Genomic DNA, 571762 nt, shown 5'->3' on the forward strand with positions numbered 1-571762 from the left:
TATGTCTCCCATATTTCCTGTTCCTTTCCTTGTGTTTAATGGCATGATGAGAAAATAAATAATTGTGGTCAGATTGAAAAAAAATCATATATAAAGGACGGTACACCTTATCCAATGGACCTTTCCCATGAAGTATGCTAAATAAATTACATTCACGCATGCATTCATACCCTAATGGTTGGCAAACGCCATAGAGTTATGTACTAACCAGACGCGCAATCGCACCTGCCTCACGCACACATTAGCCAGGTACAAAACAGCGCGATGTTCACTCATTTTGCCAACCAAAATGTAAGTGCGCACGCGCTATGTGCAATTTACATATTTTATGGGAAGGGTCTATTGACCGTGGAATAGTCAATTCCAAAAACTCCTTCCCCATATGGTGGTACAGTAAAAAAAAAAAATTCTGTACGCTTTAAATGGTGATCCATACTAAGGCTTCAGGCTTGGAGTTTCATGGAAGCAACTAAGGACATTATCTCTGTCAGGCTTGGAATTTCATCTTTTAAGAGGGCAAGGCCATTTTCATTTTGCAAAGGGCAAGAACAGGGGCAATGGAGGTCATGGTAATTCTGCTCTGTTGCACTTGTTCTGGCCCTGTTGCCCCTTCTAGATACTGATATAAGTGTCCAAGGCCCAATACTTCACGGAGGCAATGAAGGCGACTGCCTCGATGCCCCCTGGTCATTGCCTTGGTGCCCTTGAAATGCTCCAGTAGAAATTTACAATTTCCTCATAGGGTGCCCTTTACCAGGGAGAAAACGCCTTTGTGCCCTTGCCCTTTCAAAAACGAAGCATACAGGCCTGGTGTCCTCTTTTTCCACTTTCTAAATAATACAAGAGTATTAAAATAAACATTTCCAAGAAAACAATTTTTTCAAGAACACCTGAAGGTGAATGGAGATCAAAGAAAAATCAAGAAATCATGAACATTCCTAGGAATCCAAAGCCTACAATGCATAAATGTACCATGCTTGTTTTAGTAACTGAACGGAAGCACATGCCCCAAGGGTCGCCAAGGTTGTTCACAATCATTCAATGCAGTTTTTCATGTTCACACCTCGCAGGGAAATGTACTCCTAGTTGTTGTACATCGTAACAATGCACAGTGACAAACAGAACTGCTTAAAATAAACACTGTCACATCATATGAACATATTTCCACAGTCCACTTATCCGTCCCTTTTGTGAATAAATCAAGCAGATATTGAACAAGAAAACTATAGACAGACTTGTAGCAAGTCTAGCCCTTTCGCCCCCCCTAGGTTCCTGGGGAGCTTGCCTGTTTAGCCAACAATCCAGCAGGTTTCTGTAACTGATTTCTTTGTATTTATTCATGTTTGGACACTGGGGCTGAGCTCTAAAGCTCCTTATTGTCACCCGAATACAAGGGGTACAATTGGCCACTCACAATGTGACCATTTACCCATGCACATTTCTGAGCCAGACTCATATGTGGATTGAAAACAAGTCAAAAACAGGGCATGACTCTTGAAATCTTCAGCTACCTCAACAAAATCTTGAGAACTTGTCTTTCCATGTATTTTAAGCCAAGAATTGTTCATACAACAATTTCATTTTTGGGAGGGAAAAGCTTCTAGGTGCTTGTCAAACTTCTTGTCATCCTTGAAATCAGTTTCCTCTGGAATTCAATCTGAATCCTCTGTAGTGTAAGTGTTTGATTGCTGAGGAAAAACTACACCCAAGTCTGATCTCATTTCAAGGGCTAAACAAGCAAGGAACTATAAAGTTAATGAGAAGTCCAATCGATCTACTAAAGCAAAATTTCTACCTTCCACGCGGGTAGTAGTTCAAAAGCTGAACAGTTCTTTTCATAAAGTTTGAGAAGTCTCCCAAATTGTGAAAATCTACTCAGTAGTAGTACAATTTATAAGCAACTACAACATAGGGAACTAGACGAAGATGGCGACAAAAGTATTATTGAAGACATACCAACATGTATTTGGGTGCAATGGGGCCACTGATGGGTGTAGTTCACACTCCATGTATATTTCAGGTTTCCATTATGGTCCTTTCTCTATATATGCATGTACAAATATTGAATTGCCATACATAACCCATATGAGATGATCTGAAGGGGTCACTCTGGTACCCCGCTACTCCCCAGCAGGGGGCTGATGTCAAATCCTAAGGCAAGAGATCAATGCAATGTACACCGGCTATGACCTTAGCTTGACTCTGTGGAGATGCACCAAGCTGTAGTTTGGAGATGCACCAAGCTGTAGTATCTTTAGATTTGCTGCTAAACAACTTACTTTGTTTGATTTCTTTAATCCTATATAAATGTAAATATACACCCCATGTAGCATTTTTGAGAGACTGCCGAAAAATCTGGAGCTGTTATGTCCAAGCAGGAAGAATAATACGTATTTGGAATACACAATCTGAGAGCAGAAATGTTTCTCAAATTTAAATGCTTTCAAATCCCTCTCTCTCTAAAACCACATTCCTTTAAAGGGAGTTGTGTCTCAAAATGTTATACATTATCAACAGCTGCAGTGCTTCTTACTAAATAAGTTTTTATGGTAATAAATTATTGGAATAATTACTCAAGGTATACCCTTCCTTACGGACGCAATTATTTCTAACACAATCAACTTTACTAGTACACCCAATAATAGGCTTAAAGATATCAATCAAATTCTCAGCACAAAAAAAAACCCAAACTACTTTCATCAGAAAGTGAATCAGGAAGTACAATACAAATTGGTCTCAACAAGCTTGCTATAGCCATCATCAGGATACTGAAGAGTGTTTGGGATGCTGGTCTGTTTACAAAGATTAAGAGGTTTCAGTGTAGAGTCAGCACTGCTTTGATTGGTTCTTTTGAAAAAAGGACAGTTATTTTTAGAATTAAGTAGTCTCCCGAATTCTACTACTCTGAGCCAGTAGAATAAATAGCAAGACGAGTTCTCAAACAAAGAGCAACTCTACGAAGCAAAGTAGATGTATTACGCCCAGGGAACGATTTCCCTTGTATAGCAGAGCAAAATGCTACACAAAATTGTTCAGTTGCTACTCAAAAATCACCATTTGCTAACTCAATATTATTAGCACTCAGTGTGCACAAAACTTGTCAGTCTAAATATTGCTATGCAAAAGTGCTGGACGAAATTGTTCTGTGAAGCCTACACATGGTGTTTTACCACAAACCGAATCGATACCTCACCATGCAATGCCTCAAATCCCACAAACTACATTAATTTCCTCAATGTCCTGAGGTTGAGCACAAATCCCTAGTTTCACCCATTAACCAGTTGCCAGTTTTAATTTTCCCAAACAACTCCCAGTCTAAATTCCCATGCAATCTTGAAGACATGTGTGTCGCCATCGTGGCCAGGGCCAGTGCAGCTACAACCCTCCCCTTTCTCAATCTGCTCATCAGCTGTTCTCTCAGGGCACTCGCCCTCAAGTAATAACTTCAACCAACGTCACTACGCCTCGCATTCTTGCCGCAGTGGGTGTGCCGTGGCTGGTCTTTGCATGGCAGGTTTTCTCTTTCGAGCGGGTTGTGGTATATAATGACAGTGTAATGCGATATTATTTACCACGTTGATAGTACAAACTGTGATTTACTGCACGCAGTGAGGGTCACTCTATGCTCCCAGGTTGGAAAATGTTCACAATATAAACACACACATGCTCAATAATGTATTTATGATTCTTGAACTCACAATGTGTTACAATAAGGACTGTTTGTTGTATAAATAAAGGGGCAGGATTATGTGTTTTAAAATGGAGATTCGTGTATTTAGCAGGGCTTTTAGTTTTAGCCCAAAAAAATTGTCTGGACAGAATTTTGTGTACAAGACCAGCATTGAAATGAATAGAAATATGGATGATGGACCTGAAACAATCTTGGAATCCTGACAATAATCAATGTTTAGTTTTTAATGACATCTACCACCTAGTTGGACTGTTTCGTGCAATATGTACTTACATGAGAGCTTATAAATTTGTCACCTCTATGGATATAGATATTCAAAACTTAAATAAAAATTTTCGGACCATGTCAACTACTAGCACTTTTTGTTCAATGTTACATGTATCTCTAGAGCACGGCATACAGTATCGCTTTTAAAGAAACTGGACACTATTGGTAATTGTCAAAGACCAGTCTTCAGACTTGGTGTACATCTCAACATGCATTTAAAGGAACACGTTGCCTTGGATCGGACGAGTTGGTCTATGAAAAGCGTTTGAAACCATTTGTTATGAAATGCATATGGTTAGAAAGATGTTTTAAAAGTAGAATATAATGATCCACAAAAGTATCACTCAAAATTGCACGGTTTTCATTTTACGTCGCGAACTAACACGGTTGGCCATTTATGGGAGTCAAAGTTTTGACTCCCATAAATGGCCGACCGTGTTTGTCGACGAGGTAAAGCGAAAACCACGCAATTTCGAGGCATATTTGTGTAGATCATTGTATTCTACTTTTACAACATCTTTCTAACCATATCGATTTTATAACAAACGGTTACAGGACGCTTTTCAAAGACCAACTTGACCGATCTAAGGCAACGTGTTCCTTTAAATAATAAACCTGTGAAATTTTTTAGCTCAATTGGTCATTAAAATTGCGAGAGAGTAATATGGAAGAAACAGCGCCCTTGTCGCAGGAAGTTGTGTGCTTTCAGATGCTTGATTTCGGGACCTCAAAATCTTATTTTGAGGTCTCAAAATCAAGTTCAAATATTTTAGTGGAAAATTACTTCTTTCTCGAAACTACATTACTGTTACCAAGTAAGCTTTTATGCTAATAATTATTTTGAGTAATTACCAAGTGTCCACTGCCTTTATTAAAAACCAAAGATAAACACCAAGTAAAAAACATCAAAAACTATGTAGTTTTTTAAATCCTGTGTAGAACCCTGCACAATGGTCTCATACAGTTACTCATATATCTCCCCTATGGCTCATCATGTAGAATTACATACAGCCAGTAAATTCAGATCGCTTGAACCAGCTATTCCTTTCCACTTTGCCTAAACAGGTAACTGTCCAACTTCTATTGTGCCCACAAACCACAGGCAAAAAAAAAAAGGTCATAAATATATCAGGCTTGATCCCAACACAAGGACATGAAAGAGACAGACTAAACAATGAATGCATACTAAACTGGCATTGTGGTCTCCCACTAGTTCCTGTATTCTTGTCCCCATGAACCCATAGACGAAAGTCAACTGTCAGACAGACTCCCAATGACTTCCAGAATACAGCACAATATTTACACTTTGGTTACTCAATTGAAACTATGCTATTCTGAATCTGTATTACATGCTCGTCCTACATCAAGGTTTTGTGCCCATGGTTTGCGGTAACACCATAGAATGATAATCTCTAATTGAGTTGAAGTGGTTCTGAAAAGAACCGTAGGTTTCAACTCAACGTTTCGATCAGTATGCTCTCATCGTCTTCTGGAGAATTAGAACATAACACGGTGTTACCACAAACCTTACTAGATTGTAATTCCACCATGCAAGTTTCAAATCCTACTTAGTCAGACTCATCCTATGATGAACACATTCATAATGACACTATTTGGTTTGGGTAAATTTGTCTGTATACACCCAAACCAAACAGTACACTCCTATAGTGTCTGCCATACATTAAAAAGGCTCATTGAAACATCATATGAGCTTTTTTTTTATTAAGAGATGACAATGAAGAAATTTCAGTTTTAAACTTGGGAGGAAAACCCCTAGTGAAAACCCATGCAGTCAGGTTTAAGTAGGGACTGAATATAAGGCAATCCACATGCAAGGCTCTGGTCAGGGCTCGAACCAGGGTTCACCGAGGTGAAAGGCAGGAACAGAAACCATTGAGCCAACCTGACTCCCCTGACTGTTTTGACTTGCGTTACTTGGTAATCATGGATAGAGGAAAGTAGTTGATGTTTACGTAAGATTCAAAAGTTTGCATGGTGGTAAAACAATCAAGGAGCTAAAGTTTATTTTATTTTGTTGCTATTTTTTTCAGACAAAACTTCAAAAAAATGAGAGGATAAAATACAACAATAGGTAAGCAAAAGCAAGCAAATACGAATCATAATAACCCTTTATAATGGTAACAGTACCAGACCCTGTGCTCAACTCTTACAGGGGCACAGGTATTTTGTTCTGGTAAAAGGGGAACCTCTAATCTATGAGGAAAATGTAAATTTGTACAGGAACCTTGCACAGGGCTTCACAGCATTGATAAGCACAGTGCACCACGACAATCATTGTGGGTGCTGTGGGTTATTTCAAGACCTGCAGTACTACTACTCAGCGTAGTTCTGTCTCTCACCAGTTGTGGTGGATCTGAAACGAACCACTTTAACCAACAAACTCAACTTTTCAATCAGAATTCAGTACACACAACAAGAGGGAAAAAGCAGTGTGAACTGACAAGTTCGGTCAAAGTTCACTGTCACATACTGCTGCTGATGACAAAAACACACTGTTGCTTTCTTTATTCGTACAAGTTAAATGTTGTACATGAAATGAAACAAGTGTTGAGTTATGTTGAGTGATGTAACATGTAGGCTACCACAACTTTGGCTTCTGACTGGAACTCTGATATAGACAAAATAGGAAGACCGTCGACATAGGGCTAGATAGGTAGCTCAGTGTGCAGGTGGGTGGTTTTCTCAAAGAGTTACTACCATCTCAATATACTTTTTCACTTAGGACTAACCTTAAGGTATTTATACCTCCTAAATAGTCCTATGACTAGTCCTAAGTTATGACTATCTTTGTAAAAAAGACCCCATGCACATTAATCCAGAGGTAGCAATCACCGGTTTAAGTCATGCTACAGTTTATTTGGCTTTGTTCACCCCTTTAGTCAGTTTCCCTGCCAGTGGTTTATTACTTACTATTTGGGGCAGAACAACCATGTCTTCATGCAAAACAGAGTCTGCTTCAGATGTAAGATGTTGAAAATAAATTTTGGGCTGGTGGAGCCTGGAAAAGGGGTAGGGGGACGCGCAATCCTAAAAACACAGTTTATAGTCAATGCTGAGGCCTATAAACTGTGGGGGGGGGGGGGGGGGGTTATCGTGCGTCAATATTTCCAGCCTTAAACCTTGAACTTCACTCTTGAAGGAGCACAGTGGTTTTCCTATAGTAAAGGGGCACTTCTATGCGGAAAATGTAAGTGTGCATCGGAACCTTGCAGGGGGCACCACAGCGAAAGCACTGGGCACTACAATTGCTGTGGGTGCGGTGGGTTTCTTTGAGGGCTACCATCAAGTACATGTATGATCTACTGAACATGTAGGCTACATGTACTGTATGTTTACAACTGTCCCATTTTTGGGATCATCAGTGTTGCTTTTGAATGAAACATTTAAATTGGATCCCACCATTGTCATTTGAAACATTCTTGAGAACAAAAGACAACATTCCCAACATTATGTGCTTTGATAGGCAGGTCACTGTCTATGAATAGAGAGGTATTTCTCTATGGTCCATACATTTCAGGAGGGGGTATGTAGAAAGCATTAGTGCAGATAATCCCAGTTTCCTGCTTATAGAACTGGCATTCAGCCCAGGCGTCCATTACATCACAACACTGGTATGCTATTCACTGGGGCCCAACCACACCAATCTGGATCAACATGATGTAAGCTGTTTTGTAAGATTTAGGGAACTTATTTAAAACCATCAACAAGATTGGTTGGGACATGATTTACCAGACCATGGTAGGTAGAATCATGGAGGATGGATCAGAAAAGATATTTGGACCTTGGAAAAAAAGTAAGGACATTTTATTGAGTACAGGGGCTGACCTAACATACGCTCACTAAGTTAATGAACACATGGTGTAGACTATAGGATTTTCAGGCCTTATTAATAACAATTTTTCCAAGGGCAAACAAATCAGAAGAAAAAAAAACTTATTAAGTAGGAAGAATACCATGCCTGTTTATTGAATAGGAAACATGATTCATTACTTTGATGCAGAGACACGAGGAATTTAACTTTTGGTCCCCATACATTAGAAGGAATGGAATGTGAATTAAATGTTTAGCTCGGGCAATTTCTAAGGGACAGATGAGAAAGGAGATTGGACAAGAAAAGTAACTCAACCCAACCCTCCACCCCTCCCTTATGACTACAACGTGTGACATTGCCTGTCAGGTGGCTCAAGAATAGAGACTTTTTAAGCCATTGGTGGAGTCACCTCAGGCAACTTTTCCCTCAACCTTAATGACTTAACTGTACATTGTATATTTTCTTGTGAAAAACATCTCCCTCCCTCGATCGCGATGGATTGCCAAAGAGTAAACACTCAAATCAAAGGTAGTTTAGTAGCATAGCTATGGGAAGGGGTCTATTATAGAGCTAGTGCTAAGCATACCATTTCTATGCTTCGCAGAAAGAGCCATTTTGGCAAACTGATAAAATACCGTAAAGCAGATATCATTATTATACAGGATTGGCGGGGATAAAAAACACCAAAGTTTAATTGTATTAGTCTGAATGCTTACTGTTGTGAAGTTAATTGTAGAATCATTTTCCCTGTGAAAAATTTCCCTCTGAAATGAAGTCATCTTAAAGACAAAAATGCAATCAGCTGATTTTGGTCCATACAACCAAAATCAAGGACAATGAATTTACATGCTAAAAATAATGCACCATGGGTTTTGATCGTTTTCTCCCGACTCTCACAACGGACTTAGCCCACATTTTCACAAGTTTTTTTCATTGGTCACACAAAACATGAACACTCGCTGCGACAGTTTTGTCATTTCTACCAATCCTGGAGTCAAATATCTCCAGCAAGAAAATGAAACCGCTGGCCATTGGTAAAAACCATACTTTGGTTAATGATTGCTCTTAAAGACACTGGACACTATTTGGTAATTGTCAAAGACCAGTCTTCTCACTTAGTGTATCTCCACATATGCATAAAATAACAAACCTGTGAAAATTTCAGCTCAATTGGTCGTCGAAGTTGCAAGATAATAATGAAAGAAAAAACACCCTTGTCACACGAAGCTGTGTGTTTTCAGATGCTTGATTTCAAGAACTCCAAATCTAGTTCTGAGGTCTTGAAATCAAATTCGTGGAAAATTATTTCTTTATCAAAAACTTCATTACTTCAAAGGGAGCCATTTCTCAAAATATGTTATACTATCACCAGCTCCCAATTACTCGTTACCAAGTAAGGCTTTATGCTATTAATTGTTTTGAGTAATTACCAATAGTGTCCACTGCCTTTAAAGTTACTGCCTGTAAATGTAGTGCAGTCTCACCACATTAACCCCAGGGTCTTGTACTCACACCATGCACAAAAAGTCAATGGAACTACAATCAAAGTTGGCAAACACCTCATGTTTGCACTAGCCCAATAAAATACAATGCCTTTTACCTCCACCCAGGGTCAAATTTGTCAGTAGAGCAAGTAACGGGTATCATATTTTTAAGGTTCCCATAAAGACAATTCAGAAAACTTGTTCTCATAAAAGTTTCACAAGGAAGAAGTGTATCAAACAAAAACTACCTTATTAACCAAAACCAAAACAATCTCATTTATCAGATTTACACCTGGCTTTAAAATATAGCGGTGTCCTTCAGACAAGGGAGAACTATCATTTATAAATACCTCAGACAGTTTCGCTATTCCTATTATTGGAGAGCGCGTCACGTGGGTGTGTATAAACCTTTGTTTATGATGGGTAAAAAGTGTTAATTCATGGGCATGACACGCGACCTTGTACCTGTTCTTATAAGACAGTTTCTTCATTCCTATTGGTCGAGAGCAACGGTTGGAACAGTTGTGCCACATAACGCGATACGCGCGACGCGCACAGAATTCCCTTATAAGGAGTTGTTTACCCGAGGGCGGCGAAGGGCTTTACCATTTCATAGCTGGAGGGGTGTTGTGTTGAAAGAAATCATTTAACAATTATAATTTTTGCATTTATTTTACTTTTAACAAAAATAAGTCTAGAACAACATTGAGAAGTCTCATCTGTCAATAATCCAGGATTCTATATTTATAAGTCACATAACCCACCCCTCCTTATACCCTCTTCTGAACCCCAGGCAGCAAACACCAACCCTTGGCCAAACGCTGTTTTTACATCAGATTAAAACCCACTACAGACATCCCCCACCAAACAAAACCAATTCAACTATGAATAAATCCAGCCCAGGCTGAAAAGACCCCAGAGGTACCTTCCAGACCTGCTGTTATGTGCTCTGAATGATTTGCCTTTCTCCCTTAAATTCCACAAAATTTACATAGGTATTATGTCAACTTCCCAAGGAATGGGCCAACACAAAACCACTGATCTCCACAAACAAGACAGGGTGATGGCCTTGCTCTTAATCAATGGGGAAATCTTGTTGTATCTTGGGGTTTGGCATGTATAGGGCTTCAGGTCCTTTTCATTTGGGAGGGTTTTCACTGAGGAAAAACCAAAAACCGCAGTGTCTGAGTCACCAACAGGTTTTTTTAATTTTTTATTTACGCAAAGTTCAACCACTTTGGGATTTTGTTTGTGTTATCATGAAGTGGACCTACGGTGTTTATCTAGCATCTTGTTTGTTTACTTGCTGGCAATAAAAATATTTTATGGTAGAGTTTTATAATATTTTATTATTCTTTGGGTAGTATTTCATCCCACCGGAGTAACATGCCTGTGATTTTTTTTTTTCCACAGGACTCGGGAAAGTACTGAGTATACAGTGCTAACACACATTGGTGTATGGGTAAAACAACAATTAATATTCTTTATCCCCGATGTAAATTGAACATCTATTATATCGTTGCGGTACCCACTGCCAAAACATAGGGTTCTAACTGCCTCTAGCTGCCGGGCAACCTCGGTAGTCTAGTTGGTAAGACACTGCTCTAGAATTGCAAGGGTCGTGGGTTTGAATCCCACCCGAGTAACATGCCTGTGATATTTTTTTTTAAGTCCAGCAGATTTGGAAAGCTTTGAAGTAATTTGTCAAGAGCTACCTCTCATTTATCAAGTTCATTCATATCTGACTCACTTCACTGTCAAGGAATGCCTGCCTTTTAAAGAAGAGTAAGAAATTCTTCAAGGTTATCCAATATGTTCATCAAGACACATCTCCTTCATAACATGCTTTGATGCAGGTTAACTTAAAGGGGCGATGCAAGGTAGCTTTGGGAAAAGGTTCATTCATAAATAATACTACGATGTGATGATTTTATTGAAATAGAAGCTTCTGAATTATTGAAATGTTCCGTTTCAGCTTGAACAGCTTGTGGTACACGGTCAGTCACCATGATGGTTTAGTGAAACTTTATATTTGTGTATGTTGTTGCATCTTCCATAGTACATCTGTATCAGTATCATCATAGGGAGACTGCCCTATTGCTTTACAAAAGTTGTATTTTATTTTTAACTGTTTGAAATATTGAGATTACACCAGCTCTTTTCAGAGCCAACGCTCTACCCTAAAGAAATTTACACAGTTGTATCCGCAAGTTTCCTATACCGTAGTCACTTCTTAATTCTGTTAAAATGTTTTAATAGCAGCATAAGTAAGGTCTTTAGCAAATGGGCAAGCTCGTTGATTCTAGTAAGATCTGCTCTAAGTCTAGGAAAGCAAAATTTGTGTGTTTGAATCCCACGGGAGTAGTAAATCTATGAAATTTTGTTTCTACTTGACTCAGTGAAGTAGTTATAAGTATACAGTAATAAGTGTGTGCTAAAACACAGTAAAGTAAGTTCATTTTCTCTAAGGTTTGGGTACCAAAAGTGTCGCCAGTCAACATTTTTTTATATTGGCAGGGGAAACGTTATTGGGCAATTGGAGCTTACATTGTATGGTTAATACACAAATGAACTTTACACTGTGTACAGAGAGGGTCGAGGCGCCTTGGTTTTTATGAATTATATACAAGCTTTCTTGATAACCGCTCACATTTAGTACAATCAAGTCATTCAGAAGGGCACTTTGCTGAAAAGTGATCTTTGGCCTTCCTGACCAACAAATCAATATGTACCTTTTTCAGGCATTTTATCATCAAGATAAATAATCACTGTGCATCTAGGAAGAATGTAACAGTCTATGGCCTTGTTGAAAGAGTTGGTTTAACAGGCCGGAAAACACTCCAGTGAAGCGTGAAATGCACTGTTGTCCATTGCATAGGTAGTATTTGCACTCTGGATATGCTTCAGTTGGTAAATTTTAGCTTTAAAAAAAAAAAGCAAGGATGAACTTTTTACTCCAGTGGTGTGACAATGAAATTTTTTTTGTTTCCTGTTTTGGCTACAAATAGTATGCAAATTTTTACCAGAACAGTTTTAACAACCCATTGACCAAGCAACAGACTCTTCATAAAGTTTTTGAAAAAAATATTTCAAACCTTGAATTTTCAACTGTCAAAGTTTCTGTAATTGTATTTTTAAAACATTTTTTAACAAAAGGGCATGGGAATGAATGGGAATAAAAGAGTAGTGACTCGTTCTTGCAGGGTCGTTGTCATGAGCTTTATCACACGGCTTTAAACGGCCGTGTAAGAACACTTAACTACCCTTTTATTCCCTTAATTAAAAATTGTTTGTAATGTTCATATTTATAGGCCTAGCACAACAAATAAAAAGCGAAAATCTAAACTTTGTGGCACTTGAATTGCCCATATAGACAAATGATTAAAAATGGGAATATCCTCGTACTATATAGACTTCAATTATTGAAGCAGCACTTAAAGAAGAAGTGGAAGAACAAACTTTGACCAACATTTGGAAAGTTTCTGTATGGCGCCACCACTTTTTGATTCGATATGAAATAATTTAGTATCTAATTTACTGATGAGATATCCCTTTTTGTAAAAAAGGGTGAAAAAGTGGTGGCGCCATACGGCAAGTTATCCCAACATTTATCCAAACCCCACCCTAACATTACAAAATAAAAACATGATTTAGAGATGTGTTTATTTTAAAGTATTAAACCATGGAGCAATAAGATTAAACTAAACAGAAATACAGGTGGGCAATAAATTCACACTAAAAAAATTGTTTTAAAACCTTACCTAGCGAAATTGTGAGGTTGACAGAATTAGGGAATTGAATTCTTTCCAACATAGTGTCGCTCTGCCACCATGTCATCCTCTTTTCCTTATGGTAATCAGTCAAGTAATTCGCCGGGTGGCTTGACTGCTCCGACGAGGTATCGCAGTAAGCACAGGCCCGGGTCGCCCCCGTCACTCCCGTCTGTCTGCAGTACCGCTTCGCCTGGTACTGGCCGCAAGTGTTGGTAGCCTCGGCGTCCAACTCGAAAGCGGCATTCACAAACTCGGGCTGACATCTCTGGGCCCGGCCATTTTCGTCGTAGCAAGGAACAGCAGATTCCTGTGCTAGGACTGCAGTACAGAGATAAGCTAAGAGGAGGAAAACTGGGCGAGGAGTTGTAAAACTTCGCCGGTGAAATCCTGACAAACTCCAAAGTAGTCCTGCCATGTTTGTTACTCTGCATGCACTAAAAAGTCAACTAACTTCATCAATGGTGAAAATGCATTGACTGCTAAACACAGCCTGGTTCCGTTCCGCCAAGCTCATTCAAATCGTACACACAATGCGTTTACCGAGGCGGAAACAAGTCTCCACAGTGGGATCCCCGCTTTTTTGTGGTCTCCACTCAAATGAAACTTTTGCCGTCTGCTGCATGCTGGCGCCTTTTAAACTTGTGAACTTTTCAAGTATAATTTATTTAGTAGTAGACAAAATTTATTTTATTATTTTGTTTTACTTAAGTAAAATTATATGAACGAATTGATGGCACACGCAGCTTATGTAGGCCTACCTCTTATTAAGTCTCTGACATTCTATTTTATAAAAAAAAATCGCCTAATAAATTTGGGGAGGGCGCGAGAGGTGGTTGCTATTAGACAAAAAAAATACGGAAGTGAAGACACAAATGATGTTTTCCTTTCGAAAAGCTGTTTTCCAAGCGTTGTTAACCCCCTTCATCAAAATAGAACCCAATACCAATCCAAGTCAAAGGGATTCTTACGTGAGGTACTTTAGTTTCGAAAGCATCATCAAAGCAAAATAAATTGAGTTTCTTTTGCTTTGTACCATGGAGCATGGAGGATGGTAGTCTTGGTGCAAGACGTTTCTCGTTCCCTTTTCACGCACACCGACTCACCTGACTTATAGTCCACTCACCGGCCTCCGGGGCGGTGAGTCGGTGTCGGTGAATTGGCCGCAGTGTGCGTGAAAAGGGAACGAGAAACGTCTTGCACCAAGACTAGGAGGATGGAGGAAGACCTCCATATAAACCACATACCACGCCACCGTGCCTATTTTTGTACCACATACCATTATTACGACCCCAAATGAAAGCTACAAGTCGGTTTTGATTACAATGGCTACACAATCATACAAAGGAAATTAATACGAGATAATTGTTCCAAGAAATTTCAAGAATTTCACACACCTGGTTTGAATAAAAAATTTGGGACCAGGCTTCTCCAACATGCTCCAACTATAATTATAAGACTACGACTTTTGAAATAACTGTCTGGCAAACATGTAACAAGTAAATTATCTTATAAACACAATTGTTAATGGCATTTACATGGGTCTTGTTCAAGATAAATTTTAGTGAAAAATAGTTTAAATTTACCATGGCAGGGTACAATTTCATTGAGCTTCCAAAGCAGAAATTAATGCTTAACATTTTCTACTTACCCTAGTTTCTGTGATGGGGGAATCCATAAATTCCAGGTCTTTAAATTTACATTTCCCTATTATCCGTTATCCATGAAACTCTCTACATTAATTTGACCACGACACACATGTGCTCAATTCCATAAAGCTGTTAAGCAGAAAATGCTGCTTAGCAAAGACATTTGCTAAAAGAAAAATGGGTGGGGCATTGGTTGCAACAATGTTAACTTAATGGAATTTTGGCTGGTACCAAGTTTTTTGCAGAGCAATTTTTTTGTTGTGCTAAGGGAAAATTGTATGCTTTAGAAAGTTGAGCCCTGACCATTTTCTGGGCTATCATTTTGAACTACAATTTTCTTGGGGACAAAAACACTGGGCAAACTAATTCAGCTACTAATAAATCGGAAATAATTCATTTGGAGTTTTAGGTGAAAAGTGTGTTTAATCAATACTGTACTTTATTGTTAAAGAATCACACTACATAACAATAACTGTTCATGGTTAATATCATTTACTTTTGACAGAACGGAAACAGAAAGGACAGAAAATAAAATAACATAAAATGGGAACTAAAATTTTTTACAGATTCAAACATAATGTCAATACAATTTTGTTTTTATACCGATTTTTAATAAGCACAGTACACTCTGTGTTTTTTCACACAAATAGGTTTGAACCTTGTGATGTAAGGTGATGTCTCATAAACAATTTTTGTTTAAAAGCAAGTACCACAACAATCACAGACTTTTGTGACGATAGCAGGTACACACATATATATATCATTTTCCGAATCTCAATCAAAGTCGCTGAGAACAACGGAATAGAGTTGGTGAGTGGGACTCTGAGTGGTACACCTACTATCGTCTCAGAAGTCGCCCATTTACTTGAGTAATTAAGTACGTTACCATTCTTACACGGATGTGTAAACCTAAAACCATTTTCTTTAAACCCCAATAGAATACTACATCAATTAAAGTCCATCTTAAAGGCAGTGGACACTATTGGTAATTACTCAAAATAACTATTATCATAAAACCTTTCTTGATTACGAGTAATGGGGAAAACATTGTGAGAAACAGCTCCCTCTGAAGTGACGTAGTTTTCGAGAAAGAAGTAACTTTCCACGAATTTGATCTCAAGACCTCAGAATTAGAATTTGAGGTTTCGAAATCAAGCATCTGAAAGCACAAAACCTCGTGTGACCATGGTGCGACAAGGTTTTTTTCTTTCATTAATACCTCAAAACTTCGACGACGGATTGAGCTCAAATTTTCACAGGTTTGTTATTTTATGCATGTTGAGATAAACCAAGTGAGAATACTGTCTATAAGATAATATTGTTAGAAAATTTGCAGTTACTTGAGCAACATACTTTGCCGTAATTGTTTTTACCTTTGGATGCAACATTAAAGACACTGGAAATCTAATTCTGAGGTTTCAAAATCAAATTCAAACATTTTAGTGGAAAAATACTTCTTCCTCAAAAACTATGTTACTTTAGAGGGAGCTGTGTTTTACAATGTTTTATACTATCAACAGCTCTTCATTGCTTGTTACCAAGTTAGTTTTTATGCCAACAATTATTTTGAGTAATTACCAATAGTGTCCACTGCCTTTAAGCTGTAGGTTCCACGTTACTAGGATTAGCACGTAAAATAACCCAGAACACTAATCTTGGAAGAATACGGGTTAACCCCTGTGTTTCTGGTACATGTTTCCTCAGGCTTGGCGCTACAGTGATCAAATTCACTACATTACAAGAAAATTACATTAGTTTTATTACAAAAAATATACAATAATTACAATAACAAACCCAAAGTATACCTAAGTAGGCCCACTACCATAGAGCTTCTTAAGCAGAAAACACTGCTTATCTATTTCCTGCTTAGCAGAAATTAGTAGGATACCAGCTACATCGGTGTATGTGACCTGATCATTTGGCTGGTGTAACTATATTCTTGTAAGCAGAGTTTTGTTGTGCTTAGATTATTCTAAGTGCTTGAGCAGCTTTAAAACAAAATGGTCTCTGTTAAGTTTCATCTTTTGGGTATAAATTAAGGTGAAGTTTACTCGAAGTTTTTGGAAGAACACTAAAGCCCGGTTCATACTTCTTGCGAATGCGAAGCGAATTTGACGTGAATTTGACGCCACAACCCTCCTTTCGCAGCGATATTCGCAAGTGAGTTAAGCAAAGTTGAACTGCTGCGAATAATTTGTTGCAAATTTGTGATGTCAACATTCGTTAGGAAACTGTTCGCAACAAGCTATTTGTACAAATTTTTTGTCGAGCAAGTATATTCATAAACAACATTTTCTTTTGAAATGGTAAATGAAAGCGTAACAATATTTCAAGTAAGCTTTGTGTCCAACTTTACCATTTACGAACATGAGAAACCTTTCATTGCATGGCAGTTTCCTTTACCATCCTCCCCCACCTTGATTCCCTCCTCTGAAGTTGCCTCCTCTCCCGCCTTGGAACCCCCCGAATCCTCGGAATCCCCCACGACCCCCTCCATCACCCCCCCTACCTCCCCCAAATCCACTACCACCCTGACCTCCCCCAAATCCACCACCACCTTGCCCTCCTCCGAAAACACTCCCTCCCCCGTATCCACCCCTGAAGCCACCACCACGACCTCCCCCAAATCCACCACCACGACCTCCCCCGAAGCTGCCACCACCACCTCGACCTCTGAACCCACCACCACCACCACCACCACCACCACCACCACCACCGTAACCCCCTCTGAAGCCACCTCTGCTGCCCCCACGACCTCCCCTGCCTACACCTTCATAACCTGGGGGTCTGCTGAACCGATATCTGGGCGGGCCGGATGGACCACTGGGTCTGTAAGAGACAAATGAAAAGAAAATTATCACGTGGTCCAGTGGTTAATGATTTCACAATGACTAGAATAAGTATTGTCTTCTAGCTAATGAATCTCAATTCATAAATACCTCAGGCAGTTTCGCTTTTCCTATTGGTGGAGAGCGCGTCACGTGGGTGTGTATAAACCTTTGTTTATGACCAGTAAAAAGTGTTGAAACATGGGCGTGACACGGGAGCTTGCACCTGTTCTTATAAGACAGTTTCTTCATTCCTATTGGTCGAGAGCAACGGCCGAGACAGTTGTGCCACATCACGCGCGACGCGCACAGCATTCCCTTATAAGGAGTTGTTTACCCGAGGGCAGCGGAGGGCTTTACCATTTCATAGCTGGAGGGGTGTTGTGTTGAAAGAAATCATTGAAAAATTAAAAATTTTTGCATTTATTTTACTTTTTGACCCAAAGCGTTGTTTTTTTTTTTACCGAAAAGGTATTTATGAATGGGAATCAAAGTGTGTTGAATCGGTTTTCAACTAGTGGTTTAAACCCGCTGAGGCCTGGTTCTTGATAATAATTTTACCGAGACGAAGTCGAGGTAAATTATCAAGAACCAGGCCTCGTTGGGATTAAACCACTAGTTGAAAACCTCTTCACCACACATTGATTCCCTTATTTATTGATTTGTGCAATTCACAATCATAGGCATTAAACCAATGTTTATTTAAGAGAGATTAGCTGTTGCCAGATTAGTGTTTATATCCCCTTGTGTGAGTTTGCCGGGCTGCCTTGATGGAAAGATCATCTGAACAAACAAACCACAAGGGTAACTTTCAATTAATTTTGGGAGTACACAAACAAAATTGCCAAGAGCTGGATTTGAACCTGCTAACTCCGGATTTGCATGCTGGTGCTCTACCTAGCCCCATATTTTGGGTAACAGTTAGAGACTATTCAACCTGAGGCTGAGCCCAAGTTGAGGTTTGAGAAAGGCCCCAGGCATCAAGTTTATGATAAACCTTGGGAAACGGCAGGAGAGAGATTGGCTTAAGGTCTATTATAAGTTATCACACAGTGCACTGGAAGATATACTGGAAGACGCGCTATATTTCTCCGTATTCCACGAGCGCGCTATGACAAATTTATCTTCCAGTCTCATGTTGAAATGCGCAAAGTTTAAAATTTTCAGAACGTTATTTCGCGACAAACAGCATGCACGCCCACAAAGTTTAGAATGTAACTTTTGCACTGTCCGTATACGCAGCGTGACGCATTGACACTCACAATACGCACTGTGCAATAAAAACACTGGGAAGTAGTATATAGGTTTTTATACCACCCTTCAGTTCGAGCATCTGATTGGTGGATCAGCGCGTACTGGAAGATAAAGGTTATTAATCTGCTGCAAATTGCAAATTTTTTGTGTTTTTATATTATGTTAGAACCCCAAGCTCAATTGCATGGCTCTGCTAACCATCAGCAAAGAATCTGTGCTTACGGAATGAGGATATTTCTTGATTACGATAAGCTTATTTCACAGGTTAGCAGGGAACTTCTGCTAGTGCTCTTGCCTAGTCAACGTTATCTGGCATTCTTTGCTTACACAGCTACCTCTGAAATTCAGCGCTTGCCGTGTTAAGTAAAGAATGGTGATCGCCCCTGCAAACAAAAATTTCAAGCAACGAAGTTTTTCTAAATTTTATGACTCACCCTGATTCTTCAAACGACTCTTCTTTGTTGCCTCCGAAGAAGCCCGCCCTTGGTGAGGAGAGCTCGCGTATGATGTTCATCAGCGTCTCGTCCTGAGGGGAGGGGGACATGACATTATCCGGGTTGGCAGTCATATTGAAGATGAGGGCTTCTACGGCTGGACGAAGCGCAACGATCTTAGCTGCTGAGGAGTGTGGCATGACCAGCTGGACCCTGTTGGAAGGTTAGAAAAATGCTCTTGGGTTATCTCAAACTAAAAAGCACAGTTTATTGACAACTACAGAACTAAAAGTACTTAAAACATAATTTAATTGAAAAGTCTTGTTGATGAATGCCAACAACTTTTAATAGAAAGTTCGAACTTGGTGTCACACAGTTGTTAAGTTGTTAAACCTTCATGGGCAAATCAATCATTTTGGTAACGCACAACAGTGCACTATGCGTAAAAGCTGCACGTGGCACATGACAACTTTATCAAACTCCTTGCATGATTCGTCGGTTACCCACTCAGCTGCATTGAAAAGTTGGAATGCTTGACACAGCCCTAAGCCAGAAAGCAAGTTGCGCACAACCTTGGGTACAACCTCATCAAAATTCAGATTTTAATAGAAAGACCACCAACTTAGGGTTTTATACCCAAGTTGGTGGAGCAGTAGTTTCTGCACCCAATTGGTAATAGCTTTATAATCAGTTGGTAGAGTGCCGGCATGTTAATCCGGAGGTCATTGCCGGTTCAAGTTCCACTCTAGTAATTTTTTCTTTGTTCTTTTCAAGCCCAAATCAACTTTATAATCAGTCAACTTTTGATATTTACCAATCCTTTAGTTTGTCTTTTATGGAATAAGTATGAAAATTATTAGTTTTCAATGAGTCGATATCTAAAATCCTGCAAATTCTGTCAATGCAAGCACTTTCTGATTTAAGGGAAGTGTTTTGCCAACCATGTCGGTTTGTGTACTCAGTCCCCATATCATCACCAGCCAGGTTCCCGTAAGTGCCGAGTGAGTGGTAACCCCTGGTTTTGACCCTCTAAGTCTCTGGTATTTTGCTAGGCTGTCTGCTGCCAGTCATAAGTGCATGCATTATTGTGGCATGAGTCATCGTTGGAGTGGTTCCCCTGTTTACAAGAGCTTCAACCAGACTCTAAATCTGGCCTTCTGTGGTTCCCCTGTTTACAGTAACTACAAACAGACTCTAAATCATGTAACTTGCATGTTAAAAACCTTCCTTAAAGGCACTGGTTTCGTTTGGTATTGTCAAAGACCAGTATTCTTGGTGTATCCCAACATATGCATAAAATCACAAACCTGTGAAAATTTGGACTCAACTGGTCATCAAAATTGCAAGAGAATAATGAAAGAAAAAACACCCTTGTTCAGTTGTTCTACAAATTTGTGTGCTTTCAGATGCATAATAAAAGACTTGAGCTGAAGTCTTTTATTATCTGATTGAGAAATTACCTCTTTCTCAAAACTACATTACTTCAGAGGGAGTCGTTTCTCACAATGTGTTATACTCTTAACAGCTCTCCATTGCTCATTACCAAGTAAGTTTGTATGCTAACAATTGTTTTGTGTAATTACCATCAGTGTCCAGTGCCTGATGCTATGTTTTTCTGAGAAATTAGTCAAACAATTAGTTTCCATCTCACGAGAACAGTTGACGTTTGAAAACAGTGAAAACATATAAGTGTGTTTTTCTCGCAACTCCAGTCACCAATTGGGCATGAACTTTGACAGGTTTGTTATCTCATGTATATGTTGGGTCACATCAAGTGTGGATACTGGTCTTTGACAATCACCACAATGTTAATTTTGGTTTTTACCCATATACACCGATGTGTGTTAGCACTATATACTCAGTACTTCCCCGAGTCCTGTGAAAAAATATCACAGGCATGTTACTCGGGTGGGATTCGAACCCACGACCCTTGCAATTCTAGAGCAGTGTCTTACCGACTAGACTACCGAGGTTGCCCGGTAGCTAGAGGCAGTTTGAATCCTATGTTTTGGCAGCGGGTACCGCAACGATATAATAGATAGTAAATTTGCATTACCACAATGTTGTCCGCATGATTTACGTAATTTTGTTTTCTGCTTCTGCCACTGTGTTGAATTTGGGCTTTGATCCAAGAGGAATAATGACTTTAGATACAAGCACCATACATGATTTCTTTAGAGTTTCTATATCTTTGATTATTCTTACCAGTCGTCCAGTTTGATCATTCCCTCTGAACTCTCCACAACCCTTGCACCAAACAGCAGCAGCTGTAGCGGAGACACCATGGTCATTCCCTTGGCCGACACCGCACGGGTTCGTATCTAAAGACAAGTCAATAGTCTTATGTCATTAAAAGGGTTTGGGTACTTTTTGTGACACAAAACACAATGTCCCCAGATTGACTTCAAACTTTCACGGTTTGAAGACAATGATAGTACAAAGCTTCCCTTAAAATAATACTTGCTGAGGTGTTGTAGTTTTTGAGAAATTCGTAATACATTTTCATGTCTCGAGAGACAACTACAACGTACATGTATTTACCAGTACTCGTCATTTTCGTGACTCTCCTGAAAACTATCTCTCTGTGATTTTCACATTTTTTCTCAAAATTTTGACGACTAATGAATTAGTTTTTTTTTGCAATTTCACATACAGATTTCACCAACATACCTTCTCGGTGAAGACAAAAAATGGCGACGGGAATGTCTGCTCAAACTTGCTGAAGTTGACCGAGGACTTGTGGATGAGAGCGGACTTGTTCTCAGTGGTCAGCAGCTTCCGCTTCTCTTTGTGGTAGCATACATTGGGGGATAGACCCATGGCCAGTAGACTGACAACAACCTCTAGTTTGACGTCAGGACCGTTGAAGTTGAAAAACTCGGGCTCTGTGCAATCTGCCATTTAAAAAAAAAAACATCAGTAAATACCTCTGAGAGTTTACGCACTCAGATTAGTGACTGGCCGCAGTAAGTCCATTAACAGTGACCAGCGACCAACCAAGTCATTACCACGCAGTAATGACCCAATCCTCACACTTTTTACGCACTCAGATTAGTGACTGGCCGCAGTAGGTCCATTAACAGTGACCAGCGACCAACCAGGTCATTACCACGCAGTAACGACCCAATCCTCACACTTTTTACGCACTCAGATTAGTGACTGGCCGCAGTAAGTCCATTAACAGCGGCCAGCGACCAACCAGGTCATTACCATGCAGTAACAACCAAATCCTCACACTTTCGTTCCCTAAATAAAATGTTTAACCCTCCAAAACAGTCAGTACATTTATTTATTTACTACATTTTTTTAATGAGATATCGCCCAAGGCCGGGTGGCCACATCAAGGTGAGGGCTACACCGAACTGATTTGGGCTGTTGACCTAAATCAACTGCTACCAGGGACACGTTGCCACCTACTTCTGGGGCTGAAACCAGGTTACCCCCTTCACAGTCCAGTAGGATGTAGGCATAGGTATCATCCACTAGGAGCCTGGCTGGTAGAGCAGAATGCACTACCTTCCCAACGTTTTACAAAGCAATTATAGTTAAGTGCCTTGCTCAAGGGCACAAGTTTCATGACCGGGATTTGAACCCACACTCTGCTGCTGACAACACCACAGCTTGGGTTCGGTGAACTAGATCGCTCATTCAAGACATGCCAGTTAATATAATAGTTTTGAAATGATGCACTACAGTCTACACAAACCCTTACAGACGAATGGTTTGCGCTCAGCTACTTTTTGTGATAATGTGTGGTGAATGCATCTACACAGTACACAGCTAGTTGTGTACACATTTACAGTCTACACAAACCCTTACAGACGAATGGTTTGCGCTTAGCTACTTTTTGTGATAATGTGTGGTGAATGCATCTACACAGTACACAGCTAGTTGTGTACACATTTACAGTCTACACAAACCCTTACAGACGAATGGTTTGCGCTTAGCTACTTTTTGTGATAATGTGTGGTGAATGCATCTACACAGTACACAGCTAGTTCTGTACACATTTACAGTCTACACAAACCCTTACGGACGAATGGTTTGCGCTTAGCTACTTTTTTGTGATAATGTGTGGTGAATGCATCTACACAGTACACAGCTAGTTTTGTACACATTTACAGTCTACACAAACCCTAACAGGTTTGCGCTTAGCTACTTTTTGTACTCGAGCAGCTCTATGAAATTGGCCATCGGCCTCTCACTGCCGAATACCGATGTAAAAAGAGGATGGTCCAAAGGTCGCAAACACAAACTGAAGTTTTTAAAGAAATGCAAATTGTTAAGTAGACTAGGCCCCTGTCTTTATCCGCAAGGATAAAGACAGGTCCCTGCCGCTAAATCCAGTGATTCCATTGGATACAATGATATGATAAACGTGCAGTGACATAGATGCCCAAATAGTCACTGCTCTCAAGTCCGCAATGGAATTTGACTGCGTATCTATATGTGAAATGACCAAGGTCAGAGGTCAAACTACACGCCGGTTTTGCAATTTTTTGAGGCCGGTCTCTGGCGTTATTCACGAGCCTCGAAGAACGACGTCAGACGTTAAGGTTAATTGTTAAGTTGCTTTAGGCCCAAGAACACTGAGGGCGCACTTCACCCTTCATTAACATTTCATATAAACATGTCATATAAAGAGTTTACTCACGCTCTGGAAATCCTTCCATGATCAGAATGTCCTTCAGTTGGTTCTGATAGGAAAGTAAAAAGAAATGATTATTGGATGAACAAAGAAAAGATGAATAGAGTGACATTTAAACCTGCAACCTCCAGATTTACATGCCATTGCTCTACCAACTGAGCTATATATATCAATAATAAATAATAACATTGAAGTCTTTTATAGCGCATGTATCTACCAAACAAGGTACTCAGGGCGATGAGTACAAACTTACAGAAAGATGAGTTATTGCAGTGATGAATACTGAGACCCAATTATTTAGCACCTAATAAGGGTTTACAAGGTGTTACGGCGCATACAGCAGCTACAGCCAGAAACACAGGGGCGAACCCCTTCTCTTTTCGATAAGTGCACTAGTTCTTTTACATGCATTCAGCCCGGTTCATACTTCCTGCGATTGCGAAGGGAATCTGATGTGAATTTGACGTCACACCCTCCTTTCGCAGTGATTATTCGCAAGGGAGTAGAGCAGAGTTCAACTGCTGCGAATTGTTCGTTGCGAATTTGTGACGTCAAGACTCGCTTCGCATTCACATTCGCAGGAAGTATGAAGCGGGCTTCACACAACACATGGGACCAACGGCTTTACTCCCATCTGAGGGACGAAGCAATGGTTAAGTGTCTTGCTTAAGGACACAAGTGTCATGGCTGGGGATTCGAACCCACACTCTGCTGATCACAAACACCAGAGTTTGAATTTGGTGCTTTTAACAGCTCGGCCACGACACTTCCACGACACTTATTGGCAGTCTCTGGAGGGCCTAAAGAAAAGCCCTTGTGGCGAGAACCAACAGACAACTCTACCCACATATAGACTTATCTTGGGTATTATACAAATGAGAATAAGCATTTTCAGATACAGTTTTTACACGATTATGACTTTATTTCAAAGGGCAATATTTCACAAGAAAAAAAAACAGTTAAATTTCATAATTAGTAAGCTTTCAGACTTCAAGTTCACATGGCCGAGTGGTTAAGAGCATCAAGTTCAAGTTCTGGGCCCAATTTCATAGTGCTGCTAAGCACAAAAATTTGCTTTGCATGAAATTTCTTCCTTGATAAAAATAGGATTACCAACCAAATGTCCATGTTATTTTCAGGATAAGCAAACAACAGCTGAATACCAGTAACAAGCAATATGCAGCAAATGTAAATTTGGTTGGTAAACCTGTTTTTACCAAGGAAGGAATTTCATGATAAGCAAATTTTTGTGCTTAGCAGCTCTATGAAATTGGGCCTTGGTGGTTACATTTGTAAGTCAAAGGAGTGTTATTGACCCAATGACCAGGGCACTAATGTTACATTTGTAAGTCAAAGGAGTGTTATTGACCCAATGACCAGGGCACTAATGTTACATTTGTAAGTCAAAGGAGTGTTATTGACCCAATGACCAGGGCACTAATGTTACATTTGTAAGTCAAAGGAGTGTCATTGACCCAATGACCAGGGCACTAATGTTACATTTGAAAGTCAAAGAAGTGTTATTGACCCAATGACCAGGGCACTAATGTTACATTTGTAAGTCAAAGGAGTGTTATTGACCCAATGACCAGGGCACTAATGTTACATTTGTAAGTCAAAGGAGTGTTATTGACCCAATGACCAGGGCACTAATGTTACATTTGTAAGTCAAAGGAGTGTTATTGACCCAATGACCAGGGCACTAATGTTACATTTGTAAGTCAAAGGAGTGTCATTGACCCAATGACCAGGGCACTAATGTTACATTTGAAAGTCAAAGAAGTGTTATTGACCCAATGACCAGGGCACTAATGTTACATTTGTAAGTCAAAGGAGTGTTATTGACCCAATGACCAGGGCACTAATGTAAAGTGCATTGAGACGGTTATTGTGAAATGTGCTATATAAGAACTTGTTATTATTATTCCTTTTGTTATTATTATTATTATTCAACAGTTATGTTTTTCATCCTTAACAATCTTGTAATATTAAATGCTGTTTTACTTATTCATAAAAGTGCACAAAATTATCAAATTGGAAATATTTATTGGTTTATTTAATTGATATTGCTGACTTACCCTGGCTTCATAGATCATACGTAATGAGGTCATCTGCAGCTGCTTCCTGTCGCAGTAATTCATTGCCGCTTCTTCCCCACCGTTAGATCTAATAAATAGTTATGCAATGAGGTATGACATTAAAAAATACGCACAGGGGAAAGCCCCATGCACAATTTACCATTGATAATGTAAATTTCTGGCAATGAAGTTAAAGGAACAAGTTGCCTTGGATTGCACGGTTTTCCTTTTACGTCGCGAAGAAACACGGTAGGCCATTTTGTGGGGTCAAAATTTTGACTCCATAAAATGGCCGACCGCGTTAGTTTGCGTTGTAAAAGGAAAACCATGCAATTTCGAGTGATACTTGTGTGGATCATTATATTCTACTTTTAAAATATCTTTCTAACCATATGCATTTCACAACAAACGGTTTCAAACGCTTTTCAAAGACCAACTCGACCGATCCAAGGCAACATGTTCCTTTAAGGGATCACTAAAAAGTGCCTCGTAGGCTTAAAGTGTAGAGAAGATGTTGAAGAAACACTTTGTTTTGTATGTAACGGAGGGGGGGGGGGGGTGGTACCACACAATCAGGTAGGGACTCAGGTAGGCTCTTGTCCGAGGTGGGATTTGTATCGGGTCGACAGAGATTAAAGCAGGGCAATATGCAATTTGAGAAACTTAATCCCCAATCAGCTATAGGAAGTTGGGGTCTAGCTTTAAAAGCATCTTGTAGATACTCAGCAGTGGTAGACTATATAGCAAATCTACACATGTACCTGGCAAGTAGACATACACTTGATGTTAACACGAACCAATTCTACATTGATACCTCACCATGCAATGCCTCAAATCCCATATAAATACCTTTTAACTATTCTTTGCACTGTGAGGTGATTTTACAATGAATCATGGTACTTTTCACACAGAGACATTACGTGATATTTTCTCAAGGAATGTATGTCTTTTCACTGCAGTGTGAAAGGGATTTAAATGCCCACTACTTACAATGCCTCCTCCAATTCCTGGAAGCAACCTAATACAGACCCCATACATTTTCTCAAGGGATGTCTGTCTTTTCATTGCAGTGTGAAAGGGATTTAAATGCCCACTACTTACAATGCCTCCTCCAATTCCTGGAAGCAACCAAAAAAGACCCCATACATTTTCTAAAGGAATGTCCGTCTTTTCACTGTACTGTGAAAGGGATATAAATACCAACTGCTTACAATGCCTCTTCCCATTCCTGGAAGCATCCTAATACAGACCCCATACATTTTCTCAAGGGATGTCTGTCTTTCACTGTAGTGTGAAAGGGATATAAATACCAACTGCTTACAATGCCTCTTCCCATTCCTGGAAGCATCCTAATACAGACCCCATACATTTTCTCAAGGAATGCATGTCTTTTTACTGTAGTGTGAAAGGGATTTAAATACTTACAATTTCCCTTCCCATTCCTGGAAGCAGCCTAGTCGGTCCCATATATTTTCTGAAGGAATGTCTGTTTTTTCTTTATAGTGTGAAAGGGGTTTAGATACCCATTACTTACAATGCCTGCTCCCATTCTTGGAAGCAGCCGAGTACAGCGATCTGGTCACTACGACGGATTCCTCCATACGCTTTGTGTGCATTGGTCACTTTGCCCATGTGGGTAACGAAAGGCTCAGAGAACACAGTGCTAGCAGCTATGATTGTCATGGCATCGCCAACACTGCAAACAAACATAAAATCAAACCATAAAACACTTCAGTCAGTCTGACGGGTCTGTATTATTATTTTAACTAAAATGGGCAAGCAAGGAACAAGAACAACAACAAACATGAAAACAGAGGTTTGAAATAATCAGAACTAACGTTTGAGTTGTGGTGAATTCTGAAACGAACTAGTGTTATAAAAAGTACACGTTTCAATCTGTATGTTCTGATGGTCTTTAGAAAAAACCCTGCCATACATGTGCTTGACAGTTTGTGGTGTGTCGTAGCCTAGCGGTTAAGAGCATGGGACTGAAGCTTTCGTGTCTCTGATCAACAGAGTGTTGATTACTAAGCCTTCAGGGCCCAATTAAGTAGAGCTGCTTAAGCAACAAACTTACAAGAAACAGCATCCTAAGATGAGCATCTTGCCCAGCTTGGGCTCTATGGGTTCAACAAGCAGTTATAGTTAAGTGTCTGACTCAAGGACACAAGTGTCATGACCGGGATTCGAACCCACACCCTGATTACTGAGCCTTCATGACCCAATTTTGTAGAGCTGCTTAAGCAACAAACTTACAAGAAACAGCATCCTAAGATGAGCATCTTGCCCAGCTTGGGCTCTATGGGCTCAACAAGCAGTTATAGTTAAGTGTCTGACTCAAGGACACAAGTGTCATGACCGGGATTCCAACCCACACCCTGATTACTGAGCCTTCATGACCCAATTTTGTAGAGCTGCTTAAGCAGAAAACTAACAAGAAACAGCATCCTAAGATGATCATCTTGCCCAGCTTGGGCTCAATGGGCTCAACAAGCAGTTATAGTTAAGTGTCTGACTCAAGGACACACGTGTCATGACCGGGATGTGAACCCACACCCTGATGACTTAGCCCCTTCAGGGCTTCAGCAAATACTTAGAAACAGCATCCTAAGATGATCATCTTGCCTAGCTTGGGTTCCATAGGATCAACAAGCAATTATAGTTAAGTGTCTTGCTCAAGGACACAAGTGTCCACACCCTGATTACTTAGCCTTCAGGGCTTCAGCAAATACTTACAAGAAACAGCATCCTAAGATGATCATCTTGCCTAGCTTGGGTTCCATGGGCATCTTAGCGAGGATCTTCCCTAGTGGAGTAAGCTCCTCATCACCATCCAAGGCATGCATCTCTACAAAGCATCAACAGGAAAATAATGTACACCTTCAGTAATAATCAAAGGTAGACTAATGCTGGTTAAAGGCAGTGGACACTATTGGTAATTGTCGAAGACTAGCCTTCACAGTTTGTGTATCTCAACATATGCATAAAATAACTAACCTGTGAAAATTTGAGCTCAATCGGTCATCAAAGTTGCGAGATAATGATGAAAGAAGAAAACACCCTAGTCACACGAAGTTGTGTGCGTTTAGATGGTTGATTTCCAGACCTCAAGTTCTTAACTTGAGGTCTCGAAATCAAATTTGTGGAACATTACTTCTATCTCGAAAACTACTCCACTTCAGAGGGAGCCGTTTCTCACAATGTCTTATACCGCCAACCTCTCCCCATTACTCTTTACCAAGTGAGGTTTAATGCTAATAATTATTTTGAGTAATTACCAATAGTGTCCACTGCCTTTAAGATCGTAAAGTAAACTTTGATACTTTTTTCTAAACCGAATTTATGATGAGTTGAGTACAAGTTGCAAGTTACAAGTTGCTAGATTAGTGCTTCAATATTAATGGCACTGGACACTATTACTAAAAATAATTGTAAGCATAAACAAATTCTTGGAAGCGAGCAATGGAGAGCTGTTGAAAGTATAAAACATTGTGAGAAACGGCTCCCTCTGAGATGTAGTTTTTGAGAAAGAAGTAATTTCTCACTCAACTGTGAGTAACCATGAGTAATCTGTTCCAGTGAGATAGGATAATACTAATAGTGTCTTCTCGTACAGCGCGCATATCCGTCACTCAGTGACGCTCAAGGCGTTTTAACATACAGTATTTCCCTGTAAGGTGTATGTGGGACCACGTTTTTAATTATGAGACCTACTCCTTTTAGCACCATGTAATGGTTTACAAGGTGCTGTGGCGCAATATGCTGCCTATAAAACCAGGTGAGCCCCTTCTCTTTTCGATAAGTGCACTGGGTTTTATTTTATCTTATTTTTTATGCAAGTCGCCAGACACACAAGGCCTGAAGGCCACTTCAAGGTGTGGGCTACAATTATTTTTGTCCAGAGGTCGTTACTACTCCTAGTGCTGAAACAGGGTTACCCCTTTTACAGTCCATACGGATGTAGGCTTGGGTATCATCAGTCCGAAGCCTGGCCGGTAGAGCAGAAAGTACTACCTCCCCAATTTTATGTAGCTAGTGTCACGACCGGGTTTCAAACCCACACTCTGCTGATCAAACACCAGAGCTTGAATCCGGTGCTCTTAACCGCTCGGCCGTGACACGCCACAAATTATGAGATCTACTCCAACGTCTTTACGTCCCATCTGAAGCATCATGGATAAGTTTCTTGCTTAAGGACACTGGGACGACTGGGATAAACCATCACTCTGTTGATCAGAAACACGAGAGTTTGAATCCAGTGCTCTTAACCGCTGGACCATGACACCCACATATTAGGTGAGACACTCACTATATCAGCTGAGCGTTACTGTGAGTAACCATAATTTAGTGAGCTAATATGAGACACTCACCTTTCAGGGCGGCCACAGCCTCTACCACTGAGTCCAATGGAGGTGGCTCAGTAGCGTTACCAAGGAAGTCAGCAATGTTACCCAGACGTAGAAGCTTGATGGTCAGTAACTATATCAGCTGTGAGTTACTGTGAGTAACCATGAGTTAGTGAGCTAATATGAGACACTCACCTTTCATGGCGGCCACAGCCTCTACCACTGAGTCCAATGGAGGTGGCTCAATAGCGTTACCAAGGAAGTCAGCAATGTTACCCAGACGTAGAAGCTTAACAGTCAGTAACTATATCAGCTGAGATTTGCTGTGAGTAACAGTGAGTTACTGTGAGTAACCATGAGTTAGTGAGCTAATATGAGACACTCACCTTTCATGGCGGCCACAGCCTCTACCACTGAGTCCAATGGAGGTGGCTCAATAGCATTACCAAGGAAGTCAGCAATGTTACCCAGACGTAGAAGCTTGATGGTCAGTAACTATATCAGCTGAGAGTTGCTGTAAGTAACCATGAGTTAGTGAGCTAATATGAGACACTCACCTTTCATGGCGGCCACAGCCTCTACCACTGAGTCCAATGGAGGTGGCTCAATAGCGTTACCAAGGAAGTCAGCAATGTTACCCAGACGTAGAAGCTTGATGGTCAGTAACTATATCAGCTGAGAGTTGCTGTGAGTAACCATGAGTTAGTGAGCTAATATGAGACACTCACCTTTCATGGCGGCCACAGCCTCTACCACTGAGTCCAATGGAGGTGGCTCAATAGCGTTACCAAGGAAGTCAGCAATGTTACCCAGACGTAGAAGCTTAACAGTCAGTAACTATATCAGCTGAGAGTTGCTGTGAGTAACAGTGAGTTACTGTGAGTAACCATGAGTTAGTGAGCTAATATGAGACACTCACCTTTCAGGGCGGCCACAGCCTCTACCACCGAGTCCAATGGAGGTGGCTCGATAGCGTTACCAAGGAAGTCAGCAATGTTACCCAGACGTAGAAGCTTGATGGTCAAGGCAAGCTCATGGAGTGGGGTTCGGAAGATCTCTGGGGTGGCATGCTCCTCAAGTCTTATGTGAGAAGAAAAATAAACAGTTTAAACAAATAGGTTAAATGGTGCAACATTGAGCTGAAGTTAATTGAAATATAATGCTAAAATGTGACATGGTTTTTGCAAAATTAGGCACAAATGGGCGAGGGAGCGATAAGAGTTATTCAAGAGGTTAAGTGTTACAAAATAAGCATTACCTGTAAGCGTTATACAGACGTGTAAACAGGACAATGTTTAGCTTACCCTCTCTAATGTTAAGTTCATAAAGAAAATAAAAAATATCTGTACAATTCAGAATGTTTTATTGTAATTGGACATTCCTACACCCTGCTTAGAATTTTTTTTTGTGGTAAAAATTAAAAGCTGCATTATTCTTTATGGAGGTTTTGTCTGATCTTGCAAATCATATAACCATTTTGGCCAGGATTGTAGCACTATGTTGGAAGTCTCCCTATTTTGAAGTATCTTTGTTTGGGGGGTGCCAGTCAGAAGCCATTCAACCTGAAACTGCCTTATAGCCAGTGATCACAACTTGGGAGGCTGAAGCAGACGGATCACCTTAAGAGGATGCAACTTTTGTTTTTTATAAGAAAGATCTAAAGTCTAACTGCCCTCTATATACCTCACGGTATACTAGACGTCAAAGGCACAAACCGTTGAAAAAAGAGTATCACTGTTCTTCGTGTGCATAGAATGAGTGTGACTACTAGTTATATGAGATCTAGACATTGTACATAGTCGGCACGTAATTAAAAATATCAAGTAATAAACCACAAGGGAAACTGATTAGGTTAAATAGAAGAACAGACAATGTTTTGATCTTAGAGACTTACTTTTCAAAGCGAGCCCTACTGACGAGATGGAAAGCAAAGCCAGGTCGTACACGGCCAGCACGTCCACGTCTCTGCTCTAGATTACTCCTAGAGGCCCAGATGGTAGCGTAGTTGGTCATGTTGTTGTGGGATGTGAACAACTTGGTCTTGCATCTGCACAGAAAGGAAATTTGTTACCATCGTGACCTGGGCCCAATTTCATAGCGCTGCTTAACAGTAAGCAAATTTGCGTGCTTACTGTAGCAGAAAAATTTGCTTAATCCTTAGCGTATTTCACAGGTTAGCAGACAAATTGGGCGGCCATATTGCGTGTTTACCGTGGATTTGCATTGTGACGTCAATTATTTTTCGTGTGGTAAGCACCGGAAGGTTAGCATGCCTTTTCATGTGCTTACGGTTAGCAGCGCTATGAAATGGAAATCACACAGTAAGCACAAAATCGGCCGCTAAGCAGCGCTATGAAATTGGGCCCAGATCTTAAGAACAGTACTTTAATCACTTCACGTCGGTACTTTGAAAAGTTGTCCATGCCACCTTTATTATTTTCAGAACTTTGGAGCTTCTTGAATCATCACTTTCCTTTAAAAACATCGTTGTCATGATTGAAACCCCGACTTGACAACGAAAAGGCAACAAATGCTCTACTAATTGGATCTGGATTTGATGTTGCCACGTGAAAAAGGTGAGTAAGCAATTATTTAGTTTCACAGAACCCACTGCCAAAATCTACCATGATATGCTGGAATCCATCTTACAATGCTCAAACTTACCTCCCAAATGACAAATAATGGTGACAGCCTGTCCATTCATGCCTGTGATATTTTTTCACAGGACTCGGAAAAGTACTTAGTATACAGTGCTAACACCTATCGGTGTATGGGTAAAAACCAAAATTAATATTCTTTATCCCTGATGCAAATTTAATATATATTAATCGTTGCGGTACCGTCTGCCAAAACATAGGATTCAAACTGCCTCTAGCTACCGGGCAACCTCGGTAGTCTAGTTGGTAAGACACTGCTCTAGAATTGCAAGGGTCGTGGGTTCGAATCCCTCCCAAGTAATATGCCTGTGATATTTTTTTCACAGGACTCGGGAACATCGGACATCGGTGTATGGGTAAAAACCAAAATTAATATTCTTTATCCCCGATGCAAATTTACCATCTCTTATACCACAATCCTCTTCTTTACTTTTTCTGTGACTCTATAAGTATCATTTCCAATTTCCTAGTTGCTGCCCAGGTTTCTACACACATTGGTGTATGGGTAAAAACCAAAATTAATATTCTGTCCATTCTTGTATGCCACATTTGTGCAACAACAGGACAAAGGTCAGGAGTTACTCAATAACCCCATGAAAGGGATTTTACAAGGCATGTATTCCAGAACCTGCTGTTGCTCTTTTTGGTTGGATGTATGGTGTGTTCATTGAAAATAATTCACTCTTCTAAAAACAATGATCTACTTTCTCTTTCATTTGAATGCCTGGTACGACACGCTGTTGGGTCCAAAGGGATTGCTTAATGATTGTTTTGAACTTACTTGCATATATCAATAACGTACACTACATCATTGATGGTGATACTAGTCTCTGCGATGTTGGTGGATAGAATGATCTGAAGACGAACAAAATCAAATGTAAAAAAGTCATAAGTAAAACTGTGTACATACATTGTAGAAACAGATTAGAGTCCGACTGAAAACAAAACTAGAGTCTGAGTGATCAATAGATTTGAGTCTGAGGGTAAGTTCAGACAGCGTACTAAGTTAGACACGAACCGGTTTATTTTTTACGAGCAGTGAGGGATGGTCGTAAAAAAATTCCCCTTGCGTTCAGACAGCACAGAGTTAAACCAGATTCGGTCTCATTGGATATGGGACGCAGAAGTGCTATATTTTTCCATATCCTACTTGATCTTGAGTGATAACTTATAATATTGCAAAGTCATGTGGGGGCGGGGGGGATTTCTTATACCTTTGTCACACCATTTGGCACCGACTCAAACACCCTGTGCTGGTCCTCTCTGGGTACCTGGGAGTGAAGTGGTAGGATCAAATAGCTACGAGATCCTGCGTGGGATGAAAACAAAAAAGGATTAAAGACCTGCTTGAACGAAAATGTCAAATCATGAACTTTGCTGAGTTTCATTTAAAATGTTTTCAGTCATTAAGGAAATCGAGTCATATGACTACAAATAGATTTTAATTGTCTAAAAAAAACAATCACACAATACCCTTATCCAGCGCTTTTCTGAAAGCTCCATGTATACACACCAAAGCCCAATTTCATAGAGTTGCTTAGCAACTGAATATTACTCAATTGCTGCTAAGCGAAAAAAATGAGCAGGTGACCAGTCACAGATTGTACATATAAAATGGTATTTTGGCTGACAACCTTTTTCAGGTAAGCATATTTAAGTTGTGCTTAGCTACTTTTTGTGCTTAAGCGGTTCTTTGAAATTGGTCCCAAGACGCAGTGGTCTAAGGGGTTTTCCTCCCACACATAAACTGAGCATTTCTTCGTCTTTCCTATTTATCCTGTTATTGGCGCTTATTGTGCTGTTAGATGCGTAATCAAATAAACAAATGAAAAATAAGCTCATTAACTTCTCCTTGATTGAAGCGATGTCAACTTGAGTCAAATCAACCTTTGTGTACTGATTTAAAGACGTACCAAATTTAGGGTGTTCCTGTAAGTGTCTCATGAGAGCAAAGATCCAATTCCAGCTGGGAAGGAACACCAAGACGGCACCTTCTACTCCGAGGTTATTAATGTAAGTCAGCAGGGCCTGTAGGAACAGAAAAACGAGAACAGATTTTTGTTTTCTCTTTGTGATGTATTCTTCATATAGTAGGGCAACAACTAACTTGTCTTAGGACCAGTCAAACTTCACTCTAAGTTGGCTGGCTTTTTAAGTGTTTAAAAGCAACCATATTGAATAGTATAAAGTATTGGCTAGTGAAAAAGCTGGCCGACTAGCGAAATAACAATCTAACGGGTCCTGCTGGCTACGCACCAAAAAGGTCAAAACCAAACCTGCTCATGAACGTATAATTACCTCAATAAGGTCAAAGTTCATTTCCTTTTCGCTCATCTGTGCCATGGCCCGACGCGTACGCTCAGAGTACTGATCAGAAACCATCTTGTTCATATTCTCCTGAAATGAAAATCATAAATACATTAGAACCAAATGGTATTGTTATTTTGCTTCTAAAGCAAGATTCAGTCTATAGAGGGCAGTATTCTCCTATATACAGGGGTGATTTTGGCGACCATGATCGGAAATAAAGTTTCTGACGTAAACTTCACTAACCGAAACAATTTCCAAGACCTACGCGAAAGGAGGCTAGTAACAGTTCATGACGGAGGTACATCTCATGAAAATTCATTTTCCTAAAATATACTGCCTTCATTTTATTTTCAAGTAATGGAACTTAGTCTTTGTAATTTTATTAACATTATTTAATTTTTATGCTTCAGGGCTATTTAATTTTTTAAAAAATGCCTTTGGATTTTTGTGAAAGTTTTTTAGAGTCAGCCATCTTGAAACCAAGTCTAATTGACAAAACAAGTTGGTTTGAACAGACTCATCACAGCGGTTCAAACGAACACGCGAAAAGGCTCAACCAATGACCAAAGCTCAAACATGTTTCAAATTGGGGTCGCCAAAACGCACCCCAGGAAGATTCCATCTAAAGAGGGCAGTATTCTCCTATATACAGCAAGATTCAGTCTATAGAGGGGAGTATTCTCCTATATACAGCAAGATTCAGTCTATAGAGGGGAGTATTCTCCTATATACAGCAAGATTCAGTCTATAGAGGGGAATATTCTCCTATATACAGCAAGATTCAGTCTATAGAGGGGAGTATTCTCCTATATACATTTATATTCTGTCTAAAGAGGGCAGTATTCTCCTATATACATCCAGATTTCGTCTATAGGGGGCAGTATTCTCCTACATATGGCAAGATTCCATCTATAGAGGGCAGTATTCCCCAATATACACCAAGATTCCGTCTATAGAGGTCAGTATACTCCTACATACAGCAAGATTAAATTTCATTTGTTTCAAACAGCTTTTCAGTAGTTTGTTTCTTTCTTTTGTTTCCCTTTGTTCCCTCTTCCCAATGTTGCTTATGTCTTTGTCTTCTGCTTTTCATGCGCTTCGAGCACCTTATTAGGTGGATATTTGGCAATATAAATTGTCCTTATTATTATTGTAGAGGGCAGTTTTCTCCTATTCACATCTAGATTTCGTCTACAGAGGGCAGTATACTCACAGCAAACTCATCCTCTGCATCATCCTCGTCATCGTCATCTCTGCTTTTATTCTTGCTCTTCCTTGTATTAGGTCCAGGCACAAAGTTCAGCATCTGTACAATGTCTTCCAGATAATACTCTACCAACAAGAAACAATAAAAAAGAATTCATAAATACCTCAGACAGTGGGTGTGTATAAACCTTTGTTTATGAGCAGTAAAAAGTGTTGAAACATGGGCGTGACACGCGAGCTTGCACCTGTGCTTATAAGTGTTTCTTCATTCCTATTGGTCGAGAGCATTGGCCGGGACAGTTGTGCCACATCACGCGATACGCGCGACGCGCACAGCATTCCCTTATAAGGAGTTGTTTACCCAAGGGCCTTGACTGGGCCTTACCATTTCATAGCTGGAGGGGTGTTGTGTTGAAAGAAATCATTGACAAATTATAATTTTTGCATTTATTTTACTTTTTGACCATAAGTGTTGATGTTTTTTGACCGAAAAAGGTATTTATGAATGGGAATCAAAGTGTGTTGAATCGGTTTTCAACTAGTGGTTTAAACTCGCCGAGGCCTGGTTCTTGATAATTTACCTTGACTTTGTCTCGGTAAAATTATCAAGAACCAGGCCTCGTTGGGATTAAACCACTAGTTGAAAAACTCTTCACCACACATTGATTCCCTCATTTAAATAATGCAAACTACCCAAGGATTCAAGGTGCTTAAGGGTGCTTAATAAATGTAATGGGGGGAAAACGAGCTGTCTGTTTGAGAACACTTTTTAAAGGACAAATAGTCCAAGCTTTTCATGTACATGTAGGTGGGAGGCGGCAGTGGAAAAAGCTCTTTAACCGACTTTTTTGCATGACTAGTTCACAACGAGGGAGATAGCATCATAGTTTTGAAAGGAGTACGGGAAGTCATAGATTTCGAAAAGTGAAGAGAGTTAAACTGGAGCAATGTGATTTGATGAGTTGTTGGTATGGACCAGTGTGTTGAAGTCAATTCTTTGGGCCATTGGGAGCCAGTGCCGTTAGTTGTCTTAGAAGCAGTGAGGTAAGCAAGTGTTTGGAATAGAATAATTAATTAGTTCAAATGGTTGTGTCAACCCTAAATGTTCCTCAGTCTTTATGGTGTGTTGTGACAGAGCAGTTAAGAGACCCAGACTCAAGCTCTGGAGTTCTTATCAGCAGAGTGTGGGTTCGGGTCCCGGCACTTGTGTTCTTCAGGAAGATACTTTACCATAGTTGCTTTGGCCCTTCATAGATCTCGTGTACTAGGGTTGGTAGTGCACAACAAAGAGTGCTGGGCACAAATTGTGAGTCCAGGGGTGGATTTCACATAGAGTTAAGAATAGTCTTATCTCGATTTACGACGAGTTATAACTTAGGACTACCCTTAAAGGATTTGAGTACTTTTTCTAACACAAAACGCAATGTCCACAGATTTACATTAAACTTACACAGTTTGAAGATAATGATAGTAGAAAGCTTCCTATAAAATATTAGTTGCTGAGGTGGTGTAGTTTTTGAGAAATGAGTAAAACAATGTCACGAAAATAAATTTTTACATCCTAAAATCATTTTCGTCTCATGATTACCGAGACAAAAATTATTTTCATGACATTGTTAAACTCATTTCTAAAAAACTGCAGCACCTCAGCAACTAATATTTTCAGGGAAGCTTTTTACTATCATTATCTTCAAACTGTGTAAGTTTGGTGTAAATCTGTAGACATTGAATTTGTTGTCCTACAAAAAGTACATAGACCCTTTAAGACTACCCTACCCTCCTAGGACTAGTCCTAAGTTCTTTGTGAAATCGACCCCTGGGCAGGCCTGCCCAACACCGCCCACCGTGTCTACAACAATGCCCGACACCGAGTTGCTCACCTTGCACTGGATGGGCACGCCCGTATACTTCTACAACGGGGCAATCACCGAAGTAACAGCTGAACATCGTAGTGTCGATAGTAGCTGACATGAGGATTACCCTTAGCTCTGGAAAGGCTCGCTGCATGTCTCTTAGGACCACCAGTAGAAAGTCAGTCTGACGGATTAATCAGCAGTAAAGTTAGGTTTGTAGTATTGGTAAATCTCTTTTGAGTATGGTTGGTTCAGTAAAGAACTGATGGTTGACAACTCAATTTTTCGATCAGGTTGCTCTAATCCTCTTCTCAAGAAAGGAGTAAATTATTAGTATTAAAGGGAAGGTACGAGTTTGGTAACTGTCAAAGACCAGTCTTCTCACTTGGTGTATCCTATCATAACCATAAAATAAGAAGCCTGTGAAAATTTGGGCTCAATTGGTCATCGAAGTTGCGAGAAAATGATGAAAGAAAAAACACCCTTGTTGGATGACTTTGTGTTCTTTCAGCTAGAAGTCTTTTATTATTTTAGCGAGAAATTACCTCTTTCTCAAAAACTTTGTAACTTCAGAGAGAGTCGTTTCCCACAATGTTTTATACTATCAACAGCTCTCCAATGCTCGTTACCAAGTCAGTTTTTAAGTTAATATTTGTTATGAGTAATTACCAAACGTGTACCTTCCCTTTAAAACAAGTGTGTAAACTCCAGTGTTTCTGGTTTACATAATAAGCAGCCTTGGCAACGTTAGCACAAGGACTATCGTCGACCAAATTGGACACTATTGGTAATTTGGTAACTAGTAACAAGCAATGGAGAGCTGTTGAGAGAATGAAACATTGTGAGACATGGCTATATCTTAAGTAATCTAGTTTTGGAAAGAGGCAATTACGAACTCAAATAATGAAAGACTTCAGGCCTGAAGCCTTTTATTAGGCATCTGAAAGCACACAGATTTGTGAAACAAGGATGTTTTTTCTTTCAAAATCTCTTGCAACTTTGATTACCAATTGAGTCAAAATTTTCAGATTTGTTATTATATAAATGTGAAGTGGGTGTGGCCTACAGTGGTACTACATCAATCACATACCAACAAGATGAGGTTAAAGCTGTTTCCAGAATGGTGGCTACAGCTACGGCTACAGCTAGATTTCCACATCATAATGCATTTAAAGGGAAGGTACACATTTGGTAATTACTCAAAACAAATATTAACTTAAAAACTGACTTGGTAACGAGCATTGGAGAGCTGTTGATAGTATAAAACATTGTGAGAAACGGCTCCCTCTGAAGTAGCGATATTTTGAGAAAGAGGTAGTTTCTCACTAAAATAATAAAAGACTTCTAAGCAGAAGTTTTTATTCCTATCTGAAAGCACACAAATTCGTCCAACAATGGTGTTTTTTCTCTCATAATTTTCTCGCAACTTTGATGACCAATTGAGCTCAAATTTTCAGTTTTGTTGGGATACACCAAACGTGTACCTTCCCTTTAAGTAAACACCCTTAGCAACAGTCATAGACGTAGCCGCAAATTCCGATACAGCCGAATTGAATCAAGGATTGTTTAGGACAGATGTAAGTAGAAGGAATAAAAAAAAATTCTTCTTACATTAAGATCTCTCTCGTGAATCTCATCAACAACAACATGGGATACGCCCCTCAGCCCCGCCTCCAACTTCCGTAGAAGGGTGCCTGGAAATATGAAATAAAGTCAAATTAATGGATTCTCTTCCACTTTCCATAAATGGCTTTCAAAATGTTTGGTAATAAAAAATGTTCTTTCTTTTAAACGCAAAACAATAATGGGAGACTTTCTGGGACGATAGAGGGCAGCAGACTTACCAGGTAAATCCATTGTTCTCAGAATTATGCGCATGTTCAGAACTACGTAAACAATGGAAATTTACCCGGTATGTCTGCTGCCGCCTAGCGTTGGAAAGTCTCCTATTGCCATTAAAAAAGTGTACTGTAGCCTATTGATGTTGCTTGGTGTTTTTGTTTGAAGGCTTTCCAAACACAATATCAACCTCTACCTTTCGCAGGTACCAATTTATACCCTTAGGTGAAGAGAAGCAGTTATAGTAAAGTATCTTGCTCAAGGACACGAGTGTCATGGCTGGGTATCAAACCCACATGACTTAAACCACCAGAACTTGAATTTGATGCTCTAAACCACTCAGCCATAAAACCCAACAAAATGCAACTTAAAAAAATTCTGCCGTTGACGATCACTAACAAATTCTGGAGTCAGGAAAAGTCCTCACAAATCAGAATAAAAACAGCTGTTTGGGAAAGCAAAACCAATGCAAAAATCCGCTTGACTTACCCACAGTGCAGAAGAGTAGAGCTCCCTGTGGGCGTGGTCTAATAGTGTCAAACCTTACTGAGTAACCAGAGCTTAAACCCAGGTCTTCAGCTCTCTCACAAGCAACACGCTCCGCGATGGACACTGCACTGATTCGACGAGGCTAGTACACAAAATAAGAAAAATAATACAGAAGATTTACTCTCTCACAAGCAACACGCTCCGCAATGGACACTGCACTGATTCGACGAGGCTAGCACACAAAATAAGAACAATAATACAGAAGATTTACTCTCTCACAAGCAACATGCTCCGCGATGGACACTGCACTGATTCGACGAGGCTAGTACACAAAATAAGAATAATAATACAGAAGATTTACTCTCTCACACGCAACACGCTCCGCGATGAACACTGCGCTGATTCTACGAGGCTAGTACACAAAATAAGAATAATAATACAGAAGATTTACTCTCTCACAAGCAACACGCTCCACGATGGACACTGCGCTGATTCTACGAGGCTAGTACACAAAATTAATCCATGACAGGTAGTCGGATAACTAATTTTGACAAGGTCCCTAAAAAGTTTATCTCTGAGATTCCTGTTAAAGATTACACTCCTAGAAGAAGGGAAGCAATGATGGTTAATGTAAATATTCTTTTGAGAAGAAGTGTTGGTTCTGGGAAGCGCAAGAGGTGAAATATTAAGTCTCAGTGAAAATAATGGGCTGAACAAACTATTAAACAAAATCAAAGATATATCTGAATCTCATCTGTGGTTTTCCTCAGAGCCAACAGTTTTTTCCATAGCCATGGATAACTAGTTTCCCCCCGTCTTCCTCGATTCCATTCAAAGCTTCATGCTCCACATTTAAAAAAAAATGCTTTTTTGTTCCCCCTGGTTGTTTCATAATAAATGATCCATGTACTACACAGCAATTAAAGGTTGTATGGCTTCTGACTGGCACCCCTGAGCAAAGATATTGACAAAAAAAGGGAGACAGCCAAAACAGGCATGTTAATCTGGAGGTCGTTGGTTAAAGTCCCACACTAGTCAGTTTTTCTTTGTCCAACCCAAAATCATTTTTTTAAATGTACCCAGTCAGGTTCCCTTGTGGTTTATAATAAGGGAATCAGTGCGTGGTGAAGAGGTTTTCAACTAGTGGTTTAAACTCGCGTCGAGGCCTGGTTCTTGATAATTTTACCAAGACGAAGTTGAGGCTAGTTATCAAGAACCAGGCCTCGGCGGATTTAAACCACTAGTTGAAAACTGGTTCAACACACTTTGATTCCCATTCATAAATACCTTTTCGGTCAAAAAACATCAACACTTCTTGGTCAAAAGGTAAAATAAATGCACAAATTATAATTCTTCAATGATTTCTTTCAACACAACACCCCTCCAGCTATGAAATGGTATGGCCCTCGGGTAAACAACTCCTTATAAGGAGATAATGTGCGCGTCGGGCGTATCGCGTGATGTGGCACAACTGTTCCAGCCGTTGCTCTCGACCATCCAATAGGAATGAAGAAACTGTCTTATAAGCGCTGTGTGTGATGGTGCAAGCTCGCGTGTCATGCCCATGTTATAACCTTTTTTACTGGTGTTATATCATCCGTTCAAACAACCCCTCGTGATGCCCTCTCAACCAATCAGAATGGATAAACTGCTTAGGTATTTATGAATGTAAATTATATTACATACATCATCATTCACAGTGAGTAGAGATTCATGTCACTGCCGAAAACTAGATCTACATAAGGTATCAAAACCCTTTAAAGGCACTGGATACTATTGGTAATTGCTCAAAATAGTTGTGAGCATAACAACTTACTTGTTAGCGATCAATGGAGAAATGTTGATAGTATATAACATTATGAGAAACGGCCCCCTCTGAGGTAACGTCGTTTTTGAGAAAGAAGTTGTTTCTCACTAAAATACTTAAATTTGATTTTGAGACCTGAGAATTTGATTTTGAGGTCTCAAATTCAAGCATCTGAGAGCACACAACTTTGTGTGACAGGGGTGTTTTTTCTTCCATTATTATCTCGCAACCTCGACGACCAATTGAGTTCAAATTTTCACAGGTTTGTTATTTTGGTCTTTGACAATTACCAAAGGTGTCCAGTCCCTTTACACATTGACTATTCTGAATGGCCCCATATACTCAACTCTCCATGAAACACCTGTCTCAATCATTCTTGCCCTCTTACCTGTGTGACGATGATGTTGCAGAAGGCACCCCTTCCTGCTTTGATGTAGCTGTCCAGGATAAACTGAGGTACCTGGGTGGTCTTACCACACCCTGTAGCCCCACGAATGATGACCACCGGGTTACGGGTGATCACGTCCACGATAGAATCCTGGGTCTGGAAGATGGGTAAAGACTTGCGCTCTTCCAGCATCTGAGGATTAGTGATTGAAAATGAAGGCTAAATTCATGATATTTGGTCAATTTTTGCGCTTATTTTTTTTTTTAAACACCATTCTTTTAAATATTTTTGGGACTTTTTTATTTTAATTTTTGGGACTTTTTTTTTTTTGGCGGGGGGGGGGGGGGGGGGGGGGGGGACACAAACCTCCACACCCCTTCCCTCCAAATACAGTTCTGAGGGTTTTGAGTCCATTTTGGACAAGCTGGAGTGTGTTGGCCCACTGGATGAAACAGGGAAGGGAATTCCAGAGCTGAGGAGCAGCGGCTTGAAAGGCACTGTCTCCAGCACATGACTTGGTTTTGGGTTATGTGGACGTTTTATGTCAAATGATGAGTGGGTGGTATTGACTTCTTAATGACATAAAGGTGCCATAGAGTTAATACTACGGTACACAATAACAAACTTGAAATGAATGAGTGTTTGGTTTGGTAACCAATGTATGTGACCGATGGTCAGGACCAACAAGAAAAATTAGTCCTACCTTCTGATACTTTGAGTTCTGCTCCTTCATCAAGGAGTCTTGGTATATCTCCTCGCTGACTTGCTCCAACGTCATCTGGCAAAATTAAACGACCAATGCTTTTTAGAAATTTGCACTTCTAATGTTTACAAAGTTTCCCAAAACGTTTGAGGTTTAATTGAGAGAGGACTATTGTTGAAGCCACCCTCAGGTAAAGCATTTTGCCTGCACTGCAACAAAACCATCGGGATCCAGTACAAAATTGTTACAGTTAAGCCAAGCGTTCCGATTGGGTTGAGGGGGCTACCAATACGCACAATTTTTTATTATTTTTTCTCCTCTTTTTTTTCTTTCTTTTTATTTCACAAAAACCCTCAAGAGAAATTCTTATAGAACGCTCCAGGTTGTAAAGTTTGGCCATTGAAATCAAAATAGACTTAAAATAGAAAACATTTTGAAGAAACTGTTTCAATTCAGCGTACACCCCATGTGCCTGCAATAGACCCTCTGGGTTCTCAGTTACTAAATTCATTATTTCATTCATCGACTTACATGAGAGAGTGGTCCCTCGTCGATATTACAGTTAAGCCAAGGGTTCCAATTGGCTTGAGGGGGCGACCAGGACACCCCATAGGCACCTCGAGGGCCCTCTGGATTCTCAAACGTCTGCTTGTTCTTGTCCAATGTCAACACCACTGGTTCATTCTGTGGATTCCAAAAACGAAATAAAAAATGTTTGCAATATGAATAATGCATCCAGCGAGGTGATACCAACTGCATCTCTCTCGTCACAGCATTCATGAATGGACACCAACCCTCAGAGACCTAAAAACAATTCATGCCCGGACTGTTTTCTCAAATACATCTTTGTTTTGCTAAAACTATCCAAATCATTTATTCAAAGGATATACTTTCTCAAAATACTTTATACCATCAATAGTTTCAATGCAGTTTTTATGGGTTTTTTTGCTGAAAAACTATCCAAATCATATATTCGAAGGATATACTTTCTTAAAATACTTTATACCATCAATAGTTGCAGTGCAGTTTTTATGGTTTTTTTTGCTGAAAAACTATCCAAATCATATATTCGAAGGATATACTTTCTTAAAATACTTTATACCATCAATAGTTTCAATGCAGTTGTTATGGGTTTTTTGCTGAAAAACTATCCAAATCATATATTCGAAGGATATACTTTCTTAAAATACTTTATACCATCAATAGTTTCAATGCAGTTGTTATGGGTTTTTTTTGCTGAAAAACTATCCAAATCATATATTCGAAGGATATACTTTCTCAAAATACTTTGTACCATCAATAGTTGCAGTGCAGTTTTTATGGTCATTAATTTTTTGAGTAAAGTCTGGTTCATACTTCCTGCGAATGCTACACAAAATGTTGACGTCACATTGCTGTTTTTGCAAAACAGGGAATGTTTCGCAGGAGTTGAGCACAAGTCAACTGATGAGAACTATTTGTTGCAAATTTGTGACGTCAAATTTTGCAGGAAGTATGAACTAGACTTAAGGGATTAAAAAATCATGTTTGGAGGTCTGCTTCAGCCGGACTGATCAATAACTTACCGGGTTTGTAGGTTCAGGGAAAATGAACAGTTCAAGCTCGTGGACTGCGTTTGTTAACTTGTCTTCAACCTCATCCACTAAAGACACACTGTATGGTTCCAGCTGCAAAAACAATGGACAATCACATAAAACTGCTTCTACTATCATCCATTCTTTGGTCACTTCTCGCCTTGACAATGGTAATTCACTATTATACAGAGTTACCGAACACCAGCTCCACAAACTACAACTTTTACAAAATGCTGCCGCTCGTGTTTTAACAAAATCTAAAAAACATGATCATATTACACCTATATTGCAGGAACTTCACTGGCTTCCCATTCGACAACGAATTCAATTCAAAATTCTACTTATTGCATTTAAATCTCAGATCGGCTTAACTCCGTCTTATTATTTTAAATCTTCTTGTACCTTACGCTTCGTTCTTCTGCTAAGTCCCTTTTAACTATTCCTAGAACTTCCTCCTCGTATGGCGATCGTGCCTTTTCCGCTTGTGCTCCTAAACTTTGGAATGCTTTACCTAATATTGCATCAGATGCTGTAGTTCTCTTCCATTGTTTAAAAACTTGCTGAAAACACATTTATTTAAATCCTCATACACTTAGCTCGTTACATGTCTTGACAGTAGATTATTCATTGTATAATTTTTTTTTTCTACATTTCTTTTTGTTGTATATGTATTGTTTTTTGTTCTGCGCCTCGCAATAGGGTCTTGTACACTAGATAGATGCGCATTATAAATGCATTATTATTATTATTATTATTATTATTATTATTATAATTATTATTATTATTATATTCATTGATTTCTTGGGTGGGTTAGTGTGACTTTTTGACCTTTTGTGTTTCCTTCACGACTTATTATATTGTAATACTTTCTTGGTAGAATTTTCACACTGTTGTTTGCACAAAGACATGTATTTAAGTATTAGTGGTTTAAACCTTGTTTATTTAATTTCTCTACTATAGACAATTGTTCACTTTACTGCAAGTGTAGAATGCTATTTAAAGGAACTCTACATATTTGGTAAGAAAACAAATCATGAAGATCACTGATTTACATAAAACTTACATGGTCTAATGATGATGGTAGTGGAAAACAACCCTTGAAAATTGTCTGTCAGAAGTGTCATAGGCCCCCTATGTGATGAGAAATTACTTTCGTGTTTGGAGTTTATCACTCAGTGAGCATTTTACTCATTTTTTGTTTTAATCGATGTCAAGCAAAATGTGTAATCGGTTTTTCACAATTTTTTTCGTGACCCAGATGGCTGATTGATCTAAAACTTCTACAAGCTTGTCAGTTCATGGTAGATTACATAAAATGTTTCCAGCAACTGTTTAGTCAGCAAAAACCAATTCTGTAACGTTCCTTTACCTATTTCCAAGAACTTTTTAGATTGGACGCCACACATTATCGATCTTCAAATATCGAACTTACGCTTTCTATCTTGCGCTTCTTGGTCTCTCCAGTGAACGGCTCAATCTCCCTCATGTGGAAGAGTTGTCTAACGAGGGAAAGAGCGCAGGAGAGAGAGGCTGTCTTCTTATTGGACCCCTGCTCCCTGGCATGGATTGCTGAAACAAAGACAAGGATATTCAGAACCATGTGGTATTTCACAACTTTGACGACTAACTGAGTAAAAACTTTCACATTTTATGCATATGTTGAGATACACCAAATGCGAATACTGGTCTTTGACAATTACCAAAGGTGTCCAGTGCCTTTAAGCAGCCATGGCCATTGTGTACGACACTAAACAAAAAATGCTTTACCCTTGGATGGGGCAGTGAGGCTGTAAAGATCCTGTGTGGTGCGTAATGCATGCACGAGAACACAGTTCACTTATTGCCAAGAGAAGGGGGTAGGCCCAGTGTTTCCGACATGGTTGGGTGCAGATTGTGCCACATCACCTTGAACAAGTGTCATGACCAGGAATCGAACCCTCACTCTGATGATTCAACGATCAGAACCGAGTCCAATGCAGTACATCACTCACTCAGCACACACTGCGTTTATGGAACGAATTCACTTCTCCAGAAACTAACAATGACGGCTAAGGAAACAGATGAGAGGCTTATGAAGAGCCATGTCAATGGCTAAGGGAAAGTTTGTGAAATACTTACTACGACGAGCTGACTTGATGAACAGGGATAATTCTGCAACAAAGCTCCTGTGAACAGTAATCAAATGAAACGTGTGATAAAAAAAATAGCCAAATGTTTGAGAAAAAAATGTTGTTGAAAAATAGGGTCCTGAAAATGAGGTGCTGGTGACAAATACAGAAGAGAATTTTGTTTTTGAAGTGGAGTATATACTTAGGCCAAATAAAAAAAATACCAGTTGATCGTCCGGATTTTTCAAAAAAGAGGAGGATGAGGGCCTTACTATTTACTATTTTTTTTTAAAGATTGCCGCTTAGTATTTCAAATCAAACAGGCCACCAATTCTCAGTTTGAATCAACCCCAAACTTATTTATTAGTTGCTTGAGGACCTGCCTGTGTTAACACTAATTACACTAACAGGGTCGGATAACACTAACAAAAAATTGCTGGTAGGCATTCACTAACATTGTATTATGAAACAGACGGTTAAAAGTGTTCAAGAGCATCACGTTAGATTCGGGAAAAGCTCCTAGGCAAGTCCTTTTGAAAAGATGGATTAAAAAAACAAAAAACAAAACTTTTTTTTTTTAACAAAAAATGTCATTTGACGTCATACTCTACCTGGCAAGTAGATACACACATGTAGTCACCGCAAACCAAATGTATATTGATACCTCACCATGCAATGCCTCAAATCACGTATTCTTATTGTTTAAAACATGGTACATGCATTCATTCAGGGGTCATAGGCCACCCTAGTAGTTTTCAGTTTAAAGAAATGATAACAAAGTTCCTGTTCAAATCAATCAACTATTTGTGAAAAACATTAGCCTCTTGTACATTTAGAAAATTGCATTTGAAGACCCTGCCCCCCCCCCTCCCCCACAATCACTATATATTATTTTGATTGTCGTAATCCAGATTTATAAGAATGTTGATGAAGGCATACAAAATTTCTTTCACTTAAACATGACTGTTAAGTAAATTTACATTTTACACTCATTCTCAATACCACCAACCTTTTGATCACTTAAAAGCAGCAAAGTGCCTTCCATCTCTCGTCAGCAGTCAGGGCACCAGATCTGGGCTGATGATTTTTGATCCCAAGAGGGGCTTGGGACCCTCCACAGCCACCCTCAGGTCAAAGAGCAAAGGTCATGTGACATGTGACCCTTTCAATGAAGAAGTATTACAGACAGTCACTAACATTGTCCTTTGTCATTCAGATTACGAGATGAACATTATTTAAAGTGACTATCTGAAACAGCTCTTCAGAGATTTTATTTTAGGGTAATGCACATGTTCATGACCTTTATAGCAGAGGCAACCATTTCTTTAAGGTGACACAAGTCAGTTTTTTTGCTTTAAATTTTTCTTCAAATCAACAGCAAAAAATGTAAATCATTTTGCTGTATTTTTACAAATGTAGGTTTGTTCTTTTTATATGAAAAAGCAGGTTTTGGAAACTGGTTTCTGTGAGTCTAATAAACTAGAAAAGTGATTAATTTAGGTTTAACTTGCACAACAGAAATACAATTATGGGTATTTCTTTCATTTGAAATTGGAGATATAATAACAAATTGATTATAATTTATTAAAATACCTCCAGACTATTTTAATTGGCAAGGTTGTACTCTCCATAACTTTGCGAATTTTTGTTTTCCTTTTCATATTTTTTTCAACTTTCACAGAAACATGAGAAAATTTGTTGCCAAGTCAAAACAATTTTTAAATCAAGATGGCTGCCTTGTATAGCATAACTCTAGCCCAGATCTGGTGAACTGAAAAACCAACGCCTATAAAAAGCTAGGTTTATTCTTTACGTGAAAAGCACAAGCACATGACAGCAAAGGATGGAGATTCGCAAAAGTTGAACGTATTTTCAACTTGAGCGAATCGATTCCGGCAAGATTCGTGATGTCATGTTTTGCTGAACGTCTTTGTAGTTGACTGTTCAAAGGGTAATTAATTTACCACAGCTTTCACAAACAATATTTACACAAACAGAAAAAAGCACATCCAGATTCGGGCCTAATCTCATGGCTCTGCTTAGTAACTATAAGCAAAAAGATGGCGCTTACTTAAACTTTTGACCTTAGCATATCTGTGGGTGCGTTCGATTAGCTTCCCTGGGTCGACCCCACGGTGCTCATTCAGGTGAGCCCCTGACACGAGCCAATCGAATGATCACTCACCCTCTCGTGGTGACGTCATGCACCTCGAGCCAACCCCAAGTGACCCATTCTACAAGCAAGCGCTTGGGGCTGACCCAGGTGAGCCCCTGGAATGACGTCAAAGCTATTCAAACGTACCAGGGGGGCAGATCGGGGTCGACCCTTGGAAGCTAGTTAAAAGCACCCTGTATTTCTCGTTAGCAGGGTACGTAACTAAGTATTCTTTGCTGACTCAGCTGGTGTAGAAATTGTTCAAACACCCTAACAGCGGAGAGTGGTTCTCAGTAAGCACACAATTTCACCCTAAGCAGAGCCATGACATTGGGCCCCGTATAAGTCCAACAATCAGGCAGAGGATATGGGCATACACCCCTTTTTCTAAAATTGCCTTGAGAAGGGTCCTATTTCATAAAGCTGTAAGCAGAAAATACTACTAAGCGAATTAATTACAGGACACCAGTCATATCAAAGTGAATGACATTGCAATATGTATGGTAAGCTTTTTCTGCTAAGCAAGATTTTTTCTGAGCTAACCACATTTGATTGGCTTCCGAAAATCAGGCCTTGGCTTTGGAAATTGAGCCTCTGAATCCTACTGTTACCGTGGCACCAGGTTACTGGTGAGAATAAATTATTTTTGTTATTATTAGCACAAAAGGTTCTGGGCTCGCTGTGTAAGAGAAGAATGCTTATTAAAGGCACTGGACACTATTGGCAATTACTCAAAATAATTGTTTGCATAAAAACTTACTTGGTAACAAGCAATGGAGAGCTGTTGGTAGTATAAAACATTGTAAGAAACGGCTCCCTCTGAAGTAGCGTAGTTTTTGAGAAAGAAGTAACTTCTCACTAAAATTTTTGAATTGCCTTTGAGCCATGTTACCAGGGCACCAGGTTACCTGTTATGATCCTGTCCGACCGATGAGTACTTGTAGTCAGCCGGCAGACGGTTGACTTGAAGATACTGGTGAAGACGAGACTTGGAATTGGACAGAGTCCAGTTACCATGGATACCTGCGTTTAGATCCACGCTCTCAGACTATGGAGGACAGAAAGGGCAAAAGGTATGAATGGAAAGGACAACTTCCTCAAGGTTGTTTGATTTTATCAAACTGACGGAAAAATTGAGAGGGAAGTCCAAGCTTGGACAGAGTCCAGTTACCATGGATACCTGCGTTTAGATCCACGCTCTCGGACTATGGAGAACAGAAAGGGCAAAACGTATGAATGGAAAGGACAACTATCTCAAAGTTTAACAGTATTGGCCAGAAACTCAGAGTCTAACCATGTTCGATTTTATCAAATTGACGAAAAAATTGAGAGGGGAGTCCAAGCTTGGACAGAGTCCAGTTACCATGGATACCTGCATTTAGATCCTGATCTCAGATTATGGAGGACAGAAAAGACAAAACGTACAAATGGAAAGGACAACTATCTCAAATTTAAAAGTATTGGATATGTTTCGAAACATATGTTTTAGTTTTAATGTTTAATTTCTCAATTTGTCAGAAAAAATCTGCAGAGGGTGGAGCAGCTCTCCTTGTTTATTACGCCAATTCTGTATTCCAAAAAAACATTCTGGTCAGTCCTTCTTCATTTGTTCAAAGATGGAACATTCCCTCTTTCAACTCATGAAGATATTTTGACCAATGTACTCATAACTACATATTAGTTATTTGTACACTAGCCCACAACAATTTTTACTGGAAAATGTATGTACTAGGCTGGGCTAGGTGTTAATGGCGAGCCTTGCTGGTACTGTACACGATAACTAAAAATTGCGTTTCAACGAACCTCTTCAAGTTTTCTCTTTTCTCCTCTGGTATCGAAGAAGTTGCGTTGATATGAAGGCATCCCACCGCCTCCTTCAAATTGTTGCTGTCCAAACCCAGACTCACTACCTCCTTCACCTGTTTACAAATGATGGGGACACATAATAAATGTTAAAAGACACTGGACACTATTGGTAATTGTCAAAGACCAGTCTTTTTACTTGGTGTATCTCAACATATGAAAAGTTGCGTCAAAGTTACAAGATAATAATGAAAGAAAAAACACCCCTGTCACATGAAGTTGTGTGCTTTCAGATGCTTGATTTTGAGACCTCAAATTCTTAATATGAGGTCTCAAAATCAAAGTGTTGGCTCTGAATAGAGCCGGTTGGGTCTTGAAGTTTCGAACAGTATACTCTGCTCGTCTTCAGGAGAAACGAGCAGAGTATACTGTTCAAAACATCGAGACCCAACCGGCTCTTTTCAGAGCCAACACTCACCCTGAGAGATTTACAAATGGTGGAACCCGTAAGTTTACCATTTATTTATAGTTTCTTCTTATTTCTCCACACCATGCAAAGCTTCAAAAAATACTTAAAATTAGATTAGTTACCTTGTGGGGGTGCCATTCCAACTCCAATGGCAAGATGAGGTGCTTGAGCCACACTTGACGGTAAGTCAGCAGGCCCCTTTTCATCTCCATAGTCTTCCGGTGGTTTGGACTGGAGGAAACATTTCAAAAAATTCATGAGAATGTTTCACATGTAGGCGAGAAAACTGGTTTCTTTTTTCATTGGGCATTCAAAATGAGATATCACCTAACTTCACAAGGCCACGGATGGCCACTTCAAGGCGAGGGCTACACTTAACTGATATGGGCTATAATCCCAAATCAACTGTCTCGAGGGGCATGATGCCATCTACTCCAGGGGCAGAAACAGAGTTATCCCCTTCATAGTCCGTAAAGATGTAAGCATGGGTATCTTCCACTAGGAGCCTGGCTGGTAGAGCAGAATGCACAACCTTCCCAACTTTTTACGAAGCAGATATGGTTAAGTGCCTTGCTCAAAGGGCACGTGTAAGTGCCACGAACGGGAATCAAACCCAAAATCAATGACCACTCGGCCATGACCACCACAATGTGTAAAGGGTTTTGAGCCTTGCTCAAGGGCACAAGTGTCATGACCGGGAATCAAACCCACACTTTGCAGCCGACACCATCAGAGCTTGGGTCCAATGACCTAGACTGCTTGGCCACGACCGCCACAATGTGTAATGGGTTGAGCCTTGCCAAGCGTCATGACCAGAAATTTAACCCACACTCTGCTCCTGACACCACCAGAGCTTGGGTCCAATGACCTAGACTGCTTGGCCACGACCGCCACAATGTGTAATGGGTTGAGCCTTGCCAAGCGTCATGACCAGAAATTTAACCCACACTCTGCTCCTGACACCACCAGAACTTGGGTCCGATGACCTAGAACACTCAGCCACGGCACGCCACAATGTGGATAGCGGTTTAAAGACTTACCTGAGATAGGGAAGGCACGTCAACTTCTCTGACTTCTCCTACTCTCACCAGATACATCAAGAAGTCTCTGGCTGCATTGGACTGGGCTTCCTTTTTCCCAGTGGAGTTCCCAACACCAACATAGTTGTAGGTTGGCACTCTTACCTTTAAAGCAAATAATTAAGCGATAGTAACTCAAGCTGTGTTTTTGAACCACAGGGGAAACTGATGGTAAATTTTGGATAAACATTTACAAGAGTGGGATTCGAACCTGCGACCTCTGAATTCCGAGCTATCTAGCCCAATGTTGGATCTCTTACCCTCAAAGCAAACAATATTAACTCAAGCTGTGTTTTGAAGCACAAGGGAAACTGAATGAGTAAATTTTGGATACAAAATTGACAAGAGTGGGATTTAAACCTGCAATCTCTAAATTCTGAGCTATCTAGCCCTACGACGGAACTCGTACCTTCAAAGCAAACAACTATCCTATGCAATATAAACTGCTGTTAAGCCGTGTTTTATAATTTAAGAAATTTTTCACTGTAACACGTTTTAAACAATAATCGGTTCTTTTAACCACTTTACACACCCGAAGGACGTCTTAGAGCGCTTCCAACATTATTAACCCTGGTCACTAGGCAATTTTATCCTTAAACAATCTCTGCTCCCTGTGGAGTATACAGCCTGTGCAACAAATGCACTTAAAAATCAATCTCAAGATCCATCTCTGCCCTCACAGGCACCCTTTTCAACCCAGTCCCAGATATTTAAGTTACGTACTTCACACAGAAACCGCTGTCGATGTTTTGGGCCAGAGTTTTTGATCTCATAATTTGGTGTCACTTTCTTTTTACCACAGAAACTGTACAGGAATGTCTTAATGTCACCCATGGTGGGTCGCTTCTAGAAAGCAGGAATTCAAGAGATCTGAAAGGATAAACAAAGTACAAGCAGTTATACAAAAAATTATAAATTACAATGGGAAATTAAATAACAACACAAGTTAACAAAACAAAGAAAACAAACTTTGAACTGTGGTATTCCCCACTGGACAAGCCCAACGAACAGACCAGAGGTCTCACAATGTCTCAGGTCAGACATTCAGAGACTTTAATTGTATGTAAACAAGATTTTGGATTCCTCCACCAAGCAAAAACATAAAATAAATGGAAGGGAACCTTTACATGCTACCCTGGACTACATGACGGTGTATGCAACAGAGGAGTCCAACCTTGGCTAAAAGGTAAGGTTATACTAGAATGGTTTTGTCTATGACCCCTTGCGCGTCACACGCGGCGACTGATGCCACGCTCACCATGTTGGTGGTCATTAGGTTTACATGTAAACGCCATGTCGCCGACAATGCACACTTCTCTGAATCACACACGTTGACATTTACCACCAAAATGGGGCATCAAAGATTATTCTGACGATGACGTCAGGTGAATTGGGTCAATAGGCAAAATTATAAAGAGATGCAGCGAAAGTCACATGTGGAAGTCTCCGCGATAATCAACCCTTCATTCTCCTGATGGTTGCAGTAAGTTTCAGCTGAAAACAGTGTCTGTATAATTATAATATGTGTTACATTCACTTACTGATAAAAAAACCTGTAGTGTGTAATGGACAAGAATGTTGAATTCATTCACATTTTAATAGTGAGGTGACAGAGGGTACCAACAGCATCGCTGACTGTGAAGCATTCGGAAATGAAAACCAACCGGCAGAAACGATTTAAGCATGAATCTTTTTTTCAGATTAAATTTGAAAGGTCTTCATGTAAAAACCAAAACAGATAACTTTGCGTATGGCACCACCACTTTATCACTCATTTTACAAAAAGCGATCATTGATAATCGACGTTTAATACTATAGCCCAACTTGGCACTTGTGTGGCCAGCTGAATCCTTCAGCTTCAGGTAGATTTATATACTATATTGTTTATAATATATCGAATGAAAAAGTGGTGGCGCCATACAGAAACTTTTCCCACTATCAACAGCTGCAGCAGTGCTTCTCACCACCCACCAAGTTTTGTCCTTTCTACCAAAAATCATTCCACTCATCCAATTCCACAACAACAACCAACAAACCAAAACAGACGACTTTGTAATTTTGTTAAAAACTTCCTCTACTAAAAACTATCTTAATTAATAATTTAAAATATATACAAATACAGAATACACAAACACAAACTCAGGGACAATAAACAGCATGCTGTTGACAAGAAAATGGACAAAATTGTTATAAAGGCGAAATTTGTTGGCCAAATTCAGACAACCCAACTCACTTTGGCAGAAAACAGGTTGCGTTGCACGAGTAATTCAAACGACAGAGCGCCCTCTTTCGCCCAAGTTTGTTATGCTATGCACCTTGTTTTTATTTTTATTTGCCTCGTTTGTCTCCCGTGTAGTTAGTTGACCTTTCACCCCACGCGCAAATAGCGTCTGCTCCTCAGCAGCCAGATATATAGCTACTGTGGTGTAACTGTACATAATCTCTCTCGCCGTCTGCTACACTCTGCAAATAAACTGAACAATCTTTGTTGTCAACAAAACCTTTTCTTTCAAGTGTACTTAGGTCACTGAAAGAAGAAAGAACAACAATGGCGGAAAAAGCAAGACCCAAATCTCAAAGTACACAGACTGAGAGCGCCATGTCTCCTTTCTTCAGCCAGTTACTGGACCCAGCAAACTTGGAGTATTTGTGGCCAGCTTTACTGATTGTTGTTTTCCTTGGGTTGGTGTGGACGAAAAGCCGCCGGACTTGGATGCTTGTGGACGCCCTGGCCATGGTGGCCTGTGGGCTGGCGCTTTTGTTCGTCCCGGAGAAAGTATTTGGTCTCATGGTCAGTAAAAGTTTGTAGTTTCTTTCTCAGTAATAAAAATATAATATGAGGCGTGAACAATCATACAAATGTAATCATTGCATGCCTTTCCATTTTTATATGTGTTTATATTTACTTTTTTAATTAATTGAAATGCTTACTTAACTAATTTTTTAATTAATAATTAAGCCTGTTTGTTTATATCATTAATTATTAATATTTATTTCTACAAATCTTTATTGAAACGTATTATCAATTGTTTTATTTACTGTCACTTAACTCATGTTTGTTTTAAATGGAATTAATTTACCTGGTGAAAACTAAGGCACTTTATGTGTTGAAAAAAACGCCTCAACAAAATGACTTTGTAAATTACAAAATTTTGTAATTAAAATTAATAGGGACCTTTAACGAAGTATAAATGTTTTTTTTTATAGTAACAGTAGGTAATCTAATTATTTTACCGAATTCATACTAAAAAAATATGTTTTCTTTTCTTTTTTATGTGTTACCGTTGATGTATTTATTGCCAATTTCAATAATCAAAGACATAGGATTTGAATAATGGGGGAAAAAGCAGAAGAGAATGTTTTCATAAAATATGTAATCTTGTTTAAAAAAGGGAACCTATTTTTGTGTTGTATAAGAAACAAGAATGAATTGACTCTCTTTATTATACAAAAACTTTTTTTTTAAATTGTGACGCTTGGTGGCAGCAGACTATGTACCAGGTAAATCCACTGTTCTCTGGTGACGTGCGCATTCCCAGGTTCTACGTAAACAATGAAAACTTACCTGGTAAGTCTGCTACCACCTAGTGTTCCAAAATTGTAGCTTTTGGATTACACAATACTTAATATTTTTGTTTTTATGATGTATTTTTTATTTCAGTTGACTAATCCGGTGAAGATGGATCTTTTCTTGACGGCCCTTTGTCGGATAGTTGCCGCGGTTGTCTTTGGATCAGGTATAGTCTGGATATGTCTGCGCAAATCAACTGACAACTACACACAGAACATGCTACTTGGTACCAGAGTGGTGGTAAGTAAGACTTAAATTCCAAGAAAAATTTACTAAAGATCACTAGCAGGTTGACAGTGTTGTCCGCAGGTTTTTTCACAACTGTGGGTATTCTGCAGCCGATTGCACAAAACTTTACGCGGCTGCGTAAGTCCACTTGCGCAATGTTTATGGCACAAGTTGCGCCATAAATGTTGTGCAAGTGAACTTGCGCAGTTGAGTAAAGTTTTGTGAAATCGGCTGCTGGACTAAAACAAATTTTTGTTTGGCTGAAGCATGCTGACTTGAAATGAGGTCTTCCGTATGTTTTCTATTTGGTGTTTTATCTTGGTTTTAAAAACTCTATTGTGCAATCTGGAACATTCTTTACGGCTTTCTCTGGATGTTTGTTGTGAAATTATTTGATGGAAACAAATTTAGTGTGCTTTTGGTGTCGGATGGTCATGATAAGATTCATAATTTGTAGTGAAATAAATGTCATGAGAAATGAGAATCAAAAACGCCTGGGCCTAATTTCATAGAGCTGCTTTTTGTGTAACAGCTTTTTGCTCAGCAGAAATGAGCAGGAGACCAGTCACAAAGTGTACACGTGACATGGTAGTTTTTCCGGTAACCTTATTTTGCCAAGCAAAGTGTTGGTTTCTGCTTTAAAAGTAAAGCGTCAATGTTTGGGCCCTGACAGGCAAAAATTACACAGTAGGGTGTCAAGAAAACTATGGGAACTAATAAAAACACAAACAAATTATTCTTTGGATTATTATTATTCATATTTTCCTTTTCTAATTGTATGTTTTCAGGGGACCTGTGCTATGCTAGTCGCAACGCATGTTTTACAGAGTGAGGAGCAATTAATCAGTGACAAAGTAAGTTTGAATAATTCTTTCATTTCTACAGAGCTCTGTTTATAAGTTTCTCTTTACTTGGTAAACTAGTTCTTTGTCTTTAAAAAAAAAAAAAAAATTATGCAAGTTGCCAGACACACAAAGCCGAAAGGCCACTTCAAGGTGTGGGCTACAAATATTTTATTTCCAGAGACCGTTGCCACCTAATCCTAGGGCTGAAACAGGGTTACCCCTTTTACTGTACATACGGATGTAGGCTTGGGTATCATCAGTCTGAAGCCTAGCCGGTAGAGCAGAAAAGCACTACCTCCCCAATTTTACGTTGCAAGTGTCACGACCGGGATTCAAACCCACACTCTGCTGATCAAACACCAGAGCTTGAATCCGGTGCTCTTAACCGCTCAGCCATGACACGTCTGTTTGTTTCTGGGTTCCTGAGAAACTGCAACTTATCTCTTACTGCCATGCAGTGTACATTTATTTCCTGGTATAAAAAGATTTATTTTCAGATAACCTTGTGCCTTGCACCCTGGTGGGTTGTTTACTATGATCCTTTGTCAACTAAAAAGCTTTATTTAAAGGACCTGTGTGGATTTCACAAAGAGTTAAGACTAGCCTTATCTCTCGGACTAAGCTTAAGATTTTAATATCTGTTAGGACTAGTCCTAAATTAGGAAATCGACCCCTGGTCACACATGGCAACTTTTACAGGCAACTTGGAGGCAACCAACTGCAGTGCAAACCTTTCCATATTATTTTGTTGTTTAGTTTTCCCGGCTTGCCATGTTGGACTGCAGCTTGTGGATGCTCGGCAGTGCTTATTTCTTCATGTCGGCCAAGAATTACGGCGGCCACTCCCAACTGGACAGCTGGCTCAACCTCCATCTCAGGTTGGATTTCCTCTTGACGCTGATGTTTGGGCTGGTCTGGTTTGCCTTCCCAGAATTTGTCATGAAGATGCATGTAAGTAAACAACAAAACAATTGTTGAACAAGTTTTGTTTAGTTTGTTTGTTTGGACCAGTTCCAGGGATATTCTGTCCCCAAGTTTGTGCACAGTTCGTCACCTGGGGGGGGGGGGGAGGGGAACAAAGTTTTTTGGGGGGGGGGGGGGGGAGAATCTATTGCCACACTGGATCACTCCATTTCAAGTTTCTTAGCAAGAAATGTTGTACTATGCTAGCGAATTGAATTGCGGTAACACTATGTGGATTTCTCTTTTTTAGTAGTGTTGGTTCTGCAAAGAGCAGATGATTAATTTCATTTCATTTTCATTTATTAATTTCACAGGTAAAAATTAATGCGTCGTTAACAAATTCTTTTGAGAACCAATACTACTCAAAAAGAAAAATCCACATGGTGTTACCGCAAACCTCTGTTAGTTATACTTACAGTTATACACCATGCAAAGTTTCAAATCGTATTGAATTTAAATCTGTCGATGGTCTCAACACAATGACAATTATTTGTTGTTGTTTACACTTTTAGTCAACAGGTGTGAAGCCAGCGGCAGTGCACACCCTTATGGGTCAGATTGTGGGAGCGATGATGATTGGCTCAGCCATACTCAGCGCTGTAGCTCCGGGCTTCATGTTCCATGAAGACAAGAGAAATGTCCTACTCTGCAAGATTCTGGTAAGTTGACTTAGAGTCTGGCGTAAAATATCCACTGTATACATGAAGTCCTTTGGGTGGGACCTAAAGCAGTTGGTCCTGTGTGTTGTGTTACGCAGGTAAACGAACCCAGTGCACTTATCGAAAATAGAAGGGGTTTGCCCCGGTGTACCTGGTTTGATTGACTAGCAGCATGTTGCGCCACAGCACCTTGTATACTGTTACATGGTGCTATGTTAAAGAAGTAGGTCTCATAATTCAAGCGTAGTCCCTCATACCTTGCAGGAAAATACTGAATGTTAAAGCACGCCTTGAGCCTCACTGAGTGACGGATATGCACGCTGTATAAGAAGCCACTCATATTATTTATTATTATTATTTTCCGTAAAATGTCCATTGTATACATGAAGTAAATTGAGTGGAGAGCTTCATTTAGTTTGCTTCAAAAACAGTATGTGAAAGGCAAAGACAAAAGTGTATGGGTAGAAAACAAAAATTAAAGATGCACGTATGTTGATTTGTTCTATGTCTCCAGACTCTGCTGTTGATTGTCGTGATGGCTCTCTCATCCCTCGATCACTCCAATATTGGCCGAGGTGTGATGCTGAGTCACCTCATGGGCGTAGTGTGGGTCATCAACGCAGCGATGGGATACTTCGCTCCCCATGAGACAGACGGCTACCTCAGTGCAAGGAAGAATGCCAAAACCGAATAGGCAGGGTAAAGGTTAGAGGTCATTACAATAGATCAATCCACTAAGAGCAAGTTTGAGTGTGCACCATGGTTAACTAAAGGTTGAGTATTTTGACTCGAACCCAGGCTGGTCAACCATTGGTTCACTGCTGTGGTCGACCATTTGGAACCAACTTCATGACCATGATTTTTTCACTGGTCCCAATAGCCTGTTCCATGCCAACATGTGTAAAACGCAGATGGGAACCAGTGACACTATAGCGAAAATGTGGAAGGCAATGGAGTGTTGAAAACCAAGGTACCGATGGTTGACTAGACTTCCAAACGAGTCGTTCGAGTGAGTGCATCACTGCGTCGTTGCTGGTCAGTAGTCGACTAAATGTGCGCACTTGAACTTGCTCCGTGCCGCACCATGGTGAGTACTTATCATTGATGCCCATGATGTGCAATCGCGCAGGGCACTTGGGCACATACAAATGACAACATATAGCACTCTAAATGGTGAAAGCTTGTGCGTATTTCATAATGGGATATTAATTTGGCAAATTTTTGTGTGTGCATTCACAGCAGACCTGGAATTTCATCTTTGAAAGGGCAAGGTCATTTTAATTTTGCAAAGGGCAGTTCCATTGGAAAATCTTAAAATCAATGGGAAACTTTGAAGGGGCACCAAGGCCAAGACCCAGGGGCAATGAAGGACATGTCCTCTGTGGCCTGCGTGTAAATCCAGGGCCCAATTTCATAGAGCTGCTAAACACAAAAATTTGCTTAGCATGAAATTTCTTCATTGGAGAAAACAGGATTACCAACCAAATTTACATTAGTTACATATTGCATGTTACTGGTATTCAGCTGTTGTTTGCTTATCCTGAAAATCACATGGAAATTTGGTTGGTTACCCTGTTTTTATCAAGGAAGAAATTTCATGCTAAGCAAATTTTTGTGCTTAGCAGCTCTATGAGGTTGGGCCCCGGCATGTCACAGTTGTGATTGGTTGATGCACTAAAGGGGGCGGAGCTTAATTAATGGATTGGTCTATTGTAAAGAGGGGGTAAAACACAGTAGTAAAGACAGTGTTCATATTGAGCATTTCCGGCTATGTCTTATGTCGGTTGCAGCAATGTTGAAGCATATGCAGTGACTTGTTAACCATAGCCGTATCCAAAAGCCACTATTTTGGTCACCATGTTCATTTTGGATCACTCGTCTTAAGTTGTAAACAGAAGAGAAGGCATCAGTTTTTTTTATGACTGCTGAAATATTTCCCACAAGATAACGTTGAAAGTTGTATAGACACAAAGTGTGTGTATTATCAACTCAATGTATTGCTTGCTGGTCCCAATTTCATATTGCTGAAATAGTTTTTTGGCTAAGCAAATTGAGCAAGATGCCAGTCTCATATGCTATGTATGACATGGTATTTTGGCTGGTACTCTTATTCTGGTAAGCATAATTTTGTTTGTGCTTAGCTTCTTTTTGTTCTGAAGCAGTTCTATGAAATTGGACCCGGAGAGTTACAATTTGTTATTATTATAAAAAAGATCATTGCTGAGCAATTATGAGCACGGGACTCAAGCTGTGATGTTTTTTGATCAACGGAGTGTGGGTTCAAGTTCCGGTGGTAGCACTTGTGTCCTTAAAGGTACTTTTTAACATAACTGTTTTGTCCTTCAGATGGGACATCAAACTGTAGATCCCATGTAGTAGCATTGGTAGTGCTTGTAAAAGAACACAGAACACTCACTTATCGTGAAAGAGTAGAGGTTAAACCTCAGTGTTTCTGGTTCACATAGCAAGCACCATTGTTGACAGGTTTCCTCTGGCTTTTGAGCTACAGTGATTTTTTCATTTATGAGGCATCCTTGGTTTCTTTACCAGAAATATTATAATGATAATAATACTAATTTCCTTGCTCAGATTGTAAAATATATCTTTTTTACTACGCTTTTTATTATAGCAATATTAGAACGTTGTATCATAATGAGTAATTTTATTCTTGTTTTATATGATGCTGGATAGTTGTTGAAATTATTAGGTGTATTAGTTTTAGGTGTGTAGTGCTGCTGGGTGTGTACTGCTGCTGGCCAAGCCGCCATTGTTTGGTCACTGGCACAGCAAGGAGAGCTGTTGATCTTATAAAACACTGTTAGTATGTAGTTTTAGAGAAAGAGGTAATTTATCACCAACAAGTTTGCTACTGATAAAGGCTTTAGACATGAACCCTTTCTTAGGCATCTGGAACCACACAATTCTACGCTACAATTATGTTGTTTCATCCATTATTTGATTGCAACTTTGATGACCAATTGAGCATAAATTTTAATGGGTTTGTTATTTTATGAAATATTATGATTACTTTGTGCATATAGCCCGGTTCATACTTCCTGTGAATGCGAAGGCGATACGAATGTTGACGTCACATATTCGCAACAAATAATTCGCAGCAGTTGAGTTGTGCTGCGAAAACAGAGTTGTGACATATTCACGTCAATTTCGTATCGCATTAGCAGGAAGTATGAGCCGGGCTTTAGTTGGGATACACTAAAGTGAGGATACTGGGCCCGATTTCATGGCTCTGCTTACCGCCGAATTCTGCGCTTACGAACACGATTTCCCGCTTACGTGCAAGCGCCGAAAAGCAAAACCCACCAAAATAGTAAGACTTCTGATAGATATACCCAATATTTTGGTACACATTTGAATCTTGAAAAATTCTGGCTGATTAAAAAAGCATTTTTGTACCATATTTTTTGTTTTTACAAAGTTATCATATGCCAAGACGTCCAATTGCGCAGAAAATTGTTCACAACAAAGTCTGGGGATAATTTTTTTTTTTAATACAGCCTTTTTGCTTTGTTTTAGAAAAATTTCACAACTGCTGTGACCTTTTATGATGTCTGCTGTTGGTGTTTTGAAATTTGATGATGTTATGGTTTCTAAAAGGTTAAAGAAAAGGTAAACCTAAATTATACTAAGCTTTTTTTAAGGATAAAGTACATTTTTGTACATATTTTTTTTTAAAGACATTTTTATTTTTAAGGACGGAATTTAAACTTCAGTTGGATTTACAGATTCCTCGGAGGTTTAGTTTCGTCGGGGCCATTCAGAATAATAAATGTTTCAAATATTATTTTGTTTAAAATTGTAGGCAGGTGGGTCAAAAGAAATAAGTGAAAATCTTTTTCAGTTTTAAATAAAAATAATAAAAAATAATAAAAATACATGCATACAAAAAACAAGTTTTTAAAGTTTAAATTCTGAATGGCTTCTTAGTTTTGGCCCCCTTATTGCCAAATGTATGTTTTTATAAGCATTAAGCACATTTTTGGTTTGCGTCATTGAATAATCAGGGTTTTAATTTTGTACTAAATTAAGATAAGATATTTGACAAGTCATGTAATCTGATAAATAAAACTTGAGCAAAATTGGAGATGGGGAAAAAAAGCTTCATTTGAGAGTTATTCATTTGTATTTGTAGCCCAAGCCATTTGGAAAGCTGTTTTTGTATGAAGCGCAAGAGGTTTTGAAAAGGATATGGTTATTTTCATCATCAGAAAAATCTTGAATGCGCCATACTGGTGGGCAATTTCACTGTGCGTTTTCATATATAACTTTATGCATAGAGTATGCTGTGCGTTATGCAGTGACGTGCGCATTTAAGGCGACGCGGCGGTAATACACGTAAACCTAACTGCCCACCAACATGGTGAGCGTGGCATCAGTCGCCGTGTGTGACGCGCGTGCAAGGGGTCAATACCGGTAGATGTGGAATTGATAACTGTAACCATTCAAGTTGCACATGCTTCAGATTTCCTTTCTCAATCTTTGAGTTATGTGTCACTTTGGGGCATTAGCATTCAAAATGGCTATGCCAAGGCTGTTAAATGAGGTACTCGTGTCTGAGTAGTCTAGTTAATCGGACCAGAGCTTTGGTGTTGTCAGCAGCAGAGTGTGGGTTCAAATCCTTGTCATTGAGCAAGGCCCTTAAAGGCAGTGGACACTATTGGTAATTACTCAAAATAATTATCATCATAAAACCTTTCTTGATTACGAGTAATGGGGAGAGGTTGATGGTATAAAACATTGTGAGAAACGGCTCCCTCTGAAGTGCCATAGTTTTCGAGAAAGAAGTAATCTTCCACGAATTTGATTTTGAGACCTCAAGTTTAGAATTTGAGGTCTCGAAATCAAGCATCAGAAAGCACACAACTTCGTGTGACAATTTTTTTTTCATTATTATCTCGCAAATTCGATGACCGATTGAGCTTAAATTTTCACAGGTGTGTTATTTTAGGCATACGTTGAGATACACGAACTGTGAAGACTAGTCTTTGACAATTACCAATAGTGTCCACTGTCTTTAACCATAACTTCTTTCTTTATAAAAAGTTGGGAAGGTAGTGCATTCTACTCTATTGACCAAAAACAGTGCCCTCGCAGATGTCAATGAAGACCTATCTATGGCTGTGAGTTGTGCGCATCGCGTACATTCAAGCACATTTGTTAGTTTAACCTCGACTGTGGCGACTAATGCAAGGAGTCTAAAGCACCATATCAAATCAACAAATTTAGGTTGTAAGCAGATTTGCTGTTGTTTATTTCAAATTTAATTCAAAACATACTGAATTCCAGGTTAAATGTTACACACTAAGACATATTCCGCAAAGGCACCGACATGAGGCGTTGATAAACAGGGCCCAATTTCATGAAGCCTGTAGGCAGAAAAACCTGCTAAGCACAGGAAAATCTTGCTTAGCAAAAACAGGTTACTCGCATTCAAAAAAGTTGACATTGTTGCGACTGGTGCAACACCTTTTTTTGCTTAGCAAATAAATATTTTAGTAAGCTGAGAATGGTGATCTCAAGTGCAGAGCTCGGTGGTAAGCATGGATGGGTAGTAAAAAAAAGCTTGTGACCGTGGGTCCCTATCAAGTTAAGTACAATCAATTTCAATTTTGCAGGATCTTTTCATGGATTTCTTTTTAAACGAACACAAAAAAATGTTAAAAAAGACTTTGATAATGAAATCAGCAAAATTACTTTAAGGTAACAACTAAAATTACAAACACAAAACAATAAACATACATGCATTACTTTATAAATACCCTTTTTTCACAGCAAATATATACTATATATTACAAATCAAAAACTTGTACAGCCTCTTAAGTATTAAAAAAAACACAATAAAACTAAGTTTCGCCAGTCCTGGCCAGAGCCATATATAGAGAGAGGTGCGACAAGTTGCGATTAAAAGCCAACAGATGAGTCCATATGAAAATGGGTAAAAATTATAATTTTCTAACCTCATGTTAAAATGGTGTAAAAATTACTTAATAATATAATAATGACAGACAGCAAATAGTTTCAAACACGGGAAAACAATGTTTAAAAGGACTGTTTGATTAAAATAGAGAATAAAACTGTTTTAATGTGAGGTTAGAGAATTGTAATTGTTCCCACTTTCACACGGATTAAAACCGTAGCCAATTGTTCCATGTACATGTAAAACCACAAAGCCCAGCCAGGGATAAAGAATAGGAGAAAACGTCTGCACAGCTCTACTCAAACATGGCCCTATAATGGTATAGCTCCTGGACCCAAGCTTTGGTGTTGTCAGTAGCAGATTGCGGGTTCGAATCCCGGTCATGACACTTTGGTTTCAAGTTGGGAATGGCAAGTGCATTCTGCTCTACCAGCCATGGCTCCTAGTGGACGCTACCCATGCCTTCTTACTGACTGAGAAGGGGATAATGTATAACACTGTTTGCATGTCCACTCTTCGTATGTAGCGCCTTTTAAAAATACAGGGGGACAAAATCCCCTATGTTATCGACATCGGCCGTCCGCATTGGCGTAATTTTAACATGGGTAAGATTTGAGTGCTTCACGCACTAGCCACCAAGGCCACTTATCTCTACCAAGTATTTAATGTTGACGCTAAGCAGCTGATAATCATTCTAGGCTCAGCTGCACATGCACCAACATTTACTTTGCATTCCTCTTCCTTATACACATATCTCTTGGCTTATGTGAATTTTTACATAGAAATATTAAGTACATAAGAATTTTTAAAAATTACAAATTTCTATCATGATTTTAACCCTTTCATGATTCCTGTGATCTCCAACATGATTCACTCATTATGTATTATCAGTATATCATTAACTAAACATATTAGTAAACTTGCACGTACAGTCATGTATTCAATCTTTTGAGGGAGTGTTGGCTTGAAAAGCGCAAGTTCGGTCTCAACATTTCAAATAGTTGCTCTTTCAGAGCCAACAAAAGAGATTGAATACATACAATCCTGCAAGTTTATTATTATTTATAGTTTATTCCTATTAATCACACCATTACATGTAAAGCTTTAAACTTCACTGTATTTCATTGTTTTTCCCAGTTGCAAAGCCCACAGCATGATACCCTAGACTAGACTATTCCACTAATCTAAGAGGGTGGGATCAGTTCCCAGTTTTGTTGATGTGTTATAGTCCAGGACACAAATTTGTTACCATATAAGATCTGCCACATGGCTTAAAGGAACACGTTGCCTTGATCGAACGAGTCGGTCTATAAAAAGCGTCTGAATCTGTTTGTTATAAAATATATATAGTTGGAAAGATGTTTTAAAAGTAGAATATAATGTTCCACACAAGTATCACTCAAAATAGCACGGTTTTCCTTTTACGTCGCAAACTATCACAGTCGGCCATTTATTTGACTCCCATAAATGGCTGACCGTGTTAGTCGACGAGGTAGAAAGAAAACCACGCAATTTCACGGCATATTTATGTAGATCTTTGTATTCTACTTTTACAACATCTTTCTACTTATATGCATTTTATAACAAACGGTTACAGAACGCTTTTCAAAGACCAACTCGACTGATCCAAGGCAACGTGTTCCTTCAATACTAATAGCGTGAGAGTCAACACACAGCCCATACACATCCAACATGATTTTTCTGAAGCCAACACTCAGTAAATGGTTAAGATAAATAGGTACGTAGCTACTATAATATGGAATGCAAGAGCGTCAAAATTACACAACTTTTTTTATTTCTGTACAGGAAGACCTCAATAAGCACAGATGGCCAAAATGAACAATCACTCTGTGTAACACAGATTCAAAAACACAACTTCTTTTCTTCTCTAAATGACATTAACATCCACAATTCTAAACAATCGTATAAGAAATATTTGAGAACAAAAATAGCCAATCAAAATTTCAATGAATGAAAATTTGGAATGTTCATATTTAAAAAACAAAATCAAATCAAATATTGTATTAAAAACTTCAAATGTTACAATCACCAGCACCGTGTATAAATGGCATACCTCTTGACATAAAAAAATGCTCTCAAATATGGTGTCAAGACATAGAGTTATATATAAGAACTAGAGGGCGCACGAGTGATGCTTCGTGCACAAACGCCACGGGACCGCAAGATGACAAACGCGTCATTCTGCACGCGCGTTGAAAATGAAATACATGTTTGAGTTTTTTTTAATTGAACGCTCAGGCGATGCTGTTTGTTCAACTTACAAAATGGCCGCACAAACACACGCTGTGAGATGCCAGTTTTGTCAACTTAGAAAATGGCCGCCTGCGCGCATGCCGGAACGCGTATATAGGCCAGTGCGCCCTCTAGTTCTTATATATAACTCTATGTGTCAAGAACACAAACATGTAGTCGGTTTTGTATATTATTACTTTATCGAGACTATAAATAGCACATAGACTAGTCCCCAGTTCTTTCTCTACGTTTTACACTTTAAATCGCCTCCCTCTGCGCCCTCCAGGTTGGCCATGATGGCATCTAGACTGGTCTCCAGTCCTTCCAGTGAAGAGTTCAGCTGCTGCATTTGTGTGCGTTGGGTCATGTACTGGGTCATGAGTGCTGCGTGATGGAGAAGAAGAAGAAGAAGAATTATTAATAAATCATAATAAATCATAATCATAATCATAATCATAATCATAATCATAATCATAACCATAACCATAACCATAACCATAACCATAATCATAATCATAATCATAATCATAATCATAATCATAACCATAACCATAACCATAACCATAATCATAATCATAATCATAATCATAATCATAACCATAACCATAATCATAATCATAATCATAACCATAACCATAACCATAACCATAATCATAACCATAATCATAATCATAATCATAATCATAATCATAATCATAACCATAACCATAATCATAATCATAATCATAATCATAATCATAACCATAACCATAACCATAACCATAATCATAACCATAATCATAATCATAATCATAATCAGAATCATAATCAGAATCAGAATCAGAATCAGAATCATAATCATAAAAATAATAATAATAATAATAATAAGACATTTGCAAAGCGCCTAATGCTTAAAGCCTCTAAGCACATAAAGAGAACAATAAAATAAACAATGAGAGAGAGATACAAGACACAAATAAGCAAATTACAAAACATCAGCTTTAAACTGTATTTATCTTCAAGCAAACTTGGCGCGTGACATAGAACACGACGCATTATTAGCCGTGCAATATAGGTTTTTATCACCACTCCATTCTGCGAATCTTATTGGAGGATTAGCGCGCATTTGAAGATAAAATCCCATGTCCATCGCAATTGCACAGCACATTTTAACTGAAAATCCAAACATTTAATTCAAAAAGTTTCTTTTGATTTAATCTTTGACCAATATAAAATATCAAATAAAGAACATACATAAACAGTTCAGCATCAATTTCATTTCAACAATTAACCACTTCATTTTTGTATTAAACAAATTTCAACAACTTCTGACACAATTTTTGTTGTTGAGAATATCATTGTCAGAACCGAACTTTGACTTAATACATCAACATAATAGTTAATTGCTCGACGTTTCGACCCTAGCTAATCTAGGAGGTTTAATAACAAAACAACAAAAAAACAGGTAAACCATGGCAAACTTTAACCCAAAACTCAACATTTGTTGTTGAAAGGAAGATTTTGTTGACATACAGTAATTCTCAGCAAGCGAACATTTCCAACAACGATGAATTTTACCCAGTAGGCCTACAGTCACCTAAACATCTCAAAAGTCTCAGCCTGGTTGATAAGGAAAGAAAAATATTCTCCAGGTGAAAGTTAAACTTGTTGATTCTCATAGAGTTATATAGTGTGATGCTGCGTGTGTGATGCTGCGTGTACAAACGCGACGGGACCGCAAGGAGACGTGCACGCCATTTTGTAAAAACTTTGTACGCGCGTTGAATATGACGTACACGTTGGAGAGAGTGTGTTGATAACGCTACGCGATGCTGTTTTGTCAACTTACAAAATGGGCACACACCGGGCCGCAAAATCACACACTATGCGATGCTGGTTTGTCAAATTACAAAATGGCCGCATGCGCGCATGCCGGGCCTTGTGTATAGGCCAGTGCGCCCTCTAGTTCTTATTTATAACTCTATGTTGAAGCTATACAAAGAAACTCACCATCTAGATCTGCAATTTGCTGCACGTAGTTGATGTCATCTCGTAGCTGATTAGCATTGTCAGATGATGTCTGGACGACCGTAGCATCTGCTGAGGATTGTACCCTCGCTGCAGCCAGTAGCATATCGGTGGTCTCATCGTCCTGAGAAATGCTATCAAACACCTACACATGAAGATAGATTAAAGATATGCATTTGTCTTTAATTGCCCATTTGATCAATTCAGCATGAAATTGCGATTAATTACCTTATAGCACTGAGCCAACGAAATAATATTCTTAAGCCATATTTTTGTGCTTCAATAGTTTTTGTGCTTAAAGGCACTGGACACTATTGGTAATTACTTAAAATATTTAAGTTGTTAGATAGTTGTAAAATAGTTGTTAGCATAAAAAACTTACTTGTTAACGAGCAACAAAGAGCTGTTGATAGTATAAAACATTGTGAGAAACGGCTCCCTCTGAAGTAACGTGTCACTAAAATATTTGAATCTGAGAAAGACTTCATGCAGGACTGAAGCCTTTCTCAAGCATCTGAAAGCACACACATTTGTGCAACAAGGTTGTTTTCTTCTTTATTTTCATGCAGCTTTGATGCCCATTTTGGCCAGAATTTTTACAACAAACGGCAGTGGACACTATTGGTAATTACTCAAAATAATTATTAGCATACAACCTCACCTGGCAACGAGTAATAGGGAGAGGTTGATAGTATAAAACATTGTGAAAACTGGCTCCCTCTGAAGTGACGTAGTTTTCGAGAAAGAAGTAATTTTCCACGAATTTGATTTCGAGACCTCAAGTTTAGAATTTGAGGTCTCAAAATCAAACATCTGAAAGCACACAACTTCGTGTGACAAGGTTTTTTCTTAATTTCATATCAAATTTGCACAGGTTTGTTATTTTATGCATTGTTCCGATACACCAAGTGAGAAGACTGGTCTTTGACAATTACCAATATAGTGTCCAGTGTCTTTAACAATAACCAAACGTGTCAAGTGCCTATCAGCAGCTTTGTGAGATCCGGCCATGGACATGCCTAATGACTAACCTGTTGGGCCGTTGAGGCTTGACCGAAGGCTGATCCAGCCCTATTAGCAGCATCTTCAGCCTGGTTCCTCTTAGCACTGAAACATTGCTCTGTATTCCTGACTCCCTGTAGTATACTCATAATGGAAGATGACGTCTGCTGACCACTGGTGTACCCCTCCTGAGCTTGTGCTTGGACCTACCAAGCAAGAACATGTTTAATTCGACTTAACCATTTCCATTTTCCAAGTAATTTTTTTAAAGGAAGAGTTCAATATTTGTTATTTTATTGATCTGTTGATTCGATTCAAGGCACTGGACACTACTGGTAATCACTGTTAGCATTAATTTTGGTTTTACCCATACACCGATGTGTGTTAGCACTGTGCGGTATACTCAGTGCTTTCCTGAGTCCTGTGAAAAAATAACACAGGCATGTTACTCGGGTGAGATTCGAACCCACGACCCTTGCAATTCTAGAGCAGTGTCTTATTAGACTACCGAGGTTGCCTGGTAGCAAGAGGCAGTTCGAATCCTATGTTTTGGCAGCGGGTAATCAATGTTAGCATAAAAACTTACTAGTCAATGATCAACGGAAAGCTGTTGATAGTATAAAACATTGTGAGAAACGGCTCCCTCTGAAGTAATGTCGTTTTCGAGAAAGAAGTAATTTTCCTCTAAAATATTTGAATTTGATTCTCGAAATCAAGCATCTGAAAAGCACACAACTTCGAGTAAATAAGGATGTTTTTTCTTTTATTATTATCTTGCAATTTCGACGACCAAATGAGATTGAATTTTCACAGGTTTGTTATTTTGTGTATATGTTGGAATACACCAAGTGAGAATACTGGTCTTTGATGACAATAATAAGAATAATAATAATAATAATAATAATAATAACAACTGCATTTCTATAGCGCCTAACATCTCCAAAAGAAAGTCTCTAAGTGCTCAGAGGAACAAAAAAATAATTATGTATACGATGAACTGAACAGTAATGTTTTGAGAAAAGTCTTGAAATTGAGATAGTGGTAGTTTGTTTGATGTGTAGAGGGAGATTGTTCCTTAAATGAGGTGCAGCAAACTGAAAACTACGTTGACCATACGCTTTGGTGGCAACATTGGGGATAACAAGGGTGTCTTTGCTAGCAGAACAAAGGTGACCAAAGGTGTCCAGTGCCTTTATTCAATGAACCCGAAGCCTACCTGACTGGCTGTTGTAGTGATGGCGGTGATGTTGCCATCAATTTCCTGAAGTCTCTGAGAAGTCTCTTCCCTCACTCTGGTCGCTTCCGCCAGGTCATACTCCAAGTTCTGCACCTGAGCTCCGGCTGTTTCCGCTTCCATTCTATAAAAGAGGAAATACCAAACAAATAATACTGGGTTCTTATCAATTAGAAAATAAGTAGAATTTGAAACTTTACATGGTGGAAGCATAATAAGGTTTATCGCGATTCAGAAACGCAATGCATTGTGGGAAGGAATATGGGGCGGTTTCTATGCAGTTTCTACGACTCACGCACACAACACCTATACCTTTGTGTGGGTTCAACAGCGCCCTCTCTTGACATTTTGCTATTCGCGATAAACCTTATTAGGTGAGGATTGCTGGTACCACCATGTGAAGATCTCTTTCAAGTAGTGTTGGTTCTGAAGAAAAAAAACGGTGGTTGACAGCTCAATCAGTATGCTCAGATCGTCTTCAGGCATACATCTTTTGTTCAGTAAAGTTTTTTGTTTGTTTCCGGGCAACCTTGGTAGTCTAGTTGGTAAGACACTGCTCTAGAATTGCAAGGGTCGTGGGTTCGAATCCCACCCAAGTAACATGCCTGTGATATTTTTTCACAGGACTCGGGGAAAGTACTGAGTATACAGTGCTAACACACATCGGTGTATGGGTAAAAACCAAAATTAATATTCTTTATCCCCGATGCCAATTTAAACATCTCTTATACCACAATCCTCTTCCTTACTTTTTCTGTGACTCTATAAGTATCATTTCCAATTTCCTAGTTGTTGCCCAGGTTTCTACCCTGTGGAATAGCACAGAATGAATAAAATAAACTTACTGTGCCTCTCCGGCCGTTCTCTTGGTCTGCTCCGCCCTTGTCAATTTATTCATGGACTCCAGCCGTAGATTCTCCACGTCCGTGTCACTCAGTGAAGCAGCATTGATGAGCTCTACGAGTGTTTGTATCTCGGAGGAGGGTCGGACCGTCATGCCCTGGACAGCAAACGCAATATCTCTGGCGTTGATAGTACGGGACTCGGCCTCCTGTAGAGCTGTGTAGGTGTCTAGGACCTGGATGTAGGAGCTGGTCATATTGGCTTTGGTGGATAACGCAACATCCTTCAAGGCAAAAAAAAACAGGGAGTAATTATAATAATTTGGGAGGCTAATCATCCTTACTTGCAGCTAAGAGCTGAATTGCGAAAGACGTGGCTACAACGTGTTCGAGAAGCAGGCATGCAAGGGCCTCTTTGGCTGCCAGCCACATCAACCCATAATGACCACGGAGCACAGCCAAGATCGAAAGTGTTTGATTTTTCCTGGGGGGGGGGGGGAACCAGATGGTCTGGAAAACCCTTGTGGCACAGCAGAGAACTCAACTCAACTAGCCGGGTATTGAACCAGGGTCACCTTGATGGGAGGCGAGCGCTTTATGCACAAGCCAACCATGCCCCCAACAATAAAAAAACCAAGGGAAACTGACTGGGTAAAATTAAATTATTTACCGCAAACCTTTCCATAAAAGACTGCTTGTTCATTGGAAACATTGAAAGCTGTGTATGTGTCTATGCCCTTTTTATGTAGTAGCTGGTCTTGTAATACATCACATGGTGCTATGTAAAAGGAGTAGGTCTCGTATGGTCCCACATACCTTGCAGGAAAATACTGTAAGATAAAGCGTCACTGAGTGGGGGATATGCGCGCTGTTTAAGAAGCTACTATTATTATTATTATTCATATAATATTTACCTTGTAGGTCACTGCAGCTGATTGAGCCATACTCCCTGCCGTCTCAGCATTCGTAGTATTATACCTAGCCACTTCACTCTGATAAGCCTGGGCACTAGCCTGCCTCTGAACGGCCTCAACCCCAGCCAAGGTTACCTCTGCCGTAACATTAGCTCCCTGAGCCACTGTCTGGGCAACCTGCACATCCTGGAAGGTCGAGGCTACAGGGTAATCTGCTTGGATGATTTCAATCGCAGCGAGCCGCTCTGCGTTCGTCGTATACTCAGCGTCACGGGAGTTGTCGTTGAGAATCACTTCCGCGCTCTGGCGTTCCATCGCCGACCGCTCAATATCCTGAAGAAGGCCGTCAACTACCCTGATGAGTTGCTGGACGTGTTGATAAGAAGCCTCGATCGCAGCATTCAATTCTAGGGAAAAGATTCAGAACACTTAACCTAACTTTTCACATTAATTTTGGTTTTGACCTTACACCGATGTGTGTTAGCACTGTATTTTTCCAAGCTCTGTGAACCCACGAACTTTGCAATTCTAGAGCAGTGTCTTAACCAATAGACAACCGAGAGAGCTAGAGGCGGTTCGAATCCTATGCAAGGTTAAAACCAAAACTAATATTCTTTATTTGTCATAGGCAAACTCAGGTCTCCTTTTAATAAATTGTTGGGAAAGTAGTGCATTCTGCTGTACACAGGCTCCTAGTGGATGATACCCAAACCTACATCCTTACGGACTGTGTAGGGGATAACCCCTATAGACCTTATGCATTGACGTCATCCAGCCGCCATCTTAGAGGAAAAATTGTGACGAAACAATCGAGATGCACAGATTTGTATGCATGGCGCACAGTATTGTCCAACGAACAATCTCCTTTTAAACCTCTATGTGAGGGCGCCCAACTGAAATGACGTCATGTGCATAAGGTCAATTTAGGCCCAAGGAGTAGGTGGCAATGTGCCCCAATGTGCCCAAGACAGTTTAAAGCCGTTGGACACTTTCGGTAAACAGTATTATCCAAAGGCCGACACTTCGTGTATCACAACTGATATAAAAAATAACAAACCTGTGAAAATTTAGGCTCAATCGGTCATCGGAGTCTGGAGAAAATAACGGGGAAAACCCACTCTTGTTTCCGCGTGTTTCGCCGTGTCATGACATGTGTTTAAAATAAATTTATAATTCTCGACAACGAGAATTGATAATTGTTTTAATCTTTTCTCGAAAAGTAAAGGATTTCATGGAATAATATTTCAAGAGAAGTCTTTCACCATTACCTTATGTAAACCCTGTAGGTTATTTGTAAATCTGTGAACTGTTATTTTTGTTTCTGTTTCCGAAGTGTATTATGGCTTTAATAGCCCTCACCTTGAAGCGGCCATCTGTGGCCTTGTAATGTCTTGCAATTTGCTCATAAAACAATATTTTTTTTTAAATAAAAGATTTAAGATTTGCATGATGTAAACCAGAATAATAATGTGTCAATCTTGGTATTTGTGATAGTGTCAAAATAGTTTTGTTTCGTAACCAGTTTCTTGAAAGTGATGATCTTGATACTCTCGGTCGACTACTTGGGTTGTTCTTACAATCCTTTTGGTTTAACTACTTCGTCTGGATGGTCTATGGGTGTCTGGTTATCCCATTTCTTTTATTGTAAATATTATGTTTTTTTATTTTCTCCCTTTTTTTGAGTTTTTGTGGAAATATATAAACAAATAAAAACAAATAAAAAAATAATAATGAGCACCACCATGACCAGGGCCCAATTTCATAGAGCTGCTAAGCACAAAAATTTGCTTAGCATGAAATTTCATCCTTGATAAAAACGGGATTACCAACAAAATTTCCATTTGTTTCATGTTGCTTGTTACTGGTATTCAGCTGTTGTTTGCTAATCCTAAAAAATCACGTGGAAAATTGGTTGGTAATCCTGTTTTTATCAAGGGAGAAATTTAATGTTAAGCAAATTTTTTGGCCTAGCGGCTCTATGGAATTGGGCCCAGGTTTTTCACCCTACCTTGGATAGTGAACCATGTTCCATTCGCCAGTTGAAACTGGCTCATCAGGGCAGTCACCAAAGTGGATAGTTCCCCTCCTAGCTGGGCTGCGTTCCTGACCATGTTGTCCCCCACGATGACGTTCCCGCTGAAGGAACTTACTTGGTTTGTACTGGTCGTCAGCACCGACTGCTTGGCCTCTATGGCTGCCACTAAAGCAGTGAAATTTGCTATCTCCATTGAAATCTAAACAGGGATGCATAAGGATGCTCAATCAACGCTTAGCAAATATTGTGTAATTGTAGTTACAGCCTTTTTTATATACATATTTAGAAATAGTTTTATCTGTTACTCTTTTTAATGATACCTGTAAAAGGTGGTTATCGGGTGTTGGACGTCGAATAAATAAATACAAAATAATAAAAAAATCATTGGATTCTGACTAGCTTTGACTATCTTGCTTCTCTCCAAAGGTTACTACGAAGGCCGGGGACTACATTTATCTTTGAAGAAACCTTTGAAGGCCCGAAGAGGTTTTGAGCTGGGTTCCCCCTTATTCTAGACCCAGAACCTCACCAGAAATAAAAATCCAATATACAATTTTGGACACAACGTTGACTATTTCTTCTCCCTTTGGTGACTGCTTTTACTTCAATCAAGAACAAGTTGAAGGCTCAAGGAGGTTTTGAGCTGGTTCCCCCAGAGTCTCGATGACGTTACAATTAAGGTTACAGACTGATCTGTGCATCACCAGAAATACAAAGCTATATGCTTGAATACAATGTGGATTAATTTGTTCTCCCTATTGTGAATATTGTTGTTCTTTTTCAAGAACAATTTTAAGGCTTAGGAAGATTTTGAGAAAAACAATCCTGAAATAAAAAAATAAAAAAAACCCAAGATAAACCATTGACATATCCTTCAAAATGACACACACAACGCTGGTAACCAACCTGCCTGTAGCCTGCCTCTACATCTTCCAGATCAACAACTTCCCTGGTGCCCAGCTCTATGGCTTGTTCAGCACTAGTTAAGTTTCTCCTGATGAAGTTCAGCATAGTGTCTACTTCCATAGCAGTCATGCCATCGTAGTTTGCTAACAGTGCTATAACAGATAATAGAAAAATTATCTTTATGCCCATAACGTTTCATAAGTTGGAAATACTTTTTTAGATTTTTTTTTCTTGCGAGTATAATTTTGTGAGTATTTCTGGAATAACGTTCTATTGTGAATATTGTTGGAACTTTCCTAAACAATGAAACTTTCCTCAACAATGGACCTTTATGCTACCACCTATGGTGCGTTTTGGTGGTCATAACCATTAACTGTTTTGGTTGATTTAGACATTGGTTAATCACAGGTCAATAGTCAGGTGGCTTAGTGTGATATAGTTAGTGGTTACAGCTGCGAAAACGGACCCCTAGTGTTCCAATGTCACCCACTGGACCTTACCTTCGAGAGTCATTTGCTGTTGAGTAAACACGTCTGCCATGTCTTGGAAAGCTTTGCGCCAGTTTTGGAAGCACTCAGGGCAAGGTTCACAGTTAGGGAAAGAACCTGGCAAAAAATAAATCATTCGCAGACATGAAAAGTTGTACTATTAGTTTACCATAAATTAACTCACCTTTGTTCTTATTATTAATTATTAATGTTTTATTGTCACTTGCAGAAATATAAAATTGTCTTGGTTTTGCGAGTCTAAAAATATGTTATACAAAAATACACACTAAAAATTTACCATTTATACAAAAAAACATTGGAAAAAAAAAAAAAAAAACTTCACAGCAGTCTTGGACTGGCAAAATCCAGCGGAGTATTTCACAATAAACCCTGCCTCACAAATCAACATTTTCTCATCAATTACCAATGATGTAAATTCCTTTTGAAGAAAAGCTACATCAACAGATTTGAGAAAAGTTATTCTTAGGACTTCTTCAAATATTTCTTTAATTTATTCAAAAATAACACCAAAAAGAACATTTCTTACATTAGAATTACAAGTGATCAATATTTATGCAAGCTCATTGAAGACTATGAGGAATTTCAAGAAGTTTATTCAATTAGCTTGAACTGACCAAAACCTTCCCATAAATTGCCAATCTGATGGGTGCAACTGCTTTCATGAAACTAAACTTCCAGTAATATATCACAAGGGAAACTGACTGGGTAAATATGTAATACTTGGGTTTTGAGCAAAGACAATTTCACCACAGCAGGATTTGAACCAATAACCTCTGGCCCAGCATGCCGGATTTTTGTAAAAAAAAGTGTTAGTTTATACTCACCGACAAAAACTTCAGAAACTATTTCCGACCCATCTAATAATGGGGTTGGTTGTTAAGACAATAGAGATGACACACAGAAAGAGGTGAACAATGGATGAAGAGAAAACAATGGGAAGAGAACAAAAGACAAAGAGCCATTGTTAGATTCAGTTTTGTATCTAGTCGAGAGCTGTGTAAAGACCTTATGCATTGATGTCATCCAGCCTCCATCTTAGAGGTAAACCGATGACACACAGATCGAAACACACAGATTTGTATGCGCTGCGCAAAAGATTGGCCAAAGAACAACGTCCTTTTGACCTCTAGGTGAGGGAGCCCTTCCCGAATGACGTCATGTGCATAAGGTCTATTAAGAGAGTTGTGACAACTTGATTTGAAGCCGTTTTCTGGCTGAGTATTCAGAACAATTCAAAACCCGGCTGAAAATATATCTATTTACTTTGTACAATTGTTGATTTCCCTTCACAGCGCATAGGGTCCTCTTTGTGATATGCGCTATAAAAGAAGGGTTGGTTATTATTCTTATTATTATTGTTATTATTACACTTCAAGAAATACAGGAGAAAAGACTTTGTGCATTGATAAGAAAAACAGTTACACAGCAATCTAAGATTTTGCAGCATTTTACCTTCTTCAACGCGGCCACACCGATCACACGTCCGTCCAGCTATGGTCGGGACCTTACAGCCGCACTGACCGGTCACAAGGTCACAGGTACATCTACCGTCCAAGGCATTACAGGTGGAAGGGGCAGTGCCTTCAAGGCTGCACTCACAAGCTAGATGGACACAAAGAAGAAATGGTCTGATTATGGTTATCACTGTGACCAAATGGGATGGTGTTGACCAAATGGGGTCATGGTGACCAAATGGGGTCATGGAGACCAAATGGGGCATCGACCTATTGGGATTGTGGTGACAAAAAAGAATTATGGTGACCAAATGGGATGGTGTTGACCAAATGGGGTCATGGTGACCAAATGGGGTCATGGAGACCAAATGGGGTCATGGAGACCAAATGGGGTCATGGGGACCAAATGGGGTCATGGTGACCAAATGGTGTCATGGTGACCAAATGGGGTCATGGAGACCAAATGGGACATCGACCTATTGGGATTGTGGTGACAAAAAAAATTATGTTAACCAAATGGGATGGTGTTGACCAAATGGGGTCATGGTGACCAAATGGGGTCATGGTGACCAAATGGGGTCATGGAGACCAAATGGGGTCATGGGGACCAAATGGGGTCATGGTGACCAAATGGTGTCATGGTGACCAAATGGGGTCATGGAGACCAAATGGGACATCGACCTATTGGGATTGTGGTGACAAAAAAAATTATGTTAACCAAATGGGATGGTGTTGACCAAATGGGGTCATGGTGACCAAATGGGGTCATGGAGACCAAATGGGGTCATGGGGACCAAATGGGGTCATGGTGACCAAATGGGGTCATGGTGACCAAATGGGGTCATGGTGACCAAATGGGGTCATGGTGACCAAATGGGGTCATGGGGACCAAATGGGGTCATGGGGACCAAATGGGGTCATGGTGACCAATGTGGGTCATGGAGACCAAATGGGACAGTGACCAATTGGGATTATGGTGACCAATTGGGATCAGCCAACCAAATTTATTAGGGAATTTTTCTATTTCTAAACTCTGCAGTGGCGCAACCAGAGAGGATGCCGCAGTGAGAGGAGCCACCCCTTCCCCACTCTAAGACTCCCCCTAGTGCCTCCTCCTTAGATATAAATAGCCATTTTAAATTGTACAAGATAGTAGAACACTTACGTATACATTCTTGATCAATGTTCCAGTAGCCCTGTGCGCATTGGTCACATTTTTGACCTGTGACCCGGGGCTTGCATTCACACTGACCTGTGACCTGAGAGAGAATGGAAAGGCAAGACATGTTTTTAAAATTCCTTACACGCCTTAGTTGTGTGCTTGTTCAAATAAAACCGTGTTTAAACATGTTAAATGCATGAGTGCCAACAAAACTGTTTCTCATTTTGTTTCTAGGCTACTGTCTAACTATTTTAAACACAATTTTTTTTACACAAATATTTTCCCTCCTAAACCAATTTTGATGTTTCCTTTTTGTAACTGGAATTTGATCATCTTTTTAAAATTGTGCATTCTGTGTATATTTTCCTGAAAGTCGACCCTTGGTCGCCATTAGAATTGTTTTTTTTTATTAGAATAACCCTATATTGAATGAATGAATGGTCCAGTAGTCTTGTAGATTTTCCCTCCGAATTCGAGCCCTGGGTCCAATCTCATAAAGCCTGTAAGCACAAAAAACCTTCTAAGCCAGGAAATCTTGCTAAGCGAAAACATGTTACCAGCCAACATTCCATGAAAATTACATTGTTGCAACTGGTGCCCCACTCATTTGTTGCTTAGCAAAGACATTTGTTAAGCAGTATTTGGGCCCTGGACTTACCAAATCACAGCGTGTCTGTTGATTAATGGTCCCCACTGGATGACAGTCACATAAGGTACATCCAGATCTGCTGGCGATACCCCAGGTATTCATGGCGCACTCTGCACACTGGTCCCCGATTACATTAGGATAGCAATCACACACGCCGGTAGTCTGACTGCAGTTTCCATAGCTACCCATGGAATCGCAAAGACATTCTATAACGAGGGTGAAGATAAGTCAAATGTCTGAGTTAACAGGAATGAAGGGTTATTATTTTTCATTTATTCAGGTTTTGAAGCCAAAGACTTTCAGAAATAATCACTAGTCTAGCCAAAAATCCATTGAAAGAAGACAAAGAAGAAAGTTTCAGTAAGCAATGTCACATTAGTATTACAAATGTAACATGAGTAACCAATGTAACATTAGTATTACAAATGTAACATGAGTAACCAATGTAACATGATGTAAAATAAGTACTTTGTAACATGATTGACTAATGTATATTGTAACCAATGAACCAAGTATAACCAATTGTAAAATACGACCCAAGTAACTGGTTAAATAGTAACCAATGTAACTTTCGAAACCAATATAAAATAGAAGCCAATTTACCTTGAGAAACCAATGTAAAATAATAACCAATGTAACATGAGTGACATTGTAATGTGAGAGACCAACTGAACTTGAGCAACCATTGTAACATTAGTAACCCATTAAACATGAATAAACCATTGTAAAATGAGAAACCAATGTAACACAAGTAACCACAACAATATGAGTAACCAAAGTAACATGAGTGGCCACTACAATATGAGTAACCAAAGTAAAATGAGTAACCAATGTAACATGAGTGGCCACTACAATATGAGTAACCAAAGTAACATGAGTAACCAATGTAACACAAGTAACCACAACAATATGAGTAACCAAAGTAACATGAGTGACCAATGTTACATGAGTGGCCACTACAATATGAGTAACCAAAGTAACCTGAGTAACCAATGTAACATGAGTAACCAATGTAACATGAGTGGCCACTACAATATGAGTAACCAAAGTAACATGAGTAACCAATGTAACATGAGTGGCCACTACAATATGAGTAACCAAAGTAACATGAGTAACCAATGTAACACAAGTAACCACAACAATATGAGTAACCAAAGTAACATGAGTAACCAATGTAACACAAGTAACCACAACAATATGAGTAACCAAAGTAACATGAGTAACCAATGTAACACAAGTAACCACAAAAATATGAGTAACCAAAGTAACATGAGTGACCAATGTAACATGAGTGGCCACTACAATATGAGTAACCAAAGTAGCATGAGTAACCAATGTAACATGAGTGGCCACTACAATATGAGTAACCAAAGTAACATGAGTAACCAATGTAACATGAGTGGCCACTACAATATGAGCAACCAAAGTAACATGAGTGACCAATGTAACATGAGTGGCCACTACAATATGAGTAACCAAAGTAACATGAGTAACCAATGTAACATGAGTGGCCACTACAATATGAGTTACCAAAGTAACATGAGTAACCAATGTAACACAAGTAACCACAACAATATGAGTAACCAAAGTAACATGAGTGACCAATGTAACATGAGTGGCCACTACAATATGAGTAACCAAAGTAACATGAGTAACTAATGTAACACGTGTGGCCACTACAATATGATTAACCAAAGTAACATGAGTAACCAATGTAACATGAGTAACCAATGTAACACAAGTAACCACAACAATATGAGTAACCAAAGTAACATGAGTGACCAATGTAACATGAGTGACCAATGTAAAGTGAGTGACAGTAACATGAGACCATGTTGAGGTGGATGGGAATGATTTTTCAGTTCTCATGTTCTTTAAAAAGTATCCCTCGCTATGCACCTACCTTGGCAGTTGTCTATCATTCCCCAAGAGCCAAAGTCACAAACATCACACGTTTGTCCAGTGGTGTTTCCCTGGCAGGCAAGACACTGTCCGGTGATGGTGTCACACTCGGGTGGGCTCAGGTTGCAGAAACATGGCACGCATTGCCCGCCATTGGCCTGGGTTATGAACAAAAACACAAATGAGCACGCAATTAGTGGAGGATTACAAAACAGTGCTCATGAAAAACTGAAAAAAACTTCGACAAAACACGTAGAGCAAACAGTGAGCCACACCTGGGCCCAATTTCAGAATAAGTTTGTCAGCCAAAACACCTTGGCCCAATTTCATAGCGCTGCTTAACGGTAAGCAAATTTGCGTGCTTACTGTAGCAGAAAAATTTGCTTAAGCCTTAGAGTATTTCACAGGTTAGCAGAAAAATTGGGCGGCCATATTGCGTGTTTACCGTGGATTTGCATTGTGACGTCATTTATTTTCGTCGATTAGCACAGGAAGGTTAGCATGCCTTTTTATGTGCTTACGGTTAGCAGCGCTATGAAATAGAAAACGCACAGTAAGCAAAAAAAATGGCCGCTAAGCAGCACTATGAAATTGGGCCCTGGTCACATGTTCAATTTGTGATTGACATCCTGCTCAGTTCAGCTTCGCAAAAAAAACACGTAGCCATACTCTCTGCTGAAGCAGTAAATTTGACCCTGGTAAGCAGACTTTTTACTTAGTTGTATGAAAATGTTGCTCAGCGCATACCATCACAACACAACTCCAATCCTTGCAAAGGCTTTATCCATTCCCTTCTCTCGTTTACAATCAGTTCAGACATGGGTACATTTATTTAAGAGACAATAACTGCATTGAAGTAAAATCAGATTTGTGCAACAAAATTCTCAACTCTAAAATAATTTTTTGCGAAAGACACCCAGCAGGGTCTCAAGTAATTTTCCCTCAATTCAAGTCAAGTCCCAAGTCAATGAAATTGGTGACTTGAGTCAGGCTCGAGTCCAAGTCAGCGACTCGAGTCAATAGCACTGGCCACATGCTGAATATTTATACTGAAGAAGTCTAGGGAACAAGGGAAAGTGCTAAAACTAAGCACAAAGGTCGTTGGGATTAACAAACGCCAATTGTTACCATTGGGTCAGTTGGTACTCCGTAGAACCCGTTGATGCAGGTCTCGCATGAGTCCCCGCTGTGTCCGATTGTGCAGTTAGCGCACACCCCGACCGCATCACAGACAGCAGCAAAAGAGTTGACACTATCTGGTGACCCTGGGCACAAACATGGCTGACAATCACCTAAACAGTGGGGGAAAAAACACACACAATTACTACCGTTATTAGAACAATGATTTCGGTTTGAACACGGACACATTACTACAGCAGGATTTGAACCAACAATGTCCGGAGTCATGTGCTGGTGTTCAACCAACTCATTTATCTAGCCTATGTTGACGGTCTCCCTTTTTTGTCAACATCTTTGACATAACTCATACAACTGTTTAGCTGCCGTATAACCAGGGACCACACCCAAGTAATGATACAACCAAGGAAACAGTAGCCATTTTTTTTTCCCCAATATCAATTCTATGGTTTAAAATTATATTTGATTATACTTCAACATTCCTACAAGTGTCAGAGGTATTTAATTTGCATAAAGTAGTTTTAAATAAAAGAGATTTTTATTAAATTTCAAAGAGCATACCTGGTGTTCCGCCGGTCGCGTCACCACGGTAACCGTCCAGACACAGCTGGCAGAAATCCCCTCCGGTGTTGTGGCTACAGCCCTGGCATACCCCGGTGTCTAAGTCACATGGGAGATCACTATGGCCGTTACAGTCACACGGTACACAATCAGAGAAGGGACCCCTAGCTAAGGATGATCTCCTATAACCTGGGGCACATTGCTCACAAAAAGAACCCTGTCAATGAAAGAAATTTAGAGAGGTGGTAATGATAGTTTTTATAGAGCAATTTCATACAGCTGCTTACAGGCACTGGGCCCAATTTCATAGAGCTGCTTAGCACACAAATTTGCTTAGTATGTAATTTCTTCATGTGGTAAAAACAGGGGTGCGTTCCACTTGCGCAAACGTTGCCAACAGTTGCGCACGTTCGCCAACAATTTCAAGTGGAACGAGTTGTTCGCTGCCACCGTTGGCGAACGTTGGCAACTTTAGGCGAACATACTTCTGAGGTGTTGGCGAGTGGTTTTTAAAATGGCGGACAAGCATACGGTATTATTTCTCTGTCACAAACATAATTACATTGTATTTTCGGTGGATGATAATGCAGATTTGGAATAACAAAGTTAATTAGTTGATGTAATGATGTCAAAAAGAGGACTATTGCAGCAAAAACAAAGTTTTAAAAAAACTACGTATGGTGCTGCCATCTTCATTTCAGGGCGCCGCCATGTTGACATCGCGTATACGCACACCAATCGTTCGAAAGATAAAAAACGTTTGCGCGAACAGTTGCGAGTCGTTTGCGCGAGTGGAACGCACCCCAGGACTATCAACCAAATTTCCATTTGTTGCATATTGCTTGTTACAGGTATTCAGCTGTTTTTAGCTTATCCTGAAAATCACGTGGAAATTTGGTTGATAATCCTGTTTTTGTTAAGGCAAACAATTTCATGCAATTTTTGTGCTTAGCAGCTCTATGAAATTGGGCCCCGGACACCATTGGTAAGTACTCAAAAGAATTGTGAGCATAAAAACTTACGCAGTAACACCAATGGAGAGCTGTTGATAGAATAAAACAATTATGAGAAACGGCTCTCTCTGAAGTACCGTAGTTTATGAGAACAAGGGAATTTCTAACTCAAATATTAAAAGGCTTGAGGCCTGAAGTCTTTAAAAAAAATTGTAGGCATCTGCAAGAGTGTTTTTCACCAATTCGAAGCCCAAATTGAGCGAGAATTTTCACATATTTGTGACTTTGTGCATATGTTGGAATACACCATGTGAGAATACTGGTCCTTGACTTTTACCAAAGGTGTCCAGTGTCTTTAAGCCCAAAAGTAGTACAGCACAACAAAATAAGGTTAACCAGAATAAGAATACCAGCCAAATTAAAATTAAAATAAAAAGGTTTTGTTTTGAACATGAGTTTTCTTGATCGAGTAGTTGAGTAATAAACAATCGATCCAATTTTGAGTACTTTTTATAAGTTTAGTTGAGTTTCCCCGATGATATTTTTTTTAAACCAAGTTATTGAGTAACGAACAAGTGGTGTGTTTTTCTCTGGGTTTGAATCCCACCTGAGTAAAATGCCTGTGACATCGGTGTAAGGATAAAACAAAACTTTCTCTCTCGTTGTTTTTTACTTTGGAACTGAGCAGGGTTTATTTTTCATAAGGTTATTCACTGCACGACTTACTGTGTATTGTGGTGGGCAAGTGCAATTCTCCACAAAGTCTGCATTGTCTTCCGTGATACCGCTATCACCCTGTGTGGCGTAGTCCAACATGACACTATGTAAGAACACAGACTCTCCTGGTACCTGGAAGGATAACAATATGAATGGCAACAATAAGCTTGGCTTCAAAATTGAGCAAATCGTCTCTCATAGTGAAAAAAGAAAAGAAATTGCATATCATTTTTTTTCACAAATTATATAAATACTCATTACTGATACAATTTCAGCAAGTTTCAGGACCTAGCCGCTGCGGCTCCCGCGGGTGGGCGGGGCGGAGCGATAAAGTTGTCTTGCACGCCCTGCAAGACTTTTGACCCTAATTTCCCAGTGCCCAAGACAAAAGAGGGTGGAGGAGACCCATCAGTGGTGATCGAACAGACAGTACCAAAAGAGTGGAAGCAAATTCCCAAGGGTTATACGATTCTTGGCGGTGGATCACTTGTACTATACGTAATGATTTCGAAATAATACTATTTAGTATGAACGACACATCACTAGATTTGCCATTTCTTATTTTCAGGAAGTGAACCATTTCTATCTGCCACTTTACAAATAAAATACAAAGCGCTAAAGCGCAGGTTCAGGCACGGGTGTGGTACATTTGCATTTATACCAAGTGAGCTATCTCTAAGCATAGTATTTTCATGAAGTGACAAATCTTGATATTTCTCATTATGCATTGGTTTGTACACAGCGCTCTGCGGACATGCTTCGATACTTGTTTTGATTTTTAAAAAAAAGGAAAAACAAATATTGTAAATAGACTATTTTCACTCACCGTGTTGTACTTGGCTCTGATACGGATGGACTGGATACCAGTTAACGCCTGCATAACATACTCAGCGGTTGGCTGGTCCCCTTGTGGGCTGCCCTTACGCCAGTAGCTCTCATGCAGTTTCAACTGTTTTGTAGAATAATAACATCATTAATATATCACAATTATTAATTTTAATATTCCTTGTCCTAATACTTCTGTCTGATGATGCCGGACAAAATAGGCAGAAACATCAGGGTAGAGCATTACTTTTTCAGCGAACTATCTATTATTTTTACTGCAGCTTTGACGCCTGATGAAACCTGCAACACAAGTATGCTTGCTTTGAACCAGAAACACAAGGTGGGAAAACCTATTCCTCCAATAAACATGATATCCATTTTAGCTTTGAAACCTTAATAGGAAACTTGTGAAGAAGAGTGCTTCCTATGAACCAGAAACATGTTTTTTTTCCCCATCTAAACGGTTTTTGTGTGGTCATAATGTTCTCATTTCCAGGTCTGTTTACAATGAGCTACATGTATGATTTCACTTTTCCCTTTAAACAGACCTTCGTTTATAGGAATAGAGGGAGCTCTTTTAATCGCTCTCCTGAGAATACTCAGGAGCTCAATTTGAGCTCCTAAAAAATCGCTCTTCTTAGATTGTCCAGGAGCTCAATTTGTTTGACTAGCATACTCAGTTTATGATTACTAAAATGGCGAGGTTGGATCGGACGTACACAAATAAAATTTACAGACAAAATAAAATAAAACATCCCCGATCCCACTCCAGTGTGACAAAATACCGCACGATTTTAAGGTTTTATGTTTAATGTTTCCTTTTTTCTAAAATGTTTTCACAGTTGATATAAAGCATTAGAAAATACACAATTTCTTATGAGAAAATATGTCGTTGATCCATGGTTGATCTAGTACTGTAGTAGTTCTAGTATTGCACGGACGACGTATACAGTAGCATGTGTGTGTACGTGTAGTACTAGTAATGTACCGGGCTGCGAGTTCGTAAAGCTAGCAATCTGTTAATTGCGCTGCTCAATCTCGAGATTGCCCAACAGATGTTGATTGAGCTACGTACGCCGACGGTATGCGCTTCGCCCTCGCATTTGCGCTGCCGGGAAATGCGCTAAAACTCCCACGTGACACGTCGAGTCTTGTCTCAATGCGTTTATTGCTGGTTCGCGTAGATTTTACCAATAGAGGGTGTTTAATATCACGCTAGTGCATCGTTCCAAAGCAACCTCTAGCGTTCAATGTTTCTATAATTTATTGTCGCACGCAAAGTTACAACGACTGGCGTGTATTTTGCTTTTGTGTTATAAATAAAATACACCGTAATGATTGAGGAGGAGCGCTGTCGATCGCGCACCTGAAAACAGCCCCAGGAGCGCGGTAGGAGCACGAGCGCGATCGCGCTCCTCAAAAACGAAGGTCTTTTTAAACACACAAAATACCTTTCAATCTATCCAATAAGGAACCAGTTTCTTTGGAAAACATTGTGGATCTCTCACACGTGGATCTCTCACACATGGACATGAGTGTCGTGATCTGCCAGTGCCAGGTTAAGGCTTGCATTTAGGTCATCAAACTCAACATACTCTCAATGGGCCATATTTTTGACCGCGTGAGGGCGCTCTCAATCACTTCCGGGGGTATATTCATTCATTACCAAAACAGTTATTAAAGATTGGAACACATTACCACCACAGACATCTAATCCATCACGGACAATAAGACTTTTAAAGGAGCCGTTATAATCCACCTCTAAAGCAAATTGAAACTATGGCGCAACAAAAGTGACAGAGCGCCTATTAATTTGTGCAGGGCGAATCACGTGTACCCCCCGGAAGTGATAAAAATACTATTTATAGCGCCCTCGCGCGGTCAAAAATAAGGCGCATTGATACTGAACATACTCTGAGTTGATACTCCAATATATACGTGTAAGTGTCAAAGTTGCCAAGATAAAGTACTCACGTTGTATTCTGTCTCGTTGCCATCTGCATACGGTACAAACGGCAAGGATGCGACCAATAACTCATCTACATACATTCCCTCAATGAAGACATCCCCCTCTGGATTTACAGAGGGGTCCTGGTCTGACGTCTGGCTTAGGGTGAAAGACAGGTTCTGTCCATAGGCGGTGCGGAAGTCGCCGTGGTAGATGTCGGGAGAAACAAAGAAGAAATCGGTGGAGTTGCTCGGAGTGCTGAGCTCCAGGATAAGTCTAGTAAAGGAAAGAAAATAAACAACGACATGAATGTTCAGATAAAACATGGCTGACTGATGCTAAATACAGAAAATCAATACCTTACCGTACATATAGGGTAAAATGATATCACATGAGATCATGTATTGAAAATGGCAAAACTACAACCCCAGCCGAATTGGGCCAACTGGCAATAAACATACCCTCTCCTGCCCAACTCCCCCCCCCCCTTCACCCAGATATATAATAATTTGGGAGGCTAATCATCCTTACTGGTAGCTAAGAGCTGAATTGCGAAGGACGCGGCTACATCATGTTCGAGAGGCAGGCATGCAAGGGCGCCTTTGGCAGCCAGCCACATCAACCCATTATGAGCACAGCACAGCCAGAGATCAAAAGTGTTTGATTTTTACCGAGGGAGGATAACCAGATGGTCTGGAAAATCCTCGTGGCACAGTAGACAACCAACGCACAACTCAACTCACATAGTTGCCCTGGCCGGGTCTCGAACCAGGGTAGCCAACCATGCATGAGCAGGACACAGATTGTACATGTGACATCCTAGTTTGGTGTATTCTGGTAAACAAAGGTTTGCTAGACTTGGCTTCTTTTTGTGCTTCATCAGCTACATGAAATGGGGCCAGGATTTCAGATGGGAATATTAAGTTACAAAGTGATCAGGTACGATGCAATTCAAGAATATTTTATGTCATTCTTCTTTACCTTGGATTCGACAAGTCAAAAATTGGGACTTCATTTATGTCCACGCTGTAATCGGTTCCGTTGACACCGGTCCACCGTGGAGCTATCGCATCAAAGTCCAGCAGGGACCAGCTGCTGACGACCTGACCCCTGAACCAAGACAACGCACTGGTACACTGCGTACTGTGTGACGAACAGTAGCACTGGGTGCATCCGCGCTCACTCCAGGGCCCAAAGCCGTAGAAACCTGGAAGAAACAAGAGTGATGACTATAGCCCCTTAACCAGGATAACAGACTGGTGTTGTGTGAATGGCCCCTGAATCAGGATAACCCAAACTGGTTTATTCTGAAGCAGTGTTCCTGTGGCCGATGAACTGAACAAGCTGATAAAAAGTCAAATTGATGATTGAAGAAAACCTTACACAGCCTGCAACCGAGTGGAATGCGACGCTCACGCAAACGTGCAATTATTCAATCTACACACCCAACTTGTAAGTTCTTCAGAGAACTTTGTCATTTTCTTATCATCATGTAATGGTTTACAAGTGCTGTGGCCCAATGGTGCAATATGCTGTCGATCAAGAACACTAGGGTGAACCCATTCTCGATAAGTGCACTGGGTTCTTTTCTGTGCATTACACAACACACGAGACCAACGGCTTTATGTCCCATCCAAAGGATGAAGCAATAATGGATAAGTGTCTTGCTTAAAGATAAAAGTGTCACGACAGGGACTCTAACCTACACACACAGCTGATCAAAAACACCAGAGCATGAGTCCAGTGCTCTTATCCACTCCCCCTCGACACATCATGTGATAATGACCAAGTGATAAGCTAAAATTGATCTTTCTTCCAAACGCACTTTCCATCACTTCCCTACCTTCGGCACAGACGTCACATTTATCCCCCACAGTCCCTTCAAGACACAAGCAGTTTCCATTAGAGTCACAGCCAGACTGTGTACTTCCCACTTTATTGCAGTCACAGTAGGTACAACCATCCGTTGTCATCTGGTAAAACCTGGGAGAAATAATAAACTGACAATGTTAATGGGTCTGGGGTCGATTTCACAAAGAGTTAGGACTAGTCCTACATGTAACTTAGGACTAGTCCTAGGAGATATACAAAACGTGTGGCTAGTCCTAAGTTAGGACGAGTAACTCCTAACTCGAGATAAGACTAGTCTTAACTCTTTGTGAAATCCACCCATGGTATAAGGTTAAAAATCCTTTAAAATCTTAATTTGTAAAACAAAAAACTGGCAGAATACACAAAATTTGTGACCCGCTCTGCAAAAATGGCCCTAATAATGTCACACAAAATCAATTTGTAGTTATATACATTAATGGAAAGGTCTTTCCGTCAGCTTTAATTTGGTACATGTTAGAAATCTGTTGCATTTTGCAATCCAGAGTTATGCCATATTTTGCATGCAAAATTATGCTCTTTTGGTTAAAGTAGGGTGTTTTGTTTTAGAACAAGGGCAGACCTACATGGTTTAGACTTTCATAGCCTTTGCAGGCTACTTAAAAACAATTTTGCTTATTTTTATGACTGCTACAAGTAAGTAGGAATGTAGAGCCCCTCCCAGAATTTAAAACTTTTAGAATGTGACACCCCTCTGTATAAAATGGTGTTGGCCAAAGACACCAGAGTGCCACATGTTGAGTGTGTCTGTTCACTTTCAAAAATTTTGGCAAAGTGATAAGACTATACTCAATCCTGCTCCATTCTTTTGTCTTTGCCCAATATAGAATCTAACGCTACTGATGAGAAGAGTGTAACAGGAAGAATGTCATGACTGCACTGTGTGACGATTGTTTGCAAACTGAATGCTAGAGACTTTCTTACCCTGCGGCGCACTCAGTGCAGTCTTGTCCACCTATACCAGGCTTGCAGCTACATTGCCCAGAGTCAGCGCATGCATTGTCCAATGAGTAATTGGATGAACAGGTGCAGGGGACACACCCAGTACCTGATAGAAAAGGAAAACAAAGTTTTACGTTTTCTCTTGTTTCAACAGCACATTTATTTCACACAAATGTTTTCCTTAAACCAATATTCCCATTAAATTTCTCCTTGTGTGACTATATATCCAGCATCGAGCCCAACACCATTTCTGGAACTTTTAGGTTCTTGCTATTCGGTTCTTGAAATCAGCACAAACCATGACACTCTCTCATGGGTATTTTATTCCAGTGGTAGTTTAAATTATAGCAGACATCATCTCCAGGACCTCCGACCACCCACACTCTCTCTCCCGTATCTTGTTCCCAGTTGTGTCTAATCTCGCTGTGCCATTTTCGTTCGTTCCCAGACTGCATTGCTCGATCGTAACCCCCTGGAAGTGTGACTTGAAAGTATCCAAATAAATGAATTTTTAAAATAAGTTCTGTGGTTGCATGCCTCCATTCTGCCGTTTAATCGCGCACAGGCTGGATGCGCTGCGTGGAAAGTTGTAGAAAACTTGGCGGTCAGTGTTGCTTGACAACAAAAGTGAATCCAAACATCTTTACATAGGCATGAGTTTCGGCATAAAGAACTTTGTGAAAACTCACAGCGTTTTAAATTTTGTGCGTATATGATAGCCTATCAAAGACAAGGATCAGAGCAACACTTCCAAGGGTTAGGGACGTACGCAGAGTTAGCGGGCGATACGGCGCGCTGCACATAGTAGCGAGGCACCCTCCCCACCCCTTATTCTTACCTGTGTACAGACCATAATGCTCTGGCATGCAAGCATCACACTTAATTCCTATCACATTCTGGTGGCATTCACACATCCCGCTGAGGTCATCACAGGCCTGCCGTTGAGCACCGTTGATGTCGCAACCACAAGCTTCAAAATGAAACAAAATAACACAGGGTTAAACTTTGCTGTCTGAAACACAGCAGTCGAAATAGACCTCATGCACTTAACGCGACAAGACCCAAACAGCGCCCTTACTGAGGAGAATGAAGACCTATCATTGGCCGAGAGCTGTGCGCGGACAGGCATGTCTGTTTCAATTGTTTAATCTCTGCGATGGTGGCCAATGCAGTTACAAAGGATTAAACTCTGCTGTCTGAAACAGAGCAAAGCCAAGTCCAAATTGACAAATTTGCCCCTGAAGATAATAAGAGTGGGCTGATTTCAAAAACAACTGTAACAATATAACTTGGGTTCTTATACATCAGGCATATCCTAGTAGCTAGATCAAGGTGCTTTACAAAAGTTACTTGATTCATTCATCAAGCATCGTTCGTCTAATCCACAAACTTACTCAACTCCCTTGGGAGCATAAACCAGTACTGGCATTAACAACCTCAAGGCCCTGATCAGCACCAAAATAATACCGCAAGAAGTAATTTTGAGGTATGAGTCGGTGCACCCGAACAAAACAGTGTCCTCCTATAGTGTCCGCCACATCTATAAAAAAAAAAACTAATTTACTCAGCCCTTGCAGGTTCCAACTTGGGTTAATTGAGTAATTTATTGTTAAGTGTCTTGATCACAATAATAATAATAATAATAATAATAATAATAATAATAATAATAATAATTTGGGGGCTAATCATCCTTACTCGCAGCTAAGAGCTGCTACAACTTGTTCGAGAAGCAGGCATGCAAGGGCGCCTTTGGCTGCCAGCCAAATCAACCCATTATGACCACGGAGCACAGCCAAAGATCAAAAGTGTTGGATTTTTCCCCGAGGGAGGAAAACCGGATGGTCTGGAAAACCCTCGTGGCACAGCAGAGAACCAACACACAACTCAACTCACATATGGCCCTGGCCGGGAATCGAACTGGGGTCACCTTGGTGAGAGGCGAGAGCTCTATGCACAAGCCAACCATGCCACCCAAGTGTCATGACTGGGAATATGAACCAGCACTCCAATGACTATGCCATCAGAAGTTGAGTCTGATGCACTACACCAGTCGGTCACAAAACCAAACAATTAGGTGTTAGGCCCATGTCACACGAGGCAATTTACAGGCAACCAGTTCCAGGCAATCTCCAAGAAGAAGGAACATTCTCCTATGATTATTGACATATCTTTCTTGGGGATTGTAAGACACCATTTGCAAAATTACTTATTTTTTTACTTTTGTGATCCCATAGCATGCACTGCAGTTGGTTGCCTCCAAGTTGCCTGTAAAAGTTGCCTCGTGCGACAGGGCCCTTACAATGCAAAAAAAAACTCTGAGCCATCACAGCTCACATGACAAACTTACCCGTGCAGCCTGCCTGCATGCTGTAACCGTAGTAATAGGCTTGACAGTAGTCACATGACTGTGATGTCACACCATCCAAACACTGACATTGGCCGCTGTAGGAATCACACTGTGTACCTAGAAGATGACCTCCATTGTTACAGGAACATTCTACAAAAAGGAAAAACATGTTGCAATTATTGCAGGTGAATTGCTTTCAATTGACGACAAAACTCCAGTTTAAAACACCTGTTGATGTTTTAAAATGGTTCACTTTTATTTCTAAAATGTTCCCCTTTTTGTTTGCTTGTTTTTATGTTTTATGTTTATATACCTAAAGAGATAGCTCTTTTGAAGAGTGATTTGGTTAACTTTTGGGCAATCTGGCAATACCTAGGCTTCTGTTTGTTCTCTGTATTTGTGTTATGTCTCTCTTGTTTTTGTAATGTTTTTTTAATACATTTCAAGTATTTGTTGCTGTGTGTTTTTGATGTTTTGGAAGCCTGAACAAATAAATAAATAAATAAATAAATAAGTAATTAAATAAATCTTGGGAATTTTTTTTAGTGAGTTGACCAACTATTTGAAACCATATAACTGCACTGGTTTTGTATGGTTGCTCAAATGTACAAAGAAGTAACTGATGCATGCTGTTAAGATGGATTCACCACATTATTTCATATGTCAGGCTGGCATGGTTTATTTTATCCTTTCAAGCCACAGTGAATCAGATTGAAGGGTCAGTTAATAGGAGGGTTGACTGAGTATTGTTTAGATGCAAGAACCACATCATATCATTTTGCAGGCTGGCATAGTTTATTATTTAAAACTACAGTGAATTATATTGAAAAGTCACACAGTAATGTCAAATCTTATCCTTCTTCAAATGTTCTCCGTTTTCGAAAATTAACCTTCTCTGTGGTTAAACTAGCCCCTTCCCTCCAATCCCCCATGTCTCCGTTTCAGTGTTCATCCCTTGATTTGTCTGACTGCATTCTGCTCCTCTTTTTTCACTTCTTTCCACCAGACTGCTTCTGAGTTCTGCTACACCCGTATACTTTTTTTTAGTTTGTGTGTTTTGTCTTTTCAATAGCTTTTGAGAAAAACTCTGATTTATCATGGTCTAAACCTGATGCCATTAAAAATTTTGTGCTAGTTTGAACAGCGATGAAATCTTACCGATAGCTCCGTTGTAGACTTCTGCCATGAGGGAGAACTCATACATGACACAGTCTCCAGACTCCCTGACGATGCGGTCCAGGGAAACGGCTGCCATCCAACAGGATGTCATGACCTCACGGGTCAGGTTGGAGGTCATCGCTGAGGCGTATACATTCAGGTCATTGAGCACGGGCAGTAGGACCAACTAGATGAGAAGTAATGGAGATAAGGGATTGGAAGAATGTGGACTGGATTGCTTCTTGTTTTTCTTTTAGGAGGCGTGTTGGCTTGATGGAAACATAAAGAAAAAATCATGCTGCACTTACCGAGTCCAGAAGGATTGATGAAAACAGCCCAAGGGATGAGAAACCAGTAATGACTGAAACGTTATAAACGCCAGCTGCGTTCAAACAGGCTGCACCAAACTGCTGGACACCTAGCAATGGAAACACATCACAAAGTTTTTAAACACAAACAGAACACAAAAATGAAGACCATTTCAGTCGGTGAAAAGTACACTGTAAAAGTTTTCCACTTTAAGCCTGGTTCATACTTCACGACAAAGCGAATGTGACACGCGATACAGAAAACAAACATTCAGATTTACGCTGCTTTACAATTGTGATGCAAGAACATTCGGAATGCGCGTGAAGTATGAACAGTGAAAAAGTAGGCTGAAACTGGTTTTTAGTCGAACTTGTTTGTAAATTGGAATGTATTAGACCAGAAATAAATGTGTCCGCCATGTAGTGTGCATTGTGAGTTTGCAATCCTCCAAAAATGAACACTCCAAGCTGTGCGTATTCTATTTACAGACAATGCACGCGAGTCATTTGCTTTTAAGCATTGTGAATTTCGCAGTATTTACACGCAGCGGATTTCCAGCTTTAGTTCTTTTGTATGACTCATGACACGCACAAAAAGCTCTCGACCCTTCCAACCTCTTTTGAGGACAAATCTTTCAAAGAACATCAAAGATAGCAAATCTAAATAAGGGAATCAATGTGTGGTGAAGAGGTTTTCAACTAGACGTTTAATCCCAACGAGGCCTGGTTCAAGATAATTTTACCGAGACAAAGTCGAGGTAAATTATAAAGAACCAGGCCTCGGCGGGTTTAAACCACTAGTTGAAAACCGATTCAACACACTTTGATTCCCATTCATAAATACCTTCTCGGTCAAAAACATCATCACTTTTTGGTCAAAAAGTAAAATAAATGCAAAAATTATAATTGTTACAAGATTTCTTTCAACACAACACCCCTCCAGCTATGAAATGGTAAAGCCCTCCGCCGCCCTCGGGTAAACAACTCCTTATAAGGGAATGCTGTGCGCGTTGCGCGTATCGCGTGATGTGGCACAACTGTTTCAGCTGTTGCTCTCGACCAATAGCAATGAAGAAACTGTCTTAAACAAAGGTTTATACACACCCACGTGACACGCTCTCCACCAATAGGAATAGCAAAAGTGTCTGAGGTATTTATGAATGTTTCTTAATATCTTGCTAACCTCCAACTCCAGCGGTTTGTACATCAGACACAAGTGAAATAGTGGTTCCTGGCAATGACTGTCCACTGCATTCATAAGGCACTGGTGACTGCTGTGTCAGCTCTATACGCACGCTCTGGAAAATACCGGCGCTCTGTTGAAAGTAAAGAAAGGTATTGAAGAAAGAAGAGATGAATTGGAATGAACAGGGATGAGATTTGCCAAATGTGAAAGTTCCTGAAATTGGCTTACAGGCATGGGTACCCCATTGTTCTAGACCCGGAGCCTCCCGGAAATTACAATTCAGGAGGTTTACAGATTAGCTTCCCCATGTCAACCCCGCGGTGCTCACTCGGGTGAGCCCCTGACAAGAGCTAATCAAACGATCACACTCGCCCTCTCGTGGTGACGTCATGCACCTCGGGCCAGCCCCAAGTGACCCGCTACACAAGCAAGGCACAGGGGGCTGACCCGGGTGAGCCCCTGGAATAACGTCAAAGCTATACGAACACACTGGGGGCAGATCAGGGTCGACACGGAGAAGCTAATCGAAGCTAATCTGTAAACACCAAAAACACCACACTGCAGGTTTGGACACAATTTAGACTTTTTCTTTTTCCCTTTGGAGACAGCGTTAATTCTTTCACGAATATTGGAAGGCTCATACAAGGAGATTTTTTGAGAAAAACCTGAATTCAGGAAAATGCTGAGAAATCACACACCTTAATGAAGAAGCTCAAATTAGATAATTGCCTACATGTGTTTAGAGTTGACTGCAAGCGTTAAGTCTTGAGGTTACTGAGATGGCCACGTGCTAAAGTTAAGGCTTTGCATGATCAAGTATTGGCATCGATAAGTTTTGTGTCATACAAAAATGCAGGGTTGTAGCTAGACCAAATTTAGTGGTAGGCAATAAATCAAATTTTGTTGGAAGTCTACCGAGGGCAAGGAGATCAACAAAATTATTCATGTTTAATTAAGGGGCCATTATTGCTGAGGTGGGGACAGGTTCCCAAACTGTTTGTGTTACGGGGCCATGCAATAAGTTGAATGGCCTTTGGATTGTGTTCTTTCTCACTCCTTATCATTAGCTGTGTCTCAGACCAGTGCAAAGTGGACAATATTTGAAATCTGTGCTGGGGGCATAATGTATTTTGCTCAGAGTGCTGGCCAAAAATTGAGAGTCCTGGGCAGGCCCGCCCAGCACCGCCCACCGGGCTACAATACTACATAAATGGTAATCTCACTTAATAATAATAATAATAATAATAATAATATCAAAGTCTTATATAGCGCACGTACATGTATCTACCAAACAAGGTACTCAAGGCGCTGAGATACAAACTTTGAGAAAGATAGGTAATTGCAGTGATGAATTCTGAGACCCAATTATTTAGCACCTTATAAGGGTTTACAAGGTGCTACAGCGCATTAAGCAGCCACAGCCAGGAACACCGGGGCAAACCCCTTCTATTTTCGATAAGTGCACTGGGTTCTTTTACATGCCTTACACAACACATGGGACCAACGGCTTTACGTCCCATCCGAAGGACAAAGCAATGGTTAAGTATCTTGCTTTAACAACACAAGTGTCACGGCTGGGGATTCGAACCCACACTCTGCTGATTATAAACACCGGAGTTTGAATTCGGTGCTCTTAACCGCTTGGCCACGACACTTCCACAACACTTCCGCAGTGTCTGCACTTACGCAAACCTAATACTTCTTATTAAAAGTGAGAAGAACAAACCTCATATCTTAGAACCAGTTCATAGTTCGCGGTGCTTGGAACCACGACATCAGCAAATGTGACGATAGTGTTTGGTGAGATGGTAAGAAAACCTCGGCCTGTGTGCCTTGCAGTGTCTGCACTAGATGGCCTCTCTTCAATACTAACAACCTGAAGAAAGACAAAGTCACAAGGAAAACATCAAATCAGAAACAGGAAAACATCAAATCCGATGAGGTTTGTGGCAGCACCATGTGAAAATCTCTTTTCCTGGTTCTGCCTTCCCGCACCATCGAGCCAAGCCCAACTACCAGTTAAAGACACTGGACACTATTGGTAATTGTCAAAGACCAGTCTTCTCACTTGCTGTATCTCAACATATGCACAAAATAACAAACCTGTGAAAATTTGAGTTCAATAGGTCGTCGAAGTTGCGAGATAATAATGAAAGAAAAAACACCCTTGTCACACAAAGTTGTGTGCTTTCAGATGCTTGATTTCGAGACCTCAAATTCTAAACTTGAGGTCTCAAAATCAAATTTGTGGAAAGATACTTCTTTCTCAAAAACTACGTTACTTCAGAGGGAGCCATTTCTCACAATGTTTTATACTACCAACCTCTCCCCATTACTCGTTACCGAGAAAGGTTTTATGCTAAAAATATTTTGAGTAATTACCAATAGTGTCCAGTGTCTTTAAGAACACACCACAGGGCTCAAGTTGGGAGAAAAAATCCCGAGACTGCAGAACTTATAGCTCAACATTTTTAAAGGACCAGAAGATTGTGTACAAGACAAGAATCATAATGAGAAGAAAACAAACTTCCAGAGTCCTGACACAGTTTAGCGTGCATTTAATAGACGATGTGACCTGTGACATCACATGTTTACAAAAGAGCCACAGAGCCTGGACTTCCTGCAGGCACATTTTATACACAGCATTATGGAGACTGCACTGTCTAAAGCCCGGTTCATAATTCCTGCGAATGCTAATGCGAAGCGAAATTTGACGTCACAAATTCACAACGAACAATTCGCAGCAGTTGAACTCTGCTCTACTCCCTTGCGAATAATCGCTGCGAAGAGAGGGTGTGACGTCAAATTCACAACATATTCGCTTCGCATTCGCATTCGCAGAAGGTACGTATGAACCGGGCTTAATTCCTATCAACTTTTGATAAGATGAAAGGGGGCACATCTCAAAACTTGTCCAGCTTTTACTTTCATAAATCTTGGGTTTATGTGGAAGTTATGACACAAAATGTCCATAGGACCAGTGCAGTATATTGCCTGCCAGAATACCTAAAGAATGCACAAGGTCACACTTATTGTAAACAAAGTTCACATGATATATTGCTTCATTGTGTTTCACATAATTATTGTTCTAGAAGTTCTTTATGCATCTTTGCTCAATCTTTATAATTACTTGTATTACATTTTACAATTCGGGAAAAAAAAGGCAAAGTTGAGTTGAACAAAAAATGTAAAACACAAACATGAACATTTTGTTTATTTATTTACACTGATCCGAGACTCACTTTATCAGCAGACGCCAATTCAGCCTCGAGGGTCAACTGGTCGAGTTTTGGAACGTAGAATCCGGGTGTGGTTTCATTGCAGGCGCGCCCGACAATATTCGGTCGGCAGGTACAGGTCCCTGTGGTGGCATCACATTGGCCACTCAAGGAGGCTCCGTCGCTGCAACTGCAGAGAGAGCAGCCGTCTGGGTTGTTGGCGTCAAGGCTATAACTTCCAGTCTGGGAAAAAAAGCATCGAGGAATAGTAAAATATTAATTTGATACAATTAACTTTGTTGCCCGTTATGAAACAGTCTTTTAAGGGTTTTGATACCTTTTGTAGATAAAGTTTTTGGTCATGAAGTGTGTCCCTACTCACTGTGAACGAAGATGTTTGTAATATCATTTTCCTGTAGAAGTTTCAGCTTCAGAAAAAAAAAGTGAAAATATTCACGGAGCAATGTTTTCCGGAGAGTCACCTAAATATTTTGTACATGCTAAAATAATTTTCATTTTCTCAAAAGCTACAGCACCTCAGCAAGTAATATTTTGAGGGAAGCTTTCTACCATAATTATCTTCAAACCGTGTAATTTTAATGTAAATCTGTGGAACTTGTGTTTTGTGTCCTACAAAAAGTACCCAAACCCGACAAGAAGCAGTTGTCACATTTGAGCGGGAACTTCTGCCTGTCAATACTGTACCATAACTTCAAATGTCTTACCATGCACGTGTCACACCGGTTCCCCTCTACATTGGTCTTGCAGATACACTGCCCGGTCCCCTTGTTGCAGAAGTTTGTTGACCCCAAAGATCCAATGGGATCGCAGTCACATGCTAAATGAAAACGAAAGAAGAGACCATGTTACCTATTTCATATATTATATGGGATTTGAGGAATTACATGGTGAGGTATCAATCTGGTTTGCGGTAACACCATGTGTGTGTCTTCTTGCCAGGTAGAGTTTGCTCTTTTGTTGCTATATATTCTAGAGTAGATAGAGTAGATTTTCGGATTTTCGGGATTTTCGGGAGACTTCTCAGTTCTAAAAAGAACTGTCCTGCTATTTTTAAAACTACTACCTTGGCGGAAGATAAAGAAAATCCACTACTACTTTAGCTTGAGGATCATTATTAACTTCACTAGTACCACGGAGTGAGTTCTTAATTGGTCTCAATGTTTCGACTAGCTGGCTCTAGTCATCATCAGGAGAATGAAGAAATGTAGGTTTATATCACACTGATGTTGCTATCGATTGACCAATCAGAATTGGGGGGGGGTTCAAGTTTGCTTGAAGATAAAATAATAGTTCTGATGATTACACATCCTGTACTTTGTCTTTAAAAGGACTGGACACTTTTGGTAATTGACCAGTATTCTCACTTGGTGAATCGCAACAGATGCATAACAAACCTGTGAAAATTTTGGCTCAATTTGTCATCGAATTTGATGAAAGAAAAAACACCCTTGTTGCATTACTTTGTGTGCTTTCAGATGCATAACATAATGAAGTAGTTTATTTCTTTTGAGTGAGAAATTACCTTTCTCAAAAACTAAATTACTTCGGTAAGAGCCGTTTCTGACAATGTTTTTTACTATCAACAGCTCTCTATTGCTTGTTACCAAGTACATTTTTATGCAAACAATTATTTTGAGTAAATAGTGTCCAGTGCATTTAAAGGAACGTTACAGAACTGGTAAGAAACAAAAATCGTGAAGATCACAGATTTACATAAAACTTACACGGTCTATTGATGATGATAGTAGAAAACATCCCTTGAAATATTTCTGTTTGAAATGTCATATTTGATGAGAAATAAATAATCTAACTTCGCATTTGGAGTTTATCGCTCAGTGAGCGATTTATTCATTTTTATTTTGGCATCGATGCAATGCAAAATTTGTAATCGGTTTTACACTATTTTCTCGTGACCCAGATAGCAGATCGATCTCAAACGTCTACAGGTTTGTCAGTTCATGTATATGGTGGATTACATAAAGTGTGTACACTGCCAGCAACGGTTTTGTTAGCAAAACCAATTCCGTAATGTTCCTATAATGCAAGTCCCTTTACCAAGTATAACGTAAAAGGTGAGAACAGCCTCTGGAGACCAGCTTATCATTTGTGTAAATGAGTTCAGAGTTTTTCACGTTATCAACTTACGTTGGCATCCAGCCGGATTCAAAATGTCCAGGTTGTAGAAAGTATCCTTACACTCATCACACAGTAAGTTCTGTACGTTAACTTTACACGCACAACTCCCATCAGTCTCATTACAAACACTGCCCGCTACTGTGCCGTTACCATTACACATACACGCTGTGGAAGACAAAACAAACGTAGTGAGAATATTAGTATTGATTTTTAAATTCTTTAGTTTTGGGTTGAACAAAGAGAAATTGACTAGAGTGGGATTTGAACCGGAAAACTACGGATTAACATAATAAGTTGATAATAATAATTATAGTTCGGAGGCTAATCATCCTTACTCGCAGCTAAGAGCTGAATTGCGATGGACGCGGCTACAACGTGTTTGAGAAGCAGGCATGCAAGGGCGCCTATGGCTGCCTGCCACATCAACCCATTATGACCGCGGAGCACAGCCAGAGATCGAAAGTGTTTGATTTTTCCCGAGGAGGGAATTCGGAAGGTCTGGAAAACCCTCGTAAGCACAGCAGAGAACCAACACACAACTCAACTCACATATGGCCCTGGCTGGGTATCGAACCGGGGTCACCTTGGTGGAGGCGAGTGCTTTACGCACAAGCCAACCATGCCCCCTAACATACAGGTGCTCTGCTAACTGAGCTATATATCCAGCCCTATGTTGGTGTTCTCCCCATATTGTCAAAATCTTTGTTCCGGTTGACAGTTAGAAGCACTGGCACTTTCGTTCGGACATGACTATATAGTGTAATACAGAGTTTTGTTTATTCTCTGGTCATAATCTAGTTAACGGAATTCTAAGCGTGCGAGTGAAGAGGAGTGTTCTAGGTGACGGCAGAGAGTGATTTCATTCAGCAATTTTGCATAGCAAAACAATAGCGTGAACTTGTTTTGTGCACACTGAATGGCAATATTGAGTAGTAAATGATGTTTTTTGAGTAGCAACTAATACATTTTGTGTAGCAGTGTGCTCTACTATACATGAGAAATCGTTCACTGGACGACAACTGAAAAATTGAAGTGTGCTTGAAACAACGTTCCTAGGTCTGATTTGATTTTTAGTACTTGGTGACTGTGACAACACAATGGTTACAGAGAGGTGCTGGACCTTGGTCGAAGGTATGTGAGAACAAAGTCTCTTGCACTATAAAGGGTATTAGGGTAAGTCAAAGGAGTAGTCAAAGCCAAAAGTGAAAGTTTGGGAGATGTTTTATAGGAATTTGGTGGTGGGGGAAAACTCAGGCTGAGAGTTGTGCGCAATTATTTTGTTCGGCCTCAGCAATGGCAGCCAATACAAGGGGTTTATTAACACAGTCTAAAGAACATCCATAGACTAAAATAAGTCCCTTCACCAAATAGACATGCAAATGAAATGAATGAAGCCCAATAAACCATTGGAAACAATTTAAGACAGTAAAAGCAAAACAATTTGCAGGCTGAGAAAATTCAATAATGTTTTGGGTCATAGGAGAGGGCCAAGCAATTAAGAGCATCGGACTCAAGCTCTGGTGTTTCTGATCAGCAGAGTGTGGGTTCGAGTCCTGGTCCTGGCACTTTTGTTGTTGACCAAGGTACATTTACCATAAATTCCTTCATCATTTTGATTGGAAATGAAACCATAAATTCTATGTTCTAGGATTGGAAGTGCATGTAAAAGAACCCAGCTGTCGATTTCACCAAACTCTTCCTATAACTTAGGATTAATCTTAGGGCTTAGGACGGGTTCAGTTTCGTATCCAAATACGTAGGACGCATTGAACCCATCCTACGTTAGGACGGGTTACTCGTCCTAACTCGAGTTAGGATTAATCTTAGCGTTTCGTGAAATCGGCTGCAGAACACTTATCAAGGAAAAATAGGGGTTAACTCGTTGAGGAAGGGGGGGGGGGTCGTGAGAAGGGTAAGAAAACTCTAACCCCTGAATGAAAAAGGAATAATTATGTTAGTTACTCACGCCAGCAATATTGACTACATGGATAAGGAGCCATGAGATCTGTTAGGAGCAAGATATACTGTTAATAACTCAGTTGTGATCCAAAAAATTGTGCAAGACTCGTAAGTATCAAACACAAGAAAAAACACCTGCAGCACAGACTATATTTTGCTATAAAACCAACTGTCAATTCTTTTTATATGAAATTCTCAAACGACCAAGTACCCGTACCATTTAAATGTAGGGTGCAATCGATTAGCTGGGTGTACCCCGGTCTGCCCCCGGTACGTTCAAATAGTTTTTAAGTCATTGCAGGGGCTCACCCGGGTCAGCCCCCAGTGCCCTGCTTGAGGAATGGGTCACTTGGGGTTGGCTCGAGGTGCATGGCGTCACCACGAGAGGGCGAGTGATCGTTCGATTAGCTCTTGTCAGGGGCTCACCCGAATGAGCACCGCGGGGTCAACACAGGGAATCCAATCAAACGCACCCATAGTTTAAATTTTTATTTACTTTAATACAGATAACTTGTAAAAAAAAAATCACATTGAAACAAAGTTAAAACCTTTTAGCCTTTGAGAAAGACTCTGCTAGGGTCGAAACGTCAGGCCATTAACTTCTTGTTTGCAAAGTTAAAAACTTGGGACAAGGATGCTTATTTTTCAGAAAACCCATTTGCCAATTCTTCCTGGACTTTTTGCTCTACCATTTTATAGGTTTAATGATAACATGAACATCAGTTGGGTAAAATAAATTCTTAACTGTTTACATGCCGACTGTAAATAATCAAGTGTTATCCTCTGGTCTTTGTTGATTTGTTCAATCTGCATGCATGAGGACCCAAAATTTATTATTTGGTTTTACCCCAACCTCGTCCCCATGGTTTACTTTATTTTCAACCATGTTTACAATAGTAAAACCCTGGGATGGAAACTCCTTACTTGGACCCTGATTGGACAACGGCTTTACAATTAGAATATGTTCCATATTCATTGGTACAGCCGTTGCCGGCAACCAACAATGTACAAACAAGCTATTAAATCTGGTACAGTACTACGAGATTATGACGAAGATGTGAATTTCAAAAAGTAAATTATTTGAATTTGCATATGTATCCAAACATTTTGGATATGCAAATGATCCAATACCAGGGTGAGAGAGCGGTCAACCTTGTAACCGCTCGACACACCCTAGGGACGAGGTTGGTTTTACCCTTACTCAGTGCTTTCCCGGTGTTTTAGGGTAAAATAATAGTCTTTATCCCTGTTGCAAATTTAACATAATTAGACCCAAGAATTGTTATAGTTTTGGAGATCTGCAAAAATTCAAACTTTGTATAAATGTCTCTTTCAATCAATTTTAGTGAACTTACCAACACAAGTGTCATTATTTGCTGGGTCGGTGAACGGATTGCGGAAGAAGTTGTCATTACAATGCTCGCATTTATCTCCAGCAGTGTTCTCAGTACAATCCTGGCACACGCCGTACTCCTTAACGGCATCGTAGACACAGCTGGCTGCCCGACCGTTGCATCCACAATCTGTCCAGAAGCAATCAACAAATTTGACTTGCATTTGTAAAATAAATGCAGAGTCAGTCTAATCATGGATGAATAGAGCAGTTAAGCGAATCTTTAAGCGAATCACACAATGAAAAACTATATTATTACTATTAAATGTTTTCAATGCCCACAGTATGTATTCTTAATAGTTGGTTCCATGTCTCATTGCTTTTAGTTTACATGCCTGAGTTTGTTCACGCTGTATTAATGCCATTCTGTGATGCAATCAGGCTAAATGAGTCAATTGTCGTAAATATCAGTAAGCTAAAACAGGCCAAAATGTGTAAAATTTTCACAAATATTTGTTTGGTAAATTTAAATGCCCAAATATATTATACTTTATATTGACAACTTCCTTCCTGATAAATAACATCAAAAAGGGTTAAAATTAGCATTGAAAGAACAGGTGCAAATGTTTTTTCAATAAAAAAACTCAACCTTTTACTCAGTGATATTCTCTAGCGTCTGTTGGTCAACTTTCACAAGTTTTGAACCAGGGTCAACAAAGACCTCATTTGCTTGATCGCATCATTTTTTTTACAAAGGTATATTGAAATGATGCCATTTCTACCCTTTGGTAAACCCCTGGGGTTATAGATTCCAAGGAGCTTTTGGAAACAGTATCCAAAGCACTAGAGAAGTAGCACCAATGAGCAGGATTTCTTTATTTGTGGAAAACAATTATTGTTTGATTTTCTTCACCAGGCCGACATAAAAGTTCTGGAATCAGCAAAAAGTCTGAACAATCGCATGCTGGGTTTATTTAATCAAACAGAAGTCCAACTGTAGCTCACCTTGGCACACATTGTCTGCACTTAGCCCGACCGCTGCTTGCCATGGTATGTTGTTGAACAGCGGCTTGCAGCGATCGCAGTGTAAACCTGCTGTGTTGTGTTGGCATACGCAGTCAGAGCCATCCTGGGAAATAAGAGCAATCACAAACAGGTTCTCATTAAAGGCCTGGACACTATTGGTAATTGTCAAAGACCTGTCTTCTCACTTGGTGTGTCTCAACATATGCATAAAAAAACAAATCAGCTCAATCGGTCGTCGAGGTTGCGAGATAATAATGAAACAAACAAAAAACCCTTGTCACACGAAGTTGTGCGCTTTCAGATGCTTGATTTCGAGACCTCAAATTCTAAATCTGAGGTCTCGAAATCAAATTTGTGGAAAATTACTTCTTTCTCGAAAACTACATTACTTCAGAGGTAGCCGTTTCTCACAATGTTTTATACTATCAACCTCTCCCCATTACTCGTAATCAAGAAAGGTTTTATGATAATAATTATTTTGAGTAATTACCAATAGTGTCCACTGCCTTTAACACATATGAGTAAACATATTGGCATTTGAAGGCAAAGTATACCTTTCGTTTTTATTCAATAAACCTAACATGTGAAATTTTATTTTAAAGGTGGTTCGTTTTTGGCATATCGTCAAAAATCCGGAGTGAATATGTCCACGCAAGAAGAATAATCCCTAATAGGAACACAGTTACACAATTCAAAATTTGACGCATAAAAACTGTTATCTTATTTTATAACCAGTATTACATGTATGTAAGGCTGGGTCACCCCATACTAGTTCTCAAAATGGCAAAACACATCTTAACAAAAACCGTAAAACGGGTTTGGTCTGGCCCTAGTTACTTAAATTCTTTCTGTCTGTAAACGGAATAAATGTGCTACAACTGGACCCGGTTGTTGCGCAAACGGACCCTCTGTCTGTGTGCACACACACTAGTTTGATTCAAGTCTGCAATTCTATTTTCGTAGTTCGTCCTTCTTGTTTTAAGTATGTTGCCACTCCTTGTTATTGCAGAATGGGATGGTCGCCAGAAAACTTTGAGCGTGCTCAAAGTTCTGAAGCACCTTCCCGATCAAACCTGGACGAGCCCGTCCATGAAGTTAACATAGTGAGTTCGATGTGATGGGGCTTTTCTTACCTCTCCTTTGCATTCCTCTGCATGACCAAAGCACAGACACTGACCACTGACCAGCCAGTCAGCAATGGCAAAGTAGTCTCTTAGCTGAACAGCACTGCCCGGTAGACCCAGGGTGATGCGTATGTTGGTAACCGTGAAGTAATCCATGACATCCTTTAGGGAGAACTCCTCGCCCAGGAGTTGAGCCGGGTTGTATTGAGTCTTACAGGGCAAAGAAAATAAAAATAAAAATAAAAACAACCAAATACAAATTTTCGTAATTAGCAGGGTTCTGCTCACAGCGGTCGGTCCCGAACAGCGAAAACCCGCCTGACACTCAGGATTCCCCAACCACCACTGGAAGAATTTCCTCAATTACACTTCCAATTTCCTTTCAAATTGTTCAACAAAATGTAAATTTGAGTATACCAGTAAAAATGGTATCCAAAGCCATTGAGCACTTCTGATTTGAGTCTATTTATATGATCTAACATGTAACTGATCCATCCTTGGGATTACTGGTAAAGTGTTCAAATTACTGGGCCCAATTTCATAGAGCTGCTAAGCACAAAAATTTGCTTAGCATGAAATTTCTTTCTTGATACAAAACAGGATTACCAACCAAATTTCCATTTGTTGCATATTGCTTGTTACTGGTATTCAGCTGTTGTTTGCTTATTCCTGAAAAATCATGTGAAAATTTGGTTGGTAACCCTGTTTTCATCAAGGAAGCAATTTCATGCTTAGCAAATATTTGTGCCTATCAGCTCTATGAAATTGGGCCCTGAAGTGCCCATACTGAAAATGGCCTTGCCTCTTCTCTTCATAGATGAAGTTCCTGCCTAGCTTGGGGGAAGATGAATCCAGGTTCACAAAGTGGTATTTAACTTCCTCTACAGTAATTTGTCTACCATCCATTTAGGGATATGTTTAATTATGTATTTTTTAAGATCATTACTGAAAAAAACAACATTTTTCAGATTGATCTGTTCTCATTTTTTTTTTACTGATTTCACATAAACAAATCACAGATTAAGTGATGTTTCTGTTCCCAAAATGACTACATTCATAATGAGTCAAATTGACATGTTTATTTAGAAATCTGACTACTGAATATTAAAGGCAGTGGACACTATTGGTAATTGTCAAAGACTAGCCTTCACAGTTGGTGTATCTCAACATATGCAAAAAAATAACAAACCTGTGAAAATTTGAGCTCAATCAGTCATCAAAGTTGCGAGATAATAATGAAAGAAAAATTACCCTTGTCACACGAAGTTGTGTGCGCTTAGATGGTTGATTTCGAGACCTCAAGTTCTAAATCTGAGGTCTCGAAATCAAATTCGTGGGAAATTACTTCTTTCGCGGAAACTATGGCACTTCAGAGGGAGCCGTTTCTCACAATGTTATACCATCAACCTCTCCCCATTACTCGTCACCAAGAAAGGTTTTATGGCAATAATTATTTTGAGTAATTATCAATAGTGTACACTGCCTTTAACCTTTCCCTGAACTGTCATTTCAATCAGAACTTAGAAAAAACAACATGTCTCTAAGTACAGCAGCTTTGACTGGCCCATGATAACAGCCGCCATTGTTTGGAGAAAATTGAAGGCAAATCAACTGGAAATGGCTGTTGTTTGAGTATGAATGGGGCAGTTACGACAGTATTCATTGCAAATGAATGAACGTAGCAATGGACAATACAATTATGAGTTTGACCTTGTATACCATTGTGTACTCTTATAGTGTGGAACTCAATAAGTCATTACAACACCATAAATTAAAAGGAAAACTGAATTTGTACTTTTTCATATATTATACATCCTCCATAAAATTATTGATATATGGTTTTTAAGGTTGATGCAGTGCGTTACGTCAAGGACAAAGTATAGAATTTGTAATTATCTGATTATTATTATTATTATTTTTTTTTTTTTTTTTTTAATCTGAAAGCTCACTGATCATAAAGTTCATAACAATGTCAATCTAACAGGATTTAATGCATTGCATGAGCAGGTATCAATGTATCCCGGTTGTGTTCAACACAACAGGCATGAATTTGGTCAACGGGAAAAAAAGTAGGGATATTTTATCAAGTACAAGGTATGTAGGTTACACATGGTGTACATGTAGGCTTAATTAGACATTTCAGGCGATTGATTCACAAGGTTTTAAAGATTTTTCCAAGACCAAACCAAATTGGAAACCAGATTTTATTAAAGGCAGTGGACACTATTGATAATTACTCAAAATAATTAAAACCTTTCTTGGTGAGTAATTGGGAGAGGTTGCTGGTATAAAACATTGTGAGAAACGGCTCCCTCTGGAGTGCCATCGTTTTCGAGAAAGAAGTCATTTTCCACGAATTTGATTTCGAGACCTCAGATTTAGAACTTGAGGTCTCGAAATCAACCATCTAAACGCACACAACTTCGTGTGACTAGGGTGTTTTCTTCTTTCATTATTATCTCACAACTTTGATGACCGATTGAGCTCAAATTTTCACAGGTTAGTTATTTTATGCAAATGTTGAGATACACCAACTGTGAAGGCTTGTCTTTGACAATTACCAAATAGTGTCCACTGCCTTTAAGTAGGAAGAATATCATGGCTTGTGTATATATCTACTCACTGCTGTATAGATTTGTTCTTAAAAAACTTGTCTTTTTGCTAGTGTTATCCACTAGTCGATGCTTAAAAAACAATCATTTTTAACAAAGAAATTGTCATCATTATAAATAACAAAATTCCATATTATTTCTAGAGGAGGTTGACATCATTTGCAGCACAACTTTAATTAGCATTAAAAGGGTTCATGTTGGACGGCAAAGGTTAACCAAAATTAGCATTAGAAATAGCCAACGCCTTAAAAACACAGTAGTTAAAAACAAAGAAATTGTTCTCATTATAAATTAACAAAAGCAAGTGTGTGCAGCCAACGCCTTATAAAAACAGTAATTTTAAACAAAGAAATTGTTCTCATTATAAATTAATAAAAGCAAGTGATACACGTGCAGGTCCAGGAGATACTAGAGAAACTGTTATGGTAATAATTCATTTTGAAAGTATTTAGTGAGGTAATTGCAACAGCTGCACCTGAGTGACTCACACAATAGTAGATGGTACGCATACGTAACATGTGCCATGTGTGTTTGCGCGAATTCTGATTTCAAGAGAATGATGGGTGTGGTGGAAAGAGCTTCATGGCTTTTCCCTTATGAGTTATTTTAACGCCCTCAGGCCTATAAAGGGCGTAGGTTGAAATTAGTTTGGTGATGCATTATTTTCCTAATTATAGAGTCTTTATGAAAGTGGAAATTACAAGTGTCTAACCTCGTGTTAAAATGGTGTAAAATGTAATTTTATTTTATACTCTTGCCTTGCCTGACATTGCCTTGCCTTCCTGTGCCTTGCCTTGCCGTGCCTTGCCGTGCCTTGCCGTGCCTTGCCGTGCATTGCCTTGCCTTGCCTGACATTGCCCTGCCTTGCCTGACATTGCCTTGCCTTGCCTTGCTGTGCCTTGTTTGCCTTGCCTGACATTGCCTTGCCTTGCCTGACATTGCCTTGCCTTGCCTGACATTGCCTTGCCTTGCTGTGCCTTGCCTTGCTGTGCCTTGCCTTGCCTAGCCTTGCCTGACCTTGCCTAGCCTTGCCTTGCCTATGTTTGCCTGACATTGACTTGATTGCCTTGCCTAGCCTTGCCTTGCTATGACTTGCCTTGGCTTGCCTAGCCTGACATTACCTTGCCTAGCCTTCTCTGACCTTGCCTAGCTTGACCTTGCCTAGCCTTGCCTTGCCTGACATTGCCCGATATTGCCTTGCCTGACATTGCCAGATATTGCCTTGCCTGACATTGCCTTGCCTCGCCTTGGCTTGCCTCGCCTTACCTAGGCCCTGCTAATGTTCTTGTCATTCTCATAAGAACTTAATCTATCAAAATATGAGGTGTATCACAAAACTGAATTTGACCTTGAAGCCCCAGTTTAGTCTTCAAAGGGAAACACAAGTCGGGGTGTCATGGCCGAGCGGATAAGAGCACCGAATTCAAGCTCTGGTGATTCTGTTCAGCGGAGTGTAGGTTCGAATCCCGGTCGTGACACTTGTGTCCCTGAGCAAGACACTTCACTGTAATTGCTTCTCTCCACCCAGGGGTAAATGGGTACCTGTGAGGGCAGAGTTGGTTCTTGTGATGGATTAGCCTTGATTGCTCTACATATTTGGCGGCACAGGCTGTATACTCCCCAGGGAGCTGAGATGGTTTAAGGAATGATTTAAGGCCCAGTGACCAGGGGTAATAATGTTGATACGCCATGAGCGTCACCGCGTGACGGACCTGAGCGCTATATAAGAAGCCACTATTATTATTAGTATATCACTTACCTCCTGAATATCTGAGTTAGGTACTTGGGTTGTTGTGTCCCCAACTACGTACCTCTCCTCACAAATGGCCGAGTAGCTAAGCGTCCCTCTCTCCACAGGAACACCACTGAAGGTTTCAGCGCAACTGACAGCATAGTACTGCAGTGGAGACCAGTTAATACCAAAATCTGCACTTTTTTCAATGATCAAACTCTTTGGGCGTAGACTCCGGAAGGCCAGCCGAGTCCCTTGAAATAAGAATTTGTCTCCGAGCGTAAGGAGCAGCTCCACGTCCTGTGCTCCCTTCCGTGATTGCCACCAGGAGTCCAAGTTGGGTGCTGAAAAGAAATAAACCATGGTTGCATCGTAGAGGGCGGTTTGCGGATGGGCGAGGTCCGGATCGCTCGCATCGCACGTCTGTTGTTGGTATTGTTCCCCCCCCTGGCTAGTGAGGTGGAGCTCAAATACACTGGGCGGGGTCCCGCAGGTGGAGCTGGTGGAGATCGTTCTGTTTGGCAAGTCTTGGATGAGGTTTATGAAAGGCGGGTAGCACGCTTTATCCTGGCAATTGGGAGTGTCTTGTCCAGCGACCCTCAAAATGCAGCATTGGTGGGTAGTCCAGATTATCAGCAACACATAACTCCACAACCTCATGACTGCATGTATTGCCATTTCTCTTGATATAAAATTCTAGCACCAATCTTTGGTGGGTTTAAAACTATGCGGTGCAGTTGGCCAACTATCACTTCTCAATAAATGCATCTTTGTTCCATGCTCTTTCTCTTTGTTGCCACTTGCCTCTTTGCATAGATCTAAAAAATACAAAATATGACAACAAAATAAAAATAACATCCTTTTTTAGTTTCAGTCATCTGCCATTTGATAAAAACAAACACGAACAACAGTGCTTGAGTTTGAAGAAGAAAAAATTAATTTAGGCTTATTTATTATGCTGAAAATTTTTATTAGATCAGAAGTGTTTGTGAAATATGCAAATCAAAATGAGAAAAAACCTCCTGGATGTGTTTGAATCCCTCTGTCTAAAACCACATTCCTTCGAGGGGAATTAATTCTCAAAATTGTACCAACAGCTGCAGTGCTTCTTACCAAGCATGTTTTGATGGTTATTAAGTTGTGTATTAAAGGCAGTGGACACTATTGGTAATTACTCAAAACATTTGTTAGCATAAAACCTTACTTGGTGACAAGTAATGGTGAGAGGTTGATGGTATAAAACATCGTGAGAAACGGCTCCCTCTGAAGTGCCATAGTTTTCGAGAAAGAAGTAATTTTGCAAGAATTTGATTACGAGACCTCAGATTTAGAACTTGAGGTCTCGAAATCAACCCTCTAAACGTACACAACTTTGTGTGACAAGGGTGTTTTTTTCTTTCATTATTATCTCGCAAGTTCGATTACCGATTGAGCTCAAATTTTCACAGGTTTGTTATTTTATGCATATGTTGAGATAGACCAACTGTGAAGGCTAGTCTTTGACAATTACCAATAGAGTCCACTGCCTTAAACAAGGCCTACCAAATCTCAACAATCCCTTTTTAACAGATAAAATACTCTATTTATTTATGAAATACGAATGCTTTAGGCTATGTATGGTTTTAATATGCATAATGTATGCATAATATAATACATAGTCATTCTGGTCCTTGCATGTTTGCACAGAATATTTAACACAAATAGTGCACCAGATGTGACTGCCTTTTTAATAAGAGTTCTATATTCTGGCTACCTTCCGAGTAAATCTCAGGAAACTCGTTGGCCAGACAGCGGTTTCTATGAACTGAAAGACTGAAAGTTCTTTTTTTAAATAAGCTGGCATTCTGGTTTTTCCCTTTTGTTTCCATGGCAAGGTCTTTGTTTTATTGTTCCTAGGATAGCAGGGTGTAATCAGAGCAAATAAGCATTTTTTTAGCTTTGTTAAAGGCAGTGGACACTATTGGTAATTACTCAAAATAATTATTAGCATAAAACCTTTCTCGGTAACGAAAAATGGGGAGCTGTTGATAGTATTAACATTGTGAGAAACGGCTCCCTTTACAGTGACGTAGTTTTCGAGAAAGAAGTAATTTTCCATGAATTTGATTTTGAGACCTTAAAATTAGAATTTGAGGTCTCGAAATCAAGCAGCTGAAAGCACACAACTTCGTGTGACCATAGGTGTTTTTTCTTTCATAGTTATCTCAAAACTTCGACGACCAATTGAGCTCATGTTTTCACAGGTTTGTTATTTTATGCATATATGTTGAGATCGACCAAGTGAGAAGACTGGTCTTTGACAATTACCAATAGCGTCCATTGTCTTTAAAATTGTAGGGTTTTTAAACCCTTTGTTGGATCAATTTGGCCATGACATGAATCCCTACACACTGTAAATGAATAGTAATTTACTGTAATCTGTAAGAGTTTCAGCTTGATAAGTCCCCAAGTTTTTAGAGAAAAAAAAACCCTGAAAATCACAGAACAATGTCTTCAGGAGAGCCACTTAAAATGCTGTACACATCTACATGATAAAATAATTTTCTTGAAATTGTTTTAGGCCTACTCATTTCTAAAAGAGTTCAGCACCTCAGCAAGTAATATTAATTTAAGGGAAGTTTTTTACTAGCTGGGTTATCACTGTATTACAAATATTGTAAATCTGTCACTGTTTGTATTTTGTGCTGTTCAAAAAGCACCAAAACCCTAAAAGCAAGGGAGAGATGAAGCAATTTATTTCCCAATTATTTCATTGCACAAGCTGACTACACCATCATGTACATTAGACTACACAATTACAAAAGGTCGAGAGGGGTCACTGAAAACAGGGTTATAGGGCCTAAACATGGATCATGCCCCCACACAATGTGAATGCACTCTGTTGGATTCAATGTGAATAAATGAACATGTTGTGATTATGCAAGGCTATTCACCTAACAGCTAAATTCAAATTCTTTAAAGCTTTGCTTGGAAAAAAACAAAACAGAACAAGACAAAGGCTTTAGGGCCTAAGCATGTTAAGTCTTAAGAAATGTAACTCCGTCCAAGGATAGTGTTAGCCAGAGGACTAGTCTGGGTGTCTTTTGGACAGCCTTTTTAAAATTTGGATGGCCGGTTTTGTCTGACATGTGAATGTATTGTGATTGAACAATTTGGACACCCAGTTTGAAACTTTCCAGCAAATTTCCAGCAAAATTGCTGTGCCCCTTCAAGAACAAAATTGAAGGCCTGTACATTTTTTGTATAATTGGCACTAACCCCCAATGTCTTCAGGGGTAGGAAATCCTCCTTTATATTTTAAAGAAATTGTCTATTGTTTATTTGATTGACCAATACATATTTTGAGTTGGATCCAAGATATGTACTTCAACTTCAATTATATCCAGGGTAGTCCCCAGGGTTTTTAAAAAACTGTGGGCATTCTGGACCCAAAATTGTATACCTGGTGTTTAAATTGGTTTTAAAAGCCCTACTCTTTGCAACACTGCAATCTGTCATAAATAATACTAAAATTCTTAAAAAATCAACCCTCAACAACCCAAAATAGCACCCCAAAAAAGTGAAACTCAACTTCACAAATGCATTCAGAAATTATAAACAACTCAGGGTTTTTTATGTTTTATATTTGACAATATGTTTGATAATAACTTGTGAAAGGAAAATGAAAGTGCAGTCATCGATCATCCATGTAACTATAAACAATATCAGACAAGCTTGCCCTACTAATGCCTTTCAAACTCTCAGCGCTTCTCAAGTTTCTATTTGTCAGTTAATCACCATGGTAACCGCCAACAACACAATTGTCTGCAACCTTGGTCACAGCGTCTTTAGAAACAACCCCTTGCAGAGTTCCAACCACTATAAAGCTGAGTTGTTGTGGTTTTTTAAAAGGTTGTGGTTTCAGAATTTAACGCTTGGTTAGACAACAGCCTAGAGGTCAATGGTTTAAGATTCAGTTTGCAAACATAAAAAGGAATGACATTGTAAGGGATACTTACGCTGCCTTAAACTTGAAAAGAGTGCAATTTAATAAATTTTGTTTGGAATGCTGTATCCCTGGTAATTTTTTTCTTGTCGAATATTTCCATAAACTTGATATGAATAACACACACATGATCAGTGAACATTTGAAATTTAAGCGACACTATTGTTAATTGTCAAAGACCAGTCTTCTCACTTGGTGTATCTCAACATGCATAAAATAAACAAACCTGTGAAAATTTGAGCTCGATTGGTCGGCAGAGTTGCGAGATAACTATGAAGGTAAAAACACCCTTATAACACGAAGTTGTGTGCTTTCAGATGCTTGATTTCGAGACCTCAAATTCTAACCTTGAGGTCTTGAAATCAAATTCGTGGAAAATTACTTCTTTTTCGAAAACTACGCCACTTCAGAGGGAGCCGTTTCTCACAATGTTTTATACTATCAACCTCTCCCTGTTTAATACTCATTACCAAGTGAGGTTTTATGCTGATAATTATAATTATTTTGAGTTATTACCAATAGTGTTCACTGCCTTTAAAGCCATTATACACTTTCGGAACAGAAAAAAAAAAAAGTTCACAGATTTACAAATAACCTACAGTGCTTACAGAAGGTAATGGTGAAAGACTTCTCTTGAAATATTATTCCATGAAATCCTTTACTTTTTGAGAAAACATTAAAACAATTTTCAATTCTCGACAACGAGAACTAGGGATGATAGTAAACACAATGTTATGACACGGCAAAACGTGCAGAAACAAGGGTGGGTTTTCCCGTTATTTTCTCCCGACTCTGATGAACAATTGAGCCTAAATTATCACAGGTTTGTTATTTTATATATAAGTTGTGATACACAAAGTGTGGGCCTTTGAACAATACTGTTTCCCGAAAGGGTCCAATGGCTTTAAGAAAACTTGTTGTACCACACAGAAGTTTATTTTTATTAATCCAGTATCGCTTTTTTTTTTTGAGGGGGGGAGCTTTTGTTCCAAGAGCTATTATTCATGAGAAGAAAAACAAATATTATTTTTAATTTATGGAGTTTTTATACAGTTTCCCCCCCCCCTACTTTCACCCATGGAGGTTCTACCTCCATGTTTCACCCTAGCCCCAAACAAGTGTATGTAATTAATTGGCATTGAACAAAACACAATAATAGCAGTGCCCTTTTCTTTTCAATACTGGACTTTCACACCCACAAAATCAACATAAATATCTTCCATGTGTAAAATCACTAAAATTATTTAAAACCATATTTTGCACGCATACTATTGTTATTGTTACTTAACTTTTTTATAATGTCAACACATTATTGGAACAAATTGAATTGAAAGAAAAAGGAAACAATGCTTGTCAGAGACAACAACATCAAATATTTGTGGCTTGTCTGAAATATTGATAAAACTCAAAGATTTTAAGGAGACTTCCATGAGGTTTAAAATACAAAAAGAGAATAAACACAATTTATCCAACATAAATTATAAACTGGAAACCGTGTGGAAAAGACATGCAACCAGTTATAATATCATTTACCCTTGTCCTTGAAAAATGATTTCATCAACTTTTAATTCAAGTTGAATTCCGATGAGTTCCTACATTTATTTTTGCAACAACCACTATCTACATGGAAGTAAACTACGACAAAAACGTGTTTACATGATATGAAAATTAGTGCTCTTGACATCCAATGAACTCATCCAATGAAAATAAACGTGCCAATTTGTATACCTTGTCACCTTCCGAGGACGAGCTACACAGACCGTGAAAGGGCTGAATGCTTCGTCCCGGTCTCGGCGCTGTTTGACGGTCTGGCTAACCGGGGAGGTCCCGGTGAATGTTTTCTTCTTCGTACTCGGTATTTCTTACAAATTAAGTAGTGTAATATATCTCAAAATTTACCATGTGAAATATCGAATCAGTATACTTTACCATTAGTACAATCCTCCACTATCTGCTCCTCCAAACATCGTAAAATGTACAGAAACTTCGAATTAGCGAGTTTATTACTGCACGTTGGTGCTCAAGTTTGCTGGACTGAAAACACCGCCATTGATTATCATTGGCTTATTATTTATTCATGAGATGCTCGCGCACCTTGTAAGGAGAATTTACTTTCATCGATGTAAAAATCTCGTAAAGATACAATGGTTAAATCATGGAGGTAGAATTAGATTTCCCAGATAAATTAGTACAATTTTATTGTGGCTTACTTAAATAATTGTTCATTTAATTTACAAAATGTGTACTATAGAAGGCATTTACAGCCAATATTAAAGAAATCACAAACAGTATTTAATTTTTAATAGACTTGCTACAATCACTTTTCTAGTTTTATTTCTGAGAAGAAAAAGTTGCACGCGCAAAAATGCATTGGGCACAACTTTGTAGTGCGGGGTCCATTGCCAGTCTATTACCTCTCGGTCAAAAACCAACATGGCGACTCGCATGGCGAAGAGAGCTGCTGAAAATTGTGCACGATTTTCGGGTTCAAGATCATTAGGACACAGGTATTACAAAGTAGGGTTGAGAGAGTGTGAGTAGGGATATAGATAATATATATTTTTTATATAATATAAACAATAGTTTTCATTGACTTTAAGATTTTCAATTGGAAGTGCCCTTTTTTTTTTTTTTAGTTTTAATATATTTATTTGCAAAATGAAGTCATAGTCATACCATGCCTCAAAGTCAAATATGAAATTCCAGGCCTGACGCGTTGAGTGGAACCCAGAGGATTCAGGAACATTTGACGACATAAGGTTTATCGCGATTCAGAACTGTAATGCGTCATGGGTAGGCAGAGGGGGCACCTGGGCTAGCACCTGCGATGCGCCTGGGCTACCAATGCCCCCGCCCTTCCATTACTCATCATGTTCGGCGGAACAGCGCCCTCTCTTGATATTTTGCTGTTCGCGATAATTCTTCTGGACTAGCAAACATGGTTTTAAAAAACTGACCATTAAAAAATGACAAGCTTACTACCGGTCCTGAGTGTCTAATCACTGAAGTAGCCATGGATGGGCGCCGGCAAACCCTGGGATCCAACATGTAGTAAGATGAACCGGCAAGCTCACACACATAAACCATGACTACTTTACCTGTATTTAACAGGGGGAGAATCATTAAAAGATGGCGGCGCCCAAGAACATGTCACATTTGTACACGTTTTTTTGGACCAATTTTCAAATCAATCACATCTGGACAGTCATCATTTAGTAACCCCTGTTATGTGTTATAGTAATTCCACAGATGTAAGGAATAAAATGAGGTATGTTGGAGTAGTATAGGACTTTTTTAAATGGGAAAAATTTGCAATCAAACTACCTTGCATTTTGCATCTTTGAAAACTTAGCGTTTAAGACATGTATCGAAGGTGGGCTGTAATGGTGACAGCTCAACAAGGTGGGCTAACATAAACCATGACTACTTTACCTGTATTTAATTGTATCATTCATTGGGAAGTAGGAACTGCAACTGGAAAGGAAACAATATGTGGTGGAAAAACCATGGAGAAAGGTACTCTTAGAACTATGAGGTTCGTTCCGCAATTGTCTGGAGTGCTATTGTCTCCACGTGGAGACGATATGGGAACGAACTTGCTCATAGTTTAGGAGTAGAAGAAAGGAAGCCCCATTATTGTCTTGCGTTAGTTGCTAGAATCACAGTCTAGTTCACAGGCCTAAAGCTCTGGTGTTGTCCAATGTCAGCAGCAGAGTGTGGGTTCGAATTCCCGGATGTGACACTTGTGCCCTTGACCCATAATTGCTTTTCAAAAAGTTAGGAAGGTATTGCATTCTGCTCAACAAGCCAGGTTTCTAATGAATGATACTGGCTGTGGCAGTGTCATGGCCGAGTGGAATAAGAGCACCTGATTCAAGCACTGGTGTTTGATCAGCAGGGTGTGGGTTCGGATCCCAATCGTGACACTTGCTACCTAAAATTGGGGAGGTAGTGCTTTCTGCTCTACCGGACAGGCTTCGAATTGATGATACCCAAGCCTACATTCGTATGGACTGTAAAAGGGGTAAACCTGTTTCAGCCATAGGAGTAGGTGGCAATGGCCTCTGGAAAAAATAATTGTAGCCCACACCTGGAAGTGGCCTTCAGGCCTTATGTGTCAGGCGACTTGCATAATTTTTTTTAAACAAACCCACCCATGCCTACATTGGTACGGACTGTGATGGGGGTAACCCTATTTCAGCCGTCAGTGCCAGGAGTAGATTGCAACATGCCTCTGGTGGGTTGACAGCCAAAATCAGTCAAGTGTTGCCCTCACCTTGAAGTCGCAGTCCAGTCCAGCCTTGTGATGTTGGGTGATCTCTCACAAATAAAAGAAATAAAAATACATTCAACAATTCAGGCCTGATACTTTATGGAGGCAATGAAGGCGATTGCCTCCATGCCACCTTGTCATTGCCCTAGTGCCCTTGAAAAATGTTTACAATTTCCTCACTCATAGCTTGGTCATACTAGGGTGCCCTTTACCAAGTAGAAAAAGCCTCTGTCAATTTCACTGAACTCTTCCTAACTTGGAATTAATCTTAGGACGAGTTAAGTTAACATTCAACAGTTCAGGCCTGATATAGTGATACTTTATGGAGGCAATGAAGGCGATTACCTCCATGCGATCTTGTCATGAGCCTTTAAAAGGTATGGCGGACGTGATAGGAGTGTACTGTTTGGCTTGGGTGTACATGTATGCACACAAATTTACCAAAAACTTATAGTGTTGTAGCACTGTGTCCGCCATATCTCAAAAAGTCTTATTACCCTAGTGCCCTTGAAAAATGTTTACAATTTCCTCACTCATAGCTTTACCAAGTAGAAAAAGCCTCGAAGCATCCGTCAATTTCACAGAACTCTTCCTCACTTAGAATTAATCTTAGGAGGAGTTAAGTTCCGTATCCATAAATGTTAGGACGCATTTAACCCATCCTGTTGGGTTACTCTTCCTAACTCACAATAAGATTAATCATAGTGTTTTGCCAAATCGGCTGCAGGCCTACAACAACTTTGTAAATGTCTGGTGCATTTGCGTGATGCTATTTCTTCTTCTTCTTATCTTAGGTTGAAACGCCTCGGAAGTCGCAGCTTCTGTAGTGCCGATGGGGGAAGTGCAGGCAGTATTCCGTTGACTCAACCCTTACCAGGGGTGCCCCTGCCTGTTTATGCAGCCCTATCCAACCATTCACATGACACTCATGTGACGACGTTAGACAATGGGCTCAGGGTGGCCTCTATGAATAAATACGGCCAGTTCTCTACAGTTGGAGGTGAGAAGAACTCTAAGGAACAATGGTTGAGTCTGAGTTTTGTAGCAAAGCTTCATCGTAGATTACTGTTTCTAAAAAAAATATTTTGGGCCAGAATAGGCCACATTTCCCAATTCTTAAAGGTATTATACAAGATTGTAAAGGATAAAAAACATTATTGCTTAATGTTAGTCTGAAAACTTTTTTATTATGAAGTTCAGAGTCATACTCAAGTAATTTTTCCCTGAAATATTTATCTCTGAAATGAAAACTGTATCTGACCAGCTTAAAAGGGAAAATAGGCTGGTTTCGGTTGTAACAACCCAAAATTAAGCGGTAATTTTCAGTGAGCAATCAGCGCTGATATTCAGTGCTTCTCTTCCAGGGGTTAGTGACGAGAAGTAACGATACGACGTGCTGCCCATGGTAGCAAGGCTGCCTGCTTTACCACTGGTCCACATCTAGTGATTAGACCACAGGGTTGGTAAATTTGCAAATGATTAAGTACAGAACTTATTTTCAACAACTGGCATAAATTTAAAATTGAAAGGGAAATTTCTAGTATTGTGAAACTCTCAGGCTCTGCATACCGCTGAATTCTGCGCTTACCTTAACCGTTCTCTGCTTGCAGGTCATTCGCTGAATTTCTGCGCTAGCTGTGTAAGCACAGAATGCCTAATAGTAACGTGAAGCACGCATGCTCACAGGCTGAAATTCCCCGCTAACCCGTGAAATACGCTTGACGTAAGCACAGAATTCCCTGCTTTCGCAAGCATCAATTCTTTTCATACGGTGAGCAGAGCCATGAAATTGGGCCCAAGTCTAGTAGCAGAAGTTTGGAGCCGACAACCACAGGTCTCGATTTAATCTTGTTTTGGAATTCTAACCCTCTACACACACCTTCCAAATGTTTTACTCTTTGTGTTATTCAGTGTTATTGGATTCAGGCTCACGGTATGAAGCAAACTACACCAAAGGGATCTCTCACTTTCTGGAGAAGCTTGCTTTTGGGGTGAGTAAGGAATTGTGTTCAAGTTCGGGACAATTATTGTTGTTTTCTTTCGTTTCTTCTTTTAAGAAAACTTGAAAGCTCAAGGAAGTTATTAAGAAAACCTTGAAATCAGAAAAAATCTTTAAATACATCTTAAGCCTGATAATAATTGGCTAGGAATTACCTAACGCCCTGCCTGTACAAGCGTTCAAGCCCGCTAGATCACTACTTCAATTAGCTACATATAAACCACTGCAGGTCTGAAACTTGCCCTGCCTTGGTGCCCTTTGAAATTTTTCAGTACAAGTTTACGCTTCCCTCATAGAGGTGCCCTATAAAGGGGAAAAAAAAGATAGGGAGACCACCAACAAAGTGCTAGATAGTGCTGGCACATTAAGCTTGATGTAATTGGTTGAAATTCCGCTATAGTCAAATTTTCTCAGAACTTTCTGTTTAACTCTTATAATTTACCCGGCCAGTTTCCCTTGTGGTTTATTATACACATAATGAATGTTTATGAGTGCAATGGTGCGAATATGTTCATGAGTTGAAAGATGGAATGTTCTATTCAACGAGGCGGAGCCGTGTTGAATGGAAATTCCAGCTTTCAACGAATGAACATTTCGCACCATTGCACGAATGAAAAACATTCATTATTTGTTTTATATAACATCCAAGTAGATCTTTGTCATTTTGATTAAAAGATACAACTTTCAAAACAAACAAAACGTAGGCCTACAATTTTTAATTGTAGAAGCCGAATGTTAAGTAATTTTACTACCTTGCAGTAACACTGCTGCGTTACCAAAGACACGCGCAGGCAGTGATATGTGTTTACTCAGCTTTTTCGGATGGAACGAAAAGTACTATTGCACGCTGGCAGCGTGCAATGGTACTTTTCGGATGGAACGAAAAAGCACGGTGAGTGACTCAACGTGCAATGGCACTTTTATTTGCTATCACGTGACGGACAATCCTCCAATCAAATGGCAAGGATCTGCTCGGGTGTTATATAAAACTTTATATTTATATTATGAAAGTAAACAAATTGTACAAATAGCATAAAAGTTATATTTTGTACCAGTGGGACAAGGTCACTTTAGAAAATGCAAAACAACTAACAAAAACTAAAACTAGGAAAAGTGAAGACAGTAGTCTGAAACAGTTTTCAGTTTCCTTGCCACTGATGTTCTTCTCTAAATCGATGTCTACTTTTTGTTCTCGCAGTCAACAGAACTGTACAGTAACAGAGATCACATTCTTCAAGAACTGGAGAAATATGGTGGCATTTGTGACTGCCAGTCTTCAAGGTAAGATAATTGACAAATCATAATTGAAAAAGGGGCGTGTCTTTAAAGGAGGAATCTCATATTGTGGACACCGTGTCAAATTAATTGGGCAACTGTTGTAATAGATAGAGTGCAGAAGCATATTGTTAGTCTTGTTGGTGAAGGGTTGGGATCAACGTAACACCCTCTTTCTCAGCGTAGGTGTGTAGCCAGCCTCTAGCTTTTCCCCTTCCACAGATACTTTCATGTTAAATGTGCCACCAGTATGTCTGACCTAGTTCCTCCTATCAGGGTGTTTGAGCTTGAAACCAGACTTTCTGCTTCTTCTCACCCATACACTCTTGCTTTGGTGAGAACAAAAAGCCATTCCAACAGCTTTATTCCACGTACTGTATCTATTTGGAACTCCTTGCATGGTGCGTGTTTCCCTCCATCCTACAAACTTGACTGTTTTAAGAGGAATATCAATTCCTACCGCCAGCTATCCTGAGTTATTTTCATTTTTAATATGGTTATTCTTGTAGCCCCATAGCAAGAGTGGCTTTCAGCCTTGTTTGGGGCAAACTTGCAAAGAAAGTAAATGTGGCTAGTTGTTGGCAGGACGGCTTTTTAGAGGTGCTGGTCACCTGTTCCTCCTCGCCATTCACTGGCTTGGTACTTTTGGCTATTTTGCTTCTATGTGTTTTTATATATCGATTTGTATATTTATATTTCTAATAAAACTAAAACTATGTATATTGTGGGATGTCATGGCCGAGTGGATAAGAGCACCAAACTGAAGCTCTGGTGTTTCTGTTCAGCAGAGTAATTGCTTCTCTCCACCCAGGGGTAAATGGGTACCTGTGAGGGCAGAGATGGTTCTTGTGATTGATTTAGCCGAGTAGTGCATGTTTGTTGCACTGGCTATGTATACTCCCAAGGGAGCTGAGATGGTTTAATGAATGAACTTAATGACCCAGTGCCCAGGGGTAATACTACTGGAATCACTTTGGGACAGCCCTTCGGGTGTGTAAAGGGCTTTTTAAAAATCAATTAATATTATAATGGGCTTTTTCTGTCATCACAAATTTTAACAAATACAGGGACACTATGATCTACGGTATATCAGCCAACACTGACGGTCTGTCTGAAGTCACTAAACTCCTATCTCAAGTTGTATTCCAACCTAAGATGACTCCAGGTGAGGTAAGATATCAGCAGATTCATCGATTCTTGTCATTTTAGTTCATAAATGTGACCCGCTCTGTGAAAATGAGTCAGATATAGGCAATTTCAGGAATTGAGTTATATGCATGGCTGAAAAGAACACATCAGCAGTAGTAATTTGGTATGTGTCTAAGCTTTTGGGTGTATCGCGTTGCTGAGTTACTCCCGTTTGAAATTAGCCACTACACCATTTTTTGTGAAAATCGAACTACAAGTAAAATGATATTTTAAACTAACCATTGTGTGCAAATGGATACAAATTAGACATAAGTATGATCACAAAATTATTGTATTCATAGCTTTATTGCCTAAAAGTAAGTGTTCTAAAGGTTAACCATGCAACTAAAGATCTTTAAAAGAAAAAAAACCTTTTTTTTTATTTTATTTTTTTTATTCATTTTCCACATTAAACTGTCCATAACTTAATAGTGCATTGGGCGACATGTGACTCATTTTCACAGAGTGGGTCACAAATATGGTGTCTTTTTAACCCTTCGGCAAAACCGAGAAATCCTTAGTTAACTTTCGTTGTGATTATTTTCTTGAGTTTCAAGTAAAAGTTTTTTCGTTGAGGATCAAATTAGAAAGATTTTAACAGTTGTTTGCTTTTCCAACTTGAGCCTTTGAACTTGGAAACATAAAGCAGATCAACAAAAACTAGAAAATATTGTGTGTTTTTATCACATAACTCTATATTATTTTTTCTTTCGCATAAATACAGTTTGATGACGCCAGAGTCGCAATCCAGTTTGAGTTGGAAGATGTTGCCTTCAGACCAGATGCTGAACCTGTACTGATAGAGATGATACACCAGGTACGTGGCTTACCAAACAAGTATTTGTGAGTGTGTTGCCGCATGTCCCTCATACCTTGCAGGAAAATACTGTATGTTTAAGCGCCTTGAGCCTCACTGAGTTACAGATATGTGCGCTATATAAGAAGCCACTATTATTATTATTGTTAACAACACCTCCCCCAAAAAGGAATATTATTGTTATCATATCAACGGTTGTCATCAACAAAAAACCATAACCCTCTGTATTGCAAGATAAATTGATATGGTAAATGTAAACTACCAGTAGTTTAATATTTTCATCTGATCCGCAGGCAGCATTCACAGACAACACCCTCGGCCTGCCCAAGTTATGTCCTGTCGAGAACATCTCCCGCATCGACTACAAAATGCTACAGAAATACCTGCATAATTACCACACCCCGAAGCGCGTGGTGCTGGCTGGAGTGGGCATGGAGCATCAGCAGCTTGTAGACTATGCCAATGAGCATTTCGTTGGGGTGACACCTTCGTGGGAGAGTTCGGAACTAACTGGGAAGGACAGTTCTGTTGATAGATCGACAGCTCAGTATATTGGAGGTTTACAAAGGGTGAGAAAACTTGTTTGAATAAAGACCTAACCCAGCCCCATCAGGCATAGACTTTCATCTTTTAAAGCCATAATACACTTTCGGAACAGCAACAAAAATAAAAGTTCACAGATTTACAAATAACTTACAGGGTAATGGTAAAAGACATCTCTTGAAATACTATTCCATTAAATGCTTTACTTTTTGAGAAGACATTGAAACAATGATCAATTCTTGACATCGAGAATTACAAATTTATAGTAAACACATGTCATGACAGGGCGAAACGTGCGAAAACAAGAGTGGGTTTTCCCGTTATTTTCTCCCGACTCCGATGACCGATTGAGCCTAAATTTTCACAGGTTGGTTATTTTATATATAAGTTGTGATACACGAAGTGTGGGCCTTTGGACAATACTGTTTACCGAAAGTGTCCAATGTCTTTAACCCTTTAGCATGCACGCAACATTAAACATAATGTCACACGCTCCTTAGTGCGCCAGGAAAATTCAATCGATTTCCGGCCTGATCCAGAAATCGTCGGATAACTGTCGATGTGATTATTTTCTTGTGTTACAAGTTGAGTTTATTTTGTAGAGGATGAAATTACCTTTTGGATGACTTTCACAGTTGCTTTGTTTGTCTCACAAAATTCAAGCTTTCAGGTTGGAAACATAAGAGAGTAACTAAAATTTGAAAACATTGTTTGCGTATCTAGTGAAGGTTTCTTTACGTGGAAAGTTGTGCACACAAGTTTTCTCAACTTTACTGTCGTCCGACAGGAAAACAAAGCTACGAAAAGTGGTTGAAAATAATCACAACATACCTTGAGAAATGAAAATGAATGCCTCTATTATCAACAGATACCTTCTGTACCTCAAATCTTTTGTAAAATCCTTTCAAATCGCGGTATTCCGTGTGTAAAAACACCAGAAAGTTTGACGCGATACAAGCGGGAGACTGCCATTACTGTGTACATGCGCGCGTAGTACGTGGTACATCCCCTATACGGTCCGGCTACACAGAGAAAACGTACAGCTCCACACAGAGAAAAAGCACCCACTCATTTTTTCTTATGTGGACCATGTGCTATTTTTAGACTGTTGTCATCTTGAGATCGCGCTCTATCTACGGCTGTTTGCTGCGTTATAATCGCATGTGTATAACTCAAAGTACACCATGTCAAACTGCGCGGGCGCGTGCGGGCAGTATGCGTGGTCATACCCAGGGCGCCTCCGGGCGTTATGCGGGCTAAAGGGTTAAGGGAAGGTATACTTTTGATACTTCTTGAAATTAATGGCAATAAAGAGCTACTTGTTTGGACGTACAGCAGCATTTGATAGCCCCCTTACATGCCTGCTTGAACACATTGTAGCCATGTCCAGCGCCTTAGCTGCAAGTAAAGCCCGGTTCATACTTCCTGCGAATGCGAACGACAAGAATTTTGACGTTAATGTGACGTCACAACTCTGTTTTCGCTGCGATATTCGCAGGAGAGCACAACTCAACCCCCTGCAAATTATTTGTTGCGGGTTTGTGGCATTCGCATTCACAGGAAGTATGAACTGGGCTTAAGGATGTTTGGCCTCCCAAATTAAAATTTCATAGTTGATGTGCCAACATTCCTAAGTTATATATAGTGAGACGAATTCTAAAGTGGGATTTAGAGGGTTTGGAACCAGTAGACCGTGGTTAGAGTTTGAAGTATCATAAGGTACACAAGAGCAGAAATGTTTTCCAGTTGTCCCCAGCATGACACGTTTTTTTTCACTCTCATTTTTCTTGACAGGAAGTGCGTGATATGTCCAACATTGCCCCAGGCACTCCAATCCCTGAGCTTGCCCATGTCGTCATCGGTCTAGAGTCCTGCGGCCACAGGGACCCAGATTTCATCGCCTTCGCCGTCCTCAACATGCTGATGGGGGGCGGGGGATCCTTTTCCGCCGGGGGACCAGGGAAGGGCATGTATACCAGGCTGTACTTGAATGTGTTGAACCGGTTTCATTGGATGTACAGCGCCACGGCGATGCATCACAGCTACGATGATAGTGGCATCTTCTGTATTCATGCCAGTGCAAATCCAAGCATGGTTCGTTAGTCATAATTCTGTCACAATCATAGAATAGACCAATCCACAAAGCTCCGCCCCATTGCATATTGACCAATCACACCGCAACGAAGGGCCGACAAATAAGGTCGGACATGCGTGCGGGTATCTTGGCACATGCAGCAGAGTTGTGCAGAAAGGCATTGGAGAGCCCCACGTGTTCTGGCTCACACGTGCGTCGTGGGCAGAGCCTACTGGATCGGTCTATTGTATAAGAACTAGAGAACGCACTGGCCTAGTTACGCGGCCCGCGTGGGGCTATTTTGTAAGTGGAAAAAAACGTCATAGCGTGTGTTTATCATACGCCATGTTGTTTCATATTCAACGTACGTGTGTACAACATTTCTCTTACAAACGGGCGGGCATGTCTTCTTGCGGTCCTGTCGTGTTTGTGCACGCAGTATCACCAGTGCGCCCTCTAGTTCTTATATAAACCTCTATGGTCATAATAAACCCATCCATTAACCATCTCACATCAGTATGTTAGAAATTTTTATAGCATCTTGAGTAGTCGTTTTCTTTATAAAAATACATTGCCATAATGAAACCCTGACTTGACGAAAGAAAAACAACAAAGGTTCTCATAGTTCTGGGATTTGATGATGTCAGGTGAGAAAATTGAGTAGGTACTCACCCTGATTTGCAGAAACTCAGCCAAAAAAGGGCAATTTTTACTGGACGTGGAGTTCCCGGACTTTTCTCCCGTTGAGCTGAATGTGAAGATGGAAAAAAAATGGCAGCCTGTCCTTGTGTGCCACATTTGGTTAACAACAAGAGAAATGTCTGGAATTGGGGTTCACACAATCAAAATAATACCTCAGCCGTAAGACTGTCCCCAAAAATTTGCAGAAAAACAAGTCATTCAACATGAAGTGGTTAAGTCCTGCCCGCCATGGCAACTAACTGTCTGTCTAAAAATATTGATGTTTCCTCTCTTTATTTGTTTTGCTGTTAGGTCAAAGAAATGGTTGAGGTCATCGTGAGAGAGTTCTTCAACATGGCTGGCCGGATTGAAGAAGTGAGTCTTAAAGATGCTATGTCAGATTTTTGGCCCCAAACATTAAAACATAGATTTTTTTGAGTGAATGGTATTTCAAAGAGTATCACCCGCTCTAACGAAAAAAAGTTTAACTTTTACTTTTAATGGTCAGGAACCATGACTAAAATTTAAAACGTTTCTAAAAAAAACACATAAGAATTGGTCACATGATATATTGTCGGGATCCCGACAAAGACTTATTTTGAGCGCTTTATTTCACTGCTACTAATAATTGGCGGACTTTTTCGAGCAATGGCTCAAATGAGAGCTTGTAACTTTCTCGACCCCCCATCCAAAAAATTGTGGGTCAAATCGGCAAAAAATCTCACATAGCATCTTTAACTTTCTAATTCACAAGAATGCTTCACAACAGTAACGAAATGTATATTAGAATTTTAGGGTGACAATTTCAGAGGCATCCTCATCGACGGATGTAGGCTCGGGTATCATCCACTATGAGCCTGGTTGGTGGAGCAGAATGCACTACCTTCCCAACTATTTGCAAAGCAATTATGCTTTAGTGCCTTGCTCAAGGGCACCAGTGTCATGACCGGGATTCAAACCCGCACTCTGCTGCTGACAGCCCCAGAGCATGGGTCCAGTCAACTAGACAATACTTTTTATTTTCCTCCCACATATGAAAATTTCTTCATTGTCTCCTATTTATCCTGTTATTAGTGATTGCACTGTTGTCATAAAATAAATAAAGGGATCAAAAAAAGAACTAGACGCTGCTAACTGCTTACCAACCAAAAGGACCTATGATATAAATGCAAAACATAGATAGTGGCCCAATGTTTCGACCCTAGCAGAGTCTAGGCTAAAAATAAATTCAAAATTATTGTGTTCCTACGGGACATCTGCCATGAGTGTGAGTCCAAACCACCATGCAGCTAACAGGGAATTATTTAAATTGACGAGCCGCCAATTTCAGGAATGAATAATAGTTGAAAATATTCACATAGCCCCTCATGTATATACAATAGTTAAGCCTTGCAGAATGGTTAATATTGCCTTGTTCTGTTTTCATTTTCAATTTTGCAAGGTGGAGTTGAGTCGAGCCAAGAAGCAGCTACAGTCCATGCTGATGATGAACCTGGAGGCCAGGCCGGTGGTCTTTGAGGACATCGGCCGCCAAGTCCTGGCCACCGATGAGAGAAAGGAGCCTCAAGAGTTCTGCCAAATGATCGGTAAGCAAGAAACAAACTTACTTGCTAACTTAGCTACTTAGGACAAGGTGTCCCTTGGCCTCCTTGGATAACCGTCTTCATTCAAGTCTGTTTGGAGCTAGTTGCTCTGCCTCTCTCTCTCTCTCTATAGCCGACCGAGGTCGGAATCATGTTGAGGCTTGCCCATCCCTGCCTATCTCTCATTAGGTTGGGAAGATCAGCTGGAAGCACCCCGATGTCCCTAGCAACTACATCTGTATAGCTGAGCTTCTTTTTCCCTGTTTCTCCTTCTATGTTTTGGTGACCAGGTGATAAGCTGAGAGACAGGTTCTTTGGTGCTTCTGTATGAATGCCCTGCGAGTCTCAGACGATGCTGTTGTATTTTGGTGGATAGTTTTGGTTCCTTATCATACAGTTCTGTATTTGTCATGTGTTGACTCCAGTGAACATTTAAGCGTTTCCGCAGAAGTTTTGTATAGCACCCATCCATTTGTTTTTTTAGTTCCCTTCTGACTGTTCATGTATCTGAGCCATACACTACTCTGCCTCACAAAGTGGTATTTTGACATCTTCCTGGACTTGATTCTTTCAGCTCAATGGCTGGCATCCTCGTTGTCGTGGTGTGAAGAAACAAAACTAGTTATCAATTGTGAGGCTGTTTCTGAATAGACCAATCCATTAAGCTCCGCCCCATTGTGTATTGACCAATCACAACCCATTGCACAACCAAAAGTCCGTCACTATAAGGTCCGGCGCGCACGGCAGAGTTGTGCAGAATGGCATTGGAGAGGCTCACACGTTCTTGCTCACACGTGCGCCGTGGGCGGAGCCTAATGGATCGGTGTATTGGCAGCTACAGCTTTGGTTACATCTAGATTTCCCCATTCTCATGTGTTGAAGTATAATATAGCATTAGAAACACACTTAGCAACAGTCATAGCCATAATTGTAGCCGCAAATTCAGATACGGCTCAACTCTTTAAGTTTTTGCACCACCCCCCCCCCACGACCCTTCACCATGCGGTTACTTAATTTTCTTATATTACGCCTGAATATGCAATTTGCATATTATGTTTGAATAACTTCTGTTACTCTTACTTGTTTAGACACAATTGTTACTCTTACTTGTTTAGACACAATTTGCCGCTTGAATTTGAATTCACACAAAAGGGAGATCGCCAACATAGGGCTAGATAACTAAATTGGCAGAGGGCTGTCTCGTTAAATCGGGAGGTTGTTGGTTCAACTCCCGCTCTAGTCAATTTGTCTTTGTTCAACCCCAAATCATTTAAAAGTTAACCAGTTAGTTTGCCTTGTTGTTTATTATTTGATATCTGAACTAAAATTCCCAAGACAAAAGACAGTGTTGGTATGTCTTGTGGGAAATATTTGAATTGATGTGGTGATTTTTGAAAACAGTCCTAGGCATAATTGTAGCCGCAAATTTGTTTTTTGCACCAAACCCTCCCCACGACCTTTCACCATGTGGTGACTTAATTTTCCTATTTGCATATAAGATTTCATTATTTTCTGGTAATATTCATTGCTTAATCTCAATTGGCCGCTTAAATTTGAATTTCTAAGACAAAGACAGTGTTAGTCCATCACATGGGAACTATTTGAATTGATGTGGTGATTTTTAGTTGTTGACCTTGAAAATGTTTTCTTCTTTGCAGAGAAAATCACAGCTGAAGACATCCAGCGAGCCGCCACAAGAATGTTGCGCACCAAGCCCTCGGTGGCAGCTTTGGGAGATCTGTCTCGACTGCCGGAGTACCACGCAATCCAAGAGGCCCTCATCAGCAAAGATGGCCGCTTCCCGCGTAAATTTGTTTCCCTCTTTAGGAGGTAGTCTGTAAAAAGGGTCGGGGGTTAAAGGTACCGGAAAAAGAAAAAAAAATTGCTGACACAACGCATTATTTGGGGAAGGTCATGTGTCATTCAAGTTTGGTGAAGTGCAAAGAAACCAAAAACAAATGTAATGTATTCATAACACCTGCGTTCTGATTGGTCGAGAGGAGATCACATTGGCATGTTTAAACTTGCGATATAAACACGATGAGGGTTGTTTAATCACGGAAAACTGAGGTAAAGAGGGAGCTTTCAGATGTGTGCGCTGAGTGCACAAATTTCAAGGCCACATTTTAAATGGTAGATCGCTATTTGGTTGCGAAAGCTCGAAACTTGCATTTCTTTAGAGTAGTAGTGGTTCTGACAACTTTTTCTTCTCAGAACCACAGCTTCTCAAAAGAGATTTAAAGGGAGGGTACACGTTTGGTAGTTACTCAAAGCAAATATTAACTTAAAAACTGACTTGGTAACGAGCATTGGAGAGCTGTTGATAGTATAAAACATTGTGGGAAACGGCTCCCTTTTTTTCACTAAAATATTAAAAGACTTCTAGCTAGAAATCTCTTATTCCTATCTGAAAGCACACAAATTTGTCCAACAACGGTGTTATTTCTTTCATAACTTTTTTGCAACTTCAATGACCGATTGAGCCCAAATTTCCACAGGCTTGTTATTTTATGCTTATGATGGGATACACCAAGTGAGAAGACTAGGCTTTGACAGTTCCCTAAGGTTTACCTTCCCTTTTACACATGGTGTTCCCGCAAATAAATCAACTCAAGTTATTTTCAGTTTGAGCCTGCATATCCATTCTAGGTACTTACAAAAAATGTAAGAATTAAAGGCACTGTACACGTTTGGTAATTGTCAAAGACCAGTGTTCTCACTGGGTGTATCCCATCATAAGCATAAAATAACAAGCCTGTGGAAATTTGGGCTCAATCGGTCATCGCAATTGCAAGAAAACGATGACAGAAAAACACCCTTGTTGGACAAATTTGAGTGCTCTCAGATAGGAATAAAAGACTTTTAGCTAGAAGTCTTTTAATATTTTAGTAAAAAATTACCTCTTTCTCAAAAACTACGTTACTTAATAATAATAATAATAACCCGTTTTTATATAGCGCTTTTCACGCCCGGAGGGCGTCCCAAAGCGCTTCACATTATTACCCCTGGTCACTGGGCCTTAATTCACTCCTTAAACCATCTCAGCTCCCTGGGGAGTATACAGCCTGTGCAACATTAATATGCGCTACTCGGCTAAATCAGTCACAAGAACCATTTCTGCCCTCACAGGTACCCATTTACCCCTGGGTGGAGAGAAGCAATTATAGTTAAGTGTCTTGCTCAGGGACACAAGTGTCGTGACCGGGATTCGAACCCACACTCTGCTGAACAGAAGCATCAGAGCTTGAATTCGGTGCTCTTATCCGCTCGTCCACGACACCCCGAGGGAGTCGTTTCCCACAATGTTTGATACTATCAAGAGCTCTCCAATGCTCGTTACCAAGTCAGTTTTTAAGTTCATATTTGTTTTGAGTAATTACCAAACGTGTACCTTTTCCCTTTAAGGCAATTCATGAACGCTGCTATTTTAGCTTTTGGCAAACTGCAGCTTTTCTCCCTGGTGAACTTATATGGTTTGGAAAATATATACATGTGTATAATGAGTTGGGTAGGTAGCCTTAGCTTTCGATTCAAACCGGATCTTCTTCAGAGGCATAAGTAAGTACAAACAAATACATATCCATTTATAGAAAAAGAGAGGGGAAAGGGATTAAGGGAAGGATCCTGAATAAAGCGGGAAAATTCTAGCCAATCAAAGTTTCTATTTGAGAAACAATTGGTGGCTATGAACAATAGGAGTAAAGTGGTGGGGACGAAGGATGGTCAGTATGAAAGGATGGATTCCTGGACCAATGATACAAAAGTAGTTGGAGTAGATGCCATTGCCTGAGACGAGCGTTCATCGCAGAATTCCCCGCTTGAAATAGCTGCGTGCTCTCTTTTCAAGCTCCTTTAATGTAATAATAATAATAATAATAATAAGACTTGTAATGCGCACATATCCACCCTGCTGGATGTTCACGGCGCAGAAGGGAAGACGTCCTCTTGAGTGTCCTTTATATAATTATATACATTCGTTATCGCTGATGCAAAAAAAAATCTATTAAATGGTTGCGGCAAGCTAATGCTAAGGATTTGAACTGCCTCAAGCCATTGGGATAGCTCCCTGGTCTAAGTGGTCAAACATCTGCTCTAGCAATACAAAGGTCATGGGTTCAAATCTCACTCCTGTTTATTTGTTCACAGGACTTGAGAAAGTATACAGTGCTTGACAAATCGGTGTAAGTGTGAACTTAGGTTTTGTACTTCTGCCACGCAACTTTTTGAATCAAACTTTCTGTAAACTATTTATGAGGTTGTTTGTTTATTTTGTATTAGGGTATGCACTTCTGACCACCAAGATAATTTAAATTTAGGTTACTTTATTAATAGATTTATTTTGTAGGAATTGTATAAACAAATTGATTGAAACAAATAAATCAAAGTTTTCTTTTAAAAAACATTTTGTTAAAGTTTTCATTTTACTGTTTGTTTGTCTGTCTGTCTGTCTGTCTGTCTGTTTGTTTGTTTGTTTGTTTGTTTGTTTGTTTGTTTGTTTGTGAAGCCTTGATAATTTTAATTTTGACCAAAAGGTACAAGAATTTTACAAGAAATATCAAAAAAAATTACTTTTTTTGCATTTTTTTGTTTACAAAAGCTTGCCTCATTCCAAACTTTTTTTCGCTTTCTTACTTATAAATATGGCGTTGTTCTTAAAGTGCATTTGATCAAAATTATAGATCACTCTTTTACCATAAAAGAGAGTTTTGAATTTTATATAATACAAAAACCTTTGATAATAAACCAACGTGGTTGATCATTTATTAAATTCTCCCTACTGCCCCAACTGCTGTTCGGAAGCAATTTTATGAATATTCATAAAGTTGCTACTGCTCAGCCAATCACAATCAAGCTTTCGAAAGCAGCAGCCCGGAAAAGTCCATTCGCTACACTTTTTGACTTTCACTGCTCGGCAGTTCATTGCTACTGAATTGTATGCAGTCATATTACTCACAAAACCTCAAAAACCGAGCTTCCAGACCCCGAAAGTTGCAGTTTTTTCGACAACACAGCAGAGGTAAGTGATACATAACCCACATCAGTGATTTATTTAATGTATATCTGTCGACATCTTATAATTTGCAGGCTTTTTGGTCGGGCAAACCGGTTTGAAAAATCTCATTTTCCCAGGCATATCGTTCCACATGAGTACGGCGTCTTTGGTAACAGTGGTTGCCATTCCCCGGAATGTTTTGCATGAGTGCACACACTTGCAACAGGTGTGTATTGCACATGTACGGTGTATGTATAATTGGATTGAATGCTGTATTGGGTATTGAGTAATTCAATCAACTCTGTATTTTGATTAAAACTGTATTTTCTTGATCATCCATAATTATAATTTTCAAGAGGTGTACACATTTTTTAAATATTAGTCAGAGAAGAGTCGGAATTAGTTTTGAAAATAGTACAAATACAAATGGAAAAGGTAACTTTTAATATTTATTTGAATTTGTGATGTTTTTATGTTCCTGTTTTCTTTTTATAATTTAACTTCTGAAAAACTATCAAAAATATACACATTGTTTTTCATTAAAAAATGTCTCGGATAACTTTCCGTATGGCGCCACCACTTTTTCACTCATTTTTACAAAAAGGGATATATCAATCAGGTAAATTTGATACTATATTATTTTATTTCGAATGAAACTTTTCCAATGTCTCATAGTATTTGAACTGAGTCTTTATTGAAATGTCCTAATTACAATGTCAATTGACTTAAAGTTAAGCCTGGTTCATACTTCATGCGAATGCGAAGCAACCCTCCTTTCGCAGCGATTTTCGCAAGTGAGTTGAGTTGAGTTGAATTTTTTGTTGCGAATTTGTGACGTCAACAATCGTATTGCATTCGCATTCGCAGGAAGTATGAACCGGGCTTGGGCTTACCTAGACCATTTCCTTCCTCCAAGAGTCCATGCCTAGACCCATAGTAACTGATTTGTACTACTTATAGGCTACAAATTTGTTGGGGAAAAACATAAAAGATGTATAGGAAGTTTCCGTATGGCGCCACCACTTTTTCACTCATTTTCACAAAAAGGGACATCTCATTGAGGTAAATTTGATGCTATGTTATTTCATATATTGAATGAAAAGGTGGTGGCGCCATACGGAAACTTTTCCAAAGTATAGAGCCCCAATAGTAACATGGAGGAAGCTTCCTCCACTGGGTCTACCAATACATTACCAGTTTATACCAATTATTTTCAAAAACTCTGTTTTATGCTGATTTGATAGGTTGTGATTGAAAACAGGCCATTGCCTATGTTGCCCCTGGTCAGTGCCTTGGAGCCCCTTGTAAAGTTTCCTACGAACTTTTATAAAAAAAAATCCAAAAGTACCCCTACCAAATGAAAATGGCATTAGTCTCAAAGACGAAATTCCAGGCCGGGAAAATCTTTAAAATCCTCTACATGGATCCTGAAGCTGAAAGTTGATCAATACACATCTAATTAGTTTATTTGTTTATATTTTACAGATATTGGTCTTCATTGGATGCAGAAATACTACATAATATCGAGAAAAGAGAAAGTGGTTTACTATTATGGACTACGCAATATGACAGTTCCATTTTAGAATATTTTGTTTGTTAAAAGCAATGTAAGTGCGCTGGCGCACTCCTAAATTTTTCCCCGTAAAAACTTGCCACCTTTGAAAAAAAATGAAATTTACAAACTCAATGAGCCCAGCAGTTTTGCTCTGGACGATGTGCCATGCACTCCTTCTGCGCATCTCTGTTGGACAGATCGCCACCCAGCAAGAATGTGAGACGACAAACAGTACCGGTTTTACGGAGTACCGGGCATGTCTGGCCAATACTGAATCGTTAAACAATCTCATGATTTCCGCAAGGGTTGAACCGGAAGACTACACTTGTGGCTACGGTCAAACACAAGAAGAAAATTTTTACTGCACTCTGGTGAGTCAAATTTACTTTTAAAATGTACTTTTTGTCTCCATTACCTCAGTAATTATTCAGTACAGGCCTTTTAAAGGTCTGGACCCGTTTGGTAAAATTGTCAAAGACCAGTATTCTCACTTGGTGTAACCCAACATATATGTAGGATTTGAAACTTTGCATGGTGGAAATACGATGTAGAAAGGTTTGCGGTAACACCATTTTATGACTATCTCTAATGAGTTGGGGTGGTTCTGAAAAAAACCGTTGGTTTCAACTCGACATTTCGATCAGTATGTTCTGATCATCTTCTGGAGAAAAAAAAGAAAAAGAAAAAAAAACGTTTGAGTTGAAACCAACGGTTTTTTTCAGAACCACCCCAACTTATTAGAGATAGTCATTACATGGTGTTACCGCAAACCTGTAAAATATTGGGCTCAATTGGTGAAAGAAACAAACACCCTTGTTGCATCGTGCATTCAGATGCATAAGACCGAAGTCTGTTTTATTATTGGAGTGAGAAATTACCTCTTTGTCAAAAACTACGTTACTTCAGAGGGAGCCGTTTCTCACAATGTTTTATACCTTCAACAACTCTCCATTGATCATTCTCAAAGAAGGTTTTATGCTGACAATTATTTTGAGTCTATACCAATAGTGTCCAGTGCCTTTGAAAAGCCATTATACACTTTCGGTAAACAGTATTGTCCAAGTCCCACACTTCTTGTATCACAACTTACATATAAAATAACAAACCTGTGAAAAATTAGGCTCAATCGGTCATCGGAGTTGGGAGAAAATAACGGGAAAACCCACCCTTGTTTCCGCACGTGCCGCCGTGCCATGACATGTGTTTAAAATAAATCCGTAATTCTCGCTATCGCGAATTGATATTGTTTTAATGTTTTCTCAAAAATTAAAGCATTTCATGGAACAATAATATTTCAAGAGAAGTGTTTCACCATTACCTTCTGTAAACCCTGTAAATTGTGACCCGCTACGTGAAAATGAGTCAGATGTTGACAATTTCAAGAATTGAGTTGTATGCATGGCTGGAAAGAACACACCAGCAGCAGTAATTTGGTATAAGTCTAAGCTTTGGGGAGTGTTGCGTTGCTGAGTTACTCCCGTTTGAAATTAGCCAATACATCATTTTTTCTGAAAAACGAATTACAAGTAAAGTGATGTTTTAAACTACCATTGCACGCGAATACAAATTAGACATAGGTTTGATCACAAAATTGTTGTTTTCATAGCTTTATAGCCTAAAGGTAAGTGTTCTCAAGGTTAACCATGCAAATAAAGATCTTAAAAAGTAAATGAAAAAAACATCTGACTCATTTTTACGTAGCGGGTCACAATTATTTGTAAATCTGTGAACCTTTTTTTTTTTTCAGTACCAAAAGTGTATAATGGCTTTAAGTGCCGTTAGAAAGGTTATTTACTGCATCACATTATCACAGGGGCCAATTTCATAGACCTGCTTAAGCAAAAATTTCATGCCATATTCATTGCTTGTGACTGGTATTTAGCTGTTGTTTACTTAGCATAACAATTCACGGAGTCTAGGCTGGTAATCTGATTTTACTAAGCTATGGATTTTTTTGCTTCAGCTCAGCTCTACTTAAAAAATTTATCTATTGGTAATTGTCAAAGACCAGTCTTCCTACTTGGTGTGTCTCAACATATGCATAAAATAACTAATCTGTGAAAGTTTGAGCTCAATTGGTCGTCGGAAGTTGCGAGATAATAATGAAAGAAAACACACTCTTGACACATGAAGTTGTGTACTTTCAGATGCTAAACCTGAAATTCTAATTCTGAGGTCTCAAAATCAAATTCGTGGCAAATTACCTCTTTCTTGAAAACTACGTTACCTAAGAGGGAGCCGTTTCTCACAATGCTTTATACTATCAACAGCTCCCCCTAACTTGTTACCAAGTAAGGTTTTGCTAATAATTATTTTGAGTATTACCAATAGTGTCCACTGCCTTTAATACAAATCATTTTTAAATAGATGTATTGCAACAAAGCAAGCTTAATGTTGTTGTTGTTGCAGAATGGTGCTCTAAAATAACATAAATCACTTTTAATGCGGCCAACACCCAAATAAATTAAAAAGCTAATCGTTAAAAGTGTTCACTCGTACTGGCAGAGAAATGGTGAAATAATAAAACCATATTAAGAGAATTGATTCTTGCATAATTGGAATAACAATGGTGTTGTTTGAGTCATGTCATCGTAACAGATGGTGTACAACTAAGCGTCATCTTAAATCAACAGCTGTTTCTGTTGGCAACAAACAAATCACATGCCTTTTTGGCTGTACTTTGATTGGGTGTGGTCGATTAGCTCATCTGGATCCACACAAGTGTGAACATCCGGACAAGCTGCCCCCCCCCCCCCAAATTTCTGAAGGCCAAATTATGAGGCCCAGTTTATGTAGCACCTTATAGGGTGCGTTCGTTTAGCTTCCCTGGGTCGACCCCGGTGTGTGGCAGGTTTTTTTTCTAGGACGAGCGTGGGTAATTATCTGCACACGTTTGTCCTGGAAAAAGAGAACGCCACACACCAGGGTCGACCCGGGGAAGCTAAATGAACGCACCCATAGATACTTACAAGATGCTGTGGTGCACTCGGCAGCCCCTGCCAGTATACACTGCCTAACATACATGTACATAGGATAAATAAAATATAATTTTTTTGAATGTATCTTCATTCCTTGCATTTCAGATGTTTTTTACTTTTGTTATTTGTTATTTTGTTTTTAGGATGTGTCATTTCAGTGTAACTTATGTAACGCCACCGACCCCAGCCTAGCCCACCCACCGAGTTACATCTACGACCAGCAAGATCCAACTCAACCAACATGGTGGCAGTCAATAACCTGGTACATGTACAGTGTTCCACTGGAGGTGGATGTAACACTGTCTCTCAACCACTCCTACACCATCAACAGCAAAATCGAAATCATCTTCCAGTCCAGCCTCCCGCAACGCATGATCCTGGAGAAGTCCTCAGATTACGGGTCGACATGGCAACCGTATCAATACTACGCGTACGATTGCGGATATTTTCAGATGGCCGCGACGGATGAGCTGAGCCTCACAAGTCCAACGCAGGTCATCTGCTCAGAGGACTACTCCAGTGGGGTGCGGACAGTGTTTTACCCAGGCGGCTCAGTCATCTTCAACGTTGAGAACCGCCTGGCGCTGTTGACTAACTCCACCCTACCTGAAGAATTCCAGAAGGCTTATGAGAGCAACTTGGAACTGCAAGCGTTTCTTGAGATCACAAACCTGAGACTGAAGCTCTTGTACCCGGCGACTGACGGACTTGAGTGGACAGGGCAATATTACTCACTGATCCGATATTACTACGCTATATCCAACATTGATACGTTCCTCATGTAAGCAATTTTTGTAAATGGAAAACTAAAGTTGATACATTTTGTTAATAATAATAATAATCAGTTTCTATATAACGCTTTTTACTCCTGTGGGACATCTTTAAGCGCTTCCATTTAAATTCATTCCTTAAACCATCTCAACTCAATGCAACAAATAATGTGACTAAGCTAAATCAATCACAAGAGCCATCTCTGTCCTCACAGGTACCCATTTACCCCGGGGTGGAACAGAAACACTAGAGCTCGAGTTCGGTGCTCTTATCTGCTCGGCCACAACACCTTTCATGTTGGTATTAAACATATTTATCTCTGTGCATTATTATTTTGAAACCCTGACTTATTAAAAAAGAAAATTCACCCAGATTTGTTGTTCTTTCAAGAACTTATGGAATGTCTTATGGCAGGTCTGGAACAGGGGATTATAAAAAGTAACCCCAGTAAAAGGGAGATTGTAAGCATAAATTCCAGTACAATTTTAAGCAACGCATAATGGCAAGGCATGTGGCTATTTCCTGGGAGTTTAGCCAGGGTTATTCACTTAACTTACATTTCATACACGTCAAGATAAAAATTAGACATTAGAGATAACGACTTTAGGCAAACAATGTAAATGTATACAAAGCAAAACAAAACAACAATAAACAAAAAACAACTGAAAATGGAAGTGGAGGGGTTCATTAAAAGAACAGCTTGGTGAGTATATGGGGCCCCCACTGAAGGTGTGAAAAGGTCAACCAAAACTTTCTGCAAAATTTGTCTTGTGTGAATTTTTTTTAATGAATTTTACAACTTAACCTTCTTTTCTTGTATGGCAGATGCAACTGCAATTTGCATGGCAAGTTCTGTTACCAAGACAGCAACTCCCTGGAGACAATCTGTCAGTGTTTCCATAACACAATGGGTAAGAGCTGCGAGCAATGCCTCCCTCTGTATAACAATCGGCCATGGATGGCTGGGTCTGCTCTTCCTTTCCCAGAGGGGACTGCAAATGAATGCGAGAGTAAGTTCAACTTCAATTCTCCTTAGTTAATTATTTTTAGACGAATTTTAGAACCAGATTCTTTGAGTGTGTTCATGTAGAATTGTGGTGTGTCGTCGTTGAGCGGCTAATGGCATCGAGACTCGAGCTCTGGTGTTTCTCATCAGCAGAGTGTGGGTTTGCGTGTACCATCATTGCTTCGTCCTTCGGATGGGATTATGCTGTAGGTCCTGTGTACTGGGATTGGTAGTTCGCGTAAAAGAACCCCTAGATTACTAAGAATAGGGATTAATCCTGGTGTTTCTGGTTCACATAGCAGGCACTCTTGTATACAGGTTTCCTCAGTGTTGCGAGCTACATATAAAGCAATAATGGTAAAGTGTCTTGCTTAATGACACAATGGACCCTTCCCATGAAATATGCTTATTACATTTACGCATGCGTACAGACCCTGTTGGTTGGCAAACGCCATAGAGTTGTGCACTGAGCAGACGCGCGATCGCGTCTGCGTCACACAGCCATTAGTCGTGTACAAAACAGTGCGATGTTCCCTCATTTTGCCAACCAAAACGTAAGTGCACACGCGCTATGTGCAATTTATATATTCCATGGGACGGGTCTATTGTAAAGACAGGGACTCGAACCCTCACTATATGCTGATCAAAGACACCAGAGCTTGAGTCTGGTACGCTTGACCACTTGGCCATGACATATGCCACAACATAAGAGTTACCTTTTTGATTGTTAGTAACCATTTGTTTATCATATCTTGGCGTAGAAAAATTGGTTTTAACATTTCTTCCCCATGTTAGAATGTAACTGCAACAACCATAGTGTTAGCTGTACATACAGCCAAGAAGTTGGGCAAGGAGTATGCAACGATTGTCAAGACAACACGGCTGGCATTTCTTGTGAAATCTGCATCAGTGGACTCTACAGAAATTCCTCTGTTCCAGCAAGCAGCCCCAATTCTTGTATCGGTAAGCGTTAAGGGCCCATATTCCTTTAAGATGTTAAGAAGAAAAACCCTTGGAAAGGGAGTATACAAGGCATGTTTTCCAGAAGCTGTTTTCGCTCTTTGTACGGGTGAAACAATGAAGCGTATCAGGGTAACTGCCTGCTCTACGCAATGGAAAGTCCAGATGGATAAAAATATCCAAAGGTGTTCCGGGCATTAACAAATATTGGCCGTAATTATAAGTCTCTCCCCCAAAGAAGTTTGCTGGTAAACTTGTCATCTGATATGAAATGGGTTAGTAATGGTTGGTAGGACTAAGGGATGGTTGAATCCTACAAGACCTGTCATTTGTTTCTATGTTCTAATTTGTAACCTGTCATTTTTTACTTTTTTTCAGAATGCAACTGTGAACCTCTTGGCACAATGGAGAATGAAACAACCTGCTCACAGTATGCAGCGAACAACAAGCCCATTGGTCAGTGTAGTTGCCAAGAGAATGTGGAAGGGCGAGCATGTGACGTGTGTATCGACCAATACTATGGCCTGCTGCTCAATGAAACTGAGGGTACTTGTAAAGGTAAGCATAAATATTATTTATCAAGTTTTGGGGTTGAACAGAGAATTGACTAGAGTGGGATTCGAGCCAACGACCTCCGGATTAACGTGTCGAACCAACGACCTCCGGAGTAACGTGCCGGCACGTTAATCCGGAGGTCGTTGGTTCGAATCCCACTCTAGTCAAGTCTTTGTTCAACCCCAAAACTCATTTCAAAATTTACCCAGTCAGTTTCCCTTGTGGTTTATATTGATATTATTTATCAAGTAAGAAACGACAAGGAAAACTGGCTGGGTAATTTTTGATTTGGCGTTGAAGAAAGATAACATTGACTAGAGCGAGATTTGAACCAATGACCTCTGGTTCAACGTACCAGCCTTTTCCAACTGAGCTATCTTATACTATGTTGGCAGTCTCTCTATGGTGTCAATATCTTTGTTCGGGGAGCCACTCAGAAGCCATATAAATTTGAATTGCTGTGTGTAGCCAGGGAACACACCCAAGCTTATGATATAACCTGGGAAGCGGCAACTTAGTCCAGATAATAATAAAATATTAAACTAAAAGAGAAATTGACTTGGAGTAAATTTGAAATGATTTGGGGTTGAACAACTTAAGAGAAATTTTCCAGAGCGGGATTTGAACCAACGACCTCCGGATTAACATACCAGCTGAGCTCTCTAGCTCTACTTTCGCCGTCTCACATTAATATTATTTGTTCTAAATAATTGGTGTTTACCTATTATGCGCTTTTGATTTTTTTTTCCTTTCTATGTTCTGATAAATTCTCACATTGTACCATTTTCCCTATGTCAAATTTTTGGCCGATTTGACCCAAAATTTTGATTTAAAATTCAATAGGTATTTTGATAGGGGTTGAGAAAGTTACAAGCTTTCATTTGAGCCATTGCTCGAAAAAGTCTGCCATTTATTAATAGTAGCAGTGAAATAAAGTGCTCAAAATAAGTTTTTGTCGGGATCCCGACAATATATCACGTGACCAATTCTTATGTGTTTTATAAGAAACGTTTTAAATTTTTGTCATGGTTTCTGACCATTAAAAGTAAAAGTTAAACTTGTGTGTAGCACTGTATACTCAGTACTTTCCCCAAGTCCTGTGAAAAAAAATCACAGGCATTTTACTCGGGTGGGATTCGAACCCGCGACCCTTGCAATTCTAGAGCAGTGTCATACCAACTAGACCACCGAGATTGCCCGGTAGCTAGAGGCAGTTCGAATCCTATGTTTAGCAGCGGGTACTGCAAACGATTTAATAGATGTTAAATTTGCATCGGGATAAAGAATATTAATTTTTGGTTTTACCCATACACCGATGTGTGTAGCACTGTATACAGGACTCGGGGAAAGTACTGAGTATACAGTGCTACACACATCGGTGTATGGGTAAAACCAAAAATTAATATTCTTTATCCCGATGCAAATTTAACATCTATTAAAAGTTAAACTTGTTTTCGTTAGAGCGGGTGATACTCTTTGAAATATCATTCACTCAAAAAAATCTATTTTTTAATGTTTATGGGGCCAAAAATCTGACGTAGCATCTTTAATTGAATATGCATTTTGAATATTGCTTATCAGCACTGTAGGACTGAAAAGTCATCACATCTTTAAAAAGAAAATGGGTTTTTTTCTTTGTTTTCCTTTCCGTTTTTAGATTGCAGTTGCAATCGATTTGGAACCGTCAACGCAAGTAATATCTGTGAGAAGGAAGCCGGGCAGTGCCCCTGCAAACCAAATGCGGACACCCGTACATGTGGACAGTGTAAAGATAGTTTTTATGGCTATCCTATCAGTGAAAATGAGGTAACACAAGTTAGAAATGTTACTTTAGGTAAACAGATAGGCGTTAAGCACTGTATACTCCAATTCCCTTAAAGGAAAGCATTGTGAAAAAAATATCAATTCTTAAATTTCAGCCAAAACATGCACTGAGATATCACAATTGTTTCGCTTCACAGCAAAGATTTTCATAGAACTATAGTGCAACAATTCGTTAGTGACACCACGAAGAAGCAGGCAACCTGATAAAGGAATTTTTTTCTTAACATATTAATTTTTTTTTAAATACATTTCTGTTGGTAATGAATGAATAACTACAGTCCATGAAGTTTCGAAGCTGAGATCACTTTACTTGTTTAGTTAAGCTAATGAGTGTTTTCAACTTGTGCACAATTATGGAAAAAAAAAAATTCACGAAGTAACACCCAACTTCTGTTTACCATTGTCAAATAGTTTTCACAAAGTAGCACAGAAATGACGTGTCGTAGTATTGGCGCCAGCTACTTCGTGAAAACACAAAAAGACATTTTGCACTTTTTTGGTTTCATGAAGTACCACGGAACTTCTCTTGTGTCTAGTTTCTTAATTAAGTATGCAAATAAGTCACAATAAGATTAATTTTTAAGTTTAAGTCATCAAGTATCTATTTTGAGAAATTTAAATGTAATTATTTCAAAGTTTTGAAGGAAAGTGTGTTTCTAACAAAAATTCAACTTCAGAGACCATTTTCTATGATTGTTTTTGTTGTTGCTGATATAGTGGTTCGTGCTACTCGTGAAAATGCTTAAGATATGTATGAAATGTTTTTGAATCCCTCTCTAAAACCACATTCCTTTGAAGGGTTTGTTTCTCAAAATGTTATACACTATCAACAGATGCAGAGACTCTTACCATTGGTCAACTTTTATGGTCATTCATTTTTGGAGTAATTACCAAAATAATACCCTCCATTTATTGGGTCCAAATGTTCAAAATCTATACTTTTGAGTAGTACAAAAAAGTACAGTGCCTAATGTGAAAGAGAAATAATATCTTGAATTTCAGCCAAAACCTGCACTTCGCTTTTGGTTTTTCTTCACAGCAAAGGTTTTCAAAGTGAAATATTGCAACAATTAATAAAACCCTTTTTCCTCTCTCGTAGGACTGCTTGGCCTGTGATTGCAACCCAGGTGGTTCGATTTCTCCTGCATGCAACAAAGTCTCAGGCCGGTGTACATGCCGTAGTAACGTAACAAGCAGACAATGCTCAATGACAGTGCAGGGATTCTACTTCAACTATTTGGACAGCAATAGGTAATTATTAAAAATAACGTTTATGATTTGTTGCAGTCCTTCATTTTAAAGGAACACGTTGCCTTGGATCATTTGTTATAAAATGCATACGATTAGAAAGATATTTTAAGTAGAATATAATGATCCACACAAATATCACTCGAAATTTTGTGGTTTTCCTTTTACCTCGTCGACTACCACGGTCAACCATTTATGGGAGTCAAATTTTTGACTCCCATAAATGGCCGACCGTGTTAGTTCGCAAATTTAAAAAAATACACGCAATTTCGAGGCAAATTTGTGTGGATCATTGTATTCTACTTTTAAATCATCTTTCTAACCATATGCATTTAATAACAAACGGTTACAAACGCTTTTCAAAGACCAACTTGACTGATCCCAGGCAAAGTGTTTCTTTAAGAAATATGAGAAGGGCTATATAAACTACTCATCTTAAATTGTTGAGAAGCATCCAGGTTTTTTTTAAATATATTTCTTTTAACCAGTCAATTTACAGTGGGTTTTAACTTGATATTTGAAGCGAAAAAAATTGCATCCCCTTGTAGTAATGTAAACTTGAGGGTGATTTGTCTGGCACCTCAAACAAAGATATTGACTCATTAATTAGACCGGGCTAGGATAGCTCAGTTGGTAGAGTGCTAGCATGTTAAACCAAAGGTCTTTGGTTCAAACCCCTTTTTTCTTTGTTCAAACCCCTTTTTTCTTTGTTCAAACCCTAAATATCTGTTTTGTCATGTAAAATTGTTGTTTTGTTCCTCATCTAAATAAAGTCCTCAATGACGAAATATTTAATTGCAATAATAGCCAAATGTTAGTGCCATTGCTGTTTTATATTTTCAAGAACAGCTATTATTATTTTCAAGAGCAGCTATTTTATATTTTCAAGAATATTTTTTTCTTTTCTTTTTGAAGAGCATTTTATTTAGCAGTTGTTTTCATCATCAGCTACTTTGATTGTTAAGAGCATTTTTCTTCTTCTGATTTTGCAAGGTCATGAATTCCTTCTTTTATTATTAAAAATCTCAAGGGACCCGGGCATTCTGATGCAAATCCTCAACCTAACAATGTTTATGATTAAACTATTATTTCGTATGGTTTGTTTTCTTGCAGTTACGACGCTTGGGGGGCGGACTCTGATTGCATAAGGACCTCGTCCGTGCCCTTTGACCTCTTCACTGGGCGTGGCTACCAGAAATGTTACCAAGGCAACCAGGTGACGTTCCGGGGAGTGACGGCTGTAACCAGTCTAGCAGACAACGCCCTGTAAGTTTATTGTGTGACTACAATATTTCTGCAGAGGAATACATAATATTCAAAAACTTGGATGCAACTGTTGAAATTTTACAAATGAAACTTTACACAAAAGTCTAATTTCTTTCCACCCCAAAAAGTATTTCTTGTTTTTCTACTTTCTCTCCAGCCCCCCCCCCCCCCCGATTTTAATCATATGTAAAATATGTGAATAAAATCCAAAAATCTGAAAGCTTCTTCTCTACTACCAGTCATCACTCATTTCTGGTATAATCCGTAACTGTATTTTTAATGTTTTCATTTTCAGTTTCTACCGACCTGTCATCCGCTATACCTATGTTTCTTCATCGCCATGGCTTCAAGCCAACTTGAACATTGTCTCCGCCCAGAGCGACGCTGGTACCTCGCTCTGCCCGGTTGCTGTCGGCACTACTATCTCCACCGTAGCCTTCAGCCTTCCACCAGGCGAGTCAACGGGATGGTACGCCTCGTCCGGCCAATCAGTGATGCTCGACCGACGCTGCAATTATGACGTCACCTTGAGGTTGACCAATGACGGGTCAGGGAGCGAGGAGATTGAGATCGACAGTCTGGTGCTTTTACCAACTGGAGATTCTTTCCCGATTTACACACAAGGAGGTCAGTTACCAAACACCTGAGTCTGTTTTCAACAAAAGCTTCTAAGCTAAAACAATTTATGTGATGAGCAACAATTGGCAGGAAAGCAGTTAAGCAGAGTATACAGGACCATAGGCCCAATTTCATTGCTCTACTTACCGTTAGCAAAGAATTGGCGCTTTTAGGGAAGCAGGGAATTTCGCGCTTACGTCAAGCGTTCTCTCAGGTATAACCAGGGACTTTTTGCTTGTGCGTATGCGTGCATACTCCACGTAGGCATTCTTCGCTTACACAGCTAGCACAGAAATTTGGCACTTGTAAGCAAAGAATGGTGATTGTAATGAAGCGCAGAATTTGGCGGTAAGCATAGACATGAAATTGGGCCCAGTTGACTGCAGGGCTGAAAAACAGTCTCTGCTTTGGTAGTTTCCCACCAAAATTCTTTGCAATTTCAATCATCAGTTCTTTTGACAATTTGTACTTTATTCTTGTGAACAGATGCAGCTCAAAGATCATTTTATGATGAATGTCTGAGGAATATTTCTGTGATTGGAAAGCGACAATCGGCCATTGATCTTTGCCGAGATTTTATGTTTGTTGTTTCAACGGAGAGTAATGACGGGGCAGTGGGTAAGTGTATTCATTATTAATTGCAAGGAATAAAACCACTAGGGAAACTGTCTTTTTACTCCAGTAGAGGGATCAACTTCTGGACACCTTCGATTATTGTCAACAACCATGTCTTCTCCCTTGGTGTATATCTCAACATATGCATAAAATAACTAACCTGTAAGAAGTTTGTTTCCATTGGGCGTCGAAGTTGTGAGAGAATAATGGAGGGAAAAAACACCCTTGTCGCACAAGTTGTTAATGGCACTGAAGGGCTGCTGATACTATAAAACATTACTATAATTTCAACTGAATATTTGAATCTGAGAAAGGTTTAAATGCCTGAAAGCACACAATTTTGTTCAACAAGGGTGTTTTTTTCTTCCATTATTTTCTTGCAACTTTGATGACACTTACATTTTTTAGCCCAACTTTGTTAATGGGACACACCAAGTGAGGATACTGATCTTTGCAGTTACCCAAAATTTACCCTGTTTTTAAAGGTTTTTTGTAAGTGGGAGGTATTGACTCGTTTAGAAGTTTTTCATTTATAATATTTCTTCAATCATATAATTTTTTTTTTTTTAATTCCAAAATTATTTTCACTAAAATTGTTGATATATCCGGCTATGCATTAAAAGTGTCTCTGCGTCTTTTCCTTCAGCGTGTGACTGTGATCCAACAGGCAGTATTGGGAGTTCATGCAACTCATATGGTGGTGAATGTGTATGTCAAGTTAGGGTCGGAGGTCAACGTTGTGATCGCTGTCTACCTGGGTTCTTCGGCTTCACAGAAAACGGCTGCACAGGTTAGGAGAGTTATCACAAACATCCTAAAAACCATTTCATTTTAAAGATTTTGGGTACTTTTTGTATGACACAAAACACAAACTTCCACAGATTTACATTACACTTAATCGGTTTCAAGATAATGATGATAGAAAGCTCCCTTAAAATATTACTTGCTGAGGTGCTGTAGTTATTCAGAAATGAGTAAAACAATTTCACAAAAGTAATTTTTGTCTCATTGAGATGAAAGTAATTTTAGCATGTACAACAGATTTAAGAGACTCTCCAGAAAACATTGCGCTGTGATTTTAACTTTTTTCCCTCAAACCTTGATGACTATTGAAGATGAAACTTCTACAGGTAAATTATATATTACAATCATGTCATAGCCAAAAACTTGATCTGCATAAGGTATCAAAACCCTTTTAAGTTGTTGCAGCATTTGAATAAGGGAATAAAAGAGCTGTAAAGCTTAGAGTTCTTCAGCATCCATAGAAAACCAGCAGGGTACGTTGTGGCCACCACTCTGAAGGATTTAAACATATAGCATCTTGTACTATAAGATGCAGTGCAAAGCACAACCACATACGGGAAAGCTTCATTCAAGAATTTTTTTTAGTTTAGCCACAAAAAATTATACCTCCTTTTCAGTGAACTTTGAATTACTTGAGTCATTCAACTTAATGGATGAGCAGTTGACTTGCCTTGGGGATTCAACAGCCCTACTGGTTTGTGCATAATCCAATAAGGTCCACTTTGTGGAAAAGTAATTACATGGAGATAACACAGGTGGCACGGTTGGCTTGTGCGTAAAGCGCTCGCCTCTCACCAAGGTGACCCCAGTTTGATTCCCGGCCAGGGCCATATGTGAGTTGAGTTGTGCGTAGGTTCTCTGCAGTGCGGGGAGGGTTTTCCAGACTATCCGGTGTTCCTCCCTCGGGAAAAATCAAACACTTTCGATCTTGGCTGTGATGCGCCGTGGTCATAATGGGTTGATGTGGCTGGCAGCTAAACGCGCCCTTGCATGCCTGCTTCTCGAACACATTGTAGCCGCGTCCTTCGCAATTCAGCTCTTAGCTGCGAGTAAGGATGATTAGCCCCCCAAATTATTATTATTATTATAACAGGTGTTAGTTGCCAAACGAAAAGGATGAGTCTTGTGTCCATGGCAGCATATTGCGCCACAGCACCTTGTAAACCATTACATGGTGCTTTAGGATTAGGTCTTAATCTCAAAATTCGCCTCACTCCTTGCAGTAATAATACCTGGCGCTTTGTATCCTTTGGCAAAAGGCGCGTTTTAAATACGGTTATTATTATTATTATTTTGTTTAGCCTCTTCCTTTAATGGAGATATCCCGTAATGAACCATACAGAAACACTGGAGGAGACCCCTTTTATTCAGGGCAAAGTTTGCTCAAGCATCTAGGTTTCATTGAGCTTGTATTTTCTATATCCCTAGCCTGTGACTGTGACTCTACGGGCTCTCTCAGCCTAGCCTGTGACTTCAACACCGGCCAGTGCCCCTGCAAGGACGGTGTCGCCCTCCGAGGTCAACGCAACAGCAATGATGCTGTCAGTGACCGACGATGCCAAAGCTGTCTTGCTAACTACTACGATTTCAACAGCGGTGGCGGGTGCATGGCGTGCCTGTGTTCCGCCGAGGGATCCGTGAACCCACAGTGTTCAGACACCGGTGTGTGTGAATGCAAAGAGACGATTACTGGGAACAAGTGTAGCATATGCGTCCAGGGATATTTCTCATTTTCAGCGGCAGGATGCATGTAAGATTAACTTATACTCAACCTTTTACCCAACCCTTTACTCATGACCCTAGACGCATCAAAATATATGATTAGTGTTATTAATGGTTTATTAAAAACATTCAAACATCGCAGCTAAAGGCTGGATGGTGTTTTAAATGATGATTATGTGAACCTGAAATCTTTTTACATCCCACAAACATTAGTTTAGCGTCTCACAAGCCAATAGGCACCCCACCATATATCAATAATGCCCAGTTCTTGTATAGCAAATTATCACATCAAAGCGCCCTTTGTTCAAACTATGTATGTTGAGCTATGTATAATGTCTTGAGTTCTACAAGAGCTGTTGCTTTGATGCTTGCTTGGTTTATTGTGTCTCACATGTCTTGCTTATAGTACACATACAGTGTAAGATATACTTATCAATGGGCTACTGTTTCAAGGGTACAATCACTGTATGGGGTGGTGGTCTCCATAATGCATTATTCATAAGTTGGATCATGATATTTGAATGTTGATAATGATAAGGTAAACACATGTCTATAGATTTGGGTAGCTCTATCAGTGTTAGTGTGATTGTAGTGCAAGGATACTACAAGCTCATTCAAGTTTTCAGACCCATCTGTTTACATAGCACCATGTAATGGTTTACAAGGTGCAGTGGTGCAAGCTGCTGCAAACTTTACCAGAAAACGCAGGGGCAAACACCTTCTCTTAAAGGATGTGGGTGCTTTTTGTATGACACAAAGCACAATGTTCACAGATTTACACTATACTTACACAATTTGAAGATAATGATAGCAAAAAAAAAAAAAAAAAAAAAATTCCCTTAAAATATTACTTGCTGGGGTGCTCTAGTTTTTGAGAAATGGTTAAAACAAGTCACGATAATACTTTTTGTCTCAGGAAAAGAAAATTATTTTAGCATATATTTACCAGTACTGGTTTTGCGACTCTCCTGAAAATATCCCTCTGTAATTTTCACCTTTTTCTCACAACCTTTACATCCAGTGAAGCAGAAGCTTTTACAGATATTACATATACATTCATTCACACACGGGTCCAAAGGACAAAGCAATAATTTGTATTTGCTTGCTTTAGGAAAATTTAGGAAAATTGTCTAGACCGGGAATCAAGCCCACATTCTGCTGATCAGACCACGAGACCTTAAATCTAGTCGCTAAACTTCTCAGCCTTGATACTTTATCCCCAAAAACTTTTTCCTCTCGTAGTGCATGTGGGTGTAACCTCGATGGGTCCACCGACGGCACCTGCCACCCAGATCTAGGTACCTGCACCTGTAAGGCTAACGTTCAGGGTGACAAGTGTGACCAGTGCCTCCTTGGCCACTTCAATCTTCAACCCAGTAACCCAAACGGGTGCCAGCCGTGTTTCTGCTTCGGCCATGGAACCCAGTGTAATGCAGCGCCCAGTTACATTGCGTCAGCGATCACCAGTGACTTTACTCAAGGAAGGTAAGCAGAGTGGCTTCCTTTATGTTTTCATTGTTTCTTCAATCAATTTTTTTTTTTTTTTAAGTTTTGCTTTCACTCACAGGTTATTTTGAAATTTAAATACTGTTTTAGAATGTTTTGACTTTTAATTGTACAGAAAAAATGTATGTTTGTGTTTATGTAGAATGTTTGTTTTCAACCACTTTTGCCCAATCTGCCATCTCGACACACTTCTATGTCCACTGCCACACCAAATGCCACACCCATTACCATGCCCACTGCCACACCCGCTACCACACCCATAACCATGCCCACTGTCACACCAAATGTCACACCTACTGCCACACCCTTTGTAACACCCACTACCACACCCACTGTCACGCCCTCTTCCACACAACTGCAAAACCAATTATCCCAACAAACGCCACACCCACTGTCCCAACAAACGCCACACCCACTGTCCCAACAACTAAAACCCCAACTGGCCGGCCATCTTCCATCATTCATAACCCCAATATTAATGTTCCGTCCACTAATCTTTAACTCAATGAACAGTGACTTTACTCCAACAAGTGTCCCACCAACTCCACAACCAGCAACCACATCTCTTCCTCCAACCTCTTCTACCCCTATCACCAACTCTACCCCCGTCACTAACTGTACCCCAACTCCAAACTGTGCACCCCCTCCTGTACTCCCAACAATGCCAAGCTTTTGTGCCTCTCCACTATCCTGCTCAACAATCACCCAATCATCTACCCTTTCTTCATTTCCCATCGGAAGCACAACAGGTTGGACGGCAACGGACCCGAGTTCTCTGATGGCCAACCCAACCAGCGTCCGCGTCCTCCATCCAGCCTCTCTGCCATTAGGGTCGTATGTCTACCTTCGGGCTCCAAGGAAATTCCTTGGCGAGCACCTGGATTTATACGGCCAGCAATTGAGCTACACTATGAAGCTGGATACTGGAGGGGCTAACACAACATCAGCTAGGTAATAATAATAATAATAATAATATGATTCTAATTTACTACATTTTTAGTGTGCCCTAGCTCTACTCTCCATCGGAGAATGTGCAAGGCGCAAATTACAACATCAAACTATTCTGCAGTTACAGGTTGTATGGCTTCTGACTGGCACCCCTGAACAAAGATATTGACAAAACAGAGATACTGCCAATATTGGGGCTAGATAGCTCAGTTGGTAGAGTGCCGGAACATTAAACCAGAGGTCATTGGTTTGAATCCTGCTTTAGTAAATTTGTCTTTGTTCTATCCAAAATTATGACAAAAAAAATTACCAAGTCAGTATCCCAGTTTATATACCCATTAATTTGTCTTTGTTCAACCCAAAATTATTCAGGATGGGGATCAGATATTACAAAATCTGTCTGTATTTGCAACTAGCCTAGCAGCAGCAACAATCTTTCTTGGTTTCCTTAGGTACCTGACTATTACTGGTGGTCGGAGTGATATGGGTGTTTATTACAACCAAGAAGCCTTCACTCCAGAGCTGACAAGGAGGACATTTGTGGCAACGTTTTATGAGACGTACTGGAGAGTTGTTGGTGAGGAGAGAGCACCAAATGTGGCAGAGTTTCAAGGTATTTGGTCGTCAAGTTTTCTACTTGCAGTAGCAATAGTGAATAATGATACTTGAGTTTTGGACTTGTTTTTCTTAAAGTACTTCATTTCTGTAGACATTAAATCCAATTGGGACGCATGGTATTTGACCTCCCTGCCAACTAACCGCGATCATGGCAAAAAACTAACAGGCCGAAATAGGTTGCGGAAAACTTTTGCATAAAATTAAAAGCCACAGTTACAGGTAGTGGACACTATTGGTAATTACTCAAAATAATTATTAGCATAAAACATTACTTGGCAACGAGTAATGGAGAGCTGTTGGTAGTATAAAACATTATGAGAAACGGCTCCCTCTGAAGTAACATACTTTTTGAGAAAGAAGTAATTTTCCACTAAAATATTTGAAATTGATTTCAAGACCTCAAAATTAGATTTTGAGGTCCCAAGCATCTGAAAGCACACAAATCTCGCAACTTCGGCGACCAATTGAGTTCAAATTTTTACAGGTTTGTTATTTTGTGCATATGTTGAGATACACCAAGTGAGAAGACTGGTCTTTGACAATTACCAAAGGTGTCCAGTGTCTTTAACAGGGCTGTAAAGAGTCCAATGGGAACAGCTCCACGCTGTAAACCTACAGCGACCACACTGATGTATAAAGGCTATGAAAACATTGTGTAATATAAGTCTAGGTGGAATCCACATGGTAGAATTACACTAAAGCCAGTCACGATAACTTTCCGCTTGAACACGTCTTTCGCCTTTTCATCGTAGTTTCATGATTGTGATTAGCATGGATTAGAACTGTTAACGGATTAATGTCCCAGAGTTTACTCTTGAAACTGAAGTTTTATGTTTTATGCCAAAAAAGGGTACATTTTTTTACTTTTTGGCCCCCAGCGTGTCTTTCTCGAAATAGGCAAGAACATGTTTAGTACAATTTATTTTACACTCACTGAACTTTCTCAATCTTCTTGGAAACAGAAATCTTGAGTGATATCAAGGCCTTGGTGATTCAGGCTTCCTTTGGTCCCGGTACAGCGAGTACCTTCTACAATGTCCGCATGGACTCAGCCCAGTCTGTCTCTAATCCAGCGGATTACTCCAGCTTTGTTACGGTGGTGGAGCAATGTACATGCGACTCGTCATCGAACACAATGGGTGAGTGTTAATAATAATAATGATAAAGACATTTTTATATCGCCTAATGCAAAAGCCTATTGGCTCATGAGTCATAACTTTGCTTAATTTGATCTGTAGCTGTTACGTCCCTCTTCGTGTTAAAGAAAAAATTAACACAGAGATTCACTGAGACTCTCCAGATTAAGTGGAATGTTGACACTACACTTTTCATGACTAAAAGTTCCTGGATTAACAACTCCAAAACGGCTTAATCCTGGTGAAATTTAACCCTGTCCAAAACTACATGTAACCCACAAGTCATCTGGGTGTTAGGATGGAATTGTGTTAACTTTTTTCTGGGTAAGATATTGTAATGTGAAAGGAATCTCTGGGTGAGTTTTAATCCGTGTAGACAACTTTTTCTGGGGGTCGCCAACTACACGAATCAAAGGTAGATAGTGTGAAAAGGTCTTTATTGTTCCATTCCAACATCAGTAATGCATTTTGGTTATACAATAGTTCTAGTGATCTTAAGATTTTGAAGTAAACATAGTTATAGTTTCTTGTATTGTTGGGTGCGTTCGACCTTGGTCTTCCCCAGTCTGTTCGAAAAGCTTTGACGTCATTCCAGGGGCTCAACCGGGTCAGGCCCAGGTGCCCTGCTTGTGGAACGGGTCACTTGGGGCTGGCCCCAGGTGCATGACGTCACCATGAGAGGGTGAGTGATCGTTCGATTAGCTCTTGTCAGGGGCTCACCCGAGTGAGCACCGCGGGGTCGACCCAGGGAAGCTAATAGAACGCACCCCTAGTTTGTTTGTTGTAAACTTGGCTGAATAAATAGAAATAAAATTAATCATAAGAGTAATTTATTTAACCCTGTTATAGGACTCTCTTGTGAGCAATGCCAAGCAAGTACCTACAGACAGAACAACGTTGACGAACCCTTTGACACCTGTCGCCCGTGTGACTGTAACGGGCGTAGCACGACATGTGACTCAGTGACAGGGGTGTGTCAGGACTGCCAGCTGGGTACCATCGGGGACCAGTGTGCGAGCTGTGCCGACAACGTGCAGGAACCATTGTGTGATAGATGCATGCCGAATCACTATGGATTCGGAACAGACTTGTTTGATGGAGCGTGCGCTGGTAAGAAGGACTTAAGTCGTTCTCACAACCTCTCCCAAAACCCATCCAAAAGTTTCACAAAAATGTTTTGCCGCCATCTTTGCATTCCAACATTCTCTCAAAACCCATCTCTTCAGATTAGCCTATCAAGATATTGAGTGAAGTTTTCTTCAAGTTCTTGACCAGCGCCTTTGAATGTCACACAGATAAACGGATTTTTACAAATGCTATTGTATTATTATTATTAGTAGTAGTAGTAGTAGTATTATTAATGTGCGGCCATGTTTGTAGCAATAACAAGATCTCCACCCTCACAAGTGCCCATTTACTCCTGGGTAAACTGAAGCAATTAATTAATGTATTCGTACCCACACCCTGAGAGGCACAATGCCTTCAAACTTTGAGAATGTTGTGGTTTGGAATTATTTTTTGTAAGAGATTTTCCTTAATTTAAAAAACATAATTTTGCCTCTAGAAATACAACCAGCAGAACATACAGCCATTTTTGTGGAGTCCAAAATTTGGTTCACTGAAATAGTGGACTTTGTTCTGTTATGAAATCACACAAAAATCACACAGTTTCAAAGGATATGTGAATCGTTATATATTCTACTTCTAAAATATCTTTACAACCATTTTCATTTCATAACGAACCCTCTATATGCCCCAAAATGCCCAATTCAAGGCAACGTGTCTGTTTAATGTTGAACACTGAGAGACCATTTATACTCACATAATGCAAATTTTGGGATTTCAAAAGACGCTCAAATCTTTTAACCCCAACTATTTATTGTGCTACAATTTTTGTTTAAAAGGATATGGACATTTATTAGAGATTGATGATTTCTTTCAAAATTATTTAAATTTTGTTTTCCACCAAAAGCTTGTAACTGTAACATAACTGGTACCGGTGGAGCAACGCAGTGTGATATTTCGACTGGTCAATGCCCATGCACTGGGAACTACGGTGGCATGTTTTGTGACTCCTGCCAGTTCAACTACTTTGATTATGCCAACGGATGCTCACGTAAGTCTGCCATCATTTTTGAAAAAAAAACAATTATTTTGATTTTTCTATAACTATAACTCTTTACCGGGCACCGCTAATGTGGTCAACCAACAAAACTACATACAACATGTTAGGGTGTATTTCAATTAAATTAAATTCAAATCAATTTTATTTCATAACACTTAACAAGTAAGAAGTGAAATTTGGTAGACTCGTTTAGCTGGCAAGTGAAATTTCTTTTAGGTTAATTCAGCCTTTGTCACGTTTTCAGAATTTCATTCCTAACTAACACTAAAGTTGTTACCCAACAAGGGGTTGTACAATTTTTTAGGGGGGGGGGGGCACTTCTAGCTAATTGTAGTTTCCATTTGCATTTTTCTTAAACTGAGCCTCTGTATAAACCTTCTAAGTTGTAAGGTCTGGCAGTTTCTGGGTCTAGAATCAGAGAAAACTTTGAGGGAACTTTGTCCAGCAAGTCACTTTTTTAAAGGATTGTTTACATCCATAAAAATCTCATCCATATTTCAGGCTGTGACGTCTGTTATGACAGTATCTCTACTGAGCATACAGACCTCCTACTCCAAGCAGCTAATCTGACGAGCTTTGTTGAGACGTTGTGGGCAGCAGACACATCTGCGACATTGGGTCCATTCATTGAACGACTGATGGCAACCTACAATCAGATGTTATATCTTGTTCTGAGGGTAAGAATCTATGGAAATAAAATATTTATATTGATGCAGTTCTAATTTACAGATTGAGTTTTGGGTTTTATGGACATAGACACTATTGGTAATTGCTCAAAATAATTGTTAGCGCAAAAACTTACTTGGTAACAAGCAATGGAGAGCTGTTGAAAGTATATTATTACTGATTGGGTTATTTCACAAACTTAAGCTTGACAACCTTAAGGAATCTGAATTCAGTTTTTGTTTTTACAGCATTAAGAAAATTTTGAAATAAAACGTGAGAAACGGCTCCTTCAAAAATTTTGTAGTTATTGAGAAAGAGGTAGTTTCCCACTCTTATATTTAAATCTAATAAAAGCCTTCATGCCTGAAGCCTTTTTAGGTTTTTTTCCCTTTCATTTTTCTCTTGTAACTTCAATGACCAGATTTGTTATTTTACGCATAGTTTGGGATAAACCAAGTGAGAAAACTGGTCTTTTAACTACCAAAACGTGTCCAGTGCAAGTTTATTCATTCCCTTGTGGTTTCACTCATGGGGTGACTGGTCTTTTTCTTCAGCTGCGCCACGCATCTGGATTTCTCTGCCACTTAATCTTAGATCTTGTCTTTCAAGGACTAATTTTTTTGTGTCTGTTTTTCTTTATTTTGTTTGTTTTTGGCTTTTACTGCGCCTTGAACACCCAGCATGGTGGATATGTGCGCATTACAAGTCTTATTATTATTATTCATTTATTATTATTATTTACTAAGGGAATCAATGTGTGGTGAAGAGGTTTTCAACTAGACGTTTAATCCCAACGAGGCCTGGTTCTTGATAATTTTACCGAGACAAAGTCGAGGTAAATTATAAAGAACCAGGCCTCGGCGGGTTTAAACCACTAGTTGAAAACGGATTCAACACACTTTGATTCCCATTCATAAATACCTTTTCGGTAACAAACATCATAAATTTTTGGTCAAAAAGTTTTAAAAATGCAAAAATTATAATTGTTAAATGACTTCTTTCAACACAACACCCCTCCAGCTATGAAATGGTAAAGCCCTCCGCCGCCCTCGGGTAAACAACTCCTTATTGCGAATGTGGCACAACTGTTTCAGCCATTGCTCTCGACCAATAGGAATGAAGAAACTGTCTTATAAGAACAGGTGCAAGGTCGTGTGTCACGCCCATGAGTTAACACTTTTTACCGGTCACAAACAAAGGTTTATTCACACCCACGTGACGCGCTCTCCACCAATAGGAATAGCGAAACTGTCCGAGGTATTTATGAATGAACTTTTTTGTCTGTTCCTATCAGACCGATGAAGTGATACGAGAAGGTAACAACCTGACCATGACCGTGGCGACCCTGAACACCACAATGATGCAGCTATTAGCAAGCTTGGACGGAACCATCAAGACAAGCATCCAGACATCCCAAGAGAACCAAGCGTCAATAGAGGGCCTCCTTGATCAGGCCAGAGTGGCCATGGTCAGCATAGAACTGGCACTTATCAACTCGTACAATGGACTGTCAAGTGGTAAAATAGTCAAAATCTTTACAGATTCTCATTGTTTTGTCGTCATCCTCATCAAGGTTTTTGTTCTCCCACCTGTTAGACAAAGGTTCCCCATCAGCTTCAATTTGCCTCTCTCTATCTGTCTGTCTCTCTCTCTAGCCACACTCTGGTCCATTACTCAAAACAATTTTTGGGGTTGAACAAAGAATTAACTAGAGTTGGATTTGAACCAACGACCTCCGGATTAACGTGCCGGCGCTCTACCAACTGAGCTATCTAGCCTTATATTGGCGGTGTCCCTATTTTGTCAATATCTCTGTTGGGGGTGCCAGTCAGAAGCCATACAACCGTTAACTGCCGTGTAGCCAGGGATCACACTCAAATTACGATACAACCTGGGAAGCAGCAGCCAGGGGAAAAACAGGAATTGAATGCTTCACTTTGAAACTTATTAAGTTTTTATTGCCAAACGTATACCTTCCCTTAAAAGCAATTTACTTTGTATTGCCCTCTAGGTGACATCCAGTCGTATCAGCTGACCCTTGGGCAGCTCGTTACTGAACTAGCTGGGATCCAGACTCAACTCACCACTTTATCTTCCTCGGTGACTATTCGTGAGTTACTTCTCACTCAGCAGGTCACTGACCTCTCACTTGCTGCTGGCACAGCGGTACAGACTGCAGAGGAGGCTCTGATGGTAAGGATGTATTTGTGTTTTTTATTTGTGTCATCTGCTCAGTAGTAAAACTTTCACATGGAAATTTCCAGAAAACAAAGTTAAAGACAGTGGACACTATTGGTAATTGTCAAAGACCAGTCTTCTCACTTGGTGTATCTCAACATGTGCATCAAATATCAAACCTGTGAAAATTTGAGCTCGATTGTGGTCGAAGTTGCGAGATAATAATGATAGAAAAAAAACACCATTGTCACACGAAGTTGTGTGCTTCCAGATGCTCGATTTTGAGACCTCAAATTCTAAATCTGAGGTCTCAAAGTCAAATTCGCATAAAATTACTTCTTTCTCAGAAACTAGGTTACTTCAGAGGGAGCCATTTCTCACAATGTTTTATACTATTGTAGTAACTTCAATTACTGACTTTAACCATGCTTTAACTCACTGGATTAGGTTAACGAACCATGTGTACATGACTTTAATAAACAACAAGATGGATGCCAACACAACTACAAAACACCCTTTCTACAAACAGTCAATAGAGGGCGCTAACACAATAATCAACAACAGGTTATCACAACTCCTCCTCCTTTAGATAATACTTAACACAACAACTTTAAGGAAATAACAACCTGAACACTAGAACATTCAATCCAAGAGAATTAGTTTCAGAACCAACTTTCACAGGTCTGAAGGAAAACATGCATTAACCTATTGGCTGGTTCCACTGTTACATGAGGAACTATTATTAATCAACAACTGTTTCAATGGTAACAAAAGAAGAACTGTGTTTTTTAGAGTCACAGATCTGGAAATCCATAGAGTTCAGGTTTGGTGCGAACGCGTGTGGATCTGCGAAGTTCAATGTCTGGTTCTGTGTTCTGTGAGCCAGTCTGCTCTGCTGGCATTGGACTTGGCTCTTCCACTGATGGTGTACTGTCAATCTGTACAAGTGGTTGTTCACCAACCATTTCCTCCCTCTCCGATGAAGGAATGGGCCAATTTGGCTCCAAACTGGGTGTGTTTGAGACATATCGAAAACGCATTTGATCAACATGGCGCCTCCACACACGACCATCCTCAAGTCGGACTGTGTACATAAGATGGCCACACAATGATACTACACGCCCTGCCATCCATCTAGGGCCCGGCGCATAATTATGCACATAAACGGTGTCGTTCACATGAAACGAGCGAGGTTTTGCGTGTTTATCATGATGTTCCTTCTGTGCACATTGCTTGTTGGTTACTCGACGTCGTAGATCCGGACGGACCAAATCAAGTCTTGTCTGCGGTCGACGATTCATCAACAATTGAGCTGGGGAAATTCCTGTCGTGGCATGTGGCGTGGTGCGATATGTGAACAAGAATCGTGACAACTTTGTCTCAACAGTACCCTCATTCATACGTCTCATTGCGGCCTTAAAAGACTGAACTGCACGCTCAGCCAACCCGTTGGATGATGGGTGGAATGGCGCGGACCGGACATGTTTAATGCCATTCCTTTTCAAGAATTCCTGAAACTCTGCACTGGTGAAATTACTGCCATTATCGGAAACAATAATATCTGGCAATCCATGTGTCGCGAAGGTCTGACGCAGCTTCTCTACTGTAGCCAGTGACGTTGCACTATGCATAGCATGTATATCTAGCCACTTGCTATGTGCATCAACAATTATGAGAAACATTCGTCCCATAAATGGACCTGCATAATCCACGTGAAGGCGTGACCATGGACGCTGGGGCCACTCCCATGGGTGCAGTGGTGCAACTGGTGGTGATTGACGTGAGGTTTGGCATGGCGAACACTGTTTGACTTTACTCTCAATGTCTTTGTCCATGCAGGGCCACCATACATAACTGCGACCCAACGATTTCATGCGCGACACTCCAGGGTGCGATTCATGTAACTCCTCCACAAGACGCTGGCGACCCTGTGGGGGGATGACAACACGTGACCCCCACATTATGCAGCCGTCTTGGATGCTTAATTCTGTTTTACGACAGATGTATGGCTGCAATGCTGAATTTGCACATTCTGCTGGCCAACCATTCATCACAAATGATCGCACCTGTGACAATACCGGGTCTCGGCCTGTCCAGAGGCGAATTTTCTCTGGGCTGACTGGTGTTGACTCCATGTGATCCATGACCATGACATAATCCGCTGGAACTGGTACATGCGAAGGTGTATGGGGTAATGGTAATCTGCTCAGTGCATCGGCATTACCATTTAATGACCCTGGTTTGTAGACCAACTGGTAATCATAAGCGGAAAGTGTAAGTGCCCACCGCTGAATTCTGGATGATGCCATGGGGGGTATCATTCGCCCTTCACCTAATAAACCGAGCAACGGCTTATGATCAGTAGATATCACAAACTTCCTACCGTACACATACTGATGGAACTTTTTTACTCCAAAGACCATTGCTAATCCTTCCTTGTCTAGTTGTGAATAATTACGCTCTGGTGGAGACAGGGAACGTGATGCATACGCAATTGGATGTTCTGTTCCATCGGACATTCGGTTGGCCAGCACTGCGCCCACACCATATGGACTAGCATCACATGATAGCACTAACTGCTTCTCTGGGTTGTAATGCACCAGAACTTGAGCTGAAACTAACAATTCCTTAGATTCACGGAAGGCTTTATCCTGGGCTGTGTCCCATGACCAGCGGGTGTCCTTCCTCAACAAACAGTGCAAAGGGGCTATGAGCGACGACAAGTTGGGCAAAAACTTTGCGTAGTAGTTGAGAATACCCAGGTAGGATTTTAACTCAGTTACATTACGGGGGACTGGCGCATCCTTTATCGCTTGCACCTTCTCCATTGTGGGATGCAAGCCTGTTGCATTTATCCGATGTCCGAGGTAAACTACCTCTGGTGCGAAGAACTTACATTTCTCCTGTTTCAGTCGGAGGCCTGCACTTTGTAGTCTGGTAAGTACTCGATCAAGATTAGCAATGTGCTCTGATTCAGATTTACCTGTAACAAGGATATCATCGAGAAATGCCACTGCTTGGGGAATGTCAGCTAACAAACTTTCAATGGTCCGTTGGAAAATGGCCGGTGCAGCTGAAATTCCAAAAGGCATTCTCGTATACTGGAACAGTCCACGGTGAGTGTTAATTGTCGCAAGTTCACGCGAAGGTTCATCGAGTACAAGTTGCAAGTAAGCATGACTGAGATCGAGCTTGCTAAATGTCTGACCACCAGACATTGCAGCGAACAATTCCTCCACTCGAGGGAGGGGGTATGAGTCAACATTAGCAGCCTGATTTACTGTGGCCTTGTAATCTCCACAGATTCTGATCTGCCCATTTTCTTTAATAACTGGAACAATGGGTGCTGCCCAACGCGAGAATGTTACTGGTTCAATGACACCACTCTTTTGGAGCCTATCGAGTTCATCTTCCACTTGTTTTTTCATGGAGAAGGGCACGGTTCTCGCCTTACAGAACTTGGGCTTTGCATCTGTTTTGATATTTATTTTTACAGGTTGTCCTTTTAGTTTACCCAAGTCATCCCGAAATAACTCTTCATAATGATTCATAATCTCAGCAGTCGAATCAGTGTGCCTGGCATGGTGAATTTCTTGCCACGCTAACTTAAGATGGCGCAGCCAATCTCGTCCGAGAAGATTTGGTCCTTTACCCGACACAATGAGAAGTGAGAGTTGAGTCTTCTGATTGTTGTGTTCTACTGTAACTGAACACGTACCAACCACAGGTATTTTCTGGCCTGTATAAGTTCGTAACTCGACGTGTTCCCCGGTACGAAGTGAAGGTTTCTCGTGCTTAAATATGGAGTCATAAGTGGTCTCACTCATAATGGAGACAGAAGCACCAGTGTCAATTTCCATTGAGACCTTACATTTGTTTATCAGTACATTTGCGATAAGCGGTGGCTCTTTGTTTTGTGCCGAGGTTTTATACATTGTATAGTTAGCTTCTGCATTCACAGGGTTTTCGAAGTCAGGTTCCATGCAGTACGCTTTATCCGTGTGAACTTTTGACGCTACTGGGGTGTGAGACGATTTACCACCCCGACAAACTTTGGCTAGATGTCCCTGTTTCCCACAGTTATGACAAATATACGAACGTACCCTGCAATCAATTGCAGAGTGATCCGTGCGTCCACATCGATAACATTTAGTGAAGTGTGTACCTTGTTTGTGGGGCTGTGCTTGTTGTGGATATGGCCTTGTTTGGTTAGGCCCCCTGGTGCTGGTACTACTAGCAACTTTATTGGCTTGCTGCAGGGGTCCAGCGGCCACTGATACGGGCAAAGACTCGAGGTTTCTTTGAAGGTCTTTGGCATTCTTCATGGCTAGCTCCATGGCTTGTGAAATTTCCCACGCTTTCTTGAATTTAAGGGAGGGCTCTGATAACAGCCTTCGTTGCACTCGCTCATCCTTTAAGCCACATACTAAGCGATCACGCAACATATCCTCTAGTGTAGACCCATACTCACAGTGTCGTGCGAGACGGCGTAATTCAGCAACAAATTCTGCAGTTGTCTCTCCTTGTTGCTGAATGCGTGTGTTAAACTTATATCGCTGAACGATTACCGAGGGAAGTGGGTTGAAATGATCCTTAGCAATCGATATTAGTTCATCAAAAGTCTTTTCTCCTGGTTTTTCTGGTGCTACAAGGCTTGATATCAACTTATATGTGTCAGCACCACAAACACTTAATAAAATAGCTCTCTGCTTACCAGCATCCTCTACATCGTTCGCTTCAAAAAACTGCTTCAATCGTTCCACATACAGAGGCCATGCTTCACTGTCCTTTTCATCTTGAAATTCACCGATATTCCCAAAGGTATTCATACTGATATTTCTTCTGGATGTTCTCCCTGTTTAGCAGGATCCCATCCTCGTCGCCAAAATGTAGTAACTTCAATTACTGACTTTAACCATGCTTTAACTCACTGGATTAGGTTAACGAACCATGTGTACATGACTTTAATAAACAACAAGATGGATGCCAACACAACTACAAAACACCCTTTCTACAAACAGTCAATAGAGGGCGCTAACACAATAATCAACAACAGGTTATCACAACTATCGAATAGTGTCTCTTGTCCACTGACTTTAAAACAGTGACATCATCAGTAGGGGAGCATTCAGAATAGTCAACGCAAAAGGCACTGGACACCTTTGGTAATTGTCAAAGATCAGTATTCTCACTTGGTGTATCCCAACAAATGCATAAAACAACAAACCTGTGAAAATTTGGACTCAATTGGTCATTGAAGTTGCAAAAAAAAAATGAGAGAAAAAACACCCTTGTTGCTTTAAAAAAAATATCTTACTTCAGAGGGAGTCGTTTCTCACAATGTTTTATACTATCAACAGCTCTCCGTTCAGTTTTTATTTAAAAAAAATCTGTGTAGAACAAACAAAAAAGAAGAAGAAAAATTACCCAGCTGGCCAAGATCGTCAATTTAATTCTTGATTAAACTACAAAGTCATTTGATAACTACTGATGTTGGAGACCTTTGATCAAATATATGTGGTTTATGTGAGGCATTATTTTGTGAAGCCGATCAATACTTAAAAATCGAAATTTGTGGTTGGTGGATCAAGTATAGCAACAAATATTAAACAAATGTTTTAACATTACTAACAAACTTTAGCTGCATATATGTTGACCTTCTTTTCCAAAAACTGCTGAATGGACAAAGATAACAGTCATTGAATATGTATAACAATAATAACTTGTAGGAATCAAGTGGTAGGAAGATTTTGATTTGTTTATTTAACAACATATTATTTATTGACACCGACAGCAGTTTATCACCACTAACAGGTATCATCAAGTATGAAACAATAACAAAGAAACAGAAGGCACTGAAAACATTCAATAAAAATAAATAATATTTAAAGGAAGGGTACACTATTGGTAATTGTCAAAGACCAGTCTTCTCACATGGTGTATCCGATTATAACCAGAAAATAACAAGCCTGTGAAAATTTGGGCTCAACTGGTCATCAAAGTTGCGAGAAAATGATGAAAGAAAAAACACCCTTGTTGGACGAATTTGTGTGCTTTCAGATAGGAATAACAGACTTCTAGCTAGAAGTCTTTTATTATTCTAGTGAGAAACTACCTTTTTCTTAAAAACTATGTTACTTCAGAGGAAGTCGTTTCCCACAATGTTTCATACTATCAACAGCTCCCCAATGCTCGTTACCAAGTCAGTTTTTAAGTTAAAATTTGTTTTGAGTAATGACCAAACGGGTACCTTCCCTTTAAGAAAACCATAAAAAGTATAACAAAATATATATAACAGCATACACATTATGTAATTGAAAAAAATATATAAAAAAATAAGCGTGACAATTATTCCTCCCACTCATTTCCCAGACGGTCCAACAAGCTCAATCAGTTCATGACAATACAACCAGCCACACTGCAGCCCTGGTCACCAAAGCCAACGAGGTCACGACCTTAGGTCAACAGACCCAGCAAGCTGTGTCAGAGGTCATGGAGAGGGCACAGATGGCCCAGAGTGCAGGGGAGGGCGGGGCTGAAGGTACGATGTCAGCAAGCATTGAGGAGCTCCGACAGGAGTCCGATGATGTCATACAAGAAGCAATGTCAAAGATCTTGCAGGCGGCTGGCATCGAAGCTCAGGTAAGTGATGAACTAGAAAGCGACTACAGTGAGTAGCCCAGGCCTGGTCTAGCCAATAGGACAAGTTTGCTTGTCACTCATTTCATTAGTAGGCCTATACCAACCAATAATGATGTTTTTTTCAACTCTGAACCTCGAAGGGTTAATTGTTTGAACAAGCTATTCACCCTAAATCCTTAACTTATTTATTTGTTTATCAACCAATTAGGATGATGTCTTTTTCAGCAAAACTTGTCCAAACTGATTAAAAGTGGATGTTTATAAATGTTGTAGAACAACTTTGGAATGTGCTCTTTCTGTTGCAGTCAATTGACCATTTGATGTTAAATTGCCCAGCCATTCCATTGTAAACAGCAACAAATTCCTGATAGTTCAGAAAACATTATACTGCACATAGGCATGGTTAAGTTTTTTAAATTCTTGTTTGTGGTAAAATCTACAATTTTCTGTCCTCAGAATTAAATTCTTAAATTTTAGTATCAATATGAATTTTGATTTGATGTTCTGCAGGTTACAGCCAAACAGGAAGCAGCAGCCAGTGTAATCAGTGATGTTGAAGCCACTGGAACACTAACAGAGAGTCTAGTCATCACCGCCAATTCGACACTCGAAGAAGTCAACGCGCGTTACAATCGTGCGTTGGCAGCCAACCAATCAGCTACTGAGGCTGTCGCGTCCTCAACTGCGACATTCACCGCCGCCGAGGAAATGCTGGCGATCGTTACAAACTTCGAAAGCCAGTCTTCAGGTTGGTGATTATAATGTCATGGTCAAATTGCCGGATACATGGTGGGCCAATAACATTCCTGTTATGTTTCTCGGGTCCCTTGGGAGTATACAGTCCCAGCGGGCTACCAGGGCACTCTAAAGGTTTTTTCATACACAATACAACGACTGGGTGAAGAGAAGCAATTATGGTGGCGTGCCTGTAATACTTAAAGACACACTTGTTGTGACCGGGATTCAAACCCTATATGGGTCTAGTATGAACTTCTTGAAAGAAAAACAAAACCCGTGTCACACGAAGTTGTGTGCTTTAAGATGCTTGATTTCAAGACCTCAAAATCTAATTCTGGAGACTCAAAATCAAATTCGTAGAAACATTACTTCTTTCTTGAAAACTACATGACTTCAGAGGGAGCCGTTTCTCACAATGTTTGATACTATCAACCTCTCCCCATTACTCTTTACCAAGTAAGGTTTTAGGCTAATAATTATTTTGAGTAATTACCAATAGTGTCTACCTGCCTGTAAACAGTTGAGGTTTGGCGAAGCTTGATTTTTTGACATTTCTTTTTTTGCAGCGGCCCAAACTGCTGCTGATGAAGCTCTCTTGAAGCAGACGTCAATCCAGACTCTAAGTAGTGAGACTACTACAATAGCAACAGATCTAAAGGCTCAGTTGACTCCAATCAATATCACGGCTCAGGAGGGACTCACTAAGGCTAACCAAGCACTCCAGAGTGTGGAAGTTGAGGCACAGGTAAGTCCTGGGACCTTTCTTAAGTCTCTTGCTCCGGCTTTCGGCGCCATTGGGTGTTCGAGCCACATGCTTCAAAAATACATAGGCCTGGAGGCCGGCGCACAGAGCTATAAACCTTTGTCATGGTGCTGCCATCTTGAATTTTTCCCATTGATATCAATGAAACCAATCCGAGGCTGGAAGAAAAATAGTCTGGTTCCTATTTTGCAAAATGATTATTAGCATTCATTATTGTTATTCGATACAAGGAACATGACCAATATGTAGACAGCATGATAACGGTGTATACCTGGAGACAGATCGACCCAAGCTGGGGTTCAATCATAGAGTTATATATAAGAACTAGAGGGCGCACTGGCCTATATACGTGCTCCGGCATGCGCGCAGGCAGCCATTTTCTAAGTTGACAAAACTGGCATCTCACAGCGTGTGTTTGTGCGGCCATTTTGTAAGTTGAACAAACAGCATCACGTGACCGTTCAATAAAAAAAACCTCATTTCATATTCAACGCGCGTGCAGAATGACGCGCTTGTCATCTTGCGGTCCCGTGGCGTTTGTGCACAAAGGATCACTCGTTCTCCCTCTAGTTCTTATATATAACTCTATGGGTTCAATGCACCTGCCACAATTTATCCTTATACATTCATCTATTTACCAATAAATTCATAATAAAGAAACAGTCCACAGCTCAGAATTAGTTGTAATTTATGTTTGATTAAATTTATTTCTGTGTGACATTTTGAAGTCCGAACCCAGAAGCATTTTATGAAGAATTGACCCAATTCACCTGACCTCATCATCAGAATGTCTTGGATGCGCCATACTGGTGGCAATGTCATTTGTGCGTTATTTCAGTGAAGTGCACATTTTAGGCGACGTGGTGTTTTACACATAAATCCTATTGACCACCAAAATGGTGAGCGTGGCACAGTCGCCGAGTGTCAAGGGGTTAATAGGTGTTTTTGTCCTAAACCTCGGCTTAGGATCTAGCTGTGGCTCCGGCTGATTTTGGAAACACAGTGCAAAATGTCACTGCTTTGAAATGGCTAATGGAGCCAAAGCCGAAGCCTAAGTTGTGGTTTTAAAAGGGCCCCAAGACAACTATTCCAACTGTAATATGTTTACTCAGCCCCAAGCCCGGTTCATACTTCCTACGAATGCGATTGCGATTGCGAATGCGATACGAGTTTTGGCGTCACAAATTCGCAATGAAAAATGTGCAAAAGTGAAACTGTGTTCAACTCCTGCAAAACATTCGCTGCTATCACAGCCACGTGACATCAAAATTTGCAACGAATAATTTGGAAAAGTGAAACTGTGTTCAACTCCTGCAAAACATCCGCTGCGAAAACAGCCATGTGACGTCAAAATTTGCTTCGCATTCGCATTTCGCAGGAAGTTTAAATCAAGCTTTAGTCGTATTAATTTATCCAGTGATTCTCCTTTCTATTCATCAGAACATCCGACCAGTGAGCCAGAAGGCTCAGCAACTAGCAACTGAATCCGCAACTAAACTTCAGGACACCAGTGAAATAACAAACTCCATTCGCACAATCAACGCCACGCAGTACCAGCCGGCTAAAGCGCAGTGCGATCTTTACACACCAGACCTGGTAACCTTAGAGGGATTAGTTCTCCAAGCAAACACAGAAGCGCAGACGGCAACGGACGAGGCCCTTGCGACCGAAGCAGCGACCAGTAAACTCTTAGTTGATGTCCGGAATATCCAGCAGGTGGACCTGGCAGAGTTGCCCGCATTGATGGTTAGAATTGAGCAAGCGAGGGCGACGTTCACACAAGGGGACTTTGCGCAGTTGGTGACATTGTTGAGTCAGGCTGTCGCAGAGCAGCAAGTGTGGTTGGACAATACACAGATACAGGTGACTGAGATGCAGGAACAGATTGATGCTTTAGAGAGCTTCAAAGTTTCACAGTAATGAATATTCATACCGTTTGAACATTTGAATATTCATCACTATGATGAAGAGCGCTTCAAAGTTTCACAGAAATGATTATTCACAACATAACATAATTTGAATATTCAATTTTTAGCTTTAGAGAGCTTCAAAGTTTCACAGTAATAAATATTATACATTTGAGTATTCATCACTATGCTTTAGAGGGCTTCAAAGTTGCAAAGTAATGAATATTCATACCATTTACCGATTTGAATATTCATCTTTATGCTTTAGAGAGCTTCAAAGTTTCACAGTAATAAATATTATACATTTGAGTATTCATCTCTATGCTTTAGAGGGCTTCAAAGTTGCATAGTAATGAATATTCATACCATTTACCGATTTGAATATTCATCTTTATGCTTTAGAGAGCTTCAAAGTTTCACAGTAATAAATATTATACATTTGAGTATTCATCTCTATGCTTTAGAGGGCTTCAAAGTTGCATAGTAATGAATATTCATACCATTTACCGATTTGAATATTCATCTTTATGCTTGAGAGAGCTTCAAAGTTTCACAGTAATAAATATTATACATTTGAGTATTCATCTCTATGCTTTAGAGGGCTTCAAAGTTGCATAGTAATGAATATTCATACCATTTACTGATTTGAATACTCATCTTTATGCTTTAGAGAGCTTCAAAGTTTCACATTAATAAACTTTTTTGTAAATATTGCTCAATAAATTTCCTTTAAAGCACGATTTAGCAGGAAATCAGTCACAAGTTTTACTTGTGAAATTGTGTATTTACAGGAAATCTATTTCTGCTAATCAAACATTGATTTATGCCTAGGCAGCTCTCTGGTCATTGTGCAAATCTGTCAATTACAACTTTAAACAAAAATGAAGTGGAAGAAAGCAACACCATCTAAATGCATGTTATTATATTACTGGTGCTGAATTTTGTTTTTGAGTAGAAAGTGAATTTAGAAATTTCAAATTTCTTGCCATGCTCATTTTCAGTACATTTTTGGCATTTTAAATAAACGTTTGGAATTTAGTGGTGCCCTTTTTATATAATGTTACCACTGAGCAGCTTTTTGTAATTCTTTTCCAATGTGAAATAATCATGCTTGTGAAATCTCCACTCTAAAAGCGGATATTCTCTTTTTTATTGATTAGACTAATTCTTCTTTTTGTTTGGCCCGTTTTTGAGATATTTAAAAAAATCTTGAGCATAATAGATGTTAAATTTGCATCGGGATAAAGAATATTAATTTTGGTTTTTACCCATACACCGATGTGTGTTAGCACTGTATACTCAGTACTTTCCCGAGTCCTGTGAAAAAATATCACAGGCATATTACTCGGGTGGGATTCGAACCCACGACCCTTGCAATTCTAGAGCAGTGTCTTACCAACTAGACTACCGAGGTTGCCCAGCAGCTAGAGGCAGTTCGAATCCTATGTTTTGGCAGCGGGTACCGCAACGATATAATAGATGTTAAATTTGCATCGGGGATAAAGAATATTAATTTTGGTTTTTACCCATACACCGATGTGTGTTAGCACTGTATACTCAGTACTTTCCCGAGTCCTGTGATATGCCTGTGATATTTTTTCACAGGACTCGGGAAAGTACTGAGTATACAGTGCTAACACACATTGGTGTATGGGTAAAAACCAAAATTAATAAATCTTGAGCAGTTATGTCCGTTGCAGGAAGAATAATCCCTAATAGGAATACACAATTTGAGAAGCGTTACTGACAGTAACGCTTCTCAGATTCAAATCTTAGGCATAAAAACTGATATCTTTTTACTATAACCAGATTGCTTTGAATTGAAATGTTTCTCAAAATGCTATTAGGCTTCTAACCAAAAGTTTTTATTGCCATCAATTTCAAGAGTGATTCCAAAATATAAACCTTCCCTTTAAAGGCAGTGGACACTATTGGTAATTACTCAAAATAATTATCAGCAAAAAACCTCAATTGGTAATGAGTAATGGGGAGAGGTTGATAGTATAAAACACTGTAAGAAACGGCTCCCTCTGAAGTGACGTAGTTTTCGAGAAAGAAGTAATTTTCCACGAATTTGACTTCGAGACATCAGATTTAGAACTTGAGGTCTTGAAATCAACCATCTAAACGCACACAACTTCGTGTGACAAGGGTGTTTTTTTCTTTCATAGTTATCTTGCAACTCCGACGACCAATCAAACTCAAATTTTCACAGGTTTGTTATTTTATGCATATGTTAAGATACACCAAGTGAGAAGACTGGTCTTTGACATTTACCAATAGTGTCCGGTGTCTTTAAGATAAGGTGTCATTAATCATAGTAATATTTTCTTATAAATGTAACACATATCTCAGTAGCTACATGTCATCAAGGTGCTTTCTAATTTATCTCTGTTAGTTGGGTGTACTTGGACCTCTCCTTTAACTTTATCAACTCCATAGGAGCATACAACCCCAAGCTCTTTGGCTGGGGTCAGTCCCAACACAATACTGTATCGGTCCTTACAGGTCCCCTTCACCTCGGTTAAAAGATGCATTCATAAATACCTAAGACAGTTTCGCTATTCCTATTGGTGGAGAGCGCGTCACGTGGGTGTGTACAAACCTTTGTTTATGACCGGTAAAAAGTGTTAATTCATGGGCGTGACACGCGACCTTGCACCTGTTCTTATAAGACAGTTTCTTCATTCCTATTGGTTGAGAGCAACGGCTGAAACAGTTGTGCCACATCACACGATACGCGCGACGTGCGGCGGAGGGCTTTACCATTTCATAGCTGGAGGGGTGTTGTGTTAAAAGAAATCATTTTAAAAACTATAATTTTTGCATTTATTTTACTTTTTTACCAAAAAGTGATGATGTTTTTGACCGAAAAGGTATTTATGAATGGGAATCAAAGTGTTGAATCGGTTATCAACTAGTGGTTTGAACTCGCCGAGGCCTGGTTCTTGATAATTTACCTCGACTTCGTCTCAGTAAAATTATCAAGACAGGCTTCGATGCGATTAACCACTAGATGAAAACCTCTTCACCACACATTGATTCCCTTAATTATGGTTGCTCAACTTCAATTTTAACACTTCCACATGTAACTGTAGACATTCTTTACTGACTTGGGAAATATTGAAAATTTGTAATAATTTGACTTGGGATATAACCTTTATCTTTGGGAAACAATGATAGTTGAAAAATAGATCAATAGTTTAAAAATTCACAAAGGGAAGTCCATCGTTTTTATCAAATTTTTACACATTTTTTAGGATCTAAAAAGATTCAGTCATCAGACATAACACTTTGCTTAGCAATTAAGATTGATAAACAACAAAAGTCTAATCTTGGCACTTTGTGAAATTGAGTTCTAGACTTCCTGCATGTGTAATTTTAATTGTTTAAAAATAGGAAAAAATATTTGCAAATGTTTCATTTTTTAATGATGTTATATGAGGCCTTAATTCAAAACCTTTTTAGGCGTTATTTTACAATTCTCATTTGACAAGTCTTTCCTTTACACGTTTTTTTTTTACAAAAAGTGTACAATTTATCAAAATGACTTGTAGTATATTGAGCCTTCCTGGTAATGCCTTGGAATGTACCATGAGAAATCACATAGTTATATTATACATATTCCCTTAAATATTGATGCCATGGTGTGGGGGAGTTTTTGTGCGGAAAAGTAGTGGTTTTATTTCACTTTTTTTTTATAAAGTTGAGTCTTGTTATTTTTTAATAGAGGAGACTTATTACTTTTTAACAGAGGAGGCTTGATATTTTTGACAGAGGAGGCTTGTTATTTCTAAAAAGAGTGGGCTTGTTATTTTGTAACAGGAGGCATGCTATTTTGTAACAGAGGAGGCTTGTTATTTTTTTAACAGAGGAGGCATGTTATTTTTGACAGGATATGTGTGTTAATATTTTAAAGAGACAGCTTTAGAAAATGTGTCCAGTCTCTGGTGTTATTCTCTCATTGCACATTATTTATCAAGGATTGTATGTTTTTCCTGTATGTGAACAGGAAGCAGATTTTTTTTTTCACTAGAGGTTTGCTTTTTTGCTCATCTATTCTGCACACACTATGATTAGTGTGCGAACATTCAAACACGATGTACAAATATTTAAGTGTGTTATTTCAAATAAAAGCGAATAAAATATCTATTTGTTTAGAGTTTCCTTTTCTTATATGTACCACTTTAGTAAGATGGGTCTGTCCTTATGGGGGTCATTGTGTGACATCATTTTTTTTTAAAAATGGGCGGTAATTTTTTTGTTCAAGCCCGTTTCTCGCAAGAAAAATTTCCCTGTATTTTTCGTAATAACCTTGTGTACTTATCAAATTTGGCCTGGGAAAAGTAAACAAGGCTTATCAAATTTTGCCTGAAAAAAGTGTAGGCCTACAAGACCTTGTGTACTTGTGAAAAAGGCTATAGGCCTTGTGTAGGCCCTACTTGTCAAATTTGGGTACACAATTGAAGAATAAAAAACGAATTGGGATCACAAATTGAATAAACGACAGTGGGTAAGTCCAATAGTTTTATGTTGGTCGAAAATTGACAAGGTCACAAGGGGTAAGTCCAACATTTTAGAATGTAGGCCTAACAGATTTCAAACACCGAATTTCTTTAGTCAAAACACATTGAATGTTTGTTCTAAAACGCTGTTAGTTTAAACATGGTTCAAACAAAGAAATGATTTCTGTGTTAACACAAAAACTTTCACGCGTCTTCACTTTGATTTGAACCTCGTCTTTATTTCTAATAGGACTAATCTGATGCTTACCAACGAATTACTCCTCAAATTAGTGTGAAGGGCACCGTAGCCTGTGTGGTCAAGGGTCGGCTTTCACTGGTACTAACCCCAGTTCGAACCCCGTGTCTATAAAGTATTTTCTTTATTATTTTTAAGTCGTTGCTGTTACGCAATACATCATATAAGTAGTGTTTAAAAACACCTCCAAACACCAACGGGCACTGTGGCGACACAGTGCACTGGATAGTTCAATTGCGTGCTATCCAGAGCTGGTACACCGGTTCGAATCCTACCCGTACCAAGAGGGACATGACTTTTACTGCTTGCACCAGTAATGGATTGGGGTCCGTCATGTCTTTCCCCAAATTAGGTGTGGATGAAGATATTCCGTGTGGGAGAGTAAAGGGGGGACCGGGACTGCAAGTCCCTTAAGGGTTCTAATGGGTGATCACCACGCTGGTTTCGATCAGACTTTGAGTCCCCTGAATGCCTGGTCGTCACTCTGACTAACTCTTTGCACAAATTTAATTTAACTTTATTTAAGTTTAACAACTGTACACCAACAATTTTTATAACCAATTTGAGCCACAAACTTTTTCAAGCAGAATGTGACAAATTCACAAGGCCTTGTAGACTTTTTCAAGCATAAATTGACAAATTCACAAGTCTACAAGGCTATTCCCTGTAAGCTTTTTCATGCAAAAATTGACAAATTCACAAGGCTATATAGCCTTGTAGATTTTTTCAAGCAAAAATTGACAAGTTCACAAGGCCTTGTAGATTTTTTCATGGAAACTAAGACAAACTTTGACAAGTTCACATAGCCTGGTAGACTTTTTAAAGCAAAAATTGAAAAATTCACAAGGCTATAGCTTTGAAAAAAAATCTGCGAGGCTATAGCCTTGTAAGTTCTTAAATTTTTGCTTGCTTGAAAAAATATACTTTTGCTTGAAAAAGTCGACTTGTCATTTTTTGCTTGAAAAAAACTACAAAACCTTGTGAATTTGTAAATTTTGCTTAAAAAAGTCTACAAGGCCTTGTGAATTTTTCAATTTTTGCTTGAAAAAGTCTACTTGTCATTTTTTGCTTGAAAAAAACTACAAGGCTATATATAGCCTTGTGAATTTGTAATTTTTGGCTTGAAAAAGTCTACAAAGTCTATAGCCTTGTGAACTTGTCAATTTTTGCTTGAAAAAGTCTACAAGGCTTATAGCCTTGTGAACTTGTAATTTTTTGCTTGAAAAAGTCTACAAGGCTATAGCCTTGTAAATTTGTAATTTTTGGCTTTTTAAAAGTCTACAAGCCTTGTGAATTTGTAATTTTTTGCTTGAAAAAGTCTACAAGGCTATATAGCCTTGTGAATTTGTAATTTTTGGCTTGAAAAAGTCTACAAAGTCTATAGACTTGTGAATTTGTAGTTTTTTGCTTGAAAAAGTCTACAAGGCTATAACCCATGTGAACTTGTCAATTTTTGCTTGAAAAAGTCAACAAGGCTTATAGCCTTGTGAACTTTGTAATTTTTGCTTGAAAAAGTTTACAAGGCTATAGCCTCGGACATTGTCAATTTTTGCTTGAAAAAGTCTACAAGGCTATAGCCTTGTGAATTTGTAATTTTTTGCTTGAAAAAGTCTACAAGGCTTATAGCCATGTGAACTTGTCAATTTTTGCTTGAAAAAGTCAACAAGGCTTATAGCCTTGTGAACTTTGTAATTTTTGCTTGAAAAAGTTTACAAGGCTATAGCCTCGGACATTGTCAATTTTTGCTTGAAAAAGTCTACAAGGCTATAGCCTTGTGAATTTGTAATTTTTGGCTTTTTAAAAGTCTACAAGGCTATAGCCTTGTAAATTTGTAATTTTTTGCTTGAACAAGTATACAAGGCTTGTGAACTTGTCAATTTTTGCTTGAAAAAGTCTACAAGGCTTATAGCCTTGTGAATTTGTAATTTTTGGCTTTTTAAAAGTCTACAATTTGAATTTGTCAATATTGGCTTGAAAAAGTCTACAAGGCTTATAGCCTTGTGAATTAGTAATTTTTGGCTTGAAAAAGTCTACAAGCCTTGTGAACTTGTCAATTTTTGCTTGAAAAAGTCTACAAGGCTTATAGCCTTGTGAATTTGTAATTTTTGGCTTGAAAAAGTCTACAAGGCTATAGCCTTGTGAATTTGTAATTTTTGGCTTTTTAAAAGTCTACAAGGCTGTAGCCTTGTGAATTTGTAATTTTTTGCTTGAAAAAGTCTACAAGGCTATAACCCTTGTGAATTTGGAATTTTTTGCTTGAAAAAGTCTACAAGGCTATATAGCCTTGTGAATTTGTAATTTTTTGATTGAAAAAGTCTACAAGGCTTAGTGAATTTGTAATTTTTGGCTTTTGAATTTGTAACTTTTGGCTTTTTAAAAGTCTACAATTTGTGAATTTGTAATTTTTTGCTTGAAAAGGTCTACAATGCTATAGCCTTGTGAACTTGTCAATTTTTGCTTAAAAAAGTCTACAAGGCTTATAGCCTTGTGAACTTGGCAATTTTTTGCTTGAAAAAGTCTACAAGGCTATAGCCTTGTGAATTTGTAATTTTTGGCTTTTTAAAAGTCTACAAGGCTGTAGCCTTGTGAATTTGTAATTTTTTGCTTGAAAAAGTCTACAAGGCTATAACCCTTGTGAATTTGGAATTTTTGCTTGAAAAAGTCAACAAGGCTTATAGCCTTGTGAACTTTGTAATTTTTGCTTGAAAAAGTTTACAAGGCTATAGCCTCGGACATTGTCAATTTTTGCTTGAAAAAGTCTACAAGGCTATAGCCTTGTGAATTTGTAATTTTTGGCTTTTTAAAAGTCTACAAGGCTATAGCCTTGTAAATTTGTAATTTTTTGCTTGAAAAAGTATACAAGGCTTGTGAACTTGTCAATTTTTGCTTGAAAAAGTCTACAAGGCTTATAGCCTTGTGAATTTGTAATTTTTGGCTTTTTAAAAGTCTACAAGCCTTGTGAATTTGTCAATTTTTGCTTGAAAAAAACTACAAGGCTATAGCCTTGTGAATTTGTAATTTTTTGCTTGAAAAAGTCTACAAGGCTTATAGCCATGTGAACTTGTCAATTTTTGCTTGAAAAAGTCAACAAGGCTTATAGCCTTGTGAACTTTGTAATTTTTGCTTGAAAAAGTTTACAAGGCTATAGCCTCGGACATTGTCAATTTTTGCTTGAAAAAGTCTACAAGGCTATAGCCTTGTGAATTTGTAATTTTTTGCTTGAAAAAGTCTACAAGGCTTATAGCCATGTGAACTTGTCAATTTTTGCTTGAAAAAGTCAACAAGGCTTATAGCCTTGTGAACTTTGTAATTTTTGCTTGAAAAAGTTTACAAGGCTATAGCCTCGGACATTGTCAATTTTTGCTTGAAAAAGTCTACAAGGCTATAGCCTTGTGAATTTGTAATTTTTGGCTTTTTAAAAGTCTACAAGGCTATAGCCTTGTAAATTTGTAATTTTTTGCTTGAACAAGTATACAAGGCTTGTGAACTTGTCAATTTTTGCTTGAAAAAGTCTACAAGGCTTATAGCCTTGTGAATTTGTAATTTTTGGCTTTTTAAAAGTCTACAATTTGAATTTGTCAATATTGGCTTGAAAAAGTCTACAAGGCTTATAGCCTTGTGAATTAGTAATTTTTGGCTTGAAAAAGTCTACAAGCCTTGTGAACTTGTCAATTTTTGCTTGAAAAAGTCTACAAGGCTTATAGCCTTGTGAATTTGTAATTTTTGGCTTGAAAAAGTCTACAAGGCTATAGCCTTGTGAATTTGTAATTTTTGGCTTTTTAAAAGTCTACAAGGCTGTAGCCTTGTGAATTTGTAATTTTTTGCTTGAAAAAGTCTACAAGGCTATAACCCTTGTGAATTTGGAATTTTTTGCTTGAAAAAGTCTACAAGGCTATATAGCCTTGTGAATTTGTAATTTTTTGATTGAAAAAGTCTACAAGGCTTAGTGAATTTGTAATTTTTGGCTTTTGAATTTGTAACTTTTGGCATTTTAAAAGTCTACAATTTGTGAATTTGTAATTTTTTGCTTGAAAAGGTCTACAATGCTATAGCCTTGTGAACTTGTCAATTTTTGCTTAAAAAAGTCTACAAGGCTTATAGCCTTGTGAACTTGGCAATTTTTGCTTGAAAAAGTCTACAAGGCTTATAGCCTTGTGAACTTGTCAATTTTTGGCTTGAAAAAGTCTACAAGGCTATGACCTTGTGAATTTGTAATTTTTGGCATGAAAAAGTCTACAAGGCTTATAGCCTTGTGAATTTGTAATTTTTTGCTTGTAAATTTGTAATTTTTTGATTGAAAAAGTCTACAAGGCTAATAGGCCTTGTGAATTTTTCAATTTTTGCTTGAAAAAGTCTACTTGTAATTTTTTGCTTGAATAGTCTACAAGGCCTTGTGATTTTTTCAATTTTTGCTTGGAAAAGTTACAAGGCAACTTGTCAATTTATGCAAACAAAAGTCTACTTGTAAATTTTTGTTTGAAAAAGTCTACAAGTCTATTGCCTTGTGAATTTTTCAATTTTTGAAATTTTTGTTTGAAAAAATCTACAAGGCTATTGTAGAACTTGTTAATTTTTGCTTGAAAAAGTCTACAAGGCTGTAGCCTTGTGAATTTTTGCTTGAAAAAGTCTACATAAATAGCCTTGTGAATTTGTCAATTTCTGCTCGAAAAAGTCTACAAGGCCAGGTGAACTTGTCAAAGTCTGTCAAAGTTTGCTTGAAAAAATCTACAAGGCCTTGTGAACTTGACGAATTTTTCTCGAAAAAATCTACAAGGCCTAAATGTGTAGGCCCACTTGTTAAATTTTGTTTTCAGTTTTTGGCTCAAATTAGTTATAAATATTGTTGGTAGGTAGCTTTTAAACTTAAATAAAGTTAAAGTAAATTTGTGCAAAGAGTTAGTCAGAGTGACGACCAAGCATTCAGGGGACTCAAAGTCTGATCGAAACCAGCGTGGTGATCACCCATTAGAACCCTTAAGGGACTTGCCAGTCCCGGTCCCTCCTTTACTCTCCCACACGGAATATCTTCATCCACACCTAATTTGGGGATAGACATGACGGACCCCAATCCATTACTGGTGCAAGCAGTAAAAGTCATGTCCCTCTTGGTACGGGCGGGATTCGAACCGGTGTACCAGCTCTGGATGGCACGCAATTGAACTATCCAGTGCACTGTGTCGCCACAGTGCCCGTTGGTGTTTGGAGATGATTTTTATACTACTTAAATAATTCACTCACTGCGTCCAAGCAAAAAAGAAAAACCACACACGCGGGAATTGAACCCGGGTCCCGTAGCTCCCAGTCCAATTCGTTCTTGGACTAGCTACGGCGCCAGTTAGATATAGCTATAGAAAATAAATATCTAAACAATAATATTAATAATACAACACAAAATTAAACACTCCAAAATAGACGGAATTTGAGGTCGTTGTGTGTGATTCGCGGAAACAGTGTTTTGAGTCAAAAGAAAATTACCAAAATAATCTCGAGAAAACGACTAAAAAGTAGGACTGGTCTCTGCTCTTAAGCATTTCGGTTATATATCACCAGCAGCAGGCGTGGTGGGTCAAGATCACTGTCTTGGGGAAGTGGGTTTCAGGGTGAATGTTTATAAAATTATTACAACTACTATACGCTGATAAAAGTGAGTAGAATTCAGAGATTTGGGTTAATGGGAATTTCTTTGGAATTTCTTGTTGTGTAGAAATGAATAAAATCACATGAGGTAAGTCCAGCGTTTATCGAATTTTGGGGAACAATCATGAGGGGAAAGTGTCCTTGTTAAATGTGGGTCAAAAGAAGAAAAAAAAACACAAGGGGTAAGTCCAACTATGCAATTGTGGGTATAAAATTGAAAAAACGAGAAGGGGCAAGTCCAACCGTTTTATACAATTTGAATCAAAAATTGAAAGAAAAAAAACCGACCAGGGGTAGTAGGTCCAGCCCTTTTATCAAATTGGGAGAAAGAAAATGAAACAACGAAAAAAAAGGGGTAGGCCTATTAGTCCAGCTGTTTTATCAAATTTGGGTCAAAGTTGAAAAAAACGACAAGGGTTAAGTCCAGACCTTTTATCACTATTTGGGTCGAAAATTGAAAAATTTACAAGGGGTAGTAAGCCCAGCCGTTTAATCAAATTGAGTTCGAGTCGGGCCGAGTGTACAAAAAACAAAATTAAGAGGGAAATTATGCCTTTTTGTCCCCCCCCCCCCCCCCAGCCGCAGTCAAAAAGTGTTCATATCGCCCAAATAAGCCATAATAAGGTATGGTAGACACATACACACCCAAACCAAACAGTGCACTCATAGTGTCCGCCATATCTAAAAAGGCTTATTGCAGAGACCAAGAAAGGAACAACAGTCAAAAGTCTGTATGACCAGCCATCATCTTTATTACGAAATTTTTCTTTAATTTGCACAATGTAGTTTTTCATATCCACTTCACATCAACATTTTAAAGGCACTAAACACAGTTGTTAATTGTCAAATGACAGGTTTTCTCACATGGTGTATCCCAACATCCATGTATGCATATATTGGCGTGTCATGACCGAGCGGTTAAGAGCACCGAATTCAAGCTCTGGTGTTTGATCAGCAGAGTGTGGGTTCGAATCCCGGTCGTCACACTTGCTACATAAAATTGGGCAGGTAGTGCTTTCTGCTCTACCGACCAGGTTTTGGACTGATGATACCCAAGCCTACATACCTATGGACTGTAAAAGGGGTAACCCTGTTTCAGCCCTAGGCCTCTGGACCAAAATAATTGTAGCCCACACCTTGAAGTGGCCTTCAGGCCTTGTGTGTCTGGCGACTTGCATTTAAAAAAAAATAATAATAAAGTGTCCAGTGTCTTTAATTTGCACATTGTAAATTTTTCTTAAAGGGAAGGTACACTATTGGTAATTGTCAAAGACCAGTGTTCTCACTTGGTGTATCTCAACATATGCATACAAATAACAAACCTGTGAAAATTTGATTTCATTTGGTCATCGTAGTTTGGAGAAAATGATGACAGAAACAACACCCTTGTTGGACGAATCTGTGTGCTTTCAGATAGGAATAAAAGACTTCTAGCTAGAAGTTTTTTATTATTTTAGTGAGAAATTACCTCTTTCTCAAAACTACGTTACTTCAGAGGGAAGCGTTTCCCACAATGTTTTATACTATCAACAGCTCTCCAATGCTAGTTACCAAGTCAGTTTTTAAGTTATTATTTGTTTTGAGTAATTACCAAACGTGTACCTTCCCTTTAACCACTTCACATCAATACTTTAAAACGTTATATTTTTAACCGCTATGTACCTCTGCACTGTATATATATTTTTTTTTTGATCTCTTTGAGCTTTTGGAGCAATCATTTTATGTACAAATATCATTGTTGCAACGAAATCCAGGCTTAACAAAGGAGGGACAATAAAAGTGATCAGAGTATAAGTTCTAGTACCTTCTCTTTGTACAGGTGAAATAAAGCATAGCCTGGTACATGCATGCTTGGATGCACTTTACACAATTTAAATGTAAAGCTGTCCAGCCAAAGGCAACCAAAAACAGGTTGCTCAAGAGTTGTTCGGTGCATAAGTTCCCCCCCCCCCCCCGCCATATTTTGAAAAGTTTTGTTTAGTATGTAGTTCCACATGAGGTAATTGAAGTACACAATTTTTACACAAACAAAATCTATTCTTGAAAATTATTACACAAGTCTGCACATAATAGAATTACATACTTCATTGCTTGTTAAATAATATAGGATTTGAGGCATTGCTTGGTGAGGTATCAATGTATACTTGGTTTGCATTAACACCATGTGTGTATCTACTTGCCAGGTAGAGTTGTTCTTAGAGAACTGTCTTACTTTATTCTACTGCCGCGGAGTAGATAATCGTCTCCTGACGATGACTAGAGCAAGCTAGTCGAAACGTTGAGACCAATTTCAGAACTGATGCGGCAGTACAGTTAATTACAGTTAATCCTATAAGCTAAAGTAGTAGTCCAGTCTATTTTCTATACCATCCGCCCTGGTAATAGTTAAAAAGCAGGACAGTTCTTTTCAGAACTAATAAGTCTCCCGAACCTCCGATTATCTACTCCACGGCAGTAGAATAAAGCAAGACAGCTCTCTAAGAACAAATCTACCTGGCAAGTAGATACACACATGGTGTTACCGGAAACCAAATATACATTGTTAAATAATGCCTTCTCTTTGTACAGGTGAAATGAAGCAAAGCCTGGTAGGTGCATGCTTGGATGCACACTACACAATTTAAATGTATTAAAGCTGTCCAGCCAAAGGCCAATAAGACAGGTTGCACATGAGTTGTTCGATGCATTAGTCCCCCCCTCCCCCTCCACCAATTTGGAAAAGTGTTGTGCAATGTGTGTCGTAATTGAATAACACAATTGTTACATCTTTGAAAATTTGGGATCAGTTGATCTTCGAAGCTGCAAGGATATAATGAAGAAGAACAAACCACCCTTGTAGCACAATTGTGTGCTTTCAGATGCCTAATAAAAGGCTTCAGGCCTGAACTCATTTAGCATTTGAGTGAGAAATTACCTCTTTCTCCAAAACTACGCTACCTCAAAGGGAGCTGTTTCTCACAATTTGGAAAAGTATTGTGCAATGTTTTTGTATGTCGTTCCCGCATGAGGTCGAAGTACACAATTGTTACACAAACAAAATCTATTCTTGAAAATTATTACACAAGTCTGGACATAACACAATTGCAAACTTCATTGCTTGCTAAATAATGCCATGTGTTAACTCTGTCTCACCCCAAAAATAGTGCTTAAAACAGCAGCAAATTTACATTTTACTTCACCGCTGGCAAATTATTTAAATATTTACATCACAACACATAGTTACATTTTTAAGTTGTTATAATTACAAATCCTCAAATTTATTTTAGTACTGTCATAGTGTTTCATAATTTTACAATAAGTTTATACAATGAATACTTTTCTCCAATTCAAAGTCAATAATAGAAATCAAGTGCCCAAAAAGCTAACACAGGGCTTTTGGTTTGTGGAACATCAAGGACAAAATTTCATGATTTCATACCGAAAATCACATGTCATATTAAATATGTTAAAGACACTGGACACCATTTGTAATTGTCAAAGACCAGTCTCCTCACTTGGTGTATCTCAACATTTGCATAAAATAAACCTGTGAAAATTTGAGCTAAATTGGTCGTTGGTGTTGCGAGATAATAATGAAAGAAAAAACACCCTTGTCACAAGAATTTGTGTGCTTTCAGATGCTTGATTTCGAGACCTCAAAAAAAACAAACTAATTCTAAGGTTTTGAAATCAAATTTTGGGAAAATTACTTTTTTCTCAAAAGCTATGTTGCTTCAGAGGGAGCCATTTCTCACAATGTTTTATACTATCAACAGCTCCCCATTACTTGTCCACTGCCTTTAAAGGCACTTGACACTGGTGGCAGTTACTTACATGATAGTATAAAACACTGTGAGAAACGGCTCCCTCCCAACCAGTGAGAACAATGGTCTTTGCAACTACCAAAGGTATCCAGTGCCTTTAAATGTATAAACAACAAAAGTCTAAATGTATTTACAAAAAAATACCTGGGTTGACATCATTTTGTTTCTGTTGTAACTCTCAAACTACTTGGTCTCCTGATGCTGCACCAACTCTAAACTGACCTGCCATAATTTCTTGGCCACTTCTTCATCGTTGGATTCCGTAGAGCTTTCGGCCTCTTTCAAGTCTCGGAAGTACCCGCTGGTTTTTCCTGAAAATAGAAAGTAACAACTAGTTTCAATTGTATTTATTCCTTTTTAAATAACTAACCAACTGTCTCAGGTGTTTTTTCTGGCTGTAGTCGATTAGCTTGCCCGGGTTGACCATGAGCATAATTCGATGTATCTGTTTACCACCGATTTTCTCTGCTTACGATCACCATTCCCCGCTTCACTGTAAGCAAGCGTTGAATTTCTGTAGTGCTGAATTTCTGTTGTAGCTACTCTTGCTGTGGCTGCTGAATGTGCCGAAGTATCTTGTAAACCCTTATAAGTTGCCATATGGTTGGGTCTCAGAATTCATAACTTCAATAACCTATCTTTCTGTAAAATGGACATACAAGCGCCTTTAGTATCTTATTGGTATACATGCGCTATAAGACTTAATATTATTATTATTATCATTATTATTAATATTGGTATTACCTTTATTATAGCTAATAATGTGGAGTTCGCACGCTCACAAGCAGAAATTCCATGCAGTACGCTTGATGTAAGCACGGAATACCCTGCTTCCCTATGCGCCTATTTGTTGCTTACGGTAAGCAGAACCATAAAATTGAGCCCTGATTTGTTTACAGGGTTGGCCCCCCCGACATAAGCTAATCCAACACCACTAAATTTCCCCAGCATTCCCACCAATGCATCTTGGGACAGCCGACCGGTAATACTTTCATTGTGTGCATTACTTTACCAGGCCTCTAATTACCAGGCAATCTCGGAAGTCTAGTTGGTAAGACACAGCTCTAGAGTTGCAAGATTCCTGGGGTCGAAATCCAGCCCGAGTAATAAGCCTATGAATTGTTTTCACAGGACTCGGGAAAGAACTGAGTATACAGTGCTAACACACATCGATGTTTGGGTAAAAACCAAATACTCTTTATCCCCGATGCAAATTTTCGAACTGCCTCTAGCTACCGGGCAACCTCGGTAGTCTAGTTGGTAAGACACAGCTCTAGAATTGCAAGATTCCTGGGTTCGAAATCCAGCCCGAGTAATAAGCCTATGAATTGTTTTCACAGGACTCGGGAAAGAACTGAGTATACAGTGTTAACACACATCGATGTTTGGGTAAAAACCAAATACTCTTTATCCCCGATGCAAATTTTCGAACTGCCTCTAGCTACCGGCCAATCTCGGTAGTCTACAGTTGGTAAGACACTGCTCTAGAATTGAAAGGGTCGTGGGTTCGAGTAATATGCCTGTGAAATTTGTTCACAGGACTCGGGAAAGTACTGAGTATACAGTGCTCACACACATCGGTGTATGAATAAAAACCCAAATTAATATTTTCAAATTGTTTGTACCTTTCAAGTTTGGGTCGGTACCGGCTTGGTAGATTGCCTCCCCTCCTTGGTCCTCCGTCCTCGTTACTCCTTTCCACCTCAACAGAGGAACCAGAAAGGTTCCGATCATAAACCGAGAAACTGCTCCTTCATTTCGGCCGAGCCCAGTTGTGGGAATAAATCCTGCAGATGCAATGAGAAAGAAAAAAACCCACTAAATCATAAGATAATTGGTTACAATATAATTCAAATTTGCATCGGGGGTAGAATACTAATTTTGGTTTTACACATAACACCAATGTGTATTAGCGTTGTATACTCAGTACATCACGAGTCCTGTAAAAAAATATCACAGGTATAATACTCGAGTGGGATTCAAACCCACGACCTGAACCATTCTAGAGCAGTGTCTTACCAACTAGACTACCGAGGTTGCCCGGTAGCTAGAGGCAGTTCAAATCCTATGTTTTGGCAGCGGGTACTGCAACGATTTTATAGATGTTAAATTTGTATAGATGTTAAATTTGCATTGGGGATAAAGAATATTAATTTTTGGTTTTACCCATGTACACCAATGTATGTTAGCACTGTATACTCAGTACTTTCCCGAATCCTGTGAAAGAATTCACAGGTATATTTTGTTCACAGAACTCTGGAAAGTACAGAGTATACAGTGCTATAAACACACATTGGTGTATATGGGTAAAACAAAAGTTAATATAATTGGCAACAACATGAAAACGTAATACTATTTGGTTTGAACCCTATACACCGATGCGTGATAGCACTGTATTGACCCCTTGCACGCACGTCACACGCGGCGACTGTGCCACGCTTACCATTTTGGTTGGCAATGGGTTTACGTGTCAACGCTGCGTCGCCTAAAATGCGCACTTCACTGATTAACACACAATGACATTGCCCACCAATATGGCGCGTCAACGAATATTCGATGATGATGTCAGGTGAATTGGGTCAATACTCAGTACTTTCCCCCCCGAGTTCTGTGAACAAAATCACAGGCATATTACTCGCGAGGGATTCAAACCCACAACTTTTGCCATTCTAGAGAAAACGTCTAGCTCAGATGTCATTGGCTTGAATCCCACCCGAGAGAGTACATTTCTGTCAGATTCATCATATTTTGTTTCCTTCTGAACGTTTAGAGACTTTCTCATAAAGGTGTTAGGCGCTTATAAAAACATTTGTTATTATTGTTATTATCTCATCTTATCACAGCATGCAAACAAAATATCATGTTTTCCTTTACACTGTCAACTCCTCGAGTCGGGCTACGTCCCGTAGCCTTAGATCTCGAGGGTCTTTCTCAGGATCCTAGCTGTTCCCAAAAGCGTTGTCTTCTGCAACAGATCTATCCTCACATTTGTCCCTATTTCGATGATACGTTCCCCAGTGCTTTCGGAATGGTGCTGAGCGCTCCAACCACCACAGACCTGTACCTGTACTACTTTCACTTTCACTTTGTCCATCTACTTTGAAGCTACCTTTAAATCTCCCATGCAGCTACATGTATGTTTATGAGAGAACACATCTTCTTTGCCTTATCTAAGGGTGCGTTCGTTTAGCTTCCCTGGGTCAACCCTGGTTTGCCCCCGGTACGCTCAAATAGCTTTGACTTCATTCCAGGGGCTCACCAGTGCCCTGCTTGTGGAGTGGTTCACTTGGTGTTAACCGAGGTGCATGACGTCACCAAAAGAGGGTGAGTGATCGTTTGATTAGCTCTCGTCGGGGGGCTCACCAGAGTGAGCATCGCAGGGAAGCTTGTCAAACGCACCCTAAGACTACAACATCCAGACACTTTTGTTCTATAACACGATCAGTCTGAATGCTTAAGTCCCAGAGGATCTTGACCTGGTCGGTCCATCCACATTCCAAAAACACCCAACAACCTGAACTATGAGTAATTTTTGTTTTAAAAAGCTCAAGACAAACACCATGATTACCTGGACAGATTGAGTTGACCGTTACCCCTGTCCCTTCCAGTCTCCTCGCTAGCTCCTTAGCGAAGAGTAAGTTAGCCAGCTTGGAGTTCTTGTAAGCTAGCTGACCGTCAAACTTCCCCTCCAGTAGCTGTAAGTTCTCAAAATTCATGTGTGCGCCAGGGCCTGTGTGATAGAGAAGACATAGTAACGGTGACTAGAGCAAGCTAGTCGAAACGTTGAGACCAACTTAAGAACTCACTCTGCGGCAGTGCAGTTAATAACGATCCTATAAGCTAAAGTAGTCTTAGCCAATTTTTCATACCTTTCGCCTAGGTAGTAGTCAAAAAGCAGGACAGTTCTTTTCAGAACTGAGAAGTCTCTCAAACAATCCGATAAATCTACTCCACAGTAGTAGAATATAAAGAAAGACAGTTCTCTAAATAACAAACTCTACCTGGCAAGTAGATACACACATGGTTTTACCGCAAACCAAATGTATACAGTTCATAGCACTTTTTACAATAACCGTATCAATGTGCTTTACAAAGTGCCCGAGGCGCAATTTCAGAAAGCTATTAAGTAGAAAATACTGCTTGACAAATTTCATTGCCAAGCAAAAATTGAGTGGAAGGGGACACCGGTCAAATCAATGTATATGTAAACTTAATATTATTTTGGCTGGTAACCCGTTTCTGTTACGCAATACCTTTCTGTGCTTAGCAAGTTTTTGTGCTTACAGCCTTTATAAAAATGGGCCCTGGTTAGTGCTGGGCGAATAGTGAAATTTTGATATTCGGATACCGCTGGCCAACTATCCGAAATTAACCAGATATTCGAATAGGTTTTTTCAAAAAATAAAAATTAAAAAAATTAAATAAAAAAATGGGCGGATTGATATTAGTTTTAGACAGTGTCACTCGGTTCATTCATAAAAATAACCGGATCTAATTTAAAGATGGCGATTTGCTTTTTCTTTTGATCGTGATTGACTCTACGTGAAGGAAAACTTTCGTAATCTTTGAACAAATTACGTCAGAAATGTCATTGTTTAACTCTTCACGGAGGTGAGCATAGTTAAATACTTAATTTATGCTGTTTTATGCTGTCTTAATAGAAGTTTCATAAGGATTCAGACAAAACATTCCTATCAGTTGTCGCCCGACGTCCGCGGATATTCGGATATAAAAAGAATATCCGGTTACTTGGTTGTAATTACAGAACTATCCGGTTTATAAATAGGTATTCGCGCCCTATGCGGATATCCGGTTAAGAAAAAAAAGGCATTCGAGGTCCGGATATTCGAATAATTCGCCCAGGCCTAGCCCTGGTCATGTGGCCAATAACTTTCCTTTCATCTCTCTCAGCTCCCTGGAGAGTATACATCCCTGGGCTTACCGTAGTGCTCAAAAGGCTTTTTCGTACACACTATCAACCTCTACCCTCGCAGGTCTCACGACCGAGGTTCTGCAACTCAGGGCGAGTACCTACTCACATTTTTCTCACACGATAACATCAAATCCCAGAACTGACTACGAGAGCCTGTGTTGTCTTTCCTTTGTCAAGTCAGTGTTTAATTGTGGCAACAGTATTTTCGAAGGAAAACAATTACGCCTGGTTCACATTCCTGCGAATGCGAAGCGAGCATTGACGTCACAGGGTTGTTTTTGCAGGTAATGTTTCTCAGGATTGGCATGTTGAACTGTTGCAAATTTGTGACGTCAAAATTCATATCCCATTCACATTCAAAGGAAGCATGAACCAGGTTAATCTCAATAAGCTCTATAAAGCTCAAACAAATAATACTGCTGGTGGGCATGGAATTTTTTTTTCAGAAAACCGACATAAATTGGTAAAAAAGGGAAAATATGTGTGAGGCGTACTGTACCTCCCATGCCTTTAGCTTCAGGATCGTGTAATGAAGAAGTTGTCACGACAACTCGCACCTCACCACACTCTGATGCCGTCTTCTTGAGGTCATCCATCAGGAGCAAGGTCATCAAGAAATGACCTGTAAGGTCACAGGTCAAAGATCAGGTGTAAAAACATATTATTTACCCAGTTTGTCTTAAAGGGACACGTTGCCTTGGATTTGAGTGAGTTGGTCTATAAAAAGCATTTGAAACTTTTTATTATAAATAAAAGTTTGTGTTGTTAGAAAGATGTTCTAAAAGTAGAGTATAATGATCAACACAAATAAGCTGGAACTTGCTTTGTTATCCTTTTACTTTGCGAACTAACAGGGTTGGCCATTTTGTGGAGTCAAAATTAACCCATTTCTGGTTCAAAGAACTCAAAATACTTATCGTGGAAGAGTGGTGGTTTTGTTTCTGGTTCACATAGCAAGTGCCCATACCGTGGAAGAGTAGGGTTTAACCCCTGCGTTTCTGGTTCACGTAGCAAGCACCCCTGTTTTACAGGTTTCCTCAGGCTTGCGAGCTACAGTAATTAACTTCACTTATGAGGCATCCTTGGATCATTACCATCCCTCCATGCCCCTGATCATTGCCTTGGTGCCCTTTTTACAATTTCCTCATTGATGGGCCCTTTACCAAGGAAAAAATGCCTTGGTGCCCCTGCCCTTTCAAAAACGAAGCAAACAGGCCTGAGATGTATAAACAACTTCTTACCCAAATGATTGATTCCGAATGTGACCTCAAAACCATCCTCGGTCTTAAACGGCCCTTTGCCGTTCGAGAAACCTGATGTCATCCCAGCATTATTACACAGAACATGGAGAGGCTTTTTCAATTCATGGAAATTATCCACAAACTCCCGCACTGATTTCAAAGAGCCGAGATCAAGCTGTGAAGGCAGGATCCCAATAATTAAAGATAGAAAAGGAAAAAATGGGAAATTAAACTTCACAAATAATACAAAAAAGTTGAGCTAAAACCAACGGTTCTTTTCAGAACGAACCACCCCAACTCATTTAGAGTTTATCATGACATGGTGTTACTGCAGACTTAATAATAATAAAATAATAACAAAAAACATTTATATAGCGCCAAATCCATTAAAAATGCTCCCAGGCGCTTTACAACAAGAACATTTTAACCACAAAAACAAAATAATTAAAAGGTCCAAAATAAGATCCATAATAATAATAATAATAATAATAATAAAGATACATGTACAAGTAAAAAGATGAATATATAATCAATCAAACACATTTAGTAAAAGCCACTGAAAATTTTTTGATCCAGTAAAAAACACAACAATAATTATGACTTTACACTATCTTGTTTCCACCATGCAAAGTTTCAAATCCTACTTATTCATAAATAATGTGGAATAACCACTTCACATTGTATGGCGTGTTTATCAACAATTTGTTTTGGACAGATTTACGGCGGATGGTTTTGAACCCTTAGAACAATTTTGGATTTTCTTAAAAGTTTTTGAAGGCTGATGTTTATATCACCCAGACTTTCCTGTGTGTGTCATGCACAGGCAGTCACCTACCATGATATGCTTCGTTTCACACAAAGAGCGACAGAGTAGGGGACAACCACTGTGTTTCTGGTTCACTCAGTTAGCAAGCATTCTTATTGTGGGAGAGTAGGGGCTAACTTCATTTTTGGCTATTAAAGTTACCTCTACACTATTAATCGCTAACCCCTAGCGAAATACATCTAGCTTTATCACCCATCATTTTAGTTTGGTAAACCAGTTTTCTCACTTCAAATAGAAAGAACTTTACCCACCTTCAGAAAACTGACTTTGGCCGTTGGATTGGCCTTCTGAACTTCTCCGACAGCCTCCTGACCTTTGACCTCATCTCTGCAGGCCATGATGACCTCATACCGAGCTGCTGCATATTTATGAGCGGCGATCAGTCCAATGCCTCTGTTGGCACCAGTGATGAGACACACTAAACATGGGCAGAGAATTACAAGAAAGGGTCATACTTTTGTATATTACAACCGTTAATAAACAAAACGTGCTGTTTTGCATGGATGCCAAAAAGCATTCAATCGTGTCAACAGACGTTCTGACCATGGAGGAAGGAAGAGAAGGAGTACGAACGAGGGGACTTCAAAAGTCGAACCTGTGGTACCGTGGTCGTTTAAAGACACCTCGTAATCACCCACATACCTTACACAAACAATGGGCGACCTGGCATCTGTGAGTTTGCGCGTGCGCACTTGGTTCTTCATGCAACTATGGCGTCGTATGTCGTATGGATATAATACAGAAAAAACTACTTTTTTGAGACCCGATAAAAATTGTTGGCGCTTTCGCTTACCAAAACGAAAAAACACAATTGAAAACAAACCACCCTCGTGTGCTAATACCCAAGTTTTGAACCACTGCCAGTGACCGGAAAGTCACAAAAAATGTAAAAATATGTTATGATATTTCCATGAAAACACCACAAACGGTAAATGAAGAAGTCAATCACAACTCACCTTCTACAACACCGATTCTCATGTGAAAAAAAACGAAAGAACCGGAAAATAATAACGCAATCGTTTGTACCATGTGCGCATCCATGAAAGACAACAAATGCGAAAACTGTGTATTTTCGCAATTCTTGTCTCCAATGATTCATCTTAACACGCAGGCAACAGTGCAGAGTGGCGGTACCACACGTTCTGTACAAAGAGATCTAATCCCGCTCGTTAATCGGTCGTCCAGCTGGAGGTCTCCTATCTTTTTCCACTTGTCAGACAGGGGCATTGTCAGGGTTTTCTTTTGTTACTCTGTGGTTAGTCTCTTAGTTCGAACTCCTTCTCTTCCTTCCTCCATGTTCTGACAAGTACAAAAATTTTTGCAAACTTCCAATCTGTTAAGAAATTCTCGATTGGTTACTTTGTTTCCAACAAATTCAAAACTATTTTTGAACAGCTGTGTGACATGTTACAAACTTGGGCTATCTGTTTTTATTTTTCATTTATGGTTCTCTATAGTTTTCCAACTGCGGTTGGCAAAAAACTCGGGGCTGTGATGTTGCAATAAAAAACGAAAGGTCTTCAAGGCCAGAGTGTGGGTCTGCGCCTGACCTCACCAAAAGTGGATGGACTCAACGCCCTTCATGAAAACACTGTGACAGCGAGTTTATAAATGCTGTCATGGCTGTAGACACTACATGTATAATCAACAGAAATTTTCACAGGCGACTTTTATTGTGTCTTCCTTGATAATATTGTCTGTAAAACAACATTACGTTACAAAAAAAACCACCCTGATAATTCTATGTTAGGGACATTGTTCTATACCTTTGTCATTGACGTCTTTCTGTCCTTCAGCCATTTTACAACCTGGTTGGGGTTAAAACAAAAAACAAGGGTTAGAGGTACATATGTAAACTTTGCAGTCATCCTTTCTGACCATAAACACAAATCTAATACTTTGCTCCAGCTGACATGAAAGTCAATCTGAGATGCATTTTGGGCATGCTCACATGTCCATCAGCATAGGATGATGTTTACAACAAAAGCGCGGATCTGCATTTTAATTTCTGGAATATATAAAGTGCCACCACGGTTTATCGGTTATACATGAACAAAATGTCAGCTTCTTATAGGTATAAATATGAACAAACATAAGTTGATATTTAATTCACTTTGTAGGAAGTTTTATACCCGGGAATCAGTACCACAATGTAGGCTACAGATAGCACTGCTGGGGCTAACAGCACAATGACTAGAATAAATATTGTTGTCGAGTTACTGGATCACAATTTCTTTGTTTGTGCAATTCATAATCATAGACCTTAAACCAATGTTTGTATGAGAGGGATTGGCTGCTGCCAGCTTGGTGTTTGTATCCCTTGTGGGAGTTTGCTTGCTGAGTCCCCTTGATGGGAAGATCATATAAGTAAACAAACTTAAAAACAACGCTGAGTATAGGGTCTAGCCTATCCAGCGTCCCACCATGGAGGTAGAAATGGTGGGTGCGAAATGGTCCAACCTAACAGGGCAATGAATTACAATCATGTCGACACAAATGGGATAGTACGTAGTAGGCCTACCCCAGCAAAATATGTTCCCATACGAGATTCATACGTAATGCCCTATTATGGGACATTATGCTATCCAATTTTAGTGGACAATAAATCAACTCTTTTGGAAATCCGCCAAGGCTGAGTGGATCAACAAAATTATTCATGTATAATTATGGGGTCTTTATTGCTGAAGTGAAGCTTCTACGCCAGGGCCCATCTTCATAGAGCTGCTAAGCACAAAAATTAGCTTAGCACGGAATTTCTTCCTTGATAAAAACAGGATTGCCAACCAAATTCCCATTTGTTGCATATTGCTTGTTACTGGTATTAAGTTGTTGTTTGCTTATCTTGAAACTCACATGGAAATTTGGTTGGTAATCCTGTTTTTATCAAGGCAAAAATTTCAAGCTAAGCAAATTTTTGTGCTTAGCAGCTCTATGAAATTGGGCCCTGGTTTCCAAATTGTTTGTGTATGGGGCCATGCAATAAGTTGAACGGACTTATGACTGAATCTCTGCGACATCCTTATCTTTAGCTGTGTCACGGATAAATGCACAGTGGATAATATTTTGATTGATTGATTCTATAGGGGAAATCTGTACTGGAGGCAGAAAGTATTTTGGCACAATGTATTTTGCTCACACAAAAAATAGACCGATCCATTAGGCTCTGCCCACAGCACACGTGGAGCAAGAACACAGAAGCCTCTCCAATGCCATTCCGCACAGCTCTGCTGCACGCGCCAATATACGCGTACACATGTCTGTCAAACTTAATTTTTTTAAAGTTGTGATTGGTGAATACGCAATGGCGCAGAGCTTTATGGATAGGTCTATAGACCTTATGCACATGACGTCATTGCAGTACGGCGCCCTCACCTAGAGGTCAAAAGGAGGTTGTTCATTGGCCAATACTGTGCGCTGCGCGTACAAATCTGTGCGTCTCGATTGTTTCGTCACCGTTTTTCCTCTAAGATGGCGGCTGGATGACGTCAATGCACAAGGTCCACTCTGATATGCCCACATAGGCCTAATGGACGTAAAGTCGTTGGTCCCGTGTGTTGTGTAAAACGCATACGTAAAAGAACCCAGTGCACTTTAATATCGAAAAGAGAAGACCATAAAAATAGACCATTTCTACCTTCATGATTAAGTAACCCCAGTAAAAGTGCCCCAGTAACTGGATCTACTATAAACTAAAAGTATCCTGGTGTCATGTGTTGTCAGTAGGATAACAGGAAAATTTTTCACAATCAAAAACTAAATGGTTTTTTTTTTCAAATCATCTATCAAATTTTTTAACAATAACACTTACAGTCGTGTGTTGAAATTTTTTAAGTTTTGGTTTTACGATGCGAGAGACAGTCCGCCATTAACAGTGCTTTTAAATGCAAGCACGGCATTGGAGCAACGTCATATGTTTTCACACCTTTCATTGGTTGGTATTTTATTGAATATTCAGAAGCTAGTAGGGCCTATCTATGGCATGCAAAATAAATCAAAAATATTATTCAATTACTACTAAACAAATTACGGAAAAGTTTCCGCATGGCGCCACCACTTTTCCATTCGATATGAAATAATATAGTATCTAATTTACCTCATTGATATATCCCTTTTTGTAAAAATGAGTGAAAAAGTGGTGGCGCCACACGGAAAGTTACCCCAAATTACTTACATTTTTGTCCTAAGGCATTATGGCTACCGCTATATTAGAATCCAGAGATATCATAAGGCTACTTCCTAGAAACTATAAGGCTCCCCTGTGAGCCTTATAGGGGACTAGTATTTTGGGCCTGTTAAAAATGATAAATTCTTACCGTAAGAATTGATCATTTTTAACAATTTTTGAGATTGCGGGGTGGATTCTCTGGTCGCCCCCCCCCCCCGGCACATTGAGATCTCAAAGGACACATAGAGCCTAATTTTGGCGAGATTAAAACAAAAAAAAGAGAGATTTCTGATTTAAAAATGAATTGAACCATGGGTGGTTAAACGCGTGACAGATGTTCGTCTATGAGGTTACGAGAGACGATAGCCGGACGAAACCGAAATAGTTCTAGTAGGAGTACCTCCATCCATGCCAGCACATAACGCAATAGCCTACATTGTTGGGCTGTAATGGCGGTCTTTTAACATCGGTCTTATCACAGGAATGGCGACTATTAATATGATAAAGATAGCCATGCACAGCCCAACAAGGTGGGCTATCTAAACGCAATACATACCCCCCAAAACTGTCTGCTGAGTGAGTGGTGTTTCCGATGTCCAGCCAAGTTTACCTTCCTTCGTTGATCGAAAATGTTTACTTTGCTACGCAAACTGAACGTACAATTTCACAGCATTCCGTCCAGAGGTATGACCATACGACAGCCTGACAAATAATATTATATCACAACTCTATTTTTGTAATAATGACTTATTTGCACGAGTGCGGCAGCTCTATTTTAGCACAAAACTCCAGCTGACGATAAAGAGGACTCAACTTATGTAACGGGGGTTGCGTTTTTTTTTGTTGGTGTGTGTGTGTTCCGAGGTCGAGCGCCCTCTTTGGTGAATAAGTGCAAGTCTTCACCTGTTCCTCGTGAAACTTTTTCGAAACTATTGACCACTCACGTTGCCGAAGAACTTCCTGACGTAAGGCTATTCTCAACGTCCGCAATGTTCCACCGTGCATTACTAAGGAACCGATAAATCATGATCATCCTAGAATTTGATTTTTTTTAAAGGATCCTGATGTGTTTTTGGAGCCTGCAAATGTTCCTCCCTGCCTAATAAGCGAGCCGATAAATCCTGACCATGTTAGTATTATCTGGTTCAAGTTCTTGTATCCTAGCCCTTTTCTGTAACTTGTTTTGCCTCAGCATTCCCCGCTCAACTTTTAATCAGGTTTTATATTTACGGTATGTAAACAATTATGTTATTGTTCGATCCGTATGTGTATATTTTGTATATTTGTTAGAACTTTGGACTAAAAAGAGAAGATAATAGTTTCATTCAGAATTGATCTGAGTCTGGGGTCATTGCACTGCAGGGTGACAAACTTTTGCATCCAGCCAAAACCAAAATGACGATACAAGCATGAATGTGAGATACATGAAATCAATATTAATGAGAAAGATAGTATAAAATTATCCTTTGAAAAATAACTTAAGATGGCTGCCACTGCTGTTAATTGTTCCAGTGCATCATCAAAGCCACAATTTCAAGAAATATTTCCTTGATCTGCTCCACCACCAGGATTGCTTTTTTGGTCTTTTGGTTTTCTATAAAAAAAAGTTTCTGTCACCCTATTTGGACCACAACCAGATAAATCCAGGATAAAAATAAGGCGTGCAAATGGTTAGTTTGCATCGGGACTGGCATCCTGTCCGGGGGAATATTACTCTCGGTCTCTGTGCCAATGAAACCGGGTTATACACACCGGTGTCGTATGCAATTATGTCCTCTATGCAATAATTTAGATTGGTTTATTTATTCAAAAATGCCATCGCAGCATACCGCTGAATAGCGGCATAATTTACAATAATTAAAAAAATATAACATTAGTTATTAAAAAGCTTTACAATAGAAAATACATAGTGAACATTTGATAAAAAAAAATAAAATCACAAAAATCACAAAAGCAATGGCCTGCCAGATATGTACAAACAGGTTCACTACATTTGTATACATTTAAGACCAGAAAATTAAGCAATTATATTAACATGGTTTTAGGAGTTCAGGAGCTTGGTGAGGTAGGGCAAGGGGCTGTTTTGGAATCTTTTGGTGTTGCAGTGAAACATACCAAACCGTGCTCGTTGGCGGAGTTGCATAGATGAGTTGTTTACAGAAGCAGGGAACCAGAGGACATCATTTGCAAGTGCAATAATGTCCGCCGGACGGTTTTGCATATGCAATCGTGTCCGCCCGGAGGCTGCTGCATAATGCAATTGTGTCCGCCTGGACACAGTTGTGTCTGCCCCCGTGCAAAACCATCCTTGCAGTAAATTAAACACCCTTGGTCGACGGAACACGTTCGCCACTTTTTTTACGAGCATGTCAATTATGACATGGGAAATGTTCGGCCGTTGGGTATTCGCTGCAATCATATGATGCATGTACGTAGGTTCAGTGCATGTTCAGTCATGTACATGTCCGCCCGCCGGACGGTTTTTGCATAGTCCCGGACGGACACGATTGCATATGCAAAAGTGTCCGGACCGGACAGTATTGCATGGCGAACACAATTGCATCCGACACCGGCCTGATTAGCCATATATTGGCTTAAGACAATGTTTTACTTGTCGTTAGCATGCTGTACCATGGGAGGAGGAAACCTGGTAGACCGGCACTTACTTACACCGACATTCTTAAAATCGACACAGGACTTGAATCAGCAGATTTCAAGTCAGCAATGGGGGACAGAAAGGCTTGAGGAACCATCGTGATTTGAGGACACCACTCGACTTATATCTAAACTATTGGGGGTAGCGCCAGAGCTCTGTGTGTTGATATTATCTTGACTACACATTCTCTCACAAACAAATGAAGACACAGTAAAACACAATGTTTGTTTAAGTAACATACTGTTATCTTTATTTCTGTATAATAATAATGGATTAAATGGACATGGGTAAAGTATAATTCATAGTTGACTTGAGACTATAGCTCTTAGAGACTTGATACTTTACTCCAAGACTTGAGACTTTTCTTGAGATTAGTAACAATGATTGATACTTGACTTGAGACTAGCCCTAAGCAACTTGAGACTTTACTCCAATACTTGATACTTTTGAAAAGCGTTTGAAACAGTTTGTTATGAAATGCATATGGTTAGAAAGATATTTTAAAAGGAGAATATAATGATCCACACAAGTATCACTCAAAATTGCACGGTTTTCATTTTACGTCGCGAACTAACACGGTCGGCCATTTATGGGAGTCAATGTTTTGACTCCCATAAATGACCGACCGTGTTTGTCGACGAGGTTAAACGAAAACCACGCAATTTCGAGGCATATTTGTGTAGATCATTGTATTCTACTTTTACATCTTTCTAACCATATCGATGTTATAACAAACGGTTACAGGACGCTTTTCAAAGACCAACTCGACCGACCCAAGGCAACGTGTTCCTTTAATGGAACTCTGCATAATTAACATTGTAGGAAATTGAGTATGGATACTTTTGAAACATTTGTTACTGATACGACCCTCTTCATTGTAGATAAATCTTAGACGAAAACGTTTTTTAACAGGGTAAGAAAATTAAATTAACCTGAGAAACTAATACTGTTCATAATTCAGGTCCCCTTAAAGTAATTTAAATTTCTAAGGCAAGATTCTGTTTGATTAATTTTGTCTACTACTCAAACACAAACACAACAAAACCTGTCGACTGGAAGATTTCAAGAAAGCCCCCAACGGCAAGATTCAATTAAGTTTAAATTATCATCTGTAAGCAATTTTTTGATGAAAGTTTTCTTTTTAAGTATTAATAATCGAGGCATACTAGACTAATTAATAAAGAATTTAATAATGAAAGACATTTTTGTTGTTTTTATTTTAACTTTCAAACAAATAGAGCCTAATTTACACACTTAAAAATCACACATAAAATTTATAATTTTCTGTAGACAGTATGGACTAAAATTGTTGACACAAAACCTTGAATATTTCATAAAATATGTGTCCAGGGGCCAATTTTATAGAGCTGCTTAAGCACGAAAATAGCTCGCTTATTTTACACATGTTAGGCCTACTGGCCAAAATTTCATGCCATATACATTGCTTATGACTAGTATTTAGCTGTTGTTTACTTAGCATAACAATTGAGTGGAGTCTTGGCCGGTAATCTGATTTTACTAAGCAATGAATTTTTTGCTTAAGCAATGAATTTTTTGCTTTAGCAGCTCTATGAAATTGGGCCCTGGGGTTCACAGCATGCAAATCTTTTTCCAGATCAGAGTTGGGTCTTTTAGCTGAGAAGCTCAACAGGTAGCTAGCTGTAAACTTCATCTGGTTTCCTTTCAACAGCACCAATATTAAGTCATGTTGCTGAAAGGTTACCAGACTAATGTTCTTTCCAGCCCATAGAGTTATCTATAAGAACTAGAGGGCGCACTGTTGTTGGACGAAGTACTTGATATCGGTACTTGGACACTTGTCTCGTACTAGAGTAGATGGCCCAAGTACTCATACTTGAGTACTACATGGCTACCCTCGGCCACTCTGGTACCTGGCAATACCTGGGTCGATTTCACAAAGAGTTAGGACGAGTAACTCGCCCTAACTTAGGATTAATCTTAAGGTCTGCATGCTACAGTGCAGGGTTGGGACTCGTCCTATAAGTCCTAAGATTAGTCTCAAGTTAGGAAGAGCTTGGTAAATTTGACGGCAGATCAGTTTGACTGAAAAGTTCTTGACTTCAACACTTCGCCTTAAATCAGAAGTTGACTTTTGATGTAAGACTTTTACAGGTTGTTTTTAGATAATTAAAGGGAAGGTATACATTTGGTAATCACTCTTAAGATTAATACCAATAAAAACTTACTTGGTTCTGAAGTACATTAGCTTTCGGTGGAAGAAAGCATTTTGAGAATCAATTCACTTCGAAGTAAATGTGGTTATGGATATAAAATATATAAAATGTTATCCCCAAAAATGTGAAATCTGAGAAATGTTACGTTGCTCAGATTATCAAATTACGAATTATTCTTCCTACGCGGACATAACCACTCCAGATTTTCTGCGATATTTAAACAAAACTTTGAAAAAGAATTTTCACAGGTTAGTTTTATTCTATATAATCTACATTTATATAGGATTAAACTTATTGAATGGTCAAATAAAACAAATGTATACTTTCCCTTTATATATATACAGGTTCACCATGATCAGTTGGAAGGGGTGTTTGGGCCTTCCCTGCATCGCTGGAACCGACATCGGATGTGTTCATTTACAGGCCTTACCAACCATGCTGGCATTGATGTCACTTAAAGCCACTGGACACTATTGGTAATTGTCAAAGACCAGTCTTCTCACTTTGTGTATCTCAGGATATACACAAAATAACAAACCTGTGAAAATTTGAACTCAATTGGTCGTCGAAGTTGCGAGATAATAATGGAAGCAAAAAACACCCTTGTCACACAAAGTTGTGTGCGTTCAGATGCTTGATTTTGAGACCTCAAAATCTAATTCTGAGGTCTCGAAATCAAATTGGTAGAAAAAATTACTTCTTTCTCGAAAACTACGTTACTTCAGAGGGAGCCATTTCTCACAATGTTTTATACTATCAACAGCTCTCCATTGCTTGTTACCAAGTAAGTTTTTATGCTATTAATTATTTTGAGTAGTTACCAATAGTGTCCACTGCCTTTAATCCTAAAAAGATTATTCCAAAAGGATTATCCGCAACTATTTCATTAAAAAAGAAGAAAAAAAAATCTTTTTTACAGGTCTCTTCAAAAGGACATATAACTTTTTATAAGAAACAAAGGACATCAACTAAAAAATCAACTCATTTTTTTGGTACAACAATGATACAATGATATGATGCATAAACCTTATACTGATTTCATAAATTTACATATCTTGAGTATAAAATATGGAAAACATTAGGGGGCGAACAAATTTACACATATTTATATAATGTAATAGAAGTAACATGATTGCTTTAAAATATCTCTACAATGATAGTCTGGATTCTTTCTCTCTTTTTAAAATGTTTATAAACCTGCTAAGCAGAAACTATAACCACTAATCAAAACTTTGCGGGAACTGCTTACCTGCAATGTGCTGGTAACCCGCGTTACTGCTATTTAGCAAGAATTGTCCTTGCTTCAGGTTTGTTTGGTTAGCAGATTTATAAAATTGAGCTTTGTAGACCATAGTGTGCAGCTGTATGTGGAGTATATATGTATTATATAAACACAAACCTGGGCCCAATTTCATGGCTCTGCTTACTGCCAAAATCTACGCTTACGATCACGATTCCCTGCTTATGTGCAAGCGCCAAATTTCTGCGCTAGCCTTGTAAGCGTAGAATGCCTGCGGAGTACGCACACGCAGAAGCCAAAACTTGAGCTTACGGTAAGCAGAGCCATGAAATTGGGCCCAGATGGCATAGCTAGTGGTCAGGAGCACCCGGAAGTAAGGGTAGAGGATGCTGCCACCTTCACTCACCTTATCCCAGGTCTGGAATTTCATCTTTGAGAGGGCAAGGCCATTTTCGTTTTGCAAAGGGCACTTCTATTGGAAAATCTTAAAAGACTATGGGAACTTTTGAGGGGGCCCTCCAAGGCAAAGACCAGGGGCAACAGAGGCCATGACCTCTGTGTAATTCCACACCTGTTGTCTTTGGGAATCTTAGCATCCATTTGAGACACTGGCAATAACCACAACCCAACCATGATCGACTTGGCGCACCCCCCCCCCCCCCCCCCAAGGTGGTGCCCAGGGCCTGGGCCCTCCTAGCTATGCCACTGCACACACACAACTTACATAACAATTTTTCTGTCTTAATAAGTCCTTTAATAAGTCAATCTTAGAACTGATGATGTCACAGATTATTTATCATTGTTTGCCACAAAATAAAATCCGCCAGAATCCCGGTTGTGAGTTATCCCGACAGGAATCCCGCCGGAAACACAGTATGAACTCCCGTATGATCCCAGTGTGGACCTGGTTTAATTTTCTATGGGGATTCGGTAAACAAACTGCGAGGTCATCAGACAGGGGTCTACTACGGTCGTTCAGTTTTGTTTTGTTTATTTGTCAAGAAGACTCAAGATGACTTCAAGGAATGGATGCTTGACCACACTCCATTGGACTGTCTGCTGCCACCATAAGCTCTCTGATTCATAAACCATTCATCTGGTCTCAAATTTCATAAAGCTTGTAAGCACAAACAATCACAGCTAGAAAAAATCTTGGTGAGCAGAATTCTATAAGCAGAATTTCACGCTTAGGAGCTTCATGACATTATGCCATATAAAATGCAAAGAAGCCGTAACAACACAACCCAAACTTGCGCTGGTATCCATGTCTAAATATTCCTTGGTTTAACTGCGAACTTGTTTGTCAGGCATGATCTCCTACATGACAGTGTTCCCCTGCATACAAATGATCCTCGTCAAACGTCCTATGTTGATGTAGTAACTTACACTTTCTCCCCTGATCTTAGAACAGCATGCTTGAATCCTAAAACAAACCAGCTTGCATCGTGTCAGTCAAACACCTCCAAGGACATGGCTCTTCTTTCTCCAGGTGGGTCGTATAATTTGTTGCTTTTCCACATCCTTCAGTGAACCTCACAATAAAGAGAGTGTTTTTCATATCCACTGATTGTTGCTTTTACTCAGAGAACAAGTTTTAAGAGAGGGTGTGTGTGTCACGACACGCCCCGCATGGAAAGCACTTCAAAGCATTCAGAAGTATGAACAAGTGTGTGTACAAAAAAACGTCCGGCGTAGAAACTCCACTCTTGACGTCAGTCCATCTTGTCGTCTCCTTCCTCAACCACAATAGTCTCCATGGGGATCCACTGTAGTTGCTTTCGCCCCTGGCGTCAAATATATGTTTCTGAGAACTCCTCCTCCGACGCTGCAGAGTTCCGGTGACCCCTCGGCAGCGAGGCGGAGAGGGCTGAGCTGCCGACGCCCACCGAGACAAATGCACTGTCCTCGCAGGACATTGTCGGCGGGGTGAGCTTGTCCGGCCCAAAGGAAGTCCGTGATCGGCGTCCCGTCGAGGGGCTGCGTTTTTGGAGTTTCGGGGTGGAAGTCGGTGAGGGAATGTTTCTTGTACGCTGTGTAATGAGGTCTCCGAGCTGTCTTATCCGCCTCTCTCTCTACACGCAGGAAAAACAAAAACAAATACAAAAACTGTGAGCTCATCCAAGGCAATTTTTTGTTATCTAAGCCAAGGTACTATCCATGGGGTCTGTAAAGTTTTATCAATGGGCGTCCATCTTTATATTTTTCTTCCTGCATTCAAACAAATGTCACCAAACTGAAAGAATCTGACACATCGTTATCAGGCCTGTGGTTGATCCACTCTACGCACCTGCATCACTATGACCCATCCTGTCGTAAGGTGCAAATAAGGCATCAGGTCTGATATACCAATCGGTCTCCCCTCAATCTTCTTTGAACTTGTGATACTTTTATGCAGTTTAGAATGACCTTGTGAACCAATGATTCATTTGAAATGGAATCGCGTCAAAATACTTGCATTTCGACACAACATTTTGGGAGACTTCTCAGTTCTGGGTTCAATTCCAAAAAGCTGTTAAGCACAGAAAGTACTGCTTGATAAATTTTCTTTTGCAAGGCAAAACTTGAGTAGGGCACCAGTCACAACAATGTAAACTTTATGTTATGTTGCTGGATGCTAAATTGCTTGATGAAATTGTAATCTGGGTTCCTTCGCCAGGTTCCTTCTGAATGGCCATAATAGTTACTTACTTCTGCAAATTGTCTTTTGATTTCGAAATGGCCAGAATAACTTACTTCTGCAATTTGAATTTTTGAATTCTAAATTGGCATAATAACTTACTTCTGCAATTTGTCTTTTGATTTCTAAATGGCCATAATAACTTACTTCTGCAATTTGAATTTTTGAATTCTAAATTGGCATAATAACTTACTTCTGCAATTTGTCTTTTGATTTCTAAATGGCCATAATAACTTACTTCTGCAATTTGTCTTTTGATTTCTAAATGGCCATAATAACTTACTTCTGCAATTTGTCTTTTGATTTCTACGTTATCTGCCGACAGTCTCTGATGTTTCTCCTCATCTTCTCTACTTGGAGCCGCTAGACCCGGCATGTTTTTGGTGTACACCCCATCCGGATTCTTATGGATGTAAAGCATCTGTTGAAAGTGTAAGAAAACAAAATTGATGAAGTAAGAACTTTTCGAACTTAAGGTTTGGGATTAAAAACATGTAGCCAGCTTTCTGGTGTGGACGCCAAGCCAATTTTTGGTCCCCATTTTAGGCTTCAGATTACTTTAGTTTCAGAAGCATTACTAAAAGAAATGGTTCTCAGATTTACATTTTGGCCCATAAAAACTTGTATCTTTTTAAATATCCAAATTACAGCAAAGGTGTATCAGAATGCTTTATCCTATCAAAAGCTGCTGTAGGCTGCTTACCAGATATTTGTATTTCCATAAATGTTAAGAGTAAGTACCAAACTTATACCTTCCCTTTAAAGACAGTGGACACTATTGGTAATTGTCAAAGACCAGTCTTCTCACTTGGTGTATCTCAACATATGCATAAAATAACAAACCTGTGAAAATTTGAGCTCAATTGGTCGTCGAAGGTGCGATATAATAATGAAAGAAAAAACACCTTGTCACACAAAGTGTTGTGCGTTCAGATGCTTGATTTCGAGACCTCAAACTCTAAATCTGAGGTCTCAAAACCAAATTCGTGGAAAATTACTTCTTTCTCGGAAGCTATGTCACTTCAGAGGGAGCCGTTTCTCACAAAGTTTTATACTATCAACCTTTCCCCATTACTTGTTACCAAGTAAGGTTTTATGCTAATAAATTATTTGAGTAATTTCCAATAGTGTCCACTGTCTTTAAGAGTGATTACCAAACGTATACCTTCCCTTGGGTAAAGTATAAAAACTTACTTGTTGAGAAGCAGACTATCTTGAGGTAGGATATCCTTGAATAGGGTCTGGATAATTGTTCACCCCCCAAAACAACATTTGAACCTGAGAAACGATTCATGCAAGAACAGTTTCTCAGATGTCTGAGAGTCGGTGTTTGTTCGCGAATGATGCGGACAGAGATGCGATTGCTACCCGCTATCAATTCGCTATTAAATGTGGGTGGATTTGGCATTCTTGTGAAAATACCCTGACAGATTTTTGCTGTTTTCTCAGCAAGTGGACACTGTATTCACACACCTTGGTGAACAGGAAAAACACAAATAATATTCAAAATATTAAGGGAGGTTTGTTTATGGTTAAGGGCTTGTTTTTTCTCTCTACCCTATTCTCGCAGTTTTTTTTGTTTGAGCCTAGGCAATCTTACCTTTGGGACAAAAATTAAAATCAGCGTAATAGATGAGCAGAAGACGACTGTGAGGGCAGCAAACCCAAAGACCGCATCCTGTTGACTACGAATAATGATTGTTACTGGAGCTGTAATTATACACAACACCTCGAGGAAGAAAAACGGGGGGAAAAAAATAGGAAGAAACAAAAATCAGTTTTATTTTTCAATTGTGGAGAGAATAAAAAAAACATTATTTCAGTGACAGTTTTATTTTAACGAGAAATAAAATCAGCTGTTGCAAAATGCTAAACGACAAAAAAAAATCAAAAAAGAGTAAATAGCCTGTCACAGATTTTAGCCTATGAGACAGACTCCCCCAACTTTTACTTGAGGTAGAAAAGGCAAGACCATGCTACAGTTCGGCATGATGCTAGGTCAGATTATATTAAAATCTTGTTACTGCTACTTTAATAGATTTGAGAAATTTAAAAGCTTTTATCTAAGGTATTGCACGAAAAATATCTGCCAATGAAAAGTGGTAGTTAATGAACATATTTAAATGGTGGGTATGGCCCAGAACCTATCCCCTCCCAACAATGTGATCAAAGTGCACAAATAAATGGTTTGACGAGTCAAAAACCCACAACAACAAAAAGAAGGGAAAAAATGATGTTTTTGCCCTACAATCCCGGGCATATCTCGTTGGGCCCTCCCCCCCCCCCCCCACGGCTCCCGAGCCCCCTTTTAATGTTGGCTCTCCTTGCGCAGTCTTCACCTAAGCATTTTGGCCAGGATTGTAGCTTGCCCTGCCCAACTGTGACAATGTCTAGATCTGAGAGAATTACACTTGCTTAGGAATGGTGATACTTACTGCTACATTATAAATTGCCATGCCGACGTATCTAGAGTCGTTCAGATCCCTGACGGTCATGTTCCTCGTCTCGTATGCTAAGAACAACCCAAATATAAGCAGAAGACCATTGATGGCATACAGGATACCTGCAGAGAAAAAAAAAAGAAAAAAAGGGAAATAAAGAACACTTCTGGAGCAAACTGGGCCAAGGTGTACGGTTCCCGCTCTTTCCAATATGCAGCAGTTCAGTTATGGAACAGTCTTCCAGAGGTCGTCAAACAGGCTGAGACTTAAGAACAATTCAAAACCCGGTTAAAAACATATCTGTTTACTTTGTACAATAATTGTTGATTTCCTTTTACAGCGCATAGGGTCCTCACGGTATTATGCGCTATATAAGAATGGTTTTATTATTATTATTATTATTATTATTATTATTATTATTATTATTATCATTATTATTATTATTATTATGTCAGACCATTAAGTCTGGATCGTACTTCCTGCGGAGGCAATACAAATTTTGACGTCACAAGTTCGCAATAAATAGTTTGAAAGAGTTGAAATGTGCTCAACTCCTGCGAAACATTCGCTGCGAAAACAGCCCAGGGGCATTGGAATTCAAATCGCATTCACATTCGCAGGTTGTTTGAACCGGGCTTTACTGTTTAAAGGTTTTATACAGGATTAGTATAAGAAATTTTACTTTTAAACTGCTCTGTATAAGCAAGAAACCCTTTCCGATTCCACTAAGTGTTTCTTTGATCCTGTTCAATTGCACAATCCCATGGAGGCTGCTGCTGTATAATGAATACTTTTCTGCGTTATAAAATATCACTCCCAAAAACGATCGTCACAAACAAAAGGTCACGAGCCTGAAAAACATAGGTCTGACTCTGCACCCTCACTTCAAGTCATCCCAAAACGACCCTCCAGAACATAAGTAAATAAATGCTGCATGTAAATCACCCCTTCCACTAAAAAATCCCCTGTCTGATAGCGTAATGCCCGCCACTCATGCTTGTTTATAGAAGAATGTTCAACCGTCGGGTAATTCAAGTCAATCTTGACGGTCGGGATCCTGCAACCTTAAACACTGCCCAAACAATTGGCAGCGGACAAGTGCCCTCCAAAAATATCAGTGTCAACTTATGTGCGTCGTACATAAATAGGTCAAACATGGAGTGCTACCCCATGGCCTATTTAATTCTGACTCTCCCCGAATGAGTGAGTGTTGACTTTCAAAGTGCTGTTTTCCCCGTAAGACCTCGGAGGGGGAGGCGGGCAGTCACATGATCAGGGCCAATCTACGGCAGAAGTTCTTCCCGTGATGATAACACAAAATAAGGCCAACAGATTTCTGAGCAGTTCTGGTTAAAGGTACTCTACTGGTCCAAAAGAATGAAACACTCTTCCACATCAAATCAAGGATGCTCAGACTTTTCTTATTTTTAAGAAACTGCTCAAATGTTATCTTTTTTAGCAAGTGTATTGTAATTAATTTCATGTAACTGTCTTGAGTGCCTTTGATGTTGATTTTGTTGTTGATTTTGGCACTATATACAAATCATTTCTGATACTATACAGAATTGGTAAGAATAAAAAAAATTCAGGTCTGATAGCTTACTGATTATGAAGTTCATACTAGAACCATTTTTTTCTGTGAAATATTTCCCTCTGAAATATTCGAGAAAATGAATCTTAAAAAAAAAAAAAAAACCTGCAACAGCTGATTTCGGTTGTTAACAAGAACAAAGGACAATGAGTTTACTTGCTAAAAAACTGGCATGGATCTATTACTATTTTCTCTTGACTGACACAAAAGATTACGTTTTTTCTCTCTTCAGGTTTGTTGTTTCACAAATGTGGTTGATCACAACTATTTTATTCAGCTCTACTAGTACTGTATAATACCTTTAAAGGCAGTGGACACTAGTGGTAATTACTCAAAATAATTATTAGCATAAAACCTTACTTGGTAACGAGCAGTGGAGAGCTGTTGATAGTATAAAACATTGTGAGAAATGGCTTCCTCTGAAGTAATGTAGTTTTTGAGAAAGAAGTAGTTTTCTGAAAGCAAACAACTTCGTGTGACAAGGGTAATCTTTTTCTTTGATTAGTATCTTGCAACTTTGACAACCAACTGAGTTCAAATTTTCACAAGTTTGTTATTTTGTGCATTTGTTGAGATACACCAAGTGAGAAGACTTTTCTTTGACAATTACCAATAGTGTCCAGTGTCTTTAAAGAAAAAAAAAATTGGTGTAATGTTTTTGGATAGAGTGCTATTTTTAATCTGTGTCAACCTAGATATCTGACTAATTATGAGTGTGTCGTTGTTTTCTTAATGTGTCCGAGGCACATCAGGAATGTTTTCATTATGGTAATTTGAAAAGACATCGTCCGATCAGTATGCATGTGGTATAATGTTTGGACTGTGATGCGCTGGGATGGAACACTCATTGCACTTTCGATGAATACAAAAACATTTGGAATCGACAGCGAACGCTTTTATCCTGGGTACTGTTTCATAGAGCTGACGATGCCGAAGAATTTGTTGTGCACTAAAACTCGCTTAGCATAAAGTCTCCTGACGATGACTAGAGCAAGCTAGTCGAAACGTTGAGACCAATCCAAGAACTGACTCCACGGTAGTACAGTTAATTACGATCATATAAGCTAAAGTAGTAGTCCCAGCCTATTTCTATACCATCCGCCCAGTTAATAGTTAATAAGCAGGACAGTTCTTTTCAGAACTGAGAAGTCTCCTGAACACCCGAACAATGTACTCCGTGGTAGTAGAATAAAGCAAGACAGTTCTCTAAGAACAAACTCTACCTGGCAAGTTGATACACACATGGTGTTAACGCAAACCAAATATATAAGGTTACAAGAAAAGAAAAAAAAACATGTTATGTGTATTGTGTTTGATTGGTTCCCGACCGTTTGATGTAGAAATTTGTTAAGTAAGATTTTGTGCCTTATCATCTTTTTTTAAATATAGCAGGCAGACCACAAAAGTAGATAGTAGATGTGCTTATTATTATTATTATTACATTTAAAAAGGGACTTGATTTGTGACTTGATTAAAGCAAAAATGAGTAAAGTCAAGATTTCATTTTGTCGATGAGGTTTTTGAAGGAAAGTGACTACTCAAGAAGCTCTAAAAATTTCTGAAATTTTCCATTCGGATGTGGGTTCCAACATTTTTGGCGAAAGTGAAGTGGTTAAAAGTTACTTACAATTTTAAAGGCAGTGGACACTATTGGTAATTTTCAAAGACTAGCCTTCACAGTTGCGTTGGTGTATCTCAACATATGCATAAAATAACGAGATAATAATGAGAGAAAAAAACACCCATGTCACACGAATTTGTGTGCATTTAGATGGTTGGACTGAGACCTCAAGTTTTAAATATGAGGTCTTGAAATCAAATACGTGGAAAATAATTTTTTTTCGAAAACTATGGCACTTCTCACAATGTGTTTATATATCAACAACCTCTCCCCATTACTCGTCACCAAGTAGGTTTTTATGCTAATAATTATTTTGAGTAATTACCAATAGTGTCCACTGCCTTTAAAGCAATGTCTAAGAATAACCCAGATAGGTCAGAAAAATTCCACTTACCCAACCAGATGGGTAAATGTGTAGCCTCACAGTGCTCCAGCTGGGGTTGGATCTCCAAGTCTTCTTCGTAAACTTCTTCTTTAGCAAAGTCCTCTACCAGACGGTACAGTGGATCGATGGTCTGCCACACCGTCAGTAAGACAATGTCCACTAGGAGTAGGACGCCTATCATCAAGTTCATCTTCCACACTTCTACTTTCTGTTTAGAGAGGAACAACATATAGAACCGCTTAAGTAGACAATAATGTCAAATACTTGTCTGCTAGGCAGAAATGAGCAGGATACCAGTCACAAATTGTGTATGTGTGGTAGTTTAATTGGTAACCATGTTCTGTTAAGCAAAATTTACCTCTACCAGAGTAGGACACCTATCATCAAATTCATCTTCCACACTTCTACTTTCTGCACAGAGAGGAACAACATCAGAGAGCTCAAAAGTTACGGACCCAAATTCATAGAGCTGCTTAAGCAGAAAATATTGCTTAACAATTGTCTGCTAAGCAGAAATGAGCAGGATACCAGTCACAATTTTGAAGTCCTCTACCAGACGTTGGGTCAATGGCTTGCCACACAGTCAAGAGAACAATGTCCACTAGGAGTAGGACACCTATCATCAAATTCATCTTCCACACTTCTATCTTTTGTTTATAGAAAGGAACAATTACATCAGAGCGCTTAAGTTGGGGGCCTAATTTTATAGACCTGCTTAAGCAGAAAATGTTGCCTAACGATTGTCTGCTAAGCAGAAATGAGTAGGATTCCAGTCACAAATTGTGTATTTGGCATGGTAGTTTAATTGGTGACCATGTTCTGGTAAGCAAAAGTTTGAAGTCTTCGACTAGAGCAGGACACCTGTCATCAAGTTCATCTTCCACACTTCTACCTTCTGTTTATAGAGGAAAATCATCAGAGCGCTTAAGTTGTGGGCCTAATTTTATAGAACTGCTTATAAGCAAAAAATGTTGCCTAACAGTTGTCTGCTAAGCAGAAATGAGCTGGATACCAGTGATAAATTGTTTATGCAACATAGTAGTTTGGCTGGTAATGCTATTCTGGTAAGCATTATCTGTTACGCTCAGCTGCTTTTCAAATTTACCCAATCAGTTTCCTTATGGTTTATTATTTGATATCAAGAACATAAGTTCTATGAAAAATGAATTTGTGACTCGGTCAAGCACAAACCTGACAAATGTGTGCGACCATGAGTAGGCGTTAAAAACACTTACGCATGTTGAATGAAGAGTTACCTTTCTAAAATTACAAAGCTATACAGTTAAGATAAATCTTACTGCTTCGTAAAATCAATTCAATAAAGCTGTTAAGCAGAAAACACTGCATAGCAAATTTCTTTACTATGCAAACAATAATAGTGGGCCACTAGTTACAGAGATAACCTTTATACAATTTTGGCTGGTAACCAGTTTCTGTGAAGCAATTATTTGTTGGTACTCGGTCCATTAACAGCGGCCCAACACATAACCATGCTGTGTAAGACTCAGACTCCTCACAATGTTAATGGCATAACTCTCACCTGTAAACTGATTTTCCTTCTCCTCCTTCGTCCGTCTTCACTTTCCGATTTCTCCTGAGTGACCAGACTGTGCATCATCCAGATCTTGCTGAACATGGCTCCGTAGCCCAGAGAGAACGCAATAGTAAGAAGCCAAGAAACCGACTGTAAGGAGTAACAAAAAATAAGGAAGTATGAAAGCCTGATCCCAACTCTCATCATGTCCCTCCACTGGCTCCCGTTCTGAAGACGACTGATTTTAAAGGAGCGTTATACAGAGTTGGTAAGAAACAAAAATCGTGAAGATCACAGATTTACATAAAACTTACACGTTCTAATGATGATGATAGTAGAAAACATCCCTTGAAATATTTCTGTCTGAAATGTCATAATTGATGAGAAAAATGATCTAGTTTTTCACTATTTTGTCATGACCCAGGTTGTCAGTTTATGTATATGGTGGATTACATAAAGTGCTTACACTGCCAGCATCAAAACCAATTCTGTAATGTTCATTTAAGATCTTGACTTTAGTACGCAAATCCATTCGTAGAAAAATCTCCTTTTTGGAGAAAATCCAGATTGTAGTTGCACTATTTTTCAAACTGCCGTTTCAGAGTCTGCTTACTATTTTGAAAACAAAAACTTTGAACCCAAAGAAAGCTGACTAACTTTTGTACAGAAACAAGATTTTGCATCAAGATCATGTGAAGTGAATCGGGTTTAGCATTTTCATTCCCACGCAAAGCATATTGTAAATGATATAATGGAAAGATCGGACACCTGAATTCTGGCTTCAAACACGGACAAAGATCCCTTAGGGGGGGGGGGGGGATGATCCGTGTTTGCTGACCTCTATATTCATGCAGGGCACACCAATACAGCATCACAATACTTGTGATGAGCTAGATGAGACGTAATTCGATAGGTACCAATTGACTTGTGAATGTATTCCATCAGGTGAGCCCTGGTTCACGAGAGAGACGGAAAGTCACGCTCAATGTCTACACCGAGATGATTTATTTGTAAAGCTGACTAGTGCAAGAATTTCCCCCGCTCAGGGATTGATGTCCGGAATGCTGTTAAACAATGATGGTCATTGGTATAGATTGCTTAGCAAGACCACAGGACTGGGCCCTATTTCATAGAGCTGCTTAAGCAGAGATTATTGACAATTGTCTGCTTAGCGGAAACGAACAGGATATCAGTCATAAACTGTACATGTGACATGGCAGTTTGGCTGGTAACCTTATTCTGGTAACTATAATTTTGTTGTGCTTAGCTACTTTTAGTGCTTATTGAAGTTTGGCCTTGCAAAAAATTCAGCCTACTTTTAACAATTAGATTCCATGGCAAAATACTAGCTATTAGCTTCTGTTAATTGGGTTTTCCCTTTTCCCCCTCCCCGTTTGTACAGTTCTTGCATAACTTTTAAGGTTACTAATTTAACTTCTAATTTTTAATTTTTTTTAACTCTTTGTTGTTATTCCATGGTGCTTTCTCAATTATCATTATATTTGTTACCTTCTATTTACTTGCACTTCTGGTGATGCTGGAATAGGATTCGTAAAATTTGTAATAAACTATTAATGAACTATAAAAACAGGTTCGGTTCAATGTCCTATAAAATAAGCTCCCCTCCACCCCTTAAGGAAATATACCCGATGGCAGTACTTTCTTACAAGGTGAAGGGCGCTGATTGGCAGTGGGGGAAACTCAAGACATAGGATAGGGGGACAAACAAAACCTGGAGGTCTGCATAAAAAAGATGAAAAATAAAGAGGAGTAAAAACAAAAATGCCAGCGGCTTAACTACATGCAGGTGAACATGCCAGCTTAATCAATGGTTGGTTGTTAGTGACGCCAATTTCTTCCGGAACACGTAAGTCTGAGACAAACTCAATATGCGCACACAAACATGTTAAACCCTCTACCTCTTTCTTTAAAAAAAAAACTCTCCTGTTTTTCTCTTTACCGGGGACGGAGGAAGGGGGGGGGGGGGGGGTCGCAAAATAGTTCAATTGACCATGAGGTAATTTCATTAAAGATCTTTTCCTCTGCATTTTTGTTTTCTTCCTCTTCTTCTTCGATGGATCAGATTTTTATCATTCTTAAAAAAAGAAAAATCGTGGGGAGATTAATTCCGCGCCATTTGAGCCGGATCCCGGAGAATGGATAAATAATTCATCCGCAGAGTACATCATTCTCCAATTAAATCTAACCATGGGTTGCTTTGATTATTTCGGCCGAGTTGACACCGGGGCTTTATTCAAACGAAATCATCCTAGGTTTGAAATAACAAATCGTTGATGGTTAATCTGTTGTTAATAAATATAGTCTGAACTTATACAATTTATAGGCAGAAACGATGGACCAGAAGCGCTTATGTTGAGGGGGGGCAGAGGGGTTGGTTTGCCCGAAATTTCACACAAATAGAAACACACATTCTATGCATCCATGTAGAGACATAGTTCTTTCCTTTGTCACTGTAGTTAAGAACCTCTATTAGACTTTGTACACAAAATTGCTTGTGGAACAACCCATGCCTCTTTAGCATTTCTCTTTGGAGACCCTTTTCTGTATTTTGTTTTTATCTGAGCCCAATTTCATAGCGCTGCTTAACAGTAAGCAAATTTGCGTGCTTACTGTAGCAGAAGAATTTGCTTAAGCCTTAGCGTATTTCACAGGTTAGCAGAAAAATTGGGCGGCCATATTGCTTGTTTACCGTGGATTTGCATTGTGATGTCATTTATTTTCGTGGCATTTATTTTCGTGTGCTTACGGTTAGCAGCGCTATGAAATAGAAATTGCACAGTAAGCACAAAATCGGCCGCCAAGCAGCGCTACGAAATTGGGCCCTGATCTCCATAAGGTATAGTGATTATGAAATGAGCGATACAAATTTGTATAAGGGCACACAGCATACAGTGTAAAATGCTGCTTAAAAATCTCACAGCTTTTTACAATGAAGGGAAAATGATGCATTGTTTCCTGAATTGTAATCCTTTGCTAATAAAGTACAATTCGCCTTGTTGAGATATGGCGGACACAATGCTACAACACTGTAAAGTTGTGGTAAATTTGTGCGTATTGACCACAGAAATAGAACGTATGTTATTCAGTGAAGTGAGCATTTTAGGTGATGCGGCGTTTACACATAAACCTAATGACTACCAACATGGTGAGCGTGGCATCAGTCGCGGTGTGTGACGCGTGCGTATCACGGGAGCTATTCTCCCTCCAAACAAAAACACCCATACACTGTGTAAATTTCCAAGCGTCCGTGCATCAATCTTGAAAGGAAACTGACTGGGTAAACTTAAACTAAATTGGGATTGAACAAAAACAATTGACCAGAGTGGGATTTGAGCCTGTAACCTCTGGACTATCAAGCTGGCATATTATAAGATAGCCCATCAATGGAGGTAAAAACAAATAATTGTTTATTGGAAATATAAAATAGTTTATAACAAACAAATTTTGTAATATAATAAAAGCGCCGAAAGATTCACATTTTATTTTGGAAAGGTAACTGTCATGATGGCAAGGTCAAGATTTCAAAGGGGAAGCACACCATTGTGGATTAGTACTGGTAGGTACTTTCTTTTTTATTTTAGGGGTTGAACAAAGCATTGACCAGAGTGGGATTCGAACCAACGACCTCCGGATTAACGTGCCGGGGCTCTACCAACTGAGCTATCTAGCTCTATGTTGGCGGTGTCCCTATTTTGCAATATATTTGTTCAGGGGTGCCAGTCAGAAGCCATACAACCGTTAACTCCCTGGCTACACGGCAGTTAACGGTTGTATGGCTTCTGACTGTAAAAAAAAAGAAAGGAAAACTCATACTACCCACTGGAGAACGAGTTTCTCAGAAAAATTGTTTTTAAATTAACAGTGCATCTTAGACAGGCTCCGTGCATGCGCATCCAAAAACATATTTGGATGAGTCACGTTTCTGACTTAAATCAGATCAAACAAAGTCCCTTTGCCAATCTGATAATTAATGTCGCAGATTGTTTGAGTAATCCGAACCGAGCTTTCAACCCTGCCCTTTCGTCTTTCTGACTACGGCGACGACATTATTATCGAGAAAACTTATGTCTGAAGACCAGAGTTGAGGAGACACCTTACTCTTTGGCTATCCGCAGGGAATTAATAAACCGTGGAGAAGTTATTTTAGTAAAGGTACAATGGATTGGTTTTCGGATAAGGATTTCTTTTCGAAGCACATTATAAGATAAAACCCTTTTCAAAATTGTTTAAGGGTACGAAACATGATCGGTAATGACAAAACAATTTGATAAATGTACGATTTTTACCTGGACTGACAGCTTACTTATTGAAACGTGATATTTTTGATATTGTCTCGAGAAATACTTCTATCTTAAATCTTGTAATGTGAGAGATAGCAATGAAATTCCCCTCCACTCCTAAACTCGACTCATACTTCAATGATTTGATTAAAAACAAGAACATGACCAAAGAGTACCTTACATATACATAGCAAAACCTTAAAGGCCCCCCCCCCCCCCAAAAAAAAAGTAAATGGCCTGATGTTTCGCAGAGTCGAAAACATGAAAACAATATAAATTCTCGATATTGAGAATTACAGATTTACTTTAAACACGTCATGACACGGCGAAACGTGCAGAAACAAGGGTGGGTTTCCCCGTTATTTTCTCCTGACTCCGATGACCAATTGAGCCTAAATTTTCACAGGTTTGTTATTTTATATATAAGTTGTGATACACGAAGTGTGGGCCTTTGGACAATACTGTTTACCGAAAGTGTCCAATGGCTTTAAAGACAGTGGACACTATTGGTAATTGTCAAAGACTAATCTTCACAGTTGGTGTATCTCGACATATGCATAAAATAACAAACCTGTGAAAATTTGAGCTCAATCGGTCGTCGAATTTGCGAGATAATCATGAAAGAAAAAAACACTCCTGTCACACGAAGTTGTGTGCTTTCTGATGCTTGATTTCGAGACCTCAAATTCTAAACTTGAGGTCTCGAAATCAAATTAGTGGAAAATTACTTCTTTCTCAAAAACTATGTCACTTCAGAGGGAGCTGTTTTTCACAATGTTTTATACCATCCATCTCTCCCCATTACTCGTAGTTAAGAAAGGTTTTATGATGATAAATATTTTGAGTAATTACCAATAGTGTCCACTGCCTTTAAACAATTGATGTAACATGGGTATGTACATAATGGGGCTGAAAAGCAGCCGAGAAGGATATTCATAAATGATTGTTTTTTTTTCCCGTTTAGAATATGTTTACTCTCATGTGAACTCAATTTCCATATTGTTAGAAAACAGTTTAAATGAATTTCAATAAAGATCACTTGTTGCTGTTTTTGTTCAAGCAGGATCGAATTTCATGGCTCTGCTTACGGCCGCTCTGCTTACCATAAGCAAAGAATCACTGCTTAAGGAGGCAGGGAATTTCGCAGGTTAGCCAAGCATTTCTGCTTCAAGTGCACAAACATAGTCCTCATTACTAGGCATTCTTTGCCTTTGCAGCTATAGCGCTGAAATTTGGCACTTGCCCTGTAAACAAAGAGTGGTGATCGCAAGTGCAGATTCAGCGGTAAGCAGATCCATGAACTTGGGTTCTGGGCCCAATTTCATAAAGCAGAAAATACTGCTTAGCAAATTTGTTTGCTGAGCAAAAAATGAGTGGGGCACCAATTGCAACAATGCAAAGTTTATAGAGTTTTGGCTGAAACCAGTTTCTGTTTAGCACAAGTTTTCTGTGCTTAGCAAGTTTTTATGCTCTCTATGAAATTGGGCCCTGCTCTTTAAGAAAGTGGATGAATTATGAAGACACCTTTTGGGAGGATATTTTCTATTCCGCTCCCTCAGGGTTTTCCTCCGCTTTTCTGAAGATTATAAAAATCCTTTTTATTATCAAGAATGAGAGGATTTGTGCTTCTTCTTTTCTTCGTTGATTTTCTCTTAATCTTACCCTACAGGTACTTAAACCTTCTACTTTTGACGTCAGTTGAGTGAATAAAGGTGGCATTAGATCAATGATATGGATTTCTTTCAATTTTTTTTCTGGTGTATTTTCATAAAGTATAACTCTCTGTGGTTTAAACAATGAAAAACTGCCTAGAGCAGCACTTACGTATTTACGTTATTGATGGCTCAAATTTGTTTTGTAAAACAGGAGGAAACGATAAAATCTTTTTAGTTGAGTAGGTATTTAAGTAGTATTCAAAGACATTTAAATAAGTTCAATACAGTGAATAAGTTGTGGTTTATGCTTAAAGTATTTGCCGTCTTCATTTGGTATCCTGTATCTTAAGTCAGGTCAATCAGCACGCATGGGAGATGCACCAGACTATAGGGAGTAACATGGTTTATACTTCCTGCAAATGCGATACGGATTTTGACATCACATGGCTGTTTTCGCAGCGAATGTTTCGCAGGAGTTGAGCATATTTCAACTGATGCAAAGTTGTGACATCAAAAGTCGTATCGCATTCGCAGGAAGTATGAACTGGGCTTTAGTCTGGTGCCAGTTTCAATGTAATGTACAGGTGTATATACTTACACTGCAGACCATAGGGAACTGTTCCTCGCTGACGTATTGGCCGTCAAGTCCCATAAGGAAGACACTCATCAGCCCAATGATACAGCCCAGGGCTGTCAGGTTATTAATGTGAGGTTGGGAGCAACTGATATATCTGCAGAGAGGTGGAGACAGTGAGTGTCAACAATGTTACTTAAAGGCAGTGGACACTACTGGTAATTACTCAAAATAATTCTTAGCATAAAGCCTTTCATGGTGATAAGTAATGGGTAGAGGTTGATGGTATAAAACATTGTGAAAAATGGCTCCCTCTGAAGTGCCATAGTTTTCAAGAAAGAAGTAATTTTCCACAAATTTGATTTTGAGACCTCAGATTTAGAACTTGAGGTCTCGAAATCAACCATCTAAACGCACACAACTTCGTGTGACAAGGGTGTTTTTTCTTTCATTATTATCTCGCAAGTTCGATGACCGATTGAGCTCAAATTTTCACAGGTTTGTTATTTTATGCATATGTTGAGATACACCAACTGTGAAGGCTAGTCTTTGACAATTACCAATAGTGTCCACTGCCTTTAAACATAATATAGAATGGTGCTATAAAGGAGAACAGGTGGATCGGAAAAGGTTAATAAAATTGATAGTAATAATAAGGAAAACTTATATAGCGCCATCCATGAACCATGCTAGGGCGTTTTAACAATTTAAAAAATCTTTAAAATCCTTAGAGAAAATACAGTCAAAAATAAAAGGCAGCACCTGTACACTAACAAATAACTAACAACAATACAATACTGGGCATTTATTTGGCGCTCCACATAGAACTCAGCCTCTCACAATCCAACACAAAATGAAACGGACAGAAAGAAGACCATACATTAAAGGAACACGTTGCCTTGGATCGGTCAAGTTGGTCTTTGAAAAGCGTTTGTAACCGTTTGCTATAAAATGCATATATAGAAAGATACTTTAAAAGTAGAATATTTTGATCCGCACAAGTATCGCTCGAAATTGCGTGGTTTTCCTTTTACTTCGTCGACAAACACGGTCGGCCATTTATGGGAGTCCAATTTTTGACTCCCATAAATGGCCGACCGTGTTAGTTTGCAAGGTAAAAAGAAAACCACACAATTTCGAGGCAAACATGTGTGGATCATTGTATTCTACTTTTAAAACATCTTTAAAACACTTATCAAAGACCAACTCTTTAAAACAAACAGGGCCCTATTTCATGGCTCTGTCTTACTGCCGCATTCTGTGCCCAAAATGCCATGCAACGTATACACCTTTTGTCTGGTATCTTGCTTGTTTATCCTCAGCCAGAAAATTGTTAAGCAGTATTTTCTGCTTAAGCAGCTCTAGAAAAGTGGGCCCTGCTTGAAGTTTACCTAGTAATGCGAAGTAACAACGTGCACAAACCAAAGTTTGCTGCCAACTTAGTGTAAGCGAGGAATTCTCTGCTTACAAATGCAAATTCTTTGCTTATGGTAAGCAGAGCTATAATATTTGGGCCTTGGTCATAAGCTGGGAAATAGGTGAATTTTGAGTTTTTGATATACAGATCAGAAATATCAATATATGATTTATGAAAAGTTTTATGAGTTTGAAGGCAAACATAAACACTGGTAAAATTCAAGGGATTGCCTTTCACATTTCTATCCATGTTCACTGTATCCGTTACACGCCTCTTGAATCTCCTGGACCAGTGCCTCTGATGCTTAGCTTAATTCAATTATGAATGGAAATAGATGTGCTCTCAAATTGAAAAGCCAGTAACTATAAACAAAAAGCATATACATTGTACTTCTTCATTCTTGTATTAGCAGTAATATCAATTTAAATGTCAATTTCACGATGATTTGTGTTTCCAATAACGCTTAGCTGCAGCTTGTGCTCTTCTATATCCAGTGGTCTATATTAACTTGTGGTATTTGAAGCAAGGGTAGAACACCCAATCAAATATAACATGCTAGAATGCAATTGCGTCACTAGAGGAGTGATTTGTCTTGCGATAGATGCGCGCTCGGCGACTTCATGACGAGAGAACGAGTGACATGTAATCATAACATAGGCTGATTGCATCATAAATAAAGAGATATAGCATTAGATTAGCAGGAGGTGACCATAATCCGTCAGTTTCAAAATGACAATCGACCAATTGTGCTGATCATCACACATGCATTGCTTGAAGTTTGATCCTTATTACACTCACACTTGTGGAAATACAGAAAAACGTAGCGCGTCTGTGTCCCATATCCAACTCGACCTTCGGCTTTATTGGACATGGGACGCAGAAGCACTATATTTCGGCCACGTTTGGTATGGGACACAGAATTAAGCGCTATATCTTTCCGTAATCCACTCGCCCTCGTGTGATAACTTATAATACAAGAACCTAGTTTTATTATTATTATTATCTCACCCTGTGTGTCGATAGCATATGTTGAAGAAGATGCAGACCCAGGCGAAGATGATGGCAAAGCCGGCCAAGACACAGACCGGGATGAAGAGATTCTTGGAGATGATTCTCAGCTGAGGCTGGGTGTCTACACCGTCCTTAGGAGGGCCGTCACCTGCAGGCAATGCAACAAAAAGAAAATGCATATTAAGTAAATTTCTTCCAGACCAAATAGCATTTAAGATGCCAGCTATGTCAGATTTTTGGCCGATTTGATTTAAAATTCAATAGGTATCTTGATGGGGGTCGAGAAAGTTACAAGCTTTCATTTGAGCCATTGCTCGAAAAAGTCCGCCAATTATTAGTAGCAGTGAAATAAAGTGCTCAAAATTAGTTTTTGTCGGGATCCCGACAATATATCACATGGCCAAGTCTTATGTGTTTTATAAGAAACGTTTTAAATTTTTGTCTTGGTTCCTGACCATTAAAAGTAAAAGTTCAATTTTTTTTTGTTAGAGCGGGCAATACTCTTTGAAATACCATTCACTCAAAAAAACCTATTTTTTAATGTTTTGGGCCAAAAATCTGACATAGCATCTTTAAGCCTTTTTTAGGTTTGGCGGACGTGACTGTAGTGTACTGTTTGGTTTGGGTGTATACACACAAATTTATCCAAACCTTATAGTGTTGTGGCATGTGTCCGCCATATCTCAAAAAAGGCTTATGTTGGTTTGTTCAAAAGTAAAGTGGATGAAATGCTGGAACAGTATAATAATAATATAATAATCTGTTACATCTATTAAATAATAATAATAATGAAGAGTTTTCAAATAGCATAAATGAAGTTGAGTACAAACATTTTTCATAGGCCACAAGGATTCCCGAATTTATCAAAACTCTTAAGGACTATGCAGCCCTGAAACCAAATGACCACGCATCAACTATATAACTAATATTTCCCTTAAACACAATGAATAGCAGCTTTTAAAACAAGTTTCTCAAAACCCTGAACAACCAAAAAGCCCAGGCTACTTCCCTTTAACAAGTGCACTTTTGTCTTGAAATAACATCTTCGGATTACCCCAAAGACAAACATCCATTCCACAAAATGGAAACATCTCTTGCGGCTGAGTTCGATCTCCCGTTACCACAGCAACGGGACAACAATATATCTGCTGATAAGCACATTTTTTTGGGGGGTCCCTTCTTCTTTTATCTGTTGATGTTGCTAGTTTCCTGGATCAGATTACTCCAGTCCATGACGGTCTGGCTGGAGGCATTGTGGCATACGGCCCCGTCTATTTCTCCCCGGGACTCTACAAACAACATTTAGCCTCTAGGGTGAGACTGCAATCATTTTTCTAGTGTTGTAAAAGTGAAGACGAGATCAGAAGAAACTGATCACGTTATTAAAACTGTCCGGTTTCTCGCTGCCCAACAAGCGACCAGGAAAACACACATTAGTTTCTGCTTGCAATGGAAATGGTATCGGAATAAGGAGAAGAATAAAAAATAAAATAAAAAATAATCAAACAAATTTCTTGAATAGAACAAACTTAAAACTAACATTTTAGAATCCATCAATATTTAAAAAAAAAAAAAAAACAATTTTAAATGCAACACCTAAAGAATGTTATATTCTGATAAAAGCAGTGGAGGGGTCCTTAAAGATAGGATCATGCTTTGGTAATGACCCAGGGACGGTAGAAACAACATTTAGCCTCAAGGGTGCGACTGGAATCATTTTCCTAGTGATGTAAAAGTGAAGACGAGATCAGAAGAGATAGTGAATTGATCACATTATAAAAACTCTCTTCAAGTTTCTCGCTTGCTATCCAATAAGCGAATCCAATAAGCGACCAGGACAACCATATGAGTTTCTGCTTGCAATGTAAACAATTTCAGAAGACTTCCACCCCCCCCCCCGAAAAAAATATAAAAATAAAATAAATGAAGAAAAATAATTAATAATAACAATGACAAATAAATAACAACTAAATAAATACATTTGAAACTGACATTTTAGAATGAATCAATTTATATCATTTGAAAAAAAAAAAAAAAAAAAAAAAAAAATTAAATTCAACAACTCAAGAATGTTATCTTCTAATGAAAGGGGGGGGGGGAGTCCTCAATGCTTAGTCCAAGGAAAAGTGCTCCAAAACAAATTGGAGAAATTGTGTAATTTTTGTATATCTGAAAGCCAACTTGTTATGAAGATGTACATGGTAGAGAGCATCCACAATATTATTTCACCCCTGTTGAATAAGATCAATAAAACAAATTCTCCAAACAAAACACGCAGTGCGTACATGTTCAATCATTTGACGGCTGCACTTTTCTAGGAAGAAGAAAAAGAAGAAGAAGACCATCTGCAGGTGGCTTTTGGCAATTTCCACGGTGTCCGCATGAATGCTGCCCTCAATACCCACAGATACTTGCTGTAATCTTGACCTGAATTTGACTTTCTCAATGATATTACTGTGCAAGAGTTTTGCTGTTTCCTCAACAAGTTGACACTGTATTGTACTGAAACTTTGACTGGTGACTTTTATTGTATCATTTTGGATAATTGTGTCAATAAATCAGCACTACAATGGAACAAATAACAAAGGATGACCCTTCCTTTAAAGCCATTGGAAACTTTCGGAACAGAAAAAAAAAAGAATGCAAATAGTAACATGAAGTACAAATGCACTCAGGCAAAAATTTCCATTAGAATCATTAGAGCCCAAAGGGTGGATTTGTTTAGTATGGTACCTAGGCTTGAGGCATGTGTAGCTGAAATCATGGTCTGGATGAATGAGAACTACCTGAAGCTGAATGAAAGTAAGACCGAATTCATCGTGTTTGGGTCTGTTCAACAGAGAAAGTTACCATCCCTCATCTCACATACGTCCTGCTGACAAGGTACACGATCTCGGCCTAATGCTAGATGCCAGCATGACTATGGAGCCCCAAATCTCAAACTTTATTAGAACTTCAGTCTACCACCTCGCAGGATCAGAGAATACCTAAACCCACAGGCGACTAAACAACTCATGCATGCCTTCGTCACATTCCACTACGACCTATATAATTCAACACTGTATGGGCTTCCTCAAAAAACAGATTACCAGACTGCAGAAAATACAAAACACAGCAGCTCGTCAACTACTTCTTTCTCGAAAACTACGTTACTTCAGAGGGAGTTGTTCTCACAATGTTTTATACCATCAACCTCTCCCCATTACTCGTTACCGAGTGAGGTTTTATGCTAATAACTATTTTGAGTAATTACCAATAGTTTCCACTGCCTTTAAGAATAAATTACGATAGGAGGAAAGGGAGCTTTCAAAGTCTATACGAGTGGAGTTGAACATAAAATCAAAGAGGGCAAGTCAATGTTTAGCTTTGCCAACGTAACCAAAACGTTGGATATTGTCTCTGTCAAAATTGCCTTCGTCAGTTTCCCAAGAATCAATAAAGAGAGGGAAGGATGATGTTTCAAGGTCAAGACTTGAGCAAATAACGCTGATCGTTAATCAAACAAGGCAAGGGTAGAGGCGGCTTTATTTACAAGGAGTAGTAGCTACGAAGAAATACATGCTCGCCATCTTCAGAGAGTCTCGACGAGATCCGAAAGGGGGAACTGTTTCAAAGTCACTTAAACTGGACACCTTTGGTAATTGTCAAAGACCAGTATTCTCACTTAGTGTATCCCAACATATGCATTAAGTAACAAATCTGTGAAAATTTGGACCCAATTCGAATTTGCAAGAAAACAATGGGGAAAAAAACACCCTTGTTGCATTAGTTTGTGTGCTTTCACAGATGCCTCAGAAAGGCTTCAGCTGAAGTTTTTTATTATTTGAGTGAGAAATTATCTCTTTCTCAAAAACTATGTTACTTCACAGGAAGCCGTTTCTCACAATGTTTTGTACTATCAACAGCTCCCCATTACTCGTTACCGAGTTAATTTTTATGCTAACAGTTGTTTTGAGTAATTACCAATAGTGTCCAGGGCCTTTAATCATACAAGGCAAGTGTAGAGGCAGCTTTATTTACAAGGAGGAGCAGTAGCTAGGAGGAAATACATGCTCACCATCTTCTGAAAATCTCGAGATCCGAGAGGGGGAACAATTTCAAAGTCACTTTATGAGCAACCGAACATTAAAGGACACTTTTGGAAATTACTCAGAACAATTGTTAGCATAAAAACTTATTTGGTAACGAGCAATGGAGAGCTGTTGGTAGTATAAAACATTGTGAGAAACAGCTCCCTCTGAAGTATCGTAGTTTTTGAGAAAGAGGTAATTTGTCACTCAAATAATAAAAGACTAAAGCCCTTTATTATGCATCTCACTTGGTGTATCCCAACGTATGCACAAAATAACAAACCTGTAACAATTTTGGCTCAATTGGTCATCGAATTTGCACAAAAATAATGAAAGAAAAAACACCCTTGTTCTACAAATTTGTGTGCTTTCAAAGATGCAGATTTGAGTGAAAAAGTACCTCTTTCTCAAAAACAATGTTACTTCAGAGTGAGCCGCCTCTCACAATGTGTTAAACTATCAACAGCTCTCCATTGCTTGTTACCAAGTCATTTTTTATGCTTACAATTATTTTGAGTTATTACCAATAGTGTCCATTGCATTTAATCAAACAAGGCAAGTGCAAAGGCAGCTTAATTTACGAGGAGCAAAAGCTACGAGGAAATACCTGCTCACCCTTCTGAGAATCTCTAACGAGATCAGAGAGGAGGAACGATTTCAAAGTGACTTAATGAGCAACCGGACTGAACATTAATCAACAAGAGCAAGCACAGATTCAGCTCTGCAAATATAAAACCAAGGATGTGGCTCGTCTAATGTCCGCTTTCAATTTTCCACGAATCGTTGGAGACAGATGAGAAAGGAGTCCGACCATGATGAGACTTAGTATAAATGTATGATCTTGTCTCAAAGCACAAGTCCGCCCCTTTATTATTTCTAAGAATTATTGACAAGAAAAAAGATAGCTACTACCAATTAATGAGTGTAATTTATATTAATAAAAAAAATTAAAAAACTTAATGGAAAAACACAAAAAGTTTGCTGAAAGTTTCAGAGCTGTGTTTGATATTTGCTTTTTAAAAAGCCCTTGATTGTTTTTTTAGTTTTTTTATATCAAATAATACACCACAAATTAAATTTTAAACAGCTACCTGAGCGGAATGTTTTCAACATAAATGGTATTTTTACTTGTTTATAATGCACTTGTTCACCATTTTAATGTAATTTTGATATGTGTACACTTCTGAACTTTTCGTAATTATCGATTAAAAAATCAGGCCCCTACCTAAAGGTTTTTTGAAAAACTAAAAACACTTCTGCCGTTGAGAGCGGGCGTCAAAGGACAATGCCGCTGACGTCATTTGTGGGAGTTTGCTTTGTTATACATCCAGGCTGCAACAAAGCGGCTTTATCTACTTATGACGTTTTGAGAGTGATTACGTAACGGGGCTTTTCGCAAATCTCGCAGAAAAGCTCTGGACAAGGGCATACAAAATTATTGTTTTTTTACACAATTGAAACCTATTTATAATCATATGACTCGATTTCCTTATTCATCGAAAACATTTTAAGTGGAATTCAGCAAAGTTCACGACTTGACATTTTCGTTCAAGCAGGTCTTTAAGTGATTTGTAGCTGAACAAAGACAAATTTATAAGAGCAGGATTTGAATAAACAAACTCCGGATTTACCTGCCGGCACTCTACCAATCTAGCCCTGTGTTGGCAGTCTCCCTATGTTGTCAAAATTAGCCATGTAGCCAGGGATCACACCCAAGTTCACGATACAACCTAGGAAGTGACAGCCAGGGGATCACCTGAAGGGTATGCAACTCTTTATTTCATATATCAAATGGATTTTAAGCTACATGTACTTTATAAACAACACAGTTGCATTCTATCGTACGTTTCAGAAGATACTGAAAAACGCCGAAACAAGGAAACACAAAATTTGCTCCCTCGCGAATTTCATTGAAAAAAAAAAACAATGCATATTTATGTGGGGAAAAAAGGGTCCCTGGCAGTTCGTCCCATGGAGACTGTGGAAATCCCTTAGCCTCAAACCAGTGCAGATGACTTCCATCGTGCCGCCGCTGCCTGCAACACTCTACGGACGGACAATCAAATCTACAGGCCACTATTCCCGCGGGTATTGAACGCATGACCTACTGCTTAACATCCCTGAAAGTTTTGACTGCTCTTCCACTGAGCCTTGGCCCTGGGCCAAATTGGTCAGTTATGTCCCCTGGTGACTGGAGGGACATGCAACTATTCTGAGCAGAGGTTCTTTCCCTGAGAGATGTCTTCATAAGGTCATCTAGGGTCCAATTTCATAGAGCTGCTAACGCACAACCAAATTATGCTAAGCGATATTGGTCAGCTATTTCCCTTGGAGGCGGGTGGGACGTGCAACTATTCTGTGAAGAGGTTCAACCCTGAGAGGTGTCTTCATCACCTCATACATTCATCAAGGGACCAATTTCATAAAGCTGCTAACCCACAAAAAATTATGCTAAGCGAGTTTGGTCGGCTGTGTCCCTTGGTGGCGGGTGGGACGTGCAACTATTCTAAGAAGAGGTTCTTTCCCTGAGAGGTGTCTTCATCACTGCATATATGGGGTCATCATGGGTCCAATTTCATAGAGCTGCTAACGCACACATCTGTTTTGCTTTCTCATTCCAGTTTTTTTTAGGGCCTACTGAATTCTCTACATTAGTGTAGTTTTGGTGCATGTGTTAAGTTTAAAGTTGTTAAATGCTAAGCGTCCAAACCAAAAGTGCACCACAATAGTGCAGTGATGTAGCTGTGTTGTGTTCAAATTCTGTTCAAATTTTGAAGTTTTCAAGAAATGTCTTAAAACTATTCGATGAAAATGTCCTTCCAACATCAACAAAAAGTGCAGAATTTCGTCCAGGCAAATCCCTCACCTTCAACCCAACTCCCTTCCAACAACAATAAAGATGTTTTTTTTTCATAGCAAGATATTGATTAGATCCATACAAACATCAGCAGCATGAAACTAGGTCAGGAATAAAAAAGAAAATGTGTATGTCTCCGTAAATTTCAAAACATCTCCCCGATTCCATACAATTTGCTATCCTAGTAGGCCTTAATGTAACACACCTTCACAAAACTACCGAAACATTCGCTGTTTACACGTACAAAACAACCCGATTGTTGATTAAGTAAATGGGAGATGCCAACTCATTCAATCAAGAACGTAGGGAAATTCTGACCTTCCCAGGTAGTGTACAGAACCAAGGAAAGCAAGCAGGCAAGAAGGATGAGGTTACGCCAATCCCGGCCGGTCATGTTTATTTCGAGGAGCCATTTCCGGACGGAACGCGGTACGGCACCGCTGTCCCACTGGGCTTGTTGGGGACTGGAAAAAGCAGAAAGATATTTTGAGCAAATATTTGCACTGGGGTCCCGGGCAAATATTTGAAAGTCCTGTGGTTGTTATTAGAATTCCATGAAGGTGCGGACGTTTTCAGTGATTTAGTTTTGTCTCCTTTTCGTTAGTGGTGTTTTGTTTCACATAGATCAATCAATCAATCAATCAATCAATATACATTTATTTCAATGCTGTCCTTGGACATATAATATACAATGATTGTAAGAGGTTAAATTACAACATTACTTGTATACATTAAGTATAGTTTATTATAATTATTTAAGGGACAACATTAAGGTTTGGGTGAAGCAGAAAAGCTTTTGTACCCTAACCTAGGGACAGACAGCGAAACAGGACGGGACATGACAGGACATGTGTGCATCATGCAGTCGCTAAGACATAGTAATACGAAAAATGATAAAAGAAGAATCAGAAATTAAGCGTGTGTATCAAGAAGTTGATTTTTCAGTTTACCAACAAATATTGACTGCGAGGGTGACTTTTTAATGGACTCATTAAGACCGTTCCAGTAATTCACACCACGCTGTATAAGACTGTTTTTATAGAGTGAGGTTCGATTGTAACAGACATGGATGTTTTTGCTAGAAGCACTACGGGTATTATATGAATGTATGTTGGAAGTTAACTCAAAACATGAGATAAAACAACCAGGTAATGCATTGTTCATATACTTGTACATTAATTTACCTAGATTTAAGTAGTAAATGTCTTTAAATCTTAACAATTTTAGATTTACAAATAAGTCGGCAGTATGATCACGGTAACCAGCACTGGAAATAATTCTAACAGCTCGCTTTTGTAAGAAAAGAAGTTTGTCACAATTCAAAATAAAGTCGCTGATTCTTTTAAAGGCAGTGGACACTATTGGTAATTACTCAAAATAATGATCAGCATAAAACCACACTTGGTAACGAGTAGTGGGGAGAGGTTGATAGTATAAAACATTGTGAGAAACGGCTTCCTCTGAAGCGACGTAGTTTTCGAGAAAGAAGTAATTTTCCACGAATTTGATTTCGAGACCTCAAGTTTAGAATTTGAGGTCTCGAAATCAATCATCTTAAAGCACACAACTTCGTGTTAGCAAGGGTGTTTTTTATTTCATTCATATCTCGCAACTTCAACGCCCAAATGAGCTCAAATTTTCACAGGTTTTGTTATTTTATGCATATGTTGAGATACACCAAGTGAGAAGACTGGTCTTTGACAATTATCAATAGTGTCTACTGTCTTTAAGGGTCTGTTTTGAGATATGGGGACACAGCACTACGGAACACGGCACTATGACAGCATTGAATTTCTTTTTTCTCTCCAGAAGACAATCAGGGCATACTGATCGAAACGTCAAGTTGCAACCAATGGTTCTCCCCAGAACCACCCCAACTCATTAGAGACAGTCATTACATGGTGTTACCGCAAACCTTTCCTTATAGCATTGAATTGGGGTAAATGTCTGTATACACCCAAACCAAACTACATTGTATTGCACTCCTATAGTGGCCACCATATCCCAAAAAGGCTAATAATAATCAGTAAGCTTCAAGAAACAAACCATCAATTATGTTTACTTACCCCTACCAATCCTTTATAATACCTTTACAAATACCCTCAATGCTGACCCTTCACAATTGAAAAATGATCTCATAAGGACAAATGAAACAAACAAAATAAGCTGTTGCCCCCCCCCCCCCCACACACCAATTCTTCAAGAAAGACTTTGCTAAGGTCGAAACGTCAAGCCACAAACTATTTTTAGCGTGTTTTTCATTTAAGAGAGGGAAGTACATCACAGGAAAAAAAAAAAGGTTGAATTTAAAGGCAGTGGACACTATTGGTAATTACTCAAAATAATAAATAGCACAAAACCTTACTGGGTAACGAGTAATGGAGAGCTGTTGATGGTATATAAAACATTGTGAGAAACCGCTCCCTCTGAAGTATTATAGTTTTTGAGAAAGAAGTTTTCTCCACGAATTTGATTTCAAGACCTCATAATTAGAAGTCTCAAAATCAAGCATCTGAAAGCACACAACTTCATGTGATGACAACGGTGTTTTTTTCTTTCATTATTATCACGCAACTCCGATGACCAAATGAGCTCAAATTTTCACAGATTTGTTATTGTATGCATATGTTGAGATACACCAAGTGTGAAGACTGGTCTTTCACAGTTACCAATAGTGTACAGTGTCTTTAAGAGTCAGTAAGCTTTCAGAATAAGAAACTGATCAATTATGTTTGTTATCTTTCCAAATCCTGTATAATACCTTTCAAATAACCCCGATCCGTCCTGACCCTCCCAATTGAAAACCAATCTAATAAGGATAAACGAATCGGCAATTAATTGGCCAGGACACATCGGCGACAATGAGCCCATGCCCATGAGGGCATACTCACCAATTATGAAATGGTTTTGGCAGGGGGGGGGGGAGTTAAGGTTAAAGGGAAACGTTTGCCTTGGCACGGGCGAGCTGGTCTATGAAAAGTGTTCGAAACCATTTGTTAAGAAATGCATATGGTTAGAAAGAAGTTTTATAAATTAGAATATAATGATCCACACAAATGTTCTTCGAAATTGCACGGTTTTCTTTTTTACTTTGCGATTTAACACGGTTGGCCATTTCATGGAGTCAAAAACTTGACTCCACAAAATGGCATGCCGTGTTAGTTTACGCCGTGTAAGGAAAACCGTAAAATTTCGAGGCATGATTGTGTGGATCATCATATTCTACTTTTAAAACATCTTTCCAACTGTATGCATTTTATAACAACCGCTTTTCAAACGCTTTTTATAGACCAACTCGCCCGATGATCCAAGGCAACGTGTCCCTTTAAGGTAATTCGATCCACAGGGTCATGCTACTGGATAACCTTTTAAGGGGATGAGGGAACATGAACAGTAATAGAGGTTGACCTAGATATCGTGAGCATCTCACTGCCAGGGGTGAACGACCTTGGCAGAGATTTTGTCAATTTGAAATTACTCTGGATTTCTCTTCCCGGCACTACCTGCAGAAAGGACGATGCTTCGTGAGCATGGCTTCTGTCAGGATGGCTTACAGTGAAACTGATGAGGCAAACTCTGTCTTAATAACTTTAGGATGAAAGGAGATGGGAGGCTGTTAGACTTGACTATTTTGGTTCCCTGGGAAAATCTATTATAATTTTTGATCTGATCTGGATTTTTGACAATTAAAACAAATGGATAATGAAGTTGAAACTAAGAGTCCAGCGGGTGATTTCACAAAACTCTCCCTATACTTAGGACCCATCTTAGGATTTAGGACAAGTTGCAGTCATAATACCGATCCTAAGATTGGATTCACAAAAACCTGTCTTAACCTTTTCAATGCAAAGATGATACAATAAGATCTATTTTATGTATTCAGAATGTGTATTCTGTACATACATGTATGTACTTAAAAAGTGTCATCAATCATACTTGTTACACCTCAATAACAAACTGTGAAGTTTGATTGGTCGAGAACCAATCTTGTGACGCGCACCAAAAACGCATGTTACATGGCTCGACGGGCCTGGTAACATAAAAAGTGATGTACACCGGTGTACATCACCTTGATCGTTCCCGGCGTTGGTCGATTTCCAGAGCTGTGTACGAAACAACCTCGGGTTCGAGGGAATGTTTCTTGTTCGTCTGCTTCTTAAACAATGAATAGTCCGTCGTAATAATGTTTGAAGATGACAACAGAACTTCGAGAAGAGGAATAACAATTATACAAAGGTATAACAAAACAATTGTTGCACGCTGTGACTGGGGTCCATGGGTTTTGTACACCCTCGAGGGTAAATGGCACCCTCGGCTTCGCCTCGGGTTCCATTTTCCCCCTCGAGTGTACAAAACGCCATGGACCCCGTCACAGCGTGCAACAATTGTATAATGTAGGACCCATTATCAATCCAGAAATACTATTGACTTTAGGATGTACCAAGGCGGCACAATTCAGCACGATGCATTATTTGGTGGGAAATATTTGTAAAAATATATTATACAACATTTCGAAACGTCCCAAAGGCTGGGCATTTTAAGTTCAAAACACAAAAATTGCAGGCAGTTGTCCATTTAAAGGCACATTACAGAATTGTAATTTTTTTTTTGCTAAACAAATCAGTTGCTGGCAGTGTAAGCACTTTATGTATGGATTATAATCCACCCTGTACATAAACTGACAAACCTGTAGAAGTTTGAGATCGATCGGCTATCTGGGTCACAAGAAAATAGTGAAAAACCGATTACACATTTTGCATGACATCGATGTAAACACTAAATGAATAAAACGCTCAGTGAGCGATAAACTCCAAACGAGAAATTAGTGTAATTTATTTCTCACCAAGTTTGACATTTCAGACAGAAATATTTCAAGGGATGTTTTCTACTATCATCATCATTGGACCGTGTAAGTTTTATGTAAATCTGTGATCTTCATGATTTTTGTTTCTTACCAATTCTGTAATGTTCCTTTTTAAAACTATTTAATTTTTACATAAAGCAAGGATTATGCCTTTCCTTAGGAAGGAAATGTGGTCACCTCCTTGAAGAAAATCTGAATGTGAACAAAAAACAAGGAACAGTCCTGACCAGATCACCTTTAAAGTACCTCCGAATTCAACCCTTCACAATAGGCATCTTAAACTAAAGGGCATTTTGACATTGAGTCCATGCAGAAAGGTCGAAATAATTCCTCCACCCTGAAGACACAACACAAGAAAACTTCAAGACCAGAATGCTTTCCACCTGTCATTCGACATGCCTCAGTCCCCAAACATCCTCCAACGAAACCACATAACTGCACATTTTCCTCTTATTTCATACACCGCCTGAACAACCTCCGCAACTTCAAATTGGATTTAATTAAATTGTACAAACCCCGATCACCACCTCCCACACAAAGACGGCCTATAACCACCCCCAAAGATCAATTTCTCTCTATTTCCTGTTCCAAATTGTCTGCAATGATATTTTCCAAATGGGCCCTAAATGGCTGTTTCGACGGCACAAGAAATAATTGTGGACAGGATTCAGATCTCATGAAATAACCATCCCCACAGGTGTTTCCTTTTTCCCCTCCTTTCTTTCCTTCCCCCATTTCTGTTCTAGCTCCCCCCCCCCCCCCCCCCATTGCCGATAACGTGACACACCAGATGAAAGTACCGGTTGCTTTTTCACTGTGCCCCCAAGATCCCCCATCCCTCTCTTCATATAAGGTACAAGTAATACTCGCCGACTCCCCTTCCCACCATCGGTTCCCGTAAATTAATTTAGCGCCAAACCCTCGGCACATCATTCCCATTTTGTTTGTGCAGACACCTCAAAAGATCTTCGTGTCTTTATTAATTCCTGTTTGCTTGATGCATTGCCACTTAATGGTCCATAATTGGTCGAGGTGCTCAGCTATCACGAAACAACCCTCCAAACTCAATCACACTTTTTTTCAAAGAAACGGAGGCAGGTGATGATGGGAAACTACATCTACCACCACCCCCCCCCCTCCTCCAGCTCACATACAACTACAAGACAACTGCTCATCAAATTTAATAATCGTCTACCCTGTTGAGGCTTGTTATTTTCCTACATGTAGTTCCCTGGACGAATTATTCTGATAGGGACAATGAAAAACCTTCTTTATTAATTTTGGTTTTACCCATACACCGATGTGTGTTAGCACTGTATGCTCAGTACTTTCCAGAGTCCTAATGAAAAAATATCACAGGCATGTTACTCGGGTGAGATTCAAACCCACGACCCTTGCAATTCTAGAGCAGTGTCTTACCAACTAGACTACCGAGGTTGCCCGGTAGCTAAAGGCAGTTCAAATCCTATGTTTTGGCAGGAAGCACGCAACGAAACTACTGAGTATACAGTGCTTACACACATCGGTGTATGGGTAAAAACCAAAATTAATATTCTTTATCCCCGATGCAAATTTAACATCTCTTATAAAAAAACCTTCTGTTCATAAGACACCGTCTTCTGTTGCTTAATTGTTGTATTTAGAGGGTTGATCTTTTTACCAATTTTTGTATGACCCACCCATCAAACCCAAAGTTTTCAATGACCCACCCATCAAACCCAAAGTTTTCAATGACCCACCCATCAAACCCAAAGTTTTCAATGACCCACCCATCAAACCCAAAGTTTTCAATGACCCACCCATCAAACCCAAAGTTTTCAATGACCCACCCATCAAACCCAAAGTTTTCAATGACCCACCCATCAAACCCAAAGTTTTCAATGACCCACCCATCAAACCCAAAGTTTTCAATGACCCACCCATCAAACCCAAAGTTTTCAATGACCCACCCATCAAACCCAAAGTTTTCAATGACCCACCCATCAAACCCAAAGTTTTCAATGACCCACCCATCAAACCCAAAGTTTTCAATGACCCACCCATCAAACCCAAAGTTTTCAATGACCCACCCATCAAACCCAAAGTTTTCAATGACCCACCCATCAAACCCAAAGTTTTCAATGACCCACCCATCAAACCCAAAGTTTTCAATGACCCACCCATCAAACCCAAAGTTTTCAATGACCCACCCATCTAACCCAAAGTTTTCAATGACCCACCCATCAAACCCAAAGTTTTCAATGACCCACCCATCAAACCCAAAGTTTTCAATGACCCACCCATCAAACCCAAAGTTTTCAATGACCCACCCATCAAACCCAAAGTTTTCCAATGACCCACCCATCAAACCCAAAGTTTTCAATGACCCACCCATCAAACCCAAAGTTTTCAATGACCCACCCATCAAACCCAAAGTTTTCAATGACCCACCCATCAAACCCAAAGTTTTCAATGACCCACCCATCAAACCCAAAGTTTTCAATGACCCACCCATCAAACCCAAAGTTTTCAATGACCCACCCATCAAACCCAAAGTTTTCAATGACCCACCCATCAAACCCAAAGTTTTCAATGACCCACCCATCAAACCCAAAGTTTTCAATGACCCACCCATCAAACCCAAAGTTTTCAATGACCCACCCATCAAACCCAAAGTTTTCAATGACCCACCCATCAAACCCAAAGTTTTCAATGACCCACCCATCAAACCCAAAGTTTTCAATGACCCACCCATCAAACCCAAAGTTTTCAATGACCCACCCATCAAACCCAAAGTTTTCAATGACCCACCCATCAAACCCAAAGTTTTCAATGACCCACCCATCAAACCCAAAGTTTTCAATGACCCACCCATCAAACCCAAAGTTTTCAATGACCCACCCATCAAACCCAAAGTTTCCAATGACCCACCCATCAAACCCAAAGTTTTCAATGACCCACCCATCAAACCCAAAGTTTTCAATGACCCACCCATCAAACCCAAAGTTTTCAATGACCCACCCATCAAACCCAAAGTTTTCAATGACCCACCCATCAAACCCAAAGTTTTCAATGACCCACCCATCAAACCCAAAGTTTTCAATGACCCACCCATCAAACCCAAAGTTTTCAATGACCCACCCATCAAACCCAAAGTTTTCAATGACCCACCCATCAAACCCAAAGTTTTCAATGACCCACCCATCAAACCCAAAGTTTTCAATGACCCACCCATCAAACCCAAAGTTTTCAATGACCCACCCATCAAACCCAAAGTTTTCAATGACCCACCCATCAAACCCAAAGTTTTCAATGACCCACCCATCAAACCCAAAGTTTTCAATGACCCACCCATCAAACCCAAAGTTTTCAATGACCCACCCATCAAACCCAAAGTTTTCAATGACCCACCCATCAAACCCAAAGTTTTCAATGACCCACCCATCAAACGCAAAGTTTTCAATGACCCACCCATCAAACCCAAAGTTTTCAATGACCCACCCATCAAACCCAAAGTTTTCAATGACCCACCCATCAAACGCAAAGTTTTCAATGACCCACCCATCAAACCCAAAGTTTTCAATGACCCACCCATCAAACCCAAAGTTTTCTATGACCCACCCATCAAACCCAAAGTTTTCTATGACCCACCCATCAAACCCAAAGTTTTCAATGACCCACCCATCAAACCCAAAGTTTTCAATGACCCACCCATCAAACCCAAAGTTTTCAATGACCCACCCATCAAACCCAAAGTTTTCAATGACCCACCCATCAAACGCAAAGTTTTCAATGACCCACCCATCAAACCCAAAGTTTTCAATGACCCACCCATCAAACCCAAAGTTTTCTATGACCCACCCATCAAACCCAAAGTTTTCAATGACCCACCCATCAAACCCAAAGTTTTCAATGACCCACCCATCAAACCCAAAGTTTTCAATGACCCACCCATCAAACCCAAAGTTTTCAATGACCCACCCATCAAACCCAAAGTTTTCAATGACCCACCCATCAAACCCAAAGTTTTCAATGACCCACCCATCAAACCCAAAGTTTTCTATGACCCACCCATCAAACCCAAAGTTTTCAATGACCCACCCATCAAACGCAAAGTTTGCAATGACCCACCCATCAAACGCAAAGTTTTCAATTACCCACCCATCAAACGCAAAGTTTTCAATGACCCACCCATCAAACGCAAAGTTTTCAATGACCCACCCATCAAACGCAAAGTTTTCAATGTTGACAAACTGTTTATACCCTACACACGTAAGAACAAGGCAAGGCCTCAATCAAATGAAGCAAATATTTTAGATTACTATACCTCATACATATTCATGACCGAGAGTCAAGTTCTCATTGGTCCATTCATCATCACGTGCCAGGTGTTAATTTTGCAAATTACCAAGCGCGCACGTGAGTATTAACGCAAGTGGTAAATGCACGTGACAAGTAATAGCTCCCCGAAGCTATTCTACTTGTCATGCGCATTGCCATTGTGCGGCATCATCCCCGGGCGCTATTCTACTTGTCATGTGCTTTACGATCGTGGCACTATTTTGTATACACGCACGAACAGCGCTTTCTCTAGTGACATCCAACTCATGAACAAACTTATCATGTGCATTTTATTTCACAGTCATCATCTTGCTCAAAACTCATGTTCCGGTAACTGAATATGTATGAAGTATAGTAAAACAAATATAACATGGTTTATTTCGGGTGCTAGTCGATGAGCTCCCCTCGGGAACTAGTTTGTCAACTTCCAATAACTCGGGGAGCTAATATTGACTAGTCACCCTCAAACCATGTTATATTTGTATATTAATACGCTCCCAGCTATGAAGTTTTCAATGGCTTCAAACATGCAATTTTGTATTCGAAACAGGAGAACACATTTTGACCATCTCCCTATCAGGCACGGGGTTGTTATCCACCCTTTAAAACTTTTTGTTTAAATATTTTTTTCTGGGCGCTTTTTTACACTACTCACCAAAGACAACCTAGTGGATCCTCTATATATAATGGAAAATGCCAGCACCAGCAGCCGATTTCACGAAACGCTAGGATTAATCCTATCTCGAGGTAGGACTAGCAACCCATCTTAACTTAGGATGGGTTCAATGCGTCCTAACGTCTATGGATACGGAACTGAACTCATCCCAAGTCCGTAGATTAATCCTAAGTTAGGAAGAGTTTGGTGAAATCGAAGGCAGATTACTCTTCAATGGCTGCATTACAACAGATGCTCAAATCATTTCTTTGTATTAAGATTAACTATTTTTTAATAGAAACTACTCTTCAACTGGTTTTAACATTTTAGTAACAAAACACAGCCAAGAAAAACTTTCAGAGTTACCAACAGCAGTCTGTAGTACTCTCTTAATGCAAAAGAGTGAAAAAGCACTCTTATGAAGAGCCATATGAAGGACAACTCTTTTTCAAGTCAGTGGTCTTCCACTCTTTTCGATTGAAGTTTGCATCTTTTTTGAGTGATTTTTCACTCTGTCCTGGAGTGAAACCGCTCTAAAAGAGTGAAATAACCACCACTCTTTTTAAAGAGCCATACGAGGGACAACTCGAAAAGTAAATAGTGGTGTTTTTCACTCTGTTAACATTTAGAGAGTATTTCTGAGAACCCATGTTTTAAAAAACACCCCAAATTTTATGATATCTTTCGCTCCAAGAAACCATAAGACGTTGACATTTTCCTGGAGTTCACTGTACAAGACAAACCCCCACCTGCTCATAAAAAATATAAACTTGTTTTGTTCTCTCTTCCTCAACTACATACTCCCTTGCCTCCTGTCCCCGCCTCAGGAGTGTTCTGAAGTTGAACATGCCCTATTGCCCCCTTTCACCATCCTCAGGTAAAATTCCAAAGCTCCAACAAGGACCTTCGCAAGTGCTTGCTCCCCGCCTCAAGCAAAGAAGGGAATTGCATCTCTTTCCCTCTTCATGTGGGATTTTTTCTCTTTCCCCTCTGCGATAATCCCGGAGGGTAAAGTGAGAGATTGCTCTGCAGAGCATGTGTGTGTATGGAATTGCCGAAGAGGGAAATGGAGTCCAAGTGTAGCTCATGAAGACAATAGTCAATACCAATTACAGCATGGTACAATGAGATCGCTCGTCTACAGCTGTTGATCATTGGGCAAAGTCAATAAAAAGTACTCTTCATTTTCCCTCTGAGTGCAACCGTATCGTCGACGGGAGATTGTCCTTGCTCCTTTCTATACAGTCATATGTTTTTCCCTCTTGTCTTTGACACAAGTTTCAACTGTGTTTGTCCAGTAGAGAATCCATAAAGGCACTGGACACTATTGATAATTACTCAAAATAATTATTAGCATAAAACCTTACTTGGTAACGAGCAATGGAGAGCTGTTGGTAGTATAAAACATTGTGAGAAACGGCTCCCTCTAAAGTATTGTAGTTGTTGAGAAAGAAGTAATTTCTCACTACAATATTTGAATTGAGGTCACAAAATCAAGCATCTGAAAGCACACAACTTGGGTGACAAGGGTGTTTTTTCTTTCACTATTATCTTGCAACTTTGACGACCAATTGAGTTCAAACTTTCACAGGTTTGTTATTTTATGGATATGTTGAGATACACCATGTGCGAAGACTGGTCTTTGACAATTACCAAACGTGTTCATTGCCTTTAAATAAGCAAATTTTATCAGGAAACCGCGCAGCTTACAGTGAAAGATTTCCCTTGTATTATAGCAGAGCAAAATGCTACACAAAATTCCTAAGTTGCTACTTAAAAATCATTCGCTAGTCATTATTGGCATCCAGTGTGCACCAAATAAGTTCACACTGATTGTTTTGCTATGCAAAATTGCGTGCGAAATTGTTCCCTGAATTACATACAGTAAAATCAGTCAATGAGACTAAAAGCACTATTCTCGCCGCTTAATGCACTATTCTCGCCGTTTAATGCACTATTGTTGGACTTAAAACCTTCAGCGTTAAATCTGATAGCTTTCATAAAACCGCAAATTGAAAGAGGGACGGTTGAAGCTGACGGAATCCAGAGAAAAAGAAGACAACAAGAGAGAGTTGCGATCAAAATTAACCAAGCCTCCGTAATTAGCAAAGTATTAAAAGCTTAGAAAATAATTAGCTCTAAATAGTTTCTCTAAGGCTTCCAACATTAAAGAAAAATAACTAAGCCTCCAATCCTAGCATAAACATTGTAAAACCTTGTAAAAAAACACCCCAAACTGTTGAGCCTGAAAAACCAGTCGTCGGGGTTAAATGCGCTATTCTCGTCGCTTAATGCACTATTTTTGCCTATTTTTAATGCAATATTTGCCGCAATTTAATCTGATAGCTTTTATAAAACCGCAATGTGAAAGTAGGGCGTTAAACAAATATATCTTCCCCATCAAAGCATCCAATCCTAGCATAAACATTAGGAAACATTTCAGGAAAAACTGTTGAGCCTGAAAAAAAGAAGAGTCACTTAGGCTTAATGCACTATTCTCGCCGCTTAATGCACTATTTGTCGCACTTTAAAACCTGCAGCATTAAAACTGATAGCTTTTATAAAAATCGTAAATGAAAATGAAAGTAGGACGGTTCAAGCTGACAGGATCCATAGACGAAGAAGAAAACAAGAGAGTTCTTGCTACTTAGTGATCAAAATTATCCAACCCTCCGTTTGCAGGAGGGCGAAGACAAAAAGAGGAAGAAATCTGCATTCAATTATTTCCCAATTTAATAACAATTCCAGACTCCTAGATCGTTTTTTTTTTATCTCTTTCTCCCTGCTCTTTTTCTTAAAGGAACATTAAAGTAAAATAAAAAAATCACAGATTTACATAAAACTTACACGATCTAATGATGATGATAGTAGAAAACATCCCTTGAAATATTTCTGTCTGAAATGTCGTATTTGATGAGAAATAAATTAAACCAATATCCCGTTTGAAGTTTATCGTATTATTCAAAAAAAAATTTGCCAATCAATGTAATGCAAAATTTGTAATCGGTTTTTCACTATTTTCTCATGACCCAGATGGTCGATCAATCTCAAACTTCTACAGGTTTGTCAGTTTATGTATATGGTGGATTACATAAAGTGCTTTCACTGCCAGCAACTGTTTTGTTTGCAAAAATAAATTATATAATGTTCCTTTAAAACTCTCTCCCAATTTGATAGCCACATCCCTTGATGAATTGACACACGCACAACATGTAGGAGAAACTATTAAATGTCAATTTAGACATTGTGCCCACGGGACGGACATTTAAGAAGGCAATAAGCATCTTAGAATTCGCGCTGGGATGATTTGATTTCTTTTAAGATATGATATGGAGGGAGGGGGGGGGGGTGATGTGATCCACCCCCACGCTCCAATGTAAAGTAATACAAATTTTCAAAGATTATGGTGTTTTTATGATTATTATTTTTTTCATTCAAGTGCTGTTATGATCTGTTATATTCACAGTTTGCTTTTACATAAACAGAAGTGGTGAATACTTGAGAACTGGACAAAATTTGTTGCGGTGGATGGGTCGAAGAGGAAGTAAGGCAATCCTAGGAGAAGAAACACAGTTTATGTGAGATTATCTTGGCATGTTTTTGTGTCCATGGGTCGATTTCACAAAGATTTACGACTCGTCTTATCTCAAGTTAGGACAAGTAACTCTTCCTAACTTAGGATTAGTCTTAAGGTCTGCTGCTACAGTGCAGGATTGGAACTCGTCCTAAGTCCTAAGTCCTAAGACTGGTCTTAAGTTAGGGAGAGTTTTGTGAAATCGACGGCTGCTTTTACAGAACATTTTATGGACAGAGGCAGGTGGGTAACCACCCAATATTTTTGTTTATGTTCTTGATATTTTGGAATCAGTTCTCGGTGTCATCAGCTTCCCGAGTCCTTCAAAATCAACAGACGGATGTGGATTTTGGAGGATTGTGGCATTTAGTCCTTCAAGATCAACCGGAGGTTATGCATGATTTTGAAGGATTGCCGCACATTTGACAGAAGATAGGGATCCCCTGACCCAGCACTTTCCTGAGACACTGCAGGCAATTGCCTCCATGCCCCTGCCCCGAATCCATCAAAATCAAGCAGAGGTTGTGCATGATTTTTGAAGAGGGGGGCATGTTTTAAAATGACCTTCCTGAAGGTAGTAGGGATCCCAGGCCTGGCACTTCGCTGAGACACTAGAGGCAATTGCCTCCATGCCCCTACCCCCGCGTCTATCAATCAGTTTCAATCAGTTTATCAAAATCAAGCAGTAGTTGTGTATGATTTTGAAGGATTGCTGCACGTTTGACATTGACCTTCATTACCCAGCACTTCACTGAGGCACAGAGGCAATTGCCTCCATGCCCCCCCCCCGATCATGCGATCATGCAAACATTTCAGCTGTGAACTGCCCTCAAGGCTGATGAGCGTCTCTGCCCGGCCATTCGTCATCGAGGGTCCGGGAAGCCAGGGGTCACAGGTTATCTCTCGTCAATGACAAACCGTTACCCGAAGCGTTATTATAGCCTGTCAAAATATTACCCCAAGAGTTGATCTAATGAAGTCATAACGACTCAAACATTTCTTGTAAGGACCAGAAGAGTTTATGACATAAAGACACTGGACACCTTTGGTAATTGTCAAAGACCAGTATTCTCACTTGGTGTATCCTTACATATGCATAAAATAACAAACCTGTGAAAATTTTGACTCAATTGGTCATCGAAGTTGTGTTAGAAAACACACCCTTGTTGCATAAATTTGTATGCTTTCAGATGCCTCATAAAAAGACTTTAGGCCCTGAAGTCTTTTAATATTTGAGTGAGAAATTACCTCTTTCTCAAAAACTATGTTACTTCAGAGGGAGCCGTTTCTACAATGTTTTACACTATCAACAGCTCTCCTTTGCTTGTTAAAGTCCTGAAGCTGGCATCTTAAAGTACACAATTCTGTGGAAGGGTACTTTTTGTCATTGTCTTGCAACTCTGATGACCAAAAGAGCCCAAACCGTCACAGGTTTATTGTTTTATGGATACACACCAAGTGAGGATACTTAGTCTTTGACAATTACCAACCAAAAGTGTATCCTGCCTCTAACAAAAATAAAAGCATAGTGGAGCTGCTTGTCCTTTTTACTTCTGTTCACTTACCTGGCCACTCCACTGGGATTAACCACGTCAGGTTGTCCTGCAGGGAATCGTAGTAAGCAATTTTGCGGTATTTCCCATCTGAAAAAAAACACAAAGTTCAGTGACTAAATTTAATTCACGTCAGGTTGTCCTGCAGGGAATCGTAGTAAGCAATTTTGCGGTATTTCCCATCTGAAAAAAAACACAAAGTTCATTGACTAAATTTAATTCACGTCAGGTTGTCCTGCAGGGAATCGTAGTAAGCAATTTTGCGGTATTTCCCATCTGAAAAAAACACAAAGTTCATTGACTAAATTTAATTCACGTCAGGTTGTCCTGCAGGGAATCGTAGTAAGCAATTTTGCGGTATTTCCCATCTGAAAAAAACACAAAGTTCAATGACTAAATTTAATTTCTTGTTGACATAACTATGGTATACTCCGTTGTTACTTCACATCCTCAGCACAACCTTACACTCTCCTTATTTTTTTAAAGCAAGCCCCCAAAAAAGGCTGAAAGCCACTTTTGTTAAAGAGGCTACGGGAAGAATAACTATCTTGCCTATTTCACATTTGATTATTCATATGGGTCAGGATAATTTATTGTTTTCATTATATTGTCGTTTTAAGCTGTCGCAGCTATGCAGAGGGAAGGGGCATGGCACTCGCCTCCAAATATTTCGTCTACCCCCCCCCCCCCCCCCAAAACAAAACCCAAAAGTGTAAGGAAAAAAAGAAGGGAATAAAAAGAGAAAATATGTGCTGAGCGCGATATGACAGAGGAACTACTCTGACACCAAGAGAAGAGTTTGCCCTAAAAGGACGGAGCATTTACGTAACGAAGTACCCAAACATGGTTGACAGTGTTTTAAGCCAAACTGAGACTGGGATGGAAAATAGACCGGTCCCTTTTTGAATAGTGGACAGGTGTTCTTCAGGGTCAATTGGTTTGACTACAGGCACAAGACTGTGGGTTCGAATCCTGCCAATAAGCTAACCATGGTCTCACAATAAGTAGAAAATGTACTGCCGTCTAGTTTACCTAATCACAATACTTATTGATTTGTGCTATTCATAATCATAGACGTTAGACCAATGTTTGTATGAGAGAGTTTGGTGTTTATCCCCCCTGCAGGAGCTTTGACAATTTCCCAATGGTAGGAAGATTATCTAAACAAACAGACAGACAAACAAACAAGCAAACAGAAGTATACCAATACAAATCGTTGCATACAGAGAGCAGGACAAAAAGCGGCTGCATAGTGAATTTCCAAAAAACAGTATCCATTCTATGCAAGGCCCAGATCACAAATGGTTGTATGAGAAAGATTGTCTGTTGCCCGCTTGGCATATACCGTCCTGTGGAGGCTTTGCTGAGTTCCCAATGTTGGGAAGATCATCTAAAGAAACAGACAGACAGACAAACAAAACAAGCAAACAGAAGTGTACCATTACAAATCGTTGCATACAGAGAGCAGGACACAAGCGCATAATAAAAGTCTGTAAACAGTATCCATTCTATTGAAGCGCATTTCATCTTGAGGGGTACAGTGATCAGAGGGTAACCCCCCCTAAAGTCATCCACGCAGGGCTTTCATTAGTATCTTTTTGTTTTGCTTCTCCCCGAGATGTGACGTAGCTCATCGGCAGAGCTCATATCATCCGTTCGTCTCCTCCAAGGCATAGGGGGGATGAAGTTTCTCAGATAATTATCTTAGGAACTTAATCCATTACGTTTCCCACAGGGACTTTGTTTTTGTCTTCTTTAAAGGGTCTGGGTACTTTTTGCAGGAATGAAAAAACACAATGACCACAGATTTATACTAAACTTACACAGTTTGAAGATAATGATGGTAGAAAGCTTCCCTGAAAATATTATTTGCTGAGGTGCTGTAGCTTTTGAGAAAATTATTTTAGCATGTAAAAGCTTTTTTTTTATGACATTGTTTTACTCATTTCTCAAAAACTACAGCACCTCAGCAACTAATATGTTAAGGTATGCTTTCTACTATCATTATCTTCAAACAGTTTAAGTTTAATGTAAATGTGTGGACATTGTGTTTTGCGTTACAAAAAGTACCCAAATCTTTTAAAGGAAAACTGCAGCATTTGTAACAATTACAGGCATGATATTTAGTCCTTTGGAAAAAAAAGTAGGAACATTTTATTTAGGTGCATGGTGTATGCTCCGATAGACCTTTCAGGTTGAGTAATCAAAGTTTTTCACATTTTTTTCAAGGGCAAAATAAATCGGTAATCAGACTTAAAGAAACTAGACACTATTGGAAATTGTCAAAGACCAGTCTTCTCACTTGGTGTATCTCAACATATGCATACAATAACAAACCTGTGAAAATTTGACCTCAAACGAGTGTCCAAGTTGCAAGATAATAACGAAAGAAAAAACACCCTTGTCACACGAAGTTGTGTGCTTTCAGATGCTTGATTTCGAGACCTCAAAGTCTAAATCTGAGGTCTCAAAACCAAATTCAGAGAAAATTACTTCTTTCTCGAAAACTATTGTACTCCAGAGGGAGCCGTTTCTCACTGTGTTTTATTCTATCAACAGCTCCCCATTACCCGTTACCAAATAAGGTTTTATGCTAATAATTATTTTGAGTAATTACCAAGAGTGTCCACTGCCTTTAAGTAGGAAGAGTATTGTGCCTGCAATTAGTGCGAGGGAGAGTTCTACCACAAAACTACGTTGAGCTTAGGAGCGGCCATTCAGAATTGTCAAAGTTTTAAAATTTAATTTTTTGTTGTTGGTAGGTGTCAAAAGAAAATAACTGAAAATCAAAGTTAAGTTTTTTTTATTTAAAAAAAAAATGCATACACTTGCAAAACACGGAAAAGAAGAAGACAAAATACCCAGCTGGCCAAGATTGCCAATTTCATTCCAAAGTGGAAGTTGTTTCAGGAAAGGTTTGCGGTAACACCATGTAATGACTATCTCTAATGAGTTGGGGTGGTTCTGAAGGGAACGTTGAAACCAACCAACAGTTCTTTGAAACCAACGGTTCTTTTCAGAACCACCCCAACTCATTAGAGATAGTCATTACATGGTGTTACGGCAAACCTTTCCTTATCGTATTTCAACCATGCAAAGTTTCAAATCCTACTTAGAAGTTGTTTGTTTAAGCCAGGAAAAGCCATAGAATATTACTGATGTTTGAGTTCTTTGACAATGGGTTCATTTGAGGCATTACTTTGTTCTTAAGTGTATTGATTATAGTATGAAGGAAGCTATTCAATATTAAACAAACAAACAAACAAACAAACAAACAAAAATCGCACAAAAAGTTGCGTAAATGGGCTGCTGGCTTGTAGGCCTATGCCTGTGTTTTGGTGAAATCAATCATTTCAAAAGTGTCATGGCCGAGCGGTTAAGAGCACAAAATTCAAGCTCTGGTGTTTCTGATCAGCAGAATGTGGGTTCGAATCCCCAGCCGTGACAATTGTGTCCTTAAGCAAGACACTTAACCATTGCTTCGTCCTTCGGATGGGACATAAAGCCATTGGTTTCATGTGTTGGTATGCTTATAACTATTTTGAATAATTACCAATAGTGTACACTGCCTTCAAAGGCAGAGGACACTATTGGTAATTATTCAAAATAATTATTAGCTTAAAACCTCACTTGGGAAAAAGTAACGGGGAGAGGTCGATAGTATAAAACATTGTGAGAAACGGCTTCCTCTGAAGTGACGTAGTTTTCGAGAAAGAAGTAATTTTCCACAAATTTGATTTTGAGACCTCAAGTTTAGAATTTGAAGTCTCAAAATCAAACATCTGAAAGTACACAACTTCGTGTGACAAAGGTGTTTTTTCTTTCATTATTATCTCGCAACTTTGATGACCAATTGAGCTCAAATTTTCACAGGATTGTTATTTTATGCATATGTTCAGATACACCAAGTGGGAAGACTTGTCTTTGGCAATTACCAATAGTGTCAAGTGCCTTTAAAGGACGGGGTGGTAAACTAAGGGGGTAGGGAGGGGCATTGCTTGGTTCCCGGGGGGGGGGGGGGATAATAACATACCAATCATCTGCTCGATCTGAGTCCTCGTAACACGGTCGCCGGTTGCAGTAAACGCCACCTGACCCTAGAAAAATAAGAAAACAAAATGTGCTTTTTGGTTAAGTGTTCAAATAATACACATTGCGTCATTAGAGTCTGGTGCCCTCATATGTTGAGGTGGACAGAGGGGTTTCTCCTGATGACGAGCAGAGTATACTATTCGAAACGTCAAGACCATAAGGGCTCTTATTAGAGCCAACACTCCGACCCACAAAAAAGTACACCTGGTTGTACCCGCAATTTTTCCTGTTTATTTATAGTTTCATTCCTAGAGGGGTTGTTTGTTGGACAAACCTGTGCAAGTTGCCAGACACATAAGGCCTGAAGGCCAATCAAGGTGTGGGCTACAATAAACTTTTTTTCCAGGGGCCGTTGCCACCTACTACTGGGGCTGAAACACGGTCACCCCCCTTACAGTCCACATACAGATGTAGGCTTGAGTATCATCCATCAGAAGCCTGGCTGGTAGAGCAGAAAGCACCACCTCCCCACTTTTACGAAGCAATTATGGTTTTAAAAGTGTCTTGCTTAAGGACATAAGTGTCACGACGGGACTCAAACCCAGACTCTGCTGATCAAACACCAAAGCTTAAATCCAGTGCTCGTAACCGCTAAGCCATAACACGGAGACATCCATATGAACATTACTGTAGTTCAGAGGCTCAAGGAGCCACAAGAGGTGCTTTGCTGTGAAACCTTTAAACCCTTCTCTTTCCCGTGAGCTTGTGGGGTGTCGTGGCGAAGCATTCTAGGACAGTGGACTCAAAGTTCTGTCCTGGTCAATCGCAACACTTGTTTCCTTGACCGAGGCACTTAATCAAAATTGCTTCTCTCCACCCAGGAGTACAAATGGGTACCGGCGAGAGCTTGGGAGTTACCTGTGATCAACTGGCATCCTGTCCAAGGGGAATAGAAATATTCTCAGTCGTTTAATGCCAAGAAAATTGGATATAAACGCCAGCCTGATGAACCATATTGGCTTGGGACAGACTTTACTTATTTCGCAGTGAGCTCTAATAACTACTGACACTCTGCAGTTGAGGAAAGCCGCAAATAAAAGCACTTGAACTAGAAACACAAGGGGTTAGCAAACCCTACACTTCTAGTTAACTTGGTCATTCGTGTGCAGATTAGGAAGTGTGGCAGAGCCATTTTAATTTGAACCAGTTCAAATCTTACTTAATGCCAGTAAAGTAGGCATCATTAAAACAAAACAACATAACTCAGAAGGGGATGTCAAACCACTGTCAAAACAGACAAAGCCCTGATGCTGCACTTTGTGCATTTCCTTCCGAGCCTGACATCAACCTGTCGACCAAAATTAATATGTCCCATCTTCGGAAGTCCAGCGAACCCTGCCGTGTATATCCTTCGAGATTAGCGTCTCTTTAATGAGCCCATCATCTAGGGAGACAAGAGTGCCCCCGCTCAAAATGAAGAGATTCATTTTGGAGATACAAAAGGGGTTTAACGACAGCCCTTCCGAGGGAAAAATCTGTGTCATCGCGGGGGTGGGATGAGAAATGTGGAACCAACTTGATCAAGGGATTAAGAAAGGGAGATTAAGGGTGAAACTTGCGGATTAGGGGAGAGGGTAGGATTAAACATCTCTGAGAGAACCCACAGACAGTCGCTGGGGCGAGGCACGCAGAAGCTTTTGAGGTTCCTACGCTATTGATGTAATCTCGGCAAGACGTGAAGATGATTGAGTACGTTTGGGGAGTAAAAAGTTGAAACAACATAAAGAGAAAACCTATTTAATCATTTTCATTTCATTTATTGATTGATTCTGGTCTTGAAGCGGAAGACTCTCAGAAAAGCGAACTTAATCACTAAACTAGCCAATGGAGAGAAGGCAATGAAGAAGTTCTAGATGTGGGAGAAAAACCCCAGAGAATTATCCAATTGTAAACATGATAGTTTTAACACTATCAAAATGCTCTTTTCAAATGTATAAAAAATTAAAAAATTCCCTCAGTGGGCAAAGGACTAATTTTGTTTGTTTGTTTCACATTTGTGCAAATAGCTTCTCAATCTGATGAGGTTGTTCTAACAAAAATAATAATAATACAGTCCCGTTTTGCCCAGTCCCGTCTTGTCAAAGACAAGCCTTCACAGTTGGTGTATCTCAACACATGCATAAAATAACTAACCTGTGAAAATTTGAGCTCAATCAGTCATCGAACTTGCGAGATAATAGCGAAAGAAAAAAACACCCATGTCACACAAAGTTCTGTGCGTTTAGATGGTTGATTTCAAGACATCAAGTTCTAAATCTGAGGTCTTGAAATCAAATTCGTGGAATATTACTTCTTTCTCGAGAACTATGGCACTTCAGAGGGAGCCGTTTCTCACAATGTTTTATACCATCAACCTCTCCCCATTACTCGTCACCAAGAAAGGTTTTATGCTAATAATTCTTTTGAGTAATTACCAAGTGTCCACTGCCTTTAAAGGCAAAGTATACCCTTGGTTTTTGGAAACGTTTGATGATTTTAAACCTATATAAATGAAGATGTACATAATAAAAACTAACATCTGAAAATTGAGATAGCACAACAAATCTGGAGCAAATATGTCGACGCAGGAAGACTAATCCCTAAATTGGAATAAATAATCTGAGAAGCATTACGTAGGAAATGCTTCTCAGATCCAAATTTTGTTACATAAAAACTGTAATTTTTATAAAATTACAATACTTGGACGTGAAATATTTGTCTTAAAATGCTTTACACTATCAAACCATGCTGTAGGCTTCTATAACCAAAGGTTTGGATTTCTCTTAAAGGGTGTATGTAACTTTTGTAGGACAAAAAACACAATGTCCACAGATTTACACTAATTTTACACAGTTTGAAAATAATGATAGTAGAAAGCTTCCCTGAAAATATTGCGCGCTGAGGTGCTGTAGTTTTTGGGAAATGAGTAAAACAATGTCATGAAAATAATTTTCGTCTCATGAGGCGAAAATTATTTTAATCCTTTTCAAACAGATTCTCATGACATTGTTTTACTCACTTCTCAAAAACTACAGCACCTCAGTAGGTAATATTTGAAGTGAAGCTTTCCACTATCATTATCTTCAAACCCTGTAAGTTTAATGTTAATCTATGGACATTTTGAAAAAGTACCCAAATCCTTTAACTTTAAGATTACCAAACACACACCTCTCCTTTAAAGGAAGCAAACATCAGCAGGTGATGACATCATTTAAGCTCTTCATAACAAGTAGGTATTACATTATTACTTAACATATTTTTTCTTCTTCTCATCTCGGCATATCCTGTGCCACATCTATAACCCTCTAAGCCCCGGCGTGAGGCATTTCATATCCGCAAGGAGGCAGCTACCGGCAAACGCGTCAACATGCACAGTCACGTTCTCTGTTGAGACCCCCCCTCGACGATTCTGAGCAGTTGTTTCTCTTAAAGCAGACGGCGCTCTCGAGAGATGGGGAAGAAACAACCTGAAATACCGTGGGTTATTGACGCAGAGTGGCAAAAGGGTACATGATTCACTAGCACATCTTGAGAGGTGTTTTCTGTGGGGAATGAGGGTCATAAACAGAAGGTGGTGGATTTCAAACGACCCACCAGCTCGCCCAGTGCTGCCGTCAATTTCACCAAACTCAATCCTAACTAATGATTATTCTTGGGGCTTAGGACAATTTAAGTTCCGTATCCGTATATGTTTGGACGAGTTTAACTCAATCCTAAGTTGGGACAAGTTACTCATCCTAACTCGAGAAAGGATTAATCCTAGCGATTCGTGAAATCGGCTGCTGGGCCCAATTTCAAGGCTCTGCTTACCGTAAGCAAAGAATCGGCGCATGCAGAAGCAGGAAATTATGTGCTAATGCTAAGCGAATTTCATGGGTTAGCAGGGAATTTTGGCTTGTGGCGTGTGTCTTCCATATTGTTAGGCATTCTACGCTTCCACAGCCAGCGCAAAAACTCGGCGCACGCACAGTAAGTGGAAAATGGTGATCGTAAGCGCAGAATTCAGCGGTAAGAATTCGGCGGTGAGGAGCTGTGTGCTGCATGCTGGACCAAGGTCACCTAAAGAGGCTTCCCGAATGTCATTTTGTAAAGATTTTTGCAAAACTACTCAACCACCAAAGTTTACTATTACCAAAGACAGCTTTTGCTCTGAGAATATCGCAGAGGATTTCTCAATCTTCAATCTAGACCAAGGTCACTCGGCAGGCTTGATACCCTATGGCCTCCCCCCCCCATTTGATTAATTGGTGGTTGGATACCCTCCGAATTCTCTTGCCCCCCACCCCCCGCCCCCCCTCTTCACCTTTCCTACCCAACCCAACTACATCAACAAAGGATACTTTGTTTGCACATTATTATTGACAATTTTTACAACATCCCAATCTTACATGCTTTTGAGACGCACTTGAAATAACCCTTAAGAAACCATTCATATACCAGCCAAGTTTCTAGAAATGTTGGAAGTGACCCCAACAAATTATGAGGTGTTTAAAAGTCAGTAAGAATACTTTTGAAAGGTAACTTACCGATAGCCCAGGGAAGTTTGTGGTGTTCAGTGAATTGAAGACCTCCTCGGCTATTTCCAAATTGCCGTAGGTGTAATTCTCTAGCTTAAGATTTTTCTGTGCCAGTCTGTTAGCAGTACTGTTGAGAAAAAAAATAACAATATTAAAAATAATAGGGTACAATTATAACACACCATGTCCATCATAAAATAATGACAATTCATTCATTCATTCATTCATTCAACAGTTTTTTTAAAATTCTATTCAATTCGCTGCCAGCAGCAGAATTACATGACCAGTTACATAGTTAAAAATTTGGAGTAAAACATAACATTACTATTTAAAATTGCCAAAATCTTACACAGAAAAACTGAGAGGGAGAAGTACTGTACACTCCTATAGGGAGGAGAACAGTAACTTAAAAATAATTAGTTAAACAAATGAGTAAAACATTACAATCAAAATACTTTGACCAAAATATCAAATCAGAGAGACTTTGTTTAGAATGATATTAGGAGGCAAAGCAAGCATAATACAACACCTTCTATATTTTTTTTAAAAAATGAAACACCGCCTACAAGGTCGGACTTTATGGTGAGAGGTACACTAACCGATATGGGCCGTCAACCCAAATCAATTGTAACCAAGACACGTTGCCACCTAAAAAACATAATAGGAGACTTTCCAACGCTAGGTGGCAGCAGACATACCGGGTAAATTTCCATTGTTTACGTAGTTCTGAACATGCGCATAATTCTGAGAACAATGGATTTACCCGGTAAGTCTGCTGCCCTCTATCGTCCCAGAAAGTCTCCCATTGGATCAATGTTGCCCCCCTTTGTAGAGGGCACCTCCATGAGGAACATTTAACTTCTACTGGAACGTTTCAAAGGGCACCAAGGCAATGACCGGGGGGGCATGGGCAAAGTGGTTATAGCCTCTGTTCCCCTACCATAAAGTATCAGGTCTGAATTCTTGTTTTCTTTTGCTCTGTAGTGGTAAAACACTGTCATATTCCCTGGGAACCAAGCAATGCCCCTCCCTACCCCCTTAGTTTACCACCCCGTCCTTTAAAGGCATTGACACTATTGGTAATTGCCAACAGAGCACGAATTGCCCGAGGGAAGCCTAACACTTAAAAAAAAAAAAAAAGGGTTGACTTTCCCCAAAGTTGACAAAACACATTTCCGCAGAATCATAAATCTGTGTTCAGGAATTTTTTTTTGTTTTTTTGGAGGGCTAATATTATTGCGAACAGACCTTTGTATCCCAAAAGTCTGCCTCAGGCTAGCCCTACACTGAAAAAGTAATATTCTTCTCTCAGTTTGCCGCAAAATATGTTGAGGGTTGAAAAACTTCTTGCAAAATCAAACTGTGAACCAGACGTGATCAATGAAATTATGGGGTGTCATGATGGCCGAGTACAACTGGGTTATGGAGAGAGCTTGGGTGTAACCTACGATGGACTGGCAACTATCAAGGGGGAATAGAAATATTATAAGTTATCACACAAGCGCGAGTGGAATACGAAAAAATTTAGCGCTTCTGTGTCCCATATCCAAGGAGGCCTTAACAAAATAAACTGAAAATAAGAATCATTAAATGATGACTCTTATTTTCAGTTTATTTATTTAGAAGGCTGAGTTGGATATGGGATGCAGACGCGCTATACTTTTTCGTATTTCACGGGCGCGCGTGTGATAACAAATTTATCTTCCAGTCTCACTTGCAACGTGCAAAATTTAAAACTTAAGAGCGTTAGTTTACGCGCACAAAGTTTAGAATGTAATTTTTGCACTGCCCGTATACGGAGCGTGACAAAATGACATTTCACAATACGCACTGTGTAATAAAAACAGCGGAAGTAGGATATAAAACAGAGCTGGTGGCATATATGTTTTTATCCCCCTAGAAGTTCAAGCTTCTGATTGGTGGATTAGCGCGTACTGGAAGGTAATGTCAGTTGTTTCATGCCAAGGAGACTGGATATAAACACCAGACTGGATGGGTAAGTCTGGGCGACTATTGCGTCTAGTGTCGAAGTCGCGACTATTAATTGCTTAGTCGAGTCACGACCACTGTTTTTCAACTACTCGGTTATCTAATCGTGCCACCACGACTACTACAAAAAGAGTCGCAACTACCTGTTAGGTGAACCGATTATGTGTCTCGTGACTATTTACGACAACAAATTTACTTACGAAACACAATCCGACATCCGTGACACAATCCGTCAATCCTTTCAGTCTGAGTGTTACTATATTGCACCTGCGGCAAACAACATGCAGCAATGCATCTTGTGAATCAAAAATTAGTTGCGACTAGTGTCGAAGTCGCGACTATTTGAGGCGGGACTAGTCGAGTAGTATACTTCACTAGTCGCCCATGCCTACTGATGGGCCATGGCTCCGGACAGACTTAAAATATTTAACAAATTTTCAAAACAAAGTTGCTCTTACTTGTTGAGAGCCAGTGCTATGGACCATATAGCGTCATACGCCAAGGGAGCCTCTGGGTAGCCCGACATATCAGTAGGATTGAGGTCGTCATTCTTGTAAAACTTCTTGAGTGCCGCACTGATGCGAGATTCATACTCGTCCGACGTCTGTGAGTTGGGAAAAGAAGAAACAAACAAAAATATAAACAATAAATAAATATAATAGACGTTAAATTTGCATCGGGATTAAACACTGATGCGTGTTAGCACTGTATACTGTACTTGAGTTCTGTGAAAAAAACACAGGCATATTACTTGGGTGGGATTCGAACACGACCTTTAATAACTTCTGTGTGAAAGGGGCTTACAAAGACCTCAGTTCAGTCCCTTTAAAATGCAACTGCGAGTATTAACCATGCCTGAGAAATTTCTACACCTGAAGTCTAGTCCTTCCGCAAGAAAAATAAACCGAAAGGTAAGGGAGTAAAACGCGACAATATGGCAAGCTCAGGATAATCCAAATACAATCTGTTTTCTTAATTTATGTTACAATTTAATTTTAGATATTAATCAAAACAACGACTGGTTTAAAGCCATTGAACACTTTCGGTAAACAGTATTGTCCAAGGCCCACACTTCGTGTATCACAACTTTTAAAAAATAACAGGAAAATCCACCCTTGTTTCCGCACGTTTCGCCGTGTCATGACATGGGTTTGAAATAAATCCGTAATTCTCGATATCGCGAATTGATATTGTTTTAATGTTTTCTCAAAAAGTAAAGCATTTCATGGAATAATATTTCAAGAGAAGTATTTCACCATTACCTTCTGTAAACCCTGTAAGTTATTTGTAAATCTGTGAACTTGTTTTCTTCTTTTCTGTACCGAAAGTGACCAATGGCTTTAAGGCAAGATATTTGTTCCTTGGGAAAAAAGTAAGAACATTTTATCGAGTACACTGGCTGACCAATGAGCACACAGCGTAGGCGTAGGCTTGAATGGACATGTCAAGCTATTTAATCACAATTTATCTGATTTTTCCATGGGCAAAAAAGAAAGAATCTGAAACAGCCGTAAGTAGAATAACATGCCTGTGGTTTGAGATAAATAAAATATTTAAAAAAAATCATATTTGATTCTGAAAATACTAATGAACAGTATTATAGACTTTGTGGAAATAGATGTATGGGGGATAAAAAAACCTTTAATGTTTCACTTAACAAAATTGACGACCCAAAATAGTGAATAAAGCAGGGGAGAAGCAACTATGACAACTGCTCACATTTTATGTTAGTTTTTTACATGCAGTGTAATTTGGTTCTCTTGAAGCTGAGAAGCGCTTCGTCCAATTTTTTAAAGACCTAGAACAAATTTGGATTATTTAATTCAAGACTTTTAAACACTTTTTAAGGATCAGCAGAAACTCAGTTAAAGGAACACGATGCCTTGGATCGGGCGAGTTGGTCTATAAAAAGCACTTGTAACCGTTTTTCATAAAATGCATATGGGTAGAAAGATGTGGTAAAAGTAGAATACAATGATCTACACAAATATGCCTCGAAATTGCGTGGTTTTCTTTTTATCTCGCCGACTAACACAGTCGGCCATTTATTGGAGTCAAATTTTTGGGTGTGATCCCTGGCTACACGGCAGTTAACGGTTGTATGGCTTCTGACTGGCACCCCCGAACAAAGATATTGACAAAATAGGGACACCGCCAATATAGGGCTAGATAGCTCAGTTGGTAGAGCGCCGGCACGTTTCCGGAGGTCGTTGGTTCGAATCCCACTCTAGTCTATTCTTTGTTCAACCCCAAAACAAAAATTTGATTAAACATGTATTTGTAGTGAGTCTGTCTTCCAAAAAATGTACTTGGGCTCCATGGGTTGCAATGTTCCAGGTGAGAAAAAAAGGGCAGTTGGGTAGTTTAATTTACGACTTTTCAAAGATCAACAGAAACTCTGGTTTAATAGTTGAAACAGAATTTGCGGAAAATCCATATTTTGTAGTGCGTGTTACTTCCAAAAATGTTTTCAGACTTCATGAGTTTTAATACGCCAGCTAGGAAGAAGAAAAAAAAACCAATAAAAAGAATCTGGCAATAATTCATCGGGCAGATCGGTGTTTTTTTTCCGAGAAGAAATAGAATTGCCGGATGTCCCTGGGAGTTGGGACCAAGCACACATCGATAACTACCTTCTTTCATGTAGCGTAGGGGTTTATTCTCAGATTTACTTTTTCCGGGTGAAATATTTATTCTGTTGTTCCGCCGCGACGCTTCCGAAGCATCTGACGTCAGGTTTCTGAGGTATTGATTCGGCCATTGACTAGGGGGGAGCAAGGAGGCTCGAGGACCCATAGTTCCCTTCAGTCCGACCCTTTGAACCAAATGTGCCCTTGTTGTTGACATTTCGTTGGGCTGGTTCACTATCTTTAAGACGCGGTAGCGCATCTTAAAGATTCCATGTCTACTCCACGGTATAAAGCACCGAGGATGTGTTAAATGTCTCTTCGAGTCTGCTGCAGGGACTTTGGTTTCATCATTTTGCCTCCTCCAATTTCCCTGATCTAAAGAACTGTCATCGACTGGAAATTTATTTTTAAAATGCTACTTCAAAAACTGTGGACAACTCTGTGTAATTCAACTTTAATTTAAGTAAACACGTCTTGTTGGGTTGCGGAGAGTAAACATTCTTACATCCGCTAGCAATGCACCTTGGGCGGCCCCGCGCCCTACAGCAGGTTCAGGAGTCAATGTAACAAAAAAAAACATAATCAGGGACATTTCCAAATTTGTTCATCTGCACATAAAAAGATTGGTTTTATTTTCAGGGAACTTTCTGCAGAATTAGGGAAAGTTGGCAGCTCTGTATAGTTGGACTGTCACAAAACCAGCACCCGACCAAAGCAACTAGAAGCAGTAAATGTGTAGTCCCTTTCATTGACGTGCACACATGAACAAACATTCATCAATACCTCAGACAGTTTCGCTATTCCTGTTGGTGGAGAGCGCGTCATGTGGGGGTGTTTAAACCTTTGATAATGACCAGTGTTTATGACCAGTTGTGAGCGGGACAGTTTCTTCATTCCTATTGGTCGAGAGCAACGGCTGGAACAGTTGTGCCACATCACGCAATACCCGCGACGCCCACAGAAATCTCCTTATAAGGAGTTGTTTACCCGAGGGCCTTACCATTTCATAGCTGGAGTGGTGTTGTGTTGAAAGAAATCATTGAACAATTATAATTTTTGCATTTATTTAACTTTTTGACCAAAAGGTGTTGATGTTTTTTGACCGAAAAGGTATTTATGAATGGGAATCAAAGTGTGTTGAATCGGTTTTCAACTAGTGGCGAACATGTGCGCTTTATAAGAAGCCACAATTATTATTATTATTATTATTATTATTATTATTATTATTATAAGATACTCTTTGAAAGAGATCTTAGAGATTTTGCCAAAATCTTTTTGGACTTTATTGGTTGTTCCAAACACTGCGACCATAGAAGCAGAGTGTATTCTTATGCTGAGATGTATGTGTGAAGGGCATGTATAGGTTGCTGTGTGATCTAATGTGATGGTATTGAATGACGTTAACTGAAGTCAAGAAAGAAGAGAATGCACCCGGTAGGAGATTATTAGTAAAGTTAAACATGAAAATGCCAGTTTGAAACATATCAGACAGGACAAAGTGATTGGTGTGATAGATAACCAAGGTTAATTCCAATTAGAGTTCCTGGCATAGTTGTCAAGGTCGATGTTCTTGGCGAGTGGTCATCGGCCGATGGCGAAGGTAGGATGCAGGGAGGATGGGAGAGTGACAGAGACCCCATAAGCAGGCGTCCATCAAACAGAGATGGAATGAGGAATGTCAGAGGTGATTTTACTGCTGTGTTTGGTGTGGGGTGAGATATAGCAGGCCTGGGCCCAATTTCATAGAGCTGCTAAGCACAAAAATTTGCTCAGCATGAAATTTCATCCGTGATCAAAACAGGATTACCAACCAAATTTCCATTTGTTGCATATTACTTGTTACTGGTAATCAGCTGTTGTTTGCTTATCCTGAAAATCATGTGGAAATTTGGTTGGTAATCCTCTTTTTTTATCAAGGCAAAAATTTCATGCTTAGCAAATTTTTGTGCTAAGCAGCTCTATGAAATTGGGCCCTGGTTGGGTCAGGCATAGTCTTGGTGCAAGACATTGTTATTCACTATTACTCAACTATTGCAATCGAGATCCACTTCTCCTCGCCACGGACATTATTATCGAATGATAGCGGGCGATGTTGGAAAACTTCCAGATCACCCCAACACACCACAGGATCGGGGGGCTTACAGAAATGCCCTCTATCGGCGGAATAGTCAGAGTGTTTGAGGCCTATGGGTTCTACCAACTCAACAAGAACGCCTTGCACCAAGACTATAAAGGTCAGGTGATGAGTAAAGGCACAGGGATGGGATGGTTTGGGGGAAATGTTCGGGGAGGGGTTATTTATTTGGGACCCTTCCAGCTACATTTCCTGACATTTTCTTGTTATAAGTTTACTTATAAGTATGAGAATCAATTCACATTTAAGTAATGTGGTTATGGAATAATATATTAGTTTTTACCCCCAGAAATGTTAATCTGAGAAGAGTTACTGACAATTATGTCTCTCAGATCGTTCAGAATTGTTGCCAATATCTCAAAAACGAGACCACCTTTTGAAATGAAATTTTCACAGTTAGTTTTATTGTATAATATCTATATTTATATAGGATTAAAACAATTAAACTGTTCCAAAAACCAAAGATATTATATACTTTCCCTTCAATATTCAAATAAAACAAATTTCAAACAAAAACTGAATTTTGATTTACAGCCATTTCTTCTTATTTCCTTTCCACTCCCGATAAAAAAACCAAAAAACTGAATGGCCTATTAGGCCTTTCATCCTTCGTAATGCCGGTGCGCTAAATAGCACTAAGCTCATCAAACGAGACTTGAAAACGAAGAACATATCTTGACTTATTATGGTTCAAAGCTTCTTTTTTTCAAGGAGAGGGAGGTGGGGAAGGGGTAAGGGAACAGGTGTCTCAGAAGATAGTTGATTCCTTATCCAGGAAAAGATATACTAATTAGGCATTCTTTGCGATTTCAATGACTTTTATCAATGACACTTATTTATGGTTAGTTGTTGTGTTTCTTTGTCAGTGGGGAGGCAAAGAAACGTCTGAGGTGCAGTTAAAGGCAGTGGACACTATTGGTAATTACTCAAAATAATTATTAGCATAAAACCTCACTTGGTAACAAGTAATGGGGAGCTTTTGATAGTATAAAACACTGTGAGAAACGGCTCCCTCTGAAGAAACATAGAAGTAATTTTCTACGAATTTGATTTCGAGACCTCAGATTTAGAATTTGAGGTCGTGAAATCAAGCATCTGAAATCACACAACTCCGCTTGACAAGGGTGTTTTTTCTTTCATTATTATTTCGCAACTTCGACGACCGATTGAGCTCAAATTTTCACAGGTTTGTTATTTTATGCATATGTTGAGATACAACAAGTGAGAAGACTGGTCTTTGACAATTACCAATAGTGTCCACTGTCTTTAAAGCAAAAATGGGAAATCTTCAGGTGGAGGTCGAGCTTAAAGCCCAATATTAACATTTATTTTTGGTTCTAAAAGCCCTTCTGTGCGATCTGGGGCGTTATTATTTGGTTTTATCTATATAAAAACAGAGAAATCACATCCCTGATAGAGTCTGTATAAGCACAAAAACTTGAGAGAAAAAAACTTGCTAAGAAGAAACCGAATACCAACCCAAATTCCATGAAGTTTACATGGAATTATGACTGGTGATAATTTTACCTCAACCTTGTCCCGGTAATATAAGGAAGAACAAGGGTCACAATTTCGAAGTGTCGCTTAAGCTAAAAAAGAAAATAGCTAAGCACAACAAAATGACGCTTATGAGTAGGCCTGGGCGACTAGTGAAATTTACTACTCGCACCTAGTCAATATATATAGCTCTATGGTAGAACCAAATAATATTCCTTTATCCTTGATGTAAATTTAACATCTATTAACTCTTTCATGCACCATTTATTTTAGTGATAAATTTATCATATGGACCTATAAATTGTTCAAATGGCCGTGCAATCTTGATGTTTTGTTTTACAACTATTTTTATGAAGGGATTCAAACCAGTAACTAGTAAACATGTGGCGCAGGAAAGAGTTAAATGAAACTTTGTCTTTGGTTTGATTTTGTGCACAAAAAACACTGCGGATGTTGAACAACAGAGAAAGGGAAGGAACAATAGAGAGTGGAGAAGAAAGAGTCCATAATTTACCAGTCTGACCTGGGTTTGTATGGAGGTGACTTGACTTGAAACAATGCAAAGTAATAATAATAATAATAATAATAATAATAATAAAACTTGTAATGCGCACATATCCACCCTGCTGGGTGTTCAAGGCGCAGTAAAACCAAAAACAAAACAAAAACAAAACACAACACAAAGAAAAAACAGACACAACAAAATTAGTCATTGAAAACCTGTGACATAAGATAAGTTTTGAGAAGAGACTTGAATTTTGCAGTACAAGATAGATGCTTTAAAGGCAGTGGACACTATTGGTAATTGTCAAAGACTAACGTTCACAGTTGGTGTATCTCAACATATGCATAAAATAACAAACCTGTGAAAACTTGAGCTCAATCGGTCATCGAACTTGTGAGATAACAATGAAAGAAAAAAACACCCTTGTCACATGAAGTTGTGTGCGTTTAGACGATTGATTTCGAGACCTCAAGTTCTAAATCTGAGGTCTCGAAATCTGTGAAAATTTGAGCTCATTTGGGAGTCGAAGTTGCGAGATATGAGTGAAATAAAAAAACACCCTTCTCACACGAAGTTGTGTGCTTTTAGATGATTGCTTTCGAGACCTCAAATTCTAAACTTGAGGTATCGAAATCAAGTTCGTGGAAAATTACTTCTTTCTCGAAAACTATGGCACTTCAGAGGGAGCCGTTTCTCACAATGTTTTATACCATCAACCTCTCCCCATTACTCGTCGCCAAGAAAGGTTTTATGTTTATAATTTTTTTGAGTATTTACCAATACTTATAGTGTCCACTGCCTTCAACACTTGTGGACAATATTTTATTCACGGTGAAAGCATTCGGACTCTTACCGCGTTTCCCGCGATACTCCAGCAAGGCTGCTGCCCAATGAGACTACTGCTGCTCTTGCGCTGTGGGCAGCCAGCTTCACGCGACAGCAGTGACCTCGCGAGGGCAGTATTGGATCGTGGACACCTGACTTATTAGGCCGCCACCACCACGACTTGACTATCTCAATGCGATTGAGGTATGAACACCTTTAGGAATTATCAAAGACCAGTCTTCTCACTTTGTGTATCCCAACATATGCATAAAATAACAAACCTGTGAAAATTTGGACTCAATTGGTCGATGAAGTTGCTAGAAGAAACGGAAGAAAAAACACCCATGTCGCACAAGTTGGTGTGTTTTCAGATGCTTGAATTCGAGCCTCAGCGTAAGTTTCGATTTCAATCCAAATATTTCAGTGAGAAATTACTTCATACTCAAAAACTACGTTACTTCTGAGAGAGCTGTTTTTCACAATGCTTTATACCATCAACAGCTCTCCATTGCTTATTACCAAGCAACTTTTATGCTAACAATTCTTTTGAGTAATTACCAATAGTGTCCAGTGCCTTTAACAACTTGTCCACAAGCCTTCGGCGCATGAAAGAGTTAATAATACATTCCCTTCAAAGGATTTGGGTACCTTTTTAAAATGTCCATAGATTTACATTAAACTTACACGGTTTGAAGATAATGATAGTGGAGAGCTTCCCTTCAAATATTACTTACTGAGGTGCTGTAGTTTTTGAGAAATGAGTAAAACAATGTCATGAAAATACGTTTGTAAATGATTAAAATAATTTTCGTCTCATGAGACAAAAATTATTTTCATGACATTGTTTTACTCATTTCCCAAAAACTACCGCACCTCAGCACGTAATATTTTCAGGGAAGCTTTCTACTATCATTATCTTCAAACTGTGTAAGTTTAGTGTAAATCTGTGGACATTGTGTTTTTTGTCCTACAAAAGTTACATACACCCTTTAATTGTGTATCAGAGCCACCCATAGGGATAAATAGTTAACATCTGCCAGGATGTATTAATCTCTTTATGATGAATCCTAAGTCCTGAGGGCTGGCTTTTTTGCATGCCTGGAATGACATGAATTCTACAAAGTTATGGCCGTCCCACAGAGTGTCATCACGATGCGTGCTCAGAGCAAACCATTTTGTCATGTCCTTGTCAGCTAGTTATTTGAAGTAAATACTGGAGCGATTCCAGCAGTTTTATGAACCATGGATGCTGCATTATAGTCCCCAAAACTTAAATGAGTTTGGGTTGAGGGGGTGGAGGGGTAGGAGGGAGTAAGTGGACTGAGTTGAAAGGGGACCTCAAGCTTAAAAAAAAAAGTCTCTTTAAGTGTCATCACGATGGAAGCTTAAAGCAAACCATTTTGTCATTTCCTTGTCAGTTAGTTATTTGAAGTAAATACTGGAGCGATTCCAGCAGTTTTATGAACCATGGATGCTGCATTATAGTCCCCAAAACTTAAATGAGTTTGGGTTGAGGGGGTGGAGGGGTAGGAGGGAGTAAGTGGACCGAGTTGAAAGGGGACCTCAAGCTTATAAAACAAAGTCTCTTTGAGTGTCATCACGATAGAAGCTTAGAGCAAACTATTTTGTCATTTCCTTGTCTGTTAATAGTTATTTGATGCAAATACTGGAGCAACTCCAGCAGTTTTACAAACCATGGGTGCTGCACTATATTTTAAAAGCTAATTACCCCAAATGAAATGAATTTAGGGAGGGGAGGTGTGAAGGGGGGGGGGGGGAGGTGGGAAGGGGGGTGTGTGGAAAAGTAGAAAAGGGGACCTCAAACTTTGAAAAATAAAACTCTCCCCGAGTGTCATCACGATGCGTGCTTAGAGCAAACAATTTAATCATTTCCTTTTGAGTTTTTATTTTTTTAAATTTTATGTAAATACTGGAGCAATTCCAGCGCTTTAAAGCCATTGGACACTTTCTGAACAGAACAAAAATTTAAAGTTCACAGATTTACAAATAACGTACAGGGTTTACAGAAGGTAATGGTGAAAGACTTCCCTTGAAATATTATTCCATGAAATGCATTACTTTTTGAGAAAACATTAAAACAATTATCAATTCTCGATATCGAGAATAACAGACTTATTTCAAACACATGTCATGACATGGCGAAACGTGCGGAAACAAGGGTGGGTTTTCCCGTTATTTTCTCCCGACTCCAACTACCGATTGAGGCTAACTTTTCACAGGTTTGTTATTTGATATATAAGTTGTGATACACGAAGTGCGAGTCTTTGGACAATACTGTTTACCGATGTTGTGCGATTGCTTTATGGCATGCAGCGACTAGAAGTAAACACAAGAGTCTGACAATCCTCTCACTATAATCAGATTTCATTGATATTTATAGAGGTTGGCACTTTCCAGGATTTCTATAATAGAACTTGGCGCAGATCCCAATTTCAATGCCACACTACACTCTTTGAATTGTCTGAGCGAAAAAAAAATAAGTGAGAACAAAACACATAAGAACAAACAATTTCACTCGAAACGATACACAGCAGTAGCTGGAAAACAGAGGTCGGCACTTTCTAGGATTTAGTGAAAACAAAACACATAAGAGCAAACAGTTTCGCTCGAAACGATACACACAGCAGTATAGCTGGAAAACAGAAGGCCATCTCTATAACAGACAGCTCACTCTGCCTGATTTGCAAATCACAAGTTAATGCATTGTGTGTCTCCATTTACCATCCTAAGCCCGACTTATGGGGGAAAAAATCGGATCGTGTTCACCGCTTGTTAAACATTCTGTCAACAGGAGAAAAGTGCGACGCTGATGCCGTTAATTCTTCCCCGATAAAGCCTCGGCTGATAAGCTCGCCGTCTCCGAAGAGTTGTTTTTTTGTTACCTCCAGTCGCAATCCGCCAGTGCAAATAAGTACCAAACTAAGGGAAAATGCGATGCACTTTTGGTGCGATCTAGGTCTCGGGTCTGCGTTCTCAGGAGTGACGTTAAAGGTCTGTAATGAAAAAAAAAAGGTTTTGTTCTCTCTGGAGAATTGGCTCTTGTCCACTCGACACGAGTCGTGATGCACGCTACCTGGAACTACTAATACCGATTCGAATCCTAGATGTTCATTACCCTCAAACGAAATTAATCTGCGGATCCTGATGCAAAGGATCTAGAAATCCTGCCCATCTGGGTTTTTCAGAAGTCTTAGTCTCCTTGTTATCCTCTATTAGAGACATTGTACTCGTTTGGTAATTGTCAAAGACCAGTGTTCTCACTTGGTGTATCCCATCATAAGCATAAAAAAAACAAGCCTGTGAAAATTTGGGCTCAATCGGTCATTGAAGTTGTGAGAAAATGATGACAGAAAAAACACCCTTGTTGGGCGAATTTTTGTGCTTTCTAGCGAGAAGTCCTTTATTATTTTAGTGAGAAATTACCTCTTTCTCAAAAACTACGTTACTTCAGAGGGAGTCCTTTCCCACAATGTTTTATACTACCAACAGCTCTCCAATGCTCGTTACAAAGTCATTTTTTAAGTTAATATTTGTTTTGAGTAATAACCAAATGTGTACCTTCTCTTTAAGCCCATGGCACCTTTTTAATCTTTTCCCAAGTATATCTTGTTGGTACAGGAAACTCAGTTCTCTTCAAAAAAAAAAAAGGGGACTTAATATGTAAATCAGTATTTTTGGTAGCCATGTTTTAGGAGGGATGTCAGACAAGTTATTAGGGGCACACATCCATTTTGAGCTTTGGATACACCAAGCTAGAACACTGGTCTTTGACAATTACCAAAGGTGTCCAGTGCTTTTAATGTTCTTCCTTATATCATATTTATTTCGTATATTCATTTTGTCCTCATGAATTTATTGCTCAGTTTTCATTCTGAAAACGCCTCCATATGTTCCGATTCTCATAAACCCAACAAGTACATCTGCTACGTCGATATTTATTAAAGGCACTGAACACTATTGGTAAAATTGTCAAAGACCAGTCTTCTCACTTGGTGTATCTCGACATATATGCACACAATAACAAACCTGTGAAAATTTGAACTCAATTGGTCGTTGAAGTTGCGAGATAATAATGGAAGGAAAAACACCCTTGTCACACGAAGTTGTGTGCTTTCAGATGCTTGATATCCGGACCTCAAATTCTAAATCTGAGGTCTCAAAATCAAATTCGTGGAAAATTACTTCTTTCTTGAAAACTACATTACTTCAGAGGGAGCCGTTTCTCACAATATTCTATACTATCAACAGCTCTCCATTGATCGTTACCAAGTAAGTTTTTATGCTAACAATTATTTGGAGTAATTACCCATAGTGTCCAGTGCCTTTAAGAGCTGATGCCTGGGAAACATTTTAAATACAATATCCGCACACTTCCAGCCACCTCCAAAACAGATGATGGTGATCACACAACTTATTAAAAAATCTAAAGCTGTCATTTATTCCCCAATAAAAGTGTGCTTGAGACACCCTAAATAGGTTGTTCACACCGGAGTAATGCCTAATGCCTAACAGGCCGTTGGCCTGTGGGACCAGCTGATGGTCTCAATATGTCGCCAACGGAAGCCGGCGGATCGTCGATTGTCTGTCGAGAGCCGGAACATTTTATTAATGTCACTCTGGCCAAGCTTTATTTCTGACAAACAATTCAGTAAATTAGAAAAGGATGAAGGGAAGAACTAATTCTTTTATTGTATATTAATAATAATATAGAACACTAAGTATAGCGCTGGTATCCGCCTAAAGAAGGCGCTTTTGGCGCTTGAGGAGAGAAAGACAAATTACGACTGAGGATTGTGTGAGTATGCTTGTTTGAATAGGTGAGATTTTAAGTTTGTCTTGAATGTTGTGAAGGATGGAGATGATTTGACAGTCAGTGGCGGTTGGTTCCACACCCGGGCCGATGCTACAGTGGATGTCCTGGGCTGATGAAGCACCATGAGCTCATTCCACTGAAGTCCAGTGTACGCTGATGAGGTGTATGGGTGGATAAGGTTGATTGTATTGTTAAAAAAAACTTTTGCGCATTTGTATTGCTTCAAGTTAGCTTATTCGCACATATTTTGATGCAATATAAACAAAATCTGAGCCCAGTTAATTAGTATCTGCTGCTTAAATATTGTATTCAAACTGCCTCTACCTACCAGGCAATCTCGATGGACAAGTGGTAAGACATCTGCTATAGAATGGCAAAAGTTGTGAGTTCGAATCCCACAACAGTCACATACCTGTGAATGTTTTTCACAGGACTCAGGAAAGTATTGTGTATATACAGTGCTTTTGGTACATGGGTATAAAAACAAAATAATATTGTTTATTTATTATTGATATCCAACAGGGGAGAGCCGCCATTTAAAGGTATCATTAAAGCCTGGACCCTTTCGGTAAACAGTTTTGTCCAAGGCCCACACTTCGTGTACCACAACTTCTATATAAAATAACAAACCTGTGAAAGTTTAGGCTCAATTGGTCATCGGAGTGGGGAGAAAATAATGGGAAAACCCACCCTTGTATCAACACATGTTTCGCCGTGTCATGACATGTGTTTAAAATAAATCCGTAATCCTTGATATTGAGAATTGATATTGTTTTACTGTTTTCTCAAAAAGTAAAGCATTTCATGGAATAATATTTCAAGAGAAGTCTTTCACCACTACCTTCTGTAAACCCTGTAAGTTATTTGTAAATCTGTGATTTTTTTTGATTTTTTTTTTGTACCAAAAGGGTCTAATGGCTTTAAAAACAGATAATTAAAACTATGTAAAAATATGGAGAAAAGCAAGTTTTTAAAAATAAAAATAGGTGGACGAGTGTGATGCAAAACACAACCCCTGTTAACTTTACAAGGAGGACAATGTTCAGCAAGATTTATATAAGCATTTAATAAGGACTGAGGTCATGGTTTTCCCAGAGCACACCACACCATGATGACCAAAGCACGCCCTGCAGCCAACCCCCCAACGCTGCAGCTACACCTTGTCTTCAAATCGATCTCAACAGACATGCCAGGGGCCGTCGTTTCCCACTGCAACGACGCTTCACCACCTCTGCAAACACAAGAAACTGTGTAACAAACACTTGCATTCCTCTCACTTGAACATCTATTTAGGATTCCTAATAAACTCGTTCAAAGGGGGGACAAGTTCGGATTTCTAGAGCGAGGGTCTCCTCAACTATTTGACACAGTTGGAACTTGAGACTTGAGAAGAGAGTCTTCAGAATAATACTTGGTGCCTTGGCCCTACAATAGAATTGGCATTTAAAGGCAGTGGACACTATTGGTAATTACTCAAAATAATTACTAGCATAAAACCTCACTTGGCAACGAGTAATGGGAAGAGGTTGATAGTATAAGACATTGTGAGAAACGGCTCCCTCTGAAGTGACGTAGTTTTCGAGAAAGAAGTAATTTTCCATGAATTTGATTTTGAGACCTCAGATTTAGATTCTGAAAGCACACAACTTTGTGTGACAAGGGTGTTTTTTCTTTCAAAGTTATCTCGCAACTTCGACGACCAATCGAGCTCAAAATTTTTGCAGGTTTGTTATATTATGCATATGTTGAGCTTTGACAATTACCAATAGTGTCCAGTGTCTTCAAAGCAAAATAAATTAGTAGAGTTTCACTTTCATGAAATCAGCTAAACATTCCACTTAGAAAGTGGATAACTATGCCACTTAGAAAGTGGATAACCATGCCATGGAGATCTGGAAGGCCGAATCTTCCACCAACCCATTGAAATCCTGAAATCCAGACAAACTACACAAACATCCTTACTCTTCCGAAACAGGGGTTGACACTGGTATGAACTTTATATGTATAGATATATAGCTAATTTACTTCAAAAGTGTTTACTTTAAAAGTATTATTATTTTGGTTTAAAGACAGGGGACACTATTGGTAGTTGTCAAAGACCAGTCTTCTCACTTGGTGTATCTCAACATATGCATAAAATAACAAACCTGTGAAAATTTGAGCTTAATTGGTCGTCGAAGTTGCGAGATGGCTATGAAAGGAAAAACACCCTTGTCACATGAAGTTGTGTGCTTTCAGATGCTTGATTTCGACACTTCAAATTCTAAATCTGAGGTCTCGAAATCTCGAAAAAATTACTTCTTTCTCGAAAACTACGTCACTTCAGAGGGAGTCGTTTCTCACAATGTTTTATACTATCAACCTCAACCTCCCCATTACTCGTTACCAAGTAAGGTTTCATGCTACTAATTATTTTGAGTAATTACCAATAGTGTCCACTGCCTTTAACTAAACAAAAATCCTGTTCTTTTTCTACAGAAGTAAAAACTTGACTATTGGCTAAGCTTTCAGTCGTTAATCTCCACTAACCCGCGTCCAAACTGACCCCAGATGATCAAACCAAAAACTACAAACCCCAAAACTAAAATAACTAGTTACAAACCTAACCGTCACCCGACAAAAGTGAAGTTAATTTTTGGTTGAGCTAAAACATAAAATCCTGTACTTTTTCTACAGCTGTAAAAAAATTTGCCAAGCTTTCAGTTGTCAATCTCCACTAAACGAGATGTCCAAACTGACCTCAGATGAACCACAAACCTCAAAACCGAAATAACTCGCACCAAACTGATCCATCACCCGACAAATTTAGCCTGTCACAGATGCACAGGACAACTGCGTTAGCGCTGTGTGTTGACAGCGAAAGCCCGTCCTGCGTCTCCTTACCAACAAGTATCTCCCCAGGCCAGCAGCATCTGTATTGCTGTAACATTTATCTCTAAGCGGTAAACACGGCAGCTGATGGTTCAAATCACCGGGCTTAAACAACTCGTCCGTTTGATGAGCAATTGGATACAAATTAAATACGGAGGCAAAGTAATAATTTGAGCTTGATGCCTCCGAGGTAGGTCATTGGGTCTTCTGAGAGACAGCTATAATGCTTTCGGAGCGATTTAAATTAAAGGTTGAATAAGACTTTGATGGATGATCGGGTCCCAATTTCATCGAGTTTCAGTTGAAAGGCAGTGGACACTATTGGTAATTACTCAAAATAATTATCAGCATAAAACCACACTTGGTAACGAGTAATGGGTAGAGGTTGATAGTATAAAACCTTGTGAGAAACGGCTCCCTCTGAAGTGACGTAGTTTTCGAGAAAGAAGTAATTTTCCACGAATTTGATTTCGATACCTCAAGTTTAGAATTTGAGGTCTCGAAAGCAATCATCTAAAAGCACACAACTTCGTGTGAGAAGGGTGTTTTTTGTTTCACTCATATCTCGCAACTTCGACGCCCAAATGAGCTCAAATTTTCACAGGTTTGTTATTTTATGCATATGTTTAGATACACTAAGTGAGAAGACTGGTCATTGACAATTACCAACAGTGTCCACTGTCTTTAAGCAGAACATATTGCTTAACAATTTTGAGGTTGATACCAGTTTGGCTGGTAACCTGATTCTGGTAAGCATAACTTTGTTGTGCTTAGCTACTTGTTGTGCTGCTATGCATGGAGCAGCGTAAGCAGAAAATACTGTTTAACAAGGCAAGAACTGAGTACACAAGCCACATTATTATTCCCACAAGTATCATCTCAGACTGGGGCTTTTGCCAAGCAGAAAACCGTTCAAAAAATATCTGCTATTCCGATAAATCTACACCGCACGCGTAGTAGAATATGTAGCAAGCCTAAGTTCTCTAAAGAACTAAATCTATTAGACAAGTATACACACACGCATGGTGTGCCTGCAAACCAAATATTATATATCGATACCTCACCATGCAATGCTGCAAATCCTACATAACTTCTGATACACCGAGAAAAAAAAAAGAAAAAAAAAACACCCCAAGATGACAGAAAATGTGCCTTTCTGAGAGCGGAAGCACAGATAATTACCCCCATTCTCAACTCTGTATGAATCATCTTAGGTTTAGAACCCCACTGACCTGGATCTTAATTTGCACATTCACACTGTGAAAGGAACAAACAAAGAATGTCAAAACGGGGGGAATAGAAAAACTTCAAGAGACGAAAGCAAAATACCCGCTTGGAATAAATCCGATGAAGAATTTGAAACATTATCGGACACTTCATGCCCAGGTGTTGATTATCACAGCCGATGGCCCCGGCTGTGCACTTCAGTGTCTTTCCCTTTACTCCTTTTATTCAACGCCGTATCAACCCGGACGTCCGTGGTGTGCGTGCCGTGAATTCTCAACGAGAAATTGGGGGAGTTTAATGACTTTCGGCCGATTTGGAAAATGCAACCCTAACTTTGTTTGGGATTCCCTTTTAACTGCAATTTTTTTTTGGATAAGTACACTGACCTTATCGAAAAAAAAAAAAAAAAATCTTTTTCAATCCCTTCATGTTTCAAGTGATGATGGACAGAACCTTATAGCAAGACTGTGTCATCCTGGGTTAATTTAAAAATAGAGGAGTAAAATGATTGGAGTAAAATCTATTTCTAAACTCAATGCTGTACTATCCCTATATGGATGTTCTCGAACTTGAAGAATTGAAATAGGTACTTTTCTAAAAACTACTGGCCCTTTTTATAACTAGCTCTGGGGTTGGCCTGCGGGCACACAAATTTGCTAAGCAGTGAAAACTCTTGCTTGGCAAAAGTTGGTTACTGGTCAAAATACAATACAGTTACCATTTCTGTGACTGGAACCCCATTAATTTCTTCCTTAATGAAATAAATTTGCTTAGCAGAAATTTTGATTGACAGCTTGATGCAGAGCCCAATTTCATTGAACAGCTAATAATCAGACAATGCTTAACAGTTTTCTGCTATTAAGCAAAAATGAGGAGGACACCATTTACAAGTGAGAAGTTGTGCTGTGGTGTGTTGGCTGGTTACCTGATTCTAGTAAGCAAACATTCTATGAGCTAAGTCAATTTGTGTACTCACATGCAGCCCCATTGAATTGAGTCCAGTTTAGCAGCTAATAGTGCTTAGAAATGGACTACTAAGCAAAAATGAGCAAGATACAAGCAAAAATGAGCAAGATACAAGTCACAAATTGTACTTGTGGAATAGTACTTTGGCTGGTAACCTTGTTCTGGTAAGCAAGATTTTATTCTGCTTAGCGTCTAAGCAGCTCTATAAAATTGGGTCCAGGCCTCTGAAAAAAAAACCCCGGTTGGAATGATTGTATTAGTATAAGATTGTTATGGTTCCTCCCGACACCAACATTGCTCTAGCTCTTAAGTTTAAAGGCAGTGGACACTATTGGTAATTACTCAAAATATTTATGATCATAAAACCTCACTTGGTAACGAGTAATGGGGAGAGGTAATAGTATAAAACATTGTGAGAAACGGCTCCCTCTGATGTGACATAGTTTCCGAGAAAGAAGTCATTTTCCACGAATTTGATTTTGAGACCTCAGATTTAGAATTTGAGGTCTCGAAATCAAGCATCTCAAAGCATACAACTTCGTGTGACAAGGTTGTTTTTTTCTTTCATTATTATCGCCCAATTTTGTCCACCAATTGAGCTCAAATTTTCACAGGTTTGTTATTTTTTGCTAATGTTGAGATACACCAAGTGAGAAGACTGGTCTTTGTCAATTACCAATAGTGTCCAGTGTCTTTAAAGCCATTGGACCCTTTCGGTACGGACAAAAAAATAAAAGTTCACAGATTTACAAATAACTTACAGGGTTTAGAGAAGGTAGTGGTGAAAGACTTCGCTTGAAATATTATTCCATGAAATGCTTTACTTTTTGAGAAAACAGTAAAACAATATCAATTCTCGTTAGCGAGAATTACGGATTTATTTTAAACACATGTCATGACACGGCGAAACGTGCGGAAACAAGAGTGGGTTTTCCCGTTATTTTCTCCCGACTCCGATGACCAATTGAGCCTAAATTTTCACAGGTTTGTTATTTTATATAGATGTTGTGATACACGGAGTGGGAGCCTTGAACAATACTGTTTATCGAAAGGGTCCAATGGCTTTATGGCCTCCGGACATGTCCCTCATGGCATCACCAATGGCAATATAAGCTGTAACCCTCATCAGAGATGAGGGTACCCCAGATGTGTATGAACTGACAACCTATAGCATGCAGCATAGTCAGTGATTTTCATTACTCGGCAGCTGAAACAACATTGGTATTTAGTCAAGTACAAGTGCATGTTCAAACTCTTCAGGGGTTGTACACGCTGTTTGATGACATCCAAACAAGAGCTTTTATTTGCTCTGCGTTTGGTGGCGTAGAGAATGTGAAACGGTGTTTGGAGGGATTCTAATGTGTGTTCAGAAATATTCAGAGAGCTTTGGAAAATTAATCGTAAGGTTTTGTTTCTCCATACAGTTGGAGACTCCGGGAGTAGCAAATATTGGCAATGAACTTTAGAATGGAGGTTTGATTATGATGGTAAATTCATAAACATTCTGGACTCGGCAGGGGACAATTTCATAGAGCTGCTAAGCACAAAAATTTGCTTAGCATGATATTTCTTCTTTGATAAAAACAGGATTACCAACCAAATTTCCACGCGATTTTTAGGATTAGAAAACAACAGCTGAGTACCAGTAACAAGCAATATATACAACCAATGGAAATTTGGTTGGTCATCCTGTCTTTAAAGCCATTGGACCCTTTCGGTAAACAGTATTGTCCAAGGCCCACACTTCGTGTATCACAACTTCTATATCAAATAACAAACCTGTGAAAATTTGGGCTTAATCGGTCATCGGAGTCGGGAGAAATTAACAGGAAAACCCACCCTTGTATCCGTGCGTTTCGCCGTGTCATGACATGTGTTTAAAATAAATCCGTAATTCTCGTTAACGAGAATTGATATTGTTTAACTGTTTTCTCAAAAAGTAAAGCATTTCATGGAATAATATTTCAAGAGAAGTATTTCACCACTACCTTCTGTAAACCCTGTAAGTTATTTGTAATTCTGTGAACTTTATTTTTTTTTTCTGTACCGAAAGGGTCCAATGGCTTTAACAAGGAAGAAATTTCATGCTAAGCAATTTTTCGTGCTTAGCAATTTTTCGTGCTTAGCAGATCTATGAAATTGGGCCCTTATCTGTGAGCTATTTGCCTGGATGGCTGATGATCCAAGTGGGATGCAGGGGTGGGCTGGAGGGCTCGAGGTGGGCTGGTGGGATGGAGGGAGGCAAACACAATTCTCACCACCCTACTTTATATACCAACAGCATTCAGTGATCGGGGTAACACAATTCCATCTCTTTAACCAGCGATGATCCATGATGCCTTTTAACACACACATACAGGTCATGGAGATTAACACAATATTGATTGGCAGGAGTGCTGCCTGGCATGTTAAACACTTACTGACTTGCCCTAGCTATGGTAATTTGGAGGTAAAGGAATTCAACAGAGACAGCTGGTGCTGGACCATCTAATCTGGGTGGACTGGCTGTGGATGGGTCCACCTCATCTAATTGATACAACCTGGGCCCAACTTCATGGATCTGCTTACCGCCAAATTCTGCTTCTTCTTCCTTTCAAGTGCAGCCATCATAATTGAAGATAGTCGCACTACCAGACACACCGGAGGAGAACCCCTTCTCTTTGCGTACTGGGGTCTTTTGCGTACGTTGATAGTTGTTATAACAACAAACGAGCCTACAGCTTTATGTCCCATCATAAAGGACGAAGCAGTGGTTAAGTGTCTTGCTTGTAAGGACATAAGTGTCATGACTCCCGAACCCACACTACCTTGAACAGGTCGGAGCTTGAGTTCGGTGGTGGTGCTCTTCACCACTCGGCCACGACAGCTCTACTGCGCTTACGATCACCATCCTCCGCTTGCCCAGCAAGAGCCAAATTTCTGCACTAGCTGTGTAAGCGTAGAATGCCTAGTAACGTGGAGTATGCACGCGCACTAGCCTAAATTCCCCGCTAACCAGTGAAATATGCTTGACATAAGAACAGAATTCCCTGCTTCAACAAGCGCTGATTCTTTGCTTACGGTAAGCAGCCATGAAATTTTGCCCTGTTTGTTTGAGTTACATTATCAAAACTCTCCAATGAGGTCAACCACTGAGACAATTCAGTACAAACCTGGTTATGATCAAATCAGGCAGGGCCCAATTTCATGGCTCTGCTTACCGCCGAATTCTATGCTTACGACCACGATTCCCCACTTACGTGCAAGCGCCGAATTTCTGTGCTAGCCTTGTAAGCCTAGAATGCCTTGTAACGGGGAGTACGCACGCGCAGAAGCCCAAATTCGCCGCTAACTGTGAAATACGCTTGCCATAAGCACAGAACTCCATGCTTCCATAAGCGCCGATTCTGTGCTTACGGTAAGCAGAGTCATGAAGTTGGGCCCTGGTCTCATCCTTCCAACTCAAGGCAGATGCTGAAAGTTTTTAATACAATACTTTTGTTTGCAATTATTAGGTGTTGGCATCGTTAAAACCAGACTAATTTATACTGAAAGTTTAAGCAACCAGCCACCCGTACCCTTACAAAACATCCTTCATGACAAAAACACCAACATCACATTCACACACAGTGCTGAATAGTGAGAGCTCTCTACGCACATCGGAATCGATTTTTAGAAGGCCAGAAATATATCGCCATAATTTGTTCAGTGAACTTGCTGAATTCCCCCTTTAGGGAATTAAGGCATTCTGGGAAATCGTTTCTCTCCAATCGGAAGGAAATGTCATTCACTCTGCTCATCGCAATCCCCCAAAAAAGAAAGAAAGCGACAAAAGTGGGACTAGACCGGACTGAATTTCTTTTGATTGAAAAGTGAGTCAGACGTGGTTAAATTGCTTTCACTGTCTGAAGCACCCATTCACACCATGTCATCTGCACCTCTGCAGGGGAGCTAAGTCCTTCTTCAGTCTGGGTGCAAAAGTATATCAAAATAATAGGACAAGCTAGATAAGTAAATCACACATTTTTCAGTTTATGTATAAATGGTGAACTACTGGAGTGCTTACACTGCCAGCAACTGTTTTGTTAGGCTTGTCCAAGGCTCTTTACGCAAGCACAGGCCCGCTCTGAATTCACCAGTAGAGGTAGCGTTAGACGACAAACAGCATAGATACATGTACTGGCACGGTACTGGGTATTTGATATACAGTACTTGGTACCGTGGGGTCAAATGGTTTTTGAGATTTTTCAACCTCGTACACCATAGCCGAAACCGAAGCCGCAATATTTGTTAAAATTAGCAAAAACTGGTTCTGTAATGTTCCTTTTGTAACAGATTAAAGTGAAAGTTTGTCAATTAATATCAAAGTCAACCACAAACTCTGCAAACTTGTTATGATTATTCCACAGTAGACTTTGATAAAAAAAAAAATTCTTATAAATAACGAGCCAAAGGTTGCTGATAGAAGTTCTGAAATGGTGGTTCAGAATAAATTGGTGGGGGAAATTTTTGTTGAAAATGTAAAGGTCGTTAATTTACGTTGTATCAATAACAATTAAGCTTTGTGTCCTTCCGTAAACTGTCGGCACGAGTTGTGAATATGAAAACTAATCCGTGTTTAATAACCCCCCTTCTGATAAATCGGTCTGAGAATGATGATTTCTCTTTACTTGCCGCGGATGTGTTATTAGAATGAGAAGACTAAGACAAACAAAAGATGGTGATTAGAGACGAAGCAGCGTCGGCATTTTTCTGATTAGTAGAAACGAGAGATTCGAGTTTGTTGAAGACACCCACCCCCCCCCCAGGTTGCTTTACAGTGCCGTCTGATCAAAACTCGCCGCCAATCATGTAAAACGCGCAATTGTGGACTACCATGTGATGAACGTGATAAGAGGTATCCTACGACCGAGCATTGGAGAGGTAACAAGGTAAAAGGTAAAAAAAAAGGAAAAAGACGAAGAAAACAAAATGTGACTTTTGTCTCAGAACATAGCGCAAGGAACAGCTCAGATTGACTCAGCAAGTTAAACAAATAAATCAATGAATCACAAATTGATGATTGTGTGGGCATGAGAAATTCCATAGGTTGTTTTAGAGTGCCATCTGATCAAAACTCGTAATTGTGGAAAACCCGGAATCTTGGACTTTGTTGTGACGAACTTGATTTAAAGCCATGGGACACTTTCGGTAAACAGTATTGTCCAAAGGCCCACACTTCCTTTTACACAACTTCTATATAAAATAACAAACCTGTGAAAATTTAGGCCCAATCGGTCATCGGAGTCGGGAGAAAATAACGGGAAAACCCACCCTTGTTTCCGCACGTTTCGCCGTGTCATGACATGTGTTTACTATAAATCCGAAATTCTCAATTTCGAGAATTGATTATTGTTTTAATGTTTTCTCAAAAAGTAAAGCATTTCATGGAATAATATTTCAATAGAAGCCTTTTACCATTACCTTCTGTAAACCCTGTAAGTTGTTTGTAAATCTGTGAACTTTTATTTTGTTTTCTGTTCCAAAAGTGTATAATGGCTTTAAGAGGTATCCTACGACCGAATATTGGTCAAAACAACAAATTGGGTGATTACTGTTTCTGATTGACTCGGCAAGTGAAACAAAATATCAACGAATCACAAATCAAGGGTTGTGCGGAACTGAGAGATTCGGAGGTTTGTGAAAACACCCCCCTCCACCCCCCACCCCCGGTTGCTTTTAGAGTGCCGCCTGATCACAAACTGAAATCGTGGACTACCTTGTGATAAACGTGATAAGGGGCATCCTATGAATAAATGAATATTGGAGAGTTAGCAAGCTATGAGATACTTAAAAAGGAAAAAAGATGACAATTGAAGATTATTGTCTCAGATTGACTCAGCAAGTTAAACAAACAAATCAATGAATCGCAAACCAAGGGTTGGGTTGAAATGAGAAACTCCGAGTTTGGTGAAGGCACAACCCTCAATCGTGGACCTTTTGATGAAGGTGATAAGAGGTATCCTACGACCAAACATCAGAGAGTTATTAAGTTATGAGATACGTTTGAAAGAAAAAAAGGAAGAAGAGAAGACATTGGCGGAGGAAAATCGGGAGATTTTTGTTGGAGATTGTCTCAACAAGTAAAACAAACCAGTCAATAAATTGCAAAACAAACTTCAGGCTAATGGCTCTCCTGATATTGGAAGGCCGCTCTTTCAGAAAAAAAAAAACCTACAAGTCCTAAGTATGATGTGATTCCATCATAAGCAATGTCCACTGGGGTTGGAACGGTCAACTGTACCTCTGAAATCGTAAACAAAAATGGGTTTGATTGGTCGATACACAATGGGGCTTAATGGATCTATTAAAAGAGGAAAAAACGGTTAGATTTACAAAAATTCAGAGCAATTAGCCGGTTTTTTTTTTACCGCATGAGGGCACTCCCACAAGTTTTATCATTTCCAGGGGTATCCACGATTCGTCCTGCACAGTTTTAATCGGCGTTCTGTCATTTTTGGTGCGCAGTAGTTTAAAGTTGCTTAGAGGTGGGTAACAGCAAGTTTAAAGGGTCATATTGTCCGTGATGGATATGATCTGTGGTGGTAATGTGTTCCAGTGTTTAATAGTTATTTTGGGTATAAATGAATAAACCCCCGGAAGTGATAACAATATTTTGAGAGCGCCCTCACGCCGTCAAAAATATGGCGCATTGCAAGTGATGTCTTCAACTTACCATTCCAGAGATAGAGGGTGAATCATCAGGTTTCAGAATAAGAGCCTCCGTCGTGAAGTGATACTGCAACGCTTCCATCAACTGCTCTCCCGTACAATTCCCCTTTGGGTCGCCAACCTTGTACCAGCCGTCAGGGTACCAGCCCATTATCATCCAAACATTCTTGGGGCCGTACAGCTTTTGTTTGTATACCTGCCCAGGTGCCGGGAGGGAAAAGTTTAGAGAGATAATAGCAAAGCTTTTCGAGGGGATCCTCAGTGGCCCACCTTCGGGCCCCTAGAGGTGTTTCATCTTTTTGTCTTTTTTTGTATAGGTTTGACACTTTAAAGAGGAAAAAACTTGTTCAGTTTCAGAAAAATCTTTCAAAATATACCTCAACTTAGGCTCATTGGTATCAGGGCCCAGTTTCATAGAGCTGCTTAAAGGCACTGGACACTATTGGTAATTACTCAAAATAATTGGTAGCTAAAAAACTTACTTGGTTATGAGCAATGGAGAATGGAGAGCTGTTGATAGTATAAAAAATTGTGCGAAACGGCCATCTGAAGTGACGTAGTTTTTGAGAAAGAAGTAATTTCTCACTAAAATATTTGAATTGAATTCAACACCTCAGCTGAGGTCACAAATTCAAGCATCTGAAAGCACACAACTTATGCGACAAGGGTGTTTTTTCTTCCATTATTCTCTCGCAACTTCGACGACCAATCGAGTTCAAATTGTTCACAGTTTTTTATTTTTTATTTTTGTTATTACCAAAGGTGTCCAGAGCCTTTAAGCACTATGAAATTGGGACCTGTTTTTTTTTAATAAGAGGGGTCAAGCTTTTGGTAGGTGTTTACCATCTTTCTTGTCCCCTTTTTTTTTGAGAAAAACAAGTAAAATTACAAGGGCCTTAGGGTAGGTAGAGGTTCACCACCCCACCCCCACCCCACCTTCCCAGGACCTTAGGGTGGGGCTTGCCAACCCCCACACCCATCCCCCACCCGCCTTAAAGTTTTACATTTTCTTACAGTCCTCTGCACTGGACATGTTTTGGTAATTGACAAATACCAGTATTCTCACTTGGTGTATCCCAACATACATGTATGATTAAAATAAACAATTTGTGAAAATTTTAACTCAATTGGTCATCGAAGTTTGAAGAGAGTAATACAAGATAAAAACACCCTTGTTGCACAAATGTGTGTGCTTTCAGATGCCTAACAAAGGCTTCAGGCTTGAGTGAGAAATTACCTTTTTTTTCCAGAAACTACATTACTTCAGAGGGAGCTGTTTCTCACAATGTTATATTATAGACGATGTGACTTCTGACGTCACTCGAAAACCATAACATGATTCGCGCACATACCGCCGGGCGAAACCTTTGTATTTTGGCAGCCAGCTAGAAAGTGTATGCAATCTTACCATGACTACGCGTCATTTTGCCCGGCAAAACATGACGTATGCAGTGTTTTTTCAACAGAGGGCGGTTTGAATGTAAACATGGGTCACATCGTCTATACCATCAATCGCTTTCCATTGCTTGTGAGTAACTACCAATGGTGTCCAGTGCCTTTAACCATGCTAAAACACCCTGTCTGCCACTTGCTCATTAGCCATTAGTTTATAATAAAAATTGTTTTCGGTCCTCAAGAACAATCAACGGCAAAATAAGACCTCAGATCTCAGATGTCAGAAAAGGAAATTAAAGGAGAAACTGAAGACGAATTAAAAGAACCATCTTGAAATATTATAAGACTGTGACATTTAGAATACCCTGTAGACTTTAAAGATATCAGCACTTAACCCTCGTGAGAACAAGTTCCGACAAAAAAAAATACGGACACCCAGACAATTTTTCCCTGGAATTTTATTGATGAGTGGGAAAGCGGGAGAGTGGGGATATGTGACTTTATCACCGTTTTAGGTTCCCAAAACCCATCTCTCTGATCTTTTAATTGTCACAGCGCTCATCGTGTCACAGACATGTGGCAGGTCGTTGCCTAGCAGATAAGAGCACCCCGAATTCAAGCTCTGGTGTTTCTATTCAGCAGAGTGTGGGTTCAAGTCCCGATCAAGACACTTGTGTCCTTAAGCAAGACACTTAAAGGCAGTGGACACTATTGGTAATTACTGAAAATAATTATTAGCATAAAACCTTACTTGGTAACCAGTAATGAGGAGAGGTTTGATAGTATAAACATTGTGAGAAACGGCTCCCTCTGAAGTGAAATAGTTTTCGAGAAAGAAGTTATTTCCCACGAATTTGATTTTGAGACCTCAGATTTAGAATTTGAGGTCATGAATTCAAGCATCTGAAAGCACACAACTTCGTGTGACCAGGGTGTTTTTTCTTTCATTATTATCTTGCAACTTCGATGACCGTTTGAGCCCAAATTTTCACAGGTTTGTCATTTTATGCATATTTTAAGATACACCAAGTGAGAAGACTGGTCTTTGACAATTACCAATAGTGTCCAGTGTCTTTAAAACCATTTTGTTGTGTCCTTCGGATGGGACGTACAGCCTTTATGTTCCGTGTGTTGAGTAATGCACATAAAAAGAAAAAGAGCACTTATCGAAAAGAGAAGGGGTTTGCCTCAGTGTTCCTGGTTTGATTGGCAGCATATTGTGCCACAGCACCTTATAAAGACCATACCAGGGTGTTCCCATTGGAATTTTTCTTCCACTGCTACGCAAAATTTACCATGACTGACTGTGGTGTAATTCTATCGTGCATTCCCACCTGGACCTATAGTCCGCGAAATTTGTATAGCAATTTACAGCAAGGTCGCTGTAGGCTTACAGCGGGGAGCTGTTCCCATTGGAAATTTCAACGGCCCTGTTAAGTTACCGTGGCTGCGCAGAAGTCTTCCGCGACCCCTTTTCGGCCTGTTAGTTTTACATCATGCTCACGGTTAGTTGACAGGGAAGGCAGTTTAACATGCGTCCCCATTGGATTAAATTTGATCATTCTACAGAAAAGTTGTGATTCTTTAACCAAAAACAAGTCAAATGGGAACTTGGCTCAAGACTTAACTAAAAACGCAGCTCCACAATACTTTACAGGGAAAAAATGAATGTTAAAGCGCCGTGAGCGTCACTGAGTGACGGGTATAAGCGCTATATGAGAACCACTATAACTATTATCCTCTGCGTCTCTCTCACCTCACAGAAGACTCTACGGGCCATGTCCTCGTAGAACACACCGATGATGATGCGAGCGTCCTCACGCTTCAGGTTTTGCACGGCGTTGTCCGGCTCGGACAGGAAGCTCCGTCTACTGAAAATCTCTATCCCTGCGTCCTTGGCTCTCTTCTCTAGGTCCTCGATGGTCTGTATAATAATACCAATAATCATAAGCAATTATAGTTCAGTGTCTTGCTCAGGGACACAAGTGTCACGAGCGGGATTCGAACCCACACTCTGCTGAGCAGAAGCACCAGCACCTGTTCACTGCTGGCTACGACACCCTAGCTAATAATGAGAAGTCCCCTCGATCCACTATAAGCCAAAGTAGTAGTCCCAGCTGATTTTCTACCTTCCACACAGGTAGTAGTTAAAAAGCAGGACAGTTTTTTTCAGAACTGAGAAGTCTCCTGAATTCCTCAAAAGAATCTTCTCTGCGATAGTAGATTATAAAGCAAGACAAGTTCTCTAAAAGAACATAATCTACCTATCAAGTCGATATACACATGGTATTACCACAAGCCTAATATTTGTTGATACCCCACCACGCAATACCTCAAATCCATCATATGTTAAATTTAATTTCATTTTATTCAATTCGTTTAAAGGGACACGTTGCCTTGAATCGGACGAGTTGGTCTCTGAAAAGCGTTTTGAACCTTTTGTTAATAAAAGCATATGGTTAGAAAGATGTTTTTAAGCAGAAACTGTCTCCTTAAAGGCACAGGACACTATTGGTAATTACTCAACATAATTGTTAGCATAAGAACTTACTTGGTAACAAGCAATGGAGAGCAGTTTATAGTATAAACATTGTGAGAAATGGCTTCCTCTAAAGTAACGTAGCTTTAGAGAAAGAAGTAATTTTGCACTAAAATATTGGAATATACTTCGATGACCAATCGAGTCCAAATTTTCATAGGTTTACTCATTTTTGGCATATGTTGAGATACACCAAGTGAGAATACTGGTCTTTGACAATAACCAAAGGTGTCCAGTGCCTTTAAAGGCTTTATCAAATTGATCCTTGATCCGTCAAAGAAATGGGATCAGCAGTGCGTCAAAGCAAGCACTCAGAACTAGAGTGTCAAACACAAAAGGTCATCGGTTATTTATTGTCGAGGTGAAAAATTTCATAAATTGCCGACAGTCCTTAATGATCTTTCAAATGAATTTCGCTTCTCAACCTGTCAGATGACATACGCAATTTCGTTGATCACTGCTCTTCAACCATTAACACCTTGTTTTCAATGCAAACACGGCCAATAATGATGTCAACACTGTCTTTGTTGTTTGGTTACCGACTTTAGCATGAGAAGCTCTTCATAGAAGTGTCGTTTGCTCGAAAACATGAACATCAAGGGATTTGGGTTAAATAGAGTTTTTTTAAAATTGGTATTCTACTTTTAAAACATCTTTCTAACCATATGCATTTCATAACAAATGGTTTCAAACGCTTTTTATAGACCAACTCGTCCGATCCAAGGCACTGTGTTCCTTTAATATGTTGGTTTAAAGTATGTTTGTTTACTGAAACTGTAGAATATAAACAACTATTTTTACCCAGTCAGCGTAATGCTGATTTACTTAGAGGCAACATTTTAAACAAAAATACAATAAAAGTTGTTTGTGAATGTTTCTGCTGAATATACTGCCTATTTGCTGTGAAAACACCCAGAAAGTGTCACAGTGTTTTCACAAGAATGTCAAATTTATCCACGTTAAAGGGAAGGTACATGTTTGGTAATTACTCAAAACAAATATTAACTTAAAAACTGACTTGGTAATAAGCATTGGAGAGCTGTTGATAGTATAAAACATTGTGGGAAACGACTCCCTCTGAAGTAATGTAGTTTTTGAGAAAGAGGTAATTTCTCACTAAAATAATAAAAGAGTTCTGGCAAGAAGTCTTTTATTCTTATCTGAAAGCACACAATTTCGTCCAACAAGGGTGTTTTTTCTTTCATTATTATCTTGCAACTTCCATGACCGATTGAGCCCAAATTTTCACAGGCTTGTTATTTTATGGTTATGATGGGATACACCAAGTGAGAAAACTGGTCTTTGACAATTACCAAACGTGTACCTTTCCTTTAAAGGCAGTGAACACTAGTGGTAATTACTCAAAATAACTGTTAGCATAAAACCTTACTTGGTAACAAGCAATGGAGAGCTATTGATGGTATATAAAACATTGTGAGAAACGGCTCCCTCTGAAGTAAAATTGTTTTTGAGAAAGAGGTAATTTCTCACTAAAATAATAAAAGACTTCTGCCAGAAGCCTTTATTCCTTTCTAAACACACACTATTTTGTACAACGAGGGTGTTTTTTCTTGCATCATTTTCTTGCAACTTCAATGACCAATTGAGCTCAAATTTTAACAGGTTTGTTACTTATGCATATGTTGAGATATACCAAGTGAGAATACTGGTCCTTGATAATTACCAAAAGATGTCCAGGGGTCGGTTTCACAAAGAGTCCTAACTTAGGACTAGTCCTAGGAGATATTAAAAACGTTTGGCGAGTCCTAAGTTAGGACGAGTAACTTGTCCTAACTAGAGATAAGACTAGTTTAAACTCTTTGTGAAATCCACCCCAGTGTCTTTAAGTGAAGTGACAGCAGGTACCAACTGCATCTCTGACCGCAGCATTCCCAAATGGACACCAACCTTCAGATATCAAATGTTGTTGGGTGAAAATTATCCAAACCATATAACCTCAAAGGGAATCCTATTTCCAAAGTTTATACTATCAACAGCTGCAGTGCCTCTCATCAAGTAAGTTGTTTTGGTAATAAATTTTCTGAGCATTTACCAATCAATGACTCAACCTTTAACAGGGAAATATTACTAGTCTCATTAAATTTACCACTGACATTGAAACAAAATTAACAAATAAACAAACATTAATGGAACGAAAATAAATAAACAATTGTTGTCGTAACAACAATAAAGCTATTAACAATAGACACAACAGCCTTTAGGAAACATTCACATTGTTGATTGTATTCCTTCCTGTCACATCTGTAAAAACACAACACCATTTCAATAATTGTTCGTATTTATTGCTCTATTAAATTGGACCGCAAAATTGTTTTGTAGTTAATATTTCTAAACGGCAGGTTATATTTAGAGGCAATGGACACCTTTGGTAATTTTCGAAGACAAGTATTCTCACTTGGTGTATCCCAACATACGTATAAAATAACAAAACTGTGATATTTTGTACTCGATTATCATCGAAGTTGCAAAAGAATAATGAAAAAAAAACGTCTTTGTTGCACAAGTTTGTGTGGTTTCAGATATAAAAGGCTTCAGGCCAGAAATCTTTAAATATTATTTGATTGAGAAATGATTTATTTCTCAAACACTACATTACTTCAAAGGGAGCCGTTTTTCACAAGGTTTTTTTAACATCAACAGTTCTCCATTGCTTCCCAGGTCAAAATTCCAGTTGAACCTAGTTAAACTGGGTTTAACTGGAACTAGTTGAAAACCAGTTGATAAACTAGTTAAACATATTTAAAACCAGTTGGTCTATATGGAAAATGGACAGAAACCAACTGGTTTATAATTTCAACCTAGTTGAACACAGTTTAACCTAGTCCAAACCAGTTGGTTAATATGGAAAATGGACGAGTTTGGTCACTATCCAGTTGAACCAGTTGACCCCAGTTAGCTAGGTTCAACTGGAATTTTGACCTGGGTTGTTAACAAGTAACTTTTTATGCTAGCAACTATTTTGAGTAATTACCACTAGTGTCCAGTGCCTTTAATACCAACATGAAGTACAAGGCCTTCCAATGCGAAAACGACCATCTTTTTCCCTTGATCATCTGGCGGCTTTTTGCAATAAAACTGAGAGGCTGTTATGTTGTCTCTCCCTCCCTACCCCCTCCCTGACACCCCCCCCCCCTTCGAAAAAAACAATTATCCTGTGCATATGGCATCTCCAAACAAACAGGTGACAAAACTAATTACTTGAAAAGGTCAGACCCAGAAGAGAAGAGGGGGTCTAGATGATGACATTAATTGATGGGATGTTTGTTGTCCAGGACCCCTACCCCTAGAGGGCACTATAAAAAAAACTTTTTTCTTGGCCGAGTTCACACATGGGTTATATTATTGAAGCTGTTTTTTTTCTCAAGTGGGGAATGGTGACATATACTTCTTGTGGTGTATGGATCCGTTATTTCTGCGTTTTCAGGTTCAGTGAGTAATTATTTAATGATAACGTGCATCCTGATGATGATCGGGTTATTGAAATAACAAACCCCAAACCCTGAATCTCATGTATGTTGGTAACATTTGTACTGAGTGGCAAAGATAGGGTTCTTGATGCCTGGGGCAAGGCTACATAATGGTACCTGGGGCAAGGCTGCAGAGTGGTACCTGGGGCAAGGCTACATAATGGTACCTTGGGCAAGGCTACAGAATGGTACCTGGGGCAAGGCTACAAAATGGTACCTTGGGCAAGGCTACAGAATGGTAGCTGGGGCAAGGCTACAGAATGGTACCTGGGGCAAGGCTACAGAATGGTACCTGGGGCAAGGCTACAGAATGGTACCTGGGGCAAGGCTACAGAATGGTACCTGGGGCAAGGCTACAGAATGGTACCTGGGGCAAGGCTACAGAATGGTACCTGGGGCAAGGCTACAAAATGGTACCTGGGGCAAGGCTACAGGATAATACCCTGGGGCAGGGATACAGAATGGTGCCTGGTGTAATTTAGGCAACAGGATGGTGCCTTGGGGCAGGGTTACAGGTTGGTGCCCTGGGCAGTGCTACAAGATGTTGCCCTGGGGCAGTGCTACAGGATGTTGCCCTGGGGCAGTGCTACAGGATGTTGCCCGGTGGAAACCCTTGTTGTTACCCTCCTCTTTTTCATCCCATGCTTTCTCTGTTTGCTTTCGCTTTTATCTATTTCCACTTGATTGCTTTTGTGACCCCTGTATACCTGTTTGTTGTGTAGTTATTTTAGCCTTTGACAAAGAATCTACTTGGGTCGAACGTCAGGCCAATTACTATTTAAAAAACAAAAAACAAAACAGTAAATTTGGTGCCCCTCCAAGGTGCCCTACGCAAATTCTCAATTTAGTTACATCTACCATTATGTGCGATTTAGGATACTTATTTTGGGATTCCTTTTATTGCTAATCTATATACTTATATGTACAGTCACATGCAATTTGGCCCTTGGGCCACAATTTTAATAAAAAATAAATAAAATAATAATAACAAAATAATCTGCTAAACCCAGTCCACAGAGTACACTGATACTAAAAACAGCAGGGCACCAGGTTTGGACGTGTTTTTCTTGTTTTTATTTCATTTTTTTTTTTTTTTTTTTTTTTTTTGCCAAGCATCAGAAACCGATTCCAAAGCCACAAAGTCAGTTCCCAAAGCTCACAGCAGGGAAGTTATGAAAAATGTGAATTTAAAAAAACAAAAAATCATCAATGTTTTCTTTAGATTACTAACACAACACATAGGCCAATAAGTTATAAATAATCGACAAAACAAGCCTGGGAAACAAGCCGTCAAGAGGAAGGGGGACTTAAAAAGTAACTTGAACAAAGGTGGTCGCATTTTTGAGATATCGCCAACAATCCAAAAAGCGGTTGTGCCCACACAGAGAGAATAATCCATAATTGGAATACACAATCTGAAGGTTACTGGCATAAAGAAACATCATCATCATCATGTTTTTGTTAAAATGACTAAAACAACAACAACAACTTCTGACAAACACCATAGTGTACAACATTCTCCCACACGTTGCACATACACATAGGCCAATATATTATAAATAATCTACAAAACAAGCCTAGGAAACAAGCAATCAGAAATACTAGGAAGAAGGGGGACCGAAAATCCAGAGCGGTTATGCCCACACATAAAGAATAATCCATAATAGGAATATACAATCTGAGAAAGGAATCATCATTGTTTTATTACTAACAACAACTTCGGACAAACACCACAGTGGTACGACATTCTCCCACACAGAAAAAAACCCATATAAAATATGTATCAATGTCACACATACACATAGGCCAATATATTATAAATAATCTACAAAACAAGCCTAGGAAAAAAGCCATCAAAATTACTACAAAGAAGGCAAACTTAAAAGGAACTTATAAAGGTGGTCACATTTTTTAGATATCGCCAAAAAATACAAAAAGCGGTTATGCATGCCCACACATAAAGAATAATCCATAATTGGAATACACAATCTGAGCAAGGTTACTGACATAAAGAAATGCATCATCAATAATTACTAAAACAACAACAGCTTCTCACAAACAACATTCTCCCACACAGAAAAAAATTATATAAACTATGTTATCAATGTCACACATCCACTTGGGCCAATATACTGGGTGCGTTCGTTTAGCTTCCCTGGGTCGACCCGGGTGTGCGGCGTTTTTTTTTCCCAGGACGAACGTGTGAATATAATTACCCACGTTTGTCCTGGGAAAAGAAACCGCCACACACCGGGGTCAACCCAGGGAAGCTAAAAGAACGCACCTACTATAAATAAATTTTAAAAACAAGCCCAAGAAAAAATCCATCAGGATAACTACGAGGAACAAGGAGGGTCTGAAAAGGAACTTGAAAAAGGTGGGCGCGTCTTCCTGAGAGATTGACTGAAAATCCCACAGACATGAAAGAAAAATATTTATATAAAATATGTATCAATGTCACACATCCACGTAGGCTAATATATTATGAATACTCAACAAAACCAGCCTAGGAAACAAGCCGTCAGGATTACTACGACGACGAAGTAGGAGGGACTGAAAAGGAACTTGACCTTGTCTGCGTATAGTCAAGTGGCTGGTCAGGGATTATCGACTCCATTACAAGGAAAGGAAGTTCCTCGTCGCCACAGCCCCGCCAGCGTGACCCGGCAAACCCTTTGGTCAGCATGTGAGAATCCCAACATCTGCGAGTGAAATGATTGATTACAATGCTAGAAATATGGGGGTAGCTTGCATATTTTTCTCTTGGCTCAAAGTAGAGGCTGGGAGGCGGCACCTATTAATGGTTGTAAGGGCGCAAGGACACGTTGTTGAATACACCGTCTGCCAATGAGGCGTCGTATTCAAGAATTCTCCCTTTTTTCTCTCCTTCCCCCCCCCCCCATGAAAAGAACGGCCTCTGGGAAGTAAGTAAGTTGAATACCACAGGTTGAGGGCATGGCGCCACATAGGCACGTAGTATCAGGAAAAGCTAAAATCCATTTTGTACATATTTGATAGATGCATAGCACATACTATGAATTGATGTGTTGCCACATTCAAGGACCAAGAAGCTTCAGCCTTAAAAATGATGCCTTTCGAATTAATTAAAACACCAAGTAAAAAGTTATTGGGTTGCATGTCATACTGGAAAATGTGGAGGGTGCAGACATGTTTTTTGGTCCATGGGAAAAATTTTTCAAGTACAAGAACTGTGTATGCTTTAAAGGTACTGGGGTGGATTTCACAAAGAGTTAGGACTAGTCTTATCTAGAGTTAGGACCAGTTACTCGTCCTAACTTAGGACTATCTATGCAATTTGTATATCTCCTAGGACTAGTCCTAACTCTTTGTGAAATCAACCCCTGGACACATTTGGTAATTGTCAAAAACCAGTATTTTCGCTATCCCAACATATGCATAAAATAACAAATCTGTGAAAATTTGGACTCAATTGGTCATCGAAGTTGCAAGATAATGATGAAAGAAAAAAACACCATTGTTGCACAAATTTGTGTGCTTTAAAAGTTGCGGGCTTCAGGCCTGAAGTCTTTTATTTTGAGTGGGAAATTACATTTTTCTCAAAACATACATTACTTCAGAGGGAGCCGTTTCTCACAAAGCATTCATTTCTGTATGATATTCACAAAATGCCCAGACATCGCATCGCTTTTGTTGTAAACCAAGTACAGTTTTGTTGTGGAAGTTGAAGAATTGCAAAAAACTTGGATCTCATTCAGCTCAAACCAATAAGTTCGGATCGATTTTCTCCAGAAGACGATCAGAGCATACTGATCGAAACGTCGAGTTGAAACCAACGGTTCTTTTCAGAACCACCCCAACTCATTTAGATAGTCATTACATGGTGTTACCGCAAACCTTTCCATATAAGTTCGGACCCAATTTTTTGGATGACGTCAATTTGCAGACACGGCATTATAAATGTTTAATGTACAAATCCATTGGCCTGCTAGTCCAAACCATTATGGATGTGGTCCACTACATCCCATTAGAGCACGGTAGAATAATCTCATTCAAAAATCCATCGTGCACCATTATTTATTCAGATAATTAGTATGCTAGTAACTTCATAATAAAAGCATGAATAATCAAACTCTAGTTGGCCCTCGGCTCTCGCCCAACGATGGAAGTCTTCATCAGGTAAAGGGGGAATAACAATAAAATAATAATAACATGGCCCTCGTATCAGCCATGAAGGAGTTCAAGGTGCTTAAAGACACTGAACACCTTTGGTAATTGACAAAGACCAGTCTTCTCACTTGGTGCATCTCAACATTAGCAAAAAATAACAAACCTGTGAAAATTTGAGCTCAATTGGTGGACAAAGTTGCGAGGTAATAATGAAAGAAAAAAACACCCTTGTCACAAGAAGTTGTGTGCTTTCAGATGTTTTGATTTCGAGACCTCAAATTCTAAATCTGAGGTCTCGAAATCAAACTCATGGAAAATTACTTATTTTTCGTAAACCACGTCACTTCAGAGGGAGCCGTTTCTCACATTGTTTTATGCTATCAACCTAGCTCATGCTAATAATGATGTTGAGTAATTACCAATAGTGTCCACTGCCTTTAAACACAGAGAAACACTTTCTAAGACAAGTTTTGAATTTCATGAATTGTGAGACCTTATAAGGTGCTGCGGCGCCATCGGCAACCACTGCCAGACACTTTGGCAAACTCTTTCTCTAAAGCGAAAAAGTGTAACTTGGTTATTTTACTTGCATTGCACAACGCACATCCCATCTGATGGACGCATCAATAAAGGTTAAGTTTCTTGCTCAAGGACATCTCTCCCGCAACTGACAATGCAGATCGCACTGCTGCATGGATAGACAGATGGACCTTTGTGCTCTTTTTATCTATAGATTTGCATTTATACCAGGGGTGAGAGTCATTACTAACGAAAAAGTCTGAAACTTGGATACAAATTCAAAGGTATGTTGAAGTGATGCCATTTCTACCATTTGGTACCCCCTGGGGTTAATGATTCCAAGGAGCATTTGGGAACAGTATCCAAAGCACTAGAGAAGTAGACCAATGAGCAGGATTTCTTTATTTGTGGAAAAAATATTGTCTGTTTTTCTTTACCTGACCGACATAAAAAGTCTGAATCAGCCAAAAGTCTTAACAATAGACCTTATGCATTGACGTCATCCAGCCGCCATCTTTGAGGTCAAACGGTGACGAAACAATCGAAACGCACATAGATTGGCCAATGAACAACCTCCTTTTGACCTCAATGCGGGGGCGCTGTACTGAAATGACGTCATGTGCATAAGGTCTATCTCATCCCTTTTACACTGCCCCTGCTACAATTCACAAATATGGCATAAAGTAACTTCAAGTTCCAACCACTACCATTGTCCTTCTCCTCTTGGAATTCTGTAAACTCTTTTGTCTGAGATGTTTTCCTTCCCAAAATTCAAGGCCCTTAGGGGTGGCGCCTGCCCTAGGGTCGCACTCACAACGTACTTTTCTCATCTCGCCACAGAGGGGTTATGGGAATATGATGGAAGTTCACTACATGTGTGATGATGGACATCTGCCTCATACAAATAAAAACAGCCCTATCACCCGATTAGCACTGGCTAGATGACAGTAAATTGGAAAAAACACCTCTATGTGCCAAGCATGGCCCTTTTTAGTCTGAACATCTGACGTCACACTTCGAGGCTCTTGAATTTACGCCAGAGAGTGGCCTAATCCCCGTCCATAATCACCTTTCACCTACACTCATATGCAGATGAACTAAAGTGCAGCTAAGCTATTGACCCATTTCACCTGACGTCATCATCAGAAAAATCTTGAATGCGCCATACTGGTGGGCAATTTCACTGTGCGTTTTCATATATAACTCTATGCATAGAGTATGCTGTGCGTAATGCAGTGAAGTGCGCATTTTAGGCGACGCGGCGTTATTACACGTAAACCTAACTTGCCCACTAACATGGTGAGCATGGCACCAGTCGCCGCGTGTGACGTGCGTGCAAGGGGTCAATAAGTGCAGCCGCCAAACGTCACCTCCGACCAATCAAAACACAGATAAAGAAAGCTTTGTCACTGCATGTTTATCCAATGAAATGATTGTATCTAATGAAATCACTAGTTCTGAAAATCAACAACTTATCTTTATCCGAGCCATAGAGTTATATTATAAGAACTAGAGGGCGCACTGGCCTATATACGCGCTCCGGCATACGCGCAGTCGGCCATTTTCTAAATTGACAAAACTGCCATCTCACTGCGTGTGTTTGTGCGACCATTGAACAAACATCATCGCGTGAGCGTTCAATAATAAAAAAAGCTCAAACGCGTATTTCATATTTAACGCGCGTACAGAATGGCGCGCTTGTCATCTTGCGGTCCCGTCGCGTTTGTGCAAGCAGCATCACCAGTGCGCCCTCTAGTTCTTGTATATAACTCTATGATCCGTGTGGATAGAGACAGGGGACCAGTCTAGCTCCTATTGCCTCTCGAACCCTGCCCTGGATTTGTCTCCCGGTGTTGTGTTCGCACGTATAATGAAGTATTGATGGATCCTTGTAAAGTACACTAGACCTTGCTGGTCTTTGTCTTGTGCAGGGTAGAATCGACTGAAGTTTTTTTTTTTTCCATCTTAGGAAAGATGAAGGGGAAGGTCATTGGGCATTGTTTCGCTGTGGGTGGAGGAGGGGAAGTTTAGGGGATGATGGGGTGTCATGAATGAGTTAGCTCAAAGCTAAACGTTATCAAGTAAAGATTCGTTTGTAGACTCAGGTCATTAAAAAAAAATCATTTGAAACGACAATATCTATGCTTTAATGATGTTAAGACCCCTTGTTGATACCACTTTTGGTTCAAAAGAACAATATAACTTTCTGCTAAGTAATACTTTTATGTGCTTAGCATGTTTTAGTGCTTACAGACTGTATGAAATTTGGCCCTGTAAGTCAATTTTAGGTTTCCAGGTGCTCCTATTTTAGTAATAAAAAGGACTTTATATTTCATAGACAACCAAAACCCTCCCCTTTCAAACAACAAAATCCAATAACTCATTGAAACAAAGAACAAGCTAGGAGCACTGGAAAAGGTCACTTTCCAGATGACTTTAGCCCCCGATCTCTTGGGGTGGAAGGAAAATATATTTATTTAAATGCACAATATTGACGAAGAGGAGGCCGCACTTGGTGTCAACTGGAGCAGATAGAATGCAGGGCGGAATCAACGGCAGCTGCCGCCCGCCTTCGTCACCCTTCTATCCATTATTAGTGGGAAACCAACCCCCCCCCCCCCCCGAAAAAACTAATACGAGCAAATATCGACGCCCTTACGGGGGCTTGGGTATTGAATTGATTCCGTTCTTACATAACACCTGGTTTCGTGAGTACATTGAGTAAAGTCGTCACTAGGGCTCGGTAGACGTCGTCGTAGTTAGATGAGCAATCGCCGTACCCCCCCCACCACCCTCCCCCGACAAACTCGTAATTAACAGCAGTCCAGCGTAAACAAACGTCAACGACTTAATTACAAAATAACAAAGTAAGTGTTCTGGATTTGGTTTTTTTCATCCACGAGTGTTTCATTAACGGAGAGAGATTATATTAAATTGAGATGTGCTTGGTTATTTGCATAATTAATGAGCTACTTAAACAAACTATCGGCTGGCTTAATTGCATCAGCGTCCAGAGAGAGCTTGTTTTTTTATAAGCGTGCGGTGCTTGCTTTTTGTTACCGTGATTCCTAAATTCAACAAACTAGTTGTTTACGGACGACTCGGTCTGCGCAATGATAACATGGGTAAATTAGCCAGATTATATGGAGTAATTGAATTGACATGGATATGCTTAAAATAAAAAATGGTTTGTGTAATCACTCTATGAGTTTTTGAATATTTAAACAACTCTATCAGCAAACAAGATTCTACATTTAGGTAATTTCGTTTGGCATTGGGACAGGATTATAGTTTGATATTAAGATAATTAGAAGACAAACACTGGTGTATTGGAAGACAAAGTATTAATGTAAATAAAGCACTGGGCAAGCTTTTTAAAGCGTCTCAATTAAAGGGGCTGTGTTGTTATGATCAAAGGCGGGACCCAATTTCGATAAAAAGAAAAAACTTCACAGCAAATTTCTTTGCTAAGCAAAAAAACGTAGGGCACCAGTTGGATTAATGTTAACCTTGTGGAATTTCGGCTAGTTACCATACAGTTTCTATTGAGCAAGATCTTTCTTTGCTTAGCAAGTTTTTATGCTTACGAGCCTTATATGAAGTTAATTGGGCCAGGCCTGAGGCTGTACATGTACATGGAATAATGCGCTCTCACCAAGTAACTGGACATGACGCACGCCCTCTCTCCCTACCATTTGTATGGAGGGCCCGACCATGCAGCTACTATTCCGTGCACCGAATCCCTAAAAAAAAATAGCTGTAAAACAAAAAAATTAAGATCGCACGGCCACACAGTTTTCAGAATGGGAACAAGGACTCTTCAGGGTGCAATGTTATCTGTTTACTGGGGGGATCACAAAAAATAGTAAACAATTAATGTGTCCATATGGGATTTGAGGTATCAATATTTGTTTGGTTTGCGGTAACACCTTGTGTGTATCTACTTGCCATGTTGATTTTATTCCTAAAAGAACTGTCTTGCATATTTTCAGGAATTCGGAAACGTCCTGTTTTTTTTTTACTGTTACCTGGGCGAAAGGTAGAAAATCTTCCAGGACTATAATACTTTATCACTGAAAGATCCTCAGGATCTTAAAAACAGTGGACACTATTGGTAATTGTCAAAGACTAGTCTTCTCACTTGGTGTATCTCAACATATGCATAAAATTACCAAACTGTGAAAATTTGAGCTCGATTGGTCTATGAAAGAAAAAAACACCCTTGTCACACGGAGTTGTCTGCTTTCAGATGCTTGATTTCGAGACCTCAAATTCTAAACTTGAGGTCTTGAAATCAAATTCGTGGAAAATTACTTCTTTCTCGAAAACTATGGCACTTCAGAGGGAGCCGTTTCTCACAATGTTTTATACCATCAACCTCTACCCATTACTTGTTACCAAGTGAGGTTTTATGCTGATAATTATTTTGAGTAATTACCAATAGTGTCCACTGCCTTTAATCCCCTCTACCCCCTCCCAACAAGGAACCCTTTCAAGGCCTGGCAGTTTACTTCTTTAATTTTGTGTCACAGTTGCAATTGAGACGTCACAATTCAGAGTCATGTAAACACAGAGGGATAAGTGATCCGCCTCGGCCAAGGTACGCCTAAGCCGTATGTCAACTGATTGCGGGAACACACCTGTGATTTCCCTGGACACCGACCAATCATCACCTCCGATATTATAGACATCATCATGCGCCGTGACATCACTGTTTGTCTTTAATCAGTGTTTCCAGATCTTTGGTATTGATATTATTTAAAGGCACTGGACACCTTTTGGTAATTGTCAACGACCAGTATTCTCACTTGGTGTATCCCAACAGTGCATAAAATAACAAATCTGTGAACATTTTGACTCAATTGGTATTTGAAGTTGCAAGAAAATGATGAGAGAAAAAACATCGTTGTTGGACGAAATTGTGTGCTTCCAGATAAAAGACTTCCGGCTAGAAGTCTTTTATTACGGCTAGAAGTCTTTTATTACTTCAGTGAGAAATTACCTCTTTCTCAAAATCTATGCTACTTCAGAGGGAGACGTTTCTCACAATGTGTTGTACTATCAACAGCTCTCCAATCCTCGTTACCAAGTCAGTTTTTAGTTAATATTTGTTTTGAGTAATTAATTACCAAACGTGTACCTTCCCTTTAAGTGAGAAATTACCTCTTTCTCAAAATCTATGCTACTTCAGAGGGAGCCGTTTCTCAGAATGTTTTATCCTATCAACCTCTCCCCATTACTCGTTACCAAGTAAGGTTTTATGCTAATAATTATTTTGAGTAATTACCAAACGTGAACCTTCCCTTTAACTTTATATGCTTTACAATGCTAACATGAATACTAGATCAAGTAATAAGAGTCTCCTATGCCCCACTGGACTAAACACGTATATTATTAGCAATACTTCAATACACTGATAAACACTGTATAATTGGCCTATATGGAAGTGACAGAACCATTGAGTAGATCTAATTTCAAGTAGCTTTTACTTACACTAACACGGTCGGCCATTTATGGGCGTCAAACATTTGACTCCCATAAATGGCCGACCGTGTTCGTCGACGAGGTAAAAGGAAAACAACGCAATTTCGAGTGATACTCGTGTGGATCATGATGTTCTACTTTTAAAATATCTTACTAATCATATCCATTTTTTAACAAACGGTTACAAACGCTTTTCAAAGACCAACTCGACCGATCCAAGGCAACGTGTCCCTTTAAATACTCCACTGGGCTATTCCACAGGGTCTACACCCAAAGAACCAAAGGGGATGGAAGTACCCCACTTTTGCAACTTTTAATTTTGAAAAATGTACTCAGAGTTGGATTTGAACCTGCAACCTCTGGGTAGATCAAGTAGCTTCAAGTAACTAGTTTGACCCCATTTGGTCATATGTAAACACTTCACTGGGCTTACACACCCAAAGAACCAAAGGGGATGGAAGTACCCCACTTTTGCAACTTTTAATTGTGAAAAATTTACTAGAGTTGGATTTGAACCTGCAACCTCTGGGTAGATCAAGTAGTTTCAAGTAGGCTAGTTTGACCCCATTTGGTCATGTGTAAACACTTCACTGGGCTTACACACCCAAAGAACCGAAGGGGATGGAAGTACCCCACTTTTGCAACTTTTAATTTTGAAAAATTTACTCAGAGTTGGATTTGAACCTGCAACCTCTGGGTAGATCAAGTAGTTTCAAGTAGGTTAGTTTGACCCCATTTGGTCATGTGTAAACACTTCACTGGGCTTACACACCCAAAGAACCGAAGGGGATGGAAGTACCCCACTTTTGCAACTTTTAATTTTGAAAAATTTACTCAGAGTTGGATTTGAACCTGCAACCTCTGGGTAGATCAAGTAGTTTCAAGTAGCTAGTTTGACCCCATTTGGTCATGTGTAAACACTTCACTGGGCTTACACACCCAAAGAACCGAAGGGGTAGGAAGTACCCCACTTATGCTACCTTGAATTTTGGGTTGAGCAAAGAAAAATTGACTAGAGTGGGATTTGAACCTGGGATTAACGTGCCGGCACTCTCCAACTGAGCCCTATATTGGTGGTCTCCCTATTTTGACAATATCTTTGTTCAGGAGTGCCAGTTAAAACCCATTCAACCAGAGCTTGCGCACTTGAGCGCTCGACCATGACACTAAAAAGGATATCTGTGCGCAGTCAGCAAACCAAGAATTACGTAATAGATGTTCCATTTGTGCCACCAAAATGAATACAGTGTTAAATTGAAAGTGACTCAGTTTGAAGCCAGCTATAACTACATCACTGGATCGATCCACATCGAGCACACCTTGTGACTCAATCCCCTGTTGAATCACTCCACTTCAGTCATAATAAACCCTGTGACTCATAAACACTCATGGCTTCAGTCACAAAACCCTGTGACTCATAAACACTCATGGCTTCAGTCACAAAACCCTGTGACTCATAAACACTCATGGCTTCAGTCACAAAACCCTGTGACTCATAAACACTCATGGCTTCAGTCACAAAACCCTGTGACTCATAAACACTCATGGCTTCAGCCACAAAACCCTGTGACTCATAAACACTCATGGCTTCAGTCACAAAACCCTGTGACTCATAAACACTCATGGCTTCAGTCACAAAACCCTGTGACTCATAAACACTCATGGCTTCAGTCACAAAACCCTGTGACTCATAAACACTCATGGCTTCAGTCACAAAACCCTGTGACTCATAAACACTCATGGCTTCAGTCACAAAACCCTGTGACTCATAAACACTCATGGCTTCAGTCACAAAACCCTGTGGTTCATAAACACTCATGTGGTGTGTTGTGACCAAGCAGTTTAGTTCACCGGACCCAAGCTCTGGTGTTGCCAGCAGCAGAGTTTTTTTGAATTTTATATGCAAGTTCGCCCAAAACAAGGCTCAAAGCCACTCTAGGTTAAGGGCTACAAGGAAGAAAACATAGAAATGCAGAGGCTCAGTGGAGCTGAAGGTAGGAGTTGATATTCCTCTTAAAATATGGCAGATCATAGGATGAAGGGAAACATGCACCAGGCAAGGAGTTCCAAAGAGATGCAGTACGTGGGGTAAAGCTTCTGGAGTAACTCTTTGTTCTACATCTCGGCAAAGCCACAGTATAAGGATGAGAACAAGCAGAAAGCCTGGTCTCACGCTCAAACACCTTGACAGGAGGAACAAGGTTGGATAGACTTGAGGAACATTTACAATGGAAATATCTGTAAAACCCCCTGGAGTACTGTTGCCAGAGTGTGGGTTTGAATCCCGGTCTTGCCACTTGTGCCCTTGAGCAAGGCACTTACCCATAGTTGCTACATTGGGAAGGCAGTGCATTCTGCTTCAATAGCCTTCCTCCTAGTGGATGATACCCTTGCCTATACGCCTCTCTTAATACTTATGCATGACATCATAATTCCTACCCAAAATGAGGCTATGGGCACACGTTCCCCATCACTTGCAGTGGCTGCGCCCATCGCTCGTTTTGAGTTAGCATTGTGACGTACCTCATGCAAAAATATTAAGAGAGGCGTATATCCTAACAAACTCTCGGGCAACCCTATTTTCAGCCCAAGAGAGGGTGGCAACGTAACCCTGGTGGCTGTTGATTTGGGTCGATAGCCCAACAAATTGGTTAACTGCACCCTCACCTTGAAGTGGCCGTCCGGCCTTGGGATGTAAGACGACCTCTCATAAAACAAAAGTAAAATTTAAAAAGCTCCCCCTTTCCCATGTATCAGTCGACTTGTCCCAACTCCTATTTTTTTTTACGCCATTATTTATTACTTTATTTATTACTTTATTGCGACGCTAACCTCATAACCGAGGTGTCAGGTACATCTACCGTTTCCATGGCGTAAATCATCCTCTTCCACTGAAACACTCTCTCCGCGGAAAACCACAATACAAAAACAAGCGGATGACCCAGATTTTACGAGATTTTATTTTCATTCCTGCCATGCGAACAAAAATTGTCTTCGCCGGGTGAAGACGCAAGTTTTCTTTTTGCAAGAAATGTCACCCAGTAATGCACACATGACATTTAACATCACCCTCTGCTTCAATCTGTTTTTCATGGAAACTATTTATGCGATGACATTAATCATTTGCTAAATCGCGGGCGTCTATTTCATGCAAACATCCTCTTGAATTGAATTGTTTTCAATTTTTTATGAGGCGGGTACGAGGAAATTTGAGCTAAATGCCAGCGAGTTTTAATCTTATCTGCAACAAAAAAACAAATGAAATGAAGGGGGAAAAAACCCATCTACACTATTAGTAATTACTCAAAATAAATTTTAGCGTAAAACCTTACTTGGTAACGAGTAATGGGGAGAGGTGGTATGAAACGGCTCCCTCTAGTAACATAGTTGTTGAGGAAGAGGTAATTCCTCATTCAAACATAAAAAGCCTTAAGACCTGAAGCCACTTTAAGGTACCACGTCAACCCTGGACCAAACTAACTAACATTATATCTTATCTTACTACTGTTTCTCCTAGTCATTGACGTACACAGAAACCAAACTTTTATTGTTATCTGTAGTACTTGCTGTAGGTGTTCAATTTTAATTTTGTTTTTTTACCTATACACCGATGTGTGTTAGCACTGTATACTCAGTACTTTCCAGAGTCCTGTGAAAAAATATCACAGGCATGTTACTCGGGTGGGATTCGAACCCACGACCTTTGCAATTCTAGAGCAGTGTCTTACCAACTAGACTACCGAGATTGCCCGATTGCTAGAGGCAGTTTGAATCCTATGTTTTGGCAGCGGGTACCGCAACGATATAAGAGATGTTAAATTTGCATCGTGGATAAAGAATATTAATTTTGTTTTGTTTTTGTGGGTGTTAAATTGTTTATTTTGATTTTTGGATTTGGATGTACATTCTCAACGCTCTTATTAGAGCCAACCGAGACGAGAGAAGACAATGAAGAAATTTAAGTTTTCGATGTTGGAGGAAAAACCCAGAGAATTATCCAGATAACCCAGTCCACATATAGTGCCACCGGTGGACTTCAAACCGGGGTCCCAAGAGGTTGAAGGCGAGGCAAGACACCACTACACAAACCTGTTTATTTGTCTCTTATAAAGCTGTTGTTTTGTTTCATTTTGTAGGCTGTTCCTTGGAGAGCCCTGTTTTTCGGAGCGAGCCTCGTAGGCCACTCCCCATTTTTATACTATTTACTGTACTTTTTGAGGATGATATGTGGAAATAAGCGTTGCTTCGGATTGAATTGAAAACAGAAGCAATCAGGCAACTCCAATTGAAGACAGTAATAGAGTAAGCAGACAATGATGCACTGCTGAACACCACCAACAAGCATCCTCCGCTTCACAACTCCCTGCACTATTCTCTCAAAACGTACCCTCATCAAACGCAGGTGTCAAATTATCTCCCGCTGAGGAGCATTAACCATATCATTGCTCAATCTCCTACTTTTAAATTGCACTTAAGCTGGGGTTAACAAAGAGAAATGGACTAGATCAAGATTTGAACCTGCAACCTTTGGATTAATCCGCAGCGCTCTACCAAGTAACCTATCTAGCAAAAGATGCAGTAATACAAAGAAGTTTTTCAGCTTCAATTTAGAGGCTTTCGACTTCAAGGTACCACACACCAACCACCGAGCAAACTGACTGATGAAAAGGAAGCAATCAGAACACTCAAATTAAAGACAATAAGCCTTTTTGAGGTATGGCGGACGTGATACGCGCATCACACGCGGCGCGACTTATGCCACGCTCACCATGTTGGTGGTCATTAGGTTTACGTGTAAACTCCTGCGTCGCCTAAAATGCGCACTTCACTGAATAGCACACGTTCAATTTCTATGGTCAATACGCACAAATTTACCCAAACCTTATAGTGTTGTAGCACTGTGTCCGCCATATCTCAAAAAGGCTTATAGAGGAAGCGGACAATGCATTGATGCATTGCTGAACACCACCAATGAACATCCTTCCTTTCACAACACCCTTCACTATTCTCTCATCACATACCCCCATCATACGCAGGTGTCAAATTGCCCCCCCCCCCCCCTGCCCCGCTGAGAAGCATTTAGTCATATCATCACTCAATCTCCTATTTTAAATTGCACTTATATTCTGGGTCAATGGATGGTTCTGTGTTTTTTTTTAATATTATTGTTTCTCACATCTTGTGTGTTGTTGTACTCCGCTCTGATGGCACACCTTCTTTATTGTGTATCGGACAACGCCGGGGGTAATCTGCACAGACTAATTGGTACTTGGCAGGGTCGGAAACTCATCCCAGTATAATGCACGAGATGGGTTTGGCGCTAGACTCAAAGTGAATGTTGGTTGATTGGGATGTTTTCCCGTTGTAACTTTTTTGTTTAAACCAGTTATTGTTTTGCCATGAGGTCACGCATTATTTCAATTTATTTAGGCTAATTGCAGGGGTTGAGAGCCATTGGCCAAGGGTTATAGTTTGACATAAGGGGGGGGGGGTATACAGCACTGAGCTGCCATGGTGCTCCTGTGGCTTGTTCAAATACAATACTAACCCCTACCCTCGCAGTATCCATTTTACCCCTGGGTGAAGAGAATCAACTATAGTAAAGAATCTTGCTCAACGACACAAGTGTCATGATCCGGATTCGAACCCGCACCCTGATGACATAAACACCAGAATTTGAATTTGATGCTCTAAAAAACACTCGGCCATGACACCTTGCAAGAACTGCCGACAAGCTAAAAGCCTTTTGCTTTGCTCACAGTGTTTATGAACTAAAAACTCTGCTATAGACCTTTACTATGCTGTCACAATCTTGGTCATGTTCCCTGTTTCCAATAACAGTCATGAATGCTAACATTCATTGCACCTGGCACCAGACTATTATTTCGTCTAGCCCCAGTTTGGTAACAATGAGTTGGAATGGAGTAAAATCAAGATGACCACACCGTGATAAAGGTCTATTGACCCCTTGCACGCACGTCACACGCGGCGACTGTTCCAGGCTCACCATTTTGGTGGTCAATAGGTTTACGTGTAAATGCCGCGTTGCCTTACATGCGCACTTCTCTGAATAACAAACGTTAACATTGACCACCAAAATGGCGCATCCAAGATTATTCTGATGATGACGTCAGGTGAATTGGGTCAATAGGATTTATGAAACTGTGCCCAGGTCAGTTCTAGTAGTTTTACAGTCAACACGTCTACTAAGTGGATTACTAACAATCAGTTCAAAAACACAACTCCCTTAAAACCAAAACTAAAAAAAAGTGAAATATCAGATTTTTATTTGTTTCAGTTTTTTGTTAAAGGGATAAAAGTGGGGCTGTCATATTCGTGATCACGTCTGTCCAAAGCCAGTTTTAAGCCAAGCCCTTCCATGGATGATTAAATTACAGGTTTTTTATATTTTTACCTCATAAAAGAGAATAAATATTCTAAACTGGAGTTGGAGTAGAGTTGAGACAGAGCCTAAGGGTGCAGAGTTGTAGAGGTGTTTGTAGAGTGCCCGTTTTTAGGCCGAGAAGTGCCCCTAAAAGTTACTCTCGACTTAATGGTTTAACAGCTTCAGGGCCTAGTTTCATGGCTTTGCTTACCCTTCAACGTTTTCACATAGGGCAAGCACCAAAATTCTGCGCTAGCTGTGTAAGCAAAGAATGCCTTGTAGCGTGGGCTACGACAAGCAAAATTTCCCTTCTAACCAGGGCCTAATTTCATGGAGCTGCTTAGCGGTAAAGAAATGTTCGTGCTTACTGTTGCAGAACAATGTGCTGATGTGTAAGCATACTAGGGGCCATTTTGCGCGTTCAGCATGGATTTGTATTTTGACGTCATTTATTTTCATGCGGTGAGCACTGGCAGGTTGGCATGCATTTTCGTGTGCTTACGGTTAGCAGCAATATGAAATGGAAATTGAACAGTAAGCAGAACATTGGCCGTTAAGCAGCTCTATGAAAATGGGCCCTGTGAAACTTGCTTGATGTAATCACAATTACTACTTCCGAAATACCGATTCTTTGCGAACCGTAAGCAGAGCCATTAAATTAGGCCCTGGTCAAATCCCTGCAGAGTTTGACAATTGCTAAATGCATCTGACCCGCGGCTCAGGGGGAAAAAAATTCAACAGGAACGAAAACAACATCATCTCTAAGAATATCTTTTAAAGCATTTAAAAGGAACATAACAGCTTGAACTGCTGCATACATTCTGATCCTCTAATTCATGTTTTTGTTTTGGTTTTTCTACTAATGCTTATTTTCATGGCAGTTAAATAGGCAATTTGTGAGTTAGAATAGACCGATCCATTAATCTCCGCCCCATTGCGTATTGACCAATCACAACCCATTGCGCCACCAAAAGTCTGACAAAATAAACTCTGACATGCGTGCGCGTATGCTTGGAGGGCGCGGCAGAGTTGTGCAGAATGGCATTGGAGAGGTTCACATGTTCTTGCTCACACACGCATGTGGGCGGAGCCTAATTGGATCGGTCTATTAACTGATGTCTAGTAAACCGGTACTCCACCAACTGAGCTATCCACTGCCCTATGTTGGCGGTCTCCCTTTATTAGGCAATATCTTTGTTTATCTGGAGTACAAGTCAGCAGCCATTTAACTGTTTCTCGATTTTATTCATGTAACCCAGGCGGTGAACGCCAACTCGAACGTAGGTTGTGTTCTAAGAATGAAAATCTCCCACATTAAAACAAAATCCTGAAAAAAAACCACTACAGAAACATCAAACGGCCTTCAAACAAAACTTTAAAAAACACTAAAAACAATTTATTGTGAACAAATAGGGCATAGGATTCAGCAAATCTCGGACAGCCAAAAGTGATACCCTCACTTCAGCAGTTAAGAGCGCCGAGCATACAGCTCTTGTGAGACACTCAATTCGGCTTTTACTTTTTCACGTTTCCTGAACTCCCAACAAATTTTCCCACAACGACATTCAAGCTGCATCAATTTTAATAGACACTAGTATTTAATTCCCGATATACACCAATAAAAACCTCTCAGAGTGCCGGATACAAAGGAAAAACTTGCTCTCTGAAGGGAAATTTGATGCCTCTTTACATTTAAGAGTGTTAGTCTCTAAAGATTTATATTTTTTTTTTTAAGTTACAAAATTTTTTTTTTGGAGCAAATGAGAGTTTTTAATATAGGATTTGAGACATTGCCTGGCGAGTTATAAATATGTATTTGGTTTGCGGTAAACACCATGTGTGCATCTCTTTGCTATAGGTAGGTCATGTTTTTTTGAGAATTTGTCTTACTTTATATTGTATTACCACGGAGTAGATTTTCAGAACTTCGGGAAGCTTCTCAATTCTGAAAAGAAGAACTGTCCTGCTTTTTAAAGGCAGTGGACACTATTGGTAATTTCTCAAAATATTTATTAGCATAAAACTTTACTTGGTAACGAGTAATGGGGAGCTGTTGACAGCATAAAACATTGTGAGAAACGGCTCCCTCTGAAGTAACGTAGTTTTTGAGAAAGAAGTAATTTTCCACGAGTTTGATTTCGACCTCAGATTCAGAATTTGAGGTCTCGAAATCAAGCATCTGAAAGCACACAACTTCGTGTGACAAGGGTGTTTTTTCTTTCATTATTGTCTAGCAATTTCGACGACCGATTGAGCTCAAATTTTCACAGGTTTGTTATTTTATGCATATGTTGAGATACACCAAGTGAGAAGGTTTGTCTTAGACAATTACCAATAGTGTCCAATGTCTTGAACTACAACCTGGGCGGAAGGTAGAAAATCGACCGGGACTACCGGTACTACTTTTGCTTTAGTCGATCCAGGGGACTTCTCGTTAATAAGTTCACTATCGCGGAAAGAGTACTTAACTGGTCTCAAAATTTCGATTAGCTTGCTCTAGTCATCGTCGGGTGACTGGGAGAGTTTTTAAAAATAAAAATTTGAAAGTTACTGAGGTGAAGACTTCTTGAGTTTCTTGAAAACCTGACATAGCATCTTTAAGGTTTTGTCTCCTATTTTTATTTTATTTTATTATTTTATTTTTTTTTGGATATAGAAAACTTTTTGAGCCAATGAAAATTTTGTAAACAAAAATGTGAAACTTACCGAGGTGAAGACTTCTTGAGTTTCTTGAAGGAAGGATATTCTCTTCCAGTTCCATTTCTGGCAGAGTTTGACCCTCGTTGGGTTGTGCACCGTGGCTGAAGGGTGGGTTCGGAAAAAGGTGGGAAATCGTACACGATTGGAGAGGGCCGGCGAGCTGGAACCAAAAGCAATCTGGAGAAGAAGAAAAAAAAGTATAAGGAAGTCAGTTATAGTAAAACTTCTTTTAAAGGCAGTGGACACTATTGGTAATTAATCAAAATAATTATCAGCATAAAACCTCACTCGGTAGTGAGTAATGGGGAGAGGTTGATAGTATAAAACATTGTGAGAAACGGCTCAATCTGAAGTGAAGTAGTTTTTGAGAAAGAAGTAATTTTCCATGAATTTGATTTGAGACCTCAAGTTTTAGAATTTGAGGTCATGAAATCCAGCATCTGAAAGCACACAACTTTGTGTGACAAGGGTGTTTTTTTATTTCATTCATATCTCGCAACTTCGACTACCAATTGAGCTCAAATTTTCACAGGTTTGTTATTTTATGCATATAATTATGTTTAGATACACCAAGTGAGAAGACTGGTCTTTGACAACTACCAATAGTGTCCACTGTCTTTAAAGTACCCAGTGGAGCTTCAACATTTTTTACACCAGCCAGTGGTTTAACTCTCTCACGTGCTGAACGGCGATAGCTGCTAGAGGGTGCTGTTATGACCTATTTTGGGATGGACACCATTTTGCAATTAAAGAATTCATGTGTACATCAATTTATTATCAAAACAAATGGTGCATGTTAGCAGTAAACTCTGAACCAGTCCTGCGATCCAGTGTTTTTTTGATTGAATAAATATATTTAATTAAAAACAGATATGATGTTAATTAAACCATTGTATTGTAATGTTGGCAGATTTAAAGCAAAATGTCTTTCTAAAATTTTATAACATACAATAATACATTATAATCATATGGTTGTTCATAAAACGCCTTTTACAGAAGTTGAAAAGCACTGTACAAGAGCATCAATGAATATACAAATGTTTTAATAACCTAGCAAATGAGTTTTTAATATGGCTCTGATTCAAGATTCAAAATTCAAGATTCAAGAGATGATGCCTGATGGATGTGAAGAGGTAGATTGTTAAAATGCGCTATATAAGAACAATACATTTGGGTATCCTCGTCTATTTATAAGACTGATGCTGGTTTCTTTGCAGCCAGTGAGCACTTTGATCTTAATATGGCAATAAACAAAATATTGCTGACAGGCCAAAGGTTTGCCTCTCTTCAAAAGAACTCGCTAATTTTTTTCAGCACACAGTATATCACACCAGCAATGGACAAAAATTGGATCATTTGAACATAGAATTCCCTTCAGCATCAATGGTTTTCTCACAATACGTTTCTTAATTTATTGTTTCATGAAGTGAGAAGAGATCCAAGCTGACCCTTCCTGACTTGTGGATGTTTCCTTTGCCCCTACCCATCCTTCGTCACCTATCCTTATGTCCCTAAACTGACTCCAATCCACCCGATAATGAAAATAGAGACAGAGTACTGGGGGGTTCATGTTATGGTGACCTATATTCCTCAGGCTTTTGAAACCTGGTCCCTTAAGCATGATTGCTCCCTGAGCAACTAATAGTGCGGACAGGGTGTATCAAGACCTGTACTGTACAGAAAGCTCTCAAGTTAAAGCAATGGACACTATTGGTAATTACTCAAAATAATTACAAGCATAAAACCTTACTTGGTAATGAGTAATGGAGAGAGGTTGATAATATAAAACATTGTGAGAAACGGCTCCCTTTGAAGTAACCTAGTTTTCGAGAAAGAAGTAATTTCCCACGAATTTGATTTTGAGACCTCGAAATCAAGCACATGAAAGCAAACAGATTCGTGTGACAAGGGTGTTTTTTCTTCCATTTTTATCTCGCATCTTCGACAGTTGAGCTCAAATTTTCACAGGTTTGTTATTTTATGCATATGTTGAGATACAATGTACACCAATTGAGAAGACTGGTCTTTGACAATTACCAAAGGTGTCCAGTATCTTTAACTTGTACTTCTTTTTTTCATATTATCTCATAAAGCCATGATGGAAATCAAAATGCCTTCGGTCAGTTTAAATGACAAGCAGTCGATAGCACTCACGTATAATAAATGACTGCCACTGCTTTATAGTAGCATTTAGCTCAATTTATCCTCACACAGACTCATGTACCAATGTTCTTAACTAGGGTAGTTAAAATAAAAGGTTTATTCATTGAACACGCTTTTTTCCCCTTTAATTATTATCATTAAAAAAGGCATTGAACTAATGGCAAAACTTCATAGAGCCACTTTAGGGCAGTGGCACTATTGGTAATTTCTCAAAATAATTTCTAGCATAAAACCTTTCTTGGTAATGAATAATGGGGAGAGGTTGATAATATAAAACATTGTGAGAAACGGCTCCCTCTGAAGTGGGTTATTATTCGAGAAAGAAGTAATTTTCCACGAATTTGATTTTGAGACCTCAGAATTAGATTTTGAGGTCTCGAAGTCAAGCATATGAAAGCACACAACTTTGTGTGACAAGGGTGTTTTTTCTTCCATTTTTATCTCGCAACTTCGACAATTTTTCATTATTTTATGCATATGTTGAGATACACCAAGTGAGAAGACTGGTCTTTGACAATTACCAAGAAGGTGTCCAGTGTCTTTAACTTGTACTTTTTTTAAATGTTGTCTCATGAAGCCACGATGGAAATCAAAATGCCCATTGGTCAGTTTAAATGACAAGCAGTTGATAGCACTCACTTATAATAAATGACTGCCACTGCTTTATAGTAACATTTAGCTCAATTTATTCTCAGGCTCATGTACCAATGTTCTTAAATAAGGTAGTCCAAATAAAAGGTTTATTCATTGAACACGCTTTTTTCCCCTTTAATTATCATCATTAAAAAAGGCATTGAACTATTGGACAAATTTCATAGAGTCGCTTGAGCACAAAAAATAGCTGAGCTCAGCAGGCTCACTAGAAAGACCGTATTGAATATGACATCACCGTTCAAATATCTGCCCTACAACATGGCATCTGTGCGTGTGTGCGTGGGTGGGTGTGTGCGTGCACCGTAGAAATCAAACCGGGAATGCTGCGTGCTTCATTGATGTACGCGTTTGGACACGCAAATCGTTTGCCCTACAAGATGGCGACTTTCATAGCAAAAAAGGGGTTATTCAATACGGTCTATATTAGCTTACTAGCCACAACATTACTCCACGTGCACAATTTATGACTGGTATCCTGCTCATTTATGCTCAGCAGAAATTTGTTGAGAAATATTTGCTGCTTAATCAGCTCTATGAAATTAGGGTTATGTTGCAGTCATCTTTGTCTTGTTCCCAATGTGAATTATCAGTTCCTAGTGCCATCTCTCACTACAAACAAAAAGGAGCCAGACTAAATTGCTCTCCCCTTAGTTTGATTTGCATTGATGCCCAAACAAGATGGACACTAAAGTATGGTCCCTTTAATGTCTGGCACTCGTCCTTTGTAGGTTAATTGGTAAACCATACAGGGAATTAGCTGACAAACAAGATACATGTCTATGATGATCTGCTACTTACACAAATTTATTTTATTAGACTTAAAAGTGAGACAGTATATCAATCGCAATCCACAAGCGGATAGTACAATTTCAAAAAAAAAAAAAAAAAAAAACGAAAAAAAAAAAATGGCATGGTATATTTAGATTGTGAACAAAAGTAGGTTGTGTGACCGACTTTTTATAGCAATGCTTTTCGTTTCCCATTCATCCTGCTAATTGTGCTGTTGGACGTCGCAAAATCAAAACAAATAAGCTTGTCCTTCCGCCTGTTCCCCCTGGTTTCTTAGAGTTATACAAAAGTATCAGTCATGGCATTGCTGATCAATGCAGCAGCATTATCTTCCTGGGCCCAATTTCACAGCGCTGCATAACAGGAAGCAAATTTTCAGGCTCACTGTAGCAGAAAAATTGTCTAAGGTGTAAGCGTATTTCACAGGTTAGCCAGGAAATAAGGTAGCCAGCTTGCGCGATCACCATGGGTTTGCATTGTGTCGTCATTTCTTTTTGTGCAGTAAGCACACGGCCACACAAATTCATCACCTCGTGAAGATGCCTGGTAGCAGCACTGCATGCAGCCATTACTGAAATAACCACTCTCACGCTCCAATAGGAGACTTTCCAACGCTAGGCGGCAGCAGACATACCGGGTAAATTTCCATTGTTTACGTAGTTCTGAACATGCGCATAATTCTGAGAACAATGGATTTACCCGGTAAGTCTGCTGCCCTCTATCGTCCCAGAAAGTCTCCCATTGTTTGTATTCTTATCAAGGCAAAGCGTAAGTATACATCATGTTTTTTTTTTTTATCCCACTTCCTTACGGACTGTGAAGGGGGTAACCTTGTGTCAGCCCCAGGGGTAGGTGGCAACGTGCCCCTGGTGGCAGTTGATTTGGGTCGATAGCCCAAATCAGTTAAGTGTAGCCCTCACCTTGAAGCGGTCGTCCAGCTTTGTGAGTTGGGCGATATCTCATTTCAAAAAATAAATAAATAAAAATGTTTAAAGGAACACGTTGCCTTGGATCGGACGAGTTGGTCTATAAAAGGCGTGAAACCGTTTGTTATAAAATGCATATGGTTAGAAAGATGTTTTTAAAGTAGAATATAATGATCCACACAAGTATCACTCAAAATTGCACGGTTTTTCTTTACGCCGCGAACTAACACGGTCGGCCATTTATGGGAGTCAGAATTTTGACTCCCGTTAATGGCCGACCGTGTAAATCGACGAGGTATAAAGAAAACCACGCAATTTCGAGGCATGTTTGTGTAAATCATTGTAGTCTACTTTTACAACATCTTTCTAACCATATGTATTTTATAACAAACGGTTACAAACGCTTTCAAAGACCAAATCGACCGACCCAAGGCAACGTGTTTCTTTAATATTAATTCGTTTTGTAGGTGTCACACATCGCAAGGTCTGTGGAAGGTCATTGAAGGTGGGGATTAAAAATTGACAACAAGAAATCTGCACTGCCCATACTCCCTTTGAAGCTATGATGCAATCTCCCTCGCAATGAACAAGTCCCGCCTATAAAACGGTCTTCCTGTCCCCATTAAAAAACGCTTAGACTGTTTTGTCGTTAAAAGGCAGTGGACATTATTGGTAATTACTCAAAATAATTATTAGCATAAAACCTTACTTGGTAAAGAGTAATGGGTAGAGGTTGATAGTATAAAACATTGTGAGAAAGAATTAATTTTCCACGAATTTGATTTTGAGACCTCAGATTTAGAAATTTGAGGTCTCGAAATAAAGCATCTGAAAGCACACAACTTCGTGTGACAAGGGTGTTTCATTCTTATCTCGCAACTTCGACGACCAATTGAGCTCAAATTTGCACAGGTTTGTTAATTTATGCATTATGTTGAGATACACCAAGGGAGAAGACTGGTCTTTGACAATTACAAATAGTGTCCAGCATCTTTAATATTGGTCTCAAGAATCACCTATCGCAATATGGTCCAGTGAGCTGCTTAAGGACACAAGCACAGTTGACCACTCGACCACGACACTCCCAGACAAAAATAGGAAGAAGGAAACAGGACAAATAGGGAGAAAAGATGTAGTCCCTCGCTGAAAACTGAACAGATCCAGCGAGCCCAAAGACAGGGTTCGAATTTTACACTCATGGGCCACAAGCCCGAGGCCAGTGATTTTTATGTAGGGCCCAGTGAAATCATGATCAATTCTGGCTGTCTTATTAATATATATTTTTTTTTCTATTGAATGAAAATCTCAATATGTCATATCTTGCACAGAAACAAATTATGTTCAAATGTTGACTTTGATACCTTTGAATTCTGTACAGACAGATGAGATCAATCTTCTCAAACAGAAAAAGTGAATGGCCTGATGCTCTGACCCTAGCAGAGCATTTCTCAAAGGCTAAAAAGACTTTGCTAGGGTCCAAACATCAGGCCATGAACTGTTTCTTGCAAGCAGTATGCAACAGCTAGTTCCATTTAATTCCTCAAATAAAAAGAGTTAAAGGCAGTGGACACTGTTGGTAATTGTCAAAGACTAGCCTTCACAGTTGGTGAATCTCAACATACACATAAAATAACACACCTGTGAAAATTTGAGCTCAATCGGTCATCGAACTTGCGAGATAATAACGGAAGAAAAAAAACCTTGTCTCATGAAGTTGTGTGCGTTTAGATGGTTGAGACCTCAAATTCTATAAACTTGAGGTCTCAAAATCAAATTCGTAGAAAATTACTTCTTTCTCGACAACTATGTTACTTCAGAGGGAGCCGTTTCTAACAATGTTTTATACCATCAACCTCTCCCCATTACTCGTCACCAAGTAAAGTTTTATGCTAATAATTATTTTGAGTAATTACCAACAGTGTCCACTGTCTTTTTAATGCATGTTAAACTGTGTCAGCAAGTATTTTTCTCATTCTGATTTTGGTCTTGTAAAAAATAAGGTGTGGTCCAGTAAACATTTAGAGCTACAGACCCTGCTGTCTTGGATTTTCCCACCAAAATGGAAACCCTAGCTAAAAGCGTTCAATTGTGTCCAATACAAACTTGATTGTGGTACAACAGCTCACACAGATGCAATTAATCTGCCTCCGTCCAGAATAGTCACGGAGATAACCGACTTAAGATCAAATCAACATCTACAAGTCACATTCGGAGAGCCTACATTCAACACTACTTAAATGATTTGGGTTCTTTTTGTACGACACAAAACACAACAGCCAACAGATTTACATTAGATAAGATAATGGCAATAGAAAGCTTCCCTTAAAATATTACTTGCTGTGGTGCTTTAGTTTTTGAGAAATGAGTAAAAAATAATTCACAAAAATAGTTTTTGTCTCAGTGAGACAAATATTATTTTAGCATGTACGGATTTACGCGATTCAACTGAAAACTTGCCCTGTGATTTTCACTTAAAAAACGTGATGGATGAAGCTGAAATTTCTACAGGAAAATTATGTTACATCTTCATGCAGAGTGAGTAGGGATTCATGTCTTGGTCAAAAACTTGATCTACAAAAGGTATCAAAACCCTTTAAAGACACTGGACACTATTGGTAATTGTCAAAGACCAGTCTTCCCACTTGCTGTATCTCAACATATGCATAAAATAACAAACCTGTGAAAATTTGAGCTCAATCGGTCATCAAACTTGCGAGATAATAATGAAAGGAGAAAACACCCTTGTCACACAAAGTTGTGTTCATTTTGGTGGTTGATTTCGAGACCTCAATTTCTAAATCTGAGGTCTTGAAATCAAATTCGTGGAAAGTTACTTCTTTCTCGAAAACTACTCCACTTCAGAGGGAGCCGTTTCTCACAATGTTTTGTACTACCAACCTCTCCCCATTACTCATTACAAAGTAAGGTTTTGTGCTAATAATTATTTTGAGTAATTACCAATAGTGTCTACTGCCTTTAAATGCAGTTGCTCAAATGATAATTGTGAATGTTGTGTGGGGCCAACAGCTTTAGAGAGAGACAAAAATAGGTGACCATAATGTGAAGTGACACAATGCTTTCCCAGTCACGCCAATGTGGCTTTTTCCTAACCGTCCATTACATAAGTTGTCTACTGTTTCAATCCATAAATTTCCCATCAATCAAATTAACACTAACTGGATTGATTGGAGGCTATGGATTCCTAAAGGAACGTGATCAGGAGTCGACGAGCCTCGTTACGAGCCTCGTTACTGCATGAATGACGTGCCTACATTATGTTCCATCAAAACGATCTGACATTTAAAGCCACTGGGGTGGATTTCACAAAGAGTTAAGACTAGAACTCGACTTACTCGTCCTAACTTAGGACTAGCCATACGTTTTTGATACCTCCTAGGACTAGTCCTACGTTAGGACTAGTCCTAACTCTTTGTGAAATCGACACGTGGACACCTTTGGTAATTGACAAATTACGCGGTGTATCCCAACATATTCATAAATAACAAATCTGGGAAAATTTTGACTCAATTGGTCATCCAAAATTGCAAGAGAATCATGAAAGAAAAATACACCCTTGTTACACAAATTGGTGTGCTTTCAGATGCATAATAAAAGGCTTAAAGGCTTAATGCCTAAAGTATTTAAATATTTGAAAGACTATAAATTACCTCTTTCTCCAAAACTATGTTATTTCAGAGGAGTCGTTTCTAACAATGTTTTATACTATCAACAGCTGTACATTTTGCTCGCTACCACGTGTACCAAGTTAGTTTTTATGCTAACAATTGTTTTGAGAAGTTACCAATAGTGTCCAGTGCCTTTAATGATGGATCAAGGGGGGGGGGGCATCGATACCCAACCAACCAGGCATGCCATCAGGGATCTCCCCAGGATTTTTCAAAAGTGTGGGACATTCTGGACTCAATTTGTGCAAGTTTGGATAAAGCGCGCTGAATTAATGAGAAAATATTGCTTTAAAAAACTTGTGACTGAGGGCATATCCAGATTTAGTGTACAGTAAGCCCCTTGGTACTTGTGTTCCAAAGGCCCGAGGCGACAGTGCTCCATAGGCCCTAGGCCAACTTCATATAGTGCTTTTTAAATAAGTTTGTGCTAGTCCGAGGCTTTCGGTAAGTCCACAGAGACTCTGTTGGAATATCTGGTGTGGATGTGGGTGTGCCTATGGGGTATATATACGCTGAAACCAAGGGCTTTTTAACAAAAGGAATCTGAGTGCTTTAACAGAGTAAAGACGTCTTCACTTCGCTTTCATACACAAAACCAACAGAGACGTTAATAAAAACACAAGTCCGAACAAAAGGAAAACACAGAGAAGTCAGTGGTTTACACTAGTCAAAAATATGCAAGGAGTGTGAATTTTCTTTAAAGGTCGTCAGCTTTTGTAGGCACTAGGCACAGTGCCAACTGACAATCCCGCTCTTGCTGAGGAATATACTAAAAGGGTACCAGTCAAAACTAAAATAGATATCATGGTGCGATTGATGATAACCACTTTTGGGTAAGCAAATATTTTGTTATGCTCGCTGAAAGAAAAAAAAATCCAAACCAAAAGTGAAGAAAAAAAAAGTCGGGGGTTTACCCTCGCCAAAAGAAAATACGAGGAGTGTTTTTTTTTTGTAGGCCGTCAGCTTTTGTAGGCCCTGGCTGTGGGAATAACATGCAGGGTACCAGTCAAAACTAGAATAGATCATAGTGTGGTTGATGGTAACCTTTTTCAGGTAAGCAACTAATTTTTATGCTTAGGTAGTTTGTGTGCTTGTATGCTTGGCCAAATTTTATGGATCAGCTTACCGCCAATTTCAATCACCATTTTTTGCTTACTGTAAAAGCGTTGATTGTCTGACCTAGACGTGTAAGCGAAGAATGCCTAGTAATTTGGAGTATCGCGCGCACAAGCCAAAACTCCCTGCTTACCCGTGAAATACGCTTGCTTCCGCGAGCGCCGTTGTATATGGTAAACAGAGACGTGAAACTGGGCCCATGGCCCAACTTCAAAAAACTGTAAGCAAAGAAACCTTGTAAGCACAGGAAAATTTTGCTTTGCAAAAACAGGTCCAAACAACATTCCATATTGTTTACATTGTTGCGACCAATACCCCACTCATTGTTTGCTTAGCAAAAATCTTCTGCTAAACAGCTTTATGAAATTGGAACCAGGTCTGTTGAATGGGTCCAACTCTATAGCTGCTTAGCCATTAGCTTTTTACACACCATTTAAACACCAACAAACTTCAATCAATAATGAAGCTCAATATGTTCTAACTGTAGATTCATTAACTAGACATGACTTCACACCTAATTTGCAGACATCAATAATTCGTTTTGAGTTGATCGGTCCTTCATGACATGAAGAACCATATGCCACCTGACAGTATGATATTGAATCGTTCGCAGTATTTGGGTACAAAACACATTGTCCACAGATTTACATTAAACTTACACCGTTTGAAGATAATGCTAGTAGAAAGCTTACCTTCAAATATTACTTGCTGAGGTGCTGTAGTTTTTGAGAAATTAGTAAAATCATGTCAGGATAATAACTGGTAAATCAGTTTACAAGCTAAAATAGTTTTCAACTCACTGGGAGACGAACATTATTTTCCAAAATAGTTTTCAATTCACTAGGAGACGAAAATTATTTTCTTGACTTGTTTTACTCATTTCTCAAAAACTACAGCACCTCAGCAAGTAATATTTTAGGGGAAGCTTTCTACCATCATTATCTTCAAACTGTGTAAGTTCAGTGTAAATCTGTGGACATTGTGTTTTGTGTCCTACAAAAAAAACCCACCCCAAACCCTTTAATCATTGGCTATTTTATAGCTCATCACAGGCCTGTATGCTTCGAAAGGGCAAGGACACCAAGGCATTTTCTCCTTCGTAATGGGGAAATTGTAAGTTTTTACTGGAGCATTTTAAGGCCACCAAGGCAATGACCAGGGGGCATGGAGGCAATCGCCTTCGTTGCCTCCATGATTGACGGAGAGCTTTCCGTACTGTCAAGTTTAATGGGTATATATTGCCGCACCAGTGCCAAACAATTTTTTTTAAATAGACAGGGATTTGGATAGTGATTTGGTTCGCTTTTGGGCAATCCCTAGGCTTCTGTAATTTGTTTGCTTGTATGCTGGGACCAATTTCATGGCTCAGCTTACCGACGAATTCTGGGCTTCAATCACCATTCTCCGCTTACTGTGCAAGCGTTGAATTTCTGCGCTAGATGTGTAAGCGAAGAATGCCTAGTAACTTGGAGTATGCACGCGCACAAACCAAAACTCCGTCTAACCCGTGAAATACACTTGGCGTAAGTGCAGAATTCCCTAGGCTTCTGTCTGCTTTTTCTTTTTGATTTGTTTTGTCTCTCTGTGTTTTCCTAATGTTAATAAATCCTACATTTCCTGTTGTTACTGCTGTGTGTTTGTGATGTTTTTAAAGCCTGAAAGAATAAATAAATAAATAAATAAATAAAATGGGGTTTCAATGTGGGAGTGGAGTGTAAACTTGGGGGGGGGATATTAAAGTAGCAAGCAAACTTCTTGAAATGCAGTTACTTTTCACTCGAATTGGTCTAAATGAGTTACCTTTGAAGTAAGCCTAGAGAAAGTTTTAGAGAAAGGGGTAATTTTTCAGCCAAGAAACTTTAATCTGAGAGGCCTCAGGCATGAAACCTTTCTGAGAGAACACAATCCCACTCAACAAGGATGATGTTTTAAGTTCTTTCATTATCAACTTTGATGACGGATCGAGCCCAAATGTTCCCAGATTTGTTAATTTATGAGTATGTAGGATACACCAAGTCAGGGAACTGGGCCTAATTTCATGGCTCTGCTTACTGCCGAATTCTGCGCTTATGATCACCATTCTCTGCTTTCTATGCAAGCGCCGAATTTCTGCACTATGTGTGTAAGCGAAGAATGCCTAGTAATATGGAGTACGTACACGCACAAGCAAGAATTATTTGCTAACTTGTGAAATACACTCGAAGTACAGAAGTCCCTGCTTCTGTAAGCGTAGATTCTTTGCTTGCTGAAAGCAGAGCCATGAAATTGGGCCCTTGTATTTGAAAACTACTCAAAGTATGCTTTTAAAGGAAGTGGACACTATTGGTAATTGTCAAAGACCAGTCTTCTCACACTTGCTGTATCTCAACATATGCATAAAATAACAAACCTGTGAAAATTTGAGCTCAATCGGTCATCGAACTTCCGAGATAATAATGAAAGAAAACATACCCTTGTCACACGAAGTTGTGTGCCTCAAGTTCTAAACTTGAGGTCTCGAAATCAAATTCGTGGAAAATTACTTCTTTCTCGAAAACTACGTCACTTCAGAGGGAGCCGTTTCTTACAATGTTTTATACTATCAACCTCTCCCCATTACTCGTTACCAAGGAAGGCTTTATGCCAATAATTATTTTGAGTAATTACCAATAGTGTCCACTGCCTTTAAAAACTTTTTTCTTTTAGACTTACCACCATGAGGTTCCACATCCTAGCAGCCTCTGCAACAGCTGAAGACACGATACTACAAGCAGTTAACATGATCACCTTGATGGGCTCGTGGTACAGCAGATTGTAGAAAATGTTCGTTCCCAGTCCAGGGTTACACTGAAAGAAACAACACAATAAGAACCATTTTAAGATAAGAATCTTTAAATAAATTTGATATAAGCAGTGTTGTGCCACATGAGGCGATGCCGGTGTGGCGGTTTCAGTCTTCCGCCGTGTTCAGTTTTCCGGGTGACGTAGCCGGACATTTCAACACGTTGTTCGAACGGTTTTAGCTTTCCGGCGTGGTCAGTTTTCCGGGTGACGTAGCCAGACAAAAATACCGCCACGAGTATCCTGGCAAATAAAATAAAATAAAAAAAACGGTAATAAATAAATTTAATAAACTAAACCAGAATAATAAAAAATTCTTCTGATTCTCTGACGCTCGTTCGGTATAAATACAGGATAATTTGCTTGGTCTTCACACCAAATTCTCTCATACGATCCACGCGTTCACCGCTCGTTGTACTCGTGGACTCCGCCATGACAGCTACCGGAGAGTAACACGGATGACTCAATACGGCACTAAAAATGGACTACTTTCGCTTGCTGTGCGCAGGCATCGCATGACGTAATGTTACCGTATTTGGTCATTCGGAAAACTGAACACGGCGGAAAGTTGAAACCGCCACACCGGGCGGGCCTGCCACGAACTAACAACTTCGCCCGAAACTAAGCAAAATACAAGATTGCACTTCTGCAATGAGGGCCCTATATCTGAACATAAATAAAAAAAAATTGAGTTCCTTTATTCATTTTTTTGTTTGCATCAATGTCATGCAAAATGTGTAATCGGTTTTTCACTATTTTCTCGCAACCCAGATGGCCAATCGATCTCAAACTTCTACAGGTTTGTCAGTTTATGTATATGGTGGATTACATAAAGTACTTACACTACCAGCAACTGTTTTGTAAGCAAAAACCAATTCTGTAATGTTCCTTTAATAAAGCATAAGGGAAACTAACTTGAGATAAAATTAAAAATGATTTGTGGATGAACAAAATCAATCTTACTAGAGCGACCTGCGACCTCAGATTTGATGTGCCGGTGCTCTACTAATGTAGCTATCAGATTATTTTTGAGATTTTTTTACTCATCAAAAAAATCTACACAAAAATATATAACATTTGCCACGTCTGTACAAAATTCAAAATTGACATGTGTTAAATAGTGCATAGCTTAAACAGTTTTAAACCCTGTAGTTGCTGAACAAAGGGGAGGGGAAACCCTCCACAATTGAACTGAACTATTTATAGAGTGCCAATAGGCTTCAGTAAAGAACCTACAGCCTATATGAAATACTGCCAGAGACTTGACTGATGCTTTATCCAAATCACGTAACGACGCCAACACCACCTGTCTCAGAAAGGGCAAATGGATTTCTGTTCAGAAGCCTTTCAAGGAACGGAAAACAAAATGACAACATAATACCGAGGATCTACCAAAAGCTGCTTGCGTTCCAATTCAGCTCAGACATTTAAACCCACCCTTAGTAAGAGTCAAGCAGGGAAAAACAAAACAAGATCTTGAAGAGTTAAAGACACTGGACACTATAAGTAATTGTCAAAGACTAGTCTTCACACAGTTGGTGTATATCTCAACAAATGCATAAAATAACAAACCTGTGAAAAGTTGAGCTCAATCGGTCGTCGAAGTTGCAAGATATTAATGAAATAAAAAACACCCTTGTCCCACCATGGTCACTAGATAAGTTGTGTGCTTTCAGATGCTCGATTTTCGTGTGAAAATTCGTGGAAAATTACTTCTTTCTCGACCACTACGTCACTTCAGAGGGAGCCGTTTCTCACAATGTTTTATACTATCAACCTCTCCCCATTACTCGTAATCAAAAAAGGTTTTATGAAAATAATTCTTTTGAGTAATTACCAATAGTGTCCACTGCCTTTAAACAGTCCTCCGTCTTGTTTACTTTAAAATCTGCCATTATTATCCCAAAATGAAGGAAGTAGAGCATGAACAATTAGCATAAATCTCATCTTCAAACCATCAAGAATAGAAAAAACAAACTTCCTTCTGAGGACTGCCATCCATTTAGAGTCTTGGGCCCTTTTTTCTTTCTTCTTCTTCTTCTTCTTCTTCTTTAATTTTAATAGCGTCAAGTTTGTCTGTATCTGCAGGTGCATGGTCGGGAATCAGGAAGCCTTAGCTACCCCCTTTCTGTTTTTCTTTAATCTAGTCCGATACCGGAGAGTGATGGGCTAGATCTTTCCGACGTCCCGAGTCCGATGCACGGGTCGTCTAAACACTCATTTCACCTGGCGGAATTCCATATGCTTCTAATCATTTAACAGCCTGCTGGTTCACCACAGATGGAATATACCATGTTGTTGTTCTTGGCATGTCTCGGGTCTTTCATGCATTACACTGGGATTATTTCATCAGGAATTTGTACTTTGCCTAACAAATTAAATTTCCTCTAGAACGGGAATCTCCTGCAATAAGCACTTTTGACAGTGATTTATAAACGAGGGATTGAGTTGTTGGAAAGTTTACTGGAGGACAAACTGTTTCTAGACATATACATGTACATTACAAAGTTTGTATTGTTTGAAGCTTTGCATGGTGTGGAGAAATACGAAGACACTATAAATAAATAGTAAACTTGCGGGTACAAGACGAGCAGAGTATACTGTTCGAAGTGTTGAGACCCAACCGGCTCTTTTCAGAGCCAACACTCACCCTAAGAGATTTACACATGGTTGTACCCGCAAGTTTACTATTTATTTATAGTTTCTCTTATTAAAAAGTTTGCATTTCTCAAATACAAACAAAACATGAAGAAAAAAAAAGTACTTTATTAATTAATAGCCTGAAGGGAAATCCTACGATAAGATAAAACCTTACAATAAATCAGTGCAAAAATAACCATCCAAAAAGAAATCATTAAAAAGAGTTTCTTTTTCCGAAAGTGGCCAGAATCTAGAGACACCCTTTCCCCCACCCCCCTTTGAAATACTATTTATTGGCGAACATCAATTTATAACCAATTCTTTGAAGATCAAACAAGTATGCCCCGAAGCTACAAGCTCCTTTATCAAAATTGCGCGATTGTGGGATAACAGCATTGTCGGCCTGGTAACCATAGTGATTCCAATTGATACTTCTTATCGATGATAAGGAAGCTCGTCACAATTTTTCCAACTCCCAGCAGATCAACGAATTGTAGCACGGTTGCCAAGAGCTGGCTTGACGGTGGGTATAATTTCCTTCGCTCCCGGATCTCGTGTCCCTCCTCCTACCCCCCCCCCCCCCCCCCCAAGACCCTCTCTTGTACAGTCTGCATCCCAGATCTTGTGCCCCCCCCCCCCCTCCTACAAGACCCTTTCTCGTGCAGTCTGCCTCGCTACTTCCTGACAGAGGATTGGTGGACGAACAACAGACGAAACGGTACTCCATATCCGTACTACCCCAAATGATTCACTGAAGAGGGGTGAATCGTAGATTAGGGAGGCCATCATAGCTCAGCGATCATCACTTTCTCCCCGGCACAATTTATAAATCAATTCCCCAGGATAATGGCATACGGACGGCGAGGCAGGGAGAGAAGAGAGGGCATAGAGAGAGTGAGCATCTGCTGGTGTTTCGCAGAATGGATTGACTCGAGGAGGGGTTGGGGGGGGGGGGGACATGACAAATAGGTGTTAAACGCTGCTCATTTATCAGGAGGATCAATGGTGATGATCCAATGTTAAGGGTAAATTCAATAGCACTTCCATATATATACTTGGAAAATAAGGTAAGGGGATGCACTCGATCCCCGAGAACCCTGAGTGCTACTCGCACTCGGGTCTCAACAGAATTCAGAATATATATCCTAGCAAATCATGCAATAATTCTCAAGAATTCGGAGGATAAGTGTAACAGAAAAAGTCTCGGGCTCTTCCAAAACGTCACTCAAAATGACTGAAAACTCTACTAATGAACTGGTTGTAATCTTTTAGGAATAAAGCGAACGTACAAGTACTCTAGCTAAAGCAAGAGGGTGGAAAAAACTCATGTCTACCACGTATGGTCGCTAGAAAAAGAAGGACGTATTTGGCGGAGCTACTGCGTAGCATGCTGGGTGGGCGCGAGAGGGCGCCCTCTGGTTGTCAATTTTTCTAGCGAATTAGCCTGTCGGCTATGAAATATGCATAAGTAGTGGCTATTTGGGTAAGTGAATGAAGTAGACTCAATAGCACTGCCTTGGTGTAATTGGTGAATGTAAGGGGGGGGGGGGGACCACTATGCTGTTTGTCAAAGGGAGGGGGAAGTATATAAAGCTGGGTGCCCACCATAGAGCTATATATATTGACTAGAGCGCTAACTTGCTCTGCGTTTTGAAGCCACCCTGGGCGCAGACATGTTTGATGTGTTGCGTGAATTCGGAATTTTAAGAGAACACACATTGCCGCGATTATTTTACATTCTGCGTGTGCGTATACGTACGCAACTGTCCACTCGCGCGCGTACGTCCGCGCTACGAAAACTGTAACTTCGACTTGATTGCCGTACTAAAAAAAAGTAAACGCGCCTTTTAATCATGACGCACATGACGCTCGCAGTTTGTGCGCTGATCAGCAGATTGTGCGTGCACATTTACTGCATTTTTTGCTTCGGTGGCACATATAAAAGAACAAACGCACTATCATGCAAATAGCCATACAATTGGCGTACAAAATTTCAAGCTTTTGTATTGGTTTGTACATAAACATGGATGCGCCCACACGGCTTCAAAACCTTAGTGCGTGTATAACGGGGTGTTAGCACTCTAGTCAATATATATAGCTCTATGGTGCCCACTGATCTATGGATTTCACGCACTCTCTAAGGAGTATTTTTCATTTCAGTTTATCATGAACGGAGCAGAAATTATTTTAAACCTTGTCCTAATCACATTTGTTATCAATCAAAAAAAATTCACGATAATATCATATAAAAGTTCATATGTTTCTGAAACGCAGTCCATGTACCTGCATCCGCGCAGCCGTGCTCCGGGGCGCGTTTTTTTTTTATTTGGCGCTCGCAATTACAAGCAATTAGTGGCAGCTGAGGCACATTACAGTCGAACCCGAAATTGGGGCGACCCAGCATTTCCAGAGTCATCAGACAACAGCAATATTTACTTTGTCCGCATTTTGCAACCCCCTCAGCGTTTCAACGAGGCTGTTACACTGACAGTTACAATTAATATTAAATCACCACGACCGAAGAGTGTAAACCAAATCAGTTCGCATGAGAAGAAGAAAAGGAAAAGAAAAAAGAGGATTGCCTCTTTCTCCTGAGGGGGAGGGAAAGTCAAACAGTTTTTCTGGGTCATCCATACAGTATAAAGTGATCAAACTCGCTTCCGATTTGCCTACAAATGAACTGTGTGATTGTCAACACATACGTTTTTAAGAAGTCTTGAGGTGAAATGGTGAGTGCCTTTATAGGGCCACAGCAATACTTATATACAAACACTACATGCTCCGAAAAGCTACGATATTTCGTGAGGGCAGAGCTAGCAGTTTACAAAGCTTCAACTGGAGGATATGCCCTCATTAAGGGTGGGTGACACAAGTTACTGTCCGTTTTGAAAAATAGGTAATTTGAAAGGAGTCCATGTTAGTGGAACAGGGGTCGATTTCACAAAGAACTTGGGACTAGTCCTAACTTAGGCCTATTCTTTTAGGACTAGTCCTAAACAGTGTTATCACTTGGTGTATCCCAACATATGCATAAAATAACAAAGCTGTGTAAATTTTGGCTCAATTGGTCATCAAATATGCAAGAGAATAATGGAAAAAACACCATTGTTGCACAAAGAAGGACTAGTCCTAACTTAGGACTAGTCCTAGGAGATATTAAAAACTTAAGGCTAGTCCTAAGTTAGGACGAGTAACTCGTCCCAACTCGAGATAAGACCAGTCTTAACTCTTTGTGAAATCCACCCCTGGGCTTGATTTCATAAAGAGTTAAGATTGATCTTAACTGTGTATCAATCTCTAATTGCTAAACAAAGTGTAATTGCTGAAGCAAAGTGTGATGTCACAGTTCCTGTAAACTGAAGGTATGCGTTTGGTAATCACTCCGGAATTAATGGCAATAAAAACTAACTTGGGTAGATGTACAGCAGCTTTAGATAGTATAAAGCATTTTGAGAATCATTTCACTTCAAAGAAATGAGGTTTTGAAACAAGCTATCTGTTTTCATCCCCCTAAACTTAGAAACTTTACTGTCGGAAACATTTCTAAGATTCGTCAGCGGTTTCACGAAGTAGCACTCACTGCTATCCCAGGAAAAAAACAACAATCAAAGAAAACGGCCTCTGAAGTTGAACACTTTTTAGAAACCCGCCTCCCTTCGAAACTTCAACGTATTTCCATTTAAATTTTTCAATGTAGATACTTGATGACTTGAACTTATCAATTAATCTTATTTTGACTCATTTGCATAATTAATTATGAAACTAGACACAAGAGAAGATGCGTGCTACTTCGTGAAACCCAAAAAGTGCAAAATATGTCTTTTTGCATTTTCACGAAGTAGCACTCGCCTATGCTACAACACAGCATTTTGTATTGATTTTTTAAACTAGGTAAGCGCGCGCGCGCGCGCTCACACAACTTGCGTGCTACTTCGTGAAAACGTTTTTACCACACTTTGACTCGAGTGCGTGACATGCATACAACGGTAAACAGACGTTCGGGTGCTACTTCGTGAAAACAAAAAATGCCACGTTTGTGCCAAAATTGAAAACACTAATTAGCTTAATTAAAAAAGTCAAGCTGTCTGAGCTTCGAAACATTATGGAATTGTAGGTCTTCGTGCATTATCAACAGAAATGTAAAAAAAAAAAAAATGTGTAAAAAAATCCTTAAGCACGTAGAGTGCTACTTCGTGAAAACGCTGACGGATTGTGCATTCCAAACAGACTACTCTCTTAATGTTAAGAGCCATATGAAGGACAACTCTTTTTCAAGTGGTCTTCCACTCTTTTAGATTGAAGTTTGCATCTTTTTTGAGTGATTTTTCACTCTGTCCTGGAGTGAAACCGCTCTAAAAGAGTGAAATAACCACCACTCTTTTTAAAGAGCCATATGAGGGACAACTCAAAATGTAAAAAGTGGGGTTTTTCACTCTTTTACATTTAGAGAGTAAACTGCTCCGGATTTTCGGCGATATCTCATAAACGCGACCGCATTTCGAATTGAAATTGTTAGTTTTGTTGTATACATCTACATTTATAAAGGATTACAAAAATTCAATGAAAATGTTTACACTATCTTTAGAGGCACTGGTGGACACTATTGGCAGCTACTCAAAATAGTTGTAAAGCATAAAAACTTACTTGGCAACGAGCAATTGAGAGCTGTTGATAGTATAAAACATTGTGAGAAACCACTCCCTCTCAAGTACAAGTCTTTGAGAAAGAGGTCATTTCTCACTCAAATATTCAAAGACGTCAGGCCTGAAGTATTTTATTGGGTAACTGAAAGCACACAAATTTGTGATTTGAAATTGTTGGTTTTGTCTATTTTTATTGCAACTTCAATGACCAATTGAGTCCAAATGTTCACAGTATTTTAGCCCTATGTTGGGATACACTACTGTGAGAATACTGGGCCCAATTTCATAGAGCTGTTAAGCACAAACATTTTGCTTAGCATGACATTTTTGCATTGATAAAACAGGATTACCGACAAAATTTCCATTTGTTACATATTGTTTGTTACTGGTTTTCAGCTGTTGTTTGCTTATCCTGAAAATTACGTCGAAATTTGATTGGTAATCCTGTTTTTATCAAGGCAAAATTTCGCTCAGCAAAATTTGTGTGCTTAGCGGCTCTATGAAATTGGGCCCTGGTCTTTGACAAGTACCAAATGTGTCCAGAGCCTTTAAAAACCAATAATCTATTGCAAATAAAACAGTAATCAAAATCCAGTTGAACAACCTGGGGGTGGAATATAATGTCAAATGTGAATAGAAAAAACTAGAACCTGCACAAACACACTAAATCAATGGATAGGAAAGCCCACACAGAACTACAATCAATAAATAAGAAAGTATAAAAGCCTTCATTTGGTCACAGTCAGCTAGATGGCATTGTCAAATTAAAAAAGAAAATTCTATTAAAAAAACCAAAAAACATTAGGATGTAAAATTCTGAGTAACTGCCTCCTGAATGACATTTTCGTCAAAACCCTGAGGTTCTTCTTGGTAAAAATAGAAAGAAAGGAAAATGGGGAAGATTTACGACCTTCTTGTTTCAAGGGAGGGTCGATAATTAACACAGAGATTTCAAGGGAGGGTCGATAATTAACACAGAGGTTTCCCCCCCCCCTCCCTCCCTGTTGTATCTTGCCATCAGCGTCACTTTATACATGTAGTACTTTATATAGTAAGTTTTGCAGTCACATCATGTAATGATAATCTCTAATTTAGTTGGAGTGGTTCTGAAAAGAACCGTAGGTTTGGTTTCAACACAACATTTCGATCAGTATGCTCCGATTGTCTTCTGGAGAACAGGGGGGGAAAAACAAAATTTTTCTTCTCCAGAAGACGATACTGATCGACATGTCAAGATGAAACCTACGATTCTTTTCAGAACCACCCCAACTCATTTAGAGATTGTCATTACATTGTGTTACCACAAACCTTTCTATTGACCCCTTGCAGGCGCGTCACACGCGGCGACTGATGCCACGCTCACCATGTTGGTGGTCAATAGGCTTACGTGTAATCACAGCGTCACCTCAAAATGCGCACTTCACTGAATAACACACGTTGACATTGACCACCAAAATACGTGCATCCAAGATTATTCTGATGATGACGTCAGGTGAAAGGGGTCAATATCATATTTCCACCATGCAAAGTTTCAAATCCTACTCATCATGTAGTACTTGGAAAGTCTTTGTGGATGTTTGAGTTTTTTTTTCTTTCTTCTTTTCATTCATCCCCTTCCGTCTTTCGCTCCTATTTTGAGCAGGAAAAGCTAATAATGATAGTGATCAACAAGCCGACACGATGCAATCTATCTTTGGGCTGTAGACACTCTGCCTCATCCTGCTGGGTGTTGCCATGACAACAAGATGGCCTGGTCAAGAGGCTGATGAGCTGATGAATGATTAATGTGGCAGGCCAGCAAATCACCCGTTGATTTTTTTTATACACCCCCCCCCCCCCTCACCTAAAAAAATATTTTTTTAAAGTAAACAGAACATTTTATTTTTTTTTTTTCAAAAAAAAGAAATGATCAAGTGAAAATTATTTATATATACATTTAATGGTGTTGATTGAGGCCCCCCACACGTATAACTCCCAAAACAGAAAGCCCTCACCTTACCCAGAAAGTCCTCACAACACCCTGTCCCAGTTCCCACCCCATCTGCAACCTATCTCCATCCACACGGTGTACATCCCCAGGGGCATTTGTCAAGCTTATTCTTTCTACAACCCTGTCTACGATCCCCGACATAGTTCAAATACTCCTACTTGTTATCTCCAGAGTGGACAATCCAAATGTTTAATTTGATACTCTTTTAATGTCGAATCCACACACTGCCCCCCCCCCCCCCCAAATGAATACTTAATATGAATCGATAAGAACATTTTAATAATGAATCCCGCCACAGAAAGCCCTCACCCCACCCATCCCATTCCCACCCCCATCAGGGCAGTGGGGGTGTAAGCTAGAGGGACAAATGTCAAACTACTGTAAGTGGGCAATTTGGACAAGTTTATTTCCGCAACACAGTTTTAAGTACCCTCCCTCACATACCCGTACTTTTTATCTCCAGAGGGGACAATCTAAATGTTGAATCCGATACTCTTTTTAATGCCAAAGCCCCGGCCCACGCACCCCTATCCATCCCCAATCCCAAGCCCTGACCCATAGATTCAATGTTGTCCTTGTAAATAGGGCACTCAAGTAGCATCATCCTCACCCCCCTTCACTTGCATCCACATACTCTCTCTCAACCAACCCCCCCCCCCTGTCTTCCCTCTATCATAGAGAAGCGTCCTCTGACAGTCAAAGGGTACGTGCTGATATCCCTTCACCCCTGGCAAGTTGGGTTCTCACACGTTCACCATGTGTTTCTATAGAGCTGTCAAGCTCACTCTTAATTGGCAATTCTAGTCCTCTTTCACACCAGGGAAATCAACGGGAGGAAGGCCACCCCAATGAACTTTCAAACAATTCTTTGCTCTTTTTTTATAGCCGTGTCAACAAGAATGCTGCGATGTCTTAAATGTTTAATCAACAGAGACAAAGAATAAACGGAGTAACAGTAAAGAGAACACTTGTCTAGGTCTCAGTGCCTGTCTTTAAAGCAATTGGACCCATTCTGTACAGAAAAAGAAGAAAAAAAGTTCACAGATTTACAAATAACTTACAGGGTTTACAGAAGGTAGTGGTGAAAGACTTCTCTTGAAATATTATTCCATGAAATGCTTTACTTTTTGAGAAAACAGTAAAACAATATCAATTCTCGATATCGAGAATTACGGATTTATTTTAAACACATGTCATGACACGGCGAAACGTGCGGAAACAAGGGTGGGTTTTCCCGTTATTTTCTCCCGACTCCGATGACCAATTGAGCCTAAATTTTCACAGGTTTGTTATTTTCTATATAAGTTGTGATACACGAAGTGTGAGCCTTGGACAATACTGTTTACCGAAAGTGTCCAATGGCTTTAAAGGGAGTGTATACCTTCATAACAACTTACTTGGTAAGAAACACTGTAGCTGTCGATAATGTAAAACATTTTGAGAAACTATTCCCTTCTAAGGAATGTGGTTTTTGAGAAAGAGAGAGGGATTAAAGAGCATTCCAATCTTAGAAACGTTTCTGCATGAAAAATTTTTCTGTATTTTTTGCAATACAAGAAGCATGCCAAATTACTAAATGTAATTATTAATCCAAAAAGATAATCAATTAACCAGTATAAATAATAAGAACGGTAATGCCCAGCATACAAACATTACAAAGCATAAAGTTTGTGCACATTAGACACCTTTGGTAACTTGTCATAGACCAGTATTCGCACTTGGTGTATAACAACATAATATGCATAACAAACAAATCTGTGAAAATTTTGACGCAAATGGTCATCGAAGTTGCAAAAGAATAATAAAAAAACATCCATGTTGCACAAATTTGTGTGCTTTAGGATGCCTAAAGTCTTTTATATTTGCGTGAGAAATTACCTCGTTCTCAAAAACTATGTTAAATCAGAGGGAGTCGTTTCTCACAATGTTTTATACTATCAAAAGCTCTCTAATGCTCATTACCAAGTAAGATTTAAAGCTAACAATTATTTTGAGTAATTACCAATAGTGTCCAGTTCCTTTAAAACATTTGCTGTACTTTCTTCAGCTGTGGATTGTCCAGCCTGAACCCAACCCCGTTTCGGACATTGCTCCTTGATGTCTCAAGATATTTTCTATGACAATTGCTCTTGTCTTCAAGTACCTCTTCTTGTACCGTTAGTGCCTCTTCTTCATTGGAAGACTCGTGGCTTCCTCTGGCACTGCCCACGCTTAAAGGCACTGGACACGTTTGGTAATTACTCAAAATAATTGTAAGCATTAAATCTTACTTGGTAATGGGCAATGGAGAGCTGTTGATAGTATAAAACATTGTGCAAGACGGCTCCCTCTAAAGTAACATGGTTTTTTTTTAAAGAGGTTATTTCTCACTCAAATAAAAAAAAAATACTTCAGGTTTGAAGCATTTTATTTTGCATCTGAAAGCAAACAAAATTGTGCACAAAGTTTTGCAACAAGGGTTTTTTTTTCTTTCAATATTCTCCTGCAACTTCTCCTCCAAATTTGACAGATTTGTTATTTAATGCATCAGCTGGGATACACCAAGTTAGAATACTGCCCTTTGACAATAATACCTAAGGTGTCCAGGGGTGGATTTCACAAAGGTAGTCCTAACTTAGGACTAGTCCTAGGCAATGCTAAGAGATAGGACTGGTCCTAAGTTAGGGTCAGTAACTCATCCTAACTTAGGACTGGTCCTATCTCTTAGCATTGTCTAGGACTAGTCCTAAGTTAGGACTACCTTTGTGAAATCCACCCCAGTGCCTTTAAGAGCTCACTAATGCTTTCTACATCCAAGATCAACACTCATTGGGTTTAGGAGGGAATACTTCAGTTCCTGGAGTTGCGTTTGGGGAAAAAAAAAGGACCGGACGGAAGCTGACCAGGGCCCAATTTCATGGCTCTGCTTACCGCAAGCAGAGAATCGGCGCTTACGGAAGCAGGGAATTCTGTGCTTACGGCAAGCGTAATTCACGATTTAGCGGCGATTTTTGACTTCTGCCCGTGCGTACTCCACGTCACTAGGCATTCTACGCTTACAAGGCTAGCGCAGAAATTCGGCGCTTGCACGTAAGTGGGGAATCGTGGTCGTAAGCACAGAATTTGGCGGTAAGCATGCAGAGCCATGAAATTGGGCCCCGATGGCTCAGGTGACAAGATCATAAGAGGAGTGGACTCTACTTTGTTACAACATTAGAAGACAAACTACAAGGTTGGACATTGATTTTATTCTAATCTGAAAGTTCACAACTACCAGTACCAATCCTCCAGAGAAATACACTCAAATCCCAGAAAAAAAAGGGCATTTAAAGGACCCTCAAATACCTAAGGTATACCAGGCCTGGAAAAAACCAACGGCACCCACAGCAGTTGCAGTGGTGCCCTGTGCTTTGGCTGTGGTGCCCTTTGTTAAGTTGCAATACAAATTTTTCTTTTGATGTTGAGTTATGCGACTCCATTTATTCAAACTTCATCAAATTCACCACAAAAGCCACATGGAATACAATGTATACAATGAATACAATTTGAGGTGGCACAAACAATAACTTAAAAAAATTCCTCATAGATGTGTCCCTTACCAGAGGAAAATTGCTGTGCCCCTTCATGAAAAAAAATCATGCCCTGGTATACACACCCTTGAAAGCCAATGGACACTTTCGGAACTCAGAAAAAGTTCACAGATTTACAAATAACCTACAGGGTTTACAGAAGGTAATGGTGAAAGACTTCTCTTGAAATATTATTCAATGAAATGCTTTACTTTTTGAGAAAACATTAAAACAATTTTCAATTCTCGATATCAAGAATTACAGATTTATTTTAAACACATGTCATGACACGGCGAAACATACAGAAACAAGGGTGGGTTTTCCCGTTATTTTCTCCCGACTCCGGTAACCGCTTGAGCCTAAATTTTCACAGGTTTGTTATTTTATATATAAGTTGTGATACACCAAGTGTGGGCCTTGGACAATACGGTTTACCGAAAGTGTCCAATGGCTTTAAATAAAGCTGTATATCAGAAAGATATTTATAAGATTACAAAATCCTAAAATCAGGAGAAATAAATGCTAGCAAATTCCAGTTCTGCTTTTGACAAAGTTCAGCTTATTCTATAAATGAAACGTTTCACCCCATATGGGACTTTCCTAATGTCTGATAATGTTATCGGCTTATCATTCAGAACTCAGCCTCGGCTCATCCCAGTATTTCAATGTTTTGAAAGAAAAATTTGTGATAATTCTCAACATGTCTACGCATCAAATTTTCCTTGTTTGTATACATCAAAAATGCACGCTATGTTTTGACAATCCCCCTTGACGTCAAATGTGTTTATATCAAGCAAATATGTCTGCAAGCCACTTCAATCTGGCATAATCCTACAGGTATGCATACTACAAACAGGGAGATGTTCCAGGATCGATCGTCTTAAAGACACTGGACACCTTTGGTAATTGTCAAAGACCAGTCTTCTCACTTGGTGTATCTCAACATATGCACACACAAAAAAACCTGTGAAAATTAGAACTCAATTGGTCATCGAGGTTGCGAGATAATAGTGGAAGAAAATCACCCGTGTCACAAGAAGTTGTGTAATTTCAGATGCTTGATTTCGGGACCTCAAAATCAAATTCTGAGGTCTCGAAATATCAAATTCAAATATTTAAGTGAGAAATTACTTCTTTCTTGAAAACTACGTTACTTCAGAGGGAGCCATTTCTCACAATGTTTTATACTATCAACAGCTCTCCATTGCTCATTACCAAGTAAGCTTTTATGCTAACATTTATTTCAAGTAATCACCAATAGTGTCCAGTGCCTTTAAAGAAACATGCACACCATTCACTTCTGTGGATCTGGGTTCAAGTCCTAGCGTAAACAAGAGAGTCAGTTCTGCGCAGTGGCCTAACAAAAACAACATTTCCCTCACTGCATTCCTGTTAGATTTGACAAAGTTCATGCATTTACTTGGGCATCTCTCCACCCACACACACAGTGCTAGAGAAACAAATGTTAGGGGCCTGGTAAAACAAACACTGTTAGAATAATATTACGGCACATGCTAACGTCAGTGTGGCATATCCAACTAAATGCTATTTGTGAAAATTAATCCATCATAAATCAGCCTATTTTGAGGTCATACACAGTTTATCCACTTGTACTTTTTGAATCAGACATACAACTTTCTAATTGCAAAAAAAAAGAAGGAAAATGGCGGATCACACTTTACTTTTGTACAGTGTTTTTCAGTTTTCTATGGCACTGTTTTGAAAAGAAAAAGAGGAAATCAGATGATCAGCTGAAAGTTGCATGCCTGTTAAATAATGACTTCTTAATCGAAGTGTTTTTCCTTTTCAATTTGACAGTTTAAAGCACTTAGAAACTGTCAAAAACCAGTGTCCAAACTTGATGTAAACCAACATATACATGAAAAAACAAACTTGTGAATGTCAATTAGCTTAATTGGTTGCCGGAGTCATGAAAAGAAAATAGTGAACAAACTCCTTTCACTATTTTCAAACATGGTTTTAGGTTGAACAAAGAAAAAATGATTTGAGTGGGATGTCAACCACTGACCTCCAGTTTAACATGCTGCCGCTCTACCAACTGAGCTATCTAGCCCTATGTTGTCAATCTCTCCATTTTGTCAATATTTTTGTTCTGAAATATCTTACAAAACATGTATGCCACATAAGTATAAGTAGTTCATTTTCGTTTGTGAATCAAATTCATTTTTCCCCATTTAAAATTTTTTTAAAAACATTTAAGTATCCTGTCACAACTTGTTCATTCGCTATGAAATTAATTAGTATCTAATTTACTAAAATGAGATGTACCTTTTGGTAAAAAATAGGTTTTTTTTTGTATGCAGGTCGCCGAACACACAAGGCCTGAAGACCACTTCAAGGTGTGGGCTACAATTATTTTATTCCAGAGGCCGTTGCCACCTACTCCACCTAGGACTGAAACAGGGTTACCCCTTTTACAGTCCATACGGCTGTAGGCTTGGGTATCTTCAATCCGAAGCCTGGCCAGTAGTGCAGAAAGCACATGGAAAACATCTTTAACAAACTGTTAAAAGCAAAATCCATTTGCTTTATTTTTGCACTCCTAGATAGGGGGCAACTGCACTCACACTACTTAAAAGTAATTGCCTTGGATAAAGAGTTTGTCAATCATTACTGATCATGCATCATAGGCTAACATTTACAATATTCCGCATGCGAGTATCAACAATGCCTTTTGGCCTCTGTAAATTGATACTACATTATTTCACTCGGTTTATTTACAGAGAGACCTGAACATTATGGAACCTGAAAGGGATCTCACAGCGCCCTGGAGGCATTGCTAAAAAGACATCACAGAGAAAGTGACAACATTGTCGAAAGTAAAAAATAAAAATGGCATCAGATTCCAGTCTGTTAAAGTCACTGGACACCTTTGGTCATTTGTCAAAGACCAGTATTCTTACTTGGTGTATCCTTACATATGCATAAAATAACAAACCTGTGAAAATTTTGACACAACTGGTCATCGAAGTTGAAAGAGAATATTGAAAGAAAAAACACCCTTGTTGCACAATATTTGTGTGCTTTCAGATGCCTTATAAAAAGTTTCAGGCCTGAAGTCTTTTATTTGAGTGAGAAATTACCTCGTTCTCAAAAACTACGTTACTTCAGAAGGAGCTGTTTCTCACAATGTTTTATACTAACAACAGGTCTCCATTGCTTTTTACCAAGTAAGTTTTTATGCTAACACTTATTTTGAGTAATTTGTAATTACCAATAGTGTCCAGTGCCTTTGAGCTGTAATTTATGAAACCCTGATAAAGGGATCCCCCAGTGCCCTGCAGGCATTCCTACAAGACATCACAGAGAAGTCGACAACATTGTGGAGAAAAGAAAAAAGGAGCATCATCAGATTCCAGACTGTTCATAAATCATACACCCAAATTGAATGTCTATCATTACGGTTCATTTATCTGAGGTTTGGAACAGTTCACAGGCGTGGAACTCGCATAAAAGTCAAGCAGACAGACTGAACGCGACTGCTTGCCGCATTAACCGTAGACACAAGACAGCTCTCTCTCTCCTGCCGAGTTCATACATGGTTCCTCGACCACAATTTATTTAGATTTATATAAAGGCAGGTGTGTCTGTTGCATTTTTGTCCCGTGGAAATTAAGATTCTAAAAGGAGAACTTACGAAGGGGGCCAAGAGAGGAGAAACGAGTCGAGTCAATGAGTAAAAAAAATTCTTTTCGGCTTGACTCTCCAGATTACAAAAGTTTTTCAATTGGAAAAAACACCAAATTCTGACACAATAAATTAAACAACACATTTGTTATAAATCCATGAGCACTAGTGGTCACCAAGGTCAAGTAGTAAGAATGCAGGACTTGCAATCACAAGGTTGTGGGTTCGAATCCTACCAGCTAACCACTGATTTCACAATGACTTAATAAGTATTGTCTAGTTACTAAATCACCATTTCTTGATTTGTACAATTCATAACCATATACGTTAAACCAATGTTTGAATGAGAGAGATTGGCTGTTGCCATTTCGGCATTTATTTATTTATTTATGATTTAAACTAACAGACAAACAAACAAAATAACAGGAGAAAAATAGGGGAGAAAAAAAGAAATGCTCAAATCAAAATAACCCCCTAATATTCCTAGTACAAAACCCCCAGATGTTATTATACTTGTTTACTGTTGCGCGATCCATACCGCTGCAATATTTCCCTCTCTCTCAGAATGTCAAAGTCGCTGTGGCATCGCTACTTAAATGTAAAGGTGTGAACGCCTCCGGCCGTGGCAAACAAAATTTAAACCCAAAGTCATGAATTCTTAAACCTTAACTGCTTCATCAGCATGGGTAGAGGTTTCAACGATGGCAAAACAAAAACATGTCCCGTCAATCACAGATCAGAATGTCAGCTTAGAAGTCAGTAGAGAAGTCCCAAACCAGAGATCAGCCAAATGTTTTTGTGGGTCACACTACCCCGAGGCCACCTACGTAATAATTGGCGAATGAAAATGCACCTCACCCCTGGGAGGAAACAAGACCTTCTGCGAAAAAGAGAGTCTCTCACCCAAGGACTCATCTCTCCTCTGATTGGTTGAATGTGGGTATTGCTTATTTGCATAAGTCAGAGATCTTGGAGTCCTTTTTAGAGATAACCTAGATTATGGTTATATTTGTGGGTCGTGCTACCTCAGGCTCACCCTGATATTTCGTTGGGGATTAATTAAAGAATTCCGGGTATGCACATAATCTGTGGTCCCACGTGGGTGTTTAAAGGCAGTGTGGACACTATCAGTAATTGTCAAAGACTAGCCTTCACAGTTGGTTAATCTCAACATATGCATAAAATTACAAACATGTGAAAATTTGAGCTCAATCGGTCATCTAACTTGCGAGATAATAATGAAAGAAAAAACACCCTTGTCACACGAAGTTGTGTGCTTTCTGACGCTTGATTTCGAGACCTCAAATTCTAAACTTGAGGTCTCGAAATCAAATTCGGGGGAAATTACTTCTTTCTCGTCAGTTCAGAGGGAGCTGTTTCTCACAATGTTTTATACCATCAAACTCTCCCCATTACTTGTAATCAAGAAAGGTTTTATGATGATAATTATTTTAAGTAACTACCAATAGTGTCCACTGCCTTTAATACATCGTATATGAATATGGCATCATCGTTTAGTGATAACATCAGGGATGTCCACCCAAAGAAGGCCTTGCTATTTTCACAAGGATCTCAGGTATGAGGCACTCACCATTACATAATAAATACAAGTTTTAATCAAAGTTAAGGTACTTTTTGTATGACACAAAAACACAAACCTCCACACATTTACACTAAACTTTTAAAGATGATTTTAAAGACACGGTTTAAAGATGATGGTAGAAAGCTTCCCTTAAAATACTCCCTTAAAAACTCAGTAATGCAAACACAACTATATTGAAAACTGGGTAAAAACTAATTTAATTTTAAAGTTTAGAAAAAAATTCACAAGAAACTATTTTCTTTTTTTAGAAAAGTAAGAGTTGGAATTTCTCACCTGCCATTTCCAAGTAATTGGAAATTGTTATCACAAATCTACTGTCAAAATTATTCCGGCTGTTTGTTTGTACGATCTTTTGTAGCAGCTTTCCCATTCGGTATTGATTTTACATCTTACTTTCAATGACAATAATTTCTCAGTACAAAACAGAGGTTACGACTAGTGACAGGATTAAAGGCACTGGACACTATTGGTAATTACTCAAAATACTTGTTGGCATATAACCTTACTTGGTAACGGGCCATGGAGAGCTGTTTATCCTATAACACTGTGAAAAATGGCTCCCTCTGAAGTAACAAACTTTTTGAGAAGGAGGTAATTTCTCACTCAATTATTTAAAGACTTCAGGCCTGAAGCCTTTTATTCGGTATCTGAAAGCACACAAATGTGTGCAGATGTTTTGTTCTGGGAGTCTATTTCCCTTCAATATTTTCTTGCAACTTCAATGACCAATTGAGTAAAAACTTTCACAGAGTTGTTATTTTATGCATGGGACACACCTGGTAAGAATATTGGTCTTTGACAATTAAAAAAGGTGTCCAGGGCTCGATTTCACAAAGAGTTAAGACTAGTCATAATTTTTCCTAACTTAGGACAAGTCCTAAGAGATATTAAAAACTTAAGGCTCGTCCTAAGTTAGGACGAGGAACTCGTCCTACACTCGAGATAAGACTAGTCTTAACTCTTTGTGAAACCCACCCCTGGGGTGGATTTCACAAAGGTAGTCCTAACTTAAGACTAGTCCTAGGCAATGCTATTAAGAGATAGGACTGGTCCTAAGTTAGGATGAGTTACTGGTCCTAACTTAGGACTGGTCCTATCTCTTAGCATTGCCTAGGACTAGTCCTAAGTTAGGACTACCTTTGTGAAATCCAGCCCAGTGCCTTTAAGCAGTGTGTTACGTCAATGGAGTAACTCTCCATAGGCGCGTCATCTTCAGTGATTTAATGATTAATGATTAACACTTATATAAAGCTCAGGTAGCTGCCAATAGATGGACACTCATAGTGCTGACATTCACTTAGTGTTTTTTTTTATGACAGTCATGACAAGTTTGCAATATCAGATCACGTTCAACACTTATGTATCACCTTGGCAAGGTTTTTATTTTTTTTTGCAAGGTGCTGTGCAGCCTTTACATTACAAAACAGTTTAACTTGAAAAATGACATTTTGAGAAATGCAAGACCAGAAATAAGCTGTTTTGGCTTAAAAAATTGATGAAAGTGTAAAAAGAGACAGAAAATGGACATGTTATGTTCACATAGTATGCTTTGGAAACTTTGAAATAGATAAAAGTGCCCGCAATTTGACAAGAAATGATCTTATATTATTTGTGTCTTTATTCCAAACAAACAAAACAGCATGTAAAACAAAACCTTGCTGTGGCCTCCGTCTTTCTGAAAGCAAGTTTAAAGAAGCAACCGGAAACAAATTTTGGTGGAAATTTTAACAATGTTGTCCAGATGGACAAGCCATGTATCAGTTAAATTTTTCTAGCTATAACAAAGAATCACACACTGGTAGAGTTGTCTTTTTTTTCCTTTTTTTTTTTTTACAAGCTAGTGGAATATCTCTTTCTTGTACACACAATCCCCGAGGACTTATACTTCCTTTATTTCGTCCATTATTGCCAGGTTAGATGAAGCGACCCCTACACTCTTCTCATACTCCCTCCGAGTGGGACTAGGTCATTTGCCAATTATTCCACGGGACACTGACCAGATCGTTTCACAAATGGGAGACACGCAGAGGAGAGATCGTGGAGAGGCGCGATTGTCAGTCAAGCGTAGTGCCGTCTTCAACGAGACTCCGGCACAACGAGGGGGGGGGGGGCCAAACTTGGCTTGGAAAGGGGCATCAATGTAGTAACCTTGCCGCAGCAATTGACAGTGGATGGAAAAATTTAAATGTTTGCTTAGAATCGCTGCATGTCGAATTGAACACAATTTTAGAAGAGCGTTATGTCTTCTTCTATTTACCATCGCAAGGAGTTGTTTGCATAATGTTAACATATTTTGTAAGCATTAAACAGCAATTGACGGTTAGAGAGAAATGTTAAATGTTATCTTTGAATTCCTGCATGTTGAACACAAAAAAAAACAATTTAGAAGAACAATACGAACAGAAATATTACCATATTTCATTTCCTCGGCTTGATCCCAATGTCTTCTTTTACTATTTTTTATCGCAAGGAATTGTTTGCACAATATCAACATTTTTGTTTAGTATTATATAGCAATTGCCAGTGAAAGGAAAATGTTAAAAGCTATCTTTGAATTGCTACATGCTGAATAAAAAAGAAATTTAGAAGACCATTACGAACAGAAACATTGCTATCCTCCAAACTCAAATCAACTGCATTCAGAGAATGGGACGGTAGCACCTTTTAAAAAAAAAGTACACGGTTGGCGTTTTTTGTTCAGGAGTAAATCCGGAGTGATTATAATCTGCAGTGATACGGGGGGGACTACTGCAGGGGGGCGACAGAGACAAAATAATTAAAGTCAGTCATCTGTGGTTATCAGAGCGGGATTTGAAGTCAATGATGAGTGGGAAATTATAAACCGGGCGCAAAAATGATCTGGGAGGAAAAAATCATCTAAATACTGCGGTCTCTCAGTAGGAAAATTAAATTAAAGATATGCCTGTGGGTGCACCTGTTTTTGTTTTGAGCTCACTCTTTACCATGCTCACCATAAGGAGGGAGATGTTCGGGCATCACTCATGAGTGCACAATAAGCTATTTCCACCGCTCTCTCTCTCTCTCTGTTCCCTACCACAAAGTGAGAATTGGCCGGCCCCCAGGTCTGTCCACTCTGTGCTTTGGTATTATGCCAGAACTATAGTCTGCAGTGAGCCTGGACAACAAGTAAGACACGGTGGTTAATCGTGCCGCCACGACTACTACAGAAATAGTCGCGACCTGCTTGGTAGTTTCTTTTATACATGTATTTTTTCCCGGGTTTTATAGGCTAAGACCTCAGTTTTTTATTTCAAATGAAGAGTCTGTCTCTGGAAAATGAGTGCATCACAAAACTAAATTTGACTTTTGAGCCTCTTTAAAATCAACTACAAATTGTAAAGGATGAGAACGCAGTTTCCCTGATGCACAAATAATTCAACCAAATGTTGTTGTTTTTCAGCTGGCATAAAGCAGACTCCCCCGATGAGAGAAGTCGGCGTACTTTAGACTTTGCTTTGACCTTGAAAGAAGACGAGGACTGAACCACCATAAGGAGGGGGGCTCCAGCAAGCCGATTACAAAAAAGGGCAAATTTACGTTTGACTTGGTTCGGGGGCAAGTAATTACAGAGACCAAATACTAATCATCACGGCCCATGCCCCAGAATGACTGCTTTTGTCAAGACTCCCTGAAGATCAATAAGAGAGTTCCCTCGTGTGTAATCATGAATTTTGAAGGCTTGATTGAGTGAGTAAGGAAGGGCTGATTGCCCAAGGATCGGCTCTGTACAACAGAGCGGAGATACATTCCCCCTTGAGCAGGTGAAGCGTTTCTCAAAGGACAGATCCCTTTTGACCGTGGCCATGACGGCGATAGTTCTTCTAGGTCACTGTATTTTTTTGGGGGGTGGGTCATCCAGGAAAAGGAGGTCAGAGTTAACAGGGCTTATAACCTACCCCCATAAAAGAGCACGTGATATACGATCAACTCTCTAAGCCCAATTTCATAGAGCTGCTTAAGCACAAACAGTAGCTAAAGCACAACAACTTTATGCTTACCAGAAAGGTTACCAACCAAAATACCATCTCACATGTTCTATCTGTAGCTGGTCCTGCTTCGTTTTGCTAAGCAGAAATTGTCTAAGCAATATTTTGTGCTTAAAAGCAGCTCTATGAAGCTGGGCCCATGTTGTAACTGTAACGTGGTATTATAAGAGGACAGCAAAACAAACAAACAGTAAGCAGAAATGAGATTCAGGGCTTTAGAATGTATTCTTTAAGCAGTACCTCTTCAGAACAGTGCTCTTTATAATGAGGGTTGACTGTAGAATGATGTTCGGGAATATATATCAGAAGTGCTCAAATAATGATGCATTGCATGTTTGTGCACTTTGTAATGTACACGCACCCAGTTGTCTAATCTGTTACATTATAACACATGCTTTGAGACAGTCATTTAAAGCCATTGGACACTTTTGGTAAACAGTATTGTCGAAGGCCCACACTTCGTGTATCACAACTTATTATATAAAATAACAAACCTGTGAAAATTTAGGCTCAATCGGTCATCGAAGACGGGGGAAAACCCACCCTTGTTTCCGCACATTTCGCCATGAATTTTCGATATCGAGAATTGATATTCTTTTACTGTTTTCTCAAAAAGTAAAGCATTTCGGAATAATATTCCAAGAGAAGTCTTTCACCATTACCTTCTGTAAACCCTTATTTGTAAAAGTTATTTGTAAATCTGTGAACTTTTTTTTTTATTTGCTTAGTCTTTCTCGAAGGCTAAAATACTAAAAGGCTATGGAGATGTTAGCTTTCTTTGATAGACACCTTTAAATTGTCCTCATAAGCATTCCGGGAAGCAAAGGCAATCAATATCCATTCCAATTGAAACATCCATGAGTAATGATAGAAACAAGCAAGCAGGCGGCGTCTAGATGGCAGGTAACATTTATCTTACTTCTGAAAATGCCAATGTCGTTGAGTAGTTCACTCCCCTTCGGGAAGTAACGCGAGATCATTGGTGATGACAACTACACATGAAAACACACACAGTTGGCGTAATGGAAAAGCACACTTGGTCATTCACCATGATCAAGAATGATTAACTCAAGTTATTACAAGTGTCTAACTCATAAAGGCGTTATCCATACCAGCCTATTTGCCCTACTCTTTTATAACATGCAGGTACTTGTGATTGATTGAGCTAAAAAGCAATACCATTGGTTTTTGGGACTATTCGCTTGTTTTAATCCTTGAATAAATGTAGATGTATACAATAAAAACTAACATGTGAAAACTTTGTTTCAAAAGGCGGTCGTGTGTTATATAGGCACGCAACTGTAACTTCACCAAAAAAGAGGAAACTAAAAAAAATTAAATGATTTTGTACAGTATTTTTCAAGTTTGATTGGTAAAACTGAGATTTTTTAAAAAGAGAAATCAGCTGATCTGAAGAAAAGTTGCATGCTTGTTTATTAGGCCTCAAAATACTCCATGGCACCCACAGCAACTGCGGTGGTGCCCTGTGCTTTTGCTGTGATGCCCTTTACAAATGTCCAATACAAATGTACACTGCCTCATACAGAAGTGCCCCTTGCTAGAGGAAAAATGCTGTGCCCCTTCAAAAATGAAGTTCAAGGCCTGTTTTACTATTACTATCATTACCAGGGCAATGTCACACCTGCCTAAAAATACAGGCCTGGTACTTCACAGAGGCAACGAAGGCGATTGCCTCCGCACCCCCTGGTCATTGCCTTGGTGCCCTTTAATTGCTCCAGTAGAAATTTACCATTTCCTCATAGGGTGCCCTTTACCAAGGGGGAAATGCATTAGTGCCCTTGCCCTTTCAAAAAAACCGAAGCAAACAGGCCTGAAAATACAATGAAGGAATCTATAGAATCGGATATAAATGGTTAGATAGTAATTATCTTATTTTGAAGAAACACAATATAGCAAATGTTTTGATGAGAAATCGGTACCGCTCGGTTATTTGCCAAAACACAATGGCGCGTCCGTTGATGGGGAACAGTGAGCAATTTAGCATGTAACTGTGTAACTTGATCTTGGTATGGTTCGTTAATTTACAGATGGAAGTGGCCTTCTAGCTTTTCAGATAGTTATCATGGAAACCTTTTACAAACACTGCTGGCAATCTCTTCCAGAGTTTGTATTTCATTGCAAGGGATGCTCATGTGTGAGTTTGGTATCTACTTTCCCCCTTGGTGACTTTATAAAACAAGATGATAGTATTGAGGTTTTGGGGTGAATGAGGCTACCCAATTAAACAAAATATACGTGTCAAATATTTTTTAATAAATTAAAAAAAAACATGATAGCACAGTAGGGCTTTTTAAGGGCAGTGGACACTATTTGTAATTACTCAAAATAATTATCAGCATAAAACCTTTCTTGGTGACAAGTAATGGGGAGAGGTTGATAGTATAAAACGTTGTGAGAAACGGCTCCCTCTGAAGTGATGTAGTTTTTGAGAAAGAAGTAATTTTCCACGAATTTGATTTTGAGACCTCAAGTTTAGAACTTGAGGTCTCAAAATCAACCATCTAAACGCACACAACTTCGTGTGACAAGGGTGTTTTTTCTTTCATTATTATCTCGCAACTTCGATGACCAATTGAGCTCAAATTTTCACAGGTTTGTTATTTCATGCATATGTTGAGATACACCAAGTGAGAAGACAGATCTTTGACAATTACCAATGATGTCCACTGTCTTTAAACCAAGATAAACACCAAAAAGAAGACATTCAATTCAGCCTTCTTGTGTCCAGAATACCTCCAAACCTCGGCCCAATTTCATGGCTCTGCTAACTGCCGCATTCTGCCCTATTATGATCACCATTCTCGCTTGCACGACCAACGCCAAATTTCTGCGAAATATGTGTAAGTGTCGAATGCTTAGTAAAATGCGCACCAGCCTATGGCTAAACCATGAAATACGCTTGATGTAAATTTTTAAGCACTGACTACCCTGCTTCCGTAAAGTCCGATTATTTGCTTACAGTAAGCAGAGCCATGAAATTGGGCCCAGGTGAGAACCCTGAACGTGTAATTAGCACATAAATGTCAAATCGCCTAAAGATCGAACTATACTGTATAACACACCTGTAGGGACATGGACTCCCAAAATGGCCTAACCAAGATTTATTATGAAGACAAAATCAAGCGAAATGGGTCACTGCTCACTACTGTCTTTTGTGTAAAAAGTAATCAAAACTGAAACACAATTTGAGTCTGAAGTCAGTTGTCACTGTACCCTGGGGCAATTTTAGGTATAAGGTTTGTTGAAAAAACGGTCTTCATCATTTTAGCCCAAAGCAAAGAAAACAATCAGTGTTTCACGCAAAAATCAGAGGATCAGGTTGCGCGCTCTTTAATACATTTACCAAAAATATACGCAGAACCTGAGTTCGGTTCCGTTCTGTACGCCACTCAATAGTTTTCTCAATAATGTGCTCTCGTACAGAGACACCAATCAGATGTTTAGAGAATCAGTGTTTTTTTAAATAGTATTCACTTGTATATAATTGCTGTGGTTTCAACCATTTGTACATAATCTGCCTTGTCATTTTGTCAAGTAATCTTTATATTTTTAAATTATTGTATATTGTATATTTCCCTTAATATTTTTTTATGGAGCTGGTCTGCCATTGTGATTGCCTGCAAAGGATGATTAAAGTTTTTTGAATTGAATTAAATTGAAAAAAAATCAGAGGATCAGGTTGCGCGCTCATTGATACGCAAACAAAATATGCAAAACATGATTTGTACTCTGGTCTGTACGCCACTCACTAGTCTCCTTAATAATGTACAAACATATCACAAGATATTCAGAGAAGCAGTCAGGTATCCACAGAGAATCAGTATTTCATGCAAAATTCAGAGGATCAGGTTGCGTGCTCTTCGATACAAATTTAAAAAAAAACGCAGAAAACTGATTTTGATTCTGCACGCCACTCATTAGTCTCTTCAATAATGTACAGGCACATCAAAAGATATTCAGAGTAGCAGTCAGGTATCCAGACATGTTTTTAGAGTTGAAAATATTGTTCTCCCCGTGGAGACACGCCGCTCCTTATCCTCCCCCTCGTCTCACCCCGCATTGTGATGACAGACACACAAATTATTGAGCGATCTTGAAGCTAATTTTCCCCAATGGTTTCTTCCCCTTTCTCTAGTATAGATCCGCCATTATTTATGCGTCCCGGGCTAATGGGAGAGCAAAATGCGAAGAATCCAGTGACATTGATGACAGTCGATGCACGCAGTTGATTCCCTGAATCGTACATTATGTTTTGAAGCTCTGTCCAGGATCAATACAATTTTTTTATTATGTTTCCAGAAATGAGACTGCATGTAAAATATCTTGAAGGGTACCGTACTAATTGCAGCTCCTTAGGAGAGCTGTAGCTTATGAGGAGAATCGTATGGAGCTATTTTAACAAGAAACTTGCCCGGTTTGTTTTTCTTTTTCCTTTTTACTTTTTCATGGATGAATGCTCTCATCTGAAGAAAAATCTTTAGTTACAAAGCTGGACATAATATCAGAATTGCGTGGGTTTTTTTTCTTTTTCTTTCAAAGCTGCATTAATGCTTCTGTTACTTTACTTAAATCCATCAGAATCCAACACATATTTATGATAACTCAACATCTTAACTGTCTAGACTTTTATAAGACATAAGAAAGTTAAATACAAATTACTTGGGTTCGGTTTAACAAAGCATTTCAAATTCTTGAAGACAAGATACAGACTTGGTCATTATCTATCCTTAAATTATTATACCTTTAATGTTACAATAATATATTCATAGGCAGATCAGACTGAGACAGTGGTCAAATTAATGAAGACTTTGTCTTAGGTCCAGACCTCAGACAAAATGTAGCAATGTTGGATACGATTGTTGGACGAACTCCTGTTTTCTTGATATGATAACTAAGAAGCCCATCTGGTTTCTTATAAGACCCTTTCACACCAGAGCAATCTAGCAAGGGTCCTTTGCTAAACTGTAGCAAGGTTGTAAATTTGTACAAAATGTTTTACAAAACGGCAAAGATTGGCAGATAAAAACGACACATGTGGTTTTGAAAGCTAGACACCTGGGGTTATCAGTCCCCAGATGAACTTTAAATACAGAAAGGGGGAAAAAGAAGATGAACCACAATTGACAGAAGGCACTCAACTGTGAATGATAACCTGGGAAAGGGGAGAAAAAAATTACCACTTTCAAATTGGCTTGACAAATTGGGCATTAATAGTATCAATAGTTAAGTGCTTGAGGGGAAACTATTGCCTAGGGGAGAAAAGTGCATTAAGTGAAAGGGTATCTGAAAAGTGAACTGAAGGAACCAAATCTTCCAGGCGGCTCAATTGTCACAGCGAAACATTTGTAATTACCCTTGTCTTGAGTTTCATGTGTTCGGAGATGTCATTTGACACTGTGTATTGGTAAGTGATACTAAAGCTTGCTAGAAATGGGCTAGATGTTTGTAGAGGATCTGACAGCCCCCCCCCCCCCCATCCACTCAGGTTTACTTCTTTCTTTTTGACAACCCTAAGGTGTTCTGGCTTTGCGTGGTCCCAGCGGCACATCAAGACATTTTCTTTTCTGTCTGGGGAGGGAAGGGGGGCACAACCATGGGCAAATACAAGTATAGTGTTCATTTGTTTTTTGGCTTGTTGTTGTTGTGGTTGTTGGTTTTTCTAGTAATTTTGTTTGTTCTTCTTTTGTTTTCTCTCTTTTTGGGGGGTGGGTTCTCTCATTTTATTTTTTATTTTATTTTTTTTCTCGGGGGAGAGGGGGGGGGGGGCTTTGTTAATGTTCAATTTTGCATTTAAAAGAAATCTGGTCAGGCAAGGGGGTGGGGTGGAGCAGGTTCTAATATTTCATCAGTGGGTAAATTTGCATCGTAAATAAAGATTCGCTAGTTTTGACCATACACAGATAAGATGTCATGTGAGTGAGTTCATTTTACTTGAATATTTATAAACAACTATACCAGAGCAACAAAAAACTACATCAAAATCACAGACTTGTCCAAAATAATGACGAAAAAATCTGACACATTGTTACTTCTGTCGTCACTTGGTAAGCTGCACTCACACACATACGCATCTCAAAAACATTTTGTCTTTCTTCAAATGTGCAGACGTGGGTACAACGTCACACCCCCATAATGGTTATTCAGATTATGTGTATTGATTTTAATTTTCCTTCTGTTCTTGCATTTCCCAAGACCACTGCTGAAGAAGATGGAATTATTTTATTGCCAATTTCAACCCGGCGTAACGCCGGGAGGAGTTTCCGAACTGGAGTGGATTTTGCTGCGACAGCTAGAAACATGAACTATGTTTCTGCGACCATGATACATTATTTTGTTACTCAAGTAAGGTTTTTTTTTTCTTTCTATAATTTAATTTCCTATAACTGTTTTTTAAGATCTACGTCCTAAAAATTAAATGTTGACTCTGTTTCTGCAAGCAAGATACCTTATTTTATTAGATGAGTAGGTTGGGTTTTTTGTGGGTTTTTAATTTTGTTATTTCATTTTGATAACTGTATTTTAAGATCTGCACCCTAAAAGTTAAAGTTTGGGGGAGTGTACTGATACTGTTTTACTGATGCTGTATTCCTTTACACAGAACAATTCCTGCTTTCATTTATATTCTTCAAAGGGAAGGTACAAAGCGTATGTACAAACCGTTTGTTATAGCATGCATGATTAGAAAGATAGTTTAAAAGTAGAATATAATGATCCACACAAGTATTACTCAAAATTGCGCGGTTTTACTTTTATCTCGTAGCCTAACATGGCCGACGGTGTTAGTTCGCAAAGTAAAAGGAAAACCACATAATTTCGAGGCATAAGTGTGTGGATCATTATATTCTACTTTTAAATTATCTTTCTAACCATATGCATTTTATAACAAACGGTTACAAACGGTTTTCAAAGACCAACTCGACCGATCCAAGGCAACGTGTTCCTTTAAAGAAAAAAAGAAAGAAGTGGAAGCTGTGGTCAAGACAACAGCTTGACTATAAGGATAAACCTTATTTAAGGGGCATATAGTTTACAGCATCCACTGCCTAAGGGGTGGGCTGAGAGTCTTTTGCCAGAGGGACAATGTAGCCACCGATCCAGTGGGCCATCAATAAGAAGGTCTTGAATTAATTGCCTCTCGCAACCCCATGCAACCCCTCAGCCAATGTCTCTGAGGTTTTGCAGCCGAGGCTGCGGAAGCATTGTGGTAGGTGGCAGTAATGTCGATATTCTATAGACCTTTTGTTTGACTGTCTTAATTGCCCTTCTCTGTCTACAGTTAATTCTAGGGACCACAGGCTGAGGCTCTCGGAAATAAGTTTTTGGCCTTGGGTCAGTAAACTCAGAATTGGACAAGTCTGGTGTCTTGTGTTTTTCAATGGGAGACTTTGGAACGCTAGGTGACAGCAGACTTACCAGGTAAATTTCGAAGTTATGAGCATCCGCACATTAACGAAAACAACGGATTTTACATGGTAAGTCTGCTGCCACCCAGCGTCCCAAAAGTCCCCCATTGACAAAAAGTACCTCACAGTTTCTTTCAATTTATACATATCTATCAATGATGTTGAGTATTGAGCATATCTAATAATCCCACACAAAAAATGCCTTGGGGCTCTTGCCCTTTCAAAAAACTAAGCATACATGCCTGCATTGATCTTGCCCTAGCTGTAGCCAAAGCCTCAATGTAGGATTCGAACTGCCTCTAGCTACCGGGCAACCTCGGTAGTCTAGTTGGTATGACACTGCTCTAGAATGGTTCAGGTCGTGGGTTCAAATCCCACCCGAGTAACATGCCTGTGATATTTTTTCACAGGACTCGGGAAAGTACGTAGTATACAGTGCTAACACAAATTGGTGTATGGGTAAAAACCAAAATTAATAAGCCTCAATGTCTTCATACAGCCACTTATAGCCATTGACATCAGCCAAGCCAGCTTTTTAATATAACACCTGCGCCATGTCATCTTTGATGGAGATACACCATTTCTATTCAGCAAAGAGCACTGTTTGGTGGCAGACCATGAAGTCCAAGGGTGTATCTATGAAAGGGTGTCAAGGCCAAGACCAGGGGAAGCAGACCGCGGTCTCTGCAGCTTCAATAACCTTTCCAGACAATTGCCTTCAGCCCCAGGAAGGGGAACATACATGTATACACCACCTGCCATCTCCTAACAATACAAAGGGCGAGCTTTAGTCAAAACACTGAGATCAGAGTTATCTCACTCAAGGATGGTGAAGATAATTACTTGAAACCCCCTGCCCCGCCCGCAGCCCTGCCCCACAGTGAAAGATAAATTTCTATTGAAACCAAATGATTTTTTATCCTGTTGCGACAAGGGCATGCCGGACCCCCCCCCCCCCCCCCCATGTAGAGGTAGATAGGCCGGAGGAACTTCTTTGAACTAAACAGGACGTTTTCTTATCCTATTGCGGCACAGGCATGCACTCATAGTGCTATGCTTTAATTCATATGTACAGAGGAGCAAAGGGGCCATTTCACTTTTTTTCTCGCAACAACAGAAATTCCTGGCACTATTTGTATCTTTACTTTGTTTTGTTGTGTCATTGAAATAACTAAATTCTTAAAAAATATATGTGACCCGCTCTGTGAAAATGAATCAGATGTAGGCAATTTCAGGAATTGAGTTATGCATGTCTGGAAAGAACACATAGCAGTAATTTGGTATGTGTCTAAGCTTTGGGGTGTATCGCGTTGCTGAGTTACTCCCGTTCGAAATTAGCCACTACACAAATTTTCTTTTGAAAAACGAATTACAAGTAAAATTATATTTTAAACTACCATTGTGTGTGAAAGGATACAAATGAGACAGAAGTATGATCACAAAATTGTTGTATTCATAGCTTTATTGCATCTAAAGGTTAACCAGGCAACTAAAGATCTTAAAAAGAAAAGATTTTTTTTTTTTAATACATTTTCCACATTAAACTGTCCATAACTTAATATTGCATTGGGCGACATGTGACTCATTTTCACAGAGTGGGTCACATATATGTATACTCCAAAGTTTTAAGGTATTTATACTGCAGAGACGTAGACACAGTATAGGTTGCATAAGATCATCGTGTATAACTATATTGGTTAGGATACTTTGGTAACTGTCAAGCAGACATACGATTCTTGTTACACTGGGCGCTCTGATAGTGATACATACAACAATGGATCAAGGACGTTGATTCATAAAGATTTGATTGGTTTCTCTTTCCAACAAATATCAAAACGAAAAATGAAATAAGGAATTGGAAAAATTCCCCCTTTACAATCTGATCACAAAGGACAAAAGACATCGGGCAAAATGAGTTCCAGCAACTCTGAAACTCTGTAGAATGATCACACAAAACTGGGAAAAAACTGTGCAGCAAACGCGATTAGTTTTTGAGTACCAGGTTATAATTTTGTATGAAATATAAACAGAAAAAGGTTGAGATTCTAGAACTTGCTTGGAGTTTGGTTTTTTTTTTTTCTACTACCGCAGGGTAAATTTTCAGAACTCGAGAGACTTCTCTGTTCTGAAACGGTTGAGAATAGCCTGCGTTTCTATAATAATAACAAGTATACAGACTTGAACCCAGACTACTATGTAGGCATATGTGTACAGTGTACTTCTACTTCTACTTCAGTACACCTATACAGTCACATCGAAGCGATCTAGCCATCCAGCTCTCTATCCCTAATGATGTCAATTCAGTTGTAACATTAATTGACGGGGCACCACCATCTGCTCGGTCATTACGAGGCAATTAGTGGAGGTATTGAGAGCCACATCAAGGTTAATTACTCATTCATCTGCTCATATGTTGATCAGGTGTCAATATTACAGGGGAGGCAGGTTTCTAGAAACTGCCCCCCCCCCCCTTTACAAAAAAAGAAAAATGAAAAGAAAATGATAAATAAAGAAATGATAACAACGTGATTCCCGAGTCACGCTTAATTGTAGATATTTGTATATATAATAGAGGTATGCATTTAACTATTTAATTATTCTGTTTATTGTTGTTATTATTATTGTTATTTTCTGAGCTTCTGTTACTTACTGTGCCTGTTATATATTAGAAGTATTTACCGGAGTGTCTGTTGATAGTGTGTTTATTTGATGTACATGCCTTTGCTGATGAATGTTGAATAAACAGAGTAATATAACTTCACATCAAGAGATTTTTTTTAAATGTGCTATTTACAATTATATTAATATATAAATAAATAAATGCCTCTGAAGAAGGTTTGGTTTGGATCAAAAGCTAAGGCCATCTACCCTACTCATTATAATAAATAAATAAATTAATATAAATAAACAAAGAACTAAATAACTTACTTAATAGATAAATTAATAACAAATAATTTTTCACAAAATTTAAAGCATTTCCTTGTTTTTTTGTTTCTATCATTGTATCTGTATCTATTTTACTTTTGTCTTTCTCATCAATTTCTATAGAATAGCAATGTCTGTGGACTTTAATTTTGTTGGTGGTGGTGGTGGTGGTAAAAAATCAAAGCTGTATACCTTTCAAGCAAGAGACAAAAATAAATAAATAAATTTAATGCAAAATAATAATAACGATCTTTAAAATGAAGGACAGCAAAAAGAAACTGTGCATTGGTTATAAGGCAACTTTTGAAACCTGTTTTTCAGTTTTACCAATCCTTTCTGATCAAGGACATGCTTAAAGAAAATGTTTCCGCAAAATAAATTTTCTGTAAAATTCCTGTGAAAAACAAAATGTTTTCATTGTCGTTACGATGACTTATATAAACACCCACTGTGAAGATAAACTGTTACTTGTTAAAAACATTTCCTCGTGTTAGTTTTCACAGCGATCGCCCCACACCTTCAAAAACCATATTTACCCCACTGGTCCTTGACATTTATCATCTTGCGCCAACAAAAACAAAACAAAACAAAAAGAGAGACGCGCAAAACGTACCACCCTGCTGATATTCATATTTAATAGAAAGTCTGATTTCCTGAAATGTTCTTCTTCGATCCACCTCCCTGGGGTGTCTTTCCCAGTCGCCGCTGAAGGCTGTTTCTTTTGTAATTTTAGTAATTTTAGTAACAAGCCAAGGATGTAAACGGAACAAATGCCTCACCTGCTAAGGGTTGCATAAATGATACTGTAACACGGCCAGGGTAAGCTAGGGTTCTAATCTAATAACATATACATGTAGGGCCTTGTGCAGCTTCAAAGTGATAGGGCAGATCTGGGCTGGGAAGATATTCAAACTTGAAAGCGATATGTAGGACAAAGTCTTTAAGGGGTAGTTTTACAGTGTTAAGTGCCCTGGGGGATTCTTAGAGATGGAATTTTAAACCTTCGGTCTGAAGTCCCGCGTGCAAGCAACTGAAGGTACTTTGTGAAAAGGAAGGTACCACACTGGTTTTCATGCAAATCATTCTGATTTTTGGTAATATTTTGAGCAATATTTTGGGTGAAACTACCTTTTTGAAAAATTTCATGAAGGAAAAGTTTTGACGTCACCACAAACATTTTGCGTATAACATTTAGAAACCAAAATATTTTGTGTAGTTTCGCACAGCGGAATTGCCCACAAATTCTTCACAATTTTGACCTTGAATCAAATCAAACTTTCACCATGCTCACATTCTATCCACCATCAGTCAGTTAAGAAATTATTTAGAAACGCTAGGTTCACCTCAGCAAAAGCCAAAACAAATTTATTTAAAAAAACCTACAATCATTGAAAACGTGATGCAGTCAAAACCAGACGAAGTGATTAAAAGAAGAAAAAACAGGCCTTCGATTCACCACAAAAGGATATGCTGGACAAATTTCCTGAGAGCTTCAGTCTGTAAAGAGAGGCACTCCACAACTGATGTGGAAATTCATTACCTGGACTGGACTTCCATTGTGATATTGAGTAGAAAACCGCAGTGTTTGATATTTCACGAGGGGGGGGGGGGAATGTTTACTTCCGGGGGTTGGTCATATGAAAAAGATGCAACTTCTTGGTAAGATGTCGAAAGGGAGGAAGTTATTCTTCAACGAGTGACTTTTTTGTTGGCTAGCATGAGTCTCCCCAAACATGATTCAGTTAGCAAATAGCGCTAATGTTCACTGTCACTTGATATCAGTTTGGACTGCGTGTAAATCTACCCGAATTTGACAAAACTAAATGGGTTATCAAAACATGGGTAAACCATTGAAAACCTCTTAGGGCAGGAAATGTCAAAGTTTAGGTACATAACGTTTGACAAAGATGCATGGACTTGGATCACTCTATGGGTTTCAAACTCTTCAGCTCTTGGTCAACATTGAAGTAAGATTTCAAGCCTGACATAGCGTGTATTATTGTTAGATATTTCTAGAAATGAAACCACCGATGCCTCCTAAGTGAACTTTACAAGCCTGAAAAAAACCCGTAAACAAGGGTGCTTGCTATGTGAACCTGTAACACCAGGGTAAACCAATACTATTCCAAGACAAGTGTTCTGTGTTCTTTTATGTGCACTACCTTTACTAGTACATGTGACCTATGGCTTAATGCTGAAGGACAAAGCAACAAGGATTATAGTGCCATAACTAGGACTCTAACCCACACTTCTGCTGATCAGAAACACCACTCTTAACCACCGTGCATAGTTTTTAACTATTTTCTCCTGACACACTTAACTGAATTTAGCAAAACAAGTTCACAGGTTTGTTACTTTATGTATAATAATATGGCTGATCACACAAAACATAGACACTCTTTGACTATTTTTCTAAAATAATAAACCAAAATGGGAACTGACTGGGTATTTTTTTTTTTATGAATTGGGGTTGAACAAAGAAAAATAGACTTGAGTGGGACCGGAACCAACGACCTCCAGATTAACATGCCGTAGCTCGACCAACTGAGCTATCTAGCCCTTTCGGCGGTTTGACTATTCTTGCAGCTCTGCAAATCTTATACAATACCTTGAAGTGTCCTAATACCCAGCCCTTGGATTCAAACCTACTCAGACACCACAAGATCTCGAGTCCAGTGCACTCAATTATTGCGCACTTACACAATGTGTACAGACATAATTTATCCGAACCATCTCCACCCAATAAAGACTCTTGACAGTAACCAAGCAATTTCCTCGTCATCTCATTCTCATTTGCGTAATGCACTTGTCATCTCCACCAGCATCTCTCGTAAACTCTCATTAATCAAAAAAGGGAATTCCGACGCTGTCCCACTGCCCCTAACGCTAACATGATTCAAGTCTCCAGATCACAAAGTCCATGGTGGAAAGCATGAGTGGATTACAACAGGTGGAAATTCATGTCCGCGGTGAGTCCCGTTTTCATCATCAGGTGTTTTGGCAAGACGGCGGATGTTACAGTAAATACTCAGCATGAGCCACACACAGAAATAAGAGAAATTAAACAGAATTTCTGTTTTTAACGAATGTTAAATTTGCATCAGGGATAAAGAATATTCTTTTGTTGCCACAACCTTAAAACATTCCTAGTCAAACTGATGAATCAACATCAAGAACAATTTCATTCTTTTTATTCACTTTAACAAGAATCAGAATTGAAAAAAATCTCTTCTACTTTTTACTTGCTGGCAACTCAGTAGAACTTCCAATTTTTTTTTGAAAGGTTGAGACCAATTTAAGAAATTACTCCGCGGTAGTACAGTTAATTACGATTCTATAAGCTAAAGTAGTAGTCCCAGACAATTCCGCTCGGGTAGTTGTTACAAAGCAGGACAGTTCTTTTCAGAACTGTGAGAAGTCTCCCAAAATATCTGATAAATCTACTCCGCAGTAGTAGAATAAAGAAAACATATCAAAATATGGAAGAACTCATTGAAAAACTAGTTACAAAAATGCAACTATTTGTCCAATTTTCAAATGTTAAGTTACTTTGGCAACAGAAATTGGCGACAAAAGTCAACTAAAGGTTGCCCTTGGGTTACTTCATGATGGAAACTGTCCTAACCCTTGATGGAGTAGAGTGGATTATTATGTACCCTCCCTCCATTGCCACATCACACACAACACAACCCTTTCTCTACCGCCGTTGCATGCGTACAATTTAAATCAAAGTGGAAACGGTGGATGCAGTGCCTCGGGCCATATGTATCACTTCGCCCAAGTCTTGATGTACACGGACGAGGAAAAACAGTACACAAAAACACCTCCTATATTCTTCTCTTTCTATCGTGTCTACTTTTTTTTATCCTCTCCACACACAAAAAAGACATGTACAAAACCAGAGGTCTAAACTTTAATTCGGGATTGGCCTGAAGGGGAATGACAATGCAATCCGTTGAGGTTACCATGGGTATATACCCATCCAAATGGGTCAGAATATAACGGGAGAATGAGGACAACCTTTCCAAATGGTCAAGCGATGTCGAATTGTGAAATTGGCTTAATTTGATTTCAGAGTCCATTTACTCTGTCATTTTCATTATAGTCTGGGCCATGGTGCCCTTTACGTATTGAGAGTACAGGTAAAGGGTCGTTCTGTACATGATGTCACAGCCAATTTTGTTTTGTTTGTTGGGGTATTTGTTTGCTTGCTTGTTTGTTTGTTTGTTTGTTTGTTTGTTTGTTTGTTTGTTTGTTTGTTTGTTTGTTTGTTTGTTTGTTTGTTTGTGGGGATGTTTGTTTGTTTGTTGGGGTGTGTATTTGTTTGTTTGTTCAGGTTTATTTTAGATAGGGTTAAATACTGTCCTATTTCGAGTTATTTCCTGATAAAATTGTGATAGCTGAAGAAAAAGAAATGATAAGAAATAACTAAGACCAGTGTTAAGCAACCGGATATTGTTCCCAGCTTCAGAACACAATTTCCCATTCCCAACACAACCACCAGAATGAGCCAGACTATTTTGAGTCTTTTAAACCTCAGTTTCAGCTTCATTGACCTGATTCAGGGGCAAAATAAAAAAAACGCAAAACGATGCACCAAGATAAATAATTTAGCCAGGTTTTGCAGAAACCGGCGACTGTCAAAGTGACATGTTTTAAAGATATCTTATGAATCACAAGTATTATACGAGACACTTCTCTTAAGGTTATCACGAAACCAGAATACCTCTACGAAAACAAAAACATCTGGTCAGTCCGACTCAAGTGTAATTCATTCCTTGAACAATACTTTCACAGACAGGGACAAAGTTGATATGTTTGTGTATATCCCTGCCAGGACACAGACAAGAAAAGTAAACCCTGCTATCATGCTACAGAAACTTAGATTTGTTTATTTACTGGAAACAGTTTGTATCTAATTCACAAGCACAGAGATTGATAGCAATAGACCTTTACAAGGTGTGGCCATCTTGATTTCACTCCATTCCAACTCATTGTAACCAAACTGAGGCTGGATGAAATAAATAGTCTGGTGCCATGCGAAATGAATGTTAGCATTCATTACTGTTATTGGAAACTGGGAACATGACCGAGATGGTGACAGCGTCATAAAGGTCTATAAGGGCCGTCATCTACTTTGAAACAGTTCTTGTAAAATTAATTCTGGTCCATGGTAATAAGAAACTTGAGCTACAGTACAAGTCTGTGTCTTGTGGAATTTTACCCCAATTCAAGCCCTGATAAGACTCATGCCAGTCTTCCCAAATCTGGCAGTTTCTGTCACAAAAAAAAATGCCCTCGAATGATGAAATTATTAACTTGTTGGTAAAATTGCAAAAAAAACTTACGCCTGCTTGGGAGCCAGAAGTGATGAAAGACTTTCACTGTGAGGCAGATGTGAGTTTTTAAACAGATACACCGATTCATTTATAGCCGAACAACAACAAATTTACAACGGTGTAAATTGGTCGATTTTGACAACCCTCTAATTTTCATCAATATTAATTTGTATAATTAATGGCATCTACAAGTATAAACATTGTAGAATTATAAAATCGGGTTGCAATCCTCGTACTTGTCTGGAGGGGTATCGCCCCCTCTATCAGATTTATACACCAGAAATAACAACTCCATGTGTATGAGGGAGAAATAAAGCATGCTGTTTCAAGCAGCCCCCCTTTATGAACAATCTAAATTACTGGCACTGACTGGCATGACATTAGGCCTGGAATTTCATCTTTGAGAAAGCAAGCCTGTTTGCATTTTGAAAAGGGCACTTTCATTGGGAAATCTTAAAGTTAATGGGAAACTGTTTATGACCTGGGCCGAATTTCATAGCGCTGCTTAGCGGCCAATTTTGTCCTTACGGTGCGATTTCCATTTCATAGCCCTGCTAACAGTAAGCACATGAAAAGGCATGCTAACCTTCTGGTGCTTATACCAGGAGTTAAAATAAATGACGTCACAATGCAAATCTATGGTAAATGCGCAATGTGGCCACCCAATTTTTCTGCTGACCTGTGAAATACGCTTGCCCCTTGGCAAATTTTTCTGCTACAATAAGCACAAAAATTTGCTTACCGTTAAGCAGCGCTATGAAATTGGGCCCAGATGTGGGAAAATGTCTTCAACCACATAGATGCCCCTTTAACTTCCATCTTTTCCCATCTATCTCCTTCCTTGAACAAAGTGTTTTCATTCTTAGAGAAATAAATAGGTCTATGTAGCATGAAGTTCAACCATTCGTATCTGTGGATTAACAATTATGACCGCGTCGAAAATTCGTGTCTACACACTGAACTATACATCCACCATTGATTACCACTAAACCCAAGACGTAGATTAAGAATGCCGGCTGAAGCACCATGCATGCTTCCCCTACACGCATTGTTAGCACAAATGCATTTAGAAGAATTCAATTGTAAACCGTCGGCATTTTTCTTTGAGGGGGAAAAAAAAATCACCACGAATTAGCGGGGGCAGATTTCAATACGTCCAAGGCTAGGTAAATTCATTTAGATTACGAGAGAGAAAGAGAAAAATGGACAGAGGGGAGGCTTTACAGCAGACATGCCAGATTCGTCATCAAATGTATAATCTACGCCTCAACGTTGAACCTCCCTCGCTTGGTCAATGCAGTCCAATCCATTATCCAATACGTAGAAATCTTAGCCAATCGATTTGTCTTGCCTCGGCATATCTTGAATGAATGTTACACTTAAAAACATTTTCAATTTATTTTAGGCCCAAATCGGATTAGTCTGTCGACTAAAGGCAACACAAAATTTCCTGCCAGCAGTCCTAGACCTGAAGGTGTATCCCACACATAGATAAGCAAAGGTAGGTAGTAATCAAATGATGGGGGGGGGGTTAAAGGAGAGGGACACAGAGAAAGGGGGAAGGGAACCATGGATATGTCATTGACCCAGATAGACAGGTCTTAAATTACCCCCCCCCCCCCATCATTGCGTTGGTCTATAGTCTGAGGAAAAACAGCTTACCAGTTGAGGGGATTGTCCCGCTAATTGAGCTTGCACTTAAAGATATTGAGATGTATTTTGTTGTACGGGCTTAGTGAGGGTTGTACAACGGTTGTATTCAACCACGGACGAGCTGTGTTTGGATAGTGGAAGTATTTATTGGCTGAGTGCGATATGTATAAGAGGACCGCATCATAGAGGTTTAGGGATACAGATTGGTTTAGATCGGATGTGTGGGGTACTTATCATGCCAGGGCCATGGAGACTCATTCCCATAATCTTATTTCCATATTATATTATGTTAGTAACAATGAAATAAATAATTTGGGGGTTGAATCTTTGTTCAACCCCAAATGATCTGAAATGTACTCAGTCAGTTTCCCACTGTGGTTTATTTCTAATTGAGAAAGAAATAAATCAAAACAAATTTAAAACTCATTCAAATATCATTTTAATAAGAATCTGAAACAAAACACATCTTTTGAATTAAACAAACCATAACGGAAACTGACTTGGTAAATTTCCGTAATTTGGGGTGTAACAGTTGTAAAATTTACTAGAAAAGAGCAGAATTTGAACTTGTGACCTCCAGATTAATGTTCCCAGAGATGGCAATACTGTTTACCCTGCTAGAATTACCCCTAAAGAAATGTTTCCCAATTCCTATGTAGAACTTAAAGGCAGTGGACACAATTGGTAATTACTCAAACCTTTCTTGATTTTGAGTAATGGGGAGAGGTTGATAGTATAAAACATTGTGAGAAACAGCTCCCTCTGAAGTGACGTAGTTTTCGAGAAAGAAGTATTTTTCCATGAATTTGATTTCGAGACCTCAAGTTTAGAATTTACGGTCTCGAAATCAAGCATCTGAAAGCACACAACTTCGTGTGACAAGGTTTTTTTTTTTTCATTATTATCTCGCAACTTCGACGACCGATTGAGCTCAAATTTTCACAGGTTTGTTTTTTTTATGCATATTTTGAGATTCATTAAGTGAGAAGACTAGTCTTTGATAATTACCAATAGTGTCCACTGTCTTTAAAGTCACCTGGAAGTGGTATTTTTTTAAAATAAAGCTTTTGTCACTAAAATATGTGTTTTGATGAGTGGAATATGAATAAACAGAACTAAGGTTCTAAAAAATTAGTTTCCATTTTATTTACAAATTCAAAAGTAGGCACTATATGGCCCCGTACACTACGTCTGGATACCTGATTGGTATGATGCCTACGTACAGAACAACGGTCACGGAGCAGACTGCACGCACTGTATGGCTGCTGTGCAGACGGTCCACTCGGACTACCCAGCACGGTGTATAACATGCAGTGCCAACACAAGATAGTGACGCTTGGCAACACCCAATTTTTTTCACGATAGGCAAATGCTCCTGTTGGTTCGTCACACCTTTCAGGTACCTTCTTCCACTTCCCACTAGCCGGAAAAATTGTTGGGATGGTGTCATGTTTTAGAAAAGAACTTTTCTCTTCATGTCAAAATGTGTGGTATATTCCGGATTCTCGAAGCACGACGGCTCAAAGTGTTTGCTGCACAGCGTTGGAAAAGAAGTCGAACCGGACCACTTTGCAAACTGACCCCATCTTTAGTTGTTTTGCATCAAAGGTGTCCAGTGCCTTTAAAACATGAAATGGTTGAGTAATCACAACATTTCTGCAACCAGCACGTATGCAGTAGACATCAGACTGATGCCATTACTGGATTACGGACAATTATTTAACTACCAAATATTTAAACCCTCTATTTTCGGATTGCGGTAATACCATGTGTACATCTACTAGCTTGGCAGATTATGTTCTTTTAAAGAACTTAGTCTTGCTACTACAGCAGAGTAGATTTTTATTTTCCGGAATTCAGGAGACTTCTGAACTGTTCTGCTTATTAGTAATACTACAAGACAGTTCTTTTTAGAACTGAGAAGTTTCCTGACAAAAATCTACTCCGTCGTAGTATAAAAGTCTCGCCTTCTATGTCCAAACGTTGCTTGTGGGCAATTTGTTCACTTGATTCATTTATAATTACTATTTATATTCCATAATAAATTTAGGTAGGTAAATGCAGGTACTTTTAAATAGCTTGAAAGCCCCAAAAGTCTTGTCATTCATTCCCGTTGTACTCAATGAAATCTTGGCACACGGATCATAACGCGTGATTGGATTGGCTATATGCAAAGTAATGGCACCCTCTGTAGCCAACAATAAAAGGTAACAAACAATGTACTGAGGTGACATCATCAAAACCTGCAGAGCAAATATATAACTATACCAAGCCGTTTCTATTGTGGTATTTGTTTATTTTGCTAAGAATCTTGTTCTTGATTCACCACGCTGTTTGCTCAGTCTGACTAGATACTTACGCTATCGAATAGAGACACAATCGATTCCGGGCCATCAAAACAGTTGAATTATATAAATGTCAACAATGAAACTGAAAGATAATTCCAATACAATGAAATATTGTTAAACATTACCTCTTGAACGGTTCTCAACAATTACAATAGAAAAACATGTTTGTGAACAAAATCGTTTTGATAAAACCCCCCGACCCCCCCCCCTTTTTTTTCTCATAAAAAAACAACCTTTTCAGCTGATATTTTTTTCAAAATGTACAGGTTTGAAAAGATTTTTAAAGAAGGTTTTTACTCATGTTGGCAAAGCAAGAACAACTCTTCACATATTTACTTGGGCTACACTGTGCTTAGTTGTTTGAAAAAGTTTACAGAAAATATCATCTAGGAGTTAAATTTGCTTGAGTTAAATTTGCTATTGAAAACATCAAAAACACACAAACCCTCTGTTTTATAGTGATTGTGATGATTTCTTAATTCTTGATTTCATATTTGGCATGTCAACAAAACTTATTAAAAAAAAATTTAAAAAATAAAAAAATAAACACCTCATCGGAGTCGGGAGAAAATAACAGGAAACCCCACCCTTGTTTCAGCACGTTTCGTCGTGTTATGACATGTGTTTAAAATAAATCCGTAATTCTCGATATCGAGAATTGATAATTGTTTTAACGCTTTCTCAAAAAGTAAAGCATTTCATGGAATAACATTTCAAGAGAAATCTTTCACCATTACCTTCTGTAAACCCTGTAAGTCATTTGTAAATCTGTGAACTTTTATTTTGTTTTCTGTTCCGAAAGTGTATAATGGCTTTAAGTCCATTTAATGGGGTTTTCTGATAATACCAGCCATACAAACAGATAGGAAACCCATGAATCAAATAATGCTAGCTTAAAAGGCATTGCTTTTTTGTGTTTTGTGGGTTTGTTTTTTTGGGGGGGGTGTTAGTATGTGGTACCAGTGCTTAGGACAACAGATTAGAGCAACATACATTTCCAAATTTGACCAATAAAAAGTCAATTGCCTTCACAAATATCAACTAAAACATTCCTAGCATACGCCTACTGTTTCAGTGTGATCCGTTCGGTCTATTTCCAGTTGCAACATTTCAGAATGTTTCGGTAAAAAGGCGCTCCTTTTCCCAGCAATTACTTTGGCACAACAACTTTGTCAGCCAAATTAGAAAATACAATATGATTTGTGAGTGGCTGTGACAGGCAGAAAGTTATCCTAATTGTGAGTACTTGCTTAGGTATAAGGTAAAAGAAAAAGTTCCAGAAATTAATCTCCCATGATGAGAATTTAAAATCGCAGTGTTAAGGGGTCTCCCCTGCGGACCGGCTAATCTAAAAACAACTCTCTTCAGCTGGGAATAATATGTGGTCTCTATGGGGTAAATTGTTCCGTCGCTTATCGTTACATCAATACCCCTAAGCATGGGACTCGGGAACATCTTTGGAAGAATCTCAGACTCAAGATCGGATTTGTCGGGTGACCTATTTTTTGTTTACCCCAGTCTCAGTGTGGACCCCCTTGGGTTTTGGGTGGGGGGGGGGGGGAGGGGTGTAGCGGCTTTCTAGTTAATGTTAATAAATTTATTTGTCTAAAGGTCTAGACAAGAAGAAAGAAAATGTCAATGCCAATTCACGGACATTGAGTAGAGTATATAACTGTTTGAAATGTTGAGACCATACCACTGTCATTGGTAAATACAAAGTCTTTAATTTTTTTTTTAGGCATCTGAAATCACACAAATTAGTTCAACAAGGGTGTTCTTTCTTTCATTATTTTCTTGCAACTTCTATGACCAATTGAGGCCTAATTTTCAAAGGATGGTTATTTTATGCATAAGTTGGGATACACCATACACCAAGTGAAAATAATGGTCTTTGACAATTACCAAACATGTCCAGTGCCTTTAAAGGAACACGTTGCCTTGGATCGGTCGAGTTGGTCTTTGAAAAGCGTTTGTAACCGTTTGTTATAAAATGCATATGATTGGAAAGATATTTTTTAAGTAGAATATAATGATCCACACAAGTATCACTCAAAATTGCGTGGTTTTCCTTTTACCTCGTCAACTAACACGGTCGGCCATTTATGGGAGTCAAATTTTTGACACCCATAAACCGACCATGTTAGTTCGCAAAGTAAAAGGAAAACCACGCAATTTCGAGGTATATTTGTGTTGATAATTGTATTCTACTTTTAAAACATCTTTCTAACCTTATGCACTTTATAACAAACGCTTTTCAAAGACCAACTCGACCGATCCAAGGCAACGTGTTCCTTTAAACGATTGCAATCTTATTATTATCAATCTTGACTATAACACAGCTCAGTTTCAAGATCAGTTGACATTAAACCTCACAGAAAATAAACCACGGGTGCCCTCATGACTATACCCATGGCAATCACGCAATCTGTGACCAGCCACCACATAAACCCCCGACAACATACTCCAACCCCAGGCTTCATTAATGCTCACGCCCCTAATGCCAGAAAAACAATATTGCATCCATCCATCGATGCCATCTGCTCGGCGTGGATTTATTTTATTTGACTTGCCGTCCACGCACAGCTGATCTGACCAACCCTTCAAACCAAAGTGACAAATTTTACGAGAACTAGTTTATCAGATTACAAGTTTCGGCTTTTGCATGAACTTTGATATTAAGCACATCAGGGACCATGTAGCCTGCAGAGCTTGTAGGTGCATGTAATGAAATATATATATATTTATTTCTTGTAACAGTTTGCTGGCGAGCGTATACTTCTCATTGGTGTTATATGTGATCTACATTAGCCTACGAGGAAATCGTGCATGCTGGACAGTTTTAAAGGGAAACTGTGGGACTAGTTATTATACCGGCTTCTTATATAGCGTGCATACCCATCACACAGTGACGCTCAAGCGATTTAACATGCATTTTCTCCTGCAAGTTATGTGAGACTACGTTTGAATTATGAGACCTACTCCTTTTTACATAGCACCAAGTGATGGTTTACAAGGTGCTATGGCGCAACTTGCAGCCAATAAAAAACGATTCAAGATAATGTATGCATGAGAGAGTTTTTCCAATTTCGAATTTACTGATAAATGATCACTCGAAGATGTACTTCCCCGTGATCTTGTAACCCCCTTGAACAAGGCTGTTTCAAGTTTAACCAAATCTTGGAATCGGAGACAAAAGAAACAAAAGCTCTCTGTACATACAACAACTTTAAAGCCGGATCTGCTTCACAAGAGGGTGTTTACTATAGACCTACAGGGATGTGAGGAAGAACAATAGAGTTCTCCACAATAGTACATTATTTCAAAATTGTGGAAGCGAACACGTAGGCTACTATTAGCCTGCATATACTATGCCATTACATGGTAAAATAACTAGGTGCTGACAAAACTGATGCCTGCCTTTAAAGGAACATGTTGCCTTGGATCGGACGAGTTGGTGTATAAAAAGCGTTTGTAACCGTTTGTTTTAAAATGCGTATGGGTAGAAAGATGTTTTAAAAGTAGAATACAATGATCCACACAAATTTGCTTCGAAATTGCGTGGTTTTCCTTTTACTATGTGAACTAAAACGATGGACCATTTATGGGTGTCAAAAATTTGACTCCCATAAATGGCTGACTGTGTTAGTCGACGAGGTAAAAGGAAAACCATGCAACTTCGAGGCATGTATGTGTGGATCATTGTATTCTACTTTTAAAACATCTTTCCAACCATATGCATTTGATAACAAACGGTTATTAATGCTTTTCAAAGACCAACTCGACCGATCCACGGCAACGTGTTCCTTGAAGAAAGGTACTACATAAACAAAAAACAGTTTTTGTTTTAATAGGAGTAGTTTTTCCTGCCCAGTAACAATTATGTTGGGGAGTTTTAAAAAGTCTATTAGGAATGATCAGTTTGCAGGGCCGGTGGCTCAGAATTTTTACTGGACAAAATTTTGCTCAAAAGACCAAAACCGAAATGAGAAAAACCAGAAGACAGTTTGAGCTTACAAACTGTTTTTTTTTGTTTTCAGGGCCTGAAATCTTTAATATTTGAATGAGAAATTATAACCTCTTTCTCAAAAACTACGTTACTTCAGAGGGAGCCGTTTCTCACACGGTTTAATGCTACCAACAACTCTCCAACGCTCCTTACCAAGTAAATTGTCATGCCCACACTTGTTTTGAGTCATTACAAATAGTGCCCAGTGCCTATTAGAGAATAACAAAATATTTTACACAAGTGAAGAAATCTCAAGGTCTTAACATTGTAATATGTTTTCGTAAATAGGAGACTCAGAGTAGTGGACTATTCCACCAAATAAGTCCCCTTTAAATGTCAAGTGAAACTCACCAGTTCTTAGGGAACAGGCGCCGATACGTGTTTAACATTATTTAAACATCGGGTTACCAGTCTAGTAACAACCCGCCCGACAACACTTCTTCCCCAAGAAATCCGTGTCCCTTCCAAATGTCAGATGCAGAGGGCAAGTTGAAGCACTGATTGAAAAAGCCGCATAAGATCCAGAACGGGGATTCCTTCTTTACAATTCAAATAAATCTCCACTGTACTTGACACTACTGAAAACCGGAGGCAGGAATCGGCCGGGCTTGTCGGTCGATAAATTCATTAATGGCATGCATTTAATAATTTCACCATGACCGGGTTGCCTTTTGTTACATACACACATGTGTAGGAACGACTCGTAAATGATTGAGGATGTTTCAAAACAATTTCCGTGGAATCACTTCCTCAAACTTAATCACAGAAATTGGAATCTAAACAAAAAAAAACCCTTCATGAAACAGAGGAACAGAAAGCCTTTCTGCCTTTAAAGTTGAAATTTTGCAGTGGTATACAAATGTATCCTGTTACTGGAGAATCCAAAAGTTCCAACAGATTTAAAAGAGAGGATCCCCTTTAGTTGCTTCCAAACTCAATTTGAATTTGGTTAAATTTGAATTGAAAAGTAACATTACTGTAGGCATGTTTTATACAAGAACATTTTACAATCAAGATTTAATACATACAGAGGAATAAGATGCGGTACTCGTGCTCGAGTGTCTTGAACAAATTCAGGCCAAGATCGATTCCTTTACACAGAAAGGTAACTTTCCTCGGGGGAGAAAAGGTTATTTGAATATCTGAACGTATCGGAACATGCTGCATCAAGTCAAAATCAAGAGCAGCAGTGGCCATGGTCTCCATGTAGTTCAAAAGCTTACTGCAAATTTATTGCTTCCTCTCAACTACTCAGGAGTATGCATAACCCAGCCTGGCACTTTCCTTAACTTGTTGACTTTAGTTATTTTTGCCCGTCTTCAGTATTTCCCTTGCAACTTTTGCCGTTACTCAACCATATCCGAAACGGAGCATGAAATAATATTCACAGAAAATCGGGCAATTGGGACAGTTGAAAGTTTGTGGACAGCATCTATTGACGGCAGTGCTGCTTTCTCCCTGCCATATTGAACAAACCAATTTCCTTCACAAACACAATCGTCGGAGTTCAACTGCCACACATTACGAATCAAATGTGATTTCTTAAAATCACTTGAGCACGTGTTTATTATTCTTAACCGAGGAAAAGGGGGATGACTACAGATAAAGAGTTTTTCTTTTTTGGAGACTTTATGGCTTTCAAAAATAATAAGTGTCTGCTCTAAAAACAAGCTCCGGTCGTTGGTAAATATCTAAAGCACGGCCTAAATATTCGATCAGCTGCAAATAAAATGTTGGTTCCATTAGCGCTAATGACTTAGATCAACACGTACGGTGGAGAGCTGGAGGACGACTGGGACTCGAGATAGGTGTGTGCAAATCCTGACCATGTCATCAAGAGATCCTTCTGACTGGGTCTTTGGGGTCCGCTGGGACTTGGAGCCGAGAAGCTCTTACAATTTCGCAGGAAGTTTGCGGCAATTTTCCTTATCTTTACGGGAAGAGCAATGGATGTAGGGCAGTTCATTTCTTGATGATAAAAGATTGCGGAAGGAGACTTCTTGTGATGTTGACAGTGAAGTGCCACTGTAAATTGCAATATCAATTTCGCTTTCACAATACAATGATTGAATTAGGATTTTAAAAAGCGTTTATAAATGTATTTTCAGAGTAATTTATTTTTTTGAATATTTGGTTTAACATAAAGAAATTGACTTAGAGCAGGATTGACAGGCGACCTCCAGATTAACGTACCGGTGCTCTTCCAAATGAGTTAAATCTAGCCCTATGTTTGTGGTCTCCCTATTTTGTCAATATTTTTGTTAATGGGTGCCAGTCAGAATCACACCCAAGTTTATGATACAACATAGGAAGTGACGACAGAGGGATCACCTTTTAAGGGCTATAACTTTTTACTTCAAATGTCAAGTTAAAAAAATTGATAACAACAAATTATGTGTTGAAACTTTATGCTCATCTATCACCCCCAAGATATGTTTGATTTATGAGAAAAAATGTGCGATAAATAAAATAGGTAAAATAAAATCAAATTTAAAATGCCCCTCCCTGAGCCAAACTGTAAAAAGGTTGATAAAGGTTGATAATTAATCGTTACAGCCCAACTGTAAAAAGGTTAATAATTAATAGTTACAGAACCATCTCCAATCCTAAATATTAAAAACATTGACGAGCTACAGACAGTGCATCCCAAATGAAATCGTAACCATTGACTGACAAACATGGGTATCGTTCTTTGAGACATCTTGCGACTTAACTTAATTCTACCACAGATTCCCAGCAGTTTTCAAAGAAAAAAATACAACCTGGGGGCGTATCCTAAATGCTTACACGATCTCGGTCTTTAAATGACAAAAAATTTGGGCCCTTTGGGTGTAAATGTGCACCATCCAATCTCCATGACAACTAACAACGGCCTGAAAAATGTCTTTCCACCTTTCAAAGCGTCTGCAGCTGATAACCAGCGCAAATTTATGTTTCCTGTCTTTCTCTACTATAATATTTCATAATGGAATCCATCAGGTATATCAACTGTGTCCGGGGGCAAGCTTTTAACAGGTAGATGGAGGTTGCAATATAAGGAGTTCATCTTTGACGTCATTCGACATTCTTCAATCATTAAATAATTTGGTTTATTTGATAACCATTACCATCCACTCAGTGACCTCATACAGTTGGCTTTCGAGAACACGTAGTCAGTGCGTAAAACTCTCACACAGTTACACACAGTAAATAAACTGGCGTTTGAGTTTCTGTGCTTGTTTGGCAGTAGTCAACACAAAATGTGACGGATTGTTCATACATCTATAATATTATAGGCAAATGTTTCCAATATTCCTTGGTCGTACGTCGATGGCTCCAATCAAAAGTCACTTCAATCAATGAACAATTTAAGTGATGTTTGAAGCTTTGCATGGTGTGAAGGATAGGAATAGATAATAGTAAATTTGCGTATACAATCATGTGATAATTCTCTTTTGAGAGAGTGATGTCAAGAAATTTTAGGGGGATTGGAGCCTTATAATTTTATAGAAGACCAGCTCCTTGCTCACACCACTAGCCAAGATTTTGCCAAGATGGATAATACTATGTTGTAATAAGGCCTTTCATCTCTCTCTCTAGAATGGCGTTTTCTTGACCCGCTGCATGCCCACTAAAAATGGTCTCTTGGCTTTTGCCAGGTTCTATTTCTACATTATGTAACAGCGCACTGCCATCTAAGCACATTTGTAATATTGTATGAATGAAGCAGGATATACATGTATACCACAATATCAAGCAACCAACAACCAACCAACAAACCAACAACTAAGTGTCAAGCTTAAGACATACAGCAATTTTTTTTTCCCTATCTCTCACTCAACCCAATGAGGGAGAAAAACTGTATGGTCCTCTTCTGGTATGATGGGAATCAGCATGTCTTAGTGTTATTGCACATGGGAACCAAGACCAAAATGGATGTAGCTTCATTCTGATAAAGTACCCTTTCTTGAAGTAGAACCGTTTTGAAATGTGTATCGACCTCTCGCACAGACGGCTAACTGTCTGACCTGTTATCTTACATTTTCGGTCAAAGTACGTAAACATATAGTGCATTAACTTTACAAGTGTCATCTAGACTGGCACAATAACACACTTCAAAGAAACACACACGGATTCTGTGGCTCCAATAAAGGGTGATTGGCAAAATGTATCATGTGATAACATCAGATACATAAAGTCAAAGGACTTATGGTCGTGGGGAAAACAAGTACCCGTCTATGCTGTGCTAATATTATTCTATCATATTTCTCCACACAAATATTATTCTATGGTTTGTGCGCAGCGTTGAGGAGCTGGACGCATTTATTCTGTGAATACCATCTGCTGCCTGTGTTGATAATCGATATTTCACACGTCGTCGATTGACATTTCACACCTTGGAACCGAGTCCCACTCATTCAAAAAGGCCACATCATTGAGTGTTATTTCTACTCAAAGAATTAAGTAAACAAAACGAGTCGCTGTCAAAAAAAATTCATATTTTTCATGACAACCCACAAAATATAATGGGGGATCGGGTTGGCACAGTTGTTTCTTTGCCTGCCTTTCACCTCTGTGGACCCCTGTTCAAATCCCACCTCAGACCGGAGCCTTTTCGGTCCCTTCATACCTGATTGCATGGGTTTTCCCCATTAGGGGTTTTCCAATTAATCTAAAACTCAACTTTTCTGCCCTATTCATAATCACTATCCTGTAATTGGCGATCTGAGACGCAGTCTGAAATCCCAATTTCATAGAGCTGCTTAAACAGCAAATAGTGTTTTTAAAGGAACATTACAGAATTCGTCAGAAACAAAAATCGTGAAGATCACAGATTCACATGAAACTTACACGGTTTAATGATGATGATAGTTGAAAACATCCCTTGAAATATTTGTCTGAAATGTCACATTTGATAAGAAGTAAATAATCTAACATTGCATTTGGAGTTTATCGCTCAGTGAGCGTTTTATTCATTTTTATTTTGGCATCGATGCATAGCAAAATTTTAATCGGTTTTTCACTATTCTCTCGTGACCCAGATGGTCGATCGATCTCAAACTTCTACAGGTTTGTCAGTTCATGTATATGGTGGATTACACAAAGTGCCTACACTGCCAGCAACTGTTTTGTTAGCAAAAACCAATTCTGTAACGTTCCTTTAAGCAATTTTCTGTTTGGCGTAATTGAGCAGAATACCAGTCGTAAATCAGACATGGAACTTGGCTGGTTTCCTTACTCTGGCAGGCGACATTTTGTTGTGCTTGGCTACTGTGTCTGCTTAAAGTGGCTCTACGAAATTGGAACTTGATAAAAAAATAACTATTAAAAAATACACTGCATTTCATGTTTCACGAAAAGTGGTACATATATTGCTCTAGTCATACCAACTCCTAATTACAGCACATCATGTCAACCTTATCCAAGTGTTTAAATTAACTTCACAATTTGGGTAAAATTCAACCAACAATCATCTGCCGTTCTAATATGATGTTTCCATCGATTGCCTCATACGAGACCTGCAGTTTATCAATAACAACTCCATTGATTCCACTAAAAAGCTTCATACTACTACAGGGTCATCAGTCATGAACAGTGGATAACACATCACACCACTTGGCAAGGTTTATGACACCATCACCATGTACAAAATATCGATGGGTATGCCCTTTTAATCAGCGTTGATGTGTATCATTGGGTTTTCCTTTCTGTACACTGTTCTATTTTAGTACGACATTGGTTCTATTTTAAGGCAATGGACACTATTGGTAATTACTCAAAATAATTTTTAGCATAAAAAAATACTTGGTAATAAGCAATGGAGAGCGGTTGATGATATAAAAAATTGTGAGAAACGGCTCCCTCTTAAGTATCATAGTTTTTGAGAAAGAGGTATTTTCTCACTCAAATAATTAGAAGCATTGATGCATTGTTAGGATACACCAAGTGAGAATACCGGTCTTTGACAAATACCAAACCAGTGCCTTTAATGATGGAGCTGATAGTTGCAGATATTATTCATATTTTGTGTGAACAGCCATACGTGAAATAATAAACCCAGTCAGTTTCCCTTGTGGTTTATATTGATAAATAATAAACCTGTGAAAATTAGGGCCTTATCTGTCAGGAGAAAATAAGGAAAACCATAAACAATTTCAGCATGTAAACAATTTGTCCTTGGCATTATACCAACTAAAATCAGCTGTTGCATGTTTTTTTTTTCTTTTTTCCCCCTTTTTTTTGTGAAGGTTTACAAACAAAGTTTTCTCAATATGACTTCATTCTTTCTTTCTTTTTTCGGGGGGGGGGGGATATTTCTCTGTGTACAAAATATCGAGGTACATGCCTTTTTAATCAGCGTTGATGTGTATGATTAGGTTTTCCTTTTTGTATATGTTCTATTTCATATGACATTGGTTCTATCAAAGGTATCATGATGAGAGTTGAAAATTGCAGGGCCTAATCTGTTAGTGTGAGTCATGAGAAAATAGTGAAAAGACATCAACAATTTCAGCATGTAAACATGTTGTCCTTGATGTTAGTAAATCAGCTGGGTTTTTTTTTTCTTTGTTGTTTATATTTTGTGTGATCAGCCATACATACATGAAATAATAAACCTGAGAAAATTTGGGCTTAAATAATAAACCTTTTAAAATTTGGGCCGAATCTGTTAGTGTGAGTCATGAGAAAATAGTGAAAAAAAAAAAAAATTTAGTACAATTTTACACCAAGGCTGCTTTTAAATAAAATAGATATTCATTGGGGAAACAATATACATCAAGGACATACCACGTCTGTCACATCAATAAAAAACAAACATATAAATAAAAAGAAATAACAGCACAACAATGGGTTATACCAATTGAACACAGTTCAAAACAGCTCTGATACATTATTGGTCTTGTGTGCAAAAGGAATTCACCACGGTTGATAATGAGGGGAAATATAAAAAGGAAATATATAATAATGCAGATGATGGTGTCAATTTCAGCTAGAAAGAGAAACGGCCCCAGGCATGAAACGCGATATTATTGCCAATAAATTCCAGTCGATTCAACAACAGTGAGAAGCGCAACCCATGTGATCATATTTTCTGCGATTCAGCCCCGGCAATGAAAGCATCTAATCTAAATGCAATGAGATGATTGTTTATTCTGTACGTTGAATTAAACATAGAATAATGTATGCAGACAAACTGATGGTACTCCGTCGTATAAATGTAACAGCACAAATTTGCTTAGCATAAAAGAGTATTTAAAAGGGTTTACAAGGGTTTGGGTACTTTTTGTACACAAAACACAATGTCCATAGATTTACATTCAGCTTACACAGTTTGAAGATAGTATAATAATAATATAATAATATCGAAGTCTTATATAGCGCGCGTATCTACCAAACAAGGTACTCAAGGCGCTGAGTATATACAAACTTTCAGAAAGATAGGTTATTGCAGTGATGAATTCTGAGACCCAATTATTTAGCACCTTATAAGGGTTTACAAGGTGCTACGGGGCATTAAGCAGCCACAACCAGGAACACCGGGGCGAATCCCTTCTCTTTTCGATAAGTGCACTGGGTTCTTTTACATGCGTTACACAACACATGGGACCAACGGCTTTGTGTCCCATCCGAAGGACGAAGTAATGGTTAAGTGTCTTGCTCAAGGACACAGTGTCACGGCTGGGGATTCGAACCCACACTCTGCTGATCAGAAACACCAGAGTTTGAATTCGGTGCTCTTAACCGCTCGTCCATGACACTTCCACGAGATAAATGACGGTAGAAAGCTACAAATAAAAATAAAACCCTTTAATAATTGCAAAAGTGTTACCAGCAAAAACACAATCTCAATTAAATTGTTCCCAAAATATTGTTTCAGCAGCATTTTTCTGCTGAACATTTTGTTTGTTTTAATGGGCCTTGATTTTGAAATGGTTATTTTTGTTTTTTTGTGGTACCAGCGTTTCTACAGAATGTTATCAAATTTTTCAGATTCCGGTGATGGTTGCAAATTGGTGGGGGGAAAGAACAATTCTTCAATTTCAATTCAAAGAGTACAAGTAAATTAACATTGAAGGAATTGGTAAATTTGTTCACTGTTTTTTTCACAAACACACGGGCATGGCAAAAATCACGTTGCATAAAAAGGATAGGAAAGTAGGTAAAATGTTTTCTCAGACACAAAATCAGAGAGTTTCACATGTATTTTTCTTATAAATTGTTGTTTTACCCATATACACCGATGTTTGTTAGCATCTCGGTACTTTCCCAAGCTCTGTGCAAAACATTCACAGTCATATTATTCAGATGTGATTCGAACCCACAACCTTTGCAATTCTAGAGCAGTGTCTTACCAACTAGACAACAGAGATTGCCCCGGAGATTGGTTATTGTCGATGAATAAGGGTATCAATGTGTGGTGAAGAGGTTTTCAACTAGTGGTTTAATCCCAATGAGGCCTGGTTCTTGATAATTTTACCGAGACAAAGTCGAGGTAAATTGTCAAGAACCAGGCCTCGGCGGGTTTAAACCACTAGTTCAAAACCGATTCAAAACACTTTGATTCCCATTCATAAATACCTTTTCGGTCAAAAACATCAACACTTTTTGGTCAAAAGGTAAAATAAATGCAAAAATTTTAATTGTTCAATGATTTCTTTCAAAACAACACCCCTCCAGCTATGAAATGGTAAAGCCCTCCGCCGCTCTCGTGTAAACAACTCCTTAAAAGGGAATGCTGTGCGAGTCGCACATATCGCGTGATGTGGCACAACTGTTTCAGCTGTTGCTCTCGACCAATAGGAATGAAGAAACTGTCTTATAAGAACAGGTGCAAGCTGGCGTGTCACGCCCATGTTTCAACACTTTTTACTGGTCATAAACAAAGGTTTATACACACCCACGTGACACACACTCGACCAATAGGAATAGCGAAACTGTCTGAGGTATTTATGAATGCTTATTTAAAGACACAAATTATTAAGTCACCGTGAAAGTTTCAGTTGAATGAAGTGTGTATTTGCTGAGATTACAGTAACAAACTGTCAGAGTAACTTCACAACAACATTAAATCCATCCATGCTTAGCGCGGTCACAGCTAACTGCATCTCTGGCTGCAGCATTCACGAACAGACACATACCCTCAGAACTCTGAGAAACGATTCATGCATGCATCTTTTATCAGCTACAAATGTTCTTTGGTGACAAATGATTCAAACCATACTTTAAAGGGAATCATTTCCTAAAATAGTTTCCACTTTCAAGAGCTGCAGTGCTTCTCACCAAGTATAAAATATGTCATTAATGTTTTGAGCGCATTACCAATCTATGACCCTACCTTTAAAGGCAGTGGACACTATTGGTAACTACTCAAAATAATTACGAGCACAAAACCTTACTTGGTAACGAGTAATTGAGAGCTGTTGATAGTAAAAAACATTGTGAGAAACGGCTCCCTCAGAAGTGACGTAGTTTTCAAGAAAGACCTAATTTTCCAAATTGACTTCGAGACCTCAGATTTAGATTTTGAGGTCCCAAAATCAAGTATCTGAAAGCACACAATTTCGTGTGACAAGGATGTTTTTTCTCTTATTATTATCTTGCAACTTCGACGACCAACTAAGTTTAAACTTTCACAGGTTTGTTATTTTGTGCATATGTTGAGATACACCAAGTGAGAATACTGGTCTTCGACAATTACCAAAGGTGTCCAACTTGTCTTTAAGTGGACTCAGAAAACGTAATTACATCCAGTAATTAGAAAGTAATTAACATTAGACAACAGGTGGCCCTGAAATGAGCGTCTGCAAACACATCTACACAGAATCCACTCTGAATTAAGTTTCAATTATTGTCTTTTAAGATATTTTCAAGCAAGATTTACTTTTCCATAACATTATTCTGAGAGCCAAAGAGACAAAATTTATCTTGTCAGGTGAATGTGGTCTCTTTTGATTTTGTGAACCAAACAGGATTGATGGGAATAAAGCAAAACTTGCTACTAATAAATGAAAGTGGGAGCTTAATTGGTTGATTATGAAGCAAACGTTCCTGACAGCAAGTTAAATTAGCCCCATTCACATTAATTTATGGTTTGCACTTAACACATTAATGGAGCTAACTAGTTAAAATGGTGTATGGTAGGTAGTAATTGGAAGCCAGGCATGCCATTTTGTAGTTTAATGGTTAGACTGAAACCAAAAGATGATGAGGAGTGTTCACTAATGTCTTTTCAAGTGGTCTCTTCTTCTTAATTAATCTCAATCTACATTGCTCACACAGACACTGACATAGCACTAGATATAGTGTTTGTAGAAACAAACACTAGGTGTTCGACTATTGTTGGGTCAGTGTTTGAATCAATGAAAAAAGTGTTGTTGATAGCTCGTCAAATTGCAAAGAAATAAAAAACAAACAGTTTTCTCGATGAGTAATAATTTTATGGTAAAGCATCAAAAAGTGTACATTTCAACCTAAAAGCCTTTAAATAATGCCCTTTCAAAGCATTTTACAGGCACTTCCGGTTTAAAAAGGTCAAAAGGTCAAGAGAAGGTCACCAACATAGTACGTGAGGCCCTTTCATATGATGTATAGATTGTCAAAATAGCTTTTGTGGTCGAGGAAATGTGAACTGATGAATAATGACGACTGGAGAAGAGACTAACTAACCGGAAGGGAAATGTTTGTTGAAAATGCCTTGAAAACAGACTACGTACGTAAAGCCCTTTCATATGATGTAGATTGTCAAAATAGCTTTTGTGGTTGAGGGCATAGGAATTTATGCATAATGACGACTGGAGAAGAGACTAACTAACCGGAAGGGAAATGTTTGTTGAAAACGCCTTGAAAACAGACAACGTACTTAAAGCCCTTTCATATGATGTATAGATTGTCAAAATAGCTTTTGTGGTTGGAGCCTTATGCATAATGACGACTGAAGAAGAGACTAACTAACCGGAAAATAAATGTTAGTTGAAAACGCCTTGAAAATAGACTAAAAACGAAGCTACACTGACTTGTGACCAAAACAATTCCCCTATCCATACATCAAGGTGTGTATTTCAAGAAAGGTTTCAAATGATTGATTAATAAAGTAATGGCGCTGTCCAATTGACCTTATGCATCGACGTCATCCAGCCGCCATCTTACAGGAAAAACGGTGACGAAACAATCTAAATGCACAGATTTGTACGCGCGACGCACAGGATTGGCCAATGAACAACCTCCTTTTGACTTCTAGGTGAGGGCGCCCTACTGAAATGACGTCATGTGCATATAATAAGGTCTAGTCAGAGACACTCCAAGACAAGTTCACTTGAGAATCATACAACCGTAAAATTATGATTACATGTTTTATGGATGTGAATGTTCATGTTCTACTACCATTGCACCTCCCCTTTAACTCAAGACGTTGCATCGTCTGCCTGCCAGCATGAACGCGTACTTGAAGATTTCGGAGAGATTTTGCGGTCGTAGCATTCTCTTGATGCAACGATGTTATCGCAGTGCGCCCGTAGCCATATACACTCCCACTGTAGTGCATGTGTAATTGCCAGGTTTGTGCACCATCTTATCCAACCTGGAAATTCATTACACGTGAGCATTCCGTTCAGTTTAAAGTAACCAGTGGTTGAAATCAGATAGGCAGACATTGGAGGTACAAATATCTACCTGTATAAACCAGAGACATACTTTAGGAGGAAATCCTCATTTGGCAATATATCTTCTTCATCGTGATGCGCCCTATTGGGTGCAATTCTTCTGTTTATTGAATTTTTAAAAGGCCCCAAACAGTGGTACAGGAGCTTGTGGAACAGGAGCTTGGGGAACAAAACCAGGTCCTTGATTTGCACCAATACAAAACCAAAAACCCATAAGCGGCAATGTTGTATATTCGAACTCGAGTACTAAATGGTACTTTACCCATACACACACTCAGCTAGCAAAGTACTACATGTAGTACTTGACTCAAAATGTACAGGGACTCTATTTTAAGTACTCATGGTCAAAATGAGTTAAAGTAAATTTATTGAAGATTTAATTGAGTAACTCAAACCATTCCAAAACATAAAATGCCACGTTGAACAAGACTATTTTGGTACAATGTTTAAAAGATAATTGTCATGAAAATCTAGAAACAACACATTTGTTGACCCCTCATGTTGCAGTATTTTTCTTATTCATCCTTGTACTTGTGCTCCGATCAAATTAATTGGAACTTGGCAGTTGGAACTCAGTACCCAGATATCAGAATACTCGGTAACCAAACAATTGTACTCGTATTCAATTTTACTCATACTCGATTGCCCAAGTTACTCACACGCACCCGAGTACTACTCAGCTAACTAAGTTTTTGGCACTACTTGAAATTTGACTGAAAAGTTTTGTGCAATTTTACCCACAATTTATGGCATGTATGAAAGGGCATGTTCAGGTACAAATCACCATGAGAGGAGTCTTTCAGAAGAAACGCTGTCATCTACAAGATAAATTCCTATGAATGTGATATGTTTTAGTTGTCAGCACCGTAGCACGGCAAGATAAATGAACATAAAATAAACATTGGCAAAAACCATGCAGCCATTGCACGCTGTGTTATAAGATACTTTAATACGTCAGACAGTTTAAGCAACCCTTGAAAGGGCGCCACATGATCACATGGACATGGTCTAATTAAATTGCCGATAAAGGCTAGTAGTGGAGAATTTTTAAGACCGCTGATAGACAACGCGTGTTTGGCAATCACAGCCCAAGTAGCGTGTATGTTTATGCCGGTGCTGACATAATGCAATTCTGCTGGTTGAATGTAAAAAGAATTTAATGCTCAACTCCTTATCTGTCACCAGAATTTGGAAATTGTGTCCAATTTGTACAATAGGAGACTTTCCAACGCTAGGTGGCAGCAGACATACCGGGTAAATTTCCATTGTTTACGTAGTTCTGAACATGCGCATAATTCTGAGAACAATGGATTTACCCAGTAAGTCTGCTGCCCTCTATCGTCCCAGAAAGTCTCCCATTGATAAATGGTTTTTTAAATCACTTTCTTGTAACACGTTTAGGTACTTCATCAGTATGTTGTAGTTTATTGAATGTAAAAAGAATTGGACGAGCAAAGCCACATCTTTCACCAGAATTTGGAAATTGTGTTCAATTTGATAAACGGATGTCTGAATCCCTTACTGTTTAGGTTCATCTTCCTATACTGTGCAGCAACCTCCTCCGGAGTATACTCTCACATTACTCTCAAAGTATTGGACGTCCAAAATCAAAACTGGCAGTGTCCAAAAGATACACAGCTACCCTTCATGGCTAACACCAGGGTCCTCTCTCGAACCCTGGCTTGGGCTTCGTCTTCGGCTTAGGCTCTGCAAGCTGCGTACATAGTGGAAACACAGCGAGTACAAACCCAGTCTTCAGGCCTATTGACCCATTTCACCTGACGTCATCATCAGAAAAATCTTGAATGTGCCATACTGGTGGGCAATTTCACTGTGCGTTTTCATATATAACTCTATGCATAGAGTATGCTGTGCGTTATGCAGTGAAGTGCGCATTTTAGGCGACGCAGCGTTAATACACGTAAACCTAACTGCCCACCAACATGGTGAGCGTGGCATCAGTCGCCGCGTGTGACGTGCGTGCAAGGGGTCAATACATTTACAGTGTGGTTTTTTTTGCACGCGGTGGTGGTTCGAACATCAGACAGCACATGGAGACAGAGCCCAAGTCAAGGTTTGAGAAATGCCCCCTATTTACCTGTCCCTTTAAAGGTACTAAGCTACCCTTCATGGCTAACACCAGATGCAACCATTTCCTTTAAAAGTACTAAGCGGGTACTACAGGTACTAAAAATGGCCGTGTTCAAAAGATACCCAGCTACACTTCATGGCTTACACCAGATGCACCATTCCCTTTAAAGGGTACTAATAAGCGGCTGCTAACATGACTAAAGGTACTAAACTGGCTAAGGTGCCAAAATATACCCTGCAGCCATTTGTGGCTAATACCAGATGCACCACTCCCTTCAAAGGTACTAAGCAGGTACTAAAGGTACTAAACTGGCAGTATCCAAAAGATACCTAGCTACCCTTCGTGGCTAACACCAGATGCACCATTCCCTTTAACGGTACTAAGCGGGCGACATTGAAGGATCTATGTCTGACATCAGACAACGATCACTAGATGGATCAGTAAGGAAATCCGACAGCCAACATCTGTCTGCCAGCCTTGTTTGCAGTAATGATATCGTTCCTGCAACACTAGAGTCAATATCAACTCTTGTCCTGTGACTAGTTACATCTCCCCCTCCAGTTTGTTCTTTCTTTCTTGCTGATCCGTCAAATGTTAAAGGGTAGAATTCTTGGTAGCATGTTCAGCCTTCAAGGTAACAGCGCCTGCTTCTCTAAAACATTCAGTCCGACCACACCAGCCAAGCAGCTATCCTTGCAAGCCTTGGGTTACACGACAGCTATACATGGTCTCCACTGCCTAACAAGCTTGGCCTCTGTGCAGGCCTTGAAATAAACCATGGCACCACAGCTATAGCACTCGGCACTAATGATGTCACTTTTGCTCAAAATACCCGGCTGTCAGACAAACATTCCACTACTTATAGACTATGTGACCTATGTGTACATTTGAACTGCCCTCTGTTGAGAAAACACTGTATACGTCATGTTTCGCCGGGCAAAAAGACGCGTAGTCATGGTAGATTGCATACACTTTCTAGCTGGCTGCCGGCGGTATGCGCGCGAATCATGTTATGGTTTTCAAGTGACGTTAGAGGTCACATCGTCTATACATGCCATCATCAACGTGCCAAATGGCACCCCCATTGTAGTAGTGTACTCAGTACACGCGAGTAAGCTTAAAACTTGGACACATACGCGCATGTATGTTAGTGAAATTTGTACGCTTGTCTGAGATCTGGGTAATAAACTTCTATTGGGTGTCGTGGCCGAGCGGATAAGAGAACCGAACTCAAGCTCTGTTGCTTCTGTTCAGAAGAGTGTGGGTTTGAATCCCGGACGTGACACTTGTGTCCCTCTGAGCAAGACACTAAACTATAATTGCTTCTCTCTACTCCACCCAGGGGTAAATGGGTACCCGTGAGGGAAGAGATGGTTCTTGTGATTGATTTAGCCGAGTAGCGCATATTAATGTTGCACAGGCTGTATACTCCCCAGGGGGCTGAGATGATTTAAGGAGTGATTTAAGGCCCAGTGACCAGGGGTAATAATGTTGGAAGCGCTTTGAGTCGCCCTTCAGGTGTAAATAAAAACTGATATTATTATTATTTTTATCATTTTTTAAATATCAGACTACTTTGCTTTTATACATTATAATAAGTCCTCCAAACAGATGCTCAAATTTATGAACAAGTAGCAGTTAAAGCCATTATACACTTTCGGTACAGAAAAAAGAAAAAAAAGTTCACAGATTTACAAATAATTTACAGGGTTTACAGAAGGTAATGGTTAAAGACTTCTCTGGAAATATTGTTCCATGAAATGCTTTACTTTTTGAGAAAACATTAAAACAATATCAACTCTCGATAGCGAGAATTACAGATTTATTTTAAACAAATGTCATGACACGGCGAAGCGTGCGAAAATAAGAGTGGGTTTTCCCATAATTTTCTCCCGACTCCGATGACCGATTGAGCCTAAATTTTCTCAGGTTTGTTATTTTATATATAAGTTGTGATACACAAATTGTGGGACTTGGACAATACTGTTTACCGAAAGTGTATAATGGCTTATAAAGACAAGTTTTTATTATGTGTTTTCAGGCCTGTATGCCTCCTTTTTATGAAATGGCAAGGACACCAAGGCATTCTCTCCTTGGTAAAGGGCAACCTGAGGAAATTGTTAATTTCTACTGGAGCATTTCAAGGGCACCAAGGCAATGACCAGGGGGCACGGAGGCCTTCGTACCCGTCGTGAAGTATCAGGCCTGCGTTTTTTACAGCAGTACATTTTTTCCCAATGTCTGTGCAGCTGCAAAAGCAGCTCCTTCATTTTCGAGTGTACACCAAAAATCCAGTTTCCTAATGCATCTTTGTGTGTGTAATGTGTATGCATTTGGCTAACACTAACAGTGCTCTTGGCAAGTAGTATTTGTGGGCGGAATCGCTGTCATTGCATTAATGTCTTTACCCAGTGCCCCATTGAATTGATAAAGCTTTTTAAAAATAGAGGGAATAAAAACAACATGGATGACCCAACAGTTCGACCTCACACAGCGCAAATATAAGTCCCTGATATTTTGATTGATGCTGGCTCCTTCAGCTCCTCTTCCTGGAGCAAACACATCAGGAGAGGAGGAGAAGGAAGAATGTATTTCCTTAGAGATGAATGACAGTGAAGAATATGAAAAAGACAGTTTCCTGGAACGGATCTCTGTAGAAGAACTGCAGCATCTGCTCTCAGACTGAGATATTAACAGGAGTATAGCATGCAGCGACTGTTGATTTAGCGAGGGGGCGAAGTCAGTCAAACCTCGTGCTAAATGTGAGAGCTAAAGCGATTTGGCGTGACATTGACAATGAAACAGCGATCTCTACTGACCATTGTTGACGTCATGCAATCCGCGGCGCTGATAATGGATTTGCATCAAGATAGGAAACTAGCCTTAACTTTCTTTTAACACACTTGTCACGAACTGACGGGAAATAAGTTGCAAAGAACTCTTGAAATTTGATAAGGGGAATGATATTTTTATCACATTATGAAACAGGAGGATTGAAAATGAAACCAGTATGACGTTTTTAAACAAAATGAAAAAAAGGATCTGAAAAAAAGGAGTTGCGATATGATTACATTTAAGCTCACAAAAAATCTAGTTAGGTTTTTACATCAAAGTACTCTCTCAAGTCGCTGTACTTCAAATGTATTCATAAATACTTCCTTTTTATTTGTTCTCCTTCAGTTTAAATGTATTATCATTCCTTTTTATATTTAGCTCCACTTTTGTCCAACACATTTCCACGTACATGTAGTTTTGTATTTACTTTGCTCTTACCTCACCCTCCCCTTCCATATTTCGCCTGTTTTTAATGCAAGTTATTGTATCGTTTCTCATTGTTACTACAGCGTTAAGTCTCATCTCAATACCAAGACGACTGACTCACAGATTGCTTACTCCGAAAGGTTGAAACAAACACAAAAACACAGGAATCATATGGTCTCAAATAAGCCATTTGTGAGAGTTAAACTTGAATAATATGTGGTACAATGACTTGTTTAGTCACAAGTTCACATCTAAATTTGAAATTCTCAGACTATATCAACAGCCAATGGCGCACGGTTTGGGCAGGCGTTTGTGACATGAGAGACAACGAACACCCATACACAATTTTAAATGAATGTGTCTAAACAATTGGGTTGAGACTTCTTCAAATTTGGTCTTAAGTAATAGCATTTCTTTAATTCAAGAAAAATGAAAAACTTTATCAAATAAAAAGAGGGACTAATAAGTATGCATTTTTACCCAAACCTTGCCTTTATCACTCAACTTATCACAAAGGTTAAAATAAACACAAAAATCCACACACAAAAACAGAACTTTCATAACATAAAGACATCTCAGTGACAACTTCACACTTCCGTTCTTACTTTTTCCAGGAGTGCTTTGTGAAAGCTTCAAATATCCTTACTTTAACTGTCCACTTGAAATATTTGACCTAAATACCGCTATCGTGCACATCAGAGCTCATGGATAACTATTCCTAAGTGACTAAAATATTCTCCGATCGTCATAGTATGATTTTCCCTCGTTAGTGCCCACCTGTAATGGTTGTGCACACACACTTACCAGCAATGTTCAAATCTGGGTCAAACAGGAGTTAAATAATGTACATACACAAAGAACCCGGTGCATAGTAAAAGTTGAGTAGGGTTCTCTCCAAAACCTCTGGACGAAAATTTCAGCATGATGAATTAAAACAAGATCTTTGGAATGTGTTTTACCATCTTTTTTTTTCTTTCTTGGATTTAAAAGCCATACTGTACAATCTGGAGCATTCTATTTGATTTTCTCTCGATGGCGCGGGGGAAATTAAACAATATTTATATAAATTTAATTACTCTGCGCATTGGCTGAAATTTTTAGGAACAAATGTTTTTTTCATGGAATATACTCTTGGTGCAATTTTGTTACAGTTCTACCTTGAATTGTGCAAGCACCATCTTTACATTTTGTAATGTGCAAGATTGGCATAATCAGATTAATTAGTATAATCAAGGTAATCAGAATGATCAATGCAATTAGTTTAATCACTGCAATCAGTTGAACCAGAGTGATCAGTGTAATTTGTTAAATCATGTTAAGGGTTATCAGGTTAAGGGTAATCAGTGCTTTGGGGGTACTATGTGACAAGTGTTGTCAATGTAATCAGTTATCAGTAATGGTTTCCAGGGAAACAAGCTCCTGGATATATCACGGACATGCTCAAATTGAGATCTCAACAAAGACATCTTCGTTCGTCTACCTCTTGCTCCCTTTTTGCTGTGCCAAGAACTCGCTGTTCAACTTTTGCAGAGAGACCATTCTCTGTAAATGGCCCCAAAATGTGGAATACGCTTCCTACACAGATCAGAAACGCCAGCTCACTCATTAAAGCCACTCCTTAAAGCACCCATTCCAGTAGACTTACTAATTGTTCACCTGTGCCTCAGCGCCTTAGAACAAACTTTTTATGTTGGCGCTCTATTATCATTCATTTGGAGCAATCAATGAAATCAGTGTAAATCAGGTGGATTCGCTCTACCGTTTCTTGTATATGATTTACCACTACCACACTTTGCCTTTAACGCCCTGTCCCTTCATAAAGTGTGGCTGACAACACAGGGTAGACTTGTCTTCTATTTTAATATAACCCCTGGAGCCTTGTTTTCCCATCATGACATTAGACACACACAGGTGTAGCCTTACACACATACATAGCATCATCAACACGCCATAAGACTAGGATACAGGTTTGTACAAACCTTGATATATGCCTTTAACTATGTCACATATTGAGTTGACATTTCTCAACAATCGAGCGCCACCTATCGGCAGGAGGTATGCACAATTGAATGGGAATAATTATCATCCTAGCATTGAGAGTTAAAATGTGATGAGTAGGAGTTAGTCTGCACAATTTGTTGATTTAGTATGAGATTCTTCTCTACATCTATTCAAGTGTATCTCTCCAGAAGACGATCAGAGCATACTGAAGGAAACGTTGAGTGGAAACCAACGGTTCTTTTCAAAACCATCCCAACTCATCTTCAAAACTTTTCTATATCATATTTACATGTATCTCTCCCCAAAATCAGGCGAGTTCATGACAAATCCATGTGCGTACTTTTACCGATTTAGTAAGTGATATGCGTTTTTCGCAATCCCCCATATAGATATGTTTTTAAGTTAGTAAATTTTGGCTAGCATATTCTATCATGACAAACTCTGTCCTTTAAAAAGAAAATGTGTTTGATGTAAGGGTCAAGCCTGATCACTTCTCCTGCAGAACACTCTACAAGGTGACTTAAATTTGTCCATTCTTCTAAAAATCAAGGTGTCTTCAATGGACTGAATAAATGCATAGTTAATTACATTTACTGAGAGAAACAAAATTGAACATTATGCATTGATCACAAATTAACTGTACATCCCACAGCTCTTCTTGAAGTACTAAATGACCATGACCAAGCCCATTTTTGCGCTAAGAAAAAAACCCTCTTCCTCTCCCTGGTTCACAACGGCCAAGCCCTGGCAACCGAGAGCACAACATGCAATCTCGGCGCTATTATACGAGTTGTGATTTACAGCGGGCGAGTGCTTAGGTGTACCGCATGGCCGCACAGGAGAGAAGCCATCCCCTCAGCCCTAATGCAATTTGAGAGCAGGCGGATCGGGCTGCCGAGAGTGTCAGCAAGGGGCGCCGTGTGTTCCGAACTTGGCCTCGTGCACCGAGGCTGGACTTGGCTCAACCTGCATACACGTTCTGCTGTGTACTCAATGATAAAATCAACATTCATTGACAAACACTGGGATGGATACTTACAGAGCACTATCATTGTTTCAGTCGGAAATGTTAACTAAAATATAACAGCGGCAACAACATAAGGCAGCTGGCTACATCTTTCATTCAATTCATTCCAAGATTCAATCTCTCTGTCAGTGATTACCATGAATAACCGTAGAAATGCTTAATGCTCTTTTGTTTTGAATCTATATTTGTAACAAATTGCTTTATAACTAGATATTTCATTTCATTGTTTGATATTTTGTATTGCGGATAAAGGCTCCCACATTATGCATTATTTAAATGTCTTGAATTATTATTCATAAATACCTAAGACAGTTTATCCATTCTGACTGGTCGAGAGGGCATCACGTGGAGGTGTTTAAACTGATGATATAACACCAGTAAAAAGTGTTTAAACATGGGCGTGACACGTGAGCTTGCACCTGTGCTTATAAGACAGTTTATTCATTCCTATTGGTCGAGAGCAACGGCTGGAACACCTGCGCCACAAAAGTGATACGCGCGACGCGCACGCCAATCTCCTTATAAGGAGTTTTCACTAGAGGGCCTTACCATTTCATAGCTGGAGGGGTGTTTTGTTGAAAGAAATCATTGAACAATTATAATATTTGCACTTTTTTTAACTTTACCACCAAAAAGTTTTGATGTTTTTTGACCGAAAAGGTATTTATGAATGGGAATAAAAAATGTGCTTGGCCGGTATAAAACACTCTTGTTTAAAACCGGTTGCAATCTGGATGCTGATAATTACCCTCGCCTCCGGCTCGGGTAATTATCGCATCCAGACTGCAACCGGTATTAAACAAAGTGTTTAAAACCGGCCAAGCAAATATTTATTCCCTTATTATTAATATCTGCTAATTATGCAGTAAAAAATCTAGGTAACATAACCCCAGATTTGAATCATTTGCTGTACAACATTATTGGATGAAACATTCTCCTGCACAAGGCAAAAATAATTAACCAAATACTTATATGACAACAGAAAAAAACGGGCCCTAGATCAGAAATTTTTGTAAAGTAGCAATGCACCAAAGACTTTGAGTATGACAATGACAGTTTTAGTGCTGGGTATGGGTACTACATGTGGATTGTATTTGTACAACTGTAGGTTTGAGTGATTTTTACCATAACAATCAAAGTTTTAAACAAACAAATCTACAGTGCAAAGGCCAGATAAACCCCCCCCCCAATTCTTGATGAGGTCACCATTGTGCATGGTCCGGTATACTTTGTACTTTGAACAAGATTTGGGTCGTCTCTTGGGTTAAATGAATGGAAGAAAACCAACACTTCACCGATATTCCCTTCGCACTATTGATGCGCAGTGTATATAGTACATGTCAAACATGGCTTGTTAACTACATGATCTCAGGCCGATGCTGTGCACTATACACCGCAGTAAAGGCAAATAAAGGCAGCTTTTCCCAAAGCAAAGGGCACTTCTATTATGAGAGAAATGTTAATCTACTAGATTTCAAGTAGCAGGCCTGTTATGCAAAAAGTAAATTATACAAGTTCAGCTCCCAATAAACCTGTAGTTCATTTTAACATTTTTGCATACAATTTTCATTCTCCATTCTTACCATTTTTCTCTAACTGCCTATACAAAGTGATTTTTTCAAGTCCCTTTTGATGCTTTTCCTTCTTTAATCTCTTCCCAAAACAAACAGAAAACGACTCTTTATTTCCTGCCTACAGAATATTATTGTCAGATAATTTCCTTTCTCCTTTCGCTTACGGACTCCACTCCGTCTCTTAGCACTTAACTCATATTTGTTATCACAGATCTTCTTCATTTTTTATCTTCTTTTCTCCTGAAAATGAGTAGAGTCTACTGTTCCAAACGTCGAGGGAGACTGAACCAGCTCTTTTCAGTGCCAACATGTCATCAAAAGAGAATTGACATGCTTCAAGTTTCCCATTACTTATAGTTTATTCTTATTCTTTGACATGTTTTTTTTTTTTTGTCCTAAACCTTCGGTGTTCTCCACCCCATAACACTCTTGTCCTTTCCCCTCGCCAAAATAAAACCTCACAAAAAACAGGTGCCCCTCTCTTCATCTTTCCCCTGTCCAAGCAAAGATGACCCCCTGCCTGCACAGAAAGATGACGATCAAATTACACATCCACCCAAGCCCCTTTGTCAATTCCACTCACACAGGCTTAATAATGCCTTGCTGCATCTTCTGGGAGGGAGGACTGGGACTGTTAAAGGAACGTAGTGACATGCTTAATCTTCGTCTTAATCTAAAGTTGCTTGCATTGGACTTATTGAAGAGGCGTCACCAAGCTATGCTCAACGCCATGTTGGAGGTCAAATCACAAGAAAGGTCTCTGAAAGCCTAATGTATACACACAACGAAAAGGCTGCGTTCTGGACACATATTTCTGAATAATTTTAAGGTTAAAGGCAGTGGACACTATTGATAATTACTAAAAATAATTATTAGAATGAAACCTTACTTTGTGACGAGTAATGGGGAGAGATTGATGGTATAAAACATTGTGAGTAACAGCTCCCTCTGAAGTAACCTAGTTTTCGAGAAAGAAGTAATTTTCCACGAATCTGATTTCGAGACCTCAGGTTTAGAATTTGAGGTCTCAAAATCAACCATCTAAATGCACACAACTTCGCGTGACAAGGGTGTTTTTTTTTTTCCATTTTAATCTCGCAACTTCGACGACCAATTGAGCTCAAATTTTCACAGGTTTGTTATTTTATGCATATGTTGAGTTACACCAAGTGAGAAGACTGGTCTTTGACAATAACCAATAGTGTCCAGTGGCTTTAACCCCCTGACGCATTTTGTATTTCTTGATTGATAAAAGGATGTAATTGTGAATGATTGTTTCTCTCTGGAAAAGGTCTCTCTAATGAAATGCAATTTTTGTTCACAATATTCCAAGCATAGCGAGGGACAAAACGTCACAATCACATTGAAAATGCTGTATTCTGGAGGTATATCCAAGTATTTCTAAACAATACGAGAGTCAACCTCATCTTGACGCAAGCAGATGTAATTGTGAAAGATTGTTACCCTCTAAAAAGGGTATCTCTATAACAAGCATGCATCTTCCATGAAAGCATACATCCAGATGAAATGCAATTTATTTTTTTACAAGATTAGAGCATAGAGTAAGGACAGAGATAGTGAAGGAGGGACAAAACGCTGTATTCTGGAGGCATATCCACTTATTTCTGAACAATTCAAGAGATCCCCACGATATTTCTTGACAAGAGAATGATTGTTTCCCTATGAAAAAGGTCTCTCTTCATCAAGCATGCATAATATTTCAGATGAAATGCAATTTATTTTTCCAAATTCAAGCTTAGGAGGGACAAAACATCATGCTCACACTGAAAATGCTGTATTCGGGAAACTTGTTCTCTGAGGACACAAAAAATCATAACAGTACATATTGAGTATTGTGAAGGAGGGAAAATGTTGTTTTTTTGAAGACATATCCACTTATTTCTAAACAATTCAAAAGATCCGCACGATATTTTTGACAAGAGAATGTAATTGTGAATGATTGTTTCCCTATAAAAAAGGTCTCTCTTTAACAAAATGCATCTTCCATGAAAGCACCACCCAGATGAAATGCTACATTTTCATTAGTAAATATTTTCCAGCGGCTCAGATCACATACACAAGGGTCAGCAATTCAATTAAACAGAGTCAGTCTTCATCATCTTTACCTGTGGTTGAAGTACTTTACTTAAATAGAAATCTATTGATTTTTTTGTATCGCAGCGTAAAGAGTATATGATTCCACTTGTACTATCAATTACATGGATAAATTGTTCATAAACAAGACGGCGCTTCAGAAATCCTCTTAGGTCTTGCATTTATGTATGATGAGATCCGCTCAGTTCTCTTATAAAACACAAGCCAGCTATTTTGTAATTTTTTTTCTAAAATCAGGCAGAAAGCATTATCAATACCTTTTTAAAGTCACTTATGGTATTATCTGGTACACAGAGTCTGTTCGAAACATCAAGACCAAACCGCCTCTTTTCAGAGACAACACTTCCTCAAAAGAGACTTATTACAAGGTTATACCCCAAGTTTATTATTATTCATAGTTTATTCTTATCTTTCACACCTTGCAAAGCTTCAAACATCACTTTGATAGAGCTGCTAAGCACAAAATTTGCTTGCCATGAACAATTTTCCTTGATAAAAACAGGATTATCAACAAAATTTCCACGGGATTTTCTGGATGAGCAAACAACAGCTGAATACCAGTAACAAGCAATATGCAACAAATGGAATCTTGGTTGGTAATCCTGTTTTCATCAAGGAATAAATTCCATGCTAAGCAAATATTTGTGCTTAGCAGCTCTTTCAAATTGGGCCCTGGACTCACTAGCTTGCCATTTTACTAATCCACCAGCCTTTTTTACTAGTGCATATTTCATATTAAATATTAGGATGCTTGTTAACACTTAACTATACAGCTAGACCGCAAGGAGAGAATTCCGACTGGTCCTCATGTGTTTTAACTGGATTTTGGCCAGCAGAAAAAAGGAGACCGCTGATTGTATGTATGGGTTGCAGTACACATCATCGACCGCCATCTTTGATGTATAAAAAAGGGGAAAATGCAGGCGTGTACGCGCTGTGCATGACTCTCAGCCAATGGTAGCTCTTCACTTGTGCACAATTCATCAAATATGGCGGCCAATGACGCCTATTGCAATCCATCTATAGGGTATGAAATCAGGCCATGCTCATTAAACCCTGCACTTCAGACTGCAATAAAGAAATTAACTAAATCACGAACATAATTAGGTACTTTGAGGAAGAAAATAGACCTCCATGGTATGAGCATCATAGGCCAAGACCGACCACTGCATAACTAATATTCTGTAGACCAATCAGAGCCATTGTTTACTCAGTCACAATAACAACAGTCGAATAAGATTACCAAGAAATTGTGCAACCCATTTAAGAATGTGTGCTTTCCTCACTCATCCATAGTGTTCAAATACACCGATAAAAACGAGCAACGTTCCAAACGAGCAACTTTAACGGATCAAGTGAAAGCCGGCCAAGTCAAGTCCACAACCGCTTTCGACAGCCAGTTTGTCGCGTCTCTCTCCCAGGCAATATGAAAGCCCCCCATGTACATGAGATTACAGCATCCCCGAAAGTCATAAATTCCCGATAGAAATGATTATATCTCACAATTTCCCGCTACAGTTGGTCTTTTAAATATGCACCCTTCATCAGATTAAAATCTAGCTGTGACCAGGGGCTGCTTGTGCTCACAGGAAAAGAAAAAAGACAAACTGCTTACCTTTAAATATTTCCAATAGATCAAATCTCACATACATTATAGATGAGATTTGCGGGACACGATGTGTACCGGTAAATCTCTTTTTAGTATAATGTAGGTTCTGAAAGTACCACAGGAAAAGAAAAAAAAATCAAAATCAACTTTTCTTTTTAGAGAAGTTCCCAATCGATTTTGCATCTAAACCCAAGTCCAAACCAAATCCAGTTTTACATCCTTGATTGGTTTTCAAGCCAAGATGTTTAATAATTAGTATTTAATAACTTAGTTAATAGCCATCTTAATATTTTAAAGGTTTTTGAATATGAAACCCTTTTATATACATTGTGTTTAGCACCTTGTATAAGGGTGAAGAACACAAGGGACCTACAGCTTTCTGCCACATCCGAACTACGAATCCATTTAAGTGTCTTACTTAAGGACACAAGTATCAAGACCCGGACTCGAACTCACACTCTGCTGATCAGAAGACCAACGCTTGAGTCCAGTGTGCTCGACCACTCAGCCAAATGTACAGGACATCAATGTCATATATTTCTATTGTGTAATTTACCGTCTCAGTGAGTAGGGTAGTATGTACAGTGTGTTACATTGCAACATGAGCAGGTAGCTCTGACAAATTTCCTCAGCCTTGGCTTACTATACTCTATATTTATAAACTCGGATTGAAAAATACGCTTTTCAGATTGAAAAATACGCTTTCCAGATTGAAAGTCACTCTGAACAATTGGGACAAAGGACTCAATTTTTATAAGGCGTCCCTGGTTTCAATCAGTTAGAGTGACTGAAACCGAATGTAGAGACTGCATACAAATCTCCAAAGGGATTTATGACAACTGAACATATCGGACTCTCTTTTATAGAGATTTAATGCTCCTAGTTTATAGGGATTATCAAACATTGTGGTAAATTTAACAATAAAAACCTCTTTGATCAAGAGTCACTGAACCTAGCAAGACAAACGGACTGAACTGAACGAGAAACTTTCTCATTAAAAATTTATGAGCGTTGTGCTGTCATCGATGGCTCTTTTTCTTTAAGACTCTGGTGGGTATCTTATAAATCTATTATCGCCGCTGATCTATTAGCGCCTAATCTTTCATTCAGCCTTGGAGAGAATAAGTGAGCAGAATATCATTTCGCTAAAAAGCTCTGGAGTGAAGAGAAAATATGATGGCTCATCTGTACTCACGTTCTGCTGTAAAGTGGATACAACTTTTAATACAGGATTTAGGCAACAAGTGAAACTTTCAAATGAAAGTTAATTGATAAAAGGGAATATTCCTACCAAATTATTTATCTTGTTTATGTGTTGATTTTACTGTTCATGTTTTCACAACCGAAAGAGACTTTGATAATTTCTGTCTGGTACTCTAATGGCAACTGCTCAAGTTAAAACTAACTCAAGATGGAAGTTTAGCCTAAAAAATGTTGACAAAAATCAAGACTTAGGCCTAACAGAATCGTTGTTATAGTTCAACACAACTAAAGCCGAGTTCCCATTGAACTTTTTTTCCCTCTGTAGCGGGGAAAGTTGTCGTTACTGGTTTTGGTGTAATTCTATCGTGCGATCCCACCTTGACTTATATTCTGCGACGTTTCGTAGTAGGTTTACAGCACGGAGCTGTACCCAATGGACTTTTTAGTGACCCTGCTTAAAAGTTACTATGGCTCTGGGCAGTCTGCTCTGCGGAAGTGACCCAAGACTTCTTTCGGCATGTTAGATTAATATTACGTCCGCGTTAAGTTGACAGGGAGGTCAGTTTACCATGTGCCCCATTTGATTTAATTTTTTCATTCTACAGAAAAGTCGTGTTACTTTTAACAACAAAAAGTTCAAAGGGAACACAGCTTAAAACTTTATTCCACAATGGTTACTTTAGTAGTGAAAAAACAAACATGGAATATATTCAAATTGAAGGTATCACACACCATAGAAAAGTCCAGGGGGGTTAACACAACCACCAGGGAAGACCTGCAAACCAATCCTTCCCAAGGGTAGCCTCATGTCAACTGCACGCACTCTAAAGATTAAGGCATGCATTTGGGTCACTCGTATTATTATCCAACTTCCGAGCGATGAAATGAAGAAGTATCGTGTTTTTTGCGTAGTCCATGGGATGTTCGAAATGTCCCAATGCAGCAGGTTTTTTTTTTCTTCTTTTATATGGAATTTGGAAACGGGGTGTTCAAATTCACAGTAGATTTAAAAGTGAAACTGTTCTCTTTCTCACAACAGTTTAATTTTAAATGAATGATAACGCTGGATTTTCAAATTCAAAACTGTATCACAAAATACACCGAGATGCCCCCAGGTTGCATGCAACACCATGGCTCTGCCAGTGCTACTACTTTAGGAAGGTTATTGCTAAGGGGTCTCTGGAGACAAATAAAAAAAAAACTAAGGAAAATATTTAACCATGGCCCAATTTAATAGTGCTGCTTAACGGTAAGCAAAATTTGGTATCAACTGTAGCTGAAAAATTTGGCGGCCATCTTTGGCATTTAGCGTGGATTTACATTGTTACGTCGTTCATTTTCGTGCAGTGTCATGACTTATGTTCATCTGTCCTTTGTATGTTTGTCTGTCTGTCTGGTTGTCTTGTTTTCTTATCTGTCTGGCTGTTTTTTACAAGCTCATGCTTACCAAATTGGCCCCGTACTCTATTTATTTATTTATGTTTACTCTTACTTAAAGATATATTTTGCTTTACTCCGTTATACATGTAACTGTCGTTATTCTTTTATGAGAGTATGGAAATAAATGTATTCTTGAATTGAATTCAATTGAATTGAAAGGTTAGCATGCCTTTTCTTGCGCGGTAAGCAGCGCTATGAAATGGACATTTTACAATAAGCCTAAAATCAGCTGTAAAGCAGCACTATGAACTTAGGCCCTAAATGACACTGAAGGCATAGAATTAGTAATGTTAGAACAGTATAACCTACTCTTCGGTGCGAATGTTTTATTTTCTATTTTTCATTAGGTTTCACAACTCTGCAGCTTGCCTACTAAACATATAGGAAAGATGCATCAGGTACTGTCTCCAAACAGGGGCTTGTACAAATAAAGACCATGGGTCTGTGCTACATGTACTGTCAATCTATAAACTGTGGTCATTCGATAGCCATCCTGTACAGGTACAACACCATTACATCTGCACAACAATACCTCACTCTAGGTTACAAACCATGCATGTAAGTGACAAATTATATGGTTTGTTAAATTGCATTGTTAATTAGGTCTCGGCCGGATTAATCACGGAACAATGTGGCATTCAAGGTGCCTTGAACATTATATATAAGCCCCTTTACAATCACGTCTATAATGCAATATTGATTATCATGTTGCACATAATATATACGGCTCAATTGTTCTGGATTCTCTTTACGAGAAAGACATATTCATGACAGACTCGTAAATAAACAATAAACAAGTGTATAATGCAATATTGATTATCATGTTGCACATAATAATATACAGCTCAATTGTTCTGGATTCTCTTTACGAGAAATACATATTCATGACAGATTTTCTATGCTTGTTTATAGTCTAAATAACAATAAAAAATACTATAAACGTTGGAGTGCGTAATAATTTTTCAGCAATGTTTTTTGTTGTCTGCTGGGTGGAGTAAAATATAAAGAAACCATTTTGAAATCAAGAGGATAGTACAGAGGGTACATTTTAAGTGCTCATTTTTAATGTAATATTTGCTTCTTTTAAATGTGTGTAATTACCACGTATGGTTATTGTGTATTTACCTGTATTATTATTAATATTTTATAGTTCAGCGCATTTGAACAAAATTATATTATAATTTGCACTAAATAAATTCATTTTCAATTTGTCTTGTAGGTAATTATAATTAATAGGGGATGGCTCTTGTATTTCCATATTTTACGTACATGACTGTTTTTTACTAATCAGTCATGTAGGCTTAAATCTAAAACAACATGCAATAAATGTGTCTGATAGCGGATTCAAGGCAATTATTTACTTGTTAAACTGAGCACTTAAGACTTGTATTGAGGCATCCGTTGGTAAATGTGCTTCATCTGTACACACAGTAATTAACACCACATCCTCTCATGTCCTTCAGCATCTAATTAAGTACATAACTAAGAGGACAAAATGCATGGTCTCTGTCTCCCACTGTATACCATACATTAGGCACAGAGCAAACAAAAGACGAGCCTTGGAAACATTGCGTCGTGCCTGGATGCACAGCAAATAAATCAATTCAAAGGAATATGTACCATTGTGAATAAGTGTTTTGTTCTATAACCCCCTTTTTTGTAAACCTAGAAATTCACTTGATGAAATTTTTGATGATAAACAAGATTCAGGATGAAGAAAAAAACCAATGAATCAACAAACTATGATGTGGTTTTCTGACAAAGTAATCTTGAAAGAAAACACAACTTTTGATGAAACTGTTGGAAACAAAAATTTTTATCACAACATATAGCCATATTTTGTTCTTCCCATGACCAAACTAAGACTAAAAACCAAAATTGTCTGAACCCTATTTGGTTAAATGGAAATCAGCATCAACTCTCACTACTGCACATTTGGAACATTTCAACCTTGTGGGTATTTTATCATTGCGATTTATTCATTTTTGTTTTACCCATACACCAATGTGTGTTAGCACTGCATACTTTTCCGAGTTCTGTGAACAAAATCACAGGCATATTACTCGAGTGAGATTCGAACCCACAACCTTTGCATTTCTAGAGCAGTGTCATACCAACTAGACCACCGAGATTGCCTAGTAGCTAAGGCAGTTTGAATCCTATGTTTTTGCAGCGGGTACTGCAACTATAGATGTTAAATTTGCATCGGGGATAAAGAATATTCATTTTGGTTTTACCCATGTACACTGACATATGTTAGCAGTGTATATAGTTAACATGCAATACCCTTCATGGAAATCAAATTGATTAGAGTCAGATGATCAAAGTCATCCACCAGCATTTAATTTCTTAAATTACAATCCAATTTCCAAATCAGAGAAATGAGTCCAATTTATAAATACTTTTTATCCTCGCTAACTGGAAACTTGGGAGTATTTAATTTTTTCCCTAAATGTTCTCTATCCTCTATACTGGATGGAGTCTCAAATTAAGAGACCATTATAAAATCAAGAGGGTACATAATGCAGGGTAAAATGCACTTCTAAGGAACTTTGGACCCGTAAAGCAACATACAAAAAATGAATCATGAATTTTATGGTGTTTTCAGAAGTGCCAGTCCAGCTACTTTGTTCCATTCAGCATAATATAAAACTCAGCGTACAGAAAAAGCCATGACCAGAAGACATTTTAAAAAAGCTTTTGCCAATTTCAAAGGCTTAACCAAAATGAAACTGACACTAGGTTAGCTCTCTGGCTTAGGTGTTTCAAAAATCGGTATGTTCTAGTCACAAAAGAACATTCCACTGGATGACATCATTGTACTGAAGTGGGGAGCAATCCTACATGAGTGAATACGCACATTGGTGTTTTGCGCATTCCATTGGAACCCCTCCGTTGGTCAACTGGAAACGGTCTACCATTCCTAAAATTTCGACTTAGAAATCATGTAATTTTTCAATGAAAGCCCCTTCATTTTGATTTAATACTGAAAATTCAGCTAGGTTTTCTGCCTATATTCTCTCATCAGAATTATGGAGAGAGGGCATTGCCCTTTAATTTACAATTGACTTAAAGGCAGTGGATACTATTGGTAATCACTCATAATAATTATTAGCATAAAACCTTTCTTGGTGACAAGTAATGGGGAGAGGTTGGTGGTATAAAACATTGTGAGAAACAGCTCCCTCTGAAGTGCCATAGTTTTGGAGAAAGAAGTAATTTTCCACGAATTTGATTTCGAGACCTCAAGTTTAGAACTTGAGGTCTAAAACGCACACAACTTCGTGTGACAAGGGTGTTTTCTTCTTTCATTGTTATCTCGTAACTTTGATGACCGATTGAGCTCAAATTTTCACAGGTTAGTTATTTTATGCATATGTTGAGATACACCAACTGTGAAGGCTAGTCTTTGACAATTACCAATAGTGTCCCCTGCCTTTAACTTTCTGAACAAATCAGAAGTAGAGAGAGACATTAGAAAATGATTGGGGGGGGGCAGCAGACTTTACCAATAATTCCATTGTTCTCCAAAATACCCCTCATAATCACAATAATCTAAAAGCAACTACAAATGAAACTGCCGCCAGCCTCTCTCAAAGTTTCCAATTAAACAGTTCATCATGGAACATGCCTCACTTGGCTGAGCACTTGAATATTTGTTATACTTCTCAAACCATTGAAAAAAATACATAGATTGATGGTATATCATGTAACAAAACGTTAAACGGCAGGAGGAACTTACTCTGAGTTCAGAATGCAGCCAAGTATATGTCACCAAGTACGAGATGGCCATGAAATGGCGACACTGTACTGGCGCAGGATAAACATGTTCTTGTTACTTGTCAGTTAACATTTCAAAATCGCAAGTATTGCTGCAAGGAGAGCATTTTTTTTGTTATTAAGCAGGTATGCATGGCCCAACAAACAATTAATTTGTTATAGCATCTCCTATCCTAGATAAAATGAATTTTAGAGAGAATTTTGTATCTGCTTGACCAAGAAAAATGTACAAATTAGTATGTACCAGTTTACAATCCCATGCACGTAGCACCAACAATTTGGGGAGGGAAATCCATAACGACAGAAGGGCTTGTTTGCAGCCAAGAAATATTTACTGGACCAGAATTATTTATTTTATAGACCAGAAAATTGAAGAAAAAACTCGAGACTTTTTAAAAGAATTTGTTTCATTTGCATTTGTGGGTATTAAGTATTCTCCATTACTCATAATTCAAAGGTATTTGTCAGACTCAACTCAAAGTCAACATTTGAACATTATTTTTTATCTGTACAAAATAGTACAAAATACAGATAGAGGTATTGTTATTCAATTCAAAAGATATGAGACATTAAATGATTTAGGTGACCCTGTTATTGTTAAAGCACGATTCATTCGAAGTTGAAAAACTTGTATTTTGACACTTCTGAAATACTTGTATTTTGACACAGGCGTACTGAACGTACTTAAGTACTTAAAGGGGCTCGTAACAAGTTTGTACACGTGCAGTCACTTTTGGTTAGACAATCAGTGTTGGTTTTCTGTGCTTCCCTTCCAGAGGTTTGTGACGAGAGGTATAGATCTAGCATATTGACCATTGTTGACCATGTGACAATCAGTGTTGGTTTTCTGTGCTTCCCTTCCAGAGGTTTGTGACCAGAGGTATAGATCTAGCATGTTGACCATTGTTGACCATGTGACAATCAGTGTTGGTTTTCTGTGCTTCCCTTCCAGAGGTTTGTGACGAGAGGTATAGATCTAGCATGTTGACCATTGTTGACCATGTGACAATCAGTGTTGGTTTTCTGTGCTTCCCTTCCAGAGGTTTGTGACGAGAGGTATAGATCTAGCATGTTGACCATTGTTGACCATGTGACAATCAGTGTTGGTTTTCTGTGCTTCCCTTCCAGATGTTTGTGACGAGAGGTATAGATCTAGCATGTTGACCATTGTTGACCATGTGACAATCAGTGTTGGTTTTCTGTGCTTCCCTTCCAGAGGTTTGTGACGATAGGTATAGATCTAGCATGTTGACCATTGTTGACCATGTAGTGAGACTGAAAAATCACTGATTTGGGCTTCACTGAACTTGGCAAATCAAAACAAGAATAGAGACAAGGAGTCAAGAGGTACAATGTAGGTGGGACAATAGTTTTCTCACAAATTGCAAGATTTTTTTGTCCTTTTTTAAACAAACTATTTTAAATAAAAGTATTTTTGATGACAATTGAAAAATGGCAAAGTTAACCTTCAGATTGATGACCCATTCAATCAACCTTAAAAAAAAACCTTACTAAACAAAAATTGAAATGCAAAACAAAATGTAAAACTTGCAGAATGACATCCAATAAATATTCCTCATTTGATTTTAAAAATTAACTTGAAGTGCATAACAAAGGCATATATGAAGTCTCAATTGAAGAAATTGGCGAAATTTGATAAATGCATTGATAAACTACAAAAGTGCAGTACAAGAATATGATTAAACAGGGGTTAAATTCATCGTCCATTTATTACTTCAATGGAAGCAAAGCTTGTGATGAGGAGATTTTTTTATTTTTTTCACTCAAAGCCTAGGACTTTTTCATTACGGCAAGCAGCGAGTAGAAGAAATAAAATAAGGAAAAGACAAACTGAGGAGTAGAATTGTTTTGAATGGAGAGAATGTAGGCCATAATGAAATGGATTTGATACATTTGTGTTGTTTGAAACAGGAGATCTTGACTTCCGAGAAAACAATTTTGACAATAAAACAAGGAGAAGCTTTCATACTGAGGTGTAATAATTCCAACCTTGGTGTTAAAGTACAGGATTTGAAATTATTGTCACAAAAATTTACAAGTTTCCATCTGAAGGCACACTGATTAAAAGACATAGCCATTACTTTTATAATAATTACCATTATTTTGAATTAATTTGGGGTTGAAAAAAATATTAAATAAATAAAATAAGCCTGACATAAACAGCCACAACATCTTAGGATTTTTGTAAAAATGTTTTGTTGTTTTGAATGAAATATTGACCACTTAAAATTTTACAGAATTTTGACAAGTTTTTTTGTTGGTGTCTCTCAATGACTACAAAATGGGTGTGAATCTAGCTTTTCAAAAAAAATATACTCAAGATTTGCTTTCCTCAGAATAAATTTTGACAGATGATGGTGTCTCAAAATGGAAAAAAAATGCACACAATTGTATTTTTAATCGTGCCACGGACAATAACAAAATTAAAATTATAATTTTTTTTTATAAGTACATGGCTGATGGACACAAGATATTAATTAATTTTTTTAATTAACCACCACTTATAACCGGCAGATCGTTTCACATTTATAAATAATTTGTTGAGTCAAATCGCCAGAAGAAACATGGACCTTTGACAGATGCTTTGACATTGGAAGCTATTTGCCTGTGTGTCCACGCAAGGCAGTGTCCGAACTTATATAAATATTGTCTTTAAAAAACCCTTCACCTTGAGCGATGAAGACTTGGATTTATTAATAATGCTTTTTCTTGCCAGCCCACAACAATTTTTTCTCCAGGGTCACATTGTCCTTATAACGTGTAATGTTTATGAAGGCCTGACACGTCAAAAAAAAGCAATTTCTGTAAATGAATTCCCACTCCCCTTTTGAGTACCGCGCACAAATAATATGTCAATCACTGATGTTAAAGAAAGGATTGGCGATTATTACGAGAACTCTTATCGGTTTCAATCTGAAAGCTCACTGATTAAATGTTCATACTGTAGCAATCCTAGAGCTGTAGTAAGGAAATATCATTTGATCATCCCCAAATCACAAATTTCTTGTTATGATTGCAGCAATAGAAAAAAAAATCCAATACACAAAATCCCTGACAATCGAAACACTGAAGTGGCAACTGATTTGATATTTTTGTTTGGATGGTGTCTTTATTGAAAAGTAAAGGACAGAATTAAATTTATCTTAAAAAAGAAAACATGATTATTTTCCCTGTAAAGGGAAGTCATCTGTTTGGTAATCACTAATTAATGGCAATAACACCGTTTGGTTAGAAGCCTACACTAGCTTTTGACAGTATATAAAGCACTTTGACAACATTTCACTTCTAAGCAATGTGGTTATGTAGAAAGATTTCAGTTTTTATGCCCAAAATTTGGAATCTGGGTAGTGTTCTGTCATTAAGGTTTTTTTAGATTGTGTATTCCTTTTAGGGATTATTCTTTATGCGTGGACCTCGCTCCCAATTTTTTCGACGTTGTCTAAAAAATTCAACCAGTTTTACTGAATACATCTTCATTTATAAAGGATTAAAACAATCAAACAGTCAAAAAACTATTTAGGTTTACTTTGCCTTTAAGGATTTCTTTCTTTCTATGTCCAGACTAAGTGAAGATCAAGGGTGAGAAAAATATGGGTCAACCATGAAATCATGAGGATGAAGTGATGCTAAAAACTTAAGACGCACAGCAGAAAAGCGGCTACCCTTTATGCCCTTAGGGGTGAATGTACTAGTGCTAAGAGTGTATACAGCCCTATAAGGAGTACACCGCAAGCGTGTCTTTATATATAGAAAAGCCTGAAAATTATTTATTGGACCAAGAATTTGATTATGGGCGCGTACAAGCTGTGAAGGGATATTTAGATGTCAGCGGTTAGGTTGCGAATGTTACATAGGCTTCACAGATATAGAGTGCATGGTATATCAGGTGATCAAACTTGAATATCATCTTAGAGTTACATACACAGTTAATTGTCATCATATGAGAGAATGCTTTAAATTTGCATTCTTGAGAAAATAACTGGAAAATTATGTAGCAAGCATAAAAGTGGAAGTGGGAAGGGAAATATGGTTAATGCTTTTGTTTTTATAGGGTGTATAACATTTGTGGGAGGAGAAACATGGATATTGCTTAAAATTGTTTTTTTTTCATTTGTATATTGGGTCACGATTGTCCCAATTTCATACTGAACTAATAAGGTTTTATATTTTTATAGAAATAACTATTTTCTAGGTTCATTTCTCACAATCTCTCAAAGATGAAGAATATCTAACAGACAATTTTAAGAAGACATCTAAAACAAATTACAAAAATAGCACTTTGGTGTTGATTACTTTTCAAATCAAAGGTTGTTTTTCACCAGACCTACATCCCAATCCTGAAAAAACAAAACTTGGTCAAGGACGACAAGCAATCAATAATTTCTCAAAAAGATACGATGTTCAAGATCATCTTGTAAATGCTGCGTCTAACACACACCAAGGACTTAGGGTGCTGGTGTGCTTACAGTAATGCATTTCAAACCACTTTGAAGCGCCAGTATCGACCCAGCTCACAGTGATTTTTACCCTTGTACCTCAGACTCATTGACCCGAACGACACTCTCTTTTTAGGAAACCTTAAAAGCCAACTCCCTAGACCCACAGCAATTTGCCAAATGAACAAGTATTTATTTATGGGGAAATGTGTGTGATTTATATCAGCCACAGAATAACATAAAATTGTGTACAAATACATGTACAGCATGTGCTTCTCAGTAAAAAAAACTTTATATGAATGTTTACTTATAAAATAATTCTTCTTTTTCTTCTTTTTTTATATTTTGTTTTATACAAAATGCACAACACACAAGGCCTGAAGGCCACTTCAAGGTGTGGGCAACAATTTTTTTTCCAGAGGCCATTGCCACCTACTCCTAGGGCTGAAACAGGGTTACCCCTTTCACAGTCCATACAAATGTAAGCTTGGGTATCTTCAATTCGAAGCCTAGCCGATAGAGCAGAAAGCGAATTGATTTTTTAATTATTGTCATGCAACATCTTTAAACAGGAACAACAAAAATAACCTCATGGGAAACAGTGAGGATTCAGTTGCTGTCAGCACAGAACCAAGAGTAAAAAAACAGAAACAAATTCCCGAAATTGTTTTCCCGTCCATTCTTTCAAAATGTAATATTTTTCCTACACATTACATTGACCTAAATTTTTATAAAGTGGTTCATTGTTCAGAGCATTAACCAAAACCAAATCCACGGCTGATTTAGAATTCCGCCTCAACAACGTATGTACACATAAAATTAAGATCAAAAGCGAGTCGCACCCTTGGGTTACAATCAGCAGGGCCAGCGTACGACGTCCGCCCAATGTCCCAGTATTTTGAGTAATAATATCTAGCGTGAACCCTCTCACTATACACTGGCTATGTCAGTATGAGGCAGGAAAACACTACTTGTGTTCAATGGCCCTAAGACACAAATTTGGCGATGCAGGCATGTGCACACTTGAGATGGGTGCGCATCGCATCACCTTGAGTCATTCTGTGAAACTCTCCGAGATCAAGTTGGACATCATCTACCCATGATGACCTCGGGTGTCCCATGAGCAATGGAATGTCCAAGAAGATGAGATCACAGCACCCCCCCCCCCTACATTGTGTCCTCATGCTATACTATGGTAAGTAAAGGATGCAAGAGAAGGAATGCATGGTTAATGCAGGCCTGGTCAATGGCCATTCAAGACTAGAAGTCATGCTGCAAGCTCACCGATGCTGGTATTTTACAACTGCTCAGTAAATGTTAATTACTATTACCATATGAATGACTAGTCATCTATACAAGAAAATGTATCCATTGAAATACTGCGTTTACCATGCTCCCATGGGTGTACATTCAAGTGTGATTGACCCAATCGATGGTTTGAAAGGAGGTGTACATTCAAGTGTGATTGACCCAATCGATGGTTTGAAAGGACAACGCTCTTTTTCTGTGTAGCAATGACCAACTGACAAAACAAAAGAATGGCAACTGGGGTCGATTTTGTGGTCATTATAAACAAATTAATTTAGTATAGCCATGTGCATACATGTACTTCCTGTGAATGCGAATACGAAGTAAATTTTGTAGTCACAAGGCTCTTTTGCAACAAATGTTTTGCAAGGAGTTGAACAATTTGGGATGTCAAATTTGCTCCACATTTGTAATTGCAAGAAGAATGAACCGGGCTTAAACCTGAGAAAAGATATTCACAAAAGTGCAAATTCATAAGAAATAACTTTTGGCTTCTAATGTCTGGCTACCACTTCTCAATCATTTCTTTGCAAAACAGTCTTCCCCTGTTTTGTGTTTCTCACTTACAGTAAATCAAACCCTGTGAATTGAATCTATGCATGGTGAACATTCCTGAAAGTGAATTTCCCAAATATCATAGATATTCATGTGCTGGACAAAATCAACAGACAGTACGATGTCTTTATTGACACACCAAAAAAATATTTGAAAAGATCTTACAAGTACACGTATTAACCCTTCCCATGGCACCGTTTCATAATTTCCAGACGCGTGTGTCAACAGACTAGGGAAGTGTGGGACCTCGTGGAAGGCAGTTCAGTAGACCCAATAAAAAGGTAATTATCCCTCATGGGCAAGAGGTCAGGAAGGGGGACTTGAGAAGACTGTGGTTTTTATCCTTCACTCAGAGAACTGAGCGCCAGTTTACTGAAGAGTTACGGACAAAGTAGTACAGTATGATCTTCAGATATTTTGATCAAGGTGGATTTTCACGCCAGAATGGATTTTGTTCGTTTACTTTGTCAATATTGGGGTGATTGGGGTGCTGATTAAAAAATGTTGAGTACTATTCTTTACAACCGCATCTTCAGTTGCCATTTTGAATTTCACCATTCTTCATTTCATTTTGTCCTACATCTTGAACTTTTAGCAACTTATTTAGAAGAGTTAAAGGGAAGGTGCACATTTGGTAGTTACTCAAAACAAATATTAACTTCAAAACTGACTTGGTAACGAGCATTGGAGAGATGTTGATAGTATAAGACATTGTGGGAAATGACTCCCTCTGAAGTAACTTAGTTTTTGAGAAATAGGTAATTTCTCACTAAAATAATAAAAGACTTCTAGCTAGAAAATTCGTCCAACAAGGGTGTTTTTTCTTTCATCATTTCCTCGCAACTTCGATGACCAATTGAGCCCAAATTTTCACGGGCTTGTTATTTTATGGTTATGATGGGATACACCAAGTGAGAAGACTGGTCTTTGACAATTACCAAACGTGTACCTTCCCTTTAAATGGTGCGAATGCCCATGTTGTGATACCAGTGATTCCATTAAAATCATTGTCTAACTTGTTCAAATTTCATATGCGCTGCAAAAGCAGAAAATGTTGCTTAAGTTTCTGCTTGGCAAATATTAGCAGGATGTCAGTCACACAGATTGTAAATTAGAAATGGCAATTGGCTAGTAACCACATTTTTGTAATGATAATTTTGCCCTGATCTCATGTTTACCGAGTAGAACTTGCCTGGAAAAAAAAACAACAGTTGAAGGGGCAAGGCTGAATTTAGATTCTCCCATGCAAGAATTAAATTATTAATGCAAACAATTTTTTTTTATTAATATTCAGGAATCAGTTTCACTTACACCTCTGACAAAACATCACCTCCGGCAAAAAAACACATCAAAGCAACCCTTCGTCATCTCCTGATGATGACAATATTTAGGAGAGCACGTATTCTTTAAGGGGGGCTTGAAAGACAAAGTATACCTTTGGTTTCTTGAACCGTTCGCTTTGTTTTAAAGCCATTGGACCCTTTCGGTACAGAAAAACAAAAAACAAAAATTTTTTTTTTTACAGATTTACAAATAATTTACAGGGTTTACAGAAGGTAATGGTGAAAGACTTCTCTTGAAATATTAGTCCATGAAATGCTTCACTTTTTGAGAAAACAGTAAAGCAATATAAATTCTCGTTAGCGAGAATTACGGATTTATTTTAAACACATGTCATGACACGGCGAAACGCGCGGAATCAGGAGTGGGTTTTCCCTGTCATTTTTTTTCGACTCCGATGACCGATTGAGCCTAAATTTCACAGGTTTGGTGTTTTATATATAAGTTGTGATACACGAAGTGTGGGACTTGGACAATACTGTTTACCGAAAGTGTATAATGGCTTTAATCATGACACTCATACAACGAAATTAACCTTTCAAAATTACATTTCCAAAGGTGGTAGCGCTCTCGAGATATCGCGAATATCTGGAGTGTTTATGTCCACGCATGAAGAATTTTAATCTGTTATTGGATTACACAATCCTGAGAAACGTTTCATGCAAACAATTTCTCAGATTTAATTGGTTTTGATCCCTCTCTGTAAAACTACATTCATTTGAGGGAAATTGTTTCTCAGGATGTCAAACATTATCAACAGCTGCAGAGTAAGTTGTTTATGGTCATCAATGTTTGGAGTATACGACCGAAGGTATATTCCGCCCTTTAAGCGCAAACCTTTTTTAATATAAACAATAAATAGTCAACATTTATTAAGCACTTCATAAGCAGTGTTATGACGCACTTATATACAAATCAAGCACTTGTGATGTCAGACAACAAAATAAAAAAGTTGTCAGTTGCCAATGATTTATATCAAGCAAAACTTACGGAAGAGTCCTTCATTTTTATTTTACTAAGTCAAAATTCAAGCATGATGAAAAATTCACATGATGATTATGATGATGTTGAATCACAGCATTTGTATGGCGGCATACATGTATATCTATTTCAAACACATATACATGGTACATTTATGGTGTCTAACAAGTTACAACTCAAAAGTTAAGACTAAACTTGTGTATGGGTTTCTTTAGGCAGTGCTGTACTATCCCTTTAAGTCTATGTAACCACCATAGCACTACAATTTCATACAAAGGTGTCTTACAACTAAACTGGGTTTCTTCAAGTAGTGCTGTACTTTCCCTTTAAGTCAACGTAACTACGTGGCGATACAATTTCACTATCTCACTACACCTAGTGTAACAAGATGTACCCCTCCATTTCACACTTGCCCGTTGCGTTTAATGGGAGCGGGGCTCAAACTACGTCATGGAACGCAAACAGGTTAGCGTTTCAAATAACAACGAGGGGCAAGCGTATGTTGATGCGGAGTAATGAGAGAGCTTCCCAGTCCCCATTACACATATTCTCTAATCCTGACAATCAATTTGAAATTGGGTTAGCTACATCATGTCTAGCCAGCATCATGTACATGTAGCCCCCGAGGTTACAACGTCTGTGCATAAAGCTGTATGCACACTCAATGGGAAGACTGCACTTTAAGATGCCGTACACTAAATAAATACACATATTTTCAAGAGACAAAAGGAAATCTATTCCGAACTACCCAGTCTTGGAATTTCATCTTACAAAGGGCGAGGCCGTTTTCGTTTTGAAAAAGGGCCCTTCCTTTGGAAAATCTTTACGTCAATGGGAAACTTTGAAGGGGCACCAAGGCCAAGACCAGGGGCAACGGAGGCAATGTCCTCTGTGGCCTGCGTGTAATTCCAGGCCTGACTACGACAAACTTCAGAGCTTCATGACTAGTAAATCCTTCAACAAATCCTTTGGACAGAAAACTAAACATTTTCACAAAAGCGCATTTGCAAACAAAGCGTAACTACAGTGTCTTTGAACATAAAAGGTTTGGTCAATTACATTCAGATGTAGTGTGACAAGCATGGAATAGATGTTCATTATTGCCGTAAGTCCACAAGAAGAGACTTTACAGAGTAGTAAGAGATGTACTGCGGAATGTAATCTACATTCGTTACGCTACACCCATTTCTGTCAGATCGTCTAGAAGCTTAACCATTCCACAGTAATCCATCAAAGAAAGCGTAGTATCCAGAACTCTTCTACAATGGGAAGAAGCTGAATCAATATTCTTATAAATCTCTGGCATTTAAGTCAAAATTAGTCAAGATCCAGCATTGAAGGGACACTTTTTCATCAGGTAAAGGGCATTTCTTTGAGGGGGGAAAAAAAGTAAATTGCTTCTTACACTATACAAGGGCACACTGCGACAAAAGCAAAGGGGCACCCACAGCAATTTGCCGGAGGTAAATTTGAAGATTGCAACAGAGACATGGTAGGGATTGTCAAGTAGGTGTGGATTTCGTGCACTGAGTGTCGATCGCGTAAACGCAAGGAGAGGGGAATGACTGGCACATCCACATGGCAACCGAAATGCCACTGTTGAACATTCATGAGGAACTCAAGAACTGAACAAATAATGGGGTTAAAGCCGTTGGACATTTTCGGTACAGAAAAAAAAAAAGTTCACAGATTTACAAATAACTTACAGGGTTTACAGAAGGTAGTGGTGGAACGACTTCTCTTGAAATATTATTCCATGAAATGCTTTACTTTTTGAGAAAACATTAAAAAAATATCAATTCTCGATATCGAGAATTATGGATTTATTTTTAAAAACACATGTCATGACTCGGCGAAAGTTGCGGAAACAAGGGTGGGTTTTCCCGTTATTTTCTCCCGACTCCGATGACCGATTGAGCCTAAATTTTCACAGGTTTTTTTATTTTATATAGAAGTTGTGATACACAAAGTGTGGGCCTTGGACAATACTGTTTACCGAAAGTGTCCAATGGCTTTAACTGTCCTTACTCTTTGCTTAGAGACATGCACAGACAGCAGGCATGATACTTGACAGAGACATAAAATGCGATTGCCTCCATGCCCCTGGGTATTTGCCGCGGTGCCCTTGAAATGCTCTCCAGTATAGATTTAATTTCCTCATAGGGTGCCCTTTACCACGGAGAAAATGTCATGCTTGGTGCCGCATGCCCTTGCCCTTTCGAAAACAAACAGGCCTGCAGACAATTCCCAGAATAGTGGCCACAACTTGGGACAATTTGCATAAAAAAAACTCACAACTCTGACTTTAAACGAAATCTTTCAATATCATTTACATTGTGTGCTCCAAGCCATCAATTTAGTTAAGACAGTAGTTATAAGAAACGTAACATACATCATGAACAAGTCTCTTTTTTTATCGAGCCAAAGATAGATCGTTTACACAGAATCCTATGTAAAACTACCCCTTACTTGTGTATGAACGACATCGATGATCAGGTGTCATACGGAATTAAATATCAAACCCTTCAATACTTGCAACTTGAGTCCCCCTGGGCTGTATGGATACAGTATATTTCTATTGATTTATTATTTCCTATTTGGATAATCTTCAGTATATTTGAGGCTGATAAGGTAACATGCACCCAGGCACTGTCCCTATTATACAGTGCTGTAACATTTTCCACATTAGGTCAGCTTTTTTAAACTCAAATGTGCACTTCCAAATAATCTTGCTACATATAAATAGGTTTTTCTTAACATATACATATTTATTTTGTTCTTAATACTTATTATATTTTCCAAAGTTTATCTTTACTGCTTTTAAATGTTTGTTAAAGATTCTATTCCTATTTTAAGATTGGATTGATAGGCTTTCGAGTCACAGTGGTTAGGTTCACTTTTATTAATCCTGGCCATCTTAGAATGGGCTTGTCCTGTCTGTTTTTATAATTGTCTTGCTTGATTGCCAGTGCTCTGTCTCATTCAATCTTTGGTTTACAATTGTTCTAGGTGTTATAAGTTTACATTCGTTGTTTCTTATACTGTTATATTTCTTTAGTACGGTAATATTGTATCTTGTACCATTTGTTGAAATCTTGGCCGAATAAATAATAATGATAATAATAATAATAATAATAATAAATGAAAAGATGCCTTCAAAATGAGTTTCCTTCCAACCCCACTGAGTTTTAGACCCGCGGGGGTTGATAAACTACTTCACCTCGGACCAATCATAACACAGATATGGAAAGCTTACGTCACTGCATATTTATCCAATGAAATCATATGACCAGGGGCCAATTTCATAGAGCTGCTTAAGCAAAAAAAAAGCTTAAGCACGAAAATAGCTCTCTTATTTTACACATGTTACTGGCCAAAATTTCATGCCATATACATTGCTTATGACTAGTATTTAGCTGTTGTTTACTTAGCATAACAATTGAGTGGAGTCTTGGCTGGTAATCTGATTTTACTAAGCAATGAATTTTTTGCTTAAGCAAAATTTTGTGCTTAAGCAGCTCTATGAAATTGGGCCCTGTTATTATCCTAGCGAATATCGAGTTAGGACCAGTCTAATAATCTATTTGCTGAGCATTGGAAATAATATTGCTAATCCAAGACCTGTTACCAGCCTAAAGTACAATAAAAGTTTGATAATTTTGTTGAGCGGCACCTTATTAGCAATGATTTTGTATTGCAATATTAGCCCTGTCACCCTACAATTCATAACTAATTTTTATGCACACCCAAACTAACCATGATCTGCCCCAAGGCCAAGCAAATCAACCTTAGTAGTGTCTCCTATCAATTTTAATTTTCTGTATAATTTAGATTTGTGAATTTGAATGGGTAAAGAATTTGAATTCCAAGAATTTTAGGTATCTGAGATGTATCAGAGAAATGTGCCTTTAGTGTGTGCTACATCTGTATCGATCATCTAATGAAATCATAGAGTTATATATAAGAACGAGAGGGCGCACGAGTGATGCTTCGTGCACAAACGCCACGGGACCGCAGGATGACAAGCGCGTCATTCTGCACGCGCGTTGAATATGAAATACACGTTTGAGGTTTTTTTTATTGAACGCTCACGCGATGCTGTTTGTTCAACTTACAAAATGGCCGCACAAACACACGCTGTGAGATAGCTGTTTTGTCAACTTAGAAAATGGCCGCCTGCTCGCATACCGGGGCGCGTATATAGGCCAGTGCGCGCTCTAGTTCTTATATATAACTCTATGAATGAAATAGATTGATTTAACACTGTATACACGGGATACAAGACTGTAGACATTTTGCCTCTGGCTCCCTTTAAGTATTCCGATGCTTTTAAGTTAAAAATAATCAACATTTACATCTAAAGCTAAGCCAGACTGCATCGTACAATGACAAATTTAATTTGGGGAATTGAGACAAATTTAAAAATGTGTTATAACATAAACAGTTCTGTTCAATTTCTCCAAGTTAGAGAAACAAACTTCCAAAAAATGTTTTGAGGAAAGGGGGCGTAATCATTCTTGTGGTATTTTTTTAATGCACAACTATTTTTAAATCTTCCTTATTGAGGAATATGTAATCTTATGAAAACAAGTCAAGAAAACAAGATGAGGAAACAAGACAAGACAATCTTTCTGGAGATAAGATGAAGAGAAGACGATTAAAATCTTCACATCAGGAACCTTCCTCGATATAAGAGCCCCTCTGGAGGCGCCAGCTTACAAAGCAATTTTCATTACACGCAATACAAGGAATGTATTAAGGAAATCCCTTCTGAAAACAATAAATGCTGGCACAATCTAGACTTCATCTGCAGAGAAAATAACGTCCAAGCCGCTCAGAACTAGAACTTGGGGCCATCAACACACTTTACCCTGATTGATATAGCCCATCTACTCCAACCCACATGACCTCGTGACGGCCAGCTTTAATACCATGGCTCCCACCATCTTTAAGGATTACCCAGTGCTCCGGGAAATATTTTTCAGCATTTTTCAGATAACATACAACCAATTTTGTGTTTGTTTTCCATTCAAGACGGTAGTGAGAAAAAAAAATCTGCTTTGAACTCTTTACCCACTATAAAAAGCCTCCCGCATCATACAGCCACATCCCTATTTAATGAACAGGGATTCTCTACGAGATTAAAAAAATGCTCGGGAGGATTAAGCGCAAGTTTTCACCTTTCGAGGAAGCCATGATATCACAATTGTACACTGCTATTTGTACAGGCCTCGTCAAGTCTACCTTGCAAAGATGCATAACATGTAGTTCGTGCATGTTTTCACAATACTTGACCCGCTTATGACAACAGATATGGATGAGAAATCCGTTTGACCGGGGCCTGCTTGGAACAGTATGTGGAGCATCAACGTCAAACGGCAAATAATCAATCGACTACTTTAAGACTCACATGGGCAAGGCAAAATCGATGCCTCTTGGGTTTGTTTAAGCCTTCCCCCTCTCATCAGGGTCTCCATGTACAAGTCTCTAATCAAGTTGAAATGGATTCTCAAAAACTGAGATTATATATATACACTTTTGAATAGAACATGTAATACTGTCTACGAGACTTTGCAGCGTTTAAGAAGCATGACAGCTTGGCACGCTTGGGCTCATGAAATGTGAAGCTTAGCGTGGCGTAGGATTCAATCTTAAGATGAATTGTATCCTAACACATTATTGATATATAATTTGCAGCATTTTCGCCCTATATAATACCGATCTAAGTGATATTGCAGGGTATAAGATGCATTACAGCTTGGCACGCTTGGGCTCATGAAATTTGAAGCTTAGAATAGCATGGTGTAAGATTCAATCTAAAGATGAATTGTATGTGTATCCTAACAATTTATTGATAATGAAAAGGGTAGGTGGCCTTAGCTTTCGATCCAAACCGGATCTTCTTCAGAGGCATAAAACAAGTACAAACAAATACATATCCATTTATAGAAAAAGAGAGGGGAAAGGGATTTAGGGAAGGATCCCGAAAGAAGCGGGAAAATACCAGCCAATCAAAGTTTCTATTTCAGAAACAATATTGGTGGCTATGAACCAATAGGATCCAGAAATAAGTGGGAAAATATTGATATATAATTTTCAGCATTTAGCCCTATATAATACTGGTCTGAGAGATTATGAAGCGTTTAAGAAAATTACAGCTTGGCACGCTTGGGCTCATGAAACTTGAAGTTGAAGCTTAGAATAGCATGGTGTAAGATTCAATCTAAAGATGCATTGTATCCTGAACTACCTTCATGTGCACACTCTGTTCACTCTATTTAAAATTGTACATCTAATCTAATTGAGCTGGAGTGCAGTCATACATAACATGATTGAAATTGTGAATTGTTTTTAAGCAGAGCTGAAGTCACACTCTGGCAGGTCAGTGATTTCATCAGAAGTGTGACCATTCTAACTAGGAACGCCGAACAAAGATATTAGGGCTGGATAGCTCAGTTGCTAGAGCACCAACACATTCATCTGGAGGTCGATGGTTTGAATACCACTCTAGTCAATGTTGTTTTGTTCAATCCCAAATCATTTAATAATAATAATAATAATAATACACGGTTTTTATATAGCGCTTTTTCACGGGGTGTCTCAAAGCGCTTCCGACATTATTACCCCTGGTCACTGGGCCTTAAACCATCTCAGCTCCCTGGGGAGTATACAGCCTGTGCGACAATTATATGCGCTACATGGCTAAACCAATCACAAGAACCATCTCTGCCCTCACAGGTACCCATTTACCCCTGGGTGGAGAGAAGCAATTATAGTTAAGTGTCTTGCTCAGGGACACAAGTGTCACGACCTTATACAGTCAGTTTCCCACGTGGTTTATTACTTGATAGCATTAGTTTCACACACATTTAATGAAACCACAGGTGTGTCTCCAAAAAAATATTTTATCATATATATCCACTAAAGAAATCATACTAGTAGTAACTGCATAAAACGCATGCCAACTGTTTGCTGACTCAGACTATGAATGTCCAAATCCCAAATTGAATTATCATTATGTTGTTGCAACAGAAAGTCATTCTTCACATGAGTGCAAATGTCTGCAATGAACTCCTTCACACGACATGTTCGACTTTTCGCACAGCGTTGGTCCGCGGCGCGCTTCATGCATTTAATACACATCATATTGAATACATCATGGGAAGAATGACCTTTATCCAAGACGCCAACCCACTCATTGAAATACACAAAAGAGTTTCCCTTTTGTAAAAGATATCAGACAGAAGTGTATCACCTGTCTTTTTCAATTTATCTCCTGGATGATTCCCAATGAAGCAGCCATATACACACAGCCTAGTTTTGTATTACTGTACAGAGCGCGCATTGAGGAGAACACCAGCACACCGCCTCTTTATAGAGCTAGCCGTAGCTTCTTTCAGCAGAAAGCCCCATTGACCACTTGTTCATCTGGAGGCTGATGGATGCAATTGCTGCAATTGTGACAAATTGGTTTAGTTTTCACAAATTGCTTCATTTCCTTGTTGCGGCATGCCTCGCAAAATGGAATTCTCAACAGACTGCAGGTATTCCAGGCTGCTTAATATATTATCTAGGGCAGGGGATACATTCAGATTTATGTGACAGTGAGAGTATGGGTTATTTGTAGCTTATGTTTCTATAATGACAAGTACATTAAAACATGTACAACACAAACAATTCGATGTAGTCTAATACAATTGGATTTTCTTTTCGATGTCCAAATATCAAACGTCCTTATTCGTGTAGGACTGCAGTATTTTTAAGGGTTACATAAAAAAAGAGTACAGCTAGTCGAGAAATAACATGTCACTACTCGTAGCAACACATGAATTGTGTTTTTCTTCTATTCATTTATATTATTTTGTCAAGAATTCTGGTATAAAGTCTTGAAGTACATTTTGAGCAGACATTAATCTTTATTATACCACTAATCTTATCAGTATAAACATTATGCATTATGGAAAGTTGAAATTGTAGACAGGTTTTATCACCTCATCGGCACTAACATTCAAAGTGATTATACAGTACATGGCATACCCTATATGTCATCAAAATACTGCACCAAAGTTCTTAAAACGTGTTCATGTACAATATGGGTCAAAGTCGAATGCAACAATGAACAAATAATTATGTTTTAATGAAGGTTTCAAAGTCCTGTTGCATGTTTGTTATCAATCAAGTTGATCGGTTTTGGTGATGTCTCCAATGCGTTAAACTATAAGAGGTCAAATCTAATACATGTGTATATTAAAACCTGATGGTGTAAACCAGTCATTTGTAATCTGTGTACAGGGATCAAAAAAATAGAACCGACTTCATTGTGTAGGCTGAAATATTCAAGCCAAAGTCTGGTTTGGAACAAAATTTAGAAAGCTTGTGTACAAAACAAATTTGAATTAAAAAAAAGTAGGAGTGCCAACATTGTGAACTTATAATAGAATTCTGTATTGTACATTGTGATAGATACAGCAAAGTGTCCACCATAAAGACATAATGCTCAGCTCAGCTAGTGTATTTTAATTTTTGCTAGAGACAAGGCATTTAGAGGTGCAGTGCACCCAGGGGGAAGAATCAGAAAATGGGGAGGTAACATTCTTACCAAAAGGAGCACTTGGGGCATTGAAAGGGCTGGCTCTGGGGGGGGGGGGGGGGGGGGGGGATTTACATACCCTGGAAATAATATAGTCTGTTTTAGTTTTTCATTTGCATTTTACATGAAGAGGCCTTTAACCACTGAAATCACATTACCAGCTCTACCCGATATAACCTGTTGAAGATTTTATTTCCGAGCCCCCCTCCAAAGACATTTTGATCACTGCATGCACAGTACCAATGGTGCCTTAATCCTGGTGTATAAAACAATACTAATCTCAATGGCAAAACAAAATGGGCAATTCTCACAACCAATGCCATAATTGCAGTATAATTTGTCCTTTTGCTGTAGTTGCGATAACTGAAAAGGCTTGTTCTGATGCATTGGTGAGTGAGGGCCTACATCAAAGATTTACAGGTGACCTACACCACACACAGAATGCAGGGGACAGAACATGGACCTTTCACGAGTTTAAAGAAAGCATCAGTGACACTGACAGTTGATACCATTGATAGTTAATGATACCAACATGACTGACCGTCCTGATATTGATAAATCGGCCCTAGTAGTATAACCAGATACCAATTTCTGCTGCAGCTTTAAGATTTATGGAGCAAGTTCAATATATAAATTGTACCAAACTTTTTTTAATGTAAACTGCATGAAAAGCTTACCTTGCTATCGCTCCAAATGAGTTTCAGCCGATATTCAGGTAAAATGTCCGACCTGTTGTTAACATCCGCCAATGCCATAAGGGCGGCAGGCAAGCCAGCCTCCCCGCCGTCCCACGTGCCTCCGGTTATGGACATGGTACTTCCGATGTAGAGGTTGGTCAGGCCGTCTTTGTAGCCCGGGTCTTCGCTCTCAAACAGCTCTATACCTGTGCCGTTCATACTGGTGGTTTGCACCAGCACCACACTCAGCACGAGGAGCACAAGAAGACGTCTAAATTCCCGCTGCATGACGTCTGCTCACACCGAATGAATGATGGAACTAACGGCCACCGAGACCTGGCAATAACGGATAGCTTGCGTTGACACGGGCCGTTTTATTACCCAAACACGGCGACAGCCCCCACACAATAAATTCACACTCACGACAGTGGGCTGTGTTTTGAAACTAAAAACAGAGGACTGGCCGTCTTTTCGTCGAGGACGACTGAAGCTACAGCTGTCGTTGTTGTTTTACTTCCAATGGTGTCACTGGCTGAAAAAAATACCGTAGAGCATAACGACAAAGTTGGCAAGATGACATTCCCCACGACAGTGCACGCGGACTGTACGACATCACCGACTACACTCATGTACGTACTGCACTGTAATGCACTGCAACCTGCACTGCACTGGTCGATGTAGCCGGCCTTGTTGGAATTTTTGTACTTTATCGTCTGCAAAAAAAACATACCGCGCTTTTTTGCCTCGGACTTCACCACGAGGATATTTATCGAGCGCCATCTACGTCCAATTTCGTTACGCTAATTTATTTTCGTTCAGATGACGTCACTCATACGATGTTCAACTTTGACCTATATACATGTCGTCTGCATGTGCAGTGTGTGCACACTCGCACAGAGCACGATGGCCGACCACCACAGTACAACGTTAGATGACCGAATGAGGTAAATATTTCGTCTGAATTCTACCTTTTCACTTCATTAATCGGCTCCAAATAAACAAGTTATACATTGATTTGTTAGTTTTGATTTCTCACAAATCCTTCGATGGCAAAATTACGTTTAGTAAATGATGTAAAACTGGGAAATGTTCAGTGAAACGTTGCCTGCAAATTGACTTAGTTCGGTTGGACAGACCCCAGACGTCGTGTTAGCAAAGTTAACTTCGTTGAGAGTAGGATAATTCACATCGATGGAGGGCACCATACTAGTTTAGCCAACATATTTTATTTGTACAAACCGAGTATTGTGAATGTTAATTGTTATTCATTCTTTTAGGAATTGTGGTTTTGTTCGGAAAGAAAGTAACTGCAACAGTTATTAGGATAATAAAAGGGTAGCGACTAGTTTGTTTCACGGCCATTTAAACAGCGCAGGGTTGAATTGTCGTGTGATAAAGGCCTGAGCCGAAGGTTTACAGAAGATGGGGAAATATATAAGGATCTGTTCTGTATGTCCTGAAATTCTGTATGTTTCTGTGTCCATCTTGATACATTGGTATTCTTTGCGGATAACTTTCCGTATCGGGTTTAACTCCTTGCTGTCTGAACGCAAGGGGAACAACTTTTGACAACCACCTTGAAAGTTAAACCGGTTCGAGGCTAACTAAGTACACTGTCTGAACATACCCCCGATGACTTAAAGACACTGGACACTATTGGTAATTGTCAAAGACCAGTCTTCCCACTTAGTGTATCTCAACGTATGCATAAAATAACAAACCTGTGAAAATTTGAGCTCAATTGGTCGTCGAAGTTGCGAGGTAATAATGAAAGAAAAAACACCTGTGTCACATGAAGTTGTGTTTGTTTATATGGTTGATTTTGAGACCTCAAATTCTAAATCTGAGGTCTCTAAATCAAATTTGTGGAAAATTACTTCTTTCTCGAAAACTATGGCACTTCAGAGGGAGCCGTTTCTTACAATGTTTTATACCATCAACCTCTCCCCATTACTCGTCAACAAGAAAGGTTTTATGCCAATAATTATTTTGAGTAATTACCAATAGTGTCCACTGCCTTTAACCACCAGAACTTGAATTTGATGCTCTAAACCACTCAGCCATGAAACCCTGTAACAATAATTTATTGATTTTTGGGGTTGAACAAAGAATTGACTAGAGTGGGATTCGAACCAACGACCTCCGGATTAACGTGCCGGCGCTCTACCAACTGAGCTATCTAGCCCTATATTGGCGGTGTCCCTATGATATATTATAAAAATATAGGGCTAGATAGCTCAGTTGGTAGAGCGCCAGCACATTAATCCGGAGGTCGTTGGTTCGAATCCCACTCTAGTCAATTCTTGTTCAACCCCAAAAATCATTTCAAATTTACCCAGTCAGTTTCCCTTGTGGTTTATATTGATACAATTATTTATTATCATTTTTATATTTCAGGTGTGAAGTATGTGAGCAAATCAGTCCCAAATACAAGTGCCCGAGATGTGGTGTAAAAACTTGCAGGTATGTACGTTTTTTATTTACACAGTGTTAGCTGTGGCCAAGTGGTTAGACTGCAGGGGTCGATTTCATAAAGAGTTAGGACTCGTCTTATCTCGAGTTAGGACGAGTAACTCGACCTAAGTTAGGATTAATCTTAGGTCTGCATGCTACAGTGCAGGGTTGGGACTCGTCCTAAGTCCTAAGATTAGTCTTAAGTTAGGAAGAGTTTTGTGAAATCGACAGCAGGACTTGCAATCACAAGGTTGTGGGTTCGAATCCCCAGCTAACTACTGATTTCACAATGACTAGAAAAAATATTGTCGTCTAGTTACTGAATCACAATTTCTTGATATGTGTAATTCATAATCAAATATGTTTAACCAATGTTTTTTCGAGAGAGACTGGCTGTTGCCAGCTTGGTATTAATATCCCTTTGTGGGAGTTTGCCAAGTTTCCTTGCTTGATGTGAAGATCATTCAAACAAACAAACAAACAAGCATCTGCTGAGTGTATGTTGCATATTTCTCCTGGCTCCCAGTTGAATGTTATATAGTGATCGAAAGTTTGAAGTGTGAATGCTCTGTACTAAAATAAGAGCGTATTGGTACTCGCAGAGAGTGTTTAAAGGAACATTACAGAATTAGTTTTGCCAACAAAACAGTTGCTGGCAGTGTAACACTTTATGCACTCCACCATATACATAAACTGACAAACCTGTAGAAGTTTGAGATCGATCGGCCTTCGTCTCGGTAAAATTATCAAGAACCGGGCCTCGTTAGGTTTAAACCACTAGTTGAAAACCTCTTCACCACACATTGATTCCCTTATTTTTTTACTTTAATATTTTTATGGCAGTTATGTGATGCATGATTGATGTTTGAGATATGAAATTCTTTTGTTGCACCATGTTAGGACTTGAAGGGTTGTGCAGCGCAATCTTGGGCCAACCATACCAGAAGTCCCAAGGCAAACCACTTCTCTTCCAAAGTGTTAAGCCCGGTTCATACTTCCTGCGAATGCGAATGCGAAGCGAATTTGACGTGAATTTGACGTCTTAACCCTCCTTTCGCACCAAAATTCGCAAGTGAGTTGAACAGAGTTGAACTGCTGCGAATTATTCGTTGCGAATTTGTGACGTCAACATTCGTATCGCATTCGCATTCGCAGGAAGTATGAACCGGGCTTTACAAGAACAGTCAGGACTTTTGGCTTTAATACCTCCAAAGAAGGAAGCAATTATGCTCAGGTGTCTTGCTTTAGGGACACAAGTGCCATGACCTGGACACCAACCCTGACTCTTGACACTGAACACCAGAGTTGGAGTCCAATGCTCTCGATCAATCGACCACAACACTCATTGCCTTACAGTGTACATTAAAGTCACCTGGAAGTGGTATTTTGTCAAAATAAAGCTTTTCTCACTTAAAGATGCTATGTCAGATTTTTGGCCCCAAACATTAAAATATTGATTTTTTTTAGTGAATGGCATTTCAAAGAGTATCACACACTCTAACGAAAAAAAATTTAACTTTTACTTTTAATGGTCAGGAACCATGACAAAAATTTAAAACGTTTCTTATAAAACACATAAGAATTGAATAAGAAACTGACCCCATTTTCCATTTTTAGTTGTTTTGCTGCCTCCAGCAGCAATACACCAGCACCAATGGTCGACACTGCCGGAAAAATGCAAGAAATAAACCTTTTTTCGAAACGTACAAAATCATGACTAGGACTTGCATGTACTTGCACGTACGTGTGTTCGATGTTCGATCGAGGCAAAGTCTGCCTCGGTTGACGTCACAAAAGGGGTAGGCGGAGTCACCCCCATACAACATTATTTATTTTTTAAACATATAAATCGTCACAAATAATTACTCCAAAAATTATTTTATTTTTCTTAAATATATACCCTGATGTTTCAAAAAAAAAAATTCTATTTCCAGTTGACTTTAAGCTTAGGATTCCCGAACAAGATTTTAATAAAAGCCAGGATGTGGTAAACGGGTGTCCAAGTTGGTGGAAATTTAAAAAACTTGGTGTCCAAATTGTTCACTTACAATAATACTAAAAATTATCATCAGTCAAACAGAGACACGCAATCTAAGTCTCATGTAATCTTCCTGTATCTCTCTTTACACAGCCTCCATTGTGTGAAGAGGCACAAATCAACCCAAGACTGCAGTGGGGTCCGGGACAAAGCTGCCTTCGTGACCATCAAGAACTTCACCGATCGACATTTACTCAACGGTGAGTACCGTCTCAACCTCTTTGACTCCCTATGTCACTAAGTGGTCTTGGATTTCACCGGGGCCGAGAGAAAGCTGTGTTTATCTTTGGTATCTTACGAGACAATTGTAGCACACAAATTGTTTGCTGGATGCATTATGCATGGAGGGAACGCACACCACGTATTATGAGTGTGTTCAGCATACACTTTCACCAACTTGCACACTGATGAGTGTGGTTTAGAATGCATTCTGTGTTGTTTAATAAAAACCTTAAAGAAGTTCCGTGCGTCACTGAAACGGTATCTTCTTTTTTAGGGATAGTGCACCTACCTTCCAGTTTTCCTGTGATTTGTTCAATTTGTCTGGCAGGGATGCATGACCCCTAATGAGTTGACATGGTTTCAAGAACGCCTTTGGCTGGGCCCGGGCGTAAGCGTTAATGAGTAATTGAGATAGAATGGAAAATGAAATCATAATTAGGACTTACAATTTATGAGGGTAGTACAATTTAAAATTATGACTTTTATCTCATAGTTATGATGTCTACTTATAAATATGAGAGATATCTCATAAATATGGCTACATTGGCACAAGTAATAATTATGAGATATATTGCCATGACAAGTCGTAAATATAACTAATACTAATTCATAATATGAGATATTCTAGTCATAGTTATTATATGACTTGTACTAAGTCACAATGCTGACTTGATTTGTTTTGCTCTTAATGTCCTTTTAGCGCTTCCATAGGGTCTGGTAACACGAGGGAGTAAAAGTGTATGAAAGGAAAGTTGTTTCAAATATTGAAAAGTCGGTAGAGTGCTATCTTGTCATTCCAGAGGTTGCAGGTTCAAATCCCGCTCTTGTCAATTTTTTCTTTGTTCAACCAACAATTTTGTACAAATTTACCCAGTCAGTTGTGGTTTATTACTTTCTAAAATAATACAATTATGTGTTCTACTTACTTTCACATGTGCTGTAAGTAGATGTCAAAGAAATTCTTTAGATGTCATCAAAGTTGTTCATTTTTGGGGGGCTTGATGTACTGTTAAAATTCATCAGTTATTGTGTCACTAGTAGAGAGAAAAAGTAACAACCATTTATTAATATGATAAATTTGCATCGAGGATTAAGATTATTATTTGTGTTTTACGCACACACAGTATACTTGGTACTATCCTGAGTCCAGGGTATACACTATCTGAACTAAAGCACTCACAGTTTTGTTTTTTTATTTTTCAAATTTATCAGTCACTCTTAAACTGTGCGAGAGAAAAACAAAAACAGCAACACCAATTTTGAAACGTGTCATTGCAAATTTAGATTTCTCAAATGTATTATTCCATAAATTAAAAAGAATGCACTCTTGACCAGTTAGATGTGGTTAGATCAACAATAAACGCAGGTCTCGTCATTGCCTTGGGCTTGAATTCTTCTCACTGCTCAGTCGCACCCATTTCAGGTTTTGAATTACAATTCTTTATTATCCGTGTGTATTTCACACAGCCTTAGGTCCTCTGAATAGGTTTACTGCATTTATGCGTAGTGCGTACAATACGCACAATAGCCCAAAGTAGTCATAATATGAAATGTGAGTTAGTGTGACCCCACAAAGTTAGTTGACGAGCTAACTATCTGGTGTTGTATACCACCGGACCTGTGCAGTATGCTCTGTTTTCTCCTTTGTAAAGGGCACCTTGTGAGGAAATTGTAAATTTTTACTGTCGCATTACAAAGGCACCAAGGCAATGACCAGGGAGCATGGAGGCAATCGCCTTCATTGCCTCCAGGAAGTATCAGGCCTATACAAAACACGCAGATCCTTGTCATTTGATTGGTGGTGTACATGTCACATGTCATCAATTATTTTGGCATGTACTATCAAGATACTTCAAAATAAAATATTGGCGGGCACCTGTCCAATATGGATAATTATTGGATGCTGCTCATCATTTCGAAACTAATCATTCTCCACCCATTTGTCCAAACGAGACAAGGTCATCTCAAATTTCTCTGTAAGCAAACTTTTGTGAAAAAAATTGTCCCTGGGTATCGATATTTTTCAAAACTTCCCTGAGTAATGACTCCTACCCCCACCCCCCCATAAAAAAACCCAGAAAACCTACTTTGTTTTGTTTTTCCTTCAATTGTGGGTCATCATAAGGTCTCCGTTACATTAATATTTGTCTTTGAAACCGCTTCTGGGTCCTGAAAAATTATCTTCCTGAATCCCATCCGCAGTGGCTTTGTTTTGCCTCAACTCTCGCACGCTTCCTTTACATATATTCACTTACTGAAAAAACATTCAGTAATTTGCTAAATTGGAGAATGCAGAGTCTTAACTTGGTTATGTTCCGGGCACTGCACCCAATTAACACATTCATGTTTATTCTAAGGGAAGATAAGTTTCGTGATAGAGCCCTAGTCCCCCCACCCCCCCCCCCCTCCCCCACCGTTCCAATGTATGTTTTGTATTTTGAAAGTGAGAGAAATGACTTGGAACTTTCCAAAGGGCACCACAGCCAAAGCACAGGGCACCACGGCAATTGCTGTTGGTGCCGTTGGTTAGTTCGAGGCCTGACATTCAGAAAATATAACATGGATTACATGCATTCCCATTCATTTACATGTATGCCTTTTTTTGTCAAAAACATCATAATGTTGAAATCTGTAAAACTTTTCTGTAAATTTCCAAGTTCTGTCACGTCCTCGGGCTCAGGACATTTTGCAAAGGGTCAAATTGCATGCGACGCTCATAATATGCAATCAATAATGTGTCATGGCATAGCTTCTTCATGAGTGGTTTATTTTGTCATAAGATTGCTTTCTGCCAACACTCACTCATAAGAGATTACACATGGTTGTACCCGCAAGTTTACTATTATTTATTTATAGTTTCCTGTTATTTCTCCACACCATGCAAAGCTTCAAGCAATACTTACAAAATTACATGACTGTAGTTTCAAAGGACGCATATTGTCAAGTTCTGATAACATGTGAATTTGAAATAACAAATGCAATAAAACATGTATTAGTGATAAATCCATATACTCAACAACCAATGTTAAAACAAAGAGAAGAAAGCAAAGGAGATAAATTGTCAAAAAACTGAAAAACTAAGTGACACACACAAAAAGCATTTGGAAATTACACTAAAAAAGTAAATAAATAGCTGACTACAAGTTTGGTAGCTGGCCGTTTATTTAATGCTAGGTCCACTAAGAGCGGTCAGCCAAACCAACTGGGTCCTTACAACACAGTCTGCCGGGGCAGACTGGGGGTAATACAGGTATAGAGTAGTGTGAAAAAGGCTGAAGACTTGACAGTGGAACAATAATTGTTTGGAAACATTACGTACATGTTCATATAATGGTTAGCAATGAACTCAAGACGTTTTTAGTTACATCCCAAAAAATTTCTGGCATCAGGACAAAGCGGTGAAGTGCCCATCCTTTTTACCTCCATCAATTTAGAAGTGTCTCATATTTTGTGTACGTGTTTGTTACATTTTAAACAGTCAAGTTTAAAGTCAAGCTATATTTTACATAGCATGCATCAAACTGCGACATTATCATGTACTTAAGTACTCCATGTGCGTCACCGCTAATGTTACTGTCAAATTCTTTGTAGAAATGTTCAACTCCAGTTTCTTTTTTTGAGTAACACGAACATGTGCGTGCATGCATTGTGTTCATTAGCGCTAGAGTGGTATGTTGTTGTCGGCTATGTGAACTTGAGCAAGTATTTGTACTTTCTTGGTGAGAAGCCAGTTTTAAAACTGAGTACTGTACAAGATTAATACCCATCGGAAAATTGTTTTGAGCAATATTAATCTAAAACCTTACAGATTATGGAGTTACCTTCATCCTCAGTCAAATAGTTTGGTCTGGAATACTTTTAAAATTCGAGAAATGGCAAAAGAAGATGCCCCTCCCACCAAAAAAAAAACCAAAACAAAACACTGATAGTTTTTTTGAAAGCAGCATTTGAAATAAAAATTCTACATGTGACACAATCCCCTGACACAACCAGAACAGTTGATTATGTTTCACTAAACCATGCCAGTTTTCTTTTGTTGGTTCCTCAAATTTAATTTAATTTTCATACTATTATTTCCTCACTCAACCAAGCCTGCCCCAACAGTATGATATAATTTTACAGCCTAAAACTACATTAAAACGAGAGTGTTTGCAAAACAGAATCGCGCACACTTAAAGCTCAAAATGGCTGGGACCATCTAAGATTTGGAAATTGAATATGTGTAATACTTGAAAAGTCTTTTTCCCGTGTTTTGCAGAACAAAATACCACACAAAAATTTGCCTGGAGTGTTGACATTCAGTGGAAGTTCAGTCAAAAAAGCATTTACAGTCATTTAGCCTTGAGAAAGACTCTGCTAGTATTGAGATAACAGGCCGTTAACTATTTTTTAATAAACCTGTTCAAACAGAGCATTTGATAAAGACAAAGTGCCTGTATTTTTATTCACAAATAGTTCCTGCGCGTGGCAGTTTCAACGTGATTACTGCCGCAAAACCTGACAGCAAATCAATCCTAAACCAGTCCTCCCTTGAATTGTTCAGATTACAGATTTCTAGAGGATGTTGACCGCAAGGCGTACAGCGCCGTAACGGACGAAGCCTCCAAGCAACATCAATATACAAATAAAGTAAGTCAGTCATGATTGTTGACTCCCCTTTCTTCTTATTTGTATAACGTGAGGGGTAAACTTCCAGTAAATGACGGTCATTTGGGGTCAATCACTTAAGGGCTTTGAACAAGAGGTAGTGACTCTTTAACAACTACTGTAGTTAAGCAGCAGAATGTTTTTCTGTCTGTTTTTTTTTCAATCTATACAAATACAGTGTAATGTAAACAGTGGTGGAAAAGGGAGAGTATATTTTTTAAATAGCTCCTCGAACATCTCAACTTGCCTAGATTAGACGTGGAAACAATTTCATAGGGCTGCTTCTCAAAGCAGAAAATATAACTTTTTAGCAGGATACTAGACACAAATTGAACACTAGAAATTATAGTTTGGCTGGTTACCTTTGTCTTGTCAGCATAACTTTGGAGAATTTTAGACGGTCCCTGCCAAAGACACAAAGCGGTTCAGGTTTTTACATTTTAAAATTTTGTCCTTTCGGGGTGAAATGTTAATTAGCTTCTCTCATTTTTCCAACTTTCAGTACCAGCAGCTGAGTAGAAACTGCAAATCTCGTAAGGTTTGGTTGAGTCTTCTCCCACCTGTATTCAGCAGACACAAGGAGAACACCAGCTACTTCCAAAGGAAGTAAGTATGTTATACTACTTAGACTTGAGTCACATTGTTGATAACTCAGACTCAGAATCAACCTTGGTGTGACTCGTGACTCAGGCTCAGATTTTACTCAATCGGCTCATGACTCAGACTCAAAATTGAGGACTTGGACTCTATTACAGGACTTGAGTTAGACTCGTGTCACATTTTTTATAACTCGGACTCGGAATGAACCTTTGTGACTCATGACTTTGACTCAGACTCGACATTGAGGACTTGGAACCTATTATAGTACTTGAGTTAGACTCATGTCACATTTTTGACGACTCAGACTTGGAAAAAACCTTTAAAGGAACGTTACAGAATTGGTGAAGAACAAAATCGTGATGATCACAGATTTACATCAAACTTACACGGTCTAATGATGATGGTAGTAGAAAACATCCCTTGAAATATTTCTGCCTTGTGTTCGGAGTTTATCGCTCAGTTAACGTTTTATTCATGTTTTTTGTTTGCATCAATGTCATGCAAAATGTGTAATCGGTTTTACACTATTTTCTTGTGACCCAGATGGCCGATCGATCTCAAACTTCTACAGGTTTTGGTGGATGACATAAAGTGTTGACAGCAACTGTTTTGATAGCAAAACCAGTTCTGTAATGTTCCTTTAAGACTCGTGACTCAGACCCAATTTCAACCTAAATGGCACATGACTTTGACTCTGACATCGAGGACTTGGAATTTTGACGGGACTTGAGTAAGACTTGAGTCACATTTTTGAAAATTCAGACTCGAAATCAACCTCTGTAATTCGCGACTTATGCTCGGATTCAACCCAAATCGTGCATGACTAGGGTTCAGACTCGGCTGCAGGTGTAACATGAGTAATTGTGGCTTGCCCTTCTTATAGGGCTAACCTGTTCTCAGGTGATTGAAGAATTAAAGTGAGTGTTGTCTTGTCAAGTTTTTAATACAAATAACATGGCTTAACTAAGCCAACTGCTAAGCAAAAGTAAGCGGGAGTTAGTTACATGCAATAGTGACCACAGATCATTTCAGCTCGTTACATATCTCCACGAGTTGATGTTGTTGTGTTCTTAATCTGCTTGATCGCTGGATGGCTCAGCTCCTTGGAAAAGGGCTTTAGGCAACAATTGCACAAAGCTGTTAACAAAATACTGTTTTAATATCACTCAATTGAATTTTCTTTTGTTGTGGTCCCCCTCCCCACAGGGAAAAAACTATCTACTGGAGAGTTCATTGGAAATTCCCACAAAGCGATGCAGAGTTTGTCAACAAAAGGTAGGTGTTCTATGATTTTTCCCCCTTTCTTCCAATAGGAGACTTTCTGGGCCCTTGGTGGCAGCTGACTTACCGGGTAAATCCATTGTTCTCAGAATGATGCGCATGTTCAGAACTACGTAAACAATGAAAATTTACCCAGTAAGTCTGCTGCCACCTAGGGTTGTAAAGTCTCCCATCTTTTTCTGATATTTGATGTATCTTTGTAACACTTTGTGAGACCTGCATAAGCCGCAAATTTTGCCAATCAATTTCCTGTCAAGCAAAAATTAACAGTGTACCAGTCAGAGACTTTACATGTGGAATGTAACCTGGCCGGTGACCTTAATCTGGCAAGCATAGTTTTGTTGTGCTAAACATCTTTGTGCTCTCAAGCAGCTCACAATATAAATAGGGCCAGTGCTGAGTTTTATATCTTTGCTAAGCAAAAATTAGTGGGATACCAATTGCAACAATGTAAACTTTTTGAAATTTTGGTTGGTAACTAGGTTCTGTCAAGCAAGATATTCTGTGCTTAGCTTGTTTTCATGAAATAGGACTCAGGCTGGCGTGCCTTTTTTCTGTTTATGCTTTTAGCAGTAAAAAAAAGTAATGAAAAAGACATCCTGTTAAAGGCACTGCTCACTCTTGGTAATTACTCAAAATAATTGTAAGCCTAAAAACTTTCTTTGTAAAAAGCAATGGAGAGCTATTGATAGTCAAAAACGTGAGAAAAGGCTCCATGTAAAGTAACCTAGTTTTTGAGAAAGAGGTAAATTTCTCACTCAAATATTAATTTAGACTTCTGGCCTGAAGCCTTTTATTAGGCCTCTGAAAGCACTCATATTTGTGGAACAAGGGTGTTTATTCTTTCGTTATTCTCTTGCAACTTCGATGACCAATTGAATCAGAATTTTCACATAGTTGTTGTTTTATGCATATGTATGGATACACCAAGTGGGAAAACTGGTCTTTGACAATTACTACAATGGTGTCCAGTGCCTTTAAAAGACGCTCCAAATAAAGTAAATCAAGGATCCCCTTACAGGTCTCTTGTAATCAGACCCGTGTCACAGTCCCACTGGGAAAGAACCCAGCCCAATAACTTAAACATGACCAATGATCAATGTCACGGTGCGGGAATTGCAAAAGATCTCCTTTGCAACTCCCTTGTCTCCAAACCCCAAGCTTTAAAGAAAAAACAGAAAAAAAATAGAATGAGATTAATTGGTATGAGTGAACTCTGCCCTTTCAAAAGAATCAAGTATCTTAATAGGATTTGAGAGACTAGCGTCCCTCAAGACATTTAAGTCATTTCCTATTTTTCCACAGTTAAAAAGATATACTTTTACCGCGGCTGAATAAAAAGAAAACGTCAGACATATAGTTGCATGCAATGAAGACAATTACAGAAATGAAAGAATTTGTTTGAATCCTCGACAAAGATTGTACGGACACATCTATGGTTTGGTCCTTAACAGGATCTAATGGTAATTTACCAAAAATATCAAACAAAACCGAGAAAGAGTAGATCATTCTGAAAGGATTCCGTTCAAGTATCAAATTTCTGATCGATTACCCCCATCGCTAAGAATCAAAATGCCTATTTCTTATTCGTGTGGAATTCTCCCTGGAGGCAACAAGCGGCTCCCTTTGAAATTCTTGAGGAAATAAGTGCGTTTTTTGTGAGTGGGCGCTTGTGGTACTTAGACGAATTCCTAGGGGAATCCGTCTGTACTTTGGCCTTCACGATGTTACTTCGGAGTAGTAGAGGATGTTGTATTTCACCAATTTACATATAACAAAGGGTACATTACATTAACATTCATCAAATTAGGCCACATAAAAAAAACAATTGTTGATCGTCCTTTTTTTTTTAGAAATCATCACAATCACTATAAAACAGGGGGTTTGTGTGTTTTTGATGTTTTCAATAGTTTTGTCAAACAAATGTAACTCCTAGATGACATTTTCTGTAAACGTTTTCAAACAACTAAGCACAGTGTAGCCAAAGTAAATATTTGAAGAATTGTTCTTGCTTTGCCAACATGAATAAAAACCTTCTTTGAACATCTTTTCAAACCTGTACATTTTGAAAAAAATATCAGCTGAAAAATCTTGGCAGTAAAAGTATAAAGAGATATCCAGACATGGGGAAAAAAGGAAAAGAAATGGGGTTGGGGGGGGTTTTGAACGGTCGGTCGGGACGATCAACAATTTTTTATTATTATGTGGCCTTAGCAGTTTTTTCCCAGTTCAAAACAATTGAAGTACCTGAAACCAACAAAGTACTTCAATGGGATTAGACATGCATGCTTACAATTGGAATATACAAACCTGTTTGTTTATTCTGTCAGATGAAATCGTGATGCAAATTTCACCATGTAAGAGTATAACATAATTTTGAAATCTTTTTGGTATTTTATTAAAACGGACATTGTAATTTTGAGGGTTTTTTTATATCTTTTAACAACAATTGTTTTTCTTGGTATCCGTTTTTTCTTTTTTTTTGCTTGAAAAAATCTTACTGAATCTAAATAAAACATTGGAAGGATTTGTTTTCATTTTGGATATTTATAATTATTTGTATTTATAATAACAGTTATTTATAAATATTGTTATTTATAATCGTTGTTAAATCTCTTTGGAATTCTTTGCCTGTTGCTTGTTTCTCTCCATCCTACAATTTAGACTGTTTCATCTTACCCTGGTTTATCTTAAACATTTTGGTCTTTACTAAAAGAGGCTTTTACCCATATTTCTTGGTGCCATCACCTGTAATTGTGAATTCTATCCCCAAAATATTCACTATTTACAATTCTTTCGAATATTCTTCTTTTCTTTCCTTGGGGATTTGAGTCTTGAGTTCCACATGCATCTGCAACTTACATATTAATTTTTATGTTTACAAAATGCAAAATTTCTTAGCCATGTTTCTTCCATCCTTCTGTCCATGAAGGTGAATTCATTACAATCCATGCACACATCCGACGTGACGTGAATTCTTAAAAGCAGCAGGTTCACAGTGAAACTCTACCCCTGCGGTTTTTCAGGGGGGGGGGGGTGGTTGGATGCTGAAGACGGAAGATGCAAAACAACACCACATGCCGTTTTTGCATTCTTTGGTGTGACCTGCGCATTTTCCTGGTCAGTCCTTTTGCTATGGGGCTGCAGTCCGGGCGTGAAAAATTTGTGAGGAAAATTTAATTTGCTTAAGTGCCCCCATTCTTATAATCAATTGTGGCGGTCACTTTTTTTTTAAAGACAGGCCTGGTTCTGGCTGGATGGAAAGAAGTGCATATGTATCGAAATCGATGCTGTGTGTTTATTTTGCGCGTGATGGTTCTGTAGTCTTACAGATTTTGCTTTTAACAAAAATCCTGTTTTGTTTTCATTGCCTCCAATTGGTCAGTGGTCAGTGGAGATTCTAAACTGAATTAAATTTCCATTTATCAAATCTAAAACATTTGTGCCAAAAAGTATGGCCCTATGTAAACAATCAATGGAACAAATCGATGCACAAAGAACCCTGGTTCTTTATGTAAGACAGCGGTGAATTGGTTGATTGTTGAAATGTTAAATTTAAAAGCATATTTGGTTTGGGTTGGTTTTCGTGCCAATTGATCTTAAAAGTACTTACAGTCACTGAATACATCTGTTGGAATAATAGTTACGCTAACGGTGGCTTCTTATATAGTGCTCAATTCCATTACTCAGGATGACGCTCAAGGCGCTTTAACATTCAGTATTTTCCTGCAAGGTATGTGGGACTACTTTGAATTATGAGACCTACTCCTTTTACATAGCACCATGTATTCATTTACATGATGCTGTGGTGCAATATGCAGCCAATCCAACCAGAAACACCGGGGCGAACCATTCTCTTTTGATAAGTGCACATGGATTGGTTCTTAGTTGGTGTGACCTCCTAAACACTCCAAATCTCGCTGCCAAAACATATGATTCGAACTGCCTCTAGCTAGCCAGCAATCTCGGTAGTCTAGTTGGTAAGACACTGCTCTAGAATTGCAAGGGTCGGGGGTTCGAATCCCCCCGAGTAATATGCCTGTGATAAAGTACTGAGTATACAGTGCATACACACATCGGTGTATGGGTATAAACCACAATTAATATTCTTTATCCCCGATGCAAATTTAACATCCATTATACTCCAAATCTCTTTCCACACTGTATCTCTTATCCCCCTGGAATACAGCACTGGGGGTCCCGGGAGTGTTTTTTTACCCCACTGGTTACCCCCCCGGAGCACTTTCACACTGTCCCCACCTAGGTCCCTATTCAGGGGTTGCACATTTCAAGAATACCCCAGGGTTTTACCGCTTACCCCTACTCCAGAGCAGGGATTGTCACTCCCTTGGGTTCAATCAGGATTAAAGCAATCCAAATATGAAAGGGCCGGCCGATACTCCCTAGGGTTGCCCCCGAAGAATAGGGTAGTGTGAAAAGGGAATGATTGGAGTTTTAACTGGAGGTGTGAAAATGTGGTGCTAGTTTCGAAGGCGTGATTTTTATTTTATTTATTAAGTTCTGCTTGCTTGAAGAAAGCCGTGGTGGGTTGGTATATTGAAGGCTACAGTTAGTTTGTTCCCGAACGTTGATTGTTCTTTTGATGAAGAAGTCTGAATTTAGTATCGGTTCTTGTCTGGTCGATTTTGAGTTGGATAGCATTCAAGTAAAAATGGAACCAAATATTTACTTGTTTTCTTTTAAAACCAAACTTTCCTTGAATCCTCGTCTCGGTAAAATTATCAAGAACCAGGCCTCGTTGGGATTAAACCACTAGTTGAAAACCTCTTCACCACACATTGATTCCCTTATTTATGACCAGCTATCCTTTTAGAGAGCATTCATCTGTGTAAGACATGGCTAATATTGTTGATTTTCTCACACCATTTTTCCTTCGAATTTGTGGAGATAAAGGTCATATAATGGATGCTACCTAATGGTGGCACAGTTTTTTGGTACTTTCAAATTTATTTAAAACTACTGAGGCTTGAGATATATATCATACACAATGTAGATGTATTGCAGCTGCCTCCAATGGGAACGGCCTGTGGTGTTGTCTTCACAAATCTTTCTTTTTCCGCGAACAGCTAAACAATTTCACCTCGAACCTAATAAGATTTTGTCTTGTCTAAGACGGAGGTGAACAATGAAAATCTGCTTTCCTTGGAGGCAGACGTCTCCAGGCAAAATTATTTTTGGAATTTTTATTTGTTTGGAAAGGTCGTAATCCCACTGACCAAGAGGAATTCAATTACTAAATTAGTCTTGTTTGATCTGGGAAAACCAAAGAGGAGATTTTGTTGTGGCGTTTCCCCAAGGCAGTGTCGGTGGTAGGTTTTCTCTGTGGGAAATGATTCTAAATCTACATGACACTTCAGGTAAAAAGGGATTTTACTTTAATCAGATTGTGAGCGTGTACACACTAAGAATTTGTTGGTGTTCGGGTTTGGGTTCATCCTGATCAGCCCATGAAATTGTTTTTTTTTTTTCTTGTTAATAGTTTGAAGATTTTAAAGGGTTTTGATCCCTTTTTTTAACTCAAGTTTTTTGCCAATGACTTAAATTCCTACTCATCACTGTGCACGAAGATGTATGTAGCATGAAAATCACAGGGCAATGTTTTCAAGAGAGTCGCCTAAATCCGTTATACGTTCTAGAGACGAAAATAAAGTGAAATTGATATAAGAAATAACTATGAAAACTTGATAGTATGATAGTAAACTGGCTGGTACAACCATGTACAGAAGATCTCTTCAGTGAGGTGCATTGTAGAGTAAGAAACAATTTCGTCCTGCAATTTTGTAAGCAAAATATTTAGACTGAAAAAAAGTGCAAAATGAATGCTAATATTGAGTAGCCCCTGATGATTTGTGAGAAGCAACTGAGACATTTTGCAGAGTATTTTGCTCTGCTATACAAAAGAATTCATTCACTGTATTGCTATTCAATCTAAAAAAAATATATAAGACTGCCGCACTTTCATAAGCCTACTGGCTAACACTAAAAAGACTGGCCTAGGGCCAGTGCAAACTTCAAGCCTTGGCTATACTTACAATCATCAATGCGCACTTTAAAAAAGTCTTCATTTAAAGGGAGAGACTCCTGAGCATTAAAGTGTCATCGCAAACTACCTGTTTCCAACTCAATTTCGGAAAACTGAACCCTATAACGATCAACTTTGTTTTGTAACCGAGCCAAAACGGGGAAAAGGCCTCACATTAAAAAAAAGATCTGTGACTTGCCTTCTGAAGAAACATAAGTCATAGGGTGATTCATTGCTTGTTACCAGGCAATCTATGCACCGGAGTACCACTTATAGCATTGTGTTTCTTAAGTGAGGGCCCGGTAAACCGCAACCGTGCCGTGTGTAGTAGTATCTTTTTGTCCTGAAAGTGCACAGGGTTTTCAATGTTTTGGTGTTGGGTGTTTTTCATGGAGCAGACTTCGCTGATTTTGCAAATTTTTCCGCACTTGGACTTCATTTATATACACTGTCCTTTTGATTGGGAAGCGTTTGAGGGTTGGAATGGTGTCTCATTTACACTTGCAAGGAAAGGTAATACTGAACGTGACTGTCCGAATTGCTTGTGGTCAGTTTTGATTCCTGTTTTCCGTTATGAAAGAAAGGGAATAGCATTTGTTAACAAAAATAACCTGGGGTATAATATGCAAAGTGTGGTGCTAGCCTCAGCTTTTGACCCTAGTTGAGTCTTTCTCAAAGGCAAATATCTAGCCTATGTGAAAGACTCTGTTAGATGCAAAGTATGGGAAGGCTGTTACAATTTGTGTACACTTTTCTTTGATCTTTCCTTCTTACAATAACCTTTATGATGCATTTGTCCCTAACCTTTTGCAGAACGATCGTTGTTTAATTCGCATTTTTGTTGTTGTGTTGTTGATCTTTGATGATTTCTGTTTTGTTATCTTGTGTATTTTCAGTGTCAGTGAAAAGCTGCCCCTTATTGACATTTTGGCTTTATATCTGGATCCAGTTAAAGGAGACCCTGTCAGGAGACAAAGGTTAGTTTTTTCTTTCTTGATTGACGTAGTATTCCACCTTGATAACAAAAAATTACAAAATGCAGAGTACGATGCATTTCTTTGTATTTGTCTTTGTTGTCTATTATATTGGTTCTTTAATCTGGTTGAACTGCTGCCATCTATTTTGCTTTCTTTGATCGGCACTGTGAGTTACTTAGGGCCTATTCAGAAAAGTCAATGTTAAAAAATAAAAATCAATTAAGTTTCTGTATTTTTGTTTGCTCTTTAAGGTTGAAGAGATACTGCCAAGAAGGTTTAGACAACCTTAGACTCTTCATGAAGGATGAGGGCAGACCGGCAAATTCTGTCAGGTAAATTGGTTGATTTGGGCTTGAAGAAAAAAAATGCCTAGCAGTGGTTTTGTTAAGTGCGGGGTTTTGACTTCAAATGTGATTATTGTTCCTTAATAGACATGTTTGCTTTGGATTGTTAGCGATATCTCAAAAATTCCCCCTACCTTTTAAAATGAAATTTTCACATATATTATCTATATTTTCTGCATATATTATCTATATTTTCTGCATATATTATCTATATTTTCTGCATATATTATCTATATTTTCTGCATATATTATCTATATTTTAATAGGGTTAAAGCAATCGAACGGTTCCAAACACCAAAAGATAGGGTTAAGAGCGGAACTTAAATTAAGCATTCATATTTCCAACTTCCTAGTCTCACCTAATTGCAATAATACGGTTATGTGAATAAAGGTCAAGTCTAATGTAGTTATGTAAACATAATATGCTTATAAGGCTCTTTTAAGCCTATAGGGCTCTTCTAAGCCCAGGGTGAATAGTTGTACCTTTTTGGGTTGGAACATTCCTGTACTGCTGGTGACTTTCAGCTGGATAGCACACCTCATCCTTTCCCATTAATGATCTCAGGTATCACGAGTTGGATGTCAAGGATACGCTTTGCGGTAACCTCACCTGTAAGTCGGTCATTGAGTTTCCCACCATCCATGTTGTGTTGAGGGAGTTTGCTGACGGCTACACAATAAAGAGCAAAGGTATGTGTCATTTATAAAAAAAATTATAGTCTTGCAAGGGCACCGAGGTATTTCCTCTTTTGTGACGGTTTCCCTCTTGCCTGATGCTTTACAAACGTAACAGAGGCATTTGCCTCCTTTGCCCCTGGTTATTGCATTGGTGCCCCTTGAACAATCAAATACAAGTTCTTCATTGAGATGTAGGCTTGATACAGTTAGTCTTGTAAGGGCAAGGATGCCGAGGTATCCTCTTTTGTAAAGGTTTCCTCCTGGCCTGATGCTTTACTTGGTTTACTTGAAATGATTTCAATAGAAATATAAAATTTTCTCAGACAGGTGCCCTAGATACAAAAGAGAAACGCCTTAGTGCCCTGTCCCTTTTCAGAATAAAGCATCAGGCCTCAACCTCTATGAGGAAATTGTATTGAATATAGGGCAGCAAGGCATGGAGGCAGGTGCCTCTGTTGCCTGTGTTAGGCATTAGCCCTGTGATATTATAGGGTTGGGCAAAGGTAATATGGGGAGGTTAAAAAAGGCTCAAGTCAAATTCAGTTTTGTGATCCACTCATTTTCTAATAGATGAGAGTCTTTGGGATACTGGAAGCCGATTTGACTTGGGTTTGACTTAAATAATAATTTTAATATGGACTTTTAATGCGCACTTCTCCAGCAAACCGATCTAGGCGCCTACACAAACTTGGCTAGTTGCAAATTGGGTAGTTGGTGGTTGTTCCAAGAAAAGACCCTTGGACAAAGCGAGAAGCCTTTGGTCTCAATATTTGGATACATCTTCCCTTGACAAATCACTGCATATATCACTTTCTTCCAAAGTACCCTATTACGGTATGGCATGACTTACTCTCGTTGGGCGTGTACTTATTTACCAACCTTGAATCGTGTCAAAGAAAGAGAAAAACAAAATTATCCTATGATGTGTGAGCGCTTTCCGGTAAATCGCATCTCATTTTCCATTCGGCCGGTGATGACCTTGAGTGAGAATCGAATGCTTTTCATAAGACGGGGCATCCGTGCGGAGTAATTCTCCGTAGGAACGCAGGCGCTAACAAAAATTAGACGGAAGTCAAATAGACATTTAAATGTTTGTATTGGTCGTCATCATTTAGGTGTATTTGGTCACGGTATTTTGGGAAGAGGGAGAGAGAATGTTTGCCCTTCTAAAAGCTGTGGGTGATGAAGGGTGTGGGAATCAGTAAAGTGTACACAGATGATGAAAAAATAATAAGATGGAGTGTTTTTTTGTCACGACGTTGTTTTGGAACGCGGCCAACTCACCCTTATAGATGCCCTGCTCAGGCGAGCGTGGTGGCTCAAATATCTAATAATTATAACATCGTGAAGGTCCAGCTTGTTGTGGAAGTGCTGAAAGCTTGCAGGTGATGTGTTTCGTGACTCGGTGAATAACATGGGGTTGTTTTTTTGTGAGAAGGGTTTTCAACTTTTAATACCTTGGGACCTTTTCAAGGACTCGGGATTAGTGCAGCTTAAGAGGAAAGCTATGCAGGTTATGGAAGATTTAATAACCAAGACGGATGTAATAACTTTATTTGTATTGATTTGGATTTCATGATAATTTTAGAGTTAATTGGTGTTCAAATAAAAAAGTATTTATATTATCACACCCTTACAAAATTAGAACAGTGCCCATCGTCCATGTTACCCCTGCCCTTTTTGCCCCTTGCCCTTGTTGCCCGTTTTCCCTTGCCTTGCCTTTGGTGCTCTTTGCCCTCGGTGCGCTATGCCATTGGTGCCCTAGGTAGGCCTTTTCTATGCTCTTAGTGTCCTTTGCCTATGCCCTTGGTGCTCTTTGCCCTTGGTGTCCCTTGTATATGTCATTAGTGCCCCTTTGGCTCTCATTGCCGCTTGCCCTTGGTGCCCATTGATTTTGCCTTTGATGCCCATTGGCTTTGCCCTTGGTGTCCCTCTCATTTGCCATTGTTGCCCTTCGCTCTTGGTGCGCTATGCCCCTGTTGCCCATGACTTTGCCTGTGTTGCCCTTGGTATCCTTGCTTTTGCTATGTTGCCATTTGCCTTTGGTGCCCCTTGTAAAGTTTCAACAGAAAGTTTAAGTTTCCTCAATTTTACCGGAAGAAAATTGTCTTGCCCCTCCAATAATGAATTACAGGATCCATATTGTTACATAACTCTTAGGGATTCAATTAAATTCAATTCAATTTAGCAATTTTTTCCTCATGTTGTTTTGAGCAAGTCACATTTTATCAATGGTACTCTATACTAAGTGAATTGACCTTTCAAGTAAAAGAATTGTGGCTTTCTAGAAGGTTTAGAAATGCAGTTATTGAGAAATGACTTTATATATAAATATCTATTATCTTTTTTTTTCATCTATTCAGATCACGAGATAATCTCACAGCCCAATCAAGAAGCTCCAATAAGCCCCACTGGTCAGGTCACACCACAGCCCTATCCAGAAGCTACAACAAACCCCACTGATCAAGTCACACCACAGCCAAATCCAGAAGCTTCAATTAACCCCACTGGTGAGGTCACTCCACAGCCCAATCCAGAAGCTACAATAAACCCCACTGATCAGGTCACACCACAGCCCAATCCAGAAGCTACAATAAACCCCACTGGTCAAGTCACACCAAAGCTCAATCCAGAAGCTACAATAAACCCCACTGGTCAAGTCACACAGCCTAATCCAGACGCTACAATAAACCCCACTGATCATGTCACACCACAGCCCAATCCAGAAGCTACAATAAACCCCACTGGTCAAGTCACGCCAAAGCTCAATCCAGAAGCTACAATAAACCCCACTGGTCAAGTCACACAGCCTAATCCAGACGCTACAATAAACCCCACTAATCATGTCACACCACAGCCCAATCCAGAAGCTACAATAAACCCCACTGGTCAAGTCACACCAAAGCTCAATCCAGAAGCTACAATAAACCCCACTGGTCAAGTCACACAGCCTAATCCAGACGCTACAATAAACCCCACTGATCATGTCACACCACAGCCCAATCCAGAAGCTACAATTAACCCCACTGGTCAAGTCACACCACAGCCAAATCCAGAAGCTACAATAAACCCCACTGGTGAGGTCACATCACAGCCCAATCCAGAAGCTACAATAAACCTCACTAGTCAGGTCACACCACAGCCCAACAGTAAAGGCGCTGAAGCACCCACAAGCAACACAACAGATGATGGACCGGATGAAGTAGCTATGAGCATAGGAGGAGAAACACAACCCCTAGACGCGACTGAAACGAAACCCAACTCCGGAATAGGAAATTCTGAGATGCCTTCGGAAGCAACACCGGGGAGTGATCCAGGAAAGCGTGTTTACAGTGAAGTCGAGGAAATGGACACTACCTTCTAATTATATGTATTCATTTGGAGAAGCCATAATGAGCTCTATTGCATAAGTCTATAGGGAGGAAATCTAGGCTTACGTTCAAAGTAGACTGGTATTGTTTCAATAACAAATTCAATGTTATTATTTCATGCGGATTATACATTCAAGTGAGCGCTTAGTCTACAAACATCTGGGCCCAGTCTCATACAGCTGCTTTCTACAAACATCTGGGCCCAGTTTCATACAGCTGCTTTAACTCAAATGTCGCTAAGCAAACAAAATATTGCTTAGCATAATAAGATTACCAGTGAGAATACTGCTGGTCTTTGACAATTACCAAAGTTGTCCAGTGCCTTTAAATTATAAATCCAGTTCGTGTCTTCAGGTCTGACCTTGTAAAGGACTTTAACGGCAGTGTTAGTGCCAACCGTGATGCATTTCGGTCAAGCGTGCTCCAGTAATGGAGTATGGGCTTCATCTGCCCCGATAAGCATGCTGACTGCCAAATGAGTATAGTGGTTGCACGATGGATTGGCCCTCAGGCACAAACAGTCAGGAATATAAAATATATATAACAGAGGAGCATAAACCGGAGGAGATAGGATTAAGGTGAAAAAAAAACGAGCGTTTGATGGGAATGTGGTGCTCAATTATTGATATCAAGAATAATAATAAAGGGATAGCAGCAAAACATTAATAAACCCAGGAAGGGTTTAGCGAGAAAAAAATCAAAAGATAGGAATTTTCGGCTGGATTGTTTTTGTTGGAAGGAATCTAGAATAAGTATGTTGATTCCATGAATAAGGTGTCGAGGGTCTGTTTCTGCGTGGGACATTTGTAGCATCAGATTTCTGCAAGTTATTACAGATAAGTTTAGAAGGTTGTTTTAATCCGCTTATGTATCTCAGTCAAGCTTTCTGTTTACTTTTCAAGAGAAGTAAAAAAACCAATGGACCCTTCCCGTGAAATATGCTAATCACATTCACGCATGCGTACAGACCCTGTTGGTTGGCAAACGCCATAGAGTTGTGCACTAAGCAGACGCGCAATCGTGTCTGCGTCACGCACCCATTAGCCGTGTACAAAACAGCGCGATGTTCCCTAATTTTGCCAACCAAAATTTTAGTGCGCAGGCGCTATGTGCAATTTACATATTTCATGGGAAGGGTCTATTGGACCAGTTGATGTAAAAAGAAAAGAATGGCAAACATTTATCATGTTCAAACAAATTGTCAATATTCAGTGGGAAGGTGATTTTGTTACTTTGTATACCTAATTGCAAAGTATGACAAATATGTTTCATAAAAATGTGATATTCATGTAAATATTTTGTTCTTATTTCTTATTTTTAACTTTGGAAACTGGTTGATTAAAACAATAACATGTACAAACCATTGATTGGTTATTGGTTGATTGATTATTGTATGGTTTATCAATTGATTTACATGTTTCACAGAGTGGTTGGTATAAGTGATCGATTAGTTAAGTGATCAATTGTACAGAAATTGGTTGAGTGATAATTGATCGATTGGTCAATTTATTAACATTACATTGAGTGGTTGGTCCAAGTGATCAGTTTAGTGATTGATCATTAAGTAGTCAATTGATCATTAATTTATTATTTTATTGGTTTTTTTTATAAATAAATTGAACAAAATACCGATTTAAAATAATACATCATGGCTGGCTAATTGTTATTTTCTAATTAAAAGCCATGTTGATATTAAGCATTCTACATAAATTTACTAAGTTCCAGAGAAGAAAATGTCCTTTTAAAAGTAGCTGTCGATTTGTAGCAATAGTGACACTATTACAATTTGTTTCTTTTACTTGGTTGCTTTTTTTTCATCGAACATCAAGCTGTGAGAAATAGGTGGATATCACAAAATGAAAGCTCTGGTCTGTGCTTCAGAAAATTAGCAGGCGCCTCATGTCTTTAACCACTCGTCATAAATATGAAATTCAGGTTGAGTTTTGCCGTCGGGCATAAAACCCTGGCTCAAAAATGTTCGTCACACACACACACAACAGATTTATGTGTTGTTGAAACCGGCCCTGTTAGTTCCCCCAAACCGTGAACAGGGAATGAAAAAAAGGAAGACAACACAAGACTATAGTCCCGCCATTATTCGCAAGAAGCGCGTCAGGATTTCCTGAAGTCCCCGCCGGTATGCAAAGTTGTAACCGATATGTCGAGCGCACGGACGGGCCCACCCCGTCATACTTTACACCGACCGGCGACCCGTACACAGCAGCACTTGGGCCCCGTAATGCATCCCAGCAAAACACGCTCTTCACGGCGCACGAGAGGCTGCAGTGAGTGGGTTGACCGTGCATCGATTTCTTGTTGGTCCGTACCACCGGGGCTTGTAATCATCAACTGCCCGGGCTCTTGTTACTTTCTCCGGGCGAAATTTTTGTCACGTCCCCGTGGCTTTTTGAGAAAAAGTTCATGATGCGCTTATAAAACAAGACCTTGCTAATTAGCCTCAAGCACGCACCCCCCCCCCCCCCCCTCTCTCCCCGGAAAATGTAAGGATTGTATAGAAATACAACCCTCGTTGGGTAGCAAGGGCTACGATCATTGACCAACAGCTTTATGTTATACGTTTACATCAAGTCCACTTTCTTTCTAGAACATCAACTTAGTAGAACATCTCTAGAGCATCATCTCTTTATCACAGGCCAAGACCTCAAATCATCCACAAACACTCCAAACATTTCATCAATAACAAAAGTATACAATGTAGGTGCAATAGATGATTGTACAAAGCGTCAACGACCGCCATATTATTTGATGATAAACAGTTTAAAAAGGTGCGCGCTCTGGGCATAACTCTCGGCCAATGATAGCCTTTCATGCGTGCACGTTTCATCAAAGATTGCGGTCATTGAACGGACGGCACAAACTGATGAGTTTACTTTGCATAATTAAAGGCGGTGTATAGGTCTATCTTTGATAATCACTCAAAACTTTAATGACCATAAAACATTGGTAAGATTAACATCCAGCTACAAGAACATGTCTTTGCTGATGAGTGTTCATTTCTCACGCAGTGCAGTTGTTGGCTTCCGAAGTTGCCTGTGGCATTGCCGACTTAGGGTTCAAACAATCGAAAAGTTAAACAAAACGGTTATAGTTTGCCTTTAACGTTTTAGCCTTCGACAAAGCCCTAATAGGGTCGAAACATCAGGCAATTGACTTCCTTTTTTTCTTCCTTTTTGTGATGGGGGTGGGGTGGTATAAGCAGTTTGCGACAACTAATTATTTACTCTACATAGAAAGGTTTGCGGTAACACCATGTAATGACTATCTTTTATGAGTTGGGGTGGTTCTGAAAAGAACCGTTGGTTTCAACTCGACGTTTCGATCAGTATGCTCTGATCGTCTTCTGGAGAAAGCTGGAGAAACCAACGGTTCTTTTCAGAACCACCCCAACCCATTAAAGATAGTCAGTACATGGTGTTACCGCAAACCTTTCTATATCGTATTTCTACCATGCAAAGTTTCAAATCCTACTTAATTATTTACTCATTTAATATTTTGTTCAAGAGACCCAACAACCACTTCGGGTGCAAATACGGAAATATTTCTGCATTGAGCGCAAGGCCATGTCCGAATTGGCAGGAACGGCCAGTGTGATTGCCGCGTCACCATCCCTTAAAGTAGGCCTACAGCAAGACGTCCGTATAGCAACACCCTCAGGTATAGCCGTATAAACCATATCGGATACGGCTTAAACCCAAACTCGGCCAGTACGTTCGGCACCGGCCCGCATCTCAGCAAAGGGAACTAGGCCTACTGTTTTAAACGACGGCTCGGTGGTTCCGGTACGTAGAAGTTCGAAATCGCTCCTCTCAGATCTTTCATAGATTGCTTTAGTACGTTAGGTGACGTCACGATTTTACTGATTTTGTGTGCTGCCCTCATTGACGCGTTTTTCATTATATGCGGCAACCTACCTTTCGAGAAGTGAAAACAACCTGCAAATATCACAATTTCTACTTAATCTTATGCCACAAAATAGAAATTAGTATGATTTTAAATACATCAGAGAGGCGAAACATGAAACTCTTTCATCATGACCGATCCTCTTTAAGATAGCCTACATTCTTGCTTTAATCCCCTGGATTTGACCGACATTTTAAAAGTCAACACTCGGTCGCCGTTTCGATGCAGGGACTCAGAAGCTATAGAGACACACGCACGTGGGAAATGACATACAACTGAAATGTTATCTTGGTCTACAAGTAGTTTTCCAAAAGGGTAGATGCTTTCCAGTTCATGTTTTCGTTTAGTCTAAGATGATTTAGGACTATAGTACACGTAGGGTGGTGGTGTGTAGGCGGGTTCTATGTTTGTGAATACAGTAACCGATATCACTAGTAACGTCATGAAGCTAGACAGTGTTTGCCATGCAACATGCCTATACATCCATTATGCCACGTCGCTGTGTACGTAAAGACCTAATTGGTTATACAGACATAGCTTTGTCTTATTTACAATATAATCGTTGTTTTGAATCATTGGTGAATTGATTCCACTTGAACACTTCTACGAAGAGTTAGGAAGTTAAAGACTCCAGTACACTTAACGGTAAGAGAAGGGGGCTTGCCCGTGGTTTCTTGTTGGTCTTAGACCAATATATACACCATCTCAGTTGTATAGGGGGCCTGTCTATCCTTCAAGAGACCCAAGCTCTGGTGTTGCCAGCAGCAGAGTGTGGGTTCGAGTCCTGTGTCATGACACTTGTGCCATTGACCAAGGCACTTAACCATGTTTGGGTTTTATTAATGTTGGGAAGGTAGAGCATTCTGCTTCCAGCCAGGCTTCTAGTTGATTAGTCTGTTGAAATAGAATGTTCTTATTATTAGTTTAAATTCGTGTTTGATACATCTACATTTGCATGGTCAAGGAACAATTGACCGATAAGCCTTTAGACGAGTTGACCAATGAATCAGTCTCTATAGGGGAAACACCGTTTCTGATCAGCAAAGTGTATGTTCAGGTTCCGATTGTTGCACTTAGCCGTTTTTGATTCGCCCTTCTGATATTATTATTGGGACGTAATGCTGTATAGGTCCCGTGACTGTAATAATAAACTAAATCTAAATGTAAAATTAGAGTGAAAAACACCACTCTTTACAACTTCGAGCTGTCCCCATATGGCTCTTTAAAAAGAGTGGTGGTTAATTCACCCTTTCAGAGGGGTTTCACTCCAAGACAGAGTGAAAAATCACTCAAAAAGATGCAAACTTCAATCTAAAAGAGTGGAAGACACTCGAAAAAGAGTTGTCTCTCATAATGGCTCTTCAAAGAGTGGTTTTTCACTTCTTTACATTTAGAGAGGAAGCCTTTGAGAAAGACTCTGCTCGGATCGAAACGTCACGCTAATAAAAATTTTGTTTGCGATAAAAGAAAACCAATACTTTTGATGCGAGAAGGTTTTGTACGAGTGGCTGCCCAATGCGCCGCAGCACTACACCTTCATTCAACAACTTTTAAACCCTGTCTTTTTGCGCTTTAATTGTGCTTTGAGACACCAACCATAAAAGCGTTATACACTCTAAAAACTCCCGGGTCAGAATTGACCCGGAATTGAATCACAGGGGGCGAGACCCATGTCTGGGTCAGTTTGACCCGGAACCCGTGTCAATGTGTCCCGGTATCCGAGTCAAAATCCCCGCTTTTAACCAAATTTCAGGTCACAATGACACTCGGGTCACATTGACACGGATTCCGGGTCAAACGGACCCAGATATGGGTCTGGCCACCTGAGACCCAAAAACCCTTCCCTGTTTTCCAATAACATCTCAGGTAGCTCTGAAGTTTGTAAAGTGTGTCACCGCAGCCTTTAATGATGGGGTATTGAACCTTGGTCTGAGCCAGGAGGAAGTACCTCCTTGGTCTGAGGTCGTACAGTGGGCCCAGATAATGAAGTAATCGCCCCTCAAGTGCGTCGGCATTTTGAATTTTGTAGCTGCAACCACGATCATCTTTAATAGTTGATGGCAACCGGGCCAGTCACTGATGACCAGCTGTAGGCGACAAGAGATGCGAAAAGAATACTAGCTTAAGCGGTCACGACCGATATCTTAAAAGGCACTGGACACTCTTAGTAATTACTCAAAATAATTTTTAGCATTAAAGCTTTTACATGTACTTGGTTTACGAGCAATGGAGAGCTGTTGATAGCATAAACTATTGCGAGGAACGTCTCTATCTGAAGTACGGTAGTTTTTGAGAAAGAGGTAATTTCTCACTCAAACAATAAAATGACTTCGGCTTAAGCCTTTTGTTATGCATCTGAAAGAATGTGCAACAAAGGTGTCTGCATAATTCTCTTGCAACTTCGATGACCAATTCCCTTTCTTTCATAATTCTCTTGCAACTTCGATGACCAATTGCTTCAAAACTTTCATGCATTTATTTATTTTAATTTTATTTTATGCATACTGGGATACAAGTGAAAATACTGGTCTTTGACATTCACAAAGTGTCCATCTGTTGGTTTTTTGCCAAACTATTTCTAACTTATATAATCTTAGGACTTAAGACGAGTTAAGTTCCGTAACCATAACGTTAGGACGTGAACCTACATCCTAAGTTAGGATTACTCGTAGCGTTTCGTGAAATCGGCTGCAGTGCCTTTAAAATAAAAGTACGGGCCGGTCAGCAAGAGCTCAAGCGCGCACGTAAGTCGAAACCACGGGGGACTGGATGCGGGGAAACGGCGTGGGAAGATGGATAGTCCGTGGTACGGCCGGTGATTTATATCGATGCTTTGACTGCCCTATTCTGAATGGATTTCGTGTATTGATTGGAGACGTGATAAGATTGTACAAACATTAATTCTGCAATTTCAAAGTGATAAGCAGGCTCATCAGTCAGTTTCTGTCCACCCATGTGTGTTTTTCTTTCTTTGCTGTCGATGTCTGAATTATGGTTTAAGCCAGACTAGTCATGATCGAGTCGGCCACAAAAGGGCAAGGAGAAACATCTGACAGCTCAGTGTGCTCGATGTTCTTTTTTTGTATCCATAATGGATGTCTGTTCGCAGAAAGAACCACGAAAGTTGCGAAGGACTCCTACTTTTAGACTGTTCTTCAATTTGTGTCACGTACACTGTATTTTCCCCCTATCTGTTATTGGTGAAACACTTTGTTCTCATTTTAAAGATTTCCCGCTGGAATGTTAAGTTGCATAAACTGATATCCACGGACTTGTTCTCCGATGTTTTCTCTAAACGAATTTTTACAGATGATGCTCGTTTAAAACGAGTCCACTGAAAAAGCACAACATGTAGTGCAAACATAGTGTTACACAGTTTCGTAAAGCCTGTAAGTAAGCACCAAAACTTGCTAATCATAGACTACTGTTGCTTAGCAGAAACAGGTTAGCAGCCCATACTACATAAGTTTGCATTGTTGTGGCTGGTGCCCCACTAATTTGTTGCTTAGCAAAGAAACTTGTCAAGCAGTATTTTCTGCCTAAAACTAACAGTTTTATGAAATTTGGCCCTTGGGACATTATCACTATCAGTTTTAGCCTTCCCTGATATTTTTCTTTAACACTCGATCATACGTTTTCAAATAATGTAAGGTTCACGTAGAAGCTCAAGTCAACCATAAAGTGCAATGTGAAGAAGAAGGAAACAAAATCACCTAACCCTGCAAAATGAAAATCACATCAGGTTGGATTACAACACTAGTTAATTAACTCAATATCGTGTGTGTGGAAGTCAGCCTTTATGCCCGACTGTGTAGAAAATCACTTCACGGGCGGCACTGGGCGGTCTTCTTTGAGTGGTGGGGTGCCGGTGAGTTGCATCGCCCCGCTTCACCTGGCCGGGACACGGTCGGGGACGGATACAGGAAACAGAGCGAAGTCTGGCAGTCTGAGATGACTATGATATTAGGGAGTTGGGAAGTGAGTATTTTGGTGAAGAAAGAATTGAACCAGGCCAGGGAACCAGAGCGTGATGTGATGATATGATCAACGGGGCTAGAGCGTCGTGAGGCCTGGCTTATACCTGGTTGACGAGGAGGAGGAGGCCCGGAGGCGGGACTGTTTAATGATGACTTTATATCTTGGGGTTGAATTATCGACCTCGTTTCCGGGGGTGACTGGGAATTAGGTCTCATCGGTAGTTGTCAAGGTAATTTGATTGCTACGTCGATCACTCGTAATCTAATTACGATTGTAAAAAAAAATTGTACGAAGGGGTTCGGTCTGTATAGATGGAAATTGACTTCCGCGAGTGCAAACCCATTGGCCGGTTTCTATTGCCCGCTTAGCTGGGGGTTGGCTGAGGCGGTCTCAAACTGACTCAAGTTTGACTGTTGATGTAAACCCAATGATTTCATGACTGGATAGCCTTTTCAGTATAGGGCCGCGCCTATCCACAATGCATGCAAATTGTTGTATTCAGTTTGGTGTATGGCAAACACAGGTGCATGCCTGTACATATCTATAATATATGTTAGATTTGCATCGGGATAAAGAATATTAATTTTTGGTTTTTACCCATACACCGATGTGTGTTAGCACTGTATACTAAGTACTTTCCCGAGTCCTGTGAAAAAATATCACAGGCATGATACTCGGGTGGGATTCGAACCCACGACCCTTGTACATATCTAATTTGCGTGTAGATTTGTTCTGTGAGAACTATCTTGTGCTTTTATTCTACTGCCGAAGTAGACTTTGAAAACGGGAGACTAACTCACTTACATGCTCAGACCATGCTTAGGTAGACCGGCAGAACTGTGGGCTTATGGGCTATATAAAGGCCCCTACCCATAAAAGTTTCAATGTTGTGTTTTAAAAAGGCTAACGATTATATAAAGGCCCCTACCCATAACAGTTTCAATGTTGTGTTTTAAAAAGGCTAACGATTATTGTGTGCAATGGTTTTGAGCTCAAATGGCAAGCTTAGAGCTGCTTTATTTCCCAAGAATTTCGGCATTTATTGCCGCCCCCGGCCAACCATGGAGGCTAGGAACCATGGGCCCACAGAGAAAGCGGCTGGAAGAAGATCGAGTTAGCAGTAAGTTGCAAGGGCGCCACCTACTGAGCCAGCACATCGAGTACATTTAAAGATGGCGCCGACCACGAGATCGTCGAAACCTAAAAAATCTCCAGGTTCAAACAAGAAAAAGAAACGAACGCCAAAAAAGAGTGAGTCAGTACAAGAAGCCATTGATTACCCCGATGATAAATCTGATATTGTAAGTGATGACAGTCTATACGATGATCTGGAATTGGAAGAATTGGCACAGCAGGCCGCCGAGTTGATGGCTGGCCATGTCCATGCGGCGGAGGACGAGTTGTCCACGGGCAGCACGCCGGGTTCAAGCGGCACAGACCCGGAGGCCGAGAATGATTTGGAAGCAGTTTTACCCTTTGTGGTAGACGTTGACTCCAATGTGAATAGTAAAATCAAAATCTCAACCAACCATGACATGGAGAAAATTTCAAGAAATTTCAACAAAATCACTGAAGATGAAAATGTGGAGGAAGACAATGATGATTTTATGTCATTGACTGTTTCAATGAAACAAACCACTCCTCAGCAACAGAAGGAAGAAAAAGAAGAAGGGGAGGTATTTATATCGCTCGAGTCTGGACAAGATGAAGACAAGAACATGCAAAAAAGTCAAACAACAAAGTCAAAACGATCTGTGAAAAAGGACAGAAATACAAAGGAGTGAGTATTTTGGCAGATAATCCGATTGCCACTTTTTAAAAGTCTTTAATCCTTACCTGTCCAGGGAGGATGACAGGTTGTGTACATAAGAGGAGCAGGCACTTCAAATTATTTTTAAAAAGTCTAGAAGTCATGAACAATAGTTGCAGTAATTGCAACCCTCCATGCAATAATTGTAACCCTTCAATCATCTTCATATGGTTGCAGGGTGGAATGGAAGGTCCACAAACCTCACACATGAATGGCTGCTAATAATATGCCACATTATCCATTTTGGAAGTGAAATTACAATGTAGCAAGTGCTATCTGTAACACCTTGAAGCCTAAAATGCACATTATTAATATTTATCTTGTATCACACAGAGACATTCTAACTCTTATTAATAAATACCTTGGACGGTTTCAAGTCTCTGATTGGTCAAAATCCGGTCACGTGTGGGAGTGTTAACAGTGGTATAAAGACCGGCTTTGGAAAATAGCGAATAAATGGCCACTAAATCAGCATACATTGTGTAAACCTTGCGCGTTGCACTGTATCGCACGCTTATTTATATCCCTGTTAGTTTCATTGCAACTTCGTGCACTTAAGTGTACGCGCGCTGAAAATGTATCAATTTTGAGTGCGCGCGTGTAATATGTGCGCGCGTATAAACTGACGCAGCGCTCATGCGCGCGTTTTAATGCACAAGGATTAGCTATCGTCCAATCATTTGCCTCCAGTGACCCCAGTGAAGTCGCTGAACAGATCATTATTTCAAAGAGTCACTGGTCTCAAAGATCAGTAATGTGATTAACGCATGAAAGAGATGGGAACCATCAAAAGCTCAAATATGGCCCCTGAACATGTCTGGAAGTACCGCTGAGAGAAAAGTCACAAAATTTGGACAATGTAGCCGTTTAATTCGCTAAAAAAGGTATTTATTAATGGGAATAACAGTGTTCGTACCCGGTCTTCACTGCTTGGTAATGACCTTGGTTGGTGGCTGGCGCTGTTAACGGACCTCGCCTCCGGCTCGGTCCGTTAACAGCGCCAGCCACCAACCCGGTCATTATCACGCAGTGAAGACCGGGTACTCGCACTGTTATTCCCTAATTAGTAATGGCACTGCCGAGACTATTGTGATGTTGCGATAACTGTAAACCTCCATCCTTCCGGCGGTCGCAACCGTCAGAAGGATGGAGGGTTACGATAATACCAAAACTAAGAATCAACTTGAATTGACTCCATTTACAAGAGGTCATCATCACAATTCTGTACAATTGTTAAATAATATTCCTATTTCTCATCAGGATTGAATTGCCCACTGAGTTGGATCCAGGGATTGACGTCGGCGAAACATACTTTGACTTTATTGGCCAGTCCGGCATTGACAAGAACAACAAGGCAGCCAAGGAAGTGCTGACAGCTAGTAGCCGAGATAAGGTAAGATAGGAGAGACAAAGACAGATAATTGACGGGTCGTACAATGTCATTTGAAATATCTAGTTGCGATAACGTAACCCTCCTCCCGACGGCCGCCAGGCCTGAGGGTTACGAGATCGGTTCGAGCGGCAACAATTAATCTGGTCCAACATGTACAATTTTGACAGCTAGTCGCCAGATTTGCCTAATTTTTACCACTTTCAAAAATCATGACACAAATTGTAAGGGCACAAACTTAATTCTCAATGTCTAATGAACACTCAAAACACCATTGAGAAAATGTTTTTGAAGAAAAAAGGACAAAAACTTACCAGATCCCGGAGCGAATTCCCAGGTTTATATTTTGAACCTGTCGCATCACTTTGCAAACGCATTATTTTGTTGTTGGGCTAAACCAGAGCTACGCATACAATACTGAGTATGCGCACGCATGCTCCAAGCTGCAAAAAAGGACGGTTATGTCTGCTGCCGCCAGCGCCTCAAAAGTCTCCAATTGCATCTGTCCCCATCAGTGGTTTGCCTGTAAATCTGAATTTTTCCTTATCACCATCCTCTTGTTGGTGCTTGCGCTGTTGGGTGTGTAATGGAATAAATGATATTTGTTAAGAAAGTAAAGTAATTTTAAATGTGTTTTTCTTACCATCAGCTCCTGAAGAACAGCATACTCAGTCCCGACTTTGAGAAGCATCACAGTGTGCCTTCACACAAAGAGTCTATAAGACAAATGCAGAGACGAAAAAAGGTTTGTTAGAACAAAGGGTAGCATTAAACCAGAGGCTCCCTTGTCAAAATTAAGTTTTGTGATTGTTGAGTAGTATAGCGCCCTCTAGGGACCATGTTTGGTTTACATGCTTTACTCTGAGTTTTATTGTATCATAATTGAGTTACGACCTTCTTGATGAACTGAGTACCAACCTTCTCAAACACCTGAGTTACCACCTTCTTATTAAAGAGGCACAAGGGTGTGTTTGCACGAAACGTACAATAAATGTTTCTATCTTTTGTGTGTGTAATATAACAGAAAGAGCGTGAGTCTAAGACGGGTGATGGATGGTACAACATGGCCGCTGCTGAGATGACCGATAAACTCCGTAACGACATCAGAGCAATCCGTATGCGCTCATCGCTCGATCCAAAGAGATTCTACAAACACAACGACATGAAAGCACTCCCTAAGTTTGTACAGGTCAGTTCACATGTTTCTGCCTTAGAGGAGGCAAAGATTTGCACACGGTCTCATTTTCTCTTCCTGTCCCCATAATTCTGCCCTGTTCACAACACTGCCTTGCCCCTACAGCAGTGCCTTGCCCTCACAGCTTTGCCCTCACAGCATTTTCCTGCCCCTCAACTCTGCCCCAAAACATTGCCCTGCCCTTCAACTTTGCCCTGGCATGCCCCTCAAAAGTGCCAGCTGCCCAGCCCAACAACTCTGCCCTGCCCCCACAAAACTGCCCTGCCCCACAACACTGCCCTGCCCTTCAACTGTACCATGTAACTGTACCATGTCCCAACAACTCTTCCCTATCAACACAATTGCCCTGCGCTCACAACACTGCCCTGCTCCTACAGCAGTGCCCTGCCCCCACAACAATGCTCTGCCTAACCCTACAAAGCGGCCCTGCCCCACATCACTGCCCTACCCTGCCCTGACAACACCGCCCTGCCCAACAAATCAGCCCAGCTCCAACATTCCAGAGCTAACAAGAATGTCAATATTCTTTTCAGGTTGGAACAGTTGTAGAAAGTGCGGCTGATTTCTATCATTCCAGAGTGCCCAAGAAGCAGAGGAAGCAGACCATTGTGGATGAGCTCCTCGCTGATGCCGAGACAAGACGGTAAGCACATTTTTTTTCATGAAAACTGTTAACAGATAAGTTGTGTGAATGGCGCCACCTTAAAAGAAACTCTTCTTTCGTAAACGCTGCTCATCGTGAGTAAAAGGCTGACTGGTGATTACATTGTAACCAAGCGTACACACAGTCAAATCTTCTTGATCAATTACAAACTGAACTTGTCTTTAAAGACACTGGACATCTTTGGTAATAGTCAAAGACCAGTATTCACAGTTGGTGTATCCCAACATATGTATAAAATAACAAATCTTTGAAAATTTGGTTGAACTTAATTGGTCATCGAAGTTGCAAGAGAATACTAAAAGAAAAAACTCCCCTTGTTGCACAAATTTGTGTGCTTTATGATGCGTAAAAAAAAGCTTAAAGATCGGTAATTGTCAAAGTTCAGTCTTCTCGCTTTGTGTATCTCATCATGCCTGTGAAAGTTTGAGCTCAATTGGTTGTAATGATTAATAATGCAAGAAAACATGTCCTTGTCACACTAAGTTGTGTGCTTTTAGATGCTTGATTTGGAGACCTCAAAATCTAATTCTGAGGTCTCAAAATCAAATTCATGGAAAATTACTTCTTTCTCAAAAACTATGTTTTTAGGTCAAAAACTCTTCATCTTCTATTTTGTCTTAGATACAACAAGAGGAAGTATATGGAGCTCCAGGAGAAACGGTCGCGTTGGCACAAGGGGAAGAAAGGGACTGGGAAGAAGAGAAAAAAGACCAAGAAATGAGGAGTTTCTCCCCCAAGTCCTCCTCATAGAGGCAGACCCCAACCATAGTATAAGCCAGAGGGGTGTGTGGGTGTCTTTGGGTCACCCTGTTATAAATTTGGACACCATGTTTTATCTTTCATTTACATGTAAATATAATGTAAGTGAACAACTGGGATGGCCAGTGTTTAACTTCCCAAACAATTTTGACCACCCTTTTACAAAATCCTTGCTTAAACACTGACCCAGACACATACATGTGCAAACACTTCAAATTGTTCGACACTAAACATGGCCCACACTCAACACTAGTCCTGCGGACATTGTTCTAGTAGAAACTGCTACGGGCTAGAACACACTACTTCTCAACATGCCCTGTAGGCTACTAAATACTTATTATAAAACTTATTATGAATTTCTGTTTGGATCACAGCTTGTGAAATTATTTTTGAAATTATTTGCAGAAGTATGTTTCAGTGAGCATGCTAAGGAGAGCACATCTGTGATACTGTAAGCACTTTTTTGAAATTAATTTGTGCAGGAATAAAATTATTGCAATTGAACAATGAAGTGTATTGTAACTTGTGTTTGTTTCCATTTGAAGTTATGCAAAGTTAAAGACACTGGACACTATTGGTAATTGTCAAAGACCAGTCTTTTCACTTTGTGTATCTCAACATATGCATAAAATGACAAAACAAACCTGTGCAAATTTGAGCTCGATTGGTCGTCGGAGTTGCAAGATATCGAAAAAAAAAAACGAATCAAATTCTTGTAAAATTACTTCTTTCTCGAAAACTACGTTTACTTCAGAGGGAGCCGTTTCTCACAATGTTTTATTGTACCAACCATTCCCCATTACTTGTTACCAATTATGCTAATAACTATTTTGAGTAATTACCAGTAGTGTCCACTGTCTATATACATGATTGACACAATAGAGGCTGACAGTGTTCATGTTTTGGTCTACCAACCGAAAATATATTGTGTGAACGAGTGGGGAGAAAATAGTGAAAAACCACGCACAATTTTCAGCATAAAAACACATTGTCCTTGAGTTTGGTTTTAACAACCGAAATCAGCTCAAAGAATGTAAAAGGTTTTCAATACATTTTTTTTAAATGACCCTTCATATCAGAGGAAACGTGCATAAAAAAAATGTTTTGAGTATGAATTTCATAATCAGTAAGCTTTTAGGCTAAAATTACAAGTCATGTTTTTTTTGTCCTTGCCAATCCTATATAAAACCTTTAACCACATATGTTTACATTTAGTTTTGTTTTTGATATCACACTTTGCTCAGCACATGAGAATGATACACATATTTACATGAACATTTTGCTCTTGTTGAAATCGAGACCAGAGTAAACATGCTTTAAAATGGGTTAAGAAGTTTTAAAAAGTCAATGTCTTTGGCCAAATCAATATCTCCACAACACCATGTTGAAACTTTAGTTTAATGATTATTTTTCCTTTAAAGGCAGTGGTCACTTGGTAATTACTAAAAATAATTATTAGCATAAAACCTTTCTTGGTAACGAGTAATGGGGAGAGGTTGATATAAAACATTGTGAGAAACTGCTCCCTCTGAAGTAGTGAAGTTTTCGGGAAAGAAGTAATTTTCCACGAATTTGATTTCGATACCTCAGATTTAGAATTTGAGGTCTCGAAATCAAGCATCTGAAAGCACACAACTTCGTGTGACAAGGTGTTTTGTTTTTTCTTCCATTATTATCTCGCAACTTCGATAACCAATTGATCTAAAATGTTCACAGGTTTGTTATTTTATGCATATGTTGAGATACACCAAGTGTGAAGACTGGTCTTTAACAATTACCAATAGATACTTTGGATAAAGTCCTTTAGATAACACTCTCCTACTCTTCGAGGATTCCTTTATAAACGTGCACTACCACACTGGTGACCACATACCAGTCCTAGATTACTGGACCTTTGGTTTCATGTCCCATTCGATGGACAAAGTGATAATGATAAAAGTATCTTGCTCAAGGACACAAGTGTCAACCGGGACTCGAATCCACACTCTGGATCTGTTGATCAGAAACGCCAGAGCTTAGTCATGTAGCCTACCTTTCAAAAACCAGGTGTTAATTTACAGCATGTGTGTGTTGCAACATAAAAACTGAATAGAGGATCAAAATTTACATAGTTTTTGGGGTGTTGAAGTAGTACCAATGTAATTGTGGGAAAACTTTCCGAATCCTGCCACCAGCTTTTCACATTTTTTTTTACAAAAAGGATTACCTCATTTCCAGGAAAATTTAGTAAATTATATAATACTTTATTTCATAACGAATGAAAAAGTGTTTGGAGAATACGGAAACTTCTCGCGAGAAAAAAACAACAGCCCTTTCAACGTTGTGGACATGTGAAAAAATCTGCAGCGCAAGAAAAGTTCACCAAACTAATAAAAGTGTTCCTATTTTAATTAAATTCTTTCTTTTGGACACCAAGAATAAATGAACTCCATAGAGTGAATAAAAGAAGCGGGAGGTGATAAAGCGATTGTCTGCTAGTGAATATCGGAGACACAACTGGCAGAAGAAAATGGTCACCAGAGAATGTCTGTCGGTCTAAACGTTGAAAGTTACTTTGTTTGAAACTTACAATTGACCAAGTTGATTGAGCGGGTTGTAAGCGGATTAGCTCGTGGGGGCTGGGATCGTTTTGTTCCCGGCAGACAGGCAACGAAGAAAAGGGACACAACAATCTCGGAATCTTGTTTTTTAGATAACATGCTAAAACTTAATGAACGTTCCTCCTACTGTTCACAACGTTTTCCGATGTAAATTCTGCAGCAAATGCTCTAGGCCTAGGCTAGGGCCTTGTCCTAGAGGATTTGAGACATTTATAGTGGAGTCTTTTTTTGCTGGTGTAAATTAAACACTAGTTTGAGAAGAATTCACAAATAAATGTAATTCTAAAAATAAATGAAACATTACACAAAATGGATGAGAGTAACATAAACTCACGACGGAAGAAGCCAGCCCCTTCAACTTACACGTTGAAACCCGGTTGGGCCTAATTGTGGCGCGATTCGCGTTCACATTTAAAAGTGGTTGTCTGCCGAGTGGAAAATGTTCTAAATTTCTTTAAGTCCAATGCAATGAGAAACTCTTCAAAGCTTAGCCTGCTAACGGTATCTATGAGCCTTTTATCGAAAATTGGGGGAATTGTATTTAAAGAAAAACAGCCAAAATGTATAATAACAACGTCGTTTGTCTTGTCAGTCTTGGTGAAATGTCACGCAGGTCGAGTTGTCTTATTATACAAAAAGAACGTGGTCTCGCCATTATAGATTAGTTCACGTACCTTACATGAGTGATTTGGCGTCCTTTTGTTCCGTAAAGGCAGCGACCAATTCGGTTGTCTATGAATTGGCGACATCCCAAAGTCGAACACAAATCAAAAATAGTTTTCACTGGGAGACATGGACTTTCAGAAATTGTGAAGAAAGCAAGATCTTTGTCCGGTAAAAATGAGCAGTCGGTTTTCCAGTAAACGTGCCATCGGAAACAATACTACCAGGGAAGGCTGGTCCCTTTGCCGGCCGTATACAGATGAACTTCATATGGAGGATCACATGACTTCCACTTTATGAACTTGGAACAAATTGTTTAATGGTCACCAAGCTCTGGTCTTTCATCATATCATAGAAAATCTCTGTACAGTTTACGTGAGATACGCCTCTGTATTTTCCCCCGACAATGGAAATTTTGCATCTTCGTACACTAGAGGCAATTGGTCAAATTGTATTCGTTTTATTTGTGTGTGTGTGTGTGTGGGGGGGGGGGGGGGCCAGCAGAGGAAAGTCAAAATTAATTATGTGTGTTTTGGTTGTTGTTTTTTGTGTGTGTGTGAGTTTTTTTGGGGGTGGGGGTATCGAACCATTGTTTGTGCATTTTTGCTTCGAGTTCTAGTCCGTTAATCCGTGGCTGTTTGATTGCCAGAGTCTAAATCCACAGGAGAACTTACACATAAACTCTGACAATAAAACTTAAAATCGTTCAACAATATTGTTTGCTATTTATACAATTACAAACTATTAGATGAAATTCAAAAGTTTGTTTAATTGTTTTTATTTTGTAGGCCCTAGGCGTATGCATAATTCAAAACTATCATTATGTAAAATACTAAATTATTTTTGAAAGACTTTTCTTTGGCCAAATTTACATCCAAGCAAGGTGTGCAAGTCATGCATGGGTCACGATAAAGTTGATTGCGTCCCTCCTCATGTGAAATAGAAGTGTGTCTCTGGGATAAATATGTTGGATTCCAGCATATTCACTGCACAAAGCTATAACTTTGCTTCATTTGCCAAGATAGGCCTACTCAATTCGAATCCTTCACTAGTCATTGGGTCCATTCTTCTGGTACGCACGGGGGGTCGTTCTAGAACTATGTGGTGTCCTTTTTGAAGGAAATGTTCCTTTTCTCCATAGACTCTGTCGAATGAGAAGTGTTGTTCCTTTCTGTCTGGACAGAGAGAGAGAGGGGGGAATTTGGTGCTCTAAAGAAACCCAGTTTTGTTGTAAGGCCAGTAAAATGGCGTATCGAGGGGGTGTGGAGGGATGTTTTTTGACGCCGGCAAGAGATTGAGTTAGAGCGGGTGAATGGAGTCAACAGAGCACAAAAAGGTTGTTTAGATGAATTAACGGATAATCCCTTTTGTGGTCATCGGGCATCCCTTTGTAAAGTCGCCAGCAACAGATCGATTAGGTACCCATATAAGGACTAACCGCTGCAGGGGTTTTACTGCACTTTACTGGTCAACCGTTCTATTGGTGGCCATAAGAAGGGGGTGTCCTTTCATTACAGGTAGAATTCGTTAGCATATGGAAGGAAGTTGTTGGACTTAAAGAATGTTGGGTCTTTTGATGAGGTTGGGTCTTGTTATATCTTGATAAAGTCTGTGGGGCAAACAAGTGGAACGACCGGGCACGCCCCATGCGGCAACCCACACACTTTACCGGCTCGAGGAGGCAACGGCGGACGGGCAGCACGGAGCCAAGAACGGCACGCGACATCGGTTGGAGATTGTACAACATCTTGAGGCCACGGAGATTGGGTTAAACCGCAAGACAACATTACTGTGAAAAGCTAGCAATATTGATGAAGGGTATGTCTGCAAACCGCTGGGATTGAAATGACATTTTTGGTGAGACACTTTTTGTGAAGATGTGTTGGAATTTCTAGTTCTTGTAGTTGGTATAAATGGGGTTTTCGAAATTTCGGCATTACAAGTGGAAAGTAGGGTCGAATGCAATGAGTTCTGTTGCCGGTTTATTTATTTATTTCCGGAAAAAGGAAAAAATTACAAACATTTAATAAAGCAAGCCCATTACTGAATGATTTAACTTCTGTATTCCAATTTGCTACTCTGTTTGCGAAATTTATATTCGGGCGGGGGGGGGGGAGGCATTTGGAAAAAGCAATATTAACAAACTTTGAATTTCGTTTTGTGTGTCAAAAGAAACACACCTAACTTGGAAATTGAAATGCAGTAAAAACAGCAGTAAAAAACACCAAATACATTAACAGTACAGACGAAGTAGAAGAAGAAAACACACCCAACCGGCTAAGATCGTCATTTTCGTTCTTGATTAAACTACAAAATTAATTTGTTAAATTCATGTGGAAAGCCATTGAAAACTATTGATGTTCAAGATCTTTGATCTAAAATATCTGGCTCATTTTGAGCTTTGTTCTTCGGTGTAGGCCTATATTTATGAAGCCGTTCATTATTAATATTTGGAGAGTTTCGGTGGGTCAAAGCAGTTTATAATTGTGTAACATTGACTATTTTGAATGGCCCCGAAGTAAGATTCTTATGTTTTGGTTTTAGTGGGAAAATGGCGGTTGGTTTAGGCATATTTTCCAAATAAGATGCCAAATTAAAAAGTATCTTATTCACCAAAAAATAGAATGTTTTTTTGTTGTAAAGAATTACGACATCTCACCTCTTTATACGTGTCAGTAACGCCCCCTTTCGGCAATTAACAGTCTGTCAAACAAAAGTAATGGTACTAAATACTGAAATAAAAAAGTATCAGTTCAAATAAAATTTAGCAGTACAGGGCAACATTTAATACAAATAAAAGGCAAGAAGAAGTGAACTATTTGTCGAGGTACATGTACAAAGTGCCCCGAAGGTACATGTAAGAAATGGAAGAGCGAGGTACTAAGTGTATGTAACATCCGTTCTGTGATCTGATAATAAAGTTTGTTCTTGAGACCGCTACAAAAGGCTAAACGACCCTCACCGACAATGGGTGGAATGCATGATTTCTCATTGTATAAACACGCTGATGTACATTGTCACATTTCTATCAAGGATTTGCTTCACTGGACCATGGAATTTATTCCTCCATGACTGTACAAAGTTTAATCATTGAGGTAGCATGATGACAGTTTCCAGTGAGATCGAATCCCACCCGAGTAAAAATTCCTGTGATTTTTTTTTCACAGAGCTCTGGTAAAAACTAAGTATACGGGTAAAAACTGAGTATATGGGTAAAAACAAAAATGAATATTCTCTACCCCCGATGCAAATTTACCATCTGCCAGTGAACTACACAAAGATGATCCCCTTCAATGGTTTGCCGCTTTTTTGCAACCCCGCCCCCTCCACATCAGTAGACTCGCTCACCAGTCGATGCTCATCTATAGCGGTGTTCGCCTATGATTGTCCAAACGCAATTCTTGTTCACCTTTTTGCAAAAGTCAAGAACTGTGTATGGACATCAATGGCTGACATTAGCAAAACAATTGCTTCATCTTGACATCACAGCATCAACGGGGCACAAGAAGTACAATCGGTCAATCCTGCAAGGCTAACAACGATTTCTAATTAAATATAAATGTATATATATTTTTTTATAACTTTTCGTATGGCGCCGCCACTTTTTCACTAATTTATACAAATTAAATCGAATTAAATTAGATACTATATTATTTTATATCGAATGAAAAAGTGGTGGCGTCATACAAGAACGTTTCCATTTTTGGGGGAGAAAATATAGTTAGCTGTTGCAAACTGCCTACCAACCACAACCAAAAGAAACTGATATATAAATGCAAAAAAAAAAAAGTTAGTGACCTTAAGTTATTGTTTTTTAGACAAATAACTACGAGAAAATTTGACAAGAATCTTTTTCTTTTCATACATTGAAATGTAATGTTTATTTATTGAACAAAGAGTTAACATCAAGAGTTTAATTCTAGAAGACTATTTGTATTTATTTATTTATAAAATAATTACCATTAACACATTTTTTTTGCCTCGATCCTGGTTTGTCAAAATCTCTTTGATTATTGTTTTGTTTGTTTACCGTATTCAATTTAATTCCGGGACAGTAGACAATTTAATTGACATTCTTGAAATAAATTAATTACCAAACAAAAAACTATTATTTAAACATTTATACAAATTGCAAAGGTACATATCCTTTAAACAAAAACCTTCCATAAATAATAATTTGTATGTGTTTTTTTCTCAAGCAACTAAAGTCTTAAAGGCAAAGTACATTTAGGCAATATCTTTGTTTGGGGGGTGCCTGTCAGAAGCCATTCAACCGCAAACTGCCGTGTAGGCAGGGATGCTTAAAGCCATTATACACTTTCGGAACAGAACAAACAAAAAAAGTTCACAGATTTACAAATAACTTACAGGGTTTACAGAAGGTAGTGGTGAAAGACTTCTCTTGAAATATTATTCCATGAAATGCTTTACTTTTTGAGAAAACAATTATCAATTCTCGTTGTCGAGAATTTCGGATTTATTTTGAACACATGTCATTACACGGCGAAATGTGCGGAAACAAGGGTGGGTTTTCCCGTTATTTTCTCCCAACTCCGATGACCGATTGAGCCTAAATTTTCACAGGTTTGTTATTTTCTATACAAGTTGTGATACACGGAGTGTGGGCCTTTGGACAATACTGTTTACCGAAAGTGTCCAATGGCTTTAAGCAGCTCTGAGAAATCGGCCCCTGGTAAGTAGTTGATGATAATATTTACAAGGAGCTGCTTCAAAATATAAACAATTAATTTTAATATATTAGAAATGTGTTGGTAGGGTTAAATAAAACTCTGTATAAATAAGTTAGATACTAACTTGATTTTGTGCAAAACGTCTTCTTGTGTACTCTTTCACAATAAACCTTTTAGGATTGGGCGTGGTCATAAAATGAACTAGGGAATAGAATTCTTTGAAGTGCAATTCGATTCCCTCAAGTTCTAGCAGCTGCTTTAATTTGCACAGGGCCCAATTTTCGATGAAAGAATTTTTTAATTTTTCTTTTTACACAAAATCCAAAACATGCCAAAAACCTTTGCACACTCCACGGACAATGCACAAAATACATGTAATTTGCCAATTTTGTTTGTACACAGGTGTACATTGTAGTACTTCAAAGATAGCAGGCCTGGTACTTCATAGAGACAACAAAGGTGTTTGCCTTCATGCCCCCTGGTCATTGCCTTGGTGTCCTTGAAATGCTCCAGTAGAAATTTACAATTTCCTCATAGGATGCCTTTACCAAGCAGAAAATGCCTTGGTGCCCTTGCCCTTTCAAAACAAAAGGCTTATAGGTCTGAGTTCAGATGCCCTTAAGCACAGGCAACATATTTGATTAGGGTACAAAACTTGCTTGTTTCCATTTCGCCAGGTTCCCTCATGTGCGCCGCCATGTTCCCTCTTGGGCGTCTCCATGTTCCGTCTTGGGTGTGGCAGTCCAGTGCCACCCCTTACAATCTTGAGTCTTCCCTTGGGCTTGTGTTCTCCTCATCGGATGCGGCAGACTGGGCGTGGTCCATTAGGGTGGGGCGGTTGGGATGAAGAATGACCTCTGGTCCTCCGTCGTAGATGGAGTGAAGATAGTACCACATCTCCTTGGAAATCTGGCCGCAGTCTGCTCCTGTTAAGAAGAAAAAAAACCACCCAAAACTAAATTGTAAAAATACCGAAGCTTTCGGACCAAAATTAATAATGATCTTTGTTATCGTAACCAATCCTGCATAGTGCCTTTTAACGAGGAAGAACATCATTTGTGTGTAAGCCCGGTTTAACTTGCTGCGATATAAATGTGAAGCAAGAACATCATTTATGTGTAAGCCTGGTTCATACTTGATGTGACATAAATTTGAAGCAAATTTGAAGCCACAAATTCGCAACAAACATTTCGCAGCATTTCAACTCTTGTGAAACATTTTCAGCAAAACAGATCTGTGGCGTCAAATTCGCTTTGCACGAAGCATTCACAGGAAGTATGAACCAGGCTTAATAACACTCTGTACAAGTTCACACTTTTGCCAAGTTCACACAAGGACCGTTCATCAACTGGAGGAATTGAGGCAGGTATTGCCTGATAACAAACACATGTTTTTAAGCAGTTGACAAATGGTTCTAGTGCAAACCTGGCCTTAGCAAATCTTAAAATCTCGTAGAATAAATATGTTTAGGGAGTGAAGCCTTGACTTACTCTGTCTAACCACAGCGTAGCCTCCTTTCATTATTGCAATGGAGCGATTGTCAATGGGTCCTGGTGGATCTGTGGTAAAGATTTCAACAAATAAATGTATTGAATATTATAGTTTCACATTTTTTAAAGGTGTTGTATACGTTTAGTAATTGGAACCCACTGTTTGTTTCAATCCTATATACTTGTAGATGAAGATATATAACATAAAACTATCCCGTAAAAATTTCATTGAAAATGTCAAGTTGTGAACTTTGCAGAATTTCACTTCAAATGTTTTCAATGAATAAGAAAATTGAGTCATATGATAATATAAATAGATTTCAATTGTATAAAAAAAACAATCATTTTGAATGCCCTTATCCAGCGCTTTTCTGAGAGATTTGCGAAAAGCCCAGTTTCGTAATCACTCTCAAAACGTCATCTCTGGGAGCTCCAATTTGTAAAGCCGCTTTGTTGCAGCGTGGGGGTATAACAAAGCAAACTCCCACAAATGACGTCCGCGACATTGTCCTTCGACGCGCGCTCTCAATGGCAGAAGTGTTTTTAGTTTTTCAAAACCTTTAGGTTGGGGCCTGATTTTTTAGACGATAATTACGAAAAATTCAGAAGTATACACATATCAAAATTACATTAAAATGGTGAACAAGTGCATTATAAACAAGTTACAATACCATTTTCGTTGAAAACATTCCACTCAGGTAGGTGTTTAAGAACCCCACATGGAGAGAAGACAAGGAAAGATGTTTCAGTTTTTAATGTGGGAGGAAAACCCCAGAGAATTATTCCACTTAGAAAGCCCAATCCACATAGTTCTCAGTGGGATTTGAACCAGGGTGATGGAGGGGAAAGAAACCACTACGCCAACTTGACTGCCCAAATGAAACCAAGTTGGGGCTGGAAGGACTAAATAGTCAGGGCTCAATTTGAAAGAGCTGCTTTAAATCACAAAAAGGAGCTAAGAATTACAAAAGTACACTCACCAGAATAAGGTTACCAGCTTAACTACCATGTCCCATGTAATTGTTACTGGTATCCTGCTCATTTTTGCTTTTGTTAAGCAATATTTTTTTGCTTAAAGCAGCTCTTTGAAGTTTTGACCAGATCTCCATAAGGTTAAATGATAATTTTGATGTGTTATTTTCCCCCCGAAACAAGGAACAAGACTATAATTGTTCCAAAGTTTGTGGGTTCAAATCAAGTATATGTGATTTTGTTCACAGAATTCTGGAAAGGACCGAGTATACAGTGCTAACACACATATGTCTTAGGGTTAAAAACCAGAATTAATATTCTTAATCACCAAAATGAATACTCTTAATCCCCAATGTAAATTTATCATCTATCAAGACTATAATTGTTAAAGGAACGCTACAGAATTGGTAAGTAACAAAAATCGTGAAGATCACAGATTTACATAAAACTTACATGGTCTAAAGATGATGATAGAAGAAAACATCCCTCAAAATATATTTCTGTCTTTATTTGATGAGAAATAAATAATCTAATTTCGCGTTTGGAGTTGATTGCTCAGAGAGCGTTTTATTCATTTTTGTTTTGGCATCAATACAATGCAACATTTTGTAATCAGTTTGTCACTGTCTACCGTGACCCAGATGGCCGATCGATCTCAAACTTCTACAGGTTTGTCAGTTTATGTATATGTTGGATTATGGTGGAGTGCATAACGTGCTTACACTGCAAGCAAATTTTTTGCTAGCAAAACCAATACTGTAATGTTCCTTTAAGTACCTTTCTGTTTGGCTTTGACGAATGCCTCCCAGAGCTTGAACCATGCCAGGCTGATACAGTAGATGATGGAGTCAGGGGAGTCATCCCTTGAAAATGCTTCATTCAGCTGTCAAGATGGCGGAGAAAAATAAACCATATATCAATCTAAGATTCAAGGGGGTGGGGTGTGTCTAAAAAGGTTTAATTTTTATTTGGTTTGTCAATGCAACTCCATATGGACACCCGTACAGGGCTCAACATTTATACTGGACTGCAGGCTTGAAGCCAGTGGTTGTAGCGTTGGGCCAGACAAGTCCGGGGGTCTGGTGTTTTGCAATGGGAGACTTTCTGGGACGATAGAGGGCAGCAGACTTACCGGGTAAATCCATTGTTCTCAGAATTATGGGCATGTTCAGAACTACGTAAACAATGGAAATTTACCCGGTATGTCTGCTGCCACCTAGCGTTGGAAAGTCTCCTATTGTATAATAATACCTCATTGTGTTTATATCTTGGAACAGAAACAAATCATATTCAAATGCTGACCTTGAGTCTGGAAAATACCTTTCAATTCTGTTCAGTATGCTCAATACCCCAAAAGACAGATGAGATAAACATTTAAACATTTAAGCATTTAACCAGCCAATAAAGGATGATCTCAAATATATATATATATTACAGTTTTCTAATAGCTGGAGTCCGTAGGAACATAACAAAATATAACAAGTCTCTTACCTCGCGTCAAAACATGGTAAAAATGGTTTTTCTACAGAACGCTTCTAGCCAAATTTCTGAAAAACGCGGGGTAAAACAAACCTGCGTGACTAAGGAATCGTGACGTCAGTGGCGGCTATTTGGTGTGGAAAATAGCGCCCTCAGTTTGCCAAAGCTGGAGAACTGTGTTCACACCCAGTTAGGGGAATGTCGTCACTGGCGTCAAGAGGTCATTATAATAGATAAGCCGTTTTTGACTCTCGGCTGAAAAAGCCGCGTGCATTTTGACTTGAGTTATTCATTACTATTAATGCAAATATTGAGAGTATCTACGATGTCTATTTGGTCATAAAAAGGTTATTTTAACTGTGATTTTATTAGATAACTGCAATGCATCCAGCCCTATGTACTGTCTTAATTGTTTATTATTGTTTAATTTGATTTTCTGGCATCTCCTGTGCAATTTGGCCTCTTTAATTTGGGGAGGGGTCCACTACCCAATCATGCTTTAGCGTTTAACTGTTTGTTTGTTTGTTTGTTTGTTTGTTTGTTTGTTTTTTTGTTTGTTTGTTTGTTTGTTTGTTTGTTTGTTTGTTTGTTTGTTTGTTTTTTTGTTTTTTATAAACGTTCATTTTTTTAACTTACATTAAGGTTATTGTTTATGTAGTATTGTGGTAATTCTTGTGCAATTTTACATTTTAATATTTTATATGTTGCTGTACAATAGGATTGTAAATTTCATGTATTTTTATATACTTGACGAATAAACCATTCAATTCAATTCAATTCAATTCAATAGTTGAAATATTGAGATCATCCTTTATTGGCTCTTTACATGCATGTTATCAGGGCTAATGAACCACTGAATAAAGAACATTTGATGATGGTTTTAATGTCTACAGTGTCTGAATCTGAATGGACTTACCTTGATGAAAGTCTCCATCTCTTCTTTTCGTCTTCGTTCGATCTGCTCAGCCTCAGCCTGGCAGGTTGGACATCCGTACAGATGGTTGACGGCCGGCCCACCACCATACCTAGCATAAATCAAATCAAACAATCAGTGATTAGAACCGTGGGCTTGTTACGTAGACAAAAGTTTCATCTCTTAAGATTGCAGACCAGTGTAGCCTTGCCAACCTTCCATGATTAATAAAAATATAACACACTTTTGCATGAAGCGTTTTAAACATTACCACTGTCTAGTGTGAATATTGAGCTATAAGACCTGTGAATTGTGGAGTTATTCTCGAATTTGAGCCCTGAGAGATTTTGTCATGTCAGTGCAAACATTTTGTATCTCCTACAAAAGCAACTATGTTACGAGCAATTGTCAATTGTTGTATGTTGCTTAAAATAGCCAGGATGTACACACAAAGCAAGTACACTCTGAGATACTACACTTTTGCAGAAAACGAGATACAATGTTTTGCCCTGCGGCAACGCTTCAGAAGTTGTTGGACTCACCTTTGGTGGAGATACTCCCAGACTGGTTGAGGAACCTTAACAACGAGCTGGTCAACGTAAGAGGCTTTGCTTGGCGGAACACCTGACAAATAAATAAAATAAAATAAAAAATAAAAAAATGTCACTGTTTTATGTAGGGTGATGTGACCGAGTGGTTACAAGCATCAAATTAAATTCAGGGCCCAATTTCATAGTGCTGCATAAGCAGGAAATATTGTTTACAGACTTTTCTGCTAAGCAGAAATGCGCAGGATACCTGTCACAAATTGTACACATGACATGGTAGTTTGGCTAGTAACCTTATTCTGGTAAAAAAAATTTTTGTTGCACTTAGTATTTTTTTCTGCTTAAGCAGCTCTATGAAATTGGCCCAGTAGTGTACTACCTAAAGGAGGATTGCCAAAACATAAATATTGTTGATAGGACATACCTCCATGCTTGCATAGGAAGTCGTTATTTGAGATGGGGCCTGGCTCAGCAAAGCTGTTGAACTTATTCAACCATTGAAGAGAGACGAAGAAATGTAGAAAGCTTGGCTGCAGGAGAAAAAAAGAGAATTATTATAAAATGATAAAAAAGCAATTCCTGATTGAGTTTGTTTTATTTTTATGAAGGAAAAAAAACCCAAACCAGAAATTATAAAATGAGAAATTGCGTAACATTACAAGGCCGGACAGCAACTTCAAGGTGAGGGCAACACTTCACTGATTTGTTTAAGACAGTGGACACTATTGGTAATTGTCAAAGACTAGCCTTCACAGTGGGTGTATCTCAACATATGCATAAAATAACAAACCTGTGAAAATTTGAGCTAAATTGGTCATCGAACTTGTGAGATAATAATGAAAGAAAAAAACACCCTTGTTACACAAAGTTGTGTGCGTTTAGATGGTTGATTTCGAGACCTCAAGTTCTAAATCTGAGGTCTCGAAAATTACTTCTTTCTCGAAAACTATGGCACTTCAGAGGGAGCCGTTTTTCACAATGTTTTTTACCATCAAGTTATCAACCTCTCCCCATTACTCGTCACCAAGAAAGGTTTTATGAAAATAAATAAAAGAGTAATTACCAATAGTGTCCACTGGCATGTTGCCACCTACTTCTGGGGTTGAAACAGAGTTACCCACTTCATAGTCGGCTTGGATCAAGGGTATCATCCACTAGGAGTCTGTAGGGCCACTGATTTTCCGTTTCAGAAAAGTGCAAATTCCGTTTGGCAAAAACATGAATTCCGTTTCAGGCACAAAAAATTCCGTTTCATGTTTTTTTAATTAGATAAAAGGTTGTTTAATACCCAGGGACACACTTATAAAAATCAATTTGAGATAAGTTGCACTGTTGACTTCGTAAAATGTTCATTTGAACTGACAAATTTCAAAAAAATACTTTTTTTTATAATTGTGGATTATTTTGTATACTGCTGTTCTAAAAAGGTTGCACTGTGACTGCAGTATCAATGCACATGATGTGATAGACTTGATTCCAAGTCTAAAACTGCAGTTGATTCTCTGCATCAGCCACATTGTAGGCTAATGACAGGAGTGTATCCACAAGAGGGCGCTGTTTCAGCATGATCAAAGACTTGGGAACAAGTCTACGGACGTGACCATTCTCCATCCACAAACAAAATGTCAGCCATTTTGTTTTCGCTTTGGCGACAGAATGTTGACAGTTTACGGTTTTATTTTAAACCTTTCCGAGATGAAAAAACATTGTATGTGTTCTTATAGATCATAGGTAAGCTAGTTTGTGTATTATTGTTGGTAAAAGAGAGGGAGAAAATGCAATTTGGGTGAACAAAAAATGTTTAAAACGTGCCGCGAATAATGCCCTTCGCTTAACCATGTTAACAACGTGTGTACATCATGTGTGTAAACATTGAGGATGGTGTGAAGTAGAACAGAATGATCCACGGTTACGATCTCGTACTTTTTAATGGTCTGATTTCTGATGCCTTTTTAGTTTAACAAAAAGAATCTTAATAAAAAAAGCAAATTTCAATAGTTTTGGCGTCAAGAAAAAAAAAAAAAAAAAAAAAAATCAAATTTTCTGAAATCCCGTTTTCCGTTTCAAAGGGCGGATTCCGCGAATTCCGTCCGTTTTCCGCGATCGCGGAAAATCAGTGGCCCTAAGTCTGACGGGTAGAGCAGAATGCACTACCTTCCCAACTTTTAACGAAGCAATTATGGTTGCTCAAGGGCACAAGTGTCATGACCGGGCTTCAAACCCTCACTCTAATGCTGACAACATCAGAGTTTGGGTCCGGTGACTTACTAGGGAATAAAATGAGGGCCAATTTCACTCAGCACAAAGCAATTTTGTTTACTGCGTTAAGAGCACAGTCAACTACAATCGCTAACCCTCTGACAATCGTAGCTGACAAGCTTTAGGATGTTCTAACTTTCCTACCTACCTCATGCTGTTCAAACAGATCAGAAACTTTCTGTCTCTCCTTTAATGCATCCTCAGACACTTTTCTGCAAGCAGACACAAAAAGATAAAAATAAAATAAAAACTGTTGACAATGTGGTTTGCGGTAAGATAATGTGTATATCTTGTTGCCTGGTAGATAATGTTCTTTTGAGAACTTGCTATATATTCTGCTACGGCGGAGTAGTTTTGTCGGAATTCGGGAGACTTCTCAGATCTGCTTGTTAACTACTACTCGGGCCCAATTTCAAAAAGCTTGTAAGCACAACAATTTGCTTAGCATGAAATTTTTGCCTTAATAAAAACAGGATTACCAACCAAATTTCCACGTGATTTTCAAGATTTAAGCAAACAACAGCTGAATGCCAGTAACAAGCAATATGCAACAAATCGAATTTGGTTGGTAATCCTGTTTTTATCGAGAAAGAAATTTCATGCTAAGCAAATTTTTGTGCTTAGCAGCTCTTTGAAATTGGGCCCTGGGTGGAAGGTAGGAAATCGGCTGGGACTTCTACTTTCACTTAGTGGATTGAGGGGACTTCTCATGATTAAACTTCCCGTTCAAGCTGGTCTTTAACAACATTTGCACTTCTCAAGGTTGCAGGTGGAAGTCCTGCTCTAGTCAATTTATTTTTGTTCACCCTGACATTAAAAGTAAAGTCCATGAAAATTTGACTTACTTGTAGAAGAGTACGTAGGCCTCACAGTTGGCCACTTGGAGGTCACTGACCTCAGTGACGTACATATCATCGTACTCATACCACTGACTACTTAGCCAATTCTGGCCGTAACTCGTGTAGTGGCCGCCTGTAAGAAAAGTAAAATGGAGAGAATTTATTAAAGTGCAGGACTTACCCCAGGAATGATACAACTACAGGAAGATTCCACTAGTAACTGACTCCCCAGTTAGCCCCAGTTAGCTAAAAAGGTTTGACTGGCAGGGTGGAGGGGTGTAGGAAAGCTCAGAACATACGGGTATGCAATCAAAACATAATCGTACACAATATAACACCTATCAGTATGCCAGCGTCTGCACAACTGCAGCCCTGATACTTCACGACGGCAATTGCCGTCGTTGCCCCTACCTATTGCCGCAATGCCCTTCAAAAACCGTGCCCTTTTCTCATCATTGCCGCCGTGCCCTTCCTCCCGAAAACAAATTATATTCAACGTTGTCAAAGTTCGAAAATAAGCCAAAAAGTCCCGATGTCTGAGTAAATTTCACGCAACGAAATAGACCCCAATTTCACGCACGTCAGGCACAACAGCAGATTTCAGGCCCGTTAGTCGTTGTTCTTTGCGTGCGACTAAAAAATACTCGAAACATCGAACGCTAGAGGGCGTTTCGGAACAAAGCGATAGCGTGAGATTAAACGCCCTCTAATGGTAAAATTACGCGAACCAACGCTAAACGCCTTGAGACAAAGACTCGACGTGTCTGTGCATGCTGGGATAGTGGTTTTCCCCATGCTTGGTACACATGATGTACCATCATGTACAGCATAGTCGTGCATGCATTTATTCTGTCAACATCGTGTCAAAATGGAGCAGTTACGTGGGAATTTTAGCGTCTCTACGAAAAACTACACAACGTGCATGACCAATAGTAGGATTAGGTATGAACAAAAATTATTTATTGTATATTGTAAGTAGTTGTTCTTTATTTTGTTGAATTAGATGAATGCTTTCTTTTTTCATTGGGTAACAGTTAGAAAATGGAAAAAATGGAAGAACTATTTTTTACAGGCAACTCAGAGTTTTTTTTTCAAACTGCCGTTGTGCCCTTCGCAACTTTTTATGATTTGATTGCCGTGATGCCCTTCCAAATTTTTGAAAATTGCCTTGGTGCCCTAAATTTTTACAAAAAGTCAAGGCAAAACTGCCGTGCCCCTTAAAAGCCGAAGTATCAGGGCTGCAACTGTTGAGTGTAGCATGCAATTTGACCCTTTGAGAAACGGCATCTGAGGATGTGACAGGAATTGAACATTTGCAAAACAAATGTTTAAAATACACTGTCACGCTTTTTAACAAAAAGGGCATTTATAACTGTGCATAAAAGAGTTGTGACTCAGTCTAAAAACGGCCGTTTAAAACCTTGCAGGGTCGTGAGCGGCACATCTTCTTCGATGATAGGGGGGGGGGGGAGATGAGGATACAATGAATAGACTTACCTCCGGCTGTTCCGTGGTGGCAAATAACGGCTGTCAAATCATAGAGGGGGCACTTGCTGTTACACTCTAGTGACCAAAAAGACACAAAATGCTTTTACCAATTCCTGACACCAAACTCAATTGGCCTTTTTTAGATTACGGTGGACGCTATGGGAGTGCACTGTTTGTGTTAGGTGCATATAAACAAATTTACCCAAAGCTTTGAACAAATGTCCTTTGTGCTCACACTTCAGCTATTTTTTGGAGTGTGTTATCTTGGGCAACTAAAGTCGCCATTGGGGCTCAAGCAGGGTATAGTGCGCAGTTGACTACAGTCTCATTGGGTCTGAAGGGGTTAGTGGGTTATCTTGGGCGACTAAAGTTGCCATTGGGGTTCAAGCAGGGTATAGTGCGCAGTTGACTACAGCCGCATTGGACCTGAAAGGGTTATGTGTCGTTCACCAATACACAAACTCCAAGCCTAGGACCGAAACTCTAACAAAAACAGAACCTGAGTCCAGTGCGTTAAACCGCTTGGGCACAAATCTACTGAAGTTTGTGGTAGGGCCTACCTTTGGCAAGATACGGTGACATGTCCAGACCTTCCATGGGGAAAGACACGTAGCTGTTGATCTTGGAGGAATACGAGGACATGGATTCATGACGGAATCTCTTCAGATGAACACACAGAACCTAAAAAAAAAAAAAGTCTTTTTTTTTTTACAGGACTCGGGAAAGTACCGAATACACAGTCCTAACACAAATCGGTGTACGGGTAAAACCAAAATTAATATAATATGTGTTAAGTCTGATACCTTACAAAGGAGTGTTGAATTTGTATTAAGGACGTCTAGTTGCAATACCACACATCCCTGTGTTGCATGGATTAAAAGTAAGGTCTTGTTTTCAAACATCTTGCTCAGTATGTTGACCAACAGTGATAAGCTTCTGACTGTGCTGTCAAGCTTTAGGTCAATCTTTTTATTTATGACGATCTTTTTAAGAATGATGCACATGTTACATTTTTAAAACAATGTTGTCTCTTGCAGTGTTTCGTTGGTAATTTGACCTGTCAAATCGGAATACATATTTTTTTTTTATGGCAACAAGAATGGCGGGAAGTATTTTTATTGGGTTTCACAGCCAAAAATACCTCCTAAGGGATAACAAATGCCTGCTGTTCTATCGGGTTACTTTTTTGTCTTTCTTGTAAAAAAATATTCTGAGCAACAAGCCCTGCGGTCTTGTGGATTTTTCCCCAAAATTCAAGCCCTGATGTTACAAATAAAGGACCACCTTTTCAATTGACATCTGCACAGGTTATTTTTTTTGTATATAGACCGTATAGAATAACCCTTTTTTTGCTATGAAAGTCGCCATCTTGTAGGGCAAACCGTATGCGCGTCTCAACGCATACATCAAATGAGCTTGCAGCACGCAGCGTTCCCGGTTTGATTTCTATGGCACATGTCACACACCCCCACGCACACGCTCACAGACGCCATGTTGTAGGGCCGATATTTGAGTAGTGACGTCATATTCAATACGGTCTATAGGATTATCCAATCAAAAGTTCAAAAAACCAAATGTTTATTTACCCTTTAAGCATTATTTTCTGGTTGGCAGCGATAATCGTGATAAACGATATCGGTTTATTTTTTAAGAATGGAGATGAATCTTACCTCTGGTAGGTCAAGAACTTGTGAGAACTTTACTCCATTACGAAGCCTGTAAAAAACAAACAAAGACACTTTAAATAACTTGACAAAATTAGTGTGCCAAGTTTGATACTCACTGACCTTATGCCAAGCACCTTAAAAGTATAATCCCGGCCAAAATGTTTGTTCACTTATCCTGAAAAAAAAACCATTCTATCCCCCGTCCCCTGTCAATGTTTAATGCTCAATGTTTACTGGAACGATGAACAAGACCCTGCAACAATGAGAACCAACATTGAAAGGGGGCAGGGGGGGCCCAACGAGAAATGGCCGGGATTTTAGGGTCAAACTGTTTTAACGTTTTCAACAAAAACAAGTTTCTAACAGAATCTGAAACTCACTTCTTGCACTTGTCACAGCTGTACATGTTATCTCCTGTAAAATTAAAAAGACAACAACAAAAAAACAATAAAATATTACTCATACTCTGCATAATAATAATAATAATAATAATAATAATAATAATAATAATAATAATAATAATAATAATAATAATAATAATAATAATAATAATAATAATAATAATAATAATAATAATAATAATAATAATAATAATAATAATAATAATAATAATAATAATAATAATAATAATAATAATAATAATAATAATAATAATAATAACAATAACAATAACAATAACAATAATAATAACAATAACAATAACAATAACAATAATAATAATAATAATAATAATAATAATAATAATAATAATAATAATAATAATAATAATAATAATAATAATAATAATAATAATAATAATAATAATAATAATAATAATAATTTTGTGATGTTAATAATGAGTGCTATGGAGCATCAATTCAACGGTGAAAGAGTGACAAACTCCCAGAGAGGAAGTCCTTCACCCGATCTGGTTGGTATGCCTGAGCAGGTGCTACCAGATCGTATCCAAACTGCTCACAACGGGATTCGTGGTGGAACCAGGAGAAAATGGAGTAAGAACGATAACAAAAGTGCGATGGACTGTTATATTAAGAGTGAACCGGACAAGAGAGGATACAGAAGGAGAATGATAAGCCTATGGCAAGATAAAGGAATGTTTGAGATTAGTGAGCAGCGTCTTGCAGACCAGATAAGTACTATCAAACGGAACCAGTGGTTAACCAATGTGGAAATTGAGGAGATGAGGAGGATAGTACAAGCTGAAAGTGATGGAACAGATATTGTTAACCACCAAATACCGGAGGAGGCGGCTGCTGCTAGCTCACAGAGTGAAGATGAGGTGAACCAGCCAGGGTTGCGAAATGGTCAGGATGATGATGGCATCGACGATGAGGAGGGCGTAGAGTTCACGGAGGAGGAAGTGCATATTAAGGCTAGGCTTCAAGAGGTGATGGAAGCGGCGAAGGGGTCAAACGGGTGGAGTATTCCAGCTTTGCGCCGGGTCCCAAGGAAAAGGCTGACAGAAATGTCAGCCGTGGTAAGTAAAGTCCTTGGGTCGGTAAGTACGGATAATTTATCGGAAACTAACCGTCTTATTTTTGCAGGGGCAGTTGTAGTAGGGGAAAAGTTAGGGGTAGAGGTGTCTCAACAAGGGAACAGTACACCATGGTGGAAACGTCGGCTGGAGGGTCAAATTAAAGATTTGCGAAGAGATCTCAGTAGAATAGAACAAATGAATAAGGGTTTATTGAATAGTTCAGACTTAAGGAATACAATTATGACAAAGTACAACGTCAAACGTAAGGGTGTGAGTGTTGTAATAGAGGAGATTAAGCAAAGGGTTAAGGCTAAGGCTGCAAAAGTGAAGAGGTATGACGACAGGGTTAGACAATTTCACCAGAATAGATTATTTAACACCAATCAGCGTCAGTTGTTTAAGGAATTGGATGGGAAGGCTGACAGCACGCAAGCGGTTCCGAGACCAACAGAGGCAAAAACTTTCTGGGGTGGTATTTGGGACAAACCAGTAAAACACAACCGACAAGCGGAATGGCTAACAGATGTGAAAGATGAATTGAGAGGGGTGCAACAGCAAGAAGGGTTCCAGATTGACGTGGACAAGGTTAAGAGACAGATAAAGAAGGTGCCAAATTGGAAAGCCCCGGGTATGGACCATGTGCATGGGTACTGGTTGAAGAACTTCCGTAGTTTGCATGAGCGAATGGCCCTACAATTGCAAGACTGTCTAGTACAGGGTAAGGTCCCATCTTGGATGACTGAGGCAAAAACAGTGCTGATCATGAAGGATGTCAAGAAAGGTAACATTGCCAGTAATTATAGACCAATCACGTGCTTACCTGTGATGTATAAACTCTTGACCAGTAATGATTGCAGAAGACCTATATCGCCATATGGATGACCAGCAGTTGTTTCCAGAGGAGCAGAAAGGCTGTAAGAAGCGGTCCAGAGGTACGAAGGATCAACTTATCATCGATAAGGCTGTACTGAAGGACTGCAGGAGCAGAAAGACTAATTTGGCAATGGCGTGGATTGACTACAAGAAGGCGTATGACATGGTATCGCACACATGGATAATGGAATGTCTGGATATGGTTGGAGTGGCTGATGCAGTAAAACGTCTTTTAGGTGAGAGCATGAAGACGTGGCGAACAAATCTGACAGCCAACGATGATAATCTGGGCAAGGTATGCATAAGAAGAGGTATTTTCCAAGGTGACTCTCTGTCTCCGCTGCTGTTTGTTCTTGCGATGATGCCCCTGTCGATGATTCTAAGGAAGGTGAGTGCAGGTTATGTAATGAAGAAGGACGGATGTAAGATCAACCATCTGCTTTTTATGGACGATTTGAAGTTGTTTGCGAAGAATGAGGCCGAGATCGACTCTTTGGTGCAGACCGTTAGGATTTTCAGTGATGACATTGGGATGCAGTTCGGTCTGGAGAAATGTGCTTCAATGACCATGAAGAGGGGGAAGAGGGTACATTCCGATGGCATTGCTCTGCCAGATGGTGCACAGTTGAGGGCTTTGGGTGAGGAGGAGAGTTATCGGTATCTTGGTGTACTTGAATCGGACCATGTCCTTCACAAGGAATCAAAGGTAAGGCTGAAGGCAGAATACATCAGGCGTGTAAAGAAATGTTTGAAGTCTAAACTAAACGGGGGGAACATGATTAAGGCGATTAACACATGGGCCGTGTCTTTGATGAGGTACAGTGCGGGTATTGTCGAGTGGACTAAGGAAGGTCTAGATGTCACTGACAGGAGGACAAGAAAACTAATGACCATGCATGGCATGCTACACCCGCGGTCAAATGTTAGTAGACTCTATCTTCCGAGGTCAGAGGGCGGAAGGGGGTTGCTTAGCGTGGCGGACAGTGTTAACATCGAGCGCAGAAGCTTGCATTGTCATGTCAGGAGGACCGAGGAGAGCTTGTTGATAGTTGCACAAAGGTACACGAGGGCAGACGAAGTTGGGCCGAAAGAGTACAAGAGGGAAAGGAAGGAGGAAAGACATCAAGATTGGAGGAACAAACCACTTCATGGCCGGTTCTTGAGGTGTACTGAGGAAGTGGCCAGCAGCAAGTCATGGAATTGGTTAAAGAGTGGAGAACTAAAGAAGGAAACAGAGGGCTTGATTACTGCGGCGCAAGACCAGTCTCTAAGGACAAATGTAATGAAGGCAAGGATAGAGAAAGCAAACGTCTCTCCTATGTGTAGAATGTGCAATAAAGCAGAGGAGACTGTATTTCATATTGTTAGCGAATGCAGTAAGATGGCCCAGACGGAGTACAAAGGAAGACATGACAAGCTGGCCAAGGTGATTCACTGGGATCTGTGTAAGAAGTATGGTGTCAAAGTACTTGCGAAATGGTACGACCATGTTCCGGAGAAAGTTGTAGAGAACGACCAGGTCAAGATCCTATGGGACTTTAACATTCAGACCGATCATGTTATACAACATAGGCGTCCGGATGTTGTGCTATTAGATAAGACGAAGAAGATGTGTCATCTCATTGACATAGCTGTGCCAGGTGATATAAGGGTAGCTTCGAAGGAGATGGAAAAGATCGAGAAGTACCAGGACCTGGCCAGGGAACTTCGTAAGATTTGGCAGGTAAAGGTAAAAGTAGTCCCCGTGGTGGTTGGAGCACTTGGCACCATTCCCAAAGCACTGGGGAAACATCTAGATGAAATAGGGACAAATGTGAGGGTAGATCTATTACAGAAGGCAGCGCTTTTGGGAACAGCGAGGATCCTGAGAAAGACCCTTGAGATCTAAGGCTTGAGGAGTTACCGGCACAAAGGAAAATGAGATCTTTCTTTTGCATGCTGTGATAAAATGAAATAATAATAATAATAATAATAATAATAATAATAATAATAATAATAATAATAATAATAATAATAATAATAATAATAATAATAATAATAATAATAATAATAATAATAATAATAATAATAATAATAATAATAATAATAATAATAATAATAATAATAATAATAATAATAATAATAATAATACTAATAATAATACTAATAATGACGTCTTCTATATTGCCGGTATCCACCCAAAAGTGCTCCAACAAAAGCGTTCCCCCTTGGTTGTTCTCCAGCAGTGCAAAGATCAAGAAAATTTAAAAATTTTAAAGCGAAAACACCACAGGCATTTTACTCGGGTGGGATTCGAACCCCCGACCCTTGCCATTCTAGAGCAATGTCGTACCAACTAGACCACCGAGATTGCCCGGTAGCTAGAGGCAGTTTGAATCCTATGTTTAGCAGCGGGTACTGCAAACGATTTAAATAGATGTTAAATTGAGTATACAGTGCTACACACATCGGTGTATATGGGTAAAACAAAAAAATTAATATTCTTTATCCATCTATTTAACATCTATTTGAAAACACCACACATAACAAGTTTACAGAAGCAGTCAAGAGGATATATATTGGAAGTACTGTGGCAGAGCGATTAGGAGCACCAAATTCAAACTCTGGTGTTTCTGATCAGCAGAGTGTGGGTTTGAAACCCCAGCCGTGACACTTGTGTCCTTTAAAAGCAAGACACTTCACCATTGCTTCGTCCTTCGGATGGAACGTAAAGCCGTTGGTCCCATGTGTTGTGTAACGCATGTAAAAGAACCCAGTGCACTTATCGAAAAGAGAAGGGGTTGCCACGGTGTTCCTGGCTGTGGCTGATAATACGCTGTAGCACCCTGTAAACCTTTATAAGGTGCTACATAATTGGGTCTAAGAATTCATAACTTTCAATAACCTCTCTTTCTGTATAAATGTATATACTAAGCGCCTTGAGTACCTTGTTGGTAGATAAGTGCGCTAGATAAGACTTCAATATTATTATTATTATTATACATGCATATGATGCGATCAAGCTGTGTGCATATAGAGACGTGTGCACTGTGTGGCCTGGTACCTAGGCGCGTGTAGTTAGGGACCAGACTCTTTTTGCCGACGATATGTTTGAATTCCCGACGTGACGTCGATGGTAGGGGGCGGTAACACTTATTCGCTAATTACGCAAGCCAGATATGTCGGGAATAAACAAAACACATTTTATTGATGTTCAATACATATATCAGAAATAAATGACAGCAAAATTAACTGTTTTATTTGAATTCACTGCAGCATCCCTTTAAGGAAAAAAAAAAAGACAATACTTGTACATGTACATTGAACAACTTAACATCTTAATATCTTAATATCCTTTATACACTGAAACCTATTTTCAACAATGTGATGCGTTGTTTTGTTGTTGTTGTTGATGTTGTTGTTTACTGACCTTTAAGATCATCTGCAGAGAAGAAGGCTGCTAGACAGTTATCCAAAGTTACATGAGGGCCCCATATCCACCTGCAGGTGGATACAAATGAAAGACAAGGTTAAGATATCAAATCTTACATCAAAGGCAGTGGACACTATTGGTAATTACTCAAAATAAGAAGTAATTTCTCACTAAAATATTTGAATTGAATTCAAGACCTCAGGTCACGAATTCAAGCATCTGAAAGCACACAACTAGTGCGACAAGGATGATTTTTCTTTCATTATTCTCTGCCAACTTGTGAAGCAAGGCAATTTCTCATTAAAAAAAAAGGGAATTCATCCCCCACTGCCTTGGCTCCAATCCCCAACCCTCCCCAGGTCAAAATTCCAGTTGAACCTAGTTAACTGGGGTCAACTGGTTCAACTGGATAGTGATCAAACTCGTCCATTTTCCATATTAACCAACTGGTTTGGACTAGGTTTAACTGTGTTCAACTAGGTTGAAATTATAAACCAGTTGGTTTCTGTCCATTTTCCATATTAAACCAACTGGTTTTAACTGTGTTTAACTAGTTTATCAACTGGTTTCAACTAGTTCCAGTTAAACCCAGTTTAACTAGGTTCAACTGGAATTTTGACCTGGGTCTTCAACTCCTACTTACCCAGAGAACCAGCTGTAGAACCAGGACAGCCATCCCTGCTGCCCGTAGGCATCGGAGCACGGTGTGATGCCCTTGCTTGGTAAGCCGTGGGACTTATGGATCCTTGCCAGGTCCTCCTTCCCAGGGATCGGGAGAGACAAGTCTTGGAATGTCTCCTTGCGAGTTGAAATCTGAAGGATCGAGGAAACAAACCACACAAAATTCAACATGTTTTACCAATGCACCAACCACAATGTACTTCCATGATTAAATATTTTTCAGGACTCAAGCTCCTGTGTTTCTGATCAGCAGAGTGTAGGTTCGAGTTCGAGTCATGGCACTTGTTTCCTTTTAAGCAAGACCCTTAAAAGAAAAGTAAGTTACCATTTAGTCACCTTTCATTTCTGTATACCATCACAAAATGCTCAGACAATGCTAATATTTTTGATTTCTTTAATCAAATTTTGTCAGTAAAATTAAAAATAGAAACAACATAAAACAAAAATTTACATACCATACATACTACATTGGAAAGTTTCAAAACCAGACCTGATTTTTACTTTGACCTTTAAATGTGACTGGGAGTAGGTTAAACCCTGCGGCTGTTTGTGGCCACTGTGGGCATTTTGGTACAATTTGCTTGTGGCCGCTATGGTCTCGAAAGGGTTAAGCATGCATGACACTAAACCACTGCAGAGTGAACAATTAATTTAAAGTGTATCCCGAACTATTACAGACTAATAATGACAAGTACTTGTCACTTACCGTGTCACAGGTCAGACACTGCACAGAGCTTAGGATCTTGCCATCAAAGACATCAGAGACAATACTGCGGTATTTCACACTCGGCTTCTTGCCTAAATGCAAAGGAAGAAAAGAAAAAAGCATAAAGGTTAATAATCAATGAACTTTCAGATGGAAACTGACCAATCTTTATATTAAAAATAACTAATTCAGTAAAAGATTGTATTTATAATTTATTCGCCCAGTACCTCTGTTAGAATCTGCCTTTCTGAGCGCCATTTCCTCGTGGCTAGCACACCGTGCCATCTTGCCATGACCTCCGACCTTATAGCCCCTCTTGTCCTCCTGTTGTATCTCCATCTCTTCCCCGTCGTCCTGCGCCTCGTTGCACGGTTCTCTCATCATTTCGCTCTCGTCGATATCTTTCTCCGTCGACCCCTTCTCGCGGTCCTCCTTCGAGAACACTCTCTTCGTCGACGACAAGGACCCGCGGAGAATCTGCGCATCCCCGGATTCCGTTGGTGGCACGTCGGCGTCGGACTCCGATAAGGTTTGCTTCCGGTTCCTACGGTTCTTGAGGGCGTCCATGCTGCCGGGACGACCGGAGAGCCGTGGCGCTGACGCCTCGTCCGATGTCAGACCGGTGTTCTCGCAGCTGTGGTCCTGTATGCTGTATTCCCCATCTGATTGGCAGAGGGAGTCGTTGGAGCGTACGCGGCGAGGGCGCTCTACTGTGGGACTGTTGGTGTCGTCCTCTTCGCTGCCCGATGGGTTGTCGTTCTGGTCTAGCAGGGGTTCTTTTAGCTCATCGTGGAGGCGGTCCATGAAGCAGCGTAAAAACTCCTGAGTGTCCTTTTCATTCAAAGAAATTCAAGTGAATAAATAGTTTGGTAAAGAACATGCACACAAATCCAGATGTTACTTTTATCAATTATCTTTACCAGAAGGTAATCCACACCATTATTGCTTCATCCTTTGGATGGGACGTAAAGCTGTAGGTCCTGTGTGTTATGTAACTCAAGTGAAAGAACCCAGTTACACCCTGTAAACCCTTACAAAAGGTGCTACATAGGACTCCTAACTCAAATTAACAACTTCAAAACCTGTCTTTGAAAAAAGTTGTCTCTCTTTGTTCTAGCGCCTGGAGCACCTTATATGTGGATATGTGCCCTATATAAAACTACAATGTTATTAATTTTGGCAAAACAAATTATCAAGACAAAATGGGGATAAACTCTTACCTGTTGAGTAAAACCTTTGAACATAGGAAAGACAGAGCGGATACTGTTGATGAGACTGGATGGAGTCAAATAGCTGGGTCTGTTCACAAATTTCATAAGATAAATATTAATGACCAAGAGAGTGCATATAGATTTTTCTCTCAGCATTTCTCTCTATTTTGTAGGGAGCATGGCTCTGACCGTGTTCCGAAAATACTACAATATTCTTAATCTTTGTTTTATATAGGGTGTGTTCGATTAGCTTCCCTGGGTCGACCCCACGGTGCTCACTCGGGTGAGCCTCTGACAAGAGCTAATAGAAAGATCACTCACCCTGTCGTGGTGGCGTCATGCAATATAAGTGCTCTTATTATTAATGTAAAATGCGCTAAATAAGAACAAGTTATTATTATTATTATTTAATTATTATGAAACCCATTAGACTTTGGGACGGATGAATAAGTACAATTATGAATGAGATGCAGAATAAAAACGTTACCTTCTTCTGCCCCATATTTCCTCCATGAGTTTCTGGTAGCTCTTTGCTAGGTACGGCTTCTTCTCCGTTTTGACGTAACTGTCGCACTCCAAGAAGAAATGGGTGAACGCAGGACTGGTGAAGGAAAAACAGGATACAGTCTCAAAGCACAACCTCACTACCATGGGCAACTATACCTCTCTTCACTAACCCCTGCTAGGGATATGCTCATAACGCCGATGGGCTTCAAAAAGTAAATACTTTGCGTGCACGCTTGTACTTTGCGTGCACGCTTGTAAACAAATTACGAGTGCTTGTAAAGTGCTAATAGGACGCTTAGTTCATTATAACGAGAAACATATAAATTGACATATTAAACTTGAGGTCTTGAAATCAAATTCGTAGAAAATTACTTCTTTCTTGAAAACTACTTGACTTCAGAAGGAGCTGTTTCTCACAATGTTTTGCACTATCAACCTCTCCCCATTACTCTCGTTACCTAGTAAGGTTTTATGCCAATATATATTTTAAGTAATTAACAAACGTGTCCAGTGCCTTTGAAGGTGTTATAAAGGATTGGTCCAAATAAATAAAAATAGTCGCAGACAGTGTTCGTGTTTGGTGCGGTCAGCCATTATATGGAAAACAACCATGTGAAAAGTTGGTTTAAATCTATTGTGTGAGTCAAGAAAAAATAGTGAAGCCGTCTTAAAAAGATTGGTATGTTAGGGATCAACTAAATAGGATAACCACATAGGAATAAATCCACTCAAAAAGCCATCCCCACACCACACAGTACATACCAATTTGATAAAGCTTGGATACCAGCACTGATGTAACAAGTGTTGCCAAGGTTACGCAGTCCTGTCAAGCCTTGATCAAAAGGAAACACAAATAATAAAAACACTATTACTTTCGAGGCACAAAGTTCACAAAGTCATCTCCCTAACACCAGGAAAATACTGAATATTGAAGCGCCATAATAATAATAATAATAATAATAATAATAATAATAATAATAATAATAATAATAATAATAATAATAATAATAATAATAATAATAAGACTTGTAATGCGCACATATCCACCCTGCTGGGTGTTCAAGGCGCAGTAAAACCAAAAACAAAACAAAAACAAAACACAACACAAAGAAAAACAGACACAACAAAATTAGTCATTGAAAACCTGTGACATAAGATAAGTTTTGAGAAGAGACTTGAATTTTGCAGTACAAAGACAAGATCGAAGATTAAGTGGTAGAGAGTTCCAGATGCGTGGCGCGGCTGAAGAAAAAGACCTGTCACCCCATGAGTGTCGAGACGTGGGTTCAATGAGGAGAAGCATAGAACTTGATCGAAGATTCCTTGATGGAGTGTAAACTTGAAGCAGTTCAGAAATATAGTGGGGAGCCTTGCCATTAAGAGCTTTGTGGACAATGAGCGTCACTGAGTGAGGGATATGTGTACTATATAAGAAGCCACAGGCCTGCGAGTGGACCCTCAAAAAAAGAGCTACATGATGATCGTGCAACGTCAAGTGAGCGGGCGTCACGCATTTACGCTGGTCGAATAGACCGATCCATTTTAAGCTCCGCCCCATTGGGTGGAGCCTACTAGATCGGTCTATTGGGGCACCCCATTAATCCAGTAACTTGGCTTATCTCACATAATTGAAGCCAAGTTTATATAAGGCATGCCAAGGCCAAAGGGGGACAGCATTCTGGACAAAAACAAATTATGAAAAGAAAAAAAGAAAAGAAACAAAATGAAATGGAAAAAAAAAAAAAAAAAAAAAAAAAAAGGGAAATAAAAAATCAGGCCTGATCAATCAAAAAGCAGATATCCGATTTAAAGCGGAGATTTCACAGGCCTGTATTATTATTTGTTGTCGTCTGATTTTAACAACTCACCTCTCGGTTTGGGGTCTTTGTTTAAAAACTCATCTAGAGCTTGAGTGACTGGGGAATCCAGACGGAACAGATAGGGAGACCGGCTGAAAGAAAGTTTGTCAATACTTATTCATAATAGGATGTATACCAATGTATACCTGTAGTTTTTTGGAAACTTTGATTGTTTTAATTTTATATAAATGTAGATGTATACACAAGAACTACCCTGTGAAACTTTCATTTCAAAAGGGGGTGCATTTTTTAGATATTTCTGAAAATCCAGAGGGAATTTATGTCCATTGCAGGAAAAATAATCCTTAAAGCCATTGGACCCTTTCGGTAAACAGTATTGTCCAAGGCCCACACTTCGTGTATCACAACTTCTATATCAAATAACAAACCTGTGAAAGTTTAGGCTCAATCGGTCATCGGAGTCGGGAGAAAATAACGGGAAAACCCATCCTTGTATCCGCGCGTTTCGCCGTGTCATGACATGTGTTTAAAATAAATCCGTAATTCTCGCTATCGAGAATTGATATTGTTTTACTGTTTTCTCAAAAAGTAAAGCATTTCATGGAATAATATTTCAAGAGAAGTCTTGCACCACTACCTTCTGTAAACCCTGTAAGTTATTTGTAAATCTGTTTAAATAGAAATACACAATCTGAGAAGCGTTACCCAGTAACGCTTCTCACATTCAGATTTTGGGGCATCAAAACTGATATATTTTTACATAACCACAGTACTTCAAAGTGAAATGTCTCTCAATGGCTATACTATCGAAAGCTGCTGTATACTCAAAATAAGTTGAACTGTGTTTGAGTGCTTGATTTGATTATACTGCTGAACACAGGGGAAGCAAAAGCTATAGCAGTTGCACCTAATCTGTAAACATTAGCGTTAACATAAACCTACATGTACCTCTGTGGCATGTCCCTTGCGGCGCGTTGATGTGCGGCGCGTTGATGTTCAACGCGTTGCACCTCTCTCTCGACCACCACACGGTGGCGCTTTGTCACCTCAACACTGCCTTCATTGATGACGCAGTCCGGGAACGCTTCTTCCTCGCAGGCGGAGCACCAGATGCGGAAAGTGTGTAAGTTGAGATTCAGCTGGTGGTTCGTTATCTGTGAACCAGGGAAAAAGGTTAACCAGTTACAGTCCTGCGTCCTACAGTCCTGAATTTAAAAACTTTGGCTATTGGGAAATAAATAGTTATTACTTGGTTTTACCTGACACCGATGTGTTAAGCACTGTATACTCAGTACTTTCCCTGAGTCCTGTGGAAAAAATCTACAGGCATTAATCGTACACCCGAGTAATACTCGGGTGTACGATTAATTTGAACTGCCTCACGCTATCGGGCATGCTCGATGGTCTAGCGGTGTGACATCTGCTCTCTAGCAATGCGAAGGTCGCGATTTCGAATCCCATCCAAGTAAAGCCTATGAACATAGGACTTGGGAAAATAACATGGGCTGAAGGAGGGTGATTCAAAAGAGGGCGCTACCAGAAGAAGTTTGTGTACAGAATCTCCTGCCACATCGGATTGCCAGGAACACTCCTTTTCTTTTATGATAAGTGTAACTGGGTTTTTCTTAAGTGCATTACACAACACACAACACCAATTTTCAATCCCATCTGAATCAATAATAGTTAAAGGCACTAGATACTATTCGTAATTGCTCAAAATAATTGTCAGCATCAAAACTTACTTGTTAGCGATCAATGGAGAGATATTGATAGTATAAAACATTGTGAGAAACGGCTCCATCTGAAGTAACGTCATTTTTGAGAAAGAAGTTATCTCTCACTAAAATATTTGAATTTGATTTCGAGAACTCAGAATTTGATTTTGAGGTCTTGAATTCAAGCATTTAAAAGCACACAATTTCGTGTGACAAGGGTAATTTTTCAACGACCGATTGAGTTCAAATTTTCACAGTTTTGTTATTGTGTGCATATATTGAGATACACCAAGGGAGAACAATGGTCTATGACAATTATCGAAGAGTCCAGGGTCTTTAAGTATGTTTCACAGAAATTAAGTGTTAAAGTCAATACTTTTAAATTCTTTTTAATAAGGTTGACATTTTCTTACCTTTGTGTGCTCTGAACTGTGATCGTTAGCTGTCTCCCCACAACCAACAAATCCACAATTCTCCTGTAAACAAAATAAAAGCCATACTTCAATAAGGGAATCAATGTGTGGTGAAGAGGTTTTCAACTAGTGGTTTAATCCCAACGAGGCCTGGTTCTTGATAATTTTACCCAGACGAAGTCGAGGTAAATCACTAGTTGAAAACCAATTCAACACACTTTGATTGCCATTCATAAATACATTTTCGGTCAAAAAAACATCAACACTTTTTGGTCAAAAGGTAAAATAAATGCAAAAATTATAATTATTCAATGATTTCTTTCAACATAACACCCCTCCAGCTATGAAATGGTTAGGCCCTCGACCCGATCGGGTAAACAACTCCTTATAAGGGAATGATGTGGTGTATCGGGTGATGTGGCACAACTGTCTCGGCCGTTGCTCTCGACCAATAGGAATGAAGAAACTGTCTTATACGCACAGGTGCAAGCGCGCGTGTCACGCCCATGTTATAACACTTTTTACTGGTGTTATATCATCCGTTCAAACAACACCTCGTGATGCCCTTTAGACCAATCAGAATGGATAAACTGTCTTAGGTATTTATGAATGAGGTTTCAATGAATTAGGTCATAGATTGAGGTCAAAAAATCTACCTTTTGAAATGAAATTAGTTTTATTGTTCTTACAGTAACTTTGGATTAAAACAATCAAATGGTTCCAAGAAACAAAGATCTTGGCCTGCTTTGACATTAAGGTATGACTATACTTACATGCAAACACATCCAAACATTTGGACCCCTGGCATCACAAGAATTACAGCATCCCTGCACAAAAGAACAAAAAAAAAGAATTACAACATTTTATAAGAGAGAGAATTCAGTCTCAAGCCCAGTTCATACTTCCTGGGAAAGCTCTGTGCGAAGCGAATTTAACGTCACAGCTCTGTTTTCACTGCAAATTTTTCACAAGCGTTGGGCTGTGCTCAACTCTTGGGAATATTTTTTTGCGAGCTTGTGATGTAAACCTTTGCGTTCGCGGGAAGTATGAACCAGGCCTAAGTCTTCACTCGCATCATAACTGAGGCTTTGTGGTTTATGGCTCTAATGCTTGATTTGTTGAGTGATATGCCGGTAAGAGTTCACCTGATCCGACCATCTGAGCCTGGGTCGTCCTGTCTTCCTTCAACTCTTACAAATCCATCTTTCAAGGTGGTTGCTTTTTCTCCTTGTTTCATGCCCAAAGTACTGTACTGAACGCTATGTGGGATCCCTACTACAGTAATCACACTCTCATTCATTTCGTCGCACTGTCCGTGAAATTCCTAATTCTGCGCCAACACCCTGGCTTTTGAGTTCTGAAAAATAATGGCGCTTGCATGAAAGTTACAGATCTGTACCTGTGCACGTTGACGCAAGTCCTCCTCGTGGAACAGAGCAGTCCTGGATGCATGTGGACATCCCCGGCTGTTTCTCATCACGATCGCTACACACTGAGATGACCTACAATCAAGAAAATACAATTAAATAAACCTCTTTGTTTACAAGGGAGGGAGAAAAATTTCCATATCCTGCCAAAAAAGCTACTTTTTCATTCGGGAAAGGTTTCCATATCCTGCCAGCCACCAATTTTTTATTTGATAATTAAATAAAATAGTATCTAATTCACCATTTTAAAAAGAGATATTCCATTTTGTAATAAAAATGAATGAAGGTTGCGATAATTGTATTGTAACCCTCCTAGTCACGTCCTACTGCCTCGGGGGAGGAGGGTTACGATAATCACGACTAGGGCGAGGCGGAAGGTACTTCTACTACTAGAAACATAGTATAAGGCTCCCCGTCGTGAGAGCTCTATAGTTTATAGATTAGAATTGTAGGCGGAGGGGGATTGGCTAAAATTCCGTATTCATCCACCATCACCACTTCCCCCTAAATATCAACTATCAGGTCAAATTAAATCCGTACACCTCCTTGTATTGTTCGGCAGCATTTGCAGAGCAGAGGACGCGAGGAACGGCTGATTGATAAAATGTATACAGGGACTAAGGAGAGGCACTGCGAATGTATAATAAACACCATGGAGGTCTAAATCTAAAATATGAATATACCGAATATACCCTCTGCCAGGTAATATAATCCTAATCCAATCTTACAATGTACTAATTAAATAAATAATCGCTCAATAAAGTCAAAGACAAATACAATTAAAAATCAAAACTAAAAAGGAACACATCGTCTTGACGATCACTTGAAAATATCTCACTTCAACAAGTTTTCCAGTCATATCCAGACTTTCGGGTAACATACACCTTACCTTAATTATATCCCAAAATGTTCATGTAAATAGACAGCAATATCTCTTGAAATTGATCTAAAACTCGAACATTCTATGACGATCGTGAGGACTTTTCCGCACCAATCAAAAAATGATACGGCGTTTTTTTTCATTCTAAAAGCCCGCCCTCATTCGACGGCTATTAATAGTTTTAAAATTCCTTGTCATTGTCAAATCTTTCATGGGCGGGGTTTCGGGGTTTTTTTTTCGTTTTTTTTTTTTGGGGGGGGGAGGCATTTTAAAATAGCCCACCATTTTCCTGCAATAATTCTCTGTGGTTTTACTCCCACCTAAACTGATTTTAGATAGATAGATAGATCTAAAATATTGTACCCAAGTCAACTGGTACCAAAGTCAACTCGTACCTAGGTCAACTCGTACCCAGGTCAACTCATACCCGTTCAACGTACGTTGTATGCCGAAACGGAGAATTTCCGTGCGGCGTGATTTTGTAAGCGATAGGAAATAAAAATGATGTTCTACCATCATATGGAGCTCACTTTTATTAATAATAATCTCACGAATTTCGTTTTTAATAATGTTTGTTCATCTCATTTCTGCCTTTTTTCCGCTAGGATATTCATTCAGATCCATTGTGGTTTCTTTTAAATTCGTGTTGAAGGATCGCCGTGAAAGGCGTTGAGCAGATCAGATGCACATTAGTTCTTCGTATCAACATGGAGCAATAAATATTTCGACCTCCATGTTCATATGAGACCAGTTATTTTCAATGAAAAAAATATACTATGTATAAAAAAACGCAACCCTTCATGTTAACCTTTGTGTTTTTCCTATTAAAGTGTTCCCAAAAGAAAATTTCATGGTAAGAATTCATTCAATTCATTCATTTGCGTTATGTTCTGATTATCGTTTTCCGATAACAAGTACATTTTAACAAATACACTGTTCCACTTTTTCCAACCAAAACACTTTGCGTAGTTCTTATTATCTTTTTCCGAATAAAAAATTCATTCTAACAAGCCTATATTAAAAAAAAGTTCTCTGATTAATTTTCCCCACCGTAGGGCCTAAGTAAAAAAAAAATGCAACATGCAAAAAAAAACAGAAAAAAAATCATTGCAACAATGAATAGCTAAATGTATGATTAACAATATAAATAAATAAATTAAACTACAATATTTATCAGTACGAGTAAAAAAAAATTTAAAACATTTATTTGGGTGCGAGTTGACTTGGGTACGAGTTGACTCAGGTACGAGTTGACTCAGGTACGAGTTGACTCGGGTACAACTTGCCATGTGCTAAAATGTATATTAACAACAGGACATAAACCTATACCAGTGCCAGACTATTAATTTGTCACGCAGGTCTCACTTTAGTGACATTGCCAATGAAAGATGAATGCCATGTGCTAAAAATGTACATTAATAACAGGACATAAACTTCGAGGGGAGCCGTGAAAGAAAGGGGCGGGGCGGCAAATTGCCTTTTTTGTGTCACAATGGAGATCTATATAATTATGAGCCATCCATACTCCCCTAACCACCCAAACCACACCGATGTATAGCATTTACTTCTCTTTACGGGCGTCACAAGGCGTTGGTAATCTTTTGAAGAAGTTCCAGTTACAAAGATGAAAATGTTGACGGCGCTAAAGCGATAAACAAAGGGTTTGGGTGGGCGGTCACCTACGTCACCAACTGGACAAAGAAACAACAATCAAAGAATAGGCTACAACATTACTGGTTGGAAAGTGTTTTATTTGCTTTAAGATTGGCAAAGAAATAAAAATTATTGAACTGAGTACTTTCGCCAATGCTCATAACGGCAGTGTGTTGTTGGAGCTCGGGCGAAACTTTGGTATAGGGCGAGTAGGCCTAGAGCTCCCCGCCTGTTATAGATGCTATACCCTCCGCTTCATTGTCCCTTTTAAGTACAGAACAATCTTGACTTTAGGAAATAGTGACTGATCACAGTAAATTTATTTAAATGTTATTTAAAAAGGTAGAGATTGACAAAAATAGTCGTTGAAAGTGTTGTGCACAACCATGAAATGAAAATCTTGTGAAAATGTCTGTTTGTGAGTCAGGCGGAGAAAAATAGTGAACACCATTTCAGCATGTAGGTCTTAATATAAAAGTGTCCTTAATATAACAACCGAAATCAACTGTTTTTCTTCAAAGCTGTTCATATACACACAGATTTCTCGGATAATGACCAGAGGTAATAATTTATTTAACAGACCCCCCCCCCCCCAAAAAAAAAAAAGCTTCTAGATCCAGTGCAGAAAATGCTTCAAAATCAGAGATTCGTACACTGATTTTCTGCAACAACTTCAAAGTTGAACCAGAATGCATTTTCCTTTTTTTTTTTTTTTTTTTAATTTAAAAGTTTTAATTTTTATTGCAATTTACATAATCTAAACAAAAACAATCGAGACGATCTTAAATGTATCTTTTGATTACTTGTAAGTTACGAAGTGAAGTTTGTTCAACATGTTGCTCAAAAAAAAAAAAATAAATAAACAAAAACTTTATACACATCAATCTATTGTTCTTCGTAGACTGCATCCCGAAATTTATCATATCGGATTGTTTAATTAGGTTTCCAAGATGGCGGTTCTTCAATCGGCATTCTCAATGTTTTGATAAATTTATACCAAAAGACGTTCTTTCGTTGACTCTGAATGTTCTTCAATCTTCTGAAAAGTCCAGCCAAAGGTAGAGAAAACTTCTGCAATTCCGGCTGTGGTCGCAACAGAACAGCCAGTGATCCTCGGTAGAATGGACTGTCGGGGAGAAAGTTCTTCGGGTCCACAGGTACTCAGTATTCCTGGCTCTGGGCAGCCATGGCTTTGGCCGCCTTGTTGGCCGACTTTGCCGGCAGGAGTACAGACTGAATGTTCGGTAGCACTCCACCCTGAGCGATGGTCACACCCGTAAGCAGTTTATTCAGCTCCTCATCATTGCGAATGGCGAGCTGCAGATGTCTTGGTACGATGCGAGACTTCTTGTTATCCCGGGCAGCATTGCCGGCAAGTTCCAGTATCTCGGCCACCAGGTACTCCAAGACCGCGGCCATGTAGACGGGTGCCCCGGCCCCGATACGCTCACTGTATCTACCCTTTCGCATGAAGCGATGTATACGGCCGACCGGGAACTGCAACCCAGCTCTGTTTGATCGACTCCGTCCTTTTGCACCCATGGGCTTGCCCTTACCGCCTTTGCCTCGCCCCGTCATTGTCAAACTGCCTTTATCTCCACAAAAAAGTATTTTCAAGATGGCGTAGAAGGATCCACTTCTACTTAGCTACCATGAAACTGCTGAAATCTTCTCGAAAAGTGTTTCCAAGATGGCGTAAAATACTCGCTTCTGTTCTTAGCTACACAAATGCTGTGACACTTGTCCAACCACATTGGACAATGATGGTCAAATAAATGGGGTGACCGGTTTAAACCAGTCTTTTATACCAGTCTTTTAAATATATAGAGGCCATAGGTCAAATTACACACAGGTGCACTTAATCCACGCAACAAAGGACGGGGTTCGAAACCCGTCATGGTATGTCACAGCAGTGATGTGAATTCTTCGAAGCGAAATCTGATTGGCTGAAAACAAGAATCAGTGACTGTTTTGTTATTGAATGCAGGGATGCTTGTTTTGGGTCAGTTGGTCATGGGTAGAATTTGGTGGGAATATGAAGGGGGGGATTACAGCAGGTAACAAATAAAGAAGCTGTGTCCACTCCAGAAATACGCGTTATTTTCACACTGAGTATAGTTTTCCATGAATTACCGAATTACTCTAAGGGGAGTGCACGTTTTCGAAATAGGTCTACCTGATTGAGCATAAGTGAGCCCAAGCCGTGATTTCAAAAATGGCAATTGTGGACAAAAATGTCAGGGGCTTGGGGACATGCAGGTTCGAGGTAATTTCTCACTCAATTTAATATTAAGCCATTTTTAAGGCATTGGAAAGCACACACAATTTGTGCAACGAGTGTTGTTTTTTGGCATTATGCTTTTGCAATTTCATTGACCAATTGAGTCTAAAATTTTCACAGATTTGTTATTTTATGCTGTTGGGATACACCAAGTGAGAATACTGGTTTTTGACAGTTACAAAAGATGAGTTGTAAATGTACAAAAACATAGGCCCATACAAACGTGTACTGTAATACAAAAATCAATGGCATTATCTTCACATTGTTTTACCGCGAGCATAGATTTTACCCACCCCCCTCTTCCCCCGTTTTCTCAAGGACTCTGTCTATTGGAAAATGAGTGCATCACAGAAGTGAGTTTTACCTTCAGCCCTCCTTAAAGGCAGTGCACACTATTGGTAATTACTCGAAATAATTATTTTCATAAAACCTTACTTGGTAACATGTGATGGGGAGAGATTAATAGTATAAAACATTGTGAGAAATGGCTCCCTCTAAAGTAACGTAGTTTTAGAAAAAAAAGTAATTTTCCAGGAATCCGATTTAGAGACCTCAGATTTAGAATTTGAGGTCTTGAAATCAAGCATCTGAAAGCACACAACTTCGCGTGACAGTGGCTTTTTTCTTTCATTATTATATCGCAACTTTGACGACCAAATTGAGCTCAAATTTTCACAGGTTTGTTATTCGTTATTTGTGTATATATGTTGAGATACACCAACTGTTAAGACTGGTCTTTGACAATTACCAATAGTGTCCATGGTCTTTAAAGGAACATTAACGGTTTGGCTTTTGCTAACAAAACAATTGCTGGCAGTGTACGCCGTGTAATCCACCATATACATGAACTGACAAGCTGTACGATCGGCTATCTGGGTCACGAGAAAAAAACCCGATTATTTTGCATGACTGAATAAAACGCCCACTGAGCGATTAACTCATAACGGGAAATTAGTTTTATTTATTTCTCATCAAATATTACATTTCAGACAGAAATATTTTAAGGGATGTTTTCTACTATCATCATCTAGACCGTGTAAGTTTTATGTAAATCTGTGTTTCATTCAAATTCATACTAATTTTTTTCCAACCAAATGGGAGACAAGGACAAATTATCCATTTCCAATCATAAATGCTGACGAGTGTGAGATGACAGACGACATTTACTAAGTGTCGGGGAAGGCCGGTTTGTGTGCATATTTTTTCGTCGTACAGCTCACAATGTTTACACGTTGAGTGATGGCAGTATAAGATGTTTGTAAGAGTAGGTTTTTTTTATACATCGCCTATACCTTAAGTTTGCCCAATAAGGCAATAATTGATCGAGACTTTTAGAATATTGTGTTTACATTCTAGAACTGCAGTTAAGGTACATAATAGAGTCATATGACGGTATGCTAATAACGTTCGTCAATGCTGTGTCATGCCGTGGGCTATTCACAAATTGTAACTGTCATGTCTTAAACGGTACATAAAGGTTTCAGTGAGACAGCAAGATAAGTGGATTTGACTGGGGGCTGTCAGTTGAGTTCGCATCGCATACCACCGGGAAAAAGTGTTCAACACACGGTGCACCTTGACTCTGCTCCTCGCAAATAATTTGTAGTTATAGCAAAATAGTTATCGGAAATGTGGAATACTACAGACTACCAGGCCGTGGATGAGGTCACCGACGATCCGTACGCCGTGAGTGACGGCGTACGGATTCTCCACGCCACGATGATCGCCATCCTCGGCACAACCGGGGCAATCGGCAACTTCATGGTCATTCTCTCCATTGCGACTACTCCGGACCTCCGGACATCTCATAATCTCTTGATTCTGAACCTCAGCACGGCTGATTTCCTATTTTCCATTATAATTGATTCTCTGTACTGTACCTCGGTGGCCTTAAATCGCTGGCCGTTCGGCCCGGCGGAGTGCCGTCTATCAGTGAAAGCATCCCTTCTTTTGCTGGGTGTGTCAACCACAACTCTAGCTACAGTGGCCATAAACAGGTTCATCCTTATTTCAAAACCACATGCGTATGATAAATTTTGTAGCCGGAGTAAGACAATCGCCAGCATCGTTCTCATGTGGGTTCTCGCATTCGTCGTGGTATTTCTAATTTCCGAGTTGACTGTCCACTTTGTGACCAACTACAACCCAGTCTTTGGGTGTTGTTCCCTCGACCCCCTCGACCCTGACACGCAAGTTTTTGTGACCATTCTGATCGTCCTGGTAATTTTCACAGCTTTTCTTATGATAACTACCCTGTATTGCTTAATGTTTCACGCCATCCGTGCGAGCAAGCGCCGAGTCCGGGCCGTGCAAGTCACCGTGCCGAACACCGCCGAGAATAATGACCTCTCCCAGGCCGATAGCAGCGGGGGACGCCCGGTCGGCGAACCCCGACCACCAGAGCGCACCATCAGTAAAGAGGAGATCAGCATGGCGAAGATGTCATTTCTTGTCACTGTACTTTTTGTCGTCTGCTGGCTGCCCCAATCAATCACATACATTTTCGGGTGGAAACATTCCGTGCTTCTCCTCCGAACTGGAAGATTTAACTTTTTCCTCATAATTCTTGGACCGGCTCTAAACCCATTCATTTACGCTTGGATGAATGCAAAAGTGAGGAAGGCATGTCTGAGACTGGTCAGATGCCAAAGTTGTATACACGGAACAGCTTAAAGGCAGTGGACATTGGTAATTGTCAAAGAAAAGGCTTCACAGTTGGTGTATCTCAACATAAGCATAAAATAACAAACCTGTGAAAATTTGAGCTCAAACGGTCATCGAACTTTCGAGATAATAATGAAAGAAAAACACACTTGTCACACGAAGTTGTGTGCGTTTAGATGGTTGATTTCGAGACCTCAAGTTCTAAACCTGAGGTCTCGAAATCAAATTCGTGGAAAATTACTTCTTTCTCGAAAACTATGGCACTTCAGAGGGAGCCGTTTCTCACAATGTTTTACACCATCAACCTCTCCCCACTACTATAGTCACCAAGAAACGTTTTATGCTATAATTATTTTGAGTAATTACCATTAGTGTCCACTGCCTTTAAATAAAATGCTCACAGTGTACGAAAGCTGAATTTGAAGAGTACCATTATAATTACATCCTATCACTCAAGCTCAAAGAATATTGACGGTTCACTCTAAAAACTAAAGAGTTGAATCCAACACTTGCATGAGTTCGGTCAGTGACTACACTTTGAAAGTGTTGGATCCAGCGTTTTATGTTAAATCCAACATTTTAATGTTATCCAATGCAAAAAGGGTTAATTCAACAATTTAAGTGTTGTTTCAACATTTCTCAAAACAAAATCCTTTGAATTGTTGGATCAGCTTTTTTAAACGTTAAACTGGCATGCACTTAAATTGTTGACCAAATAGTTTAAAATGTTGGATTTAACATATAAAACGCTGGATCCAACACTTTCAAAGTGTAGTCACTCACCGAGCTCATATGCAAGTGTTGGATTCAACCCTTTAGTTTTTAGAGTGTATCACTCAAGCTCAAAGAATATTTACGGTTTTTCTATTTAAAATCGGTTGAACAATGGACATTAACTATAATAGCTGGGTTTGAACCAACGACTCCGGACAACCGGCATGCGTCTCATGTCGGCGGTCTACCAACTGAGCTATTTAGTCCTCATGTGACAGTCCCCCTGTATTTGTCAATACATATTTTGTCTATGTCAGTTTTTCTATTTCGTAAAACATCTACATAAAGGCCGTACTGTGTTCAAGGCTTACAATTTAAAAACATACCGTCCACAGCTAGAAAGACTCGAAAAGCTTTAGCCACTACCAACTATATCAAACAAAAAGATCAAGCGTACATTTTATTGAAACATTTGTAGCTGGTCGAGGGATAAAAACAAGAGACGGTACATTGTCTCTGCACGTTTAAGTTACCAATGAGCATAAGAACTAAGGGCTATATTCTTTATTATGTAAGCCAACTCTCGACGAGAACAGTGTCAAAATTAAGCCATTGGACACTTTCGGTAAACAGTATTGTCCAAGGCCCACACTTCGTGTATCACAACTTATATAAAAAATAACAAACCTGTGAAAATTTAGGCTCAATTGGTCACCGGAGTCGGGAGAAAATAACGGGAAAACCCACCCTTGTTTCCGCACGTTTCACCGTGTCATGACATGTGTTTAAAATAAATCCGTAATTCTCGATATCGAGAATTGATATTGTTTTAATGTTTCTCAAAAAGTAAAGTATTTCATGGAATACTATTTCAAGAGAAGTCTTTCACCATTACCTTCTGTAAACCCTGTAAGTTATTTGTAAATCTGTGAACTTAAAAAAAAACTTCTGTTCCGAAAGTGTCCAATGGCTTTGAGAAAGAGCTTGATGCATAGGCATCTGAGAGGGAAAAAAAGGTGTGATATGTTATGGGGGTCTTTAGACAGAAGCGTAAAGTAGGCCTATATTAAATACCCTGTGGTCACTCGTTCCTTCGATTGTAGATAGATGCACAATAAACGTGCTGTACAAGTTTCATTTCAAAAGGCAGTCGCGTTTTAGAGATATCGCCGAAAATCCAGAGCGATGACCACGCATAGGAAAAATAATTCTCGATAATAGGAATACACAGTCAGAGAAACGTTACTGACCGTAACGTTTCTCAGATTCAAATTTGCCGTATTGTGTTGACATCGCCGTTACTACCATTGCTTTATATAGCCGTAGGCCCTGCATGATTTCGTTATGTGTCGCTGTATTTATATCACTTGACATGGCCGTACTGTTGCGTTCTATCGCCGTATACTAGCGTATAATTATTTTGTTGACCGCCTTGGTTGGCATGGACGGCCGATGGTTGTAAAACACTCAATCGTGTTTTAACCAAATTCACGATTTCGGCAAACATTCAACTGAATGAAATACCTCCCATGATTAGTTGCTTTGTATTCAACAAAATCAACACTATGTTTGAACAGTGTAGTATCTTATAAGAGATGTTAAATTTGCATCGGGGATAAAGAATATTAAGGTTTTTTATTTTTTATTTACCTATACACCGGTGTGTGTTAGCACTGTATACTACTTTCCCGAGTCCTGTGGAAAAAACTCACATGCAAGGGTCGTGGGTTCGAATCCCACCCGAGTAGCATGCCTGTGATATTTTTTCACACGACTCGGGAAAGTACTGAGTATACAGTGCTAACACACATCGGTGTATGGGTAAAACAAAACCCAAATTAATAGCATCTGTTTTTGATTTGCATTTATGGCTTTCCATGGTTTTCTAACCTGGGTTGGCGAAAACTCGGAACGTTGCAAAAGAATAGCGCCGTGCCATCAGGCACCCCCCGCAATTTAGTGCAATTTAATATTATGAGGCCTAAACGCCGTAAACCACAAGTTCTCTCATAAGAAATAGGCTAAAGCAGCCACCATTATGTAGAAAACAGCACCTTTTGTCTGCATCCATTGGTTTCCGTTTTCCGTTCAGTCATCGTGGGCGGTTTAAAATACCTTATCCGCAGGAGCAAAGGGTCACAACATAAACACAATTTGGAAGAGTAACCAAATGTTTTCCTCATCATGTTGTCAATTACCGCCAACCAACCACCATGCAGCAAACCTATATGTCGTCCCTGCAAACAAACATTCATTTTAAGTTTTTAATTAACTTGGCACTTCACTTATCATTATGATCTGATTATTATTAATTGTGCAAAACCTTAGATGCAATTTATATCTCCGTTTTTGGAACCGTTCAATATTGTTTTAACCATTTTTAGCCACTGTACCGCCCAGCCGCATATAGCGATACACTGTATGCGGTACGAGGAAACCTCGCTAGCTTGTGTTTGTAGGAACATCACAAGAAAACTCGATAGTCATTAGTAGGTCTACGCATTTGTTAATATATCTAGTTGTTATAGATCGTTATTAATTCTCCCTTCACAGTTGACTTGTCGAAGCTAATGATGATGAAATAATTTAGCTCTTACGAAAAATAAAACGCTCATTAGTAAACAGGAAACTGTTCATCATATTTTTATGATGATATTGTCGAAAATTAACGCCTTCGCATTCAATCAGTATGAGCATTGAGCCAGACAAAAGCCTTGAAAAGCTATTGTGTTCATTTTATCCGTGTACAAAAATATTCGCCATAAAAATTACCGTAGCCGTTTAACGAGAGGCATTTATTGTTCCCATGAGAACTTGTACTTTTTGACAAATATTACCGAAAGGGTAAAAAATTGTGCATACACATTAAGCCATGGCTATCTTTTAAAATTTGAACTACGATTCCAGTAATTTACTGCAAGAATCTTGAGAAGTTGGATTTCAGCAAACTCGGGCGGTGCAGGGACTAAAGGGTTAATGACAAAATAATTTGGAATGAATTGATAGGGAAAGATTGAATGTATGAATTTGAATTGCACGCTATCTTTAATAGGCCTTGAACTTTAAAAGTATGTTAATACAACTTTAAAAGTGTGAACTTTAAAAGTGATTATAAAACTTTAAAAGAGTGAATTTGCATTTTAGATAGGTAAAGTGAAACGTTGGTCATGCTCTAATGTATATAGAATTTGCATATAGCTTGGAAAATTAATATAGGGATTGTGTAAGTGTGAATTTGCATTAAAAATGTACTGTCATATTCAAAAATATAGTTGTATTGTGCGTTGTTCCATTCTTAAAATTCCCAGTAGGCCCTATATGAATTGAGCCTGAAACCGGGTCTTTTTTCTTCTTCTTCTTCTTCTTTTTTTTTTTTTTTTTTTTTGGGGGGGGGGGGGGTCAGTTTGACCCATTAATGTGTTGTTTGACATCCAGTTCATACTGACCTAGCCTTTAATCAAGGCGCATGCACGGCGGCGGCACACCCAGGGGTCGTGCTTGACATCTGGGGGTGCCGCGTGCGCCTTGACTAAAGGCTAATACTGACCCGACCCCCAAAAAGGCTCAGATCCGGTGGGACCCCAACTACGGGTCAATTCCGACACATATTTTAGAGTGTAATTTCATTGTAAATACTTGATTGTATAACTATGTTGTTAAAATGAAAACGTCTTCTCGGGACTATTTTGTACGGTCTAATCCAACTTTGAATCCTCTGGCTGTCTCACTAAACGTGTACGGATTTGAAGTGTGATGTCAAATGACCTAATAATTTGCTCTTTCTCTAAAACTACAATTACTTCAAAGGCGGTCATATCCCACAATGTTTTATAATATCAACATCTCTCAAAATGTATATTTGGTTTGCGGTAACACCATGTGTGTATCTACTTGCCAGGTAGATTTGTTCTTAGGGAACTGTCTTGCTTTATTCTACTGCCGTGGAGTAGATAATCGGAGGTTCGGGAGACTTCTCAGTTCTGTCCTGCTTTTAAAACTGTTACCAGGGCGGATGGTATCGAAATTAGACTGGACTACTACTTTAGCTTATAGGATCGTAATTAACTGTACTGCCGCGGAGTCAGTTCTGAATTGGTCTCAACGTTTCGACTAGCTTGCTCTAGTCATCGTCAGGAGACATGGTGTTACCGCAAACCAAATATTATACATCGATACCTCACCATGCAATGCCTTAAATCCTATTTCTCTCAAATGCCATTCAATTAGTACCGAACCAAGTCTGTGTGGCAGCTCTATGGTGGCATCACATTAATTTTGCGATAGAGCCTTGAAATCAAGTCTACGCACTTATGTTGTTGTACGCATGCGCGAACATTGCCCTAGCGACGTGAGAAGATGGCGACTCACGCAATGTGTGCGTCTATCATGTGTTTTCCAGAGCTCGATATGATGCCGAAAACTAGACAATTGTGAGGTAAAGTAAAACTAATATAATATGGTTTAATTCAGGTGAACAGTCGACATGGCTCACCTGTAGTAGTTGGAAGTTGACAAACCTGAAAGAACAAACTAGTTCCATCGGCTTTCGGCTTCGCCCATTCGCCTCGGGAATATTTATTTTATTTACAAACACCTCGGCCCCCTCGGGTTATTTTGTTGTGTTGATATGTCTTCCAGTCAAGGGAACTCAGAGTCCTACACAATAAGGACATCTTTTAAAATGAAATTTACGGGTCTTACTAGAAGGCTGACCCTTTACCATAGCGGTAGCCTAATAAAAATAGGGTCTGAAAAAAAGGCTGAGTGATTCTGACTCTGCTGAGTGTACAATAAAAAAGAAGAGATTTTACACTTTTTACAGCTAGACTTTAGCGATAGGGCCTACTAAAGCATGCTAATTGCTATTGCTAAGCAGCTAAGAAGACAGTAGGATGGAATCAGAAAATCGAATTATCTGAATGCATAAGATTAGAATAATATATAGAAGTAAATTACTAAAACTAAGTAAAAAAATGCTTCACTTTAATTAAATTAAGTTATAATATTATTTAAGACTTTATAATTATTTCTACTTCTTCTTATCCTGTCCACACACGCTAGAGAATAGTGTTTCAGATCAGACAGGGACTCAAAGGCCATGAGAATGAAACATTGAAAATTTTAGATTTGCGTCCAGGCATTTTTTAAATGACATGAATGAGGCTTTTTATCATTTTTCATTATTCATTATTTTCTCATAGTAAGCTTTTCAAAGCTGTTATTGCACACGAATGCTCGATACACATATTTGCCTATTCTGCATAGCGCAAATTACAAATTGCGCAGAACATTGTTGCGCAAATGTGTTGATTGCGCTCGACAGATGAACGACAGCAGATGCGTGTTTACTGCAAATAAAACGATCGCAATCACGATCGCGGTGGAATGTCTGCCTTGTATAGTATAGTAAAATGCGTAAATATAACCTTTTACCGTTGTATGATGATTTGAAACTTGAAAATTTGTGATGCAGAGTTTTTTTTGCGAGAATAATGGAATTTTGTGAAAAAAGAGAATTTTTTCGGCGGTAGCTTTCAGAGCATGCGGGCGATGGACGCAAATCTATCATTTTCATTCTCATAGCCTAATTATAAAGCTGTTAAGCGGAAAATTCTGCTCGAAAAATTTCTTTGCTGAGCAAAAATTGAGTGGGGTCACAACCATGACAACAGACAACGACTTCTTAAGTCTTAATAAAATAGTTAGTAATATAATTTTTGCTGGTATTACTAATTAGCAAGAATGCTTACGGAATACACACACACAGTGACGGATGTAGTTGCGATGACGTAACCCTCCTCCCGACAGCTTCCGAGGGTTACGTTATTACACATATGGGGCTACATACTTTTCTGTGCTACTGGTAGTACTGCTTAGAAATGAAGGGGTAGCCATTTTTGTGCTTACACTTTTAGTACAGGCTTTATAAAATTGGGCCCAGAACTTACCAAGCACAGTCGTTGGCACTTTCAATTTCATTTAGTTCAGCCAGGTCTCCAGCCTTGCCCCTTTGCTCTAGCAGGGGCATCCGTGTAGGTGATTCATAAACAGTCTGTAGTTCTCAACTGCATTACAGGGTCACATTCCTGGTCGTTCAAATAGCCCTATTTCTAAAAACGTTACTTTACAGCGGCCATGATCTAAGCCTGAGTCAGTTGAGGCATTTCTACTAGTATTCACATCTACATCTATGATAATTCTTGTCAAAGCCTTTTCAGCATCGAAAGAAGAAAATGAAGAAATTTCAGTTTTAGAAGTGGGAGTAAAACCCCAGAGAATTGTTCTAGGGAAAACCAATCCACATAGTGCTCCCAGTTGGATTTGAACCGGGGTCCAGCAGTGGAAGGCGAGGCAAGACACCATTGCGCCTACCTGACTTAAAAAGCAATTATCTCTTTCCTTTAGGCGTATCCACTAGTAATGTAGCAGTGTCGTTTGCATCAAATCACAATGGCCGATGAACAACAAGAAAAGGTAACGGAGCAATCTAATCAGCAAGCGGATGGTGCTGCCGCTGTCAATGAAGAAGGTACACTGCACGATGAAGAGATTGCACCAGCTGTTGTCGATTCAACAGAAGGGACTGAAGAGGCGGGTAACACCCAGGCAGACAGGGGAATAGATCAAGTTGGTGAACAAGCCATTGAACAAGGTAATAATAATAACCCGTTTTTATATAGTGCTTTTCACGTCTGAGGGTGTCTCAAAGCCCTTCCGACATTATTACCCCGGGTCACTGCGCCTTACATCATTCCTTAAACCATCTCATCTCCCTGGAAGGGGGCAATATATGCGCTACTCGGCTAAACCAATCAAAAGAACCATCTCAGCCCTCACAGGTATCCATTTACCCCTAGGTGGAGAGAAGCAATTATAGTTAAGGTAAGTTGTGAACATCTGAAGAAAGAATATGTACCAAAATAACAGATATATCTTATAGTTGGTAAGACACTGCTCTTGAATTGCAGGGGTCATGGGTTCGAATCCCACCCGAGTAATGTGCCTGTGATATTTGTTCACAGGACTCGGGAAAGTACTGAGTATGCAGTGCTTACACACGCCGGTGTCTATGGGTAAAAACCAAAATGAATATTCTTTATCCCAAATGCAAATTTAACATCTGTTAAGATATATTTTGTTGTGCCGTGTCAAGGCCGATCGGTTAAGTGCATTAGACTCAAGCGCTGCTGATGGCTGAGTTGTCAGGTTGTGGGTTCAAATCCCGGTCATGAAACTTTTGCCATGAGCAAGTTACTTAACTATAATTGCTTCTCTCCACTTAAGGTAAAATGGGTTACTGTGAGGGCAGAGATGGTTCTTGTGAATGATTAAGCTTAGCGCACTTGGGCAGTTAAGGCTGTATACCAAAAAAACTAACCTGTGAAAATTTTATTTCTAAAAGTTTTTTTTTTTCTTTGAGATATTACTGAAAAAAAATCCGGAGTGGTTAAGTTAACGCAGGAAGACTAATCTGCTATTGGAATACACAATTTTATTAGCAACGCTTCTCAGATTCAAATTTTGGGGATATAAAGTGATATATTTTTCCACAACCACAAAGTGTCAAAGTGAAAAGTTTCTCAAAATGCATAATACTATCCATAGCTGCTGTAAGTTAGTTTTTATTGCCATTAATTTTCAGAGTCATACCAAACATTTACAGGCCCTTTAAACTTGGAATCAACTAGAACTTGAAAATTAGCTACTATTTTATAATTTTAGTTATTTTTTTTTTTTTTGTAAACATTGTTTTACACAGATGAGTTGACAGGATCAGATCCAGATGGTGACATTATGGACCCTGTTGTTGACCACAATCAAACCATCAAAGAGCAAACTGACAATCCGGACATAAACCAAGCTTCAAAAGATGAAGTCCTACCTGATCAGGATGCATCCCAAGAGAACACAAGTCCGCCAGACAAGGATTTAAACCATGAACAGTCTATCCAGGATATTCCTTCAAACCAGGATCCTGCTGACAGCTCTCCCGCTGTCAAATCCCCCATCATAGACTCAAAGGATTCTCAAACTAACCTTGTTGAAGTGCCTTCTGCAGGAGATGCAGCTTGCGAGAGTGAAGAGACTGATACAGATCAGCTTGAGGATAGAGAGGTCGATGCAGGACTTCTCCAACCGGAACCAGATGAACCTGGCAAAACTGTAACTGAGGGTCTGAAACTGCCTAAAGAAGAGATCTCAACAAATGAACAGAATCAAAGTGTAGACAATGAGGAACCCGCTGATGGCACTGTCCAAAGTAATGATAACAGTTCTAATGTGGATCCAAAGGAAGCAGAAGGAGCTGCTCTACCATCAGATGTTCCTGCGAGTGGGGACCAGCCGAACAACGCCGAGTCGCTGTCTTACAATCAGGAGGAAGGCATTGTCCAAAGTAATGAGAACGACTCTAATGTGCATCCGAAGGAAGCAGAAGGAGCTGCTCTACCATCAGATGCTCCTGAGAGTGGGGACCAGCCTATTGACCCTGAATCGCCGTCTTCCAATCAGGCTGATCAAGCTGTAACAGTTCAGACTGCCAGTTCACCGCATATCAACAACGAAATAAACCAGGGTCCCACGTCAGAAATTAACTCTCAAACCTCCCCAGAGTCTCCGTCTCAAAGATCTCCTGTCAAGGAGGAGCCATCCAGTGCAGAGAGCACTCCTGTCTTACTGCAACGGAACAATAACAATGAATTGCACCAGGGCGATGACTTTGTTCAGCTTGGATCGGTGCATATACCTACAGGTGGTGTTGGTGATGTGGACGAGGTAAATGAAGAAAGAGGATCGCAATATGATTTAAGAGACCCAGCAATGCACAAGATGAGATCGTCACTACCTGTTGATGCATATGGTGGTATGTATTTAAGTACTTCACTTTCAATAAACAGTTTGGAAATTATGTTTGCAATTGGTTAACCAACAATTTGGAAAAAAACAGAGAGGTCAGATTTCCTTAGTTAGATCAAAGTGACCCTTTCTGTACTCGATTTTTAATGGTGTATTATAATAAAATTTGAAAAAAAAAAGCTATTGCTACTTCAGTCAAAACAGTTTATAACATGAATTCATTCCACCAGGTTGCATTCCACTACCAGATAACTTTTAATAGAAGAAGCAGAAGTAACTTCCTTTGTGGTCTTGGGGCTGATTTTACAAAGAGAAAAAATTGTTCTTAAGTTGAAATCAATCTTAACTGCTTAGCAGCGTGTGATGTTATTGTAAAAACAGTATGGTTTAATGATTCTCTCGGGAAGTCAACATCTTTGTTTTATTATGTCGACATTCTAAAATGAAACCTATCGAGAAGAAATATTGGACATTGTCATCCGAAGATAAGTAAACTTTTTATTTGTTTACAGATTCCAGAAAACATCCTTTGCCAGCAATTCATCCTGATCCTCGTCTTTCCCGTTCCCTCCCTCCGTCCACGGATCCAGCCAACATTCCAGAAGGTTACTACAACAGGAGTCTCTCACGGGGTGAAGGGCAATATTCACGCACTCACATACCACGTATCCCATCGGCTAGTGGCTCCAGTAAAACCGGGACGAGAGACAGGGACGTCAGGAGGGCGTTAAATTCAGCCAAGCTGCCACCGTCCGTGATGAAGATGTCGACAGTTATGGTGTCAGCGAGGCAAGTACTAGGTGGCTGATTAATTTGTCCTAATAATGGGTGATGCTGAGCTGCATTGGCCTCCCACATTAGCAGAACCACAAAATTTAGTCCAGATCATCAAGATTTATCTTCCAGTACGCGCTAATCCACCAATCAGATGCTCAAACTACTGGGGAATAAAAACATATATGCTACGACTTCTGTTTTATATCCTACTTCCTCTGTTTTTATTACACAGTGCATATTTTGAGTGTCAATGCGTCACGCTCCGTATACGGACAGTGCAAAAATTACATTCTAAACTTTGTGTGCGTTCATGCTGTTCGTCGCGAAATAATGTTCTGAAATTTTAAACTTTGCGCGTTGCACGTGAGACTGGAAGATATTGTGCTCATGGAATACGTAAAAATGGAATACGTAAAAATATAGTGCGTCTGCATCTCATATCCAACTCGGCCTTCGGCCTCTTTGGATATGGGGCGCAGAAGCGCTATATTTTTCCATATTCCACTCGCGCTTGTGTGATAACTTATAATATTCGTTCAAATCCTCTGTATTAATGGTCGTTGCAGATTCTCTTTGTGATTCATCTAATTTCTTCTCTTTCATAATTTTCTGACAGGAAGAGGGCTGTACTGAACAGACACAGCAGTGTATTCTATGAAGAAAGACATCAAACCAAAGTTATTAGTAAGTACACAATACAAGACTGGTAATTCGGTCTTGTGGGGGCAGGGATTAACAATTTTACTGGAACATTTCAAAGGGCAGCAAGGCAACGACTATAGGGGCATAGAGGCAAGTGCCAGCTGCCTCTGTGGAGATTCATGTCTGACAATATGAATATGCAGCTAACTATAGCTAGCGTATTTTTAAATTGTATTGAAATAGCTGGTCCACTGAATGACAAATCAAATTCAAGTTCTGGTGGTTATGTCATCGGAGTGTGGGTTCGAATCCCGGTCATGACACTTGTGTCCTTGATCAAGATGCTTTACTATAATTGCTTCCTTTCACCCAGGGGTATAAATGTGTATCTGCAAAGGTAGAGGTTGCTATTGTGTTTGAAAAAGTCTTTGAGGTGCCAAAGCAGCCCAAGGCTGTATACTCTCTAGGGAGCTGAGAGAGAGTACAGGAATGTTATTGGCCCAATGACCAGGGCCCAATTTCGTAGGGCTGCTTAAGCACAAAATTCTGCTTAAGCAAAATAATCAATGCTTAGTAAAATCAGAAACCGGCCAAAGACTCCACTCAATTTTTATGCTAAGTAAACAATAGCTCAATACCAGTCACAAGCAATGTATATGGCATGAAATTTTGGCCAGTAACATGTGTAAAATAAGCAAGCTATTTTCGTGCAATAACCAATTTGTTTTTGCTTAAGCAGCTCTATGAAATTGGCCCAGGGCACTAATGTAAAGCACATCATTACTGTCAAATGGGCTTTATAAGAAATCGTCATTATTATATTACTGCTATGATTGACACAAGCAAGGAGAAGTATTGACAATGGAAAATGTTTTCATATCGTCAGGTTTGGACGAAGCAATCAACAGTCGACCTCCGATGCCCTTTGACCTCGATAATCCTGGGCCGTGCCGTTATACTCCAAGAAACAAACCCTTGAATGAAACCAACGCTCCTGAGTTCACATTTGGTCATAGGCTACAGGAAAAGGGTGAGTTGAAATTCACGCATCAGTGCAAAAACTTTGTATCTCGCTTGTCAGATTCAAACTTTAGAAGTCAGGCTGACACCCCCTATGTCTAGATTGGGTTGTTACGTTTCAGTAGATCACGTTTGGCCATAGACTACAAGAAAAGTGCGAGTTGAAATCTACGCATCAGTGCAAAAACTTGTATCTCGCTTTTCCAATTCAAACTTTGAGAGTCATGCTGACACCCCCTGGGTTGTCGCTACACTACTGTGCAGGGCCCAATTTCAGAGAGCTGCTCAAGCACAACAAGTAGCTAAGCTTAACAAAATTATGCTTACCATTAAAGGTTACCAGCCAAACTCCCATGTCACAAGTACAATTTGTGACTGGTATCCTACTCATTTCTACTTAGAAGAGAAACTTTAAGCAATATTTTCTGCTAAAGCAGCTCTATAAAACTGGGCTCAGAGCATTGTTTTTTTTCTCTTTCTAATATTGATCTGTGATTATCATTTTTCACTGACATTTCATTGGTTTTTCTTCTTCAGGCGGTGGCGGTAGAACAGCCAATTCTAAGACATGGTTCAACAGCAAAGATGGATTCACAACAAAAGTCCACTGGGATAAAAGAGTAAGTAATAAATCCATACAATTGTCAAAATTCACAAGGTTGTAATTTTGCAATTCTTGAATAGCACTTTGACCAATGTTAAGTAGACCCCCCTACAAAAAGAAGCTAATTCAGTTAAATTTCTAACACCCTTAAGTCTTTCATGCGCCAACCATCGATGGGCTTAAATTCCTTCAGAAAAAAAACCTAAAAACCAAAACCAAAAATAAAGACAGCCACACAGTTTTCAGAATTAGAAAGAGGACTCTTGACCTTTGACCTGTTATTGTTTTTGCTGTTCTCTCAACAAGTGTCACACGAGGCAATTTGCAGAGAACCAGTTCAAGGCAATCACAACGAAGAAAAGCCATTCACATTTGAATGTTCACAAATTCTTGTCAGGATCGTAAGACTTTGTTTGAAATATTACTCATGTGCTTCCAAAGTGGTCCTGTAGCATACACTGTAGTTGGTTGCCTGCAAAGGTTTTCTGCAAAAGTTCCCCTCGTGTGACAAGGCCCTAACTTTCGTTTTTACAGGACTTGGGAAAGTACTGAGTATACAGTGCTAACACACATCGGTGTATGGGTAAAAAAAAGAAACCCAAAATTAATATTCTTTATCCCCGATGCAAGTTTAACATCTTTTGTTTCGTAGATGAATTTCTTGAATCTTTGTGGTTGCTTACGAGGAAAGTGGAAACCCCATGGAAAGGATGCAAACCTCTCCTCTAAAGCCCTTTTCACAATACTCTTTTCCCCGGGTTGAATAATGGCTGGCCTTTTCATACTATGACCCTTTACCCCAGGTGTTCCCCTGGTGTTGCCCCTGCAAGTTGGCATACCCCGGGGATTAGCCAACCCTGCTCAGGAGTTGGGGTAAAGTGTAAAACCCAGGGTTATTCTTGAAACGTGCAACTGAAACCCTGTGGAATAGGGACACAGTGTGAACGTGCGCCGGGTTACTGCATGAATTAAAACCCTGGGGCCTACTAGCCCCAGGGCTATATTCCATGACTGCAAGCGTTACAGTGTGAACATTGCTTGAGTTTTCATGGGCTTTTGATGGGGAATTAATATTATACTTCATTTATTTTTTGTTTAGTGGCCATCACCAGCTCACTATAACAGCACTCGTCCACTTCTTGGACGGCGCAAACCAACGATGTTCGACTATCCAAACTTCTCCATAGGCGTCAAGTCCAAATTCAGCATTAACAAAAGAGGTAAGGCTTAATCCCCTAGGCGAGTGTTTTTAATGGGAATTTTCTTTTACCTAATTGATCAAACTTATTTTGCTTGGTCGTTCTTTTCTTTATAAAGTGATTTCTACAAAAAGATTAAAGGGAAGGTATACCTTTGGTTTTGTTTAACCGTTCGATTGTTTTAATCCTACATAAATGTTAATGTACACAATAAATCTAACATCTGAAAATTTCATTCCAAAAGAGATATCGCAGAAAGTTCAAAGCGAATATTTGTCCATGCAGGAAGAGCCATTGGACACTTTCGGTACAGAAAATAAAAAGTTCACATATTTACAAATAACTTTACAGGGTTTACAGAAGGTAATGGTGAAAGACTTCTCTTGAAATATTATTCCATTAAATGCTTAACTTTTTGAGAAAACATTAAAACAATATCAATTCTCGATATCGAGAATTACGGATTTATTTTAAACACATGTCATTACACGGCGAAACGTGCGGAAACAAGGGTGTGTTTTCCCGTTATTTTCTCCAAACTCCGATGACCGATTGAGCCTAAATTTTCACAGGTTTGTTATTTTATATAGAAGTTGTGATACACGAAGTGTGGGCCTTGGACAATACTGTTTACCGAAAGTGTCCAATTGCTTTAATAGGAATACACAATCTGAGAAGCGTTACGTTGGCAATTTCGGGGCATTAAAGCTATTGTCTTTTTACATAACCACATTGCTTCAAAGTGAAATGTTTCTTAGAATGCTTGTTACTAGTGAAAGCTGCTGTAGGCTTCTGACCAATGGTTTGCCTTGCCATTAATTTGAAGAGTGATTTACCAAATGTATACCTTCCCTTTAAAAGGCACTGCACACCTTTGGTAATTGTCAAAGGCCACTCTTTTCCTTTGGTGTATCACAACATATGCACTAAATAACAAACCTGTGAAAAATTTGACTCAATTGGTCTTCAAAGTTGGTGAGAAAACACCCTCGTCGCACAAGTTGTGTACTGTCAGATGCCATGAATTTGAGACCTCAGGTGAGGTCTCTTATTCAATTCAAATATTTTGAGTTACTACTTTCTTGAAAACTACATTACTTCAGAGGGAGCCATTTTTTCACAATGTTTCATACTCTCAACAGCTCTCCATTGCTCAATACCAAGTAAGTTTTTTATGCTAACAATTATTTTGAGTAATTACCAATAGTGTCCAGTGCCTTCATTTTTTTTTTACTTAATGCTTTGATTGCTTTTCTTTGTCTAGGCTCTGAGAATGAACCAGGACCCAACGAGTACAATCGCTCCAATTCAGACTCTATTATTCTGCGGAAAGCCCCGAGCTATACCATCAGCCAGAGGCACCAAGGCACACAGCTGTGGGGTGGCAAAGGTAAAAATGTGTACTATAATAATCATAAATAAGGGAAGCAATGTGTGGTGAAGAGGTTTTCAACTAGTGGTTTAATCCCAACGAGGCCTGGTTCTTGATAATTTTACCGAGACGAAGTCGAGGTAAATTATCAAGAACCAGGCCTCAGCGGGTTTAAACCACTAGTTGAAAACCGATTCAACACACTTTGATTCCCATTCATAAATACCTTTTCGGTCAAAAACATCATCACTTTTTGGTCAAAAAGTAAAATAAATGCGCGTATCGCGTGATGTGGCACAACTGTTTCAGCCGTTGCTCTCGACCAATAGGAATGAAGCAACTGTCTAATAAGAACAGGTGCAAGGTCGCGTGTCATGCCCATGTTTCAACACTTTTTACCGGTCATAAACAAAGGTTTATACACACCCACGTGACGCGCTCTCCACCAATGGGAATAGCGAAACTGTCTGAGGTATTTATGAATAGAATAATAGTAATAATACTACGAATAAAGCGCCTTTAAAAGTTTCAAAGCGCAGTAAGAGCATCTCTGAATAAACACAAATTATAGTAACCTAGCATAAAAGCAAATGAGTTGCTAACTTGTTTAGATGCTCTTCCCGTCATGGGAACTCTGCAAAATCTCGCAAGGAGATTTAAACCCCAAGCTGGCAACAGCCGATCTCGACATACTAAAAGTCAGCTGAAATTTATTAGTAGATAATCAATTTTAATTTTTCAATTATTTTTTTTGCAGAAACAACCCCAGGTCCTGGAACATACACCCCTCGTTGGGGGTTCGATTCCGGCATGGTCCACCATCCATCATTCACCATCCAGGGAATTCGTCGGGCCAAAAATCACCAACTTGGACCACACTCGACTTTTTGATTGAGGTAAATATAAATACAGTCTGTTTTGTTTTAAACTATTGAATTTTGAGGTCCAGCTGGGTGGGTAGCAATGGGGTATAATGAGCGGGGGTGGATTCCACAAAGAATTAGGACAAGTCCTAACTTAGGACTAGTCCTAGGAGATATACAAATTGCATGGATAGTCCCAAGTAAGGACGAGTAACTGGTCCTAACTCGGGATAAGACTAGTCCTAACTCTTTGTGAAATCCACCCCAGTACTGATAATGAGGGCCAAGTGAAGTCTACAGCCTCTTTTCACACTACTCTATTTCCTTGGGGCAACCTCGGGGGAATAACGGATGGCCCTTTCACACTTGGATCGCTTTACGCCTGATCTACGCTGGCAAGTGGGCAAACCCCGAGAAATAGCCACCCCTACTCCAGAGTAGGGTAAGTGGTAAAACCCATGGGTATCGTGCAACAAAAACCCTGTGGAATAGGGACAGAGGCGGGGAAAGTCAAGCTCTGTTCGCATTGGACTTAATTTGGGTAAACTAACCGAGCAAATGGGTAACTTACCCATTTTAAGTCCAATGCGAACAGCCCCGGAAGTTTCCCTCCCAGGTAACTTACCCGACCTGAATGGGTAGTTTAATCGACCCATGTCTGCCCGGTTAAATTTACCAGGTCAGTTTAACCGAGCCAAAAAGTCCAGTGCAAATGCGATCAGGGTAAAAGCCATCCTGGTAAAAAAGCCACATCCGGTCACCCGATCTACGCGCTGCGCCACTTGATCATGTGATGATATGTTGTACACATCATTGTTTACACGGACAGAAGCTCGGTTGCACTCATTGCATTCTCGCTGTCATGCACCTGGTCAAAGGTCATTACAATAGCGCCCTCTTGTGTTTGTCTTAAGTTAGTCGGTATGTGTTTTACCGATCGTTTCGGTTTAGTTTACCCACATCATTAATCCAAGTAAGGACGCTTGTAAGTTTCCCCTTTTGGAATGTTAACCACTGTCTCGGTAAAACATTAGTCCTATGTGAACACGGCTTAAGAAAGTGGGGTCAGGTAACCGTGGGGTTAAAAAACTCCCGACCCTCTCCAGGGCTGTGTTCTATGGAGATACAGTGTGAAAACGTTTTACATTTGATTCATGATACCTTTTTCCCCCTCTTTTTCTTACAGAGTGTTCAAGGCAAGCACTCTTCTATTGTAAAAACAGAGGAGCCATCATGGAATCTGAAATTTTTGCTGGTGGGAAGTTATTTGTGTGAATTGATCATGGATGTATGTAATTATTTCTTCTTCGTCAATGTAGACAGTTGGCCTTATCAGGTATGATCTTATGCTGTGATTAGGAACTTGCGTCTTTATTGTATTTATTACAGGGTGATAATCCACAGTGTTGAAACATGATGTCTATTTGAATTGAAAACCATTATTATGCAAAAAATATGCAGACTTCAGAGACAATTTTGTATATTTATGCTCTCTATATATTTATATTCTTGAATTATTTGTGAATCATTCATGTGTGTGCTTTGAGTCAAGGACAACTTTATGCCAAGATTTTTATAATTGCTATTTTGGTGCATGATTTTGAGTCAATCAAATTTTGATAATAAAGCTGAAAATACATGTACCAATACCAAACCATTCCAATGACAATTTCTACCTAAAAACTCATCCTCAGCTGGCCCATTTTGTTGCAAAGAAACTACAGTTATTTCCTGTTCTTTTGGCTGTGGTACAAATGTTTATAGAATTTGGAGGCAAAAATGTGGGCATTCCATTTTTAGTTTTGAGTATTTTTTTCAAAATATTGAACATGGCAGGTGAACTTGAATAGTGATGTTTATTTCAGGAAAGCACCAGATTTTCTGATTTTCGCCACAAAAACTTAGAAATAATACATCCTTTTCACCAGTTGGTGTGTTTACATTGAGTTACTTGGTTCATTAAACTTGATGGATGCGCAGTTAATCTGACTGGCAGCTATCACTGGTTTGAAAATGATCCGACTAAGAACACTGTTTGGAATAGGAATTACATGGAGATAACAGGTGTTAGTTGTCAGATAAAAAGGATGTATTATTCCATCCACTTTCCTTCCGTAAAGTCAGACTTCTGACATAACAAAAGCAGATGTGTAAAATGAATTGTATACTAAATATTGTTGAATTTTGATAACAAGCTAAAGCTATTCACATCTAAAACAGTTTAACATTTGTTTGAGATGCACTTCCAGTGAATTTTTTAAGAGCCAGGCCATCAAATAAGACCACATTGTTTCCATTTTTAAGGACAGCATAATCTACTTTAAATATACATGTACATTATTTTGATAAAATTACACTTTTTATACTTTTGTATATTTAGAATCAATTTGTGCTAGTAACTTAAAGCAGCAGAGAAAATACTTTTTAGGTCATTTTTTCCCCCAATAATAATTATGTGTGTAATACAGTTTTGTAAAGGATGATTTATTCTAAGAGAAGACGTTTTACACAAATTGTAGTACTGTATTTTCACGATCTTGTAATATTGTGTATATGTAAATTTGCATGTATTTCCTCAGTAAAATGGATTATAATGCTATACAATGTGCATTAAAGCAGTTCTTTTCAGAGCCTAAAAAAAAAATTCACCCCTTGTTTTTGTAACCATTTATGGTGTAAAATAAGAGTTACTATAGTAAACGAATGCGGTAACCGCCCCCCCCCCCCCTGATTTTTTACTGGTCCCTACCAGGCCCTCATGATTCAATATTAAGCCCACTTTTGAAGGAAATGCCGGGCTTACCCCTTTTGGTTAATTTGTTAAATTTGTTTTTAGTTTTGGGGCATGCGACCATGGAGGAAGGAAATGGTTTTTGATATAAAGGAAGACATTCCTATGAAGATAATAAACTAGATTTTATGATTTCAATGAAAACATTGCAATTGAAAATGAGGTAATAACACCACACTTTTTAATTCCGTTCGCGCTCACTGTTAAGTTGTTTAAATTTTTTATTTGAAGCCAGCAAGCTAGCACATCTGCCTCGCGGTGCACGTGCCAACTACAAAAAAGGTAAAAAACTTCTTCGTTTTAAACAGCGCCCTCACCGAGAGGTATATGACAGTTGACAACATGGCAGACGCCGAGTGGGACAAGTTAGAGAAATATCGTCTCGGTAAATTTAGCTTTTTTCTTCATAAATTCCATTCATACAACTAAATTTTTCGATATGAGAAGGATTTATTGGTTGGCTGTTTAGGTTTTGTTAAATATTGGCTGTGTTTTGACCAACATTTGTTAAATTTCTTCGTATGTTTGGTAGCCGATAAAGTTGCAGACGACAACAAAGTTGCTTTTTAAGTTTTTGCGTGCAATGCAATGCAAGTTGCAACGCTAACCGAGTTTAGTGTGTGGACCAAGTTTCTTTCCTTCCTCCATCATCATGTTGCAGCTTGTGATGTGTCTATGTTCCCTGCTGTTCAGGCTTTATACGGTTTACTGAGCGAAGGCAAAATCAGGCTAAATATCCGCATAGTAAATCAAGAGGTAGCTCCACTTCTGCACTAAGTATCCTAGCCAGGTGTTTTGATACAGTAATTTCTTAACATAGGATAGTGCCAAATATGCTGGAGGAAGTCTAGTTGCGATAATGTAGAGGAAGTCCAGCGTATTTTGTTGGCACTACTTTACTTATGGGCCACTTATATGAGGAAATTGTTTCAACTAGCTTGACTAGAGAATTTCAAGGGCACCCATATGACCAGGGGACCAGCATGACCAGGGCCTGGGACATGGAGGCAATCGCCTCCATTTGCCTCCGAGAAGTATCAGTCCTTGGATGAACTTTATTTTAAACAAATTTCAGGAAGATTTCCAAATCCTGCCAGTCCACCACTTTTTCACAAACGTTTACCTAACCAAATGTTTCATTTGAGTTAACTATTATTAATAATAATGAGTTAGCTATTAATTGAGTTAATAATTATTATTATTATTATTATTAACTAGACAAATACAAAAGCGATGGCAGGATACGGTAATTTCTCCCATATTTTAACTCGATGAAAACATCTTTGCATTTGTTGGAACAGTTTGAAAAAAAACTTGTCTAAGATCACAGATTTACATAAAACTTACACGGTCTAATGATAAAATTGAAATTTTCTGTCTGAATGCTCATATTAATTGATGAGAAAAAAACAAAACTAATTTCCTGTTTGGAGTTTATCGCTCAGCGAGCGTTTTATTCTTTTTTTTTAAACCGAGATGTCATGCAAAATGTGTCATCGGTTTTTCACTATTCTCTCGTGACCCAGATGGCCGATCGATCTCAAACTTCTACAGGTTTGTCAGTTTATGTATATGGTGGATTACATAAAAAGTGCTTACACTGCCTGCAACTGTTTTGTTAGCAAAACCAATTCTGTAATGTTTCTTTAAGTATTCAGAACTTGGAAAGTTTAGTTTAACAGAAAAATCTATTGAATCAATTTTAAAGTTAGGCTATACTCCAAACTTATTCAAAACACAGACTTGACTCCAAAGGATGCATCTGATGGGCTTGATTTCACGTTACTTGAGCTTGGATCAACAGGTCAGGTGACAGCGGTCCCAAGTCGGGACCACATTCCATCATCACGGTTAGCGCCACTCAGTACGGTAAGTTTCTATGCAGTCATTTGTATGTAGATTCGGCACAATTATAGTTGAAATCCCCCTACTTCGATAAGTGTGACCTTGTACATTCTTTGAGTATTCTGGCAGGCAAGATACTGCACTGGTCCTATGGAAAGTTGACATTTTGTATCACAATTTCCACATAAAACCAAGAGTTATGAAAGTAAAAGCTGGACAAGTTTTGAGATGTGCCCCCCTTTCATCATATCAAAAGTTGATAAGAATTAGACAGTGCAATCTCCATAAAATATAAGATTTTATGTTTTCTTCCATTGAGCTGTGTACAAATCGTGCCTGCAGGGAGTCCAGGCTCTGTGGCTCTTTTGTAAACATGTGATGTCACAGGTCAAATCGTCTATAGAATATGTCAAACTAAAGTTGGATGCCCAATTTAAGTTGGACTATAACTAGAATCTGCCTAACTGTCCGACACGCAGACAAAACCAACTACAACTTTGCACATAGTGATTGTTCCGAACTCAACTTAACAATCGGCCCAAGTTTTGTAAGGATTGCCCCTGCAAAGAAACCTTAATGTAGCTGATAGATTTCTTTACAACGCAATAGTTGAATTGATGGTTGTTTGTTTACGTATTTTGATATTCACAGGCCTAGAAATATCCCAAATGTCGTAGTGCCCTGTTTCTTTTGCTGTGGTGCCCTCTGCGAGGTTCCCATACTTCTCATAGAAGTGCCCCTTACCAGAGGAAAATTGCTGTGCCCCTTCAAGTTCAAGACCTGTATTTAATCTGAATCCATGAAGGTTGATCTAAATCTACCTCTATGCTTAAGGTGGCAACAATATCGAAAGATTCCACTGAACATTGTTTCTTTCTCCAGTTACCGAATGGATTACCACCAGTCTTGGATGACCTTCAAACCAAGACGCTGCAATTCCTGAATCGACCTGAAAAACTGCCGATTCATGAAGTAACAAAAGCTCAGAGGTAAAACCATTTTCCCATTTATAAATTACTAAGGTGTATACCCCTTTCCCAATGATGTTACAAGCACAAAGTGCCATCATTGAGGTCAAAGAAAGACCAATCAAGAGGTGAGACTTATGCGTGGTGCATACGTGCATGCGCGTTTCCATTGTTTGACCTCAGTGATTGGGGGGGGGGGGAGTGGGGTCAGCCTGTGTAAAGTGGTTGCCATGGTAGATTTCACACAACTGACCATGTAATCATAACTTTCAGATGGCCACTGATTGTCTCAGTGGGCTCTGTCCCTCCGTTTCAGCTCTATGGAACCCGGTTTAATACCCGGATTTGAGTTTTGCATGTGCATTGGGTTTTTCAGTCCCTACCTTTATACTGCGTAGGTTTTCCCTATTGACCCATTTCACCTGACGTCATCATCAGAAAAATCTTGAATGCGCCATACTGGTGGGCAATTTCACTGTGCGTTTTCATATATAACTCTATGCATAGAGTATGCTGTGCGTTATGCAGTGAAGTGCACATTTTAGACGACGCGGCGTTAATACACAGAAACCTAACTTGCCCACCAACATGGTGAGCGTGGTATCAGTCGCCGCGTGTGACGTGCGTGCAAGGCGTCAATAGAGGTTTTCCTCCCACGTCTACAACTTAAATTTCTTCATTGTCTTCTGTACAAAAAGTTGATGTGATGTTTCCATTTAGGATGCTTTGCTGACTATAAAATTCAGATTCAGATTCAGATTTATAGGATTTGAGGCATTGCATGGTGAGGTATCAATGTTTATTTCAATTGCGGTAGAGTTTGTTTTCAGAGGACTGTCTTGCTTTGTTCTACTACCGCGGAGTAGATTGTTCGGGGGTTCGGGAGACTTCTCAGTTCTGAAAAGAACTGTCCTGCTTATTAACTATTACCCAGGCGGATGGTATAGAAATAGGCTGGGATTGGTCTTCCTTTGATCTTAGGAAATGTGATATTAGAATAATGTGCAATAAGTCTACTACAAATGCATTTTTCTTTTTCTGACCATTTTGAAGGTTTTGGCCTCGCACAGCAGACCCTCACAGCCTGTTTGAGGTGTCATCATGTCCATTACAAACAACACTACAGGTGGAACGGAACCAGACTACAGGGCAACTCATGGGATTCAAAGAGGTAAAGCGCGCAATGTTCCTGCTTAAAGGGAAGACATTTGTTTGGTAATCATTCTTAAAATTTACGGTTATAAACCTTACTTAATAAGAAGCCTTCAGCAGCTCTCGATAGTATAAATCATTTTGAGAATCATTTCAATTTTGGAATGTTGGCTGGTATTCTGTTTCCGCTAAGTACGGTTTCTAAATGCTTTGGGGTTGAACAAAGAAAAACTGACTAGAGCAGGATTTGAACCAACGACCTCCGGATTAACTGAGATATCTAGCCCTATATTAGTGGTCTCCTTAATATGATATCTCTGTGCCCTTTTGTACTTTCTTTTATCCCCCTGTCAGGTCAGGACAGCGGTCACAGCCTCCACAGCCAAGAACTCTCTGTCCCTCAGTCGGCAGCCAGGGCCTCCCACCCAGTCAGTACGTGGTAGCTCCACAAACTTCCCATTCTGGCCAGGTGGGATGGATGAGCCGTCGGAAGAGACCATTTATGCCAGAGGGGAGGGCGAAGAAGAGATCGACTTTGAGAATGGTACAATTTGAAAGAGCTGTTTATTCTTTTTTGTTCACACTTTATTTCAACTTTGCAGAAAGTAATTTTATCTGTATTGCATTTTGTTTCAATCTCTACATCTTCTTATATTTTGATAATAATAATAATAACAATATTAGTGCTTATATACCGCATTTTACAGTAATTGCACCGATGAGCTTTTCATTAGTGTCCTGGTCATTGGACCAATAAGGCCGGATCCGAATTGGTGGCTACGGCCACGGCTACGGCCGGATCGCCGCGTCATCATGCATTGAAGTATAGGACGCCCTTAGCAACACCCCTGGCAACGGTCGTAGCCGCAGCCGTAGCCACCAATTCGGACACGGCCTTACATTCCTTTTATCTTTCTCAGCTCCCTGGGGAGTATACAGCCCAAGCTGCCGTGGCGCTCCAAAGGCTTTTTCATACACACTATCAACCTCTACCCTCGCAGGTACCCATTTATACCCCTGGGTGAAGAGAAACAAATATAGTAAAGCATTTTGCTCACGGAGACACGTATCATGACCGCGATTTGAATCACACGCCGATGGATTAACCACCAGAAATTGAGTTTGATGCTCTAAACCAATTGATCATCTGCCTAGGTTTAGACTTTTGATTAATTGTCCCGGTAATCGACATCTGTGTTCTTAAGCAAGACACATAACTATGATGCTTTGCTCTTCAGATTGGTTGAAAAGCTACTGTTCCCATGTGTTGTGTAACGCACGTAACAAACCCAGTAAAAGAGAAGGGGGTTTGCAATAAAAAGGAGTAGGTCTAATAATTCAAACCTAGTCTCTCATACCCATAGAGTTATATATAAGAACTAGAGGGCGCACTGGCCTACATACGTGCCCCGGTATGCGCGCAGGCGGCCATTTTTTAAGTTGACAAAACAGCCATCTCACAGCGTGTGTTTGTGCGGCCATTTTGTAAGTTGAACAGCATCGCGTGAGCGTTCAATAACAAAAGACTCAAACGTGTATTTCAGATTTGACACGCGTACAGAATGGCGCGCTTGTCATCCTGCGGTCCCGTCGCGTTTGTGCAAGAAGCATCACCAGTGCGCCCTCTAGTTCTTATATATAACTCTATGTTCATACCATGCTCATACCTTGCAGGAAAATACTGAATATTGACGCGCTTTGGGCGCCACTGAGTCATGGATATGTGTGATATAAGAAGCAACTATTATTATTATTAGTATTAATCCCACGCAGATCTCCTGAGCACCCCACCAGGCTTAGATCAGGGAATGGCATTCGACCTAAAACCAGCGGCAGACAGCAATCCCATCCAACCACCCTCCACTGAAAATACATCACTAAGGACGGTGCCACATATACTCAAACTAACTGATCTGATGACGATAGATGATGATGATGATTATGATGATGATGATGATGGTGATCTTGAGTTGATTGACGGAGATGAAGAGATGAAGAATGAAGTTGAAGCGGAATCAACCGCAAGAGGCGAGGGTAACACGGAAGCTGTGGAAAGTTTGGACAAGATGCTGCCAAAGGTAAAGAAGTTTTGAATAGAAGGGAATGAAGAGGTTTCGCAAGTTTACAAATACACACATAGATACAAGCATTATATACGAAAGTGTGGACTTAAAGGCAGTGGACACTATGAGTAATTACTCAAAATATTTATCATCATAAAACCTCACTTGGTAACGAGTATGGGGAGAAGTTGATAGTATAAAACATTGTGAGAAACGGCTCCCTCTGAAGTGACTTAGTTTTCGAGAAAGAAGTAATTTTCCACGAATTTGATTTCAAGACCTCAAGTATAGAATTTGAGGTCTCGAGATCAAACATCTAAAAGCACACAACTTTGTGTGAGAAGGATGTTTTTTTCTCTCATAGTTATCTCGCAACTCCGATGACCGATCGAGCTCAAATTTTCACAGGTTAGTTATTTTATGCATAGGTAGATATACACCAGGTGAGAAGACTGGGCTTTGACAATTACCAATAGTGTCCACTGACTTTAAGAACAAAGAGGTCCAGATAATGTAGAGACTTGAAACATTATGTGAAGTTACATACATCTCACACATTGTTTTTAACATTGTTGAAGAGCAGGAGTTTCCTTAAGTGTACGGACGGAATTTCCAAGTCCTCACCGAGACTACAACACAGAGCTATGTGCGTTCACGCAACCTCAGCTTACGATTATACGGCTTCTGACTGGTACCCCTGAGCAAAGATATTGACTAAAAGGGAGACTGCCAACATAGGCCTGGATAGCTCAGTTGGAAGTGCGCTGGTTTTTCATCCTAAAGTCGTTAGTTCACGTTCTGCTCTAGTCAGATTGTCTTTGTTCAAACCCAAACCATTTTTAAAAACCTTACCCAGTTAGTTTCCCTCGTGGTTTATTACTTGATAAAACCCTTATTACTTTTCAACAACCCTTGCAGGAAATGGTTTTTGCAAAACACTCCAGGCAAGCTGAGGCAGACTCTTCTAAGGAACAATGGGCCGTCAACGTAGACACCTCATCGCCAGTAGATGACTTCCATAAACGGGTTCCAGCACCAGCCAAAGAGGTCGATAATAATAATAGTCTTGTATAATAAATTGGCATTTTGTTTAAAGTTTTTGTGATGTATTTTGTAACTTTTAATATATTTTTATAACGAATCCAACCCGATTATGGTTGCAAATAAATAATCTTTACATTACCTGTTACCCCACGGATACTCTAACACACACACACAATGTTCAAATCTGCATAATTTGATAAAGACTTGATTTGTTAACTCATTATTTACACAGTGGCCTTTTGAGTTGGATGTATTCCAGAAGCAAGCTATAATCCACATGGAGGAGCATGACTGTGTCTTTGTAGCGGCTCACACCTCGGCCGGGAAGACGGTAGTCGCTGAATACGCCATCGCTCTGTCACTCAAGCATCTCACAAAGTAAGAATTGAAACAGTTTGTGTCGCTACTCTGGTTTTAAGGCAGACTTGCTACCATGGGCAGTGCACCGTAATGATACCTCTCGTCACTAACCCCTGGTAGAAATGTACTGAGAATCGATGCTGATTGGCTCGTAAAAGTGACTTCCTTGCGTGTATGCCTATTAAAGACCTCTTATCACTTGTAGTAGGACGCTCTTAGTACATGCATGTTTTACACGATCGCCCTTAACCACATACAGTTAAGCCCGGTTCATACTTCCTGCGAATGCGAATGCGAAGCGAATCTTGACGTCACAAATTCGCAACAGTTGAACTCTGCTCTACTCCCTTGCGAGTAATCACTGCGAAAGTAGGGTGTGACGTCAAATTCACGTCAAATTCGCTTCGCATTCGCGGTCGCATGAAGTATGAACAGGGCTTTAGACTTATCACAAGGTCAAAGAAGAACGAGAGGGGACCAGTTGCTCTTTGACTTAAGTCCCCTTTTGTGCAATTACCTTACTTGATGAGCAGGCCCACAGAGAGTGGGTCGGCCACAGACCTAATTAAATGTTGAGTGATTATCACTCAACGATGTTAGCATAAAACCAGGTTTTTATTTTGTATCCCTGATGCAATCATTACAGAAAACGTTTGTGCAACAGTAGTGACGATGTTGAGGTTTCGATTGGTCTTGAAAACATGAAAGCATCCTTCACCTCCTAAGCCACGTTTGAATTTGTCATCAATGTTGATTTTACAGAACCGTATACACATCACCAATCAAGGCGTTGTCCAATCAGAAGTTCCGTGACTTCCGGGAGACGTTCGGAGATGTTGGTCTATTAACAGGGGACGTCCAGATCAAGACGGATGCCTCATGTCTCATCATGACCACAGAGATTCTAAGGTATGTACAGTTTATTTTCAACCCTTGTCAACCCAACCCTAATCCTATCCTTAATCTTAATCTTAACCCACCAATATTGAGCTGTAGAAATGTACACTTCATTCCTGCCCCCCCCCCCGACCCTTAACGAAACCCTCACCTTAACCCTTATCTCCACCTTAATCATTCATAACCATAATCTTCACCTAAACCATAACCCTAATCCTAATCCTAACCCTAGCCCACCAATATTGGACTCAATAAATCTCTCTTTCAACTTTAATACCAACCCTAACCGTAATCCTGTTTCAGCCCAAGGAGTAGGTGGTGACTTGCCTCTGGTGGCAGCTGATTTGGGTTGATAGCCCAAATCAGTTCAGTGTACATGTAGCCCTCACCTTGGAGTGGCCATCCATGGCCTTAAAATAATAGGCAATCTCTCATAAAAACAAAATTTAGCGGAAACTTGGAAAGCTGTTCCCTACAGCTGTATGAAATTTTGCGCAGGTAAACCATTGCATACAAACCTCTGCACGAATTGGTTACTGTTCTTTTTGTCTGTTGTAGGTCGATGCTTTATAATGGATCTGATGTTATACGTGACTTGGAGTGGGTCGTCTTTGATGAAGTTCACTATATCAATGACTCTGAGGTAGGAAATGGAATTTCTTCATGGCATCACTATGTTTACAAACTTTCTGGCATCACAAAGTTTTGCAAATTTTAGTTTGAGTAAATGATCCCTGAAAGGGAGGAAAGTATACCTTTGGTTTTTAGAACCTTTTGATTGTTTTAAGCTTATACAAATGTAGATAAAAATAATAAACCTGTGAAAATTTCATTTCAAAAGGTGGTAGATTTTTTATCGCTGACAATCTAGAGAAGTTTCTGACTGACACCCCCGAATAAAGATACTGACTAATAGGGAGACCGCCAATGTAGAGCTGGATAGCTCATTTGTTTGAGCGCTGGTACATTATACTGGAGGTAGTTCACACATACTCTATGTTCCCAAAACTCATCTGGCAAGTTACGGAGACCGCGTCTATGGAATTCCTTGCCAGACGAGCTGAGGGACACACCTAGGCCCAATTTCATTGAGCTGCTAAGCAAAAGAATTTGCTAAGCATGGAATTTCTTCCTTGATAAAAACAGGATAACCAGCCAAATTTCCACATGATTTTCAGGATAAGCAAACAAGAGCTAAATACCAGTAACAAGCAATATGCAACAAACGGAAATTTAGTCGATAATCCTGTTTTTATGAAGGAAAAAATTTCATGCTAAGCAAATTTTGGTGCTTAGCAGCTCTATGAAATTGGGCCCTGATCTATCTACTTTCAAACACAACCTCAAAACTCATCTGTTCAATTTGTTTGCTTGCTAGTATCCGGCGCCTTTGAATGATACCATTCCTGATACTGTGCGCCTTATAAATGTTATTATTATTATTATTAGTTGGTTCAAGTCCTGCACAAGTAAATTTTTCTTTGTTCAAACCCAAGCTATTTAAAGGGAAGGTACACGTTTGGTAATTACTCAAAACAAACATTAACTTAAATACTGACTTGGTAAGTCGCATTGGAGAGCTGTTGATAATATTAAACATTGTGGGAAACGACTCCCTCTGAAGTAACGTAGTTTTTGAGAAAGAGCTCATTTCTCACTAAAATAATAAAAGACTTCTAGCGAGAAGTCTTTTATTCCTATCTGAAAGCACACAAATTCGTCCAACAAGGGTGTTTTTTCTTTCATCATTTTCTAGCAACTTCGATGACCAATTGAGCCAAAATTTTCACAGGCTTGTTATTTTATGGTTATGATGGGATACACCAAGTGAGAACACAGGTATTTGAAAATTACCAAACGTGTACCTTCCCTTTTAACTTACCCAGTCAGTTTCTCTTGATGTATAATTATTTGACTGTGTTTGCAGCAATATTTGTCTTTTTCCTACAAGGTATAGCAATCTTGACTCACCGTCTTGTACTTTTTCTTTTGCTCTACAGAGAGGAGTGGTCTGGGAGGAAGTTCTGATCATGCTACCTGCTCATGTCAAGATCATTCTTCTTAGCGCCACTGTGCCTAACACCATGCAGTTTGCCGACTGGGTTGGGTAAGGGGCAACTGGGTTTGGGTTATTGAAACAGACTGGAAAGGAGTGGGATAACATGGGTACCACATGGGATGAAATTTAAAAAACACTAAAGGTGTCCAATGGTGTCCAGTAAAGGAGAACGCTGGGTGTACAAAGGCCCGGTCACACAGGCCTCGATAACGAGAACGAAAACGAGAACGTTACAAAATGCATGACCTTGATTGGTTGAATAAGTGTGGGCGTATTCTGCATGGAGCAATTCAACCAATAGAATGCGTTTTCTTTGTGTCGTTATCGTTATCGTTTTCGTTATCGCTGCAGTGTGACATAGGCCTTAAAAGTTTACTTTTTCTGGACCTTTAGAGGAAGTTTTTTTTTGCATTGATGGCTTATCACTTTTAATGTTTGAAAAAAACCTTTTTGATTGATGTACTTTTTAGACGCATCAAAAGAAGAAAGATCTACGTGATCAGTACGTTGAAGCGGCCGGTGCCACTGGAACATTTTCTGTACACAGGAAACAGCAACAAGACGAACAAAGAGCTCTTCCTCATCGTTGACTCCACAAAGAAATTTCTCACATCGGGGTGAGTATGCTAAAGTATTTGCCTCTAGCCATCGGGCTAGCTCGGTGGTCTAGTGGTAAGACATCTTCTCTAGCAATGCAAAGGTCTTGGGTTCAATTCCCACCCAGGTGATTTGCACTCGGGAAAGCACCGAGTATACGCTTCATGCACATCGGAGTAAGGTTAAAAATAACTTATACATGTGTATGCTAAAGTTAACATTTTCTAACTGTTTATCGCCACTGAGTGTTTCTTGGTGTAACAGTCTGGCCCCATCAAACTCAAGCTCTGTTCGCAAAATAATTGGAGTGAGGGTTTGGTTGGGCTTAGACCATCACGGTAGTAAACACTACGCTTGGCGGCAATGAACAGTTAGGATACCCAGTTATAGAATATCCAATTTGAATATGGCCATATTTTTCATCTGCCCATTTTTTTTTTTTTTCCCCATCCTAGTTACCACAAAGCAGTAGATGCCAAGAAAGAACGAGAGAGTAAATCCTCTGCGTCTTTTGGCGCCAAAGGAGCTCGGCATGGAGCACCCAAAGGTGTAAGTAGTAACCAAAATCCCTAAACAATGTTGCGGAGGTTATTCAGGTTGCCAGTCAAGAAGATTTGTAATAATAATAATAATAATAATAATAATAATAATAATAATAATAATAATAATAATAATAATATCGAAGTCTTATATTGACCCATTTCATCTGACGTCGTATTTAGAAAAATCTTGAATGCGCCATACTGGTGGGCAATTTCACTGTGCGTTTTCATATATAACTCTATGCCATGTGTTATGCAGTGAATTGGCATTTTAGGCGACGCGGCGTTAATACACGTAAACCTAACTGCCCACCAACATGGTGAGCGTGGCATCAGTCCCTGCGTGTGACGCGCGTGCAAGTGGTCAATAGCGCACGTATCTACCAAACAAGGTACTCAAGGCGCTGAGTATATACAAACTTCCAGAAAGCCAATGTGCATTGCTTGTGACTAGCTCCCGGAAATAAAGTTAACCAGTTTAGGTGATTTCATTTCTTGTTGATTTTCTTTATACCCCTTGTATCTGGGTGCATTTATTCTACACCTGGAACCAATTTCATAAAGCTGTTAAGCAGAAAATACTGCTTAGCAAATTTCTTTGCTAAGCAAAAAATCAGTGTGTCACCAGTTGCAGCAATGTGAACTTTATGGAATTTTTGCTGTTACCCAGTTTCTGTTAAGCAGGTTTTTATGCTTTTAGGCTTAATGAAATTGGGCCATGTTGACCATCTGCCAATCACTAGTTGAATAAACCCACCAGCGAGAACTCTAAAGACTCTTGGATAAGCAAACTTAATAACTGTACTAGCCAAGAACCAATGGAGAGAAGAGAAGGAAGAAGTTTCAGTTTTAGATGTGGGAGGAAAACCCCAGAGAAATATTCCAGCGAAAACCAAAGCAGTCAAGTAGCGACTGAAAACCCAATCTACGCAGTGCCCCCAGCGTGATTAGACCTGGGGTCCTAGAGGTGGAAGGCGAGGAAAGATACCACTACGCCAACCTGACCACAGTCTGTTCACACAATGGCAGGATTGCATGGTTGGCTTGTGCGTAAAGCGCTCGCCTCTCACCAAGGTGACCCCGGTTCGATTCCCGGCCAGGGCCATATGTAAGTTGAGTTGTGTGTTGGTTCTCTGCTGTGCCACGAGGGTTTTCCAGACCATCCGGTTTTCCTCCCTCGGGAAAAATCAAACACTTTCGATCTTGTCTGTTTGTGGTCATAATGGGTTGATGTGGCTGGCAGCCAAAGGTGCCCTTGCATGCCTGCTTCTTGAACACGTTGTAGCCGCATCCTTCGCAATTCAGCTCTTAGCTGCAAGTAAGGGTGATTAGCCCCCCCAATTTTTTTTTTTAATAGACACTAATTGTGTTCATTTAATCGTAGTAAATCTGAGACCAACGCATTTATATGAATACCCCCGTTTTTACGATAACGTTCATGTGTTTCTTGAACAGGACAAGGCAGTTTATTTATCCATCATTGAAATGCTGCGTAAAAGAGAACAGCTTCCATTGGTGGCATTTACCCTCTCCAAGAAACGCTGCGACGAGAACGCCTCGGCCCTCACGACCCTTGATCTCACGACGACCAATGAGAAGAGCGAGATTCACGTTTTTGTGCAGAAATGCGTGGAGCGTCTGAAAGGGAGCGATCGTATGCTACCACAGGTAAAGTTGACAAATCGTTTAATAAGATGCCCATTGTGAAATTCAAAGGCAAAGTATACCTTTTTTTTTTAAACCGTTCAATTATTTTAATGTAGATGTATACAATAAAAATGACCTGTGAAAATGTCATTTAAAATGTTGGTCACTTTTTTTAAGTTATCGCCGATATCACCGTCTTCCTCATCAAACTTTTTCCTTTGGGTCACTTGAATTTTTCAAGAGTCATCTCAAACATTTCCTGTTCAATGGTTCGTTTAAAGGACCAACTGTCTTTCCCATCCGCTTTATGTTTAGTTCCTTGTAAAGCGCTGTGGTACCCAGTGTTAGGGCGCTCTATAAATGCCCATTATTACTATTACTTTTAAACCATTACATGGTGATATGTAAAGGAATAGGTCTCATACTTCCAAGCTCCACATACCTTGCAGAAAATACTGAATTTTGAAGCACCTTGAGCATCACTGAGTGAGGGATATGAGCGCTTTATAAGGAGACACTATTATTGGTATTATTATCTTGGGAGTCTTCTTATCGACTTCTCATCTTGTATGTACAGGTGCTTCACATGCGTGATTTATTGAAACGAGGCATTGGTGTACATCACAGTGGAGTTCTTCCAATCCTGAAGGAAGTCATTGAACTACTCTTCCAGCGAGGTCTAGTCAAGGTAGGAGCTTTTCTTAAACAAAACTTTCTTGATATAACCAAAACACCATCTTGACGAAGTGACAGAACTTCACTTCTGGAGATCTAAGTTGATTACATATTTTGCTTAATGATCATAAGACATTGTTAAAAACAATTACTCATGGTGCACTGCAGCATGGTTGCCTCAAAGTTGCCTGCAAAAGTTGCCTCACTTGACAAGGCCCAAAGTACTTGTGATTTAATATTTATTTGGTTTGTGGTATTGCACCATGTGTGTATCTACTTGCTAGGAAGAGTTTGTCATTTAGAGAAACTGTCTTGCTTTATTTTCTATACTTCCGCAGAGTAGATTCTGGGAGACTTCTCGGTTCTCAGAACTGTCCTGCTTTTTAACATCTGGGCGGAAGGTAGAAAACCGACCAGGGTCCAATTTCATAGAGCTGCTAAGCAAAACAATTTGCTTAGCATGAAATGTTTGCCTTGATAAAAACAGGATTTCCCAACCAAGTTTCGATGTGATTTTCAAGATAAGCATACAACAGTTGAATTCCAGTAACAAGGAAATGCAAAAAAATGGAAATTCGGTTGGTAATCCTGTTTTAATCAAGGAAGAAATTTCATGCTAAGCAAATTTTCGTGCTTAGCAGCTCTATGAAACTGGGCCCAGGACTTATAGTGGATCGTCATTAACTTCTTCGTCAGGAGACTCGGGTGGTGTTACCGCAAACCAAATACATATTGGCACCTCTGCTTGCAATTCCTCTTATCCCGTATACTTATTTTTTGTTTTATAGCTATTGTTTGCAACAGAAACCTTTGCCATGGGAGTCAACATGCCTACCAGGACAGTTGTCTTCGATTCCATCCGTAAGTTTGACGGTTCAGGGATGCGTAACTTACTGGCAGGCGAGTACATCCAGATGGCGGGCAGGGCTGGTCGTCGTGGGCTAGACACAACAGGGATGGTCATCATACTATGCAAAGGGGATGTTCCTGAGACATCAGAACTGTTTAAGATGATGCTGGTAAGAGGTTTTGCTATAGACTGGTCCCCCGTCTTTATCCGCAAGGATAAAGACAGGCACTGGTTTTACAGACTGTAATCGAGTTGGTTTGAATAAATTATGCAAATTAACTACAAGTGAAACAGACTAAAGAGGGCGCTAAGATGTACAATGTTAGACCCATGGTGGCGCCCTAAAATAATGTAAACACATCGCCTGCGCCTGCTGCGTCGCAATCGCAAGTGCATCACCGGGTGCTATCTATGTACATGTTCATGGAAAATTAGACAATCAATTTGTATTTACAAGGGCCTGGCAGCAAAGAGAAACAAGTCTGGCTGGTCACAAGACCCTTTGACTTCATTGGATACAATGATTTCATCTAATAAACATGCAGTGTCGTACGCTTTCCATATCTGTGTTATTATTGGTCCGAGGTGAGGGTTGGCAGCTGCACTTTCGATCGTCTGCATGCAGCATGCATAATGTTTGATTATATTGTACATGAACATGCATGTAATGTTTGATATTTAGGATTTGTCTGCAAATCTCCATGTGAAATGAATGCAAGGTCAAAGGTTTGTTTGCACGAGTTCAGCTGAACCCTCAACGCTCAAAGTGTTACGTCAGATGTTCAGGCTAGTTCTGCTAGAGCTGACTCTCAGTTGAGACGCCCTGAGGCTTAAATTAGACTTTGTTTAGGCTCTGTAAAAGACCAAGAAGTAGTTATTTAAATGAAGACCCAGAGGCACTATACAAATATCTTATGTGTGTGACCCGACAAGATTGGTTCTTTATACAAGTATTTTATTCACAAGCACAAAAGATTACAAAAAAAAAGGGTTGATGAGTAAGTCTATAAAAGAACAGAAAAGAAAAAGATTATAAGCAAACATAAGATTATACAATAGAAATGTAGAAAATACAAACATTAAATCAAAATAACCAAAGCAAACCTGAAACATTAAAGTTCTATGGCAAATAGCAAATGTCTCAAGCTTAAGAAGATAACTTTTACAATAGAGAAACACATTTATTATTATACCCTTTAGCCAAAGATAAAATAGTTCCTCAGTCCACCTTATTAAATATTCACGAAAACCCAAGAGTACAGTTAAGAACACTAAGTTTTAACACTGCTATACACAATAGACACAGCTGTCCAGAAAGACAAATACATACTAATGAGCTAGCAACATGGCTGTAACATAAACAATCTAGATAGTGGTTCTGGATGTAAGCCACCTGTGCAGTGATCACATAGCAATTAACTATAGCATGCCCTCACACACACAGCACAGTATTGATACTGGTCAACACAGAGTTGTGTGATGTAGCTAAACCTATGTCAATAAACCAAACACACAGCCATGAACCTTGAAAGTTCCTAGGACATTCCATAGCTGGTGTACTTAATTACTTAATCTCTACATCTCTGCAATAAACAACCCATAGCATACAACACTAAGAATCTCATGTGGGGTCTATGCTAGAACCTTACACAAGAAACTGTAAATCTCTGAAGTTTCATGGAATAGAAACACAGAAATCTAATGTACAAAAGAAACAATAACTTAATCATAACTGAAAGACCTGAATGGCAAAAAGAGCAAAATAAAGAATAATAACAATTATCGAAAGTGACTCAATCAAGGTTATCCTAGCAAGAACTTTGCAATGAACTAGGTAAATCAATTAACAAGAAAAACCAATAATGAAATGAAATCCATACAACTCATGCATTTAAACTTCTCTGTGACATGCACACTAAAAGTATGGACATGGGAGAGTCTAAAACAACAAATAACTGTACACTCCATCTTCAATGAAATGTAAAGTAAAATATAATAAACCAAACTATTTCTTAAGGAAACTTGTAAAAGAACTCTTTCCTTCCTCCATATAGCAAGGTAAATTAATCCATGGAAACATTATTCTCAACTGTTTCAAATATAAACAGAGTAGAGACAATCCAAAAAGGACAAGTTTGGGCAAAACACTGGCTTAATTAGTGCTTCCAAACTAAAACAAAAGTAACAACAAATGCAAAGAACTACAATTGTATAGACAAAGGAAACTTATTCAAACCCACTTAAAATACAAGGAATCTCCTCAGAAACGGCAATAATAATAAACACAAATATGGATTGTAGTCTAGCAGTAATAAGAAACAAAGAAAGATTTGGTACTTACATAACAAGGATGGGAATAACTCTGAAAACTGGAATGGCTCTGAGACTCTTGGAAAAATGACTTGCACACACGATGATAACTTGCAATGGAATGACTTAGTTGCACAATAGCTACACTATACCTGGGGTAGAGCTGGGGCTGACCACACTGACCATGCCCTGGGAAATAAGACCCTCAGCAGGTGGGCTGCTGCTAAGTCAACAATTAGTTAACTTAAGAGGGGGCAGTCACTTAAAGTGCCTGGTCACATGTGCAACAGAATTAAATTTATTCTTTCTGACTCCAACCATCCATTATATACCAAATTCCAGACCAACTCTGGAAGTAAACGTAGTTTTTGCAAACAATCGAAAGGTTCCAAAAACCAAAGGTATACGTTCCCTTAAAGACACTGAACACGTTTGGTAATTGTCAAAGACCAGTGTTCTCACTTGGTGTAACCCGTCATATGCATAAAATAACAAGCTTGCGAAAATTCGGGCCCAATTGGTCATCGAAGTTGCGAGAAAATGATGAAAGAATAACACTTGTTGGACGAATTTGTGTGCTCTCAGATAGGAATAAAAGACTTCTAGCTAGAAGTCTTTTATTATTTTAGTGAAAAATTAGCTCATTCACAAAATCTATGCTACTTCAGAGGGAGTCGTTTCCCACAAAGTCCTGTACTATCAACTCCTTACCAAGTCAGTTTTTAAGTTAATATTTGTTTTGACTAATTACCAAACGTGTACCTTTCCTTTAAGCCTTGTTAACTTGTGTAAAAATTACCCCAAATGCCGTATGGATTTGGAGTAATTCAAACACCAAGGGAATTGTGCTCGAGTTTGCTGTGTCTTTTTTTCTACCCAGGGTAAACCGACTCAGCTCGAATCCCGATTCCGTCTGACCTACACTATGATCCTTAACCTCCTGTGCGTGGAAGAACTCCGGGTCGAAGACATGATGCGACGAAGCTTCTCCGAGTCTGAGACGAGGAAGGACACGAAGGTCTACGAGGAGAAGCTGCGACATGTCCAGGAGGAGATGGTTCATGTCAAGGAGTTGAGCTGCTACTTGTGTAATGAGGACCTGGAGCAATATTACGAGACTTGTAGACAGCTTCAGGGCCTCAGGATGCAGCTCCAGGTTAGATTTAATTTTTTTCATTTTCATTTAAGATATTTGGGGCCCAATTTTAAAGCTGCTTAAAGGCACTGGAAACTATTGGTAACTACCGTAATTTTCGGATTATAAACCGCGGTTTATATGTTGATTTTGACATTTTTTTGAGCCCCTGCGGTTTATTCTCCGGGCGGCTTGTAGGCCGACATATAAATATTTAAGAGAAAAAACGGCATTTTTAAAAAGAAAGATCGTATGTAAAACATTCTAAATATTATTTTTTTTAAGAAACGAGAACAAAAACCTGCAAAACATGCCTGTGTGATGACAAAGTCCTGTTGAAAATCCCACCCCATTTGTATTCCGTGTTTCCTTTGTAAAACGTTAATCAACCGCCGTCAGCGCCCTCGCTCAGCGAAACTCAGACTAGACTGGTCCCCGTCTATTTAGCCTAGCAATATATATATGCTGACGTCAGACATTCAGGCTGCACTCGTGTGAGAGCGAAATAGACTGGTCCCCTGTCTATATATCTTACGATCTCTACATACTGACGTCAGACATTCAGGCTGCACTCGTGTGAGAGCGAAATAGACTGGTCCCCTGTCTATTTATCTTACGATCTCTACATACTGACGTCAGACTTCCAGGCTACACTCGTGACAGCCAGCGGTTTCTTCAGCTCAACCACAACATCAGAATGGTGAATGAACGTACACAAAGAACTATGCCGCGCCTGGGATCAAACAAAACGTGTTCAAACCGCCCTCATTGTTGAGTCCATTAACCTTGAACATGTAGCGGCACTTGTGTAAACTCTCTGAAGGGCAGAGTTTCTTATTTGTTACTGGTCTCACAATATTGGGCGTGATTTTAAATAAAGGGTTCTTTTAATGCTAAATCTTGTTGGGTTTTAAATAAAGGGTTTTTATTAATTGTAATGATTTGGGGATTTAAATGGATGCCAGAATAATCGGGCATGCTATACCGCTTATACTATTACTATTAATATTTTTAGGTTCTCTCTTTTTGTTTTTTAATAAATGGCTTCGAACGGATTTGGTTTATTAATCAAAGGTATTTTTTTGTAACTTTATAATTTATCGGGATTCAACAGGGGTTGTGTTTATTAAATAAGGGGATTTTTCTTTATTCAGGGGCCAGGTAATCCACTTTTTTTTTAATATTTTATTATTTCACTTTGCACGGTTATCTCTTTTTGGAAGTAGTGGTAGCTCTGAAAAGAACTGTTGGTTTTGTTGGATGTCTTGATCTATCTGGTTTCTTACCAATTGAAACCCTCGAAGTCGCTGTCTTCGCTGTCGCTGCAAAACAGAGCGGCTAGCTCCTCACGCAAAAAAGATTGCAAAAAGATTGCTATCCTATAATAGATCTTTTCAATTACGATCAATAGTGTAAACTTAAATACATTTCAACTGTAATTACGACGCAACTCGCGCATTGTGGCAACTATACAAGACTGACTGATGTGCCGCCCGTCCGTCACTGCACATCGCCACAAAGAGGACCGCAAACAAGCACGGCCCCTTTGTGCGCATGCTGTGATTGGCCGTTTGATGATTGGCCGGTGGTAGTTCCATTCATAAAATCTTGGCTAGACTTCGGACGGATCGGCTCCCTATTGTACAACACATAGCTTGAACGTCTGACCCACACTTCGCGGATTGTGGCCAAGTCTAATCAAACGTGAACAACTTTTGTCAACAGAGGGCGATGCGATGCAGGGCAAAGTTCAACTATTTCTAGGTGTGCGTTGTCGACCGATCTTTGATTCACGGAGATTTGTTGCCAAAGAAGTTCACAAAACATGGTCAATACAACCGATCATCAAAATATAAATTCAAATTCTGGAAAAGGGTTGTTGATGGAAACAAAGGATAATTCAGGACTGATAGTGTGAAATAAAAAAATCACCCGTAACGCGGCAGGTTTGCGTACTTCACTTCCGTGTTTTGAGGTTAGTTTGTTTTCATGTTTTTTTTTTTTGGTCGCGGTTTATACTCCGCGCGGCATATACGCCGACATTAAATATTTTTTTGTATATTTTGAGGAAGTGCGGTTTATACTCCGCGCGGTTTATAATCCGAAAATTACGGTACTCAAAATAATTGTTAGTGTAACCCGGAAAATGGGTACACTTAGAAAAAAAATGAATAAAGCTAAATAAAAATGCTAACTATGGGGGCACTCGCTTGAACAAATGAGAAAAACCAAGATCGGTAGGGCTAAGACGCGAGGAGATGCACAAAAATAGGAACAGTGACTCAAAGTGTAGGTTTCTCAACAAAATAATAAAAAATAGCTTTATTGACTATAAATCAATCAACAAAAGCAGTATTAAACAATAAAAACCTCTAGACCAAACTCAGGATCTAAACTTTCTTCCTTATAAACCTTAAATTAAACCTGTCAAACCTAAACCAAGATATTAAACTGAAACTCAAAAACCAAAACTAAAATACAAAACACAGTTAAACCCGATTAAAACTAAAACTGAAACACAGTGCCAAAGAAAAGTTACAAATTAAAATCAAAATGGCGTTAGGATACCGAGTCCAAAATAGCAGAAAATACTTGAAGATGGCAAATTAATCGTAGAAGTTAAAACTTGTGATGAGAGAACACATAAGTGTGCAGTGTTCCTCTTTCGCTGCCAGGCTGCTATCTGATTATAATTATATACAATGCACTGGATGGGTCACTACACTACCAAAGGATTAAGAAACTGTTTACCAACATGTAACAAAAGACTTCTAAGAAATAACAACCTACATGTACAGGGGTGCAATAAAACAGCTGAAGGGACAATGTAAACAGGAAAAGCAATTAACTAGAACCTGGAATTAACTAACTTGAATAATAACACAATGAATTTTCTACCCCTACTACACTAGCATAAAAACTTACTTGGTAAAGAGCAATTGAGAGCTGTTGATAGTATAAAACAATGTAAGAAATGGTCCCCTCTGAATAATAATACTAACAAATTCTTATATAGCGCATTTCACAATAACCGCTTTGCACTCTCCAAGTGGATCAAATGTTGTGATGTACACAGAGGACCTTGTAGTTGTAGTTAGAGACTAATTGTGTGGCCTTTTCCGTTTTTTTTTTTTTTTTTACAGAAACTGATCGCGTCACATCCTCTAGGAGTGAAAGCCCTCTCTGGAGGTAGAGTGGTCATCGTACGCACCAAGAAGCATCGAAATGCCCTCGGTGTTGTCCTGAGTTCGTCCACGGCCAGCAAAGAGCGGACTTTCAAAGTATTGGTCCTTTGCAATCAAGAAACCTCACCAGAGATTGCCAAGTCGACAGAGACATCTCCGGATACCTCTAGAGCTCGGGTAGAACCCCTCAGGAAGGAGGTTCTGTTCGAGCCAGAGGGTCCTTGCGGCCACACGGTGGTGGATCTACTCGGGGAAGACATCGGTGTTATTACGACGGTTACGATTAAGATTATGTGCGACCGCATCGTTGACGATTACAAGAAGAGACAGATTCCGAGATTCAGGTATCTTTAATTTTCTTCAATTCAATACAAGTTCTCATATGAGTCATTGCATGGTGAGGTATCAATGTACATTTGGTTTGTGGTTAATAACACCAGTGTATATTTACTTGCTAGGTAGACTATGTTCTTTTAAGAACTTGTCTTGCTTTATATTCTACTAATGCAAAACTAGATTTTTTGGAATTCCAGAAATGTCCTGTTTTTTAACTACTACTTGGGCGGAAGGTAGGAAATTAGCAGGGACTACTACTTTTGCTTAGTGGATCGAGAGGACTATTAGTTAACTTAACTGCCACCGAGTGCGTTCTTCATTGGTCTCAACGTTTCCACTAGCTTGCTCTTGTCATCGTTAGGAGACTGACAAAACTAATATCAATAAAATCTCTTATTTTCTTGACAGAGACAATCCGCCGAGCCAGTCCACCAGTGTAGCCACCCAGGAGCTGCTCAGGATTACTGAGGCAAACCCCCAGGGTCTGGAAGCTCTAGACCCCATCAAGGACTTCCATCTGAGAGACCTGGAACTGGTGGAGAAGTTTCGGGAGAGAGATTCCTTAGAGAGCCTCCTGGACAAGTATAGCTGCCTCAACTGCCCGACCTTCCTGGAACATGTGAGTAGTAGATTCCGTGCAATACACCGATCCATTTGGCTCCACCCACGACGCCCCTCTTTGAAACTTCTTTAGCTATACAGTCAACCTTCGTTATAAAGAGCACCGTTATAAAAAGTTCTGCTTATAAAAGAGTACATTCTGAAGTCCCGAATCTCATTACTACTTTGTGTTTCTTTGTTTTGCTGCCTTGATATAACAACATTACTATATGAAAAAGGTTTGTGGTAACACCATGTAATGACTATCTCTAATGAATTTGGGTGGTTCTGAAAAGAACCGTTGGTTTCAACTCGACGTTTCGATCAGTATGCTCTGGTCGTCTTCTGGACCGTTGAAACCAACGGTTCTTTTCAGAACCAACCCAACTCATTAGAGATAGTCATTACATGGTGTTACCGCAAACCTTTCTATTGACCCATTTCACCTGACGTCATCATCAGAAAAATCTTGAATGGGCCATACTGGTGGGCAATTTTACTGTGCGTTTTCATATATAACTCTATGCCGTGCGTTATGCAGTGAAGTGTGCATTTTAGGCGACGCGGCGTTAATACACGTAAACCTAACTGCCCACCAACATGGTGAGCGTGGCATCAGTCGTTGCGTGTGACGCGTGTGCAAGGGGTCAATATCCTATTTCCACCATGCAAAAAGTCTGAAACTTGGATCAAAATTTTAGGAGGTAGTTAGGCGGTTTTAAGAGCATTATTGGTAAGATGTTCCGTTTCCAAATTTATTCTGAAGTCCTGGAGCTCATTTCTGCTTTGTGTTTCTTTTTTGCTGTCCTCTTATAACAACACTCCTACTGTAAAGAGGTAATAAGGGCCAAATTTCATGGCTCTGCTTACCGCCGAATTCTGCGCTTACGATCACGATTCCCGCTTACGTGCAAGCGCCGAATTTCTGCGCTAGCCTTGTAAGCGTAGAATCCCTGGTAACGCAGAGTACGCATGCACAGAGGCCAAAATTCGCTGCTAACCTGTGAAATACGCTTGCCGTAAGCTAGGAATTCCCTGCTTCCGTAAGCGCGGATTCTGTGCTTACGGTAAGCAGAGCCATGAAATTGGACCCTGGCCAGTCCCAGTGCTCTTGTTGTAACGAGAGTCAATTGTACTGGGTGGGAATAGCAACATAGAGTTTTACGAACCTCTTGTGATTATTGATTTCAGTTCGATGTGATGAGTCATCGTATGAAGCTGAAGGAAGACTTCAACCATCTCAGGTTCCTCTTATCAGACCAGAGTCTTCATCTACTCCCAGAGTACTACCAAAGAATTCAGGTGAGTGTAGTCCAATAATTTTTTTATTTCCTTTCATTTATTCTGGTTCTGAAACTGAGGACTCTCAGAAAGGCGAATTTGTAGGGTTTGGGTTCTTTTTGTATGACACAACTTACACGGTTTGAAGTTAATGATGGTGGAAAGCTTCCCTTGAAATGTCACTTTCCGAGGTGCTTTAGTTTTTGAGAAATGAGTTAAACAATTTCCCAAAAATAATTTTCTTCTCAGCAAGACAAAAACTAACAGATTAACGCGACTCTCATGAAAACATTGCTGTTTTTTTTCACTTTTGTTGTTTTGTTAAGCTTTACGACAAATTAAGCTGAAAGTAGCTCAGGAGTGAAGCAATCCAGGTGTGAAAGTGTTTCGGATTTGTCAAGTGCATCGAAATTTCTTTCAGTTATGTTTTGCATTATTTAAAATTGTCTATTATTATTATTATCTGGCAGGTCTTGCAGCAGCTGCGTTTCCTTGACGCCTCCAACACCATCCAGCTAAAGGGTAGAGTAGCCCGTGAGATCAGTAACCATGAACTGATCATCACTGAGCTGGTGTTTCAGAGCATCCTTACAGGGCTGCCTCCTGAGGAGATTGCTGCCTTGCTGTCCTGCATGGTGTTCCAGGAGAGGCGTTGCAGCGAGCCTGAACTCACACCGTCTCTTAAACAGGTTGGATATTCTACCTCGGGTTCTCTAAAAGTTTGGAACACATGTAAAAGAACCCAGTGCACTTATTGAAAAGAAAGTGGGTTCGTCCCAGTGTTGCTGGTTTGATTGGCTGTATAATGGGCCACAGCACCTTGTAAACCATTACATGGTGATATGTAAAAGGAGTAGGTCTCATAAGTCAAACGTAGTCCCTCATACCTTGCAGGAAAATACTGAATGTTGAAGTGCCTTGAGTGACTGATATGAGCGCTTTAAAGCCATTGGACACTTTCGGAACAGAAAAAAAAAAAAGTTCACAGATTTACAAATAACCTACAGGGTTTACAGAAGGTAATGGTGAAAGACTTCTCTTGAAATATTATTCCATGAAATGCTTTACTTTTTGAGAAAACATTAAAACAATTATCAATTCTTGATGTCAAGAATTACGGATTTATTTTAAACACTATCATGACATGGCGAAACGTGCGGAAACAAGGGTGTGTTTTCCCGTTATTTTCTCCCGACTCCGATGACCAATTGAGCCTAAATTTTCACAGGTTTGTTATTTTATATATAAGTTGTGATACACGAAGTGTGGGCCTTTGTAAAATACTGTTTTATTATTATTATTTTTGTTGAAGTCATTTTTGTTTTTTTCACCAGGGAGTGGACAAGATAAAAGCAGAAGCCAAGCGACTTGCAGAGATCCAGCATGAATGCGGCATGAACTTATCAATAACAGACTTTGTGGATCAGTTCAGGTTTGGCCTCACACAAGTGGTGTATGAGTGGGCCAGAGGAATGGTAGGTTTCCAAATAAGAACAAAGTATGTGTATATACTGGGTAATGTGTGGGCGGAAGAGCAGTTTGTTTACAATCAGTATAGGATAATGCCCGAGGTTTCTGCCATTCGTATCCTACTAATGGCGCGTACACCGAGGGCATTATGTGACCTAAAGCCATTGGACCCTTTCGGTTCAGAAAAAAAAAAAATAAATTCACAGATTTACAAATAACTTACAGGGTTTACAGAAGGCAATGGTGAAAGACTTCTCTTGAAATATTATTCCATGAAATGCTTTACTTTTTGAGAAAACAGCAAAACAATATAAATTCTCGTTAACGAGAATTTTGGATTTATTTTAAACACATGTCATGACACGGCGAAACGCGCAGAAACAAGGGTGGGTTTTTCCGTTATTTTCTACCGACTCCGATGACCGATTGAGCCTAAATTTTCACAGGTTTGTTATTTGATATAGAAGTTGTGGTACACAAAGTGTGGGCCTTGGACAACACTGTTTACCGAAAGGGCCGAATGGCTTTAAAGGCAGAGGACACTATTGGTAATTACTCAAAATAATTATTAGCATAAAACCTTACTTGGTGACGAGTAACGGGGAGAGGTTGATAGTTTAAAACATTGTAAGAAACGGCTCCCTCTGAAGTGACATAGTTAACAAGAAAGAAAGGTGTGTTTTTTCTTTCATAATTATCTCGCAACTCCGACGACCAATCGAGCTCAAATTTTCACAGGTTTGTTATTTTATGCATTGGTTGAGATACACCAAGTGAGAAGACTGTTCTGTGACAATTACCAATAGTGTCCAGTGTCGACAACCTCCACTTGTGACGTCATGCTATTGTTCTAGGGCTCCATTATTTCGCAGGAACGGTGTAATATTGTTGAAAGGTAGCCATCACACAATTCATTCCAAATAATGGAGCGATAGAACAATGGCATGACGTCACAGGTGGAGGTTAATAGTATAGTAGGGCCTTGTCACACAGGCAACTTTTTTTTTCTTTTCTTTTTTGAAGTGCAAGCACTTTTTTAAAATTTCTACACGAGGCAACTTGAAGGTAACCAACTGCTGTGCATGCTACAAGACCACTTTGGTAGCATGAGTCCTTTTTCGAACATTGTCTTTTCATCCACCAGAAATAAATAGGTGTACATTAAAATGTGAATGCCTTTTCTTCTTGGAGATTGCCTGGAACTGGTTGCCTGTAAATTGCCTCATGTTTAGGGTCATGTCACACCCAGTTATTCATTTGAACCATTTCAACGTTTTGGGTACAGTTGTATTGTATTCTTTTCTTTTGTTTGTGTGACAGCCCTTTTCTGAAATCACCAATCTGACGGACGTCTCTGAGGGGATCATCGTTCGGACCATCCAGCGATTAGATGAAGTTTGTCGGGATGTGCGCAGCGCTGCGCGCATCGTGGGGGATCCGAGCCTGTTTCAGAAGATGGACGACGCCTCGCAACTCATCAAGAGAGATATTGTCTTTGCTGCAAGTTTATACACGCAATAGCATAGATTCATGTAAGTGTATTTTGATACATGGCGCTTCGGCCAAAACAAGGTACTTGGTTTATTTGCTCATAAACATTTTGAGAATAAGTGTTATCAAATAACACTTTATTAGGGTTGGTGAGGTAAGTTTTCTTGTGGATACCACAAACTTACAAACACCTACCATACTAGTGAAGTTTTTTTAAGTATGAGACCTTTGCCTTTATAGCACCATGTAATGGTTTACAAGGTGCTGTGTCGCAATATGCAGCCGCTCAGACCAGGAACACCGGGCGAACTTCTTCTCTGTACGACAACCGCACTGGGTTCTTTTGTGTGCGTTACAGAACACTTGGGATCAACGAAGGACGCAGTAATAATGGTTGAGGGGCTGCTTGAGGACACAGGTGTCGTAACTGTGACTCTAACCCACACTCTGCTGATCAGATACCAAAGCTAGAGTCCAATGTTTTGATACACTCGGCAACAACTCCATTGTTCTCAGAAATGTACGCATACTCAGAATTGCATAACAATAGAAGTTTATCTGGTATGTCTGCTGCCACCAAGTGTTCCAAAGTCTCCCATTGCAGAAGGAATATTATGTTAAGTGATCGAAAAATAGTTTTTAAAGTATTTTGGATAAATTATTTGGAGACAATTTACAGTAATAGGTTATCAAAAAATTACTACTTATTTCTGTTGTAATTTGACCTGTAAATGCAGGGATTTTAGCCTGCAGATTTTAGATATTATTTATTGGTATTTTTTATCAAATTCTAGAGACTCAAACATCCAATGAATTTTGTCAAAATTAAGGAGAAATTTTTATTATTGGTATTAATGTTTATAGGCTGATTTAAAGGAACACGTTGCCTTGGGTCGGTCGAGTTGGTCTTTGAAAAGCGTTGGTAACCGTTTGTTATAAAATGCATATGGTTAGAAAGATGTTTAAAAAGTAGAATACAATTATCCACACACATATATTGATCCACACAAGTATCACTCGAAATTGCGTGGTTTTCCTTTTAATTTGCGAACAAACACGTTCGGCCATTTATGGGAGTAAAAAATTTGACTCCCATAAATGGCCTTGTTTGTTGACGAGGAAAACCACGCAATTTCGAGTGATACTTGTGTGGATCATTATATTCTACTTTAAAAATATCTTTTTAATCATATGCATTTTATAACAAACGGTTACAAGCGCTTTTCAAAGACCAACTCGACCGATCCAAGGCAACGTGTTCCTTTAATTAATAGTTTTTGAGGCAAAAATTTAATTTGAATTTGGTCTCAGATTTGCTTTTGATCGAGATGATATTATTTGTGGGTGGAATTATTTCAGGAATGCACTTAGGAAAGCTCACATTACGTTGACTTATTTGTTACAATTTATTTGTTACAATGCCGTCTTCGCGTGTGTCTTCTCAAGTCGATAATTTCTATTCAATTAAATCAAGTCAAGAAAACATCGACTTTAAACAAAATCTGGAGTATGAACACAAACTGTTTTTGTATATTCTCGTCTTTATTTACAATATATTTACATTCATCTCGTCATATATCACAATTTGTAAAAAAAAAAAAAAAATCATATTTCAAACTTGCATCAAACATTGTAAATCAAGTTCAATTGTAACATTGAAAAATTGGATTATTATGTAAATACATTTCCCCCAAAAAATAGGTAGGTTGCTAAAACAGTAATAGCTGGCATGACCTTGACAGGGAGGCTCTTAAAGGTCATGACCTCATTTTCATTTGCAAGGGTCATTGACCCCACATGACCCCTAGCTACAACAGCTTGTAATACTGAAGCAGCCATGAATCTAAAAAAGACTAGAAATAATAATCGGACTTGATACTTCCTGAATACCAAAGTCACAATTAAAGTGGAGGCCGGTCATCGTGTGCGATTTCTAGGAAACGACCAAAACGGCGAAAGATTGTGCAATAGCGCGGTCATAGTCACAATTACAAGTGTCCCGCACGCTTCCATGACAGGAATGGGGTGAAGTTCTTGGCCTGTTTATCGGCTGATGTTTATGGAAGTGCCGCACCAGGTCAGAGTTAAAATTAACAAAATGCCCGCCCGATTCACAAAATTACATGGCAGCCAAAAGGAGTCCCAGAAGGCCTCGACTGAAAATGCCTAGAAGTCCATCATAAACTAACTGTGACTGGAATAGAAGGCAGCAGGGGCAATTTCCTCTATGCCCCTAGTCATTGCCTTGACAAGGTTTCCTTTGAAATATTCAAGTCAAAATTGTTGTCCCTCCCTGCCCATAGTGGTGCCCTTAGGGTAAAATATGTTGCCCTTACAAGAACAAAATATCAGGCCGGAATTTTTGTGTGTGAACAGTTTCCTTCAAAAGGCAGCCTGATTTTTGTTTTTACAGAGAGTGGACAATTAAATAAATACAAAGTGACGTTGGCCACAACTCTGTTGCATCATACTGTTTGTTGTTGTTGGTGTTGTTGTTTACCTCCAGCTGGGATATTTAGACTTCTGGTTTTGGTTGATACCCTACGACCTCATCCCATCCTTTTCTACAAGTCTTGATGATCCATGCATGCTCATCGTCATCTGATTAAAGAAAAATAACACATAAATATTGGAATATTTTAAAGCCATTGGACACTTTCGGAACAGAATTTTTTTTTAAAGTTCACAGATTTACAAATAACTTACAGGCTTTACAGAAGGTAATGGTGAAAGACTTCTCTTGAAATATTATTCCATGAAATGCTTTACTTTTTGAGAAAACACTAAAACAATATCAATTCTCAATATCAAGATTTACAGATTTATTTTAAACACATGTCATGACACGGCGAAACGTGCGGAAACAAGGGTGGGTTTTCCCGTTATTTTCTCTCGACTCCGATGACCGATTGAGCCTAAATTTTCACAGGTTTGTTATTTTATATAAGTTGTGATACACGAAGTGTGGGCCTTGGACAATACTGTTTACCGAAAGTGTCCAATGGCTTTAAACATTGCTTTCCGCACTGGGCCCACTCATTTTCTTAGAGCTGCTTGAGCACAATAAGGTTACCAGCCAAACTACTACGCTCACACTTACAATTTGTGACTGGTATCCTGCTAATTTACCAAAGTAACAAAGAACAAACTGTTCTGTGAAACTCTACTCACATATGGCCCTAGCTGGGAATCGAACCAGGGCCACATTGGTGAGAGGTGAGCACTTTCTGCACTAGTAACCTGTGCTACCTTATGTGTGAGTCTCGCAGCTAAACATCAGCAGCTTGCCTTTGCACAGACTGAGCGTCTGACGTAACACTTCGAGGCTCGTGAATTACCCCAGATACCACAGCCTGAGCGGATGTCCGGATTCATACAAATGTACCTTTGACCTTGCATTCATTTAACTCAGAGATTCGCAGTCAATTCACATGTACATGTACAGGTATAAAATAGTGAAGAAAACGACACTACATGTACATGACGCACAGTACATTTTATGCACATGTACGCTGCATGCAGATGGTCAGGTCGAAAGTACAAGCTGACACTAGAAACACCTTGGACCAATCATAACACAGCATGTTTATCTAATGACACCATTGTATCCAATGAAATCATCGGGCCTGTAATACCAGTGCCCGCCTTGCAAATAAAGACAGGGGACCAGTCTAGCCTTTGCAAAACTTGTATGAGGCCGTGTCCGAATTAGCAGCTAGAGCTACAACTAGATTTCTGTGTCACCATATGACGTCCTTAGCAACACACATCAGGTTTTCAGGTTTATTTCCATACCATTTGTACATGTACAATGTAAGGGACAACTAATGTAGAAGTTAATAACAGTATGGGGAGGTCGCAGACAGAAAGCCTAGGCTTGTACAGGGTCTGGCCTCTTCAAAAAAAAATACATATAAATAATGAGTTACAATCATGAGTTTTAAAAATAGACAAAAAGGCAATATTCAATATGTGGTTTATTTATTGAATAATTTAGTTTAATAATTGTTCATAACCTGACAAGTCAAGAAATACAATTTAAAAGAAAAATAGCCATCTATAACTTAACAATTTTATTAATATTGAGTCATATGGCAAGTGGAGTAAAAGTTCATAAAGCTCCTAGTTATCGTTTAAGAACTATATTAAGAAGAAGGTGCTTATGCCCAGTCGTAGTCATAGCTGTAGACGCTTATTTGGATACGGCCTAATACTGAAATAACCGACTTACCTGCATTCCTGAGAAATTTGTGGTTGTAGTCGACAATGACTCTTGATTCGGGGTTATAAAAACCATTCCCGGTATCGTAACATCCCTCGGGTATATCCCTCGGTGGAATCCGATTGGTCAGCTGGGAACGACCTTTGAAGTTCAATAGAAATAGGAAGTCTTAGAGTCTGGGTAAATATTATTGTCAAAAAATCTGCATAAAGACATCTTGAAATTATGTGTTGACTTTTAACCTGACACCAAAGTGATAAGCACTGCTTACTCAGTGCTTTGCGAATTCAGTGCTTTGCAAATTTTGTGGTTTGTCTTGGCTGAGCGTTCTAGTTCATCAGACCCAAGCTTTGGTGTTGTGACAATTGTGCCCTAAAGGTAGTGCATTCTGCTTGACCAACCAGGCTCATAGTGGAGCATACCCATGCCTACATGTGTTTATCGTTAAGGACTGTGAAGGGGTTAACCCTGTGTCATGGCGAGCGGTTAAGAGCACCGGATTCAAGCTCTGGTGTTTGATCACCAGAGTGTGGGAATGAATCCTGGTCATGGCAATTGCTATGTAAAATTGGGGAAATAGTGCTTTCTGCTCTACGGACCCCCAAAAAACAAAAACAAATGTTCCAGCCCCTGGAGAGAAAAAAAAAACATGCCCTGGTGACAGTTGATTTGGGTTGACAGCCCAAGTCAAGTGTTGCCCTGACCCTGAAGTTGCCGTCAGTGGAGTGAGAGCTTACCAGCTGGTTTTAGACCATCACAAATCTCAGTGAAGAACCGTCTGTCGTATCCGTCACAATAAAGCCAGTCATCCTCTTCATATTCCAGACCATCGGCAAAGGTGTATTTACCCTGTGTACGTACCATCAAGAAAGATCAGACACACAGTCAGTGACAATAACAGAATCAAACATGACAAATTTACTATTTTAATTACATTCTTAGCGGTTGTTTTTAAATTTGATTAGGCTGATTAAAAATAATTGTTTCCTTCTGGTAACATGCTCTGAACAACAATTTGGGACGGAAGTACGGAAACTATTTTATTTTGAAAAAAGATTATTCTAGAGAACATTATTCAGTTTAAAATGCAATTTAATAACGCATATCAGGGCCCCTAGGTCTGCCTTTTTTTTAACGGTTTTATCAGGGCTCAATTTCAGACACTAGTCTGGCATTTAAACATTAGTTCTACGAATTTCAAGGTAGACAGGCTAGTCAGATATTAGTATCTTATTTATGCACATGTCCATTGATACACAACTGGCGGGTCGCACTAAATGCCGACAACTCACGACCCCCCCGTGTAATAGAATCGTCCAAGTACGTTGAAAGACAACATGGCGAATATTTCCGTTTGTTACTGAATTTGGGGTAAAAAACACCTTTTTTACAGTTAAAAATACAATTTTTCAACAGTTTAAAGGTGATTTAGATGCATATGACTCTTGTGCACATATGTAACGGTTGAATTTCGTTCAAATATTCTGTTAAAGTGCATTTAAAAATTGTTGTCGTGAGGGGTCGTGAGTTGTCGGTATTTAGTGCGACCGCAACTGGCACACTATCAACATATTATTATGGTGAGTAGAAAATAAATTCTATTTTGGTACAAATATTGATAACATCAAGGTTTTTGCACAGACAGCTTAACGAAAACAAACAATTATTGTTATTTAACATTAGGCCTTATCCCAACGAGGTAGGCTCTTTTATCAAACAATACTTACATCGACAGCAATCCCATTGTCCCACGTTGCTACATACTTGCTGCCATTGGGGAAGGAGAGCGTACCCTGACCATGAAACATACCATCCTTCATCTCTCCCTCGTACTTTGTGTCCGTTGGGAACGCATACTTCCCTTTTCCCTCCATTCTAAAAAGTAAAAGAAATGTTTTAAAATAAAAAACTTGAAAAACCTGATGTAAACATTTTGCTGCAGCTCTACTACAAGAGCTACATGGTTTGTTGCGCTATCTTCTCTTAGTCATTAGTGGAGACGATAGTGGGACAAACCATGGGTTGTAGGTCTAGTAGTAGGACTAGGAGTACGCAGCCTTTTTGGGGGCTATATATATAAACCTACAGTTTTAGTAATTAATAGTACCAACAAAACACTGATAAAATTATGCCATACTTGCATTTTTGGTTATTGAATAAAACAATTCATTTAAATAAATTTGTAAGTTACAACTTTTATCTTTAATTAAAAATTTAAGTTGTAAATATTATTAAATAAAAATCAGACAAAAACACAACTAACTAAATAATTTATTTTTAATTATTATACTGTTTATTTATGTAGGACTAGGAGTAGGACTAGCCCTAATAGGAGCTATTATCGTCTGTAGGCCTTTGACGGATAATAACAACAGTTGGTTGTAGGCAAATCATATTACCGGTGTTATTATAAAAAAAATTAATAATATGCTTTAAAAATTTATTTGTATCAAATAAGTTTCTATTAAAATGCCATCCAGTGCAGTGTGTTGCATGTGTATTGAGAAAATTAGTAATAAACACTCAGTTTTGACACCGCGTTCGCCCAACAGATCAAGCCATTTACACACTAAAAATACTGCCAAATTGAAGAGGTGATATAATAGCATTTATATCCAAATCAAATTACAAAATATATGAAAAGGAAGGAATGTGAAATTACCGTCCATTTTGGTGATCCCCTTCGTAACTACTGCCCGTGTACTCCATGTTGTTTTGCTGTGTTGTCAGGTAAATGGGAATGTATACGTCGCCAACAGAGGGCGCTACAGCACCAATCCGGTAAAATCTTGACGGGTGGATACCAAGACGTGTGAGTTGCAATAAAAACATACCAGCAATTTGATTGTATTGTATAGACCATTTTTATTCAACTCTGTACAAAATATTCACACAGTTTTGTTTTATACTTTGCATCGGTAAAAAGATAATTAATTAAGCCTATTAAAGTGACTGTTTGCAAATTGCAATATAAAGCGAACAACAGTCCAAATATTTAAAAAACATAACATACAAGTGTATGGGCCCAGCCTGCAGCTAGAAAGAAAAAAAATTAACCAATGAATGTTGTATTGTTTGTTATGGGGCCTGCGCAAGCGCAAGTATTTTTAAAGGCAGTGGTGTATCTCAACATATGCAAGAAATAAATAACCTGTGGAAATTTGAGCTCAATCGGATATCGAAGTTGCGAGATAATAATGAAAGAAAAACACCCTTGTCACACGAAGTTGTGTGCGTTTAGATGGTTGATTTCGAGACTTCAAGTTCTAAATCTGAGTTCTCGAAATCAAATTCGTGGAAAATTACTTCTTTCTCAAAAACTATGGCACTTAAGAGGGAGCCGTTTCTCACAATGTTTTATACCATCAACCTCTCCCAATTACTCGTCACCAATAAAGGTTTTATGCCAATAATTTTTTTGAGTAATTAGTCCACTGCCTTTAAAGTTTCAGTTTCACTTAGGTTCAAAAATCCGTGCCCAAATAGAACAGGACTGAAACGATCTCTAACTACCGGGCAAAGGATGTGGTTTTGAACACCGCCCGAGTGATGTGCTTTTGGATTTTTCCCTAGGACTCGGTGAAATGAGGTTTGTAACCCACTACTATTCAATGTGTGTCAAGTACACGTCACACTATATAATTAGCCATTTTTAGATAATAACGTTTGCCTTATGTGAGCCATGAATTATTATTTTCAATATAATTCTTTAAAATACATAACAGTAAATGATTGTATAGCAGAGCAAAATGTAACACAAAATTATTATACCAATATTGATACTAAAACTTAATGATTTGCCATTCATTATTAGCATGCATTTTGCAAAAAATTGTTACTTTTTGTGGTAGGCCTATTTGAAATAACTACACTTTTTAGCGACTTCTTCATTATAAAAAATAGTTTGGTCGATAAGATCACTGTTAACGTTTCAATTTTATGGCTTTCACATCGTGGTAGACCTCTGGTCTTGTATCCCCATTCCATTTAAAATTACCGCCAAGAAAAAAACAATACCACTTTTTGATATCGTGAGATGTCTTTATTATCTTTAGAGATGTAGAATTAGAACTATAGTTTTGTTGAGGCAATTTACAGGCAACCAGTTTCAGGCAATCTCCAAGAAGAGAATTCATTCACACACTATAAATTTGTTGGGGATCGTACATAAGACATTGTTTGAAAAGTGACTCGTGTGCCACCATTGACCCCCGTAGAAAACACTGCAGTTGGTTGCCTCCAAGTTGCCTGTAAAAATTGCCACGACTCTTTTCTTTTAATAGTAGACCTAATTGGTATGACATTGTACGTTTCTTGCGTCATAAACTGTGTCTGATTTCAGGTACTCTTTTACAGGTTCTTGACCACGGAGGAGGCACGATACTTCCTCCTGAAATCAGTGGTTTCGTCCAGGGCAAATATCGGTCCAAGCTCCCCGTGGACGTAGAGCGTCTCATCGTGCCGGTCCTGCTCAACAAGCTTCATAAGGGAGTCGGCAACCACAGATGCGCTGTCCAAACATGATCGAAGACAAATCAGTCATTATTATACTCAATGCCTAACTTACTCAATGTTTAGAGAGTGTTGAACGTTTATGCAGTGTTTAAGTCACCCAAACTTGTGGATCATAGTGAGATTTTGGTCGAAGACCAAGATATTATTTAACGTGTCCGAATTCGGCGGTTACAGCTAGGGATAGGCCTACCTCAGCTGGTCACTGCGTCACAAAGCGTTGAAGATGGACCTTTCTTAGCAACCGTAGCCGTAGCTGTAGACGCTAATTTAGACTCTATAATTGCCATTATTGGTTTCTTATCAGGTCTATGCAAACAGACTTTTTTTGTGTGCATGCTTTAACATGGGCCCAATTTCATAAAGCTGTTAAGCAGAAAATTCCGTTGAGCAAGTTTATATGATGCTAAGCAACAAACTTGTTTGCCACTAGCAATGTAGCATTAAGGCATGGACTTTTGGATGGTAACCAGTTTCTGCTAAGCCCAAGTTTGGTGCTTAGGCTTTATACAATTTGGCCCAGCTAATTTGTAGCTTGCCGGGAGGTTTTTTTATTTTTTCGTTGCCCGTTTGAAATGTTTGCAAAATGTTTAAATCATTAGTCCGGACGTTTTTGAAGCCATAATGAGTGGGGTGTTATTGATTCACCAGACGATGCTTATAGGCCAGGCTAGCCCTGGCGGCCTTACACTTTCGTTTTGTTCCTGTGTAGAGAGAAAGAGTCCTATATAGGGCTAAGGCCAGGCCTATGTATAATAATCTACTCACGGTTTAGTCTTGAGTTTAGTCAGGGTAATCTCAGCGTGTTTCTGCACCCGTTCCTCGGCTAGCACGGCCGTGGACATCTCGTCATCTTTCATCGGGCACGGACAGAAGACGTTCACTCGAATCTTGCGAGTTTTCACTTCCGGGTCGAATTTCTATAGATGGGAGAATTAAATCGAAACATTTTGTACCGCAACTATAAGTGGCAACATAATATCGTAGCCAATTTCTTTTCAGAACCAACAATACTCAACAGAGATAATCGCATGGTGTTACCACAAACCTCTCTCAGTTTAATTTCCACCATGCATGCAAAGTTTCAAATCCTACTTTTTATCGCAATTAATAAAAATTGTCTTTCCACTAAACAAATACTTGGAGGGACCCCTATAAAATATTGAATATTTTTTTAAGCATTTTGTGCACTGTTTGCTTAGGAATAGTGTGAATGGAAACAGAACTTTCGAAGGCATATAGTTGAATTATTATGCCCTCATCAATAACTTTTTTTACTTGACCCCAAATAAAATTTGCAATGTTACCGTTTTAAACGGGATCAATTTACTGTTGATTCAATGTTACATAATGAGATGCCAAATTGCCAAAAGTTAACATCAAATCTCTTCCTTAAACAATTCATATTTTCAGGATTTTGCACCGTTCGCTGTGGGAGTTTATATGTATAAGTGGTGCACACAGAAAAATACTGTTGCAATTTTACCGTTATATAAACGGGATCCACTATTAATATTGATTCAATGTCCACATGGGAGATGCATCTTACCGCAATGGTCTTGGTGTATGCTAGCACAGCGGCCTTGCAGGCACTGACAATCGGCATGTAAGGGGCCAGGGTCATCGCTATATAAAACAAATTAAAAAATTTCAAACGTTCTTCGTTTTTAATGGGATACGCACAGTGATTGTTTTGAATGTGAACATTGCTGGCTGTAGTTAGGCCCTATTAGTAATTTTTAAAGGGTGGATTTCAGTTAGGTCTACACTGAAATGCTTTATAAATGTTAGAATACAAGTGTCTGTGACTGTAATATTTCATTAAGAACAAACAATGGATTAATGAAGAAATAAAATTACAAACTGTTTTCTCACTGACCATCAAGCCGAACACATGGCCTAATTTCATAAAGCCTGTATAAAGCACAAAACTGGCTAAAAACAGAATAGTACCGCTCAGCAGAAACACCAGCCAAAATTACATTTTCGTTGCTAGTACCCCACTCGATTTTGCTCAGAGAAATTTGCCAAGAAATATTTCCTGCTTAGGCCTAATAGCTCTAGCCTATAAAATCAGACACAGACTTAAAAAATATTCATTCATTTATACGGCTTCCTATGTAATAAAGACTAAATCGTAGAAACAAACAAATATCGACGTACACCGAGTTGTTAATATTAAAACAATATAAATCGATGCCTGGTAATTATAACAAAACAAATCAACATCGAGCTTGTCAGGTCTCAGTGAATAATGGTTACCTGCAACTGACGTCACGTTGACAAGCAATCCTTTGGCGTTGAGGTATTCAAGGGCCAGCCGGGTACCATGGATAATGCCGTGCTGCAAAATCATAACTTTATGTTAATATAAGATATCAAATAGATAAGGGATGCTGGGGCAAAGACTATTCATGTAGTAGGGCATTATACCCAATTCCTGAATTTCTTGTTTTTCCCCTGTGCACAAAAGAGTGCACACAAACTGAACGCAACATAATGCAAATAGTTCACTGTATTAATCGTCTGCAGTTTGGCCATTCAACTTCATCATTTTGTTCAGTTGATGGTTTTAATGAATGGAACACTCACTCTTGGAAATCCTACCGCGAGTATAGGATGATTCATAAACATTTTATGAATTCTTTTTAAAGGCAGTGGACACTATTGGTAATTGTCAAAGACTAGCCTTCACAGTTGGTGTATCTCAACATATGCATAAAATAACAAACCTGTGAAAATTTGAGCTCAATTGGTCATCGAAGTTGCGAGATAATAATGAAAGAAAAAACACCATTGTCACACGAAGTTGTGTGCGTTTAGATGGTTGATTTCGAGACCTCAAATTCTAAATCTGAGAGGTCTCAAAATCAAATTCATGGAAAATTACTTCTTTCTCGAAAACTATGGCACTTCAGAGGGAGCCGTTTCTCACAATGTTTTATACCATCAACCTCCCCCATTACTCGCCACGGTTTTATGCTAATAATTATTTTGAGTAATTACCAATATTGTCCACTGCCTTTAATAGTATCCTCCTGTCTTGAAAATGCTTGTGTCATAATCATTCCTTCTATCACTGAGATGTTTTTAATTTGATTTGGTATCCTGGCCAATCAATATTAGAAATACCAGGAGCGCTTCCGCGCGCAGTGTTTCCGTAGAAGAAAACGACCAGTTGTTTTGTGCATCCAGGACGTGAATGCCCGGCGATGATTGTCTCGTGAATATGATATTCTATCGTTGAAACTTCAAAAACTTCTCATAGAGAAAACCACTAAAAAGATAAAACATATAGCATCCCAAACCGGACAAATTGACCACCAAGGATAATGGAGCTTTGTTCTGTATATTTTTTCCAAGGAAAGGACAGTAAATTTGGGAAACTTTGTGTAATCTTCTTTGCCTAATATTGAGGTCCAAACGCACATTATACACAAAACAATTATTGGGACAGTGTAGGAAAAGTAACAGCCAACATATCAATCGTTTTTACTGTTTGTGGCTGGTTTTCCAGTTAATATTGTACTTTGATAGCAAAAACTCCTTGTCTGGTGCATGTTTCCCTCCATCCTACAGCCCGGAGTTAATTTGATCTCCAATAAATCCTTTTCTTAGTGTGTCCCCTTGCCAAGAGTGACGTTTAGGCCTTGTTTTGATGAGCATGTTTGAAAACCCCAACCCCAAACTGATCTCCAAAACATTACCAGCGATATCTGTATGGTTTTCTCCCACTCGATCTCGTCCCATGATGACCCAAGGTTACACACGATGTCCAGCCTGTCAAACTTTGCTTTTGCCGCCTCGAATCCCGCTTTCAGGCTGTTCTTGTCCGTGATGTCACAGTCGTGTACAAGCACTCTCTCCTCGCTGTATTTTTCCACTAGTTCCCTGTGGGGTTTGTTGGCCGCTTCGGACCCAAGGAAAATGACTCCCTGATGAGGAATGGTCAAGATATTATCAATCATCATTAAAGGTACAGGGGTGGATTTCACGTCCTAACATAGGACTAGTCATAAGCAATGCTAAGAGATAGGACTGGTCCTAGGACCAGAAACTCATCCTAACTTAGGACTGGTACTATCCTTAGTTAGGATGAGTTTCTGGTCCTAACTTAGGACCAGTAATATCTCTTAGCATTGCCTACAGGACTAGTCCTAAGTTAGGACTACCTTTGTGAAATCCACCCCTGGACACGTTTGTCAAAAAAGACCAGTATTCTCACTTGGCGTATCCAATAATATGCATAAAGTTATAACAAACCTTTTGAAAATTTGGGCTCAATCGGTCATCGAATAATGAAAAAAAGAACACCCTTGTTGCATTACTTTGTGCTTTCAGCTCAGATGCATAAAACAAAGGGATTTAGCGGAAGTCTTATTATTTGAGTGAGAAATTACCTCTTTCTCAAATGTTACTTCAGAGGGAGCTGTTTCTCACAATGTTTTGTTCTATCAACGTTCTCCATTTCTCGTTACCAATTAAGTTGTTAGGATAACAATTATTTTTGAGAATAACCAATAGTGTCTAGGCCTTTATAAGAATGCTACTAGTTGATTCTATAGATAAACGCAAATAATGATTACATCGGTTCGCATCTAATCAATATACATCAGCTTCCTATCTCTCAAAGAAACATCTTCAAAGAAAGTTGCTCCTGGTGTGAAATAAAAACGTCTAGGCTACCGTAAACAAGCCCCTGGTTATATCACAGACACCCAAGCAGGCTTGCTAACTATTTTACTGTGTGATTCAGCGCCTTAGAGAAAACTTTTGATTTTGGCGCGTTCTTGAATGATTGGTTGATGATTTTAACGTACAGAGCTCACCAATTCCGTTTCCAAAACGGCTGGCCGTTGCGCAGTGGAGGGGGTGGGGGGGGGGGGGGGGGTAGGCAATGGTCAGCAACAGACTTGCAGAAACGATGCTATAGTCTTATATCAAAGAAAGACCATGGAAAAGGGAGACCGAAAATCACAGGGAAGTGCTTTCTGCTACATCCTTACGGACTGTGAAGGGGGTAACCCTGTTTCAGCCCTAGGAGTAGGTGGCAATGTGTCCCCGGTGGCAGTTGGTTTTGTTGACAGCGGTCATCCTGTAAAGTACATGTATGAACATATTCCACTTTTTCAACTTTTGTGATTTATAATCCAAATGACGATGTTTTGCTCTGCCCGTGTGGGCAATAATAATGACAAGTGACTGCTACGGGTACAAACCTTTGCCCCCTTTTCGAGCAACGAGACAGCAAAAGTGGTTCCCAGCAGCCCCTCGCTGCCGGTCAGAAGAGCTACCGCACCGTTGACGTTTATTGCCATTGCGGGTATCCTCCTCGAAGTTCGGTGTAGCAAAAACAACCAACTAATATTTTATTCCAGGATTTGGGTGGAGTATTCTTCGCCAGATTTTAGCAATATGCTTCAGAGAGTTAATTTTAAGACAGCTACAGTAATAGTATAACTAGCTTCACCGAGTTATCGCATTGTAGCAAATTTTGCACCCTGAACCCATCCTGTTAGTTTTGCCGATGTCCGCTGACAATGCGCTAGGATTTACACAATTAAAATTGCTCAGATAAAATTGGATGGTGCAAAGTCTTGTAGTTGTTGTGCTCGTTATATTATGTTTATCGATAAAAATATACATATGGGGTCGACCCGACACCATAGTTCATTAGGTTATTTTGTGTTATAGTATATACTCTTGTCGGATCGTGAAATCTGCTGATAACCCCAAATGATTACTATTCACGATTTCTGCCGAACTGGGATACTTTCATGAACACTAGGTGGCAGTAGACTTACCGGGTCGTGCGCATGCTCAGTAAATTTTACCTGGTAAAAGCTCCTGCCATCTAGCGTTCAAGAAAGTCTTCAAGAATAGGTCTATTATACTTTTGCATAAACATTTTTGTTTATTTTCCGTGTCGCGAAATATTAACACCAATATTCACAATTACGTCCGCACGTAAATACTCACGTGAATATTTGCAAAGTGGGGCAAACAAATATTTATGTATAATGTAAATATATAAAAAGGTCGATGTCCCTTCAGGGTCACCATAGCAAACATATCTTCCCAGTTGGCTTTTTGCAAACCCCTTGCACTTACGTCAGCCATTTTGATGTTTCATTTTGGGGAGTCTTGTGGCAGTATTTGAACTATAAAAAAATGCTGCAACTGCTTTCACATGAGCCTCCTGTACAGGCTGTTGCAATTAAAGACCCCTTCCTTCCAATTTAAAGAATGGAACAACCACAATGAGTTACGCCAATTAGCACCGTTGGGGGAATGGACATGGGTATGATATATCATCATCCGGGCCCCACGTTATGTAAACCATGCTGCACAGTCACATGTACATCTTGATTTGTGAAGAGCAGTATTTCACGGAACCAGTCATGATGAAACATAAGAAGACGACCCTGCAAAATAGAGGATGGTTGGAGCACGGCGGGAAAATGGGGCTTGCGTCACCCATGAATAAAAGATGCTCACGTCTTTAATTAAGCGGGATACAAGAAGAGATATGTAATTACATAATAGGCTAATTGCCCAGCGGATAAATTTGCTTGATTTAGGTCACGTGGTACGTCAGATTCCATGCAGACACAAAATTAGTCAAAGAAGTCTGTTCTTTTTGTTCTTAGATGAAAACGAATAAAACAGTGCAGTAGAGATCCGTACCGGAAGTACAATATTCTGATTGATGGTAATAAAATATTATGGTCACGCCTCCGCTTTGCGGTTTCTAAATTGTTGCTTTAAACATTTCGGGGAAGCCCCAGTATCCATCACTCCAACCTGTCCTTCTTCAGCAGACTGCCTCCCTACCCAGGCCCCGCCCCTGGCGTTCCGCCCCCCTCACTCACGTGGTATTTCAACACAGTGTTTTACCTCTCAATTTTTTACACTTTGAAAGCAGCTAGCTTGATACAATTTTGCCATGAGGTAGTTCTCGGTTTATAAAAAACAATTAAGTGACTGATTTTGTTTGTGGGATCATCAATCAAACGATGTTGGCCAATAAATAAAACCGGAAGTGGAAGTGACATCACCGCGATGGCATTATTGCACAGTCCGTAAGCTAGTCTTGTTTCAAGAATACAACACAATTGAGCAACTGCTCTGAGTCGCAACCATAGTCGCAACACAAAAATTTGACATTCCTACGCAATGTTTCAAACACTATTTAGAAAAACAATGAAATTGTGTGTAGGTTTTACGTTTTTAATAATGCATTTTTGTATTAGAAAGTTTCATGTCTTGAAAGTTTACCATGTCCGCCTTGACTAAAGACTACTGTGCTAATGAACAATCACTTGTTGACGTTGGTGACCAGTGTGTGTGCACATTGCAGATGCATGCATGCTGCGTTGGTAATCGTGTATTACGTATAGTGTGCAAATAATGCAGACGACATTGGACGGGCTGCTGTGTAGTTTTGACAGATTTTTTGTTCAGCTAAAAAAATACTTCGATAGCATTTATTTCATAATTTTCTATCACTTTGAGAAGCAAATGTCGACATTCACACTTCATCTGTGTAGGTACTGTGTGGTTTAACTGTGCACATGCAGTAATTCTACCCTCGTTTCAACGCCGAGTTGCTCAAAAGGCCGACTGTGCGATCTCGCGAGTACGACAAGTGGCAGGTCATCAAGCGGGCAGGCAGTTTCAACTCTACCGTGTAGAGGCGCGTAGAGACGGCGGATTGTTCCTCTGGGAGCACGGTCAGGAGAATATGCACACGTCACTTGGGGTGTTATTTGCTGGGACTGTGATTTGGATTTACATGCAGTGCACGTGTGTTAACTCATATTCATTGAGTGGTACGGTGAACAGTTCGCTAGTTAATGTCACAGAAGGTAACACATGTTATTAATTATTATTTGTTTATTAATATTTTACTAAACTATTTACACATCGGTGTATGGGTAAAAAAACCAAAATTAATATTCTTTATCCCCGATGCAAATTTAACATCTATTATATCGTTGCGGTACCCGCTGCCAAAACATAGGATTCGAACTGCCTCTAGCTACCGGGCAACCTTGGTAGTCTAGTTGGTAAGACACTGCTCTAGAATTGCAAGGGTCGTGGATTCGAATCCCACCCGAGTAACATGCCTGTGATATTTTTTCACAGGACTCGGGAAAGTACTGAGTATACAGTGCTAACACACATCGGTGTATGGGTAAAAAACCAAAATTAATATTCTTTATCCCCGATGCAAATTTAACATCTATTAAAACTATTTAGTATTTATTTGATTTTGTTTCATTCATAATGTTATTATGTTGGTATTTGATTTACTTAACATTGTATTTTTAATTTTAACTTTATTAATAGCTTTTCAGTTGCACCACTTCAGTTGTGTTGATCCAAAATTATGATCAAATAAATTTTATTTAAATCAAACAATTAAACACTACTATGTTTTCTTCATGATATTGTGTGAAAAGTGGTAGTCAGATCATGGTCAGACAAAGAGTTAGACCAACTGGGCGCTGTATTCCCTTTTTTCGCAATTTTGACATTATTGGTCACGATATGTCAACATTTCGAAAAAAGGAACACAGCGACCCAGTTACTGGGTCTACGTTACTCCGAGAACTATGAGGTTTCATACATCTCCCGTTACGGGAGAGAGACGATAGCGGAACGAAAGTTCATAGTTCTAGGAGTAGGTCAAACAGCCAGGTTAACAAGATTGGCCCAATTTCATAAAGCCTGCCTAACCATATAGCACATTTCTAAGCATAGACAAATAGGCCTATCTTGCTTAAGAAAAAAGAAAAGAAAAAAATCCCATAAAGTTTACATTTTTTGCAGCTGCCTGGTGCCTCACTCATTTTTGACTTAGCAAGAAAATCTGCTAACCAGTATTTTCTGCCTAAACAGCGATATGAAATTGGGCCCGGTCCTTTGATATGCCCTATTTATTTACCAGTGACATTCACATAGGTGAAGAAAACAATTTTAAAAAGCAGATCTGTCTGACAAGGCTTTAAGTTTGAGTGGTGAACATGACAATTGAAATAAAATTACAACAATACAATCAATGTGATCAAGGAAGTAAAACAAAAATTAACTAAACCTTGTCTAGATGCATACCACCAAAACCCTAGACCTAGCAGTTACTGTTTCGCTTTGCTCCTTTTTTTCCTCGAAATTATAATATTTATGCGTTCATTTTTATGCTGGGTCTACCCAGGAAGGCCCAAACTCTTAATTTCTGTGTTAAATTTTCCAACAAGGCGAAGAAATTATATTAATATTTGTTTGCAATGCACTCTATTTATATGTACTCTTACCAAGTACCTGATATTTTTTATAAAGTTGGGCATATAGACATTGACCATTGTTCAATATGGCCAACCATCATGATGTACAAGGAATCGAGTCCCTCCTTCGAGGTTCAAAAAAGGTAGATCATGTACATGATGAAGTTTTTTAGTCCAAGGTACACTACACGTGATACTTCGCTTTTCCATGGTTTTGATCATAATATTACCTCGACATGGCATTATAACATCTGTCCTTTTTCTTACAATAATAAATATCTTATTACATACGTGGTAGCTTTTCATAAAAAAAGATGTAATGACCACATTCTTCCTTCAGATTGTTTGTGCAACCCCACTGGCTCCCTGAGCCCGCATTGCAACAACGAAACAGCATCGTGCGTCTGCAAGCCCGGGTACCAGGGACCAAACTGCACGGACTGTCAAAATGGCCACTATCACCACAGCAACAGAAGTACTGAGTGCGTCGAATGCGAGTGTGACCACAGGGGGTCCTTGGACAGCCAGTGTGACAGGTGATTATGAATTAATTAAACAAGGTTACCATGGTAACAGGATGAATTTCAAATCAAGCCAGGAATTTCAGATGTATAGGGAAAGAAAATTCTGAATGAACTTTCAGCACAAACTTTAATAATTGTAATTTGTTTTTACCCTTACATCGATGTGTATAGCATTATAACGTTTGTAAACTCAATACTTTCCCGAGTTCTCTGAAAAAACTCAGGTAAGTCACTCAGAATGGGATTTGAACCCTCAATCTTTGCATTGCTATCAGAGCAGACACTACTAGACCACCGAGCAAGCCCAGTGTCTAGAAGCAGTTTGGATTCATATGAGCATGTGTGTGCCGCAACTATTTGATAAAGTTAACAAACTATAATGGAACCTGGGACAGGCCCAACTAAACCTAAAGACAAACCCATTTTCAGTGTTTGTTTGTTAAGATGATCTTCTTGTGAAGCAAACTCGGCAAACTCCCACGAGGGGATATAATCGCCAAACTGGCAACAGCCAATCTCTCCCATAAAAACTTTGGTTTAACATCTATGATTACGAATTGCACATATCTAGAAATTGTGATTTGAACAGTAAACAGATTACAATAATTAATTCTAGTCATTTTGACATCAGTGGTTAGCTTGGGGATGCGAACCCACAACCTTGTACAAGCATTGCTCCATGGTACAAGCCCTTGCGCTCGGCCACGGAGTGTTGGCATACCAGCTGAGGCCTACTTAAAGCTGCTGTCACAGCTGTTGACACAGTTACTGTGGTGTAACATTCACACACCTGTGTTTTGTGGTCAGCCACTTCCTAGGAAATGAACAGTCACCACACATCTCATGTGTCAGATTTTGTGTGTGTAGATTTCACATGTTCACTGTACATTATTGTTTACAATACTAGTATCAAAAGGAAACTGAAAACAATCATGGTTTTTGATGATTCTTTTTTAGTGGGTTGTTCATGGAATTTTGATGATACCGAAGGTCGTTACAGGTCACCAGTTTTCCAGACAGAGGAATGTTATAACCTTTGTTTAGGGAAATGGTTTGTTCGGTAAATTCAATAAACCAGAATTAGGCAATATTGTCGGCCTAAGTTCCAGTGTGAATACAGGCCTGTTATTTTACCAGGATTTCACTGCCATGGTGTTGTTTCTGTTGTCCTCTGTATGTGCACTGCACTACATACTTGTCAAATACGTAAGATTACATGATTAAAATTAGACGTGGCAAACCCTCCTACTCTTGGTACCATTTTCCAGCAAAGGTGTTTACAAACCGTTTGAGACCGTCTAAGTCTAACCTTGGAGGTAGAATGGGTTGTGTCTAACTGCATGGCATGATATGGTGGCACTTGCAGGCTGTCATTGTGTACATTCATGAAATACATCAAAAGGCGCAATTCTGTCCTTACTTTACTATCATTCGAAAAGATGAATGACAGAAATGGTCATCACTATGTGCACATATGTACATAGTACGAGTCGGGGTTTTAAAAAGTTAATTGGAGTTTGCCCTCTAGTTTAACATGCGTACACATGTGCCACTGCCTAATGTGTATTCAATTTCCAGGTGAAATTGGATGGTACTGTCTGCAATAGTACCAGTAACATTGTAATACTTTTTATTGTCCCCAATATAAAATGCAAACATGCACCATCACAGACAAACTGTGACAATGTAGGCCTTACAATTACATGTTTACACTTAAACCGTAGGCCTTTTTGGTAGAATTATTATGTAACCTTTAAAGCTTACTAGGCAATACACCGTACTAGTGAATAACCAATTATGATCCAGTATGCATATTGTATTGAATTTTTGAATCACAAGTAATTGTGCCTAAACCACAAGAAACCTGCAGTATTTTAAATAATGTTATCACTGAAGCAATGGCTTTGTGTAGCAATTTGCACTCTACCTAAAAAATACTTGAATAAAAGCTTTTCATCAATTTTGTTTCCCTCATACATTTGTACATTACTCACTTGTATGTGGTCCAATTTCATGACGCTGCTTGCCACGGAATTCTGTGTTTACGCTCGGTGACTTGTGATGCACACTTTTCTGGACAAAACCATGGAATTTGACCCAGCTCTCATTATTTTAAACCCTATCCTCCTCGATCCATGATTGCACGTGTTTTGTTTGATTCTGGTGGACTGAGGACTGCACTAGTGAACCGATGTGCAATGGGATCAGACATTATGGGTGCGTTTGATTAGCTTCCCCGGGTCGACCCCGTTCTGCCTCCGGTTCGTTTGAATAGCTTTGACGTCATTCCAGGGGCTCACCCCGGTCAGCCCCATGTGCCCTGCTTGTGGAGCGGGTAATGTGTGGCTGGCCCGAGGTGCATGACGTCACGACAAGAGGGCGAGTGCTTGTCGATGAGCTCTTGCCAGGGGCCCACTCGAATGAGCATCGCAGGCTGCACCCTATAGGAGCCATGTGGATTGGATTTTGTTAGGATTCTAGTAATTGTGTTGTTGTGCTGTATTAGTGGCGTGTCATGGCTGAGCGCTGAAGGGCACCGCACTCCAGCTCTGGTGTTTCTGGTCAGCAGAGTATGGGTTCGAATCCCGGTCGTGACACTTGTGTCTCTTAAAAGCAAGACACTTAACCAGTATTGGTTTGTCCTTCGGAGGGGATGTAAAGGCGTAGTTCCTGTGTCAGTTTTGTACGTTGTAAGAGAAGGGGATGTCCCGGTGCAGGGCTGTATGCTTCGTTGTTGAAAGGGCAAGGGCACCAAGGCATTTTCGTCTTGGTAAAGGGCACCCTATGATGAAATTGCAAATTTGTACTGGAGCATTTCAAGGGCACCAAGGCAATGACCAGGGGACACGGAGGCAATCGCCTTCGTTGCCTCCGTGAAGTATCAGGCCTGGGGTGTATCTAGCTGTGACTGCTGCTGAATGTGCTTGTGCACCTTGTGTGAAACAATTTCAACTTTTATGTGTTTTTTGTTGTTGTTTTCTTTTTCAACAAATTTACACTTGTTTTCAAGATTTAATGTTACCCCTGAAAGTGGTGATGATGTGACAGTGTTAAATTACGGTCCCTGTAAGTCCCCGAAAAAGTCTGGCCCTGATAGGGTTAAAGCTTTTAGTAAGTATATGACTAGTGGCCTTCCACTTATACTCATTGATATAATTTCCTTGTACATAAAGTATTGTGCAATGGTGGTACTTAATTTTCCCTGGCTTAGGCCCAACGTCGTATATCAACACAACATTATGACATATTCAATATTGAGTTGATCAAATGAGTTTTGTTATAAAACAGTCAAGTGATGGCTTACAAAAGTTCCCACGGACTTGAGGTGATGCTTCTAAGCCCCCCCCCCCCCCTCGTTCACAGTGTCACTTCCTCTTAGGAAACCAACTCACCTCGCTTGTTTGTTTCCCCAAATTACATAACAATTGCAACTTCAATTAGATCAGCTGTTGTAAAGTTAAAACACATGTTGTGCTATGACTGTACAATGGACATCAATCAATCTCTTGATGCTTTTTCACATGGGTTGTTTTGAAGGGACCATTCATAATTTAGTCAATGTTAAAAAAAAAAAAAAAAAAAAAAAAAAAATCGAAATTTTTAAACATTGCTGAAATGAATGACCCCTAAGTATTTAGGGGCCATTTGTAGAAAGCAATGTTTTTAGCAATGGCCCTTAACCTTGTCAGTGACAAGCCAGCAGGACTAGTTAATTTGTCATTTCGCTGGTCCGCAAGCTTTTTCACTGATCGTACAATATTTTGGGGTTTCCTTTCAATATAGCCACTAGGTGATTTAAATAAACATGTTTTTAAAGGAACGCGTATCAGACGATGTTGGTCTATAAAAAGCATTTGTTACCGTTTGTTGTAAACTGCATGGTTGGAAAGATGTTTTAAAAGTAGAATACAATGATCCATACAAATTTGTCTCGAAATTGCCTGGTTTTTCTTTTACTTTGCGAATACTCTACCCATGTGCATTTTATAACAAACGGTTACAAACGCTTTTTAAAGCCCAACTCGACCTATCCAAGGCAACGCGTTCCTTCAACGCTATATGATACAGATGATGTGTGGATTTTAGAACAAAAGGGTCCCACCTAATGTATGGCTAAGCCGCTTTGAATTACTATGTGAACTTACACACGTCCACACAGTTTTTTTTACAATGGAATAGGATTTTAGTGTATAGAATAAGTTTAATACATGTAGAACCATGGATGGTAGAACAAAGGAATGTTCACACAGTGGCTACAACCCTGGAAGATAATTCCCCCCCCCCCCCATGCTGCAACACAGAGCCTGTGTGTAGCATTGGCAACGCAAGTAAATAGCTGGCCTAGTTGGACAAAATTCTGACTGGTCCTTTGGTGTTTTAACTGGCTTTTGGCCAGCGGACCACTGCTTATGCGATTCTGTATCTTGATAAATTATGTGCAGTTTACCCTTCAGTGCTGGGAAGTTGTCCATTGGTTTTACACCCAAGTTAGCAGTACATGTAGTACCCCCACCCTACACCCTCCCCACAGACCCCTTCCCCCTCTATAAAGGGATTGCCAAAAATCTTGTTTTTATGGAAAAAAAATCCTTACTGGATTTTTGGCAGAATGCTGGCACATTCCCCTGCTGGTCCACATTATTTATTTTGACGTTAACACAAGACAAATTTATTAAAGAACGATTTGAACACATCTCAGTGAATGTTGACCTCCTTGCTTACAAGCCAGCGCTCTATAATTTACTGTCACTTTCCCTGGAACCTTGATTCACATTCCCAATGGCATGGAACCCGCACACAAATTGCCTCAAATGCGTCTTGTTGTACGTGTACAACAGCAGTATCAATTGATATGGTGAGATGCCAGCACAAGGGCAAACATGTTCCAGGACAGCTACATGTAAGTTACGCGACAAGGCCCCTCCATTCCATAATTGCATTTCCTCTCGGCATCTCAATTCTCCTCATTTCCGTGCAGCATCCACCCCTCCTTAGACTTTCATAGAAATGTCGGCTAAACGGCTAATATGTGCTAATCTAAAGCTCTTCTGCCTGCAGGAAAGGGTACAGGGGCAACAGAACAACATCTCTGAAAAGAAGGGACAGTTAAATGAACTGAGTGGGCAGTTTTGTGTTGTGAATTTGTAAGCATTTTACAGACATCAGGAAGTTAATGTACGCTTTCGCAGTAATGTGTATACAGTTTCTCTCCTTCAACCTTTACGACCCCTATGTGGATGGGTTTTCAGTTCCTACTACCTGACTGCGTGAGTTTTCCCCTGGAACATTTGTCAGGGGTTTTCCCTATAGCCGAAACTGAAACTTCTTTGTCTTCTCTACACTGGGTTGCTTGGCTAGTAGTAGGCCCTATAGCCTAGTGATTAAGTTTGCTTTTTTGAAAGTCCTTTGTTGATTGATTGTTTGTTTGTTTGTTTGTTTGTTTAGACTTCTTCCTCCATGGTTTAGATTATCATCACGTCAAGGGAGCTTGGCAAACTCCTACAAGGGGATATAAACACCAAGCTGGCAACAGCCAATCTCTCTCATACAAACATTGGTTTAACATCAACGATTATGAGTTGCACAAATCAACAAATTTTTGATTCACTAACTTGACAACAATACTTATTCTAGTCATTGAACTCAGCAGTTAGCTTGGGGGTTCGAACCCACAACCTTGTTATTGCAAGTACTGCAGTCTAACCAGTGGACTACAGTGACCTTGGCTTAACAACCAGGGCCCAACTTGATGGCTCTGCTTACCCTAAGCAAAGCATCGGTCAGGCCTGGAATTTCATCTTTGAGAGGGCAAGGCCATTTTCAATTTGAAAAGGGCACTTCCATTGGAAAATCTTAAGTCTATGGGAATTTTTGAAAGGGCACCAAGGCCAAGACAAGGGCAACAGAGGCCTTGGCCTCCGTGAAATTCCAGGCCTGATCGGTGCATGCGGAAGCAGGGTTTCTGTGTTTACGTCAAGCGTATTTCATGGTTTAGTGGAGCGGGGAATTTTGGCCTTGTGCGAGTGTGTGTACTCCATGTTGAGGCATTTTACACTTACACAGCAAGCGCGGAAATGCGGAGAATGGCGATAGTAAGCACAGAATTCGGAGTTAAGCAGAGCCATGAAATTGGGCCCTGAAATGAAATCCACTAATGCTTCTGCACATACTTGGAACATGATAGAGATTACGGTAGCATGGTGAAGGTTCCACACTGTATTACAGAATGTTTCTGCCAAGGGAGAAGCTAGTACTCAGGAAACAGATCGTATGATGCTGTGTGATAAGCGCACAGAAAGGAAACATGGTCCAGATTGATAATGGCCGATAGCGTCTTTGTAGTTCACGTCCAGAGATTCGAAGGGGATGACGTGTATTAAGGCGGCGTGCCAAGTTACTGGAGGGCATTGATTCATCAATTAGAGACTGCGCCAGACAAAATCCTCTGGTGTTATGAAGTGTAGAGATCTGGCCCAATTTCATGTTGGCCTTAGCTTCAACTCATCAGAACTCATGCATTTTTCAGTGTTTTTTTTTGTTTTAAAGGGACTGTAATATGTACATTTGGTAATGCTTCTGAAAATATGAATGGCAATCAAAAGTTGCTTGTAAAGAAGTACAGCAGATTTGTATTGTATTTAAAGACACTGGACACTATTGGTAATTGTCAAAGACAAGTCTTCTCACTTGGTGTATCTCAACATATGCATAAAATAACGTAGCTGTGATCCGATGTTTCTCAGATATTGATTCTACTTACAGGTTATTTTTCCTGCATGGAAATAACTGCTCCAGATTTCCGGCAAAATCTAAAAAACGCTTTCACCTTTTAAAATGGAATTTTCACAGGTTAGTTTGGTGGTATGAGATTGAAACAAACACAATAACACAAGGATCCAATTACCAGACATATATTCTGGTGCGCAAGACGTTTCTCAATTTCCTTTCACGCACAGCGCGGCCAACTCATCAACAGCGCCCACATGCACCAAGACTAACAATCCATGTTAAAGACTAGGGAGTGAGGGCTGCAGTATAAATAGACTGAATAATTGCCTTATAGGATTAGGCTACTCGTTCACTAGCTCTATGGTTCCATTAGAACAAATCTTATACAGGGCTAGAATTTTAAACTGGACGGCAAGCCTGAGGTCAGTGACTTTAAGTGTCTGGCCAGTTAACCTTTGACTGGGGGGGGGGGGGGGGGGCGGTGTTTGGGAGGAGGAAAACTATCCTTGTTGGAATACACAATCAGAAGTTATTTTAGCATGTAATGCACATTTTGGTGACATTGTTTTACTTGTTTCTCAAAAACTATAGCACCTCAGGAAGTAATCTTTTTACTATCATTATCGTCAAGCGGTGTAAGTTTAAAAAGTACCTAGACCCTTTAAAGGGAATCACTCATTATAAATGCAAAATGTAACTGATTAACGAAGTACCAGTGAGTAATAATATTCAAAGGGGGCTGCCCTCTAAAGTACAGCCTTACTGAAAGAAAGTTGTTACAGAGCTCTCTGTGAAATTCCAATCATTTGCACACTGTGGTGTAATACTTAAAAAGTCCTGCTTCAAGAATGCATGGAATTCACTCTGCAATTTAAACGAGATTCCCAAAGATGTTGTTTTTATTATTTGAAGGCAAAGTCATTAGTAATCCACTGTGAAATGAAACAGGGCAGGCTTAAAGCCATTGGACCCTTTCGGTACAGAAAAATAAAAAAAAAGTTCACAGATTTACAAATAACTTACAGGGTTTACAGAAGGTAGTGGTGAAAGACTTCTCTTGAAATATTATTCCATGAAACGCTTTACCTTTTGAGAAAACAGTAAAACAATATCAATTCTTGATAACGAGAATTACGGATTTATTTTAAACACATGTCATGACACTGCGAAACGTGCGGATACAAGGGTGGGTTTTCCCGTTATTTTCTCCCAACTCCGATGACCGATTGAGCCTAAATTTGCACAGGTTTGTTATTTGATATAGAAGTTGTGATACACGAAGTGTGGGCCTTGGACAATACTGTTTACCGAAAAGGTCCAATGGCTTTAAGAGTCCCTGTAAGAGTGTACCAAGTGGTGATTCATGGGTTCTCAGATCTTCTTCTAAAAAATTAGAGTGATACATCATCATACCAAACGAATAAATCCAAAATTTTAGTTTGCTGACGCTTTTGGTTTTGGAGTTACCAGTTATCAAAGTTGCGGCCTAAAAGCCCTCGAGAAACAAATAGTACATTCCCTGTAAACACAAAAATGTGCGCCAAGGTCATCCCAACAAAAGTAAAACATTTTTTGAAACCTCCAGTTGGGCTCATAACAAAAGTAAACAAAAAAAATTGGGATCTCGTTGGCGCATCATGTTACGCGCACCTGAACCTTTGACGAACAGTGCCCTCGTGCCATTTTCAACGCCTCATAACTCAGCGCGCCTATAAGATCCCATGAATTAAACAAGTTCAAATGAAAGAGCTTGCATCCCTAAAACAAATTTAAGTGCAAAGTGCGTGGGATCTCGTTGGCGCAGAGAGATAATAGAGGTCAAAGTTCAAATTTTACCAATATATTGCGTTTTCGCACCTCCGTAACTTCGCGCGCCAACAAAAAAAAATTGTTTTTATGGCAACTGGGTATTGGAACAGTTTTCATCTAATGACAAATGAAAAAAGAATCTTGGGGTCTCTGCAACTTGCATGTCAAAAGATTTTTTGAAAATTTTCTAAAGTATTGTCATTCCACACATTTTGGCCTAAATTGGCACAACATTCACTTTTTTCATCACTGTAAGTATCTATGCCAACAAGATCCCATCAATGTTTTCTTGTGTTTGGTTAAGTTGAGTGTTCCTAAACAGATTTCAATTGAAAAATAATTGGGATCATGTTGGCCCACCAATATAACAAAGGTCAAAGGTCATATGAAACTACACTTGGCCCACCAATATAACAAAGGTCAAAGGTCATATGAAACTACACTACTGCCTATTTCGGGCGATTTTGTGTCGTCTAGAAATCCACGCGCCAATATGATCCCATTAAGTTGTCTGTGTTTTATGATTATATAGATTCTCAGCAACACATAAAAAGCAAAAACCAAATGGGATTTGAGTGGCGCTAACAAATATTACAGATCAAAAGTTCACAATACATGCCTATACACATTGTACTTATGCATTGCTGTGGCAACCGAAAGTGAGAAATATCCCCCAATTTCAAAATGTTGGCAAACCATGAAGGGGATAGGTCTCCAAAATGAATTTTGGTCAAGATATAGACTGGACTTGTTTTTACAAATGGTGTTAGTTTAATGTTGGTTGGTAACTGTTGCCAAGGTCAAAGGTTACAAAGAATATGGATGTTTTACTTTTTCTGGGAAGACCTTGGCACACGTTTTTGTGTTTACATGGAATGTACTTTTCGTTTCTTGAGGGCTTTTTGGCCTAAACTTTGATAACTGGTAACTCCAAAACCGAAAGCGTCAGCAAACTAAAATTTTGGATTTATTCGTTTGGTATGATGGTGTATCACTCTAATTTTTTGGAAGAAGATCTGCGAACCCATGAATCACACCCCCCCCTAATTTGGTACATTCTTACAGGCAGGGACTCTAAAAGGGTTTTGGTACTTTTTGAAGGACACAAAACACAATGTCCACAGATCGACATTAAATTTACATGGTTTGAAGATAATGATGGTAGAAAGCTTCCCTTAAAATATTACTGGATTTGATACTGTAGGTTTTGAGAAATGAATGAAAAAATGTCAAAACAAAAAATTTTGTCTCGGGAGACGAAAATTATTTTAGCATCTAGCCTACAACCTATTTACCAGTACTGGTATTTACGCGACTCTCGTGAAATCATCGCTCCATTTAATAAGAGTATGGTCTATAATAGATGGAAATTTGCATCGGGAAATGGAATTGCAAAGGTTATGGGTTCGAATCCCGCCCGAGTAATATGCCTGTGATTTTGTTTTCACAGAGCGGCTTGGGAAAGTACTGAGTATACAGTGCTAATTATTACACACATAAGTGTATGGGTAAAACCAAAATTAATATAAACCAAAATGAACAACACACATCGTTGTGCATGGAAAAAACCAAAACTAATAATGGGTGAAACCGAAATACCGTCTTTGTCACAACATTGTGATATTTTCGAAACTATCACTGCCTTGACGATGTGACAATATAACCGCGATATCAATATTCAGGTACTTTTCAGTTAAATACTTGTTTCTTGAATGTTTCAAGTGAACTTTAAATGTTGTTCCCCCATCTTGGAACATCAGAAGCAGAGATTATTTTGTCTCTAAGATCAGTCTGGGGACAGGTAATTTCTTAAAGCCTCCTGGATTACCATAATAAACCACTCCCACCATGTGCAGTGAAGTGACTCAGTGGTTTTTGTTTTTGTTTTTGTCTTTTATTTCAGTAACGGCACCTGCCAGTGCAAGCCAGGGGTTGGAGGGACAGTATGTGACATGTGCTTGACTGGGTATTATGGGATGTCAGTGAATGGGTGTCAGCCTTGCCAGTATCAGGAGACAGTTACTAAGTGCCTACGTACCTCCAAAAGTAAGAACACCCCCCACTGTTTAGTAAAGTGTGCGCGAGTTGGTCTCTGAAAAGCATTTTTAAACCGTTTGTTATAAAATGCATACGGTTGGAAAGATGTTTTAAAAGTAAAATACAATGATCCGTACAAATAATGCCTCGAAATTGCACCATTTTCATTATTCGTCGTGAACAAACACGGCCCGCCATTATGTGGAGTCAAATTTTTTACTCCACAAAAACGGCCGACCGTGTTAGTTTGAAAAATTAAAGGAAAACCACGCAAATTCGAGGCTCCTTTGTGTGGATCATTATATTCTACTTTTAAAACATCTCTCTAACCATGCATTTCATAACAAATGGTTTCAAACACTTTTCATAGACCAACTCGCCCGATCCAAGGCAACGTGTTCCTTTAACATGCATTCAAATTCACACATTATCCCCTAAACCACTCATGCGTGAGCTCACATTACTCTATTTTTCTTATTCAGATGCATTTAAATAGGCATTCAAAAGAACATTTTTCAGTTGAATTTCTACTAAGTTGAAAAGTTGACCAGCTCTTGCGGCTGTCTTGCAAGAAATTGAACGAGTCTTGCAGCCTAATGATGATCTTATTTGACCACTGATTGCTTAGCTTAACAGTGAATGCTTATTGATTTTTTTTACACAGAAGTAGATTTAAAAGACGCTTCCATGTGCCTCAGATGCCTTTCCAACGCTTCCTGGATCACCCAAAGCAGCGAGGTCACGTGTCACACTAATGAGTTCTTAGCACCTAATGGGAGTTGCGTGCTGTGTGGATGTAGCCTCGATAGCTCACTCGATAAAGCTAATGGGTCTCGCCTCTGTGATCTGATGACAGGGAAGTGTACTGAGTGTCAAGGAAAGGCTTGCTCAGAAGGAGGTATGGATTGATTTATGCTTACACAATTCTTATTTAGCGCTTTATCACATCCCTAGGGACGTATCAAAGCGCTCAGTATTTGTCCTGCAAGGTACATGTATATGGAGGTATATTTTGAAGTATGAAACCTTTTCCTATTAAAGCACCATGTAATGGTTTACCTGGTGCTTTGGTGCAATATGCTGCCAACACCGTGGCGAACCCCTACTCTTTTCGATAAGGTTCTTTTACGTGCGTTGACAGCACACGAGACCGACGGCTTTTCGTCACATCCGAAGGACGGAGCTATGGTTAAGTGTCTTGCTTAAGGACACAAGTGTCACAACTGGGACTCGAACCAACACTCTTCTGAACAGAAACACCAGAGTTTAAATTTGGTGCTCTTAACCGCTCGGCCATGACACTTGCACAAAAGCGTAACCCTTTCCTTACCATAGACGATTTATCAGTCGACTGCACTCGTATTGTTCCTTACCATAGGTGACTTTAGTTGACTGCACTCATGCATCCTCTTCCTTACCATAGACCACTTTCGACTGCAGTCATACCCCTTCTTCCTTTAACCCAAACGTTGTTGATTTTAAACTCCTTGCTTGCCTACTTGTTCAAGTCAAGTGTCAGCACGATGGTCCTCCATGCCTTTTTGTCTCCCATGGCAAATTTGAAATATGTTAATTCCAGTGCCAAAGTGTCTTTGTGCCTAGACTTATACAAGTCTTTTCAACTACAAGTCTTTTTGTTTTTTTGGTGATATTTTTAATAAACCTTATTGAATGAAACCTGAATGAATGAATGTAGGTTAGTGCAGGTCTTCCAAGTTTTCTTCTTGTTCAGAGAACTTCACATGAATATGTTTGGACCTGGATAAATTTGGTATGCCTGGCCTAGTGATAAAGCAATTTTTTTTTTTTTTGGCAGGACTAAAGTCCTCAATCATATGCAATCCTCAAACTTCATGAAGAGGATATTGGAAGGTTTGGGCTTTTATGTAATAGACTTTGACTAGCAACCGCACAAAAAATTCACCACAATCAAACGTTTGAAATTGTGATTATTGCATTTGATATTTATTTTGTCCAGGTAGAAATAAGTTTCCTTCTTAAAGGGAAGGTACAGGTTTGGTAATTACTCAAAACAAATATTAACTTAAAAACTTACTTGCTAACGAGCATTGGAGAGCTGTTGATAGTATAAAACATTGTCAGAAACGGCTCCCTCTGAACTAGCATAGAATTTGAAATAGAGGTAATTTCTCACTAAAATAATAAAAGACTTCTAGATTCCTATCTGAAAGCACACACATTCGTCCAACAAGGGTGTTTTTTCTTTCATCATTTTCTCCCAACTCCGACGACCAATTGAGCTCAAATTTTTATATGTTGAGATACACCAAGTGAGAACACTGGTCTTTGACAATTACAAATAGTGTACCTTCCCTTTAGACAAACATCTATATCATTTTCCCTTGGTAGGTGAGTCTTTCAACTATGAGCCTTACATCATAGCAGGCGCCATAATTGCCGGCATCACCTTTGTCGTCTTGTCCATCCTCCTTGCCGTTTACTGTTGTAGACGCTGCCGAAATAAATCTCGCCGGACGCCACTCCCACTCTGGACGATCGAGCTACGACGTGATGAAGACGCGGAAAACCACATTGGAGATGACAGCGGCGTCATCATCCAGGACCAAGCCTTCAGTGATATCGACGTGATGTATCTTGACGACTCGTACCTGATGGAATCCTCGGATTATTTCACGGAATCGACGGACAGTCTCAACAGAACAGGGTACCACACGCTCAGCTAATACGTCTGTAGTCGGTGATCTCGACTGAGGTTTATTTTATAGGATTCCGCTGGTCGGATACAAAATGTTAGCAGGATCTGAACAAGGTTTGTTAAATAGAACTACATAGGAGAACTGGCCTGTATGCTTCATTTTTGAAGGGCACCCAGGCATTTTCTCCTTGGTGTAGGGGCACCCTATGAGGAAATTGTAAATTTCTACTGGGAGCAGTTCAAGGGCATGAAGGCATTGACCAGGGGGCATGGAGGCAATCGCTTTTGTTGCCTCTGTGAAGTATCAGGCCTGGGAGAAGTTACATACCTTATGCGTATGATGCCTTTTGAGGAAGGCATTGACCAGGGGGCATGGAGGCAATCGCCTTTGTTGCCTCTGTGAAGTATCAAGGCATACATACGTACTGGGGGAAAAACATGTGGCAAAATCAATCTCCCATGGGAAGGAGGTTGATGATGAGCTCTCTTTCTTTGCTTCATGATGAGAAGAAATCTGAATTTCTTGTGTCAGTCTGCTGATGCCACGTACCATCCTCATAAAGGCTTTCAACTATAAATTTGTAAATAACTATAGATCTATGAATATATTTGTATGTAATTCATCGGAGGCTGTGCCTAAGGCGTTTATAAATTGCTTCCTACAATCCAAACGGACCAGTTTGTAAAATAGATTGAACTGACATGAAGCTTGTTTCTCATTTTTAAACGTGTATCAATTCAATTGATTGTCTGAACTATAGCAGAAACATTTGCTTAAGTATAAGCGTTTTTCGCAGGTTAGCAAGAAAATTACGCAGAGCGTTCCGCGTTCACCATGGATTTGCATTTGTTACCTCATTCATTTTCATACAGTAATTGCTGGAAGGTTAGCTTGCCTTTTTGTGTGCTTACGGTAAGCAGCTTTACATGTATGAAATAGAGACTTGCCTAAAAGCAAGTACAGAGATAAGTTGTATTGCCATAAAAAAGATGCAAGTGTAAAAAGAGGTTGATCCGTTGCATATTATACCTTTTAACTTGAAATGGTGAAACGCCTTCAATTTAACAAGAAATTATCTTAGTTTTTTTTTTATGCACGTCGCCAGACACACAAAGCCTGAAGGCCACTTCAAGGTGTGGGCTACAGCTAGTTTTTTCCAGAGGCCATTGCCACCTACTCCTAGGGCTGAAACAGGGTTACCCCTTTTACAGTCCATACGGATGTAGGCTTGGGTATCATCAGTCCAAAGCCTGGCCGGTAGAGCAGAAAGCACTACCTGCCCAATTTTATGTAACAAGTGTCACGACCGGGATTCAAACCCACACTCTGCTGGTCAAACACCAGGGCCCAATTTCATGGCTCTGCACAGAATCGATGCTTACGGAAGCGGGGAGTTCTGTGCTTACGGCAAGCGTATTTCAAGGGTTAGCGGCGAATTTTGGCTTCTGCGCGTGCGTACTTCACGTTTCTAGGCATTCTACGCTTACAAGGCTAGCGCAGAAATTCGGCGCTTGCACGTAAGCGAGGAATCGCGATCGTAAGCGCAGAATTCGGCAGTAAGCAGAGCCATAAAATTGGGCCCAGAGCTTGAACCGGTGCATTCAACCACTCGGCCATGACACGCCACAATTCTTTTTTTTTTAGGCTGTTCTGTTATTGAATGGTTGTGTGGTCTACCTTATGTAAAGTAACTGTGATATCAAATACCTCTATGTACAGTATTGTTTGTTTTTTTATATAAAAAAAGCAGGGCCAAATTTTTCAAAGAGTATGAGTATTTGGATAGCAATTATGCAAATTATCGGTGTGCAGTTTATATAAAAGAGGATTTTTTTTTCTTCTGAAGATTGAAAACAAAATGTATTGCGTTAGTACATAGTTGATTGTAATGTAGGCCTACACTATTTATTTGTCATAGTTTATTTGGTTGCTTAAATAGTTTGTATTTTAAACACATTGGATAGGTCGAGTTGGTGTATGAAAAGCGTTTGTAACATTTGTTATAAACTGCATATGGGTGGACAGATAGTGTAAAAGTAGAATACAATGATCCACACAAACATGCCTTGAAAGTGCACGGTTTGCCTTTTACCTCGTTGACTAACACGGTCGGCCATTTATGGAAATGGCCAACTGTGTTAGTTCGCAAAATAAAAGGAAAACCACGCAATTTTGGGGCAAATTTGTGCGGATCATTGTATTCTACTTTTAAAACCTCTTTCTAACCATATGCATTTCATAACAAACGGTTACAAACGCTTTTTATAAACCAACCTGACCGATCCAAGGCAATGTGTCCCTTTAACCGCCTCTGGCCTAGTTCAGTTTCTGTCTTGATTTTTTTTTAAAGCTGTTATTGGCTTCAAAATGACAGGCAGTGTTTTAATTGGCAGCTTGCTCATGAATTTGTATGACTTTTTATAAATTTTGATGAGTTTCAGTAATTTTTATGAACTTTCAAGTCATTGTATGATTTCCTGTGAATTTCCATGGATTTTCATGAAATTGTATGAGTTTCATGAATACTGTATAAATGTTCATGAATTTTTATAAATTTTCATGAATTTTTATGAACTTTTATAAATTTCCATGAATTTTCATGAATGTTCATGAATTTTTATGAACTTTCATGAATCTCCATGAGTTTCAGATGCGATGTGATTCTAGCTTAACTGACTTTGAATGGCTCTGGCAAAACCCTAAACATTGACATATTTCCTCAAGTAAGAGTGTTATCTTGATCATGAATAATACTGGAGGATGAGAAATTTTCAGGTGGGGGGGTGGGGGGGGGGGGGGTTATTCCCCGGGGTATGCCTTTCATAGTGTGAAAAGGCCGGCTCATATTCTTTGGGGTCAACTCATGGGAATAGAGTACAGTGTGAACAGGGCTTATTGGTCCCAGGGGTCGGTTTTCTTGATCTGGATAAATGTTCTCAACGCTCTAACTAGAATCAAACGAGAAGAGAAGATGGTGAAGAAATGAAGTTTTAAGATGTGAGAGGAAAACCCAAGACAACTATTGCAGTGAAAACCCACGCAGTTGAGTAGGGACTAGAAAAAACCAATCCACATAGTGCCCCGGTGGGATTCGACCGGGGTTCGACGTGGAGGGCAAGGCAAGACACCACTACACCAACCTGACCACCCTGTTTTTAGTTTGTACGCATTATGGCAAATTAGGAGATGTTTGGGGTTTTGCCAGATTTGAAGGATTCGATCTCCTTCAGCTTATAAGTTCTTGTGTGCTTATTATTGACATTATTTTGCACCAAAAAAACATTATTTTATCACAATATATACACTGAATAACCCACTTTGTACAAAGCAATACCACTCTACATGTAATTTTGTGCAATCACTCATATTTATATTTATCCCAATCTCACCGGTTTGATTTTATTTTTGTGTTAAAATAGTTAAATAATATTATATTAGAGTTTTGTCAAGATGTTTTTATTTTGATGTTCAAACTTAAAGCCATTGGACCCTTTTGGTAAACAGTGTTGTCCAAGGCCCACACCTCACACTTTGTGTACCACAACTTCTATATCAAATAACAAACCTGTGAAAATTTAGGCTCAATCGGTCATCGGAGTCGGGAGAAAACAACGGAAAAACCCACCCTTGTTTCCGCGCATTTCGCCGTGTCATGACATGTGTTTAAAATAAATCTGTTATTCTCGTTAACGAGAATTTCTATTGTTTTACTGTTTTCTCAAAAAGTAAAGCATTTCATGGAATAATATTTCAAGAGAAGTATTTCACCATTGCCTTCTCTAAACCCTGTAAGTTATTTGTAAATCTGTGAACTTTTATTTTTTTTTCTGAACCGAGCCTTTTGTTCTTGAAGGGGCACAGCAATTTTCTTCTGGTATGAGATGAGGAAAATTGGCATTGGAACTTAAGGGCACCACAGCAGCAGCACAGGGCACCATGGCAATTGCTGTGGGTGATGTGGTTTATTTTGAGATCTGCTGTTGTAATGAAAGATTGTAGAAATATAACTCTGAGAATGCCATACCTGATCGCACACCACATGGTGGTGGTGAGCTTTGAAAAATCTCACGAAATAGCTGGCCCCGCACTTGGCATCTCTGCTACAGTCAGGCCCCGATACTTCGTTCTTGTATCCACCCTTCCTTGGCAAAATAGCGGAAAACTTAAAATTACATTTCAGAGATGAAATGTTTTGCCTTAAAAAAAGAGGCTGAGATTGGACTTCCAAATTTATTCACATCCACACATAGTATGCTTTTGAAACTTTTTAAATGGGAAAAGAGCCCACAATTTACCAAGAAATGATCTTATATGAAAAAAAAAAAAACATTTTAGAGTTTGGATGTTTTGCCATGGAAGGGCCTGTATGGGCAAGTCAGTTTGCCCCTGATGATGAGGGAAATTTTGATTTCAATGGGCATCAAGGCAATGACCAGGGACAAGGAGGCAGTTCAGGATTGTTGGGATGCTAGGTGGCAGCAGACATAACCAGTTGAATCCATTGTTCTCGGAAATGTGCGCAGTGCGCCTGGTCAGAAATGCATAAAACACTTGAAATTTACCGAGGTTGGATTTCATAATGAGTTAAGACTAGTCTTATCTCGAGTTCAGATGAGTTACTTGTCCTAATTTAGGACTAGCCTTCAGTTTTTTAAAACTCCTAGGACTACACGTAGTCCTAAGTAAGGACCATCTTGTGAAATTCTGGTGAGTCTGCTGCGAGGGTTTTAAAATATCCCATTGCCATAGTTTCCTCTGTGAAGTATCAGGCCTGAAAGGGCTATATGGTGGATGCTGCGCATGGATCACATGACCTGCGTGTATTGCAAAAAGTGTAACACCTGACAAGTTCATGGCAAAATGGCGACTTTCTTTGAGAATTTGCTACAATTTTCTATTGCTCAATCAAGTTATATCTGTATAATATGAAAAACTTCAGCAAATTTTTTTCTGGGGGATGCTATTTAATGACATTACACGAAAACAAAGGTGCTTCCCATGAACTTCATTCCAATCTTACGGACCTCTTTCAATTAAAAAATTCACGTTAAAAGCGATTTTGTATTGCTAAACAAATTAATTGAGAAAACAGTTAACTGTAGCTTTTTGTTCCTGTGATACAAGTTATAAAAGACAACAGAAGACAAAATATTCTGAAACAAATTAGCTTCATTTTATTTCAAACTATGTATTTACATGTATCAAGATATGGAAAAGTCGCTCAATTTCACAAATTAATTGAACAGTTCTACAAAATTTCAGATGAAATACAAGTTATAGACCACAAGTCAAAACATGATTTTTTTGGTTTGCACTGGATAAAAGATAAATAAGTTTTAGTTTGAGAGTCGGACTGAGCCTGAAATGGCGGCTACAGCTACAGCAATGCTATGGCAGTCAGGTTGGTGTAGTGGTGTCGTGCCTCGCCTTCCACCTTTGGGTCCCCGGTTCGAATCCCACCGAGGGCACTATGTGGATGTGGTTTTCAGTCCCTACTGTACTGCATAGGTTTTCCAGGGAATAATTCTCTGGGGTTTTCCACCCACATCTAAAGCTAAAGTTTTTTCACCATTTTCTCTTTTTCGTTTGGCTCTAATTAGAGCGTTGAGATTATCCAGATCCAGCCCGACTAGAATTCATCATGCATTGAAGTATAGTACATCATGAGTAACACCCTTAGAGATAGTTGTAGCCAAAGCTGTAAACACCAATTCAGAATACAGCCAAACGCGTATATCAATGAAGCACGCAGCACGCAACATTCCTGGTTAGATTTCTACGGCACATGCACGCACACACCCATGCACAGGCGCACAGATGCCATCTTGTAGGGCAGATATTTGAACGGTGATGTCATATTCAATACGGTCTATTTGCATTAGAG

At 39.3% G+C, this 571762-nt stretch overlaps 18 protein-coding genes and 1 non-coding gene across 23 annotated transcripts; 10 read left to right on the top strand and 9 right to left on the bottom strand.

Moving 5' to 3' along the window:
* Positions 1-16838: 16838 nt before the first annotated feature.
* Positions 16839-55013, bottom strand: LOC117303344 (ATP-dependent RNA helicase A protein-like). Its single transcript, XM_033787511.1, has 30 exons — positions 54955-55013; positions 53445-53591; positions 52683-52826; positions 51765-51873; positions 51174-51289; positions 50279-50418; positions 47226-47272; positions 46540-46676; positions 45099-45200; positions 44065-44217; positions 43534-43608; positions 42831-43022; positions 40636-40777; positions 39919-40001; positions 38335-38491; positions 36462-36580; positions 35237-35335; positions 34852-34966; positions 34153-34247; positions 33720-33793; positions 32176-32328; positions 31201-31361; positions 28672-28783; positions 27470-27631; positions 25936-26023; positions 23864-23906; positions 21880-22103; positions 21415-21530; positions 19210-19422; positions 16839-17522 (listed from the first exon to the last, which is right to left on the bottom strand). The coding sequence occupies exons 2-30, from the start codon at positions 53553-53555 to the stop codon at positions 17093-17095; spliced, it is 3912 nt and encodes a 1303-aa protein (XP_033643402.1). The 5' UTR covers positions 53556-53591; positions 54955-55013; the 3' UTR covers positions 16839-17092.
* Positions 55014-55142: 129 nt separating this feature from the next.
* Positions 55143-59800, top strand: LOC117303207. The gene is made up of 6 exons (XM_033787345.1): positions 55143-55512; positions 56383-56532; positions 57309-57374; positions 58122-58316; positions 58841-58987; positions 59502-59800. Exons 1-6 carry the CDS (start codon positions 55270-55272, stop codon positions 59679-59681), a joined length of 981 nt encoding a protein of 326 aa, XP_033643236.1. The 5' UTR covers positions 55143-55269; the 3' UTR covers positions 59682-59800.
* Positions 59801-67262: 7462 nt separating this feature from the next.
* LOC117303034 (laminin subunit beta-1-like) lies at positions 67263-116943 on the bottom strand. 2 transcript variants are annotated; one of them, XM_033787070.1, is made up of 37 exons: positions 116839-116943; positions 110952-111742; positions 106590-106790; positions 105436-105559; positions 104453-104620; positions 103105-103143; positions 101148-101303; positions 99707-99819; positions 99006-99224; positions 97490-97639; positions 95761-95893; positions 94578-94687; positions 94270-94456; positions 93112-93261; positions 91603-91734; positions 90747-90870; positions 89776-89915; positions 88914-89139; positions 87959-88208; positions 85986-86108; positions 85169-85291; positions 83490-83706; positions 82920-83083; positions 81793-81949; positions 79899-80095; positions 79244-79337; positions 78077-78226; positions 77449-77481; positions 76616-76720; positions 76116-76267; positions 75183-75408; positions 73175-73581; positions 72264-72544; positions 71401-71542; positions 70214-70390; positions 69165-69327; positions 67263-67559 (listed from the first exon to the last, which is right to left on the bottom strand). In XM_033787070.1, the coding sequence occupies exons 2-37, from the start codon at positions 111600-111602 to the stop codon at positions 67420-67422; spliced, it is 6324 nt and encodes a 2107-aa protein (XP_033642961.1). In that variant the 5' UTR covers positions 111603-111742; positions 116839-116943; the 3' UTR covers positions 67263-67419. The 2 variants fall into 2 exon arrangements, with proteins under 2 accessions (XP_033642961.1, XP_033642960.1); XM_033787069.1 differs by lacking the exons at positions 77449-77481; positions 101148-101303; positions 103105-103143; ... (3 more) ...; positions 110952-111742; positions 116839-116943 and having other exon boundaries at positions 99707-99781.
* Positions 116944-117329: 386 nt separating this feature from the next.
* LOC117303035 (mitochondrial-processing peptidase subunit alpha-like) lies at positions 117330-131286 on the top strand. The gene is made up of 11 exons (XM_033787071.1): positions 117330-117416; positions 119977-120182; positions 121094-121173; positions 122380-122462; positions 123524-123626; positions 124369-124461; positions 124755-125030; positions 126799-127098; positions 128072-128134; positions 129201-129345; positions 131001-131286. Exons 1-11 carry the CDS (start codon positions 117343-117345, stop codon positions 131174-131176), a joined length of 1599 nt encoding a protein of 532 aa, XP_033642962.1. The 5' UTR covers positions 117330-117342; the 3' UTR covers positions 131177-131286.
* A 2980-nt stretch (positions 131287-134266) lies between these two features.
* Positions 134267-170720, top strand: LOC117303023 (laminin subunit alpha-3-like). 2 transcript variants are annotated; one of them, XM_033787056.1, is made up of 26 exons: positions 134267-134359; positions 135821-136261; positions 139012-139649; positions 140465-140649; positions 141441-141608; positions 141984-142163; positions 143818-143966; positions 145084-145235; positions 146346-146498; positions 146794-147125; positions 147603-147734; positions 148378-148521; positions 149964-150285; positions 151500-151742; positions 152277-152714; positions 153164-153324; positions 154292-154468; positions 155315-155575; positions 156438-156581; positions 157092-157267; positions 158551-158773; positions 159268-159449; positions 165807-166076; positions 166587-166824; positions 167381-167559; positions 169018-170720. In XM_033787056.1, exons 2-26 carry the CDS (start codon positions 136004-136006, stop codon positions 169495-169497), a joined length of 5985 nt encoding a protein of 1994 aa, XP_033642947.1. In that variant the 5' UTR covers positions 134267-134359; positions 135821-136003; the 3' UTR covers positions 169498-170720. The 2 variants fall into 2 exon arrangements, with proteins under 2 accessions (XP_033642947.1, XP_033642948.1); XM_033787057.1 differs by having other exon boundaries at positions 152505-152714.
* Positions 170721-183676: 12956 nt separating this feature from the next.
* Positions 183677-195663, bottom strand: LOC117303248 (retinol dehydrogenase 14-like). 2 transcript variants are annotated; one of them, XM_033787400.1, is made up of 8 exons: positions 195410-195663; positions 192452-192493; positions 190937-191103; positions 189860-190034; positions 189118-189240; positions 187254-187415; positions 185311-185472; positions 183677-183996 (listed from the first exon to the last, which is right to left on the bottom strand). In XM_033787400.1, the coding sequence occupies exons 2-8, from the start codon at positions 192483-192485 to the stop codon at positions 183869-183871; spliced, it is 951 nt and encodes a 316-aa protein (XP_033643291.1). In that variant the 5' UTR covers positions 192486-192493; positions 195410-195663; the 3' UTR covers positions 183677-183868. The 2 variants fall into 2 exon arrangements, with proteins under 2 accessions (XP_033643291.1, XP_033643292.1); XM_033787401.1 differs by lacking the exon at positions 189118-189240.
* Positions 195664-201601: 5938 nt separating this feature from the next.
* Positions 201602-242339, bottom strand: LOC117303345 (gamma-aminobutyric acid type B receptor subunit 1-like). Its single transcript, XM_033787512.1, has 10 exons — positions 242306-242339; positions 242054-242131; positions 220146-220296; positions 217745-217877; positions 211197-211340; positions 209666-209864; positions 206054-206181; positions 205219-205347; positions 203902-204039; positions 201602-203013 (listed from the first exon to the last, which is right to left on the bottom strand). Exons 1-10 carry the CDS (start codon positions 242337-242339, stop codon positions 202732-202734), a joined length of 1416 nt encoding a protein of 471 aa, XP_033643403.1. The 3' UTR covers positions 201602-202731.
* A 14-nt stretch (positions 242340-242353) lies between these two features.
* On the bottom strand, positions 242354-411322 carry LOC117303347 (gamma-aminobutyric acid type B receptor subunit 1-like). Its single transcript, XM_033787513.1, has 9 exons — positions 411035-411322; positions 315482-315616; positions 303463-303633; positions 279949-280116; positions 276802-276993; positions 253077-253222; positions 250639-250756; positions 246075-246138; positions 242354-242409 (listed from the first exon to the last, which is right to left on the bottom strand). The coding sequence occupies exons 1-9, from the start codon at positions 411320-411322 to the stop codon at positions 242354-242356; spliced, it is 1338 nt and encodes a 445-aa protein (XP_033643404.1).
* Positions 411036-434671, top strand: LOC117303286 (mucin-2-like). The gene is made up of 10 exons (XM_033787447.1): positions 411036-411978; positions 413432-413497; positions 415620-415726; positions 420292-420377; positions 420898-421001; positions 422202-422270; positions 429216-429296; positions 429548-429628; positions 430206-430330; positions 432682-434671. Exons 1-10 carry the CDS (start codon positions 411854-411856, stop codon positions 433680-433682), a joined length of 1845 nt encoding a protein of 614 aa, XP_033643338.1. The 5' UTR covers positions 411036-411853; the 3' UTR covers positions 433683-434671.
* Trnan-auu lies at positions 413261-413333 on the top strand. Its single transcript has one exon. It is a non-coding gene; the product is annotated as a tRNA-Asn (tRNA).
* An 8088-nt stretch (positions 434672-442759) lies between the features above and the next one.
* On the top strand, positions 442760-447913 carry LOC117303189 (deoxynucleotidyltransferase terminal-interacting protein 2-like). Its single transcript, XM_033787318.1, has 6 exons — positions 442760-443368; positions 444659-444791; positions 445438-445533; positions 445813-445977; positions 446517-446626; positions 447269-447913. Exons 1-6 carry the CDS (start codon positions 442761-442763, stop codon positions 447366-447368), a joined length of 1212 nt encoding a protein of 403 aa, XP_033643209.1. The 5' UTR covers position 442760; the 3' UTR covers positions 447369-447913.
* A 7965-nt stretch (positions 447914-455878) lies between these two features.
* On the bottom strand, positions 455879-482255 carry LOC117303163 (ubiquitin carboxyl-terminal hydrolase 20-like). Its single transcript, XM_033787285.1, has 25 exons — positions 482147-482255; positions 481230-481332; positions 480604-480657; positions 479831-479893; positions 478651-478856; positions 477751-477833; positions 476645-476714; positions 475863-475976; positions 475385-475463; positions 474392-474995; positions 474165-474256; positions 473421-473590; positions 472775-472845; positions 467396-467429; positions 467019-467064; positions 465909-466029; positions 465358-465423; positions 463867-463993; positions 463170-463233; positions 461187-461292; positions 460757-460838; positions 460218-460326; positions 458600-458705; positions 456851-456919; positions 455879-456286 (listed from the first exon to the last, which is right to left on the bottom strand). The coding sequence occupies exons 2-25, from the start codon at positions 481305-481307 to the stop codon at positions 456117-456119; spliced, it is 2784 nt and encodes a 927-aa protein (XP_033643176.1). The 5' UTR covers positions 481308-481332; positions 482147-482255; the 3' UTR covers positions 455879-456116.
* A 2696-nt stretch (positions 482256-484951) lies between these two features.
* On the bottom strand, positions 484952-485528 carry LOC117303120 (histone H2A-like). Its single transcript, XM_033787217.1, has one exon. It carries the CDS (start codon positions 485366-485368, stop codon positions 484952-484954), a length of 417 nt encoding a protein of 138 aa, XP_033643108.1. The 5' UTR covers positions 485369-485528.
* Positions 485529-487700: 2172 nt separating this feature from the next.
* On the top strand, positions 487701-488744 carry LOC117303348 (melanopsin-like). The gene has a single exon (XM_033787514.1). It carries the CDS (start codon positions 487701-487703, stop codon positions 488742-488744), a length of 1044 nt encoding a protein of 347 aa, XP_033643405.1.
* Positions 488745-493800: 5056 nt separating this feature from the next.
* LOC117303511 lies at positions 493801-507405 on the top strand. Its single transcript, XM_033787735.1, has 11 exons — positions 493801-493884; positions 495855-496101; positions 497209-498312; positions 498818-499094; positions 499699-499766; positions 500611-500754; positions 501282-501364; positions 502448-502568; positions 503812-503937; positions 504677-504815; positions 505969-507405. The coding sequence occupies exons 2-10, from the start codon at positions 495900-495902 to the stop codon at positions 504808-504810; spliced, it is 2259 nt and encodes a 752-aa protein (XP_033643626.1). The 5' UTR covers positions 493801-493884; positions 495855-495899; the 3' UTR covers positions 504811-504815; positions 505969-507405.
* A 510-nt stretch (positions 507406-507915) lies between these two features.
* On the top strand, positions 507916-534955 carry LOC117303164 (helicase SKI2W-like). Its single transcript, XM_033787286.1, has 23 exons — positions 507916-507958; positions 509315-509442; positions 510301-510407; positions 511440-511557; positions 511893-512082; positions 513312-513616; positions 514520-514648; positions 514878-515023; positions 515768-515914; positions 516461-516545; positions 517903-518009; positions 518432-518578; positions 519014-519107; positions 520556-520768; positions 521325-521435; positions 522211-522441; positions 525463-525738; positions 528861-529246; positions 529647-529857; positions 531030-531140; positions 531590-531808; positions 532454-532594; positions 533910-534955. Exons 1-23 carry the CDS (start codon positions 507916-507918, stop codon positions 534108-534110), a joined length of 3846 nt encoding a protein of 1281 aa, XP_033643177.1. The 3' UTR covers positions 534111-534955.
* Positions 534956-535315: 360 nt separating this feature from the next.
* Positions 535316-541019, bottom strand: LOC117303523 (MORN repeat-containing protein 5-like). Its single transcript, XM_033787748.1, has 5 exons — positions 540965-541019; positions 540030-540177; positions 539040-539151; positions 538312-538443; positions 535316-536681 (listed from the first exon to the last, which is right to left on the bottom strand). The coding sequence occupies exons 1-5, from the start codon at positions 541009-541011 to the stop codon at positions 536596-536598; spliced, it is 525 nt and encodes a 174-aa protein (XP_033643639.1). The 5' UTR covers positions 541012-541019; the 3' UTR covers positions 535316-536595.
* Positions 541020-541684: 665 nt separating this feature from the next.
* Positions 541685-548132, bottom strand: LOC117303506 (15-hydroxyprostaglandin dehydrogenase [NAD(+)]-like). The gene is made up of 6 exons (XM_033787729.1): positions 548034-548132; positions 546522-546749; positions 545077-545158; positions 544364-544440; positions 543583-543734; positions 541685-542812 (listed from the first exon to the last, which is right to left on the bottom strand). Exons 1-6 carry the CDS (start codon positions 548130-548132, stop codon positions 542653-542655), a joined length of 798 nt encoding a protein of 265 aa, XP_033643620.1. The 3' UTR covers positions 541685-542652.
* Positions 548133-550237: 2105 nt separating this feature from the next.
* Positions 550238-566085, top strand: LOC117303265 (laminin subunit beta-1-like). Of its 2 annotated transcripts, none has more exons than XM_033787424.1 (5): positions 550238-550682; positions 552442-552637; positions 563067-563209; positions 563865-564098; positions 565571-566085. In XM_033787424.1, exons 1-5 carry the CDS (start codon positions 550559-550561, stop codon positions 565903-565905), a joined length of 1032 nt encoding a protein of 343 aa, XP_033643315.1. In that variant the 5' UTR covers positions 550238-550558; the 3' UTR covers positions 565906-566085. The 2 variants fall into 2 exon arrangements, with proteins under 2 accessions (XP_033643315.1, XP_033643316.1); XM_033787425.1 differs by having other exon boundaries at positions 563868-564098.
* The last annotated feature ends 5677 nt before the right edge of the window (positions 566086-571762 follow it).

The sequence above is a fragment of the Asterias rubens genome, chromosome 19 (assembly GCF_902459465.1).
Source record: "Asterias rubens chromosome 19, eAstRub1.3, whole genome shotgun sequence".
NCBI classification, from domain to species: Eukaryota; Metazoa; Echinodermata; class Asteroidea; order Forcipulatida; family Asteriidae; genus Asterias; species Asterias rubens.

What these genes read in the sequence shown, in the direction of transcription:
- LOC117303345 (XM_033787512.1), bottom strand. Translation starts at nt 242,339, where the DNA reads ATGAACTTTGTGTTTTTTTCAGATGGGAAATACC. An exon ending in AGTTCCCTATGGTCTGCAGT is followed by an intron (nt 211,341 to 217,744) that starts GTAAGTATATAC and finishes TACTCCTTACAG; the next exon opens with TCGGTTTCTTGGCTTCTTAC. An exon ending in GAAGGAAAATCAGTTTACAG is followed by an intron (nt 209,865 to 211,196) that starts GTGAGAGTTATG and finishes CTCTCTAAACAG; the next exon opens with AAAGTAGAAGTGTGGAAGAT.
- LOC117303265 (XM_033787424.1), top strand. Translation starts at nt 550,559, where the DNA reads ATGCACACGTCACTTGGGGTGTTATTTGCTGGGACTGTGATTTGGATT. An exon ending in TTGGACAGCCAGTGTGACAG is followed by an intron (nt 552,638 to 563,066) that starts GTGATTATGAAT and finishes CTTTTATTTCAG; the next exon opens with TAACGGCACCTGCCAGTGCA. An exon ending in AAAGGCTTGCTCAGAAGGAG is followed by an intron (nt 564,099 to 565,570) that starts GTATGGATTGAT and finishes TTCCCTTGGTAG; the next exon opens with GTGAGTCTTTCAACTATGAG.
- LOC117303023 (XM_033787056.1), top strand. Translation starts at nt 136,004, where the DNA reads ATGAAATTTACAAACTCAATGAGCCCAGCAGTTTTGCTCTGGACGATG. An exon ending in AACTGAGGGTACTTGTAAAG is followed by an intron (nt 142,164 to 143,817) that starts GTAAGCATAAAT and finishes TTCCGTTTTTAG; the next exon opens with ATTGCAGTTGCAATCGATTT. An exon ending in CTCGTCATCGAACACAATGG is followed by an intron (nt 154,469 to 155,314) that starts GTGAGTGTTAAT and finishes ACCCTGTTATAG; the next exon opens with GACTCTCTTGTGAGCAATGC.
- LOC117303034 (XM_033787070.1), bottom strand. Translation starts at nt 111,602, where the DNA reads ATGGCAATACATGCAGTCATGAGGTTGTGGAGTTATGTGTTGCTGATA. An exon ending in CTAACTCAGATATTCAGGAG is followed by an intron (nt 106,791 to 110,951) that starts GTAAGTGATATA and finishes TTGCCCTGTAAG; the next exon opens with ACTCAATACAACCCGGCTCA. An exon ending in AATGATAGACAACTGCCAAG is followed by an intron (nt 80,096 to 81,792) that starts GTAGGTGCATAG and finishes CCCTCGTTATAG; the next exon opens with AATGTCTTTGCGATTCCATG.
- LOC117303347 (XM_033787513.1), bottom strand. Translation starts at nt 411,322, where the DNA reads ATGCAGCGGGAATTTAGACGTCTTCTTGTGCTCCTCGTGCTGAGTGTG. An exon ending in CACCCTCTATCTCTGGAATG is followed by an intron (nt 253,223 to 276,801) that starts GTAAGTTGAAGA and finishes CCCAACTCACAG; the next exon opens with ACGTCGGACGAGTATGAATC. An exon ending in ATAGCACTGGCTCTCAACAA is followed by an intron (nt 250,757 to 253,076) that starts GTAAGAGCAACT and finishes TTTTCTCAACAG; the next exon opens with TACTGCTAACAGACTGGCAC.
- LOC117303189 (XM_033787318.1), top strand. Translation starts at nt 442,761, where the DNA reads ATGGCGCCGACCACGAGATCGTCGAAACCTAAAAAATCTCCAGGTTCA. An exon ending in AAGGACAGAAATACAAAGGA is followed by an intron (nt 443,369 to 444,658) that starts GTGAGTATTTTG and finishes ATTTCTCATCAG; the next exon opens with GATTGAATTGCCCACTGAGT. An exon ending in CAGCTAGTAGCCGAGATAAG is followed by an intron (nt 444,792 to 445,437) that starts GTAAGATAGGAG and finishes TCTTACCATCAG; the next exon opens with CTCCTGAAGAACAGCATACT.
- LOC117303164 (XM_033787286.1), top strand. Translation starts at nt 507,916, where the DNA reads ATGGCAGACGCCGAGTGGGACAAGTTAGAGAAATATCGTCTCG. An exon ending in GTTAGAGAAATATCGTCTCG is followed by an intron (nt 507,959 to 509,314) that starts GTAAATTTAGCT and finishes TTCAAAACACAG; the next exon opens with ACTTGACTCCAAAGGATGCA. An exon ending in ATGAGTGGGCCAGAGGAATG is followed by an intron (nt 532,595 to 533,909) that starts GTAGGTTTCCAA and finishes TTTGTGTGACAG; the next exon opens with CCCTTTTCTGAAATCACCAA.
- LOC117303248 (XM_033787400.1), bottom strand. Translation starts at nt 192,485, where the DNA reads ATGGCTGAAGGACAGAAAGACGTCAATGACAAAG. An exon ending in GAAAGACGTCAATGACAAAG is followed by an intron (nt 191,104 to 192,451) that starts GTATAGAACAAT and finishes GCCCATGTTTAG; the next exon opens with TGTGTCTCATCACTGGTGCC. An exon ending in TGAAGCTAAAGGCATGGGAG is followed by an intron (nt 187,416 to 189,117) that starts GTACAGTACGCC and finishes TCTATCACACAG; the next exon opens with GCCCTGGCGCACACATGAAT.
- LOC117303506 (XM_033787729.1), bottom strand. Translation starts at nt 548,132, where the DNA reads ATGGCAATAAACGTCAACGGTGCGGTAGCTCTTCTGACCGGCAGCGAG. An exon ending in TGCTCGAAAAGGGGGCAAAG is followed by an intron (nt 546,750 to 548,033) that starts GTTTGTACCCGT and finishes ATTCCTCATCAG; the next exon opens with GGAGTCATTTTCCTTGGGTC. An exon ending in CAACGTGACGTCAGTTGCAG is followed by an intron (nt 544,441 to 545,076) that starts GTAACCATTATT and finishes TGTTTTATATAG; the next exon opens with CGATGACCCTGGCCCCTTAC.
- LOC117303523 (XM_033787748.1), bottom strand. Translation starts at nt 541,011, where the DNA reads ATGGAGTACACGGGCAGTAGTTACGAAGGGGATCACCAAAATGGACG. An exon ending in GGGGATCACCAAAATGGACG is followed by an intron (nt 540,178 to 540,964) that starts GTAATTTCACAT and finishes TTTACTTTTTAG; the next exon opens with AATGGAGGGAAAAGGGAAGT. An exon ending in ACAATGGGATTGCTGTCGAT is followed by an intron (nt 539,152 to 540,029) that starts GTAAGTATTGTT and finishes GTACGTACACAG; the next exon opens with GGTAAATACACCTTTGCCGA.
- LOC117303286 (XM_033787447.1), top strand. Translation starts at nt 411,854, where the DNA reads ATGACGTCACTCATACGATGTTCAACTTTGACCTATATACATGTCGTC. An exon ending in CGATCGACATTTACTCAACG is followed by an intron (nt 415,727 to 420,291) that starts GTGAGTACCGTC and finishes TGAATTGTTCAG; the next exon opens with ATTACAGATTTCTAGAGGAT. An exon ending in ACCAGCTACTTCCAAAGGAA is followed by an intron (nt 421,002 to 422,201) that starts GTAAGTATGTTA and finishes CCCTCCCCACAG; the next exon opens with GGAAAAAACTATCTACTGGA.
- LOC117303120 (XM_033787217.1), bottom strand. Translation starts at nt 485,368, where the DNA reads ATGACGGGGCGAGGCAAAGGCGGTAAGGGCAAGCCCATGGGTGCAAAA.
- LOC117303035 (XM_033787071.1), top strand. Translation starts at nt 117,343, where the DNA reads ATGGCGACTCGCATGGCGAAGAGAGCTGCTGAAAATTGTGCACGATTT. An exon ending in CCAGTGCAAATCCAAGCATG is followed by an intron (nt 127,099 to 128,071) that starts GTTCGTTAGTCA and finishes TTTTGCTGTTAG; the next exon opens with GTCAAAGAAATGGTTGAGGT. An exon ending in AGAGTTCTGCCAAATGATCG is followed by an intron (nt 129,346 to 131,000) that starts GTAAGCAAGAAA and finishes TCTTCTTTGCAG; the next exon opens with AGAAAATCACAGCTGAAGAC.
- LOC117303511 (XM_033787735.1), top strand. Translation starts at nt 495,900, where the DNA reads ATGGCCGATGAACAACAAGAAAAGGTAACGGAGCAATCTAATCAGCAA. An exon ending in TGAACAAGCCATTGAACAAG is followed by an intron (nt 496,102 to 497,208) that starts GTAATAATAATA and finishes TGTTTTACACAG; the next exon opens with ATGAGTTGACAGGATCAGAT. An exon ending in ACATCAAACCAAAGTTATTA is followed by an intron (nt 499,767 to 500,610) that starts GTAAGTACACAA and finishes TCATATCGTCAG; the next exon opens with GTTTGGACGAAGCAATCAAC.
- LOC117303344 (XM_033787511.1), bottom strand. Translation starts at nt 53,555, where the DNA reads ATGGGTGACATTAAGACATTCCTGTACAGTTTCTGTGGTAAAAAGAAA. An exon ending in TGCCAAATGGTGTGACAAAG is followed by an intron (nt 33,794 to 34,152) that starts GTATAAGAAATC and finishes GTTCGTCTTCAG; the next exon opens with ATCATTCTATCCACCAACAT. An exon ending in CAAGAATGGGAGCAGGCATT is followed by an intron (nt 26,024 to 27,469) that starts GTAAGTAATGGG and finishes ACTATTTATTAG; the next exon opens with ATCTAACGGTGGGGAAGAAG.
- LOC117303207 (XM_033787345.1), top strand. Translation starts at nt 55,270, where the DNA reads ATGGCGGAAAAAGCAAGACCCAAATCTCAAAGTACACAGACTGAGAGC. An exon ending in AATTTGTCATGAAGATGCAT is followed by an intron (nt 58,317 to 58,840) that starts GTAAGTAAACAA and finishes TTACACTTTTAG; the next exon opens with TCAACAGGTGTGAAGCCAGC. An exon ending in TCCTACTCTGCAAGATTCTG is followed by an intron (nt 58,988 to 59,501) that starts GTAAGTTGACTT and finishes CTATGTCTCCAG; the next exon opens with ACTCTGCTGTTGATTGTCGT.
- LOC117303163 (XM_033787285.1), bottom strand. Translation starts at nt 481,307, where the DNA reads ATGAGAAACAGCCGGGGATGTCCACATGCATCCAGGACTGCTCTGTTC. An exon ending in AGTGTCTGACCTGTGACACG is followed by an intron (nt 473,591 to 474,164) that starts GTAAGTGACAAG and finishes TCGATCCTTCAG; the next exon opens with ATTTCAACTCGCAAGGAGAC. An exon ending in AGCTGTGACAAGTGCAAGAA is followed by an intron (nt 467,065 to 467,395) that starts GTGAGTTTCAGA and finishes TGTTTTTTACAG; the next exon opens with GCTTCGTAATGGAGTAAAGT.
- LOC117303348 (XM_033787514.1), top strand. Translation starts at nt 487,701, where the DNA reads ATGTGGAATACTACAGACTACCAGGCCGTGGATGAGGTCACCGACGAT.